General features: G+C 43.5%; 2 protein-coding genes across 4 annotated transcripts; one reads left to right on the forward strand and one right to left on the reverse strand.

Moving 5' to 3' along the window:
* Nucleotides 1–8,549: 8,549 nt before the first annotated feature.
* Nucleotides 8,550–416,639, forward strand: ATXN1 (ataxin 1). 3 transcript variants are annotated; one of them, XM_054721445.1, is made up of 8 exons: nt 8,550–8,704; nt 16,950–17,064; nt 110,171–110,296; nt 169,290–169,417; nt 230,051–230,110; nt 275,696–275,822; nt 401,862–403,923; nt 415,829–416,639. In XM_054721445.1, exons 7-8 carry the CDS (start codon nt 402,022–402,024, stop codon nt 416,357–416,359), a joined length of 2,433 nt encoding a protein of 810 aa, XP_054577420.1. In that variant the 5' UTR covers nt 8,550–8,704; nt 16,950–17,064; nt 110,171–110,296; nt 169,290–169,417; nt 230,051–230,110; nt 275,696–275,822; nt 401,862–402,021; the 3' UTR covers nt 416,360–416,639. The 3 variants fall into 3 exon arrangements, with proteins under 3 accessions (XP_054577420.1, XP_054577421.1, XP_028008185.2); XM_028152384.2 differs by lacking the exon at nt 8,550–8,704 and adding an exon at nt 9,408–9,894; XM_054721446.1 differs by lacking the exon at nt 169,290–169,417.
* Nucleotides 416,640–426,969: 10,330 nt separating this feature from the next.
* On the reverse strand, nt 426,970–474,207 carry GMPR (guanosine monophosphate reductase). Its single transcript, XM_054721447.1, has 9 exons — nt 474,010–474,207; nt 465,676–465,795; nt 463,143–463,226; nt 460,237–460,410; nt 445,978–446,059; nt 441,526–441,632; nt 433,839–433,881; nt 430,924–431,083; nt 426,970–427,449 (listed from the first exon to the last, which is right to left on the reverse strand). Exons 1-9 carry the CDS (start codon nt 474,094–474,096, stop codon nt 427,269–427,271), a joined length of 1,038 nt encoding a protein of 345 aa, XP_054577422.1. The 5' UTR covers nt 474,097–474,207; the 3' UTR covers nt 426,970–427,268.
* Nucleotides 474,208–576,716: the final 102,509 nt, after the last annotated feature.

Consider the following 576,716-nt stretch of genomic DNA (forward strand, 5'->3'; position numbering starts at 1 on the left):
TCTGAGCGCTATTATTCGGCTCTGTCAGAAAGCATCTGTGGCAGTAGCTATCGTTTCATGTCTGTGCCACAGACACAAAGCAAGTCAGTCCTGAGAGCTCCCCCAAGTCTCCCCGCAGTTAAATCTGGAAAGGCCTGATGAAAAGGGGCTCTGCAAATATCACACTCCTGACCACCCTCGCTGAAATCACTCCCTGGGCAGTTTCCTCAGTTATTTATGTCAGAGAGCAAAGTGTGCCAATGCAGTCTTCTCTAATTCTCCACCTTTGGGGCAAACTTGGTAAATTCCTTATAAAATCATTTTCTTAAAACTGGACCCTCACTTGAAACAGCTTCTCCTGGCTGACATTGACTCAAGAAAAATAAAGTAACTGAGAGAGCTCACAGTTACGCATATGTATGTTTTAATATCCTAAAGTTAGAATAACAAAGAACTTCACTTCCCTCCTTCCATAACTTGATGTTTATTTTTTTAGCCTGCTGCTTCTCTTGATCTTATTTTGAAGGTACCTTAAGCTCTACATGTACAACCCATCAATTGCCACTACCTTAAGTTCAAACAATGGTGGCTTTGGGCTTTGATTTTAATGTGGAAAATGTATTTCTTTTGAGGAAACCAAATACCAAGTTATTAATGAAATGTTTTTAATTGGTTTCCAAATGCTCCTAGCCAATACCAAGAAAAATTCAACTCACTCATTGTAAACCTTAAAATGTCCACTTACTTTTCATGTAAGAAAAGCTATGTTCTTTAGACGATTAAGACCATAAAATCTGATAGCTCATAGGTCATTGCATTGCATTCAATCTTGGTCACAGTTACACTGATGAAAATTTATCTACGTTTGCTTGTGAAATAAATAATAATGGCAAAAATCATTTCCTGTTGGCTTGTCCTATTGTACTAAATATATCAGAAAGTGTGTGTTGTTGCTTTTTAAAGATTTCCTTTTGGTGGCCTTGATTTGTTTTCTAGTGAAACAGCAATTATAAAACTTTCTTTATCAATGCCCAAAGCCATCTGTCACAAGAAGGTACCAACCCCACACCTTTCAGCTTCAAGCAGCAAAACCAGCTATAGCTTTAGAATGCTGTGCTTTCTAAAACAGAGCATAGGTTTTCCATCAGCGTTCCAGGGTGGCAAAGGACCCTTGACCCCCGTAAAAAGACTGAGTCATAGAAAAGCCTAACCAATTCGGTTTGCAGACCCATTCCAGTTCTGCCAGTGAGAAGACGCCCACTGACAGTTAGCTCCCTCTCGGGGATTTTTTTAAAAATAATTTTTTATTGTTGAAAGCATTACATATGTCCCTCTTCCCCGCCCCTGCCCCCCGCCACTCTATTGCCCTCTCCTCCCCTCCCCCCAAGTCTTCACCACCCTCTTGTCTGTGTCTATGGTCCGGGATTGCTTTAACAAGCAATAAGGCCCATCCTGCACTGCCAGGGAGGAACCTGAGGAACGCTAGAGAAGTAAGTTATCCACTACACTGCAGCAGAGAGCCAGGCCGGGATCGCCAGTTGTGGGTTCTTAGAACTCATCCCTGCACTCCCCAACCTCATTGTCCACACCAGTGCTGACCATTAGAAATCTCATATGCAACCCTTCCACACATGAAATGTTAAATTTTATAGTAGCCACATTAAGAAGGAAAAAGAAACAGGTAAATTTAATTTTAACAATAGGTTTTATTTAACCTAACACAGGCAGAATATTTTTATTCCAACATTTAATCAATATAAAAATCGAGATACATATACATGTGTATATATGTACGTAGATGTGTGTATGTGTGTGTGTCCATGTATGTACTAAGCATTTTAAAACCTGAAGTATGTTTTACACTTACAACACATTTCAGTTTGGACTGACCACATTTTAAGTGCTTAATAGCCGTAGTGGACAGTGCAGACTTATACGAAGGCACCTGTTTTTGTTTTCGGCAGTAGACAGACTTGTATTTAATATTGCCTAATGTGGACTGTTAAATCATAAACCGTTGGCAGATGTTTAAATACAATGATGTAAACTTCACTCTTGAGTTGGTGATGCCATTTCCATTACCCAGAAGCCTGTCCTGCTACGGTTTGGTGGAAGGTCAAGAAAGATGATTCAGACGCACGTCCTTCGGGAGGCCCTGTGACACGCAGAGCCCAGTTACTTTAGTTCGGGTGTGGCAAGCTGACCTCAGAGTCTATTGTGTGAGTGCTTTTCACTTTTGTTTTTAGTTTATTTTATTTTTCTGGTCTCCCCAGCTTTATTTCAGAGTACAGTCTAAGGAAAGTATACTTGTTTTGCAAGCATGCTATGATTTGCTCAGATTTTTAAATGACATGTATAAGATAACACCCTCCTTATTAGTGTGGTTAAAGGTCTGTCAGTGTTTCCATTAAAAATTCAAACTTTCCAGGATTTATGACACAGCCATAACAAATTGCTCCAGACAGAAACTTGGCAAACTCTACTTTCACATAGGAGAAAATTCTTTTTAACAATCAATTTTTGTAAAAATAGACATAAGGGTTTACCACTTAAATTTAGTCACATGACTTTTTTTTTTCTTTTTTGCTAGGATAGGCATTCAGTAAAATGCATTTTATAGCTTTACATTTTATTTGTTTTATAAATGTGAAACATTGATACTAGCTTATAAATCAAAATATTCTTAGGAGTAAAAAAGATGATTCAGATAATTGTCTTCCATCTCCCCAGTTTTTAATGATTCTAGTACTTGATTCTCCTTTTCAAAAGTGTGATTGAGATAGTGATTCTGAGAGGTGCTGGATCAAGCAACTATGAGTCTTTACCTTTTTATCATGATAAAAAGGAACATTTTTTCAAAATATAAGGTTTGTTTTGCTGTGAAATTTTTGCAGACAAAGATGTCTTATTTATCTTTATATTCTCAAGATCTAGTTATTGTAGATGCACAATAAATGCTGGAAAATAAGTGAAAAACACAAACTTATCTATTATATAGGCTGTTGGTTATATAGGCTGTTGGTTAAATGATCCTATATAATAAAAGGCTAATACGCAAATTGTCCCCTTGACCAGGAGTTCAACGGGGAGTTTGACCAGGGGGTGGGGCGGGCAGGCCGGCCAACCACCTGCGGCCCCTCCCCCTGGCTGGCCCCACCCCCGATTGTCCCCCAACCCTGATTGGGGGCAGGGCTAGCCAGCCAACCTCCTGAGTACCCTTTCCCCCTCACCGCCCGCCCCTCCGGCCCGATTGGGCCCCAATCAGGGTGGGCTGGCACTGGGCCTCTAGTAAATACATAAAGTAAATACATAAAGAGCAAGTTGAGAATTAAGACATAGTCTCTATTCGTAAGTCTCTTGTCTAAATATTCACTTATTAAATATTCACTATCTGGTAATTTTGAAAAGCCCTTAAAACTGTAGAGAACATGCTGCTGGATATTTAACCTCTATGATTTCCCGCTTCTCTGAACACCTCATTGGATCGTTATAACAATGAAATAAGGCAGCACAAGGCAGTTCCAAGACTTTTGGAGGCTTGGCTTTCCCATGTCTTACTCACCTCACAGGAGTGTTTGAAGATGTAATACAGAAGGTTGTGAGAGTGCAAAATGCTACATAGGTATAACTGAAACAGATGTCCTCACCACTGCAAACGTTAAGGATAAAAGCCTAAAATTACTGTGAAATCAAACATGGTGAGAAGTGCATTCTTTCTAAACAGTTTTAAATCCCAATGAAATAAATTTATCACACATACTGTTGGGTTAATTGACCCCCAACATTTCATTTTTTTATTATTACTTGTATATGTTTTTATTGATTTCAGAGAGGAAGGAAGAGGGAGAGCGAGAGAGAAACATCAATGATGAGAGATAATCATTGATCCGCTGCCTCCTGTACTCCCCCTATTCAGGATCGAGCCCCAATCCAGGCACGTGCCCTGACCTGGAATTGAACCATGATCTCCTGGTTCAAGGGTCAATGCTCAACCACTGAGCCACACAACCAGGGGACCCCCAACATTTAAAAATTAATAGAAGTTACTCTTAGAGTTGCCTTATTCTGTCAGTCATCTTTCTTTTTTTTTCTGATTTTATTGAGAAATAATTGACATACATCACCCTATAAGTTTAAGACATACAGCACAATGGCTTGAATTCCAACTATTGTGACATGATGATGTTATTTTATTTTTGACTGGAGAAAAGTTAAGGCATCTTTTCCAAGTATGACTTTTGAGGTCCACTTTCTTTTAAGAACTCAAGCCTAAAACTCCAAATAAATACATCTATAGTGAACTTCCAATCTGTTTGATATTTAGTTGCTATAACCTGGTAAGCTAGTCCAATGAAAACATATACTACAATCTAATATCCCTTACGATTTGGACAGCCTGTACACTTGTTTTATTAAGTACTCTTGTGCTCCCTCTGCTGCCGTGAAGAAAACTTTCACATCCAAGACCCCAGTACATTCCTCAGTGTTCTCTTGGTAATGAAGGTACAGATTTGTGCATAAATCACAGCTCTTCTGAAATGCAGTACAATTTAACCAAAGCATAAAATGTAACACGTTTTCATTAAAAAGTACAAATTAATAAAAGAGGGAGGGGATAAGAAAGGAATAGAGGAGTTAAATTCTGCATCTGTGGCCAAATTCGCGTAGACAGAGCCCTTGCAGTATAGATAGCATTCTTCACACTAATGTACTTAGGAACCACCTGGGACGGGTTAGAAGGCAGGTTCTGGTTCAGTAGGTCTGGGGTGGAATGCTCATTCCGATTGTCTGAAAAGCTCCCACTGAAGACGCTTTCAGAAGCAAGATGTGATGATGTAATATATACTTGAGAGCCCATTTTCAACCTTCAAAAATGAGTACTACCAAAACAGAGAAATAGACATAAGGGATGAAATGTTTATTCAATGCAGAACATGAATTATGAGTAAGGCTCAACAGGCCTTATTTCTCAGTTTCCTTTATTTCAAAGTTGGACTTATGCTGGTAAAATATAGTATCAGGTTTATGAATAAGACCACAGTACTACATATTTGCTTACTGACTTTTAGAAAGCTCTCTTCTTCTTTCACTGAATTTTTATTTGCAAGAGAGACTGGTGTTTTTAAATAATCAGTACTGGTTATGTGTGATTGTACACGTACTATTATACCATCTGAACATAAAACATTTCAGTGCTAAAGGTAATGAAAGTTTATCATGAGTATTATTATATTTACTAGAGGCCCAGTGCACGAAATTCGTGTACTCGGAGAGGGTCCCTCAGCCTGGTCTGCACCCTCTCACAGTCCAGGAGCCCTCTCACAGACCAGGCCTAGGCCATTAGTTGGATATCCTTAGCACTGCCGTGGAGGTGGGAGAGGCTCCCGCTGCACTTGCCAGCTGTGAACCCGGCTTCTGGCTGAGCGGCGCTCCCCCTGTGGGAGCACACTGACTACCAGGGGGCAGCTCCTGCATTGAGTGGGATCGGGCCAAAACCATCTCTCCAACATCCCCTGAAGGGTCCTGGATTGTGAGAGGATGCAGGCTAGGCTGAGGGACCCCACTGGTGCACGATTGGGGCCGGGGAGGGACGCGAGAGGTTGGCCAGCCAGGGAGGGACCATGGGAGGGACCATTAAAGGGCTCCAGGGCATGTCTGGCCCATCTCACTCAGTCCTGATCCGCCAGACCCCAGCAGTAAGCTAACCTACCAGTAGGAGCATCTGCCTCCTGGTGTTCAGTGCACATCATAGCAAGTGGTTGAGCAGCCTTGGCATATCATTAGCACTTTAGGTTTTGAGTGGTTGAACAGATGATTGGATGACCGGACACTTAGCATATTAGGCTTTTATTATATAGGACTAGAGGCCCATTGCAGGAAGATTCCTGCAAGAATAGGGTTTCCTCGGGCCTATTCCAGTAAGAATAGGGCTTCCTGCGGCCATCTCCGCCGCCCAGTCTGCTTCCCTCCCGTCTCCACAGCCCCGCTTGCTTCTCCGCAGCTTCGCTCCCTTCTGCAGCGCTTGGCTTCCTTCTACACTGTCTTCAGTCTTGCTCTGTGCCTGGATATGCAAATTAACCACCAGCTTGGTTGGGTTAATTTGCATACTTGCTCCTGATTGGCTTGTGGGCATAGCAGAGGTACGGTCAATTTGCATGTTTCTCTTTTATTAGATAGGATGTTGGTTGGACCTTGTAGGAAGTAATAGTTACAGATTTTAATGGCAGTTAATGGCTTTAATCTCAATGGCTAAGAAAGTAAATGACACATTTCTTATTAATTATTCTTACTGCTTGAGTAATGTAACTATTTAGCTTCCTTGAGGGAATATTTAAATTAATTGACTAACTCTAGTCTGAATTATGTGTTTTAATTTGTTTAAGGTTTTAAAAATAACTTAACTGCTTGTGCCAATGCAATAATTAAAATATTAGCTTTTACTGAAATTCTCTAAATATAAGATGTCTAAAAATAGAGTGGAGGTGGATTGGACAGTCTGCAGATTAGGAGTTGGAATAAAAACATCTGAGTGAAGCCAAAAACACGGCAACCAATATATTCTGTTATAAAAATATTTTAGATGAGTTCAGTTTTTATGAAAACTGTCTGAATTTGAAATGAATAGCAGAAGCTCTCTGTTTATTCACAGGCCAGTAATAATAATACCTGCAGCACAAAGCTCCTTTCAGAAGCCGGCTCTGCACAGTGGGGGGAAGAAATATTACCCGGTTATGTCTGAGGTATTAACCTTCACCTTGATAATGCTTGTCAAGGAGCACAACACCAGAAGAGCCTTTTCAGGAAACTCATTTTAACTGTCCACTAGAGGCTGTAATGAGACCAACAATGTCATTTTAGACCAACCCTGGGTTTAAACTATAACAATTATTTTTAAATGAAAAAAAAAAAAGTTGTAAAGCGAGTAAGAGTGAACAGTAGTAGTAGTTCTATTTAAATAGCCATGTGTATGTATATGGTATTTCAAAGTGTGAGAAAAAAATAATATTGCCCGGGCTCTACACCTTCCTAGTTAGCATGCTTATTTTTATTTCTGTAGCACGTTGGTTCTACAATACAATTGTTTAAAAGCTGACCCATTTATCTTGGTGAGTCTATATCTTGCTTCGGTTGGTGACTAACCGCTAGTTTATTAGTAAACTCAGCCAAAAGGTTTCTCAAATACAGCTTACAGTCAAAAGTGGTGGCTTTCAGAGAGAAACTTACTTGGATACTTGGTTCTAAGCACCTGAAGGAGGTCATATGCTGCCCGACACCTACTGGTCCTCCAGAATTATCTGCAGCAAGGGGGGTGCCATAGTAAGCTCCTTTTAGCATGAATGTGCCTTCTCTTGCTCCAAGTGCCACACCTGTGGGCAAGATGCAAACAACCCCCCCCCCCCCCCCAAGAAGATTCCTTCCCATGGAGCTAACACCCGATGGAAGCTTCGATCAGGGGTGGGAGGTAGGGGGTTGAGAACCGCACTTAAAAATTGAGCCCAGAGGAAGTTCTTCAGCGTGGATTCACCCAGAACTGCCCTTTGATGCTCGGTTTGCTGTCTCAGTCTCCTACACTGGCTACCTCATTTCCCATTAAATTAATGATTCCGAATTAGCTGCGCGAGGAGTACGGGGGTCCTCTAGGAGGACTAGAGCTAGGGAGTTCCATACCCACAGCAGATTTCCGGACTTGCAGGAAGAGAAAGGAGGTAAGGGAGGTCACCAGCTTTCCCAGGCAGTCAAGGTAAGGCTGCATTGTGCAGTCGGGGCACCCTTGAAACTTTCTAGAGTTGCACGCAAAGGCACTCCCCGCGGCCGGGGGGTCTGGGTTCCGGATCGCCGCCGAAGCTAAACCCTTACGAGGTGAAAGTGCGCGCTGATCGCCGTCAGCCCGGGTGGAAAGCTCCTCGGCACGCCCGGGACGAAGGGCGCGTAGGGATCAGCGTTGGCCGCCTCCCCTCCTCCCGGGGCTGTTCACTGCCTCCGAGCCCGAGATTTCTCCAGGGCGCCTGAGGTGCACCCTGCTGTCGCGCTGTCTCCTCCCGAGGTGCCGGGACTCGGGGAGGCGCGCGAGGACGACCGGTCACCGCTGCGATTACCTCATCGCCTCCGCTCCCCGCCCCTTTCCCAAACCTGAAAGGACGGTCCCCTCCGGCCACGTCTCCCCTCCCGCTCCCGCCCCCCCCTGATTCCTCCTTAGTCTGGGGGGAAACACGCCCGCCTCCCCGAGGGCCTGCGACCCGGGGCCGCGCGCACCCAAGGGTTAAGGGCGCGGGTCCGCCGCTCGCCGTGCGCTCGCCGGGCTCAAGCCGCTGGCCCCGCCGCCCGCCCGAGGTTGCCCTCCCCCCCCCCCCCCCCCCCCCCCCCCCGCCCTCCCGTCGGATCCCTGAGCTGCGGCGGCGGCAGCCAACTGCTCCATATTTGGCTTCTATTACACATTTACATACTGGAGCGAGCTAGCGAGCGCGAGAGAGCGCGAGGGAGGGAGGAGGGAGGGGAGGGGAGGGGAGGGGAGGGGAGTGGGGGGAGGAGGAGGAGGAGAGAGCAGAGTATACCGCAGACATCATTTCTACTACAGTGGCGGAGCCGTACAGGACCTGTTTCACTGCAGGGGGATCCAAAACAAGCCCCTTGGAGCAGCAGCCAGAGCTACAGCAGCCGCAAGACACTGTTTCTCTCCCTCTGCCCCCCCTTCCCCACGCCACCCCAGATCCATTTACACTTTACAGTAAGTGGCGATTTTTTTTCTCCTCTGATTCTGTCTCTCCCCCTCCCCCATCCCCTTCTCCCCCGGTTTAGATTAAGATTCCCCCCACCCCCCCTTACCCCGGCTCTCCAGAGAGGGGCCAAAGCAACAACCAGCAAACAAATCCCAAACCCCCAAAAGGCAGCACGGAAAACAGCTTGAAGAGGAAAGAAGGAAATCGACGCAGCGTGTTGTGTTGTTTGTGTGTGTGTGTGTGTGTGTGTGTGTGTACATACAACCTTCCCCGGCTTCAGCCTCCCAGGCCGACACCCCGCTCTGGGTGCGGGGATGGCCAGCAGGGGGACCGCGGGGGACCAGGTGGGCGCCCGCCGGGCGAGGGGGCGCGCCCGGGCTGGGGGTGCGGGCCGGCAGAGCGGCGGCGGCACCCCTGCTTGGGCGGCTGCTGGTCTGGTTGCGAATGCGGAGAGTCATGTCCTCCTCCCCGGAGGTGGGGTAAAGGGAGGAGGCGGCGGCCGGGGTCGCGCTGCCCGCTCCTCCCGCCGACCCCTCCCCACCCTTCTCCCCAAAGAGAGCGATGGGGGCTAGCGGGTCTGAAGGAGGACTAGACCGCTCCGCTTAGCGGCCGCCCGGCCTCGGTGCCCCGGGGCGCGGGTCTTCTGGGAGCCGGCAGCGCCGGGCGCGCGGCTGTGGACCCGGAGGGGTCGGCGGCGGCGGAGCCGGGACGCTGCGCGCGGCTGGGGCGCAGGCAGTGGGAGCGCTGGGGCCGCGGAGGGGTGGGCGCGGGGGCGCGGGTGCAGGGAGCGCGGCCCGAGTGGCGCTGGCGGCCCTGTTGGTACGGCCGCTTCCTGATCCTGTGCAGCCGCCGCGCCGCCCGGAGCCGGGAGCCCATGAGCGCCCCAGCCCGGGCCCGCGCCCCCGCCCGCGCCGGCGGCAGGAGCAGAGGAGCGGCGGCCGGCGCTGCCCTGCCCGCGCCGGGAGTGAACGGCTGCGCGGCTGCTGGGAGGGTGAATGAAGCCAGGAGGAGGGGAGAGAGGAGGCGGCGGCGGAGGCGCTGCGGGGATCGGGATGCACCCAGGAGCCCCTCTGCTGCTCGGGGCCCGACCGGAGACCCAGCAACTCCCGCGGCCGCGCCGCCTCCTACGTGGTCCCGGGGCGGCGCGCAGGCCGGCCCTGCGGGGGGCAGGGAAGGGGCCGGACGGGCGGAGCGAGAGGTGAGGAGGCGACGGAGCGCGGCGGGAGTGTGAGTGAGCGAGCGCGCGTGTGAGTGCGTGTGTGCGTGTGTGTGCCCGCGCGGGCGGGGGGGAGGGTGGGGGTCCGTAGGTGCAGTCGCGGCGGGGAGGGGGCCCTTTGCAGCCACTTGGCTGACTCTGCTGCGCCCGACCCCTCCTCAGCCTCCCTCCGCCCTCAGGCCGCTGGCCCCAACTCCGCGGCGGGTGCTTTCATTTTATTTCAGACCACGTAGGGGGCTGACTGGAAGGGATGAAGCCATCCAGGTTTTCTAGGGAGACGGAACAAAACCTTGGTTGGGGGTGGAAGTAGGGGGTGGTGGTGGAGATCCTGCCAGAAATCAACAACAAACAACAACAACAAAATCAGTTTCTGAGGACTGTGGAGTTCGGTTCAATCCCGCGGCGGCTCTGTTTTGTTTTGCTTTCTTAGCATATAATCCTACAGATAAGAGGGTAATATAAATACTTCGGAAGACTGGGAAATTGCTGAAGAGTAGTAAGGGCAAGGAAAGAAAAAAAAAAAAAAAAAGCCCAGTCGGAAGCTGGTTATATAATGCGCGATGTGGCTAAGGGGAATGGCAAGCTATTTTTATTTTGTTTACCGTATGCTGTGCAGTAGGGACTCCTCCAAACTGGTTCTGTCCCCGAAGAGATTCTTGGCTTCCCTGTGAGATCCACAGGGTACAGTTAGCAACATTATAAGACCCCCATTGCACCCACAGAATCAAAAGGAATGCCTCAGAGTGGCACACTCCCCGCACATCCTGTCGTGCCTGCACGGGAATGTGTGTATGCAAATAAGTTCTCCTTTGGCAACCTAGTAGTCGCAGCTCAATGACATTTGTGCTTTATAATGCAGGGTGCTCTTAATATTTAAACATCATCCTTACATGTCGCACACAGCAGAGGGTAGTTACTTGATGGTTATTTTTAGGCTCAGCTAGTTACTTTTCAACACTGTTAGCTAAGCCATTTCTGTCTGGGTTTATGAGGAACCTTGCAGTTCCTAGAAGCCCCTGTGAAAGCCCACCTTGTGGTTTATTTGGTGGGCGAAGGAAGTTTGATACTTGAGTTTAGGGTTTTTTTTTTTTTTTTTTTTTTTTTTGTGGAATGAAACGCATGCCTGGGGAAACCACCAGAGAGGAGGATGAGAAAATCCTGCACATGAACTCTTGGAAAGGATTGCACCATAACGGCTAATGCTGTGGCATTTAATCTCCTCTGACTGCCCTCTAACCCGTGCATGCATCAGTCAGTATTTTAACAGCTCCACGGATAAATGGGCTTACGTGCCCCCTTCTGCATAAAGCAGAAGTTGAAGTCTCCCCTGAACCTCCTGCCTGCCTGTCTTTCTCCTCTTGTAGACATGGTCAGTGGTGTAGGTTTTCGGAGCGCTTACTCCGACCCCATCACTCCTGTAATTAGATCAGGCTGCCATGGCAACAGGCAGTGTTCCTCCTCCATTCAGGTGGGTTTGTTTTGTGCCTGGACTATTCCAAGTGTTTTATGCACAGTATTTGTGCTGCCCGAGCCAGACGAGAGAGACTTCACTATTTCAATTGCGCCTTCATTTGGATGGGAGACACTGAATGAGTCTTACCCATACTCTTGTAAAGGAGACCCACAAGCTGTTCTTCCTGGGTGCAGTATGTAAATGCCTCTCCCAGACAGTGAAAGGAGCCCCACAATCCTGCTGGTGTTTATTGTGAACAGATCAACAAGTATTTGGTACTTGTTAGAAACCTTTCAGAGCGGACTGAAGCAACATTTCTTCTGCCTTCTGGTGCCCTTGGCCTTGCAGGCATTAACCCTTTCAAGTGCGGAAGTGCTCGTCCTGTCCTTTAGAACCTAAGTTACCAGTAGTCATGACTGGTTTTTTCTAAAGGGTTTACTCAGTGGAAGTAATTTATTTGGGAAAGTTATCCCCATTGTCACAGTTTAAAACATTACAGCCATCATAATAGCAAAAAAAAAAATAAAAAAAAAAAAATGGCAGCCATTCTGAATGTATTGATTCTTCATTTGGATCTTTTTGGCCATGATCTTTAATATGTGGTAGTAAGTTAAAAGGTTTTTGTCTCAGGAAAGAGATCATATAGGCCTGTAGCTGGTAGACTGGTAATGTGTGGTGCTTTTGCACAATAAACAACTTCTGCTCTATTTTGGGATATAATTTAATGAGCATTTAATAATTTAGAGAGCAGCAGTCCACTCTTTGTATTAGGGCACCACCTCATTAAACCTGTTAAGCAAAGACAATACTGTTACAAAAAGAAAAGAAAATTAGCTTTGGTTGTGGAAACTCTGTGTTGCTCTGGCAATCCAAATAAAGGGAAGTATTTTAGTAACCTTGATATTTGAAAGTAAAAATAATTGAAATCACGCCTTGATTTAGTTGTGACCCTAGTCACAAAGCTAAATTGGTAAATCCTTTTTCCCCCTGGGGCCAGGGGTCGGGTGTGGGGTTACCAGTTTCTACTAGTGAGTTTATGTGTTCCGTAACTAGATTGTGGCCTACTCAGATTAAAGCATTGCAGTGGTTAAAACGAGCTACCTGTTATTCATAGGAGGTAAACAGATGGGAAGCAAAGATATAAAATAAGGTACAGAAGTGTAAGTTTTACACAACAACTTGGAGGTCCTGGATGATATTTTGCAACTTACAGAAAATCGTTTTTACTTGCCCTAAAATGTGAACATGTATTTTTGAGAGCATAAATTCATGCTAAAGTAAGGATGAGAAATGTACCTGATTGGAAACTGTGGAAGTTTAATATTTTTCTCTCTGGATTTTGTTTTAAGAGGGTTTGGTAAACAGAAGTGATACTTTATCAGAAATATTATAAATTGGCTTCAGGGCTTCTGAATTGTCTTTTATTAGAGAAAGGTTCAAGAAAAACTCTTCAGCCATGCGATTATACGTCAAAGGCCTGTAGATGGCCCTGTGTTTCAATATACCTTACTCAGTTGTTTTGGGAGTCCTGGGAAAGGTCAGCCTTAAGAGATTATTAAAATGTTAGTGAACATATTTCTGTGACTCCTGTTTTTGTTGTCATTACAGGGTTTAAGGACTCACATTCCTTTTGTATAATGTGCCTTTATTTTTTTTTCCATTCTGAAATGTCAAGTGGATTTTACTTTGGCGCTTAACTTCAATGACAGTCTGATGACTAACATATTGTGACACCAGCTCCCTTTGTTTCCTCGTAGAAGTTAGTCAATAAACATATCTTACTAAACTAGGTAAATGTAGGAGTGAATGTTAATTCTTTAAACTATAGTTGTTTGAAAGTAATAACATAGTTTAGGTTCTGGAGAGCTTAAATACCTGCATACGTAAAGTGACATAGTGCCACAGGACAGAATATAATTTTTAGGGGTGAGATAGATAATTTTATTTCTGTTGCTTTATATTTTCAGAATAATTCAATAATTTGAATGGTTGGCTTCTGTGAGAGATTTACATATGTTTAATTGCTTCAGAGAACAGATTTAGTACAGGTCGTACTTCCAGTTATCAGAAGCGGCCCTCCTTATTTTGTTAAAAGCATTGAAAATAATAAACCATCTAAAAATCCCAATAGAGAAGTAATTTCTGTTCTAAGGCATTACATACAGGACTGCCCTTTTTCTTTTTTTCTTCTTATGAATGAGGTTGGAGAGCAATTGAAATTATGCTTTTCAAATTTTAGATTCATTAAATTCAGTTTAATAAAATACTCATTCAAAAATTCTTTAAGAGAGGATATAATAATGAGTATACTGAGTGCTAGTTTTAGAGACTATTTTTAAATGTTGGCTGAAAGAGTTGTAATTGGATATATACGTATGTACTATATATATATATATATATATATATATATATATATATATGCTTATATATCCTATACTTTTAATATGTGCTTAAAATTATAGGAGCAATAAAAAGATTTAGGTATTCCTGGTGGGTCTCTCAGTTGGTTAGCATGTTGTCCCCATATATCAAGGTTGCAGGTTTGATGCCCTGTCAGGGAACATACAAGAATCAACCTATGAGTGATAAATAAGTGGAACAACAAGTCGATGGTCCTCCTCTCTCTCTCTCTCTCTCTCTCTCTCTCTCTCTCTCTCTCTCTCTCTTCTCTCTCTCTCCCTTCCTCTTTATCTAAAATCAATCAATAAAAATTAAAAAATGATTTAGCAAATAATTGTTATTTGTGAAAACAGTTCTTTAAAACCCCTTTTTATTTCATAATTTATATATTTTTTGTCTTTTATCACTGTATATATTTTAAAATCCTTATAAATCTGAACTTTTCAAGTTAATGTACAATAAATATTTGTATTATATATTACCATCATTAATATGCTAAAACATGTTTAGAAATGTTATAGACAAAAAAGCAATGAGCATTATATTTTCTTTGACATGTTTGATGTTAGCAGAAATGTTTCATTGATTTTTCTATAACTTTTAATGCATCCAATTTGTGGAGTAATGAAAATGCAATGATAATTGCCATAATGTAAGCAAAAATTGTATCCTACCTGAAAATTACTTTTCAGAAAATTCATTGTAGTGTAATCAGAGTTTGAGACTTAAGGGGACAGAGGCTCTCCTGATTATGGTGTTTTGATTCAGGCTAAGAGGAACTCTTTTTTTTTTTTTCCTACTTTAGTGCTCTTTAACATGACATATTTTGAGGGAGTCATTTAGCAGAAGTTTTTAATGATAATTGACATTGCTGCCGACCCAGAAGCATTTATGCTTCTAGCATTCAAAGAAAGTGTATTTTTTTTTTTTTTTGTCACGGTATATGGTAGTTTTTCTTTTATTGCATCCTGAGCTTTGGCCTACTCTCTCCGAAGTATTTATAGTATCTCCCCTGTTTACATTATTTACCTATTATCTCCTCTTTATTGACCAACGCATAAATATTATTTAGGCCATCTTTCTTACTAATCTTCCACTATTAGTGGTATTTTGTTATGTTGCTCTGCTTTTAAATATTAAATATTCCATGTTTAGTGTATATATTTTATAAAACAGTTAATAGGTTATTTTCTTTTATATTGCTTGTGTTATTTTGTTATGAATCCATTCATTCTTGCTCTTGTGTATTCTTGTGTTTCTTTCCTTTAAAAGAATATAGCAAGTTATGTTAACTTTCTTAATTACTTTAACTGATGTAGCAATACACATACTTTTTAAATAAGTAGGCATACCAGCGAGAAAGTAAACTAATTATTTTGCAGCATTTGCATCATGTTTGACTGTTCTCTGCACTTCAGCAGAATAGGAGGAGACTGTAATTTGGACTCTATAAAACCTTATCTGTCAGGTGATATGTAAACGGGGTTGTGTGCACACACATTGATATACTGGCAAACACCCTCACAATTGTTAGCTCAGAAAGCAAGTTCTGCCTTCAAATCTGCGGTACCTGCACCTTGTTCAAAAATGGTTATTCAGTATTCTGATGCTTTATTTGATGTTACTAGATAAAATCAAGACTCCTCCCCTTAAAACAATTACTGAATAAGAGTAAATAGAATTTTGTGAGCGTCTATTTAATTTGGCCACTATTTAAATTTGTAACCCAACAAGCTTTTTAGTAGAGGATAGTGTCTTCAAAGACGTTTTAGTCTGGAACAGTTTACCTTCTTTTTCTGTACTCACAGATTATACCTGGTTAAAACCAAGGACTGGAAATTGAACTTCTTTTGATTATAAGTCCCAGGCATGCAATAATAGATGCTTAAATAAATACTTGGTGAATGGATTAGTTAGAAGTAAGAATACTTTGGCTACTATTCATTACTTTGAAAAGTGTTGGAAAGCTATTGAAATTATTTTCCTTTCCAGCTGGGTTGTGCTCTTAAAAATAGTGAGTGTGTATGGATGAAAATAATCATGACTACTGAGATGTGTTGCCATGTACCCAAGGATAATTGGCTCACTACCTGTTTACAGATTATTCACATTGGAGATCATATTCATAGCTCCAGAATAGTTTCTTTCTGACTCCCAATATAATCCTGGGCTTTCTCCTTCCTACTGTTACCTGGCATGGGCTTAGGAAGCCCAAACTAAATTTAAAATCAGCCTAAACAAATGTGCAGATCAGTTCCAGTAATCAAAGACTGGAAGTCAGTCCAGTGATGACTAGTTTGGGAATATTTAATAATAACTGTGCTGCTGATTCTGTAATGTGGAGTTACCAGTATTTAAACATATTATTTTAATAGATGGGGCTGAAAACTGTGTTAGCAGATCAAGTCCTCAACTTCTTCCATTTCTATGCATAGGTCTTTACCTCACAAAAACTACAAGCACCAAGCTCCCTGATGGAAAGGTATATGGAAGATTCATTCATCCCCCTTTTCATTCATCCATTCACACATTCACTCATTCATCATACAGAAGAAAATTTTTACTTAACCATGTGCAAGGCATTGTGGCAAAATGAAAATGAAATAGACATACATTTAATAATGAAATGCTTTAAAGTTTAGTGGAAAGTCTAGTGACTATGTGTATTCTTTTAAATTTTTTTTTCTGCCTGTGATACATTTTTCTATCCCATTAGACTGGTATGCTAATAACTGTGCTTTTTTATGATTGTTCCTTAAGTTGCATGTTGATAGTAATATATGCCACATTAAAATTAGGCTTTGGCTCAATTATTATTCAATCCATATTCATTTTCACCTGATATTGTTGTGCTTACCAGCATGTGTTGATCAGATGATTGGCTAGAATCATTAGAGAAAAGAATGACAGTAGTTGGCTCAGATGGGGAGACCAAGCTCTTAATTTGATTGAGGGGATGACCTTTTTGTGTGTTGGCCTCCCTCCGAGGCCCCGTTGAGTAAAACCAGACCTGCCTTTTGAGCTGGCTGGTATCTGGGTGATTCTCTTGAAACAAAATGCAAAATTTGGTGTTCTTAAGAGCGAAGATTTCAGTGGATAGACACTTAAGTGGAATTACTTTTTTAAACCATTTGTTCTGTTTTTCATTTTGATTTCCTCTTCTGCACTTCCTGGACCATTGCAGGAGCATCGTGCAGCAAGTCACCAAGGTGGTCCATTCAAACTGCAGACGTGTTTGTCATCCTTGTACAGCGGTCTCCTCCTCCACAGCCACTACAGAGAAGTGCGCCACGTATCAGGTGAGAGTTTTGTGATGCTTGCTAGTTCCCATCTGAAGATAGAGTCTGGCCTGGAAAAATCGCCTACTAGCTATTCTTTAGCAGTTTGTGGACTGTTTAATATAAATGTCTTTGCAAACATATTGCGTTGGAAATAGAGAGATTGCCAAGAAAGTTTTTATAAAAGTTGGGTTAAAGTATCTCTCTTTTTGGTTTCATTTTTTTGGCTAATGAAGAAGTTAACATTTTATTTTGTGATGACTGACCATTGTGTGTTAGGCTCGAGCGTGATCATTTTAATTGTCACCTTTACTTAATGCAATGAGAATGCACAGTTTTCATGTTTTAGTTTTTTGTTGTAGAGTGCCACATGTGCAAGAGGCCTCTTTGTTCAGTGGCAACCAGCATTTGTTGAACCTTGAATTTCTCTGTGTCTGTCTGGATTTTACAACTTCCTGATTTCCTCACGTACAGTAAATTTTTCTGGCGTGGAAAGTCATGCAGACACCGGGTGTATGCAGGGTTGATGACTCATGCTTCTCTGTTGAAGAGAGGAGAAGAAGATACTGCCTAAGGGGAGTCAGGAGAGAGGGAAGTTAGGCACAAGTTGGGGCAACAAGGATTTGGGAACACTGGTGTACGCAACCAAAGGCAATTGTGAAATAGATTCCCTGTTTCTATTTGCCTTGGGAGCAGTCCTGCTGGAAGCTGTGGAAATAGACTAGTCCAGAGGTTCCTAAGCCTGGCTGGGCAACAGAACCACCTGGGAGCTTAAAAAAATAGAATTTGGAACTCAACCCTAGACCTATTGAATAGAAATGAACCTTCATGGTCTCTTGGTATCAGACTGAGGCTCCACAGGCTTGGGAACTGCTGGGATGGGTGGTCTCCAGGCAGCTCTTCCTGAGTACTATTCTACTTCCTTACTTGGTGAGATGCAAAGTCTACCTTCTGTCAAGCTTCACAAATAAAAATATGGATTTTCAACTAATTTGTTACAAGGTAGACATTTGCTTTACGAAAATGTTCATCTTGAAAATGATTTTCCGGTTTTCTTTAAATAAAGAGCTTCATCTCTTTATCTAAGATCCAGCTTTTAAGTTACTTATACATTCTGTGGCATCTGAGATAAGAGCATGGGGCTCTGAGACCAGCCTGTCTGGCTTTACATCTAGAGCAGCCACTGTGACCTTGGGCCATTCTATAACCTTTTGATGCCTCAGTGTCTTTGTCTTGAAAATGGAGATAATATTAGAACTTGATCCTAGGGCTGCTGTGAGGATGGAATGAAATAATATACATATATGGGGTAGGATAATGCCTGGCATATGGTTTATGATCCGTGAACATCAAGTAACTTATGTCTTGACAGGGTAATTTTGATATTCTTGTATTGTGATGGTTGCTCCCAGACCACATATGACTAGGAATCTTGGTCTTTGGACCAACCCTGTAGACATTTGCAGCTCTGCAAAACAAATGAGACTTATTTGTTTTTCCGAATTTTGTGTTCATCCAACTCTCTTACTGGAATAGGATTCACATGTATTGTTTTTAAATTGTTGTAAGATGAACTGATGAGTTGCATGCACATAATAAGTTATTTGTGATTTGAGTAAAAACAAGCAAAAAACCAGAGTGATTGAAGTACTATGTCCCAGAAAGGGTAGTCAGAGAAGTCTGTTGGGGGGAGGGGAGCAGAGGAGGGAGGAAGCTATCACATTATATCCTTGTAGAGTTTGGAACTGGGTACTTGACATTTTATTGGCTGTGGATTAGGGAGATGGTCTGTGAAAGGAATTAGGATAACCCTGCAGTTACATGCAAAGGTAAGCTGCTTTTGTTGTTGTTGCTGTTGGTAATCCTCACCCAAGGATATTTTTCCATTGATTTTGAGAGAGTGTAGAAGGGAAGGGGGAGAAACAGAGAAACATCCTTCGGTTGCCTCCGCATGCAACCAGACCAGGGTGGGGGATGAGCCCGTAACCGAGGTATGTGCCCTTGACCGGAATTGAACTCTGGACCCTTTAGTCTGCGGGTTAACACTCTATCCGCTGAGCCAAACCGGCTAGGGCCAAAGATAAACTTCTTAATGTCCTTCTTAAGGTCTCTGTCACCTAAATAAAAAATGGTGAGATGCATCACTGTTACTTTATCTCTTAGGGATGTTACCCATTTTTACAATTATATGCTAGGCAGAAAATCCTCACATTTAAGCTTTTTAAGGAAGTAGTTTAATTGAATATGTGGTTAATACATGTGCAATTTTTAAAAAACTTGTGGTATTTAAAAGAATTTTATTGTGAAAATTCAGGCATCAGAAAGTCACATCTCTTGGTCAATATGTGCAAACTTATTGAGATGATACTGAAGTTTTTACATTATATTAAGCAAGTCTACTAGTAAGTGTCTTACAAATATTTGTATTGTATTACTGACAAAGTAGTGCAGAGTCACCTTGAATTCCAAGAACTGACATTTTCTTCAACTGCATTTAAAATAAGCTAATGAAGCATTATTTAAACCTTTTGCATAAATAATGTCCTGGATAGAGTCCTCACAATTGATGGCTAAATGTGGGCAGGGGAATCATGTCATTCATGTTGTACTCTGTTATATTCATTAAAGTTTTTCTAAAACCTAGATTACAATATCCCTGGTTCTAGTTATTTTGCAAATAAGATGTGGTTATAGGAAAGTTATGGCGTAACTTGTTCACAGGCACTTTCTCTATTAAGAAATGATTCATTCATGTATTCACTGTGTATTTTTTTAAACTACTACACGGTGCTGTGGGTATGAAAGTGAGTAACAACCACCCAAAAGAGGTTATACTCTGTGTGTTCTTTGTGGTCAGGTAGGTGAAAGAAGAAATGCTTGGAAAAAACTAAGACAAAGCAGAATGGGGTGGTTGTACTTCCTGGGGTACATTCTAACTCAGAAGGAATTCAGAAGAATGATGCTGAGTAGGATGATGAGGAAAGACTGAAGAGGAGGGATCATTTGAGTTCAACTCTGAAGGCTGGTTAGCATTTCTGTGGGTAGAGATGGTTAGAGCTGGAGGAAGACCATCGAAGTGGCTGGGATATGACAAGGAGTGCATGGTATGTAACTGACAAGGCTCCTTTGGCTGAAGCACAGGTGCTGGTAGACATCTGAGTTGCTGGAGCCCAGCAGACAGTACAGGGTGTGGGAATAAAATTGCTGACAGGTCAGGTCTGGAGATAAATTTGGAGGAGTCATTGGCATAAAAGTGATCTTGGAAATGGGGCTTTGAGTTTTGTGTTTGGCAGAAGGTTTGACAGGCAGAAGGGGACGACTGTACTTCAGGGGTGACATCAGCTGGTGCAGAATACGTAGAGAGAAGGTCAGAGGCAGGGAAGAGAAGCTGGAATGTTGGAGTGGCACGGCCTTTTTATGCTTCCTCTTTAAGACCTGGGGTGGAGGGTGGGTAAGGTGGAGAAGTGGGGATGATGCCTGGGTGGGTAATAGGGGGTCTGCCATGGAATCTCAGGCACTTTGGAGTCTCAGCTCAATGAAATCTTACTGAAACCTTTATTCCTTTAAGACCTTTAAAAAAGAAAAGAGAAACATGAGCTAATTTTAGCTAAACCTAATATGTGTATGTATGAAAATGAATGTTGCTTTTGAAATTCTGTGCATGCATTATCTCTTGTCATTTAAACAAACCATCCTTCTGTTTTCCTCTAAACAGTTATATTGAGAATACTTTCAGTGAAGCCCTGTTCATAGTAACAACAATTCCAGCATTTCCTTTGATCTTTCCCACTGTTGATTTATTCATTTCACGTGATATGCGTAAATCACATTGTGCCACCTACTTGACTCTGGAGCAATTGTTCATTTCTGTGGCAATTCATTTACTGTACTTAGATAAATCACATCAATATGGATGTGTTTTATAACTTTAGAGGCTTTTCCGGAGGCTTTAGGCTTTATACGGGCTCTTTTTAAATGTGACACACACACACACACACACACACACACACACACACAGAGAGAGAGAGAGAGAGAGAGAGAGACACACACACACGGTACAGCTTTCTGAACAGTTTGGCTTCCCATTTATATTTATAGGAAAAAAAAGCAGGATTAGTGAGCCTTGACTTTGGAGTGGGTGAAAACTACTTGGCTCAAAATGACGGGGAAAGCTGGAAATTATCTGGTTACACTGCTGTTAGTGGGCAGTCTGTTTTAATATAGTTAAAGAAAATTTGAAGATTATTTAAGTGTTGGTTTTTTGTTGTTGTTGTTGTTGTTGTTTTTTACATTTGTTTAGATGGGCTGTTTGTATTCCCCTAAATGGCTCAGAATGAGGCAATGACTTACCTACCTTTCACAAAAGATAGGAAAGTTAGGATGGAGGTGAGAGGAATGAAAAACACAATTCCAGGGGCAGGTCACTCTGCAAATATTTAATAAGCATCTAATGTGTGAGAGGCTTTATGCCAGTTAGGCCCTAAAAGAAATTTAGAGATGATCAGTAGCTCTCACTTACTGTGTATTAACTCATTTAATCCTCATTGTGGTCTTCTGAGGTAGGCACTATTATTATCTCCGTTCCATGGATGGGGAAACTGAGGAACGGAGACAATAAGCGACTTGGTCAAGGTTGACCAGCTCTAGTGGTAACGTCTTTACTGCTGCCATGCATTGTCTCTGAAGGCCTAAGCCCGGTCCATAAGAAGCTTACAGTTGAGCCCAGAAGGCAAGGTATGTCCAGGAGTAATATTTAAACAATTATAACAGAGGCACAGCATACTCTCAGAGGCCAGGATCAGGGAAGGGCCCATGGGCAACGAGCCTTCCTTTTTAATGCTTGCCTGTCCGTTCCGAGCTGTGTACAGCCCGTTTTTGTGGTGTTTTCTTTCACTCCTTCTCATATTCCTACACATTTTCAATAATTATTAATTGCAGAAAATGATGACAGTGGCAATATGCTTATCTGTGTTTGGGCTCTAAATGTTGTTTGACATCAAGAGTCCCTGTGAGATGATGAACTTTTGACTCTTCAAAGAACTTCACTGGGTCATTGCTCAGCTTGCAAGATTTGGCAGATAGGAACTATTTATCTCTCCAGTTTGACAGGCAGTGGGGTGGTGCTAAATGCAAGCTTTAAGAACAAAACGTGCGTGAAAAGAGGTCACGCTTTAGTGGGGGTGGCTGTCAGGCAGCTCAGATCTACTATACCCCTTGTGCCCACCCCTCTCAGACTCTCATTTTCTCTCCTTCACTAGACCAGTGGATGAATCTTAACCAACTCATGCCAGGAGGATAAAGAAAGATCACTTTGCTCTTAGCCTGCTTAGAGATGGCCAGTTTGTCTTTCTTATGTTGAATGAAATTTACCAAGGATTAAAAAAAAATGTCTTTAGAGCAACGTCTCTCGCTTTGTAGATACACAGAACAGAAGAGGACTTGGGGTTTTCTCTCCGTGCCCTAGCCTGGCAGCCCCAGCCTCCATCCCAGCTGTAATCGTATGTGATGCATTTTTATTTACAGATTAGGAGGCTCTGACTGTGGCATATGACTAACCGGGAAGCTCCTCCCTACAACAGTTGTATGTCATCTGCTTCAGAGAACTAATTGCTTGGCAATTCCCCTTTGGTAATTCCCTCTTTATTTTCTGATGAGTTACTTAACAGTGATGGGCTTGTTGAACAGAGTGTTGAGTTTAATGTGTGCTCCAGAAACTCCTGTAGGCCTGGGGAGGGGGAGAGAGGATATGGTTTTCAAATTCTGTTTAGCTTTACTGAGGGAACACTGAAACCATTATATGACCTGTTAATATTTCACTCAATACTAGGTTAAACACTGAGCCATTTTGCAAAAGAAATCAAAACCAGGCTTCTTTTTTAAATGTGCCCCTGTGCATTTGAAAATTGTTAAAAAGGAATTTAATATTTATAGAATGTTTAATGCTCATTTAAAAATGTGATTTAGAATGGGGTAGCTTTCCAGTATTCCAGTCTCCTGCAGAGTGAGTGTGGTGTGCTGGGAAGCGGCTGGGCTGGTGGTTTGGACACCGAGTTTCTGTTTCCTGCTCTGCTGCAGAGTGACTTAGGCCACTCACTCTTTGCTGGGCCTCAGTTTCCCCACCGACAAAATTAGAGCTAGCTGGGAGAAATGATCTCCCAGGCTCCTTCTGTCCTAACGCTGTGCAGTTCCATGAATAGGTTTTATTGTAATTCTTCTTGGCTCCCCCAAGACCTATGCTCTGTCAAACATCATTTGCTGTTGTTTGACTTTGTTAGGTCTTGTATTTAATTATAATTTACATTTTAGCTATTATTGTGTCATTATTTATAGAGTAAGTCTTAAGTGGTGCCTAAAATCATTTGTCACCCCATCTATATTAGTTTCATACCTTAATCCTGCCTCTGTTCCTTTTTACTGTTGTTGCTACCATCGCCCCAAACAACATCCATTTCTGGAGAGAGGATACATTATAATTGGAAGGAACCTTTCAGCTAATTGTGGAGTAATTTTTTGCAAGGAGAGTGCAGGAACTCTCCCCTTCTTTATAGCAGTATCAAGGGTGATATCCTGCTTTCCACTGGCAAGTAGAAATCCTTTTGATGTCATTTGGTTTTACCTGCAGGTGCAGCTTTGAGTGTCAAGGTAATTTCTTTTTTCTTCTGCATCAATTTTTGCAATTAGTGTGGGCAGCATTACCTTGTCTTATTGCTTAATTTGTAAGCAGTCTGTACTGATATCTCTTGATTCATTGCAATTTGTATAGTTTTTTAGGCAGCTAGTGTAAATACAAGCAGTGCCATTTAAGAGTGGTTTCGTAGGCAGAGAGAAAGGGGAGAGGCAGGATTCATGGTGGTTAAACTGAGGGCTCTGATAATGGGGAGGTGGAGGTTAGAATTCTGGCCCTGGCTCCTGAGTTGTGTGATTCAAGCTACACTGCTTAAACCTGTGATCCTCAGTTTCCTCATCTGTAAAATGAGGATGATGACATCAATCCTACTGGATTGTATGAAGGATCAAATGAGCATTCAGTATATATATATGTATATGTGTGTATGTGTGTATGTGTGTGTGTGTGTGTGTGTGTGTGTGTGTGTATGTTGCATATAGTTGGATCTCAATACACAATTCTAAAAAATGAAAGACAAAAAGGGGGAGAAGACATAGCACTTAAGAGCTGGGGGGAAAAAACAAGAACAAAGGAAAGAACTGTGCTTTGGGGTTATTCCAGGTATGAGGAGCCCCTCAGAGCCTGTCCCGGGCAGGGTTTGAATCCCAAATGGACCTTTGAAACTTGGGAAAGCCTAGACACCCTGTACTGATCTGGCCGTGACCTCCTCCACAGGTCGATCTGCTCCACAGAAGAGGTTGTTCACTACGACATGATTGCTAGAAATATTCCATGTTAAACATCTGTTGCCTATACATTACAGCAATAAAAGAAAGGCAATAAAAGCAAAAGTTCCCTTTGATTCCACCATCTCGGTCCATAAATCATGTTCACTTTCATGTGTTGTCTTCTGGTTCTTGACAATTTAACATGTATCTTTTTCCTGTTTTGCTTTTTCCACTTAGCATAAGCATTCTCATTTGCAACCTAGACTTTACAGTTATCATTTGCAAGGGTTATATAATATTTTGTAAAGTTGCTTTATGTTAATTTGAGTTTTGTATCATTTGTGGACATTTGAGTTGTTTCTAATTGTTTACTATTATGAAGCGTCTTTGGATATCTTCATACACTTTAGTATTGACCTGAGACACAATTACATAAGAAGGCTGTTACTATGATAGAGGGGGCTTGCCCTGAATTGCTTTCTAGAAGGCTGGTACCAATTTACATGGTTACAAATGACAAATGAATGTGTCTTACTCAACCTGATTAATTGTGGGACTTACTATTTTTGGCTAATTGAATAGGCTTCTTGGTTTTAAAATTTGCATTCCTTTGATTCCTCTCCAAGATAGAACATTCCCATCTATGTTTATTTACTACCTTCCTCTTACACAATTAGCAAATGGGAGTCTTGATATTCTCATCTATGTATATGAGTTCTTGATGAGTTCCAGATATTTCTTAAAGTCATATTTGCTGCAGGTGTTTCCCTAGCCTGATTTTCTTTTATTTTTATAATTTTTTTCCCCCCCCCCCCCCCTGGGATTGTACCCCAGGCCAACCTGGAAGGAAGACGGAAGATTGGGCAGCTCATGCCCTGCACTAGGCCGGCCTACAGCCCGGCTTTGCTGAGAATCGTTCTCATTCTCATCTGCCCACTGCTCCCCTTTGGAACTGGGTCCCCTGGAAACCCTGGTGCTTTCTGTTGCCAAGGGCCCCCTTTCCTCCTCCCCTCCCACCCGCTCTTCACTCCTTCTCCTTAACCTTTACCCACCCCGGGCTAGTTTCCTAGCTGTCCAGGCCTCTGCCTGCCTTTGGGGCTCTCGGCCCTCTGCCACTGACCCATGTTTTTCGCAGGAAGCCAGGCCCCGGGATGTGCTGGGAGCCTGGAAGCCTCCCTCACTTGGGCCCTGGAGAGACCAGTCCGGAGTTTCATGCTGGTGGTGTCGGATGGTTCTCCAGGGTCCTTGGTTGGGGTCTTCACACCTTCCACTCATTTAGTCCCCAGACTACCCTGCTGAGCATGGGCTCCTTGGGTGTGACTGTCACCCGTGTTACACTGGAGGGGGCACCGCTGCCCTGCTTCCTTCCTGCTGCGGCTGCCCCTGAAAGTCTTCGGGTGGGACGTTGGGAGCAGTTTCCTAGGCACTGAGCTTTGAAGAAGTCTGGTCTCAAGGCCTTAACTTGGGCTCGTGGCTTAGCTGGGCTAGGTGGTTGGGATGTACTGTTCCTCCTAAGTGATCTTTCTAGATGTTCTGGTCCAGCTCTTGTTCCGGTCCAACTCATTTTCCTTCAGGAAGCCAAAATGAACATTTCCTAGTATTAAACAGCTGTTTGAATCTCTGTTTTGCTTCAGCCTCCCTCCTCCCGATTTTTCACGGCCCTTAGCTTAAAGCCCAGAATCCTTAACCTTGCTCAATAGGTTTGGGGGACTTTGTTTTCTCATCTGTTACTCCTTATTCAGTCAGATTCCATCTATTAATATAGACCATGACTTATGAAATTGTCTGGAACCGGGATCTGCCCAGTGGACCACAGTGGTGGAAAAAGCTGTGGCATCTATTTGTTGGAGTAGCTTTGTGCATCACAACAATGAACGATACTGGGGATAAATCTGTGTTAGAAGGCTGTGCTAAGGAGGAAAATAGGTCCAATGCTCAGTGATATTTAAATTTTATAATACTGCACTTATAACCACACAGAACTCTATTATTATTAAAATTCAGTGCAGGAAAAAGTTGTTTGGTGTTTGAATGTCTAAGACTGTGTTTCTTCTTATTGAAAAAATTGTTGCCTTGGCCGGTGTGGCTCAGTTCGTTGGTCCAACGCACCAGAAGGGCCCCAGTTTGATTCCTGGTCAGGGCACATGCCCAGGTTGCAGGCTGGATCCCCAGTAGGGGGCGTGCAGGAGGCAGCTGATAGATGTTTCTCTTTCACATTGATGTTTCTCTCTCTCCCTCTCTAAAATCAATAAAAACATATTTTTTTTTAAAAAAGAAAAAAGTCCTATTGAATTTAGGTTTCATGAGGATTCTTAGAAACAAAGCTATCGTTTTGAGTGAATGAGTTTGAGGTTGACCTCCCTCACATCTGTTCTTTGGCCTGGATCAATCTCCCTTAAGTACTCTTGTGATCTGCTCTCCGGTGCAGGTGAAAGTTCCCTCTGAGATCACTATCCCAGAGAGATCATTTTATCTGGAAGAGAGTAGTAGTTCCGGAGTCCTGAGCAAGATCGGGCAGGTTGAGGTAAAGCACCACACGGACAGGGGAACCATTCCGAGGGGACAAGGGAACCCTGCACTCCTCTGTGCATAACCCCACCCATGAGGGATGAGACTGATGGGCCGGAGGGCAGTCTGACCATAGCATCTGCCCCTCTGAGTAAGCTGGCCATTTGGCCATTCACCTCCTCTTCCTTGCATATGAGTTCATCTAGAAGTTGCCTGTTGGTAAGTGAGGATCCCTTTTCCAGGTGGAGGGTATTAATGTGGGGGACTATGTGCTTTCGGATAGAGGTTTTGATGAGTATGAAAAAGGGAGCCTGGCATTAGAAACTGCGGCCTGGGCCCTTGGTCTGCAGCAGCGCCCTGGTGGGGAGTGCCCCAAAGTCCTTTCTGCCCAGCTCTGGTCTGGCAAGTTCCCAGTGTGGGCAGAAAGGACTCCGAATTAATTTTGTTTTGATTATGCTTCCCCTTTCCGGGGTTCCATTTCCAATTCACCCCTGGAGTTGCCTCGGTCACTGATGCTCAGACCACTGCGAAAGATGACCCCCAAGTTGTAGCTTTTGGGGGAGACAGCCTTTATATAAGGAGCTGGGAAAAGAATGTTTACCTCTGGCCGCTGCCTCTGGTACCTGACCTGACACTATTCATAGGACTAGCAGGTGTTTTCTTTTTCTTTTCCATGGAGGAAATCTTTGGGAAGAATATGGTGGTGACAGCTAAGCCCGCATTTTGGTGTTTTATCTTGGCTTTTCTGTTCTGCGGAAGCCTCTGCAACCCTCTGTGCCTTTCTCTACTCTTCAGAAGGAACTGGTCGTCTTTTTCATCCATCTCAGTTCTATCTAATGAACAGCACTATTTTAAACATCTGTCTAAACAGATGCGAAAGGCCGGTAGACTACTTTTATTTTGTCCCCTCCCAGCAAGCCTTAGATCCATTTCAATCCTCCTGGAGGTGAGAATAGGCCAGTGTATGTAGGAAGCAACATTAAAGTGAAGATAAATATTTTTGCATGTGACCTTGAAACATGGGTTTTACAGTAGTATGTGAGCTTCTCCAAGCAAAATTCTGCAAATCACAGTTCATGTCATCCTTAAGTCCTGGAGAGAGGGTTGTATCTATGGAAATGAGCAAACGCTAGCTGTTTGCTATTCTGCTGTGCAGAGAACATTTGATGACTTGACTAATCTCAGAGTTTCTATCTCTAAATGGTATGTACTTTTGACTCTTTGCCCTGAAGTCTCAGGAAATGATTTCTTTAAAGACTTTTTTTTTTTTTAACTTTCCCATTTTAAATGTTCAGGGTCTTCAGAGACTTCACTGGGATGAAAGTCCTGTCTTTTCCTGTTTCTCTGTAGGCCTGCCCTTTTCTTGCAGTCTGAGCCTCTGATTTAGTAAATACAGCCTTCAAACCACCGTCATTAGACCCTGTGCAGTGGCTGGTGTGTTGTGGGACAACCTCCACCGATAACAGCACATCACAGAGGTCAGAGAGCCTTGATAAACCGTTTCACTGGGGAGTCATGACTCCTGAGAAGACTGTACTTTTCATTTTCTGAAACCCAAGAGGTTGACCGATTTGCTGGGTTCTGGTGCCTTGAGCACATGGAGCCTGTGCTGTGACCCCAGCTTTCTGACCTGCAGTTCAGCTCCCCTCTCCATCACCTGGGCAGCCACGACACGGCAAGAATTAGGCAGTTGTGTCTCTGAATCTGTAGACTGAAAAGAAATAACTTTGCTTAATTAAATTGGCCCACTGGAGCAATTTTGAGATGGAGCCTGAAAGGTGAAGAAGTGCAATAGTACCGTAGCCCTTATTACCCCTTGAAACTGTCCTTATACATTTAGGCAGGAGATGTTTTTGTAGTGCCTACGCCTAAACTTGATAGATGGGTAGAGAATGTTTTCCCTTTTGCAGCCACTGCACCTTTAGTGTTGAGCTGCTAGAACTAGATTTCCTTTAATGCACCAGTGTCAGCAAGGTTAAAAAGACCGGGAAATCAAATTGATCTTGTATATGGAACCTTGGAATCTGATACCATCTTCTCTGAGAAGCCCTTTCCCATGTGGGTCATTTTTATATCTGTAGGTCCCTACTGTCTTTCTGTTGGATGTTACAGAAGAGGGTAGTGGGAGCCATCTGGCTGCCTGTTAATCAGATTTATGCCTCCTGAGCTGCAGGAGCCAGTGCAGGACACTAAGTAGCTTCCATGACGAGTATCTACTATCCTACAACATCTAGCAGTTAATCTTTTGATAAAAACAGTGTTCATCTCTTGTTGCCAGAAGCATGTACACTAGTAATAATGGTTATGAAGTCTTTTCTTTCTTTGCAGAAGCTGACGATCCTGCTGTTAGTTTCAGAAATACTTAGAATGATTCACTTTTAGACTGGACTAAATCTAGATTTTCTTCGTGGAAGCCTCTTAGTGACTCTACAAACGAGACAAAGGCCATCTCTCTTTTAGGCATCTCCCCCACCCCTTCCCAATCTCTTTACACCTTTTTCCTAGGAGTCGAGGTGCTACCGCCTGTCAGGGGGGTTTTGTTTAGTGATGGAGTAGCTAAGGATGTTTCTCTCTAACAGGTCACAGAGAGTGCTGGTGGACATCTCTTCTTGCCCCAAGATCTTCATTGGAAGTCCACGGGACTTGGTGTCTTTGCTGTTCAAAGTATATATGAACTCACCAGGAGGCATAATGCATCACCATTTTATTCTGGGCCACCCTAAAGGATGACACCCAGCTTCCGAGACCTCCTCTTGGACATCATCCCTGAGAGCCAGTGTTTTAGCTCTCCCGCTGTCTGGAACCTGTGTCCAGTGGATTTTGAGCAGGCTCAGGCTTCCTCACTAAATGGCCAGGGCAGTGTTGACTGTTCTGCTTGATCAGCTTGCTGTGACACACCTTTTGTCCCTTTCAGAGCAGCAACTCCCTCTTGAGCTTTTGTCGAGTCCTTGCACAGATATGCTAGAAAACAGGCACCAGTCCTTTCTTTCCATCTTGGCGTTTGCCCATAGGCACAGTCCTAGGATGACCTGGAGTAGACCCAGTGGAGAATAAATGCGTCTTGCTCAGACTTGTTCAAGCTAGTTCTAGCCTGTCTCTCACCACAGATCTAGCTTTTAAATACTCAAGTGATTGCTTTTGGGTAGGAATGTGTGGATTGTTGGATTGGAATAATTTTCTCCCTGGATTTCTAGTGTTTACATAAGTAGTTATAAAAAATGTTCTATCACTGATTTAAATAGCAGGGCTTATTTTAAAAAGTTACAGGTGCTTGGCGATGGTACAGAATAAAAATGTAGGTTTTTTTTTTTTTTAATTTACAAGTTGTAACACAACCAAAAGGTGTATATTAATATTTGTCAGGAAAGGGTCAAAACTGAAAATTTGCAACAAAGACAAACCAGAATAGAACAAGTGCAAACAGAAGCTGAAAAATATATGCCCCTTGTTGGGAGTTCAGCCCATGGAATGTTATGTAGGACAAAAGGAATGGAAGAGATATTTCAGTAACATTTTGTTCTGTCAAAAACCTTCTGAAATATAAATCTGCTGTGTATTGGAGAATGGATACAGCAATTGATTCAAGTTGAATAGCTTTCATTTAACTAGAATATCCCACAGAAAGCAGTTCTTGTTCTGACAACCATATTTTTGCTTTCTTTGACTTAAGGAAAAATTGAGTTCATGTTTACATATCTTATGAGATTGTTCTGTGGACAAAGACACAGAGTCAAATCCCATCCCAGCACAGTGGCTATTGTTACAGCGAATAGAAACATTTCTAAATGAAATAAAAACATTTCTAAGCCATGGCCTGTGGCCCATAGTAATAATTCCAGGTTGGTATTATGAAACCAACTATAAATAATTCAGACATAAATGTGCTTTTAAAAAATTATGTTTGTTTTTTAAAACTTAGGTTCTCTTGCAAGCACACATACCCATACATATACCTCACCTGTTTGCATAGTAGAGAAGGGAGAATATGAATATGTACAATAGGACTCAACTTAATTTTGGATTTTCTGGAATTGATCAACTTTTTTTCTTCTCCATGATGACTCCTTGGATTGTTTCCAATCATTGAAATTTCATAATTGCCCACAAATATGGGTATGTCCTTTACAAGCCCTGCCATGTCAGTCAACCCAGTCAAAAGCTAGTAGCCAGTGTTAGTGGTTTAAGAAGCAGACTCTCATTCGAAGGGTGTTCTATTTTTATTTCTCTTTTCTGCACTTCTCAAGGAGAACTTAGGGGCTTGTTTTGTTTTTTCAATTCCCAGATCATTCTGGCATTGATCTGGGAGTCATTGCAAATGTAATTTTTATCAATAACTATGACTCCTGAAACATTTTGGCTCTCTGTAGCCTATGGTTCAGCAGGCCCTAAGGTTTTCCAGGTACACCAAGGACTTAAACCCAGAACATCTTAAAATTTTAGGGATACCGATCCAAAAAAAGCTTCTCTATGAATAAATGTCTGTCAGATTTTAGGTCTATTCTTCCTTGAAGGTTTTAATTGGATGTCTTATATTTGATTTACTTTGTGTGTTTATACCAATTTGCTACTTGGGTTTATTGTTTATTTTTGAAAACAGCTTTTAAAAAAAAATACATGGCTGTTAAAAATTTAAAATTGTTCCAACCTGCTCATTCTTTCCTTGACCATCTCTTCTGTCTGAATGCTAGACCACTGTTCCTCTTTCTTCTCTTCTAGGATTTTAATTTGCTCAGCAGTTCTGGTGTATGATTCTGAATTCTTTGGTTTGAGTTTCCTGATCAACTTCTCCTTGAATATGAGTCCATTTCCTGTGTTAAAGCTTTGGCATTCCAGTCACCAATCCCAGTCAAAACGGAAACTCCGAGTGCTAACAAGATTAGTCCTTAAAACACTGTTAATTTCTTCTTCTCTGTTTCTTAGTCCGTTGCTATTTCTCCAAGACAAAAATGTATTTGCCACTACGCACCTCATTTGGGCGTCATTTCCTGACGATCTCCTGGATTTTTCAGTGACACTGATACACTCTGTTGCATTCAGCTGCAGCAACCATCAACAGGTCTTTGACAAATTAGTTGTCCCTACACACGGTTTACAATATTATACTAGCTCTTTAAAAATAATTAAGCATCTCTCGGTGTTCTTTGCTGTGGGTCAGGATTTTACTTGCTTTGCCATCCAACACAGAAGTTAATCACAAACGGGTCCTCTGAACCAAATAAATAATTAAAAATAGAGCAAAGTTTCTGAACCAAGTGGTTGGCAGAAAAGTCTGTACTTCCATCTGTGCATGGTTAAGAAAATATTTCATGATATTTAAATAGCATCAGCTTTGCTCTCTTTTGTGTGAGAGTGTATGTGTGTGACTGCGTGTAAGTCATTGCTCTGAAGGTTGGTTTGACTGTTAGCTAATCTTATATTTAAAAAAAAAATCACTGGCAAGGGAACAGGAAAGCAAATCCAGGTGTTTTGTGCATACATTCTTTATTTGCCAGCTTCTGTGAAGGAGGAGTGGTTTTGCTTTTGCTTTTCTCTCCAATGAGTCTTTCTCTCTTAGCATGTGCCTCAGAAAATTAAAGAGCATAACATTTTTACTTTGGAATAAACCTTTGTCATTTGATTCTCCACCTTTGCTCATAACTTTTGCTCAAATAACCTTTGTTCATAACTTTCAGGATCTGTTCTTAGGTACATAAAATGCTGGTTTATCTATTTCAGTTCAGAATTAGGAGTTGCTGCTCTCTGGAAGGGGAATTTTGGCTTGGACAACACAGCAGACTCAAAAACACTTTATGATACAGGTACAGACCTGTGAGTAACTGATTTTGAGAGAAAATCCTTCAATGTGGATTTTATTTTCTTTCTTTTTTTTTTTTTTTTTTTTTTTTTACCAGTCATTCATAGCTTATCAAATATTCTGTTTTGGCCAGTTCTGCTATATGACTTCAAAAATATATTTTTTTGTTTATAAGGTTTTAATTGCTGTATAATATAAAGATTATTTATTTCCCTCTGGTATTTTTCTATTGCAACTATCTTTATCCCTGGAAAACTCTTTACTTTTAGGTTGATTTTCTTTATCCCAGGAGAGCTATTGTATTAAATAACATCTAATGCTCAATAAATACACTAAAGGGAGTTGAGGAATTATTAAAGGGAAAAGAAAGGAAATTTTATTCCTTTTGCTCCAAAATATATTTCTCACAGTCTCCAGTTTTTTAATACTTCTAGAAACGTGGAGTGTAGGCATATTCTTAATACTATGATAATGGAATTAAATACAGAAATTAAGATTGGATTGACCTTGTTCACATTAATTGAAATTAAGGAAGGAGTAATACCTTTCATGAATTTTATTATTAATGGAGCAGTGAGTCCTTGAATTTAGCTAAGGAGATCAAATACAGTCAGCGATTGTTTAATTCATGTAGGCACTATGCTAGGCGGGAACAATAAAGTTAAGTTGTTTATGGTTTCAAACAAATCAGTCTTTGATTTTCTTTTCAGTATTATTTGGGGGGTGGAGGAAGCTTTTAAAAAGATGTAAGTGGATTTGACTAAATGTTATTCCTTCTCAGTGTGTGATATTAGTATTTAACATATTTCGTGAACTCCAACTACATATAAAGATGAATGATGGTGTTTTTAAACTTTAAAGTTAATGTTGGTTTGATCTCTTATACGAGGCAGCTAACATTGCTAATATTAATTAGGCTTTTTCTAAAAGGGTACTGGATACTCAGGTTCTCCATGCTTTTCTTGTGGGACTGTTCAGTTTGTTTTTCTCATTCATTTGGACATTTTCTAGACAGTGACATGTATAATTTTAGTGAAAAAACCCTGCATTTGATTGTTGATGTTTTTATTCCATAAATCATTCAGTTAACAAATATGTATTTACCAGATCCATGACTGAAGCACAAGGAACAGTGTACACACTCAAGAAAGCTAATTGTGCAGAGAACCTATTCTTATAATAACAATGGCTGTCTGGCATATTGAGGATTTAGGATGTGTCAGCCATTGTGTTAATCCCTTAATCCTCACAGTAAATCTAGATAGGTACTTATTATCTCCACTTCACAGATAAGGTAACTGGGTTAGTAGCTTGCCCAAGGTCACAGAAGTAAGTGGTAGGACTGGGATTCAGCCCATACCATTTTAACTTCAGACCCACTGCTCTTAACTCATTATACTTTGTTGCATACTACCCATGCCATTGTGGGACTTGCAAAATTGTTTTCATAAATATTGAGTATATACAAAGGCATATTCACAAAACAAAGGTAAATTATAAAGAATAAGGATTCAGTTAGCCCTCAAGTAACTGTCTGCCCAGATTGAAAAATTACTGAGTATTTGATGTCCTCTAAATGGGGGCCTCCCTTATCTCATCATTGATGTTTCTATCTCTCTCTCCCTCTCCCTTCCGCTCTGAAATCAATAAAAATACAAAAAAAAAGGAAAAGAAAAACGATGTTTTAAAATATTTTAAACAGAAAGTGCACAAAAATGCACCCCAGCCAGATGATTATTTTATTTTCCTTCCTTTTTCTTGGCTCTCCTCTCTGCTTCGTCATCTCTCTTACTTCTTCCCCGTTTTTTCTTGCCTTCGTGGAGCATAAGAGGAACTGAGTCAGACCTGCGTAAAAAAGGTCGGGAGAATGTTCCCTGCTCAGATGTTCAGGCCTGAGTGCCATAACGTGTTGGGAATTCTTGATGAGGCCAAAGTTCAGCGCACTCACATCACAGCTCCCCTCCCAGACGAGCCTGCTTGTGGAGGGACTATGGTAACAAGCTGACCCCCCGAAGGGGCGATTCACTGTGACAGCTTGTGGGGTTATAATTTACAAATATTAAGGGCTATGGAAACAAGGTTCTTTAATAGGCTGACTCTTAAAATAGTGATACATTTTTGGTAACCAATGTGAAGGCAGTTCATAGCACAATAAAAAAGCATTGAGTGGAACATGTTAAGATAATGTAACTTGTCCCTTAGTGCTTTAATGCAGTCTTTCAGTCAGTAGTAATACCTGGTACAGTATGTAAAAACCAAAATGGGTTCTGGCCTGGTGGGAATAATAGAATTCTTTCATCAGCTGGAAAATATATTCTAATCACTAACTATATTTTAAATAAAAACAAGCAAGGAGGTTTTTGTTTGTAAATTATGCTCTGTTGCATGAAATTTTTTCCAAGGACCATGCATTTCTGTAGGAGGAGGTGGCAGTTAAAACAGAACCACATCTAGTCAGACGTAAAAGTGCTTATAAAGGCATATGCTTCTACCTGTATGTAGTCATTTGCCCATACACACTTACATGTGTAGGTATTTTGTTAGTATTTTTCTGGTGCTGCATGCATTTGTATGTGTAAATGTGGTATGTGCCCGTTGTAGAACTGGTGTTAGGGGACCCTTTTATGAACAAACTGTATGATTTGGAGCTTTATCAAATGTAGTGATGTTTTCAAAGTAAATGATTTCGACCTGTAATAATAAGTAGTTTGGTAATGAGGTTGAAGTGTATGTGTCTACCTATCTATATCTTCCATCTCTTTTTGCTTAGAGAAAAATCCATGTTGAAAGATACCAATGTGCCTATTAATAAGCTTCAAATATGAAAAAAAGAGCTTCATATGACATTTTGTTACAGTTTTATACATTGTCTCAAAAACATGCTGTAAAAATATGGAACTGGAAAAACCTTGGCAAATGTAGCTGAAGAGTGTAGCTGGTTTAAAAGCTGCATTTGAGTATTCTAAGTACTGTTCTGTGACAGCTATTACTATAGAAATTGGCACCAGCTAAGAAAATTTAGTTTAATACTTTAGAGCAAATAATTGCTCAGGATGCTTTAAATAGTACAGGAAATGTGTAGAGTGTTTACTTGACATTTGTTGTATAGAACACTAATACTGAAACAGATTCTTTGACCACAGAGAATGCCAGTGTAGGTGGGGTGGGGGCAGACAGGAGAAAGACAGACGAAAAACAGCCAGCACGATTAGATAAAAATTAAATGGCAAACGAGCTTTTTCATGATATAGAGATAACAGAAGGAAAATAAAAAAGCCCATTTGTTCGATCATGTAGTCTTCCATTGTGATAGCAAAAGCAAAATAAAACAACTCCCTAGCAAGTGGTTTCTCCTGGTTCTAAGGCACTGAATTAGGTTCAAGTCTGTCTTCACCAGGGGTTCAAACCTCTCAGCGTTGGCTGTTCTCTCTTTCTCTCTCTCAGGTTCTGAAAGCAAGCAGAATAACCTCCCCTTTTATGAAAAAGAAGAAAAAAACCACCCTCTTGTTATCGGTTTAATCTGCACATGCTTGTGAATTTTGTGTTTTTTTTTTTAATGATAGCTCTGGCACCCTCATTTCTCTCTCCTTGTGATGTTTTCCCCCTGAATGCATCTTGTACTCCCTGAGTCTTCTCCACACTCTTCCCAGGACTGTTCATGCGGGTCTTATCTTAGAGAGGGGTCTAGTGCAGCCTAGTGCAGCTCTTAAATGCAGAGCATTGCTTTTTGCACAAACTGCTGACCCTGCGTAGCGATTCAGCTGCATTTAATGAAAAAAAAAAAAAAAAAAAAGGGTATAGTTTAGGCTACTAAACCTCCTCCCATTCATATACTTGTATGTAGTTGAGTCAGTTATACAGTGTCTTTAAGAGACTTTTAAATGCACATGTTAAAAACTAATTGGCATGTGTGATAGGTCTAGGAATGTGAAATGGTGCAGTGTTAATGAAATCGGTTAAAAGCTGCTTCCTTCTATCTTGTCAACATGAGCTGCTTTTAAATACCCAAGGGGATTTTGAAAACAACAATGAAAAGTTAAAACTTCACCCTGCAGTGTGGCCCAGCACCCAGAACACTCAGGGGCCCAGAGGCTGTATTAATGGCTTTTCCACTGACTTGAGATTTGACCTTGAATAAATCATGTTAACTTCTCCATGCTTCAATTAGGTTTTGAAAGATACGTGTGGTTATGTATAGCCAGTGGGAAGGCAATAACTAAAGTTCACAACAAAAGGAGAACTTGAAGGAACATTTTATTAGAAAAGCTCAGTGGGCATGAATGCCAGCAAGCCTCATGTAGTGTACTATTAATAACATGTCTTCCTAGGGAAGGTGGGGGGTTTTCTTGTAATACTCTTACCATATTTTTTAGAATTACCCTTTTACTTCAGAAACTTTGTGTTCATACATCCTTTTATGTAATTTCTGGCTGTCAAGGGATTTTTATTTAGAATGTTAGAATTTAAATTGCAATCATGCAGTAACAAATTGAAATTAATCATTTAATATACACTGACATTTAATTTTATTGTTTTAAAGGAAATTCCAAGTTGCTATTCATTTTAAAAGTTTATTTCTTTCTAATCTATTACTACCCCTGAGATGATCTGAATGTGTTTTTTTTTAAATTCATTTTGGGTAGAAAGGAAGAAAAGTAATCAATGTTTATTATGCACCTACTATGTGCCAAACACACTGTTAAGCTCTTGGTCCTTAAGTACTTCATGTGACTTATGTTCAAAGGACCTGTTTTCGCTTCCTGGTGCATTAGGGTGCAGTTGGGAGAGACAGAATCCACAGGAGAAAATAAAATCTAACCTGTGCAACTGATAATCAAAGGAAGGCACTTTTAGTTGGGGGCACCCAGAGCTCCATCTGGTCACATGAACCTGTGGGATCTCAGTAAACCAGTGATTTTCCAACCCGTGTGCCTTAAGAATCTTTAAACCAGTCAGGGGCACAATCCCTTAGATTATCAAGTAAAAAAATGACAACCACCAACACAACAATAGCTGTCCAGTGTAAATCAATCAAAATTACACCTATTTTTTTTTTTTTGGTCAGATCTGCAAAATAAAAATATGTTTGGTGTGCTGCAGAATTTTAGTTATTAGTTTTATGTTGCCATGAGATGAAAAAGGTTGAAAATCGCAGAAGTGAAGCAATTCTGATGAGTCCCCCAACTTGGAGACCTCCCTCAGGGGTAAATTGCTAGATTGCAAAATTGGGCCAAACCACTTCTCCCTGGTCAAGCCATTGCAGTTATTGCTTCATTGAAGTTACGTTGTTGTAAAAGGGACACAGGCACTACAAGTTGAAATGCTTACAATTTGAATGAGAGATTATGAGCTTTCGTGTTGTTGAGAACCCAACTCACAGTTTCAGCTGGAGTTTTGGGCTGAGTAAAGGCAACAGCTCCAAGTGTAGAAGAGAAAACATTTCAGAGCAAGCTTATAGATTTAACGCAGTATCCATGACTCACTTTCTCTTTGCTCTCTCTGTCCAGCCGTTGAATGCACTCACTGCTAATCCCACAGGAAGGCTCCTTTTGATGTTTCCCTTTGGCTGCTTTGCAAAAAATATAAATATACACCTTGTGGGGGGCGGAGAAGGGTGTGAGAGAGAAAGGGCAAAGATCAGAGTTTTTAACGCTGGTTCTGCTGATAACAAACTCTGTGACCAGATACTTGGTACAGTAAGGGAGGGTGTTTTTTCAAATCCATCTCAGTTGCCAGGTGGCAGCCATCACTCTATAGAAAGGCTGGTCTCAAGGTTTCTCAGATGTCCACTGTGTTTGCATTGCAGTGGTACCCAAAGAACCATCTATTTGGAGAAGTATCCCTATAGGTTTGACAGCAGCTTTCAGAATCCTTAGCAATTAGGACTGAATTGTCAGAAGGAGAACCAGGAGGAATAAAAGTTGGGTGATGAGGAAAGGGGTGCCAGGCTATTCTGAAGTTACTCCAGACTTGTTGGAAGGTTATGCTCATATGGTCAGTTACCATAATTTTGGTATCTCTTTTGATTTGAATATGAGCCTGCCATTTCCTAGCTTGGCTAAGTCACTTACCCTCGTTGTGCCTCAGTTTCTTCATCTGAAAAGGGGATTATAATCAGTGAAAGGATTCAATAAATCAATATATGTAAGATACTTATAAGAGCACTTGGTACCTAGTAAATGTGCTTTGCACTTACCTGCTATTATTGTATTATTGTTCTCCTTTGGAGTTTTATAATTTACTAAAGGCCCAGTGCACGAAATTCATGTGTGTGGGGGGGAGGGGTGTCCCTCAGACCAGCCTGCACCCTCTCCAATCTGCGACCCCTCAAGGGATGTCCGACTGCTTGTTTAGGCCTGATCCTAAACAGGCAGTCGGACATCCCTCTCACAATCCAGGACTGCTGGCTCCCAACTGCTCGCCTGCCTGCCTTCCTGATTGCCCCTAACCACTTCTGCCTGCCAGCCTGATCACCCCCTAACCACTCCCCTGCCAGGCTGATTGATGCCTAACTGCTCCCCTGCCAGCCTGATTACCCCTTACTGCCCTCCCCTGCAAGCCTTGTCACCCCTAACTGCCCTCTCCTGCAGGCCTGGTCCCTCCCAACTGCCCTCCCCTGCTGGCCTGATCCCTCCCAACTGCCATCCCCTGCTGGCCATCTTGTGGCTGCCATCTTGTGTCCACATGGGGGCAGCCATCTTTGACCACATGGAGACAGCCATCTTGTGTGTTGGAGTGATGGTCAATTTGCATATTACTCTTTTATTAGATAGGATTTGTGCAGCGTTTAGAGCCAGGTACCAGGCATATAGGAGATGGTGGTCCAAGGGTTGGTGAGAGGGAGACCAAGGATTATAGAGAGTATGAACAAAGCTTGGTGTCTCCCCTCAGTCTCAGACTTTTCCTGTACATATCATGTTTATTTGGACCACTGGGCTTGTTCCTGGTGTTCCCTAACCCCTCTTCGTTCCCCTCACCACATCTGACCCACCATGAATGACCAACATGAGCCTTCCATCTGCCAGAACAGAAAGGTGTTTCCACCTCTTTTTCAGCCCAAACGAATCTGCCTTGTACTGGCCTTCATTCTTGTGTACTTGTCTGCACAGATCATTTTATCCTGTCACTAGATGCCTGATGTATGAAGATTCATGCAGAATGGGCCTTCCTTACCTTGGCTGCTGGCACAGCCTTTGCTCCGGCCCGGAGCCACCTTTCCGCCTTCCCATGCTGCCCAGAGGCCCGGAGCTGCTGGGGTGGTGCGAAACGCCTGCATCCCACCCCTAGCCACCGGACGCCTGTGTATGCAAATTAACCAGCCATCTTTGTTGGGTTAATTTGATTATTCACTCCTGATTGGCTGGTGGGCATCGGGAAGGTATGGTCAATTTGAATCTTTCTCTTTTATTAGTGTAGAGTGCTGCTTCCTTTTGTTCATCAGATGTCTTACTCCCTCCAGGTGAGTGAGGCCCTTGCTCCCTGTTAGCATCCGGGCAGTGAGGCGGAAAGAGCAAGGAACGGAAGGAGGGGACCTGCTCTCCTCTCTTAATAAACACATTGTGCTCAAGGCATTTGCTCTCTCTAATCCTCAGAGCTTTTCGGGTATAGTGAAGGTCTGGACTACATTTTCCCATGCAGCTCCATCATTTTAGAGTAGTACATGAGTGAACAAATGCCGTCTGAAGTTGCCCAGTTGTGGCTGAAGTCATTTTGTGCTCAGTACATCCCTGCTTGGCAAATGGAGGAAACTGTCTATATGATTAATTTTTCACATTTTGTTAATTTTGACCCTTTCGTAAATAGTCTGGATTCATGTTCATGTCTGAGTTTATATTAATAAATTTGCTTATTAGAAAGATTTTCTATGCTAAAAAGTTATACAAATAATATCACAGACTAGTCAATGTTATGAATACATAAGAAAGGAAAAGTATATAAGAATGCACGTTGGTAGTTCCCATTTTAGGCCAGAGGTATGGAAGCAGGAAACAGAATAACAGACCTCGAGGAGGGGGTGTTAGGGAGGAGGGAGCAGGAAGAGATTAATCAAAGAACATATATGCATATATGTATAACCCAAGGACACAGACAATAGTATGGGGAAGAGTTGTGTTGGGGAGGGGCGTTGCTGTCGGGGGGCAAAAAGGGAGAAAATGGGAGACATCTGTAATAGTGTCAGTAGTAAAATAAAATAAAAAAGTTTCTATTTTATGCATTGTATGTTATTTCTTATATAATTATAAATACATATAATATGAATATCCTACATAATAAAGAGGTAATATGCAAATTGACCCTCATGTCCTCACAAGTTGGCTGCCTATGACCAGGCTGGCAGGGGGGTTAGTGAGGGACAACCAAACGACTGAACAAGCAGGCTGTGTGGGGTGACAAGGCTGGTGGGGGGGACAGTTGGGGGTGACCAGGCCAATAGGGGGGGCATTTGGGGGCAAACAGGTTAGCGGGGGGGGGGCAGTTAGTGGCGACCAGGCTGGCGGGGGGGGCAGTAAGAGGTGACCAGGCTGGCGGGGGGGGGGGGCAGTTAGGGGCGACCAGGCTGGCAAGGGAGGGCAGTTAGGGGGGACTGGGCAGGCAGGCAGGTGAGTGATTTAGGAGCCAGATGTCCAGGATTGTGAGTGGGGATCAGGCCTAAATCAGCAGTCAGACATCCCCCAAAGGGTCCCTACTTGGTGAGGGTGCAGGCTGGGCTGGGGGGACCCCTCCCCCCATGCACGAATTTCATGCACCAGGCCTCTAGAATAAATATATAAACTTATCCTATCTAATAAAAGAGTAAGATGCAAAAATGCAAATTTACCGTACCTCCGCTACACCCATAAGCCACGCCCACCAGCCAATCAGGAGCGAGTATGTAAATTAATCCAACCAAGATGGCTGTGGATACGGAGCGAGCAGGAGGCTTAGGTTTCCCCGGTAATGGAGGAAGCCAAGCTTTCTGCACACCCTGGCCAGCCTAGGCCTCCACTCAAGGCTACAAAGTTTCAATTATAGAAGATAAATAAAACCCAACAAAAATGGCAGCAGCCACGGAGCTGGAGAGAGCAGGAGGCTTGAGTTTCCCCGGTAATGGAGGAAGCCAAGCTTTCTGTACACCCTGGCCAGCCTAGGCCTCCACTCAAGGCTACAAAGTTTCAATTATAGAAGATAAATAAATCTCAGATAACAGGGCCTCTGCTTGGGTTGCGGGGGGACATGGCCGGCCTTCAAACCACCACAGGTCCCTCGCCCAGGCCACCCCACGCCCCAAGGGAACCCCCACCCTGATCTGGGACACCCTTCAGGGCAAACCAGCTGGCCCCCACCCGTGCACCAGGCCTCTAGTCTATCTAATAAAAGAGTAATATGCAAATTGACCATCACTCCAACACACAAGATGGCTGCCCCCTTATGGTCAAAGATGGATGCCCCCATGTGGACACAAGATGGCTGCCACAAGATGGCCAGCAGGGGAGGGCATTTAGGAGGGACCAGGCCTTCAAGGGAGGGCAGTTGGGGGCGATCAAGCTTGCAGGGGAGGGCAGTTAGGGGTGGCCAGGCCAGCAGAGGAGGGAAGTTGGGGGCGGCCAGGCCTGCAGGGAAGGGCAGTTGGGGGGGACCCAGGCCTGCAAGGGATGGCAGTTAGGGGCAAACAGGCTGGCAGGGGAGCAGTTAGGCATCAATCAGCCTGGCAGGGGAGTGGTTAGGGGGTGATCAGGCTGGCAGGCAGAAGCGGTTAGGGGCAATCAGGAAGGCAGGCAGGCGAGCAGTTGGGAGCCAGCAGTCCTGGATTGTGAGAGGGATGTCTGACTGCCCGTTTAGGCCCGATCCCAGTAGGACTGCTGGTAGGATCGGGCCTAAACGGGCAGTCGGACATCTCTTGAGGGGTCCCAGATTGGAGAGGATGCAGGCTGGGCTAAGGGACATCCCCCCCCGATACACGAATTTCGTGCACCGGGACTCCAGTGTAAGTATATCAGAGTATAAGAAAGCACTTTACAAGTTCCTATTTTATACATTTTATTTATTATATGTAATTTTAAATATATAAACAATATATAAGCTTATATAAACATATAAGCTTTCATAGTCCATTCATTAAGTAGTTTATTATTTTGAAGTTTTTCTATAAGTACTTAAGACTTAACCTTTTGCACTTGGATGTCGAGTGTGACTCGATACGGTTAGCATTAGAATAAAGGAATCGAGAAAAAAGCAAGCGAGTGCAAAGGGTTAAGCCTATATTTCTTTTTAAAAGTTTATAATTTGGACTTGTTTTCTTATTCATATTAGGTATCTTGCCTGAACTCAATTTACTGAGCGTGTATATATGTATATACATATTTTGGGATGTTTGGAGAATTGATATATATGGTGGTTGAAATTTTCAGCAAGTTTTACTTTGGAATTCCTTGTATATTTCCTTTATTCCTCTTCCCTAATATCTATTTTCAGTTCCAAAATTGATCGCTCCTTTATCATTTTGAAGGCATCTATTTATTACTATTTATTATTTTACTGATATTTGAAATTTTTAAACAATTAACGAAAGATTTCAAACTGATCTTAATTTATTAGAGAAGGGGAAAGGGAGAAAAAGAGGTAGAGAAAAATAGATATGGAATAGAATCTGGCCACTTCTTTATGTTTGTAACCGTCTTTGTACATATAATAACACCACAGCAGTGACTTCATAATAGAGAAGAAGTTTTGCTAATAAGGTAGTATTTTTTTCAAATTGATATCACATTCTGAAAAAAACAGCTTTTGAAATATTATTTGTTATACTAGTTCAGACCTAAGACGTAATATGTTCACTGTCTAATTAGGCTCCATATGGCTTGAACTCTTGGGAAATCCAACTGAAATAGGACCCTGTTAAGAAATTACTCTCTGTCATACATAATCAGGTTCAAGAGGTCTTAGTAATTTGCATTTAAAATGATACTTGGCATCATCCTTAAAGAATTCTGCAAAATTGGATGTTTTTTGATTCAGTTTGGCAGTCACACTAAGATACACATTAAGCCCTGGCTGGTGTGGCTCAGTTGGTTGGGTATGGTCAGGGCACATGCCCAGGTTGTAGGCTTGATCCCTAGTAGGGGGCATGCAGAAGGCAGCGGATCAATGCTTCGTTCTCATATTGATGTTTCTCTCTCTCCCTCTCTCTAAAAAATAAGTAAAAAAATATTAGGAAAAAAGACATACATTAAAATATCTCTTAATATTAGTGGAAACCCTTCCAACTTTTTATAGTTTACAGAGTGTAAGAAACTCCCTCCTAGTGTTTCATCCTAATCCAGTGTTTAGGGTTTCATGTTATGACCAAAAAGAAAATTAATGTGGGTATTGTGGGGAGGGGGACTGGAGGACAAGAGGTCAAGAGGGTAGAGAAATATCAGCTGCCTTTATTTAGCAAATATTTACCAATCCTTCCTGCCCATGTGGATTAGCTCTTTGTGTACTTGGATCTGACTTGATCGAAAAGATCTATATTTATTGAGTTTTTTTCTCTTAGAAATGCTTAAGCGTTATTTTGATGTTTTTCCCTCTTTTTATAAAATGGTGCAGAGAAACATGGAATATATATAGTCAGTTTGTATAGAGGTGATTCTCTCCCTCCCTTATCAGGGTATAAATACTACTGGAGGAGAGAATGTGGGAGTAGGTACCAGCCAGAACGTGTACCCTGAGTACAAGTGACAATTGACCTCACTGACCAGAGAAGGAAGAAAAATAGCTCAAAAATATTTTCCACAGGATATATCAACCAATTTTCTGATTTTGGTTTCTGACTTGAAAACTGTTTTTTTGTTTGTTTGTGTGTTTTAGCTGAACAAATTTACCATGAGTTGAAAGAAAAGGATATTTCTTAGGCCTCCATATCTTTAGGCAGTGAGTCATTTCCATGTCTTTGAGAGATTTTCCAGCCTTTACTGCTGTGTGTAGTTCATGCTTTGCTCTGGATGTTTTGACTCCGTAAGAAACTCACAATAACAAGTTAACAATCACACGCCTCTGGAATGAAAACATGCAGTAGTGGAGTAATAAACAGCAATTCTGGAACCCTTAATAAACAGAAAATTTTGCTTTCATCCTTAAGAAGGCTCTAGAGAAGGATCCAATGTCTAATAGATACAAGCACCATACATCATTTAAAGCAAGAAGAAATAAATGTTTTTCATTTTAATTATCCAAGGGACGGTGGTGTAAAACACAGCCACTTTCACTCTTTACAATGTTAGTCATTGTTTTCAGTCACCTGACCGACCTGAAACGGACCGTAATTTAGTTGACAGGTTTGACTTACTAAAGTGAGTTGTGTTTGGGAACCCCAAGTTGGTCTGAACTTCTCCAGTTCTTGTCTTCCTCCGATGGGGCTGGGAGTAACGCTGGGGCCTGGATCTTGGTGGGAAAGACCTGAATCAGCACAGTGCTAAGACCAAGTGCTGCCCGACGACTGCACGTCTGTGTACAACCCTGCTTGGTCCCAGAAGTTTTTGGAATTTTTATATCAGAGCGAGGTTGTAAATAGTTAGCTCAGTGACTACTTTTACCCTATTCGTGGGGTGGCTTGCTCTGATTGTGGTGGAGTAAACTGGATAGTCTCCCAGCAATGAACACTTGATATGGTTAGAGGCCTTTGTCACACGAAGGATATTATAGCCCCTTTGTTACCATACATGCTTGGAAGGAAACTTGGGGCTTTGGATTTCCCATAAATCAAAAAGAATCAAAAAGACACCTAAAAGTCCTGGCTGGTGTTGCTCAGTGGTTGGAGCCCAAGCACTGAGGTGTCTTGGGTTTGATTCCTGGTCGGGTGCATAGGCCTGGGTTGCAGGTTCCATCGCTGGCCCGGGGCATGTGCAGGAGGCAACAATCTACTAGTTTCTTTCACATTGAATCAATCTGTCTCTGTCTCTGTCTCTGTCCCTGTCCCTGTCCCTCTCCCTCTCCCTCTCCCTCTCCCTCTCCCTCTCCCTCTCCCTCTCCCTCTCCCTCTCCCTCTCCCTCTCCCTCTCCCTCTCCCTCTCCCTCTCCCTCTCCCTCTCCCTCTCCCTCTCCCTCCCTTCCACTCTCTAAAAATAATTGGAAAAAATATCCTCTGGTGAGTATTAACAACAATAACAAAAACAACAAACAAAAATAGACACTTAAAGAACTTGCTGAGATTCCATGAATTTTCTGTAGATTCCTACTGAGGAATTGGGGCTAGGAATTCCCCGCCCCACCCCCCTCCATACTGTGTCAGTTTCTCGTGAAATCTGCCCATATTTAGCCTGCCAAGTTGAGAGGGACTGACCTTTCACTTTGTGCTTAGGACAAGGAAGTTCTTTCCTCACCTGGCTGGGATAGCTCATTTGGCTAAACTTCTAGTCTGAAGCATGTGAGTCAGACAGAGGCAAAGATTTAAATGTTATTACCATGAGAAAAATCTTTTGAACATGAAGTCATCATGCTTGAGGTTACTTTGAACTTCCCTCCTAGTCTCTTTTATGATTTGTACCAGAATCAACATGCTTTAGTTTTATGCTAAAAGACAGTGGAATAAAAATGGACATGACTATGAAATTGCACAATGGCCAGGCACTTTCATATTATAGAAATGTTATACTGTGATAAATATTTAGTGAAGCTACTTGGCTCATGGGCTATTTTCTAATGACTTTTGGGTTTAGGATTTTTGAAAGTCAGATTCTTTGTAATTTAAATTTTCTTCTATGCAAGGAAGTACACTATGTTATTAATTTTTAAAAAATATATACTTAGAAGTTAAAATTGTATAATTATCTTAATGCTCCAGAGCCTCTTTTCTGAATAAGCATTAGAACTTATTCTGTTGAATGCAGGGAATTTGTCCAGTAAAGCTTAAGGAAACTTAGCCTATGCAGGGAAATTTGCTAGATTTAAAAATAAAAGTCTTAACTAAAGGATGATACATAACACAATTTTATTTTACATATAAAGATTGTATTTGAACTTTTTCTCTTGGTCCTTTTAGGATTGAGTAATAATGGTAGCTTACTTTTTGTAGTTGATTTGTAGTGTTAAATTATGTCTAAACTGACTGTAAGTAATTGAGCTCCTTTTAACTGCATAAAGATAGATTGCACCCAGCTGGTGTGGCTCAGTGGTTGAGTGTTGACCCAGAAACCAAGAGGTCCCAGGTTTGATTCCTAGTCAGGGAACATGCCTGGGCTGTAGATTTGATCCCCAGTAGGGGTGTGTGGGAGGCAGCCAATTGATGTTTCTCTCTCATTGATGTTTCCATCTCTCTCTCCCTCTCCCACCCTCCCTCCCTATCCTTCTCTCTCTCTCTCTCTCTCTCTCTCTCTCTCTCTCTCTCAAACAAAACAAAACACACAAATAAAAACATATTTTTTTAAAAAGATAGATTGGTTTTTAAAGGATCCTAAACATATACATCTTTTATAAAGTTTAAATGTCCCTAGAGATGGCACACCTGAGGTCTTAAAAGTAGGAAAGAAAAATAATATAGTATTCCACTTTTTCTCTTGAAGGAATGCCCTCTTCTATTGAAAAAATAACTTCATTTTTTTTCTTTTTTATTATTTTTTAAATTTTCTTCATTGATTAAGGTATTACATATATGTTCTTAATCCCCCAATAATTTATAAATCATGGCACTGACTTATTTAATTCTTAGTAGAATTCTTCTTTATTTCTAAGAAGCTTGCATAAATGTTTATATGAACATAGCGTAAGTATTTTAAATATAGCATACCAACATTACTTAAAGACAACTTTATGCATAACTATGCACATTCAAAGTTCTTAGGTAAAAACGCTTTGTACCTTCTTTGGAAGAAAAAATCTTATATTTGTGTGTGTGTGTTTTCTTAAACTCTTAAATATAAGAGATCTTTTGGGGCAGAGTAGAAAACTAGTATTGTTACACTGGATACACAGAGCGAGGCAAGAAACAATATATGGTCAACTTTAGCAAGTTAGACTCATTAACGAACTTGACAAATCTTAATTTTTATTGTGGAAAATGTTAATAGTGTTTGGTAAAGCAGAGATAGACTCAGGTTTGATTCCAGTGATGACTCAGAGGGTTTATAATTTGACTATTTTCTCTGTATAATTTTAGATTTTTCTCTTATTTTGGATTTTTTCCTTATTTACTGTGGGTCAGCACCCACATACACATAGCCAAGAACAGCAGTAGTTAATAGTTAGATGGCTCAATGCATGGAATCAGTTTTGTTGAACAAAAAAGCCCCCCCCCCACCTTGTTTGTAGTTAGACTGTCCTTTGGCTTTTATCTATTTAAATACATTTTCTTCCTTATAACTTCACACAAACCAATCATGTAAATGCATTTCAGATTAAAAAAAAACACAACGCCACAGGACATTTTAGTGAAATTAAAAGTTCATTGTTCCATTTTCCTCTTACAATTTCCAGTCCTTCCTATTTGTTAGCTCTGGGCCCAGGCCCTGGCTGAGAACTGCACCTCTGGAGACTGGTTCGCACCGCCCACTGTGCAGTGACAGTGGGAAAACTGCACAAGGTGTGCTTGGAGTCCTTACCTCCGGCTCCCATTTCCTCCACTCAGCTACTGCTGCAGAGTTCCTGAGATGACAGACCGCACAGTGGTGCCTAATTTGTAGGCCAGCCAGAGGAGGGGAGAGAGATGCTACTGAGTGGTCAGGCGAGGAGGCTGTGCTGACATTACAAGGTGGTTGTGGGGAATTTTTCATTTCTGATCACTGAATTTTTTTCATAATATCCTATGGCTCTCCAGTGACCATATCATAGTGTGACATTACAGGCATATGTGTTTTTCTGTGGAGAGAGCTGCAGTTTTTATCAGTTCCTCAATGAATTCTCTGCTCCCAAAAAAGTAAATAAGAACCCACTAATGTAGAATTGAAAGATATGGATGTCTTTGAGGATAAGATGTTAAGGCTGAGTTACAGAAAACAAGCCATGGGCTACCTTTTATATTTGATTAAAAATCACCACGATGCTCGGTGTATGTGGCTCAGTGGTTGAGCATTGGTCTATGAACCAGGAGATTCACAGTTCGATTCCCGGTCAGGATCCATGCCTGGGTTGCAGGTTCAATCCTCAGTAGGGAGCGTGCAGGAAGCAGCTGATCAATCAGTGACTCTCTGTCTCATCATTGATGTTTTTACATCTCTCCCTCACCCTTCCTCTCTGAAATCAATAAAAATATATATTTTTAAAAAACAACCATAATATGGCCACATAGGAACTTGGTAAGTTGGCATTGCAGACAAACCTGGTACATACCAGACACACAGTTTATTTTGATACAGATAAAAAATACTGTCTCTGGGTTTAGAGCGTCCACATTTTGAGATGACTCGGTGCTATCACCTGGTTCATGGTAGCTCCTGTTTTTTTCTGTATTATAGATTGTTCAGCACGAGACAAATAGGGGCGTTTGGACATGTGACTGATTGAGTGAAGAGTCCAATCTCTATCCTCAGAGAACTGTCTTGTGCTTTACATTTGGATTAAGAAGTATGCAGAGCAGGGAAACTTGAATGGTTTGGAAATGGGGAGCTGGTTATGTTTGTGTTTCAAGCACAGATCTCATATATTTTTACACTTGCATAACACTTTACAATTTGTAAAACTGCCCACTTACATGTATGCTTGATAGGGCAGACATTTCTTGCCTGGGTTCTAGCTGTGTCACGGTGCTGGCAGAGTAACTGGCCTGCGCAGTATCTGAAACATATTTTGTAGACTAAATTGCTTCAATTGGCTCTCGTAGCAGTCCTGCCGATGTAGACACAGCAAGTCTCAGCATTCCTTTCTACGGACTCAAAGAGGGCGATTATTTACCCAAGGTCACATGGCTGGTTGATAAATGATCTGGGTCTTGCCTTTACACTATGCTTTTTATCTTGACCCAAATAACAAAAGTGGAAAAGCCACATTTGATCAACTGTATTTTAATAGAAGAGAGTGGGAGGGGCTTATAACCCTCAGATAGTTTCAAGAATGGTGGTAGCATGCTTACCTTATAACAGAGAGAAAGTCTCAAACCAGTATCTCTTGGTGATACCTTCAAGTTAAGCTTTTGTAATTTGGTGGGAGGAAAATAACTTTTCATTCTTGTACAATCAGATGTTTATTGACTGACTCCTCTGCGGGTGCACTGGGGATAGAATGCGGAACAAAGGTGGTGGAAGTCCCACCGTCAGAGAGCTTTCCCTTCTCATGGGGAGACAGACCACAAGTATTTCCAGGCAAAAAATAGGGGAGAGAGATTGATGGTAGCAGCAAGAGGGATTATTTATCCAGGGATGTCATAGGATGTGACGTTTGTGCATAGACCTCTGTAATGTGAAGGAGCCAGCACTGGAAGGTTGGAGTGATGGGGGTGAGATGAGAGGGATGAGAATTCAGGAAGACTGGCGGAGCAAAGGCCCTGAGGTCAGAAACAGCCTCTGGGTCTGAAACTAAAGGCAGGAGGACATCCAATTTATCCTAAATGTGATAGGAAACTATATTAGTTTCCTAAGGCTGCCCTAACAAATGACCACAACTTGGTGTCTTAAGACAGTAGGAATTTGTTCTCTCATGGCTCCAGAGGGCAGAAGTCTGAAGTCAACATGTCAGCAGGGCCACACTGCCTCCAAAGGCTCTGGGGAGAGTCTTCCTCTCTTCCAGCCCCTGGTGACTCCAGACATCCTTTGGCTTGTGGAAGCAACGCCCCAATCTCTGGATAACTTGTGTCCTTTAAAACTTAGAAAAAGTCATACTGTTATGTGTGGAGGCATGAGTTAGCAGTTCTGGCCTTCTCCTCTGTGTCGGTATCTTGTCTTCTTCTGTCTCTTATAAGGACACTGCCATTTAGGGCCAACCTGGTAATTCTGGATGATCTCATCGTGCGACCTTAAACTTAATTAAATCTGCAAAAACCCTTTTTCCATGGATGGTCACATTCACAGGTTCTGGGACATGAATTCCTCTTTTTGGGGGGTCCACCATTCAACCCATTACAGGAACTTTAGAGGTGTTTAAGCAGAGGGAGTGATGGCATCTGTTACGTTTTAAAGAGATGGCTTTGGTGCTGTGGTTGTAGGTGGATGAAGAAGCAATCAGGAAGACTATTAGGGAAACTATTGCAGTAATCCATATGAGATGTGGTGGGATGGAGAGGAAGAGAAATGGGTGAGTTTCAATTCTGCATCACAGGGGAGCAGATGGGGTTTGCTAATGGATTTGAAATAGGCCGAAAGGGAAAGACAAAAATCCATGGTGCCATAGTGCCTACCAGGCAAATCCAGGAAGGTAATATCCTTTCTTGAGAAGGGGAAGACTGGTTTAGGAGCAGGCCAGGGCATTGGTGGTGACATCGAGAGTTCTGTTTTGGGCATGTGAACTGTGAGAAATGGAGATGTTGGGCATTAATTTAGATGTATGAATCTATAGCTCAATGCATATGTAAACTTGAGCTTTGTCAGCCTAGAGATGGGTAATATAAACACACCTCTATCCAGAGAGAAGGTTTTTCATGGAGTGGAGACTGTGGTTCATTAGTATGAAGGTCACCACCAGTTTCAATTTCTCACGGTAGCTCCTGACATTTATGTTAGGGTCCTAAAAGGGAGGGCAAGTGGGGATGTGGGCCATCAGGAGAGCCTGGCTCAGTTATTGTGGCTGTCACAAAGGCAGTTGTGCAGTTAATTTTTATTTCAAGATTATCATTGTTTCCTTTGAAATCTTTCATTCTGATCCCGACAGGCCTGATTGGCAGATTCAGTGTCTGATTTTTCTCGTTTTAGATTATATGCTTTTTCTTAAAACCATCTTCATCTATTAACCTACATTCATTTTTAATTTTAATGCTCCAATCAATAATTATTTCACTTGACAGCTTTTGACAGTCTGCTGCTACATTTAGCTGTTTAGCATGAATTCAAAGGTGATTTCTCAATTTGCACAAATGAAGTCAAGTTACTCTTTCATCCTGTGCTTTGGGGGACATAGGGAGATATCCGTGTTTACGGTGCTTTGGGAATCTTTGATGTAGAGATACTTAATAGTTTTCTATGTAAGAAGATAGAGGACTGTAGAGCACTACAGTTTTCTATGATAGAACATTTTGCTTATGTCATTCATTAACTCAAAAGGTTGATTGCTATTAATTGGAATTGATTTTGTGAGGTCATCCATTCAACAAATGTTTACTAAGTATATGCATTGTGTGCAAGGCACTGTGCTAACTGTGATGGGAAATTAATACACAGTCTCTAGGAAGTATAGTGTCTAGGGAAGCTAAGCCATCTCCACAATCATGATGGGTAGAAATACTTTAACAATGTCAATTTTATCTTGTTGCATAACTGCACTTATGATAATCCTACTTGGACATTCCAAGTGAAAAACTCGGAAAAAAAAAGCACGATCATCTTTGTGTATGCATTGTACACACACACACACACACACACACACACACACACACACACACAGGAACATATTATCAGCAAGAGCAAGCCCAGCTGGAGACTAAACAGCAGGGGGAAGTGTTCTTTCTTACTAAAATCACAGTGTTAAAATTCTTGGCAGTTCAGATGGTCTCCGCCGTAGCTGTGGGTTTACATTTTGATAATTTACCAACGAGCATATAATATTTGATTCCTAGTTGGACTGTGCAACTGAACACAGCATTTCCAGAGAAACACGCAGCAAATGTGAAAGTGTTTTCCTCGCTTACTCCCTGGGTTCTCCTGTGGATATGTGCGTGACCTGTAGGTTAGAAGTTCTGGAACAGAAGGAGGAAAACAGATCCCGTCACAGTTAACAGGAAAGGAGTTGCTAAATTCCCCTGCTCCTTTACAGTTAGCTTTGCTTTTCCTCCTTGGTCTGGGGGCCTTTGGCCTTGCACATCCAGGCGTGAATTAGGGAAGCAGGCACTGACCTTCTGGTGCCCTCTTTCATTTTACCCCAGACATATGAATAGGCAAAATTCATTGTCATGTTATTGTGGCTAAAATTTTTCTGACTTCAGTACTGAGCCTTTGCTTTTCAGCTTGATAAGGCAAAAGGTTAGCATTTTCTGGACATCATTGACTCTTGATCTCGTTTTAGGTTGTGTTTTTTTTTGTTTTTTGTTTTTTTAAACCATGTGTAAACTTCATTGCACCTTATGTGGTGCCGTGCCAGTCACTAATTGGTACTCTGGGGCATTGGCTGTGCTTATAGTATTGGCTCTGGTTTTTAGATTATTTAGACCTGGTGCCAGTTTTATACATGCCTGGGGATGCAGACATAAACGTTGTCCTGAAGCATCGAGCTCATTGGCTTCCTTGTCCTAATAAGAGCTGCGGAAATCACTTGAAGTGAGCAGAGCTGTAGGTGGTATGAAAGCCGTGTTGTAGTGAAGGCAGGGTGGATCTCCACAGACTCCCTGCCCTCAGTCCCTCCGACCAGAAATTGCTTCAGGTCTGTGTCCAGGGATTGACACACAGACTCAGAGAGCTATGTAACATATGAGCCGGAGCTGGTACCGTTATGCCAACATGTTAGTTCACAGTGAAGAACATCACTAAAGTATTCTCAGGCCCACGCGATCAAGCTACATGGAGATGTAAATAATAATTGGAAGCTACTATATTGATTTGCTTTGATAAATTGCTGCTCTCTGTAGTAGTCACAACGCACATGTTTTCTAAGGAAACATCTTAGCTGGAGTCACATGGTTGCCTGGTGAGGCAGGAATCAGAACAAGGAAGTTGGATGCATTACTGTTAAGTGGTATCAAGCTAAAGTAGCCTGCTGCTCTGTTCATCTCAGGAGAAGGGTGGATTTGCTAGCGGGACCAGAAACACGTTCGTCGTTGGCTATAGTCTTTCCCCTAGGGTGGCCTTGTCAGTGAAGCTTTTCCCTCCCCCTCTGCCCACATTAGCTTTAGTGACTCTACTTCCCTGAGCCAGCCCATGCCTCCTTTTGGGGACACAGTCTTTCCTTAAATATATGAATATAATCCACCAGGTGCTGGCTAGAGCAAGGGACAGCTGTGGTGGTGGTGGTATTTGGCTTTCTTCCATTGACTTTGTATGTGCATGTTCTAATCTACTGAATCTTGTTCTTCCATGGACCTCTGACTAGGCAGTCGCTTTCCCCCATTTCCAAGTTCCGGGTAGGGGCCTGGTGGTATGTATCTCCTTATTAGTTCCTTGAAGACTTTGGAATAGATATCCCATGAATTATATCTAGAGATCATATGCTGTGATCTGCATAGCAATGTGGAGGCATTTGTACGGACCAGGAGAAGGCAAATCCAGCCTGCTGCCTTTTTTTTTTTTTTGGTAAATAAAGCTTTATTGGAACACAGCGATGTTCATTCATCTAATGTCTATGGGTGTTTTCACACTACAACCACAGAATTGAGTTGAATATTTACAGAAGGGACTGTAGGCCAACAGTTATTTCCTATTGGGTCCTTTACAGAAAATGTTTGCCAACCCTGGTCTATAGAATTTGCAAATCATGGAATTGCAGCAAGTAAGAACTAAACGTATCCCCACCCCTCTCCAATGCAGTGAGCAAATGGAGGATCAGAGAAAGAATGTGACTTGCTTAAAGGACACAGAGCTGGTTAGTGGGAGGTCCAGAACCTGAACTCAGATCTTCTCACTCCTCCTATGAGAGTACTTGCCTCCTACTTTCAGAGGAAGGACATTGAATTTTATGGTTTACAGATGATCAGTCATTACAATATACTGAACTAAAGCTTCTTTAATGCTAGGAGCTATTTCCAAACTGACTTCCCTATGTAAAAACACCAGCCAAATTGGCACTGATGAATCTTTTGAACAGCACCTATTGTATGCCAGGAATGAAGATAAGGGCTAGGGACACTGATGGATAAATACCACCCTTCCCTTTGGAGGTTGGAATAGGGGAGTAGTAAGACATTTGCACATGTTTTTATTTTGCAGTATGTTAAATGTCATAATAGAGACTGTTCACTGAAGGCTGTGACCATATAAAGGAAGGATGTACCTTGAGGGGGAAGGGGTGTTGTTAGAAATGGCTCCACAGAGTTGGGATATTTGAGTTGTGCTGCATCTCAAAGGAGGGAGAATTCTTCAGGCAGAGAGCTTCCATGGAAATAAATGGCTTGGTGCCCTCTAAGCATGAAGTCCAATAGTTTTGGAATACTTCTCTACCACACTGAAGGTAGAACATAGGGTATGTGATGAGGGAGGAACAGGAAATGCAGTTGGGAGGGTAGGTTGGGGTCAAATTGTGGAGCCCATGGCATTTCATACTAAGGATGTCAGCTTAAATGCTGGGGGTTTTTAACTGATAGATTCCAGAGCACATAGAAGAACATAGTTCTTATAAGGGAGATCCATATGCACATAAGCATTGTCTGTAGACTAATAATTAATATCTCTAATACAGAAATAGGGGCTTTCTCCCCAATATATAGGGTGAGGCAAAAATAGGTTTACAGTTTTGAGTTTGTGAAACATAGAGTTTGTTCTTGTATTATTATTTATTAGTTGTATTATTTTCCATCCAAACAACTGTAAACTACTTTTGCCCCATCCTGTGTGTAGCTGGCTGATACTGTGATTTACCAACCAAAAGTTCATTTAAAGTGTTACTAAATTAATAGTATCTTTTTTATCATTGTATATTTTCTTGACCAATGGATATTAAGAGTAAAATATCTATTGCTCTAAGTATGCAAAAATTTTGATTGAAAAATAATATTGGGAACTATTGCTGTTGATGGCAGGTAGTCATGACATTTTTTGAGTTAACAGTTGGTATAGGTTCCAGAGTCAGGCTGCTTCTGATTTTACAGTTGTGTGACTTTGAGCAAGTTATTGAACCTCTCATAAGCCTGAGTCCTTCTATCTAAGTTATTTAACCTCTTTAAGCCTAAGAGTCCTTATCTCTATCTTTACTCTTATTAGTAATCCTAGAGGCCCAATGCCTGAAATTCGTGCAAGAGTAGGCGGCTGCCTGGACCCTTCCCTTGCAGCCATGGTGGCTGCCTCGATCCCGTGGCTGCAGCCCTGGCTTTGTCCAGAAGGTCATCTGGAAGGTTGTCTGGAAGGATGTCCGGTTTAATTATCATATTATGCTTTTATTATTATAGATTAGAGGCCCGATGCATGAAATTCATACAAGGGGCTTGGCCCCCGCCGCCGCCTCTGCCTCAGCCCCAGCCATTGCAGCTTCGACCGGAAGGTCGTCCAGAAGGTCATCTGGAAGGATGTCCAGTCTAATTAACATATTATGCTTTCATAATTATAGATAATAACATGTGACTTCTAAGATTGTTATAAAGATATAATATTATATGAACAGCATGTATCATGATGTCAAGCACATGAGATGTACTCAATAATATGTATAAGCTATTTTCATCATTTTTGGTTGCATGTGCAGATGTATCTTACATCTAACCCAGTGTGGAGGATGAATTCAAAAGGGCGAGTTGTAAAACCTTTTGTTGTCCAAGTGAGAAATAATGGGCAGAGATGGAGGTCTGGAGAGGAGAAAGTATACATCTGCTACAGGTAATGTTGTGAGAACTGAAAGGACCCTCTGTTCATGCCCAAAGCTGTGGACCAGGCAGGGATCAGAGTTTAGGGAAATCTAGTTCTTTGATTTCTTAGCACTGGATGATGTCAATTATCTGGCATGTTCTATGACTCTTAATTCCTAGAATTTATCTAGATAAGAATTCCCCTAGGGTAATTTTTTAAAATACTTTAATGAATTAATAACATCTCTTTGGAACATATTAAAACTAGAATTGGAACATAAGTATCTTGTTTTATGATGATTTAATATAGCCCTGCACTGTCTATACCCATAGCAGAAATGTATTTAAGACAGTATGTAGCACATTCCAAATTAAAAAAAAAAATAAATATAGTGTTTAGATATTATTAAATATTTACAAAGCTAGGCTTAGAAATAAACAGGATAAATGTTAAGTGTCAACTGAGAGAGTTTTATTTCCTTCTTTATCATTTCTGAATTTTCCAAAATGAACGTATGTATTTTTAAAAAGTGCTAAAAAGGGAAAAATACAAAAAGGAATGGATCAGAAAGACCTAAGGGAATTTGCCATCCCTGTGTCTTTGAGCAGCTCTTTACAAATGCTAGTGGTAGTGAGCGCCCTCCCCACTGTTTCATCTCAGTCAGATGTTTTTCTAAATCTGGTGATATGGGGGCTAGCTCATAAAGGTGGGTGGAAGTGAGAAATTGGAGGAGCAGCAGTACATGCTGATGGGGCCAGGCAAAGTTTGACTATTACATTTGATTGACTTATTTCTAATGTTATGTTAAAGTCTGGGCTAAGACATACGAGTCCTGTTATTTACCATCATTTCTCAGTCTGCAAGTTCTCACACCCGTGGGTGCTTACACATATGCATGGGCCTACACTGTAGAGGTGCCAAGCCCTCACCATGAGCAGCAAGAGCACTGATTTGGAAATCAGGGCATGGGGGTCTGGTCTCAGCTCTGTTACTTAGCTTTTTGTTTGTTTTTTTTTTTAAATATGTTTTTATTGATTTTTAGAGAGAAAGGGAGAGGAGAGTGAGATAGAAACATCAGTGATAAGAGAATCATTGATCAGCTGCCTCCTGCATGCCCCTTGCAGGGAATCAAGCCTGCAACCCGGGCATGTGCCCTGCCTGGGAATTGAACCTGTGACCTCTTGGTGCATGGGTTGATGCTCAACCACTGAGCCACACTACCCGGGCCCTGTTCCGTACTTTTGTAGTAGACTAAATCATTAACCTCTCTGAGCCCAGCTTCTTCATCTGAATGAGGGTAGTTCTGAATACCTGACAAGGTTATTTTGGAAGTCCATTTGGAATGGATTATAAGCTGCCACACATATGAGGGTTGTTTCGGCCACTCTTCAACATTGTGGGTATGGGCAAGTGACATAGTTCTCTGGACCCCAGCACTGTAAAACCAAGGCAATTGAATCTTAAACCTTTGTCCATCCAACACACCTGACAGATTTGGGGTTGTAGTGGGTCCCTTTGCAAGTTATATAAATGTGTAACCACTATGCCATACACATGAAACTAATATAATACTGAATTTCAAGTGTAATTGGAAAAAAAGGAACAGTGGGGCAGAGGGGCATGTCCTTGGGCAGTGGATTCTCAAAATGAGCAGGCCTCAGAATCAGCCGGCGGCTTGTGAAACCCCAGATTCCTGGGCCCCGCCGCCAGGTTTCTGATTTAATAGGATGGGGCCTGAGGATATGCATTTGTAACAACTTTCCCTCATGATACTGATGTTGATGTCCCAGTGACCACACACTATGGGTGAGAGTGGGAAGGAGGCAGGTGGGGAAACAGTGTGCAGTATGAAAAAGCACCCAATTGAATTTGATATTCACACACACCACCCCTGTAAACACACATCAAAATCACCTGAACTAGAGGTTTCTGAAATTCTTTCCTTCTGAGTATTTGGTTCCCTCTTGATATCTTCCCAGGAGAAGCATGAAGTGACTTTGGATGAAGCCGTTCTCACACAAGTAGCCTAAGTGGACAAATCATTGTTTCTTGGCCACGGCTTGAATTCAGATATGCTCATTCACACACGTGTGTGCCAGAGGCCAGTGGTGTCTTTTGCTCTGTTACCCTTTAAAAAAAAATCAGTGAGGAAGCTAATTTTACAGGAATGTCTTAAAAAGCTATTCCTGTAAGCCCAGCATTGGTGAGTTGAAATAGAGGAAGCCGTGCTGCTGAGGGTGAGCACAATCTTACTGAACTTGATCATGTAGCAGTCCCTCTGGATTCAGAGTTCGGATAGGAACCCTCCTACTCGTTCCTTAGTGCTCTATTGTATGGGAAAGTTCAATTTGCTGACCTATTATCTATTTTTTCAGCCAGGGTTAATACTTTTCCCTGATCTTTTCACTGGAGGGGATGAGTAAGAGAGGGAGAGTTGGCATTAATTGCTTCATCAACTGTTCGTGTGAGTCGTCTCCGACTTGTCTTATTAATTCGACTGGAAGGAGGAGAAATGTTATCTCTGGTTCCCGAGGCCGGCTTGGGCTTCAGTTAGCGAGGATACTCCCTGGGAGGGACGCATCATCACAGTTTCATTCACTTACTAAAGGAATGAATAGGTTGTGAAGTTCATTATCCTAGCGTGTGTGCATAAATACATACATGGCAAGCTGCCCTTCATCTTGAGATGTTTATCAGTGACCGGATGCCATAGACGGGACGTTAGCCCTGGAAGGGCATTCGGTTGAAGGTGGTTGCTTAAAAAACAAAGAAAGAAAGAGCTGTGTTCAGGTTCAGACCTCCGCTGAATTCTCCTCTCCTTGCTTTCAATTTGAGTAACAAGGGTGTTGAGAGAAGAGAGGACAATTTCCAAATGAAACTGCCTTCAGTTCTTTTTGGGTTTAATGTGGTAGCTGGATTACTTTGAAACATAATTTTGTGTCTCTTATTTTCTTCTTCTTACGTTCAGCTCACTCTGTCTTCCTGTTTGGCCTGTACCTTCCCCTTCTGACTCAGTCTTCTCTATTTCTCTTCTCACTCTGCCAGACCGCGGCTCTTTCTCTGCCTTTGGCTTTTCTCACTCACTGTCGCCCTTGCATGGCCTTTCTCACTGAAGCGTGTCTCTGTTCGCTGCTTCTTTACAAAGATTATGGTTATCCCCAGGCAGGTGCTCCAGGTGGAAAGTACATCTTTCTTTTAACGAATAAAGTCATTTTTATTCAGGAAGAATAAACATACAGTGAATGCATAATCTTAAACATACGGTTCAATTAGTTTTGATAAATAGGTATATCTGTGTAGCCAGCACCCTAATGAAGATAGGGGCTATTTCCATCACCTCAAAGAAAGTCTTTATTCCTAGTTTTGTCAACTCCCCCCGCCCCCCTTCAACTGGTGCTCTGATTTCTTTCACAATAGATGAGTTTTAGCTGTTCTTGAACTTCATACAAATGGAATAATTTAGTATGTACTTATTTGTATTTGCTTCCTTTTGTTCAACATATCACTTTTGAGATTCACCCACATTGTTGCTAGTATCGATAGTTCATTATTTTTTAAAATGCTGACTGGTATATATTACAGTTTATCCAGTCACTTGTTTGTTTGTGGACATTTGAGTTGCTTCCATGTTTTGACTGGTCTGAAGAAAGAAGCTATAAACCCTGCTGTGCAAGTCTTTCTGTGGGCATATGTTTTCATTTCTCTTTGGAGTGGTATTACTAGGACATAGGGTAGATGTATAACATTATAAGAAACCGTCCATTTTCTAAAGTGATTGTAGGGTTTTATGCTTCCTCTCCTAGTGTATGAAAGTTCCACTCACTCCACAACCTCACTAACACGTGGTCTTCTCATTCTTTTTTAATTTTAACTATTCTAGTGGTTAAATGAAGTAGTATCACATGGTTCTAATTGCATTTCCTGATGACTAATGATGTTGAGCATCTTTTTTATGTGCTTACAGGCCATGTGTATATCTTATTTTCTGTAGTGTCTGTTCAAATCCTTTGACTATTAAAAAAAGTTGGTTTACTCTTTTTTGATGTAAAAGAGTTCTTTATATATTTTGGATATGTAAGTTCTTTGTCAGATATATATATATATATATATATATATATATATATATATATATTACAACATTTCCCCCCAGTGTTTGTCTTACCTTTTTACTTTTGTAACTGTGTTTTTGGATAAGCAGCTTTAAATTTCAATGAAGCCCAATTTGTCATTTTTTTTAAGATAAATATTTTTTGTGTCTTTATAAAACTTGTGCCTACCCTCTGCTTACTAAGATATTCTTCTGTGTTTTCTTCCAGAAGTGTTTTAGTTTAGCCTTACCATTTCAGTCTGTGACCCATCTCAAATTAATTTTAGTGTACGGTGTGAGGTAGAAATCAAAGTTCAACTTTTTTTTGTATATTTTTGGAAATGTATGAAACAATTATTGAAAAGATTTTTTCATCAAATTGCCTTAGTGTCTTGGCCAAAAATCAATTGACTGTATTTGTCTGTTTTAATACTACTCTATTTCATTGATCTGCATGCTATACTTATGACAATACCATACTGACTTGATTAAAATAGCTTTATGGGAAGTCAGGAAGTATGAGTCCTCTAACTTTGTTTTTCTTTTTCAAGATTGTTTTGGGTATTCTAGCTCCTTTAGAGCACTCCATATAAACTTTAGAACTCACTTATAATTTTAAGAAAACCTTTGAGAAATTTGTTGGGATTGATTGAATTATGAGAGAGCAATATAGGGAAACGACGTATTAACAATATTGAGACTTCTTTTCAAAAACGTCATATATCTCTTTGTTCTGTTATTTGTTAATTTCTCTCAGTATTGTTTCCCTGTTTTGGTGCAGCATGTTTTTTATACAATTTAAATGTATTATATGTTTTTTGATACTATAAGAAGTTTAATTTTTTTAAAATCTAATTTTCAAATTGTTTAATGTTTAGCTAAGTAAATACAATTGATTTTTTTTTTTTTTTGTATATTGACTTTTTATCTTGTAGACTGCTAAATTTATTTATTGGTGAGAGAAGATAACCATGCCTTATCTTAAGGAGAAAGAATTTAGTCTTTTACCATTAAGTATGATAACAACTGTAAGCTTTTAATAGTTTCCCTTTATTGGATTGAGGAAGTTTCCTTCTATTTCTAATTTTTTGAGAGATGGTTATCTGTGGGTTTTTATCAGCAATGGAATATTGAATTTTGTGCAATTCTTTTTCTGCCTCTAATGAGATGTCATAAAGTTTATCTCTCCTATCTGGTAAATTAGATGTGTGGTAGAGTGTTTCTGTGTTCACTGTTTTCTTTCTAAAAGAATTTTTGTAAAATTTTCTTTCTTTTTAAATCAGCTGGTGAAATTCAGTAGTGAAACCATTTGGGCCTGGGGTTTTCTTTGTGCAAAGGCTCTAAAAATCATGCAGTTTAAAAGTTATCATACAGTAAGATGTTCCCTTTTGTTGTTGTTGTCCAGTACTGTGAGCTTTAGCACGTGTGGAGTAGTATACGTTCACCGCAGTCAGGAGACAGAGCAGTTGTGAGCACCAGAGTGCCCAGGGTTTTGATAGTGAATTCAGTTTCTTAAGAGATGGTTGACTATTTAGTTTTTGTTGTGGTTTATTCTTGGTTATGTTTTAGTAAGTTATATTTGCTAGAAATGTAGAAAGAAATTGTTTATTTTATCTAAGTTGTCAAATTTATTGGGATAGAATGATAGCTTATAATATTTCCTTATTATCTGTTTAGTGTTGATAGGATCTCCAGTGATCTTTCCTTTTCCATTTCTAATATTGGTTATTTTGTTTTCTCTTCTTGTTTTTGTCATTAGTCTTGCTAGGAGTTTTATTTATCTTTTCAAAGAATGAACTGTTGTTTATTTTCTGTTTCATTGATTTCTACTCTTTATTATTTCCTTCTTTGTCCTTATTTTGGATTTAATTTGCTCTTATTTTTCTAGACCATTGATTTGAAATTTTTCTTTCCTGTTATTAGGTGCATTGACTTTTAGGATTGTCATATCATCCTAATGCATATTGTACCCTTTAATTAGTATACGGTGGTTCTTTAACTCTGGTAATTCTCCTTATCTACTGTCTGCTGATTAGGGATGTGGCCACAGCAGCTGCAGGCTGTTCAATCAGCCAAGGACATGAGGTGAATCCTCATATTTTAGCTGCACCGCACAACTTTTGATATACAATATTTTTATTATTACCTAACTTAGTATATAGTAATTTCCATTTCATTTCCTCTAGGGGTTGTTTAATAATAAGTTTAATTCCTAGAAACATGAGGAATTTTTAAGCTTTCCTTTTTTTCTCATTTGCTAATTACATTTTTGATTTATCTAATTTTCTCCATAGATGTTGATTTAAATATTTTGAGGACATTTTGTGAGATACATATATGTTCATGATCATAAAATCTATTTTATTGATTGTTCCTTTTCTTAGTATATAATGTCCCTTGTGGTATCATTTGTAATGCTTTTTACCTTACATTTCATTTATCTGATATAAAATGTGGGATCCTACATTTTCTAAAATTTTTGTTTGTATTTTTTTAAGCCCTTATTTTCAGCTTTGTTGTATACTTTCATTTTAAATGGGTCAATTTTTTCCTACATATTGTGTGTCGTTTAAATGCAGTATATGTTTCTGTTATTTCATTAGTGACTTTACAACTAATTATACTTATTATAATTATTTTTATTAAGACTTTTTAGCTGTGTTTAATGTTTTCTATTGCCATTGTTTTTCTCCTTTTTTTTTTTTAACCCCTTTTCATCCTTCCTTTGTATCGGTTGAATTTTCTTTTGCTGGTTTTAAAATAATACATTTTATCTTATTCTTACAGTGTTTACCTTAATCTTAACATAAACTTAGTTTTCTCTATCTAAGACTTATCAATAACTTCATTGTTTCCCAAATCCATTCCTAACTCATAACCATTGGACGTCTCCTGTCTCAATCTGCTATTTTCCCGAATTTTTCCCCTCCTGAAACTTAACCTCCTTTTCTCCTGCAAGAACTTCCCTGAATGCTTTTGTTAGTTAATGGGCATAACTCTGAGATGCACCGGCCTCCAACCTGTGCAACCTCCCCATCTTGATTGGAACCAAGAGTCACTCTTACTTTTAGAAAGTTCTTTCTCCTGGCAAAGGGGAGGACAGAATTGACTGGGGTGACATTGGAGACAGAGCGCATCCATGGGTCTGTTGTTCCAGTCTGGGAGAGTCTAAGAGGGTCCGTGTTAGGTTAGTGGCAGCTGGCGGACGGATGGGTGGAACCGTCAGTAGATCTCGGTGTGTTTGTACTTGAGGAGTGCAAGAGAAAAAGTGCTAAGCATGAGAAGCAAATATATTAAATTTCCTTCTTTTTCCCCCCTACTCCCTTCGAAGTTTCATTACATGATTTCTTAACAGAGCTTTGTTGGCAATGTTAAATGAGATAAAACATGTAACATATATGGCAATATCCTGGAATGGAAACGATAATTTAGAAAGATTGAATGCTAACGACTTGCACAACGCTGTCTCAGGTGACCCTGAATGGGTGTAGGGAAGCTATAGGTGACCTAGCAGGTTGTTTCTGTTTGTGGTTGGGCAGGAGAAAGTGTTAATTATTTTATTCTTTTGTTATTTGAAATTCGAATTGCCAGTGGGACATCTAGATAGCAGATACTTGGATATATGAATCTAGAGCTGATAGGAAATAGGGATTTGAGAATAGTAACTAATTATAGGAGGTCTCCTAGTAGGAGATGGTAGAGTTGGAATGAGAAGAGATCCTTGACAAAACATTTATAGGGTGGACTTGGAAGAAGAAAACCCATTAGAGAATTGAAGGCCTGGGTTCTTACTCCTGGTTTATTTAAAGTTTTGAAAAGTACTTAATCCTCTCAGGGCTTCTCTTTTTTGCTTGCTGGCTGGCCCTCCCCCTTCCTCCCCCCGCCCCCTCTTCTTTTCCTTCCTATTTCCCTTTCTCCTGCTCTCTCTTCATTTTTCATCAATTCAACAAATATTTCTTAAATATCTATTGCATGTCAAATTCTGCTCTAGGTACTGAGGTTAACTCGCTTGCTTTTTTCTCGATTCCTTTATTCTACTCGGGATTTAATTTTTTAAATACCCCAGATTTTACAAAGCGCAGCAGTAGAATAAAAAACTGGAGTTTCTTTTCATACAAACTTATTTATTTGGATTTTTTTATATTTCAAATTATTGATACATTCAAAGAGTATAAAAAGAGCTGCTACCGATGCTAACCGTGTCGAGTCACACTCGACATCTGAGTGCAAAAGGTTAAAGCTTCAGCTAAGATATGGTCTTTAGCCCAACTGGCGTGGTTCAGTGGTTGAGTGTCAACCTATGAACCCTGCAGGAGGTCAAGGTTCCATTCCTGATCAGGGCACATGCCCGGGTTGTAGGCTCCATGCCCGGTATGGGGTGTGCAGGAGGCAGCCAATCAATGATTCTCTCTCATCATTGATGTTTCTCTCTCTCGCTCTCTCTCTTTCTCTTCCTTTCTGAAATCAGTAAAAATATATTAAAAAAAAAAAGATATGGTCTTTGACCTCTAGTGCTGAACAGACAACAAATTCAACCAGTACTCTGTTAAGCTTTATGATACCTGTGTGTTATAGAACCCCAGAGAAGGGGCACCTTAATGAGATTGATTGGGGAGAAAATTTGTCAGAGATTTTAAGAGCATGTCTTTCAAAGTAAGCTTTTCAGAATGAGGAATAGTTTAGACAAGGATGTGCACAATCATCTAGACAGCATGTGCAAGGAAAGGCAAAAAGAAGTGTAAAATAGTATGTGGATGGGCTGGAAGAGCAACAGGCCGGTGGGCTGGACCCAAGTGAGGCAGGCCTGACAGCTCTGGAGAGGTTCAGGTCCAGAGGGACCTGTGTGTCAGACCCAGGAATTTGGATTTTATCTCTAACGTAATGCGGACTCATTGCAGGGCTCTATGCAGGAATGTGAGAAATCAGGTGTGTGTTGGAAATCTCATTTTTCTAGCGCTCTGCATTTGTCACGGTAAGGGGCCAGGTGGTGGGCAGGGGAACCAGAGAAGAAAAAGTTACAGGAATTCAGCTGGCAGAGGAATGTTATTGAACAGCCACGGGGCACCCACCCTGTGCCAATCACCGATGTGTTTGCTGGAGATTCTACAGGAACCAGGGCAGACTGGCCCCTTCTTCTCCGGGAGCTTGCCGTGGCTGTGGCAGTGACAGAAGGGGAAGCGTGGACGGGCTGGAGAGATGTTAATGAGGCAGGATCTACAGAAAGTGATGATTAGGCATTGGAGGTGAGGAGAGAGAGGAGCTCTGGTTTGGGTGGCTTAATGACACCACTCACGAAGTTGGGGCACCAGCAGAAAGACTCAGTGGGGCCTCTAGGTAGAGAGGTGTCTGGCATGCACTTGGATAACAGGAGGGGCCTCTGCCTCTCCCTTGTTTACTAATGAAAGAGCTGAACTAAATGTTTACATTACTTGGTTTAATTCTGTCTCATGCTCAGTTTTAGTCTCTGCCTGTTACAGTTGCCTCACTGAAGACCAGGCTTCCTTATGAATCTCCCCATAACCTTGTAAAGGGCCAGGCAAAACTGTAGGGTTCATCGTTGTTTTAGGTAGATCTGGAATCCGGAAACACTGATTTCATTGCTCAGCTGCTGGTCCCTTACCTTTCCTCACTCCCTCCAGCCCCAGTGTGAGCTCACTCCCTGGATTTTGGCTTGCTGTGTAAATTGCCGTGGGCAGTTGTATGATATTCATCTTACCTAGATTCGCATAGTGCCCCAGCTGGTAGAGATTTTAGGATTATTGGGTCCCATGGATGCATTTTACAGGCGAGAGCAGAGGCCTGGGGAGGTTGTGAGGCTTCCAGAGTACAGTAGGGCTAAGATTAGATCTCTCCATTCACTGCTGTCTTCTGCACTGCCCGCCCCCCCCTCCTCCGTCCCCCACACTCAGTTCGCACTGGAGTGCTTAGAGAGCAAGGCAGAAATGTTCTCAGGCGATCATTTGTGCAGAAGTTTGGAACTGACTAAGCCCGTGTGTGAAAGTTTGAGACTCTGTGTAAAGATTGTCAAGGGGAATTGAATTACCTTAGCTCTGACGTAGGGGGACAGTGTCCTCGGGTGTCATGCTTGGAGTCAAGCAGCTCTCTCTGCCTGCACGCCCTTGTTTGGGGCGCCCTCAGAAGGCCCCCCGTAAGGAGTCGTTTTACCCCAGGTGTAGATCAGATTGCACTGCAACTTCAAAGTAGAAGAGGTGCAGAAACTACTGAACTGAGTGTGGGAAGCACTTCTTGTTGGTAAGAGTTTCAAGTGCTAGAGAAGAGATGTGTTGAAAGGACATTTACTTTCATCAGCTTAGAGCATCTGGTTTTTATTCTTTAAAAAGAAGCAACACCTCACATGATGGCAGTCCCCGGGCGAGTAAGCACTTGAGATTTGGATCTGTACGGATTCTTAGAGCGAGTGCCTCCCAGGAGCTTTTAGTAGTGACTTGCAGCACTTGACCGATTCTGCAGAGTGACAGCCAATTTTTGTGGGGAAGGGGAGAGAGAGGCAAAGAGAGTCCTTAAAGAACTGCTCTGTGAAACGGCAAATAAGCCATTTCTCTCCAAACCGGGGTGGAAGCGGAAAGTGTGCTCGACAGATCCTGGAGAGCAAGTGAAAGCAGATAAGGAGTGAAAACTAAATTCCAAATTTTTTATTGTGAACTTGGTGCCCACCTCGAAAACGTTCATACCCTGTAGGCTCCACCACAGTCGGTTGCCCCTCTTTTATACAGATTTCATTTTTTTTTTATGGTGGTGGAATGTACATAGCATAAAACTTGCCATTTTTACCATTTCTTAATGTGATTTGGTGACATTCGGTACATTCGCAATGTTGTAGACAACCACCATCCTGTGGTTGTAGTTTTTATTTTTAGGTGCAGGTTTCCCAAATTAAGCAAATTGCGAAAAGAAGCGTCACCCCTAACCCCAAGGCCCGGCATAACCGTTATTAGAATTCAGGTGTTCGTCTCCATGTGTTTTTCCTTATTCATACGGTTTGGTGCAAACCTAGTTACGATGCTGACAGAGAGTTGGAGAGTTGTAAGGGAATTTAAAGATGGCTCACCCCCCTCTCCCCAGCCTTCTTGGTGAAGAAACAAGTAGCTAAAGGGACAGGGGCCTGCTCAGCTGAGCAGTGGCTGAGCTGGGCCTGGAGTCCAGGTGCTCCATCCCCTGAGCCCCGTACACAGGGCAAGTCTGTCTTTAATTTCAAAATGTATTGTAAAAAATTCATGACTGGTTTATTTTTAGGGTAATCTTTCTTTTTTTTTCTCTCTCTCTCTCTTTTTCTTTGTGTGGTTTCTGTGTCTGGATTTTTTTAAAGTGGCGTCTTCAAACAGGAATTTGTTTCAAGTAAAAAAAAAATCCCAACATTTAGCTATTCCTAGGGCTTATCGCTCATTCACTGACATTCACTCCTGTCTTGCCTCTGTTCAGATATGACTATATCCAGGATGTTGCTGCCTTTTTATTTTTCCCACTTGTTTTGCTGATTGTAGTGAAAGCAAAGTTTAAAGGTGATTAGTCATTTTCCCAAGCTGGGGGTTTGAGCCATTTTCTTTCCCTCCTGAAGACCTGTTTTTCACTGACAAATTAGGTGAAAACTCTGGGAGGCAGAGCCTTGCAGCTAAAAACAGAATGTCTGCAGCACCGCTTTACACCCTCTGGGCTGATCTGCCTGTTAGATCCCCTTTCTCTCCTTTCCAGCTTCTGAATTCCCTTCCGCGAGCAGTTTTCACCTCCTCCCGTCCACGGTGGAGTCTGTGGGAGGCGGTGAGGAAGCTGGAGGGCTGAGGAGCGGGGGCCTAGTGTTTGGGTCGGCCATGGCAACCACAGCGGTGAAAGAAACAGGACTAGTTTTGTGCTGCTCTGTCAATGGCCGGGACTCAGCTGGTATCTCGGGACTTCTGGGCAGGCACCAGTCAATCCGATCTCCTGGTAAGGTTAAACTCGGCCTCCCCTCCCGCCCTCCTTTGATCACACTGTCAGCCAGGAATGGAGGGGGGGGGGGGGGCAGTCCAGAACGCAGCAGGGTGTGCACCCAGCCGAAACGTAAGAACCACGCAGGCAGAACTGGAGTGTTTTCTCATCTGTACCCCAGATACAGAGAAGTACATTCCCAGTCCTTGCCAGCACTCATTCTTTAAAGGGTTGAGCACCTCGCTCCAAAGAGCCTGTCCAGATTACCAGCTTGCCTAACAGGAAGGAGCAGCCACAGGCAAGTCTAGAAAAGACCCCAGAATTTGTATAGTCAGGGAAGCTGAAATGCAAGGACTGCCTGCCGCATGTGCTTCATAAAAATTGCAACTGAAGAAGAAACTGAGAATACAGAGTAAGCCTCCATTGCTTAATAATAACTTATTTTTTTTTTTACTCTAAATAACTTTTCATTCAGCAGCTCATTTTAGGTGTCATTCAGTTTATTTTAAGTCCCGTGTTTTAGCCTGAGCGGATTGAGAATTTTGTTTTTTAAACTCTGTACTGTGTTGCTGCCTAGTGGGAACTTCACTTTTTTTTTTTTTTAATGATGATGAGCAAAAGCTATGTGGTCAAGTACTGAATGCTGAATGTTTTTCTTCTGAGGGGCAAAGTTGATGCTTACTCAAAATCATGCGAGACTGACATTGCATTTGGGGAAGTCTAAGGAAGTTGGTGAGGTCTTACGTTAATAAAAACAAGTGCCTCTTTTTCTCCTTATCACCGTTTGGTATCTGCCCCGTTGGCTCAGGCAGTGTGGTCTGGCTTAGCTCTCCCTGGAAGTCACTTCGCGCTTTAGAGCTGTCTTTACTATGACCCACAAACAGTTTTCTGACTTCACTCTTAAGGAGCCAGGGGTAAAACCATGAATAAACAAACTGTGAAACAACATCTCCACTTTCTTACTTCGGCCCTCCCCCAAGCCCACTTGGAATCGGCCTCTGAACTCTGTTAGACGTGTTTGGTCTCCAACTTTTCCCATCCTCATCTACTCCTAACTTACAGGGGTCCTCTCCCCTTTTCTTTTTGTATTTGTCGTGTGCGTAGTAACTGACAGGGAAATAGTTACTCAATTTGTAAAAACGTTGGTTAGTGAGGTCACAGAGTCTGAGATTAGCCTGTAATTTGTAACAGTCTCAGACGGATGACAGCAGGATTTTGCTTGCTTATTTCTGAGCTGTTTTGTTGGTCTTTTAAGTGCAGTTTAGTAGTGAGTAATAGAGAAGTTTCTGCTGTGGAGCTACCAAACCCTTGAACTAGCAGATCCTCAGATAGAGGTGAATTTCAGCAGGCACCTAACGTTTCTTGTCTAGAGGTGGACTGAACATTACGCAGCCACAAACCAAAATGGGACTTTTTCTGGAAGCAGGGATCAGATATTAATTTCTGGACAGACTTTGTGTTGCACAAAGTTAAATTTTTAAAAATTCTTTTCTGGTTATATTTTCTTGACATATTTGAGCTTTTCTGCCTTTAAAATATGAACATACATGAAAAAAGCAGGCAGTATTAAACAGTGTATCTTATTTATTGATTTGGAAGGACAATCATGGAATCAGAGTGTTAGGGCTGAAAGGGTTCAGTCTAACATAGTGTTCTGATCTTACAGATGAGAAACCAGGTGGAGTGAAGTGACCAGCCCTTCAATGCACAGCTTGTTTGGACAAGGGCTGAGGCTGAGAAAACCCAGCTATCCAGAGACTCCTGGTTTTGCATTGTTTCTTCGTTGGGCACCATTCTTTAGCTTCAGTTAGGGTCCTTTCCTGTTACTGAGATTATTTTAGCAATGTGCTGGTCTTGAAAAATTTAGTATTTCGACCTCATTGTTCTCATACTTCCAGAAGACCAAAAAGCTTCCGAAACTAAACTTCATTACCACATACCTTGGAAAGTGCATGCACGTCTGCTGAACAGTTGTTAAGGATTGCAAGCCTGCCATACACATTTATAATCCCCTTTAGAAAAGGTTCACTTGGTTAACAAAAGCCTAATGTTGTTTTAAGTTTAGACTTAGAACAATGGAGCATCACCTCCGAGGTGCTGGGAGGAAGAGTGGGAGAGGCTGGGCGTGGCCAGTCCTGTGGGCAGCCCCAACTCATTTTGTTCTAACCTCCTCACATGTTAATACAGTGAAGTCCTTCAGTGAGTGTCATTCATGATGGAGTGATGTGTTCAGACTTGAAGGTTCTAGGCGCTGCAGAAATAAATAATGAACATGGCCGTTTGCCATGCAGGAGGTGCAACGTTAATCACTGAGATGGAAAGGGTTGTTACCTCTGTGGCGTCATCACATGCTTTGCCTTGGGAAGGGGTGACTGGAATGGGCAAATCCTCCTTGCAGTGGGAAGGCCTCCTGGGTGAGCTGTCTGCAGAATGGCAGCCCACACTCAAGAAGGGACCTCCTTCGGTTCCTGGGGAGAAGCTTACCAGGGCCTGGGTGCTTTCTGTCTCCTTGTCAGTGGGGTAGAGGGGTGGTATGGCTGTTCACTGGTGAGAATGGTACCCATTGGCTATCAGGACTTGATTAGTTACTTGTACTTAGGTGTTGTGAAGACACTTACTTTGTGTTGTTTGATCCATGTTTATCTTTGTTAGAAGTGCCTTAAAAATTTAGAAGCAAGAGCCCTGGCAGTGTGTTGCAGTGGTTAGAGTGTCAGCCCATGAACCAAAGGGTCGCAAGTTCGATTCCTAGTCAAGGACGCATACTTGGGTTTCAGGTTCAATCCCGCCTCCAGTAGGGATGCATGCGGGAGCCAACCAATCGCTATGTCCCTCTCACATCCATGGTTTGCTTTCTCTCTCTCTCTCTCTTTCACTCTCTCTCTCTTCTTCCCTTACACTCTCTAACAAAAATTAGAAATGGAAAAAATATCCCAGGTGACAAAGAAAAAAATACAATAAAAATTCAGAAGGAAGAGATGTTTTCCCCTTTGGGAAAGCAGGCTGGTCTGTTATCTAGAGAGGACTGTACCACATGAATGGCAAACACATTAGAGGATGAAACCCAGTGGGAGATTTGTCTCTTTTATGAGAGATTTAGGGAATGGGGGGCAACTGTAGGGAATGGAAACATAGAAAAAACAGAATTTTAAAAAGGAAAAAAATTAGGCTCAGCTCTCCAGAGACCGCACCAAAACATGATTGAAGTGCAAAGAAGCTAATAAAAGCTTGGAAAGGTTTTAAGTAAAAAACAACAACAACAAAACAAAAAGAAGTGCTGTTAAAGAGAAGAACAAACAGCTGTATTCTAAACAGCATCTCAATAAGGGATGTGAAGGGAAAAGAAGTCCTGAGGAGGGTCTTAGGGAAGTCCAAGGGCAAAAATGTAAATAGATATTTAAAGAAGTGGAAATTATAACAGTTTGTTAACAATGGACTTATTTGTACTTAGAATTATTTTGCCCTTAATACTTGATAATATGCCAATAATATGCTGAAGAATTTTCCTGATTTATAATCCAAAGCAAATTTACCTCTTGTATGTGCTAATGTTGAAATCTACTTAAAACAAAATGCATGGTGGCCCGACCAGCATGGCTCAGTGGTTGAGCATTGACCTATGAACCAGGAGGTCACAGTTCGATTTCCGGTCAGGGCACATCCCTGGGTTGTGGGCTTGATCCCCGGTGTGGGGCCTGCAGGAGGCAGCTAATCAATGATTCCCTCTCATCATTGATGTTTCTATCTCTCCCTCTCCCTTCCTCACTGAAATTAATAAAAATATATTTAAAAAAAAGATTTAAAGTGGAGGATTATTAATATAAAAAAATGCATGGTTGGTGTATTAGTCTCCCTGTTTCTCGCTCTGCTGGGGTGTTCCCACTGCCGCATGGTGTTGTTAGTGCCACTTGGCGCCAGTGCAGTGTCATAGAGGGGCAAACATGTCTTGCCAGAATTTGAGTGGATAAAAAAGCTGTGGTAGATTTACACCATGGAATACTATGCCTCAGTATAAAAAGGAGGCTCTCTTACCCTTTCAGACAGCATGGAGGGACCTGGAGAATATTATGCTAAGTGAAATAAGCCAGTCATGCAAGTGTCACATGATCTCACTCATATGTGGAATCTAATGAACAAAATAAACTGATGAACAAAATAGATCCAGAGACATAGAAGCATGGAACAGACTGTCAGATCTCAGAGTGAAGGTGGAGGTGGGTGGGTAGAGATCAACAAAGAACTTGCATGCATATATGCATCACCCACAGACACAGCCAATAGGGTGGTGAAGGCCTGGGGCAGGTTGCAGGGGTGGGCTAGAAGAGAATAAGGGGGTGGGGTGGAAAGAGGACATAGAAGGGATTAAGGGGAGGGGGGAAAGAGGACATAGGTAATTCTTTCAACAATAAAGATTTAAAAAATAAATTAAAACTTAATTAAAATAGAAAAAATAAATAAAAATTATCGATGGAAGAGCCCTCTCCACATAGGAAGGATGTGTAAGAGAGAGAAGAGTTGAGAAAGTATTGCATTAAAAACGTATTTGGTCTTTTCCTCTCTTAGCTTTTAGGGTCAAAACTGCCTTTCTCTTGGGGATGAGAAGGGGAAGAAACCCTTTTCCACTATTTCTTTGAGAGAGGTTTCAAATGTCTTTGGGTCCATCCACGCCCAGGGCTCACTGACAGCTGCACCTCTGGCCAGTAGGTCAGAAAGTGAACGTATTTCTCTCCTTCAGAAGTTCCTCCATGACAGAATGCAAAACCATCATTCGAGTTCCTTAATGATTATTCACTTTTGTTCTTACTTCAGAGTTCTCTAGTAAAGATTTAAATATTTAATTTTGTACACTCCTGAAATTAACTGCTTTCAGATAGTATGTTCATTCAGAACATTTAAATACATCAAGTGCTGACATTGTTAGAAGGAAAAAAAAAACCACACACACACACACACACACACACACACACACACACACACACACACCCTCAACATTTTCAGGCAGAAGTTATTGTAAAAAAAACAGTATAAAATGTCCTAAATAGAGTACAGTATAGTAAATATAATTTAATTTTTTATTGGTGACTTATTGTATCTCTGAAGCAATTGCACTGATATGGTAGAGTCATGATGTCCCAGAAGCCCATGATTCTTCTTGATGCCATGGCCTCTGTCTTACCCACTTCTCTTGATTTCTGTCTTAAAGCTCCTCTCATTTGCCTCTATCTGATCTGTCATAAATGTACGGGAAACCAGATAACCAAGCTTATAAAATTACTAGGCTGAACCATTCCAACCTCTGTTCTACCCTCTACCCAGTTTGCCCTGAGGCAGTCCTGGCCACATTCTGGGTAGTGGAGGCTAAGAGATTCAGGGAGGACGCCACAGGTTAGGTAGGACGTTAATATATAAAGTAAGGGCTGTCAGTAAGCATGGCATTTAAAAAAATTATCAGTCTAAATGGCATTGGATAAAACAATAAAAATAAATAGTCTCTTCTCTGCTTAAACCATTCACGATTCAAGTTGAAACAACTGATCCAACATTTTAGAGGACTTCGTTGTTTACTGTAACACCTGTTAGGTGTAGACTAGGAGGGAGCTTCAGGAGCAATCTCAGTCCCAGGCTGAGCCAGGGCTCTGCAGTAGCCCCACAAGGCTGGCTGGCTGGCGCGTGGGGGTTCTTAGGGAGAGACGCCAGGGAGACCTGTGACTCAGAGGAATCTCGGAAAGCAGAGGAAAGATGGTCATCTGAGTCGTCTGGGTTTGCTAGCTCTGCCACTTCTGCTTCTACGCAGCTTCTTTTAGCTGAGGGAGGAGGGGCTGTGGGATTTTTATGCACGCTCCAAAATACTTCCTCGGCTCATAAGGTAGATAAGGAGACAGCGTGACAAATCATATCTTGTGGGGTTTCTTTTTGTGTGTGTGTGAACGTATTTTCCCCACAAGTAGAAGCAGTGATTTATAAATGGATTCTTTCAGAAAGATTCTCGGTCCAGAACTCAGAATATATTTCTCATAGCAACAGTGTATGTTATAGCTGGTTCCCAAGAAAGTCCATGAAGTCCCTTCCATGTTGTCCTTAGGACTATGCCCTGGTGCCCAAGAGCCCCTTTAGCTGGGGAGTAGGTGACTGTGAAGAATGGCCATCGTGATTTATAGGACAACAGTGAGAAATGTGAATAGAAACAGGACACACACACACACACACACACACACACACACACACACACACATTTGTTGTTGCTGTTAATCCTCACCCGAGGATATTTTTCCATTGATTTTTAGAGAGAGTAGAAGGGAGGGGGAGAGACAGAGAAGGAGACACATCGATACACATGGAGTGGTTGCCTCCCACACACGGCCCAGGGATTGAACTTGCAATAGAGGTATGTGCCCTTGACTGGAATCGAACCCAGGACCCTTTAGTCTGCGGGCTGACGCTCTATCCACTGAGCCAAACCAGCTAGGGCCATATTGAACTGATACAGTGGATAAGACCAGCTAAGGGCCTGATGGGATGTGAAATCACTGACTGCAGTGGTTCCAGGGGGCCCAGCTGTGAACTAAAGACAGGAGGGAAGTTAGAGGTAGAGACTTAGGCTCCACTTGAGGAAGAAGGTTCTAACATCAGGACTCTAAAAATAGAACAGGCTGGCTGACGAGGTAATGAAACCTCTGTCATCCGAGATGTTCAAGAAGAGCTGGGAGGACTCCCTTCTCAGGGACTCTCCAGAGGGGAGCCATGGACTGAGTAGAGGGCTATACTAGACCACCACTCCGTTTTTTCCTAACCTTGAAATGTGGTACTTAAGACTCAGTTTGTGTCCCAGTTTTTCATTGGAAAGATACTATAATAGCATTAAAATAATTTTAAGATAGGCAAATAGTCATACTTTTACAACACTAACACAGTATAACTTTTTACTTTATTTATTATATTCCTCACTAGTACATACCTAATTTCTTTAGAACAGGGGACAGAACTAATAAACAAAATGTTATGTCATGGAGGGTAATATTTACTATTACTCATCTTTTTTTATTTTTTCAAAAATATATTTTTATCGATTTCAGAGAGGAAAGAAGAGGGAGAGATTGAAACATCAATGATGAGAGAGAATCATTGATCAGCTGCCTCCTGCACACTCCCTATTGGGGACTGAGCCCACAACCTGGGCATGTGCCCTTGACCAGAATTGAACCTGGGACCCTTCAGTCCGCAGGCCGATGCTCTACCCACTGAGCCAGACCAGCTAGGGCTTTTATACTTCTTAAGTACTGATAATAAGTATTAATATATTTAATAATATATTTATGCTATTCCTTCAAATTTTTAAGTTCTTTATTTGCAAAACCAACATCATATTTGAAACTTGTAGGAATCCTACATAATTTAAATTTTTCATTGTTTTAAGATTGTTGCACATTGGTGGTCCTTGAGGATTATGCAGGACAAAGTCCTTCTGACTTTTAAAATTAGCGTGCTGGGTTCCCTGTGTTCCGACCCCAGGGTGGGCTGTACTTTACAATAGACTCTGGTAAAGGGTGATTGGGGGTGGGACGGTGAGGAGAGGCTTCCAGTTACTAGAGAACCTGCGACTTATTCTCTGTGCTTTTCCTAGGTCACCAGTTTTCAAAGAATTTGACTATAATTAAATACACTTCATAATAAACTAGGCTGAACATAATTTAATCTTTCCCTGAAGGTACTTCAGTCTTGGAGAGCTGTGGGGTCATGATGAACATCAATTACTTTCTCACGGTGGGTGTGCAGAAGGAGGTAGTTAATAGAGTTTCATTTGATCAAGTCCTGAATGCCTGGAGATTTGTTCTATTATTATAGGGAGTCCAGTATCAAGACTTTGGATCCAAAGCTCAAGTTAAACTCTCAGGCAGGAAAGAATATAATAAAGATGACCTCTTTCGTTTTGAGAGGCTCAAAGTTGATGGTAATAATTCACACGGACATGGTGGCTTTCAGCACTTTTTAGTTTCCAAAGTCTTGTCCACACCTTGTCGTCCATTACCGGTTTCCTATGACAGTCTTGGGAAGGAGCCTAGGCAGTTGCTTCCTGTTTTTGCAGATGAGGTAAATGAAAACCAGAAAGTTTACGGGACTTGGATCAGGTCACATCTATACCCTAAGTGACCATTATGACCGAACAACCGGAACGACTGGAATGACTGGTTGAACAGTTGCTAAGATGCGCACTGACCACCAGGGGGCAGGTGCTCAATGCAGGAGCTGCCCGCTGGTCAGTCGGCACGCTCCCACAGGGGGAGTGCTGCTCAGTCAGAAGCTGGGCTTAGGCTGGCAAGCACAGCTGTGGCGGGGGGAGCCTCTCCCACATCCGCGGCAGTGCTACCAAGCTGCGGCAGCAGGCACAGCGGGCTGGGATGAGCACAAGCAGTGCGGCACCTGACCCGGCTCCGGCTCTTCCCTCTTGGCGCACAGCTACATCCCCTGGATCTCAGATTGCGAGAGGGTGCAGGCCAGGCTGAGGGACACCCCCTCCCCACATTGCACGAATCCGAGCACCGGGCCTCTAGTTCTATGTAAGAGGCTGAGTCCACTTGACTTCAAATTTAATGTACTTTTTAGCATTCCAGAGGATACTAAGCATTTGCACATGGTAATATTTTTGAGTGTGTACTGTGATTTCTGTGTTTATTAATTCATTTCATCCTCACAACAGCCCTATAAGTCAGCGGGTGTTAGCTCTTTTGTTAGTACTATGATTCCCATGTTTGGAGATGTGGGCACAGAGGCACGGAATGGTTAGGGTTTGCAGCTATTGAGTTAGTGGCAGAGCTGAAATTTGAACCCAGGAGCATGGGCTCCAAAGCTTAGGCTTTCACTGTATGCCATATGACGGCTGAGTGTACAGGTACACCTATGTCCAGTCAATCAGAAGAGATCGTCCGTACTGATGTTGCTTTCAATAAAGGTCTCTGCCTGTATTCCAGGTCTGGGGTCATTCTGACTGAGGTTTTGAACTCAGACCTGCCAGTCTGAGATCTTGGGCACCTCACTTAGCCTCCTAGCCCCAGTTTCCTCATCTCTAAAGTAAAAATATAGAGCATCTTATGTCCTTATAAGAACGAGATGGGGTGCATGTAAAGCACTGAACATAGTACTTAATCCATAGTCTTTATTTTTAACATGGCTGTTGCTATTATTATTATTATTATTATTATGCATTCACAATAGCCAAAACCATATTAAATTTTTTAAAGAATAAGCTATTTGTGTTTACTTCCTATTGTATGAATATCTGTGTATTAGTTGGATCTAATGGTCTTTCTTGAGTCTTTAAAATAGGCAAATTTTATAATTATATTTGTTAATATTATTCTACCTACCGACACTTGACTTGATTTGTAAGTTTATTTCATTAGAGAGCTAGCAAGTTGTCTGAGAACCTTAAGTCATAGCCCAAATTATTTGTTATATAATTAGTGACTGTAATATAGCTCCTAAGATAGAGGTTCAAATTTAAAAGCAGAGAGAGAAATGTTTATTTCAGTGGTTTTAAACAAGTCAATCAATTATCTAAACTTCATAGAGCTCATCAGAAAATACAGTGACCGCTTTTATTCTGTCTGAACACACAGTGCCCAGAGTTTGCATTTATACTCAATTCCAACTACATTCGCCTGTTTTTATTTATTCAGGGTGTCTTCTCCGTTCTATTTGCCACCCTTTAATATGTTTTATTGACCTTGTGCTTCAGATTGTAAACTCTTGATAATACAGGAAACTTGTTGGCTTAACTAATAGTACCTACTTAATGGATATAACTCATTGTAACTGCTTACTTAATAGGTGCTTTACATTTTTAATGTATTTCACCTCTTTATAAATACCCCAAAACCCTCTCTTTTAACATGTTCTTACATTTTAATTAGGTATTTTTTTATTTTCCCTTAAGAAAATGATAATACTGCATATGCATTTTCAGACTGTGCATATTTTGTCTTCATTCCTCGCAGGAGTTTCAGTATGCATCCTTTCAGTAAATGTTACGGAGCGCTCACTTTGTGCAATGTAGGCCCTAGGTTTAGGGACTATGCTAGAGAACAAAACACACAGGTTCCTACTCCCAGGAGCTTTGCCACCATACCTAATTATGACAGTGGTGAAAGGAGCAAATAATGATTTGGAACCTCATTCCAAAAGTGACACCTGCGGTGAAATTTGGACCAAAAACCATCCTCATCACTATAGAATACATGAAGCTGTGTCACATCATTTTATCATACATTTACATGTAATGAAAGACACAAGTGGTGTTTGCAAAAGCTAAAAATAGATTGTCTTGGACTCTTCTTTTTAGCTCCCTTCTTACCTCTCCTTTTTCCTTTTGTGTCATTCTCATTCTCAGTTTTTGGAGCTTAATCATTATTTCCAAATCCTTTCCTAAAGTGTAATCGGAGGAGCTAAGGGCAGGAGACACGGGCTTGAACTAACTGCACCAGCATGACTTACCAAGGGGACTGGATGGAACAGTGTGTGTGCCACGCTCTTGTGGTTAGGTCCTTAGACAGTGCTGACAGAATTTGTGTTGAGTTGAATATGTCTGGGCAAGTCACCCACTCTCTTTGTATCTCCCTTTTTTACTATCAGTATCAGAAGTTGAAACAGAGGGATTTTTCTAAGGCCCCTGCCAGAGCTGCAGTTCTGTGATTCATATGTTCCTGAAGAGTTGAGTGTACTTTCAATACGTGCAAATGTATTTTCCAATGAGCCTGGAAATCTATTTTCCAATTATCCTCTCCCCTGGTTTATAACTTATCATCAATGTGTTGTGGTTTCTAACACTGTTGCTGCTCTAAGCCCATCAAGAGGTTAATTACCTGTGAAGAATGAGGAACTGCTGGAGAGCTGTAAAACATTCAAGAGAACTCCAGAGTTCTTTGGTAATGTGCATGAGGAAATGGCCTTCATGTAGCTAGTTTTCCAGCAGAGAGGCATAACAGTACTGAGTTATATAGGCTGGCGAAAGTCAAGTTGCTGACAGAGGTGTGTACTGAAGGTCATAATCAAGCTCTTAAGAATTGTGCTCTGTCTCCTAGAGGTTATCCAATCAGAGCACAAATGGTGCTTTAAAAAAATAACTCGATCCCTCCATGTTCCCTTAGGAATCCTAAAATTCCCATTTTGCTTTGTTTCTTCTCAGTCTCCTGTAGTGGATAAAACTCCCAATGAGGGTTTTGTCAAAAACATTTTTTAAATTTAGAATACAAGTTATCTTCTTTTCCATCCGGAATAGGACAGCTCCAGCCCTAAACTTGTTTTCCTGTGCCTTAAGCATTGCAGTCCCATAACACTGTCCGATTCACAAGCCCTGTCCCAATGAGTAATTATTGTCTTTATTTGCACTGAAATATGCCAGACAGGAAATTCCTGCTGCATGTAGGAAAGGTAGCCTGCCTCCCTCCCTCCCTCCCTCCCTCCCTCCCATCACCAAGCATATCTAACTCCATGTTTTCTTTCAGCAAACCTGGAAAAATGAGAGAGTCGTGTAACTCTAACCAACTTTTTTTTGGTGATTGTCAGGGATATAATTCGTGGGAATCTCAAGATATTACATTTCATTTTATGAAGTAGTTCATTGGTGGTTTTAGAACGGCATTCCCTTTTAGATAGCCCCATTTATCATGGAGCAGAAGGAAAGCTGTTTGGTTGTCACTAAGACTGTTTTGTGGAAAGCAGACATATAAAGAATTCCCTTTTTTCCCTATTACCCTTATATATTTTTGGTTTGCTGTATTCTCTTGAGTCAAGCTGGCTATATTCCATCAACTGGATGTTACAACTTGTCAAAAATTATTCAGTGCTAAGCAGGTATTTACTTAACCATTTTAAGGAGGCCAGAGTTAGGAGATGTGCCTGTCATTGAGATAGAGACCCTCAGCCAGGGAAACCTTGAACTGTTAATTCCGTTGGTATCTGGTACCAGCTTGCCTGAGGAGTTGAGTTTAGAACCCTATCTCCACTTATTCTTTCTGTAACTTTGCAGCCATTTCAAGAATTATTTCTTTATTTGCTTGTACCAAGTGTGTTTTCTCAAGTTACAGGGAGGGATGGACTCCCAAGAGACAGACATTGCATTAGTGCTTTTTTATTTTTTAACAAGAAGGTATTTTTTTTTTTTAAGTAAAGCTGTTAATAAGATGTCTCATATTCATGGAAATTCATCAGTATTGTTTTTGCCTACTGTCCCTTACCTTTACTTTAGGTAACCACTGTGATTAAGTAAACATAAATCCCTGGAGCTTGGAAATAAACTTAGGAGCTAATGTCATTAGTAAATTCTGAACCCTTAGTGAGACAGGAACCCAGTGACACATAATCCATAAGAGGTCCCTCCATGAACTAGGTTTTCATGGGGATGTCGTATACCTGTGCTGTGCAAAGCATGATGGTGTCAGAAGTGGCCATATGAAAGTACAGTTTCTTTATGTTTTGTTTGATGAGGATTTTTGGCAGAGGATAATTTTTTAGCCTCCTGGTTGCTATGGCAATACTGACTTTACAGCGCTTTGGTGACCTCTGCAAGTGCCAAATAAGTTAGGTAAGATAAAGACATGAAAAGGTCAAGGAAGCCATGTGTGTCCTAAATATAAATATATAGATTAAATTTGTATATATCTTTCTCTTCATTCCTCATGGTGCTTGTTAGAGTGTGTGTGTGTGTGTGTGTGTGTGTGTGTGTGCGCGCACACGCGCGCGCATGCCTTTGATTCCAGGCTGCTTAGAGAAAAATGCTGATTCATAGTGTCATTGTCTTTTGTTTTCCCTGGGGAAATTCTGAGTTTGTTTCTAAGTTCATTTTTCTACAACCCTGAGTTTAATCTTTCAGGTTTAATCTTTATTTTTTCCCCTCTTACAGACACAGCCACTTTGCTTTGTTTATGCTAATAAATGCCAGGCTAGTCTCCAAGAATCAGAAGAAATGCCAGTAATTTTGTAAGGCTTTTGTGCTTAATCCCCCTCCCGCCCATCCACCCCTGTTTCTTAATACATTGTACTTTTGGGAGTTTACGTTTTTAGGTGTCAGGAGGTGATTTTAGAAGATCCTAAAATTTTATTGGCAGCATCTAGACTTTGTGGTCCTCACAGATATAAGATATATCTGTGTAGTAGACCCTTGTGGATATTTTCTCATCACGAAAGTAGGACATTCAATTTTGGAGAGGAAAAGGTTTTTCAGATATAGTAAATAGATTTTGCTACAGGGAAGTGAGTGGTACTTTCAGTTGAACATTTCTCATGTACCAGCCAGCAGACAGCTTGGCTTCCTGGTTGTAATTACATGCCAATGGCTTGGTAGTTATTATTTTAGAAGTTGAATTCATCATGGATTCCCTGAGCATGTGGAGTAGCACACCCTGATTATTCACTTTAAGATTGTAATTCCATCCAAGGTTTATAGTGTCATCATAGAAACTAGATGAAATTACAGCCCCATGCACATTTTGGAATACTACATTATTTATTGACATACTTTATAGAGTTAAATAATTTTTTAAATATCCTGGGAGTTCATGAAACTTAGAAACGTATAATCCTGACCACATAGAAAGTTTTTAGTAAATATTTGTTGTCTTATTTGATTGACTTCCTTTACATCTTTAAATAACCTATGTTTTTAAAAAGGGTCTGGAGAGGTTGTATTTAAGTATTTGTAAGGCTTAAAAATATATTGCCTTAAAATGCTCATAAGGTTTCTTGCTTCTTATTGGTGGAAAAATTGGCTTCTCAGATGAATACAGGAGTGGGCAAAATAAGTTCACAGTTGTTAGTATGGGAAATAATACAATAATTAATAAATAGTACAAGAATAAACTCACATATTCACGACTGTAAACCTACTCTTGCACACCCCTGTATACTACTTAATCTTTTTTGTTTCTAGCCTACAGTATATTACTGAATGGTTCTAGTGGCCAAGAATCTTTATTTCAGAGAAGTCCACTTACACCAGTGGTCGGCAAACTGCGGCTTGCGAGCCACATGCGGCTCGCGAGCCGCGGTTTGCTGCTCTGTTGACTAAAGAGTTTGCCGACCACTGCGTAAGGCATTACCCTTACCCAGAAGTTTTGACTTAAGGTTAAAGACATTAGTACATTATGAAAATGTTTTTTAAGTGTTTTTCCCTAAGGCAGTGGTCGGCAAACTCATTAGTCAACAGAGCAGCAAACCGCGGCTCGCGAGCCGCAATTTGCCGACCACTAACCTACACTAAATAATTCCTCTTATGGAACATCTCTGTTCAACATAATCCTCATAAACCTGTGTGTCGCATGCCTTTGAGCTGGACTCCCATGAGGTAATTAATTACAAAACTAGAAACTTTGGCTCTCTCTTTGGAATATTGGATGGATGCCTTTCTTACTGGTTTTAATTGGGACAAGAACAATTAAGGTATTTCACTAATTCATGGTATGTTACCAGATTTTAAATGACCTGTTTTTCATACATGTGGACATCCTATTTCAGAAGAGTATAAGGTGGAAAGTTTAGAAGGAGACATTATCTATTTCAGAATCTGTTATGGTCTTTAAAGTTTAGACTCTGCTATAATATTTTAGGATGATGATATATAATCTGTGTAATGAGGTGTTACTGATAATGTTATTGCCTGTGCCACCATGCCCTGGATGATATAGTAGCAAGAAGCTAAAAGTCAATATATTTTGAGTAATTTTTATTGAATTTGAATTTTTGTGAATTTACATGACTGTATGCAAGATTCTTCAAAAACACAGAAATTTCAATTAAGGAAATTCTGTATTGTGACATTCTTTAAATTATCAGAAACAATTAAAAATATTATAAAATTACCTTAGTCATCTATTATTTATAACTTTTGTCCCTGGAAATATTTCACTTTTATAAATTTGTAAACAGAACAGAGATAGCAAGTAAACATACTGGTACAGCTAAAGTCAATGCTTTCTTAAAAGAATTTATTGGAAAAGAAAATATTTTTACTCTGTGAAATTACATTTTTATTTAAGGGCTTGCTAACACATGAAGAATGTTTCGGCTTTTAACAGTTGAAAGATTGAACAATGACTGGTTCCTGTTTCCTGATTGGTTTTGATGTGAATTCATACTTTTTTATCACCTGTAAACACTGTATGTTAGCTATATAAATTAGACTCAGATTTAACGAAGTATAACTCCTGGGTACACCTAACCATGAATTAAAAGCAGTATTCTCTTTCTCAGCTTCTAACAGGGAGTGCTGCCGGATTTTATGTAAGAAGCTGACTTTAAAAGTGGTGGTTTTGCGTGTGGTGTGGGTGTTGCAGAGCAATATTGTGCATTCCTTTCAAAATGTGCAAGGTGCCTCTGCGACTGTGGGTGGGGGAACTACCTGTGGTGCCCTGGCTCGTTACTCATTCAGCTGTTCCTCACCAGAAAAGGGAAAACCCAGGGCTCCGGGCCCCGCTCATTCTGAATAACGGGGGTGGGGGATGGCGGCGTGGAGGTGCCACTCTCATTTGGCAGAGCCTTCGTTTTAGGATAGTTTAGCAAAATGCAGTTTTATTATTTAACTATCAGTCTATATTGCAAGCTGATATATAAACGACAGTAGTGATCAAAATGGAGTACAATGGTGAACAGAAATTACAATGCACTTCCACCTTCAAATGACACAATAGTGAAAGCTTTGAAATTCTTTGCCACATTGTAAGTAATCCCTGGAGTAAGAAGTTGAAGTGTGTGTGTGTGTGTGTGTGTGTGTGTGTATGTATGTTGCTTGTAGACGTTAACAAATATATTAATTTATTGACCACTTGGTTGGTTTTACTAAACAAGAATTCATTCAGCCCAGCCAGGATGGCTAAGTTGTTGAGCATTAACCTATGAACCAGGAGGTCAGGGTTTGATTCCTGGTCAGGGCACATGCCCCAGACCCCAGTGTGGGGGGTGCAGGAGGCAGCGGATCAGTGACTCTCTCTCATCATTAATGTTTCTATCTCTCTTTCCCTCTCCCTTCCTCTCTGAAATCAATAAAAAAAATATTTTTTAAAAAAAGAATTCATTCAGTGTGCTTCTGATTTATATCCCACAAAATCTCTATTTACCTCTAGACTATGAAGGTAAATTCATAAGGAATCCTTAATTCTTTTAGAAAACACTCCTAATTTAAGAAAGGTGACATTTGCATATAAGACTCTAAAAATTATAGGTTATATAATAAATTCAAAGCAATTGAATTATATATTCATTAAGAATACATTATCTTTATTAGCAGAGACTAAATGATTATGGTTTTACTGAATACTAAACACTTAGGAAGGACAGGTAGAGAATGGCCCTGGTCTGAAACACTGGGAACTGTAAAGCTTTAGGCCTGTCATTGACAGTAGTGTAGCCTTTGGCAAGTAACCGGACTTCTCTGGGCCTCAGGAAAGTGAGGGAGTTGCATTACACCAGTGGTTTTCTAATGTGGCTTCACAAGCCCCTGGAGAGCTCTAGGTCTCCACCGGCCTCTACTGAATGAGTCAAGGACCTGCGTGGTGGGCAGGTTGAGGTCCAGGGATTCTAGGTTATAATAGCTATGGTTTCAGTTCATGGCACTGCTAAATCAAATAATCTTTACGATTACTTCCAGCTCTTATATTTAATCCCTATAAAAATAGTCTTTGGTCCGTAGGAAGCAATTCAATAAGGAACACTGTAATATGGGAAGGGGAGTGTTACGGATTTGACTGTCTCTGAGGGCTGCTGCCTACCCGGGTCAGACAAGTCTGAGACCTTTTCCGGGGAAGAAACTAGGAGATAAGAGGAAAAAGATAATTCCTGGATTTGAGGATGACTTCTAGATGTCCTTGTGCCTTCAGCTATCAACCATGAACTGGATTTGTTATCCCGGTGGTCTGTGTTGGAGTAACAGACAAATGATGTCAAAAGTGGCCGTTTTCTGTCATCATGCCAGACCAAGGAGGGGCCAAGAGGTGTGTGGCATGAACCTTGCCCCTGCCAGAGGTGCCCACAGCTCCTTGGCACCCAGATACACAACCCTCCACCCTTGCAGCCCTGGCACCAATGATATCTCAGGGGCAGGGGGACTGGGACCCAGGGAAGAAAGGCAAGTCCAGGTCCCGCATGGTAAGGTCCATAGAGGTGGCAGAACAGTTTGCCCAGAAGAAAACTCTCTGGCAGTGGATGCCAAGCATGTTTGTACTAGAATGGTGTTCAGAAATTCAAACAGAACACTGTCTGTTTTTAAGGACTCTTGTGAAAGGTTTGTTTGTCCCAAGCCCAAATCCAAGAGTCTATTGGTCATAAATACTCTTAGGTAGTCCCGAACCGCTTGAATATAATCTCCAAAGTATAGATGACAAAGGACTCAGGTCTTCAGCTCTCTAATGAGGAGTGAGACATTTTTCTTCTGAGCAACTCTACCTTATGAATATTAAGGAGGGATCCATGTCAAAAGTTCCTGCAGGAGAGCTAACAGAGGTGGAAAGTTGAAATAACCTTAAAGGCACTGAAGCTGAGAAACTGCCCTCTTTATCCTAACAGCCACAATTAGTGTTGGAAGGCTGTCAGTGGAGAGAAGCCGGGCTGGTAATTCAGAAAGCAGCTGTGTTGGATGCCTCCAGTGTGCTGGCCCATTGGGCACCGTGTCTCTCCCACAACATGTCCCAATCCAAGGTGAGGAAAGCTGCATCTGGCTTGGAGCTAAACTGCCACAGGGACATCTGGATTTGCACTCTGAACACACTGAAAGTAGCTGGTTGCATTATAAATGGAGTTCTCTTTGGTAAATAATCTTTTTGTGTTTTTTTTTGAAAAGCCATATGGAAGAAAGTAAAGGATGCCCTTTCTCTAGTGTTTTGGAAACCTGGATCTCATCAACTTTCTGGTTGCTTTTGGCTGTCAAGGCTCCTTCTGACAGAGTCACTATGAGCCAGGTTTCTGAGGTTCCTCCTGATCCATGTTGGCAGCCTCTTAAAAATAACTGTCATTCCAAGTTCAGCTAAAATATATAACTCAACAAATAAATACATATAAAGTATATGATTAGAAGCAGGAAAGTGAGGATTAACAGGTCAGAGAGTAACAGTCTTGCCATAAAAAATACTATAAAACACTCGTAGGAAGGTTCTTGCTTATGTTATTACTTGTACAGTGAATGTAGACGCTTTGACCCAATTCTCATGATCCATCATTTCCCATTTCTCTGCTGGGATGTAGCTGATCCCTTGCAAATTTTCTTGAAAAAAAAAAACAAAAAAACACCCCCAAAAAACAAAACACAAAAAAAAAAAAAAAAAAAAAAACACACCAAACAAAACTTCATTCATATTTGTCATTGGTTTATCCCAGGCAATGAGTAGAAAGCGGTTCAGTGTCCTGATAAATGAAATTAAGTGTTCCTTTCACATGTGCCTTTCTTTTCTTCTATAAATATGCTCTATTAGTTGGAATGGGAAATCCTCAAATATATAATCGCATACGTTTGTGCTGATCTTGAAAATGAATTATGAGAACAAATAACCGAAAGTACAAGGGCAGTTCTTCACTATCGGACCCAGTATTCACTATGTTGAGATACAGATGTTGACAGGTGTGTGGGGCGCTCCGAAGGAGAACACGTTGCTCACTGAGAATGAGCTCAAGATTCTGTTCTTGTGCTTTACATTGGATAGCTGCATCATATCGAGTCTGTTGTGGGCATTACCGTGTGGGGGAAAGATGACATTGAAAACTGTTTCATGGGGAGTTCTGTGTTGCACAGCGTAGCTTTAATTTTCAGGGCTTTACTATACACCGAAGAGTAGACATTGCTAATTTCATTGTGTATCTTTTTTTCACCCCAACTACTGTTAACTGCCATGTATATATCTTGTTTGGCATGTAAGTGCATGGTTCCTAAGATTGCTGGCAAATAATCTCCATTACACATTTTGCTGGCACTGTGGTCTCACTGTAAATGCTCTCTGTATGTTCCTGGGAAGTTGCATAATTGCAGTTGCTCTAGTTTACTGTGCAATATGCTCAGTGACTAATGGCCTAATCAGGACTTGAAATATGTATAAACAGTTCAACAGAAGCAATTGATTCACTGAGCGCTTTTCATCCAGACAAGGGTGACCTAATGGGAATTAAAAAGACGGAGGTGTGCAGCAGTGTCTTTGATGCATTGATGTTAGAGTTCCCACGATTCCCGTGCATTATTGCTCACTGATGGCGGATCCGTTTCCATATGCATGAGCCTGGAGTGCCAAATGGTCATCCTGATTGGCTCTGACGTGGTACTCTTTAATGTGGATGTTACACGTGTTACAACGTTTTGCTCTCCTCTAACTGCATCTGACTGACAGCTTTGGGGAAGCAGCCTGTCTCACGTGTCCCCTGTGGCGTCACCCTCGCCCCGGCTGCTCAGGATAGAATTACAGTGGAGACTGTGCAAGCAGGACTGCAGGGCTTACCTCTGTGCATTGTTGATTGGCACACATTCTTGCTTCCGTGTCCTCAGGGGACACCTCTTCTTCTAAAACGTCCAGCTGAGATGCACAGAGGTAGAGATTTTGAACAGGGACTAAGTATCCCCCCAAAAACCCAGGTGTCTACTTGGAGCAGGGTCCAGACCAGGAGGACTAATAACAATCATCATTGTCATGTCTGCTTTCCACCGGAACTTATTAGGTAGCCCCTAAATTCCACATCTCTTCCCCCATTCAACTTCATAAAAGTATGTTTTTATTGAATTTTAGAGAGAGAAGAGAGAGAGGAAGAGGGAGGAGGAGAGAGAGAGAAAGGGAGAGAGAGGGAGGGAGGGGAGAGAGAGGGAAGGAGGGAGGGAGAGAGGGGAGAGAGAGAGGGAGAGAGAGAGAGGGAAGGGAGGGGAGGGGGAGAGATAGAGAGGGAAGGAGGGAGGGAGAGAGGGAAACATCTATACGTTGCCTCCCACATTCACCCTTATCCCGGACTGTACCTGCAGTGTGGGCATGTGTCCTGATCGGGAACCGAACCGGAGACCTTCTGATGCATGGGACGACGTTCAACAAACAGAGCCACACACTGGCCAGGGCTCAGCTTTTTCTCATACAACCTTTTGTCTGCTAACTTGACCACTAAGTTAATTTAAACATTTTTCCTGACATCATTCAATCTCTAGAAGCTAGCGTCTCATTGATGTAATACTTCAAACCATTCCTGAAGAAATAACTAATGATGGAATACTGAGTCTTGTAAAATAATGAAATGGATTGTTTCCTTAGGCACTGCTGGTTTGTTCACAAAGGGGAAGACGAAAAGGGTCCTTGCTTGCCCTGTTTTCTAACTTTTTAAGGATTTTATGGCTGACAGGTTCCTCATGTATAACAGTGAATAACACCCATCAATGCTACTTGTTTCACTTTAGATTTTAAGCTGGGGCATAATACAGTAACCAGTTTTCCATGCCTTCTGGGACCTCTTCGTCCCTTTTTCTCTCTTGGTGACACTCCATTCCTATCCCGGTGTTGGAACTGCCTTGGCCCCTCTTTTCTTGAAGAATCTGATGATGTTTGTATCTTAATTTGTTAGTCCTTCCAGAGGAGTGTATGTTTTAGAAAAAGAAGCTGGAAATTACAATGGAACTCAGAACATTATGGATTAGGGTTCACACAAAGAGGAAGTGGTGTAGAAGGGGATGTGAGGGGCTGAGGCGCCTTTCTGAGGCTCCTGACAGCAGTAGGTGTTCAGGTCATCACCTTGTTCCAAGGCTGCCTGCAGCTCTGCGCCTTGGCCCTCCAACAGGTCAGTTCTCCAGGTGCTCTCACCAGAAAGCCAGGTACAGAGAGGGAAGCAGAGCAGCATCCTCCCATAATTATTTAAAATTTATGCATTTTGTGGGAGATAATGCAAAATATTCCAAAACAGTGGAACCCAAGAAAAAAAAAAAGAGACATATTGATATTGATTTGGTTATGTGCTTTAATTTTTAAAGTATTAGCCAGATTAAATGTTTTTAAAGCATTGATTTATGTATTTATTTATTTATTTATTTATTTATTTGAGAGAGAGAGAGAGAGAGAGAGAGAGAGAGAGAGAAAACATCAATTAGTTTTTCCATTTATTTATGCATTCATTGGTTGATTCTTATATGTGCCATGACTGGGGATTGAACCTGCAACCTTGGCATGTGGGAACAACACTCTAACCCACCGAGCTACCAGGCCAGGGCATAAGGCAGTTATGTTTGAAGTGACTCTTAATTCCACTACATTAGGAACTCAAGATGTGAGCCACAATTCCTTTAACTACAACAATATTAATATGCATTTTAGTTAAAGCAGCTTAATATTAAAACAGAATGTAGTAAAACCTGCTGGAAGGCACTATTGCTTCAACTAATTCCTCCGTTTATTTTTTAAAAAGATATATTTTTTATTTCAGAGATGAAGGGTGAGGGAGAGAGATAGAAACATTAGTAAGAGAGAAACATTGATCAGCTGCCTCCTACATGCCCCCATTGGGGATCAAGCCTGCAACTGGGGTGTGTGCCCTGACCAGGAATACCAGGAATCGAACCATGACCTCCTGGTTCATAGGTTGACATTCAACCACTGAGCCATGCTGGCCGGGCTAATTCCTCCATTTAATTCCAGGGATATAATACTTGTAAGAGGGGAATGATTTGAATGTTCAGACATTTGTGTGCATACCTGCAGTGAGTTCTTCCTGTAGTCTAACTCAGTAGCTTCCAGACTTCAGTGTACATCAAGCATGTCAAACTCAAAGGCTTAACATGGGCCAAATAAACAAGGTTTAAGTTTATGTGGGCTGCAAAAAAAACAAAAGCTTCAATTTTCATAGAAACGTAGGTTTATTTCGATAGAGACATGCCAAATACAAAGGGCTGAAATAAATGAGTAATAGTTAACCTAAAATAATAGAACATTTTAATAAAAATTAAAATATTTTTTCTGAACATTAACTTACCAGACACTGAATAACTGCACAAATTAGTAAGTGTAATGCAAATAAGCTTATTTTTCTTGTTCTCTGAAAGCGAAATATTGCCTGTTGCACACACCAAAAAAGTCAGTCCAAGACTAATGACCTGGCAATCGGTTGCTGAAATATTTGCTGCTAGTATTAGTGGAGAGAAAGGGAAATGAATGCAACATGATCATAGTAATCAGTCATTAGTGAACGTTGTAGTTTGTTATTAATAATTATGTATAACAGGATATTGTAAAAATTAAGTTGTGAAATTTTTATTAAAACATTTCTTACATACTGTTATATTGGCTGAGCCGCAAAAATATTCTTTGTGGGCTGCATGCGGCCCGCTGGCCACGAGTTTGACATGCTTGGTGTACATGAAATGCTGCAAAGAGTTGTATACACAAAATCATGTTTTCAGTGTCTTATGGAAAGTTAAGGGATTTTCAAAGTTAATTTGCATTGCATATCACTTTGTCTGAACATTTGAATTTAACCTCCCACATAAAAACTATTATTCGTTCCTCCCGTCCTCCTTTTATGGACCTCCATACCTCCCTCCTTACTTCCATACATTCCTACCTCTTTTCCTTTCCTTTCCTTCTTCCCTCCTTTCCTTTTGATAGATTAACTTTCACTGATTTTTGTGAGAAATTAAAATAGTTGTCTTTACTTATATTCAAATCAGAAAATCACTAGCATGGTAAATATTCAGATTTTCTTAGAAAAAAAATAAAGAAGAAAACTGTTTCATAAAAGTTTATCTGAACTCCCCAGCCTGTGCTCCTATTCAACTTTCTTTCTTCGGACCCAGTTTTAGCTGGAAGAGTGTACCATCCAAAGGACAGCCAGGTTCTCTGTGCAGCAAAGCACTTGAAACCATTCTCCTATCTAATAAAGAGGTAATATGCAAATTGACCATCACTCCAACACACAAGATGGCTGCCCCCATGTGGTCAAAAATGGCCGCTCCCATGTGGACACAAGATGGCCACCACAAGATGGCCGGTAGGGGAGGGCAGTTGCGGGCGATCAGCCAGCAGGGGAGGGCAGTTGGGAGGGACCAGGCCTGCAAGGGAGGGCAATTGGGGGCAATCAGGCCTGCAGGGGAGGGCAGTTAGGGGCAACCAGGCCTGCAGGGGAGAGCAGTTAGGGGCAACCAGGCTGGCAAGGGAGGGCAGTTAGGGGTGACCAGGCCAGCAGGGGAGGGCAGTTAGGCATTGATCAGGCTGGCAGGGGAGTGGTTAGGGGGTGATTAGGCTGGCAGGCAGAAGCAGTTTGGGCAATCAGGCAGGCAGGCAGGTGAGCGGTTGGGAGCCAGTAGTCCTGGATTGTGAGAGGGATGTCCGACTGCCTGTTTAGGCCCGATCAGGATCAGGCCTAAATGGGCAGTCGAACATCCCTCAAGGGGTCCCAGATTGGGGAGGGTACAGGCTGGGCTGAGGGACACCCCCCCCACCATGCACGAATTTTGTGCACCGCGCCTCTAGTCCTATATAATATAGAGGTAATATGCAAATTGACCATCACTCCAACACACAAGATGGCCGCCCCCATGTGGTCAAAGATGGCTGCCCCCATGTGGACACAAGATGGCTGGCAGGGGAGGGCAGTTGTGGGCGATCAGGCCTGCAGGGGAGGGCAGTTGAGGGGGACCAGGCCTGCAGGGGAGGGCAGTTGGGGGTGAACAGGCCAGCAGGGGAAGGCAGTTAGGGGTGACCAGGCCGGCAGTGGAGGGCTGTTAGGGACAATTGGGCCGGCATGGGAGCAGTTTGGCATTGATCAGGCTGGCAGGGGAGTGGTTAGGGGGAGAGCAGGCTGGCAGGCAGAAGCAGTTAGGGGCAATCAGGCAGGCAGGCAGGCGAGTGGTTGGGAACCAGCAGTCCTGGATTGTGAGAGGGATGTCCGACTGCCTGGTGGGATCGGGCCTAAACGGGCAGTCGGACATCCCACGAGGGGTCCCAGATTGCAGAGGGTGCAGGCTGGGCTGAGGGCCACTCCACCTCCCTGTGCATGAATTTTGTGCACTGGGCCTCTAGTCTATGGATAAGAAAGTAACATTTTGGCTTAAGAGCCCACTTTCGATATAAGAATGAAAATGATTATGTTTGATAGAGTACATAGCATTTTTAGTAAGCCTTTGAAAATAAGATTTACTCAAATAACTGAAGATACTCAGTAGTTGGTTAAAACTTATAAACATGTACATTTTGTCAAATCAAAAGAAATTAAACTAGATACCCAAGAAGTCAGCTTATAAAGAAGAAAGAATGTCAGTGAAAATCGTAAAAGTAATTTAAGCGTTGGCATTGTATATATTTCTTCTATAGAAGAATAATTTAACCTGCATTTTTGCCAGGTGATATCAACCCCTCACCTTTCTTCCTACCATTTCTAACTGGCACAATTAAAGTAATTCAGTCTAATAAAGAAGACTTTTAAAATGTTTGCCATTGTTAAAATTAAGTGCCAAATTAAAGATCTATCCAAAGTTATTGCCAGAATTTAGAAACAAAGAGCATTTGACTCAAGCAGCAGGTCTTCTTAGGCCAATAGCCATGGATAAAAGTTGCAAGAGAAAAAATCAGTTAAGTTCATCATGCAACGCTTTCAGAAGATCATTTAATTTTTTAAAATTTCACAATTTTAAAGTATACTGTAAGTATAGAAAATAGGGTGTGCTGATTGATGAAAATAAGGAATTAAGACTAGTAAAATAAAATTTAAACAGTTATATCTGAATTTCATCAGTTGCCTTTTGCTTACATTCAGTATTAGTCATGTGGTGAAAAAAAATAGGTGAACATATAACTGCATAAAAACGAATTAGCTGCTTGAAAGGACAAATGTTCATGTCCAATTTACCTGAAGAGTAACCCTCAACGAAATACTACATGAACATGTCAACTTTTACTGGTGTGAATGAAACCGGATACAAATAAAATGGGTAAAATAAACAGAATTTGGAGAAAAATCCTAGTACACAGGTTTTTCTAGCTCGCTGTGGAAAAGCTACTAGAAACTACTTCAGAAGTAATGATGAGACTATGGAGAGGAAATAAGTCAAGGGCTGAAAAATAATTTCATCTAAGGATTACGGATCAAACATGGTAGCATATTTGACTTTTAAAAATAACATGGCCAAGCTTTCTGTGCCTGCCTGTTCTCTTATCTAAGAGGGATTTTCAAAGAGCACTCATTCTGGGGAGGGGAGATTAAAAATAGAAGGTTCCCTTCCCCCGGTGCACATATAATTAATACCTGTGTTCCAACTTGGAGCCCTCTGCCTGCCGAGTTCTTGCTTGCCTCCCAGCACTCACCTGCGTTCCCCTAGGTTCACATGAACCCTATTGTTTGTTTACATGTTTGTCTCCCAGACTAGGGTTGGAAAGCTTCTTTAAGGACAAGGACAATCTCTTGTTCCTTTTTCCATTTTCTATGGTGCTTCGCTTACTGTGGCCAGACATTATTCATCGATCTTTTCAAATTGTTAGCTGGTAAGTCCAAATAAACTAAGCCAGCAAAATGAGATAAAAAGCTCAGATCTGATATGTTACAAAATATTGTAGAGGGTAAGTGAACACAGGAGAAAATGAACATGCGATTCCAGATCTCGTAATAGAATAGAAGAAAAGCAGTTCTTGGTTCTGGTGTGTAACTTTTCTTTGTCAGCTGAATGCTCCAGAGTAGAGGCCAATTTTGTAGTGAAATCTGTTGTGGAGATGTTTCCAGCCCAAAAGAATCACACTGAAATCCTCTGGTCACCACGAGCGAGCCACAACAAAAAATACAATTTGTGAGTTGGGCATCGTGGTAGGAACCCAACTTTATGTATTTTTTAATAGGAAAAGAAATCCATTCTGCCATTGTACTGCCCTCCTCTTTTATAGACCAGGCACACTCTTTGCCTTTGTCTGTTTATTATCCCACCACTAGATGGAGAGTGCAAGGAAAGGGCCACACTTTATTCATATATATCCTTAGGACCTGGCACAAAGAAGTCATTCAGCAAATGTTGAATGAAGAAATAAGATTTCAGTTTCCCTAATAGCTAAAAGGATGTATAATACCGGTGCTAAGACCAAGAGTTGGTTTCATATGCTCGTAATGGTAGGTTTGAAAATAAGGAGCTACTTTATACAATATTTTTATATAAGCGTGTTGAATACCTGAGTAACTTTCAAAGTAAAATGTTACAGTTATGGGATATTCAATATGGCAGGGACTTAAAATCTGTAGTAACTCAATCCGCTTAAGAGCATTCCCCTTCTCTTCTCAGCTAGCCATATACTAAAAGGGGTGTGGGTTGGGAAATAATCCTTAATAAATCTTAGTTTGTATGTATTTTCATCAAGTTGCAGACTCGCCCACCCTTGCTGTTTTACTGCTCTGGAGGCGTGGGTACTAGCCTGAGGAGGGTAGCCTGGTTGGAGACACAGGCTCCATGCTATTCCTGTCTTGATGTTTTCCTTCATAATGCAACACTTCCAAATCTAGTATTTTCGCGTATTGGGGTCCATGCATAATGATGTCCAAGTTTCTTTTCTCCCCGCCCTGTCATCTTCTTCCCTGGCAGCGCCCTGTCCCCCAATTTAAAATAGCATTATAAGGTTTCCCTCCGCCTCCCCCTGAAAACTCTTTTCCTGCCCCTTCCTTCCTCATGTGTGCTACTTGTCGTGAATGCTTGAATTTCAAATCTTCAGAACAAGTCGAAAATGTGTAACATCTTCCCAAAAGGTAAAAGAGAAAATGTGTGTCTGTGGTTGTCAGCGCTGAATACCATGAGGCCAGCATCGTTACAACTCCCTCCCCCTGGAGGTAATTGTAAAATATCTGAAAGGCAGACAGGGAGTAGAATCCATAGTGAGTGTGGTGCACCTTGGCCCTGAGGTATCCAGTTATGGATGTGATGTTCTTTTCAGACTTTACAAGGATGTTGTGCACTTGGAGAAAGGCCACTGAGAGAAAATGTAAACTTCAGAAGTCTTAGTATTAATTAATATGGTAGTAGTTGATGGAGGGTTAATCTATAAAGGTTGCAGTTCGGCTAATCTGTTAAAAAGCCATGACTTCTAGTTACCAGGGATGTGAATGCTAACATTCCTGGGAGAATGTTCTGTAAAGCCACTGCTCCCTGTAACTCAGCTGCCTTCATCTAGACTTCACAGGGCTCGGTTTGGCTGTAGCTTTCCATTACACGAGTTGTGATCCTATGAATGTCACATCTAGTCTTGGAAGCTGTAGTTTTAAGATTTCAGTAAAGCCCTAGCTGGTTTTGCTCAGTGGTTAGAGCATTGGACCTCCAACTGTGAGAGGGATGTCCGACTGCCCGGTGGGATCTGAAGGGCTGTGGGTTTTTGTTTTTTTTAAATATATTTTATTGATTTTTTACAGAGAGGAAGAGAGAGGGATAGAGAGTTAGAAACATCGATGATAGAGAAACATCGATCAGCTGCCTCTTGCACAACCCCTACTGGGGATGTGCCCGCAACCAAGGTACATGCCCTTGACCGGAATCGAACCTGGGACCTTTCAGTCCGCAGGCCAACGCTCTATCCACTGAGCCAAACCGGTTTCGGCAGGGCTGTGGGTTTGATTCCGGTCAAGGGCAGGTACCTTGGTTGCAGGCTGGATCCCCGGTGTTGGTCGGGGCAAGTGCGGGAGGCAACCAATAGATGTGTCTCCCTCACATCAATGTTTATCTTTCTCTCTCTCTCCCCTTCCCTTCCACTCTCTCTAAAAATCAATGGAAAAGATACCTTTGGGTGAGGATTAACAACAACAACAACAAAAAAAGATTTCAGTAAAAATGGGAGCTAATGATGTTTTGTTATTTTAAGATCAAAATGGAAAGTTTGAGCAGAATTAAGAACTACATAAAACAGGATCCTTTAGAGTCATTGTTTAAGTCATTTTTTTTTTTTAAAGATAGCTTGTTGAGGAAATGATTTCTTCTTCCAGAACACTGGCTTTGTCCCCATACCTATGCCACAACATCTGTTCTGTTATCAGAGTCAGGCTCTCAGTCAGCCATCTGCAAATTTCGTCTTCACTGTGTTGCACCTGATTGAAAGGATTTTTATTAATGATGTCCAGGTAATAAGGGTGCAGAGAGCTTTAGAAAGTTCCTGCTAACAGTCAAATGGTGAGCGTTGGCCTAGTTAGCGCCTTCACAGCAGCAGACTGGATTGTGAGCTCATTGGCAGGGGTGGGTTGTGGGTCATTGTGGAGAGGCCATGTTTCCGTTGCCTGTGGCTGGGAATAAGTGTAGCAGGGCCATTAAAAAAACCCTGTGGTTGAGTTTTGACTTAGAGCTGTTTTAAAATGCCAAACAGACTGAATTCATAGGCAACTAGTTTGAATGAGACCAGATGCAATGCAAGAGCATATGCATACACGTGTGGGAGACTTCCTCTCTGGGAGGAACTTGTGGGGGGAGCAGCAGATTGCTAGGTAAACTGACATATGCCTTAGGCCGTGGATCTCAAAGTGGCCTGGGCCACTTTGCCCCCCCACAGAGGATATTTGGCAGTGCCTGGAGACATCGTTGGTTGTCACAACTGGGAGAGGGGCTGAGTGCTACTGGCATGTAATGGGTAGAACCAGGGATGCATCAAGTGTCCTACAATGCACAGAACAGTCCCCACAACAAAAGAATTGTGTGGTCCAAAATGTCAGTAGTGTTGGAGTTGAGAAACCTTGACTCAGACCCTCTGTTTTTGTGGTTTTCACTGATAAACTAGTCTGTCTTGGTGGAAGGTTCGAAGGTAAGCTGCAGGTCTGAGTGGGAAGAGCAGAATAAGGACAGCGATAGATAAAAGAAGTGTCTGCATTGTTTGAAAATTAACTGTTTGGGCCATGTCCCATTTGTGTCCAAACGAATATTTGGGATTCTGTCTTTATGTGTTTAGGAAGACTTAAAAAGTATGTGGGCCATGGCCTTCTTGTTAAAGGTGATCTGAGTCTTTCTTTCATAGAACCTCTATTAGCTTCTTATTGCTGCTGTAACAAATTACTACAAACCTGGTGGCTTAAAACAACTCACATTTATTATCTTATAGTTCTGTAGGCCAGAAATTTAACATAGGTCTCACCATGCTGAAATCAGGGTATCAACAGGGCTGTATTCCTTATAGGGACTCCAGGGGAAAATCTGTATCATTGTCTTGTCCAGTTCCTAGAGGCCACCTGTACTCCTTGGCTTGTGGCCCCTTCCTCCATCTACATAGCCAGCAATGTTGCATCTCCCTGTACCTTTCTCCCATGATCTCATCTCCCTTTGACTCTGTTCTGGTGTCTCCTTTCACTGTTAAGGACCCTCTGGTTACATTGGCTCATCTGTACTCTCTCCCTATCTCAAGATTAATTTAATCACACCTGTGAAATCCTTTTTTCCATGGAAAGTAACAGTCACAGGTTATGGGCATTAGGATGTAGGCATCTTTGGGGTGGAGGCTTATTTTGCTTACTGTGGAACCCAAAGCATTTGCCAGTAGCACACTTCACTGACTTGAGCTAGGTAGTATAGAAAAAGAAGGGTTGTAAAAATGGTTTGAAATAATCCTGTTTTCAGTGCTGCAATTTCAGTGTTTTAGAAGCAAATTTTATTTTAGGTAATGTAGTGTGACACCGAAAACATTTGGAGGATGTTGAAGGTAATTGTTAAAACTGGCAAAGACATATTCCAATAAGAGAAAACAAGGGGGAGGAAACTGTAGACAAGGGGCTTAAAAACTTGAATGTTTAACTAGTATTCTCTTGGGGGGATGGGGAAGCTTGTTGAAAATTCAGATTCCTGAGCCCTAAGAGCCTAAGCAGGGTGGGGCCCTGGGGTTTCATTTTTGTTGAGCACTCTCCTGTGATGTATTTAACATAAAAGGTTCTTGGATCACACTTTGAGAAATAAAACAACTTTTACTATATATATCCTATATAATAAAAGCCTAATATGTAAATTGTCCCCTTGACCAGGAGTTCGACTGGGAGTTTGACCGGTGGGTGGGGCCGGCCGGCCAACTGCCAGAGGCCCCTCCCCCCCGGCCGACCCTGCCCCAGCCAGCGGTGGCAGAAGGCAGGTGGGGGGAAAGGAGGCCCCAGTTGGCAGCTGGCAGCCGGCAATTGCTAGGGACCCTACCTGTGCACGAATTTCATGCACTGGGCCTCTAGTGTGTGTGTGTGTGTGTGTGTGTGTGTGTGTGTGTGTGTGTGTATATATATATATATATATGTATATGTATATGTATATGTATATATATCCATCCATGTAAAATGAAACCATTGCATAACACTGATGTTAGAGGACAAAATAAATAAGTATATTACATTTTTGACAGTCTTGTTATTTCAATTAAATTTGGTGGGAAAGGGGTTTGTTTTTGCCATATCCTAATCCTTGTTATATTAAGCCATACTCTTTCAAAATTTGTAATGACTTTGACCATTGGTTGTTCTTGTTAAGACTGTCATTTTCTCTGTGTGATTAATTGTTGTGTTGATATAGATGCGGTTTTGGCTGACTCATGTTCAGCAAATGGAAATGTCAGTGACTCTCTGAGTCTTTTTAAAATCAGCTATAGCCAGGCTATCATTAAAGGTTTGTTTGGAAGCTTAGAGATAACATTGATGAATTCCTTATCACATAGCAGTTACTCAATAAATGCTAACTCTGGAGACAGATGGATTAGTTTGAGCTTTTCCTGGCACTTTCATTTTAGGACTAGAGTTCAGAATTCCCACCATCGAGTCCTTAAGACCTACCTTCTCTGCGCACTCCTCCCCGAGACCCTCTCCTGGATGAAACCGCTTCCCCTCCTGACATTCCATAGCTCTTCTCTTATTTTCTTAACTTATGGCAAAGAAGTTGTGTCATTTGCTTACATGCTGTCTTCCCAGATGGAGAATTACCCTCCTGAGGCATGATCCATATCAGATTATTTTTATTCCAGACAAAAGCCAGGAGAATTTATTTCCAAAATACATATTCAATAAGTGTGGTGGTGATTTCACTAACAGTTAGACAATTAGGTTATCAGGTTACTGTTTTTCAGATATTGTTACTCACTTGTTTAGGAATTTAGAACTTTGCAATGACTTTTGTAAAATCAAATTTAAGAAAAGTTATTTACTGCCCTAGCCCATTTGGCTCAGTGGATAGAGCGTCTGCCTGTGGACTGAAGGGTCCCAGGTTCGATTCCAGTCAAGGGCATGTACCTTAGTTGCAGGCTCCCTAACCCTGGTGGAGTACATGCAGAAGGCAACCAAATGATGTGTCTCTCTCATATCAATGTTGCTCTCTGTCTCTCCTTCTCCCTTCCACTCTCTCTCTCTCTCTCTCTCAAAAAAGAAAAAAAAAAAAAAAAAAAAAGGGAAAAATATCCTTGGGTGAGGATTAACAACAACAACAAAAAAGAATATTTACTAAGTTTTTTTCTGAAAACTAGCTTGAGTCAATCTACTTGAATGAGATGGTATGTTATATGTTATCTAGATGACATGTTCCACAAATAACGTCCAAATGAAATATAACACTGAGTTGCTGTTGTGTGGTTGTGGTGAGCAGAAGCAGTTATTATACATTACTTGGTAAAATTCATATTCATATCTTGTCAGTTTACATTGAGCCAGAGATTAAAAATAACAGTTGTTTCTGTTTTAGTAACTGCTTTAAAAAAACATCCCGAATCATTTTATTTCTTTAGCTTGACTTCGAGTAGTGTTTTTAATATGTGGCCTTTCAAGCAGTAATGAAATGCATCAATGCAACTTGGCAATGCATAACAGGACATGCTTCTAGGATTATTTTTAATGATTAAAACTCAGATTGAGTTTTTTAAAAAAACTGACACGAAATACAGATGAGCCAAGTAAACTCAGAGAGAAATCTGTGAATGAAATGTTGGTCCTTGGCCCTTTGCATATCCTTCACATCTGTTTTCTCCAGCTCTCTTCTTTCCCGCCCCATCACCACAAAAGGGGGAGGCTAGTGGATCTCAACGTGTAATTTACTGATGTGTGTCCCACTCCCCCTTCCTCTTCAGTGATCGCTGGAAGAGTGTACGGGAGTTGTGAATGGTTTTCAGTATAGTCATCAGGTCTGTGGGTCTGGTGAGCTGATTAGACGGCCAGGAGAGCAGTCGGAAATCTAGGTGGGAAGGCAAGAGGGGTGGGTGAGAGTAGAGGCAGTAATGCTGGAGGGTGCACAGGTTAGGATTCAAGTAGAATAACCAGGAGGTAGAATTGATAGGGTTTGTAACCAGCTGTCTTGTGGAGTAAAGGGGAATGCAGAGGTATTGATTTTGGTGTTTCCAGTTTGGGCAACTCCGTGATGTCAGGGTACCAAGAACAGGCTTAGGGGACACATAAGAGCAATTGGATCCCAGAGTCTCTCATCACCCAACATTGCCCCACTGCTTTTCTTGATCCATAATGTTACCCATCCTCAGTTGGGGGGAGGTCTTAACTTGTGGCACCTTCAGCTTCGGTTGGGTGGTCTGGGGGGTCAGGTGCTCAGAACTGAGAACAGGTGGGTGTGAGCAACACAGATGTGAAAGCGGATGGAGGCATACGGGAAGTGTTAGTCTAGCATTGTCCTTCTGTATCATATGAAAGGCTGTTTTGAAAACGTTGCCAGCCTAGGATTGCTCACTTCAGACTTTAAGAGCAATGGGATGCTGGCGTCCACCAAACAAGAGCACCCGCCTTTCCCTAGGTCATGCCAGTGACTCGGAGAGCTTTCTTTTGTGGTGCAGCGCGCTGAGGGGTCTACCAAGACAGAAAAAGGGAACAGTGCTTCATACACTATAATTACTCCAACGTTGCCATAAGTAAATATTTTAAATATACTAAAATGGCAACATCAGGAAATATGACTAAGAAGTCGATGTGCGACACACCCTTTTCCCCACCTTTGTGGTGTTGAAAATTTCCACCAAGAATGATCTATGCAAAGAAGGCTAAGATCAGGCTGTTGCATTTCAGAGGAAGGCCCGATTTGCATGGTTCTGCAAATCCAATGATGGGGCTTACATGTGGGAATCCAGCACTTAAGATCGAGCCTGTCACAGTGATTAGATGTGAGCCATTACAGCGGCTTTCCTTTCGTAACCTCTGCGCAGACGTTTGACATGGTAAAAAAACAGGTTCGCTCCTAACCATATCTCTTGCAGATACACAGCCTCCAATTTATTTGGTTTGTCTGAGGGAAATGGGAGTTTTCTAGGCGACTGAAATGCCTCATGAGTTTGACGAAGGATAGAAGGGCTGTTGTTATTATCACTTGATATTAGATTGTATCATTTTATACGAAGTACATAGCATAATTTTTCAAAGAGTAATTACGATGCTAATGGAATGAGCGGGATTCTCCTGTAGTCTGTGGTCCACGGACTTTTTAATATTCTTTCAGAAGCTCTGAGCCAGCTGTGGCACTCATGTTGAAAACGGAGATGTACAGACCCCGTCAATGGGACTTGGGCCTGCAGGTAATGGATGTCATTAAACACAGCTGAGTGTGATGAGTGGATTTCTGGGTGTACCCAGATGCATCTTTTTATTTTTACTTCTTTTGTCAGCAGTTCTAAAATTAGTTCACATTAGGATGGACCTCATTCTTTCTACTCTGAGAAGGCCACATAAATGGCATGCAGCTTCCTTCCCAGTGAACACTATTGATTGCAGTATAGACTACTCTTCTCTTAAAAAATATCTACTATTTCTGGTTGAATTACACTGCTAATTTTGTTTCATGTAGGACTGAAGGAAAAAATGTGTAAAAATCAGTCAACATAAACATACATGCCTGTGTCCTTTAGTCTCTGCCTAATTGGAGAAAAATAGGAGCAAGCATGCTGTTTTGTAGCCAGCACCGTGGGAAGTGCTGTGAGAGATTCTCCAGGTCTTGAGACCACTCGCCATCTACTAACGGTTGTGAAAGATGAGACACAGAAATGAAGCAATATTACCCACAGTTGCGGAGTGCAATGTAAGCCCATACTGACGGAGTCCCTCCCAGAGGTCCTTTGGGGACAGGGAGAGCTGGAATGGTTCTGGAACAACAAATGTCTTGAGCCGGGTGTTGGAAAATGATTATGACAAATCTAGAAAGGTATTCAACATATGTTGAATGATTCCGGGTTAGCAGAAGGAAGGCAGCCAGATGGGAGAAATAAGGGTCCAGGGGACAGGTGCAGCATGAACAACCTGACCTGAGGGAGCTCAGGGTTTAGAAAGCACCTGGAAAGGCTAATTAATACGACCTCCTTGCCTTCGGTGCCTCACAGAGGACAGGCCTTCCCATTGCCCTTGTTGCATTGCTGTGTTTGCAGAGGAAAGAAAGAGTTCATGCAGGCTGGGTTTTGTTTACAGAACGTGATTACCAGTGCTCCTGCCTCATGACCTTTGAAGAATCAAAAGGTTGGACTTCACAGCACCCAGCATATGTTGCTTTTGAGAGAGACTTCTTCTTCCTGGCTGCTTTGGGGAAGGAATCACTAAGCAGCTCGTTACTTTGAAATGCAGTCATTCCCCCTTACCCACAGTTTTGATTTCTGTGGTTTCAGTTATTTGGGGTCAACCGTGGTCAGAAAAGATCAAATTGAAAATTTCAGAAATAATCCATTTATAAATTTTAAATTGCGTGCCATTCTGAGGAGGATGGTGAAATCTCTCCTTGTCTTTTCCCATCCTGCCCTGGATGTGAATCACCCCTTTGTCAAGTGTCGCTATGACCTATAACCCCCACCCCCCACCCCCGCCTCCAAATTAGTCACTCAGCTGATTAGGTTATCAGATCCACTGTCCAGGTAACCCAGGGCTGTGTTCAAGGAAGGCTTATTTTATTTCATAATGGCCCCAAAGTGCAAGATTAGTGAAGCTTACTTTATGCGAACAGGTGAAAGTTCTCAACTTATTAAGGAAAGAAAAAAATGCAAAGATGTCTAAGATCTCTATCCGTGAAATTGTGAAGAAGGTACAAGATATTCCTGCTAGTTTTGCTGTTGCACCTCAAACTGCAATACTTACGGCCACCGTGTATGATTAGTGTTTAGTTAAGATGGGAGAGGCATTAAATTTGTGGGTGGAAGACTTCAGCAAGGGATTCCCAAAGTGAGTGACACCAAGCCATGTACTGCAAGTAAGGGATGATTACACAGATTTAGGAGTAGGTTTGGCATTTAATCATCTCTCATCATCACAAGAAGGGTGAGTACAGTACAATAAGGTATTTTGAGAGACAGAGACCATAGTCTTATAACTTTTCCCCCATTGATTCTAGAGAGAGTGAAAGGGAGAGGGAGAGAGAGAAAAACATCTATGTGAGAGGGAAACATCGATTAGTTGCCTCCCAATACTCTCCCTGTCCCCAGCCAGGGATAGAACCTGCAACTTGGGTATGTATGTGCCCTGATCAGTGATCAAACCCACAACCTTTCAGTGTTCAGGATGATGCTCCAATCAACTCAGTCACACCGGCCAGGGTCCTAAAACCTTTATTGCAGTATAGTGTTATAATTGTTATATTTTATTATTGGCTATTTTTAATCTCTTACTGTGCCTGATATAAAGTAAATTATCATAGATATGTATGTATAGGAAAAAACACGGTGTGTGTAGGGTTTGATACTATCTTCGGTTTTCGGCATCCACAAAGGATCTTGGAATGTGGATAAGGGGGGACTGCTGTAAACGTCAGAGGAAGAATTAGATCAGTGAAGTTCAAAACAGTTAGTTGAAAATAAGGCAACATAGTGAGCTGTTAAGAGAGAATCTTCGGTGTCAGAAAATTGAAGTTGGAGTTCTGCATCTGTCAGTTATTTAGCCGCTTGAGTATGTTATTTAGTTACATACACCTCCATTTCTTCATTTATTAAAAATAGTATAATGAAAGTATCCACCACCTGGGATGATTGTAAGGCTAAAGGAGATAATGTAATTTGAAGGATTAGCACTCAAATATTAGTTATTATTGTTGTTGTTGTTGTTATTATTACTAGAGGCCCGGTGCATGAAAATTCATGCACTAGAGGGGGGGGGGGTCCCTCAACCTGGCCTGCCCCCTCTCACAGTCTGGGAGCCCTCGGGGGCGGGAGGCGACCCGGCGATCAGGGGAAGGTGATGCCCCATCACACCTCTGCTGCTGCAACTGCTGACAGCACAAACCTCGGCCAGCCCTGGTTACCTGAGCCTTGGGCAGCCCTGGGTGGCTGGGCAGCTGCCATCTGAGGCTTGCCTGTGCCTTGGGCCTGCCCTGGGTGGCAGGGGAGCTGAGAGGACTGGGGGAGTCCGGAGGCAGGCGCACAGCAAGGCCAGGCCTGCCTGGGGGCGGACCCAACCTTGCCACGCACCTGCCACCCTGCCCGAGGCTGAGGGGACTGGGCACTGCCATCTTGTGGCTGTGGGTGCCTCCATCTTTGAGGGCGTGGCAGTCAGTTAGCATATTCCCTCCTTACTGGCTGTGGGTGCCTCCATCTTTGAGGGCAGGGCAGTCAGTTAGCATATTCCCTCCTTATTGGCTGTGGGCACTGCCATCTTTGAGGGTGGGGCAGCAATTAGCATATTCTCTCCTTATTGGCTGTGGGTGCCACCATCTTTGTGATGATGTGAGGGTCAATTAGCATATTCCCTTTTTATTAGATAGGATTGCATTGCATGTGTACATTAATACCCAAAGTTAACTAGTGTTGTTTAGTGGTTCCTTTTATTTCTTAACTAATTAGTGGTTTATAACTGCATAGTTTCTTCATTAACTGATTTCATGAAACAGGTCTTTTTGAATGTCTGTTAGGATGCTTACAAAGTTCATTGTCTTCATTTAAAACAAATCCTTACTAGATTATTAACACCTAGGTTGGAAGAAAGTATTTACTAAAGAAGTCTAAAACCTACACCTTTCACAGATTCTTATCTGGTAGAATCCAAGTAAACAGATGTTTTCTTCAGAGATAACCCTGTCCTACTGTCTCCTCATGGTTCATGTCAGGGCCATGGCCAGCCTGGGTAAACAGCCCTTGTTGGGTTGGACCCGAAGGTCCGCTAGAGAGCTAGGCCTGGCTAGACTTGCATAAGCCACGGGCAGGAAGGCAGTTCAGTTCTGTGGGAGGGGTCTGTAGAGCTTAGAAGGTCTGCTGAGTCAGCAGTTCTCACTCTGAGAACCCGGAAGACGTGTGGGACCTGTGAGAGGCGCTCTGCAAGGTGGAAACTATTGTTATAACAGTACTCAAACATTATTTACCTACTTCATTCGCATTCTCTCACAAGTGTATAGTGGAGTTTTTCAGAGGCAAAATGATGTGTGATGATGTGAATGAAACGTGTCCATTTGGAAGACCTGCATACCTCAGTGAACTGGTCTTATTTTCCAGGTGATCCGTGCCTGGTGTGACAAAATCCTACATGGTAAAAAGTCTGTCCTAAGTGCAAGACAAACCAATGAATTTTAATATAAAAGATTACAAGGAGTCCATTGAAATGTTTCAGATCCCAAATTGCCCTATCCTTTAAGAAACTACCACTTGTCAAGTATTGGTGTAATATGAAATAATTTCCACAATTAGCCCAAAATGAAGGCCCATTTTCCCCCTGTACTTCAAATAACATATCATAGCAAATTGAATTTAGAGACACATTTGAGAATTTTATTGTTTTCTGTTAAGCCAGACATGAAAGACATTTGCATTAAATTAGTATCATTCTTCTCACTAACTTTTCTGTTTTGAAGAATGTTGTCATTTTTCCATAAAGATATGCCATTTTGTGTAACATGCAGTGGACATAATAATTATTTATACTAAATGAATTATTATAAATATAAATAGGCCAAAATGCATACTCTCTTCCCTCTTAGAGATTTGCAGTACATACCAATACATCAACAGCCCTCAAAAGTGTTTCCCAAATTTATTTCAACCTTTTTAATCCTCTTTTTATCTTTGGCATAATGTAATGTTCCACAGTGGACCATAGCATCCCATGGAACACACTGGCTAATATATGATATATGCTACTCTCTCCCTATTTTTCAAAAATAAAAAGCAAGATTTAGCAGGTACTTTTCTTCAAATCCATGCTTTATTAAGAGGATGGCCCATAAAAGTTTACCAGCTAACCTAATTCTCTTTTTAAAAAGAAAACCACTCATATTTCATCCTATTATACTATTTTGCTTATAGCCTTCAAAGCTGTTTCTACTTATGTTTCCAAACTCATATGTTTTAAAAACCCTGTTTTGGATATTTCTGTGTGTTAATTAGTAGCATCTGCTCCTGTGTCATAAAACAAAGTGATCCCGTCCCACACTGATTGCCCAAATTGCAGGTTAAGTCCTGGCAGCCTAGCGGTGGAGCTATTACTACTGTTTGGTATTTTTAAATGGCAAAAAATACCATTCATGATGCATCACATGCCTTTATAAAACACTGTCCCTTTTTGTAACAGAAGGATTTACAAATGGCAGTGGATTTTGTTGTATTTTTATGATATTTTCTTTCCAGTCCTTTGGTTTCCATTGGTTGTGGGCACAATGCTAACAGTTAAAGCAAAAGTATTCCACAGAATGAAGAACATGCTCCTGACCGCTACGTGCTGGGCATTCCCCTTCTACAAAACAGGGAGATAAAACAACCAGCAAGTTCCTTTCTGACAACAATGCCATTCTAAATCTGTCTCGAGGTAGAAGTGTGGAGATCATTTCTTTCGCTTTCTGTGCTACATGTGTCTGTCAGGCCAAGAATGGGAAAGTCTTGATTTGTGATAATAATTAAAGGGACAATAGCCATTGTACTGTGTATAGTTCAAGAGCTTTTTTATGTTTTGGCCTTGCCAGTTCCTACTTAAAAACTTAATATTGTTTAAATCCTTAGTGACTTTCTATTGCAACTTTGCTGCTGCTTCTGCTTATAACTGTTCAGAAAATTATCACAGAAATGCTTATAAAATTTTCCCTTATCACTTAAAAAATTCAAGCAGAAATTTCTGTGGCTGTCTTCTTCAATATCTTGTTTTTTAAAAACTACTGAGTAATTTTAGGGAGAACTCTTTACGTGTGCCAAAGGACACTCAGTCTGTAGGAATACCTATTGGAGCATTTGCAAACTGCACTGGAGATTCTCTCAGAGTTAAATTAGCCAGATTAACCAGCCTGAAATAAAAGGACCATGCTTTTACTCTTCACATAGCAAGAGACCACCTTCCCATCTTTTTTTAAAATATATTTTTTATTGATTTCAGAGAGGAAGGGAGAGGGGGAGAGAGACAGAAACACAATGATGAGAGAGAATCATTGATTGGCTGCCTCCTGCACGCCCCACACTGGGGATCGAGCCCACAACCCAGGCATGTCCCCTGACCCGAAATCGAACTGTGACCTCCTGGTTCATAGGTCGACACTCAACCACTGAGCCATGCCGGCCAGGCTCCTTTCCAACTTTTTTGACAGTTGAGTACAGATTGTGGTATATTTGGGAAATCAAAAACAGAAGAATTGTAGAGCTCTGTGGCGGGTTAAGAAGTTGGGGGAAGATGCACATGGGCCATTGTCCGCATGAACGAGAGAAGGGAGCACTTTCTTCAGTGAAAGCTTGTTTATACAGCGACTCTCGGTGTTCAGGCATATGTGTGAATGCTCCAGGCCCCGTTGTTCTTTCCTCCTTTCCAGACTTTCGGTCTTATCTCCATTTATAACGTCACCTGGCAAACAAGAATGGGCGGGCAAAGGAGAGGAAAGGCAAGCGGTTTGTTTTGTTGGTGATTAGCAGACTGCTGAAAAGTTTGCTGAAGAAGGGAAGTGTATTGAAACCTCTGCTTAAAATGAGGTGTGCAGAATTTTCAGTGGTTTTCTTTGGATAAAAATTGTCTCATTCTTGTGGGACTATGTGTAATTGAGGGTCAGCTATAAATCACAAAATAAATCACTTCCAACTCCTTCACCTTGACAGGGATAAGAATGGAAAATCTTGTCATTGAGATGGTCCTTTTTTTTTTCTTTCTCCTCTACAAATAGTATAAGCCTCTGGGCATCAGACTTTGGCAGCCAGTGGAGGGCCCTGAGCTAATAATGGAGCTGTTCTGCTTCTCCAAGTTAGATTTTGCTCTACTTGGTGACAAGAATATAATCCCAAAATGAATTTCTTTCTTTAGGGCAAAAACAAAACAGAAAAAGAGAGAGTGTGTATTTTCAATACCATGAAAAAGTGTTGTGCTTATGATAAACTTTTCAAACCAACACCACATTCCATTCTGTTCAACAACATTATGTCCGGTAAGAATCAATGGGCATGAGCAATTAAACCCAGAGTCTAGTCAAGGCACAAATTAACTTGCTGTGTGACTTTAAGAGGGCCGGCAGCTTTATTTGCAGAAGAATTTTGAACTAGATGGCAAAGACCCTTCCTATTCTAGAATACCAAGATACAGACCTGGTAACATATAAGAGAAAGGCAACAATTTATTTTTAGTAAAACAAGATTGATATCAGACAGTAACTGGCAGTGGGCTTGCTTTAAATCCTCCTCTTCTCTCCAAATTCTGTTTTTACCAAAACTGTAAACTAGAGACTATTTGTCATGCTTTGAACTTCCTGGCTTATGTTGATTCCTATCAATATATTACTATTACACTTTTGAGTGGGAGCTGATTACATTTCATGAAAAGTGCTCAGAAAACGAATACAATCGTTACAACCCCACATTCGGTGAGAATTGATAGAATCAAGACAAAAAAGAAAGACTGTCCTTGTCAGGCAGTCGCTCCTCCAGCTACACTGAAAATATAATGGTCTTATTCTCCACTCACTTGTTTAAACATTAACCAAGAGCAGCTTTCTCCTCCTCCTCCAAAGTTTTAAGTGCCTCCATGAACTTAACCACCGTTATGTACAACCCCCCAAAGTCCTTTTCAAACATGTCGAGTATTCTATAAAGCAGTAGCTTCAGAAGTCTTTCAAGGAACTCATTTTGCATACAGCAGCCTAGAGAGGCATAAAAGTACACCAGCTTTAAAGCTAGGTTGTTTGATGGTGAGGTCTTGGTGATTGCCCAGGGACCTTTGGAGATGCGTGGAGTGTAGACTTACAGTAGGAAGCAATCAGGTAGTTAGAGAACCGAGGGACAGCCAATGGACTTTCAGAATAGCTGAGAAAGAGCTCATAAAAGGCTGGAAAAGGATGCAAACATCTTTTGAAGACAGCTTCCAAGTGCTCAAATGGGCATTGTCAGAAAACAAACAGTGGGGTGGATTTGACTAAGCATCTGGAGCTAGAACAACGCCCTGTGACAAGTGAGCGTTTTTAAAACTCTCAGGCAGAAGAGAACTTTTCAGAGCGACCTTGTCACACACACAGTTCGAAGGCGTAGGCTCTGCCAGCTGCTCTGAGTGGGGTAAAGAGGCATGCATATTTTAACCGCTCACTTCATATCCAGTGTGTTAAGTAAATGCTGCTTTCCAACTTGGGTGGAGAAGGTCTTGATCAAGATTTATCAAGAGTCAGAACGAAAACATTAATTTCTTGTTTGCAATGGAAAATTTCTTCTCTCTTAGACTTTGTTTGTTTTGTTCAATCCCATAAGCCCTTTATTTAAAAATATTCTGAGTTTAATGGGCAGAATCAGGTGGATTTTAATTTGAAACAAAACTCTCTCCATTTTCTACTCTTGAGAAACTGCATTTGAGTATCTTTAATTATTTAAACATAAGGAATCTTTCTTTATTTACTTATTTCAATTAGTAAACTTGAAATTTTGCAGGCACATTCCCACTGGTGTATATTATAAAGTTCAGTACCTACCCAGAGGGTGCTTTGTTTTTTCTTTTCTGCCCTCCCCGATCCAGTATTTTAGGATACCATATGTAGATCAGTTGCCCGATAGCTTCATTCTGGTAATTAATATGCTTGTTTGAGGTTATAAAATATACAGCTGACAAAAGCCAGGGATTTCCCCCTGAATATCTACTGACTGCTTCAAGTGGCATTCTCATTCTGAGTTGGTGTTTTGTTTTGTCTTATTGCAGCATATTGGAGCAAAATGAGAGAGTTTATTTTGAGACCTCCAAATTAGTGCTGCTCCGGACCATGAGCAAGAGAGAAAGTGTGGACTTCAGCGTGCACGAATGGTCTTGAAACACAAGTGGTTTTGGGTAAGTCGTCTGAAAGACTTGGCCTTAAATTTCATCAGTCACCATTTATTTGGTGTCCCAGGACATCTTATTCAAGTGCATGGCTATTTCTCTACAGCCCAAGCCACAGGATGTTTGCGGAAAGCTTTGTTCTATTGAAGGAGAGCAATGAAATTTACTTAGTTGTGTTTGTTTCTCCCATGTGCAGAATAATAGGATCTGAGTAGAATGCATTTGTCATTAGAAAAAGACCAAAAAGAGAGAGAGAGAGAAAAAAAAATCCAAACAACTAAACACACACAGACACACACACACCCCAAACAAACAAACTCACTACATTTCCAGATACTTCATTTTATCTGAGAGCATAAGGCAGTGGCTCCCAATGTGGGGCACATGCCCCACGGGGTGTCGGGGGGGGAGCGCAATTTGACTTTTAAGGGGGGCAATTCGAGAATGAGTTATTAACTGAATTTTTTGCATTTCTTATGGTTCTAGGGGCCTCATATACAGTATATAAATATATATTGTGACATATTTATGCATTTCAGTTCTCTATTATGTGTTTTGAAACTTTATTTGCTATTTTTATATCACTTCATATTATTATTTTTAAACAGTTTCTTAGTGATTTCTTCTTCAATACTTCAGCTGTCCTTTCGTTCTTTTATTTTTCTCTTTCATGGATGCCATGTGCTTTGCAAGCATGTTAAGGCCAAGTTAGTGGCCTTTTAGGCTTCCTCCACATGAATAGGAGTTCACTTTTTGAATAATAAGAATTATATGTCACAAAGGGGGCATCAGGATTTTAGAATGCTTAGGTGGGGCATGGCCGAAAAAAGGTTGGGAAGCACTGGCATAAGGTATTCATCATACAAGAGACCTCAGATTCAATTTGATGGTAAGTTTGTGACCCTGTAGTGAAGTATTGGGATGGGCAAAGATGAGAAGCACTGGGAGTTTCCAGGTCCTGCTCAACAGATGTTTATTGAGCACCTTTTAACTAAACACGGTACCCTGACCTGAATGACAGTCTTGGTTTGGAGTGAAATTTAAACACTCTGAACTATAAACAAACAATTTCAAACCACATACCAAAATAATGTGGACTTCCAAGAAAGCTTTGTCAGCCTAGCTCATTGTATTTTTTGGAAACGGAGTCCCTAGGTGGAAGCCCAGTTCTGCCCACCTATTTTGGTGACCTCGGACAACCTACTCATCTTCTTGGAGTGAGTCACCTTAAAAACAGGAGGACATGCCTCCGGGATCACCACAGTCTTATGCAAATTTAAAATTCAACAAGTTAATTAAAGTGAAGTTAATTGAATAATTATATTGTTTGATTGATTTTTGCTCCACAGAATTTACAGTAACGAGGGACAAAATTAAAGAAATTATAAAGCACATGATTTTAGCAAAATACCAGATGCTGGCTGGAATTGGTGTTTGGATTTTTGCTCAACAGAATTTACAGATGACCCTCGTGGGTCATCTCTGCAGAGGGGCTCTAAGATCAACCCATGTGGAGGAAAGGGTCAGGCGCGGGGACCCCCCTGCCTCTGGCACCGATCTTGTGAGCCAGCCCTTTGGTCAAGCAGGCCTTGCACTGTCTGTGGTTTATAATTCGTTCCTTGCAGCACAGTGTTAATGAATATCATATTTGAAAACATGTGATAGGCTTGTGTTGAATGATTGTCCTTTTTGGTTGGGGATCTGTTTCCTTCTGTGTTTGCTCTCGCCGTGTTATGGGTTATCTGCCAGTCCTTGAACCTCGTAGAGCCCCAAACCTTGAGCCATAGAGCCCCAATCCTTGTTTTATATTGATGGCTCAGATGTCACTTGTTAGCAGGTGGCTGCCTCAGAGTGGTACACTATTTGGGTTTCATAACGGCATATTTTTTTCTTTTACAAATGTTAAATTATGAAGTGCAGGACACCACATGAAGGCCACAGAATAAAAATGCAAACTGTGTTATCTGGAAATGCCAGTTTTATGATTCTCCTGGTGACACTGTCCTCCTTGCAATCAACATTGGAAGCTTCTCTACCTGTTCAGCAGTGTCTTCTCTCCCAGGCGAGCTTCATTTAGGCCGCAGGTGTAGCCACCGTGGCTGGCTGAAGCAGGAGGCTTGGTTAGGATGATTGCATGGGGCTGTCCCTTCCTCCCCAAGTTCTGCCTGACCCCTAAGCCCGACTCTCGTTCACAAAGTCTTTCCTGAATGCTCCTGGCTTCACTGCCCATCCTTCCTTGTGAACTCCTATAACATGTGGAGCTCACATCATAAATGAATGTGTGGCTCTGCCTTGCTTTTGGGTGGTTGCCCTCACGCCACCTGGTTGCAGACTGCTTGAGGGCAGGAGTCAGATCATAGCCGGTGTTTCTCCAAAGCAGTCCAGCTCCAGGGCCTCCTGATAGAATCACCTGGCTGCATGGATTAAAGTTGCAGATTCAGCAGCACCAGGCTGGATGAGTCAGAATTGCTGGAGATGCTGAGCCCAAGAAACTCACCGCAGATCTCTCCCTTGCACACTGAGGTTTGCTAACGACTGAGTCTGCTTCTTCACCCTCCTCTTTGCCTTCTCACCCGCAGCATAGGGCCCAGGTCTCAGCTCATCGTAGCTGCCCAGGAAATATTTGCTTGTTGATCTGAGCATCATCAAACCATGATGGTTGCATTCACTCTTTAAAGGCCTCGCCTTCCAGGATGTGGAGTCAGCACATTCTCTGAACCCTGAAAAACCCCAGTTTATCTAAATGTGTAGTGTTCCCCCCAGGTCCAAGGCTCTTTTATGTCCCTTTCTCTTCAATCACTGACCCTGGCTGTCCTTAGTGATAGTCTTACCCTCTGCCTACGGCGATATGGCAGGAAAAGCAGATCCAGGGAGCTCATCTGGAGTGACGGGGTAGCAGAGATCTGAGGATGGCGGTGCTGTGATACCCAGAAGCATTATCCTTGGCTCCCAAAGCCACACCTGCTGCCCTTGGCAGGTTATTTTGAATGAGATTTATTTCAGCTGTTAGGGCTTGCAGGTGGTAAGTTTTGGTGGCCAGAGAGCAATCCCATTGCTGAAAGGGATAAAGTTAAGCTGCAGTGGACACACATCAAAGCGCCCACGGTGGCAGCGGCCGATTCAGGATTCGAATCGATGTTAGCAGACTGCGGGGGTGTCTCCTGGCCCCCCTCCTCCCCTCCCTCCTGGCTCCAGCAAGGGCAAGCCTGGCCTTGGATGATGCTAAATGGATTTGCAGGGTGTCCTTGCTCCTGAATGCCCTTGCTGGTGGCTGCAGCCCTGGTAGTAGATATGACAGTTAGTTCAAGTGGAAAACCAAACAGAAGAACTCAGAAGCCCAGCCAGCTTATAAAGGAACAAGTGGGGTAATCTGGAAATTTATTAGCTGTTAAGGTAACCACAACCCAGTGCATTCAACCTTTTTTCTGCAACTTTTCTTTGGCGCTTGCCTCTTCACAGTTTTCCTCAGAGAGGTTGTGCGGATCCTGAACTGAGTGTGTGTTAAAAGGCGCACTCATGCACAGTGACTGGGAGTTTTGACGACGGGAGGCAGCGGAAAGGTGTAACCGTGTGGATCTGGAACCGGCTTTTTCTCACGTTCTCAGTGAAGGGAAGGAAAAACAGCAGGTTCCCAAAGCAGTGTTAAGGGCAAAAGAGGCTTTTTAACATGTGCTTTAGGGAGACCTGGCTAGATTTTCCTCTGCACAGCTTCCTGAAGCCGGGCGGTGGGGAGAGGGCCGCTTTTGTGACGCCGGAGGCGGGTGCACAGTCTGTCGGCTATGGGAGGGAGATGTGCAGCTGTTGATGGAAGTGTCTTTGAGCCTTTGTTGAAGACTTTCAGGTAGAGGAGTAACGAGGGACAAAATTAAAGAAATTATAAAGCACATGATTTTAGCAAAATACCAGATGCTGGCTGGAATTGCTGTTTGGCAGCCTTTAGCCGGGCATGGAATATTTCCTTAGCAGTAGCCATCCGCGCTTGGCAAAGAGAAAAATTGGTTCTAAAAGAGTGTTTGTCTGGTTAGAAACCATGTCACTTGTCCTGCTGACCATGAGGCCCCCTGGAGCATTGCAAGATTTCCAAATGGTCACTTAAACCCTCGGCGCTGCCTTCTCAAGGCAGATACAAGTAATTAAAGAGCCAGGCCTGTGTCTTCCCTGAAGGTCATCATTAGAAAGCTCTTTAATGCTTTCCAGCTCAGGGGAGTCAGATACCCATCACGTACCTGAGCCGGCGTTCCGTAAAGCATACCTAGCATACTCCTTCTGTGAAGGGTGTTATAGCTCGCTCCTCTCGCTGATGCTATCACGAGCTAATTGCATCAGTCCTTCAGAGGAGCCCTGTGGTTTGGTATAACTGTGAGTAAAACCACACCGGTTCAGGAAATGCAGTGCATTGTCTTATAATAGGCATCATCAAAACAGATGTTGATTTACTTGGAAGATACCTTTCCTTGGTGACAGTTTGAGAGCTTTGAAGGGAGGCGTTTGATGTGCATCAAAATAAGTTAGAATTAAACTGCCACGTTGGCACACTGTTGGAGTGAAAACTGAAAGAAACTCGCCAGTATTTGTTCCCGAACACGCTCTCCCCTAAGGCATCATCATGCCATGACATCATTGTCAACTCTGCTCTGCGGACGATCCTGGCTCTCTCTTTCTCTTCTGAGTTAAGACCATTGGCTCCCAATTTCCAATGGTCTTAACTCAGAAGAGAAAGAGAGAGCCAGGATCGTCTGTAGAGCAGAGTTGACAATGATGTCATGGCTTCAATTGGATGTCATAAAGGTGCCTCCACCTTGAGGTTAAACCTACACTGTCCCTTTCCTGGTTCCTTGTTTAGAGAGAGAAGATCAGCCAGTCATTGGTGCTGGACACCATCTTCTCTTCCTATGTAGTTCATCAACTTTGACCACATGCTGTAGTTTTACCTGTTAAATATTTCTTCTACTCACTCTTCTTCCACCCGCTTGCCGTTGTTCTGTTTCAGGCCATTAGCATCACGTGCCTGGACTATTGCAGCCACTTCCAAAATAAGCCACTTGCTTTAAGTCCTTCCTGTGTTCTATTCATCCCACTATGTTGAGAATTATTTTCCTAAAGAAATGGGTGGTTGAATTTTTCCCATTCCTGAAAAACCTTGATAGCATGTGGAAGTATGGAAAAGTGTTTCTAGTACAGTGTGAAGTATAAAACTCATACTTCAAAATTGTATATGCAGGGGGTCCCCCCAAAATGTATATATACTTTGAGTATAATTATAAAGGCAGTGTTTATTAAAATACATTTCATTTAGCAGCTATCAGCTGTTAAAGTATATATGCGTGGTTTTTTTTGGTGACACCCTGTATATATGGAGTACAAAGGAACAATGAAAATGTATGTCTGTCAACAAAGACTAGAAGTAAAGCAAAAATGAAGATGTTCGTAGTATTAGAGTGGTTAGTACTTTTTTTTTTTTTTTACAGATACTCCTTTGGTAATTTTCCATAAATAATGAATGATTATGATGAAGTGAAAGGAAAAATTGAAAGGATTTTGTTAATTTCCCTTTCCTAGAAGGTAAAATGTGATCTTCATTGCATGACATTAAAGACCCTGAGGAATTCATTATCAATTTACCATTTAAATCTCATTGCCCATCCTTCCCATTTCTCCACACAACGCGTTTTTCCTTTCTAAATATACTATATACTAGAGGCCCAATGCATGAAGATTCATGCAAGAATGGGCCTTCCTTCCCCTGGCTGCCAGCACCGCCTTTGCTCCGGCTGAAGCTGCCTTTCTGCCTTCCCACACTGCCCAGAGGCCCAGAGCGGCTGGGGCGGTGCGGAATGCCTGCATTGCAAACGTCCTGCCCTGCCCCCAGCCACTCGGCACCTGCGTATGCAAATTAACCCACCATCTTTGTTGGGTTAATTTGCATACTCACTCCTGATTGGCTGGTGGGTGTTGCCAAGGTACAGTCAATTTGCATCTTACTCTTTTATTGGTGTAGATTTTAATAACCATGCCTTTCTTTGTTTTTAATATATTTTATTGATTTTTTACAGAGAGGAAGAGAGAGGGATAGAGAGTTAGAAACATCGATGAGAGAGAAACATCGATCAGCTGCCTCTTGCACACCCCCTACTGGGGATGTGCCCGCAACCAAGGTACATGCCCTTGACCAGAATCGAACCTGGGACCCTTGAGTCCGCAGGCCGATGCTCTATCCACTGAGCCAAACCGGTTTCGGCAACCATGCCTTTCTTCATGTTGAGTCTTCTACCTGAAATTCTCTCTCTCTACAAGGTGACTTCCTCATTCATTAAGGTCTAATGGAAATGTCCCTTCTCCCTGTGTTAGCACACTGCATTGATATTTTTTGTTTATGTAGATATTTTTGTGGCTGGTTCATGCAGGTAGTGATTGTTTTATTTTAAACCTTGTATTGCTGGTATTAAGCCAATTTCTGCACATAATAAAGCTTATTATTTATGGATGATAAGAAAAAAAGAAAGAACTAATTCAGAAATATACAAGTAATTCTTCAGGTAAGATTTAAATTTTTTTTTCAGATGAACTCAGTGCTAATTACCATGTAAAAATTACAAAAAGTAGATGTTTTTGATTAAGCAATTTTTACAAAAGTAGTTGGATTCAGCATCAGGCCATTTCAACTAAACTTCAAAAGTGATTCTTTAGTATTTGGAAATTCTGTCTTCAGCTTCTTAGGCACATTTGTGAAGTTACTAGAAATTACTTTTTAAACTGTTTTGTGTCATGAAAAACCCGATCAGCCAAATCAGAAATCCAAAGAGCTGACACATCCAGAGCTGGCAACATGACATGAATGTGTGATATTTTTTTTCTTAAGCAAATTTAAAAAGCCAAGACTGGGTAACATTAAAGGATTGATGTAACTTTTTCAATTATGAAAGGCTATTCTACTCTAGGAATATACCAGTACTTGTTACTTTTTTTTTTTTCATTTCTAAGAATTCTATTTAGTTAAAATAGCAAAGGAGAAAAAAATCTTGGCTTAAATAAAATGAAAAGTCATCTCCAAAATTAAGTTGGCATCATCAGAACATTTTTTTGAAAGGGAGGAGTAAGATGCTTTATAATATCACATGATAAGAAGCCACTAAAGAAAATTGTCATTTGCTAGGAATTCAGAATGGGATTTTATGGTGATTAATATGTGAGGCATGCTATACATCTTTTTAGATAATCTTTTGACATTAAGTAAATATAATTTAATACTATATATTTTCTTATTCATATATATATTTTCCCATTAATATTTTAGTTAGAATCAGTAAGTTGGAAGAGAATTTCAACTTGAGATTTGCCAACTTTTTTGCATGATATTTTTACCCAATTTTCAGTTTTCTTGCCTATAAAATCATGACGAAAGTTGAACCATTGTTAGGTTAACAAGTTAACAACATGTATTGATTAATACTGCCTTGGAAACATTACAGACCACATCACTTTTTAGCATTTCATACAGTTGATCTTTGTTTTGCACAGTGAAGAACCTTTGCTGAATTTCTTATTTTTTTCTGTCCTGAGCATTGCATGCATTTGAAAGCCTGACCCTTTGACTAGTTAGAACAGGGTCCTCAAACTTTTTAAACAGGGGGCCAGTTCACTGTCCCTCAGACTGTTGGAGGGCCGGACTATAGTTTAAAAAAAACTATGAACAAATTCCTATGCACACAGCACATATCTTATTTTGAAGTAAAAAAACAAAACGGCAAAAACACCTGCATGTGGCCCGCGGGCCGTAGTTAGAGGACGCCTGAGTTAGAAGATCCGACAAGAAATCTACCATGGCTCAGGTGAATGAGTGCAGACTCACAGTTCATCTTTAGTTATTCTCTGCTGTACCATCTATGGGGCTGCAAACTTTTCTGCTTACTGCTGTTCATTTACCAAGAGGTACTGGCTGTCAAATTGCTCTTTTGTGAGAGCCAGTACGTGAAAGCAACCTAAATATCTAGTGACAAAACCCCAAGAAGGCGATAGACTATTGCAGTTTTCGTTACAGCTTCAGGTGCTTCTCGATGTAGTAGGTGCTTACCTTCAGCTGCCCTCTGCAGACCAGGTGTATGGGTCCGTGGAGTGAGATTGTGGCTGTAGCCTAGCTAAGGTTGTCTAGCGTGGGTTAGCACAAGCAGAAGTAAGCATAGGAACCTCAATTAGGAAGGCTGCAAAGGAGAAGACAACTCTTCGTGACACTTTAAGGATATACATCCAGAATAGAATACCTTGATGACTTCAAGGTTTCAAAATCCAGCCCTTAGGAAATTGTTTACAGTCATGGTTGATTTTTCTAGTAGTACATAATAAATCGCTATGTAATGCTTTGGGGAAACAATATAATGCCGTGCTTAAGAACAGGTTCTTGAGGCAAACTTCCTGGGTTTGAGTACAAATCTGCCACTTAATTGTATCTGACATTTAGTAGTTGTGCAATGTTGAGCAAGTTACCCAACCACTCTGGGTCTCAGTTTATCCATCCATGAAATGGGAAAAGTAAAATAGCCTCTATCAGAGTTGTCAAAACTAAAAGAGTTAATGCATGTAAAGCTTTAAAAAAAAATGTTAGCTGTTATTATCATGTCACTTTCACAGTATTCACTTAGACAGTTACTTAGTTCATCATACAATTTTCCAGCCTTGACTTTATTCTTAGTGGCTTCCTTCAAATTGAATTTATGATTTTTTTACTCAGGGAAGGTAAAACGTGACTGAGTTCAACTAGGGAAGGTGGGAACACACAGGAGTGAGCTGTTTGGTCTAGTTAGGGAGTGGCGAGCACGTGGAGGAGGCATTTTGAGCTACACTTTAGCTGTGGTTAGTATCGCAAAGGCCAGAGATGGGAGCAAGGTGTCCCAGGCTAGAGGGTGAGTGAACAAAGGTGAGGAGAAGGGAGAGGGCAGTATGTGATTGAGGAATGCTGGGGACCGGTTTGGGACAAGTGGAAGTTTTGTGAGGTGGAGTAATGGGAGACTGGGAGAAAAGGCAGGTCAATTTGCTAATTTTATGATAATAATTAATATGGCCCTGGCCAGGTAGCTCAGCTGGTTAGAGCAAGCATGTTAAACTCAAAGGCTAACACGGGCCAAATAAACAACGTTTAAGTTTATGTGGGCCGCAAAAAAACAAAAGCTTCAATTTTCATAGAAACGTAGGTTTATTTTGATAGAGACATGCTGAATACAAAGGGCTGAAATGAGTAATCGTTAACATAAAATAATGGAACATTTTAATAAAAATTAATATTTTTTCTTGAACATTAACTTACCAGACACTGAATAACTACACAAATTAATAAGCATAACACAAATAAACCCATTTTTCTTGTTCTCCAAAAGCAAAATATTTCCTGTTGCGCACACCAGACAAGTCAGTCCAAGACTAATGACGTGGCGATCGGCTGCTAAAATATTCACTGCTAGCATTAGTGGAGAGAAATGGTGCGCCTGCACATAAGGCGTGTAAGGGAAATGAATGCAACACGATTATAGTAATCAGTCATTAGCGAACGTTGTAGTTTGTTATTAATAATTATGTACAACAGGATATTGTAAAAATTAAGTTACGAAATGTTTATAAAAACATTTCTTACATACCATTATATTGGCTGGGCCGCAAAAATATTCGTTGTGGGCCGCATGCGGCCCGTGGGCCACGAATTTGACATGCTTGGGTTAGAGCATAGTCCCTATAAGGCAAAGTTGTTGGGAGTTTGATCTCCAGTCAGGGCACATACAAGAATCAACCAGTGAATGCATAAATAAGTGGATTTGTTGTTCCCCCTCTCTCTCCCTCCGTCTCTTCCTCCATTCCCTTCTCTCTCTAAAATCAATTTAAAAATTATTACTATGAACTGTTAATTGAGTAACTACCTTACACCAGATTCTGTGATTGGTGCTTTACATCAATGAGCTCAGATCACAACTCCCCATAACAGTTATAGCCCCATTTTTACAGATGAAAACAATTGAATTAACCCCATGCTAACGCCTGGAAGTTTCTCTTAGGTAGTGGCTGGCCATTGAAGGTTTTAGAATGGGAGAGGTCACGATCAGGGTCAGCAGTGATTTACTTACCGTACCTGCTTTGTTAGACTCCGAGTTCTCTGAAATGTAAGATGTTTTACACCCGCTATGTTCCCCAGAAGGAACAGCCCTGCACCTTCGGCATGGCCGATACTCCGTAAATACAGGGAGAGTCTGCTTTAAAAGCTCCCTTCAACACAACTTGGAAGATACTTTGTGTACATTTTTCTTCTTATAGAAGAAACTAATTAATGCATGGAATAATAGTCAAACTAATTCCTTTGTGCCTGACATGTTTCATCTCACCTGATCCTCACAAAAAATCTTAAGGAGTATGACTTTTGCATTCATATTACATGTTATCATAATGCATGCGGTGATTGGTGCTGAAGATTACACAGTGTGTGGGAGTAAAACTAGGATTCAAACCCTGGACTGCCAACCCCTCCCTGTACTCGGCCATCACCCCCCGTACATGCTATCAAACTATCAGACCGCTCCTGATTTCCAGCCTCCAAGAGGGTGGTGCTTTTTCACAGGTTTAAGACCACGTTGCTAGCTGTCTGTTGCTTTCAGAGAAACTAAAGCTCCACAAGGAACTCATCTACTTTGCAGAGGTTGATGGAAAGAAATTATTTTCAGCTGTCCTCATGACCAGCCTCCTTCTAAGTGACCTGCTGGCAGGTGGCCCCTCTAGGAGCCCATCAAGTTAGCCACTTGTAGGAGCCCGGCGGCCCGTGGTAGGTGGGTGCGCAGAGAACTTGCTCTTGGCAGTGAAATGGAGTTTGGGAGTGAGTACATTTCGAGAACCCTAGATGTGTAAGGTAGGTATTTTGATTGAAACCAATTTATTATACTGAAAATACTCAGCAACAGGCAGAGCAACTTCTGCTTACAAGTGCTGAGTGGAATTGGGAATGACATTTAGTGAAAGGGGAAGTTTAATTCCGACTCTCAAAGTTTGTCCCCAGTGAACCTAAAAGCACATGTTATGTAAATTCAACCGAAATCTGTATTTATTAACTTGACAAATTTTGCAGTGGTTATCTGCTCTATGACATTGATCCGCAGTAAGATTCTCCAAAATATCAGAGGTTTGAATTAGGACTCTTAAACACTTGGCACCTATGCTGGTTCCAGTTTCCAGAGGCTTAGCTCCCCTACCGTGGTACCCACTTTGCAGGAATGGCCATGGTGTTCTCTGTTTTCCTGGGGAGCATCCACATTGGTCTCACCCCTTCCTTTACCGGCACTGCCCTCATCCACATGGGAGAGTCAGTGAGCCAACAGCAGTCTGTCTTGGGGACCCAGCCACCAATCCAGCACCGCACTTTGAAGTGTCCTTAACATGTTTTTCCAGTGTATACAAATATCTGTCTGTCTGTCTATAATTGTGGCAAACATATAATGTAAAAATTACTAATTTAACCATTTTTAAGTGGATAACGCATTGCCTACATTCACAGTATTGTGTAACCATTTCCACTATCCATTTCCAGAGCTTTATCATATTCCCAAACAGAAACTCTGTACCCATTAAACACCAATACCTCGTTCCTCCCTCTCCCCAGCTCTACTTTCTACCTCAATGAGTTTGCCTTGTTTGGGTAGCACACATACCTAGAATCATACAATATTAGTCCTTTTGTGTTTGGCCCGTATTTTTAACACAGTGTTTCAAGTATACTTGTTTTTTTTTTTTTGTGTGTGTGTGTGTGTAAAATATTTATTTTCAGTACTTTATTGTACCAATATTATCAATAAGATGTAATATGCATTCGAATTAAGAAACTAGGTTCTATAAAAATATGGGTAAACAGAAGATACAGAAAATTTTCCTCATAGTAAGTGAAGAAAATAACCCCTGTGAGACAAAACCAGACTCCTGCCGGGTGGTTTGCCCGTCCTCCTTGGAGCCAGTCGGCCCTCCCTTTGGTTCTAGCCCCTATTTGGCCTGAGTCCTCGGCAGCATTTCTGTGAGCAGGCTTGCCTTTCTGTAACGCCTCCTGGAAGAGTTCAGAAATTTTTAGGGACCATCTCTTGACTCACTTCTGTTTGATTCCTCTTCCCACTGATTTTTTTAAGTTACTCATTTGGTCTCCCTGCCTGTGTCCAGCCACAGCCCTGGACTTGCGAATCACAAGTGAATCACAGCCCTCCACTTGCGGCGATGCCACGCAGAGCAGCAGTATGTTCTTTTCAGATTTCTGTTCTAGCAGTTGCCAGGCTGGTCCAGGCTGCACTTCTCGAGCACCCCAGAGATCGAGAGCCTAAGAAAGCAGGCCCGGGAGGGTCTCATCTCCTCCTGAAAGTTAATGGGACAGCAATGACTTTCTGCTGTGCTAAGGCCGAGATTTGGCTCAAATCCCAGAAGCTTGTGATTCTCAGATCTTCTCTCACAGTACATCCTTTTCTTCTGGCAAAGGCTCCGTGGATTGATTTAAAGTTGAGGTGCTTAGAGGGCTTATTCTCTTCTCGTTTTCTCTCGCCGTAATGAAGATGTACTGGGGTGCTCTCTCCGCGTTGGATTTCCAGCGGGGCTGAGCAGAACATTGTCGTAAGTGGCCCTTTCTCCAGCTTTGACTGAACCCAAACAGCTCAGTGATTTCAGGGGCACGGTGCTAGGCCACTCAGCCCATTCCTACCTCATCACATTTCATTATAACCACTGAGTGTAATAGCACCCAGTGATGGGCAATCTTTTGAGCTTGGTGTGTCAAACTTCGCCAAAAAAAACTGAGCATAACTCGGGTAGTGTGTCACTTTGAGGAAAAAACATTATTTCGCAAATGTTTCATCCTCGGCATGCGGCCGCGGCCGCGTGTCATCAGAAATGGCTACACGTGTCAGTGCTGACACGCGTGTCATAGGTTTGCCATCACTGACCGTGACACTGATCTGAGGTACTCTCTTAGGAAACTGAGATGGTTTCCACAGGCTAGGCATCGCTGTCTAATAAATTACTGTGGACGACAGGTTTTCCTGACGAGGTAGTCAGGACACATACTGGAATAGCCCCTCTAAACAGAACGTGGAAACCATTTGAACTCAGCAAAACAGTGTACCACCGTATTTATGATATACTAGAGGCCCGATGCATGAAATTCATGCAAGAGTAGGCCTTCCTTCCCCCGGCTGCCGGTACTGGCTTCCCTCTGGCACCCGGGACCTGGGCTTCCCTGGCAGAGGAATGCCCCCACCTGCTGCAGCCCGAGGGTCGGTGGCCTGGGCCTCCCTCTGCAGGGCGTTCATGGGGCGATGTCCAAGCCCCCGACGAATCACATCGCACCCACCTTGGCTGTTCATGGGGCGATGTCCAAGCCCCCGACGAATCACATCGCACCCACCTTGGCTGGCCTGGTGCTAGTGGGTGTCATAGTGTGGTTGTCCGGATGGTCGTTCCGCTGTTCAGCCGTTCGGTCGATTTGCATATTATGGTTTTATTGTTTAGGATATGCTTGGCATTAAGGAGGGCTGTAAGGAAATATGCAGATCGCCCTTTACGGGTGTCTCCACCCTCGAGGTGCATGCCTACATGTGAATGTTATGGACCAGGCACCCTGGTCTCCAAGCTGGTGACATGTCAGCTTCCAAGCCTCTGACTCGCACAGGCCGCTTCTAAGGCCTGGTATCCATGTTGATAATTTTGTGAACTTTTACAGAGCTGCCCCCATACTCACTAGTCTGGATTCACCCCTTGTTAGGAAAACCTATGTATATGTTAATGGAATATAGTTATTTCTCCTTCATACTAATATGTGAAATTCCCCCAAATCTGCCAGCCCACAAAACAGAAAAACTAAGGGGCTGTGCAGAGCCTTTCGTATCTTCCCCAGTTGTTTCTAAGGAAGTTTATATCTTGGACATTTACCAACTAGTAATATGTTTAACTGGTGGTTACTACGTCCTAAATTTCCCGAAACGATGACTAACAATTATGATTCACATATTCCCGGGAACCCCCTTCCCCCAACTGCCATTTGTCGGGAGCGGTGGACTGCATGTCAGTTTCTTAGGAGTTGAGGAAAATGGAACTATATAGCTTCTTATCTTGTCCTCATGCCGCCTAAAGAAAACGTTAATTTAATGGCTATTGTGTGAAACATTTCTTCCTAGCTTGACTTGGTTATTTTCTCTGCCAAGAAGTCACGTGTTATAGGTAACTTTGATTTGAGAAGTAGCTGTTTTTCGTACACTAAATTAGTTTCTTTCTTCCTTTTCCAGGAGTTTTTTATGATGCCCAGCCTGTTGTTAGGTGTAAAAGCTAACTTAGCTTAGATTTTTTTATTTTTAAATGCACCTGGTATGGTATTCAAGCTGTGACATTTCCTGTTGAAATAGCACTGCTCTGCCCTAAAGGAAAAGACCCCAAGAAAATATAACCCATTTTTTAAAAAAGGAATAAACTATTTGTCTACTTTGAAGATTTTAAAATAACTCACAATGTTTATTAGCCATTTGACTTATTAGTCAAAAATCTTAGGGAGGTGTGATGTCCGAGACTGTTCAGGTGAGTGACAGCTGGTGTGGGCCGAACCTGTGTGGTGCAGTGCAAGGTGGCCGCAGAGGAGAAAACGGCCCCCTATGTTTTGTCCTGCCTGAAAGGAGGAAGCCTGTCCAGGGGCCTGCTTGGCAACAAAACTTACGTTGATGACCTAGCAGCCACAGTGAAGGGCTGCGGCGGGCAGAATCCAGCTGGCAGGATGATGTGGTGTTGGAGGAGGAGAGTGGTCCCACAATCTGGGTTTCAGTTCCTGGTCTGTCCCTAATTCTGTGACCTTTGGAAAGTTACTAATCTTTCTGGAACAATTTTCTCCTGTATAAGCGGAGGGCAGTAGCCTGGGTAACCCTGAGAGGTTCCCTTCGCCTGGGACATTCTGTATCTGAGGATTGACAGACAACAGACTTACATGGGAAATGAAAAACGGTAAGAATAGAAGCCGAACAGGTGGAAGGGAAGCAGCTATGTGGACAGTGGTCTGGATTCTAGACCTTTTGGGCCTCACGGACCCACCAGTTGGCGACCGCTGGTCTAGAAAGCAAGTTGGACATATCCCCAGGATGAAGTCAGTTGTGTGTCTCTCTCCATAGGCAGGTGACTTTGATTTGAGAACCGAGCGCTGCCTGAGGTTAGGGGAGAGCTCTGGGGTAACTTACTGGCACCTGGAAAACACCTTTCAAGGACCTGTGATTCCCTTGCCCGGCCTGTGCTCCTGACCTTCCTCAGCACAGAGGCTTAGCTTTGTATTTGCGCCCAGTGCTGTGCTGGCTTCGATGCCTCCTCCCCCTTCACCTTCCCACCGATGCCTGGGGAGATGCTCCTGGGCCCCAGTAGGTGTTCTTTCTCATTCTGAGCCCTGTTGAGGTGCACCTCTCTGCAGAATCAGATGCATTTATTTATCTTGGCACTGTCCTAATTGAAGAATCAGATACCTTTGTATTTGTTTTTGCCAGAACTCACACATATTAATGAGCTTTCATAATCAGCAGGGTAGGTTGACACTGAAATACCAGAGTCCTTGCCAGTTTGCTACTTAGTTGCTCAGTTAACACTGAATTCTGTCACTGCTCTAGTTTCTGTGTAAGAATAGCTCCTTCTCTTTAGAATTTACTTACCAAGTGGGGGAGACCAGTGCAAATGGAAGCACCAGGAACTCAGCAATAGCAATATTAGTGATGCTCATGAAAGCAATAGACATTTTCTTTTTTAAAAAAATATATTTTATTGATTTTTTACAGAGAGGAAGAGAGAGGGATAGAGAGTTAGAAACATCGATGAGCCAAAACCGGTTTGGCTCAGTGGATAGAGCGTCGGCCTGCGGACTCAAAGGTCCCGGGTTCGATTCCGGTCAAGGGCATGTACCTTGGTTGCGGGCACATCCCCAGTAGGGGGTGTGCAGGAGGCAGCTGATGGATGTTTCTCTCTCATCGATGTTTCTAACTCTCTATCCCTCTCTCTTCCTCTCTGTAAAAAAATCAATAAAATATATATATATAAAAAAAAGGAACATCGATGAGAGAGAAACATTGATCAGCTGCCTCTTGCACACCCCCTACTGGGGATGTGCCTGCAACCAAGGTACATGCCCTTGACCGGAATCGAACCTGGGACCCTTGAGTCCGCAGGCCGACGCTCTATCCACTGAGCCAAACCGGTTTCAGCAATAGACATTTTCTGAGTGCTTACCGTGTACCAGGAATGTGCTAATAAGCACTTTACATGCACTAATTGTGTGTCACATACATACAAACCCATTAAAAATAAATGTTCAGTTTTCACAACAGCTCTGTGAGATAGGGATGATTATTGTCCACCTTCTTCAGATGAAGAAACTGAGGCCCAGAAAGGAGAGGTACACTTTAGGCATGAGTAGGATTAACTAACATCGAGAAATAGATGTTAGTGCTAGGTAAGCGCTAGGTCTGCTGTTGTGTGGATACCAGAACTAGACGGGGTTAGTTTAGGTGGGATAAAGGTGTTTAAACCCTGTTTTGCAGTAAGAAAGAGCCATTATTGTGTGATGTGGGGAACAAAAGGGCATTTCGAGCAGGAGATGATTACTCGTTAGGATAGCAGGTAAACAAGTTGGACCACAAATAGGTTTGCTCAGTTGGAGTTGCAGACTGTCCCTCTGAGTGATGGCAGCTGGGTAATCAGATTCAAATGAGTGAGGAGCTATTTTTTTAGCGGTAGTGGAGTCATCACCACCACCAGTAGTAGGTCAGCACCTTAGAAAATGACTCCAGAGTATAGACATGTTTCCAACAGAAATGTGTTAGTTTGCAAAGCAAACAAGGCGCAGGCATTAATTTCCTGCCTTCGGAGATTTCTCCTGAGTTCTCTTTGCCACATGACATGAGCTTCACACCCTGGCCTCTAGCTGTCACCATCTTTACTTCAGTTTCCATTAATTAGCCCTTAGGCGTAGGTCTGTAGTCACTCGAAGCAGCTAAGAACTTATTTGCTCCAACCCCCCTGGGCAGCGTGGGATATTCGTCTATTCCGACGCGTCTGCCTTGCCCTGGCAGCCACATTATATACTCTTTAGAGGCAGGTGCGTCTCAGGGAGGGGAGTGTAGTAGCATCTGTTGGCGAATATGCAGCAGCCGCCCTTTAAGGACTCCAGATGGTAGACATCGGGTAAGAGATTAAAACTTGGGCAAGGACTGAAAGCAAACTGGGGAGACCTGGATTTGTGGGTGCTTGGGAAAAAGACATGAAATGTATAATAGTCATATTTGTTTCAAGGGGTTTTTCCTCCAAAACTCGAAGAGGGGGGAAAAAAAACAACAACATTGGGAGGGATTTCCCCAGGCTTATCAATGGCTGGTTTGTGTGTCTAATTAAATACATAATTACTTTGTTTATAATCCTTGTTTGGAAAAGATTTATGGCAGTGCCCTAAATCCCTCAATCTATCAAACAAGAAAATCTTATGAAGTAACCAAGTTAGCAAGCTGTATGTGCCTCGTCTTAAATGTTTCTTTTTAGCGAGATGAGTATATAATCAACAAGAGAGTAATGTAGTTACATTTCTCATCTGTTTTTCCCTTTAAAAAATGTTCTTTTCCTTTAAACTTCAAATTGCTTAGCAATTTCATATGTTCTTGTTTCTGAAGAGGTTGGTGTTTGTAAAACTCTAGGGCTGATAATGGTAACTCTTGTTTTTTTTCTTTTCTTTCTTTTTTTCCCTTAAAGCCACTTCTGTTTAAGAAAAGCTTTGGAGTGCTATGAACACAACACACGGGGACAGGAGGGGCACCTCTGACCGTGGGACCCTTACCGCCTACCCAGGCCCGCGTTACCTGGTCATGCTCTGCCTTGTTGCATGGCTTCCCGGAGCTGAAGTGGTTCTGGACATTAACAAAACTCCTGCCTGTAGGAATTTGGATCTGAGCTTTGGAGAGGAAAGACTTAGTATCTTCCTCCTGCCCGCAGCCCCAGTGAAAGTCACGCATAGTGTTACTAGCATTTACCTCCTAGCTCAGTCCATCCAGCTCTCGTGTTGCCATGTGAAGTCCTCAGAACTCCATGTGGCAGTATTGACGGATGAGCAGACTTTGTAGGGTCACCCTCAGGGGCTGACAAGACTGACTCGGTGCCCCGTCCCACTGCTCCAGCCTGTGGAATACGGGCCAGCAGCTGGGGATCAGGTGGGGAGATAGTGAGGGAAAGAACAGCAAACAGGGGAGAGAGGCAGTGCACACAGTCCACTCCCCGTTGGCAAACAGTGGAAAAGAAGGGAACTTGACCCTGTGCCAGCCACCTCGGTGGGAGCATCACTGAACCCTCCCATGAAACCTTTTAATAACCCCAGGAGATGAGCATTGTTGCATTTTGTTTTACGAATGATGCAGGACAAAGGTTAAATAAGATTAACAGCTCACGTGTCGTAGAACATAGAAGGATTCTAAACCAGCTCTGTCTGACAGGAAAGGTATGCTATTTTCAAGCACCAGTGGGTTATTTTTGAGCTTCTCTTCCTCTTTCCTTCTGATGCTTGATTTTTAGTTATTTCATGGCAAATTGAATAAATCCCTGAAAGGATGTATAGGGGAAGTGGAGGTATCCGACACAAAGCTGTTATCACTTAGCCATCCTAATGAAGGTTTGTGGCTATGAGAATTTCACAGTCACCTGGGAATGTCAGAACACTGGATTTAATAACTGAGAACTAAAGCAGGGAGAGTCCTATGGAAATGTGGGTCACGAAACCAAAAATCTGAATGAGGAGTGGTGAGGAGGAATCCAGTCGACGTAGAGATTGACGGAATGTCCAGTGAGACCTGTGGGGTAGATGCGGGGCAGATGGCGCGACTGTGATGGTTTAGCTTTGCAGTGATATGGGGTTTTGATTTGGGGCACCTGTCTGATTTTAATGCTTTGCGCCATAACAGCTGGCCAGAGTGTGGCACCCATATCTAAGGGGCTTGGTGGCAAATATGGGTGCCATTGAGTGGGAGCAGATAGTGAGCTTTTCTCACGGGGTGACCAGTCTTGCCCATCTAGAAAGATTTCTGCTTAGAAGGTCACTGTACAGCAAACATGTCAGACTCAAATGCTAACATGGGCCACATGCCTCGTTTATTTGGCCCATGTTAGCCTTTGAGTTTGACATTCTTGCTTTACACCCTCTGGGGCAGCGATCGCCACCCTTTCGGACCTCACGGCGACCACTGCTCTGGAGCACTGTGATCATGATGAGGCCAGAGTTTGGACCATCTGGTATTCACAACAGAGGGAAGAAGCACGGCATGGGGTCAGAGAGACAAGAATTCAAATCTGGGCCCCATCATTTGTTAACTGTGGACCCTGGGCAAGGTGCATCCTCTGAATGATAAATGGGGATAATCGTGCCTCCTAGGACCGCCGCATATGGAACAGTCAGCACAGTGCCCGGCACACAAAAGTACCCAATCGTTGTCATTATTACCTAAGAGACTGTTATTATCTAAGAGCAGCTAAGAGCGTAGGAGGTCTTTTTTATCATGCTTGTGAAAGCTCTGGTATACCAATGAAAGGGCCCCTTAATTTAGTGAGAGAAATCCTTGAAATTTCTGCTACAGCAAAAATGCAAATTGCTACTGGATACATTTCTGGCAGACATAGAAACCATTTACATAATGAAACCTCTCTGATATTATTTCTATTAATAGCCACACTTCTAAGTATCAATCTGACCATTTTGTATTTAGACTCATTCTCTCTATGAACAGGTTCCATTTACTGCAATGCCTCCTTCATTTCTTCTGAGGAGTGTCATTATCTCTTTACGTCATATTGTGGTGTTGATGATTTAATGAACTCTTCAATTGTTAGTTTACTCCCCAAGGAGCTCATGTTTAATAATGCTCTGGTAAGCATGGTACTTAGGGAACTAGGTTCTCTGTGCCTTTGTGCACCTACATCATCGTTTGCAGCGAAGCAGTTGCTTCTGTTAGCATTTTCCTAACCGATCCCCTGTGATCAGCTCACTAAATACTTCAGCATGTTTGTTCACCCATTTGGTCTACACTGTCATCCCCTCAGGCCCTTGGATTTCTTGATCCGTGTGTGAGATGCATTGTTATGGGATCAGACTGAATCTGTAAATTGGTCTCCCCGCTTTAGCTTCACAGCTGGGTCTTGAAGAGCGCCATGGCTTGCTCCTGCTCGCCCCTGGCCCCATAGCAAGAGAGGCACCAAATGCAGAGCCGCTCAGTGCTCGTTGAATGAGGTCACGAGCAAGGACGTGAGGAAATGCCCATGGCTGGTAGGAGGGTTTCTAAGACCATCATGTCCCTGAGATTCTATCAGTGTGGACATGACTTAGGTGACAGGAAAACTTGGCAGGCACTCTCAGGAAGCATTTTGTTCTTAACTTTTATAATAGCTCATAAGTGGTCAGGATTTTCTAAAAATCGCCCTTTCCTCAAGGGGGTTATATATAAAGGCTCTAAGCAGGCAACGTTGATAAACTTTAAAAAAACTACGTTTTTATTTTAAAGACACTACTGCTTTTCTGTTTGTTTATGAAATATGATTTTACTAATTCGTACTCTCTTAATTGCCCATAAGGGAAACTCATCAGAGGCAGCTTCAAGTGGGAATTTTGATAAGAACATGAGGGTGTCTGTTGGATTTTGGGGAAGGGTGGCCGCTGGGCCTTAGGTACTAAAATCAAAACAAACAAACCCCAACCCACCAATCCACAGTGTGTCTAGGTTTGGGTCATGTAGTGTGAACAGGACTGCTCCCACCTTTGTGGATAAGGCAATTTCCAGTAAAACAGATGCCAAACAGACAGTCCAGTCTGTGTCCCTACAGAGATTGTACCCAGGGTACATGATGCTTTATCTTTACTTGTGCTGCCGTTGAAGATTGTGTAATCATTAGTGCTAATATTGCTGGGGAAAATGTTCATTAAGGTGTCTATTCTGTGGGGGTAATTTCTATTTGCAGGGCTCACTAACATTTTTTTATCAGAATGGACAGCTCTTTTCTGGTTGGAGGACACTAAACTCACACGATCGGGGAGTCGTTCATCAGTGTGTTCTGGTTCCTCCTTCATCTCGCTTTGGCTCGCTGCCCTCAGGCTGGTCCGCTCGGTGCTGGGTGGTGCAGGGATGCTGAGTTCCCGTGGGCATCGCTCTGCCATAGGAGCCTTGCTGAGGGAGGATCTTGTACTGGGGGTGATGCTGGGTGATGTTGAGGAAATGGCTCAAAAGCAGATGGGACCTGTTTGAGAAGCCTCAACATCACTGGATGTGGTGAAAGAAAAGCAGCCACACCTCACTGTCGTTCCTGTCATTTCTCAGAAGGCAGCATTGAGTTCACGCACGGGGTCACACAGTTCCAGGTCACCTGAAACTCAGAGTGTCTGTAATCCAAACTTCTGCCTTCAAAGGAGGAGACAGACCTTCCTAAAGCAGTGAGAATGGCTTGGCCAAGAAGAGGTCAGACTGGACCCAGAGATGGGCATATGGACTCCTGCGTCCATTCTAGCACTCTTTCCGTGGCTTTGCATTCTCTCTCCAAAATGATCACTTACTGGGCCATAGCTCTGTCCTTACACAGGCTTAGTATCTATAATCATCTGCTAGACAAAGTAGCACAGACCTGGTGGCTTAAACAACAGAAATTTATTTCCTCACAGTTACGGAAGCTAAAAATCCAAGTTCAAAGTGTCGGCCGGGTTGGTTTCTTCTGAGGTCTCTCTCCTTGGCTTGTAGATGGCCGTCTTCTCCCTGTGACCTCACATGATCTTCCCTCTGAGCATGTGTGTGTTCCAATCCCCCCTTCTTATAAGACACCATTTATATTAGATTAGGGCCCCACCCCAATAACTTATTTGACCTTAATCACTTCTTTAATGGCCCTATCTCAAATATGGTCACATTCCAAGGTAGTGGGAGTTAGGACTTCAGAATATAAACTGGGGGAGGGGGAGGTCACAATTCAGCTTATAACAGTATCTATAAATTGATTAATTAATTCCATAATTGATTGGTTATGGATGATATTCATTACCCCCAGTCTTTTTATTTTTTTTTTGGTAATCACAGAAGGATAATTTTTCTTTTCCATTGCTGCTGCTGCAGCCTTTTTCTTTCTTTCTTTTTTTTTTTTTTTAGAGAGAGAGTAGAAAGGGGGGAAAGAAGGAAATATTGATGTGAGAGAGACACATCTATTGGTTGCCTCCCACATGTGTCCCTACTAGGATAGGGGTCAAACCTGCAACTCAGATATGTGCTCTCGACCGGGAATCAAATCCAAGACACTTGGTGAGCAAGTTGACACTCTAACCACTGAGCAACAGCAGCCAGGGCCATTACCCAGTCTTTATTTATTTATTTTATTTTTATTTTTTTTATAGTACTGCATATGTCTTTTTCCCCATTGACCCCCACCGGCCACGCCCACACCCCAGGACAAGCCCCCACCGCCCCAGTGTCCCTGTCCATTGGTTATGCTAATATGCATGCATACAAATCCTTTGGTTGATCTCTTACCACCCTCCCTACCCCTGCCTTCTCTCTGAGGTTGGACAGTCTGTTCAGTGTTTCTTTGTCTCTGGATCTACTTTTGTTCATCAGTTTATGTTGTTCATTATATCACATATATGAGTGAGATCATGTGATATTTATCTTTCTCCAACTGGCTTATTTCACTTAGCATAATGCTCTCCAGGTCCATCCATGCTATTGCAAATGCATTACCCAGTCTTTAAATGACCATTTCAACAGGCTTTTCAGATATCCATTTTATTATAATATGCAGTCAGCTAATTTAAAATGCTAATACCATAAATGTTTCTAATTGCTTACTAGGTACCAGGCACTGTGCTAGGCACTGGGGAAAACTGCATGCCAGAATGACTCACTCCCTGCCTTTTTTGAGGTGAGAGTGTCAGGAAAGGCAGGCGTTTCCAAAAAGGAATTTATGAAACTGTCATGAAAGGGGACATACAGGTGCCATCTCTAGATCTTACAGTAAAATCACTTTTTATTCAAATCTCCCGTGGAGGCAGGCTCACAGTAGGGTCAGCGGGGGTTGTTGGAGCATGCATGTGTCTGGAATGGTGTGGTTCTGAAGATAAAGCTTCGGAAGACATCACTGTGTTCTTTCCAAATATGTAGGTTTTTTCGTGGCCAGAATGCTCACTGAGTAACTGGATTATTTATGTGTGTTCAGTGCAGCTTTTTTTTTTTTCCCCAGGGAAAGTTGTTATTTTTACCATCTAGGAGTGTTCTGAAGACTCCACTACAAATGGTTCTATGCTGAACCCCGTCCGTTTCTCTTCTGGGACCACGTCTTAGTCATATTGTGTCCCTAATGTCTGGCATAGTGCCTGGCATTTAGTAGGTCTGCAGTGAATACTTGTGAATAAAGGTGTGCTGATTGAAAAGTTGCCTGCTATGACTAGCTTTCTGCACAAGATAAGTGCCTTTCATCTCCAGAAAGATTGTGGGCTTCTGAGCAGGAACATCATGAGTCACACATTGTCTACCTGACTCAGCACCTTGTACTAGTAAATGATAGGTAATGCCATTCCTAAGTACTCTAGCCTGCAGAGGGGCCAGTCATCCCTGCATCAGGGACCATGGATGAGCCTTAAAGATGAAAAAACAGAAACAGTTTATTGCACAGACATGCATTAAAAATGTAATTTGTGCAATTTACCATTTTTGGACCTATGGACATAAATTAAAACTCATTTCTTGTCTCCGGGGTACATAGTACTCTCTTCTCTACTCCATTCTGCTGTAATCACAGCTGCCTTCATTATAGAATCATAGATGAGTGAATTAAGGTGAACTTTGAAAGAAGAAAGAGATGTAGCTCCTTTGAGCCATGTGGGAGTGGGAAAATTGTTCTAGGCATCAAGATGTCATCAAAAGAGACTGTTTTTCCATTTTCAGCAATCATTGGCAGTTTATTGTTTAACATTTTTAAAAATATCCTCTGAACCTCAGGATGTTCAAAAAGAAGTATTTCATGGTAGAGATGATGTCGCATGATAAGAGATCCCTTATTTGATTAGTGGCAGAAACAAAGGTTGAAGCTGCTGTGTGATGAGAATTTAAACATAGAGAAGTAAAAGAACTCAGGAGTTAAAGTGTGACTCAGTCCCCTTGGGCATATGGTGGTAGCATTTTCTGAATCGTGGCATATTCTGTTAGATTTAAGCCCTTGTTTTTGCAAAGTTGTTGTGTCAAGGTTGCATTGTGAGCAGCAACTTGAGACTTTCGTGATTTTTTTATCTTCTTTTCACCCACAGTATGCTGTTGTAGCGTTTGTGTGCTAAAGTTTTGGTATTGCTTATAAAAACAACAAAAAGGTGGTGCAGTGCTCGGTCAATGGTGCACAGTCTGTGACTTGATGAAAAAGAACTCTTCTCTTTGCTTGAACATGACCTGATACTGAGACAAAATATAGCCAGCCACATCTATTTTTGTGATATATATGTCTTATTGTGGTAAAATACACAAAACATAAAATTCACCATCTTAACCATTTTTTTTTCAGTGTTAGGTACATTCATATTGTTGCACAACCATCACTGCCATCCATCTCCAGAACTTTTTGCTTTGCAAAACTGAAACCCTGTACCCATTAAACAATAACTCCCTGCTCCCTCCTTTCCCCAGCCCCTGGCAATGATCATTCTACCTGCTGTCTCTGAGTGTGACTACACTAGGTACTTCATATAAGTAGAATCATCTAGTATTTGTCCGCTTGTGACCAGCTTATTTCACTTCGCTGATACACTTTTAATAACAGCTTTCCTTACATATAATTCACAAACCATAAAATTCACCCCTTTAAAATGTACAGTTCTGTGATTTTTAGTATATTCATAACTGATACATATTTGAAGAGAGTGAATTGAATACTTTTTTCTCTGTTCCCAAAAATGCACACATGCTTTTTATCTGGCAAGTCAGATATAGAAATGTCATGAAATGAAGGGAACAAAAGGTTAGGGGCAAATACCGAGATTATGTTTAATTTGGTTCATGAATTCAGATACCCAAAATATTTTTGTAAGCATGTTCACTGTAATTGAAACATCTTTATTTTGCATCCTGGCCTCGGCAGTATGTGACTATTGATTGTTGTTCTCGGGAGGGTATTGTTGCTTGCAAAGTTGATAGTGATGAGTTAGCCAGAAATGCAGCAGAACTGAAATTTCTTGAAGTCTGTATTTATTTAAAGACCAGTTTTGAAATGAGGGAGGCTAGATGATACTAGCCTTGGAGTCATTTGAGATCTAGAATTCCAGTGCCAAAAAGGATATTTTGATCTAAGTTAGAAAAATGGCATTTCATGCTTATATACTGCTGATGGGAGTGTTACTTGCTACAAACATTTAGGAAAACAGGCATTACCCAGGAAAGATGAATGTGTATATCCTTATGACTTGGCAATTTTCCTTCTAAGTTTGTCCCTTAGAAAAACCTCTGTAGATATGTACCAGAAAGCATGTATGCTGTCCATCACAACTTTACTTCTATTAATAATCATTTAAAAAATAAACTGAAACCACCCAAATGTTTATCAAAGTAGAATGGATAAACAAATGTGATATAATCATAAAATAGAATACTGTGCAACAATGAAACAATGATCTAAAATTACGCAGAGCAATATAGATAAATCTTAACAACCTGATATTAAGTCAAAAAAAGTAGGTTGCAGAAAAATTCATATAAGATGAATGATTCTGTTTATCAAATTTGAAAAAATATGCATAGTTAAAAAATAGAATTTCATCCTGAGACAGTTAAGAAAAGGCTGAAAGCCTAGAAAAGCATCTTTTAAAACTCTTTTCCCTCTGTTCTAAGGATATATGTGGAAATGAAAGCTACTGGCTATTTCTGCCATTTAAATGTGCTTATGGATTGTCTAAGAACCCTGCATAGTAACTTTTTAAAATAACACATGCACACTATTAGCAGGCTAAACACAGAAATATAGCTGGCAAAAACAACAACAAAAAACACACACCACAAATCTTCATACAGAATATTTTTATTTAAAAAACTTGCATTCTTGAAATGAATTTCTAGAGAAAAGCTTTTCTTGAATGATGTTGGATTGAAGGCTAGAACTAAAAATAGATCTATAATCCTATCTAATAAAGAGGGAATATGCTAATTGACCCTCACACCATCGCAAAGATGGTGGCACCCACAGCCAATAAGGAGGGAATATGCTAATTGACTGCCACACCCTCAAAGATGGCGGTGCCCACAGCCACAAGATGGCTGTGCCCAGTCCCCTTAGCCCCCCAGCTGCCCAGGGCCGGCCTGAGGCACAGGCAAGCCTCGATGGCGGCCGCCCAGCCGCCCAGGGCCACCCGAGGCTCAGGTAACCAGGGCTGGCCGAGGCTTTTTCTGCCGGCAGTGGCAGCAGCAGAGGTGTGATGGGGGCGTCACCTTGCCCTGATCACCAGGTTGCCTCCCGCCCTTGAGGGTTCCCAGACTGTGCGAGGGGACAGGCCGGGCTGAGGGACCCCCCCCCCCCCTCCAGTGCATGAATTTTCATGCACTGGGCCTCTAGTTTTTTTAAAATATATTTTATTGATTTTTTACAGAGAGGAAGGGAGAAGGATAGAGAGTTAGAAACATCAATGAGAGAGAAACATTGATCAGCTGCCTCCTGCACACTCCCCACTGGGGATGTGCCCGCAACCAAGGTACATGCCCTTGACTGGAATCGAACCTGGGACCTTTCAGTCCGCAGGCCAACGCTCTATCCACTGAGCCAAACCGGTTTCGGCAAGGGCCTCTAGTTTTTAATAAATGAAAATTAGGGTTCTATAAGTACTTCCTGTGTTTGGTGCTAATTTTGTCACTTTAGTTAACATGTGCTGTGCCTATTCTCATATCCCTTGTGCTCTACTTGTTCGCTCATCATTATGAGATGACTGCCACCTCATCACCATCATCATCATCACCACCATCACATCATCATCATCATCATCATCATCATCATCATCATCATCTGGGCACATGCTTTTGCAAGTGCCTGAAGTAATAACCAGTTCCTTAGGAAAACCTATTGAATGCAGTCCTATTCCTGCCTCAGGGCCTTTGCCTTACTGGTCTCTCTACTTGATTTCTTGCCCCTGCAGAGACTCATGACTCATTTCCTCTCTTGATTCAGGCTTCTGCTTAAGTTTCACCTTAACTGAGAGTTAACGCTATAACAACATTCCCATCACTTTCCACCCCTGTAACTGTTTACCTTTTCAATACTGCACTTACATATATTTGTTTGTCTCTCTTCTTCCACTAAAGTCTAAGAGACTTGACACCCATAGAAGTGGAGGTCCTGTCTTCTCTTGCTCTTGTATCTCAGCATTTGGCACTGGGCCAGGCACATCTAGAAGTTCTATAATTACACATTGAGTAAATGAATGACTGAATCATCCTAGTAACTCTTTGAACTAGATATTATTATTACCATTCTACAGATTGAAAAAAAAAAATGAAGACTGAGATAGCTTAAACTACATGCCCATATTCACAGAGCTGGGGAATTCAAAGCACGAGTGCCTGGCCCCAAAGCCCCTTCTAACTGCTCCGCTTTTCTGCTTTTTATCTGTCACTGATTCTGATGTGATTTTTTTTTTTTTTTATTGCGGAGAACATCTTTTCTTCTTTTTAATGATGCAATCAATTGTTCAATTCCATGAATGCACCTTTATAACAAATAATTTAGTCCGCTTTCAGGACTATTTTATTTTGCATATGCAAAGATTTCCCCCACATTTCAGATTCAGTGATTCCTCCCCCCCCCTTTTTTTTTGCCATATTGTCTTCTGTAGTTAACATCCTGCACTGTGTTTAGTGAGGTTGTCTAGGCTTGAAGACACAGCGCGTGTGTGAGAGCAGTGGAGTAGACTTCCACTGGGAAGGATTTATAGATAACCCACTGAGCTGAGTTATCACCTAAAGGCATGTGTCATTAGACCGTTTTGGATGGCATTTTATGACCTTGTCCTGGACATGTACTGCCTTGAAATCTGTACTCATTTGTCACTTTCTGCACTGCTGGGTTTACTGAAATAACATGGATCTGGGAAGTGAAATAAATATTATGGATCCCTGGAATGCTTTAGTTATTATTTTATTTTTCTCTGTCTTGTTTTGGAATACAGGAGCTAGCTTTTTTTTTTTTTTTGTAATTCTTTATTGTTGAAAGTATTATAAATGTCCTTCCTCCCCCCTACCCCCACCTCACATTGACCCTCTCCAGCCTGCTCCCACCCCTCCCAGGCCTTCACTACCCTATTGTCTGTGTCTATGGATTATGCATATATGCATACAAGGTCTTTAGTTGATTATCTCCCACCCACCCAGCCTCCCCCACCTTCCCTCTGAGATTCCTCGCTCTCTCCCATGCTTCTGTATCTCTGGATCCACTCCCTTCATCAGTGTATTTTGTTACTTAAATTCCACGTATGAGTGAGAGCATGTGATACTTGTCTTTCTCTGACTGACTTCTTTCACTTAGCATGGAGGGACCTGGAGAGTATCATGCTGTCTCAAAGGGTAAGAGATTCTTCTTTTTTTTACTGTTGCATAGTATTCCATGGTAAAAATGTACCACAGCTTTTTTATCCATTCATCTACTGATGGGCACTTGGTCTATTTCCAGACCTTAACTATTGTAAATTGTGCTGCTATGAACATAGGGGTGCATACATTCTTTCTGGTTGGTGCTTTGGGTTTCTTAGGATATATTCGTAGGAGTGGGATCACTGGGTCCAATGGCAGTTCCATATTTAATTTTTTGATGAAACTCCATACTGTTTTCCATAATGGCTGCACTAGTCTGCATTCCCACAGCAGTGCATGAGGGTTCCTTTTTCTCCACATCCTCTCCAGCACTTGTCGTTTGTTGATTTGTTGATTTGTTGATGATTGCCAGTCTGACAGGTGTGAGGTGATAATTCATTGTCATTTTAATTTGCATCTCTCTGATGATCAGTGACTTTGAGCATTTTTTCATATGTCCCTTGGTCATCTGTATGTCCTCTTAGAGAAGTGTCTATTTATATCTTTTGACCATTTTTTAATTTGTCTTCCTTTTGTTAAGTTGTATGAGTTCCTTATATAGTTTGGATATTAACCCTTTATCAGATGTATCATTGCTAAATATGTTCTCCCATACAGGGCTCCCTTTTTGTTTTGTTGATGGTTTCTTTTGCTGTGCAGGAGCTTTTTATTTTGATGTAGTCCCATTGTTTATTTTCTCCTTAATTTCCTTCGCCCTAGGAGATGTATCTGTAAACATATTGCTATGAGAGATGTCTGAGATTTTGCTGCCTATGGTTTCTTCTAGGATTTTTATGGTTTCCCAACTTACATTTTAGTCTTTTATCCATTTTGAGTTTATTCTTGTGTAGGGTGTAAGTTGGTGGTCTAGTTTCACTTTTTTGCATGTATCTGTCCAATTTCCCCAACACCATTTATTGAAGAGACTGTCTTGACTCGATTGTATGCTCTTGCCTCCTTTGTCAAATATTAATTGAGCTTAACGGTTTGGGTCAATTTCTGGATTCTCCTTTCTGTTCCATTGATCTATATGCCTGTTATTATGCCTGTACCAGGCTGTTTTTATTACAGTGGCTTTGTAGTATAACTTGACATCTGGCATTGTGATTCCTCCAACTTTGTTTTTCTTTCTCAAGATTGCTGCAGCTATTTGGGGTCTTTTTGGGTTCCATGTAAGTTTTTGGAGAACTTGTTCTAGATCTGTGAAGTATGCTGTTGTTATTTTAATAGGGATTGCATGGAATTTGTAGATTGCCTTGGGTAGAATGGACATTTTAATGATGTTTTTATTAATTTTATTAATTTATTAATGACATTATTATTTATTGGGTAGATCTGCTATGCCTCTTGATCTCTAGTGCAGGACAGTGCCAAATGCTGTTTTTTTCTGATTAGATCAGACAAAGACTCAAAGCCTCCAGAGACAGCCTCTGATTATAGAATGACAGGATTCCTCTTGAATTGACCTCAGGCAATCATCCTCAGGTGTGGGGAGAGGTTTTTTTTTTTTTTTCAATAGGGTGGTATAATTGCTTCTGCCTGGAGGCTAATTGTTACTCAGTTTTTTAATGGGTCCAGAAACCCCACATCATGGAGCAAGGTGTTTTCCAGTAGGGTGGGTCAACTGTCTTCCCCCCCCCCCCTCCCCGAGGCAAGGCTGCCTTTATAGCAATTGTCTGCGTGAAAAAGATGACCTCTGCAGCCTGAGGGAATGACTAACCACAGAAAGTGGGATGTCACCTTCTGAGCTCTAACCCTAGAGCCCTCAATCCTGGCTTCTGCTCACAGAGCTCCAGTCCACTGGGCATAAGGTGTGCGGCTCCCGAGGGAATTTTATGCATTGGCCCTTTAAGAAGGTGCCTGAATTTCCAGCAGTCTCTCCCTGGCCAATAGCAACCCCACTGCTTTTCACAGCCAGATACTGTATGGGTACCCTTCTCAGTTCTAGTGCTCTCTGCTGGGGGACTCTGCTTGGGGATTAGACCCCAGAGTTCTCAGTGGCAACCCCCCACAGCTGAGATACCTCTCTGGAACTTCAGTTGCTGTCTGTGGGAGCCTGGCCAGTCCTTTTGTGCCTCCAGCCCTCCTACCATACTCTATGCAGTCTCCCCTTTCTGTCCTCAGTTATCAGGGTTTAATCCAGTGAGTCTTCCATTGATTATTCAGGGAGTTTTTCGGTATTCTAGTTGTAATTCCAGTTTGGTCCTGGGAGCATGTTCGTGCAGTATCCACTTACTCTGCCACCATTTTTAATCTCTGGAGCTAGCTTTGAAGTTAAGTATAAAACAACTAATGCTAGAAGCTGAGGCTGTCACCATTTTTAACACCTTAAGCGCCCAGCCTTAACGGATGTCTTCTGGATGGAAAGTATAGTGTCAGTCACCGGTGATACACTTGGCGCTTAACATGTTAATAGAACCTGAGATAGTGTTGGGGCCCCAAAGAGTTCTCATTTGGTGAGGAGAGGGTGATCTTGCAGGAATTCATGCACGGCTGGTGAGTGAAGTGTTTGGGGTCTAGAACCTGGGACCTCCTTTCTGGGCTCCTTCCTCTCCACTGCCTTTTCCTCCGCACTTTGCTCGCCCAGCTGTAAAGCCATACATGCCATGGAAGTTATAAGCCTTTTCTTGGACCACGTGGTGGCCAACTCATTATCAGCAGCCTCTGTTCTACTAGATCATCTGGCTTCTTTATTAAAGCCTCCTCTGTTTACCATGGTGGCCTGTTGGCAGATCTCAAATGATCTTTATTATGACTGTATATTAACTACTAGAGGCCCGGTGCATGAAAATTCGTGCACTTGGGGTAGGGGGTCCCTCAGCCTGGCCTGCACCCTCTCTCAGTCCTGGAGCCCTCAGGGGATGTCCCACTGATGGCTTAGTCTGGGCTCCCTCTGTGGGAGGCAACTGGCGGGCCAATCTGGAGAGGTGCCAGCAGTAAGCAGCTGGCCCCGCCCCCCCTGATCACCCCTCCACTGCTGCTGATCGCCACTGCCCCCGATTGCTGTCCCCTCCCACTGCCCACTGACATGTGCCTTGGCTGGCCTGGTGCCACCTGCTCAATGGCCCCACCTTCCGCCGACTGGTCGTTCCGCCGTTTGGATGATTTGCACATTACGCTTTTATTATATAGGATTGTCCAAACTTCTCAGGAGCTTAGGACCTCTTGGGGTGTGCGTGTGTGTGTGTATCTGTATGTGTGGGAGGATGCTGGTGGGAGAGAATGAAAGAATAAGAGAGAGAGAACAAAGGGGATGAATACGAATATTTTAACATTTTAGATCTACAATCTTTGAAAACTTCTACTTTCCCTCTGGCATAGGAATAAGCCCAAAGTTTCTTCTATTGTGAAAAGTTGTTTCGAGAGGATATTGTTTTAAAGTCAAAATGATACTAATATTTATTGAGCTCTTACTATTGAGCTCAGATATTGTACTAAATGCTTTAAATACATTCTAAAAGTCAATTGTCACATCAATCCAATGAGGTATTTATTGTTATTAGTCCCATTTCATGGATGGGGATGTTGAGGCTCAGAGAGGATAAGCAGTTTGTCCAGGCTTGCAGAGCTTAAAGTGACAGATTTATAACTTGGATCTAAGCAGTCGAATTCCAGAGCCTGCTTCATCTATTGTCTAATTTTTATCTGATAAGGGAAATGGTGTATGTACATTTAGAGAACTGGAAATACAGAATAGAATGAAGGGCAAATGCAGGAACATTGTTAGTATTTCTAGTTGTATACTTTTTTAACTGTGATTATACTGATTGTCCTGTTTGTGAGCTGCCTTTATCGCTGATCCATATATTGTGACATGTTGCTATGTCATTTCCAGTCCCACATAGCATGATTTTATTGCCTATATGCTTTTCCATCTCTTATCTATACTGATAAAAGGGTAATATGCTAATTAGACCAGGACGGTGGTCAGCAAACTGAGGCTCGCGAGCCACATGTGGCTCTTTGGCCCCTTGAGTGTGGCTCTTCCACAAAATACCACCGCCTGGGCAAGTCTATTTTGAAGAAGTGGTGTTAGAAGAAGTTTAACCCTTTGCACTCGCTTGCTTTTTTCTCGATTACTTTATTCTAATGCTAACCGTGTCGAGTCACACTCGACATCCGAGTGCAAAAGGTTAAATTTAAAAAATGTGGCTCTCAAAAGAAATTTCAATCGTTGTACTGTTGATATTTGGCTCTGTCGACTAATGAGTTTGCTGACCACTGGACCAGGAGACCTTCCAGACGTCCTTCCAGAAAAAGCCATGGTGGCGGGGCCGAGGCAGAGGCGGTTAGGGGTGATCAGGCCAGCAGGGGAGGGCAGTTGGGGGCGATCTGGCCAGTGGGGGGGCAGTTGTGGGCGATCAGCCAGCAGTTGGGGGCAGTTGAGGGTGAGCAGGCCGGCGGGGAGAGCAGGCCAGCAGGGGGCGCAGTTGTGGGAGAACAAACCAGCAGGGAGGGACAGTTGTGGGAGATCAGGCCAGCAGGTGGGGGCAGTTGGGGGCAAGCAGGCTGGCAGGGGGGCAGTAGGGAGTGAGGCTGGTGGGTGGGGCCAGTAGGTGGCAAGCAGGCTGGCAGGGGGGCAGCTGGGGGTGAGCAAGCCAGCAGGGGGTGCATTTGGGGGTGAGAAGGCCAGCAGGGGGGGCAGTTGGGGGCAATCAGGCCGGTAGGGGGGCAGTTGGGGGCAATCAGGCTAGCAGGCAGAGTGGTTAGCGGCGATCAGGCAGGCAGGCAGGCAGGCAGGTGAGCAATTAGGAGCCAGCAGTCCTGGATTGTGAGAGGGATGTCCAACTGCTGGTTTAGGCCCGATCCCTGCAGTCGGACATCCCCTGAGGGGTCCCAGATTGGAGAGCATGCAGGCCAGGCTGAGGGATAACCCCCCTCTGTGCATGAATTTCGTGCACTGGGCCACCAGTCTATATAATAAAAGCCTAAGCGACTGTTACGGCAGAAAGATGGGAACGACCAGTCGCTGTGATGCACATTGACCACCAGGGGGAAGACACTCAATGCAGGGGATGTCCCCTGGTGGACAGTGCACTCCCTCAAGGGGAGTGCCGCTAATCCAAAAGCTGGGCTCACGACTGGTGAGCACAGCTACCACAGAGGGAACCTCTCCCGACTCCGCAGCAGCACTACCAAGCAGCGGCAGCAGGTGCAACTAGCTAGCTGGGGTGAGTGTGAGCAGTGCAGTGCCCAGCCCTGATTTGGGGTTTCCCCTGGCCACCTGTTGCTTGGTGCATGCTACATCCCCCAAGGGGTCCTGGACTGCAAGAGGGATGGCACTTCTGGCTTAGGCCCAATCCTGGTGCGGTTCTCTGTAGAAGGCAGTCAGCCTGAACAATTCAGTGACTCAGGGAATCAGGGAAGCGCAGTGAACTCAGGGTGAGCCTGCCTCTGCACTTAACTCACCCACTTAATGGGGTTCGCAGGACAAACCATGGTGGCCCAGCCGGAACACGTGCAGCAGTTGCTGAATCTCAAGCAGCAGGCCGTGCAGCAGCAGAAGGCCATCCAGCCACAAATTGGCAGGCGGACATCCCTCGAGGGGTCCCAACTGTGAGAGGGTGCAGGCCAGGCTGAGGGACCCTACCAGTGCATGAATTTCATGCACCGGGCTTCTAGTCCTATATAATAAAAGCCTAATATGCAAATCGACCGAATGGTGGAACGACCGGTGGAAATGACTGGTTGCTATGACGCATACTGACCACCAGGGGGCAGACGCTCAACACAGGAACTGCCCCCAGCCCACAGGCCCCAGGCCAGCCAAGGTGGGTGCCAGCAGGGGGCCCCGATCTCCCTGTCCACCATGGGTCGGGCCTAAACCTGCAGCCAGACATTCCCTGAGGGTGCAGGCCGGGCTGAGGGACCCCTCTGCCCACCCCGTGCAAGAATTTCATACACCGGGCCTCTAGTAGATACTATCCTATATAATAAAGAGGTAATATGCAAATTGACCCTCACACCTTCGTGTCACAAGAGGACCGCCCCACGTTGTCACAAGATGGCCGCCTCCATGTCATCACAAGATGGCTGCCCACATGTCGTCACAAGATAGATGGCAAGGGAGGGGAGTCGGGGGGGACCAGGCCTGCAGGGGAGGGCAGTTGGGGGTGATTGGGCCGACAGGGGAGCAGTTAGGTGTCAATCAGGCCAGCAGGGGAATGGTTAGGGGGCTATCAGGCTGGCAGGCAGAGTGGTTAGGGGCAATCAGGCAGTCAGTCAGGCAAGTGGTTAGGAGCCAGCAGCCCCGAATTGTGAGAAGGATGTCCAACTGCCAGTTCAGGCCTAAACTGGCAGTTGACATCCCCCGAGGGGTCCCAGATTGGAGAGGGTGTAGGCTGGGCTGAGGGACATCTCCCCCCCTCCCCCAAAGCATGATTTTCGTGCACTGGGGCTCTAGTAATTCACATAAGTAATATGTGTCAAACATTTAATTCTCTTGATTTTTTCTATTATTAGTAATGCTGTGCTGGATTTCCTTGCATATGAATCTTTTTTGAATATATCCAATTGTTTCCTTATGATAAATTTCTAGAACCAGAAATGTTGGCTCAAATAATAAGAGATATTTGATAGGTATTATTAAAGTACTGTATTTTAGTACTCACCAACCATGAGAAAGAATGTCCATGCTTCTGCACTCTTGCATAATACTAAGTACTGGAATTAAAAGACAGAAATACACAAATGCTTTGACAGTTTGATGAGTTAAAAATTATATCTTATTTTAAATTTTTGGGTGGGGAATGTGGTTTTAAGAGGGGTTGGACATTTTTTTTCTGTTTTTCTTTAATTTTTTAAAAATATTTATTTTAAAATTAGCTATATGTGCTGATTTTTGTTTTGGAACATATGTCTTTCACTCATAATTTTTATATGTTCATTTTGAATTAAAGATATTGACTATCATTTTATTAATGAGCCCTAGCCAGTGTGGCTCAGTTGGTTGGCATTGTCCCATGTAACAAGAGGCCACTGGTTAGATTCCTGGTCAGAGCACATGCCCAGGTTGCTTGTTCAATCCCCAGTAAGGGGTGTGCAGGAGGCAGCCAGTTCATGTTTCTCTTTCACATCTAGGTCTCTCTCTCTAAAATCAATATAAGATAAAACATATTAAAAACATTAATGACATATAAATATATATATTTACTTTTATACCTAGAAAAGTCTTCCCATTCACTAGGATGAGACAAATCTAGGCTCATTTTTCACTTCTTTTATTATCTCATAGTTTATATTTAGAATTTATTTTGTTATATGATCTTAGGCATGAGACTCAAATAAACTTGCCAAATGGTACATTAGTTGTTCTCATATCATTTATTTAATACTTTTTTCTCTCATCAACCTTTATCATGTACTAAATACTTTTATGAATATGGGTATACTTCTGAACTTTATATTTTGTTCTCTTGATCTTTGTGGTTTTGCATTTTAGTTTAGGTTCTACAGTTTTAATAGTTCTTAACATAAATAATCTTGGATACTTCCATATAATTTTCTTTTTTCAAAATTTCTTAGCACTGTTTAGCCTATTCATTTATTCTTTCATGTGAATGTAGACTAATTTTGTCAGATTTTAAAACATATCTTTAAAATAAATTTTAATTGTCATAGATCACATACCATTATGTAGAGAATTAATTCATTACACTCTTGTTACTTTTGATTAATGTACGTAGTCTTATTCAAGACCTCCATTGTCCTTTAGTAAATAAAGCATTGCTGATTTTCATAGTATTTTTGTAGTTCTTGCTAAGTTTTCCTTAGAGATTTTGCAACATTGGTTATAATTGTGATTTGATCTTTTTCTTTATATTTTCAGCTTATTGCTGGTTTATGGAAAAACCATATACATATGTGTTCCTAAATAAGCAATAATAGCATTTCTAATAATGAAAATAATGTGTCCTATATTTTAATGTTTTTAACTTTCATGTCTTCCAGAACATCCCAATGCTATGTTAAATAATAATGGTGCAGCAGGTATACTTGACCTCATTCCTGAATTTAATTATTAACTCTTGTTTTTAACTTTTAATATGATGTTGGCTACTGGTTTGTGGCACATATCCTTTACTGTGGCAAATAACTAGTATTCTAATTTTCAGGACCCCTTCCTACAGAATTTTTTATAAAATGTCTTTTTAGCATCTTTAATAATTATTATTTTTTCTATTGAATAAATAGTGCTATGGATTGATAATGTAATGTATGTATTATGTCCATTTCTGAAAGATTTGAAATTTCCTGTCCCCCAATTTTTTGACTCAAGTTTATTTTTGTTGTTTTGTTATTAAAGTCCTCCCCCATACACAAAATATTTTTCTCCAGTAATTTTTACTTCTTAAATTAATATTACAGATTTTTATATTTCTAGAAAATTTGTTATTTCTGTATTTTTAAATTTTATTAACATAGTCAAATATTATATATTCATAAAATTAAAAATCTCCTTAATATTTTTCATTTTATCGTCTCATTTTTACTTTGTTTAATTGTTCTTTCTTTGGAACATCAGATTAGCCATCAGTAAATCTATTTTATTTTTGGATATTTTTAAGGGCCATCTTTTGAATTCTTTTGTATTTAAAATTTTTAATTTGTTTCTGTCATTGTTTTTGTGTCCTCTACCTTCATTTTGCTTTCCCTGGGTTTATTTCCCTTTTCTAATTTCTTGAGTTTAATTCTTTAAAAATTTTTTTCTTAATATATTTTTAATAAACAAACCTGAGCTTCATTTTATTTTTTAAATACATTTTTATTGATTTCAGAGAGGAAGGGAGAGGAAGAGAGAGAGAGAAACTTCAGTGATGAGAGAGAATCATTGATTGGCTGCCTTCTGTGAGCCCCCTACTGGGAATTGAGCCCACAACCCTGGCATGTGCCCTTGACCTGAACCGAGATGCTCTTGAGCCAAGTGGACTAGGGCTAAAGTTTTCTAAACGATGAAAATATTTAAGGTGTTTGCCTCTGAGTGTTGGATCCCTACATTTGATACATAATGTTCTTCTTATCTTTGTTTCAATCTGCAATTGTATAACTTAGTATCTCTTAGACTTCATACCTATTTAAAAGAATGTTTTAAAGTGTATACGCTTATTTTAATTGTTCATGCTTTAGTTTATTAATGTGGAGTTTTATTGCACTCTGGTCACAGAAGACGGAGAGGGAGTCAGGTTTCTTTGATGTCCCAATACATGATTAGTCTTTGTTAATGTCCCATGAGCCTCAGTATGGAAATGTGTGCTGTAATTATCAGCTTTATCTAGTCCTCAGATCAGCATTATTTATTATTTTACCCTACTTCTCAATATCCTTATTAAGTTTTTATCTGCTTATTTTTTTCAAGGACTAAAAGCAGTAAGAGACTTCAACACTATTGCATGTCTCTCCTATCAGCTTATTTTCCTATATTCATTTCTCTGCTGTATTATCTTGACAATACAATTTTAACTGTTCTTTGAAATGTACTCTTTGTCAGTAAAAATGGCATTTCTGTTTAATACTTTAAAATTTTCATTTTGATTTTATATGAACATTATAACTCTCGCTTTTTTTTATTGTCTAAAGTTTTACATGTCTCCTTTCCCCCAGTTGACCCCCCCCTCGCATCCCAGCCATTCCCACCCCGGGCAAGCCTCCACTGCCCCAGTGTCTGTGCCCATTTGTTATGCTAATATGCATGCATACAAGTCCTTTGGTTGCTCTCTAACCCCCACCTCCCCTACCATTTGTCTCTGGATCTATTCTTATTCATCAAATTATGTTGATCATTATATCCCACATATGAGTGAGATCATGTGATATTTATCTTTCTCTGACTGGCTTGTTTTGTTTAGCATAATGCTCTCCAGTGCCATCCATGCTGTTGCAAATGGTAAAAGTTCCTTCTTTTTTATAGCAGCATAGTATTCCATTGTGTAGATATACCACAGTTTTCTAATCCATTCATCTGCTGATGGGCACTTAGGCTGTTTCCCAAATCTTAGCTATTGTAAATTGTCCTGCTATGAACATAGGGGTGCATATATCCTTTCTGATTGGTGTTTCTGGTTTCTTGGGATATAGTCGTAGAAGTGGGATTACTGGGTCAAATGGGAGTTCCATTTTTAACATTTTGAGGAAACTCCATACTGTCTTCCACAGTGGCTGCACCAGTCTGCATTCCCACCAGCAGTGCATGAGGGTTCCTTTTTCTCCGCATCATCGCCAGCACTTGTCGTTTGTTGATGATAGCCATTCTGAAAGGTGTGAGATGGTACCTCATTGTTGTTTTGATTTGCATCTCTCAGATGATTAGTGACTTTGAGCATGTTTTCATATGTCTCTTGGCTTTCTGAATGTCCTCTTTTGAAAAGTGTCTATTTAGCTCCTTTGCCCATTTTTTGATTGGGTTGTTCATCTTCCTTTTGTTAAGTTGTATGAGTTCTCTGTAAATTTTGGAGATTAAACCCTTATCAGAAATATCATCGGCAAATATGTTCTCCCATGCAGTGGGCTTTCTTGTTGTTTGTTGATGGTTTCTTTTGCTGTGCAGAAGCTTTTTATTTTGATGGAGTCCCATTTGTTTATTGTCTCCTTAGTCTCCATTGCCCTAGGAGCTGTGTCTGTAAAGATATTGCTAAGACATATGTCTGCTATTTTGCTGCCTATGGAGTCTTGTAGGATTTGTATGGTTTCCCGTCTTACAATTCAAGTCCTTTCATTGCTAATTTTGATAACTCTCGCTTTTTAATGGGCAGTTTTCTGGTATTCCTTGCCCCAATCCTTTTTCTTTTTACTTTTATGGGTTTCTCGCAGATAGCATGGAGGTCATTCTTAATTTATGACTCTACCTGAGACTTTTTTGCTTCTGAAAAGAGAATTAACCTTTTGCACTCAGATGTCGAGTGTGACTCGACACGGTTAGCATCGGTAGCAGCTCGTATGTCGAGCCACACTCGACACGTAGTTTCACCGCAGGGGGAAGGGGGGTTTTTGTCTATTTTTCCAGTATCTTTTCTTGTTTTCATTAGCATGAAAGGACAAGTAAAATGTAAATGCTGTCTCAACTGATGCCAAAAAAGAAAAAATGAAAAACCGATAACGCATGTGAAATTTATTAGGAAACTAGTACATGATCTTGTTGGAGAATTCAGAGATGGTACACTAACTTCCAGGGGTAGATTATTATCCACTAACTTAGAGCAATGTTTAGATGGAAAGCTCCATATAATCACACCTCACCCTAACAAAAAACACAAAGATTGTGTTGTTTGTTCTAACAGAAAAATCAAAGGAGGAAGAGGAGAGACGATTTATATTTGCAAAACATGTGAATGTAAACCAGGTCTTCTTGTGGGTGAATGTTTCAAAAAATATCACACCATGAAAAATTATAGAGATTAAAATTACTCTTTGAATGTATCAATAATTTGAAATATAAAAAAATCCAAATAAATAAGTTTGTATGAAAAGAAACTCCAGTTTTTTATTCTACTGTCACGCTTTGTAAAATCTGGGGTATTTAAAAAATTATATCCTGAGTAGAATAAAGGAATTGAGAAAAAAGCAAGCGAGTGCAAAGGGTTAATACCTAACTGCAGTGTTCAAATACTTGTTCTAATTTCTGTCATCTTTTTATTCTTTTTCCTTTTATTATTCCTTGATGCTTCCACCATTTTCCATTTTGTGTGATATGATTTATTCTTTAACAATTTTCAAGTTTTACAATTTTGAGTTTAATATTCTAGTTTTCTTAAATTTGAAATAAAATATGCATATATTTCTGTACAAACAGTGTCAAGAAGCTTACTGACCCTACCTCCTCCTTGTGTAGGGTGAAATCAATAAATTTTTATACTCCTTTGGGATTCTTTTTCTCTTTTAAATGATGGGCATACAGCTATTTTGGTCCAGTTATTACATCCTATCTAATAATAGACAAATATGCAAATTGACCATACCTCTGACACACCCACAAGCCACACCCACAAGCCACGCCCACCATTCGATCAGAGCGAGTATGCAAATTAACCCAAACCAAGATGGCTACAGCCACAGAGAGCAAGGTTTCCCAGGCAACAGAGGGAAACAAGCTTTCTGCCAGCCGTTGCAGGCCTAAGCCTCCACTCAAGCTACAATGTTTCAATTATAGAAGGTAAACAAATTCAAATAAATGGTGGCAGAATGGAGCTTGAGAGAGCAGGCCAGGGTTGCCGCCGGCAACAGGGGAAGCAAAGCTTTCCGCACACCCTGGCTGGGCCCACCCGCTTAAGGCAACAAAGTTTCAATTATAACCCCAACACAAATGGCTGCGGGCCTCGGAGGGAGCCCCAGGCTTGGCTCTGCTCCAGGCTACAAAGTTTCAATTGTAGAAGGAAAATAAATTCCAGATACCAGGGCCTCCATTTGCATTGCCAGGGGGCGTGGCCCGCCTGCAAACCACCACAGGCCCTTCGCTCAGGCCGCCCCACGCCCCAAGGGAACCCCACCCTGATCAGGGACACCCTTCAGGGCAAACCAGCTGGCCCCCTCCCCTGTACCAGGCCTCTATCCTATCTAATAAAAGAGTACTATGCAGATTGATCATCACTGCAACACACAATATAGCTGTCCCCATGTGGTCAAAGATCCTGCCCCCATGTGGACACAAGATGGCCACCACAAGATGGCCAGCAGGAGATGGCAGTTGGGAGGCACCCGGCCTGCAAGGGAGGGCAGTTGAGAAGGACCAGGCCTGCAAGGGAGGGCAGTTGGAGGTGATCAACCCTGTAGGAGAGGGCAGTTAGGGGTGACCAGGCCGGCAGAGGAGGGAAGTTGGGGGCAAACAGGCTGGCAGCGGAGTGGTTAGGGGGTGATCAGGCTGGCAGACAGAAGCGGAAGGCAGGCAGGCAAGCAGTTGGGAGCCAGCGGTCCTGGATTGTGAGAGGGATGTCCGACTGCCCGTTTAGGCCCGATCCCATGTGGGTCCCAGATTGGAGAGGGTACAGGCTGGGCTGAGGGACAACCCCCCTCCGTGCATGAATTTCGTGCACCGGGCCTCTAGTTTTTAATATTATGCAAATTTTCCTATATTCTGTTTTCTAACTAGTTGTTTATGTTCTGATTACATATTATAAACTACTTCAAAGCACATCAACCCTTTACTCTTTATTTGTTGTTGTTTCTTCACCTGAATATATTTTTCCATTGATTTTTAGAGAGAGTGGAAGGGAGAGGGAGAGACAGAGAGAGAGAAACATCTATGTGAGAGAGACACATCGCTTGGTTGCCTTCTGCTTGCACCGCAACCAGGGCTGGAGATTGAGCCTGCAACCTTGATACCTGCCCTTGATTGGAATAGAATCTGAAACGTTTTTAGTCTGCCAGCTATTGCTCTATCCACCAAGCCAAACAGGCTAAGGCACACCTTATTACTTAAAATAATTTTTTTGGTTGACAACAGAACTTCAAAAATGTTTTTATGAAGTAGATTTTCTTATTGATTTTTTGTGTGCAAGAATGCCTTTTTCATTTTTAGCTCGTATACCACAGTAGAAAACTTGATTAGTTTAGAATTATTGTATCAAACTCTTCGCCATCAGAGCTGTAGTTTTATTGCTTTATTTCTTCTGCTGTCAAATGCCAGCCTGATTTTTCTCTCATCTTATTGCTCTGGGCACCTGTCTTTTTTCCTTCCTCATTTGATGCTGAGGATTTTCTTACTTTGACCTCAATATTCAGCTTTCACCAGGAGGTAAATAGATGACAGTTTTCATTAATTTAAGAGTGTGTGTGTGTGTGTGTGTGTGTGTGTGTGTGTGTGTATGTATGCCAATTTTCATTAATTCTTTTCTTGTACAGAGTGAGCTTTATTTTCTTTTCTGGCCTGGGAATTGGGTATTTCTTCAGTTCAGAAAAGTTTTCTTACATGATATCTTTAATAATTGCTTCTCTGGTATGTGTCCTGATTACTTCAGGAATCACAAATAGCTTGGCTTCCTATAATAGACACATCTATTATAATGTGTCTTCTTGCTTTCCGTGTTGATATATTTTTTTAAGTTCTTCACATCACTGATTTGATTTTACAGAGTATTGTCTTTCCTTTTCTTTGGTCCTTATGTAGCTTCCAATTGTATTTTTAAAAAATTATAATTGAAAAATTCCTAGTGTTTTGTTTTGCAACTCAGTCAGTTTCTGGTTTCATTCACTTGTCATACCTTATCTTTCATGTCTTGTTTCAGAGTCAGGATCTATTCTTTTTTCTTCTTGCAGGCAAAGCCATATCTTACCTAAAACTTATTTCTATTTCCAGTAGTAAATATTTTTCAAAATTGTATTCTTCTTTCATTTCTTGGATGTTTTTTGTTGTTATGCCACCAAGTCACCAATGTTGCCTATTTTTAGTTCACTCGTCATTTAATGGTGAAAGTTGTAGCCTGGCCTGGAATTTGTTTTCAAATGGTTCCTGTACTGTCTGGAAAAGATTCGATTCCTTCTCTTAGTCTGAAGCTAAAAGCTTGGTTCTTAAAAATCTAGCAAGCCAGGTATGTGTCCCACCAGCCAGCTGTATAGCCTGGGAGGGAGCTGGTGCATGGGCAGTGTCTGTTGGGCTTCTCTGTGTAGTTTCTGCTTTGTGTTGGGTGAAGCCACTGTCCATGTGACCATCTTCTGATCCTGGATTTCTCCCTCACCTAGCTTCACTCCACACCCCCAAGCCTGTAATGGTGACTGAATTCTTCTGGTGTCAGAACCCTGTGATGTAGGGAGACCTCACAGCGACAAAACCTCAGACATGGAGGGCACATGCTTGGTTCTCCTGTCCTTAATGCCTTCTGTCTCTTGACCAGCCCTCACCTGCAGCTTTCACTCCCCCAGTTTAGGACGATTACTTACTAATTTTACCTCAGCATCTCTTCTCGAGATGCTGCACCATTTTGTGGGAGAATCACGAGGGATAACTCTGGGTCAGCCTTTTATGTTCTGCTTCCTACGGTCTACCTGGCAAAAATGTGTTCATGGTGATGGCACATGTCTGTTGCCCTCTGTTTCCCAGCACTGGTCCACATTTCCCCCTATAACATTCTTCTGGCCCTGACTGGTTTGGCTCTATAGATAGAGCATCAGCCTACTGACTGAAGGGTCCCGGGTTTGATTATGGTCAAGGGCACATACCTCGGTTGCAGGTTCCTCCCCGGCCCTGGTTGGGGCCTGTGCTGGAGGCAATCAGTGTGTCTCTCTCATATTGATGTTTCTCTCTGTCTCTCCCTCTTTCTCCCACTCTCTCTAGAAATCAATAGTAAAGTATCCTTGGGCGAGGATAAAAAAATAAAACATTCTTCTGTTACTGGTGTTGAGATTGAAGATATGCTCTCAAGGCAGAGAGAGTAGAGGTGGGGGAGAGATGTCTTGAAGAAAATCTGATATTCCAAAACACAAACAGAAACAACTGTGAATTTTACAAAACATTTATGGAGCTCTCTGAAGTAATGTACTCCCCCAGGACACTCAGCACATAAAGTACTTTAGAAAAGTTGGGCTCTCACAAAAATTGTCAGACCCGCAGCCTTTGCATATAGTAAGCTACCACCTGTGTCTCTGTAATGGTCCCCGGGAGTGTCGTGCTGCATGGTCCAATTAGGTACCGAAGGACCCCCACGGAGCAGCAGCCACTTGCCTGTAATAATGTTTATGGTCCAGAATGATGCCTGTTTCCCCTTTGCACTTCTCCCCCTGGTGCTGGCAGTCAGGATCTGGTTTCTCAGCCTAGCAGCAGATCGCTTCACTCCAGAAACTTCAGTAATTCTTGCAGGCCCTCTCTTACTAGGGAGAGCAAGAATGCCCACTTATTTTAAGGAAGCAAAGAACAATAGTGTCACATGTGTGAGTAACGGTGAAAAAAATGGTCCTCACCACATCTGAACACAGAGTAGTCAGGAGCAACAAAATAGAAGCGAAGCGCACACAGGTAGAGGCTGGGCCAGGGGCGCAGTGGGTCCAGAGGAGCTTTATTGATTGACTAGCACAGTGGTCGGCAAACTGCAGCTCGCAAGCCACATGCGGCTCTTTGGCCCCTTGAGTGTGGCTCTTCCACAAAATACCACGTGTTAGCACGCATGTACAGTGCGATTGAAACTTCGTGGCCCGTACGCAGAAGTCGGTTTTCGGCTCTCAAAAGAAATTTCAATCGTTGTACTATTGATATTTGGCTCTGTTGACTAATGAGTTTGCCGACCACTGCACTAGCATTTTCTCCCCGCTCATTAGTCCAGCTTCAATTATTGTCAACAAAGGTGACTCAGAAAAAGCGAGACCTTGTAGTGTGTGTGTGTGTGTGTGTGTGTGTGTGTGTGTGTGTATGTGTGTGTGTGCTCTGCCTGCTGAGGCATCAGGCCACAGAGTGTTCTAGAACAGAGAGGCGGTATTGCCGGGTTGCCGAGGCTGTGTGGAACAGGCCTGGGCGAATGCTCAGGCTACAGCGGAGTCAGCGGCTCCTACTGAAATGTGCACCGAGCAGTTTCAGCTGGAGATCCGTTTATAGCATAAGACACACACTGACTTCTTTCCCTTCCAGACTCTGGTCTCACATTTGCTGATGGAGTTATATGGGGAGGGTTCGTGATGAGAAGACATATGCACAGTCCTGTTGACTCACCACAGGTGGAGGGGCATGTGTCTGCAGCCTGGACAGCTTCCTCCTCTGCAGCCTGGGGTGTTGCACACCGGCTCGTGGTCGCCTGAAAGGATGTGTTGTGAACTGCATTCCTGTGGTCGGCCACATTAGGATCTGTGATCGTTTTCTTAGATATGTTTTTGGATGTGAAAAATAAGCAAGAAGCTATCATCAAGGATCAGAGAGGAATGCTTTGGGCATACCCTTGACCTATGGTATCTTTGTTTTCTATGAACACATTTTGATGTAAATCCAGAGGTGTTTCCTAACAACTGACCGTGGTTGCCTGAGGCAGACAGATACATTTTCGTGTGTTTGAAATGTCAGACAGAAACAGACTTGTCTGTTACAATTGTTCCTTAGATTTCCCACTCTAGACACTGACATTCTATTTTCAAATTATACCCAAATATAATACTGACACTTTGGAACATGCTTCCCAAGGTTATCTATGAAATAACAAAACCCTGGCCTTGGAAATACCTTTTACCATCCAAGTACCCACCACATATGTTTAAAGGTGAGGATTTCTTAGTGGCACTACACAAGAATTCTGTAGTAAAGAAATATTGATTGAATATTGATTAAGTATATGTGCTGTGCTAGGTGTTATTGTATAATTTCGCCGAATCCCACAGCTTTTTGAATTAGTATCATCATCATACCCATTTCATGGTTAAGGGAATATAGACTTGGGAAGTTTCTCTAAACTGTCTTAGGGCCACATAACTAGTACGTTTTGAGGGTCATTCGTGGGTCTCTGACTGAATAACCTACAATTTTTTTTTTACTGTATTGCATGGACTCTCCTATTGACTTCCTTACAGGGAGTCTGTAAGTTTTTCTAAAGATCATATCACCCTAAAGTTGCTTAATCTAGAGCCCCAGCATCTCTATCCCCGAGCTTACCCTTTCTCCGAGTACCATACCTGTTTCTCTGGTCCTCGAATATTTCTGAATGGTGAGCAAATGGTTTTGCAACTTGTGGGAGAAGGGTTTGCATCCCTGTGGCCTCGTCTTAGCACACAGTATGTTAAGGACATCCTAGGAGCAGTACGGGGATCACAAGCAGCCTGTTAATATCCTCAGCTCTCCCCTAAACTAGTTCTCTTATGGCCTCAGGAAAGCCATGCCCTCTCTAAGTCTCTTACTACATCTGTGAAATGAAAGAGAGTAAGGGATCTGCCTAATGTCCATTCTGGTTCCCAAACTCTACAGTTAACATATATCACAAAATAGGAAGCCTGAACATATAAAACAGAATTTACTGTTATCATAAAAAGGTAACTTCCATAACTGATGTTGCGCTGCATGGTAATTGGGCATTAGTGGAGGAGAGGCCTGGGTAGGACTTAGATGCTCTCAGGCAGGAAAAGGAGAAAGGTAACTGGGAAAAGGACTAACCTCAGTTCTGCCTTTAGGGGGCGCCTGGTGCTATGGCCTGAGGCCATGAGCTGCTAGAAACTGATAAGAACCAGGCTCTTCCAGTTCCCAGTGATTCTAGGCAACTTGAGCCTATCTGGCTGGGTCAACCTGAGCTGCACTTAACCTGCTCTAGAACCATTGTGTTCTGTCTGAGGTAATGTAGGCTTTATATTTGCCAGCAGCTTCATATTTATTATCTCATAATTATTGTTATATTATGTTACATGATATTATAGGAATTCCTACTTTACAAATGCATAACTAAGGCTCAGAGTTTGGTCACAGAGGAATATGAACCCAGCTTGTGGTTTCAGCATATTTACATCTTTATGGCAGGCCTTAAGATGAAGCAAAATAAACTTTTAAGATTTAGGGGAGTTACCTTGACCTGTCTCTCAATTCAGAATGTTGGCTGGCTGATATTGGAATTTAAAGGCAAGTAAAGCTTTTGATTTCCTCAGTTAAAAATGAAAAGGTTTAAAGCACAGCCCTAGCTGGTTTGGCTCAGTGGATAAAGCGTCAGCCTGCAGACTGAAGGGTCCCAGGTTCGATTCCGGTCAAGGGTACATGCTCGGGTTGGAGGCTCGATCCCCAGTAGGGGATGTGCAGGAGGCAGCTGATCAATGATTCTTTCTCATCATTGATGTTTCTATTTCTCTATCCCTCTCCCTTCTTCTCTAAAATCAATAAAAATATGTGTTAAAAAAAAAGCTTTAAAGCACAAATATTGTTTAGGGGGCAAAACAAAGACTGAAGTATATTCATACTGAAACGATGTAATGTTTCACTGTTGTTAATGTTGACAGGGCAGAGGTGGAAAAGAATTACAGAGCAGAAACCCCTGGAGCCTTAAGGGAAGGCACCTCTAGGGGACGAAAGAGAAAGGATTTTGTAGACAGACTTTACCTACTTACAGTGTGGGTCAGGACAGCTCTGCTTCAATCTTCCTCTGGGATCAGAAAAATAGATGTTGGGGCAGGTGCTTTTGTTTAGGCTTAGCTCACAAAAGGGCAGCTTAGTGTGGGGTGATATTAATTCCCTTGGCATGGATTTTGAAAACTTAAAATTTATGTTTTAAGAACCTGCACTCGGAAGTGCATGAGAATTTTCTGCTTGCAAAATAGATTCCACTTGCAAAAATTCTAGTTGTATTTCCCCTCTGTCATTGAAACATTTTTCAGTGTCTGTCCGGTCCTGGGATTGCATCCTGTTAGAAGATCAGAATGGAAAAGGTGGGTGTTAGCAGTGTTGCTGGAAGAATCAACTCAAAGCCCCCTGGGGAGCCTTGGGCTCCACCTCTCATCCAGTCTCCTGCAGGCACTTTTTTCTTCTTACTCTTGGTACAGTGTCAATTCTAACACTGAGTAATTTGCTCTATGTGCCTCATTAGAGTGAAGACATTAATATTAATATTAATAATCTCATTTTCAGTGTTTACATTTTGATGTGTTTTTTTTTCTTTTCTTTCTTTTTTTTTGGACTACCTGTATAATTTCAGGAACAAACCTGGCTTTGTTATGCTTCCTTAATCTTACCTCACCTGGCCTAGATAACGTGCATTCCAAATTGTGAGTTTGCAGCAAGGCAGCTAAGCAACAGGCCTCACAGCTGGGTCATTTTCTAAGAATTAAAGGACATGACTTCAGTTTCCAGGACTGGCTTTGGTTGGCCTGGTGAGAGCTGACATTTAGCTCATCTCAGCCTGTGCACTTGGGGATGATTAAAGTTGCTGCCTGATTCATAACGCATAGGTAATTAAACTTGTAAAGTATTTCGAGGCCTTCTCTTTCATTCATTTATTCAAACAAACATTTGTTGCTGAGTGAATGATGACTTTGATTTAGAAACACTATACACACATAAAATACTGGCAGCTTGTAGGTAGCAATTTTTTTATTTGCTCTCCTAAAGGAATTTCATTACCAAGTCCTCGTGAATTTTGAACCTCAAGAAGAATAATCCTTTCCTTTGTTGAAGTTTTAAATTTAGAATAATCAGACAATAGTGAAGCATTCTGTTCAGAGCATTCCTTTTAGGTGACCCATTTATTATACACTGCTCTTAAGAAGACATGAATTTGATTAGCATTGAACATTCAGTCGGTTTTTGCATAGCTAATAACCAAGGAGAAATTTTCAAAAGTTGTGCCTGCTGTTTAATATTACTATGTGGGCAACTTTTAATTATCTGTACTGATGGAATATAATAACTGATGTGTACACTCTGAAATCAATCCCTTTGGCTTTGGGGAGCATTGTATGATGCTTTTACTTACCTTTCATTGTGGTTTTGCTCAGACTAATATTAAAATGTGCTGCATTCTTTGTGCACACAGCTCATGATAGGAAGGAAGGAGGAAATGACTCAAAAGTATACCAGAAAAAGGTCAACTGGAATTTTAAAATGTATTTCAGATAATGTTTCTAAGTAATGTCACTGCTTATTGTTACTGCTTATTATTAAAAATACCTCTCTCCTTCCTATCCATTCAGGTTAAGCATGTTTTTTATGGCCAACAGTTATAGAAGGAAATATTTGGAGGGTTTATCTCCTGTGTAGTGGCCTTTGGATTCTGAAAGTCTCGGCCTAAAAATACATTTCCGAACCAGCCTGGTCTAGAGCCCTTCCCCTCCTACCATTTTTAGCCCTTCCTGATTGGTCCATTCACCTGAGCAGTTGGTGAGATGTGTGGTGCGAGGCTTTGGAATAGGGGTGGGGAATGTCTGACCTGCAGGCCATATAATGCCTGCGAAATCATTTGGTCTGGCCCTGCCAAGTCTTTAGGGGTGAGTTAATTACCTGTTTGACCAAATAGAGCAAGCTAGTTTTTAAGGTGATAGTTGTGTATGGCCTGCAAATGATGTTAGAAATATTCAAATGGCCCTTGGCAGAAAAAAAGGTTCCCCACCCCTGCTTTGGAAGATGGTGATGACTGGCTCTCCAGGATGAGATGGGGGATGATCCCTGAGTATGGAGGTGCTGATGCAAGGCAAGGAAAACCATCTTTAGCTACAACTTTGGTGTGGCACAGTCCTTGGTAAGTCAGTGGGACGGTGTTCACATCCACTCACCTGGACTATGGGTCCGTGAGCTCTGAAGGCATCACTGGGCTTCAGCAAGGTAGAAGCTGCACTTGGCGTCTTCTGCTGGCTTGCCTGCCTGCCACCGGGTCACAGCTTCACCTGCTCCCACTCCCTTGCTGTGACTCTGTAGTACCACTGTTCAGATGTACCCCAACTTTTCATCTCCCCTGTCTATTTGGTGCAGGCCGGTTTCTAAGATCTCAGTCTTGCTAGCCAGTCAACATTACAAATAAATGTCAGCCTGCAGCAACCGTGTGCCCTGGAGCAGAGATGAGCTCACCACATTGGTGAGACAGATTCTGTCACCAGGCTCCAGGTGCCCTTTTCTCCTACCCGCCCCCATCCCCACCTTTGCTGACCTTACTGTTTCCACACCAGGAAGCCAGCCATTCTTACTGTTGTCCTCGCCTGCTCCCTTAGCATGACCTGCTCTAAAAAAAGGGAGAGGAAAGCCAGCGTTGGGACATCTACCATGTGTGTCGTCTGGGTGCCACATAGTTTTATATACATAATTGAACTTAGCTTTGCACCCACCTTCTGAGACAGGTATGTGTCTCATTCCCCAGCTGATGAGTTGAGGAGTCAAGCCAGTGAATAACATCCCCAAAGTTATGGAGATGGCTGGTGCTGGGATTAATATTCAGCTTAGATTCAAAACCTGTTCTCTTTCCGTGTGTGTGTGTGTGTGTGTGTGTGTGTGTGTGTGTGTCTTTTTTTTTTTTCTTTCTTCCTTTTTTTGGATATCTGGATATTCCACTTCCAAGGTAGCATACTTATTCTGATATTTAAAGAGAGAGTCTTTAAACCAAAGGTAAAACTAATTATGGAGTTTCAGGTATCAGTGAGTTGTTGGAGGGTTGTTATCTTAAAAGCATACCATATTGGCAACCAGCTCCTGCAAGGTGGGAGGAACTACCGAACACGCATCAAACTATCATTCTTCTTTGTGGGCTTTGCCGCTTTTACTTAATTCTAGATTGCTGGAAAATGGCTTCAATTTTCCACACCAATTAGAACCCAGCTGCTTTTCTTGGCTGTCGCTGGCCAGAGGTGTGTGCTTTCCTGATTTCCTAATAAAACTTTAGCTCATGTTAGAAGCCCAGATATTTCACTTCCAGTGGATTTGCCAGCACTACATTCATGAATATGCTGTCCCTTCCATTGAAAATAGCTTTATGCTACTTATCAGGGGCCAGCAATGTCCTCGAACATGAGAGGCATTCTTTTCAGAAAAACATTTTCCTGCATGGCTGCCATAATGGTGACCAGCTTTCAAAGGTGCTTTCCACATACGCCCAGCAGGGCTGAGGGGCCTGGGTGAGTGAGCACACCTGCCCTATACCTTGGAGACAGTTGCTGCTGATGAAGTTCCTTTACAAAGCCCAAAGGAATTCTCCTTCTTCCACCAGAGGTGTTTATAACCTCTAATTTGCTCACCATGCCTCTTGTAGAAAGGAGTAGGAGCGCAGCTTCTGGCAGGCGGCCATGGAGCTGAGCCACTGCGGGCTCCTGTCCCAGATCGGTGGCGCTCCCCAGTGGGTGCTGGGAAGCCCCTGTGGTAGGAGGAGGGGGGTTAGAGCAGCAGCCAGTGGTCCCTCCTCCTCTGCGCCCTGGAGGTGTGGCCAGAGCCTGCCGGACAGCCAGTCTTGGGGCGGGAAGGCGGGCCTTGTGGCAGCTAAGGCAAGAGAGGAGGAGCTGATAATGTACCCTGGGTGGGTGGTCCAGCCTGTTGAAACAGCTCCTTTGCAAGATCTTATAATGAATGTTTAGCATTTCCGTACTCTGTGCCCTGACCCTGGAGAGCATAGCCCTGGCTGAAGATTTGTCCTCATCCCTGTTTTGCCTTGGGAAAGGGCTGGCCTTTGTGCCGCTGTAGTATTTCATGCAGCATCCACCTGGTAGGAGGACCTGACCTCACTTCCCATAGGAGTTTAAAGGAATAGGGGGAGGACTTACTAGTCCCTCTTGAAACACAATGAAGTACAGAATTCTGAAAAGATAATCTAGTTGTTGAATAAAAAGCCACACACATTTAATATGACATCAGAATACAAAGGCATTTTAAATACAAGCTTTTTTGTAGTTATGGCAAATGACTACGTTTTAATACAATTAGTGTTGCAAAGGGATTCTTTAAAATATGATTTTAATACTTTTGCTGACTTTGAAAGCTAATTTGTAATTTGGAGCATCATCTGAGGTTACAGACACATTCACAACCTCCCCCCCCCCCCCCCGCCCCATCATATATATATGGTCACCCAGTGCCAGGTACTATATATACACTGAGTGGCCAAATTATTATGATCTCTAAACGCATAATAATCTGGCCACTCAGTGTGTGTGTGTGTGTGTGTGTGTGTGTGTGTGTGTGTGTGTATTAGAGAACTGGTGCATGAATCCGTGCATGGGTGGGGTCCAGCCAGCCTGGCCAGGGGGAGGGGACATGGGCGGTTGGCTGGCCTGCCTGCTGGTCGAACTCCTGGTCGAGGGGACAATTTGCATATTAGCTTTTTAGTTGATTTCATAGAGAGAGGGGAAAGAGAGGGAGAGAGGGAGGAAGGAAGAGAGAGATTTGTTGCACCATGTATGCATTGTATGTGCCCTGAGTGAGATCGAACCCACAACCTTCCCATATCCAGATGACACTCTAACCAACTGAGCTCCCTGGCCAGAGCTAGGTTCTCACACTCGTTTAATTTGCAAATTAGAGAGGGGCAAAGAATACCATGAGCTAGTACAGGAGAACCCATAGCAGACACTGCAGTGTATTAGGAGAGGAATTAGTCTTATTTTTCTTTAACTGACATGCACTGAGACTAGGGCAAAAGTCCTTAATACAATCAGTTTTGGCTAATATTGTTAACAGTTTTGACTTTCTTCTGCATAGGCATTTATCAGTAGTAGTAACCACTAGCTGAATTTTAAATTATCCTGATCACGTTTTCACACTTTCTCCATTCTGGTCTCTTTCTTACTGGTGAACCCCAACAAGTAGGGCCTGTGTCTGAAAGGCAAGCAGTGAGGGAAGGAAGAATTGGAGGCCTATTTAATATATTAAATAGGATGGCCAGTTTATGGGTGTTCATTTTATTGTTATGCTTCGTAGATCATATATATTATATATGTTGTATGCATCCTTTTGTATGTTTCAAATTTTGCATAATACAAATATATATTTTTGGATTTAGATTTTTTTCCAGTTTTATTGCGATATAAGTGTCATACAGCACTGTGTAAGTTTAGGATATACAGCATAATGATTTGACTTACATATGTCATGAAATGATTACCATAGTAAGTTTAGTTAACATCCATCATCTCCTGGAGATGCAAAAAAGAAAAAAAGAAAGAAAAACATATTTTTTTCTTGTAATGAGAACTCTTAGGATTTACACTCTTAGCAACTTCTATATATATACCAGAGAGCAGTGTTTACCATAGTATAGTCATCATGTTGTACACTACCTTCTAAAGTCACAAATATTTTAAGGTGATAATATAAGCCAGAATTTTCCCTTGTTGCTCCCACATTCTACCTATTTCATGACATAGTCCCGTTTCATAGTCCCCCATATCTTGACATCACACAGGAGTGGTCAGAAGGTGTGGTCTGACAGGAACTCCCTGGAGTCCTTTGGGTGGCTGAGGATACAGGGTGAGGCTGACAGTTGCTAAATGGAATGAGAGAGAAGACACAGGAGCCCTCTGTATCCCTCTTCCTCCTGAATGCCTAGAAAACCACGGGGCCTGGAGGAAAGAGAACCCTGAAAAAAAGGCTTGGTGACCGCTTGGAAAATCCATGTTTATTGTCCCAACAGTGACTAATAGTTTCGGACGTGGAAGATCAGCCTGGATAGGTTACGATGAGAAACTTGTTTTGCTGCCCACTGTTCTTTTCTGGCCTTTCGAGTGAGGTAGGATTTGGCATGTGGATGGTGATGTAATATGTTACTCAGCCAGGCAAGTTGTCACAGGCTAAAGGTTTGGTTTTGAAAAATGAAAAGCGGAGACGTGAGAAAGTGGTCCATGTGGGAATAAGAGTTACAATAAAAGGGGGAAGTGCTGTCTGGCGCTGGTGTGTGTTTCTCCGAGGGCTGAGGTCCTCTGCCGCGGAGGTTCATCACTGAAGTGCTGGCCAGTACTGGGGAGGCGGGCGCACCTCTCCTGGGACTCATCAGCTTCGTCTTAAGCAGCTGAATAAAATCGTGATGTGCTGGTGTTGTGGAGGCAGAGGCTTGGTCTCGATTTCCATTAAATAAGTGTGTGGAATCAATACCTAACCGAATGTTTGTCATGGGAACACCCTGAGGCCCCTGTGTAGCTGGTATTTTTCAGACTAATTCTCAGACAGGAAAATGTGCAGCATGTCTCTTCTCTGAAACAGTTTCAACATCTTTTATGTAATGCTGATGCATCTGGAAGTGAAAATGCTAAGAGTTTCATTTCACTAAAAATGGATTTTTTTTTTTACTTTAACCTTTAACTTTAGATCATAATTAGTAGCGTTTTTAGTCTTAAGAGCATCGAAGTGTACATATTCATTGACACGTTGAACCAGTATTTAGTGAGAATGTTTATGTGAAAAGAACTGTATAGGTTGTTATAAAAAATATGCAGAGACCTGGTCAGTACTCTCAGGAGCTCAGAATCTAGAGAGGGAAACATCATTGCACAGCAGGACAAAGGCTATGTATGTGGGAGCCTGTTACAGAGGAAATGACATCTGAGCTGCATCTTAAAGGAAGGATTTCAGATATAGGCGTCAGCATAAATAAAGAGGAATTTTGCCTTATATTCGTAAGGTTTCACCAGATTTTTTTCCTACAAGCATACGATAATGAGATCAATAGTAAATTCAGATCAAAATTATCTAAGTAAATTAAGACTTTTGGGGCTAAATTTGTCCTACCTTTGCATCTTAATTACATTGCAGAGAACAATATATTTGCAATAAACTGGTCAATGGTTGTGGCCAATGAATAGAATTGTAATTCAGTTTAAAAGTAGTATAACATTCTAGTGGTAAAACAATTAGAAGTTAAGAATTTAGCATTTTTATAATATTTTCCCTCTGTAGCTCTAATACTTCTCAGAAAATGGTTAAGCTCCAATTAGAAATCTGACTTGCTTTGGGTTTTATCACTTATCAGAGAGATAAAGATGAATTATTAATAGAAATCTCAAATGAAGTAATGATAGTACCTTATATTTCAGTAGCACACAGTATATGAAATACCTTTGTAGTCATTATTTAAATTTGGCCAGTATGTCAAAAAAAGGGCATCATAGGACTAATAAGTTTCTTTGTAGAATAAATTACTACCAGTTCATTCTGCTCAACTGTGCACTGGTAGCATTTGTAAACAATTCATTCTGACATTATTTTAAAATATATTGTTGCAGAATTGTCTTGCCTCTTTTCCCCTCTTTGCATAAGTCTATTACATTAAATTTCAACAAATTTAAATCAGAATAGCACTTAATAGATAATGTGTTTGCTCTTAATTCATACACTTTCTGGCATATTAATTAAGCTAAAACATAATATTTATTTATACTAGTAGAAGTTATATTTCTCTGTCCAGTAATTAAAAGAAATGTATATCTATCTTGTTTTATTAGCAAAAGAAATAATTTGCAATAAACATTCCTAATTCTTTTTTTAAAATATATTTTATTGATTTTTTACAGAGAGGAAGGGAGAGAGAGAAAGAGTTAGAAACATCGATGAGAGAGAAACATTGATCAGCTGCCTCCTGCACACCTCCTACTGGGGATGTGCCTGCAACCAAGGTACATGCCCTTGACCGGAATCAAACCCGGGACCTTTCAGTCCACAGGCTGATGCTCTATCCACTGAGCCAAACCGGTTTCGGCCATTCCTAATTCTTTAAGCTAAATATTTATGGCATTTGAATGATAATATTTGGTGTTTCTATCATTTGGATTTTATAGATAATTTCTGAACTGCAATATATCTTCTGTGTTGATGCTTTGTGCCTTTATACATATACTAGAGGCCAGATGCACGAAATTCTTGCAAGAGTAGGCCTTCGCAGCCACGGGCGGCTGCCTGGATCCCTCCCTCGCAGCCATGGTGGCTTGCAGCCCTGGCTTAGTCCAGAAGGATGTTTAGGAGGATGTTTGCTCTAATTAGCATATTACAGTTTTATTATTATAGATTATAGTGAGTAAGACTCACTTTTATCCTTGGTTTGCTGAGTGCCTCTTCAGCCATTTTTATGGCTTTACAGAGATGCTAATGCTAATTAATGTTTTACTGGTAGTAGGAAGAGGCATTGTCAAATAAAACTGTTAAATTTGAAGCATGAATTATAAATTCAACATGGTTGTCCTAATGGTAATATTGACAGTGATGGTTATACAGTTACTATTTCTAGGTTCTTCTAGTGTGCTGGTCTCTGTGCTAAACATTTTACTGGTATAATATTTAATTTTCCCAACTATTCTGTGAGGTAGGTGTTATCCCCATTTTACAGATTAATTTATAACTGTTATGCGTTGTACCATTTAATAATAATTAAACGTACTATATTAATATATTTTAAATAGTCAACTGTGGAGTTTTGCACATTTGAAATGTATACTTTCATTCAACAAATATTTATTTGTTGACCATTTATGTTCTAGGCCGCTGTTTGCCGCTCTGTTGACTAATGAGTTTGCCGACCACTGGATAGGGGCTTAATCACAAGGAACAACAACAGCCTGTAATTATTGGAATCGAGAGTCTAGGTCAGTGGTTGGCAAACTCATTAGTCAACAGAGCGGTAAACCGCGGCTCGCGAGCCAAGCCGCAGTTTGCCGACCACTGTTCTAGGCTGATGTGCTAACTCTGAGGATAGTGTGATGAGGCAATACCCCTCCTTTACCTTTAAGAGACTTACGATGCATTGGGAAAGATGGACTTGCTTAAAGCACAAGTACAAGAAAATATGATAATTGGTTTTCTAGCAGAGGGTGTTGTAGAAAAGTGGGAAAAGAGGGCCTCAGCTTCCCAGAAGGTAGTTGAGAGGTCTTCACAGAAGAGCAGCCCTCACTGAGACTTGAAGAATGAGTCTGAGTTTGAAGAGGTGCTTTGCAGCGGGAGCAGAATAGACCAAAGTGTGGAGATGAGTGGGAGCCAGGCAGGGTTGGTCAGGGAGCTACAGGGATTCCAAGGTGCTGAGGGTCAAGTGAAGGTGGAGGAGCGGCATAGCTGTCTGGGGTCAGGTCCAGGAGCCTTGCATGCTGTTCAAAGGAATGCAGACCTTATCCTCTGTGTTGAAAAGCCATCAGCAGATTAATTCAACAAACACTAATTATGATACGGGTTGTTCTTCCATCCCTCTCTCCCTCATTTATTCACTCAGCAGATTTTTATTGAGTGCCGATAATGTGCCAAGCATTGTGTTGACTATTGAGGATAAAAGGGTAGACAAGAGCACACATGTTCTGCCTTCGTAGAGTTTACTAATTAGTGGCAGAAACAAGGATCAATCAATGAATCTATAAAAAAATGTAAAACCTCGAAAGTGGCCAGTATAATATAGGAAAATGATTCTATAGAAGTATCAGGAAGATAGTGACCTGGCTAAGGAGGTCGGGAAAGGCTCCCTGAGAACAGGACTGAGCTGAGAGCAGAGGAGAAAATGATACAAGGTCATTTGATGAAGAAGGTGGATTATTTGGGAAGAGGTCTCAGCAGTGAGGACTAGGGAGAACAAGGTGCTTTTAAAGGCTTAAAAGTAAGGTAGAGAAGCTGGAGTGCAGGCTGGAAAAGAGCATGAAGGCTGGACTGCACTGGGCCTGGGGGCTAGGGTAGGAATCTGAGCTCAGTGGGAAACTATGCTAATCAAAGGGTGTGGCATGCTCAAAAGCACAGAGGCATAATCAGAACAGTGTACACACATACCTACATATATGCAGGTATACAAAAGGAAAATCAATATGTGACCCATTAATAACTTCGATGTGCTCATATCTATTTTGTGTTGCAGTGATTCTAAGACCTGTACATAGTATGAAGAATTGTAAATAGGTAAACAAGTATTTTTTTTACACCACAGATATATTATAATGTATAGAAATTCCTCTCTTTATTTAAGTATCTTAAATAAGGGATTTCCATATGGCTCTTGATTTTAACTGCCTTCTTCCTAATAAAATTTAGCCAGTTAGGCAGGACTTGGATTTTAGGTTTTTCCTTAGTGTGTTGGTACCCAGATTTGGGATTAGTTGGTACTTTTAATTTACTAAAATAACTATAAAGCTACCCTTAATTGTAATATGAACATGTTGATTTCAATATGGCTTGGGAATTAAAATCAAAGGATGGTCACATCCCAAAAGAGCAATGCTAAGACTTAGGGGGCATATAAACTCTGGGGAAAATAAGATGATGTTGATTTGATGTTTAACTTTTTTTTTGTAATAATAAGTACAAGAGTGTTGATAGCAAGATCAGTTTTGGAGAGGTGGTATAGTACTGGAATCTGGAATTATGAGCATGGCCTCCATGAATAATATTGGCTCAGCAATGGGGCCTAGGAGACCAAAGTGCTGAGTGTCAAGTGCAGCAATGACTCTGCTTTTTGGTCAATAATAGTGTGATGGGGTGGGGGTGATGGGTGTGAAGAATTAACAAAGTGCCAAGAACAAAGTTAGTGTTCAATAAATGTTAGGGATGACCTTGGATGTCAGTGATACCATGCTTGACCTGAGTCACCAGCAGAGGCACCTACAGTTTTGAAAGTGAAAGTCAAGCTATTATAGTAAATACATGTATTGAGTTTGTTTAACTTTGGGATTAATAGGAATCATAGCATCATATTCAGTGATGTTCCTGAAATTTTCTGGAGGAGAACTATTTTTTATTCCTCTGAAGTTTGGGAATCATTAGGCAGGGAAGGAGGGGAAGAAACAGGCTTAATTTGTTGGTGATGCCCTAAGGTCAAAAGGTAGGATGGGAAGCCTGTCATCCCAGGAGAGGTGAGTGAGTGAGTGTGTGTGTGTGTGTATGTGTGTGTGGGTGTGTGTGTGAGAGAGAGAGAGTGTGTGTGTGAGTGTGTGTGTGTGTGTGAGAGAGAGAGAGAGAGAGAGAGAGAGAGAGAGAGAGAGAGAGAGAAAGAGAGAGAGAGAGAGAGATTATGCACATGTGTTTCTTTTTTCTCTGACCAGTTAATGTGAATGAAGGTCACAGCAAGCTGCCTCACTCAGTGGGAATATTGTTTTTGTACTTACAGGTCTAGGCATTTTACACTGAGTTTTCTACTGCCACCCTTTCTACTCAAGCAAAATTCATGTGAAAAGATCTGCTGGGAAGGAGCCGACTACTTACGTTTCTTCATTGTGATGAAAGCACATGGTACAGGTAAATATCTCCAAAATCTTGAATTAAAAATAATGATCATTTAATTGTCAAGTCCCCAAAATAGTGGGATATATATATATGTATATGTATATGTATATGTATATGTGTATATATATATATATATATATATATATATATATTCTCCTACATATACATAGACACACACACAAACACACCAACACACAACATAAACATAATCTCTAGATTCACATATTCTCCATCTCTTTATTCTTTGTCTCTTTTATAAAAAGGGAATCCTTGCTATGGGAAAGAAAATAAGTTCTGTGTAAATTGAAATCACTGATTAAGGTGGATGGCAAGACATTGATAAGAAAGGGATGATTTGGATGATGGTGTTTATAAATTTAGCTAGAGAAACTACCATCAGATGGTAGTAGGGACCAGTATAAAATATTCTAACACCTTTCATCTAACATTTTTATTCCTCTTAAGGTAATAATGAACATATTTTCATAACAACATATTTATCTGCAACAATATTTTTAATGATTATATAGCATACCATTGAATGCATATCCTACAATACATTTAATTGATCCTCTCTAGTTGGACATTTAATTTGCTTCTATTTTTTTTTTTTTTGCTCTTATGTTACCAAGAATGCTCTGATAGCTTTACTAGAGGCCTGGTGCATGGGTGGTGTCCCTCTGGGTGGCATTCAGGGATCGGGCTGAAACCTGCAGTCCAATGGCACCTGCAGCTCCTACCTGCTGCTCCCGCTCATCCTGGCCCCACTGTGCCTGCCTCGGGCTCGTGCCCAATCAGTCCCGATTGGCAGAGGCTTGCACTGCAGCGCTCACCAGCCATGAGCCCTGCATCTGTCGCCCTCCCAAGGGGAGTGGCCTATGGGATCGGGCTGAAACCAGCTCTCCAACATCCCCCCAGGCCAGGCTGAGGGACCCACCAGTGCACGATCGGGCCGGGGAGAGACCGTGGGAGGGCTCCAGGGTGTGTCTGGCCCATCAGCAGCAAGCTAACCTACCAGTCGGAGCCTCTGCCCCCTGGTGATCAGTGCACGTCAAAGCGACTGGTTAACCAGTTGACTGTCTGCCTCCTGGTAGTCAGTGCACATCATAGTGAGTGGTTGAGCAGCCTTAGCATATCATTAGCATATTACACTTTGATTGGTTGTTCAGTTGTTCTGCCATTTGGTCTATTTGCATATTACCCGTTTATTATATAGGGTATTAATTGCCAGTATTCATGGCTTCCTTAAGATAATTCCTTAGCAGTAACTTGCTGAATTTGAGTTTTTCAGTTTTAATACTTTTGCTACTTGCTGCTAAATTCCTTTCCAATAAAGTCATATCAGTTTCTATTTCCAGAGGCAGTGTATGAGAGTACCTATGCCATACAATTTTATCAGTACTAAGAATTTTGAAAACAAAAAAAAGTCATTGCCAATTGAATATGAGACATGGGATCCCCATGGTTTTCGGGGGAGGGCATTTATTAATAAATCATACTGTTTTTAAGAACCTTCCTGCTGTAGGTAGTGGCATGTGTACATTACCAGTTTTTGACATTTGAGAAATAATACTAAGTCAAGAAGGTATGGAAGGGTCCTAGGAAATTTTAAGTTTTTCTCCTTTTATAGCCAAGTATTTTTGGATGACCACGAGATCACTGGAGAGCGATACTTTTTCACTGGAAAACATAGTTTTTCTTTCTATAACAAAAATAAAAAGGTATTTCATAAACAGCCTGTATTAAACATAGATCTGAAGTTGTATGCTCATTAGTTAAAATATATGTATGTGGGTGTGTATATACATACACATATGTGTATATATCTCTATATGTACATATGTGTGTACACACACATCACACACACACTACAGACACGTATCTGTCCCTCGCTGGGAGCATGATTAGATATAACTGTGGCAGCACCGTATTGAGCAGAGGCTGTGGACCACAGTGGGAAGATGCCAGGCTCCAGACTTCCTGCGCTCAAATTCCAGCCCTGCTCTTTTTTGAGATGTGATGCCCAGCATGTTAACTTTCCCTCTCGATGTCTAAGTTTATCAAATTTAGATAACAATAGTACCCATTTCATAGGGTGTGGCAAATATATGTGAAATACTGACAATCATTATAAATCCTATTTTGAAAGAATATCTAATGATATGAGAAAAGGGTCATGGCAGAAGCAACCAAACAAAAACAAACAAAAACGAAGTATGACCCTGACTGTAGTATAATCTCAGTTAAAAAGTATTTTTTAGAATCTTTCCTAATGCCTTCAATTTTGATAAATGAAGTAATCCCAGTCCTGGATAAACGGCCGGACCAAAGGCGGCAAGTCAGAGACCCAGTGGTCACAGAGGTGTCCTGCCATCCGGCCAGTGGGCCCCTGGTTACAGCCCTCGCGTGCGAGCAGAACCTGAGCACAACCCCGGCTGCCTTGCTGCTGAGGTGCGGCCAGCACCTGGGCTCAGGCAAGCTTTGGGCCTCTTTGAGCTACGCCTGCCGAGTCTAACTGTCTGGCTCCATATGTGAGCTGCCCTACCAGGCTCATCGTTTTTTTCTTTTTAATTTTTTTTTTACATTTAAATTTTTTATTGTTTAAAGTATTACATAAGTCTCCTTTCCCCTCCCCACCATTGACCTTTCCCTGGCTATTCCCACCCCCCAGCACATGCCCTCACCCCCTCCTGTCCTTGTCCATGGGTTATGTTGATATGCATGCATACATGTCCTTTGGATGATCTCTTACCCCACCCCCATTCCCTCTGAGGTTGGATGGTCTGTTCGATGCTTCTGTGACTGGCTCTATTTTTGTTCATCAGTTTATGTTGCTCATTATATTCCACAAATGAGTGAGATCATGTGATATTTATCTTTTTCCAACTGTCTTATTTCGCTTGGCGTAATGCTCTCCAGGTCCTTCCATGCTGTTGCAAATGATAAGAGTTTCTTCTTTTTTACAGCAGTGTAGTATTCCATTGTGTAGATGTAAAAAGGAACCCTCGTGTGCTGCTGGTGGGAATGCAGACTGGTGCAGCCACTGTGGAAAACAGTATGGAGTTTCCTCAGAAAGTTAAAAATGGAACTCCTATTTGACCCAGTGATCCTACTTCTAGGAATATATCCCAAGAAATCAGAAATACCAATTAGAAAGGATATATACACTCCTGTGTTCATAGGAGCACAATTTATAAGATTTGGAAACAGCCTAAGTGCCCATCAGCAGATGAGTGGATTAAAAACTGTGGTAGGCTCACCCCCGGCCCCATAACTGCATGAGCTTCCTTTCACTAAATACGTGAAAGAGAAAATAGAATGGGAGACCCCCGCTCTTAGGAAACATGCTTTATCTTACAGAAAGGGGAAAACTGTGGAGTTGTAAGTCCCTTGACCTTTAGCTGCATCATAAGCTTGAACAGTGGAAGGAATAAGGGTCAAAGAATTACTTGGTGTTAAGAAGACAAACAGTAGATGACTTGTCTGGCTTCAGCTAATGTTCACTAGACACTCTGGGACTTGTGTGTGTGCCGATGCTGCATTGTTTTGGCCCACATGTTCATTTGAGCAGCTTTGTATTTTTCAGTAAAAGAGGAACATCTGAATTCCTTATTAGGACAGTTTAGCTTAAGAATTCCTCTTTAACGGGTCATAAATATTCTCCTCCAAATGATTACGAGGATGAATAAGCAAATAAAACTTGTATTTGTCCAATATATATGTTGTTTCAACAAAATTAATAATTTTGTAAAGGGAGGGACAGCAACAAATGTATCAGCAAATATAGGTCAGAAAAGGAGTTCATGATGTTCTGCCAAACTCCAGCGAGGTGCCTCGTGAGTGTAGGTAGACAGGCGCAATGTTGCGGGAGTGAGAATGGCAATTGCACTACCATATGGAACATTTGGTATTTGGAAAGCACTTAGATTCCTCCTCAACTACAGAATCAATAGGGATCCAAACAGAGAGGAAGAAATGGTTCTCTCGCTGTGAATCGCTGCTGGTGTGCAGAAATGCGGACGTGTTGACTAGCAAGGGCTTATCAGGACGAAGTTCTCCAGGGAGGCCGAAGAGGGGGGGTATTTCAGCATATTTCACTGAGCTGTGGCCTTGGGCCTGTGGTCCAGCAGTGTTCGGTGGTCTCCGTCACCAAACCACTTGTTGCAATGGTGTAGGAAATCTCTCTGCAAGATCAGGCCACATCAGTTTTGAAAACTCAATACATGAGTCCTATAGGGTCTTCAGGATGCCTAACACTTTGCCAGTATAGTGGGGAAGCAAGCTTTTGAATTGTAAGAAACTGAGACAGTGTCTTTAAATGCTAATCTGATTCAGTCAGTCATCATTTATTTATTAGGCAAATACCCCTATTGAGAGCTACTATGTACTGGTACAGTTCTCAACATCCGAGACATTCAATGGGACAAGACGGACGTGAGGCCTGTCCTGGTGGAGCTTCCATTTCTAAGGGAGGTAGATTTGACAGCATCATAGCCTGGTGTGGGGATCAGGGGAGCTGAACAGGACCATCCTAAAAGGAGGGGAAAGTGCATCTGAAATGAGAAGCTGGAGACACCAATGCGGAAAGACCTGTGAATCTGGAAGGCAGAAGGCAGAAAAGCCAGAGACTAGCCAGGGCGAGGTTGTGACTATTGATAGCGGAACGACGTAGGGAAATAAAGGTGAGGCAAGAAGGCCACTATAAAACTTTGCTTGAATGCACAATTGTCAGAGCCAGTAAAAATTATACAGCTATTGATCTCTCAGTTTAAGTCATCTAAGCTAAGGATGCTATTGACAGTCCATATTTTAAGAAATTGTGACATGAATACGTTGTACTCTATGACTACATAAACATGTTAGAGTGCGTGGCTCATGATATATGGTGCTACTTTCTTTTTCAACCCCCACCCACAGGAAGGATTGGAGTGGTGGCTCCACCAGAGTGCACTGATCTTATTCCAACTTTGACTCACTACGTTCCATTTCTTTTTATATATATATATATATTTTATTTTTTACAGAGAGAAAGGGAGAGGGATAGAGAGTTAGAAACATCCATGAGAGAGAAACATCTATCAGCTGCCTCCTGCACACTCCCTACGGGGGATGTGCCCGCAACCAAGGCACATGCCCTTGACCAGAATCGAACCTGGGACCCTTGAGTCCGCAGGCCAACGCTGTATCCAGTGAGTCAGCGCTCTATCCAGTTAGGGCTATGACCCATTTCTTACCTGGTCCGCCATCGTTCCCGTTAAAGAGGTTAATTATGTAATTAATTCTGCCTCCTGTGTACAGACATAAGTAACATTATTTAGTTAACTTTAAACAGTTTTAAATTCCAGATCAAAATAGTCTGCCTAGTTGTCACATCTTGGCCTTTTTAGGATTTGGTGCCTTTCACCCAGCTTGTTAGTAGGATTGCTCTTTTTTCCATCCTGTACCCATTTGGGTGCTTTTAGGGGTTTTTTAAATAATAAACTCATTCAGACGTTTCTTTTATTTTCTTCAGCCTTCAACATGGGTTTGGTGAAGGCTACATTTTTGGCTTTGGATTTATAATCATTTCCTTGTTCTTTATTTTGTCCCTCCCTGCTCACCTGCTCTCTCTTGGGGTTTAACCCTCTGCTATATGCTTTTCCCCAACCCATCCAACCACACACACACTTTGCATTCTGGGATCTGCAGTGTACATTTCCATGGTGAAGAAAACCCTATTGATACTCATTAAGTATTTAAAATAGAGATCTCCTCAAATACTACCTTTCAGCCCAAACATGTTCTTTCCTTTTCCACTCCAGTACCTTCAATCTGAAGGTAGCTTCTATAGTTTTAGCCAGTTTGGAGGAAAGTGTCATTACGAGGCACTACATGATGTTTTCCATGGCAGAATGAAAAAGGCAGAGACAAAGATTCAAGAGTACATAGCATTTTAGATGTAGGCATAGCTTTTCAAACCTATTCTGGTGTATATTCGTTTCTAAAGTAATTTACCAGAATTCTGTATAAAGCATTTTGTTCTTTGAAAGTCTGATAAATCATATGATTTATCGTGTCAGTGCGCAAACTTTCACATACTTACTTTACCTTTCCTGAAATAAGGGAGAACCTTATGTCCTCTGCATGAGTAAAATACACAAGGAGATGTATACCGAAGCCTCCCATGTGTCTTTCCTTGAGACCCTCCAGCAGGATGCCACAGCCTCCCTCCCCTCTAATGCAGGAAGGCTGCTCCGGGGGTTGGCGCACTGCGCCATTCAAAGCGTGAGCACCCACTAGGAGTGGAAATATCATAGTGTCGGTATTTTGCGGTACTTTTCAAATGACTGTTTTTTTCTTAGAGTTTATCAAGTGAGATGGAGCACTTAAATATGCTTCCTGAATTCTAGAATGTTAGGTGTTAAAGCTTTTGATGTTGTACTAATTAGAGGTGGAAGGACACATGAAGAGCATTTAGTTTCTTGGCCATCCCCACCCCGACGCAAGACCCCCCTAATGTATCATTAGCGCCTTTCATCTCACCGGTGTTCAAATAGTAAATCACTGGTTGTTCATTTGTTACTGAAAGAATCATCATCATTCTAAGATCTAAATAATATACAAAACTTTTGGGGAGTAATATAGTCTTTTATTTGAGTTAGAGAGAAACAACAGGCTCATGCCCCTATATGCCAAGAAGGAGCATCTCTTTAGACAAAATGAGAAACATAACCCTGGTGTTTAAGTTTTCACTAAATGTTTCAGTAAAATTTGGGAAGATAGTTTCTATGACCTGGCTGTTATATTCTGTTTCTCCTGTTTTCTCTTCAGAAATATTATTTCTTCTCCATCCCTCTTTTTCTTTTTTCTTTTTTTGCCTTTACAGTGAGGATAACAGGTCCCTGTGGAGATGATATACATATATCCCTTTAGAACATTGTCTGTCCTGGCACATCGTTAATGCTTGATAAGTATTTGCTGCTGCCACTACATCTCTGTTTTTGTTTTTTTTTAATTTTATTGGGGTGACATTAGTTAACATGAACATATAGGTTACATGTGTGGATTACTAATTTACAAAATCTGTATATAGGACCATGTGCCCACATACCCAAAGTCAAACCTTCTCCTGTCACCTCCTATTAGGACCCCTTTCTTCCTCCACCCCCCTCCCTCTGGCAACCACCACACTACTGTTTGTGTACATAAGTTTGAGTTTTATATTCCACATATGAGTTAAATCATATTGTTCTTAGCTTTCTCTGTTTGACTTATTTCACTTCGCATAATGTTCTCAAGGTCCATCCATGTTGTTGTAAATGACTCTACATTCTTTCTTATGGCTGTGTAGTACTCCGCTGTGTATATATACACCACATCTTCTTTATCCAGTCCTCTATCGTAGGGCAATTTGGCTGTTTCCAACTCTTGGCCACTGTGAATAATGCTACAGTGAACACAGGGGTGCATATATCTTTGCCTATAAATTATTTCGAGTTTTTCCGGGTATATAACCAGGAGTGGAATATTTGGGTGGTATGGTAGCTCTATTTTTAACTTTTTGAGGAATCGCCAGACTACTTTCCATAGTGGTTGTACCAGTCTGCATTCTCACCAAGCAGTGCACGAGGATTTCTTTTTCTCCACATCCTTGCCAGCACTTGTCATTTGTTGACTTGTTGATGATAGCCATTCTGATAGGTGTGAGATGGTACCTCATTTGATTTGCATCTCTCGGATAATTAGTGACGTTGAGCATGTTTTCATATGTCTCTTGGCCTTCCTTATGTCCTCTTTCGAAAAGTATCTATTTAGGTCCATTGTCCCTTTTTAAAATTAGTTTGTTTATCTTCTTTTTGTTAAGTTTTATGAGTTCCCTGTAAATGTTGGAGATTAAACCCTTATCGGTGATAACATTAGCAAATATGTTCTCCCATGCAGTGGGCTTTCTTGTTGTTTTGTTGATGGTTTCCTTTGTTGTACAGAAGCTTTTTATTTTGATGTAGTCCCATTTGTTTATTTTCTCTTTAGTTTCCATTGCTCTAGGAGCTCTATCGGTGAAGATATTGCTTTGACATATGTCTGAGATTTTGCTGCCTGTGGATTTTTCTAATATTTTTATGGTTTCCTGTCTTACGTTTATGTTCTTTATCCATTTTGAGTTTATTTTTGTGTATGGTATAAATTGGTGGTCTAGTTTCATTTTTTGCATGTATCTGTCCAATTTTCCCAACACCATTTATTGAAGAGACTGTCTTGACTCCATTGTATGTTCTTGCCTCCTTTGTCAAATATTAATTGAGCATAGTGGTTTGGGTTGATTTCTGGGTTCCCTATTCTATTCCATTGGTCTATATGTCTGTTCTTGTGCCAGTACCAGGTAGTTTTGAGAACAGTGGCTTTGAAATATAGCTTGATATCTGGTATTGAGATCCCTCCTACTTTGTTCTTCTTTTTCAGGATTGTTGCAGCTATTAGGGGTCTTTTTTTATTCCAGATGAATTTTTGGAATATGAAATATGCCATTGGTATTTTAATGGGAATTGCATTGAATCTATAGATTGTTTTGGGTAGTATGGACATTTTAATGATGTTGATTCTACCAATCCATGAACATGGTATGTTCTTCCATCTGTTTACGTCTTCCTATATCTCTTTTTTCAGTGTTCTTTAGTTTTGCGAGTACAGGTCTTTTACCTCCTTAGTTAAATTTATTCCTAGATATCTTAATTTTTTTTTTGGTGCAATGGCAAATGGGATTTTTTTAAATCTCTCTTTCTATAAGTTCACTATTGGTCTATAAAAATGCCATAGATTTCTTGGCATTAATTTTGTATCCTGCTACATTGCCGAATTCATTTATTAAGTCTAATAATTTTTGATGGAGTCTTTAGGGTTTTCTATGTACAGTATCATGTCATCTGCGAATAATGACAGTTTTGTGTCTTCTTTTCCCATTTGGCTACCTTTTATTTCTTCTTCTTGTCTAATTGCAATGGCTAGCACTTCCAGTACTTTGTGGAACAGGAGTGGTGAAAGTGGGCATCCCTGTCTCCTTCATGTTCTTAAGTGAAATGGTTTTAGTTTTTGCCCATTGAGTATGATGTTGGCTGTAGGTTTGTCATCTACGGCTTTTATTATGTTGAGGTATTATCCCTCTATTCCCATTTTGCTGAGGGTTTTTACCAAGAAAGGGTGTTGGATTTTGTCAAATGCTTTTTCTGCATAGGTTGATATGACTATGTGATTTTTTATCTCTCAATTTGTGTATGTGATGTATCACGTTTATTGATTTGCAGATACTGTACCATCCTTGCATCCCCGGGATAAATCCTACTTGATCATGGTGTATGATCTTTCTAATGTAATGCTGGATCCGATTTGCTAGAATTTTGTTGAGGATTTTGGCATCTATGTTCATGAGGAATATTGGCCTGTAATTCTCTTTCATTGTGTTGTCTTTATCTGGTTTTGGTATTAGGGTAATGCTGGCTTCATAGAATGAGCTTGGAACTCTTCCTTCCTCTTGAATTTTTTGGAATAGTCTGAGGCAGATAGGTTTTAGTTCTTCTTGGAATGTTTGGTAAAACTCCCCTGTGAAGCCATCTGGCTCCAGGCTTTTGTTTGCTGGAAGCTTTTTGCTGACTGCTTCAAAATCCTCCATAGGTATTGGCCTGTTGAGATTTTTAGATTCTTCCTGATTGAGTTTTGGAAGGTTGTATTTTTCTAGGAGTATGTCCTTTTCCTCTAGGTTGTCTAGTTTGTTGGAATAGAGTTTTTCACAGTATTTTTTAACAGTCCTTTGTATTTCTGTGGGGTCTGTTCATATTTCGGCTCTTTCATTTCTCATTTTGTTTATTTGGGTCCTCTCTCTCTGCTTCTTGGTGAGCCTGGCTAGAGGTTCATCAATCTTGTTTATCCTTTCAAAGAATCATCTCTTGGTTTCATTGATCTTTTGTATTATTATTTTGGTCTCTATGTCATTTATTTCTGCTCTGATCTTTATTATCTCCTTCCTTCTGCTCACGCTGGGCTTTTCTTGTTGTTCTCTTTCTAATCCTTTAAGTTGTAGAGTTAGATCATTTATTACCATTTTTTTCTTATTTTTTGAGGTAGGCCTGTAGAGCTATAAATTTCCCTGTCAGGACTGCTTTCACTGTGTCCCATAGATTTTGGATTGTTGTGTTTTTATTGTCATTTGTTTCCAGGATGTTTTTAATTTCTTCTTTGTTCTCTTTAGTAACCCAATCATTGTTTAATAGCATGCTATTCAGCTTCCAAGTGCTTGAATTATTTTTATTGCAGTTTATTTCTAATATTATGTCATTGTGGTCTGAGAAGATGCTTAATGATGCTTAATATGATTTCAATCTCCTTGAATTTGGAAAGACTTTGCCTGTGACCCAATATGTGGTCTATCTTTGAAAATATCCCATGTGCAGTTGGAGAAGAACGTATATTCCATGGCTTTGGGTGAAATGTTCTGAAGATGTCAATTAAGTTCATCTGATCTAGTGAGTCATTTAGGATTGGTGTTTCTTTGCTGATTTTTTTGTCTAGAGGGTTTATCCAGTGATATCAGTGGGGTATTAAAGTCCCCTACTATGATTGTATTGTTGTCGATCTCTCCCTTTATATCTTCCAGGAGTTTTTTTTATGTGTTTGGGTGCTCCTGCATTGGGTACATATATGTTTACCAGGGTTATATCCTCTTGTTGTATCGATTCCTTTAGTATTATGAAGTGGCTTTCCTTATCTCTTGTTATGGCCTTCACTTTGAGGTCTATTTTGTCAGATGTAAGTATTGCTACCCCAGCTTTTTTTTTTTTTTTTTCATTTCCATTTGCCTGAAAGATATTTTTTTCCATCTCTTTACTTTCAGTCTCCGTGAGTCCCTTTTTCTGAGGTGGGTCTCTTGTAGACAGCATAATATAGGTCTTTTTTTATTTTTATTTTATCCATTCATCCACTGGATGTCTTCTGATTGGAGCATTTAGTCTGTTTATGTATAAAGTTATTATTGATAGGTACTTGTTTGTAGCCATTTTTATTTTTTGTGCCTTCTTCCCTTTTCATTTCTTCTTTTTATACCAGCCTCTTTAGCATTTCTTGCATTACTACTTGTAGTGATAAACTCCCTTAGCCTTTTTTTGTCTGTGAAGCTCCTTATTTCCCCTTCAATTTTGAATGATAGCCTTGCTGGATAGAGTATTCTTAGATTCAGTCCCTTGCTTTGCATCACTTTGTAAATTTCTGTCCATTCCTTTCTGTCCTGATGTGTTTCTGTTGAGAAATCATTTGATAATCTAATGTGAGATCTCTTGTACGTAACTTTCTGTCTCTCTCTTGCAGCCTTTTAGATTCTCTCTTTGTCCTGAATGTTTGCCATTATAATTAGAATGGTGTGGGTCTTTTCAGGTTCATCTTGTTTGGGACGCTCTGTTTTTTGTGTTTTTTTTTCTGGTAGAGATTTTCTTGAATATCTAAAACAAAATAATATAACCAAATAAAATAAGAAACCCAGAAGCTGGGGCTGTAATTGATCCCCCTTACAGAGATGTGATCCCCTGAGTTGTCTGTGGCTGAACCCAAGTTCAAGTGGAATGGTTTGGGGATCAGGAGGGCTTTGAACAAGTACTCACTTACTCTGTGCCTCCAAGTTTTGAATCTGTAATATGAGTGGGTTACTCTCTGGGGCTTCTTTTGCTTCTAAACATGATCATCATCTGACATCCTTGATGTTTTAAGCCTTTGAAATCCCTGTAGAAAAGAACATATGAAAGTCCAGTCACTGTTCATACTCTCTCTGTGCATTTGAGTGGATGCATAAAGTGTTTTTGGTTTGCGTCCTCCCTCATGCTCAGGTGGACTTGCTCCTCCAGTGGTGATGATAAAACAAAATAAAACTCTCCTTTCCTGCACAAAGATAACCCCATTGCAGATGCTTAACCCCTTAAGCTGGTGTTCAGATGTCACAGAGGGAGCATCCTTTGCTTGTCGCTGAAATACTGCTGTCTCTGGAGTGAAATTTGGCAGCTGTGTGATAGTCAAGCTGCAGTACTTCTGTGACAGTTTGGGGAATGGAGTAAGACAGAAATAGCAGACTCCAAAATAATTTAATTAAAACAGCAGGGAACTCGGGATCGGGCAACAAGAAGGGAGGATTATCTCTGATTACCTCTGCTGCTTAGACGGTGTGGACTTCACCTCCAAAAGCCGCATTGGTGACCCATTGATATCCCATTGCATGATTTTGTGATTTCTTTTCTCTGTCTTTTCCCGGTGGTCTAATTATCAGGCTGTGTAGGCACTGAAATAGATCTGCCGTTTTAGGACCACCTCCTCCTTTTGCCCCCTGCATAGGATAACCTCGGGTTCAGTATTTATGAAATCAGAATGTGCTATGCTGAGAAATTATGTTAAGGCACCTTTTGTATGGCTTGGGAAGGGTGAGTTGGCAGACCAGAAAACTCTACTGTTTAATTCCAGGATCTTGGTAAATAAAAGTGAACAGGAAGGAAATTTTAAGAAATGGACCTAGTAGACAAATGCAGATGAATAAAAATGTATAATCCTTTAGATTTTTCTGGTGTAGAAGTAACCATTGTGATAAATATTAGAATAAGACCATGGGAGGACTAGTGGACAAAATTTTAAAATACTGGGCAATGTGTGCAACAGTTTTCATAAAAAAAAAAGGATTTGCCAACAGAGAAATAATCAGCTAATAGGACATCAGTAGTCTCAAAAGGGAGATTCCAGGGAATAGAGGAAGCAGATGCTGAAAGAACTCGGGCATTCTCTTAATGGGCATACTAACATGGGATGAATGCAAGTGTCTTTATGTGTGTGTTCATGACTGTGTGTACATTTGTGCCAATATCCACAGACACGATACATATGTGCGTCTGTTGTATATACCCCACATGGAAAAAAAACATTGGCATTAATTAAAAAGGGTGATACGAAACAGTGAAAATAAAATTCCTTTGGGCAGCATTTACTAATGTAATTAAAGTGCATGATCCAACTTTGTGTGTGCATGAGAGAGTTTGCTTATTCATGGTTTAGAACAATAGTAGGAGTTAAATATTAACAGATTTAAGTGTCAATAAGTGTCTAAAAATACAAATTCTCTATTGTTAGCTGTTCTTACAATACGGCAGTGTAGTTTAGATATGTCTGCGCTTGTTTGGAATTCAAATGATTTGGGTAAAGAATGCTGCGGAGTGTAATTTGTGGGAGAAAATGTGCCCCGATTGTTTGTTTATTATTCCTGAGGACATTTGCAGGGCTGAACTATCGCTCTGAGAAAAGGACAGCTTTGTTCAGAGCATTAGGGGCAGTCCAAGAAAACTGAGTTAAGTAAAGAAACTTAGAGAGTCTCTCTTTGATTGATGGTGCTTTTTGTTTGCTCTTCATTATTCCCTTTGAAGGAATAAAAACTATGAAATTGGATGTGAAAACTGAAGTAAGACAAGTGGCTGCTCAGATATTTTTACTTCAGTCGTTTGTAGTTTTTCTAGTAAAGCAGTCACATACAGGATGGGGCAAAAGTAGGTTTATAGTTGATTGTATGGAAAATAATACCATATTTAATAAATAAGAATATAAGAAATTGTTTCGTGTACTCAAAACTATAAACCTACTTGGCCCCACTCTGCATAAAAAGTCTATGTTTACTACATTAAGTCTTCCTGAAAAGTGTGCCCATGAGGTTTGATTTTAGGAATTATATAAGAAGATGCAGAGGCAGTTTGTACGTGCTAACTGTGTGATGAGTTTTGTCTCTAGGTATTTTATATGCCTACTTATTTTTATAGAGTGAGCAGTGTAGTAAAAGGGGGCATAGCATACGGTCATTCTTCAGAAGGTCTTTCCTGCCTGCTTGTCACCTTACCTATCCCCTTTTCTCCAGGTAGAGTTTACTATACGCACGTTTAAGCCATCACTATACTCTAAATGCTTTTATCAGGGACTTGTAGACAAACATGAGTCTCTATTAACTAGGCTGTAAACCACTTGAAAAAAATTATTTTAAAAAAATCACTAAATGTTTTAGCAACGATATTTAGTAAAAATGTAACTGTAGCACCTAAGACAACCCCCTTAACATATAATTTGTTGAATGAATCAATGAATAAATCAATAAGATACCTATTGTGTGTCTATGATTGTCTTCAATGCGAGAGACAGTGTTTAAGAAGTTTAATGCATGGTCATATCTGCTCTGAAGTAGTATAAAATCTAGCTAAGGGTTAGACCAACTTGAATAATGAAATAAATATTGGATTGTAACAAAGAAAAGGGAATAATATCATTGAGTCCATAGTATATAAATAAATAACTGAATAAATAAATGAGGCAAAAGAGACAACTTTCTTACAGAGAAATTTTAATTAACAAATAAACCTGAGAGAAATAGAAAAGTATCATTAGCACCCATAGTAATAATTGCCACAGGAAAGTTCCACTGATGGATGCTAAAATTAGTGGGCAAAATCTTAAGCAGGAACAGGGTATTTGTAGAGTTTCAAAATATCTCCCTCCAAATTTTTTTTGTAGTTACGAAGAGAAAAATATAACTCTAACTGGAGAATCCTGACAGACACCACCTTAACCAAGTGATCAAGGTTAGCATCACCAATAATACATACTGATATGTGCCCCTTCATATGAAGCACTGAGAAGGGCACACTACCTGTGTGGTATTCTTCCCAATGATGTATAATCTCACTCTCATCACAAGAAAATATCAGATACCTCCAAATTAAGGACATTCTAGAAAACAGCTGACCAGTACTCTTCAAAGTGTCAAGGTCTTTAAAGGTAAGGAAGAACTAAGGAACTGCCACAGGTTGGAGGAGACTAAAGAGACAGGACATCCACATGCAACATGAAATCCTGTATTGGATCCTGAAGCAGAAAAAGGACATTAGTGGAAAACCTGGTGAAATCCTAATGAATTCTATAGTTGCGTTGGTAGTATTGAACAAGGTTAATTTTCTAGTTCTGATCATTGTTCTTTGGTTATGTAAGATGTTATCATAAGGGGAAGCTGGGTGAAGGGCACAAAGGAACTCGGTGCTATTTTTTAAACTCTCTGTGAATCTAAAAGTATCATTATGAAAATCTAGTTGAAGGTGCAATACCAATCCACAAGAAGCAATTATAGAGCAATACATGACAGTATACAACTAAGAATTTGCAATGGTGGTGGGGGCAACTCTGGGCTGAGTGGACATTGAGGAGGATGAGAGAGAGAGAGCTGGTGATTGGAGTGGTCAGGAAAAGTTTCATAGGAGAAAGAAAACCTGACTTGTATCTTGAATGGTGGTGGAGAGATGATGGGTGAGGCAAACTGAGGGGTTGTTCTAGGTGCAGGAACAAAGGCGCAAGGAAGGGATGCAGACAGCCCATGTGGGATGTCTTAGAGAGGCTGACCGAGTGATGTGTGCATTTTTGCTGGAGAGATGTGTGAAAGAAAGTTGGACAACTGTGGGGAAGACAGAGGAGTAGAGGATCATTAAGACCAGGCAGAGGAGTTTGAAGGTAATGTGATAGTGTTACAAGTTCTTGTTCAAGGAAGTGACTCAGTGGCATGATATAGATGTGAAATTGGTGACAGGTATCCGGGGTGGCTGGAGTTGGGAGAGATGAAGGTAGGTGAAGTTAGGAGTTAGAAGTAATGAGAGCCTATTTATTTGGGGCCTGGGGTGGAAGGGGGTGGAAAGTCAGTAAAGGAAGAAGCAGCAACATACCCCAAATGATTTGAAGAGGTAGAATCATAGAACTTGGTGATTGATGGATGTGGGGCATGAAGACGGAGGAGTCATATGATTCTTGGGTCAAGCTTACAAGAGAGGTGATGCTGGTGTTCATAACTAAAACAATTCTTTCAGAAGACATCACTGCCCACATTGAAGAATTATATATTTTAGATAAAGAAGGAAATTAAAAGGAGTATAAACATAATGTCTGCCTACAGTGAAGCATGGAGCAGGAAAGCTCATGGCTTGAGCTGGACTGCATGAATTTATAGATGACCAGTCAGATCCACCTAAGGGGTCTCTGTCCTTCCAATAAAAAGAAGGGCCTGGCCGATGTGGTTCAGTGCTTGAGCATCAACTTATGAACCAGGAGGTGAGGGTCAGGGCACATGCCCAGGTTGCAGGCTTGATCCCCAGTAGGGCGCATACAAGAGACAGCTGATCCATGATTCTCTCTCATCATTGATGTTTCTGTCTCTTTCTCCCTCTCCCTTCCTCTCTGAAATCAATAAAAATATATTCCAAAAAATAAATAAAAAGTAGGGACAGGTTACTCTCTTCCTAATAGCAGCATGAACAGTGTCAGAGTATTTTTCAAGTTGGCATTGTCTCTGCTTGATAAAGATGTCAAGTTTACTCTTTGGATTCTGCTCACCAAAACCCCTCTCTATTGAATCGCCATTCTACTTAGGAAAAGTCCACACGTAGCCCTTTAACTTTGTCAAGCTAGAGGTCCCTGGGTTCCACAGGTCTCAAACATGAAAATTTAAATACTATAAAAGCACAATGAACTTTATAGAAAAAATAAATTGAAAAATAAGTATGGGTGCTTAAGTTCCAAACTCCCAGTCTTTAGGTCTTTTTGACTTGTTTTATATAATGCTGCCCACTGAGCAGGCCCTAATTAATGCTCTTCTGTACAGGTGTGGCTGTGTTATGCTCTGCTCTTGGGCTTGTCCTTCTCTCTGTGCTATTTAGAGCTTCTGTAGCCTTTATTCCCTTGTTTTCATCAGTTATTTCAGATTTCCATATGTAGGTCAAAGATGACATTTTCTCTGGGCAGCACACTAGTAGCTCCTCATCAGTAATTGTGACCATAGCGTTGGAGTTCACCTTGGGGCTTGAGTAACATCAGGGTAGGGGCAAAAGAGTGGCTATGTTCACCTTGTGCTCTCTTGGGCATACATGTTTAATTATTGCCGGCAGTAATTGGATTTACATATTAAAGACCTTTGAAGATCTCCATTTCTCTGTCATCATTTAAAATTATTCCTGACAAGTGAGTCCTTATCCCTTGTTTTCAAGTGAGGTAAAATTGGTATATGGCATATCAGTTTCAGGTATGCAATATTGTAATTGGGCAATTGTACGCTACATAGTGATCACCACCAAAAGTCTAGTTGCCCTCCTTCACCATACAGTTGATGCCCTTGACCCATTTTGCAACCCCCAACCCCATTTCCCTCTGGTAACCACTAATCTCTTCTCTGTATCTATGGTTTGTTTTTGTTTTATTCTGTTTGTATGTTTTGTTTTGGGTTCCATATGTGACTGAAGTCATGTGGTGTTTGTCTTTCTCCATCTGACTTATTTCACTTAGCATAATACCTTCAAGGTCCATCCATGCTGTCCCAAAATACAAGTTTTCATTCTTTTTTATGGCTGAGTAGTATTCCATTGTATAAATATACCAGGTCTTCTTCATCTATTCATCCATAATTGGACACCTATGTTGATTTCATATCTTAGCTATTGTAAATAATGCTGCAGTGAACATAGGGATGCAAATATCTTTTCAAATTACTCTTTTCAGATTCTTCAAATAAATAACTAGAATTGGAATAGCTGGATTATATGATGCATCTTAATTTTTTTTTAGGAATCTCCATAGTGCCTGGACCAATTTACACTCCCACCAACAGTGTGCAAGGGTTCTCTTTTCTCCACATTCTCTCCAACACTTGTTTCCATATATAATGGCCAGTCAAACAGGTGTGAGGTGATTTCTCATTGTGGTTTTGATTTGCATTTACCTAATAATTAGTGATAAACATTTTTTTTTCATGTGCCTCTTGGCTATCTGTATGTCTTCTTTGAAAAAATGGCTATTCAGTTCCTCTGCCCATTTTTAAATTGGGCTGTTTGATTTACTTGGTTTTGATGTCAATCAGTGATTAGGCCAAATAAATATTTTATTGACAATAGCCAACTGAAGAGAAAATTAACTCCTTTTATGGTTAAGTGTAAATGGAAGTCACTTGATATTTTTGAAAACGTTAAATTGTGGTGGTTCTGATTCTAGTCCAGAATTGAGCATTGAATGTAGCTTTTGCAGCATGTAAATTTAATATTCAAATATATTTTTGTTGTTGTTAATCCTCACCCAAGGATATTTTTCCATTGATTTTTAGAGAGAGTGGAAGGAAGGGAGAAAGACAGAGAAAGAGAAACATTGATGTGAGAGAGACACATTGATTGGTTGCCTCCTGCATGTGCCCGGACCAGGGCTGGGGATTGAGTCTGCAACTGGGGTACGTGCCCTTGACTGGAATTGAACCCTAGACCATTTAGTCTGTGGGCCAATGCTCTATCCACTGAGCAAAACCGGCCAGGGCTCAAATGTCTTTTTAGTGATGAGAAGATTCCATGAAATGTGATTTTCATATGGTATATTTAAAATATGGCTTAAATGGCAGTGTGTTTCATAATATGAATAGATGTTTTGTGCAGAATGTAAAAAGAAATTACATCTTTTGTAGAGTGGACACTGGCAATGTGACCCTGAGGCCCCTTTATGGGCCTGCTGTGGAAGCGCATGTATTCAAACTGGCAGGATAAAGAATCCTTTTATGTCCTTTATAAGCTTATATGGACTTCAGTGTTTTTTCATAGAGAACGTATTTCAAAATTGTAATTGTAGTCAATGGTTCATTCCATATAAAAATACTTACTTTATCCAGTGTTCTTTCCACAGCCCATATGTGCCAGTCAGTTTTTCTCCCTTCTCAGGGTGCCTGATGCTTTTGACTCTAGTGCATTTACTAAATGGGTGCCTTGTTTTCTTGTGGTGGCGTAAGTGAGAATCACAGCCTGAACTGAGGGAACCATTTCAACTTATTCTCAAAAATGTTGCAAGGTGAAGGCAGGCAGAATCCCTGCCCTGTGACCCTCAGCAGAGCTCTGTCAGGATTGGGAAGCCTATCAGGCCATGATTTGTCAAAGAGACAGTACATATGTATCAAACAGGTTAATTCTTTTATTTTTTTACGAGGACATGCATAATCCTTTAACCTAGTGGACCTTTTGGAGAGGCAACAAAGAGATGAAGGTGGAAAGTGCCAGAAAATCACTGTGGAAGGAACAAGGGTAGAAAGCCAAGTTTTAGGGTTGGATTAGACAAAGTCTGTTTAAAGTTATATGTTAATTTATAGAGTATTTATTGTGCCTTATAATAACAGTGTAATGAAGGAAGGGAGATATTTAGAGAGCAAGAGGTGGGGAGTGGTTACAAATTCCCTTCTTCACTCTCATCTTTCCTTGTTCAGTTTCTCTTCTCCCCTTTCCCCTGAGAACTAAATTGAATGAATAAGAAAACGAAATGAGCACGCTGCTTTTAACAAAATTCAAGTGATGTCACTTCTGTGAATGTTGTCACAAAAGTGTTTATGATCCTAGTTTCCTTATCCAGAACGCATACTTCTGTGACCCTAACCTGCTTAACAAAATCTGGAAATAATAGGAAAAAGCCTCTTAGGAAAGAGAAAAATGAGCAACAAAAGATCTTGCACTCAATTTGTAGGTGATGTCCGAGATACACAGAGCCCTGTTGGCTTAGAATGACACTCGGAGTAAGGTGAAGATTTCACAAGTTTATTTATCCAGCTCCCCAATACATTCAAAGGATTAAGAGGGCTTTCTAGTGTTAAATCTACTGCCCACAGTGCAGGAAGGGGAAATAAACTGGAAAAACTAGAGCACCTCACCATCTCAGTGGTACGGGGCCATTGGGTTTGAGGACAAACCAAGCTTGGGGATGAATCAGAGTAGGGAACACCAAGGGCCTTTCCTGAAATGCGACAAAGAGGTGACTGTGCAGAGGGCAGGGATGCTGTAGTAAGAAACAGCCCCGACTCTCAGTTCTGTTACCGTTAACTTGGGGCGTTCCACAGGAGGGTGGAGGTATCCCCATGGTGGTGATTCCCCGATGAGGGTCCTTCGTCTCATGGCTCAGCCGTTCTCTACGTTTGGGAGACCTTGGAGCTTCTAAAGCAATTGGGCCAGCAGTTGGGGGGAAGAAAGAGAGGGAATGATCTCAGTGGAAGTGGAGTAGGTCACTCTCTTTCATGTTCCCTTTGCCTGAGTTTAGTCACATGGACGTACCTAATGCAGGTAAAGCTGGGAAATGCCAACCTGTTTGTCGGTGAAGACAGGGAAGCTGGTTTGTTGAACACTCACCAGCCTCTGCCACAACAGGATGCCTTCATGAGCTCGATGCCATCCTTTTCCTCCGTCCCAGCCGCCACCTGGGTGTGCACCCGGGTGGCGACCCAGCTGTTTGCAGGACACACACCTCTGTCCTAGAAAAACCAGGGTCCCACTGATCAGGACTCTTGATCCTTCAACCATCTCAGTGTGAACTTACATCCCTTGCTGTTATCTTCAGTGGGAAGAAGAGAAAGCCGGCATGTGCAGCTCCACGTCAAAAGCAAGGTACCTTCTAAACACTACCCCTAGGAGATGGCAACATCCCCCGCCCCCTGCCCCCCGGGGCTTTATATATGCCTGTCAGTCAGGAACCTGCTTCTGCTTTAGTTCTTCCCACTGTACTTTCCAGGAGCTGGGTCCTGTTTCTGTTAACATTATTAAATTCCAAGGGAATTCCTAAAATTACCCCAGTCTTCCAGGATATCTCATCCGTGTGCTATGCTCAGAACTTGGTTGTATCTCCATACCACTGTCCCAAGATTATATCTTCCCTGGGACAAGGCTTATTGAGCAGAACTTTGATTGTCAGATGACTGGGCACAAGGAGTGGGCATTTGAAGCTGGGGAGAGGAATCAACTATTAACTGTGTAAAATTATTTTGATGCTCTGTTGCATGGATTGAGGTGAAGCATTTAGACAGAGGTAGGGTGGGGGAACATAAAGAGGCCCGAAAGAACTTTGGAAGTTCCAGTTAAGGAAGAAGAAACATTCTTCTCCCCCTGCCTCCCGACTCCTGCATCTGTTGTTCCCTGAGCAACCCAGGGATAACTTGCTTAAGAGCTACCGGCACTAGAATTTGTCTACATTATATCTACTATTAGCTCCTTTGGGTTGCTGCAAAACCAAGCACTATTTGTAGCATTGTTTCTCTGAGGAAATAAGCTGGGAGTTCCAAGCAACTGACTTAGAATGGACTGTCTGTACATGGCTCATTTGTAAATTGAGTACTAGCTGTCCTGGGCATGTCACCCAGAGATAACATTTATCTGTGCTTTATCAGTATGGGCTTGTCAAGTTAACATATGTTTACTTTTCTCTGCCTTCATCTTGATGATAGCCTCGCTCTTAAAATTTAATGCCCTCTTTATGTTTGCAGAAACATTTCCTTTGGAGGTGCCTCAAATATTCTTGTGAAAGGAATAGTGATTTGATTTTATCTCCCAATTTATCTGTAGTAGGATTCATGGCTATGAAAATCCTTTCAGCAGGCAGTTTGTACATTGTAGAAAAATTGAGAACTATTTAAAGGAAGTGAGGGGAAAAGAATTCTCTTCTCATATTACCCTCGGTTGTCAGATACCTTGCAATGTAATTACTGTGTTGGTTTGCAAAGGTTAAAGAACTCTGAAGTTTATAATTCTCTTGTGTGTGTGTGTGTGATCCACACATGTACTAGTAAAGGAAAAATCCAACACATTCAAGCAAGATGCCTTGTTAATGTAAAAGTTCTGAGCATCTTATAGCTTATTGACACATATAATTCACGGATTTTACATTTGCTTTTGATATACCAGTTGTTTGTTCCATGGAGCCAATTTGCAGATTGCATACTCGTCTATTTTAAATCCGTGCATATGTAATATGTGCATAGAAATGTCCTTGCTGGCATCATGTTGCAAAACAAAAAGGTGAAACCCTGGTCTCAGAGACGCTCCCTCTTAGGGAACTGACTATCCAAATACAAGTAAAAATGTCTATGTCTGCTGTTAGCAGAGCAGCTGACAGAATATGATCACAGGTGCCCCGTTAGGAGGTAGAAATAGAATGCCTAGGACTCTGCAGGCTTGTCATAGTTAAATTGTCAGGGTGATGTGCTTCCATGTTAAAAAGAATACTTTGTTCCCCTCTTGCACATGTACCCTGCAGTGGTAGGAACCCATTTCAGTTCAGCTGCTATCCTGATTTGCACTTGCAGGCGCCCATTTGGATGCTGGTGTAGTTAAAATTAAGTGAATGGTAGTCATATTTAATGATCTTTCCCATCTGTTTAAAACATTACTGCAGCCCATGCAAGAAATATTTTCTTTTAGTTTTAATTTTATGTATTTTGTTCTATCTCTCGACGTTTTCTTTTGCACTCAAGACTATGAAGATGTCCTGATCTTTCTGCCATTCCCAGTCTGCAATCCCCGCCCCCAAATTGTCCTCATAGGTTCTAATCACCTTTATGTTAAATGTTCATTAATTGACTAATAACTTTGAAAGAGGGTTGTAGAAATTGAACTGCGAAACTGGTTTAATACATAGAAGCCTATGTGAGTGTGAAAGAAGGCACTTTATGAATTGTAGAGTACTCTGTAAAAGTGAGGCCTTAGAACTGAATACTCCCATATTCTTACTGGGCTTTCACTGTCAAAGCATATATAAGACAACACATATTTTCTAGTAAGTACACTGCTTCTAATGTTACAAGGGTAGCTGGAAGTTACTCCAATCCAGTACTGAAAAAGAGTATTTAGGCGGAATTCGGGGTTCTAAAATGCCAAGCCATTCTTCAAGGGGGAGCTCGTGCAGCTACCTCTTTCGGACCCCACAAGAGACATGGTACGATCGGAATTTTTCAACCTCATCCACGCAAAAGCAGAACAGGGCATGGTACTTCTGTCTGGATGCAAAAACATGAAGTGCTGAGTGTAGACTATAAATCATTGTTTAATGGATTTGTGTCCTATGACCTACTCAGGTTTATAGATTTCTCTATATCTAGAGCTACACCAAACCTTTTATTCTTGCTGTTCAGTTTAAATCTTATATAATCTACTCCTAATTCCCGATGTCATGAGAAATCCTTCTCCTCTCTTTCTAGAGACCTCCCCACACCCCTGCCAGCTAGAGTCATGCAGTTATGAGCTCTGCTGGTGCTTAGATTCATTTGTAGATTATACACACCACATGGGGCTGGCTCCTCTTCCGGAAATCGGGCCCCGTGGGCTGCTTGACGGTCTGGAATGCTCTTGCCTCAGTAGAAGTTTATGTTTTATAGCTGACACGCCATTGACCATCGTGACCTGTTATAAAACACGGTGCTTTATCATTTGTGTCTTCTGTGCTGAACATTTGAGCCGAAACATAGGAAGAGACTTCATTAACCCTGTGTATTGAAATAGTTTACATGGAAAACCTTTGAGACATTCTTGCGTGTTTGAATCCTGGGGTGTTCAAATAGTAAAGGCAGCTTTACCCGGAGACCTCCAGAGTCATGTGGAAATAATAATAATAATTTTTCTTGTGGGTTATTATTATTTTTGCAAATGAATACATTGGTATTCTGATTTTCTAACTGTAGTATTCCCTTAGAAACTCTTTTTGATTTTTATACAGAAGGTTGATTTTCTGGAACCACTGGTAGTATGAGATTACCTTTTGGGCAGTTATTGGCATGTTTATCAGATAAGTCAAACATCAACTAGGCCACGGGGAATGTCCCCCCCCGCCCCCAATAGTTTCTCCTTGCAATTTGCTCCGTAAAGAAAAGGATGTTCCTATGAAGTGGAAGAGTTTGGAGGAAGCACTGCTTTTAGAGGCTCTGTCCTCATGGTGTGGAGAAGCCCCAGACCCATGCTCCCGGGCCCCCTGCAGTGCTTTCCACAGGCTTTACACTGGGCAGGAGCGGCCCGGCCGCTTTAAAGCTTTTGCCTGTGAAGACCAAGCAGATTGCTTTTTTATTTTTTCCAATTTTTTTTATTAAGGTATTATATGTGTACATATCTTACCATTGCCCCCCCCACTCCCATATATGCCCTCACCCCCCAGAGTTTTGCGTCCGTTGGTTATGCTTGTATGCATGCATACAAGTCCTTTGGTTGATCTCTTATCTCCCTCACCTCTCCCTAACCTTCCTGCTGTAATTTGACAGACTGTTTGATGCTTTACTGCCTCTGTATCTGTCTTTTTGTTCAAGTTTATAATGTTCTTTATTATCCATAAATGAGTGAGATCATGTGGTATTTTTCTTTCATTGACTGGCTTATTTCACTCAGCATAATGTTCTCCAATTCCATCCAGGTTGCTGCAAATGGTAAGAATTCCTTCTTTTTATGGCAGCATAATATTCCATTGTGTAGATGTACCATATTTTTCTGATCCAGTCATGTGGAGAACAGTATGGAGTTTCCTCGAAAAACTGAAAATGGAACTCCCATTTGACCCAGTGATCCCACTCCTAGGAATATATCCTAAGAAACTGGGAACACCAATCAGAAAGGATATATGCACCCCTATGTTCATAGCAGCACAATTTACAATAGCTAAGATTTGGAAACAGCCTAGGTGTCCATAAGCAGATTGCTTTTTAACCACAGTGCTCAGGGGGAGACAGAATGCAGTGGCTAAGAGAGAAGCAGATAGAAAGTAGAAGAGAAACAACCCCCGGGCACCGACCTGGGAAAGTCTCCAGAGGAAGAGGATCCATGCCTTCTGATATTCACCAGTGAAGGAACTGCTGGAATTTTGCATTTCATATGCTCTGCCCATCAAGACCTCTCACCCAGGGAAGAGGAATATTCTTTGTTCAGGAGGTGGGAAGCAGGAAGTGTTAAGAACCATACAGCTAAGTTTTTTTCTTTTCTCTTTTTTAAATATAAATCAGTGCTTTTTATATTCACAGAGTTATATAAAACTGCAAATAGCACCACAATAAATTTTAGGGCATTTTACACCCCCAAAACAAACAAACAAACAAACAAACAAACAAACACATCTCTACACCTGTTAGCGGTCACTTTTCACTTTCCCCCAACCCTTCACCCCAAGGCGCCTGGCAACCATTAATCTATTTTCTCTGTATATAGATTTGACTCTTCTAGACATTTCATATGAATGCAGTCATGCAGTATGTGGACTTTTGTGCCCGGCTTCTTTTACTTAGCATACATTTTTCTAGGTTCATTCACATTGTAGCATGGATCAGTACTCATTCCATGTTACAACTGACTGATATTCCATTGTATGGATATACCACATTCTATTTATCCATTCATGAGTTGATGGACATTTGAGTTGTTTCTACTATTTTTTAGGTAGTGTGAATAATGCTGCTTTGAACATTCCTGTATAAGCTTTTGTGTGGACATGGTTTTATGTCTCTGTGTAGCTTACTTTTGCGCAGTTATAAAGATAGTAAATTATTTTTCTCTTTCATGCATTTGTTTGCTTCACTACTCTCTTCTTACCTGTTTTATTCCCCTAAAAGTGATTTCCCTTGAGCATGTAGTTGCAGAACAAGCATGTCAAACATGCGGCCGACGAGTTTGACATGCTTGTTGTAGAAAGTAGGAACATGGGTTAACTTCTACTAAGGGATGAGGGACAGCATTTCTCACGTAACCCTCACTTGACAGATGGATGGCTGAGGTTCAGAGAGGCTCCACGGAGCCTGGGAAGTTGGAGGAGCAGGGATGTGGACCCACATCTGCTGTATTCTTAGTCACAGTGCTTTCTGTTTCCTCCCACATCCTAATATCAACCCAGGTCATGCACCTACCTGTCATCTCTCAGAGAATTCTTTTTATTCCTCAGCCTCCTTCTGATTTGATTGTGAAAAGTAAGGAACGTGGCTTAAAGACTCTATCATATGCCCTTGGACCTGGAGCAAGCACTTGTGTTCCCTTTGACAAGCTGATTATGAGATATTTCCCTCTCTGGTTGAGTGAGGTGGCATCATAGAAGCCTGGCGCTGGCTGGTGCTCAGTTCAACCTGATTCTTCTAACTCTTTGTCCTCCAGACGCTCAGTCTCCCCACCTTAAGATTACATCGCTCCTTCACATCAGCCACCCACAAATACTGCCACACCTGCCTGTTTTACAGCTTGACCCCCTTTCTGGTCACATGCCCCCTGCTTTTTTTCTTGTCTGCTGAGCCCATCATCACTTCACTGGGTCCGCCCAGACTCCTTGGCCACTACTTTAGCCTCCTGGAAGCTCCTGTCTCTCCAGCCAGCTCAGGTCCCATAGTTTTTAAGTTTCACTGTGCTTTCCCATTAGTAGAGTGTCACACAGTCCTTTCCAGATACCTAGTATCAGATGTATCACAGACCTGATATCCGAGGCATCAGCAATTCAGAGGAATTTTTTTGAAGGCTGGTTGGGTAGAACAACTAAGTTTTGTAAAATGTTTCTTAAAATCCTTTTGATTTCCTTTTCCAGCACTTTCTCTAAGTTTTTTACAAGCCACACTGATTTCTCACTCCTGTCCTCTCCTCTGCGAACATCGGCGACAGGAGCACATGGGTGTTATTTTCTCATCCACAAGAGAGGAGGTGGAAATATTTGACTAAAATGAAGTTGATGATCACCTGTTAATTCCAGCCGCCTGTCAGGCGGAAAATGGAAAGTGGGCTGAAATGGCTAGGAAGGTCATAAAGGAGGAAAGATAGCCTTGCTGGCTTTTCTGTGATGATAGATATGTGTCTTCTAGGAAATCTAAAAAGTTCCACTTGACAGAGGAGGTGACACATGCATGGATGTGAGAAGGTTGAAATGAAAATGTCTGGGTCCTTCACTTTTGATGACCCACTACCACTGACCAATCAGAAAACCCAGGACTCCTTTCAAAGCAAGGGTGGGGGTGGGGGTGGGGGTTGGGGGGAGGGGTTAGAGAGGAACAGATAGTGCAAATAGGTCTCTTTTTTATTTTTGTGCCTTCTCACCCCCCTCCCAACTTAGAACAGAATCTCTTAAGGGAATGTCTGATGAATCCACTACAGTAATCAAAATATTTTTATAGCTATTTTTAAAAAAACTTTATTGTTGAAGTATTACATATGTCCCTATTTTTCCCCCATTGACTCCTTCTAGCCCACCCCAACCCCAACCCAGGCCTTCACCACCCTATTGTCTGTGTCCATGGGTTATACATATATGAATACAAGTTCTTTGGTTGATCTCTTCCCTCCCTCTCACTGATCCACCTCCACTTTCCCTCTGAGATTCAGTTGTCTGTTTTATAGCTATTTTGTTTCAAATGTAACTGATGACCAATGGAACACACAACAGTGCAGATAAGTAAAAATTGGCAAAATTGGCCTTTTTCTTTGTGTGTTGAGGATAAGTCTAAACAAACCTATCTAGGTGGCACATCTCCAGCTGTAGCAGAGGCCAAATTGGAATGAATTATGAAGACTGAGTTATTCGCTTTATCTTGGAGGTAGCCCTGCCCACTCCAGAGGGGTGTGTCTGGCCCAGAAGGTGTAACTTGACTGAATGAATCTGTTTTACAAAATTTGAATCAGTCCCATTTGTGATCATCTTTGAGGTGTTTTAAAGACTTATTAATTTTTTCTTAAATATACCATTATTAAAAATAACCCAAAAAAGCTATCCAAAATTAGATTACACATTTTTTTTTCTTCATATTTCGGTGTCCCTGACATATTTGTTTTTGTTTTATTTCCTTTAACTAAAAGAATTAACTAATTTGTTTTAAATCACTAAAAGTACAAAAGGTACAATAGATGTACAAGGAAAAATAAGTCTTATTTTTGTTCCCAAGTCACTGCAATGACCTTGTAGAGGCAAGTCCCATTACCATTTTCTTGTGGGTCTGTTTTAAAATATTTTATCTATATACTAGAGGCCCGGCACATGAAATTTTTGTGCGGGTACGGTCCCTAGGCCTGGCCTGCGATCAGGGCCATCTTTCCCAGCTGCCTGCAGCTGGCCCCGCCCCTCACCACCACCCACCCCTGGTTCCCCATTCACCATCGGGTGATCGGTGCCTGACGGTCAGGGGAAGGGACCAAGAGGTGGTCAGTGCACCTCATAGTGACTGGTCCAGTGGTTGTTCTGGTTGTTCTGCTGTTAGGGTCAATTTGCATATTGCCCTTTTATTATATAGGATATAAAAGCCTAAGCGACTGTTATAACTGGTTGACCAAATGACTGGTCGACTGGTCGCTATGACGACACACTGACCACCAGGGGGCAGATGCTCAAAGCTGGAGCTGCCCCCTGATGGTCAGTGTGCTCGCTCCCACAGCCAACCTCCTTAGGCCAGCCAACCTCCTGTGGTCCCTCCCCATGACTGGCCGGCCCCGATTGGCTCAGATCGCCAGTCAGGCTGAGGGACCCCACCCGTGCACGAATTTGTGCACCGGGCCTCTAGTCCTATCTAATAAAATAGTAATATGCAAATTGACCATCACTCTAACACACAAGATGGCTGCCCCCATGTGGTCAAAGATGGCTGCCCCAGTGTGGACACAAGATGGCCACCACAAGATGGCCAGCAGGGGAGGGCAGTTGGGAGGGACCAGGCCTGCAAGGGAGGGCAGTTGGAGGCTATCAAGCCTGCAGTGGAGGGCAGTCGGGGGAGCCAGGCCTGCAGGGGAGGGCAGTTGGGGGGGAACAGGCCTGCAGGGGAGGGCAGTTAAGGGTGACCAGGCCTGCAGGGGAGGGCAGTTAGGGGCAATCAGGCTGGCAGGGGAGCAGTTAGGCATTAATCAGGCTGGCAGGGGAGTGGTTAGGGCGTGATCAGGCTGGCAGGCAGAAGTGGTTAGAGCAGTGATGGGCAACCTTTTGAGCTTGGTGTAACAAACTTCACCAAAAAACTGAGCATAACTCGGGTAGTGTGTCACTTTGAGGAAAAAACATTATTTCGCAAATGTTTCATCCTCAGGAGCAGCAAATGTTTCATCCTCGGCATGTGGCCGCCTTAGCGGCCGCATGTCATCAGAAATTGCTACGTGTATCAGTGCTGACACGCGTGTCATAGGTTCGCCAGCACTGCGTTAGAGGCAATCAGGAAGGCAGGCAGGCGAGCAGTTGGGAACCAGCAGTCCTGGATTGTGAGAGGGATGTTAGGCGCGATTCTACCGGGATCAGGCCTAAACGGGCAGTCGGACATCCCTCGAGAGGTCCCAGATTGGAGAGGGTGCAGGCTGGGCTGAGGGACACACCGCCGTGCACGAATTTCATGCACCGGGCCTCTAGTAATTATATAAGCAAAAATATGGGGTTTTCTAAAGACATAATGTTTATACCATACACACTGCTCTGCCCTTTACCACTTTTCATCTAACCATATATCCTGGAAAACCTTTCTTGTCAGATCATGGAAAGCAGCCTTATTCTTCTTAGTATCTAAATAGCATTACATTGAGTGGTTTTGCCATATTTGATGATGGGCTCTTGGTTGTTTCCAGTCATTTGCTTCTATGAACAATACTTCAGGGAATTACTTTCTATAAATAGCATTTAATATGTCAGCGAGGATCTCTGGAGGAGAAATGACTAAAGTGGAGTTGTTGGATCAAAAGGAATGTGCAGTTTTAATTGGGGAAATCTTGCCAAATTGCCCTCCAATTTGGCATTTGTACTAATGTATGCTACCACTAGTTCTGTGAGCGCCTTTTCTCCTCTGACAGTTTTTAAACTTCATGATCTTGTCCAACCTAAGAGGTGAAAACTACTGTCTGTTAGTAGCTTTACTAATATGAGTTTTGCTTATTACAGTGATGATTGAATATCTTCTCACATATTATCTTCTCACATTTCTATTTTCTTTTCTAAGAAACTTACACTCACATCCACTGACCCCGCCTCTTTTTTTCTTTTGTTGAGTTTTTGGTCTTTCCAGTGAATTGACTTTCAGGAGCAGTTAGTAGATAATAGGTCCAGAAAATTAGTCTTTTTGCCTTGTAATTTTCTTATTTTTTTCATTTTTTTACATGTCATGTTGCCTTTGTGCAGGATTTGTTTTTAAAATCATGTAGTCTTATTCGTCAGACTTTTTTTAGCTTTTAACTTTTTGACATGCTTACCCCTTCTTCACTCACACTCAAATATTTAAAAAAACGTGTCTCATATTTTTTGCTTAGTGCTTTTTAAATCATAGCATTATTGAGATGTACATACCACAGATTCACATACCACAGAATTTACCCTTTTAATGTGTACAATTTAGTGGTTTTAGTATTTTATTTTACAGAGGTGTGCAACCATTGCCACAATCTAATTTTGGAATATTTTCATCACCCCCAAAAGAAACCTGATACCCATTAGCAGTCACTCCCATCCCCCTCCCTCCAGCCCTGGTAACCACTGATATGCTTGCCTTCTCTATGGATTTGCCTGTTCTGGACATTTCTTATAAATGGAATCATACAATGTGTGGTCTGATGTGACTGTTTTCTTCCACTTAGCATCATGCTTCCAAGGCTCTTCTTAGTGTTTTTATGTTTTCATCTTTTACATTTAAATATTTAGTCATTCTGGAATTTATGTTAGTGTAGAATGTGAACTAAGTACCTAACTTAATTTTTTCCAGGTTGCCATCCTGTTATTGAAAGTCCTCCTTTCTCCCACTAAAATGCAGCGCCAGCTTTATCACACACTGAATTCAGTGTGTCTTTGGATTTGTTTCTTTTCTGTTGATCTTACTTTCTGTTCATATGTCAGTGCCCTATTCACTTAATTTCTAAAGCTTTGTAATACTTTGAATACCTTATATGCCAGTGTTTCCTTACTTTTTTTGGCATAATTTTTATGGCCATTTTTTCCCATTTTATTTTCCATATGAACTCAAACTTAACTTCCTGATGGTGTTTTTCTATATTGGATCAAATTTATAGGTTAATTTGGGAAGTGCTTTTCTTTTTCCCTCAGCGGCTTCCTATTCATGGACAAGGTAGAGCTTTTCAGTTGTTCACATCTGCTTCTCCATCTTTTAATAGTATTTAAAGTTTTTCTTTTTATAGACCTCGCATATTTCTCATTAAATTTATCTCTAGGTACTTCATATTTTTGTTGCTGTTAAAAAATGGGATGTCTTTTTACTGGTTGTCATTTAGAAAGACAATTGATTTTTTGCAAATTGCTTTTGCTAATTACCTTGTGGAATTCTCTGATTGTCTCCAATAATTGTTCAACTGACTCTCTCCGATTTGTAGTCAGATCATATGCAAATAATGATAACTTTACTGCTTCTTTGACGATTTTTATAACCCTTATTTCTTTCTCTTATATAATTAACTTGGCTACTTCAACCAGAACAGTGTTAAATAACGATGATGGTGGACAGCCTTGTGTAGTTTTTAACTGTAATGGAATATTCTCCATTGACAGTGTGATTGCCTTTGGGGTCAGGCAGGTTTAATGTCCATTGGCTCTCACAGTGCTTTAAAATGAGTAAGAAAGCATTTGGAAACGCCGGATGTGACAGTACGTTTGCAGACAGGTAAAGCACACTCCACCAGTCTCCTGCAGTGATAAAATAGTGGACTGCTTTTCCTCACCAGCACCAGCAGGAGTCTGTGAGTGCAAGTCCACGTAAAAAGGAAGACGGCAGCAATTAGATTTTAATCTCATGCTATTTTTCTTTTGCCAATCAAGTGAAAACACTAAGAAGCAATTGGAGCCAAAACCAGTTTGGCTCAGTGGATAGAGCGTCGGTCTGCGGACTGAAAGGTCCCAGGTTCGATTCCGGTCAAGGGCATGTACATTGGTTGCGGGCACATCCCCAGTAGGGGGTGTGCAGGAGGCAGCTGGTCGATGTTTCTCTCTCATCGATGTTTCTAGCTCTCTATCCCTCTCCCTTCCTCTCTGTAAAAAATCAATAAAATATATATATATAAAAAAAGAAGCAATTGGAGTATGCAGCACCATGAGCATTAAATAAAGGCTTTTTCTAAAGGAAGGAAAGAAAGAAAAGAGTGAGAAAGAGATGGAAAGAAAGAGGTAAAACAGCACTAATCGGTTTAGCTCAGTGGATAGAGCATCAGCCTGCGGGCCGAAGGGTCCCAGGTTCGATTCCGGTCAAGGGCATGTACCTTGGTTTGTGGGTGCATACCCAGTAGGGAGTGTGCAGGAGGCAGCTGATTAATGTTTCTAACTCTCTGTCCCTCTCCCTTACTCTCTGTAAAAAAACAATAAAACATATTTTAAAAGAAAGAAAGAGGTAAACTAAATCTTGTTTTTCTCACGTCTCCCAAAATCAAGCCATGTGATAATTATTTCTAGGGATTTCCCCCCAGAATATTATTATTAAAAGAATGGCATAAAACACTACTTGTCAGCAGATATGATAAGGAGTCTCAAGGCTTAGAAGAAATAGTGAAATATTTTACTATTTGTAAGCAAAACAGATTAATAAAGAGTTCCAAATATTGAGAAATCACTGAAGTGAAAAGGAATGCCTATTGAAACATGTTTACTGTTGCCTCTTTTTGATGTTGCCATTAAAAAAGTGTTTGATCTCTTGCAAAGCAACTGGAGAGGTATTTTATGTACTAACCCTGAACCTGACATGACTCTACTAATAAATACTAGGACAGGCTGTCCCTTGCAGTAGCAGAACTGGAAAGCAAAACAAAAGACAGTAACAATTGAGCTTTGATTCTTGTTGGAAATATCTAACATACAGAGCTGGTGCATTGTGGTTAAAAACAAAAGGAATTTAGGCTGACTCCAAAAATGGGAGAAACGGATAGGTGGTGTTTGGGACTCACTACATCGTCTGTGTGACACACAGGAAAGAGAAAGCCCTGGAAAGCGAACAGTCTGCATGGGTGTGCCCTCCCAGGTGATTCTGAACATGCACACCTCTGGCTTACACCATCTGGTCTCATGTCAAAACCCAAAATGTGCAGGGACTACTGGGCTCGGAGCAGAAGCGTCTTGCTCTGCCACTTGCTGGCTGTGTGAACAAGGCCCAGTTTTGGCCAAGTTCTGAACCTTTCTGAGTTTAGTTTCTCATCTGTAAGTCATGCCTGCAGGTTTAGTAGAGATGTGATACACACAGCATCAAGCACAGCCTTATTGAGCAGTTGCTCAGTGTGTTCATAGATGGACCAGAGAAAGGGAAGAGGATGGAAAGGAAGAATCCCATGTGTTGAGTGCCATGAGCCCAGTATACAGAGGGTGCTGAGGAAACTTATAAAGAGTATTACATCAGAACTGGGGATGAAGGAATGTTTATAGGAAAGCCTTCTTAGATGAGTTATGAAGAATAAGCCAATAAAATGTTCTTGGGCAGTGTTTCTGTGCAGAGAGGACAGCGTTTTCAAAGGCATGGGTTTGGCCTTAGCTGGTTGCTCAATGGTTAGAGCATTAGCCCATGAACTGAAGGGTTCGATTCAGGTCAAGGACATGTACCTCGGTTGCAGACTCGAGCCCCGCCCCTGATCTGGGAGTGTGTGGGAGGCAACCACTCTATGTGTCTCTCTCACATCGATGTTTCCCTCTGTGTCTTTCCCCACCCCTTCCACTCTCTAAAAATCAACGGAAAAATATTCTCAGGTCAGGATTAACAAAAAATGAAAAAGCAAAAGGCTTGGGTTTGAAGGAATCATGGAGTCTTAAGCCCAGAGTATGCTAAGTCCCAATTTATGAGATGGGGGATTGTGAGCAGTGAGACAAGCAAGGATGTCAGACCTGGCATGGAGCAGGGTCTTGTTTGTCTTGCTTGGGCTTCGGTTACAGTGGTGGTGGCTGTAGACACGAGGGGCACAATTGTGCTCACATTTTGGAGACATGGCAGAGTGCCTATGGGGTAGGGCTGGGAGACTGGGGAGGAATGAGCTCTGACCTTTGGCGATGATGTCTTCCATATTCCCCACAAGTCCTCCTGCAACACCGAGCATAGTAGGTTTTCAGGAAAAACTTCTTGATGTATTTTGCCAGGATCATCTTTTCCATGATTCACTTGTTTTATCATGAATAGATTATTCTCATGTGAATTTGACCATTTCCCCCCAAATTATTTTTGACCTTCAATTAAATTACCCTAAATTATTGTGTGTCATGGCATAAATATACCCTAATCTATTTATAATTTATTGTGCAAGCATCAGTGTCATAAAAATATCTTCTCATTTAAAGAGCACTAGCCTAGAACTTTCTGGAAGTCTGGACCTACGGTGCTGCTCACTCCCGAAGAAAATGGTTTATGTGCAGAGGGATCATTGTCTGCAGCCCCTAAATGCTTTAGGCGTTGCCCACACTCTCTTTTAAAACTTTCTCTGTTTTAAGGTTCTTTCAAACTTCCTGAATCTCAAAGGAAGAAGCTGTAAAAGCTTTTTAGCTCCTCATGACTTAACACAGAGAATGCTCACTGTCTCTTTGTGGGGTGAGAATACCCTCCTAATTACGACAGACCCAGCAGTAACTGTGGCCGTAGGTCATTGAAAGCCACGGTCAGTACCGGATGGAGTAAGAGACAGTCGTACCTCTCATGGTCTGGATGAGTGAATGGCAGTTATTCAGAACCATGGGTTTTATTTTCAGTCAGTCAACTTGCATTGTTTGAGGTCCCACTGTGCCGTGTGCCAGGTGCCAGGTAGGGTGCTGAGTACTGAAGATTCTAATGTGGACAAAAGGGAGATGTTTGCTACCCCATGGCCTGCTTTATAGTTATTACAGTAGTTATTACATTGTAGGTGAAAAAGTAACTAGTCAATTTCAACACAAGCAGTCTGAGAGAAGTAGGATTAGAAGGAAATGCAGAATGTTATAAAAGCTTAGAGCGAGCACCTGACCCTCACTTGGGAGGCGAGGAAAGACTGCCATGAAGAAACATACAGAGAGTTAGCTGAACAGGAAGAGGACTAAAACATACCTTAGAGAGTTTGGGGGTTGCAGTCTTTATAAGAAAAAAATGGAGCATAGTGGGTTTTATTATGGATTTATTATGCTTTTTAATAAGTCCATCAAAATAGTCTTTGAGTCACACCGTATTTGGAATGTGCTTGGCTACTGTAATGTAAACCAGTAAGGTATTTTATCAGACCCAAACCATAGTTATCTTCACCGTATATAAAGCACAAATCCTAGAGGTCAATATCTGAAAGAAAGTGGAATCTGAATAACATGCTGAAAAGATCTACAAGTCGTGGAACCAGTTGTCCACAGGCTTATTCCTGAAGTCAGAACCATGTTGCCCTCTGTCACGTTAACGATTTAACATTAGATCCCCGGGAGTCCGCAGGGCAGCCACACCTTTAGACGGAAGAGCCCAGGCCAAGCTGCTCTCAATGAGAAATCAGTTTATGATCAGGGCTCTGTGCTGGGCACGAGTGGAAGTTAAACACGTGCGGAAGCCTAGAGTGCAGTTGAACAGCCCCAGTGTAGACCAGCGGGCACAGAGACAAGAAGGTGGCACTACCCCCGTGAGATAACGTTTTGACAGATCCTCTAGTCAGGGCTCGATGTGGGTAGCGATGATTTCTGTCACAGCTAAGATGAGTGTTGGATGTGGGCCAGTGGGTTAGGCTTGTGAAATGTGTGTCTTGTATAAACACAGTGAGTGGAGTGGCAACCCACATGCGTTCTTAATGTTTGCTTTCAGAAGCTATGTCCAGACAAAAGAGAAGAGACATTTCTCTACTTTACATGCAACGCCATTTAAGACACACTAGTTTAAGTAATGTTCCCCTTCTCTCTGCTAAAGTAATGGTTTTAACAATATGGTTTCTTTTGAAGGAGCTGAACGAAACATGTTTACTTTTGTTAACGGGTATCTTGGAGGTTCTTCCCAGGTCTTTAGGGGAAATTCCTGCTATACAGCCTCAGGGGTTACTTGCTTGTTAAAAATAGAGAGGTGATCAGGAGTTGTTAAGAATACAGGGGCATGGGGTACTTGAAATGTTTAGCAATTCAGAAGTCTTACTCTCTGCTTTATTGTTCCTAGAGCCAACCTCTCCAGGTGCCAGGAAGCAACTCTGAGTGGCAGGAAAGCCATTCTGCCTCATCACTGAGAGCATGTGTCCTTGACAGTGCTTTAGCAATACCTCCTCAGCACTCCCACTGCGTATGCACATGTGCATGTTCTTATGCACGCTCAGATACATTATATTGTTAAAGATAAATGACTAAGAGATATATTTTTTTCAACTTAAAGACATTGCTCTTTTTGCTCTGCCTCTTGAATATGGCTTCTCTGTTCCTTTTTTATTTTCAGTCTCCCCAAGGGAAATGTCAATTTTTCAGCCCTGCAACTTTTGCTAGAATCACAGACTGTTAGATCTATAAGGGACCGGAGAGATCTAAGAGGCCCAGTTGGAAGTGCCAGCAGGACAGCCATGTAGAGATTCCCAGCAGGCATTCTGAAAACAGAGCTGAATCTTGAAAGAGAAGTCGCGGCTGGACTTGTTGATTTGAGAGTCACTCACTTAGTGGCAATAGACAAAGTGCATCTGAGGAGCTCATTCCCCTGCTCAGGACCATTTGAAGCCCCTTCAGATTCTACAAAATCATCTCAATTACTCAGCAAGGTCTTTGAGACCCACCATCATGGCCTCCACTTTTCTTTCTGCCTGGTCGTCTCCCACTGTCACCTCCCCACACATGCATCTCTAACCACAGGGGTGTGTGGACCACAGGGGAACACACGTGTTGTTACCCTTCTTTTCTAAAGCTGTTTATTCTTCTAAAGTCGGCTCAGATTCTACTTCTGGAATCCCTCTCTTCTGAATTTGGGTTGTAAAAGACCAAAGGGAATCTTGGGCCTATTATAAGCTAGAAAGTACATTCTCCATCTTCACCAGTCGCAAGTCTGTGTGAGTTGCTTAGAATAACCGCCTGTTATGCATTCTAAGGGACATCTGAGGCCATCTAGACTGGCCTCTCCCACAGTGCAGGGATCCATTCTGCGACATCCATGACACATACGTGTGCTGCTGCTTCTTGCAGTAAAATATGTGGAAATTTATCCAATTTTCTTCTTTTTATCCTTCATTGACATTGTTTTTTACATGTCTCCATGTATGCTGTATTGAATTATCCTCTTTGTAATGTCACACATTTTGAGTTAGAATGAGGATTCTTATTCTAGCTCCACTGTCAACTCATTGGTTTTTTCAGGCAAATTACATAACTTCTATCTGAATTTATCATCTGTAAAATGGGCCTAAGAATAACTCACCCAGTTTTAAGAGGATAAAACCTAGAATATAAACTTAAGTTTTTATTATTACTACCATACGGTTTAGAGTCAAGAAAAAAACTCGGTCCTTGATAATTTAATATAGATAATGTTACATTATGTGCTGTATAAAAATGTAGAACTTGACACCAGAAGAGGTGGGTCCATATTTGCCCTGTGATTTACTAGCTGTGTATCCCTGACTGAATCACTTAACCTTTTTGAGCTTCATTTTCCTCCTCTATAAATTGGGAATAATGATGCTGTTGCTATCCATTAGAGTTGTTGAATAATTATGTTCTGCAACTGTCATGCTTGAAAGATACCTTTAAACTGCAAAAGAGTATCCTATCTAATAATAGACAAATATGCAAATTGACCACACCTCCAACACACCCACAAGCCACGCCCACCATCCAATCAGAGCGAGTATGCAAATTAACCCAAACCAAGATGGCTACAGCCACAGAGAGCAAGATTTCCTAGGTAACAGAGGAAGCCAAGCTTTCTGCCAGCCGTTGCAGGCCTAAGCCTCCACTCAAGCTACAAAGTTTCCATTATAGAAGGTAAACAAATTCAAACAAATGGCGGCAGAATGGAGCTTGAGAGAGCAGGCCAGGGTTGCCACCGGCAACAGGGGAAGTAAAGCTTTCCACACACCCTGGCTGGGCCCACCCACTTAAGGCAACAAAGTTTCAATTATAACCCCAACACAAATGGCTTCGGGCCTTGGAGGGAGCCCCAGGCTTGGCTTTGCTCCAGGCTACAAAGTTTCAATTGTAGAAGGAAAATAAATTCCAGATACCAGGGCCTCCATTTGCATTGCCAGGGGGCGTGGCCTGCCTGCAAACCACCACAGGCCCCTCACTCAGGCCGCCCCACACCCCAAGGGTACCCCACCCTGATCAGGGACACCCTTCAGGGCAAACCAGCTGGCCCCCACCCCTGTACCAGGCCTCTATCCTATCTAATAAAAGAGTACTATGCAGATTGATCATCACTGCAACACACAATATAGCTGCCCCCATGTGGTCAAAGATCCTGCCCCCATGTGGACACAAGATGGCCAGCAGGAGACGGCAGTTGGGAGGCACCTGGCCTGCAAGGGAGGGCAGTTGAGAGGGTCCAAGCCTGCAAGGGAGGGCAGTTGGAGGTGATCAGCCCTGCAGGAGAGGGCAGTTAGGGGTGACCAGGCTGGCAGAGGAGGGAAGTTGGGGGCAAACAGGCTGGCAGCGGAGTGGTTAGGGGGTGATTAGACTGGCAGGCAGAAGCGGTTAGCGGCCATCAGGAAGGCAGGCAGGCAAGCAATTGGGAGCCAGCAGTCCTGGATTGTGAGAGGGATGTCCAACTGGGATCGGGCCTAAACGGGCATCGGACATCCCTTGAGGGGTCCCAGATTGGAGAGGGTACAGGCTGGGCTGAGGGACAACCCCCCTCCGTGCACGAATTTCGTGCACCGGGCCTCTAGTCCTATATAATAAAAGGCTAATAAGCAAATTGTCCCCTTGGGAGTTCGACCAACCGGGAGTTTGATCACTAGCTATGACATTCGCTGATTACCAGTGGGTGGCACAGAATGAAGGAAGGCCCTGGCCGGCAGCTGGAAGGCCCCGATAAGCCCTGATCGCCGGCCAGGCATAGGCACCCTACACGTGCATGAATTTCATGCACTGGGCCTCTAGTATTCAATAATAGCTATCATGGTTTCTCTCATGATGTAATAATGATGTCAGCTATAGAAATAGGTAAAAAAATATTTTTATTCCATTGTGATACCTCTGGGCTTGTCCCAAAGGTAGGAGGAACACCAGGAGGAGGAACAAAGGTGGGCTGCATATGTAGAAGAGGGTGCAAAATTGGCAGGAGGCTGTGAGTGACTTCTCTTCTATCCTGAGGTTAAAGGGGGCCAAGTTGACATGTAGACTGCATGTTGGGCCTGTGGCCAAAGATGAGAATGGGTGCAGGAAGAAAGGCCATGTCAATAGGCCCTGATGTCACAATAAAGCCAAGTGGTGGTTTCCTAGGGTACATCCCCAGGCATGGTGTGCCCGCTCTTGGGTGTTCCCTGTAGGTACTGGTGGACAACCCAGGGCACTGGTGGCATACTCTTAGGGCCAAAATGAATCTCCATGGGAGCTGGCTCAGCTTCCCTCACTTACCTCTCCTAAGTTAGGTGGGTATGAGGTCGTGTTATGTGTTGAATTGTATCCCCACAAAAAAAATGTTGAAGTCCTAGCCCCTAGTCTTTTTTGGAAATAGGGTCTTTGAAGATGATCAAGTTAAGATGAGGTGATTAAAGTGGGCGTGGATGGAACTGGAGAGCATTATGATAAGTGAAATAAGCCAGTCAGAGAAAGACAGATATCACATGATCTCATTCATTTATGGAATATAATGAACAACATAAATTGATGAACAAAAATAGATCCAGAGGCAGAGAAACATCGATCAGACCGTCAAACCTCAGAGGGAAGATAGGGGAGGGTGGTGGTAAGGGGGAGAGATCAACCAAAGGACTTGTATGCTTGCAAATAAGCCTAACCAATGGACACAGACAACAGGGGGGTGAGGGCATGAGGAGGGGATTGGGGGGGTGACAATAGGGGGATAAGGACACATATGTAATACCTTAATAAGAAATAAAAATAAAGTGGGCCCCAATCCAATATGACTGGTGCCCTTATAAAAAGGAGAAATTTGAATACCACAACAGAGATACTGGGCAAATGTTCCATTAAGATTGGAGTTAGGCTGCCACAAGCAAAGGAAGGCCAAAGATTGCCGGCAAACCACCAGAAGCTAGGAGGCATGGGACACATCCTTCATTTTGAGCCCTTCATTTTGAAAGAACCAACCCTGCTGCTACCTTCATCTCTGACTTCCAGCCTCCAGGACTGGGAGACAATAAATGCCTGTTGTTTGAGCCCCCCAGTCTGTGGTAATTTGTATGGCAGCCCCAGGAAACGAATACAGGTGGGTAGGCCATTTCCTCACATTCAGCTGCTTTTCTGTGACACTTGGCCCATTCTGTTCTATGGTGAAGTTACACATGTATGCATTTGTTGCCAAAAATGGCAAGATTCCCTGTGGTTTGGCTTTTGACAATAAGTGCACTTATGCCTAATTTCAAGGTTTGGGGTTGAATTAGAATAGGGTTTCTTAAATGTCACAATTATCTCAGTCCCATAATCTCCCTTAATACTGTACTGTTATGTGTGTTTGAGGAGGAAAAGGGTGTATTTGAGCAGTATATGTCAGTTACTTACACAAAACCTGCATTCGGTTATTACTCTTCCAGGCTCGGACACTTTTGTGAAAATATTTGCTCTTCTATTGTAAGTCCACTTTGGTTACGGGTTTGAGGGGTTACCTGCTCCTTGTCTGACAGATGCTAAACTTTTCTAGGAAGAGGATCTGCCTCTCTCCTCTTTGGGAAATGTTGATTTATATTATATGAAACATTTTTTTTTTTCATAGAAACTTCCATTTCAGCTTGTTGAAATAGCTGATTTTATTTTATATGTGAAAAGTAAATAAAGTTGTCTGGAAATGCTGTCCGTACATTTACATAATAATTATGTATACCCTCCCATTTATTAACATACAGTAGTTTCCTAAGCTTTGCAGTGTCTAACAACTTTTTCCAAACTTCATGAAAATACATTAAAAACAACTATTATAGGTTGAAAGTCAACTATTTTTGTAAGTATGTCATAATTAATTGTATCTCAAGGTGGCAATTTCATATCTCTATTTAATAGCTGGGACAATTAAGGCTTAGAAAAATGGCAAAGCTGAGATGAAAATTCAGGATTTCCTGATCTCCAACCAGAGTAACATTTATTTTTTAAGATAATACTATCCTGGGGCAGGGGCTTGGGGGAGAGAACTCTTGCTAGACATCAAGTGAGAGAATCAGGGTCCCAGCTTCACTCTCTCACAGTGTGGCCTGGGGGCACGTGACTTCTCAGGACCTTGGGAAAATGAGGGAGCTTAAAAATTCTCTGCTTCCTACTGAAATATTTAGAGATTAAGTGACATTTCTGGGATTTGCTTGAAGACATAAGCTCGGCCACGAGTTGATCATTATTGATGCTGAATAATGAATAGCTGGTGTTCTTGCAAGTCTTTCATACATGTTTGAAATTTTTCATAAAAAAAGTTACAAAAAAATGTTATGCTTCTAAAACATGTACTAGTGATTCTTCCCATCCCCTCTCCTACTAGATACTGGCATTTAACTCACTCATTTCTCCCCAACAACAACAAACTCAGTCCTCTGAAAGCAAGCCAGCCTTTCCTTTTGTCTGATCCTAATATATATATACCATTAGAGACTTCTGACACCTTTTCCATTTTTTTATTTTTTAACAGATAATACGATGGCTGTGCTTTCAAAATAAATTCAAAAGCTGCTCTCTATTCCTCAGCAGTTTGAATTGTAGAAAAGAGCACAAAAGATTAGAGTACTTTAAAATAAATCTCAGCTAATTATACATACAACTGCATTCACTAAATGTGAATATTTTCAGGGCTTTCTTTGCTACCAAATGCCACCTGCTCACAATTTAAATGGGCACAAATTTAGTTCCATTAAACAAAACACAGCAAGTCTTTTCCTATAGCACAAACTCCTTGAGGTCCTATTTTGGAATTGAGAAACTAATTCTCATGTTCCTTCGTTAGCTCTGGGTCTGCGTCAATCATGTGGCAGGTTGATTACTTGAATATTTTGCATTCTTGCTTTAAGAATTCTAGCAGGCAAATAGGTTGTGATGAAGTGCTTTGTGCTTTATAAGCATTCTTATGAACTAGATGGCATTTGAACGTGTGGTTCCAGCAGTTACCAGGCCCCTGAATTGAGGAATACATCCATTGGCTTTTGCAGCTCATTAAGGAGACTTTTTACTATCTGTGGCCAAGAAAAGAAGAAGAAAAAGAAAATAAATTCCCCCTAAAAAATGTTACATTCTTGGCCCAACAGTGGTCTCCCCAGAAGCTGTTGGACTCCACCTTGCTATTTTAAAATTGTAAGGTCATCTAAGAGGAATTCACTTATCTCTTATTAATCTGGAATGTTCATGATCTGTATAGACCCAAATAGGGTTTTGCAAGTTTTGGGGGCTAAGCAAGTTAAAGCAGCATCCAAATCCAACATGAATTATCAAAGTCTCTTCCAAGAAAGCTTATATGAGTGGCCTTGTCTGCTGAGTTTGGAAGGTAAAAACCCCCACCATATGAAATGCATATTTGCTATGCTCACAGAAAAGTGATTTCCTTCCAACAACTTCTTTGTCTTTGTCTATCTGGACCCAGAGTCCTTGATGTTGTTTGGGCTGTGGCCATCTATCCAGACAGGAGGAAGAAGCTGCTTATCTGGCCTCATTTTTCCTAATCTTTTCTCCTCCCTCCACCACACACATCCTTGCTTTAAATTCCTTTTCCCTTTTGCCCTTTCAAAACTCCTCCCTCCCTTAGAAAAGCTAAAAATAATAGTCATGCTTTCCAGTGATCCTCCCTTATTAGTATCTCAGATGCAGGCTGCAGGCAATAAGGAAACCCTTCATGGTTGACCCTGCTCAGGCCTTCATGTTTACAAATCTTGACTCATCCCAAGATTTTCAGATGAAAATCTCATCTTAGATTTTTCCACTCTCACTTGACTCCCATTATCTTTTCCTTACTGTCAGAACATACTCGTGTGCTTGGGAAGTGCCTGCTGTCTCTAGGTGACACAGACCCATTGCTCCCCAGAGGTAGGTCCATAGGTCCATAGACGTGAAGACATACCTGGGTCCTCTAGCTGTGATTAGGGGGAGTCTCAAATGATTGTGGCTACTCTCCAGATTTTTAAGTCCTCAAATATTATTTATTAAAGCATTTAGACCCATTCTTGTGTTCCCAGGAGTGTGCTGACCTGCAGACGAGGGCCCTAGGAAGCGGGGAAGCCTGGAGGTGGAGTCCAGTCTTTAAGCAGAGTCTGCAATTGTGTGGAATCTGCACCATAACTTGGCCAGTCTGCCCGGACAGCTGGCTCCGGTTACTGTGGGAACAGTGCAAGGAAGGCCGTTGTCACATTCCTTTGGGGTCAAAAGCACAATCTTCCAACACACTCAGCCCCTGCTAGCAAAGAGAATGATGGGGAGCCTGGAAACAGAGGCTCGGAGAATGCGAACAGCTTTAGAAACCCATTAACTCCGTTGTGTGATTGATTGAGAAACAGAGACTCAGAGAAGTCCTGGCACTTGCTCAGGCCCATCAGCAAGTCGACGGCAGACCCAGGACTGGGATTTTCTAACTCATGCTCCAATACCCTAATGTTTCTCTAAAAATCATGACTATTTCAGACTCCTAGTGAAAAGGAATTGTTGGTAAAGACATTCTAATTTGTTACGTTTTCACATGCTGTAATTGAATCGGGTTCAGGAGTGAAAAACCTCAGTGCTTTTGGCCCAACACCTTTAATCACCTCCAGGAAAAGTCTGCCCAGCAAACAGCATCTCCAGTGACCCTATGGGAAGTCCTTGGCTTCTGTCCCCAAACCCAGAAGTTAGAGTTAATTTTTAAGTGCACATCTTTCATTTGAGCATGGAGCTCTAAAAGCACTCAAGTGGCGATGCTTGAAAACATCGGAATTCCTCTGAGCTCTGACCACACTTGAACTCTCCCTTTAGAAAATTGCTGAAATCATGGTGGTTAGGACACAGGAAAACAGAATTAGTGGGTGGAATTTGTCACATAGGCCCTGGTTCCAGGGACATTTAGGAGTTCAATTGATAGATAATGGATGATTCTCTTTCTTTCAGCATGTTTTCCTGAAAAGACCCTATGTGACCTTCCCTTAGCATATAGGAAAGCCCTTAGATTTTCATTTAAGATTTTTACTATTTTAAAAATATATACAGAGGAGAAGAAAACTGTCGTATCTCAGAGTGAAAAGACTTTGCACATAAACTTCTAGATGATGATATCAATTTTCCTTTCACAGGAAAGGGCTCCATAAATTACGCTCAGAAGGAAGTGGTTCTCGGAAAACCTGCTGCTTCCCCCACAGAACGCATTGTGGCCTTGGTGGGAAGGAAGGAGCAGACTGGCTGTGGCTGGTGGGCGTGGCCTTCCTAATTTCCGAGCTCCCTGTCTGGTCATTCCCTGTCATTTGTGGACTGGCCGTGTTTTAGAGCTTCACCTTCTGCTTCACCAACTTGTTCTTTTTTATTACCCAGCAAACTTTTCCAGGTTCAGACACATGGTTGTAGCCTCTTTTAAAAGATTGTAGTCTTTTTTCTACTTGTGAGTTCTATTTGGCTGCTGTGAAGGCACTTGGGCTCACCTAGAACAGGGCTTACCAGGGGCTCCCGCAACGTTTGGGAGTGTTGAGGGCTACCATATTTCCCTCCACCAAGAGCCCTGATGGGGAAAACCATGTTTTCTGAGTCCTGGGCAGGATCCAGGGAAGGGCTTATTGCAGGGAGGGAGAGAAGATGAAAATGCCGTACATCTCTTACCGTGATCGCCTCTCTTTCCCCTCACAGAAGCACAGTGCTCTCTGCTATTTGAAGAGAGCAATTTAGGTTTATAATAAGGAATGAATAAATAGGATGCAGTGATGAAATCTCATCTGGAACGAATGCAAATTGGGAATGCTAATGACTGTGAGGCTGTGTCTCACGTTGGAGCAGAAGCAGGAGCCCGCTGGAAGCTGGCGCTTCTGTCCCTCCACCGTTGGCCTGCTAGATGTTCTAGAGCACCTTGGGAAGTGGGGGCAAGGCTACTCTTTCTTAAATGTCTCTCAGTAGTACACCTGGCCCTCTAGGGCCTTAAAGCACTTGACAAGCCTTCAGGTCATTCCAGGTAGTGGATTCTGTTCCCCCGGGAGATCTTAAGAGGTGATTTTACACAGATGAGCATGTGAGTTCAGTCAGAACTTGAGCATTGTACTGTCTTGCATCATTTGACCTGGCGAGAAAGTCCTTTGGGTTCATTCTGCAGTTCACATCCTGCTTCTTCTTAGAGGACTGCCCATGTGTGGCTCTGATCAAGACACCTTGTGGGGGTGAAACTCCCCCGTTCTGTGAATGGGGAGACTAGACTGGAGGCTCTTGCAGGTGTCCCCAGCTCTGACGTTCTGTTCTGAACTATCCAGGGCTGGCGGTCTGCTGAGATCTGCATGGTAGGATGCGGGTCCAACCACAGTACCGTTCTGGCAAATTGCTCCCTCTTTCTAACTGTCTTTTCCACCACTGTGGCATGAAGCCTGCCACTCTGAAGGGTCCCGGATTTGGCCGAATGTGTTCAGTCCTAGGGAGCAGCTTGCAATGCCCCTGGAGCGCACTCTGTCCTCTCCTGCTCTGCGTGGTGATGAAAAGGACGTCACTGGAGGTTGCCCCCTTTCTAGTTGTCAGGAGCGGAAACCCCCAGGGATGAAAAAGGAACAGATACAGAACAGCTCCGAAGAAAGAAATGGAGATGCCTGAGATCTGCATGGTAGGATGCGGGTCCAACTGAAGTACCGTTCTGGCAAATTGCTCCCTCTTTCTAACTGTCAAGGAGAAGGAAGGCCATCCTGTACCCCTCCCAGGGGTCATAGATCCGTGGGACTCTGGCAGTTTCGGGGCCTTTTGGGGCAGAGTCCCGTCTGTGCTCGTACTCTGCTCTGAGTCTGTCCCAGAGGTGCTGTGTGGTGCTGCAGTGGTTCCCCACCTGCGTTCTCTGAGCCCTCCGGCTGCGGGGAAACCCGGGTCCTGGGCTGGCCCCAGCCTCTCTCCGCCAGAGCAGCTCCTCCTCTACTGCTGTTAAATTCGGAGGTTATATAACAGATTTTATGTTGTTTTTTTTAAAGTGGTCCATGGTTTAAAAAATAATTTTAAAACCATTGGTAAGCCATGGAAGAGCTTCTATTCAAAGTAACAGAAGTCATTTGATTTCCCTGACCCTCACCTTCCTTACCCGGAAACTGGGTTAATCGTATGTTCTTAGTCTGTCTCACAGAGTGAATGAAGGATTAGTTAGAGGCAATTATTTGTGCCTTCATTCCACAGACACGTATTGAACACCTCCCTTGGGAAGGCTCTGTGGAAGAGAAGTTCATAAATAAATATGTGGGAAGGTTATTGCAAGAAGAGGGATAACACATGTGTAAGCTCACAAGGGTAAATTGTTGCTGCTGTTGTTAACTAGACCGTTTGATGTCGTGACTCCAGAGCCTAGCTGTTGGGTTTAAATCCCCCACTCCAGTCACTTACCAGGGTGACTGCAAGCACCTTTACTTAACCTCCTTGTGCCTCCGTGTTCCCATATGTACAATTGGGATAATAATAGAACGTCGTTCATTGGGTTGTTGGGAGGGCTAAATGAGTTAGGATTTCTAAATCAATTAGAAAGATGACTAGTACATAGCAACCACGCTCCAATGTTTATTACTGTTACCGGTCTTGAGTGTTTCTCCAGTGCATTGTGAAGTTGGTGCTTAGGGCATGTCAGGTGCACCGTTTTTGGTCCTCAGCATTGCAGTCCCTTGAAAGTGTACTTCCATGTTTGTCTTCCCCCTGCCTGTGTGTCCAGGAGATGCGTCCTGCGTTTGAGAGGGAGGCCAGGGAAACTCCATGTCACAGAGAGAGTGCCAAACAGCACGCTCTTTCTGTTGCGTGGATGCTCTTCTCTCCCTTTTCTTTTTCCAAACAAAGACTTTGCTTTGCAGAAAGGATCTTTCTGTGTCCCATGTGTCATCTGCCTTTAAGGGTGCAATTTGTTTCTGATATATGCAGGACGCTCCCTGGAGAAGGCTTTGTGGCTGATGTGCTGAGGCCTCCTGTATTGATCGGCGATGTAGCGGTTCTATAGTGGTTGAATGAGGTAATTCTCATCATGTTACTCAAGTCTGTGACCTTGAGGCTGATCAGATGACTAAGCCGCATAGGTGAATTCCTGGTTACAGAATGTCCTTGTGTAAAGGTAAATTGGTGTGAGGGTGACTAATAGTTTTATAGAAATGTCCGAAAGCAAATTGCCTGTCCCTGGATGAGAGGCAGTCTATATTAATAAGCTCTAATACCCTCACCCCAGGCCTTGGGTAGACTGTTGGGGCTGATTTTCAAGAGTTCCTTTATCTGTGCTCTTCTATTCTCTCATTAGATTCCAATTCTCTGTTAAACTGCCATGACAGTGTATAATATGGTCAGTGTGACATTCACACAAAATACTTAGGCCTCTGAACTAGTTGGCTAGATTGCTTTTCTTTCCTTTTTAAAAATTCAGCAGTGGGGTGGGACAGAGCTGAAGAGGAGAAGAATTTTAATGCAAGGAAAGAGAGGGAATAAGCATGATGATAAAATCTGCATGGGGGAAATCCTTGTTGAAAAAGAAATGAACTGTATCATTAGCTGTACATTTAATTTGGATATACACTTTAGCTTTGGAAGTAAGAGTTTTGGTCTCCCAGCATGCCTGCTGTTGCTGACCAGGACATATCACATTAGAATAGGTACAGGTCTGTAATAAACAGACTTTGAGTGGGTGGGCAGTTGAGGGGGACCTGGAGAAGATTGGTTGAATAGGTATTTGGGAATTATTGGGTAGCAATTGGCTGTTTTGATACTTGGCCATAATGCTTACATAGTACTTACTATGTGCCAATACTGTTTTCAATGCTTTTTAAAATAGTACACTTTAATCCTTATAACCATTGCTATGCAAATTTTGTGTCTGAGCACAATGAGGTTAAGACATTTGTTCAAGGTCATTTGAACCCAAGCATTGGTTCCAGAGTTGATGCCCTGATCACTTAGAGTCTCTCACTGTCAGAGGGAGTCAGGGTCTCGGGGGTGCAGAGAAAAAGGGAATTCCTGTCCCCAGGGAGCATAGTTCTCATACAGGTAGAAGGAATTTAGTTATTTCAAAGGGTACTCATCTGACAAGTTGCCAGTAAGCTCACCATGATCAGGCTGGGAGAGTGTACCTGTTACCCTGAGAAGTGTGACTTTTCCTCCCAGTCTGAAGCCTCATTTTGCCTGTGCCAGGGTTGTGTCTGACTGGAATGTCATTTCCAATAATATACAGCTATTCATGCACAAGAGCCCTTCTCGGAGGGTAAGCAGGGAGCTGCTCTCGCCCTGGGTGGCATCACTTGGCAGAATAGAATCACTTTTCCTGTGGCAGTTGGCGAGGCCATTGATTTGCAGGGTGGGATAGCAGGGAAATGCTCTAGACAGCTTTAACATTTGCTGGTGCTAACGAATTTGTCAACATCTAAACTCAGGATGACAGATGCCTGAAAGGATCTGGAATAGATTTTAACTTTTATAAAAGATAATAGCATTCTGATATTGGAATCAGAAGAGGCACATTTTTCCTAAATATTTTAATGAACTTCTATCTCAAGAAAAACCTCATGTTAAACAAATAAACAAAAAAGGTCCTAATAGAAGTAGGTATCTTATAAATGCACTATTTAATGAAGATATTTATTGACTAGAACAATAATGATGTATTTTTCATCTACGATAAGTACACTTGTTGAAATCCATCCAAGCCACAAAATGATCGGAGGGTCAATGTGGAATCTAAAGGTCTGTGAAGTCCAGAGCTCATATCCTATATGGCTTCTTGCTAATGAATAAACATTGGTCTCATGTCTGTTGCCTCACAGCCTAATTGGAGCACATTGGGCAAAGGTGCTCTCTTTCACTCCTAAGGGGAGAAGTTTTCTGTAAAAGAGTCTAAAAGGAGAAATCAGGAAACTATTTTTTAAAAATGAGTAGCCAAAAAATGATTAGATAGGCGTATACTTAGGTCAAATGAGCAATTCCTAAGAAACCTTTTTATGATGACCATGCAGAGTTGTTCACAAGAGACTTTCCCCAACATTTTGTTATGAATAATTTCAAACACACACAGAAGTTGAAACAGTGGTACAGTTAACACCCATATACCCACTTATTTAACCTCCTTGTGCCTCAATGTTCCTATCAGTCCAATGGGAATAATAATAAAACCTCTTTCATTGGGATGTTGGGAAGTCTAAATGAGTTAATATTTGTAAACTAATTCATACTCTATAATGTTTATCAATGTATTACTGTTATCAATTATTTTACCAGCTGTGCAACCCTGTAATTAACCAGCTGGACATCCCTAGTAACTTCCCTAGCCCTCCCTGTGCTTCAGTTTCCTCACCTGGAAGGGAAATAATAATAGTGCTACTTGCTTTATTGAGTTGTCAGGATTAATGAGTTAAAACTTCTAAAGCACTTAGAATAGTTCAACATAGTTTCAACTTGAATTTAACCAACTACTAACTCTGTCATCTTGGAAAAAAGAGTTCTGTCTTTATTGTCCTCCTCTGTAAAATGGGAATGAAACTATTTTTCAGGATTGGGGGATTAAGCAAAATAATATATGCAAGTCACTTAATAGAGTACCTGGCAGAATCTTATTATTATTATTAACTAGAGTTCCTACTTTACTCAGATTTCCTTAGTTTTTGCCTAATGTCCTTTTTCTGTCCCAGGATCCCATCCAGGATGCCACGTCACCTTTAGTCATCAAGTCTCCTTAGGCTCCTCTGGAATGTGACGATTGTTTTGATGACCTTGACAAACCCCAACTGAGGGACGTGTCACAAAATGACTGATCAGTACCCTCAACATTGGTAAATTGCCATTTTCACCACATCATATATATCAAAGAGACACACTATCAGTGTGACTTATGACTGTTAGTGTAGACCTGATCACCTGGCTGAGGTAGTGTTTGTTGGGGTTCCTCGCTGTAAAGTTACTCCTGTCACACACGCCTTCCCCTCATTCCCATACCGCACTCTTTGGAGGAAAGCCACATCTAAGGAGTGGGAGCTGTGTCCTGCATCCTTGAGGGTCGTGTGAGTGCATGAGTTATTCAGAGTTCTGCACAGAAGATTCATCTGTTTCTATACCTATTTATTTATTCAGTCATTTCTTCATGTCAGTGAGAACTCATGCATATGAGTTCCTTTAGACTTTGGGTTATACGGTATTATGTTTACCTGTTTTGTTTCTCCGATGGTTCCAGTTTGGGCCATTGGCTGCTCTTTCAGAAATATTAGGAACATCGTCTCCTGTTTTCCTTTGATAGGCCCTCATCATTGTGTGTTTTTGTTTTGTTTCGTTTTTTAAGTATATTTTTATTCATTTCAGAGAGGACAGGAGAGGGAGAGAGAGAGAGAAACATCAATGATGAGAGAGAATCATTGATTGGCTGCCTCCTGCACATCCCCAGGGGAGATCCAGCCTGCAACCCGAGCATGTGCCCTTGACTGGAATCGAACCTGGGATCCTTCATTCCACAGACCGATGCTCTTTCCACTAAGTCAGACCGGCTAGGGCTGTGTTTTTGTTCTGTTTTGTTTTTGAGCATTTCTTTCATGCTCATCTTGAATATTCCCTGCTTCAATCTTAGCATCAGCTGCTTCTCCAAAGAACCTTGCTTTGTATTAAGGAATGGTATTATAAACCAGGACCTGGGCACTTGGGCTTACAGAAATCTTATGCTCAACAAATAGTTCTCTCTCTTCTTTTTGTGGAAGTGTGAGCTCCCTTGTGCATGCTCCATACTGCACATTGTCGGTCGCTGCCCTGGTCCTGGCTGATGAGCCGGGCTCACTGGAGCTGACTGGACAGAAGTCATCCCAGCCAGTCATGTCAGCGGATTCAATCAGCTCAGCTCAGGTAAAACTCCGTGCTGTGCTCAGTGCCCTGAGAACTTCCCCCATGGAATCCTCCCTCTAGAATCCAGGGGACGTAAATATACAGGGTGTCCCCCAAAATGTATATACAATTTAGCAGCTGATAGCTCAATTTTGAAAATGAAATGTATTTCAACAAACATTGCCTTTTTTAAAGTGTGAGTGTATTTTGGGGGAACATCCTATATAAGTGCTGTAGAAATTCAGAGTAAAGAGAGGACAGTGCAATCTGAGTGTGTGAAGAAAGCTGCTCATGTAAGACGGGACTTGAGCAAGGTTTATTTCAGATGAGGAGGCTAGAAGGACAGGTGTAGAAATATGATCAGATACCTTTTTAGTTGCTAAAAAGAGACCTGAACTTAATAAAGGACTTTAGGTTTGGGGGTTTATTTTAAATGTGAAACTGGGTTTACTGATCTCGGTGGGATGAAGGAAGTGGACTTCTGCCAGGTCACTCCTGCTCTCATGAGCCAGTTGTTAACTTTTCAGGAATTTTGAGAACAGTTGGCATTGGTTGCTAGCTTGACATCAGCCATGGTGGGAGTGTTTACACTGCAGAAATCGGCAAATGCTACAAGTCAGACTCCTCTCTGCCTCCTGCTGGGTATTGAACATTGCCTTGCACACCACTGGCTTTAGCTACTTAAAAATCTGGTATTTACCCTGACTCTTAGTGTATTTTTTCCACTAGAAGATTTTTGTATGTACATTCCTTTAATGCTTTGCATTTTCTGACAAAAACTGTTAAAAAAAAAAAAAAAAGGTTACAATGAGATGCGTGCCCTTGAACGAAAATTGCACTTTACTACATATTGGTTAAAACTCTGGCAGCCAGAAAATGTTAGAGTTAAGTAGGATATTTGGGACCCTCTAATAGCCATTCAGTATAACTCAGCTGGAGATGTACGACCTAGTCACCTACCTTGTTTTGACTGTGTAAGAAGATTTGTCATTCACCCAAGGGAGGTCATTAGTGTCATAAGCAACATGGCCATAGGCCTTTCTTCCTCCATTATGGTTGGGTTGGCTTGGGCTATCTTTCTCTTTCTTATCAAGAATATGGGAAAAAGCCTTGGCCAGGTGGTTCAGCGGTTGGAGCGCCAGTCCATACTCCAAAAGGCTGCAGTTCGATTCCTGGTTCAGGTGTATACGGGAGGCAAATGATCGATGTTTCTCTCTTACATCTATGTTTCTCCCCCCCCCCCCCCCCATTTCCTGTCTCTCTCTCTCTCTCTCTCTCAAATTGATAAAAACATATCCTCTGGTGAGGATTTGAAAAAAAAAAAAAGATTATGGGGAAAAAATGGTATCATCTTCCTTCAGCTGAGAAGCCATGACTCAGCATCATCCTGCCTGCAGTAGGTAATGAGGCCCTGTATTAGCTGGATTTTTGTAAGGGTGGTACCTGAGTAATCCATGGACTAGTGCTATGCAAATGGGCACAGTGTTCATGAGGTCACCTCTCGTGCATGATATTTGGTATTAAGTGTTATGCAGAATTAGACTCAGAGGAGTTACATTTCAGGAGAGTCAACTAAAAGTGGCCACACGTGTGAGCAAGGAAAGCAGGGTTAGAGAGAGAAAGGCTGTGAGTTTTCACTGTCATTCAGCGCTGTTTCCTATGTCCCCCATCACGATTGGTAAACTGTCCTAACTACTCTTCCTACCTGTCATTGGCTTCACTCTTGATCCATTGACTCCCCAAGGTTGTAGCACTCGGAAGAGAACATGACAGGCATTCTGGCCATATCACAGATCTTAGGTGCAGAGTTCACTCTGAATCACAGGAGCCTCGTATTCTCTTTATCTGAGAGATCGATGTGGAGGCTCTCAAACTTTAGCAGATTTCCTGGTACCCTCAGGCAGGTTGCAATTCCTCAGCTGCCCCCTGTAGACTATCCCTCCCAGGCATGACTGACATGGACCTCTTTGGGACATCCTGGTCCAACAGATCACCTGAGCAGCTCCTTAGAGAGCCCAGTGATCAAAAGTCTATTTTTCTTTAAATTGTAGCCATATATAATAAAATTTACTATTTTTAAGTGGATACAGTTCACTGACACTAAGCCCATTCACTTTATTGTGTAATTATCAGCACCACCCATCTCCAGAATGCTTTTCATCTTTCAAACTGAAACTTGATATACATTAAACAATAACTTTCCATTCCCCCCTTCCCTCAGCCCCTGGCAACCACCATTCTACTTTCTGTCTCTTGCATTCAGCTACTCTAGGCATCTCTATATACTATATAATCGGAATCCTATAGTATTTGTCCTTTTGTGACTGGCATATTTCACTTAGCATAATGTCTTCAAGGTTCATCCACGTTGTAGCATATGTCAGAATGTCCTTCCTTTTTATGGCTAAGCAATATTGCATTGTATGTATATATTATATCTTGTGTATTTACACTTGGGTTGCTTCCACCTTTTAGTTGTTGTTAATAATGCTACTATGAACATGGTGCCCAGCCGGTGTGGCTCCGTGGTTGAGCGTTCAATTCCTGGTCAGGGCATATGCTCTTGGGTTGCAGGCTTGATCCCCAGGAAGGGGCGTGCAGGAAGCAGCCGATCAATGATTCTCTTTCATCATTGATGTTTCTCTCTCTCCCTCTCCCTTCCTCTCTGTGAAATCAATAAAAATATATATTTTTAAAAAGAATAATGCTGCTATGAAAAATAGGTTTACAAATATCTGTTCAAGTCCCTACTTTCAATTCTTTTTGGTACATACCCAGAAGTAGAATTTCTGGATTATATAGTATTTCTATTTTTATTTTTTTGAGGGTCTGCCATACTGTTTTCCATTGTAGTTGCACCATTTTATAGTCCCAACAACAGTACATAAGGATTGCATTTTCTCTATGTTCTGCCCAACACGTGTTATTTGCTGTGTTTTTTTTTATTTGTTATTTGTTGTTGTTGCTTATAATAAACATCCTAAGGGTATGATTTTGTTTTGCATTTCCCTAGTGATTGGTGACATTAAGCATTTTTTCATGTGCATTTTGTTCATTTGTAAATCTTCTTTAGAGAAAGATAGTCCTTTGTCCATATTTACTAGTAATCAGATGGTTTGTTTTTGTTGCACAGGGGTCTTCCTGCTTGCCTAGATAATGCACTACTTCAAGAGGCTGTGAGCGTTTATCCAGGGTTCTGTGGGACAGCCTTTGCACATATATAATGCAGAGATGAATGCACAGTGACCCACCACTCTGGATAGCTTCACCTGGCATGGGAAGATTTGCCCTTGCTGCTATTGTAAAGGGATTTCAGTGGTGGATGGATGCTGCAGAAATAAGCCATTCACTGCTCCTGGATACTGTGTGATATTGGCATCTGACTTTTTACTAAGTAAAAATATAGTCTCTTTGGGGGAAAGTAGGAAGCAGAGAATGTGTCTCAAAATTTCCCAGTACATTTGTCCCTTGAACGAATCAGGGGTCAAGGGTGCTGACCCCCTGCCCAGTTGAAAATCTGTGTATAACTTTTGACTTCCCAGCATCTTAACTACTAACAGCCTGTGTTGACCAGAAGCCTTCCTGGTAACATAAACAGTCAATTAACACATATTTTGTATGTTATATGTATCATATACTGTGTCCTTACAATAAAGTAAGCTAGAGAAAAGGAGATGTAATTAAGAAAGTCATATGGAACATAAATTTATACATATTTATTGACAAAATCTGCGTATGAGTGGATGCATGCACTTCAAACTCATGTTGTTCATTGGTCAATGTATGACATTCTAGATGAAAGATTGACGAATACTGACCCATGACCCATATCCCACCCCATCTGTTTTTGCAAATGAAGTTTTGTTTGCACATGGCCACGTCCATTTGTGTAGTATTCTCATGGCTGCTTTTGTGCTACAATGGCAGAGCTGAGTAAAAATGCCTAAAATATATGCTCTCTGGCCCTTTCCTGTAAGAGTTTGCCAGCCCCTGGCTATTCTAGACATTTAAGAGATACAATTTTTAAAACTATATATAACATAGTGATGTTGGCTGCTGACTGTTCATGCTATACTTGAGCACTTTGAAAACTATAAAGCTCACACGGATATAAGATAGTATAGCTTTTAAGTATTTACTGAACTCCAACTTTTGTCCAGAACTATGTTTTTTAAGCCTTTGTTGTTTGATTGGGACAATAGCTTTTGCATCGAGATCACTGGGGCCGCTGCCAGATGTGACTGCAATGTTCCTACACAGGTAGCACTTTTGAAAGTCACAGTATTCATCTCTCCCTGCCCCTATGATATTTCCTATTTGTACTGAACTTTGGTGAAGTAGCTCTGATCTTTAGCTGCAGAGAGAAGAGTCATACTGCAGGGACGTGGCCCTAAAGTGCAGGGCGCAGAAAGCTTTCTGCCTTCACTCTAAAAATAGCATCCTGCTCCTCCCCCCTCCCTCCAAGTCGGAGGTGCAACTTTGCTAAGGCGGTGATTGCCAGTTTTGGAATTTTGAAATACTGTTGATGTGCTGGTTTTGCTCTGCTTTCTGTTCATCCTTTTGATCATGCTTACAATAAACATGCTAACTGCTAGAAGAATCGTTAAGGTATATAGATACTGTCTTTAAGGAATTTACATGGTGTGTTTGGCAATTCAAGAATATTAATAATTGATTTTAAAATATTACATATAATGCTCTTTGATATCATTGGATAGCATGTGCATTCCATTGGATAGCATGTTCATTCATTTCTACATATTTTGCATGTCTACTATATAGGCCAAGCACTGGGCTAGGTGTTGGAAATAGAGAGATAAATGATAAAATTTTCATGCTGTTGGAGATGGGCCACAATTTAGTGGGGGAGATGCAAGCCACAAAAATGTGTAATGAAACATGAAAATTGTTCCTTGTAGAGAATTGCACAACATGCAGTATTAAGTCTGGGGAACTGTAAACTTACTTAATCTTTCCATTGAGTTAGACTACGGATGAATTTATCAGATGAGAAACACATGAATATTATTTATTTACGCTGAGGTAATAAATGGAAAAGTTGATGAAATACAGTGCATCGCTTATAACCAGTGTCCCCCAGCAAGGCCATTCTTTGCGCTGCTCTTGTTCCTGCACGTTCTTTGTGTTTGGGTCATTAATATGGCGTTTAGGTCAGATGAGAATGTGTTCCATCTGCCAAGCGTTGATAACTAAAGTAAAATGCTGATGGAGATCATTTAAGATCGTCTCTATGCTGTTGATTGCATGCTTGTGGCTCATAATCAGAATGATGCAAAGTAATTGTTAGACCGACTTGCCAAGGCTACATTTTGTGTTGCTGCAACTGTCAGCACTTTGGTCCTGCTGTTCTGCCTGAAGAATGCCTGTCTAGCACCTGTTGGACAGCCAAGCACAGCTTACTACCAAATTTCATGGATAACTTTGTTTCTAGCATCCTTGCTTGCTATACAAAAAAATAACCTGCAAAAGTAATATCTGATTATTGAGAAAAAGCAAGTGTTTATTTTTTGTGTTTCACAGAAGCCTGCAGATTGTGGCCTTCATATAAAAATCTCATGTGACCATGATGCTTCTCTATTTTCTTTTTGGCCATGAAACCCAGATAAACCTGGCTTTGAATTCTTGCTTTTATCTTGTTGGGTATATGACCTTGGTTAGATTACTTGTCTTGAGCCTTGTTTTCGTCACCTGTACAATGGGGCTAATGCAACCTATTTTATAGAGATTTTGTGAGGATTAGAGATAATAGATAAAAACTTGGCACAAAATGACCACTCAGTAAATGGTCGTCATTAATATTAAGGAATCCTGTGCTTACTCAGGATGACACAATACAATGGCAAGATAAAATTTTCCAAAGTCTGTAGTTCAAAACTATATCGTAAGTGTGGAATATATGGCGTCAGCACAGTTTTCCTGGCTAGGTCATATTTACCAGAGATGCACAATTGGTGAGGATGTTAGGATCAAAACCCCAGTTTCGATAGCTAGGTCTGCTATGCAGAATGTGTTCCGGGCCATCCCATGTAGACCATCAAAGGGTATGAAAGTTCCTCTGAAAGCAAATTGAAGAATGAGCATCATTTTGCTTTGACTGTGTAACAGAGATGTTATATAGCACATAACACTGCGGAGAAAGCAGTCAACCCAAGAGAGAGTTAGGCAAAGCAAAAACTCTGTCCCTATTAGAAATGCATTGTGAGATCAAGGGACATCTTACTGACTCCTGAATTGTACCATCAAAAAAGATTTATTAAGAGTAGCTCAGTCCATATGCCATGTGAAGTGAAGGCCCTAGTATGAATTGTCTAAGAAATGCTTTCTGTGATTTCATCCAATGCTAAAATTTAAGGTCTGTGTTCTTATCTACCAATGTTGATTCTATTTCATACGGTCAAGTAGAACAAAAGTCTAAGAGCATGAACCTCACCAAAAATGATCACTCCCCTAAAAATTGCATAAACTGGACAGGGGATTAACTTTTAGGGAACTTTAGTTGGGAGGTAGCGTGCAAATAGGTATCTCACCTCTTCATTCATTGTAGATTCTGGTTTCAGAAATCAAACTCTATATGTCTCTGCTTTGTTTCTCTATTTTTTTAAAGAATACTTTATTGAGCCCTGGCTGGTTTGGCTCAGTGGATAGAGTATCGGCCTGCAGAATGAAGGGTCCCTGGTTTGATTCCAGTCAAGGGCACATGGTTGAATTGTGGGCTCGATCCCCCGCAGGGGATGTGCAGGAGGCAGCCGATCAATGATTCCCTCTCATCACTGATGCTTCTCTCTCTCCCCTCTCCCTTCCTCTCTGAAATCAATAAAAAATGTTTAAAAAGAAAGAATACTTTATTGATTTTTAGAGCCAGAGGGAGGGAGAGGGAGAGAGAGAATCATTGACATGACAGTATAACATGGAGTGCACTGGATGGATGATGCCCAACCAACTGAGCCACACTGGCCAGGACTGCTTCTCCACTTTTGACCGCTCCAGGATTTTCCTGCTGGTGTCTGATTTGGCATTTCTCTACTGCCACAGTCTGTCCTGTCTTTCTCTCCTGCATCCTGCCCACCCCCCACCTCCTGCCTGCCTGCTTGAAGGAGCAGTGTTGGCAGTACTTACAAAGGGTTAGTTACAGTCATAACTGGAGGAGGAATTAGCTCGCACTCTTTGCTGATTGTGAGGATACATTCACTCCCCCAGCCTCCCGGTCACATTTGTAGATAGAGCACAGTTTTCTCAATCGAGGACAAGATGTGTCATGCAGTTTAAGCAAACTGTATCACATATGTTCACCACATCAACCATTCTCTGGGAAGGAAATTGGATGAGAAATATTGAAATTACAGAAACATTCCAAATCCTAGTATCTTCTAAATATGGTAAATCCTTGTGTGGGTTTTTTTTTTAGGTTTTTGAAGTTCATGTAATGTGATTATGATTTTTAGGGTCACTCAAGAATTTGTAGTTTTCAGTTTAACTTTCTCTGTGTCAGGATCAGACTGAAAACAGGGACACTTGTTTCACTTCATTCTTGGGATTTCATACTTGAAATAGACATTTCTATTCATTGTTAGCCCTCGTCTTTAAGATTTTATCCCCTTTCAACATTGTTAGCCCTCATCTTTAAGATTTTATTCCCTTTCAACATTGTTAGCCCTCGTCTTTAAGATTTTATCCCCTTTCAACTTTGGAAAGTCACTGAATATTGTTATTTGTAATATTATTCACTGTGCTAGTTAGTATTCTTCTAAGCTACTCCCATTTAAACCAAAACAATCTTTGTTGTTAACTCTTACATTTATACAATCTGCCTTTCAAGATCTTGATGAAAATATGGGGGGAAAAGAACCACACACTACCTCATGTATAGTAATTTCTCATAAATGTGGGACACTGATAGATACTGTAAATTCAACAAATACACATTTAATGGTTACTTCTTTAAGTGTAATCCTCTTGTAAGTCCTTAAAAAGTTATGATGGAGATGGATGTATTAAAATTAAGAGATTTATACGACACCAAATAAAATGTTTTCACATTGTAAAACAATATGAGTACTATCATAGTATATTATGAACGAATTGTACATATGTATAAAATTTTACTTAAGTATATGTCTAATATACTGTGTGTGCTTGAGCATAGGAGAGAGCCTGGAACCATATAAACCAAAATGGTCATAGTAATCATTAGTGAGACTTTTGCTGATTTCTATTATTTGGGTGTTTCCCCCTTATCTATATGATCTAATTGTTCACAGTAAACAGTTTTACTTTGTTCTCATTTGTCTTAACTAATGTGGGGTGAGTGGGGGAAAAAGAGAATACAAGGACTGACATTTTGATACATTATGAGTTATAAAAATCTCTCCTGTGTCTTCCTTCTCTAGTATTTCAGATATGTAGACACGCTGTGCCACCTGGCATTAAAATCTTTTTCTTTTTAAGTCTCTTCTACATGCCAAGCACTGCACTAGAAGCTTGAAACATTATATGAAGTGGGTATTAGTATTACCATTATGCAAATGAGGGAAGGGGGCCGAGAGTTTACGGAACTAGAATCACACAGCTGTTATGTGACTGAGCTGCGATTCAGAGTCAGGTCTGACTCTGAAATTAGTCTTGTAGTCTTTATGATTCTTACTGTAGACATCTCGTCTGCCGTTAGAATGAAAAGGTTACTGTATGTGAGTGGATTATAAACTGTGGCTTTAAAAAGAAGGTGCTCAGAGATTTTACCGGCATGTACCATCTTTCACTGCTCATCTTGCTTCCATATTGTGTTTTCAAGCAGAGTATAAATTTCTCACAAGTCTGAATCTCATCATCTCAGTAGCCCCACCTCTCCTAGCGCAGTCTGACATTATGGCCCGTGACTTCTCTCTGGGACGGGGAGGCATGCCTTCCAGATTCTGAGGAACTGAGTCAGGATCTGCTGCCAGTGAGCATGCTGAGGAGGAGGAGGAGACTCTCTGTCCTGCCCTAGTGACGAGGCCTCTCTCTTCCTTTTAGGGAAAGGGGGGGAAAAGCAGTGGCCTTCATCTACTAGTAGCTCTCAATCCCAAATGCTCTGGGATCCTGTGAAAACCTGCCAGTCTCAGGAACCAGACTAGCTTTGCCTCACGTCCCCTCCTAAACCTGCAATGGCATCTTTAAAACCGTCTCTGGAAATGTTTTAAAACTTGGATCTTGAGTTTAGTTCCTTATGTGATGTAGATTACACAGTCTGCTGCTCTCACTCCCTTATCTCCCTTTGTCTTTCAGGCTTCCTCTTCCAACATGCACTTCATCTCAGCTCTTTCCCACACTTTATCTCAGACACCATGGCTTCCACGGGATTATGCAGTTGGCTTGATATGTAGCCACCAGTGCCCTCTGCCAAGTCCACATTCCCATCTGAGCCCAATTATGGGTCCCATTGACTTCAGAGGGGGATGTGTGGAGTTGCGGGTCTGCCCTTTGGGAAAAGGCGAAGTGCAGGCATGGGGCACTCTGGTTACTTATCGAGAGGTCGTCTAACAGCTGCATGGTGGGGGTGCAGACATGGCATTTAAAAATATCTACCCCAAACCTCATTTCTCAGGCACCACAGTATATGATCCTTCATCCTGAGGTTCATATCTCTCATGATCACAGAAGCACACACATGATTGCTTTCTGCACATTAATTGTTCAAAGCTCTTTTTAAAATTCAAGTAGTCAGCCACACCATTTATGCACCCACTGTTCTTCAGATTTACTGTGCACCTACTAAGTGCCCACATGCCAGGGCTAGGATTTCTCACACTCTCTGCACCTGCATACCTGTGCTGAGTTACAGAATGGACTTAATGTTGTTTAAATCCTTTTCTCTTTCAGTTTTCCAAAGAAATTAGTTCGTTTTCTGGGGCAGAGGAACCGGTCTGCTGTTTTCTTACGGTGAGTGGTCCTGTGACTCTTTTATATACTTACACCCACATCTGATGGTTACCCAGCGCTCTAAGAAAAAGTGCCTGCACACATTCTCTAGAAGTTTCCCCCACTTGGAACCAAAATGTTCTTTCTACTCATCCCGTGTCCTCCTCCCTCCAGAGGGAGGTTTCCCTCTTGTATTTTTCTGCCGTTCCTTTTCGCCGTCCACATGGGTTGCCTGTTAGGAGTGGCTACCATTGTTGCTCTAGCCTCGTTCAGCTGCCGAGCGGACAGCAGAGGGAGTTTCCTTGTTTCAGGGACTGATCACAGAAACGGGCCGTGGGCAAGGAGAAACTATCTGTTTTGTTCACGTGACGCCCTGTTTCATGAACGCCCTGAAAGAGAGGGCACTGGATGGGACCTTAGAGCTCATCTGGGTACAGATGGCTACTGAGGCATTTGACTCCCCTCCGTGGGGTCTCCCTATCCCTCCAGTACCCGCCCCCTCCCCCCCACACATACACACAGAACTGTCTTTAGAATCCCAATTCCTTCTGTGGACACAGATTATAGCTTGTTGGACCTGCAGTAATACCCATAAACTAGTGATAACATCCTTCTAAGGCAAGTGTCGGGAGTGATGCTGTTTAGCTGTTTAACTTTCTAGAAGTCACTCTTGGCTGCTACCAAGAGAAGTGGGCAGACAGGGCAGACCCGAGGCACTTCTGTGATGGACCTCAGCTGACAGGGCGTGTTTTCCTTTGTGCCTTTCCCAAACCACTGCATTTGCAATGCCACTCCCCGTGCGGAGACTCAGGCTAAATCTGTGCTGTAGCCAGGAGCCGCGGTGCAGGTGTGTGCCGGCCAGCTGCAGACCTGCGCGCCCCCGCCCGGGGCGTCTGCACCTGCAGAGTAATGTGTAGCAGGTTTCGTATGGCACAATGTAAACTTGGCCTGCGGTCCGAGAGACCTTCAGAGTCACCTTTCTTCATTAAAAATAATGGATAAAAGCTATATGGTTTCTAACATGAGAATTCAGTTGTGGGGCATGCAGGAGAGAAGGGTGAGAAAACAGTTCGCCGCTGGAGGCCCCTAAGGGGGACTTGTCTGTGGTTCTTTCGTGGATGCCTATGCCACATCTGGCTCTGGACTGGGGTCACTTAAGTTGGGGAGCTAGTGCACGTATTTCCCAAACATTTTATCCCACCTAGGGGTTGGTTTAAGTGTAGTACAGAGAGCCTGTGTCCATTATTTTATCCCACTTGTCAACTTAATCATTTTACCTTAATAAATGTGGGCTTCTCCTCTGCCCTAACCACAGTCATTTTTAAGGAACTTGAAGTGTCTCCTTAGAGAGGACAGAGATAGTCTGCTTCCTGTCAACGTCCTGGTGGGAGTGAGAACGGGGATTGCAGATTCCCTGAGGGAGCATCTGCCTCTGCTCCTAGTATTGACCTTTCCTGTCCCAGATGCTTGACACGCATGAATGTGCACTCACTAGAAGTGTGAACGTAAGGGTTCCCATTTCCTCATCTTATCCAAGAAAAGCCCAAAAGGTTTATCCCTAGAGCACAGCACAGTGGGACGTGGGACGTGGGACGTGGAGATCTGCTGCTCTCGGGGAAGCCAAGGGTCTCTATGGCGTCAAGAGGTTGCTAAGACTAAAATAGAGGACAAGTAAGGACCTTAGGAAAGTGGGCAAGTGTGGAGTCCATGCCTCCTGGTCCTAGGCTTTCTGTGAGGAATAAACTGGGAGAGGAGAGTCTCAGGTAAGCAGTGGTAAAAGGGATGAAATAAGGCCGCCTGAACTGATGCAGACCACTTGTGGCTGCTTTGCTTTCCTGCTGGGAACGTAAGTTTTTTGAAGTTAACAGTCAGGAGGCATCAAATTGTTACCCAAAATATGACTAGTTCTTTGCTTCTACCAGTTGTGTGTGTATATGGGGTGGGGGTGGGGGGACTAAATATAAACCGAGGCCATGAGTTTCTTAGTTTAAAGGCAGCTCCGAGGCTGGCCCCCACACCCTGGGTTTGGACCATATGCATCCACATGCCACATGCACGTACCCCTGGTAAAACAGGAGTTGCTGGGCTCCCTTTCATGGTATGCAGCAGGGCAGGACCTGGAACAATACCACTGTTGTTCCCAAGCGTGGACTGCACTCACCGTCAATGGTATCCCTTTAAGGGAAATCTAGGGAAGTGCTCTTGCCAGCGCTGAGGTTTTGTTTGCTGGAGGCCAAGTAGCAGTGGCCTGTATTGGTTCCATAGCAACATCTCTGTGCAACCAGAAGCAATACAGTGACTGGGGCAGCCAATGTACCCTGGGCAGGATGGGCACAGCCCGACGCCCCCTTTGATTTCCCGGGATCCTGGCCTGCCTTTGCCTCCTGCAGAGCATGTAGACTTGGTAACTGCTGCTCTCTGTCCCTGCTATTAACACTTGCCCCTTTCCCCAGCCGAGTCATGCGGGAGACGGCAATGTCTGTAGTAAAATTCTGCAGAACCTCCCTGCCTTAGCGAACGAAAGTAGGTGGAGAGTCTGCTTTGCATCGTCCCCGTGGCAGAGCAGCTCTGTGTGCAGGGCACAGGGGGTTCAGCATTTCCTGTCCAGTGCGGTCGCTGCTCCTGGCTGAATGTGGGCCGTGACCTGGAGCAGAGTGAAATCCAGGGAAACAGAGTGCCCATTAAACGTGCTACCCAGATGCAGGGCCACTGACCTGGGCACAGGGCAGTGCCCCGCACCGCAGGGCTGCACAGAGAAATACAGCACACACTGCATACCTTCTGGGATCTTCGGCCCGAGGTGCACTTTCCAATTGCAGTTGCTGCAGTGTGTGTAGTTGGGGTTTGAACATTTTTCTCACATGAAACTATTGTAATCACTCTTGATTTCAATAGATGCTTCCCCCCGCCCCGCCGCCCTGAACTCCTGAAGCATTTTTAAAATCTTTGTCATCTATTTGACACTTGTCTTAGATTTCCTTTTTTGATACACAATGCTTTGGGAGCCTGAGCAATCTTTCTAGGTAGAGGGTAAGGCCTTCAAGGTCAGGAACTGTCTATCTTATTCTTCATCTTCAAATAAATTCTCTACTGCTCAGAATTGAGCCCCTGTAGATCAGGGGTGGGGAACTTTTTTCTGCCAAGGGCCATTTGGATATTTATAACATAATTCGCCAGCCATATAAAATTGTCAACTTAAAAAGCAGCCCAGCCTGCTATTTTTGCTCAAACCTTTAAGTAACTCACCTCCAATGCCTTGGCAGGGCTGGGCAAAATGATTTCTCTGGCCATAGGTGGCCCGCGGGCCGGCTGTTCCCCACCCCTGCTGTGGATAGTTAACCATGCCATCCATATGTCTTCATGACAATGATATAGTCCCCTCTCGTCTCACAAGGAGGTTGTGAAGCAAGTATGTAAATACATTGAAAATGCTTTTACATTCTTCAGAGAAAAGATAAGAACATTCTTTTTTTTTAATGTGGTTTTAAAAAACATGTAGATATGAAATCACAAAGTAAGAATATCTAAAGACTTCACATTTCCTCATCTTCCTCTTTGTGGCTACCAGCCATGAACTGTGTAGCCTAGTTTTACACTGGCACTGAAATCATTCTTTTTCCCACCCCCACCTCCCATATTCACTACTCTATTGAATGTGCCTTATTGTACTATTTGGGCCAGACTTTTCAGTCACACATCTTGAAGTGTCTTTGGAGCTATGAAGTAGGGGATTTGAAGGATATTTTATTATGGTGACAGGTTTGATAGATTAGGATAGTGCTTCCTAATTTAGTTTTGATGTGTCTGTTGGGAAAGGGAATGCTTTTATTGTATAAAAACTTTTATCTTAAGAGGTCTCCTCCCTTCCCAAGTTCTAAGCCAACTGAGAAGTCAGACAAGTGTAATAAGGAAGATGGAGGCCAAAATGCAGCTTTTTGACTGGTAACAGTTAACTTAATTAGAAATTACATCTTGGGTTGAGAACCAAAAATGGGCTTCCACCACTCTATTCCCCAGTCTGGGCCTGGGAACAGCCCACCTGCAGGAAAGTTCAAGTCCTCATGTGACTCACTCTCTGTGTGAAGAAGAAGGAGAAGGACACCAAAATCTACCCCCTCCACCACCCCTGTACTCAACATTCTTACTGTACCTAGTGGCAGGTTAACTGTGCCCAGCGGAGGTAACATTAACAAAGGGCAGGCATGGACCACACACTGGCTTTAACCCCCAGCCAGGTAGCTCACTCCACGTCCTTGGGAAAACAGAGGATGGAATAAGAGTCTAGGGGAGTTTAGGGAAAGTCCTCTGCATGGAAAACGGGGGGTAGCTCTGCTCACATCTTTCACTCTCTACACTCTAGTCGGGCGTACTACCCCCCAGTCTCACTCTAGCCATCTTACCCACTGTGTTTTCTTCATAGCCCTTTGCTTTATACATTTGTTTACTGGCTTATTGTTAGGCTCCTCTATTAAAATCTTAGTGAAAGCAAAAACCTTGTCAATAATATTTACTGCTGTATCCTGGTACTTAAAACTATGCCGAGCACATAGGAGGCATTTGATAAACATGTGTTGAATGAATAAATGAATAGTATTGTTTTGTGCCTCTTTTCACCCTCCTTGATTGCCTGGTCATCCTGGTACCATCTTGCCTGGCAAGTGCCTATTCATATCATAAGACTCAGGTCAGCCATCAGGTTCTCTATGGAGCCTTTCTTGGCTTCCCTTCTTCCAAAGGGAAAGATCACCTTCTTGGTTGTAACTCACTGGTTGCCAATTGTTGCGCACATGTGTGTGTGAGTGTGTGAGCACGCATGTGCGCATCTCTGTGTGTGTGCATGCATCTGTGTGTGCGTGCTTGTGTGCATCTGTGTGTGCATGCATCAGTGTGTTCGTGCATGTTTGCATCTGCCATGTGTGTTACTTTGTGTATTCTCTCTGTCTCGGGCAGTGGCTCTGTAACACTTCATTTCTTTGTTCACATATAATCCTTACAGGATTTTAAACTCCTTGGGAACTGGGCAGCCTGTTATTCATCCCTTTTTCTCTAATATCTGCCATGCAGTAGACTTGGTTAGTATTGGCATTCTGAGTACTTACAACATGCCAGGTACTGCTGTATCTTAGAACAATTGACCTCTGAACAATGCACGGATAGGGGTGCCAACTCCCCCATGCAGTTGAAAATTTGCACATAATTTAAAAAAAAATATGTTTTTATTTATTTGAGAGAGAGAAAAAACAATCTGCCTCCTGCATGTGACCCCACTGCCCCCCTCACCCCGGCCTCAGGGATCAAGGCTGCAACCCAGGCATGTGACCTTACTGGGAATTGAACCAGCAAACTTTTGGTACATGGGACGCCACTCAACCAACCGAACTACATTGACCATAGCTGCATCTAACTTTTGACTCCTCAAAAATTTAACTACTGATAGTCTATTGTTGATTGGAAGCCTTACCAATAACATTAACAGTTCACTAACACATAGTTTGTGTTTTATATGTATTATATACGATATTCTTACAATAAAGTAATCTAGAGAAAAGAAAATGTTAAGAAAATCATAAGGAAGAGAAAATACAGTTATAGTATTTATTGAAAAATTTCATGTGTAAGTAGACCTGTGCAGTTTAAACCTGTTTTGTTCAAGGGCAACTGTACTTAAGATAACTTTATAAGTATCGTACACATATTAACTTGCATAATTCTCACAGCAGCCTTACAAGATAACTTTTTACTCTCCCTTTACAGGTAAGGAAACAGCTCGTTTGAATTCATAACTGTTATTCTCGGCTAACTCTCAGAGAATGAGTGTAATCTGAACAAAGGAATGAATGTGAACCCTTGAAGTTCAGACCTCTATCACTAAATAGGGCCACAGGCATTAGGATCCACTTAAATGAGTACGAAATGATCACTAAGCCAACCTATGACTGCCCATGATTGACATAGAATCCTGAGGCCATGACTGCAGTGTCATCCACAGATGAACCCCGAAAGTCTTACTGTAGCTATTGCACTTAATTCCTAAGTGTCTATGCCAGCAGAGGGGTGTTGGTTAAGGAAATAAGTAATAGTGACTATATTTGGGAAATTATTTCCTAATGAGAAAATATCAAATCATCAGTTATGAGTTAAACAGTTGCCATGTGCAAAGTTCACTGCTGATTTGCGGGGAGGGGAGAGGAGTGGCAGGTGGCGGGGGCCGGAGGGGGGGGGGGGCGGTGAGTGAGGTTGAAGAGGCAAACCCCAAGGGTATGAGCCAAGGCTTGCTGTATTCAAGAGGCGCTAGCCTAGGTGAAGGGGCAAGGCATGGTTACAGGGAAAGTTAAGATAAATAAAGGGCAGTAAATACGAGCACTATCACAAGGCATTCCTGCACATGAATAATTGCCAGACAGTGATATTTGAGAAAATGAAAGTGGTTGCATTAGTCAGGATCAGGATAGGACTGGCTTATGCTGTAGTGTCAACCCTAAAAACTCATTGGGCTTCACAAAGCACAAGTTCATTTCTCAGTCACTCAGTGTCCGCCGTGGATCTGGTATCTCTCCAGAAGAGCTGACCTCCACGCATCGCTCCGGATGCAGGCTGCTTTGGTTTTTCTATCCCACCACCTAGAGGCCTCCTTCGCGATCACAGGGGAAAAGAGAAAAACCGAAGAATTGCACTAGCAATTAAATGCTTCAAAGCTTTGCCCTGGGAGGGCCCCTGTCAGCTGCCCTGTCCTAGACATTGCTGCAGCTTTTTATACAGCTCTTGTCATTCCAGTCCTCCCGTTCATTTTTTTTGTTTTTCTCCCGCCCAGTACACAGCAGTGCTCAAGGAGTATTTGTAAGGTGAAAACATGAGTGAACATGGGAATGAAGTTATGTCTGCTAGTGTTTATAGCACACGGCAGCCTCAAAGCCTAGACATGGGAAAATTAGGTCCAACTCAAACATGTTATAGTTGGTGGTTGGCCTCATGCTAACCTGTCCTGGCCACATCACTGGATTCCCCAGGTCATGTGTTACCAGATGCGAGCCTGCCCTTCTAGCCCTGCTCCTCCTGAACAAGGTAGAGATCACTGTACTCTTTTAAAGGTGAAGAACCTTAATTAAGGAGAAGTAAACCTGTCCAGGATACTGCCTTGATTCCAACCCAGGTGCACCTGCTGTCTGGCCCCCCGGGGGCCCTGGTGACCAGGCAGCATCCGCCTCCATGCAGAGGGAGTTCCAGACAGGAGCAAAACATACACTGAGCAACGGGGGTTGGTAATCAGTGGAGATTTCTCAGCACGTTGCTGATGTGACCAGCCGTGTTTCAGTGAGATTAGCTTTACAACTGTGTTCGTGGCCCGTGGGTTGGCAGAGAGAAAAACCAGAGATGGGGCCCCTGGTTCAGGAGTTACTGCAGGCATCAGGCGATAAGACCGAAAACTGCTGTGGGAGCCTCAGAAAGGGACAGATGTGGGAGACACTACGAAGAAAGAGTTGATCAAAACAGCGTGACTGTTTGGACATAAGAAAAGAGGGGAGGGGTTAGAGATAAGTGAATTTTTGAGCCCAGTTGGCAGTTGATGGTGTCCTATGGACTCCAGTTTTTTAAGTAACTTTAGTAACTGCATCATTCTGAGCTGAGGCTTCTCAGGTAGGAGGGGGGTAGCCTTAGACCAAGGTGAGCTGCCTGTGAGTAGCAGTATTGTCTTGAGTGCAGCCTTTTCACCTCTCCCTTCCTTCCCCGCCCGCCCTCCCCAAGGGTTAAGATCAGATCTTAAGCCAGCAGCAGAATCATCTAACTGAAATGTCATCTCCGTGCTGGCCCTCTAGTGGAGATAAAACGGTTTAAATGTGGGTAACAGTAACATTAAATGTGTGGTCACCCTGTCCAGCCCTGCTGCTCTCCTGCTGGCTTTCCTGGCTGTCACAACTGCCCCGCGGCTTTGGGAAATGAGCGGTAATGTTCTGCTGGCTGGTCACATTTTTGCAAGGTGACAGTCTTTCTGAATTTCTCAAGGCCAGGAGCAAGAATGCCCTTTGGCGGAGACAGGAAGCATGCATTGCATTCCCGTCTTTACTTTCTGTGGCGGGGCATGTCTCTTGTCAGAGGGTCGGTGTCTGGTGGCAGAGGACAGTCGAATGAGAGCAGCGGAAGCAGCTCCACGGCATCGCGGTGAGTGCCTGAGCTGCTGGGCCTCAGGAGTCCCTCCGCCCCAGATTGCTTTTTCCTGAATACAGCCTGGAGCTGGGGAGATGCCACCAGGGGAGAAAAGAACTCCGAATATCCTGCTTTCCTTCTCTGCTTTCCATGCAGGGCTGGGAAGCAGGCAGCTCTGGCCAGAGGTGCAGAAAGTCTGGAAGAGTAGGAGGGCTGTGACGTCACTGTCCCCTCCCTCAACTGGTCTTGGCGCTCCTGACTCTGCCCTGTTGGATAGCGGTTCCTGCCTTCCCTCCTGGCACAGGAGCCGCAAAAGCTGCTCACTCAGTGCTGCTCCCTCTCGGTGAACTCTCCACTCTCCATGTTGATTCTCACATAGAGCTTCCAACTTATTTTTCACTTCAGCTGCTTTGCTTTGCTCAGCATATGTTTTACCTTTTTCTCCTTGCATACCCCTTCTTCAAAGCAATCAAAGCAGGGAGCCCCACGGAGTGTGGAAGACGCTTGGCATTCCTGATCATTTCGTACTCATAAAACCACCAGGCTTTCTTAGATTGATTGGTGAGTCAGAGTCCTTTGAAATAGCAAGAGGATTAGAAGCCTCTACCCTTTCTGCGTGGGGAAGCAATATATATTTGAACAGAAAGCCTGAACTGTTTTTTAACATATATCTTTATTGATTTCAGAGAGGAAGGGAGAGAGAGAGATAGAAACATCAGAATCATTGATCGGCTGCCTCCTGCACACCCCCTACTGGGGATCGAGCCCCAAACACAGGCATGTGCCTCCAAGGGGAATGGAATGCTGACCACTCAACCACTGAGCACACTGGCCAGCCAAACTATTTATAGATTGTTAATGTGTTGTGTTGCAGGGAGAAGGTCAGCTTTAATGTTTTGTTCCCCCGTCTTCTGTAGTTTCTCACTAGTACTAGAGACTTTAAACAGTTCGAGTCTCCAGTAATATCTGTATTCTTTTGATGTACTTTGCATAGAAACTAAAGCAGGAGCAAGCTTCCAGTAAGCTAACCAAAGCATTTTGGGCTTTTGATCACTTTCCCTTAGAGTGAGCGCTAATCTCTGTCCTGTCGGATTTTGTTTGAAAGGATATTTGCTCTTAATGAAGATAAACACGATGCTGGATATTTAATGTCTTCTCAACTCAGGAACTGAAAAATTCATACGTGAGATTACTCAGCCGGTACAGAGGGGATTCTGAATGTCCCTAACGTTTCCCAAGCCATTGGCTGAGCTTTTGAAATGTGCTGGCGCTCAGTGAGCAGATACCAAACAGACGCTTTACTCACAAAGCCTCTGTGTCAGTGGTGAGTCCCAAGGGCCTCTCAACCACATCTCGCTGTGTAATATTTGGTCAAAAGAAACCTGAGTGCAAGGAGGACACGTGGCCACAGCCACTAGCAAATTCCTCGAAAGCGATTCTGTTTCTCATTTCCGGTTAGGTGGGGTGGCCGTGGGCAGAGGGTCTGAGCGCCTCTCTGTCGGGTTTTAATGTATATCCACTGTTGCTCTGCCCTGGCCGTGGTTCTATCTGAAGAGCAGGAGGGAGGGCCTGCCTGCTGCTGGTGGATCTGGAAACCTGTGGGCAGAACTCAGGTCGCAGGGCCAGCCTCACGCTTCCCTCAGCCCGTTCTGTTCCTCTTCGCTTTGTGAAATGTTGGCAGACACACACACACACACACACACACACACACACACACACAAGTCAGCATTCCTGTTGTTTCTGTCTTAACAAAGAGTGCTTTTAAGTGTTCAAAACTTGGAAATACTGAGTTGTTTTTTAATTTAGTATTTGAAAGACATGTGTGCTGACTTTGTCCTTGGAGTACAGCTTCCTAATTGAGAGAGAACACTAGCAAAGCAATTACTTTGCTTTTATTTAAAATGCGCCTCTTTCTGTAGAGTTGAGAGGTTATTCGAGATGTTCCTGTTTTCACAGTCAGCTATTTCATGGTCCTGTGATCTTCATAAATTCTATAGCTCCCAAACCTTACAGCACGTGGGGTCTTCTGCAGGAGTCATTTACACATGGTCAAACAACTGGTGCTTTCCGAGGAGGGAGACTGTGCATGACACCCTGGGGTAAAACCTCTATCAGCCCTGGTGGCAGAACTTCTGAAGAGCTGGCTTGGAGGGTAATACCACCCCCCTGGCTGAGAGGCTGAGTGCAGTGGTGGGGGGAGGGAGGGCTCCTGTGTTCTGCTGCCAGCGGGCACCTGGCTGCCTCAGGGCGGCCTGGTAATTAAACCCCTGAGTCTGCGAAAGATTACAGGGACCTGGTGAGGAGAAATGTGGGGGCAGTGAGGCCAGAGCCTCGCCCTTCTAAGCTTAGGTGCAGAAGGAAGCCCGGCCACTGAGGGGGCTCACTGGGTGTGTGGCAATCACCAAGGCAGGGAGGTGGCCCGAGACTGATCGTTCTCATCCCCCCTGATTCTCCTCAGAGTGAAGGCTGTTTTTCTCCAATCCTCCTAGATCTCACATCCCTTTCTTACACTCTTTTGCACTTCTGAGAATATTTCTAAGCTGTCTGGACAAGAAGGTGGAAGTTTCAGGCTTTCTTCCTTGCTGGGATGGTCCTGAGGGAGAAGACAAAAGTGTAAGGTGCAGACATCTGAATAATGCCGATGGAGCAACCTGAAGGCACTGTGATCTGTCACCCCGCGTTCTGCAACACACCAGGACCGGAGCTTATTCCCTGAAATGACTGTTGTGTTACAAGGCAAAGGTGGTGAAATTATTGGCTCCTTGTCCACTTATTAAGAGGGGTGGAGGATTGAAGCGGGTTTCCCTGTTAATTCACATGCAAGGTACCTTTTGTTTGAACTTTGGAAGTCAGACTAATTATTCACCTGGTGATGCCCTCTAGCGGCCAGGCCAGCAAGGTGTCCTTTAAGAAGGCCTTGGGATTCCCACTACTTATCATCCCTGACAAGTGGAACTCCTACGTCACCATCTAGTACCTGTCATTTCAAGTCTATTTCCTTACTATGACTTGTCTGTCACATAGGAAAAATCAAAAGCTTTGCTATGGAACACAGAAAGCAGCACTACTGCTATATATCCAATTAGGTAACTCTTACATCTGTAACACATCTGTATTGTGAGTCTACTGGATGCAAAAGAAGAGTGTTTGAAACTTCGATGTAAGTACTTTCACAGCCAATTAACTCAATAAAGGATGAGAATTATACCATTGGCAATGTCCTCTGTGGGCTTCCTACTCATAAATAGACAGGTTTCATAAAACTGCCAAACCTTCTCAAGCCACTGTTAGGTGGCCAAGGCAAAATTCATTTTCTTTTTGTTTGTTTGTTTTTTTTAATATATTTTATTGATTTTTTACAGAGAGGAAGAGAGAGGGTTAGAGAGTTAGAAACATCGATGATAGAGGAACATCGATCAGCTGCCTCTTGCACAACCCCTACTGGGGATGTGCCCTGCAACCAAGGTACATGCCCTTGACCGGAATTGAACCTGGGACCTTTCAGTCCGCAGGCCGATGCTCTATCCATTGAGCCAAACCGGTTTCGGCGCAAAATTCATTTTCTTCACTCAGAAGAAGTATTCAGATGTCTGCACCTTTCCTCACTCAGAAGGGGCATAGAGCACAGAAGGTTGATATATAGTTAATCTGCTGCTGCCTGTATAGTTTTAAAATAGCTTTACAGAGTAAGCATTATTCACTCACAATTATCTTTGAAGGATGTATGTAAATGATGTTTTGTTTTTGATACTTTGTTTTCCTAGTCAGTTCAGGCAGTCAAATATTAAATGAGCTTGATCAGTACATAGACATCACCTGGGGATCTTGTTAAAATGAAGCCTGACTCTGTCGGTCTGAGGTGAGACCCAACCTTCTGCATTTCTGAGAAGCTCTGCGGAGGTCAGCACTGCTGGTCCCAGGACCACACTTTGATGAACAAAATAATAGTTGAGTAATAAGGCGATAAGTGCTGCAGACAGCCTGTGTCCTGAAGAATCTTGTGATCTGAAAAGGGACTGGAAAAACAATACAAGTCATTATGGCAGAAGAGAGAATGTGATAAAATGTATCATCAAAGTAAAAACATGCTTCTGGGTGTTAAATAAACATGATTGCTTCTGATTGGAGAGATCTGGAAAATTTTTATGGAGAAAGTTATTTTGAAATTGGACTTAAGGTTTGGGTTAGTTACAACAGGGATGGGTAGCTGTGGCAAAGGCAAATGAGCCAAAAAGCACAGATTCTGGAAAACCAAGAGTGTGTGCCGTGTGCCGGGAACAAGAAGTGGCCTATTTGCCTGTGATGGGGACAGTCTGAGATACAGTTGGAAAGAGAAGTTGAAGTCATATTGTGGACTGTCGGAAAGCCTAAGGTGAAAACTCTGGACTTAATTCAGGAAGCAAAGAGGAACCAGCAACAAGGGATTTTGAAACAATGAGGTAAATTGATCTACCACGCATGTAAAGGGTAGACGAGTGGGGAGTAATGTCATTCTCCAGACAAGAAGTGATCGGAGATAACGTGACTGAGATTAGCACAGGGAGAACAGAGACCAGATAGACAGGCTGTGCGGGGAGAAGGACCGGGGGCTTCCAGGAGGACAGCAGGGCTCCAGACCTGGGTGGTGCGAAGCGTGACCGTACAATAACCATAAGTAGGAAAGTCATGAGTATTGACATGCTTGAACTGGAAAACGACCCAGATAAATCACTCCCAAGAGGTCTTTCATGTCGGTCCTACCTAAATAGCACCCAGTCTTCTTATTCTGCTTTAGAATTTTCATGACACTTTTTACTATCTGTCTGACATTAAGATTTTTAACTTATTTGTGCCCTGTATAGGGATCCTTGACTCCAGGGAGCTTACAGTCTACTGGAAGAAACCTACAATAAACACATAAACAAATAAATATAATTAGGAATGGAGGAAAGAAAGCAGTGACACATGAGAAAGAATAACAGGTGGGAGGCATGGGTTTATTTTAGATTGGGTGGGTGAGGAAAAACTCTTAGGAGATGACATTAAAATGAGCATGAGAAGGGGCACAGAGCACAGGCAAAGAGAAGGGCATATGCAAAGGTCTTGAGCTGAGAAATGCAGGGCACATTAGAAGAACTTGAACTTGAACCAAGTTAAAAGAGATGAAGTTAGAGTTGGCAGGCCACAGGTAGTGAAGAGCCTTGCATTTGGCAAGGAGATTCAGTTTTATTCTAGTGCCTATGAAGTCATGTCAGGGCCTAAACATGCAGGCTGGATGGGAGGATGACAAGAAAAACAGAGAATTGGGAGAGAAAACCTGTAGTTGACCAAGTAGGAAGTGATGGGGTTTGGACTTGAAAGGTGACAGTAACGTCAGAGAGCAGTAGATGGGTTCAAGATACAGTACATTCTCATTGTCAGCTATGCAGAACTTATAGATTTTTTATGTATATGAAGAATAGGGAGGTGATTACCAGGATAATTCTCGGGTTTCTGGCTTGAGCAACTGAGGAAATGAACGTGTCATCCACAGAGATGGGGAGGACAGGCCCCGAACAGAGTTTTGAAAAAGTGGAGTTTAAGGTGTACATGAGACATTCATTTTTTTGAATTGTGGTAAAATACTCACGATATAAAATTTATCATCTTAAGATATTTACTTCTGTATTGCTAGGCACATTTGTGCTGTGCATGAATCTCCAGAGCTCTTTTCATCTTGCAAAACTGAAACTCCACACTCATTAAACAACTCGACATTCTCTTTCCCCCAGCTTCTGGCAACCACCATTCTACTTTCTGTCTCTATGAATTTGACTAATCTAGGTACCTATTATAAGTGGAATTTAGATACCTCGTATAAGCACTTGTACTTTTGTACTGACTTATTTCACTTAGCATAATATTCTCAAGGTTCATTCATAATGTAGCATGTGTCAGAATTTTCTTTCTTTTTAAGGCTGGATAATATTCCATTGTATGTATAGACCACAGCATTTTATCCATTTATCTGTTAAGGGACACTTGGCTTGCTTCTACTTTTGGCTATTGTGAATAATGCTGTGAACACAGGTATATAAATATGTCTTCAAGATCTTGCTTTCAGTTCTTTTGGGTATATCCCAGAAGTGGAATTGCTGGAGTATATAGTAATCCTATATTTAGTTTTTTGAGGAACCACCCTACTGTTTTCTATTGTGGCTGTACCATTTTACATTCCCAACAATAAGGGTTCAAATTTATCCACATCCTTGCCAACATTTATTAGTTTCTGTGTTTTTTATAGTATCCATCCTAAGGAGTGGGAGGGGGTGAAACCTGTTTTTTAGTGGATATTTCAGGTTGACTGTTGAGTCTTCAGGTCCACAGATCAAGAAGAGGTGTGGGCATAAAATATACCATATAAGTTCAACAAATTTAAGCCAACTTCCATGCTTTCAATTTTTTGTTGTTGTTGTTAGCCAGCTTGACTACAAACATTTAAGGGCTTGGAGATGTAGATAAAACAATGAAATTTGTGCTGAAGCTATTTATTTTGTCTCAAAAACATTTGAAATTCTACATAGATTAATGTAGAAATATCCATAATTTTTTCTATTTTCATATTATGTGAAATAATTTATTTACAACCTTCATCTATAATACCAGTGTCTTCATCATCTTTTGAATCACTTTGTCAGTCATCTAATAGTTTTCCAAAGTACATCATCTTGACTTACCTCTAATTTATTTGAGATGCAGTATTTTTGAACCCTTGTGTAACAAGGCCACAAGTACCCATTCATATATCTGTTGATTAAATTTTAATACCTTGGTAGTCAAAACAAATCACATAGCCAAGGCCACAATTAAGGTGAGAATGACATATTTGGGACCATTACTGTAACAATATGGATACTAAACAATACTGAGGGATTTTTTTCTTCATTCTTCTAGTGAGTATGTGTTTATGAACTGTACAACTTAACCACTTACTACGTTGCTTTTGAAAGCAATCTTTAAATTTTGTTTTTAATTTATAATGACATCTAGTGTTTGCAACTATAAAGTCATACTTTCAAGAAAAATTACTGAAATTTGTTTTCTTCCTTAAAAGGAAAAAACAATTCTGCTAGGTGACTTTTTAAAGCATGTTAAACTACCATTGTTTGAGGTATTTTAAAGAGAACATGTTTTCCCAAAGGACTTAGTTGTATAAAATATTTAAGAATGCAACACATAATATGATAAGCTTTATAAGGGCTCAAAAATTAAGGGAACCCAGTCTTTTCTGCGGAGTGCATTTGGGAAAAACCTTACCTTGATCAGGCATAATGATAAATTATAAACTTGGGTTTTGAGACTTAAGTGTAAGGAAGAGTTTCCATATAGTAAAAGTCCTTAAACACTAAAATACTGATTGACCCCATTTCTCAGAAATGTTTAAGAAAAATACTAGTCTTGCATGTGAAGTTCAGTCTTTCCTAGAGATTTCAGAAACCTTTTGGGGTTCCTTATGACCTTGCAAAGCTGATTGGGTGATGCCTCTGACCCATCTGTCTATCCGTTCCATTCCATTCCATCCAGTCCACTAATGAAATGTATTAATTTCAAGCACCTTCTATAGTTGAGGATGTCTGTGTAAATATAATACAAAGATCGTTACCAGTTTGGCAACAAAAGGAAGAATAGCAAATGATATTAAACCAAAAAGATTTCCATTATCTTAAAAATTGGACAAATCCGTATTGAAAGTTCCTAAACAGAATCCTCAGAGATTTGATTGAGTAATGAAGTCCATTCTATTCTGAGACTCAGAGCATGATGTCTGTTGCTGCAGAGGTCATTTGGATAAGGAAGGCAGGCTTCTAAGAAGCAGCCTTAGCCCTAGCCGGTTTGGCTCAGAGGACAGGGCATCGGCCTATGGACTGAAGTGTCCCAGGTTTGATTCTGGTCAGGGGCATGTACCTTGGTTGTAGGCTCGATCCCCAGCCCCCGTTGGGGCCCTTACAGGAGATAATTAATCTATGTGTCTCTTTCACATCAAAGTTTCTTTTTCTGTGTCTCTCCCTCCCTCTCTCTTCCACTCTCTCTAAAAAAAAAAAAAAAAAAAAAAGTGAATGGAAAAATATCCTTGGGTGAGGATTAACAACAATAACAACAAAGGCAGCCTTAATACATAACAATGGAAGAATATATGTATTTGGTGGGAGCTGACCATTTGGCCATCCATTCAGTCATAGGTTCATGCATTCTTTGGTTTGTTTTCACCTGGATCAACTAAGTAAATGTTGTTAAATGATGTTATCAGTGATTATGGATATAACCTTTACTCAGAAGAGAATTAGGTAAAAGTACTGCAAAATTCTTTTCTTCTTTCCTCATAGTTATAAGTTTTTCTATCCTAATTAGGCCCCACTGGACCACAGTTCATCACTCAGACTCCAATGAAACCAATAATGATAATGTTTATTTCCCGTTTTTGACCTGGGAATTGCAGTGATTTACCAACATTAACTCATCAATCCTCCTAACACTTCTGAATAAGACATTCATGTGGGTTTTGTTTTTTTTTAAACAAACACATTCATGTTTTTGAACCCAGCATATAAATGAAATCTGTGTTTCCCAGATAATGTAAATGTCTTGGCTACCATTAAGTATGGAATGAAATGATTAAAGCTAAAATTGTTCTTTTCTGAACACTGCTTAGTGGCCTGAGTTACACAAAAATGTCTTATTTTCTGGAAATGAAAACACCGGGAGGGGATTGCCGCGGCAGGGAGGGGGGGGGCATAGGCTTTGCTCTTGCAGAGTTAACTAGCAGGTGCTTCATCTCTTTGCCCATGAAGACTCTTGGTCAAGTTCAGAGAGCTATTGAATGTTGGTGTAGCAAGAAGGTCAGGAGTAGTTTAGCCCACATTTAATACTAGAGGAAAATCATTAGAACTCCAAATGACCATTTTTTTAAAAATACGTATTTTCTTCATCTGATTCAGTGCTTCATAAACTGATGAATTTGAAATGATCCTGCCTTCTCTGTGTTGGCCAAATGGTGAATCACAGCATGTGAAGAAATGAAAACAAATCACCAGCTAAAAGGCCAAACTTCCGTGTTACCCTGGAAATATTTCTCATTTTCCCGGAGCTTCTGTTCTTCCATTCCTGTGTAACTCAGTTATACCAGACCCTGATGCCAAGGGTTTCAGCGAGTTCCCTGCCAAAGCCAGGATGCATCCCCCGGGGAGTGGGCACTGTCCTGCAGATGAAGAGAAAAGGGAAATCCGTTAAAGAGAATCATTTCTTATGGGAGGAAGCGGGAAGGTGTCTGTCATGGTAACATCAGTCCCCATTCCTGGGTGCGGGAGGCATTTATGGGAAAGTGGAAGTTTTTATCACTGATGTAGTCTGGCCAGTGAAGCAATACTGAAGTGACTTGAATGTTTTAAAAGATAGAAGCGTACTAGTGCATGTTCTCCATCCGCCGAAGTTGTCCCTGGGACCCTGCTTTGCCTTCTGTGCCCTGTTAGGTCTTCCTGGGCATTGTTTTGCAATGGGGCCTTGTGACAATGTCTGTGACAAGGTCAGTTGTATTGCAATATTTCAGGAGATTTAAGAACTCTGTAAAAGAGTCAACTGTAGTTTCGATAAGGAACAAAGACTGTGTTTTTTCCAGCAAATCTGGCTCAGGTTCATAAGAAACCCTTTTTTTGGAAGGGAAATTTCAAGATCTCATTGCTGTATTTAACGTTCTATTTTGGTAGCTGCCAGTACACCTATTCTCTCATATGATGCCTGCAGGCGTTCTTTCCCATATTAACTTTGTAAGGTTTGGGATGTCCAGCCTGACCTAATGATAGAAGACTTAAAAGTAGTGCTCACCCTGGCCGGTGAGTCTCAGTGGGTAGAGCTTTGGCCCACACACCAAAGGATTGAGGGTTCTATGTCTGGTCCAGAGCAGGTACCTGGGTTGCAGGTTCGATCCCCAGCCCTGGAGACAAACAATCCATGTGTCTGTGTGTCTCTCTCAATCCATGATCTCCTCTCTCCCCCTCCCTTCTTTACACTCTCTCTTAAAAAAGCAATGGAAAATATATCATCAGGTGCGGATTCGCGCAAAAAAAAAAAAAAAAAAAAAAGCATGATACCAGCACCCCAGGCACACCTCATAGGGGTTTTTTCATGCTGTTTGCTTATTTCTTTGTCAAACAAAGACTGTGGTATGGTGCCGTCAGGTTAAATTTGACATGATAGGCATCCCGAATCACCAGGAAGGTTGGCATCTGGGCTGTTGGTGTAGTGCTTTCCTTCAGGCAAGGACCAAGTAGCTGCCTCATGTGTCTGCAGGTATCCAGCTGACCACAGCCTAGAGAACTTCAGATTGTGTCTGGCTGGGCTTTGGCCCCTTGCTTAGTGGTCTGGGCCCCCCAGAGGGAGTGTGTAATTAGTTGCTGTGAAGTAAGAGGCAGTAACAATGATCCGAGTTAGAAACTAGACTAGAGTTACAACAGTGGAAGTGAGGGGCACTTCCTAGTCTCCAGCGCCTGACTATGCAGAATGCTTCAGCTCTTTCCCCATGAAGACTGTTGGGCAAGGTCAGAGAGCTACTGAATGTTGGTGTAGCAAGAAGGTCAGGAGTAGCTTAACCCTGTTTCATCTTTAACTTTCCCTGTGCAGTTTACATATGAGGGATCGGAGGCCCGAGCAGTGGAGCGACCTTCACAGGGTAGCAGTTGACCCTGGATCCTAGCCAGGCATCCCCGTGCCTACTGCTTACTGCACCCTCCTTCCAAGTAGAAGGTCAAAATGTGACCATGACATGAAAAATTTTTGAAATCTTTCTGTACAAATGTGAACTATGTACCGGCTTTCTCTAAAGTCTTTGATCCACTGATTGATTATAAATGCACCATAGATTTAATGATTAGTTTCTTCGAGGCAGGGGAAAAAAATTCTACCCTGTTTTTAAATGTACTCATTATATATAAAACAAGCCCTAAGTTCAGAAATGTTAAAATATGAAGATGAAAGTCAGGTGGCCGTCACAGATGAGCTGTGTGCAGGCTCTTTACAGGCTCTTTTACACCCATGCGTCTGCTCCTTAAATGCATGCTTTCAGGGAAGCCTCAAACAGTCTTGGGGTGAAAGCTGACTTCTAACAATCCACGTTAATAGAGATCAGTGAGGGTTAAGGAGAACAATCCAGAAAATTCATTCTGAGCAGCCTAAACTGCTAAGCTAAGTAGCCGGGAGTTGCATTGACTACATGTCTCAACCACTTGACCACATGTCTTACGAGGGAACGTCCTGAGTGTGGATGTAAAGACATGAGATACACAGCAGGTAGAGCAAAAGGGAAGTGAAGAAGCTGGATATTCCACACCATGGGTCATTAAACTGCATCACTAATAATTTTTTTTAAATATATTTTTATTGATTTCAGAGAGGAAGGGAGAGGGAGAGAGAGAAGGAAACATCAAAGACGAGAGAGAATCGTTGATTGGCTGCCTCCCGCAGGCCCCACACTGGGGTCAAGCCTGCAACCTGGGCATGTGCCCTGACCGGGAATCAAACCGTGACCTCCTGGTTCATAGGTTGACACTCAACCACTGAGCCATGCCGGCCGGGCAATAATTTTTAATGTCTATATCTACAAGAATTTAAGTTTTGCAAAATGAAAGCGTTCTGGAGATGGATGATGGTGATGGTTACAACTGAACTATTTACTTTAAAAAGAGGTTCAGATGGTAAATTTTATGTTATGTTTACTTTATCATAATTGTTAAAAAGTATGTATGTGCATATATATGTATATGTGTATTTATATAGATGTTTTCCACTGATTTGAGTATTCTGTCCACCCATCCATCCATCCATCTTTATTCATTAACTCAACATTTATTAAGTCCCTGTTATGTGCCAAAACCTGTGCTAAAAGCTGGGCTACAGCTATAAATACAACAATAAGTAGACTTTCTATCCTTGAGTTTCCACAAGTTAGTTTAGGTGAAGGCACATGAACAATCATTACCACCCAGCACGGAGGGGCAAAATGAATATATACGTATGGAGTTAAGATGGTAGCCGCCTGTGCAGAGCGGTGTGGTACCGGGCACTTGTTGAAGAGGAGAGAGACATGAAGCGACCCCCTGCTGAGGGACAGCATGGACAAAGCATGGGGACAACCAGCATGTGCATGGTGCATGCCGTGGAAGTCACTTCTCCATTATTGATGGATTAATGATGAGTCAGGAGGCCGGTGGGGTGGTGAGTTCCTAAGGCTCTGTGATGAAGGAGTGAAGTGTAGAGTCCCATACACCATGTTAAGGAGTGTGGACTCCTCAGACCAGTGGAGCTCAGAACACATTCCACAGTGGCCTAAGGATTCCTCACAGCCCTCCCCCTCCCATGAACCGCCATGGACTGCTTTCAGAAGTCCTTGGTGGTGATGGGTGAAGAGGCAGAGGAGGCAGTAGGTCAACATGAATAGCCTCAATTTTATTTGTTTTATGTATTCGGTGTCTATGTACGGTTTCGTTTGAAGGCAGGGCTCTGGCTTAAAAAAATACCACACTTGAAAGTTACTGCTGGTGAGAAGGACTCATCAAAAATTATAAAAGTTGATGACAATTAGTTTTATGTTTTAAAAATCAGTATTCTGCACTTAAGGGGATCACAGTGTTCTCTATTCATTTCTGAAACCTGTACTTTAGCTAACAGCACTTTGCACATGATAAACATTCGATGTAGTCACTGTTCAGTAGGAATTACTTTTAGAGGTAGGATTTGTATGCTGTTGCCATACGGGTCCATTTAAATAGCATATTGCCCAGTAACCCAAAAGGAACTTATAGAAATATAAACTAACTTTAACCTTTATTCTCTCTTTTTTTTTAAAAATTTTATTTTTCAATTACAGTTTCCATTCAATATTATGTTGTTCTAGTTTCAGCTGTATAGCATAGTAGTTAGACAGCCATGTACTTTATACAAAGTGACCCTCTGGTATTTCAAGTACCCACCTGGCACAATACATAATTATTACAGTATTATTGGCTATTTTCCCTACGCTGGACTTTACATCCCTGTGACTATGTTGTAGCTACCAATTTGTACTTCTTAATCCCTTCACCTGTTTCACACGCCCCCCCGCATACCCATCCTTCTGGCAACCATCAGTCTGTTATCTATATCTATGATTCTGTTTCTATTTTGTTTGTTCATTTATTTTGTTCTTAGTTTCCACATATAACTGAAATCATATGGTATTTGTAATATGTACCACATCTTTTATATTGATGGGCACTTGGGCTGCTTCCATATCTTGGCTATTGGAAATAACTCTGCAATGAACATAGGGGTGCATATTTCAAATTAGTGTTTTGAGAGTCTTAGAATATACTAGTATACCCAGAAGTGGAATCACTGAGTCATAAGGCAGTATCATTTAAAATTATTTGTGAAATCTCCATACAGTTTTCCATAGTGGCTGCATCAACTGGCATTCCCACCAACAGCACACAAAGCTTCCCTTTTTTCCACATCCTCACCAACACTTGTTGTTAGTTGATTTATGATGATAATCATCCTGATAGGTGTAGAGTGATACTTCATTGTGGTTCTAATTTGCATTTTTCTGATGACTAACGATTTTGAGCATTTTTTCATATGTCTGTTGGCCATCTGCATGTCCTCTTTAGGGAAGTGTCTGTTTAGGTCTTTTGCCCAGTATTTAATTGGCATGTTTGTTTTCTTGGTGTTCAGATGTCTGAGTTTTTTATAAATTTTGGATATTAACCCCTTATAGGATATATCACTAGTGAATGTCTTTTCCCATTCAGTAGGTTGTCTTTTTGTTTTGTTGATGATTACCTTTATTGGACAAAAACTTTTTAGTTTGATGTATTCCCATTTTTTAAATTTTCTTTCCCTTTCCTGAGGAGATATGTTAGGGAAAATATTGCTAAGAGAAATGTCTGAGAGCTTACTGTTTTCTTCTAGGAGTTTTATGATTTTGAGTCTTATATTTACGTCTTTAGTCAGTTTTCAGCTTATTCTTGTACTAGAGGCCTGGTGCATGAAATTTGTGCACAGTGGGGGGGGGGGACGGGGTCCCGCAGCCCAGCCTGGACCCTCTCCAATCTGGGACCCCTCGAGGGATGTCCGACTTCCCGTTTAGGCCTGATCCTGGTGGGATTGGGCCTAAACGGGCAGTAGGACATCTCTCTCACAATCCAGGACTGCTGGCTCCCAACTGCTCGCCTGCCTGCCTGCCTGATTACCCCCAACCACTTCTGCCTGCCAGCCTGATCACCCCCTAACCACTCCCTTGCCAGCCGGATCGATGCCTAACTGCTCCACTGCTGGCCCGATTGCCCCTAACTGCCCTTGTCTGCCGGCCTGGTTACCCCTAACTGTCCTCCCCTGCTGAACTGATTGCCCCTAACTGCCCTCCCTTGCAAGCCTGGTCCCCTAACTTCCCTCCCCTGCTGGCCTGGTTGCCCCTAACTGTCCTCCCCTGCAGGCCTGGTTGACCTTAATGGCCCTCCCTTGCTGGCCCGGTCACCTCTAACTTCCCTGCCTTGCCAACCTGGTCTCCCCTAACTGCCCTCTCCTGCCGACCTGGTCACCCCTAACTGTCCTCCCTTGCCGGCCTGGTCACCCCTAACTGTCATCCCCTGCAGGCCTGGTTGACCTTAATGGCCCTCCCTTGCTGGCCAGGTCACCTCTAACTTTCCTGCCTTGCCAACCTGGTCTCCCCTAACTGCCCGCTCCTGCCGGCCTGGTTACCCCTAACTGTCCTCCCTTGCAGGCCTGGTTGCCCCCCACTGACCGCCCCTGCGGCCCTGGTTCTTCCCAACTGCCCTCCCCTGCAGACCTTGTCCCTTCTAACTGCCCTCCCCTACAGGCCTGGTCCCCCCCAGCTGCCTCCCATGCAGGGTTGGTTGCCCCTAACTGATCCTCACCTGCAGGCCTAGTTACTCCTAACTGCTCCCCCCCACTGGCCTGGTCACCCCTAACTGCCCTCCCCTGCCATCCTGGTTGCCCATAACTACCCTCTATGCAGGCCTGATCTCCTCCAACTGCCCTCCCCTGCCGGCCTGGTTGCCCCCAACTGCCCTCCCCTGCAGCCCTGGTCCCTCCCAACAGCCCTCCCCTGCTGAACTGATTGTCCCTTCCAACTGCCCTCCCTTACAGGCCTGGTCCCCCTCAACTGCCCTTCCCTGTAGGCTTGGTTGCCCCTAACTGCCCTCCCCTGCAGGCCTGGTCACCCCTAACTTCCCTCCCTTGCCAGCCTGATTGCCCCTAACTGCCCTCCCCTGCTGGCCTGGTACCCCCCTAACTGCCCTCCCTGCTAGCCTGGTTGCCCCCAACTGCCCTCCCTTGCAGGTCTGGTCACCCCCAACTGCCCTCCCCTACTGGCCTGGTACCCCCCAACTGCCCTCCCTGCTAGCCTGGTCCCCTCTAACTGCCCTCCCCTGCAGGCCTGGTCACCCCCAACTGCCCTCCCCTGCTAGCCTGGTTGCCCCCCAACTGCCCTCCCCTGCAGGCCTGATACCCCCCAACTGCCCTCCCCTGTAGTCCTGGTTGCCCCCAACTGCCCTCCCCTGCAGGCCTGATCACCCCTAATTGCCCTCCCTTGCAGGCCTGGTCCCTCCCAGCTGCCCTCCCCTGCTGGCCTGATCGCCCACAACTGCCCTCCCCTGCCGGCCATTTTGTGGTGGCCATCTTGTGTGTTGGCGTGATGGTCAATTTACATATTACTCTTTTATTAGATAGGATATCATGTGTGAAATTGGTCTGGTTTCTTTTTTTTTTTTCATGTATCCAGTTTTCTCAACTCTGCCTTTGTCCCATTGTATATTCTTTCTTCCTTTTTAATATAGGTGTGGGTTTTTTCTGGGCTGTCTATTCTGTTCCCTAAATCTATGTGTCTGTTTTTATGCCAGTACCTTGCTGGTTTGACTACTATGCCTGGGTAGTATAGTTTGATTTCCAGTAGCATGATACATTTAACTTTCTTCTTTATCAAGATTGATGTGGCTATTTTTTTGTGTTTTTTATATAAATTTTTGGATTATTTGTGTTATTTCTGTGAAAAATGCCATTGGTATTTTGATAGGGATTGTGTTGAGTCTATAGATTATTTTGAGTATTATGGACATTTTAACTATTAATTCTTTCTATCCATGAGCACGGTATATGCATCCTTTTCTTTGCAGTTTTTTTCTTTAAGGTTTTGTAATTTTCCAGATACAGATCTTTTAAATTCTTGGATAAATTTATTCCTAGGTTATTTTTTTTCTAATGCACTTGTAAATTGGATTGTTTTTGTAGTTTGTCTTTTTAATAGGTCATTATTGGCATATAAAAATGCAACTGATTTCTGAATATTTATTTTGTATCCTGCTACTATACTGACTATCAGTTCCAATAGTTTTTTGGTGGAATCTTTAAGGGTATCTATATACAGTATCATGTCATCTGCAAGTAATGACAGTTTTACTTCTTCCTTTCCAGTTTAGGTTCCTTTTATTTTTTTCTTCTAGTCTGATTGCTGTGGCTAGGACTTCCAATACTATCCTATATAATGAGAGGAATATGCTAATTATCCGTTACGCCCTGAGGTGTAACGACCAACCACATAATGACCAGATCACGGATCTGCAGGAGGGTGGGGCAGCGAACTACAAGTGGGCAGCCTAGAGCTACAGGAAGGGGCAGGGCAGCAAGCTATGAGGGGGGAAAAGAGGGGGAGGGAGGCGGGGAGAGCTACAGGAGGGCGGGGCAGTGGGCGGAGAGCTACAAGAGGGTGGCAGTGACCTACTGGTGCATGGATTCGTGCACAGGGCTACTAGTGTTAAATAAGAATAGTAAAAGTAGCCCGACTGGTGTGACTGAGTGGTTGAGCATTGACCTATGAAGGAGGTCATGTTCAATTCCCAGTCAGGGCACATGCCTCGATTGTGGGCTCAATCTCCTGTGTGGGGCGTGCAGGAGGCAGCCAATCGATGATTCTCTCTCATCATTGGTGTTTCTATCTCTCTCTCCCGCTCCCTTCCTCTCTGAAATCAATAAAAATTAAAATAAATTTAAAAAAAAAGAATGGTGAAAGTAGACATCCCTGTTTTGTTCTTGATCTTAAAGGGAAACAGTTTTTGTTCATTGAGTATAATGACGGCTGTGTGTTTGTCATATGTGGTCTTTATTATGTTGAGGTATAGTCTCTCTATTCCCAGTTTGCTGAGAGTTTTTATCATAAATGGGTCCTGGATTTGTCTAATGCTTTTTCTGTATCTATTGATATGATCACGTGATTTTTGTGCTTCATTTTATGTGGTGTCTCACATTGATTTGCAGATATTGAGCTAAACTTGCATCCCAGGAAAAAATCCTACTTGATCATGGTGTATAATCTTTTTAATATGTTACTGAGTTCAGTTTGCTAATATTTTATTCTGGATTTTTGTATCTATGTTCATCTGGAATATTGGCCTATAATTTTTTCACTTTGTAGTGTCTTTATCTGGTTTGGGGCTCATGATAATAATGCTGGCCTCATAAAATAAGTTCTCCTCTTGATTTTTTTGGAATAGTTTGAGAAGAATACATGTTAGTTCTTCTTTGACCGATAAAATTCACCTGTGAAGCCATCTGGTCCACAGGTGAATTGTTTGTTGGGAGTTTTTTTCTTATTACGTCTCTGATTTTGTTGGTTGTAATAGGTCTATTCAGATTTCCAGTTTCTTCTTGATTCAATCTTGGAAGATTGTATGCTCCTAGGAATTTATTCATTTCTTTCAGATTTTCCAATTTGTTGACATATAATTGTTCATAGTATTTTTTACAATCCTTTCTAAAAGAATAATGTTGTATCAGTTCTAACTTCTCTTTCATTTCTGATTTTATTTATTTGGGTTCTCTCTCTCTCTCTCTCTCTCTCTCTCTCTCTCTCTCTCTCTCTCTTCTCTCTCTCTCTCTCTCTCATCTGATTAAAGGTTTGTCCATCTTGTTTATCTTTTCAAAAGAGCCAGCTCTTTGTTTCATTGATCTTTTGTATTATTTTTTAGACTCTATTTCATTTATATCTATTCTGATATTATTTCTTTTCTTCTATTCACTTTGGTCTTTGTATGTTGTTCTTTTTTAGTTTGTTTAAGTATAGGTTAGATTGTTTATTTGAGATTTTTCTTGTTTCTTGAGGAAGACCTGTTTTGTCACTTTTCATAATGCTATTGCCGTAACTAATAGATTTTGGTTGTGATGTCCTCATGTTCATTTGTTTCAAGGTGTCTTTTGATTTCATTCTTAATTTCATTGTTAACTCATTCATTGTTTAGTAACATGTTATTTAGCCTCCATGTGTTTGTTCATTTTTAGTTTTTTTCTTGTGGTTTCTAGTTTTATACCATTGTGGTCAGAGAAGGTGCTTGATATTTCATTCTTAAATTTATTGAGACTTGTCTTTTGTCCTAACATGTGGTCAATCCTAGCAAATGTTTCATTTGCACTAGAAAATAATGTATATTCTACTGCTTTGGGGTACAATGCTCTGAAACTATTAATTAAATCCATCTGGTCTAATGTGTCATGTAAGGCCTCTGTTTCCTTGCTGATTTTCTGTCTGGAAGATCTATTCATTGCTGTCAATGGGGTGTTAAAATCCTCTACTACTATATTATTGTCGATCTTTCACTTTATGTTCATCAATAATTGCTTTTGATAGTTAGGAGCTCCTATATTGGGTGCATAATGATTACAAGCATTATATCCTCTTATTGGATTGATCCCTTTATCATTATGTAGTGTTCTTATTTGTCTCCTATTATAGCCTTTGTTTTAAAGTTTATTGTATCTGTTATAATTATTGCTACCCCAGCTTTCTTTACATTTCCATTTTAATGAAATATCTTTTCCATCCCTTCACTTTAACTGTGTGTGTCTGTCTTTTTATCTGAAGTGGGACTCTTGTTTTTTTTCTGCATTCAGCTAAACTTTAGTATATTTAATCCATTTACATTTAAAGTAATTATTTATAGGTATGTATTTATTGCCATTTTATTATGCATATTTATGTTACTCTTTTTTTTTTTTTTCTTTCTTCTTCTTAAAGAAATCCCTTTAACATTTCTTGTAATACTGGTCTGGTAGTGATGAACTCCTTTAGGCTTTTCTTATCTGGGAAGCTCTTTATTTCTCCTTCAAATTTATTTATTTATTTATTTATTTATTTAATTTATCTTTATTGTTCAAAGTGTTACAGATGCCCCCCTTTGTGGTTTCCCCCCCACCCATGGACCCCCTCCACTCCACACCCACTCTTCCCAGGCCTTCACCACTCTATTGTCTGTGTCCATGGGCTATGCATATCTGCATGTAAGTTCCCCAGTTAATCACTTCCCACCTACCCACCCAGCCCCGCCTTCCCTCTGAAATCTGTCAGTCTATTCCATGCTTCTGTGTCTCTGGATCTGTTTTGTTCCTTAGATTCCACATATTAATGAGATCATGTGATACTTATATCTCTCTGACTGGCTTATTTCATTTAGCATAATATTCTCCAGGTCTATCCATGCTATTGCAAATGGTAAGAGTTTTTGCTTTTTTACAACTGTGTAGTATTCCATTGTGTAAATGTACCATGATAGCCTTGCTGGGTAGAGTAATCTTGGTTGTAGTCCTTGTTTTTCATCACTTTGAATATTTCATGCCAATCCCTTCTGGCCTGAAAATTTTCTGTTGAGAAGTTTTCTGACAGTATAATAGAAGCTCCCTCATATATAACTATCTTTCTCTTGCTGCTTTTAAGATTCTCTCTTTGTCTCTAATCTTTACCATTTTAATTGTGATGTATCTTGGTGTGGGCTTCTTGTGGTTCATCCTTTTTGGGACTCTCTGCATTTCCTGTACTTGTGTGTCTTTTTCCTTTACTATGTTAAAGAAGTTTTCAGTAATTATTTCTTGATTTTGGTCCTCACTCCCTGTTCTCTCTTTTCTCTTTCTGGTACCCCTATGATGTGATTATTGTAATGCTTTATGTTTTCCCAGAGGTCTCTTGAACTATTCTCATTAATTTTCTTTTCTTTTTACTGTTTTGAGTGTTTATTTTCTGCTACCTTGTCTTCCAAATTACTGATTTGATTCTCTGCTTCACCTAATCTTCTGTTGATTTCTTCTAATGTATTCATTTCAGATATTGTATTCCTCATTTCCGACTGGTTGTTTTTATGATTTCTGTGTCCCTCTTATGCTTACTATCTCTTTGTTGAGTTCTCACTGAGTTTAGACATTCTTCCCCTAAGTTCTTTGAGCATCTTTATAGCCATTCTTTTAACTCTGTGTGTGGTAGATTGCTTGCGTCCATTTCGTTTTCTTCTGGTTCTGGAGATTTCTGGTGTTCTGTTATTTAGGGCATGTTTTTTGTCTTCCTGTTTTTGCTGTTTTTCTGTATTTGTTTCTGTATATCAGGTGGTTCTTCTATGTCTCTTAGTCCTGGTATGGAAACCTTATGTAGTAGACGTCATGTGGGGCCCAGTGGCACAGTCTCCTTGATCACCTGAGCCAGATGCTCCAGGAGTTTCCCTTGTGTGGGTTACGTCAGCCCACCTGTTGTCGTTCAGTCTTGATTGCTGTTGGCTTGTCTGTGTGTGGGGTTGGCCATCAGGCTGGATGACTGTGATGATTGACAGTGACCACAGTGTATGAGCTGCTGTGTGGGGACTGACCCAATGAAACAGAATTTTCCACAGCAACGTCTGGTGCCTGCTGAGACCTTCCATTGGGTGTGTCACTTGTTGAGCTAATTGAGTCGTGCTCTGATATGGTCTGAAGCCAGCTACCAGGAATGTTGATTCTGGAGTCTCTTGGCAGGGACTTGGGTGATGATCAATGTCAGACGATGTCTGTGACTGGCCCTTGGCTCCCTGTTAGGAGCTACAAAGTGTTCCACTGTTGGTAACTTGGCCTGGGTGCGCATGGGGGTGGGGGTGGCTAGCCTTATACTGTGGTCAGCTGCCACCAGTACTGGGCCTGGGGCAGGTCAGCAAAAGACCCATGGCACTCCAAAATCTGCTGTGACTGCCAGCTGAAAGAGCCTCAGATGATATGTCAGTTGCATGAGGCGGGTTCTCAGTAAGTCACCAGGTAGGGATGAGCAGTGTTCACCAGGTTAATACAGATAACTCAGTACCAGTGCTAGGTCTGAGGCCACTCAGCAAAAGTCTCAAGGTACTCCATGGTCAGGCACCACTGGCATGTGGCCTGTAGACCTTTTGCAATTTGGTGGGGGCTCAGGACGTCATTAGAGCTAATAAAGTTCATCTGGCAAGAACAGATTAAGATGTGGCTGTGTGAAGGGAGGGCCCTGCACAAGAATGGTAGCACCTGTCAGACATGCAGGACGATGTCCCTCTCTCTAAAGCCACTCAACTCAGCCTCTCCCTATGTATCTCTAGCACTGCCCCCTCGCCCCCCGCCCCTCCCCCAATTTTGCCCAGAATTGCTCAAGAGATTTTCAAGGAAGACTGCGACATAGACTGAGGCTGGCCGCTACCAGCAGATCCCACAGCTGTGTGCAAGCTTGGCAGGGCATGGCTGTAGGGTGTCAGCAGGGAGGGACTAGTGCAGCTCCTCGGGCTGAGTCCATTGGGGGTGGGGTGCCCAACACAGGAACGGTTGGACTGGTCAGCATGTGGGGAAAACAGCCCTTGCCATAAAACCACACAACTCAGTCTCACCCTGTGTGCCTCTGGCATCTCCAAGGTTGCCTGGAATTCCTTGAGAGTTTTTCAAGAAAAGCTGCAAGGCCGGGCCAGGCTGATCATCACTGACAGAGCCCACAGGGGATGCAAGCTTAGCAAGGTGGGCCTTGTGTAGTCAGGAGGGTGTGGCAAGCGTAGCTCCCCAGGCTGATGTCCTAGAGAGGGAGGTGCTTGATCTGGAAAAGATGGCCTCTGTAGATGGTGTGGGAGAGACACTTAACAAAGGGACTTTGTGGCTGTCCCTGTGGTCCGCTCCCATAGCCACACAACTCAGTCTCTCTCTGTATGTCCATTCCAAGCCACCGTCCCTCCACTGGAGCCCAGGGTGAATGCTTGAGAGCGATATTTTGTGTGTTGGCTCTTTCAGAAGACACCTGGGTTTCCCACCATCTCCCGTCTCACGTAGGTGGGTGAAATCAATGCTGATTTTCACAGCCATATGTTCTGTGAGCTTCCTTCTCTGCACTGGTGCTCAGCATGAGGTTGAGACCCCTCACTCCTCAGTGGGGACCTCTGCAACTGAGCTATCCTTCCAGATTCTCAACCACTGCATGTGGGTGCAGGGCAGCCCTTTTCACATCCCCACTGCTCCTACCAGTCTCAGTGTGGCTTCTTCTGTAAATCCTTGGTTATAAGACTTCTGCTCAGCTAGTCTTCAGATAGTTATTCAGGTTGATTGTTTTGTAATTTAGTTGTAGTTTTGATGTGGTCCTGGGAGAAGCTATGTGTGCGCCTAACTGTGCCATCTTGGATCCCCTCCTAAGGTTTCATATATCTCAAGCATTCTCCTTTTCTTAATGTGAAATTGGACTGCCATAATTATTTTTTCTGAGTGTCCTGTCTCTTTTTGAGACATTTATAACTTGATGCCTTGGACCTGGTTGACAACTCTGATATTGTAGATAGGATTGAACTTTGTGGGAAATAACATGTATTTTTTAATGCTCAAAATGATATTCTGGGCAAGTTTTGTTTTTTTATAGAGTACAGCCAGAATCCTACTGTTTTTCAATTTGTTTAAATGCAGTAGCTTAGACAACATATGTACATGTTCCGTTGAAGATAAAGGGTATCATTATTTTTAGTCTATTACAAAGAAGACCACATTTTCTCTTAAATATCTTGATATAAAGTAATTTGAACACAGTTTCTACATAAATCATTTTCAAGAGATTGGCTGTCAAGTTTTTTTTTTTAAGTGCATACGAACCAATGAGACTTTGCAAATTTTGTTATATTCTAAGCCTGAAATGTGCTTGAAGATGTCAGTTTTTAAACAACACTTTGAGAAGTAGTTAGCTTAAAAGTATAGCAATTCAGAGCACACTGAGAATGATTTTGAAGAGTAAAATCTTCATATACTTGAAAGTTGACAGATCCACTACAATTAGGAGACAATCAGGTAAAACCCCCACTTGTGAACATTTTTTCCCCTAACCAAAGAATAATACTGGCCTATGAAAACCTCCAGAAAATCCTTACTCCTTTCAGCTCCCAAATCTACTGCACAGAAATTCTCCCAATTTTCTTAGGCAGTAATACACAGACACAGAAAAATAGCACTGCAATCTATTGGCCCTCGTCTTAAGGATGAATAAAGCAGGCCATGAAAAATGCCAGGACTGAAATATATTTTCTCTTCAAGCCTGGAGTGCATGTGTGTGCACCAAACATACATGCATGCACAGACTTACCCATTTGTTTGAGTGCACCAGTTAGAAAGGAGAGGGGAAAATGAATTAAAGCTCTCTTCCCAGATCCTACCACCATTTCCAATATGTTGAATCAATTCTAACTACATTACACTGTTGTGAAAAGGCTTGTCAATGTGCCTCACACTTTGACAGGCAGGATGCTGTTATGTGGAAGTTGTGCCCTCTCTACAAAAACCTGGATATTGAAGTGTTGGAGATTTTTGTCCGATGTCCTTTGGTCTTGCTGTTTTCAATGGATTGAGCTTTGTAATCATATACTAGTATATGCATCAGATTAAATTCACAAACGAATGAGTTTAACTTCCTCACTGCTTATTATTTTTGTACCACAATAAAGGTATTTCATGGCTTATTGTCAGTTTTCACATATACTGGAAAGAATTACTGCTCCCCCACCATCTCTGTAAACTCTATCCAGCAACGTTTTTGGAGTAATGTCATTTCCTCCTGGATTCAGACATACCCTTGAGGCCCACATCCCTTATATTTACATTAGAGGCCTGGTGCACGAATTCATGCACCAGTGGGGTCCCTTGGCCTGGCATGCGGGATTGGGCCAAAACTGGCTCTCCAACATCCCCCAAGGGGTCCCAGATTGTGAGAGGGTCCAGGCCAGGCCAAGGGACCCCACTGGTGCATGATCAGGGCCAGAGAGGGTCTGGGAGGGCTCCAGGGCGTGTCCAGCCTGTCTCGCTCAGTCCCGATCAGCGGAACCCCAGCAGCAAGCTAACCTACCAGTTGGAGCATCTGCCCCCTGGTGGTCAGTGCACGTCATAGCAAGCAGTTGAGCAGCCTTAGCATATCATTAGCATATTACACTTAGATTGGTTGAACGGCTGACTGGTGGACCGGACACTTATCATATTAGACTTTTATTATATAGGATTGCAGGAGCAGTGCCCACCATTCTCTTTAGAGAGTGTATATTCTCCAGCCCATCCAGGGGCTGGATGGAAGATGTGAAGTTGCTATTCCCTTTATTGGTCTTGGTACCAAATTATACAACCACACGTATAATGATTGGCACTTTCAAAATGAAGAGAGACAGCATAAATGATACACACTTTGGGTTGGAAGGATTGCGTTCAAACCCATTCTCTGCCACTTCCACGTTTGTGATCCTGGGCTGCTGCTTAATCGCTCAGAGTTTGTTTCCTTGTTGGTCACATGTGAAAAATAAACCTCCTTTCACAGGGTAGTTGGGGAGATTGCGAACTAACACAGGAGATTCCGATTTCATTAGTTTTAATTTGAAATTATAATACTCTTTAATTACATCCATAACTGCCTGTAAGTGGTGCAAAGTGGCAAGAAGAGCTGCTTCACGGGTCGGCAGAGTAAACCGCAACCTCTGATGACTGACGTTAGGGCACGGCTCTCCACTGTGGTTGAATAGCATCCCATTGCCTAGACTGCACCCCAGACCAATTCAGCGAGTGTCTCTGTAGGTGGATCCCAGGCATAAGGATGTTGGAAAGCTCCCCAGGTGATCACAATGTGCAGCCAAGTCTGAGATCTGCTGCTTTAGGGGGGTTTGAAAGTCTCCATTTCTTCCAACTGATGATACCTGGCATTCAACAACCTGTACTTTATTCTTTTTGCTTAAACAAAAAAGGGACTAAAGCATCATGCTAAAAGTATGTCTGCCTTAGGAGGAATTAGGTTATTAAGTTCTCTCCAAAGAGCCTGTGTTAGCAGGTGGGCACAGGGGTGGGAAAGAGAACCGAGGTCTCTAGATGTCTAAGGACAGGAGCAGTTCACACAGGGAAACAAATGGAACGAAGGTAATAGAGAGCCCAGCAATTTCAGGCTACCTGTTGCTTTTGGAAATTAGTCCTGGCAAAAACACCACCAGGGCTGGGTGACTTCCCTGAAGGCTCAGAACTATGACCCTGATTGGTCATGATTCTTAAAAACTTGGTACATCTTCAAAATGTGGAATGGGGGCGGGGGGCTCATTCACTGGTACTCACTAACCAAAATTCAGTTAATTAAATTACTTTGCAAAATTATGTATATAGATATTTTTAAAGAAGCAGTATTTTAAAGATAATAAAACATTCCATATTAAAAACTCTCTGACCCCCTTTCAACAAATGGTCCTCGGAAAGCTAGAAAAAGACACAGGGGACACATGCAAAAGAAGGAAGTTGGACCGTTCACACCACATACAAAAAATAAAATGGATTAGCAACCTAAATGTAAGAGCTCAACTATAAAACTCATAGAAGAATTCTAAAACATGACCTTGGATTTGGCAATGGGTTCTTAGATATGACACTACAAACACAAACAACAGAAGAAAAAATAGGTAACTTAGACTTCATCAAAATAAACATGTTTTGTGAATCAAAGACACTATCAAGAAAGTGAAAAGACAGCCCACAGAATGGAAGAAAATATTTGTAAGTCATGTAACTGATAAGAGTCTAGTTTCCAGAATATATAAAGAGAACTTTTAGAATTGAACAACAAAAGGACAAACAGCCTAGTTTTAAAAGGGACAAAAGATTTGAATAGACATTTCTCCAAAGAAGGTATACAAATGTCCCATAAGCACATTGGAATGATATTCAACATCATGAGTGTAGGGAAGTGCAAATGCAAACCACGAGATAGCACTTCTTACCTATTGTGATGGTCACATTAATTAACAAATAGGAAAATTACAAGTGTTATAAAAAATGTGGGGAAATTGGAATCCTCATAAACTGCGGTAAAGTGGCACAGCCACTATGGAAAGTGATTTGGCAGTTCCTCAAAAGTTACATAGAATTACTGTATGACCCATAAATTCCACTCCTAGGTATATAACCAAGAGAATTGACAACAAGCATTCAAACAAACATTTTCAGAGCAGCATTCTGCATACAAGCCAACAAGTGGGAACAACACAAATGTCCGTCAATTGATGAATAGATAAACACAATGTGGTGTATGTATACAATGGAGTATTACTCATCCAAAATAGGAATGAAGAACTAATACATGTTACAACATGAATGAATCTTGAAAAAATTGTGCTAAGTCAGTGATTTTCAACTTTTTTCATCTCAGGGCACACAGAAACTAATTACTAAAATTCTTTGGCATACCAAAAAATATCTTTCTTTTTTTTTGCCGATCTGACCAAAAAAAAGGTATAATTTTGATTGATTTACCAAAAAAATAATAGTAATTACCAACCCTTTTTGCTCCCAAGTGACTTAAAATAATCAGGTGCCTATACTTGTATATAAGGATTTCTGATACCAAGAATTAACCAATCAGACACAACTTTATTATGCAACTCTATGATATGACCTGTATACAGGGTGGGGGAAAAATCAGCTTACAGTTGTGAGTATTCCAGTTAATAAAGCTATTGTAGTAATTATAACCTGCATATCTTTTTTGCATATGAACAACTATAAACCTACATTTGCCCACCCCTGTATTTACCATTCAAGAGAAGACATTTACACCAGATGGCTATTGTTGTGTTGCTGCTGCTGTTGTTTTATTTATTTGACAATCGAAAGGAAAAGAGGTCAGTGCCCCTGACCAAATCGTCAAGTATTGCATGTTTTAAAAATTCTTGCAGCTAGGCACACCAGTTGAAAATCGCTGTGCTAAGTGAAAGAAGCCAGTCACCAAAGACCACATATTATATGATTCATTTCCTTTACATGTAACATCCAGAACAGGCAAATCCATAGAGACAGAACACAGACGAGTGGTTGCCAGAGGCTGAGAGGAGGAGGGAATGGAGAGTGGCTATGTGGTATCTTTGGGATGCTGAAAATCTTCTAGAATGGTGGTGGTTGTACAACATTGTGAATGTACTAAGAACCACTGATTATACACTTTAAAAATGATTAAAATGGTGAATTTTATGTCATGTGAGTTTTACCTCAATTAAAAAAATATTTCTCTGACCCTATCGCTCATTCTTACACCAATCACTTAGCCATTGCTGGAGAGTCTTGTTCCATCAGTTATCCTTTGTAGTAATTCCACTCTCATCGTATACTTTTTCCCCCTCCAATGTCATGCTTCTGCAGTCATCTACACCTGCCTTCCATTCATCACTCCTCAGGCTTTGGTCCCCAACAGAGCCCAAGGCAACGTGGCAGACATGAAAAGCCTCCATCTGCAGATTTCTCACCGGACTAGGGAAGCTCTGCATTTGCCCCAACAGAAGCTCAGGTGCCTCTTGCTTACCCAGGGGGCCTTTCTGAAATTAGAAATGGGTTTCCAGTGTGGTCCCGCCACGCAGCTGGACTCATCCACCACAGCATCGCCAGGGAATGTTAACGTTGGGAACAGGTGGGAGAACTCTCCTAGCATTTCCCGGCAGGCACAGGGGATTCCTGCACACTCAGTAGAGTGGAAGTCACACGTACAAAAATGTAAATTTGTGTGAGATGTAAGGCTGCTACTCGCAGAGCTTAAGTGCTTTTAATTCTGGGTAATAGATAGTGCTGATGGCTTTGGAGATTGATCTCTGAGCCGACCGAGGGCTCCAAAAGTAGAAGGAAGCTGCTACATTCATCATTGTCTTAATTTTCTTTTTTTTTCTTCTTTTTTTCTGCAGGGGTCAGCAGAAATCAGATTTTTTTTTCCTTTTTAGATCAGTGTTAGTGTGATTATGATGATCCTGAAAGACCTGTATGGGGAGAATGCTGCAGTCTGAATTAAAAATAGCACTTTATGTCCTCCCACACGCAGCACTTGAGGGTTCTGAATGCCTTTTATAAATGCAGACTTTCTGCCTGGCTACATAAAAGAACCTGTCACTTCATTTCCATAACGAAGTCATTCCCAGGAGAATTCCATTGTTTTAGCAATAGAATTTTTGTAAAAGGCCTCTTATTTTGCCTGAAAAAAGGTAACAAAAATGAACTTTTGAGAGCTTATTCGACAAAACAATTAAGGAGCTAGAAATTTTCTTCTTTCTTGATATATTGGGAGTTGTAAGTGTGAGAATCTTCTGCGCCTTGATATTAGGATAAACCCCCTAAACCTGGCAGGTGCAGGGGGAGGGGAGAACACCTGTTATTCTTTCTTCTGATAGAAATGGGGGTAGGCCTTTCCCTGAGAACGTGCAACTAGAGCCTGGTGATAAACGAGTGGTGCTCATTCTAAAGAGTTCTAAATATTTATTTTGAAAGAGATGTAGGAAACTTTTGGAATGCTCAGTCTGTAAATAAATTCCATAGGATTTTTAATGAAACATGATCAAACCATCAAGTATTTTAAATATTGGGACTGTATCTTGCTGCGGTCCTTTACTCAGAAAATTCTAGTTGATACTCCCCTTTACTTGAGTTTACAAGATTGTAGCAAGTGGAGTGGTGTTTCCTTACACGCGGTTACTTGTGACTGGCTCAAGTAGGCATACGTGCATGTGCTTGTTTTCAGCACCCACTCCGTCTCTCCACCCTCCCCACCCCACCCCACCCCCATCCACACAATGATCTTTGTTCCAAATAGGATACCAACCCTTCCACTCCACATTCATAGAACAAGAATCATTGCATTTCTTGGTACTTCCCCAGCACCAAGTAACCCACATCAAAGTATACCTGTCTTTGGTGTTTCAACAGGTAATCCTTGGACTTAATGCCAAGTGGCATTTCTGTTACATGCTGTTCACAGCCGAGACCATTGGAATCTCAGTTTTAAGCTAGAATAGTTTCATTAAGCCTCCTCCCGAAGGAGAGAAGTTTTCAATAGTGCCTTTGTCTTGCAATATTCTTTTTTTCTGACTCCCTCAGAAAGCTGTAATATTTAAACAAGGAGGCAGCTGCCTGGATTAGTATCAAAAAAGAGGTTAAAATATAGAGTTGTTACATATTTTTGGCTTTTAATTTAATAAAAAGAAGACACACGAGCTTGAGTAATGATACTATAACTTACAAAGTATGATTAGAGAGAGGTCCTGTTGTAGCTACACTTTTACATAGTTATATTTATTTTCTTTTTTTAGACATTCTCTTTTTAATATATATTTTTATTGATTTCAGAGAAGGAAGAGGGAGATAGAAACATCAAGGAGGACAGGGGATCGTTGATCAGCTGCCTCCTGCACATCCCCTACTGGGGATCGAGCCAGCAACCTGGGCATGTGCCCTGAGTGGGAAACGAACCATGACTTCCTGGTTCATAGATCGATGCTCAATCACTGAGCCACACCTGTTGGGCCATAGTTATATTTCATTAAGTGAAAAAAGTACTGAGGCTTTGGTAGGTTGCTTCCAGAGTTCTGGATACCATTGGTGATTTCTCTTACTTGTGTTTATCCAAAAGGATGGTCTGGGGGTGGGGGAATACTATCTGGTCTTTTTTTACTTTGACTCATCTTTTGGTAATTTGTGAAGTGAGGCCAAAAAAAATACTTGAGAATACTATCATATGACTCCTAATATGATGGCAACACAGAGAATGAGAGGAAAATATTTAAGTTTCTTAGGATTTCTACTAATTTTACTTTTTAAAGGAGAGCAAATAGAGCAGAAACGGAAGGAAATTTAAAGTCAGGAGACTCCTCACAGTGGCTCCTCTGGGACCGTAACAGCTCATGATGAACAAATGCTTTATAACAATGAACCCACGAAGCACAGGCGGTCCTTCCCCTTCCTTCCAGGGACTTGAACACCCGAAGGAGCCACTGCGCTTCTGGAGCAGCGTGCACAAACCCCCCCCCCCCCCCGCCACCCCCTCAGGGAGGAGGTGTGTGAAGACTCAGCTGCCTGATGGCCGTAAACCTGGGCACGTGTGGTGTCCAGGGTCTTGATCCACATTCCTGTTAGGCTTCAGCAACCCATGTGGGATCAGGGTATTAAACAAATAAGGCCAGGAAAGAATTGTCAATAAGAAACACCTGTAAAAATCTTAATTTCCTGAAGATGTCGTTCTCCGGCTGTTGAGTACAGATAAGGTATTTCTTAATGTGGATTTTCATCTTATTCCTGAGATGCAGACATGCTTTTCCCTGGATGCATAATTACATTGCTTGGCAAACTTCGCTTTCTACCAGTAAGGAGATGGAAGCTGCATACAAGTATAGACACCTGCCGAGTCTAAATATGTGTGGATAAAGCCTTGCCTTTATGTGATAAGCTGTGCTAATCATAGGAATAGTGGCATGGATCAACAGGAATTACAGTTTTTAAAAAGTTTGATCATAGTATTTTTGAGCATATTTTTCTCTTTGATTATGTGTTCTTTAGGCAGATACTAATTTTAAGTTTTCTTTGTTTTGTTTTATTTTTTTATCATTACTTATCTCTTTTATCTAAACACAATCCAGCTAATAGCAGTAGAAAATGTTCCCAATGCATGCTTGGTACCCAAGGATTGCCAGTTTGGAAGAATATTTTACAATGGCTAAAGCACACAAATCATTGAGTGTTGATTGACCAGAGATTGCATGATAGGGATGTGTAAATTGTATTTTTCAGAATACCTTAGGTTTGGGCTTCATCTCACCCTTCACCTCCCTCCGGTTCTCCTGGAAATCCGACTAAGTGCTCCTACTCTCAGGAAAGTTCTGCGTTGCCCTCGCCTTCCCTGTGGCAGGAAGGGGCACTTCGGTTTCCATGACTGACGTACAGGCTCCTTTGTGAGCCGGGCTGGGTCGGGCTCTGCACCCTGCAGAGCTGAGCTGCTCGTCCAGAGGAAGCATTTGTGAACTGCCAATCCCAGGAGCCCTGGCTGCTTCTCCTCAGGAAGAAAATACAGAGTCAGTATTTAGTCTTGGGTTGGAAAAACAGGCTCTTGCAGAGTATTTCATTGATTGACTGAGCAGTTTCCATCTTGGCTTATGTAATGGTTTTTCTTAATGTAATCATGTATCTTAAGGAAAAGGAATAAAAACTGTAGGAACTCACATACTCACAAAAGTATTTCTGATTAAGTTGTATGTAGCATAGGAGGATGGAAGAAAGAAGATGGGAAAAGTAGGACTTGAACAGGTGTTGGTAGGTATGGCCTGAATTTTAACATGTGTAAGAGAAATGTGTGCTTTCAGAGATGAAGAGAGAAGTGGGGTTTGGCTGGTACAACATGCATGAGGGGAGAAGTAGGAGATGAGGTTGGAAAAGCATGTTGGGGCCAGATTGTGAAGGTCTTAAACATCAGATTTTAGATTTGCAGCGAGCTGTAGGAACCAGCACCACGGTATGGCATGGGGAATTTGAATTATATAATCTGCTTTAGGAAGTCTGGTCCAGGAAAGATGACTCAGATGGTTTGGAGGGAGAATAGTGAAGGCGAGGAGACCAATGAGCAGGCTGCTGTGCGAGGAGTAGATCTGACCCAGCATGGCAGTGTGGGAATAGAGTGCAGGCTTGTGAGGACTTGACAACTGATGGATGTGGGGGGAAGAGAAGAAGACAATGACGCCTTTAGCACGGATTAGAAATAAAAGAGGAGGACTGGTTTTAGGGGAAACATATGAGAAATTTTGAAATAGACATATTTATTTTTATACTGCATATCTCCAGCAGCTTGTGAGGGGATATGACGGGCCCAGGATACAGATTAAGAACTATATGCAGTAAAAGGAAATTGTCATAGAAAGAAAAGAGGGAGCACTGAGCATGGAACCTTGGGGAATACATACCCTTGGGTTAGAGGAAGAACAGGAGGGGACGAAAGTCGAGGAACTAGCAGCAAAGTGATGTAAGGAACCCCACAATAGTACCATCTCCGAGAAACCAGGAGTACTAGGATATTTTGGTGCAAGAGACAAAACTCAAAGTGATTTAAGCAAACAAAAAACCCCCCAAAAAACCCGAATTCATTGTATCCTATATGTATTAGTTTTCTATTGTTGCAGAACCTATTACCATAAACTTAGTCACTTAAAACAATATCTATGTTATTCTCACAGTTTCTGCGGGTCAGAAGTCTAGCCACAGCTTAGCTGGATTCTCCACTCAGGGTTTCATAACACTGAAATCAAAGTGCTGGCCGGACTGCATTCTCCTCGGGGGCTCACGGTTGTCTTTTGAGCTCACATGTTCATTGGCAGAATTTATTTCCTTGTGATTGTAGGACTGAGGCTCCTGTTCTGTTGCTGACTGTGGGCTAGGCACCACTCTCAGCTCCTGCTCTCTCCGGGTCCTCGCCACATCGTGTTGCTCCCTCCCCCTACAGCCCTCTCCTGCTTTGAGTCTGAGTCCTGGAAAAACCTGCCTCCCTGAAGGCTCACCTGATTAGTCGCTAAACCCACCCTGGGTAATCTTTCTATTTTAAGGTCGATCGATTTAGGAGCTTAATTTCATCTGCAAAATCCCTTCATAGCAGCAAACAACCAGATTCGTGTTGGATTGAATAACTAGGAGGTGTGTGTGCCCTAGACGGCAGGGCAGTTCGGGGGCCACGTTAGCGTTTGCCAGGGATAAATCTAACTTTTGGCATGGCTGGGTCCACGGGACCTCACTGTTGTCAGGACCCAGTCCTTCTGTCTTTCAGCTTTGCTCCCTGCTGAGGAGCTTCCTTGTCATGTGGGCTTTCCTCACCAGGTGGTAAGAGCAGCTCTTTGTAGACTTTGCTTCCCTGGCCTCGCTAGGACAGGTGCCTTATTTCCTCAGATCAGCCAGTCTGAGGGGCTTTGATTGGCATGGCACTGGTCACCTGCCTACCCCTAAGACAGTCATCATTGGCCAGAGGGATGTGTAGTAGGTCTGATTCTCTAGACCTACTGTGTTAGATATTGTAAAAGAAGCCAGGTAGAAAAGAGCCACTGCATTTAGAAGGCAGGAAGCCATCTGAAACAAAGAGAAGGTTTATTTAAAGAACAAGAGGGGTGGAAGTCAAACTCCAGGAGTTTAAGATGTGCCTGGGACAATACCAACACTGAGTTTATACTACACGTTAACATGTTTGTTGGTGAACAGGAGAAAGGTGACAGCCATCTGGAAATGTACCAGGATATAGGGAAGGTCTTTCAGGAATAGCAATGGCTGATACCTTTGCAAGGAGTTTCCAGTAAAGGAAAAAGATGGACGGAGAGACAGAGGGCTGAATTGACCCTGACAGGACCTGAAGCCAGTAGGAAGAGAACAGACTACGACTCAAGGCTGAACGCCACCAAAAGTTTTCCCAGATTATAAAGTGTGTGAGCCTTTTTTGTTTTTGGCCATCTGTCACCTCTTTGGAAGAGACAGATAAGAGTCCTTCTAATGTAGCCCTCCGGAGAGAGTCATTACATATCCTCAGAAGATCCTTAGCCGCTGTCTAATCCACAAAGGCTTGCCCTTAGAGCAGGGTTCTCTGGACCAGCAGCATCAGCATCACCTGGGAACTGGTTAGAAACCCCACACCTACTGAATCAGACATCCTGGGCATGGGACCCAGCAACCTGGTTGAACAAGACCTCCAGGATTTTCTGATGGTGGTTCGGGTTTGAGAAGCTCTTCATACATCTCCCCTCCACAGACAAGGGTTTCCTTCATAATGGCCTTTGAAAAACTGTGAGGATCAAAGATATAGGTTCCTAGTGACCTGGGGTGCGGTGTGGGTTGTAAATCTTGAAAGGAGATGGCAACTGTTCAAAAGCCACCTGCAACTAAAAATACAATGGGCCAGAAGAACAGAGGAGCGAGAGCTGAGTTATAACTTAATTGTTCTCCAGTGTATGGAGGGCTTTCATTTGGATGGTAAGCATCGTAGGAGCTCCAGGTCCCTGGAGGACAGAGAAAACTGAGAAGCGCTTCAATTATAGCTAGAGAGCAGTGGTTCCTTTGGAGTACAGCTTAAGCCGTAGAACAGGTTTTGGAAATGGATCATTTAATTTAAATTCAGGCTCTTCTCATAGACACTCTGAGGAGGCTGCAAAAGAAGGGCATGGCAAGGTTTCTTTCACCAAGGAGCTTAAAAGCTTTTCAAGCCTTCAAGACTTAAATAAATCCAGTGGAACATAAACAGACAATACAACTGAACGCGGAGTTGAAAAGGACTTGGGTTAAAATGTGTGATGGAGACTGTAAGTGCTGTGGGCAGTCAGGGGAAGGAGAAATTGGCACGGTGTCATTTTCTCCTCTCGACGGGAAGAAGCTGTCAGCCAGGCAGGATTTCCAGGGCTGGTGGGGGCTGCTGGACACCTCAGGTTCAAGAAGTCCTTTTCCTTGCCCTCCCCTGTCTTCCCAAGTTTCCTAGTTTGTCAAAGCTACTGAGTCAAAGCGAGGGTTTGTATTTCAAGACCGAACGTGGAGTGTTTTATTATTTTTGGTTTTATGACAAACTTGTCGGAGAAATTACATTTTATCCTGGGTGTCTTAAATGAAAAGAGATGCAGGTAAAAAGTCTGGCTTATTCATTTCAAATAGATTTTCAAACTGACTCCATTCACGGGGAGAGCATGAATAAGCCTGCCTGAGGAAGCCTTTGCTTCGTAGGATGAGGAAAGCAAATAACTGATTTTCCTTAGTGGAAGAATTAAATTGTACCAGATCTGGGACATAGGGAACAATTTTATTTCTTTGCAAAGTATTACTCACGTGGGTAAGTAAACAGGTAACCAAGCCGCAAACCAAGACAGGAGGTTTCTAAGACACTCCTTTTAAAAAAATGAATTTTGATTTTTTTTCAATTACAGTTGACATATTATATTAGGTAGGTGGATATACATGTCATTTAAGGTCATGAGAGAAATAAAAAAAAAATGTTAATCTAGAGGAAGCCAGCAAATTTGAAACCTAATGCAAAGTACTAAGAAGATTTTTTTTTTCAGACATTTACATGTGATGTGATCTGTTTTTAGCTCTTTTTGGAGAGGGTTTTGTTAACTCCAGCTGTGGCATGCAGGTGTTAGCAGAGAGCTTCTTTTCCTTGTGATGATGGGGTGAGTGAGATGCATTAGGAGGCCAGAGTGGACCTCTGCTGTCACATCAGATTTAATACCTGCACTTATGGGGTTCCTCTCCAGGAAACCACTAAGTGTGCACTGCTCTGATGGACCTGGCAGTCAAAGAAGAATCAGCTTTAAAAAAAAAAAAAATTGAAATACAATTGACATGTAACATGATGTTAGTTTCCGGTGTACAACAATGATTCGATATATCTATATATTGCAAAGCAGTCACCACAATAACTCTAGCTAATAACATAAAGTCTATTGCTCAATTCTTGATTTAAATCAAGGAGACCCAGTTGAAATGGCCAGAAACACACACACAAGAGGATGTAGAACTCAGTTGTTCATCTCTGGATGACATCCCCTAAGGACAGGCTGTTTCCTCTCTCGGGAAACCCCATGCCTGGCTAACTTCGCCTCATCTTTCACTACTCTGCTTAAATGTTACTTTTGTGAGAAAAGCCTTCTGAGCCCCTCCTTCCAAATGAGGTACCTACTCCATTATGAATGCAAACGACAGTGCTTATTTTTCGTTCGCAATACCTGTTCAGTGTTCACATCTTATACATAAACTAAAAAGAGTGTGCCAGGATTCTTTCATGCCGTCCCTGTGAGGCAAGGAGCTCCTCGACGGCATGGTTCTTGTCTGATTTGCTCACCACTGAAAATATAGAACCTGGTGGGGATGCTAAGCACCAAGTAAAAATTTGGCATGAATGAGTTAATTAATAAGCAAGCACTTTGTGAGCTGTGTTCACTAGGAAAGCATGGTTAATTATATCGGCAGCAGACACCTCCTTTCTCTCTTCTGTCCTAATTTCTCTCCAATTTTTAGTTCTTTATTTTGAGGTAGAATTTGTCAGTGTTTTACCAATTCCACATCTGAGATTTGACATCACTCATTGTTGTCTTATTTTTTGAGATAAGGGACCACTTTTCTCTCTCAAAAATGTTACACCCACCGTGCTAATGCTGCAACTGCCGCCTTTACTCAGCCTGTGCTCATGGCTTTGAAAGGCCCTGGGGGGGGGGGGGTGATTTATTTGGGAAGCAAACAGGATCCCAGCGCAGCACTTAGAATCTGTTTCCTGCCGTCCCCAACACCACTCGTGTGTGTTCCTTTACCTCAAGTATGTTCCTCAAGGATTCCCAAGTCAAAATAACTTGATCATATTGGCCCAGGAAAGGCTGTTTCTGGCTCTGTCTTCAAGAAGGGAAAAATTTTAAAAATCCAGGTGTGGAAAATATTAAAGATCAAAATATGAATAGGTCTTTTCTTTAAAAGCAACAAACACAAATGACCCAGTCCTTCCCCCGCAGGTCCTCTGTGCACCACAACTGTGTCTAAGTGTTATCCTTGGTGGGCGGAAATGGCAGACGGCCAAGTGGAAAATTTCACGGCCCCGCAAACCTCCAGCGCACTAAACACTGCACACCAGCCACCCAAGGGAGTCCTGTGGCTGGGCCAGGTCATGATGCGCCTGCACAGCCTCTCACCACCTTCCTTCCACTCCCCCTTCCTCTTCCCTTCCTGCCCCGGGCCCTCAGTTTCTTTCTCCCTGAGATTCCAGACCTCTGTTTCCCTCACCCCCTCCCTGGAAGGAGGAATCAGCCTGGTGGCCCTTGCCGAGGTTTGGAAGTTTGAAGGCCCCAGGGACTGCCAGCTGTTGGTGGCTGGCCAAGGCTGGCTTTTATATTCTGGCTCAGAGCTCCGCAACAGGCTTATGACCACTGACAATGCTTTGTGTTGACATAGTGCCTTTCTTCTCAGGAACTGTGAGTGCTTTGCAAGAGTGATCTTATTGATTTTCCCAACCACCCAGTGAGGTATGAAAATGGCAAGAGGTCCCAGCTCCCCGCTTTCTGCAGAGAGTAAAACCAAGGGTTTATTTTGAGGCTGTGTTGCAAGTTTGCATCTCAGCTGGCATTGCCTCTGAAGTCTCCCAGAGCTGGCTTCAACTTCATGGGGGGGCGGGGAGGAGCAGGGCGAAAGGTTGGCCATGGTATGCTGCTGTGTCTCCTGGGGCAAGAGCAAAACTATTGAATTTCTTTTTCACAAAAAGGTAGTGGAGAATGGTCTTTGGCGAATGATCAATTCGTCTAATAGATTGTGAACTTCACTTGTTGAGATAAAGAATGACTTGATGGTGCATTGACCTTTTCTTTCTCTTTTCTATTCCCATGCTAGGTTTTCCTCACGTCTCTGTGAAAGAGGAAAGAACACGCCTGAGCCCAGGAGCACTCCAGCTTCTCGTGGGAAGTCTCCATGGTGAAGGAAGGCTGGGGCTCCCGGTGAACCGCGCACAGTGAATGTTGTAAGTTAACAGGAGCAGCATCTGCAGCGGCTTGCCTTGCAAGGAGTCGTGAATCATTGGATGTGGCTGAGTCAGGCTGATGAAGGAAGGGGTGTTCAAGTTAGTGCTAGGTGATCATCCAATTATTTTTTTTTTTTTTTTTTAGGGGAGAGGTTCTGTTCTCATTTGCTGCAATCTTGCCTTTCTCTCAGCTTCTATGGAGCACTTCTCACTTTCTCCTTCTGGAAGAAAGAGTGGGATACAGTGATTCTTTCATTGTAGGAATGCCCTTGCTCCTGGTGCAGTTCAGTGGTATCAAGTTTAAACAGCCTCACAGTTCTTTTAGGTTGGATGGGTAGGGTTCACGTTCTCTGGGCTAAGAATTAGCCACCGGGATTGCCAGCAGCAGTGATTTTTATTGGTGTGGTGTTGGATTGGAATGAATCTTTTTTTGGGTTTTCAAAAATCTGAGGTATGCAAGTATAGTCAGTTGTTTTAGGTGCTTCTCTTACTGAAACTTGGCTGGTTGACTGGTTTTTATGGGGCTGCTTGGTTGGGACTTTGAGATTAGTCAGGTAGGTCCTGCAGGTCAGCTGCTGGTCGCCTTACGTGAGGCATTGGAGGACCAAGTAATTGAAGAAACAGTACCCGGTGGCTTCAAAGGGCTTACCCGCCAAGACACGTAGGGGTTGGGCCAGCTCTGCTTTCTGGAGATTTCACCTCAGCGCTAGACCGTGTCCCCAAAAGAAGTTAAGAAGAGGGTTTTTTTTTTTAATATATATTTTTATAGATTTCAGAGAGGAAAGGAGAGGGAGAGAGAGATAGAAACATCAATGATGAGAGAGAATCATTGATCAGCTGCCTCATGCACACCCCACACTGGAGATTGAGCCCACAACCTGGGCAAGTGCTCTGACCAGGAATCGAACCATGACCTCCTGGTTCATAGGTCGACGCTCAAGCACTGAGCCATGCCAGCTGGTCAGTTTAGAAGAGTTTTGACCAGGAAAGAATACGGCGACAGGAAGCCCAGGATGGCCTAAGACAGTGGTCGGCAAACTCATAGTCAACAGAGCGGCAAACTGTGGCTCGCGAGCCGCAGTTTGCCGACCACTGGCCTAGGAACATACCACCTTTAAAATTTAGAAAGTGAGAAGCCAGCTTTGACTAAGGTCTTATACAAATGTCTATAAATATATACATACTTAATGCAATATATACTTAATGTATGTATACACACACTTAATATATACTACATGTTTGTATATGTATTATGTATACGTAAATACATATACTTGTTTTTATGTGTGTACACAACATATGTGTAAATGGGTATATACATACATAAATAACTTTATATAGTTAAGTTTTCAGCTTAATAACACAGTCAGGAAACTTTTCTAGGTGCCTATTACCTATATTTTTTTCCAGTTTCATAAAATATTTTGAAAAGCAAGGTTTAGTAATGTGAGGGCATATATCAAGGAGAAAAAGCTTTAACGTTGAAGAGAAAAATTTCTACTGAATTTTTTTATTTCATGGTTTTCTAAATATTTTTATTAAAGTATGCATATTTAACCATATAAATGGCTTAAATAGTGAATTAAAGTAAGTTTATTACATTGGAAATCTCCTAGTGCGTCATAGTGAACAGGCTAAGAGCGATGCTGGTGTTTTAATGTGCTTCCATTTCGTATGTATGAGCACCTTGGTTCTAGGAGAAAGTACACAACTCCTGGAATCGATTGATCTGAATTCTGTTCCCCATCCTATTGTCAAGGACAGCTAAGTTCGCAGCCTTGGGCCCCATGGAGTGGTATTCTGTGAGTTTGTAACTTGCTCCAGGCTACTGCTTATGGATCAGTTGGCATCTTGGTTGGGGCCCACGTAAGGGGCAGAGCGTTGTATGAGGCACTTTAATACTTAATCAAAAGTATCTCTTACTGTGAAAGTGTCCTTTACTATATGGACTAATTTGGGGCCTTGTGAGATCTGGGAGCTGCAATATTAGTGTTTTTTACTGGAAATTGTTTTCTCAATCAGGTAGCTATTAGAATGTACTTCCGGAAATGGTTTTAAAGCATTTTCATCGTAGGAAATAAGTGTCTTCTGAAAAAGTGGTTTAGGTTTCCGATTACCTTGTAATGAGCACTGCAGTTACTATAATCAATCTAACCTTTTTTTTTTTTTTTAATCTTGTGGGTTTTTGTTTAAATCATTGCTTTGAACTGCTCATGTGATACCATGTCAAGCCTCAAAGAGTAAGTGAGGTTTTCAAAGACGTCCTGAACATAAACTTTCAGGTAGTCAATGATTTGACACAATTTTAATGCACTGCTGTTCTTAAAATGTTGAGCACAGCCTTATGGTGAAGGAAAAGAATTATTATTTCTGTCTTCACCATGATACCCTTTCCACCACGCCCTCCCAGGTCCACCGGGCAGTCCAAAGGTGTTCACTAGACTGCTTTCTAAGAATATAGTTGTAGTCAATTACATTTATGAAACACACCCATTGGTCTGTTTGAAAATTAAATATGAGCCACTTTTGAAATTAACTTTTTAAAAACTGTCCACCTTCATACTCAAACATTTACTTACTTTGTAAGCAAGGAGGTGGTGATCGATATTTCTTTCCTGAGCATCCCTGCTTCCTTAAATAGGACTTCTCAAGTTACCTTTTCAAAGTAGCCCACCCTGACCTGTATAAAACAGCACCCACCCCATCTCTATTCTCTAGCCTATCTTATTTTTTAAACACCTTACATATTATATATTTACTAGAGGCCCGGTGCATGAAATTCATGCACGGTTAGGGTCCCTAGGACTGGCCGGTGATCAGGGCTGATCTGTGGGGTGACTGGCCAGGAGATCGGCTCGCCAGCCCACCCCGCCCCCGCTGCTGCCACTGGTCACCTCCCTCTGCAAGGCAATCGGCGGGGCAATTGGGGGGCCCCTGCTGGCACCCGCCATGGCTGGCCTGGGGCCTGCAGGCTGGGGGCAGCTCCTGTGTTGAGTGTCTGCCCCCTGGTGGTCAGTGTGCATCATAGCGACCGGTCATTCTACTCGTCATTCCGCCGTTCAGTCGATTTGCATATTAGGCTTTTATTATATAGGATTTTTAATCGTCCATTTCTGTAACTAGACTGTAATCTCCATGAAAGCAAAAATCATTGTTTTATTACTATTAATAATTTGCTGGTGAATCTCTAAGACCTAGAGGGCTGCATGGCCCACAGTGGGCACTCGGTTGATATCTGAGTGACTGTCCAAGGACAGAGTAAATATGAGCCCGGGCTTCTATGTGGGCCTGAGCCATCATGAAGGAACATAAACAAAATTCTGATGAGTATTGGGTAGTGGGGAGAGACTAGGCTATTTTCTAAAATCCTTAGAAGTAGATGGTAAATGTCTATGATGTATTTAAGTAAATGTGTGAAAGGAAACAACATGCTTTAAAAAAAGGCTTTATAGAACTATCAATAGAGTTTGGGGATTTTCTGATACTTTTTACAAAAATTCTGCACTGTGTGTGTTTCCTCTGCTTTTTCATGCGAGTGGTTGGCTTTATCGCTCATTTGTGAGCAGCCCGCTCTGGCGTTCTGTGGAAGGAGGTGGTTTGCCTCTTATAATCACATCATTTTATGACCCTTCCCAAAGCGGGAACCAGGTTTGAAGTGCTCCGTCTGCCTAGAAACTCACCGCTTACCGAATAGCATCGTTTTCATGTTGTGTACTTTTGGGTGACACATAATTGGAAATGAAGAACGGTATGCCCACACAGACTAAGTTCATCTCACCTCAGTGTGGTGCGCAAGGGAAGTTCACACAGGTTAAGGAGGCATCATTCTACGTGGCTTTTGCAGATCACAATAATAAAGGTTTCTTGAATTTGGTGTGTTGATCGACCCCCTTTCCAGAGTAACTGCTCTGAGCGCAGAAGTTACACATTCCTAGGGAGAAATGGAAAGACTAAAATAAACACCTGTGTGCCTATTTGCACAGTATTATGCTGTCTTCAGAAGCTTTGGAAAATGGAAGCTGATTTGTAGTCTCCAGAGTAAGGGAATTACACGGACCCCCTCTAATCAGAGTGATTGGGGAATTTCCCTGTGTCTGTTGATCTGTACCTTTTAGATTTCCCATCTTTGATGCCAGATCCTCTGGCACTATCATAAAAAAAAAATCTGAGGTAGAGACGGTTCGGGAGAGAAGGGGAGATTCTACTGTTTGATAAATGAAGAAAAAATGAATGGTGTCCTTCTCTTTCAGCCCTTGCTCATAATGGGCTTGCAAATTGGCCTGCGTATTGTTGCGTCTCTGACTGAGCACATCCCACACAAGTTTTTGTGTAGCTTCAAGTCCTCTAGGATTTTCTGTTTCACCCATTTCTTTCTGTTTCCCACACTCCTTCCAATTGCTTCTCATTGATAGCCTTGCTCATCCCTGGCCATTGCCCCTTTGGCGGGGCCTTTGCACGAGCTGCTACATCTGAGAGTTGATGTCAGAGCGACTTCTGAGTCGGCCTGCAAAGTCTAGCACATCCCAGGCACACCCTTTCCCCTCGGTGCCATCATCCCTAACCTCTCAGCCCCTCCTCTCGGCGTCTCGGAGAGGAGAAGGGACACACACACACACAGGACCGGCAGTCGGGAAGGAACAGTGTTCATGTATCTTCTACAATATTCGTGTTTTGGGGGGTGAAGGGGGTGTGGGAAGAAAGCATCCACAGCCTGGTCAGACTGTTTTCTATCTGAACAGTGCTCAGGTGAACAGGTTTTGTGTTATGCTTAACTTTGCAGTTCACCAAAAAAATAATGTATCGAAAGGCTGTCTGTGTCAGGTTTGCTAACATCTGATAGGGATCCAGGGATGAGTCATCTGCATGTACCGTCCTCTGAGACCTTCACAGACCACCCGGGGAGGCCACGCATCAGGGGCTCCAGCAGGACGATGGGGACGGTCCTGCAGGGGTGGGTTTTCAGGGAAGGCTGCAAGGATTGCTGAGCAGCTCAGGCCTTGAAGCAGAGGTAGGATTTCAACTCGGTATGCGTGTGCTTTGAGACAGCAGAGGGAGAGAAGACAAAACTAGTCTTTTATTTAACTGCTTCTGCAACTGAGAAGAGAGCTCAGAGTCAAAAACGTCTTTCCATCAGAAATGACCACGGACTAAGACAAAAATTGGGGATTTGTAGCTCCTGGAACCACTCTCGCTTATGGTTCCTTTATATATTTATCTTCAAAAGCTGAAGCAAGAACTTTGGCCACTTAAAGAAATGATGCCTCTCCACCCTCATAAGCATAGTGTTTTCAACTTGAACTATGGACAGAAACCACACCCAAAACTAAAACTGTGTTTCTCAAGTGGTGTATTTCTGAAGGGCTCGCCGTTCCAGAGCCAGTGCATGTAAGAAGGGAGGTCAAGGATGACTGGATGGCGGTGCAGCCTCCGAATGAAGGGATTAGGCCTCTAAAATCCTTCCAGAGAGAGAGAGAAAGTTCCCACACCTTCAACACCTCAGAGGCTGGTTGGCTCCATCACCTTTGTTAAAAGGTTACTGATGTATGTCATTTTTTGCAAAGTATGTCATACCATAGGATTTGACTTACTTTCGTTATTTTTTAAAAGATTGTTTTCTCTCTCTCTTGCTTTCTTACAGAGTAGTGAGGCACAAATAGGAACTAAATAACATTGTTTTGTCATAAAGCCAAAATAAAATCTGTTGATTCTTACCTGCAAATAAATTGTTCCTTGGGACTAATGTAAAAAGACAAATAGAAAATTTGCAGGCCAGAAGGGAGTGGCAAGAAATATTCAAAGTGATGAATAGCAAGGACCTACAACCAAGATTACTTGACCCAGCAAAGCGCTCATTTAGATTCAGGGTTAGATAAAGAGCTTCACAGGCAAGAAAAAGCTAAAAAAGCTCATCACTAGCAAACTAGTATTACATGAAATGTTGAAGGGTATTCTTTAAGAAGAGAGAGAAGAAGAAGAAGAAAAAGATAAAAAATCTATAATAACAAAAGTGTAATATGCTAATTAGACCGTACGACCATCCCGACCAAGCTGGGGCTGCAAGGGAAGCCTGGGTCCTGGGTGCCAGAGGGAAGCTGGTGCCAGCAGTTGGGGGAAGGAAGGCCTACTCTTGCATGAATTTTGTTCATCGGGCCTCTAGTATGAACAATAAAATGGCAATAAATACATACCTATCAACAATTGAATCTAAAAATCAAAATAAATGAATAAGAAATCTAATGAACAAAATAAACTGGTGATTAAAATAGAATCAGAAGCATGGAACAGACTGACGAATCTCAGAGGGAAGGGGGGTTGGGCAGGAAGAGATTAACCAGAGACCTTACCTATGGACACGGACAGTATGGGGGTGAAGGCCTGGGGTGGGTTGGGAGCCAGGCGGAGGGGGACAACTGGGGGAGAGGGGGATATCTGTAATACTCTCAACAATAAAGATTTAAAATATTTTTCAAAAGACAGATAATTTTAATTTTTTTTAGTTTTATGAAATAATCAGAAAATCATTTAACCACTTCCCTAAAATATATTTATATAAATTTCAAATGGTAGCTATATAATAAATCATGCTAGGTGGAATCTTAAATTGAAAGAATTAATGCATCTTGTATTTGTCCTGAGGATTATGTTACTGATGTATGCCATTTTTTGCAAAGTATGTCATGCCATAGGATTTGACTTACTTTCATTATTCTTTAAAAGATTGTTTTCTCTTTTGCAGACACCTGAATAAGTTTGTTATATGATTTAAAAAAAGTAATTTTCAAGAAGCATACTAGTAAAGTGCTTTTTAGGACAGATAGTAAAATTAGCTGTTTGTAACCAATGTTGAAGGAAGTTAGTTTTTCAGTCATGTTTTTCTATTTCTGCTTTTGTTCTGAAACAATATCCCTCAGTAGAATACCCCCAAATGGAAATACTAATGGGATACTAATGGCAATCTCCTTTAGAATCTTTTATTTCCACAACTCTGGCAAGTTCTTGTCATCACACTCCTTGGACTCTTATCCTCTTCTTCCACCCGTAACTCCCACTTCCTTCCCCAAGCTTGATCACACAATGTCTGTGACACCTCCGTTCCAGCTTCCAGTGACTGGCACTGAGGTAGGACCTGCCCACTGTGCCGGCAGAATTCGCTGGTTAGGACCCCTGCATGGTACGGGGCTGGCTTATGTCTTTCATCCTCCTGGACATTGCAGTACTGTGCTTTGCACATCTAGAAATGAAAACACGCTTGCTCAAATCGTTGTCTAAAATTTCTATTAGGTTACTCTTTATTTCTTGTTTTCTTCTCATATCTTTGTAGCTTTCATAGAATTGAAAAACTGTAATTTCTCCAGGGCTAAAATCCAAGGCTTCTAGGAGTTGCTACCCCATCATAAGCGTTGTAAAACTCACCCTGCAGAACAAAGAGAACTGGGCAGGGGTTACCCCCTTTCTCTACCATGGCAAGCCCTAGTTTCTGAGGCTCCTTTGCCTTTTCTTCTTTGTTCTCCAAGAAAAGACTATCTTGATGAGATTAGGGTGCTATTTGTTCAGAAAGCGGACAGTCATTGCCTATACAAGAAGATTTCCCCCCTTCCCTTTAGCAACCTCAATTGCTTTACCTGTTTCTGGTTCTTCTACTTCTGCCATGAACAGTCTTCCTCTCCCCACTTTCAGGAGATTATTAAATTAAATATACAAATGTCAGTTGGTTCCTGCACATCTACCAGCTCCATAATTCAGAACAGAGCCAGCCGAAACCGGTTTGGCTCAGTGGATAGAGCATCGGCCTGCAGACTCAAGGGTCCCAGGTTCGATTCCGGTCAAGGGCATGTACCTTGGTTGCGGGTGTGTCCCCAGTAGGGGGTGTGCAAGAGGCAGCTGATCGATGTTTCTCTCTCATCGATGTTTCTAACTCTCTATCCCTCTCTCTTCCTCTCTGTAAAAAATCAATAAAATATATTACAAAAAAAAAAAAAAGAACAGAGCCAGTCAGCCCTTATCTTAAGCAAGTTTATTGCCCCTCTTTTGCCACCAGCACATCAAGCCCAAGTGTAGATTAAAGGATAGTATGGCAAGGCGAGAGCTGTCCGCTAGGTAATGTTAGTCAGTCACTCCCCTTTAGCAGAGCAGATTAGCTGCCAATCGGTATCTTGTTGCTGTCATCGGAGTTTGCAATCCAGGTTCCCAGCTCTGCTGGCGATCTATTTCTGCACCCTAGCAATGATGCCAGTTGTCCTAGCAACCGGCTGGCCCACACTTCCCTAAAGGCAAGCGAGGAAGTGGCAGTGGGCCTCCAGAGGTTAGAAGAGAGTTGGCAGTCACCTTGCTCAAAGAGGATTTTCCATTTCCTTCATCTGGGCAGGCCTCCAGAAAAAGGATGTCAGTATCATGGGAGTGTCACTTACTAAGGATCGTGGGCCACATGGTCTTCCTGGTACAGATAGCATCCTCTGGAGAAAAACAAACTGATTAATGGATAGTCCAGGCAGAAAGTGGGGTCTGCTGGGCCAGGATGTTAGGCGATCTCAGAACATTAGATGGTATCAGTTTTTCTTGTGAATTGAGTTAATGTTCCGGTGGTTTATCAGAATTGGCATTCACAGTTGGGGATCTGGGTAGCTATTTGGGAGGCATCAGAGGTCAAGAAGGGGGAGATGAAGGGAAACACCACTACAGTCGATCTTGGCTCCTTTTCCTGATGACAGGGCGGCTGGAAATCAGTCCAGTGTAACTAGAGCTTTCTTACTAGGCTTCAGTAATTTATCTATGTGCCCAGCATTGAAAAGGAACACCATTCACCTTGTCCTCTTCTGTTTAATTATTCTCCTTCTCCTTTTATGTCAAATTGAATTGGCACGAAATGACTTTTCCCCTTGTTTCTTATTTGGATCCAAAAGAACATAGTAGTCCTGAGGACCATATCTTAAAGGCCCTAACCTAGTTGGCCTTGCCTAGATTAAGTCTAATTTGGGGCAGTCACTTGACATTGGCTGTCTTGGGGACTTTATTCCATAGCCACTTTATTGTGGAAGCCACTAGCTAGTGACTTTGGCATTTTCTTCTAGTATTTCTGTCTGTGTTGGCATGGTGCTGCCAGGATATTTTTCAAGAAGAAGGAACTAGAGGAGGATCTAACCTGCAGACTTTGTTGGGAGATGGGGAGCAAGATGGTCTGATGACTGGAATGTCCCAGGACATTTGAAACCCACAAATGGCGTAAAATATTATCAGTACCTTAAGTTTCATTACTAAGAGGATTTTTGTGGCCTCAGAGATTTATTATTATTTGTTCCACTGAATGACCACACTTAGCGGAGATAATTGCATGTAACTGTGTCTTCATGGTGGGGCATCCAGTGAGGGTATGCCTTGGCATTTCCCGCAGACCTTATATGCTCAGCAAGTCAGTTCCTTCTTCCATGCCTGGAATAAGGATAGGTATTGAAGCTCTGGGACTAGAATGAAGAGAAATGGCATTTGAACAAGGTACTTTTTTGTACTTTCAGAGCAATCTATGTTCTTAAGATGTTTCTTAACAAATAAACTTTTTAAAATCAGTTTTGTTTGACAGGTGCGTGGTTTGACTACTGGTCATTATTTTCAGTTGTTGAAATGGTTTAAATTGTAGAAGGCACTGTGTTTCTAGAACAATAAATATATATTAGGTGCACTTTGATATCGTAGAAAAGTAGAGTTGTGTTATGAAACTCTTAACTCAATATGTAATGGTAAATATTCATCATTCCTCATGAATGATGTTCTCTCACATTTATACGAACAATAAATACAAAATGTGGATTACATTAAAGTTGGAAAATTAAAATTCTTCTGCAGATTTGGTGGTTTCTTTATTAGAAGAAATTTTGTAAAGCAGATGGTAGCCCAAGTAGGTCTCAGGAAATTCATTCTTCATACTTTTCTTACAGGGTTGGAAACACAGCTAGAATAGGAAGAACCTGTTCTCTCTCCCTCCTGAACTTGTTATTGTCAGTCACAGAGGTAGGAGTGGATCTAAATATTAATGACTTAGGTGATGACAGAGACACCTTGTCTTGGTCCAGGAGCAGGAGCTTCAGACTAAGAATGGAAATCTGGGTTCTCATCCCATTCCTGTCCCTCCAAAGCCAATGGCTGCTACTTTCTTTCTCTGTGACTTTACTTCTGAGTCTTCCAATGGAAGAGTGTTATCACTTCCACATAATAGCACCAGATGTAAATATGCAGCCTGGGGCAAAAGTGGGTCTACAGTCACTCAAATGGAAAATAATACAATCCTACCTAATAAAAGAGTAATATGCAAATTGACCCTAACTCCGCCACACCCACAAGCCACACCCACCAGCCAATCAAGAGCAGATATGCAAATAAACCCAACCAAGATGGCTACACCCACAGAGAGCAAGGTTTCCCAGGCAGTGGAGGAAGCCAAGCTTTCTGCCTGCCCTTGCAGGCCTAAGCCTCCACTCAAGCTACAAAGTTTCAATTATAGAAGGTAAATAAATCCAAACAGAAATGGCGGCAGCCACAGAGCTGGAGAGAGCAGGCCAGGGTTGCCCCCGGCAATGGAGGAAGCAAAGCTTTCCACATACCCTGGCCGGCCCAGGCCTCCGCTTAAGGCTACAAAGTTTCAATTATGGAAGGTGAATTAACCACAACAGAAATGGCTGCCAGCCATGGAACGAGCAGGAGGCTTGGCTCCGCTCCAGGCTACAAAGTTTCAATTGTAGAAGGTAAATAAATTCCAGATACCAGGGCCTCCGCTTGGGTCACCAGGGGGCGTGGCTGGCCTGCAAACCACCACAGGCCCCTTGCTCAGGCCACCCCATGCCCCAAGGGAACCCCCATCCTGATCTGGGACACCCTTCAGGGCAAACCAGCTGGCCCCCACCCCTGCACCAGGCCTCTATCCTATCTAATAAAAGAGTAATATGCAGATTGACCATCACTCCAACACACAAGATTGCTGCCCCCATGTGGTCAAAGATTCTGCCCCCATTTGGACAGATGATGGCCACCACAAGATGGCCAGCAGGGGAGGGCAGTTGGGAGGCACCCTGCCTGAAAGGGAGGGCAGTTGGAGGCGATCAAGCCTGCAGGGGAGGGCAGTTAGGGGTGACCAGGCCAGCAGAGGAGGGAAGTTGGAGGCAAACAGGCTGGCAGGGGAGCAGTTAGGCATCAATCAGGCTGGCAGCGGAGTGGTTAGGGGGTGATCAGGCTGGCAGGTAGAAGCGGTTAGGGGCAATCAGGAAGGCAGGCAGGTGAGCAGTTGGGAGCCAGCAGTCCTGGATTGTGAGAGGGATGTCCGACTCGGGCCTAAACGGGCAGTAGGACATCCCTCGAGGGGTCCCAGATTGGAGAGGGTACAGGCTGGGCTGAGGAACAACACCCCCCCCCCCCTGTGCATGAATTTCGTGCACCGGTCCTCTAGTCTATAATAATAAAAGCATAATATGCTAATTAGACTGGATGTCCTTCTGGACGAAGCCGGGACTGCAAGGGAAACCAGGGTTCCAGATGCCAGAGGGAAGCCGGTGCTGGCAGCCAGGGGAAGGAAGGCCTACTCCTGCACAAATTTTGTGCATCGGGCCTCTAGTAATTAATAAATAATAATACAAGAAGAAACTCTGTGCTTCACCTACTCACAACTGTAAACCTACTTTTGCCCCACCCTGTATTAGTCCATATAGGAGGCTTTTGGAATCATATCTGGGTTAGAATCCCAAACCACTCATTCACTGTGCGTGCCCTTGGGGAACTTGACCAACTTCTCTGAGTCTTATTTATCTCATTTTTGAAATAGGGCTGATTATAACTACCCTGCAAGATTGTTGAGAGAATTAGGTGAGATGTATGTGAAGTGTTAGCGTGGTGATTTCTCTCTAGTGACTGACAGCTCTAATGCTGTTAGGATGAGACATTCCACAAAACAAAATATATCGTGCTCTGTTACTGAAATCAACAGGTGAACAATTGCAACTTGCTAGTCTCTTTATAAAGACATTTGTTCTGTGATTGAATTGTCATCAACTGTCAATTGCAACTTGCTAGTCTCTTTGTAGAGGCATTTCCTCTGTGATATGAACTGTCATTAACTGTCAATGTCACCGCATTGACAGTGAAGCCAGTTCTGTATTGTTAAAGCCTTCTGCTTCTCTGACATATAGAGTAGAGTAATTATGGCAACGTTTGTCAGAATTATCCATGTGCATATGCTGAGAGCCCTGGAATTTTAGGTGATTTTTTAAATATATATTAGTCAAAGTGAAAGGCACCAATAGTTTGATAGTCTCATCTATAAAAAGAACAGGGAGAGTCCCAAAGGCTATTGATATGAGTGGAACTGTAAAAAAGAAAAGCATTAAAATATATTTTGATGTAGTTAACATGTCTAGGTAGTGAAAGGTAAAAATGATCTAGTTTAATTCTTTGGCATAAAGAATAGAAAAAGCCGGAAGATAAATGTATACGTTCATGCCTCTTCCTTTCAGCAAATGTTTACTGAGTATGTGCTGTAAGCAAGGCACCCACAGCAGCTAAAGGACCTTTCAGTCACTGGAGAGAAAGATGGAAAAAAATAGGCAGCTGCTTTCCACTGTGACCCTTGCTCTTTTAGTGGAGCCTGTGGGAGGCCCTGGATACAAAACCAGGTGGCCGTTTCTGGGGTCCAGGAAGCCTTCATCCTGAGACTGGAAGCTTTTAACCAGGAAATAAAGTGAGTGCATCAGTTAGCATATGCGGTGTAACGAGCCACCCATTTAGTGGCTTCAAACAACAAATGTAATATTTCTTATGATCCTGTGGGTTGGCAGGGCTGTTCTAGTCTGGCTAGTTTGGCTGGGACTGATGGGTCTGAGGCGGCCTCGCTCTAGCTGTCATGAGGCTGGTTGGCCTGAGAGAGAGGCGAGCTTCAGCTGGGAGCTCCATGCGGTGTAGCATCCTCCGGCAGGCTAGTCGGAGCTCCTTTGTATTGCGATCTCAGGGTTTCCAAGAGCAGCAAGAGAGGACAAGCCAGCACACAAGTGCTTTGCAACCTCTGCTCCCAAGGTGCTTGCTCATTTCCCTTTGGCCAAAGCAGTTCCGTTAATAAGCAAGTCACAGGTTCAAGGTGAGGGAAACCAGCGTTAGCTACTTGGTGGACAGCATGTGCCGAGTTCAGAGGTAAGAGAGAGCATGGGATGTAGGAAAACCGCAAGTAGTCAGAGTGGCCAGAGGAGAACAGGTAAGAAGTGTCGGCTTGGTGGTTAGCGCTGCTGAGGATTTTGGAGTTTATCTGGAAGACAGGAGAAGAGTCATGGACAGATCTGAAGCAGGGTGTTGACATGATCAATAAAACACATAGAAACACGGTTAGATGGCCAAAGCCTAAGAACATGTTAGCCTGGACAATTCAGGAGTGTTTCCAAAGAGACATCCCAGGAAGATATCACAGCTGAGGTGGTTCCAAGTCCACCTGTGCTTTCTAAACAGTGAGCCCAGACTTGGGACAGGTTGAGGGAGCTGATCTTGCCAGCAGCAGGCATCGCATCACCTCGGGGATTCTGCCAGACTCCTGTATCCTGGGGGTTTAAATAAACACCTGCTGATGAGCTGAAAGCATCTTCTCCTGGTAGGTAATATTATAGTATCACCCTAAAAGACTCTTTTTTTCCCAGGACCCCAAAATAGACAGTGTTTTCCGTGGCCCTCGGGCTCCCTAAGAAATCATTCTCTATCATCAGGTGAGACCAGTGCCCGCCCATCGATTTCAAGAACTGACCTTTTAACTGGGCTATGAAGTATAACTCTTTAAAAATACTAAAATAGCAATGACTTTCATTTCACTAAATTCAAGTCACCGAGAGTGAGAACTTGTGGTTTTCACCGGTGCGTTTGGGAGCCAGTTTGTTGTCGCGGAAACTGCACGCTGCGGAGGGGGAGTAGCAGGTACTTTTCAGGTCTCCGGCTACAGGCCAGATGCTGAAAGTGCTGTCTTTATAGATTAAAAAAATGAGGGAGAGGACACATAAATGTGCATTAAGCACATACTATCTTGCCATGTTTTCTTTCTAATTTTTCAGTAAAAAATATATATATATATGGAAGAATGTAGACAGGGTGGAATGGACTGCTGGGGGTGGCCTCTGTTTTCTACTCTCTTTGCCTCGAGGGACACCTTCCCCTACCATATAACTGCGAATAAGTAGAAATCAAGGGGATAGAGGAAGACAAGGAGGAAAACGAACACCCAACATACTCCACTGTTGTAACTCAGAGTCCTCCCTTTCCTCCTCCACTTAAAGACCTTCAACTGCCCTTTTTAAATGGGCTTCTCGTGTTGCATGTCCAGGGCTGGGGGCTTAGCTCCTGTGCATGCAGGTGTTACTACTGGGCACCATCACCTGAATGAGATGCATTTTGAAAGACAGGGGAGTGTTTGAGAAACCCCAGCGGTGGGTCAGAGGCCAAAGACAATTTTTTTGCTGCTGAGAGCCAGCATTTTGAACATTTTTATCAGTGTCTTAGTTAACAATTTTACCTGGAAGACTGATAAAGAAATGTGTGGTAGGGGACCTCATTATTTAAAGGGCCAAATTTGGCGAGCTTCATTGTCATGCAAAATGGAAATGAAAACATGGCATGTTTGGGAATTCCTGATTCTGCATATTTGCTTTAATAGCCGATTGTGGCCCAAACACCGACTCACTGCATTTGATACCGAAAGGAAGACGTGGTTTTCTGTGCTCAGTTCAGTCTGGCCTCCAGCTCGGAGTCTAGAACAAGAGCCAGGGCCAGGAGAGAGGCAGCAGTACAGGTGCTGAAGCAGTGTCTCACTGCCATGGTTTCCATGTACAGACTCATGACCTTACATGCGGTTTCGCATGCAATATTAAAACGGTATGTTTCTTTATAAATACCTATTCAATCTATACTGGAATGTATAGAGACTAGAGGACGAAAACAGAATTTTATTTTTAGAAGTGGGGTGAAGACGCAGGTGTGTGTGTCCTGCCACCTGTGCATTATTCCGCTAGGTTTTGTCAGCTGATTTTCTTACCCACCTGTGCTTTCTGTGGTGCCTCAAGCGGTGGAACCATGCTGATCCACAAGGGACATGGCTACACAGTCAAAGCCAACACTACGATCAAAACCACCTGCTGTTATTTGCTTTTTCAGAAATGTTAATGATACAGTGAAGTCTGAACGAATGGAACTGTGTTGTAGCTTCCAGTTGCCCCCTTGATTAGCATGTAGAGGTAGTCATTGTAATCTAAGATGCTCTGGGGAAGTAATGAGGTAATGCCGGTGAGGTTTACTGAGTATCTTATAAAAAATAGGCTATCCCAAGGCAGAATATTGTTGCTCCCCATCTTTCTTTTATGTAATCTCTCTCTCTCTCTCTCTCTCTCTCTCTCTCTCTCTCTCTCACACACACACACACACACACACACACACACACACACACACACAGACCCTGGCCCCCTGGCACGCTCACTGTAAGCAGCCCAGCTACAGAGCATGGCGGCCTTGCAGGCAGCAGCTCTCCAGCCTTACTCTATGGTAAGGACATGACATCACAGCTAGGGCTGTGTAATGTCACTTATCTTGACATTGAAGCCCCTCTGATTCAATATGTCTTATCTATGACATCATTCACAGATCTGGAGTCTTCAAACCTAGCCTACTCATGGTAGCAACCAGAAATGCAGAGCACCAAGGCATATATATTGACGTATTCCATCTCAATCTCAAATTTATGAACCACATTTCAGATTGTTAAACTGAAAACTCAGATTTGTTTCCGTGATTACATATGTAGCCACGGTTGAACATTGCTTAGCAGAAGCCATGTTTCTCTTCTGATGAAACTCTTTTCAGGTTTTGCAGTGTGAAATGTGTTCCTATGGCCAGGACTCTTTCACATAGAAGGGAGAGTGTCAGAATGAGAAGCGGAGCAAAGCTTGTATGAAAACCTGTGGGAAAGGGCTATCTGTGGCGTGGGGAAATTTCCAAGTAGGCACAGTTTGATTTCAGCAGCCTGCGTATCCCCTCGGTGTCTCATCTCTCTCTCCTACCTTTTGGATCTAATCTTTCCCTCTCCCAATGCCTCTCAAATCACTTCAGGTACCTTGGTTGACCTGTAAAGAATCATCCTATATCCTATATAATAAAGAGCTAATATGCAAATGGTCCTCACGCCCTCACACTGTCCCCATAAGTCATAATGGCTCAGACACTCAACACTGGGGAGAGAGGCATGGGGACCAGCCAGGCTGCAGCCCAGGAGAGGGACAAGCCACCCGCCCTGTGGTCCCGGGTGCCAGTGGCTGCGCCTGTGCCTGCAGCCCAGGAGAGGGACAAGCCACACGCCCTGTGGTCCCGGGCACCTGCGGCTGGCAAGAGGGAGGAAAGTCCACCTTTGCCAGCCTGGGTCCTAGGTGCCTGCGGCTGGCCAGAGGGAGGAAAGTCCAGGTTCTGGGTGCCTGCGACTGGTCAGAGGAGGGAATCCTGGGTCCCAGGTGTGGGGAGAGGCAGAGGTGGGTAACGGCGATCAGGGGAACAGGGGAGCAGTTACGTGATCAGGCAGGCAAGCAGAGGTGGTTAGGGGCGATCAGGCAGGCAGGCAGAGGTGGTTAGGAGTGATCAAGCAGGCAGGTGAGTGGTTAGGAGCCAGCAGTCCCCTGAGGGATTGGAAAGGATGCAGACTGGGCTGAGGGACTCCCCCGCCTCCCCCCCCCCATGCACGAATTTTGTGCACCGGGCCTCTTAGTAGTTTAATAAAGGCACATTAAGCTGATAAAGGCCTTGGCCAGGATAATTTCATTTTACCAGGGCCTGGAGACTCAAGGATTGAATTTTTTATGGTGTAATTTTAACTGATCCTTGGGGAGATCTTTGGGGTGTCATTTTTTTCAAACATGTTAGGAACCAAGCAGCTGCCCACCTAATCAATGAATGTTACCCATCCTGCCTTCTACCCAATAATGTTCTATGTAAAATAAATACTAACTTAATTGTAATAATCTAACTTTGCATATAAACTTCAACAGTATGGATACTTGACCAATTTTCTTTTTTACCCAATTTTTAAAATTGTGATAAAATATATAAAAATAATATTTATCTTAGTCATCTTTAAGTTCAGTGTATAATACTATACTCAAGTACCGTTCAGTGGTATTAAGTATATTCACACTGTTGTGAAACCATTACCACCATCCATCTCCAGAATGCTTTTCATCTTTCAGATAGAAACTCTGGACTCATCAAACACTAACTCCCCATCCCTGCCCCTCCCAGCCCCTGGCAAGCACTATTCTACCTTCTGTCTCTATGAATTGGCCTACTTTAGGAACCTCATATAAGTGGAACCCTACAGTATTTGTCATTTTGAAACTGGTTTATTTCATTTAGCCCTTAAGGTTCATCCATGGTATATGTTACAAATTCCTTCCTTTTTAAGGCTGACTAATATTCCATAGTATGGACATACCACATTTTGCTTATCCGCTCATCCATCAATACACATTTGAGTTGCTTCCACTTCTTTGCTATTGTGAGTAATGCTGCAATGAACATGTGTGTGCAAATACCTGTTCAAGACCCTTCACGAACTTTCTTTTATGTCCTTGCTAGATACAACTGCTCAGGAACACATGCACCCACCTCTCTGAGCCTTTCCATTATGGAACTAGGTAGACTTTGTGCCCACTAGTGTTATCTGAAGTATCTTCTATGCCATTCTCTCACCTGATTCCTGAAATGAGCCAATAGCAGTTGAGTCCTCAAATACTGAGCAAAAACGTCCCCTTGTTTTCTATTAAAATGATCCTGGGACAAAAACCACAGATAAAATATTAGCACCTTGTTGAGAATTAGTTAATCAAATCCTATCTTAGAAGTTTTTATGCCCCCTCACAATTCATCAGAGTTTGCTCCCTATTATGTCTGTTCCTTATTCATTATTCCTGTACCATACCATCTTAAAATTGCTTATTTGTATTTGCTTCTGATGGAACAGAAGCTTCTTAAGGACAAGATGTTTGTATAATTTCTATTGATTTTTCAGGCCCTAATAAAAACAGACAACTCTAAATAAACCATTGATTGACTCATTCATTCATTCATTCATTCATCAGACATTTAATGAGAGTCCACTCTGTCTGCAAGTGAATGTTATAGTTCTGCCTTTCTAGAAGTTTTGGGTGACCAAAGAACAACACTGTCAACTACACAGTTTGGGAAGATTTCAGAAACCTTCAAAACCTTCCTATATTTTTAGGTGCACAGACTTGGTTCAGATGGGTAGATGAATTTCTCAAGTTTCCTATCACAAATCCACTCTTTTTTTTTTCTTTCTGCTACTGTTCAGTAGAAGCATCAAACTAAGTAAGCTTGCATTCGTCTGGTCAAAAGCAAGGCAAGGAGCCCTGGCTAGCGTGGCTCAATTGGTTGGGCATCGTCCCATGCACCAAACAGTTGCCTGTTCAATTCCCAGTTGGGGCACATGCCCAGGTAACAGTCTCGATCCCCAGTAGGGGACATGCAGGAAGCAGACAATCGATGTTCTGCTCTCACATAAATGTTTCTCTCTCTCTCCTTCTCCCTCTCTCTAAAAATCAATTTTTAGAACATCTTATAAAAAGTAAGACAACAAGATGGCCATCTATGTCTTTGCCTTCTAGAAGTGATTTCTAAAGTACTGTTTTTTCCCTTTGCTGCTGAGGAACGAGTCAGTGAACATTCCAGACAGCACTGAGACCTTCTGGTTGCTTTAAATCTCAGAATTTCCAGTATCAGGCGTGTGTGTTTTGTAAATGCAGGCATTCACTTAGCACAGTGGTCAGCAAACCGCAGCTCGCGAGCCACATGCGGCTCTTTGGCCCCTTGAGTGTGGCTCTTCCACAAAATACCACAGCCTACGGCAAGTCTATTTTGAAGAAGTGGTGTTAGAAGAAGTTTAAGTTTAAAAAATTTGGCTCTCAAAAGAAATTTCAATCGTTGTACTGTTGATATTTGGCTCTGCTGACTAATGAGTTTGCCGACCACTGACTTAGCACATTGTTAACAGCACTCTCCTTAGAGTTGGGACTAAGGCTCAACTCCTTTGGTTAATATGCTCTGCCTTGATTTGTAACTGTGTAGCTCCATGTGTACTAACAACTCATAGCCCAGAGGTAACATACACTCACTCACTGGTTCCAGTAGCTCCCTGGGGAACAGAAGTTACTCTGAAAACAAGTTGATGGTAATTCCCTCTATTTAAGGTAGTGGTTATTACCTTATAAATGAATTTATTAGTCTTAAACTGAATTATTACTTTAGGCTCTAGTTCTGAGTTTATTAGTTTTCAGTGATGTTATTTACTATCAAGATTAACAGGAGACAAATTATTTTGATTTATACTGTTAACGCCGCTGGTCTTCTATGAATGTTGCTGCAATTCCCTATTTTGTAGGTAAACATTTAAAATATTGAGTGGTCTCTAGATTGAAACAGAAATGGAATGTCTTTACCAGGAACATATCCTTGTTTTATAAGGAACAAGAAACACATGAATAAAGGGAATCTTCAGGCAATCTTTTAGTCTTCTTTTAAGCAACAGTTCAGCTTCTTCGCTGACTAAACTTTTGGACAGAGTTGTTAGCAGGTAATACAATTTCAAAGCAGTGATTTTAACATAACTTTGCTTTCTGACTTTCTCATGCTCCTACTTTAATTCAATAGAAGTGAAAGTTACAGGAAAGATAACAGCAATATGCCTAAATGAACTACAGTAAATAGCTGTCGTGAATTTATGCCCATAGAAAGGGAGCACTCCAAACAGATGGCTGTGATTAAAGGTACTTTCCAGTACAGATTGCAAGATGACATTGTTGGTTTAAGAAAGATGATAGATATAATCTGTCTTTAAAAACACTGCTGCTGGATTGCCTGTTGTTGTTTTTTTAGTCTGCCCCTCCCACCCCAAGGACCATCACCACCACTCCCCCCTCTCTGTGGAAAGCAATAGTTTTGATGGATAAGAACAAACAGTAAAATCTGACATTGGTAATTGGACCATGCATCCCTTTGGTAGTCTAGTAACTGAACTGTGATCCATGCTAATGTCAGGTCACTGCTACATTATCTTTATAAATAATTTGTCTCATGGGGTGTTTCTGTACATCTTATACATTTTAATGTTATTTTTAGCTAGGATTTTTTAACAGTTTTTAAAATAGACTAATCAAGAAACCTCCTCCAGAGTCAGAGAAATAAGTGCTATGAATGTGGGGGCGTCTGTCCCGTCCCTTCCCAAGGCATTTTTCTTTGCTGCTGTTCTTGCAGCTTCCATTATTATTATTATTATTACTTATTATTATTATTATTTTGTAATTTTAGTTTTTTGGAATTTCCATTTCTTTTTCCTTTCTGCATCAGGAGGTGGCTATTGGAGTAATTTGTGTAATGAGAAGCTGCTCCACACGGATGTAGAGCAAGCATTGACTTTTGTGCAAGGAACTAGCTATTCTACCCTTAACAAGGGGAACATTATTAGAAACTTTAATTATGAGGTGGAAAGAGTGTTAACTCTTTCATTTAAAGAAAGTAGTCTTTTCCAAGTAATCTCCGCATTGGCTTGAAGAAGAGTTAGGAAATGCGTAGTAGGACTATGAAAAGCCTGCCATGTGGTGGTTGCCCAGGGGTGTTCACCACTGTTAGCATTTGAGTGTGTTTTGCTCCAGAATATTTTCTCTGCATACATATATAAATAAATACACGGAGCTTTACAAAAATCGCATCATAATTGATATACTTTTCTGAACCCTCTTTTCTCACTTTGCAATGTATTGTGAACATCTTTCCTTGTTAATAAAGACAGATCCTTAAAATGCGTTTTGGCTGCTGAGTTTCCCAGCGCATGTACGTATATAACGGTGAAAATTCTCTGCCTCCAATTGTGTGTGTCTGCTCTCTTCCCTCTCTTTTCCTCTTCTCTGCTGGTATCCAGTGCAGACCTCTTGCTCTGCTCCTAACCATGGTCAGATGAGAGACTTGAATGAGAAGAAATGTAGGAACCCTACTTCATGATTAGTTACACTCTTGGGTTTCCTCCTCACAGTCAGGAGAAATTATTCTTGCATCTTGGATTCCTTAATACGGCCCTTGGTGTCTTTTCCTGGAAATTTTACTCTCCCTTAACTTCCCAGTGTCTTCTGTTTACCTCCTCTCAGAGCTGATGACGCATAACCTCACCAATAGTGGGTTTCCTCCTGGTCTCTCATGTCTAGTGTGGCTTAACCAAGACTTTTCCTTGGACATCATTTTGATTCCATCATATCCCTTCCCATTTGTCTGGAGTGACCCCACTCACCTTTCAGATTACATTCTAAGCTCCTAATAACAGTTCAGCACCGCCAGTCTTCACTATCTGGTGACCTTTGTCTTGCATTCAAGCCCAGTACTCAGCTGACCACTCTTCCCAGTGCACTCTACCCCTAAACCTTGCCCGCGCCATTACCTCCCTATGAAACACTGTGTCCTTGCAGGGCTCCACCCATAAACCAGTCACCTCTAATCTCTTAAACTCTGGCTGGGAGTAATTTTGATAAACCCGTCTGCCTCCCAGAGGATTCTCCATGCAATGCACGCCCAGTAAACGCAGTCTTCCCGACCCAGTGCCTGCAGGTGCTGTCCTTATCTCAGGTCTGTTTTTCAGCACATCAGGGCCATTTCCTATATCACCCCACCCCCTTTGGCCATACATATTCTTTCCATACATAACAGTGATGTTCACTGCTGAGTCTGTCTGAATGTGAGCCTATCCACCTCTTTATGTACCTGATGCATATTGGCTATAATATCTAAGGCAAAAAAGCAAGAGTCAAGAATGTAGAAGACAGTAGTTTACTTAACATAGACCCCAGTGTTTCAGTCCATTTCTGAGCCTGAGTTTGGTGTTAAGCTTATGAAATTCCTTCATTCCTTTGCATTAATTCTTAAGTTTTACTTTCTGCTATATTGATTTAATAACATGGTTTTTGTCTGTTGGTTTGTTTTTAAATATATTGATTTTTAGAGAGAGAAGAAGAGAGAGAGAGAGAGAGAGAGAGAGAGAGAGAAGAGAGAGAGAGAGAGAGAAACATCTATGTGAGAGTAAAACATTGATTGGCTGCCTCCTACCGGTGATCGAGCCCTCAACCTAGGCATGTGCCACACTGGCCAGAGCAATTTAATAACATGTTTTTTAAATGTTGTTTCTGATGACTATTTAATTTTACCTGCTTACTACATATGTTGTTTTAACTTTTTCTTGCTGACCTACTAAAAGCACCAGGTCTATAGCAATAAGAGCTAGAAAGTAAAAGCAGATCTGTGTATAGTACTAGGAATTGCATGCTCTATATATGCAATGTTAATTAACATGAGAGGAGGTCAATAAAATTAGTGAACTTTCTGAATTATTGACTACACTATAGATAATGTAGAGCTTCCTAACCCAGTGTGTTACTAATGGGCTATAGGGATGTCAGGGTATTGATCACCTCAGCCCTTGGGCAGCCTTGGACCTTGAGGCTACAGAGTCCTGGCATTGGAGCTTGAACATTTATGCTAGGATGCTGCTGCCCAGTTAATATTTTCTAAGTACGTTGTGTACTTAGTAATGTTTTCTAAGTATCTAATCACTAGATAGAGAGGGGACAGAGGAGCCCCCCAGCACACACTGGCATGTGGAGTAGAGAAACTGTGATTTAGAATTCAGAAGACTCCAGTTCATTGTCAGCTCTCTGACAGCAGAGATTTTTGTCACTTATCTATATTCACACCAGTGCTTGGTACATAGTTGGTGATCAATAAATATTAATAGAATAATTGATTTAACAAAACGTTCCTGAATAATATATTCATCAGGTGTGTTACTTAATTCTTTGTCCCTCTGCTTCCCAAGTTGGCAATATATTGTATTTCTATATGACAGATATACATTTATATGTAGATCAGAGGGCTCTTGTGACCTCAAGTTGCAAAACCCATGCACAGTCCATAGCATGGAGTCGGGTACAGAGTAGGGGATGCATTTGGTTCTTCTTATCCTTTCTCATTTGAGTTATTTTAAGTGCAGATGGAGGTGATAATGATGACAATGATGGTGATAAAAATAATATAATAGTTACACTGATGTCAACCTCAGAGCTGTTCTTAGACAATTTTTTTTGTTTTTATTCTTTTAATTTTCTTTATTGATCAAGGTATTATATATGTGTCCTTATCACCCCAGACAAATATTTTAACCTCATTTTAATAGTTGATGAAACTGATGCTCGTATAAATTAAATGGTTGTATAAGATTGCATAAATAGCACATGACATACGCAGAACTTGAATCCAGATAGCTTAATTTGTTCACTTCAAATCTTAAGGATTTTCATCGATACCAAACATAAGTTTAATCTAGATTCACTTTAAAGACTGAATTGCTTTCAATGGAGGTATTATGTAATGGAAATACTGATGATAGATTTAAGAATGCTGAAATGAGATAGACATTTTTATACCTTCTTTAAAAATATAGCCAACTAAAAATAAGCTTAAGCTAAATGCTAGTAAGAATTTTTAAATTATAAATCTTGAGGTTTTGAATTAGTAGTGGAGTTTTAACGTGAATTATTTGTCTGTAACATTGAAAAAACAACAACTATAAACTTGCATGCCATTATAAAACTCAGTGAGAGGAGATGAGATGATATATTATGAGAACAAGGAAGATGTGAAGAGGCAGGTTTATGTAGATACTTTAAACGCATACAATGACATCCTTTTGACAAGAAGGAATGTCTTTAAAATCTCACAGCAGTGAGAAAGAGTGGGTGGAGAAATCAATAATATCTCTACTTTTTTTTTTTACTCTTTCATTTGAACACTCGGTCACTTGATCTCCTCTGGTTTTGATTCAAAAAAGATTTTTCTGAAATTCCTTTTTTGTTTTGTTTTGTTTTGTTTTTAATGAAATTTTTAATTTCCTCTGAAGACTGACACAGTCATTGGGACATGAAACGGATAACCTTAACCCTTCTCATTTTTGCCATCTGAATTCAATTGTCTACTAGCTACAAAATCTGGAAGGTTGGATTTCTCAAAGGCTACAATTCACCAGCAGTTATGGACATCACATTTTCATCCCTGCATTTGTTAATTCCCCCAATATTCACTGGCTGCCAGCAGCAGCCCCTGCACTGGGAGAAGAAAGCGGCATCCTGTCCTCGGGAAGCCCACGTCCTAACTCTGGTGCTTGCTTCACCAAACATCTTGCTTCAGCTTCACCAAATTCAGAGCCTGCTCTCTATGGAGACAACTGAATGCTGGATGCAGAATTCTCCTTGCAGTAAGCATCCATCTGGCTCAGCGGCTGCCTGGTAAACTCATGAGCTGTAGAAAAAAGGAAAGGGAATTCTAGTGACTTGAGGCTTGGTCCCCAAGGCAGACGACGGCTCCCTGTACACACTCACAGTGTTTTCTCTCCATGAGGCAAACATATCTTCAGCACTTTAGAAAGACAAAGAAAAGCAGACTAAAGATAGAACACAGGGGATGACAACCTTAGCCTTTTAAACAACCATGTTTCATTTTCAGTTCAGTTTGTTCCTGTTTGCGTGGAGAAGTGGGGGGAAGGAGAAAGAGCTCTAATTACAAACCCCACGTTTCTTTCAGCTATACTATTTTCAATCCTATATAATTTGTACAGCTGAAGTGGCAAATGCTTGCTTTGAAATGTGAAGGGAAGGTGCCGCATGTAATGCTTAGGAAAGACTGACTTGGATTTTAGCAGGAGCAGAATTCTCCGGGGCTTAGAGGCTCACGGTTGTGAGCTCCGAGGAGGAGCCGTTTTGTTCTCCACGCCTTGGTGCTTGGAGGAGGCTGGCTTCCCTTCAGCCTTTGCTCCCACCTCCTGTGTCCTTTCTCCTCTGGGTTAGGAGAATTCACAGAAGACCACTAAAGTGGGGCTCAGAGGGTTCGGATGAGGACTCATGGCTGGACTTCTGGAAGGGCCTCTCCATGGTGCTGGCTGCACCCTTCGCCTGGCAGATCCACTCCCGAGATAGAACTCTGATCCCTGCGCTGATGCAGGCTGGTCAGCATTTCTACAAGGCCCCAGGAAGACGGAAGAAGCAATGTATGGACACTCAGTAAGGGGCTAGTTGACTTTTATATGTTATATTTTATGAAATATAAGGCATCTTCAAACTCTTAGGTGGGTATTGCCATCTTCATGGACAGATAAGAGATGTTTGATGAAACTGAGTGAGCTCAGTTTCCCTGCTAATAATAAGCAAGTGGGTGTTGACTCTAAATCTCTCTGAGTAATAGACCCATGCCCTGTCCCCCACAGCTCAGTCCTCCCGTGAGTCAGAGAGCACTGATGGGAAAGGCAGTATCACAGGCAGATGCAACTCTTCCTGCCCATCCTTCTGTTCCGAGGCCCTGCTCACCTGTGCAGACACAGTGGCGTCGATGATGCTCCAGCCCTTTGCCTACTTGACTCCAAACACGTGGGGGGGAAAAGAGGAGGAAGATCAAGTGGATCATCATTTCATTACTTATATCCAGGTGTTTGCTCTCATGTGTGGGGAAAAGTACATAAGAACTCGTTTTTTTCCTTTGTCCTTTCTCGCCTGTCTTTAGGCATCACATAGCTACAGCAGTAATCACCCACAGGTAAAAATGCCACTCGTTGCCTTTACTTAATTTATAAATATTTTTAGTACCAGCTCCTTTTTCAAACACAATATTATGTGAAACCTCAATATATAAAACTGAGAAAGGAAAACTTTGTTAGTATAATTTTTGTTAGATTTCTAAGTATAATGCTGACTTACAAAGCCAAGGAAAAAACCAGAAATTTGAAATCCGTGTTACGATGACAGCTGCAGACACTGTAACTTGAGTTTCCAATTGATTCTCTTTTGTTGTTGACTTTTTCCTATTGTTGCACAGCATTGAGAAAATCCTGGTGCTGTAAAATAAGGAGTGGCAAATGCTAACAGGGTATTTTATCTTTTTAAATAGCTACTTTGCAATCTTAAGATATTTTTTCACTTAAACTTACCCGCTTAAATTGTATTCACTTAAAACAAAAGGAAGAGTAGAAATGACTTCTTTCAAAGTTGGAATCATTAACGGTATGAAACAATTTGCATTTTTTAATTTGTACGGCTGCAGTTTGGGGAACCAATGATAACATCCTCAGCTAGTCTAAGTCTTTCATTAGAGGCAGAGAACACTTCAAATTATAACATTAATGATGTGCTCACTGATGACTTTAGAAAACAAATAAGAAGAAATATATAAGCCTGAGGGCCTATCTCTGTCCATTCAGTTTCAGAACTCACAATTTACCTTGTTCTGCATGGTGACTCCAATCTGTGACTTTGAATTTCATACCGACATTTTGCTACCATAAGCACAGTTACTCATGACTACTTCAGTCAATGCCAGTAAAATCAACGTGGTTACATCAGTGGTCGGCAAACCGAGGCTCGCGAGCTACATGCGGCTCTTTGGCCCCTTGAGTGTGGCTCTTCCACAAAATACCACTGGCCTGGGCGAGTCTATTTTGAAGAAGTGGCGTTAGAAGAAGTTTAAGTTTAAAAAATGTGGCTCTCAAAAGAAATTTCAATCGTTGTACTGTTGATATTTGGCTCTGTTGACTAATGAGTTTGCCGACCACTGGGTTACACCATTTTGGAGAGAGAGTTGAGCAGAGACCCCCATGAAGGGAACATGTTTTGTGATTTGCCGGAAGAGAAACATTCTAGGATTGAGTCTGGCACGTGGAAAGGGACATGAAGGCAGGCGGGAAAGAAAGGGGGTTTCACACAGTTGGGATCAGAACACGTAGGGCCTCTCAGCCTCGATGAGGACCTGGACTGTAGATTCACCATAAATGCTGGGAAGCCACTGAGAGGTTTGAGGAGGAAGAGTATTAGGATCTGATTTACACTTTAAAATCTGAAGGTCAATTTCAGCTCCACACACTTTGTGTCGGGTGGGAACTTTATAGTCTAACCCCCATGTTAAGTACTGTTCCACTATAGGAGGCATGGCATGATTTTATAAAATTACATGTATTAAGTAGTGCGAAATTTAACTTAAAAATAAAATGCAGATGCTCTGAAGCCCCTTGGTAGAATACTGGGGTGTGTTTTATTTGTTTTTAAATGAAATGTACCAGGGTCAGTAACATTATGTAAGTTTCAGGTGTACAGTTTTATAATACACTAGAGGCCCAGTGCATGAATTCGTGCACGAATGGGGTCCGGCCAGCTCGCCCCGGCCTGATCAGGGCCGGGCCGGCTGGGGGAAGGGGCCGTGGGTGATTGGCCGGTAGTCCCCATCCCCAATTGGGGTTGGGGGGCCGATTGGGGGTGGGGCCGGCCATGGGGAAGGGCTGTGGGCGGTGGGCTGACTGGCCCCACCCCCTGATACGCCTGTTCGCTGGCCAAAATGAGCATCATAAGCGACCGGTCATTATGACCATTACTGTCGCTGGCTTTTTATATATATAGATTATATGTATAATGCTTTGTGTGCTCACCAATCAGAGTCTTGGATCCTTCTGTCACCATATATTTGACCCTTTTTACCCTCTTCTCCTCCCCCTACCTCCCTCCTCTCTGGTGAACACATGGTATTGTCTATGTCTATGAGTTTATTTGTCTTGTTTGTCCACTTAGCATGATACTCTCAAATCCATCCACATTGTCACAAATGGCAACATTTCGTCTTTTTAGTGGCTGAGTAGTATTCTGTTTTATATATATGCTACATCTTCTTTGTCAGTCACCAGTTAAAGGGCACTTAGGTTGTTTCCATGTCTTGGCTGTTGTAAATAATGCTGCAGTGAACATATGTCTTTATGAATAAGTGTTTTCAAATTTTGGGGGTGGAATTTTAAAAAAATATATATTTTTATTGATTTTTTACAGAGAGGAAGGGAGAGGGATAGAGAGTTAGAAACATCAATGAAAGAGAAACATTGATCAGCTGCCTCTGCACACCCCCTATTGGGGATGTGCCTGCAACCAAGGTACATGCCCTTGACTGGAATCGAACCTGGGACCCTTCAGTCCACAGGCCGATGCTCTATCCACTGAGCCAAACTGGTTAGGGCTGGGGGTGGAATTTTTTAAACAAGTATAAAAGCCACATGTTTCAATAAAGATTAAATTAGAAATCCTATACAAAAACTTCTGAGACTATATAGCTAGTACCTTAGTAGCGTTACTAATTGCTGACACTGAACTTTCTGCTTCCCTATGATTTATCAAAGTTGTGCCATTGATGTCTGGTTTTGATTGTTCATCCTCCTGGTAGACTGTTGGCTTACCAAAGAAACAGGGTAATTCAACAAACTGCTGGCATTTACTGATAAGCACCATTGTCAGAAAGGAGTATGTTCTTTGTGTCAGGATAATGGGTCATCTTTTTGGAAAACAACTCTATGACTCTTGAAGTAGTTGAACTGATATTGAAACTGGATGTGGGATACATATTTTTCTTTCTTTTAAAAATAGTTTGCTTATCTTTTCTGTCACCAAGCGTGGCTTTCATAAAAGACACACATTTCTATGACTTCATCCACGTTTCATTAGGTTCTTTCCTCCAATTTCTTAACCCCACGTGCTCAGCAAACTTTAGAAAGTATTATCAGATGCCCCCTTCCCATAATACATTTTTTAAGTCACTTGCTTATTGATATATGACATGGTGAAGAAATAGTTTATTGAAATTGTCAAATTTGCAATAAATATTTTAATAAATTATTTTAATTAAAAAAATTAAACAGTGTGTGAAGGATAGTTTAGATTACTGTATGTCTCTTTTAGTAGAAAAATAATTTTTAGATTGAACTGTTTAAAGCTCTTTAAACAGTTCAATCTAAAAACTGAAATAATTTATTTCTTGCAAATAGTTCAAACAAAATGGAGTATGCAGAAGACCCACTTGCCTAGTGTATTTTAGTGTGTGTGTGTGTGTGTGTGAGAGAGAGAGACAGACAGAGAGAGAGATCTAAACATCTATCAGCTGCCTCCTGCACTCACCCCAACCTTGGATTGAACCCTCAACCCTTTGGTGTACTGGATGATGCTCCAACCAACTGAGCCACTCAGCCAGGGCTATACTTATACAGTTATCTGGGCTTCACTCCCAGGAATTCTAATTTAGAAATCTAGGGTTGGGCAGACTTTTAACTTTATTAAGTACCTTAAGTAGATTGTGAATTTTAATAAGTACCCAAATGACAGCTGTGGAAACCACATTTAAGAAATACTGCTGACTCCCTGAAGGAACATTAACTTTTAGAAAATATCAAACATGTCTAAAAGTAGAGAGATGGTATAATGAATTCCCATACCCCCATCACCCCACCTCAATAGCCATCAATATAGTTTCTGTGCCACCCCTTAACCCAGATTATTTTGAGGCAAATTCCAAACATCCTACCATCTATAAATATTTTAGCATTTATATAAACAATGGGGATTCCTCTTATACAAAACCACAGTAGCATCAACACACCTAAAAATACTCTATATATATAAAAGCCTAAGCTACCATTTGACTGTTTGACCGGTAGCTATGATGCTCACTGACCACCAGGGGGCAGATGCTCAATACACAGGCATGGAAACATGGAACAGACTGATGAACATCAGAGGGAAGGGGCCGGAGGGGAGGGCAGGGAAAGATTAACCAAAGATCTTACATGCTTACTAGAGGCCCAGTGCACGAATTCATGCACTGGTGGGGTCCCTCGGCCTGGCCTGCGCCCTCTCACAACCTGGGACCCCTCAGGGGATGTCAGACTGCTTGTTTCAGCCCAATCCTTGCAGGCCAGGCTGAGGGACCCCACTAGTGCACAAATCCATGCACCGGGCCTCTAGTTAACAATAATTCCTTAATACCACCAAATATCCAGTCAGCATTTATATTTCTCTAATTGTTTCTTAAATAACTTTGTGTTACGTTGTAGGGTTTTTTTTATGGTTTACTTGGGCCAGTATGCAAATAACATCTACTTACGTCTCTTAAGTCTCTTTTAAGCTATTAGTTCCATCTTCATCTTTTTGTGTTAAACGTATTTTTTTGTTGAAGAAACAAGGCCATCTGCCCAGTAGCCCTTCTCACCATTGTGGATTGGGGTGACTGCATCCCTATGGTGTTGTAAAGCGTTTCTCTGTCTTCCATATTCCCTAGGAATCGCAAGGGAGTCCTACAGGCATCACTTACTTCACTTTGCCTGACAACTGCATAGTAGGTATTGTGTTGTGCATACCCATCAGGAGGTAATGGTTAGTAGTATCTCCTTTGCAATGAGGTTTTTGTCTAAATTCATAAATTCATTAGAGACTGCTAAATGGGGTAATCTAATTCTCTTCTTTGTTCACTTATTAGCAGGAATCATTCATGAAGAGGAACTTCCCCTCATCTACTACTTGTTTACTTGGTGCTTCAGGTTTTACACAAAAGACAGGATACTTTCTTCTTTCCCTTTATTCACCAGTTTTCAAAATAAGTTTTTTTTCATAATGTCCTCACAAGTCATCATCATTTCTTAAAAGCGTTGCTGTGAACTCCTGGGTTTGAATATATCTGGTGTGTTTCACAGTATAGTCATCGCCCTCGCTGGTGCTCGAACGGCCTGGTCTTGGACCATTGATTGGGAACCTGCTCCACTGGCCGCTGAGTCCTTTTCATATAGTACTGGGTGTCTTTGATAGTTTCCTTGCTTTCCAATATGACAGTATGTTCCAAGCTCATCTTGTACATTTCCTGCCTCAGACCTGGGATGAACTTTTTCCCCCCAAGAAAACCTGGTTCATTTTAGTGAGAAATAGTGCTTGGAGAACACAGGGGTATTTAGGCTCCAGGGGTACTCGTTACAGCTGGGTTTGTCATTATTTCCCAGCCTTTTCAGTAGGTGCAACCAGAACTAGGAAATCTCTCTTTCATATACACTGAATGGCCAGATTATTATGATCTCTGAACGCATAATAATATGGCCACTCGGTGTATATCGGATATAATAAAAGGCTAATATGCAAGTTGTCCCCTCGACCAGGAGTTCGACCAGCAGGCAGACCAGCCAACCGCTCATGTTTCTTCCCCATCGCCAGGCTGGCTGGACCCCACCCATGCACAAATTCATACACCGGGCCTCTAATACACACACACACACACACACACACACACACACACACACACTGAGTGGCCAGATTATTATGCATTCAGAGATCATAATAATCTGGCCACTCAGTGTATATGTATGTGTGTATGTGCGGATATATAGGGTGTCCCAAAAAATCCGTACACACACTTTGAGTAATTATAAAGGCAGTGTTTATTAAAATAATTTCATTTTCAGAATTTAGCTATCAGTTGTTAAAGTGTGTATACATTTTTGGGGGACACTATATTTTTAAGGTAAAGCACGTCATGAGTTTATACTGATACACCATCACAAGGCTCTTCTTAACCTCAGCATTTCTTTTCTCTCGAGCTAAAAATAGCAGTTCTCAATCACACCAACACAATTTACTCATTTACTTTATCCCATACTGCACTCACTGTAACGTCTGAATAAAAATGCCAGTGACACCCCAGCAACATACTCACTGAAAACTGTTAGCTGGTGTTTTGTTTTGGTTTTTAATCCATTGGGCTTGGGATAGACACTTACATTATGATGGGATGGGGTCTTTTCTGTGTGTTTATGCTGATAACTGGATATACATTTGGTTATTTTATTTGAGGTTTTTAAAGGAGGATTTCAGAAAATTGTTGTTCAATAATTATGTAAACATATTTAGATGTTCCTAAACTCAAACCTATAAAATAAGATTAAGTCATTGAATTTTTCTTTCATCCCTGTACTCCTGGCTCTGTTTTCTCCTTTTTCTATGCATAACCATTTTTATATGTATCCTTCATTTTTCAAGATAAGCAATTATATTAGTTAGGTAGATTTTTATATATTTATACTAGAGGCCCGGTGCATGAAAATTCATGCACTGGACGGGGAGGTCCCTCAGCCCCACCTGCCTGCTCTCACAGTCCAGGAGCCCTCAGGGGCGGGAGGCAACCCGGCGATCAGGGGAAGGCGATGCCCCCGTCACACCTCTGCTGCTGCCACTGCCAGCAACACAAGCCTCGGCCGGCCCTGGTTACCTGAGCCTCGGGCGGCCCTGGGCAGCTGGGCAGCCACCATCCGAGGCTTGCCTGTGCCTTGAGCATTGGCTGGGCAGCCACCATCCGAGGCTTGCCTGTGCCTTGAGCATTGGCTGGGCAGCCGCCATCCAAGGCTTGCCTGCGCCTCGGGTCAGCCCTAGGTGGCTGGGCAGCCGCCATTTGAGTCTTGCCTGAACCTCGGGCCAGCCCTGGGCAGCTGGCAGGCTGAGGGGACTGGGGGACTCCAGAGGCAGGCTTGCGGAGTGACCGGACCTGCTGGCGGCAGGCCCAGCCATGCCGTACACCTGCCACCCCGGCAGGGCTGAGGGGACTGGGCACCGCCATCTTTGAGGGCATGGCATTCTATTAGCATATTCCCTCTTTATTGGCTGTGGGCGCCACCATCTTTGTGAGGATGTGATGGTCAATTAGCATATTCCCTCTTTATTAGATAGGATTGATTTCAGAGAGAAAGGGGGAGAGAGAGAGGGATAGAAACATCAATCATGAGAGAGAATCATTGATCAGCTTCCTCTTGCATGCTCCCTACTGGGGATCGAGCCTATAACCCAGGCATGTGCCCTTGACTGAAATTAAGCCGGGGACCCTTCAGTCCGCAGGCCGATGCGCTATCCACTGAACCAAGCCAACTAGGGCCCCCCTCTCTATTTAACTATTGTCTGTTGGCTCCCTGCTATGAGCAATATTGACATTCCAGTAACCCTTTCTTTCTTCTTCCCTCCTCTCCCCATCATTTTTTAAAGTTTATTTTTACTGTTGAAAGTATTATAGATGACCCTTGTTTCCCCTCATTGACTTCCTCATCCCCACTCTTGCCCGCCCCCTTCTCTCTGTTGCATGCTTCCATGTCTCTGGATCTATTTTGTTTGTGAGTTTATTTTGTTCACTAGATTCCACATGTAAGTGAGACCATGTGATATTTGTCTTTCTCTGACTGGCTTATTTCACTTAGCATAATACTCTCCAGGTCCCTCCATGCTGTCTCAAAGGTTAAGATTCCTTTCCCCATCATTTGATTTAAAGAACTAAGCGAAAGTAACCCCTTTTACTCTCATCTAGATCTATATCAGTGAGTTTATTCTCTTTGTTTCATATTCTCCCTTTTTTTTATCATCATACTGTCTCAAAATTGTCAGAGTAAATAACCGTCATATATAATACTGTTCCCTTACTATCAACTTTGAGTAATAGATCTACATCTGGTTATGTGTTTAATGCTCAACCCAGTCCTTAGGTCTTTCTGCCTCTCAGGTCTTTCTGGTTGCCTGAACTTTCTCCCTTGTAGATTATTAAGGAAGGGCTTGTAGGAAGAATAAGTATTCCCTGGGTCTTTGCATATTCATAACAGGTTGTTGTTGACTTGAAGATCATTTTGACTCAATATAAAATCCATGCCTTTGTTGCTTTCCCAAGGGTCACTCTTTTGATTTCTAGCAAAAAGCCTGGCTCGTGAAAAGTCTGATGACTCTAATTTTCTGTCTTTTATAGGTGACTTGGTCATTTAGCCTATTCAGACAAAATAGCCAAAGGATTTTATTATTTTTTGTATTTTTTTCTAGGTTAGTTTCTCCAGGTACACGGTGTCCTTTAAACATATAGTTTCAAATTGTATCCTACTTCTGGAAAGTGTGCTTGAGAAACGTATTTGAAGTATTTGTTCTGTTTCATTGCTTTGGTTTTCTTTTTGAAGACTCATTGGAATGTCATGTTTGATTTTCTCTGCCTAGCCTCTCTTCCAGAGGCTTTCTCTTGAATTCTTTCTCTTTCTTCATTTCCTTTTTATGTTTAAAATGTTCTTCCTTTCCATTTTCTAATACTCTTCATGCATTCTCTATCTTGTGGATTACCTCTTGTGTTCCTTGTTTAATCTTTGTTTCTAAACTTTTTTCCCTTTTACATCAAATTCTTTCTTAGTTCTATTTCCCTCTTTATTTAAATACTTCTTTTCTCCCATCACTTTATTTCTGAGTGTTCCAATTAGATTTGTTTCTTTGTATCTTATTTTATTTTTTTAACTCTGTTGAAGTATTAATCTACAGTTTTTACCTGTTTTGTGGTAAGAATGTTATTCTGATCTTTATTCAGTTTTTTCTTATAATAACTACACATTGGGTTTGATGACAACCTAATTGTATTATGCATTTTTAAGTGAAATGAATTTTCCTGTATATTTAGGGGCAAAGGAGAGCTTTTTCTAGCTTCTCAGCTCTAGAACTCCCTCTTCTGTTGTTTCCATGAAATGATAAAGTGAGGAACCTTAGCTCTCTCTCCTCTGCTTCTACTGTTACCTGCCCCTCCCCTTCTCACTGATTTTATTACTGCTCTCATGTTCAAGGTGGGTTCTACTCGCAAACGTTTCTCCTTAGGATAGTTTAGTGTGGGAGGAAGCGTTGTTTTATGGGGTTGAGAGTTTATGGGCTCCCTCGTGCGCCCTGCGGTCCTTTGCCCTCACCCTCAAAACATCTTGCGGGACACCTGGCCAGTTACGCTGCTGTGTCCCAATGGCTCCAGCAACCTGCCCACCTTCCGGTGAGGACATTTTGGAGATTTGCGGGCTCCTTGTAATAAAACCTCCAGGTGCCTACTGCCTTTCCTCCAATTTCCTCTGCACAGATACTGCTTCCGCCTGTGCAGCCATGGGCCTTGGCACCCTCATCTTCCCGAATCCCCACTCTCACTTTTTCATAATGTTATCAGTTCTGGAGAAGACGTTTTTGCTAAATGACACCCTTTCTGGGTTCAAGCTAAAAGTACTTCCAAATATGAAAAGTTTGGTTTTGATTGTATACTTAATTGTTGATTAAGGAAACTATGAAGTGCCTTGAAAAACAAAACACACTAATTATTACTTCTTTTTTTAAACATTTTTTTTTATTGATTTCAGAAAGGAAGGGAGAGAAAGAGATAGAAACATCAATGATGAGAGAGAATCATCGATTGGCTGCATCCTGGGGATCGAGCCTGAAACCCAGGCATGTGCCCTGACTGGAAATGGAACTATGGCCTCCCAGCTCATAGGTGGACAATCAACCACTGAGCCATACTGCCTGGGCTAATTATTATTTCTTAAAGAGAAAACTAGCTTAATTTCTTAACTTTTTGAAGGATGCATATAGGAAATGAGATTGTTAAATATAAATTAACACCCTATGAAGTCAGTAGCTCCTACTCCTACAAAAGGTACAATGTATACCAAATTTAGGATATTTTAGAACAGTGATTTTCAACTGGTGTGGAAGAATTCTTAAAACATGCAATACCTGACTATTTAGTCAAGGGCACTGACCTCCTTTCCCTATGATTTTCAAATTTTAAAATGAAAACAACCAACACAACAATAGCCATCCATAACATTATTCCATTTTTTTGTCAGATTGGCAAAAAATGTATGTTTTTTGGTGTGCCACAGAGTTTTAATAATTGGTTTGTGTGTGCCATGAGATGAAGGGGGTTAAAAGTCGCTGGGTTAGAGCTGTGGGCTCCCGTGGTAGCTCCGCAGTTGAAAAAAGCGCCGGGGTCTTTCTGATAGGCATTCTGATGACCCAGACAGGTCAGCCTTTCCCCTCCACTCGCCCCTCACCCCAGGAAGCCTCAGTTCTGAGAACTGACTTGCTGTAACTTTTAAAATGTAGTTGCCAAATTCCCATTGACGGAAAAGAAAAAAAAATATTTTTCTTCTTGGCTTTTAATAACTAGATAATAATGCACAAAAGGAACTGTATGCTTATTCTACTGTGTCCTTTTCAAATTCCTCAAGGCCCTTGGTGGCTTGGGAGACAGGGTCAGCAAACATGCTTGCAGTGTACGTTACATTGGGCACCTTTCCGCAAAGGGTCCTGTTTCCTTCAGAGTCTAAATTTAGATCCGCTGGGAATCGGAGAAGCACAGTAATAAAGGGGGAACTGGAGTTGCCTCTTTGGGAAGCTTTCCTTACTACATTCCATTAATGTCTCTGTTGGACTTCATTCCCATCTTTCACGAGGGACTCCAGAATAGCAAGTTGCATTGCTTCTTCCTTCCTCTCAGAGTCATTTCTTCACTCAGCATGATCTAGTGCCTCCCATGTACCAGGCTAACGGACCTTTATGCATACCTACCAGCCTCTTTTCTTCATTTTATTATTTTAAGACTTCCTTGGTAGACCACTTACCTAAGTGCTGTTATTAAATTTCAATCAATTTCAAAAATATTTTTCTGGCATCCTCCCTGTTGGGCTTCTTCGTGTAAATCACTCTCGGATAAAACAGTCAATATAAACAGTGACCATGTACACTCTGAGTATGAGAATCTGCAGGGGGAGAACATCTTGCTGCTCTTCAGTTGGCATGTGAAATGAGTCGGCTTCTCTTTTCTAACTAAAACTGCCTGTCCACAAGGGAGAGAGATCGGGCATTGCCTTTACCTTCCTCTTTGCTACTGTGGAGCCTGGCCCAGCAGCTGGCACCCGGTGTGTTACGTTCAGTATCTGGGCCCCACCGCGTGTCACGCCGCAGTATTTTAGATGGGGAAAAATAAACAGGGCATTTTTCCTTCTGCTAAGGGCCTCTCAACATCATCCATGGTTTTTGTCTTTGCTCTGCAGATGGGCTTCAGGTCCTGGAAGCGTGGCCTCGAAGGAGGCCTTGGCAGAGCTGCCACCTCTCCCGTGGGCGTGCCGCTGCCCGGGAGGGAGCACAGTTAGTTGTGGGGCCGAGTGAGTGTGCACCCCTCCCCACACAAGGCTCCACGAGGGATGCATTTTCAAATGCAGGAAGCTCCTCTTCCCCCCTCTGCCACCCAGCTTCCGAATTTGACTCCATTCTGAGCCAACTGACCTACTTAAGAAGAAATGAACAGAAATCATATCTTCATATGGGCCGGAACAAAAGGGGGTACTGATACTTTGTAAGTTAATTAAATTATCATCAGAACAGTAAGAAGCCCAAGCAGTTTTGATTATCTGTTTACTTTTAAAAAGTAGTACAACAAAGTGATTCAGGAGCCTTCTTCGTTCTGTGGGGATTGGGCAGAGCAGTGGTAGATGATCAGTTGTCCCTTCAGTTTTTGAGCCTCCGGCCTCTCTGCTTCCTGTGGCTCAGCTGACTTGCCGTCTGCTGGGCCACTGAGTGCACAAACATATCAAGAGCATTAGTGTCACGTAGAGAAGACTGAAATCTGCCGTGCACGTTTGCCACGCAGCCCGTCACGTGTACCCAGATGTAACATCGGGATCTGCTATTTGATGTGATTTGGCCTCAGCCAACTGGGCTTTCCTGGTGGTGGCACCAGTGGGCACTCCCACCAGCAGCCAGTACCCCTACTAGCAGGCGGAGCAGGAAGAGTGGAATATAAAAACAGCACATGATTTCTAAACCTGAGACAGCACCAGAGCTCAGCCCTCGGAGCTCTTTTGAGAAAACTGTCTCAAAGCTGACAGCTTCTCCTGCCCAGCCTCTCCTTCGAATGTCAGACTGGCAGATCCCACTGCCTCCTACCTGTCTCCACTTGGATGAACTCTTGACCTTCCCCCAGCCTGCTCCTCCCACTCTTCTCTATCTCGGGGAGTAGCAGCTTCTTCTCCTTTTCTTTGAGAGCTTTGTTCACATCTAAACTTATGTGTGTGTGTGTGTGTGTGTGATTATCATTAATGTCTTTTCTCTCCAACTACAATGTAAGCTCAGTGAGAGTAGAGACCATGCCTGTTTGCATTTTCTTACCAAAGGCCTGGCATACAGCACGCACTCCAGAAGTATTTTATCTGTTGAATGAAAACGTAAGTGTGATGTATCGGATGATGGCCTGAGACGGAGGGAGAGTTAAGAATATTCAAAGGCAGATAGGAAGCGGTGCTATTTAGGACAGCCCCATAATGAATGAATGGTTATTGCTAACACTTAGTCATCAAAGAAAGGTTAAAATTTGTTTATCGTTCTCTGTTTTTAAAGGCAGGTGCAGAGATGTGGAACTATGAGAGAAACAGATCTTAGAAAAGTTTCCATTCAGTAAGTGAAGTTTTAGAAGGTGAAGGGAGATTAAGTTAATTTGTGTGAATACTTCATTTCCCAACAACGCAGATAAATATTTACATCCCACCGTGAGTACAAATAGCACATGCTCACTTATCCATGCCAATGGAGGCCGAGGGAGCACTGATCATTGAGATTGCAGTGAATAAAGGAAGTGATTTATTGGTGTGCATGCCGCCAACTTTCCTTGATCATGGAGGAATTGCCAGAGAGGCTAAACAATGGGCAACTGGAAAAGGGAGAAACAGTAAGAGCCTTGGGTAATCCTTCACCAGATAATTAAGACTTAAGTGGGTCTCTTTGGATGTGTGCACATGTTTCTGTACGTGAAAAAGGATGAACCCACAAATATTATAAATGCCAATTTTTGAAGGCTTTGGAAAATGCAGCCCATAGCACATGGTATTGAATTAATTTGGGTTTCACTTGTCTCCATCTGATTTGGACACATGAGTTATGAGATAATAGTTTGGCGTCCGTGTCCAGTGCTCTCTGTAAACTTCTTGATGTCACGACATTTCTCTGAGGTTAGAGGGTGTGTGGTGACCCTTGCTTAGTACATGAGGAAGTTGAGGCACGGAGTCGACCAGTGGCTTGGACATAACTTGTCTAAGAGCTGACAAGAGACTGTGGCTCTAGCATCATCATTGCTGCCTTGTTTTGCAATGCTAGTCCCACTTTAATTCTTTTTCGTGCCGCTTAATGTGACCTGTTTCATCCTGTTGCCCATCACGGTTAGACAGAAGGAGACGTTTAAGACAGGATAGATTATGTTTGGAGTAAGGAGCTGCACAGATGAATTCCATCAAAACAGAAGTGGCCTGTAGCCTCAGCGGTGTTAAAACTTCCCAGTGACGTTCCATCTTCCTGGCTTCACCTGGGCTCCATGTGGCAAGAAGATGCTTAACCTGGAAGGACATCTCTCTTTGTTTGACGTGGCAGGTTGCACTTATGTGCTCTCCTACAGTCATTTGGTCTTTCTTTTCTGTTAAAGCCAACTATAAAATTTAATTTAGTACTGATCAGCTATTTCTCCTGCAGTCTGTGTGAAATTTGGAGTATCAGCTAATTGCATTACAGTTGCCAGCAAAGAAGTATTCCAAAGGTGTGGTCCACCAGTTACCTCTGGCAGAGCTGTTGCCCGCATGACTAATGGCAGTTCTCAGCTGCCACATGAAATTCAAAAAATTCCATAAAGGTGTCTATAAGAGGGTGCCCAAAGTGGCTCCTGTTAAGGTAATTACTTTTTTAAAAAAATCCTCACTCAAGAATATGTTTTTATTGATTTAGAGAGAGAGAGAGAGAGAGAGAGAGAGAGAGAGACGTTGATGTGAGAGAGAACATTGATCAGTTGTCTTCTATATGTGCCCCTAGTGGGGATTGAACCTACAACCGAGGTATGTGCCCAGACTGGGAGTCGAACCTGCAACCTTTTGGTGTACGAGATGACGCTCCAACCAACTGAGCCATCTGGCCAGGGCAATCACTTTAAATATTTATAGACATTTCCCAGGTTTTCTCTAAACTTGCCTTTTTTAAACCCAGTTCCTAAATCTGATGCACAAAGGAAAATAATTTGATTCAAAACCCATCATGGATTTGTTGTGTTGATGCTATAGGTAAATTAATTGCTGCACAATGAAAGGTCTTCTTTGCACTTCTTCAGAGTAGAATATTATTACTGTATATTACTTGGACCTGAGAGGTGAGGACTGAGCTCTGTAGTGCCTCAGAAAATAGCAAAAGAGTTTTAAAACATTAATTTTGAGAGATTGGAATACATAGAAACTCAGAATGTTTGAATGTCGGCCCAGACATTGGCAGACTTCCATTCAGATTTCATCTTGAGTAAAATGTGTACTCAGCAACTAGGTTCAAGCCCTGGGTAGTATATAAGCAAATCTCTCTGCTTTTTCTAGATCATTGCAAAAAAAAAAAAAAAATAGGTTAAGCAAATTTTGTGGTGGTGCTTGTGCGTTCACAGACATGCATGAAGCCACTGCTTTTTCCAAACTTGCTAAGAGTATTTTAAGAGCACAAGTATTTCTGCATGTTTGATCTACATCAGAACCTCTTTTTTCTCTTCCTCACATGCTTTTTCATTATATAGTTTAAATGTTTTACCTATTAAATCTTTGTGGTCTTCAAGCTGTAAACATCACACACAGCTAATAAGCTTTAGGAAAGAAAAGGAAATTGACATTTAGTATAGAGGTCCTACGAAACCAATGAAAAACTATGCAAATGAGCTTGAGAACAGACAGATTTGCATATCCTTGTTGGTTTTATGATGATATTCTCAGCATGAGCCTGGCAGACTTGCCTTTTTACCTTGTAGGATGATGCATGTACTAGTGGTAGAGCCCTGCAGGGTCAATTTAACAAGTGTAACATTGTGATTTTTCCATGCGGTTTCTCAGAACCACTAAGCAAAATGCAGCAATAAATAGTGACAGAGAAAATCGATTTTTGAAGTAAATACTTTTGGAGGTCCAGGGAAGGCAGGGACATTCTCTCAGTCTTTAATGTTGCCAGGGTAGGCTGAACAATTTGTGATATGGGTGTCATTGGCATTTGAAAATAATTTGATTCCACTAATTCTGCCACTGTCTTGATACCCAGACCCGCATGCCTACCACCAAAACTCCTGCCCAGGCACTGGGCAAGTGTTACAATTCTCCTTTGGCTGCATTCAGGTCTCTCTTTCATCAAAAAGAAGGCTAAGGAGGCTGCTTTTGCCACCATCCTATTAGGATAATAAATAGTCTAATGGCCATGTTGTATATTTATTTAATTAATAGTATATATTGTCAGACATTGATGCATGGAAATATAATTGCGTAGTGTCTATGAAGGATTTTGATAGTGTCAAGACCTGGATTTGAACTCAGTTCTGGTAACCCTCCCTACCTTGGTTTCTCATCCATAAATGAGCACAGTAAGTGGCTGTGAGGTTTAAATTAGAGAATGCGAATTGTTTTAAAACTGCCTGGCTTATAGTATATACCCAATTGAGCCGCACTCAGCATGGCCAGGGGGAGGCGGTGAAAAATTAAAGAAGACAGACAAGAGAATAAAGCTGGGGCTAGGTGGGACACTGCTTTTGAATGGAGAGACAGTGCCACAGCCTGCAAGCTGAGTCTTTATTTTATAGCCAGAGCCCACGAGGCAAAGCAGGACATGGTCATTATGTTTACAATGTTCTGGCGGGTTTCGAATCTACTCAATTACATGCACCTGAACTCTGTCAAGCTTTGTTTTGGCAGCACTTGCTGCACCTCCCACAGCCTACCCCACTTAGCCACCTGGGACCATAGGTTCGGACCATAAGGTCAAGCTTACAACCATAGCTTTGGCTATAATTGTTCTGGGAGGGCTTTGCCCTCCAAGCTGGGACTTGCACGTGGCTTTGCCACGAGAGGACCATGCCCTCTCATTAGAACGAGGCTTGAACCTGTCCAAACACTGAAGCCGCTCTCCACACCCAATAGGTGCTATCATTATTTTGAAATGCTTTTAAAACTATAATCAAGTTATACTGTGTAAAACGCAATTTTTAAAAAGTCAGGTGGCTTTCATAAGAAGAAAAAGGAAATGAAACTCACCCCTGAAATGTACTTGGAGAATTTTAGAGGGTCTTTTCCGAACTGTTATAAAACACCTCTGAAGTAGATTTGCCCATTTCTGCCCACACCAATCCTATAACATTCCAGGAATAAAATCTGCACTTGGGTTTAAAAATAAAATGGGTAGAACAAACTGAATTAGAAGTCCTTGGCAGACATTCCCCCCACCCCCAGCAGAATGTTCTCTCAATTGGTGGTATCGTAATAAAAGAGAAGATGTATTTTTTTTTAATCTGCTCTTGCTCCTTAATTCTTCAGCCAGTTGTATTTCTCTATGGTAATAACCCAGTATGCTTGGATTCCATCTCACCCCTCATCTGATATCTGCACTCCCACCTCCCCCCAAAATAAACCACATCCGCACAGACCCTCCTTCCCGAGAAAGCTGAGCGGAGCTGTTCTCTGATACTGTATATGATATGTGCCTGCTGGACTGTGCGGGGGAAGGTCACAGAAACACGAGAAGACTGCTGTGTGCAGTTGTAAAGACTGCCAAGAAAGAAGAGGAAAAAAACCTCAAATGTATTCACATCTCTCCCGACTTTTTTCTTCTGTAAATATTCAAACCCTTTTTAGAGAGTCTTTGATAGTGTGTTATTCTAGCAAATGCCATGAACCTTGGATGTACAGAGTACTCCCAAATCCCATAAGAATGACTCAGTAGAAGAGTTAGGTAAAATGGGGTTGCCAGGATCGGATAAAGAATCTTGTTACTACACACACACACACACACACACACACACACAAACACACAAACACAAAACCAGCCACCTCCACCTCCACCTCCACCTCCACCTCCACCGTCACCATAGAAATTATGTGAAAAGTAGACATTCTCCTCTCCCTCACACAGGCAGTTGCATCTTTCCTCAAAATGGAAGGAGAAAAAGCTTTCTTTGGCTGAGCCATATGCAAAAAATTATGGAACATCTGTGGAAGTAACAACATACAACAAGACAAGTTATTGGTGGTAAAAGGCAAAGCCCTTGTTTCAAAAACATGTCTGGAGATGGTGTGTATACAGAACCTTGCTTTGTGCTAATTATGCATAATAACTGTCAGCTTTGTGGGCCACAGGCTGGGTCTTCGTAATTCCTGGTTGTGGTAGGGTGTTCCTTTTCTTTCCTGTTTCTTTTTTGTTCTAAGCTTCCTCCCCTTTTTGTTTTTGTTTTTTGTTGTTGTTGTTCAACAGTATAGCTTTATTTCAATAGTTGCTGCCATCTGGGAAACTAAATGAGAAATATGAGAGATTTGGTGACTCATGTCTTAAAATGTAATAGTGGGCAGATGTCCCCCTTCATCCTCTATTTTTCTCCAAAGCTAGTCCTAGAATTGAGGGGACAGGGGATCCAAGCAACGCATCAGTGAGCTTCAGGAATTTTTTTTTTTCCTTTCAACATTTAATTCTGTTCTCAGCCTCAACACCCACCACAAAAAATAATGTCATTCCAGGCAAATTTAGTTGCTTTACTTAGTTGCTTTACTTATTCTGAAACTCACTGTGAATGGCAAGCCTTTCAGGAGGGTGCACTCTAAAATGTGCTGTGATGGAATTAGCCTCCCTCAGGAGTCCCAAGACCTGGTCTGGACCCCAGGCCCCACCTTCACCCTGTGACCTGGGCGGGGGGCGGGGGGGGGAGAGAAATCACTTAGTTGTCCAGCCTTCATGTCTCCATGTGTTAGGGGAGGCAGTCATACCTGCTCAGAGATCAAATGAGATTAACACTGCAGAAACACAGGTCCTATTATTACAAGAGAAACTCTGATGCTGGTGTTTTTTATGCTAAAAGGGCTCTAAACATCCCATTATCACTGCTGTCAGATGTCTTTGCATTTTTTGCAGTGCCAGTGAGAAACTCCCCCGTCAGTAAAGAAAGGGGAGTTGAATAAACGGAGGGATATTGCTCTGTGGGGAAGAAGCAGTAGGAGGGCAGCTTTTAATCTCTGGTTCTTTGGAAGAGAGGCATGCCATAGCCACGTGTCCCTCCTCTCCTCCAAACCTCTCAGCACAGAGAGGAGGGACAAGTGCAATGACTGGCAGCCAAGGTGACCTCTGTCAGCCTCCCCAGTCTTTCCTCCCTTCAGTTCCCATCCGTAGCCTTCTTTCCGTAGCCAATCCCAACTCCCACTGCAGTTCCAATATTCTCTGCACATCCCCACCTGTGTTCTGACACGCTGACCCAGCCCATCAAAATCCTGCTCGTATCTCAAGACCCAGCTCACACCCATCTCCTCCACCAACCCTTCTAACTGTAAACCCATCCACCCTCTCCTTCCTTTGGGCTCCCAATCCCTTTATTATTTGTACTTCTTTGCTATCTATAACATCCACCACAGTCTGCCTGATGGTGTAGTTAGCTTTGTAACTGTTTTACCAGAGAAGGGTAGCCCAGCGTGATGGTTAGATGGGCAGGCACTGGAGTGAGCCTGCCTGGGTTCAAATACCCTCTCTGCTCTCTCTGTCTAGTTTCCTTGTATGCAGACCTGGCTTAATAATAAGAGCTACCTCCCAAAGTTGTGAAGATTAAATGAATGTAAAGCTCATACAACAGTGTGTAAGCACCTAAGACAGTGGTCAGCAAACTGCGGCTCGCGAGCCACATGTGGCTCACGAGCCACGGTTTGCCGCTCTGTTGACTAATGAGTTTGCTGACCACTGACCTAGACTCTCGATTCCAATAATTACAGGCTGTTGTTGTTCCTTGTGATTAAGCCCCTACCATGGTCGGCAAACTCATTAGTCAACAGAGTGGCAAACTGCGGCTTGCGAGCCGCATGTGGCTCGTGAGCCGCAGTTTGCCGACCACTGACCTAAGCAATATTAACTATTAAATCGTGACTACACACCCAGAGAAGAGAGGCCATGTCTTATTCCTGCTTTTATGTCCCCATACTTGGCACATAGAAAAGACCCAGTCCATAAAACATTCAAGCCCATGTCAGGAACATTTAGCAACATAAAGATCTAGCCATGTGAGCCAGCCCAATAAATCCAAGTGCAGTAAGCCTCTCCTCCCACGCCCCATTCCTCCTCCAGTCACTGAAAATGTGTGAGGAATGAGAGTATTTCAAAACAACCGCCGAGCCCTTTGGATACATTTTCAATCGTTTTTATGTGTCTGCTCTCTCTTCTGGGTGCAAACCGTTAGCAGAGCCCGATTGTGAGGCATGCATATGTTTGCGGCATTATTTGCAGCCGCTGAATAAAAGAATAGGGATTGTATCCTGCTTCCATCCCAGCTTCTCGGGCTCAGAGGCCTCAACATAGGAGGCAGCTGAGATCATTTAAAAGTGGAAACCTTGATGTTCTACTAAGGTTAGAAACATTTACAACGAACCAGGTGAATGAAAGAATGAAAAATCGGAAATGAGGACAACCTGTTTTGAGAGTCTTTGTAATACTAGTGTGTGAGGGAGTGTGTTTATGATTGTGTGTGTGTGTGTAAACTTCATGCAAGAAGCAGGAGGGTAGTTTTCCACTTGGAACCAGCTACCCCTATATAAAGTTCATCTCAGTGGTTCTGTTTACACACACACACACACACACACACACACACACACCAGGGAACATTTTACAATGTCTGGGGACAGCTGGGAGGCGCCACCAGCATGTCATGGGTAGAGATGAGCAATGCTATTAAGCATCCATAAATGCACAGGATGGCCCCCCAGCACAGAGAGCTGTCCGGTACGCAGGCAGTGGTGCTGAAGCTGAGAAACCTGACTTACCTTAACCTGAAAAGAGCGATGAGGATTGTTGGTGAGGAATGCCTACCACATGTCCTGGAAGCCATGGCCCATCGAAGGCCGTGTGCAGTTCACCTCTCGGCCTAGGAAGACCACGTGCTTTCACATACATTCCTCCGGCCCTGCCTCCCCAGTGCACTCCGTCCATGAGCATAGACTTGACGGGAGAGCGAGCAGAGCTTTAGGTGGGAACATAGAGGGGCTTGGCTGACTTTGTCCTTTGCTGACAGATTATTTCTTTAACTTAATCTCGACTTTTTTGTGATTTTTTTACTTCTAGTTTCTTAATTTTATAGTCCCATGGGACAAGATTCAGATAGGAGGTGGAGAAGGGTTAAAGCAGCAAGAGGATGCTGGGTGGAGAGAGGGAATCAAAGAAGGACAGCAAGAGAGAGAAATGGAGACCCTCTTGGTTTAAGGGTCCTGGCATCCTCAGTTGGAGGTTTTGCTGCCAATGTGTCTCCACCTTCACACACACACACACACACACACACACGCACACACACGCACATGCACACGCACACCAGCCTCCCACCATGGGCAGGCCAGGTGGTTCCTGCTTACATACATGGCTTGGCGCTTTTACTCTCTGGCTGATTCCATTTCACACATGAACAACACAGCCTCCTCCCGGAGACTCGTCATCCATCTGCTTGCAGAAAGGCGGTCTGTTTCCCGCTGAAAACGGGTCCCATCCTCATTTCACTTTGGCCAGGACAGCCTACCAGCAGCTCCTCCATACGGTCTATAACTGCACTTGCGCCTTCTCATTCGCCTGGCTGGCTTCGCCCTCTGTCCTCTCTGTGTGCCTCTGCCCTTCCCCACCTGCACCCCGTCTCAGCCCTCTCCTTTTCTGTTAAAGAGGCCCTGTCAGGATGAATGACAGAATCAACTTCCTTCCCCCCAAATGGCGCATTACTCATAACTTTGAGGCAATGTTGCCTTCTGTCCTCACAAGGTTTGCAGACTCTCCTCCCCACCCCCAGATGACCCAGAGTGAAAGAGTGGGTGAATGCCTTGCTGGCACGCCCTCTGAGTGACGCCACCGTAGCAGTATTGTGGGCAGATGTGCCACCAAGTCTCTACTTGTGATCTGCCCCAGCCAGCCTTTTGCTGTATGCTTGAGGCAGACAGTGGTTAATATCAGTCGCGGCATCTTGAGGCCAACTTCGAAACCTAACTCGAATGTCATCATGCTGACATGGCGCACACTTTCTCTTCGTTCTGGAACACGTGGTCATGTCTGAGTGGCAAACGAGTTACGGGGTGTGGACCAATAACTGAGATTGCAGCCATGCTTGTCAGTGAATGAGGGAGCAGAGGATGGACATGGAGGGGCCGGGATGACGCTCTGTTTCAGGGTTCTCAGACCCACCACCTTTCTCCTAAATGACTTTTTGCTCCTAAATTTTGAAGCAGAACACAAGTAGAAGGGATATCGTGAGAACTAAGAAGTAAATCTAATAATAAACTTTGGTATTTACCAGACAAATGTCCATGTTGACACTTTAGGGACCCAGATGACAATGGGAATGTTTTATAAAAACATCTGAAATCTGTTTTGAAGGAAAAAAGAGAAATCTGAAGGATGATTAAGAAGGTATGGAGAGTCTGCAGGGTCTCAGGGGTGTGCATTATGCTTTTCTGTGGTTCAGTACTGGGTAACCCAGACCCATAAGTAGACTTTTGTTCCAGTGTGATATATTTGGGGCAAACAGGAAGTTAAGAAGTAACCACTGTTAAAATGCTGCTGCACAAAAAGGCATTTTAAGCTAATACACTGGAGGGAGGACTGAGGGGTGTGGCCGGCCACTTGATAAACGTGGCACAATGAGATCAGTTATGTTCTTCTTTTTCTGAATGTGCAGCTTGTGGTACAGAGGGGTCCGGAATAGAAAGCACTTGCAGATATTGTTATTGCTTCGGTCCCTGGAACCCAGAGTCAAGCATTTGGGCACTTTAAAATGTGGAAGAATTAATAGGAGATGTAGTACTCAGTGGCATTTTAGAGGGAAGAAAGGTAATAATAGCTGGGATATTGTGCTCTTTGGGCTGACGGACTTTATATGTAATGGGCACGTTATGGAGTAGTCTGCAAGGCCACCAGAAGCCACCATTCACCGGAGGCCCTGGGTGCAGACCGCTCTAGCCCAGGCCCAGCACCTTGATGGTCACAGAGGTCCTCAGAGGAGATGCGGCAGCAACCCCATGGCCACTGGGTCTTCCTGAAGGTTCTGAGCAGCCCACCTGGGAGCTCCTTCATATAGTCCTCTCCTCCCCCAATCTCTTCACCTCTTCCCCTGGACCTAGTCCATCAGAGGTCCCAGCTGACCGTCTCTCTGAAAGCCACGTCCAGAAAGAGTTCCTCAGACATTCCTCCAGCCCCACTTCTCAATGGGAGGATAGATCAGGACAGCGTGGAGAATTCCAGTTTATTCCCCATGAAATGGCCACGTTGTTGTAGGCCATAAGCTGGTGTGTGCCTGTGCCCGGACCGCTGGGCAAGTCCTGGAAGTAAGTGGGCTGAGTACTAATATTCAGCAGCCAAGTTCGCCAGCCCGGATAGAGAGGAGCAGTCAGTGAAGTCAGGCTCTGATCGGTGAAAGTCTCCCACAGGAAAACCTCTCCTTACTGAGGGTTTCCAGGTGAGCCACGTGGATAGTTTCAAATCACTGAGCGACTGTGTGTGCAGGCCTCTCCTACACACTTGCACATGTGCTTATATGCTTCTTTCCTGCCTTCATTTGAACCCATTGCTCTGGCATGTAGGAGCAATTGTATTATGGCAACAATTAATTACAAAAGCTATCAAACATCAGAAATCCGGAGTTCCAGGCTGAGCGGGGCTGCCCACTTTCCGTCTACATTAGACAAACTGCTTAACCTCCCTGGTCTTGATATTATGTGGATTATGACACCTGCTCAGCCAATACTGTAGGATCGCCTGGGGCGTCATAGGATGCCAAGGACGTAGACGTGCGTTGAGAAGTTAAAAGGACTTTCTTTACGTAATGGGCTCTTACAAAGCTCTATCGGTCCCCAGAGTAAGCACTCTCGTAAGGCTAGTCCAAACAAGCTCCCATTTGTCTTGAGCAGCTCAGATGCACATTCTGTTATGAAAAACGACTCTTAAAATCACCATCATTTGTTATAATAACCCGGTGGTACTGACGGGGCTCACAGGTGGATGTGTTACACCAACAGCCTCCAGCACGCTACTTGAGCACCGCTCTACTTCTCTGGAAACCTCTTTATTTAACTTCTGTGCACTCATGAGCTCCCCCTTGTCCCTCTTCCTGCCCCGTCCCCCTCAGGTTAACCCTTGCAAGCCTGTGGACAGAGTTAGGCCCTGTGCACCCTATACTGCCCTCCCTCCCCTCTAGGCCTCCGCCTCACTGATCAGCACTGTAGCCAACAGCAAGTAACTGCAAATTCTCTTGTCCCCTAAACGAGCACCTCTAACCCGATCCCAGGCGAGCAGAGGAAACCGTGCTGTTGTAGCATCACATGTTAGACGTCTTCCAGCCCATGATATCGGGATGTTGGGAGCCGGCATTCCTCGTGGTGAAATCACGAGGACATCATGGCCTTGAGGGAGGCCCCGGTTCACGGCAACTGGCTCTTGGATTCATAACAGCATCTGGACTTCTTTGGGACAGTTTTGTACAGAAGTGAGTGAAGAGAAAGAGGATATACCTTCATTTATAACATTGGCACCTTCAGAATAAAGAGAGCTTATACCCGATAAGTAATGAGAGCTGCTCTCTCTTGTCAGGACCGTGAGGATGGGCCGAACTACAGTCGTTACAAATAGCCTGATGGAAGATGACTAGGAGAATTTCAGGAAGGATGCACTCACACAGGAACAGTAGCGCATCAGAGGCCGCACTCCAATTCTTAGGCATGCTGATTAACAAGCGAAATGTTATTCAAAGATTGGTGCGTGATTATAAGGATCCTCTCCCTTTTCCAAGCCTTATCACTAATTATCCCCTCATTAAAAATAAAGTTTAGCGTTCCCACTTCAAAATTCATTACCTGAATCAAATCAGATGTCACATAACAGGGCTATTCATTTTATTGAGGTGTAGTTGATATACAAGGTTGTGTAAGTTTAAGGTGTTAAGATAGTGATTTGATACACTTATGTATTGCAGTATGCTTACCATCTCGGCCAAGATCTGCAGAGAGCTGGCGGGGGGGCGGGGATTGGAGAGACGTTATGGGCACAGATTTGTGACTGGCAGATAAACAAGCCCTGGAGATGTAACGCACAGCACAGTGAGTATAGTCAGTGATACTGTCGTATAAACTTCCAAGTTGCTAAGACCGTGCTTTTCAAAAGCTCCTTACGGAAAAGGAGGTATTTTTCAGTGGTAAACCTTTCATATGCTGGCTTCTCTCTGACTTGGAAATATGGAAGAACTAAAATTAGGCCATATTGGCCCAGGTCAGAAAAATAGAGAGGACAGAAACAATACAGATTTTTTTTAAAAAAGAGCACATCTCCCCATGAGTGATGAATGGAGCCCTCTGGCTGTGGTGTGTCTGTTTTGTGTAGCGTTTCCCCACCTGAGGAGGCTTTCCTGAAAGGTCAGGATGTGCACTGCGTCTTCATAATGAGAGAGATGGGGGGGGGGGGGGGGGCAGGTGCATTCCAGGTTTGTGGTTGATTTATTTGGCGGCTGGCAGGACCTCTTACTGTTTCTGCCCTTCAGCTTGTTAGGGGGTTTCACTGTAAAGGTGGGAATAGGGCTCCCTGACACGGAACCCCTCTCTGCTAAGTCCCTTTCTTTGCGAAGAGGGAACTGAGGCACTAAACGCAGTCTCGCTGTCTCAGATCTCCCATTCATTTAAAGCAAAAGGTTGGGAAGGTATGGGATGAGGAGAGAAAACAGGAGCTTTTGTGACGCCAGGTCGGTGGAGAAGAGAAAGTGTGACCCGTGCTTTGGTGTAAACAGTGTCGCATGCCCACACCTCCGGGCCACAGCTCCCGGTCACCCAGACTGCACGAAGCCTCCAGGTTGGCTCACTTGCCAAAGGGCTGAGGTGTGTGATATTGATTGATGCAGAGTCTTCCCCCGTCTCTGAAACCTCCAGCGCGTGGCCCTCTCTAAGGGTAGCTGCTGGCAGCGAGCCAGGCAGTTCTGCTCCAACTTGGAAGGCTCAGGAATATGACTTAGTCATTCTCTTTCACCCCGAGAGGCAAAAACAAACCCGTATGTACTTCAGAAGGTGGATATCCTATTTAAGCACTTTGTAACAGGTGTGAGATTAGAATATTAGAAGAAATACATGTGCAGTTGCCATGAATTGGGCTTAAAGGTCAGGCTTGGCAAAACTGCATGTTTTCCCTCTATTTCCAGAGAAAATCATCCATTTGAGACTTTACTGTGGTTGGTTTTACTTTGCCACAGTCGTGGTGGTCCTGATTGCTACCTGCTTCATTCACAGGAATGTATGCATGTACAGTCACTCCTGCACGTATGTGCACACTCACCCGCCCCATGTGTGACACTGCATGTGTGTGCGCTTACCCTCACCCGGGGCCTGTGCACAGCCTCAGAAAGTACAAGGCAGCCCAATGTTTAACTCTACAGCTTTTTATGTTCAAACTATTTTTGAGAAAAAGCCCATTCAGAGGAAAAGGAGAGACTCAGACCCCCAAAATCTGAGCATATATATTGCTTTCCATCTCCTAATCTCAGAACCATGCAAATCAAAAAAATGTACATACTTCTATGCATAGCCCACGGACAAGGGCAATCGGGTAGTGAAGACCTAGGAGGATGGGTAGGGGATGGGAGGAGGAGGGAAAAGGGGGGAATGGGAGATATCTGTAATGCTATCAACAATTTTTTAAAAGAAAAAAATAATAATACATATTTTAGTCCTTATTTACTCAAGGACATGTGTGGGCAAATATAACTGTTAGTGCAGCAACAGTTACTCTTTTTTTGCTCTTTTTTTCTTCTGTGTCCCTGCCACTGTTAAAATGACACCACTAATTGATATGTGGGTGATATGTGATGTAGTTGTTTTCATTTGAATAATCTCTTCCTTAGATGCGTGTGAATATGGTCTTCTCACATCATCTATCTATCTATCTATCTATCTATCTATCTATCTATCTATCTATCTACCTACCTATCTATCTATCTATCTATCTATCTATCTATCTATCTGCATGCCTTGGCAACCAGCCGACCAGCCAATCCACTGACCGGCCTACTGGCCAGTAGCTATGACATGCACTGACCACCATGGGGCAGACGCTCAATGCAGGAGCTGCCGAGCTGTGGTCACTTGGCAGCGGCAGTTCTCCCGTGATGCGCCCAGAACCAGAGAGGAGAGAGACCGATTCTGGGGTGTGTCACCCAAGAACTGCCCTCTCGCAATCTGGGACCCCTCGGGGAATGTTGGAGAGCTGGTTTCGGCCCGATCCCTGCAGGTCAGGCCGAGGGACCCCACCGGTGCACTAATCTGTGCACCAGGCCTCTAGTATTAGATAAAAACCTAAAACAGGAAGTCCAGAAACAATTGTTAAAATGCTCATGCTACCCTGGCAAGTTGAGTTGAATGAACCTAATAAACAAATACAAAGCTGTTCCCATCCTCATGTGCTTCTCCTGAAATCCACCTGGGAACCTATGGTTTCATGGGTGACTCAAAAAGAGGCGCATTCTCTATGCCATAAGCCAGTACATGTAAATCGGGGTCAGACAGGGTAACAATCAGCTGTGCAACTAATGAGAAATTATGCAAAATTAGATGGATTATGTACATGTTTTCACTTTTTGTCTCTTGGCAGTTTAAATCTTTAATTAAAATACACACGAGAGAGACCGAGTCTGTGACTTAGATTTTATATGCGCTGGTTGTAAGGCAGTAGCCTTCTAAGTTATTTTTATGGGTCATTCTATCTAGCAGCAACTTAGACGCTAAAGCCATCTTCCAGCTTCCCAGAAGGAATGTCTGTTTTCTGACTTTCTGGGAATGACTTCAGGTCTGAGAGTAAGGACTGTCACTGCGAATACAAATGAGTCAGCTTCGGGGTTACTACTAACTGTGATTGTTTGGATCTGAGTCTCATCCGTTTGGGGCAGAGTAACCAGCTCACTCATGGACGGGTGCCCCTGTGCATTCTCTGTAGACATCCTCAGAACAGCAGCATCCCTTCTAAGACAGTCTTCCTAATGTGCTATATCGTGGAATAGCGGAGCTGTTGCTGCATAAAAACATGCAGATGTTTGGAATCCTGTCTCCCCACCCTCATCCTCATCCTCTCAAGGGACACAGATAGAAGCATTTTAATATTTATTTAGAACGTTGGCATCCTGGGACTGTTTCACCACATAGCTCATCGGTTTGGAGGTCCCCAGAGACAGTGAAAGTCACACCTCCGTGAGAGCACAGAGGTAAAGCGCAGCGTAGAGCATCCCAGCTCACGTTCCTGGAGAGCACTGGTGCTGTCGAAATTTCAGTTTGATTCAAGTTATTAGTGAGGATTTACATGATTTACACTCACGTGGGACTTTCTGTCATTGTAAGAGCACATTTATATTGCAGCTGAGTACTGTTTGTGGGCTCTGTCCTCCAGGGCAGCAGTGTGTCCTGTGTATGTGGGCTGTATAAAAGGTTATTGCCCTGCCTTAGCCGGTTTGACTCAATGGTTGGAGCGTCGACCTACAGACTGAAGTGTCTCAGGTTCGATTCCCATCAAGGGCATGTAGCTCAGTTGCAGGCTCGATCCCCAGCCCTAGTCCGGGCATGTGTAGGAGGCAACTAATCAGTGTGTCTCTCTCACATTGATGTTTTCCTCTCTCTGTCTCTCCCTCTCCTTTCCACTCTGTCAAAAATCAATGGGGAAAAAAATCCTTGGATAAGGATTAATAAAGGTTATCCTCCTCCCAAGCTGTCCTTGATCCTGTATCTCTCTGCACCACAACTAAATACCTTCTGATCAGGCCAACGGAGTTGAAGACTGAGGGCGTGCCCTTGAAACTCTCTGAAGATTATAAGATGAGCAGTTACGTGTCAGTCACCAGCCCACACACTCCCCCTGCACTCTGCTGGGAGTGGGGGTGATTGGAGTTGAGGGGACTTTGCTAAACACTGGAAGAAAGCCCCACAATACCGAATGTGTCCCTGGCTGTTGTTCTGTCCAGCCGAACCTCACTTGCTCCGGGACCTCAGTGGCAGCCTTGCACAGCTGCTCACCACACATCCAGCTGTTTTCCTCTTTTGCCTTTCCCTTCAGAGTTCCCCTTGCATCCTTGGTTTCATATTTGCTGACTTTTCCAAAGGGAAATATAGAATGTGGCCAGGCTGGGCCTCATACCTTTTAAGAATGTCACCACTGAGGCCTAGGTCCCCTTCCATGCATACCATAACACCCAACAGGGGAGGAGACTGTCTGGACATTTTAAATCATTCATTCTAAATATTTAAAAATATAAAACATATACTTAGAAAAATTAGATAATTACTGGGCAAATGAGTAGACAGTAATAGAACTATCATAAGAATAACTGGGTTATTAACTACAACAATAATGATTATACTAGATAACATTTATTAAGCATTTATTATGTGCCAGCCACTACACTAAAACATCTACATGCATAAAAAGCTGTGGCAATTGCAAGATATATGTGCTCTTATTATCCTCATTCAACAAAAAGGAGATGGGGGCTTAAGGGTAGTAGTTACTTAACTTGAACACAGTCATAGCTGTAACTGGAGGGAGGTTCAGTGAAGGCTAACAGTCAAACCTCTGTGGGCATATGAAGGGTAATGTCCCAGGCTAGGGACAGTCATGAGATTCCCACGAGATGACATGTGGTCAGTTCCATCCCTCGAAATGTCCTGAGGTTGGAACACTTGTAGGTTAAATGTTTAATTTATAACCTTTGTACTGGCCTTTTCTCCCCCTCAGTGTGCATAATTCTCACTCATTTGACAGGAAAAACTTCAGACCTGACTGATGTCCACATCAAGCTAATACTCTACATCTAAGGAACAAAGAGAATTGTGTTACTACATTTACACTAAATTGTTACCATCAACACCTACAGTTATTAGTGTTCTGAGTATTGCAGGGTCAGACCTTCCAAATCTCATGAGTGAGCCATGCTTCTCAGTTTCTTCTCTGGTTTGACATACGCAGTCTGTTATGGCACTTTCTACTTTATTCCAAAGTCCAAGCATTTCTGAAAGCCACAGCGTTCTGTTCTGCCTGCTGTGGGGAGGGGGAGTTGAGAAGTACCACTTACTATAGAGAAAGTGTTCACTTCTTAGGTAGGGATGTGCACCATGATGACTATAGCTAACACTGCTGTATGTTAAGAGAGTAAATCCTAAGAGTCGTTATCACAAGGAGAAATTTTTTTCTTTATTCTTATTTCTTCTCTTGTTATTGTATCTATATGAGAACATCAGTGTTAGCTGAACCTAATGTGGTAATCATTTCACAATATATGTAAATCAAACCATCGAGCTGTACATGTTAAACTTACAAGTGATGTATGTCAATTTTGCAATAAAACTGGAAAAATTTTTATTTCTATGCAACCACAAGAACTTTTTACAAGAAACCAGAGATTTGTGATGTAGAGAAAGAAAGTAATAGCACAAGGGAACAATATCTACTTTCATAAAAATGAATAGTTTGAGAAATTACATGTTCTAAACATAAATGATTTAACAGGAAGGATTATTAATCAACTCTCTCATTTAATGAACAATTTAAGCACCTATTGAGTGCCAGATAGCTAGGACAGTGTTCACTTCTTGCTCTTTTGCTGGACCAGAGCGATTTGACCCACACTCCCATTAATCACCCTAGGTCACTACTCCTTCCATTCATTTATTCATTCATTCGCTCACGTTGTTTTTAACCTCAAGAGCCCTAATGTTAAAGATATAATTAATACAAAGGGCCTTTGAGAAGTTGACTTTTGAACCAAGTCTTACAGGAAGACTTAAGGTACTGGCAGGTGAAAAACTAGAGAATCATATTCTCAACAAAGAAGTCCCATTTACTCAGGTTTGTGTCTTCCTAATAATAAGCTCAGACTTTGAACCCCCAACCAGTTGCTGCCAATCCTTATCCCATGCTAGACTTATGTAGTCCTCACCTTCCTTCTATAATAGAGTCTGTAAATTGTCTAAAAGGACACATTAATAGAAATTACTGTTACGGAAATAATTTAACTTGAACTGATCATCATTGCTAATTTACTATTCAGTAACATTGTATAGATGTGACCATACTGTTCTACTGAACATATTCATATTATTTGGCTTGGATCTCAGTGCACGGATCATGCTGCATGGAATGGCAATACCCTTTAATAGAGGTGTTGATCATTTATGATTGCCCTTCTTAGGGACAGAGCCCTGGATTTGTTCTTTGAACCAAAATGGCATCATGTGTTTGGGAAGCTAGGTGTAGTATTTATTAACTGAAAAGCAGGCCAGGCCATAAAAAAGTTGTAATTGCCTCTGTTTGTTAAAGTAGACATGTAACCAAATGCTTCTTTATTCTGATTTTCCTGAAGAACAATGGTCTAGAGATTATTATTGGTGTTTTCCTTGCCTTCATGACTATAAACCTCCCAAAGGTCCCCAAAATGTTAGCCATGAACCAAACTGAGGACGGGACCAGGTCAATCCAAGTGGGATGGGTCTTTTCCTTTTCACAGTCAAACTTTTTTATTTTTTTTATTTGTATTCTAAAGAATTAACAATTTGGGACTTTTGGAAGAAGCAGTCAATATTCATTTTAAGATAACTTGACAAAAGATTAAAATATTGGTAGGGGGGTGCTGGTTGGGCCCCAGGATTTATCTCCACATATATTTATTTATTCACTCACATTTTTATTTATTCATTTAGTAAATACTTATCAAAAGCCTATCCTATTCTATTAAGTACCACTGTAAACAAAATAGGGTTTCTGCTTCCCAGAAATTACAGGTGTACCTGATGAATTCAGACAGGTACATGCACAACATCACACAAGGAGAGGGAGGTAGAAACTGGGAGAGAAAGATGCTTTCAGAGGTGTCCAAGGTATTGTATGTAGTGAAATTACTTTAAAGTTAGGGTGTACAAGGTAAGTTGGAAATGTCTTTAGAAAACATCTTTCTACTAAAATAAGTTTTTATGCTGAGAGGAATAACATAGTTGGCATTTAGGGAATACTTAATTGGTACTAGGCCTTATACTAAGTACTTCTCATGGGCCGTCTCATTAAGTCCCCACTACGACCCTAGAAAGGTAGGCGTCATTTTTTCTTATATTTTACAGATTGCTCAATTATATGCTCCATGGTTATAGCCAAAACTTTGGTTTTAAAAGGCCATGTGGATAGAGGGTACAAAGGAAAGTAGGTGTGTAAACACAGTATTCATTAGTGGGCCAGTGAAATTTGGGGGGAGGAAATCATTTTACATTGATTGAGTCTAAATTATGGGTTCCGTCTAAGAAAATAAGTTGTGTGACTTCAGGTACTCCCAGTCATATAAATTACTGACTGGAAAATGTTTTTCAATTCATAATCACTGCTTTACAAAACTAGATAATGACGACTTGTTATTGGCACTAAATGTAAAGTGGGTGACCAAGAAAGCCTGATTTTTTTCCTCATGAATAAATTAAACATTTAACCTACATCCTGTTTACATTATTAACCTTTGTACTGGCCTTTTCTCCCCCTCGGTGTGCATAATTCTCACTCATTTGACAGGAAGAAAAAAAATGATTGAAAAGTTTCCCTTCATTTTTTTCCTTTCTCGAGGTAATTCTTGCATTCAGAAGAGAGAGGAGGAGGGCTCTCGGAACCCCAGCTTGTTCCATGCTTAGAGCAGGAAGGCTCTAGATAACAGTAAAACAAATGAGGTTTGAGCATTTGTGTTGTCTATAAAAGGTTTTTTCCGTAAATAAAATGTAACTTAGCCCTGGCCGCTGTTGTTCAGTGCTTAGAGCATCAGTCCACGCACTGAAGGGTCCCTGGGTCTATTCCTGGTCAAGGGCACATGACTGGGTTGCAGGCTCCTTCCCTGGCCCTGGTCCTGGCGTGTTCAGGAGGCAATCAATCGATGTGTGTCTCTCTCATCGATATTTCTCTCTCTCACTCCTTCCCTCCCTTCCACTTTCTCTAAAAAAATCAAAGGGCGGCGGGGGAGCGGGGAAGCTAATTTACCTTGTCTTCACCAGACAGGTAAGGGCTGAATTAAAGCTGTCACATGTGCCCCAGCTCTTTCCTAAGGCTGTGGAGTGGGAGTCAACTGGGCGGATCCGTTTCTCAGCTACTTCTGTTCCTGCTTCTGACCGAGCTCTGTTACCCATCTGCCTACCAAAAACTAGGACTTAGATGTTGAAGTAATGCCTCTGGTCCCTCCAATTGTACAGTTAAGGGTAAGAGCTATAATACGCTTGGAGTGTCCCTTTTCTTAATAAATTTTATGTATGTGCGTAATGAAAGGTAAACGTTAAAGAAATCTTTATGTGAATTGATATGTTCCATTGGGGTACAAATCATTGAGGCCTTCCATATCGATACCTAAATTCTTTGAAAGTGATCTCCAAAGTTTGAATTCAATTTTTACTTTCAGTGGAAAGTATGTTGTAAGAGGTACCTTGACAAAGACATAAAAGAAAAATGAATTATTTACATTAGAATTATATCTGCATATGCCTAGTATTAATTCATTGGCCAGTGTTTATTTTGTTTAGTCCTTGACATTTTAAATATTGTTACTTCCATTGGAGAAACCGAGGCATAGGTAATTTGCCAGAGGACACACTGGTACCGTAGCTGGGAAAACGGGTACCTTGCAGAGGAGGTGTTATAAATGAAATGCGGTCCAGGTGTAATGCCTGAGAGGTGACGTGCTTGGCAATTTTAGCTGATACTCTAAAGTCCAGAGAGCCCTACTTTCAGTCCATGGTGCTGAACACAGATCCACACACAGATTCTTAAGTGGTCCAATCTTACAGTTTAATTTTACGAATCCACCCAGGAAAAAGGACTTATTAGGAATATTCCAGTCTAACAATACATTTCATAAAAGGAAGGACAAAAGTCAACACCTCTTTCAGAGGCTTCAAACTGCATATTATTTTCAATCAGCTGGTGTTTAGATAGATAAGCAAACACAAATTAACTCAAATAGAGGCCTAGGTGAAGAGGTTCTACTGGGTTTCCTTCTTTGTTCTTCAGTTGTGCATGTTTGAAGCCAGTTTCTGGTTCATAAGCTGATGAAGCAGTGAGTACAAGTTTGAACTGCGAGAAGCAGGTTTGAATAAGTCTAGACATTCGGTTATCTTCTGTCTAGCAGTCATTTGTGTGGTGGGCGTCCCACTCCGGGGATTAGTGCTTCATTATGCAGAAGCTGTTTTATCTTTGGCTTCCTTAGAATAGCTGAAGTGAATTCTGAGTGGAGAGAGAGTGCAGGCCCAGGGCTTAGTTACTACAGCGATCATACCAAAACCAGTCAGTTGAGTTTTAACAGGGACCGATAAGCATCCTGACCTCACTCTGATAGGTTAGCTGGTTAGATGTGTCTCATCGCCTCATTTAGTGTTCGGCATAGCGTGGAATTGACCAGGATTCCCTGAGCAGCGAGAGATGGAGAAGGGGGAAAGCCATTTCTGTGTGTGGACTGCACCTGGGGTCTGTGGTAGCCCGAGGGAGGCTGTTGGTGCTGTGGAAATCTGAAGGCCTACAGGACACTTAGCTCCTTTAGGCAACGAAAGGCAGTTCAGTTTTTATTGCCCAAATCAAGCCTCTCTTCTGTAAACAACACTTCATTTTCAAAACCCAAAGTGGAACAATGTTTGATTTTCCTGACTTTCTGACTTTGAGAATGTTTCCCTTTTAGAAGGCACATAGGAATGTAAAGTAACTCTTGTTTGCCCAAAATAACCACCTCTTCAAGGTCTGTTTCTCGAAGCTGGATGCTTCCGAAGGAGACCTTGCTGAGTTCAGTGGCTCATAGGAACCAGCCTGTCGGCAGGTGCTCTGCTGTGTCGGTGAAAAATCCCAGGCCACCTTCACACACGCAGGCTTCTCCCCCAGACACCAGATGTCACGTCGCACAGACTTTAAAAACAAAAGTGATTAACATGCACTGCTTTGATAAAATCAAGATTGCCAATTCAATCCCGATACAGACGTCTCAGTTTCATTCATCGATCCTCTCAACCGCTGATTCACCTTCATTCATCCACTCGTTAACCATATGACATGACCACTAGGTAGACTTCCATTACCTGGTTCCCACGTTATGGACGTGAGCCTGTGAGCCCATGGCAGAGAAGGATGAGTCGGGAGTGTCTACAAAAAGGACAGGCTGTATTTTGTACCTTAAAAAAACAGTTCTTCCTTTTGAAAGGCAACATGGTGTGTGGTGAGAACACAGATCTAAGAACCGGACAGGTCCTGGTTTGAATCCTGCATCCATCATGGACTAGCTCTGTCATTTTGAGGCAGGTCTTGCGTTTCAGTTTGTCTTTAAGTGGAGTAATCATTTCTACTGAGTACGGTTGTAAGGATGGACTCTAACACCTGCACAGAACGATGGGCATGTTTAGACAAAGTGCTTCCTCCCTTGCCCCTCATGCCCACGCTGCTTTGGGTGGGGTTGAGATGACCCTTTTCTGCTTGTGAATAGACAGAAACCTCATTGCCCCAAGACTAGAAAACGGGGGGGGGGGGCTTTCCTTCACAGGCAGTCCCCATGGGGCATCACTTAGATACTGGGAGGTCAGGCTCAGTGCCTCCCCACCCGGAGGCAGGTACCCGGGGGTCCGCCACCACCTCGGAGCCTGAGTTTCCCTCCGTGACCGGTGCTCATGCACTTCCATGACGCCTGAAGCTCCCAAGAGAGACAACAGCCCCACGGCCCAGGCTGGAGAGGAGCGGACTGGCTCACCACGGCCCTCGCTCGGGATGCATTGTTCCACTGCCAACTCGTGACCTTTGGGGAATTTGGAAATTTACGACTCTGTGGGGGGAAAGAGACAAAGAAAGTCAAGATGAAGCTTTATGTAAGTAAAGGGCTCTTGTTATATTGGCGTTGAAGTGCGTTTGGATTGTGCACACCCCTCAGATTTCTTAGGGTGTGGGTGAGGGAGTCCTAGGAGATTTAATTAGCCCCTCGGGAGGTGGTGAAGTTTGTGACACTGAGGCCCGTTTTCTTCCATTGTCCGCTGAGGTGGGGGACCCTGGCAATTACATTTCTGTGAGACTGAGACTGTTCCCATGGTTAGAAATTTGAATCTAGTGTAGGTACTTGGTGGAGTTTTATTTTGTTGTTTTGTTGGGGGAAAGGGAAAATAGAAGTGGTATAACTGGGCTGAGAGACGTGTAGGCCGTCTAGCTATAATGCTTCCGTGGGCTCCTGAGATGAGCAAGGATTGGATGCAGTATTAGTTAACCCTTAGGAGATGAGGGTGCACAGGAGGCTGCTCCAGGTCCTGCATTAATCTTAACAGTCTCTAATGGTTAGGACCTGATTTATTTTAAACCAGATTTCTTAGCTTTGATTATTTTGGATGGAAACTCTAGACTGGGTGCCTAGGAGCATGCCCAGCAAAAGGGAAGATTTTAAGACAGTTTTCTGCTATTGGCAGAGGTCATATTCTGAAGTTCACAATTAAAGAATCGACTTTCACATTGATTTAGTCAAAAGGAGCACTGCTATACTAAGAGAACACAACTCAGTCCCCTCCGTTCCACAGATGTGACGTATGACCTGAATACATGTGATTCTGAGGTAGTTGTAGTTCATTGGAGGTTCCCAATTTAAAGGAAACTCATGATGACTTCCCAGCCGGCGTGGGTCAGTGGTTGAGCATCAACTTATGAACCAGGAGGTTCAATTCCGGTCAGGGCATATGCCCATATAGCGGGCTTGCTCCCCAGTGTGGGATGTGCAGGGGGGCAGCTGATAAATGATTTTCTATCATCATTGATGTTTCTATTTCCCTCTCCCTCTATGAAACCAATAATAATGTATTTTTTTAAAAGTAAACTTTTGATGAAGACTTTAGAAAATAAAGAATTACTTAGTAAAGCAAAGGATGGCGCTGTTTTATATAATTGAATTTGTGTATATTAACTTTGCTTAAAGCAGGGAACACTGTATTAGAAGGCATCCCCTTACATAGGTTTACACAAACCACTGGTTGGATCATAATCTCCAAACTATTGCTAAATCAGAAAAATCCCAGCAGAGCCCAGGAGTCTTAGTCAGAAATCCCAATGCAAGCGTCAGAGAGCATGTCCCGCTGCACCTCACCTTTGTAAATCAGATTTATTCTTCCAAGGTCGTGTCAGGTTCTCCTCCACGAAAGGCCTTTCGGCACTTGTGTGGTCCGCTAATTGGGTTATGATAGTAGGTCTTCCATCACCAATTAGATTATAAATTCCTTCAGGGAAGGGACCTCAATTATGGACACAGTAGAGTAGTAATATTTCAAAGTTGAAAGTAATAATAAGGGGAAAGAAAGGTTGCTAGAGGCTGTGACTTGCCCAGGGTCACAGAAAGTAAGAGGGTGGAGCTGTGCTAGAACCCAGGTCTCCCCAGACACCCCACATCATCCTCTAACTCACGGCTGCTGTCAGCGACAGCTCTTCATACATTTCCGGTCACTTGCTGCCCATCCTGTGCAGCCAGTGAGCAGGAACCCACACTCAGTTTTCAAAGGGTTAACCTTCAACCATCAAATGCATTTAGAGCCTGCCGAAGCCTGTTCCTTGCTTTAACTTACCCTTCTCATTGAGCATCAGTGTCCGCCCAGAAGTAGCTTCCACAAAGGGCCGGCAGGGGGAGAACCTTGTGTGGAACTTGTATAAAACTGGCAGTTTGAAAATCACAGACCACGATATGTGATGTGAAGGGGCTGAGAAGGGCCAGCTTCTGCATGTCTAAGAGCTTTTAACACGGTCTTAACACAACCTTAGGCTTCTCTAAACCAGCTTTTTACATTATAGAAGCTGCAAGTCAATTCTTAATTAGGCTTAAAATGTAGGTACACCCATAACCACTACAATTACCGTGTTGTTTTTCATTTGCCTTTATTTTTGTTGTGTTTTGCACAGAGAAGACAAAAGCAAAGGCAGTTCTGTAAACAGAGCAGCTTCTCAGGGTGACCATGTCGCTGATTTGTAAATGTCGGGGCAAAGCTGAGTTCATTTCGGAAAACAAATGTCAAAGCAAGTCTGAGTCGTTTATTCCTTAGCAGCAAATATTGATCCAGTGACATTGTTCAATTACAATGACTGTTTCTGGTGTGTGAGTATATTTAACCAATTTGGGTGAAGAATGAAGCTCATTGTGTCATTTGATTGGCTAACTGTTAGAACCTGTGTATGTTTTAGCCAGTTCATTTGTTCAGTCACCAGTATTTATTAAGCACCTACTGTATGCCAAACACTCTGCTGGGTGCCAGGGTAAGAATTGGGTTTGGGAATTAAACACACGTGGTCTAAGTTTTACTTCAGCCATGTACTAGCTGTGAGAATTTGGATGAATTATTTAACCACATTATCCTCATTATCCTTACTTTAAAGCCATAAAGGTTATTATGAAAATTAAGTGGCAAAATACATGTCATGAACTTAGTGCCTATCATATGATAAGGCCTCAGTTATCATTGACTTTTATTAACATCATCGTCATATTCCGCATTCTCATCTCTTCAGGGTACCCATTTGGTGAAGGAAAATGTTTAAGACAACAGCTTTCAAATGAACGTCTTTAATAGTGAACAAGATATAGTAATGGGAGAGATCAAAATGTGAGAGCAGGCTTTGGTGAAGCCATTATTTAAAAGTAGAGGCCCAATGCATGAAATTTGTACAAGAGTAGGCCTTCCTTCCCCGGCTTCGGGCACCGGCTTCCCTCGGGCAACCAGGACCCGGACTTCCCTGGCAGAGGGAGGCCCCACCCACCTGCCGCAGCCCGCCAGCTGGTGGCCTGGGCCTCCCTCTGTGGGGCAATCATGGGGCGATGGCTGGGCCCCCGACCAATTGCATCGCACCCGCCTTGGCTGGCCTGGCACCAGTGGGTGTCATAGCGTGGTCCCAGATGGTTGTCCAGATGGTCGTCTGGATGGTTGTCCAGATGGTTGTTCTGCTGTTTGGCCATTCGGTTGATTTACATATTATGCTTTTATTATATAGGATAACTATAGTATGTTTAAATGAGACATTAACTCAAATTTCAGTAGGCTATGCCATACTAAAGAAACATTTGAGCAATACCGATTAAGATATTTGTAATTTAATACTTTCTTCATCAAACTCACACACACACACACACACACACACACACACACACACACACCATATTTGTCCCCCAGCCTATTCCTTCGATATCACCAAGCTTTTCCTAAGCTCCGTCCAGTCTCTCTCCTCCCTGGCGCATGGTGCCCTCTCTCCTCCCTCCATCACTCTCTGGCCCAGACACCCTTCTGGAATGTTACATCAGCTCCTGTCTCTGCCTTTTGATGTCAGAAGTGTTGGTCATTCTTTTGTTGCCAAGAAGAGGTAAGGAAATGCATCCCCTCCCCTCCACGAAACATGATAGGCTCATATTCTTTATGACTCCAGATCCCTCTCCAGCCCTGCCCCGAGAGGTAGCTGCTCCCAGTCATATCCCTGCAGCACCCCTCAGTTTCACCTGGACCCCTCTACTCAGGATCAGTTCTTTCCTCATACTGCACACTTCTGGGAAGGTTCAAGAACTGCTGGACTTCAGTCTTAGCCCTGGAAGGTTTCCTGTCCGCACTGTTTGTTTTTCTCCCATGTGGCTCTCCATCAGGCCGCCCAGATCTGGCCAGGCTCACAGTGGGTGTGCAACTAAGACCCTCCAACTGGGCTTCTGACTGCACATGGCCCAGTGAGGAACATGCTGACCCCGGGTTTCAGAGCATAGGTTTCTAGCCTGAGAACACAACTAGTGCTGTGTCCTTGAGCATTTTGGTCGTCTCCTTGCTTTTCAGCTTCGACTGCAGCATGGTTTTTACTGAGCACCTTAATTGAAGTAACATGTAGACAAAGAAGATACTATAAATGAAACCACCATCACCTTCCAAAGGGTGATACACATACTTTAGAAGAACATGTACGACATCTTCCTCAGGACAGACTGGCCGTGAGAAGGTCATCTCTTAGTGATCTTAGCGTGCTGTAGAGAGAGGCGTTACTGCCACTCAAGTGTCCACATAGGCACTGGTTTGCACAACAGAATTTTTTTTTCCATTTGTGTATTGATTTTAGAGAGAGAGGTAGGGAGAGGGAGAGAGAAACATCATTTGTTGTTTCACTTATTTATGCATTGGTTGCTTCTTTCCTGTTGTTGTTAATCCTCACCTGAGGATATGTTTTCCATTGATTTTTAGAGGGAGTGGGAGGGGGAGACAGAGAGAAGTGATCTGAGAGAGACACATCAATTGGTTGCCTCCCACACATACCTGGGGATTGAGCCTGCAACCTAGGTATGTGCCCTTGACCAGAATCGAACTTCAGTCTGCAGGGTCTAACCACTGAGCAAACCAGCTAGGGCCGGTTGCTTCTTGTATGTGCCCTGATGGAGGATTAAACCCAAAACCTTGGTGAATCAGGACAATGCTCTATCCAATGAGATACCCGACCAGGGCCTGCACAGCAGAATTCTACTTTATTCATTCCATCCATATTATTTTGAATAATGTAGGCATAGCCTTAGGGAAAAACACTTAAAAAACATTTTAATAATGTACTAATTTCATTAACCTGAAGTCAAAACTTCTGGGTAAGGGTAATGCCTTACAGCATGATCTTTTAAACTTACGGCAAGTTAGCAGTCATTATTACCATAATCGCGTCCCCCTTATCCATGGGGGATACATTCCAAGACCTCTAGTGGATCCCTGATATAGCAGATAGTACTGAACTCTACATGTACTATGTTTTTTCTATACATGCATGCCTGTAATAAAGTTAATTTATAAGTTAGGCATAGTAAAAGATTAGCAACAATAAATAGTAAAATAGAACAATTATAACAATGAACTATAATAGTTATGTGAGTGTGATCTCGCTCTCTCTTTCTCAAAATACCTGAAATCTTCCATTTAGTAGTTTTGGATAACAGTTTAGTATGGTTAACTGAAACCAAGGAAAGGAAACTGCAGATAAGGGGGAACTACTGTCCTTCCTCTGTGACCTTGGCCTCATCACATCATCTCTCTGAACCATGACTTCCTTACCGATGACCTCTGACCTCCTTTAGCTGTGAACTTTATCATCTCATTCTATATTACCAGATACTATGGACGTAGAATATCTAGTAATGCCTTCAGATATGAATGTGGAATATTTGATCTTTACATTACCTTAACATAGAAATGACACATTATCAGTTGACTGGGAATAAATCAAAATAGAGCTTGCCAAACATTTCCTTTAGATTTTTGAAAACGTATTTAACTTGGGTTCTTCTTGGTATGATTAATTTAGAGAGAAAAGAAATCCAGAGATTCTGTTTACCTCATCATTCCTCCAGGTACTCCACCTCCTTAGTCTCTCATTTTAATGTAATGAAGGAAAACTGTAAAGGGAGAAAAGAAAGGGAAGAAGGCAAGGCTGTGAGGACCGCACGTTGAACAATCAGCTTCGTCTGTATTTAAAGCACAAGAAAACAGCCCAAGCACGTTTATAGTCTTTCCCTTCCAAAAATGCACAGCACCTGGGAAAGTCTCTTTCCTGTGCTAATTAGCACACTGTCCGTTCATGGAGACATGAAGCTGGGTTAAAGCCCTGGCCCACAGCTTCCCTTCCCAGCCAGCTGCCCCCTTCCCCCTGCCCCCGGTTCCAGCCCCTCCCCTCACTCAGCCTCTTCATTCACCTCCAGTAAATTTAATGTCTTCAGCTGAGCACAGATTTCACGAGTGTTCTGTAAAGAACATTAGCAGGACTTTGCACATGGTTTGCCTAAATATTGGCCGAGACCAAGGACACGATGTGCTCAAGTTGTCGATGGTAAGATAGAAGGCAGGAGTTGTGCTTGGCGACCGCTCCAATTGGCCATGGCAACCAGGAGCCTCAGGTGCCTCGGTGCCTCAGAGCCAAAAAGAGAGCTCAGAGTAGTTCATCGTCCAGGACTCTTCTCTGCCAGCCTAACGTGTTATGAAGCCTAGGCTTCACAAGCAGATGTCCGCTGCTTCCTGCATTTCCGGTCTGTTTGATTTCCTTGTCCAGCTCCCTGAGAGCATTTGGAAGTACAGATAATTTCCATCAATGATGTGTATGACAGACATCATGGTGGGCAGTGGGGAAACGGTGTCAAACCAGTATGAACTGGAATTGAAAGGAGGTCCGGTAAGAAATTAAAATAAAGGTATTCTGGGATAAAATCAAAATATCATCTAGTTTCTCTCTATAGACATGTAGGCATACAGCTACAACTTTTGGCTTCTTATTGGTATGCTACAAATAGATGGCTCCACAGAGTAGAGACTGTGTCTTCATTCAAAAGTTGGCTATTATGTTGTGTGTGCCTGCGACATGCTTACTGACTCCGGGCAGATTTATGTCTGTTCTGTGTGCCTCGGAGCGTGGACGCACATGCACCTCACACTCGCATCAGAGTCTCACTCCAGGGCGAGGCAGGGCTTGGACCGCGGATTCTTACCCACTGGCCGCACTGGTGTCCTGAGACCCACGTGAGAGGCTTGCTTCGGAGGATGAGACATCCAGGACACCTTCCAAGGCCGTGCAATGGCATTAATGATCTAGGTGCTCAGCAAATTCCCTTAAAGGAAGGACATTTCCTAGAATGAAACTGGGTGACTGGGAAAGGGATCATTATTAATACAAAACATAGTGTGTGTTTCCAGCCTGAGCCATCAGCCCCTTGCTGTAGTCAGACCCCTGTGGCTAAAGGGCGCGCTTCTAGAGCGGAAACACTGCCATTTCACAGAAAATGGATGAGAAAACTGGGTGCTCGGAGGTGTGGGCATGTGTGTATGGGGTGGGGGGTGGGGACACAGCTTGACGACAGCCCGAGGCTTGGAACCTAGGGAAAGGACTGAGCTAAGCGAGCTTGTACCTTAAATCAATTGGGAGGTTAGTGGAAATGTCCCCTAACCCAGCATTGCACATGGCCTGTCGGGTCAGAGCTCTTGTGTTTAGTTAGGTTCTGGACCAGCAGGCTCACACCTGCCTGTCACAGGGCTCGGGGACACAGGCGGGCGGGACTAGAGCTCACATTCCTCCAGGGCACCTTCTGCTGGGAAATGGGAAGGCAGAATGCGCCCAGTTTCAACAGGTGCACTTTCGCTGTCCCTTCTTTTTGTCATTTCCCATTTCTTAAATACGCTGCTTAAAAGAACTCTCCAAGAAAGGGTTCAGAGGTCATGTGGAAGCCAAGCCCAATGGGCCTCCTCGTTTGGCTAAGGAGTCATATATTAAGGATAATTTTATTGGCTCCCCCTCCCCCTGACCTGAACACATTTATATTGATGCCATTAACCGTCTGCTGCTCTGGATCCTATCACGGATGGACACACTGACCAGCAAAAGCCAATTCAGCACACATCCCCTAAACATTAGCTTCTCTCTTTAATTTCAGTGCATAATTCCAGCATTTTTTAATCAGTAGGTGTTTAGAGCTCCCTTCAGTGTCGCTATGTTGTCATAGTAAAGCTTTTTGTGAAGATCACTATTTGTTTAATAGTGATCTATATTATCTATAATAATAAAAGCATAATATGCTAATTAGACCGGAAAAAGCCCTGAAATGCCATGTGTGTCCTAGGACCTATAGACCGGCCATTCCTGGTGTCTGTACGTCCTAGGTCCAGGAGAGTTTTGGGGAGAGAGGAGGAGGAAGACATGGGCAGAGAGGACACTGAGAAGGACAGTGTAATAAATGAGCAGTGTCATAAAAGTGTAGCTTAAAGAGCTTGTCCACTCTTCCTCCTTAGAAAAGGGAAGAAGCCTGAAGTTTCAGCCGGGAAGCCATGGCCCGGGACTCCATCCTCTCCCCTGCCTTCGTGGGAGGCGGCACTGATGCCCGTGTGTTTGTGATTCTGGTGGGAGGCAGTGGTGCGTGTCTGAAGTCAAAGGCGTTCTGCTGGGTTTGTGATCTGGCCAAGTTCTAGTTCACGCTAACGTCCTAGTCTTTCTGAGTGTATGTATGTGTTTATGTTTATATGCATAAAAATGTATACACTCCTGCACGTGTATTTAGGTATAATCAACGAGATGACCAAAATGCAAAACATTTTTAATAGATTTATTAGAAATAATTAATTTCGAAAGTTGAATTCGAACTGGATTCCAAACACCTCACTCATTTGGTTGGCAAGGTTTGGGATTTTTGTAAAGTTTTTTATAGAGGTAAGATATCGTTTGATGTGGGGGAGCAGAAATACGTATCATGCATAAATCCATAAGCAGCTTAGAAACTCCGAGGCCACGACCTGGACCACACAGCACTGCCCTCTTGCTCCTCCTGCAAGATTGAGACCCCGAGCAGGGCAGGGCGGGCTGAGGCAGAGGCCCTCTGCTCCTGCTCACGGTCAGTGAAGTGCAAGCTGAATGAGTGAGAACAGGCGAGGCCTGGGCCCGGGTAAATGGTTGTCACTTGAAAGGAGGAACAGCTTTCCTAGTTTGTCCCGGCTTAGCCTTGCATGCCTGCAGACTGACCCCGGGCAGCGGGAAGGCTCATAAGGAATGCTTTACATTCTGTCTGCCTTTCCTTTTCTGTTGTTCTTGGCTTGTGTGTGTGATGTTAACCAGAAATTTGCTATAAGCTAGTTGTCTCTAGTTTTTAAAAACAAGTTAGGACAAACCATAACATGTTGCTGGCCGATGCACACTGTCCCTGTTTTATGAAACTAGAGTAAAGGGTGAATAAAAAGCAAGTCAGTAGCATGCATAGTGAATACTCTTAAGTTCTAGGGAAGTAAGTGACCAGCAAATATTAGACTTAGAAGCAAGTAGCTGGCAACACAGGGAGGTCTTATTTCTTTAATGTTGGGGGTCAACCAGTGAATTTGAAAATGTAGCAGCCTGCCCTAACCGGTTTGGCTCAGTGGATAGAGCGTCGGCCCATGGACTGAAGGGTCCCGGGTTCGATTCTGGTCAAAGGCATGTACCTTGGTTGCAGGCTCAATCCCCAGTAGGGTTAGTGCAGAAGGCAGCTGATTGATGTTTCTCTCTCATCGATGTTTCTAACTCTCTCTCCCTCTCCCTTCCTCTCTGTAAAAATCAATAAAATATATTAAGAAAAAAAGAAAAGAAAGAAAACGTAGCAGCCTGAGAGTCTAGAATCAAGTGATCCCTGAGGCAGAGCTGTTGGCCCTAAAGGGAGAAAACTACTGCTACACTCCTGAGATTTAAACACGGTACTTCTTTTTGCTACTTCTGAGAGCTGAACAGTTAGTTAAAAGTCAACATTGATTGTTTTCCTCTTTAACTAGAGAGTCCAAGTGTTTCCACCAGTGGGCACTCCTCCTACCGGAGGCAGAACCTGCAGGGGTGGTTCTTGTTGATGATCTAATCTTTATGCCGTCTCATCTGCCCAGCTACAAGTCTCAGCCGCAAGGGTCGCAGCCTGAAGCAGTGTCATTGCTGGATGAGCAGGTATGCTGGCACGTACGGGGTTAAACTCTCATCGGGGTAGTGTCCGCATCCTCCCCAGCTGCTGGGCTTGGGGAGAGAGTCACTGTCCAAACAGTGACCACGTGTTTCACAGGCCTAGTAAAAGAGAAATGTGACCCCTGCTCACGAAATACACTGCTAATGAAGCGCGCTTCCTGTTTAGCTAACCAAGCATATTGTCCTGCTATTTTCTGGTTCTCTTCACCCCATTTTTTATGCTTTTATGAGACTCTGGCAAAGGTAGTAGAGGGAGAGAGCTCGAAAGTCCACGTTGACCATAGAGCTTCATCCAAGGATTTTCTTTCCTTCCAGACTTTTCTAATCGGTATCTTGCTTCTAATGAAACTCAGGGATGAGATGCTTTTTTTGGAATATCTTCCAGAATTAGATTATAGTTAGAACATCAAATTTCTATAAAGTGAATGTTCATCCAGAAATAAAACTGCATTTATGTATCCAACAATATCGATAGATATAGATAGATGATAGATATTGAGTACCTTGACTTTTCAATTATTTTTTCAAAAAATTATTATTTTGCTTCCTGATTTCTTTTTAAGTTTAATTACTTTTATTTCTGTTATTTTTCTACAAATGGCATGCTACTTGACTAGCAAAAACATAATAAAAATATAAGAAGTAGCCCTGGCTGGTGTGGCTTAGTTGGTTGAGCGTTGTCCCATGCACTGAGAGGTTGCAGGTTCAATTCCCCATCAGGGCACATGCCCAGGTTGCCAGCTCAATCCCCAGCAACGGGTGTGCGGGAGGCAGCGGATCGATGTTTCTCTCTCACATCCATGTTTCTTTCTCTCTTCCTCTCCTTCCTCTCTCTCTAAAATAATTGGGAAAAAAAACATTTAATAAGTCCACATATATAAGAAGTGAAGGAGATGCAGTGTGCTTGGAGAAGAAGATGCTCAATTCTGTTTTGGGCACTTCTGGGCTTTCTTCGATAGACAGTCAGGCAAGATAGAAGAAGCTGAGAATGAATCTGGAGGTGAGCGACGTGGTAGCCCCCAGGACAGAGATGAGGAGTTGAGTTCTGAGTGGATGAGGTCACCCAGAGAAAGTAGAGCCAGGAGATACACACCAAGGACAGAATTCATGGTAGTAGAGGAGGAAACAAGCAAGAGAGATGAAGGAAGAGCAGGCAGTGAATTAGAAAATTTAGTAGTATCTTTCATCAAAATGTAAGGAGACCTGGTAACAGAAGGTGAGCTACAGGGACGCCTTTGGTCCCTCACTAAAGTCCAGCCCCTCTGCAGCCCTTGCCACAGGCTCCCCCTCCTCAGCACAGAACCATGTCAGGGGGGAGGTGCAAAGGTAACCCCAAGCAAAACAGTGCCCACGGGGAAGCTTTCCCTCTGACGCCAAGAGTAGAAGTTGCCCGAGCTGGCCATTCCTGAGCCTTCTTGGGACCGAGGCATCCTTCCCCACAGAGGCAGCCCCAAGCATCCGTGCAGGTGCCAAAGGGAAGGAACATTCCAAAGACGGGAAGCACCCCTTGCAAAAATAAAAAGTAAAGCCACTTGCTTTCAAGGGCTTTTAACCTCGTAACTCAGCACATTAAAACTCTGCCCTGTCCCCAAAATCCTGCACCCCACCTCCAGGAAGGAGAGTGGGAACAATTCTCCACCCCCTGTGTGCATGCACAGTTTTCTCAGACATTTTATTTCACTGGTGGTAGTAACCAGGGGTGGCTTAGGGGCATCTAAGCCCTCTCATAATTCCCATCAGACCCCCATTTTCATCAAGAACAATTGGCGATTTCTTCATCTTGTGTAAAGGGCAATGCAAATGTGACTTAAAAGGAAGTCTAATGAACTCCCCCTCCACCTGGATTGTAGCCCCACCCAGGCATGACCTCTTACGCAGACCTTGAGAGCCAGTGCTATGTTTCAAGGATGAGTTTTTAAAAATTAATGGAAAACTAACAAATGCATGTGAAGTCTTTGTTTTAATATGAAGACTCTTTAAAATAACTTTTCCAGTCTTTTTAAAAAGGAAAGGATATTTTATTTTATTTGTTAATCCATACCCAAGGATATTTTTTTCCATTGATTTTTAGAGAGAGTGGAAGGGAGGAGAGAGGGGGAGAGGGAGACAGAGAGAGCCAGAGAGAAAGAGAAACATCCATGTGAGAGAGACATATTGACTGGGTGCCTCACACATGCACCCTTACCAGGGCCAGGGTTCGATCAAACCTGCAACCCAGGTACGTGCCCTTGACCAGGAATCAAACCCATAACCCTTCGGTGTGAAGGCTGGCACTCTAACCACTTAGCAACTGGTCAGGGCAGAAAGGACATTTTAATATCCCCAAAGTGAGAATAATATAATCTCAATATAAATCATAGAAACTTAGTGTTATGATAAATTCACTATACAGCTTTATTTTTCTTGGTTTCCCTGGCTTGGCCCTGGTTCTCAGATCAGCACATGGGAACTACTGGGTTAGAGTGTTAGCCAACAAAAATGGTCAAAATATCCCACTCTAGCAAGAATAGACCATGACCTTCTTTGAGCCTTCCTCTGACTTGTAATTCTTAAAGCTTTCTAGTGACAAAATAAAGACTTCTTTCCCCTCCCTCTTAGACTGTAAGCTCTCTGAGACCAGTACACTAGGTCAGTGGTCGGCAAACTCATTAGTCAACAGAGCCAAATATCAACAGTACAACGATTGAAATTTCTTTTGAGAGCCAAATTTTTTAACTTAAACTTAAACTTCTTCTAATGCCACTTCTTCAAAATAGACTCGCCCAGGCGGTGGTATTTTTGTGGAAGAGCCACACTCAAGGGGCCAAAGAGCCGCATGTGGCTCGCAAGCCGCAGTTTGCCGACCACAGCACTAGGTTATTCTTTATATCTTCAGGGTCATATACGAAGCAGGTGCACCAGAAATGTTTGATGAATGAGTAAATGTTTGGCAGTGGGGTGGGAGGAGCGGGGGTGGTAGCTGCTGCTGTAGAAAAGATTAAGGAACCAGGAGTTCTTGTGTAAGCTGCCCATCTATGTGGTCACTCGAGAATTTCACCATTAGAGTAGGCTGAACAGGGATGCCATCAGCCAGCTACCCAGTGCACCTGTATAGTCTGAAAGTAACTTAAAAACTGGTTCCTTGAAGCAATAGATATGAGCAAATCGCTGTTCTGAATATGTAGTCAGAAGAGAAGGGACTTGTGAATGAGGATAGAGGAGACCCTGTACAGGGCTGTGGGGATGAGCTCCCTTTCCCTGCAAGGGCAATAGGATGAGCGGTGGTCCTAGCAGTGAGCCGAGGCTGAAGCCTGGGCTGGAGAGAACACTTTAAGGCAGGGGTGGGGAACCTTTTTTCTCACAAGGGCCATTTGGATAGTTATAACATAACTGGAGGCCCGGTGCACAGATTTCATGTACTCGGGAGGGTCCTTCACCCAGCCTGCGCCCTCTCAGTCTGGGAGCCCTTGGGAGATGTCTGACTGATGGCTTAGGCCTGGGCCTAAGCCGTCAGTTGGACATCCTTAGCGCTGCCGCAGAGGCAGGAGAGGCTCCCGCCACTGCTGCTGTGCTCGCCAGCCATGAGCCTGGCTCAGGGCTTCTGCCTGAGTGGCACTCCCCCTGTGGGAGTGCACTGCGTTGAGCATTTGTCCCCTGGTGGTCAGTGCATGTCATAGCGACCAGTCTTTCTGCCATTCGGTCGATTTGCATATTAGCCTTTTATTATATAGGATTTGTGGGCCATACAAAATTAGCCCAGCCCTAGCCAGTTTGGCTCATTGGATAGAGCGTCTACCCCATGGGCTGAGGGTCCTAGGTTCAATTCTGGTCAAGGGCATATACCTCGATTGCAGGCTTGATCCTGGGCCCTGGTCGGGGAGCATGTGAGAAGCTACCAATTGATATGTCTTTCTCACATTGATGTTTCTCTCTCTGTCCATTCCACTCTCTCTAAAAAAATAACATCTGGTGAGGACTAACAACAACAAAAAATTAGCCTGCTATATTTGGTCAAACATTTAATTAACTCACCCCTTGGCAGGGCCAGACCAAATGATTCCAAACTTTCCCCACCCCTGGCTTAATAGGAGGTCAGACTGGAAAGAATTAATGCTGAGTGAGCAGAAGGACAAACAGACCTTCGAGAAGGACTGGAGGGTAGGCAAAAGGGAAGCGTACCCAGTGCTGCTCAGACTTTACAGTGTGTGTGAGTCACTTGACCTTGTGGAAATTTGCATTCTGTTTCCATTGCCTGGGTGGGACCTGAGGCTCCGCATCTCTAACAATCTCTCTAGTGACAAGCATTAGGTCATGGAAGGGATGGTATTGGAAGGGCCTGGAAAGCCTGAGAACCTATTAGAATGGCAATGGAAAATCCTGTGGCAGCTGCCCTTTTCTGCCCCCTGCCTCCTCCCTACCCCCCCCCCCCACCCCCGCCCACAGCAGCACTGTTGACATTTGGGGCCAGTTATATCTTGTTGGGGTGGCAGGTGGGAGGAGGGGGTGCTGTCCCTGCATCATAGGATGTTAAGCAGCATCTCTAGCCTCCCCCCCTAGTTGCTGGTACCCCCACATACACACACTATTTGTGCCAAGCACAGATGTCTCCAGACATTGCCAGATGTCCCTTGGAGTTCAAAACTGCTCCTGGTGGAGACCTGTAGGTTAGAGGGAGAATTGAGTCACCCCCTCATTCACATTTACCTCCTGTCTTCTGGAACCACGAGGCAGAAATGGCTTCCCTCTGATTTATATGCTTAGAATGCAACACACTCTTCACTAGCTCAGCCTCTAGAAATGCGGAGAAAGTGTTTGCTTTTCATTTGACAGCTGATCACTTAAGAGTGTCCTCAGCAGAGACCAGCACCTCATGCCCCCCCCCCCCTGCAGTTCCGGGGGAACGGTAGGGAATTGCCTTTCCAAGAAAATGTTGGCTAAGTAACCTAACATCATTTTAAGTCATCTCGACCCACCCACCCACAGTGCACGATAAAATGGAAACACCATGATCTGTTCTCAGGATACCGTGTTAGCATTTCACTGACAACCTAACAATTTCTTCGTGTCCATCCACCACCACGTCTCACTTTTCTAACAGCCTCTACATGTTTCCCAGCTCCAAGGTCAGTCAAGTGACAATCTCAAAAATCCTGACAGGGGTGGGTGGGTTTGCTTTTTGCCATTGTTATAGTTATTTCTTCTTAAAGTGTTGAGAAAACATCTCAAGGTTTTAACCCCAGCTGGAGTCTCCGGCCGAAGCAGTTCAGCAGCCCGCACTTCACTTGTCTTCCGGGTGCCTGTGCGTGCAGGCCCAAGGCCCATGGTCCAATCAGTTAAACTTCTCTGAAAGCCAAAGAAAACTCAGGTCCAAACAGGGGGGTTAGTCTCAGGCTGAAACAAAAATGTACATCGTGTCGAAAAGGCTTCTCCAAGTGCTACAGTTAATAAGCACTGTTGTGTTTTTACTGGAAAAGCGGGTATCTAGCCAAGCATTCTTCACATTTTTCCCAGGATTTAGTCACAAAATCAGTTTAGACATATTGCAAGGATGAAATGTGTACATATCTGATAAAGGGCAATGGTATTTTTTCTTTTCTGCTGTATAGCTCCCTGAAGTGGGGGAAAACAAACTACACACACACACACACACACACACACACACACACACGTGTGTGTGCATATATACACTGAGTGGCCAGATTATTATGATCTCTGAATGCATAATAATCTGGCCACTCAGTGTATATCCTATATAATAAAAGGCTAATATGCAAATTGTCCCCTCGACCAGGAGTTCGACCAGCAGGCAGGCCGGCCAACTGCCCATGTCCCCTCCCCATGGCCAGGCGGGTCGGACCCCACCCATGCACAAATTCATGCACCAGGCCTCTAATATATATATATTGAGTGGCCAGATTATTATGCATTCAGAGATCAAAATAATCTGTCCACTCAGTGGATGTGTGTAGTTTGTTTTCCCCACCGTGAAGTGTGTACCTGTGTGTGTAAAACAAAACACAGACATATAACACAGATGTGAATGTATATTCACTTTCACCACTGAGTACAAGAACTAATTTATTCACTATTATACTTCTACTTAGATTTAAATGGGATGCCGCAGACTTTTCTCCTGGATTTGAATAACTTGTAGAACACTTCCTAATCTTTCCCACATGTCTACACTGTCAGAACTTCAGTCGAAGTGGCCTTGGATCTGATTTATTTGGGACAGCAGTGTAGACATGGATTCTGTGCGTGGTCAGGAGGGGACCAGGGCTGTGGGGTCATGTCCATAAATGCAGGCATGAGGGCATCATCCTTGGCTGCATCGCTCACCAAAGGAAGGAGAAAAATGTACCCAATGTCGACTGTTGCAAAAGTTCCCATTTTCAGAGCAGATTGGCCTGGAGGTAGTAATCTGTGGTGGAGTCTAATGGGCTCTGGACTTGGATTCTGGGTTTGAGTTCTGGCTGTGCAACTTACTGGGTGTGTGACCTTGGACAGGCCACCTGATCACATTCCTCCTCTGTGAAAGAGGATAATGAAACTCAATACCGTGGTGGTCATGAGGACTTAATGAGAGAATTCCTCCAAATATGTGAACATTGGGAAGGATTGTACAAATGCAAAGTGGTATTTTTTCCGGCAGATTCTATTCTCGTACAAGTTCTTGCTAACACACCCCATTACATTTCTGAGTCAAACTAACTTTGGTAACCGATCCTGGAAACAGTAGTAAATCAGGGGGAGATTAATGAGACGCTCTGGGCCGGCCGTGACTTGAGGCTGTGTGCCTGCGCACGCAGTGATGGAAAGTGCACTCAACCTGCGAGTCTTCCTTTCAGAATTCTAGTTCCGGTCTCCCTGAGAAGAAGCTAGACCGAATGCATAGCGTGCTGACGAAAGCTTGGCTGCTGGCGTGGGCATCGCAGAGGTTCTGGTGCATAGCCTGCTGGGGTCTGTGATGTAGATACTCCCATAGTGATGGCCAGTTTCCCACTGCCAACATCACCAAATGTGAGGGTGGGAGGGGATGTGCCGTAGCTCACTGTTACACCGTATTTCCACTATACAAGTGGATGTAATTAACTTCAACCGGCCAGGTAATCATAAAGGAGAGAAAAACAACTAGGGAGTGATGTGTCTTTAATATGATTTGCGTAACTGTAAGTTTGCATCATTTAGTTTTTATTAATGGTTGTGTTTAACACTTGGCTCGCAACTTTAACAACCAGCTCTTGCTGGCCGGCTCAAGCTGGCTCCCGCATGCCACTGTTTCTCTGTGGCTACGTGCAAGCGCAGAACTGCGCCATGAATCAGCAGGTTCAGGACCGTCCCGGAAAACCAGCGTGGACAGTGCAGCCATCAATGGTTTTTTATTTCTGTGGACTTTGGATGAGCCGTCTGTGCTTGGTCCCACATTTTCTCCTGTGTTCCCTTTGGCTAACAAAATGAGTATCGGCTCATGAGAATGGCTTATGGACCTAGCCATTAGGGTTAGTATTTGAAATGGTTTCAACTTTTTAATTATCTTAAAGATTGTGAAGACTTAAAAAGAGCAGAATTTTATAGGATCTTATTGTGGTCGTTAAGAAAAAAATCTAGAAAATATTCCCAAAGAGAAGAATAATGTTTTTCTCTTAGCTATCCTAAATGCTCCAGGAGGCTGTTGGGGCACAAAGGATTAAAATTTTAGCCCATCTCCTCCAGGTGACCTGCGCCTCCTTCCTTAATCAGGTGATATGATGGATCCCTTATGTCTGATCAGCCACACTGCAGTGGTGGAGAATTTGAGAAGCCTGACTGGGAACACAAAGGAAAAAAATTGTAAAGGCAGCCTCTATACTCAAAATCATTTAAAAGACCAAAAAGCAAATGAAACCAGTATTTCAGATACTGAATTATTAACTTACTCCTAGATGTGTTTCAGGAATTGGGCTTATTTCGAAGAAGTTTCTAAGAAGGCTACAAAAACTTATAAACCCATGATATTTGGGCCAAGCATAGGTTGGGGGGAGTGGGGGAGTTGGAGGAGTTATAGGAAAAGGAATGATTTCACATCAGAATCCCACACTGAAAATGTATTATACTTTCTTGTAGGTTAATTGCCAAAACGCGTATTTTAAAATCCAGTCCCATATGCAACCCAAATACTGCATTTTGTTTTTCTGAGAAGGACTTAGGACATGAATGCCATGGGCCAGATTTTCAGACATGCTGGTCGTCTATCGTCAATCTGGTAGACGTATTTTCAGGCAAACAATGTGTCAGTGTCAAGCCTTTTAAAATAAAACAACTTACATTAATTCTCCTATCTGATTATTGGTAAGTCACGTGCTGTTTTTGTCTTGGGGAAATATGTGATCTTTTGGTAGTTCTAAAAAAGAAAGTCTTCTTCAAGCAAAAAAATAAATAAATAAAATGTCATATGGCATTGTTTTGTTTATGAATTCACTCAGACAAAACTTTGTAGACTCTTGAAAGAAAATGGTTCTTATTTCTATTTTAGTGTGTTTCCATTCAGGGGAGCCGTGAGGCTGCTTGTGGCAGTGACTCTCATGTTTCCAGGGGCCAGCACCTGGAGGTTCCCCGACGCCACCCTGAGTTTCTGATCTAGCAAGTCTGAGGCCTGAGCGTTTGCATTTCTAACAAGTGTCCAGGTGATCATGATGCTCCTGGCCCTGAGGACCACACTTTGAGAACCACTGATTTTTCTTTATTCTTTATTGATTAAGGTATTACATATGTGTCCTTACCCCCCCATTTCCCCACACACACACCTCCCAGTTCGTACCCTCTCCCCCCTGGTGTCTGTGTCCATTGGTTAGGCTTATGTGCATGCATACAAGTCCTTTGGTTGATCTCTCCCCCTTACCCCCACCCTCCCCTACCCTCCCTCTGAGGTTTGATGGTCTGATCGATGCTTCTCTGTCTCTGTATCTGTTTCTGTTCATCAGTTTATGTTGTTCATTATATTCCACAAATGAGTGAGATCATGTGATATTTATCTTTCTCTGACTAACTTAGTTCGCTTAGCATAATGCTCTCCAGGTCCATCCATGCTGTTGCGAATGGTAGGAGTTCCTTCCTTTTTACAGCAGCATAGTATTCCATTGTGGAGATGTACCACAGTTTTTTAATCCACTCATCTGCTGATGGGCACTTAGGCTGTTTCCAAATCTTAGCTATGGTAAATTGTGCTGCTGAGTTCCCTGTAAATGTTGGAGAACAGCATGGAGTTTCCTCAAAAAACTAAAAATGGAACTCCTATTTGACCCAGTGATCCCACTTCTAGGACTGTATCCCGAGAACCACTGATTTTTGAGATAAAGAATGGGTCAGGAAAATGACCAGCCAATCAGTAAGCATAGAATGGCCATTAACAGCACGTCAGGCATTCTGAATTCTAAGAGGGGAGGATGTTAGGCCATCTTGGGAACAATGCATGCCTGGCAGTTTCCGTCTGCAGGCTGCTCCTAAGCTCAGTCCTAGCGTACGTTTCAGACCAAGTTGCTTCTGTGTCCATGAGTGTCAGCTGGGGAGACCAAGTTCTGTCTTTGCGCTTGGCAACCTCCCCCCATGCTCTGTCTCTGCTGTTAACATTGGCATTTGCCCCAGACTGCGTAGCCTGAGAACAGCCATCTGAAAAGCAGGCAGCGAGGTTACTGGTGATTGCGCGACAGTGGCATTTCCACTGCCAGCCAGGCGGGCGCTTCCGCGTGTTCTGATCACCCCTGGAAGGGATCCCGTGCTTCCTTTGGGGGAGCAGTTTTCTGCCTGAGCGCTGCTTCTCCGCCTCCGTGCCCCTCCCGCTGAAGTCATCCCGCAGAGCCTGATAACTGATGCTGCTTTCACTCCAGAAATCATTCCTGGGCTTTTGGGGGACAGATGCTGGGCCGGCAGAGGCTCCGATGAGGATGCTAGCATCTCCTCTCTGGGCTGCTGGGCCTGAGGGCACAGAAGCAAGAATCTAAAGGGAAGAGAGGCCTGGAGGCCGCAGTAAAGCTGTAGTCAGTGGGCCACTGCACACCCCCCTGCCGTGCCGAGGGGGTAAGGTCTGCTTCAGAGGACGCATTGCTTTTCCAGAGCCTTCCAGTGCCTTCCAGAGCCAGCATGCTCCCTGAAAACTCCTTCGATGCTCAAATTGTTTAGACTCCAGCATGACAGTTAGGAAACCTACACTTCAACTGATACCCTCTGCAGGAAGGAACAGAGAGCAAATTCACGAATCATAGTTAAACTCCAGTTTCTCCCGTCACAGACAAACACGTTATTTTCACAAAGCGGATCCCAAACCTAGCGGATCAAAATCCTGTGGGGAACTTTGGTAACGCCATTTCCTCTGCACCAGCCCAGGCACTTTGAGCTCCCCGGTTGATCGGGGAAGGCTGCGAACCTGTGTTCACTGTAAGATGTGCTGGTGATTCTGACGGGCAGCCGTGCTGGGGGACTGGTGGATCCCTGCCTGGTTTTCATGGTGATGGTTACGCGGCTGCCGTATTATAGGGAATTCAAAGAAAAGCTTCTTTTTAAAAGAAACACAGTAAACCATAACTATAATAATGTTAATAATGTTGATGTGAATAGGTTCTCCCCCCCACTCCTCTCCTCTCTCTCTCTCTCTCTCTCTCTCTCTGGTTGATCCTCACCAGAGTATATTTTTCCCATTGCTTTTCAAAGAGAGTGGAAGGGAGAGAGGGAGGGACAGAGAGAGAGAAACATTGACATGAAAGCGACACACTGACCACATGCACCCTGACCAGGGGGTGGGGAGCCAACCCGAAACCAAGGCACATGCCTTGACCAGGAATCGAATGTGTGAGTCTTCGTTACTCGGGCCGACGCGCTAACCACTGACCCACACCGGCCAGCGCTGAATAGTGCGCTCTTGTTTTCAAAAGACCTTTAGGGACATTGTTTGTGTTCCTCACAAAGTTCCTGACGTGTAGTATTGGCACCATCTTACAGCTGAGATGCTGCCACAGAGTGGAGCCAGAACGAGGTCCCATCCTTCCTGGTACCTGTCGGGTGTGCTTGCCACTCTGCCATCTCCCTTGCTTGGGATTGCATGTATGTGTTTGTTTTGGGTACCTTGAGTCTGGTCATCTTGCATTTCATGAATAGATTACTGCACTGCTATGGGTCAGCGGGGCATAAGTGGAGGCAGAGAAGCCAAACAGAAAACAGGTGGAAGCTAAGGTACACCCAAGGGGCCTCACAGCCCAGGTTCTAAACTGGGGAGCAAGTCCAGAGCTCATCTCATGCAGGGCTGGGCGCTTATGCATACAGCATAAAATCGAGCATCTAAAGAGAGCTCAGTGCAGGAGGGGAAGTTGTTTGCATGTATACCATACAAAAATGTACAAAGAAATGTATGCACGATTACAAAGGTCGCCGTGGAGTCCAAGATCCAGGCCAGGGAGGGTAATAGCAATCAGTCAGGAAGGTGATAGGCGATAGATATCGAAGACACAGTAAACAGAATACCAGAGCTCAAAGGTAAGAATTTCCATTGCCAGCAGTTCTTGGGGAGTGAAACAAGAGTGGGTTTACAGGTCAAAAATCTCATCATCATTGAGAACTGGCATGAGGGTGAATGTGAGCCTGCAGGTTGTGGCCAACTGCTAAATCCAGAAAGCTCAGGTTAGCCAGACATTACATATGATCTAACTTTACTTTGTGACATCCCCTTCAGCAAGCCTCACTTTCCTTATCTGTGAAAGAGGGAGTTGCCAAATTAATAGTCTGTGTACAGTCCTAGCAGCAAGGAAAGCTAGTGGCAAATGAATAGCAAGTGCAGTGAGCCTGCGAGAGGACTGACAAGAGGTGCGTGTATTCAGGACTCTAACACTGATCCTGGGTCACTGGCACTATTGCAAGTGGCACCTCCTTTTGTGGGGAAAGGATTGAGCCATTAGTCGCAGCACAGTGGACACACCACCAGCCCATGAGCCCCGTCATCTGGAACAGAGCGAATGCGGTGCCCATGTTAGTCAGGGGGCTCCCGAGCGTTTAGTTGATGCCTCCCATGTACCCTCTTATCTTGGCTGCTGTTGTGTTCTTATTCTCCAGGAGGAAAATGAGCAGAAGGTGGATCCCAGTGCTAGCTTGTTATCTGCTGTGTGCTTCTTGTAGTGAAAGGATTGCCAGTAAGCTTAGAAACCAAGACTACTGCCTCCCCTTCATCCATTCAGTATCTTTACAACTAGAGGAGACAAGAAAAATAAGGGCTCTCAGGCAGAAGGAAGTGAAATAAAATTGGGAAGCAGGTCCACAGGAAGTGCGGTATGCAGCGCCTGCCACTCGGCGCTCCTCCTGCCGTTGCTCCTGGAAATGCGTGCCTGTGTGGAAATTTTCCACGTATTCACTACCGAGGGATGCTAATGTCTCCCTAATTCAGGCACATCAAGCTCAGGAAAAGAGAAGGATGATGATTAGTAATTAAGTAAATGAAGGAAGCATTGGTCAGGTGGGCAGTATTAAGAAAGTAGAATAGAAATTCTCTTGTCCTGTTATTGAAAACAAAGATGGTAGAAGAGTACCTTTCTTACAACCATGTGTCCAGAGCTTACTTGCATATACACTATTATTTCGTTTTGTCTTCACAGCAAACCTGTGAAATAGCTCTAGATGCCTAGATTACCGATAATCTTGAATTAGAAAAGCTTAGTAACCCATGAGCAGAGGCATGAGAATGCTACCCCAAACCACTCGAGGTCAGGAGCATTCCACCAGCTGAGCTTTGTGGCCTCCTGATGTCTCATGTTTTCCTAATTCCATTCAATCGTGTCAGCTCTCTGCTATGGTCTATAAAATGCCAGCAAAAATCACTTGCGAAATTCCCAGTGGTAACAACATCAGACTTCCTTTAAAAGATACATACTAGATCCGTTCTAATATATTTAATTTGAAGTAGCAGAATTTCCCAGAACCCAAGTTCAAAAGTACACCTCCCTGTGGTCTTGGGTCTTGGGAGAGTCCACACATCTTATGTAAACTCATGTAAAAGGTTTAAAGTTGAGGGCTCCTTCTGATCTGAAAAGGATGTTTTAGTTCTCAGCATAACTATTCTAACGCCCCTGTCCCAAAGCAAAAATGTTAAAATACCTAGTGCTACTCAAAGGAGAAAAGAAAAAAAAAAACCACTGGAGCCTCCATTATTTCCAGGAATTTATGGTTTTGTGTGAAAAATTACTCTCAGGAAACTTTTCTATTTTGGTGGCAGAAGCCTCGGCAAGAAGTCAGTTAAATGCACCTGCTGAGCTGTGCACCGTTGCTCCTGACGGGATGCTCCCAGGACAGCAGCTGAAGGCACTGCACGGGGCCTGCAGTCTCTGTCACCGTGGCTAAAGGTCCTTTGGTTTGGAGATTCCATCAGTGGTCCAGGCTCTGCCCGGCTCTCCGGCATCGTCATGCTCCCCTGTGCTTGTCAGGATCATTGCCCTACATCAGTGGTCGGCAAACTCATTAGTCAACAGAGCCAAATATCAACAGTACAATGATTGATATTTCTTTTGAGAGCCGAAAACCGACTTCTGCGCATGGGCCACGAAGTTTCAATCGCACTGTACGTGCGCACCCACACGTGGTATTTTGTGGAAGAGCCACACTCAAGGGGCCAAAGAGCTGCATGTGGCTCGCGAGCCGCAGTTTGCCGACCACTGCCCTATGTGAAAGCTAAGCTCGTTGTTCAGTGGTCAAGTCTGCACTTGGGGTGAGAGGAACCTGGGCTCACACCTTGTCTCTCCACTTACTGGCATGTTGCTTTTTTTCTCTCTGCGTGAGTTTATTCATCTGGGAACTTAAAAAAGTACCTACCAAATGTGTTGTTGTGAAGACTCAGTTATGTATTAGATGGTACCTTCTGGCATGCAGTGGGTACTCAATAAACGTTCGCTCCCCCTATTACTATTGCAGACATCCCCAGGTATAAGACCCTGACAGAGGATATCTGATGACCTGATTAGATACTTAGTCGAGAGAAGAATTAAACACAAAGGGACCCTGCCATCTGTTTAGAGGATGTTTGGACCGCACTGTGTCATAATGAAACAGGCAGGACAGTCCTCGGCTACCAACACTCTCTTGCTCATTAAATACAATTAGCATCCCTGGTCTGTCCCTGTCCCTACTTCTAGCCATGTCCCCGGGTTATTGCAGCAATCCAGAATACCCCGTTCCCTCTCAGATGGCCCTGGGTTGAGAATCACTGGCAAGCATAGTCTGAGCTTGACTCTGACCCCAAGTAGCATGGCACCACCTCTGCCTGTGGCCAATAGAGAGATCTTACTATACATCATACTGGAACAACTGAGACATGGCACTTGTCTACAAAGAAATGCATGGAACACAGATCTCTGTAAAGGGACCTAAGGGGTGGTATTCTGTTCCCATTTGGAGGCGTTCAGTCTCCGAGCCTAGGGACTGAGGCTAATTGCTCTGTCTGTACACCGTGTAGACCGGAAGTGTGTTTCTTTATTCCTTTCCTTTTGGCTTCCATTGCACTCCTTAGAGCGTTTCTCCCTCACCAGGTGGCGGGTGCAGCAGGAGTGGCTCTGGAGCTCCCACAGCCTCTCTCCTGCCCCAGAGGAGCACAGCATCGCGCACATGTGCTGAATAGCCCCAGATTTCTCTCTTGTTTCTTTCATGTAAAAGTTTTAAGATGAGAGCTCTGTCTGATCTGAACAGGGACGTTTAAGTTCTCAGCATAACTATTTGAGCTGTCTTGTGCCTTTGCAGATATGTTACAATGTTCTGAGCCACCTCCAGCCCTGGCTTCCCATTTCTCACGGTGAGGGCTGTTGCCACTCCCCAGCAGTCTGCACGGCAGAAGCGGGAGCACGGGAGGGACTAGGTTGCGGCCTCCTCACAGCGGAAAGTTGTCCGCTCGGGAAGGGCGGGGTGGCAGGGGGAGTGATTGATGGGAACTTGGTGAAACAACCTTCACTTAAATATTTTTGCATAGATTCCTGTGGCTTCTTTGCCAGAAAATATAATAACAACAATGCAATCGTGCAGACTGCTGTGGAGGCTGGAATGTGCCATGGCGTGTGAGGATTACCGCTGGTTCCCTTACCCCAGGCATCTGTCTGTACCTAGAAATTCTTTATCTTGGGGAAGATGAATAGCCTTCAGGGTGAAGGAGAGGACAGAGACCCTCCCCAGGAGCCTGACAGGGATGGCGGTGGGTGATAATCAGATGAATGGCCTGGGCCCTGTATCAGGAGGGAACATGTGTTTGGGATTAGCATGTTATCAGGGAACTGTTTGCCCTTATCTTCTTCTTTGAATAAGTTCAAGCTATTTTTCTTCTTTCATGAAGGCAAAGTAGTAATTCAGAAAATGTTGATACCTTGTCAGATGGAAAAAGTTATTTTTGTGTGTCTATTCAAGTTGCCAAATCAACTGATGTGTACCGAGTGTTGACTGTATGTAGGGGATTGGAGAGAGCCTTCAATGCCAACTTTAAGATTTTGAACGTTACCCTGGAGCGAAAATGGAAAGTAGAACCCTGGGTTAGAGGGAAGCTGTGACATTGCTTCTCCTGTACCCTCTGTGTGAATGGCATGTGCTCTCTCACACTGCCAGGGGCCCCCTCCCTCCAAGTGCCCATGTCTCCCACGGCATGCACTCTGCCTGTGTGGTTTCCCTCCCACCTGGCTCCTCTGCACCATCCTCACTGCCCCTGCACCAGGGCGGACCTCATGATACCACGATGGCACTGGAGCAAGATCCTTCTAATGGCTCGCCCTGCCTGGAGAACTTGGTCCCTTCCCGTCATCCTCCACCCTGTCACCAGAGTGACCTTTTTAGTATGAAAATGACCCTGCTTAAGCCTTCAGAGGTTGTCCATGGCCTTCAGGAGACGCCTTGGGTAGGGTCACTGCCTCCCTCCTCCCTCCTCTCCTGACACCTCATACTGTACACCCCGAATGTGGCATGCTCCTTTCTCGGTCTAGAACGATTTTCTCCTTGGTTTCATATGTAGTTATTCCTGTGTATTCTTCAAAACTCAACACTACTGTCACCTCCAAGGATCCCACCCTGCCTTCTCCCTCCTGGTAGGGTTTTTACTGTTCTCTTGAATGTGTCTGCACACTGGGTACTGAGCTCCTTGAAAGCAGGAACTGCGTTTTAGATCTCCTAGTTCAAGTGTCTGGTACAGATTGGCAGCCAGTGAGCACTTACTCCGTGAATGGATACAGTCTGGAGGTTTAACAGAGGTGGGAACGGATATGAAGAGAGATCACACACGCCGTCTGTCACCATCGGTGCCATTGGTCCTATCTCACATCTCCTGGTCACACCATTCCACGAAGGCCGCACACCGTTTCCCAGAGAACCTCTGGGGACTCGCCCCATGACCACTTTTTTATCATGGTTCTCTTTTCATGGGGTCCATGCCCCAAACGATCAGTGGGGGAGGATTTTTGAGAGCTTGGATTGCCGTGGATACATGGAGAGAGTCAGAAAGGGCGGATGTGTCTGAAGAAGCATAGATACAGCTTTCTGGTAGTGAAAGATGCAATCATCTTGTCATTCAAACTGTGGTATCAAAACATCGTTATGTAAATTGCAGAAGGGTAGATGAATCCCTGAATTACCTGGGATGTACAAAGTAGAATTTAAGACATAGCCTAGAGAGAATACGGCCCACATACCTCATGTGACCTGGGTGTGACCATTTGAAAATCGCTGGTACGGATTGGCATTTGCTGATTTTTTTGTTCACAGATTAAAGTTGCCACAGGTTCTCTCTTTAAATGGAGAATTCCTGTGTTGACTGTGGTTCCTAATAGTGAAGTAAAGTATCCTGTAGCTGACACTGTGTTCGCAGCCTTTGGTAAATGGGCGAATATTTTCTTTGTGTGCTAGCACACTGGCCGTTACTCCACTGGCCAAAAAGTACCCCAGGTCCAACCAATTCCCTTGGGTCTCAATCCGGTCATCCACTCGGGTCAGGAAGGCAGTGTCTTACCCATGTCTGTGCCAGCTGAGTGCCTGGAATTTAGATGTTAAATGAATAAATTGTTGAGGCAAAGCTATTAGCAGAATGATCTAATGACCTTCAACAGGGGAGTGTGTGTGTAGGCAACTTATATTTTAAGAATTATGTTTTAATAAGTAGTGAGTTGAGTATAAATCCAATAGTAATTAGCATTAATAATGGATGAAATATTTTGAGCATTTACTATGGGCACCAAGCTCTACTGCCTCTCGCATTAAGTGAAAGACTAAATTTTATAGTTTTTTTTTTAAAAAAAAGGAAATATAATGAAAAGTGCACTTAGTGGCATACAGAGCTCAGGGGGAGTGAGTTTGGGATGACCGAGTGTTCATCCGTACAAGTCCTCCCAGTTCTGTTTGCACTAATGTGAGATGGGCCATGAATAAAAGAAAAACCTACAAAGTCTAAGCATTAGCAGTCCTCTCCCTCCCACACCACCCCCGGAGGACTAGTCTGCGCTTGCTCAGCCTGCTATTTCCGGTGAGGTCAGAAAGGTGAATGATTAAGAATGATTAAGCGTTGGTTAGGCCACATTGCTTCCCAAGAGGAAAGGCAGTGGACGGGCCTGAGAGCGGCCAGGGCGGCACCTGTGCGAGAGAGGAGGGGAGAGGAGAAGTGAGAGGAGGAGCAGTTGCCCTGTGAGGTGGCACCTGGGAAAGAGAGTGTAGAGAGGCTGTTAGGAAGACTTTCTGTGTATGCTGCCATTAGTGGTTCCACATCCTCCCCCTATCCCTGCTCCCGGCTACCCCTGCTCTCCACGTCTCTCCAGAAAACTTCCCCCAGGACCTAAGTTGATGTTTCCATTAGGAGAGACACATGATAGAAGACCTTTGTCCACCTGTACGTGGGCTACAGTGACAAACATGGGAAGTCAGCGCCTTCCCTGGCACAGAGGAATGGAAACTGGAAAGCTACTGTACAAGAGTTTTGTATTTTTAAAATTTAGGGTTTAGCCCAGCTGGAGTGGCTCATTGGTTGAGTGTCGACCTGTGAACCAGGAGGTCATGGTTCGATTCCCAGTCAGGGCACATGCCTGGGTTGTGGGTTCGATCCTCAGTAGGAGGCATGCAGGAGGCAGCTGTTCAATGATTCTCTCTCATCATTGATGTTTCTGTCTTTTTCTTCCTCTCCCTTCTCTTCATCTCTGAAATCAATATAAATATATTTTTAAAAAGTAAAATATGTGTTTTAATAATAGTTTAAAAATTCCTGTCCTCTCATCCTAGCTTCTTGGCATTTTTAATTTTCTTAGTTAACCCTGTTTCTAGAAAAAGCGAAAACTACCAAGGGAATTCTTAATTCCTCGCTGGGTAAAATTACTAGTAAGAGCCCATTACCAGTTAGTGGAGCCTGAATTCCATTCTGTATAACTCTATAAATCATTTTGAATAAACTTCCATTCTTTACAGCTCAACATTTTAAAGCTGTAAGTGTAGACTTATCAATATAGAAATGTCAGTGGCTCTCAGATCAAATGCTTTAATAGTAATACTCCATACCTGTGTGCCCATTGGGAACTTCTCGACCTAGTGGGACGTTTGCAACATACCTGAGAAATAGGGGAGTTGTTGTAATGCCTGGTGCGGATAACCTGACTGATAGAGTTGTTCATGCTGGGAGAGGCAGCCCAGGGCGCTGCACAATGCACCTGTCTTTAGCTTTCCGTACGAATTCTGTAGTTTGGGTGACTTGGCACCATGTGTGCTGAGAGGGATTGAGTGGTGTTGCTATCGTTACATGGTAACCGAATTCCAGCTGCTGGATGATGAAGCCATTCCTTCACCCGGGGACAGCGCTGCATGCTCGCATTCGTTGTTCAGGGCTGCTGTAACCACGCCCATAAACCTCGCGGCTGGAATAGCCAGAATGTATTCTCTCACAGCTCTGGTGGCTGAAAGTTCAAAATCAAGGTGTCAGCGGGGACATGTTCTCTGCAGACACCAGGGAAAGGGCTGTTCCAGGCCGCTCTCCTGGCTTCTGGTAGTGCCTTGACTTGTGGCAGCACAGCTCCAACCTTCCCTGTGTGTGTCCGTCTCCAAATTTCCCCTTTTTATAAGGACACCAGCCGAAATCGATTACCCCCACACACACACACACTCTGATATGACCTCATTTTAGCTAATTACATCTGCAACAACCCTGGTTCCAAATACAGTCGCATTCTGAGGTGCTGGGGTTAGGACCTCAACCCCATGAACTTGGGGGATAGAGACAGTTCAACACATAACAGTGCCTCCTAAGTGATGGTTTGGGGGATCGGGCCGAGTCTAGCAGCCCTGCATTCAACAGAATCCCTGTTTGGGGAGATGAATGTCAACATTCATTGATTTCAGGGAACAGGGCCCTCTGGAGTCTGTGATGTAACCTCACCCTCTCCTAAGAGCTATTTGTGGCCTACAAGCCTGTGAACATTTGAGTGCTCGTGTACAGAGAAGATAATCAGCCAGACAGATTTCTACACCCACTTCAGAGCCCTCACGCGGATCAGTCACCCACCCAGAGCAGCACATTAGATTTGGCATCTGAAATGTGTCTGGCATTTTCAGGTAGCAAAGCCTTAAAAACATATCATGTGGATGCCAATTACTTACTCTCTCCCTGAAAGAGCCCAAACACAGAGTCCCAGACGTAGGTACCATATACTCTCTGGCCCTCAGTTGACTGACCTGAAAAATGGGCCTAATGCCAATCTTTCCGCATTCCTGTGGATATTAAAGGGAATGATGCATGTGAGCTTTGTGAGTGATAACGTGATATGTAAGTATAAGGTATGTTGTTGCTATGACACAAGCACTATATGAGTTAGGACAGGCCAACAAAGAGGCAGGCTTGGAGTAATGTTCTGAGTTTCTTCCTAGGCAGGAGTAGTGGGCAAGTCATGCCTATGCAGGAGGTAGAATTTGACCTAAGCTTTGAAGACCAAGGTCATCAAGATAGTCAGAGGGAAGGAGACTGGCCATGGGCAAGGAGCCTGTGTGTGAGGGGCACAGTGGGCAAGCCCTGTATCCAGAACAGAGAGTTAATTTTGCTGAGTTGCTCTACCAAATTGGTACTTAGAGCTCAAACTTCTCAATTGAGCCGAATCGCTGGTCTTTTACATATACGTGCTGTGACTTACGATGATGCTTCGTTACAACAAAAGCTGCACCTCATCCAGACATAGGAAGTCACTTGCCATTTCCCAAGCACCCTGCATCCTCTGTGCTCTCAGTTCCACACACAGGCCTCTCCAGTTACGGAGATGCTGTCCTCTCTTCAGTGACTGCTCACCTTCCAAGAGTCATCTAGATCTTGCCCGCTCTGTGCCACACTCCCACTGCCGCTCCTACACCGGCAAGGTCTTCCTCCTCCCCCTCTCAGAGCCCTCCTCGCCTGCCTCCCCTGGAGCAGCATTCATGGCAGGAGCTGATGGTTTGTTTGGTTCTGGTTCTGTCTTCCCCATGTGACTGTAGGCTCCCGGAGAGCAAGCAGTGTCACCTGTACATCTGTGACCTCCCAGGGCCTCCCGTAGCCAGTTAGTCTGACCCCAGTGAAGGTCCAGTGATTGGAGGGACGGGGGGAGAGAGAAGCTCTTTCAGACTCTACCTCATTGCACAGAAAGGCACGTTCTTTGCCTATAATTTTTGCCGATAGGAAGAGCGGTGTCCTGGATTACCATCGGGAAAGGAACTTGAGGGATGATGAGACTTGAACGTGATCGCATTACCAAGTCAGCTGACTTGTCTACGAAAAAAAAACCTTTTGAGAGTGTGCCTTGTTCGGTCCAGGGGAATGGTCTCACACTTACTTCCTGAGGGGTCAGCATAACTTTGTCTTTGGCAGAAACAGTGACACATTCCTCTTTATTTGTAATTTAAAATATGGTTTGTTTTGATTTTATTTAAATATGGGAAAATTTTGTAGGGTGGTTCTTGGGGATACTGGAAATAAATTGAAGGGAGCACTTGTGTGAATGAATGAATGAATGAATGAATTAAACAATTTTGAAACCTAGGTCCCTGCAGGTATTTCTTTGTACGCCCTCACCTTTTGAGAATGTCTGCAGTTCTCTGTGTGCGGTAACTTCCTTGAGCAAATATAACTGCAGTATGACAACACTTTTCAATTGAACAGCTCTAAAGACAGATTATTTTGAGACTGAAAAGTAGAATTTGGTGTCAACATGTTTTTAAAAGTGATTTCAGAGTTTGCCAACGATTATTTAAGTGTCAAGGAAAAAAATAATTTAAATGGCATTCTTGAGAAATTTATTTTTATATTCTTGGTTTTTATGAAATGAAGGGAAACTGGGTCTTGAAAAGCTAAGGTTTTTAAATGAAGAGGAAAGGAATAAGCTGGTGTGACTTCCTTTCTCTTTGAAAACACTCAGTGTCGCCCTAACCGGTTTGGCTCAGTGGACAGAGTGTCAGCCTGCGGACTGAAAGGTTCCAGGTTCAATTCCTGTCAAGGGCATGTACCTTGGTTGCGGGCACATCCCCAGTAGGAGGTGTGGAGGAGGCAGCTGATTGATGTTTCTCTCTCATCGATGTTTCTAACTCTCTGTCCCTCTTCCTTTATTTCTGTAAAAAAAAAAAAAATCAATAAACTATATTTAAAAAAAAAAAGAAAACACTCAGTGTCCACACTGTCCCTCAGTGCTCTCCTCCCTCCAGCACTTTCTGTGTTCCCTTCATGTCATCACAGTGTGTGGGGCTAGTGGTTGGTTTAACCTGCAGCCCATTCTCATTCATAAAAAACTACCCCAACTGATAATGACTTTTGCTGGATTAAATGAAATTCTGTGGGTAGACAGACTAGTCAAGATATAATCCCTACAGACCCCAAGCAAACATTCATTTCTGAGATGCTGTGGGCATGAAGGAAGGATTTAGTCCAAAGTACCTTGGGGTTTTGTTCAGTCCAGAGTGTAATTTCTTCCTCTTTTGCCTGTAGCCATTTCCTTAACATTACTGAAAGGATATTTTTCCTAATGAAGCATGAAAATTGATTGTATCTTGCCAGGAGGGTTCTTCCTAAGTCTGAAGATATTAAAGATTTCATGAGAACCGCGTGAAGAATGTCTTCCTGAATCATTTACATTTCCCCTTCTGTAGGCTTATGTAACCATGCAGAAAATCTAATAATAAGTGTGCTATTAGTGTTCCGTGTGCCATACTGTAGGCTGCAGTGCTGGGGGGGGAGAGTGTAGGGGGGAAGAAATACCGGTGCCCAGGGTGTGTGATCGCATTCCCTTGCACAAGTGTCTGAAGTAAAGCCCTGCTGGGAAATCTATAGCTAATTGGACAGAGAGTCCATTTTTATCAGGCTTCTTTTTTGAAGCCTGTTTAGTCTTTTTTTCTTTCCCTGAGTCAGAAGGAAACAGGAGCCATGGAATAGATTCCCAGCAGAGTACAGCAGCTAGAACTGTTTTGATTCTCAAAGCAATGTTTGTCTAACACAGGTGACAACACCAACCCAAATCAGAACAGGGCACAGACAGCTAACCTGGGGTTAGAGAGAAGCCTTAAGTTATTATCATAGGAGGGCAACAAATACGTCAAAACAAAGATGCAGGCATTGTTATCAGTGGAATTTCCCCAGCATCCATTTAGAAGTCACAAGGTCATACTGCCTCTCCTTTCTCAAGTCCCAAAATTCAGTAAAGGGTTCCATCCAAGTCCCCAGAAACTGCCGTGATCATCAGGGTGAGGGAGCAAGAAATGAAGAATTTTTTTTAATTCTCCTGTTTTTGTAACCAGGCTTAGAGGGACATTGGTGGGCTAGAGAGACACACTCGCATCTGTAGTTGAAAAAAGAATTGCAGTCCTTGGCAGCTGTCTCCCGAGACACTTTTCTTGTAGATATTTCCTTTGGACCCTAAGCCAAGGGGCTGTGATTCTTGAAGTTTAACTATTTGTGCTTGGGAAAGCGTTTTCTCTTTAGATAGCTCAGTCGTGGGAATCAGCGGAGCGGAGCCGGGGCAGTAATGTACGCCTTCCAAATCCTGTGCCTTCCTGGTAATCCCAGGGCTTTCCCAGGCCTCTCTCCTTGGTGTGCTTTTCATGAGGTGATGAGGTCTGAGCACGTCCTGGCTCTCCGCTGGGGGCAGGGGAACTGTCTTGGCTTGAGCAGCAGTTGCCTATCTCAGGTCCTCCCTCTGCAGACTTCTGCAGGGTCTCCAGGTGTGCGGGGGAGGGAGTGCCTTTGCTCCGCCAGCCCAAGGAGGGCTCCTCTGTAGCAGAGCTTGCTGCTGCCACCAAGCCGGTCGGGCTTTTTGGATTCCTGCGAAAGTCAACATTTTCAGGGGTTCAGGCTAATGCGATGCTCTGCTCTTTTCCTTGGAAAAATTTAAGGAAACATGCAGTTTTCACCAAAGGTATTCTTTATTGAATAGATGCATTTCTCTTCTTTCAGACTTTCTTCTTTAAAGGAATTCCCATAATACTGTGTACAGGGGTTTGCTCCTTTAGTCCCAGCCCCCGGCTTATCTCAGTGTCAGACGGAAGTGGGAGCAGCTGATCTTTGGGGAACACTTACCCTGCTAACCTCACAGGTGTCCTTTCAGTACTGCTCACCTGGAGCAGCAGGCCATTGGGGATGCAGCCCCATTTACACCTTCCGAGACATTTTCCCGTTAACGGATGCTCACTTGCACCTGTGGTATTTGATGAAGGTCCAGAGGAGCTCATTAAAGAGAGCGCTGGACAGCGTGCGGGGCGCGCCTCATCGCCGAGTCCAAGGAGGGCTCTGTGGAACTCGTTACAGAGGCGTTTATAGATCCTTAATGAAAGGATTAGTGTTGTGCTAAACCTTTTTCGGGTTCATCAGTTATGGGAAACCAGATCTGCTGTTTAAGCGGGCGTGCACTAGGGTTTTATAGTAAGTAAAGCTGTTAAGCTACTGTTACTTCTAATAAACCCTCTAGCTTGCTAATTGACCTTACTCTGCAAAGTTGCACTTAACTAAATGTGATCTTGTTCTCCAGTTCTGTTATGTGTGAACATTATTCTTTCCAACTGGATTGTAAGCTCCTTTTATTAACAGGGACATTGTCTTTTTTACCCTTGCCCCCTCCTAAGAGCGTCTGGTGCAGGGCTAGGTAGATAACAGATGCTAAGACCTTTGTTTATTGAGTGATAGCTGCATTTTTAGAATGCCATTCAGTGTGTTATCACATGGCTTATGTCCTGGTGATTCATGTAAAATGTTGTACCTAATTATAGAAAACTCTGCTGTTACATGTTGATCTGGAACCAGGCTGTCATCAGCAGTAGGAGAGGCACTACAAAGTTCATATGGACGGGGAGAGCATAAACAGGTCTAATCTGGGACTGATGTCATCAACCGGACAAAGAAATGGCTTCCAGGCAGGAATGGCCAGCATTCCTTACCAAGAACCGTGGGTGGGACAGATCGAAAGGTCTATTTTCCTTTTATTTAACAATTGCTAATAATTGCCTTTTGCCCGTGCATATTAACATGTCCATAGAGTAGATAGAAAATAAAGTAAGTAAAAATGGTATAAATGGGAAAACTAGGGCACAAACAAGAAATTTTAGATCACTTGACAGTGGCGGCCAGATCATTTCTAGGTGGAAACCATACTATCCAGGTGTAATCGATATAAAAAATGCAGCTGATGGCTGCAGACCTCTAGGAGCAGAATGAGCCTTACACAGAGGTGTGCACAGGCAGCATGGCCAGGACATCTCCTGGGCCTCCTTGAGGAAGAGGTTGCTAGAGCCCCCACAAAGCCCTGCACCCCCTCCACTTGGGCCTCAAGTTCAGCCTCTTACCACGTGCATCCTTCTTGCCATAGAACACGCTTGTCCCTGCATTCTCCACTCCACCACAGCCGCATTAAAAGTCTCTACACTATTAATACTTCCATAAAGGAATCAATTGATTGTGGACATGGGCCGTCAGCATTTCAGAAATGACAGTCACTGCCAGCCATCACGAAATGGAATCCACGTTATCCGAGTTGACAGGTGTGGGGCTAGTCCATGTATGATGGACTAAATGGAGTCATATTGCATTTCTGTGTTGGAGGGCTTCCATTAGCTCACCATCATTCCACCTGTGAGCTCCTCCCCTGTTCTCGCTCAACTTCTTTTTCATTCCCTTGTTTCTCTCCATACCTACTGCATCTTTTAATTGCCTTTCCTCTCGTTTCTCATTGGTCTTGCCTGGGTCTGGAGAGGCTGGGGAGGTGGGAAGGCAAAGGCTCTGTGCCTGCTTGTGATCTTTGTAGATATTCATATTTCTAAATGAATATTCATTTTTAATTAACAAAATATTTGTGTGAAGTTGAGTATCTTTTAAGCGATTCGAATGGCTCCTTCTTATAAGTGAATTACATGCTGTTCTTAGAGTATGGTTTACACCATTCGTTTGCTTTGTTAAACCATTCTTTCTGGTTAAAAAGCAGGTTGAGCTCAGCGCCGCTCAAATTTATTACATTTCCCCTATTTCTGAGGTTCTAGAATATAAGCTTCCAATGTCAGGGGCTCTGTCTTGCCACCGCCACATCCCTGAGCCTGGTTCCTGGAATGATTCCAGCAGCTTGGGACTCCGTCAATATTTGCTAATGGATTAAGATTTTGCTCCATTAATTTATATGCCAGTATTACTTACCATTTTCCAAATGTTTTTGAATTTGACAGTTAGTTACAAACTGCACTACAGGTGTTTTCCAGTTTTATTTTATCCTTCCTTTCACTAGTTTAAAAAATAGTTGATTTCATCATTTAATTCTAATTACAATACAGTGTTAGTGAAAGAAAGTAAATTTAAAACTACATTCAGAATTATCCCAATTTTATCAATGCATTTAGATTTGAGTTTAAATATATACATATTATACATTATATATAATTATTGTGTATAACTTATATGTTTTACAGACACATGCCAAAACATAATCAAAATGTAAATATCAGATCGATCAGGCTGGTTTGATTATGAGCAGTTTTTATATTTTTAAAATTTCTTGTATTTCCAGATATGAACATATTCTGTGTTTATATCTGAAAAAAAGTTAAGTTATACATTAGAAATATTCATTTTGGTGATAACCTTGACATCTGAAAAAAACACACACATTTTTTCTGTAGTCGTCCCGACTTTTCTGAAGTCCCTGTGTGTTTACTAGTTCCTTTCATTCCATTACTTAGTTTTTTCATGTTTGCTCTTGAAACTGTATTAAACCAATGGAAAGCAGTTTTAGTACCTTTAGCCCTCTAATAGATCTATAACTTTCAGAACTGTGATTGTTATTAGTGAAAAGAAGAATGGATACAAAAGAAAAGCAGTTACATTTTTAAAATATGTCCAGGGGGTTAATGTGGCAGGAAGAGCTCCTCGTGAACTTGACCTGACGCTGCAGCCATGCTGTTCTCTGTCTGGGTGGCCGGAGCAGATCACTGAACCTCCTGAGTCCATTCCCCCTCCCAGGCCCTGTAACATCCGTAACACCCACCTCACACACCATTCCCGGTTGGAACACATCAGATAATAATGTGTGTGAAAGTGCTTTGAATGACAAACAGGACATCATTATCACCCGTAGCATTATTTCCCTGCCTGTAAAAGGCGGAGAGGTAAGATGCAGATGGTCTCTTGGCCCGGGAGCGGGGAAATCCGTGTTTTTTCTGCTGTGCCCTCCAGCAGGAAGAGTCAGAGGTAAATACTATCGTTATTGCTCTTCATAGCTTGCAGCCTCGCGGTTCGTGACAGGCGATTTCTCGGGTTTCTTTAGCATTTCAGAGACCATTATACACAGCAGTCATCCTTTGCGAAGGTAGAGTAAACTCATTTTTCAAGGCAAATAGTCTCAAGTCAAGGAAGCAGCCCTGATGGAATGAAATGAAGAAGGGCAGTTTATCTTACAGTGAGCTAGCATTTAGGCTGATGTTGGAGATTGTCAGTAATGCTTGTGGAGGAACGGGAGTTTAGCAGACACATGTCCTATTACACATCGTGATCTGTTTCTTTGTCTCCACATCTTTAAATGCCTGTAATTGCTCAGAAGCCGAGAGTGAAACTGTAGATGCGAGCGACCATTAGAGATTAACCCCATCCGTGGGCATTCACCAACCAAGTAAAACTGATCCCATAGTGTGAGATTATGACTACTTTTCCATGGCTCACTCCTTTTGTTTGAACGGATGTACAATGTCCTTCCAAACTCCCAGGCCATAGCTCAGGGACAAAACATCCCATGTTGGGTATTTGGTTTATTGGTCCACCTGAGTGAGCACAGATATTACTGGAGGTGGAGCAGGAGAGCGGAAACCACATATTGCCCATTCCTCTGTTGCCATTTTCATTCTGAATATTAAAAGATAACAACAGGGATTTTAAACTCGGTAGACAATTGGAAGTTACTATAACATGGGAGAGGAAAGCTTCCTTCTATTTTAATGGCCATAGAGTGATTTGTAGGGTGAGGATTATAGGGCGGGGGCATGGGATGGGGGCACAGAGAAGAGACAGTCTGTTTATTTTTCTTCATCCATTGAATTTAGTGAGTTTTTATCCATTTAGTAATGCCGGTAAGTTTCAGAGGGTTATCCTATAAAAAAGCGTTTAGGGATGTGTTTGGTGACTACGCTATGTTGGCTGTCTTGTGTACATATTGAAGTAAAGATACCTTTTAGCATTTCAAATACTGACTCATCCCTCAAATTTGAAAATCTCCATTTAGCACTTTCTAAAACATCATCAAGTTATCATAGTTTCATAGATTTATGGAAACAGATGCAGAGTAAGACATGTGCCTGCTAATGAACATAGCAGGAAAGAAAATGTTCTCAAGTCTATTCATTACTCTACCTCTTCCCGTTTTTTATTGTTTAATATCTTATTCCTTGAATATGTGTGATTTGGGATTAGATGGGCCCATTGGAAAACCTCAGAGGTTCAGAAATCCACAGACTTGTGAAATATAAAACCATATTCATTTAAACAGATACCAACGGGCATATAAAATGGAACCTTCATCATCTATCTTTAGAAGAAGGAGATTAAACAGGAGTGTAATTAATTTGCCATCTCTGCTTCCCTGATTGAGACATTTATCAAAGTTGATCTTTAATCATTAGTTTCCTTATCTGTAAAATGAAGTCTATTGTGATGTCTAAGGTCTATTTGTTACAGGATGAGGGACAGTTTCGTAAAAAAAAAAAAAGTAAAGGCTAAAAATTTAGAAATTTATTTTTCCCTCACATAATGGAGGTTGGGAGGCAGGATCCAGACATGGCAGCTCCGCAGGCTCAGGGACCTGATCCTGACTTGCTCTTCGGCCATCCTTACTGTATTTCTCAGGTAGAGAATGGCTGCCGAAGCTCCAGCCTTTGCATTAGCATTCCACAAAGCAGGATGAAGGAAGGGAGAAGGGCCTGGCCCCAGTTTTGATTCCTTCACTTCAGTCAGAATTTAGTTTCAGGACACCTAGCTACAAGGGAGGCTAAAGAGCAAGGCTTTGAGCTGCACAGCAATGTGTCTAGTTCAAAATGAAGGTTTCTGCTTCTAAGGAGAATGGGAGAATGAATATTGCGGCAAGCAACAATTACCACAATTTCTAGGTCAAAAAACCATATTCCGGTGGGAAATTTTGACCTATGCAGTCAAACCTGAACGTATATCGAGTATGTACAAATCAGGCAACTTGAACAATATGCCTTTATTAGCTTTACCCCTTATTTAGACCCGTGATTGTATTTTTAGGCCTAGATTAGAATCCTCAGGCTGGTGTGTGTGTGTGTGTGTGTGTGTGTGTGTGTGTGTGTGTGTGTACAAAATCTTCTCTGTAAGGTGTGATGGATATAAGCAATCACTCAGCAATTTAGAGCTGCCCCTGTCTCTCCCACCTCCCAAGTGTCAGCATACACAACGTCACTCCACACTATCAACACTTTGGATGATTACTAGTGACTGGGAAAGGGGCGTGTTTTCCATAAGAATTGTATGCACCTGCTAAGGTTACTTGAGGTCACAAAGCTAATAATTGCAGTATTGTTGGGTGAGCTACTGTTAAGACAGGTGTAGAGGCTGAGGAGGGGAGGAATGTCCCCATAATAACTGAGGGAGAAAATCACTAAACGTTACAATTCTCTGGTTTGGGCTCTATAAAATCACTCTAAAAGTCAAAGGGGGGGGGGGGAATCTCACATTTGTATTGTTTTAAGTCCCCCATCTTAGTAACTCATTGAAATGAGGACTCTTCTATTCTGGGCCAGAATCTCCATGGCACATTTGTGACATGTTGCATGTGGGTTGCTTGGTGGTTTGGGTCTGTTTTATTTAATGCATTTTTAAGTGTCTCTGAGATTTTTTATCAACCAACAAAACCCAAGAGTCCCTTTGGTTATATTTTAAGTCCGTTTCTGCTCTTGGTTGTAGCAACAAGGTCAGTTGATAGGGTGCCAGAGCCAGAATTCAGCCGGGTGGCGAGTTCTGAATTAATGTGGCATTGCTGTGTGATATAATGTCGTTTCCTAGGAAACTGCCAGCATCTGGCTAACCTCCAGGAGGACAAGTGGTCAGGAAGGTGGAGGTGGTGTAAGAACTGTTATTATTGTGTTTTTTAACAGGCAGACATGTCATGAAAACTCATCATCATAGAGGTCCCCTTTCCATAAACACAAGGCCTCACAGGTAATAAAAGGTAGACAGCTGAGATGGTTTCTTTAAATGTTGCTATTTGTCTGATTTAGATTTAGCCACAAAAACACACATAATCCCTGATGCTGAGAAGAGGTCAGAATGGGGGGGGGGGGGGGGGACAAATAAGCAGAAAATAAATGTTTTTCACATCGGTATAGATGGGTTGTACATATGGGGACTGACTGGTCCCACCATCAGCAGGTATGTAAGTGGGTGTGACTAATATCTAGATGCAGACAGAACTGATTCTACATGAACACGGAGAAGCAGTGGGAGGTTCCTGTAGTGGGAGGAAGGGAAGGGAAGGAAAATGTAACTGTTAAACATAAGGTCCTGCCGGGTCGTCTGGGCCCAGGAGGGTTCCCCTGCCTCACCTACACCCTGCTTGTAAACAGTTTGCAAGTTTGAACACACTTGACTGTAGTCTGTGCTAGGAATGGATTAGACTTGAAAACTAGATGAAAAGTAACATAATTTTTCAAGGGCGTTTCTACTTGGTTGTGTTATCATTTCCTTCAACTAGCTGATCTGGCTAAGGCCTGGGGACATTAAGCCCCCAGATGCCATTTAGAGTTTCTGTTGGAAAAAGCAGAAGGAAGAAGAAATACTTTGAAAACCAGTCGCACAGTTTTAGTCCTCCTTCCTCACCTGTGGTTTTTTGTTTGTTTGTTTGTTTTCATCAGTGCTGATTAAGATGACACACCTCTGTGTTTTCATCCCACTCTGCGCACATGCCTAGCGTAGCACCATCACGCTGGAAAGACAGGGACCCACATCCGGGCTGTAATCGGGGTCTCCCTCTGCCCCCGTCTGATTGGACGCTCTGTGAAGGAGAAAGGCACCCGGTCATTTCTACATCGTGTCTCTCACCCTAACGCTCTACCTGGTCCATCCAATGTTTGTTGAATAATCTGAATGGATGGGATGTAAATAGATTACATTAATGACCATGTGGGTTCATGCTTTTGCCACATCGTTCTATTGGGCTAAAAGCCTGGGCCTCTGGAATACTGGAGTTCTCCTTGAGCAGTAGGGAAACCATGCTTTATTCTTACAGCCCAACATTATCTAGAATTTTGGCATGAACCTGTTTCACAAATAGTGCCCCACACTTAGTCACATGCAGGCAGTTCAATTGGAATTATTTATTGTAAATGAGGTGGATAGTCTGCCTGCAGTTTCATCAGCTGCCGAAGTGCCAGCATTCAGTGTGATTTAAGTACCAAGGAGGTCTTTGGTCATCGTACAGAGTCCACCTTTAAGAGACTGTAGTCGGCAAGCTTAGTAAACTTGACACTTAAGTTTTGAGCTTGGAAATTAAAGCCAGCACATTCTGCCAGAATGCGCTACCTTATAATCTAAATAACTTCTAGGGCCTGCTTACTACGGATGTCCTGAGAAATTCCCACCAACGTGGCCGTCTCTGGTCCGGACTGTGTTTCAGAATCACTTAACAAGAAGATTTCAGCAGATGCCATGGCCCCAGTAACCCTGCTGCTAGGAGTTACTTCAGTAGGCTGCCAGTGAAGGCATGACCCCCTTTCTGGGCTGCAGCGAAATGCTCACCAACTCACTCCTAGCTGCACTCCCCACCCACAGTCAAGAGACAAGCCAGAATGAAGAGAGCGCTGGCTGAGAGGAAAAAATGAGTGAAATTTGAGAATAAATCAGCTAGCTTTACACGATGGGGGTGGACACATGCCCCCTCAGTATTGATCCACTTTATAAATGTCAGAAGAAACTCCCTCTCTCTGTGGGGTTTCTTCTGTGGTTAGACCAACCACAGTGACTAGATTGATTCATGTCTAAGAGCACCAGCTTTTGCTTCTTTGTCCCATGGGTTAAGCCCCACCTCACATGTGATTGACTTTTAGTGGAACCTTGAATTGACCTCAGATTTCATTGTGTCCTTCTGTGGAGCATCAGGCACCAGGAAAACCCCATCCAAGAATATTATTCAGCACTCAGGATTATTACAAGATATGATGCTTAGCATGCCATGGAATTAATTACTGTAACAAGTGTGTAGTGTGTGCCTATCAGATATGTATCAGGCACTATGCCAGGGTCCATAGGCTGGGAAGAAGAAAAGACACATGCTTGCCCTCGGGCCTCTGAGCGTCCACACGTGAATAGATTCTGCTTTCCCTGTCTCTCCTTGTATATCTGAAACCGTGAACAGCCAGCTGACATCTACTAAGCATCTGTTTTCCCAAAAATAAAAACTCTGTTAGGGGTGAAATAACTTGGTAAGGGAGATGAGGAAAGCAGAAAGGGGTTGAGATAGAAATAAGATATATAGGTACAAAGAAATTCCATATATATTATGTAGCTCTGCATTTGTACCTGTGAGTAATATTATTTAATCAGATATTGGAATAGTGACTAAAAGAGTGCTTATTAAAATGAGCTGTTCCTTATAAAGCTCCAGCATTTAGTAAGTGCTCTATAGATATTAGCCATTACTATTTCTACTTCTTGTTGTAAATACATAGCAGACACTCAATAAAGGGTTGCTAAGTGAGTAAACAGGAGATTAAATTGAGAGAGAGAGAGAGAGAGAGAGAGAGAGAGAGAGAACCAAAGCGAGAGCAATGTTCTCACATTACATTCTGACAAAAATGGTCTGAAAAGTTCTCAGCTTACCTGCATAGGCTTCAAAAGGGTTTCTGTGCACAGCACCCTCCGTTAAAGAGGAATGACATTCACATCTCCGCATCTCCAGGGTGCGCATGCCCTTTTGTGTCACTCGGGAGGGGAGAGGTGATGGTGCTAATGGAGGCCAGGGTGGTGCAAGGAGGCTGGGGACCAGACCAGAGTGTGAAGTCAGTGCTAATAAGCGGACACGCAGTGACTTTCCTGAATGTCCCCCGATGCCAGCCCTGCCCTTTTCCTGAAGTGCCAAGACTAGAACCAGCCTCTTGCTTTAGGGGCGTAAAGCTCCGGACGGTTACAAATGGCTCTCAGGCCTGGGCCGCCAGTGCCCTCCACGCAGCGCTGCTGCCCATGTGTCTCCCCGTAGGGAGGGCGGGGGTGGAAGGGGCCTCTGTGGTCTCAGGTCTGGATGTCCGCGTTGGTCTGAAGCAGCCTCAGCAGCTCCGCAGGGCGCGGGTGCTGAAGGTCTGCCCGTGTGACCCAACCAATTTGCCAAAGGAGGCTAAGGCCCCACGTCCAAACAGGCAATTCAGGTGCGAGAGTCCATGGAATCTTCTAGAGTCACCCAAATTCATCAGGGGTTGATGCAACTTGATACTACTTTCTTGTGCCCAGAGGTGAAACACTTCAAGTGAACGATTCCTGAGAGTACAGAAACATGGGTCATTTAGAATCAGAAGGTCCTCACTCCAGGACGGCCTCACAGAAAAATCAAAGAGAACCCTTCATGCAGTGAGTGCAAACCAGACAGCTGAACTGGGGGTCTGACATTAAGACAGCTGGAGGGAGGGAGGAGGCGGGGAAGCTTGGGAAGAGAGAGGACAGTGTAATCTTCTGGGGATAAAATTTATTACCGCACTAAAAAGAAAAATCTGCAAGTTAAAGTCGAGAGTCCTTTTGTTTATTCCCTAAGTGCTGCAATGTCCTTTTCGTTAATTTGTTTATACAAGTTTTAGGGGCAGGCTACATTTTTAGCATACAATCTACGTTTACTCCCAGAATGCTGCCCCTAAGACATTCCATCGGGCTCTGGGAAAGGGGATAAAAGGCATATTTTTAAAGGTGGGTGTGTATGTGCAAAATATGTTTGTTTTAAAGAGATCTTTAACGCTATAAAATAATTAGCCATGTGCATGAACCAAAATAATGAATACCAAATGGTACAAAAACTTGTTTGAATCCTGTTTTTGAACAGAACTTGAATGAAACATTAAGTTCTGTCTCCGCTCTCTTTCCCCTTGTTACTCCAGATTTTATAACAATCACTTACCCCCTTGGCTATGAATTTGATGCCCCTCCACAGAACCACCATCCTCTTAACATTCTTCCTGCCTCTCAGTTGCTTCAAGTCTTTAGGTATTACACTACTTGCTTTCCACAGGGGCCCAGAAATATTAACTATTGAGCATTTTAATGACCTAAAATGAATCAAACGCACGTTGTAAATGTTTAACAACATTGAAGCTGCTATTGTCTACACGGTACCTTGTCACTGGGGCTATTTATCTGGAATAGGTAAAGACAGATATCCTCCCTTGCTGGATCCAAACTTCTTACCTTGTTGTGTTGTTCCATCATAAATTGACAGAGCTATTCTAGCATCCAGTTTTTGAATTTAGGGAAGGACTCAGATGATGTGTTGGGATGTTTGAGAAGACAAATCTAAGTGTGTGGGGGTGGGGGTGTGGTCTGTGATTTTGGTCTCCACTGCTTCCCTTCAGAGGAACTAGTAAACTCACTACAGCGTGTTACTAGTAACAATCTGCATTACCTTCTATTAGCTCTCACCAAGCTTGTCACCAGCAGATTGAGATTGGTTTGAGACTGACTAAAGGACTCCCATGAATGAGCTCTAGGCTCAAACACCAGTTGAAGAGGAAGCAAACCACAGGAACAGCGCTTTCCAAGAGGATTACTTCCCTTAAATTGAAACATAATCATGTTCCCTTTCAGGGCACTCGTACAAAGCCCATCTGTTTACTCGAGCATTTGCTTGATGATGTGGGCGGCTCAGCCAGTGTAATCTCAGGCATGAGAATTTCAAATGCTGAATATGTTATTCAAGCACATTATTTCTCATTGACCTACGTAAGTGTAAAGTATGGTAATCAATAATGCAAATGTATCCATCGACTCTAGCGGCTGCAAACCATATATATGAGATGCCGCCTAGCTGATCCATTCCCCGACTCGAAAGTAGGACTATAAAACTTCCCTTCAAAGTCATCTGTGGCCAAGCAGTTTAATCCAGTGGTCATTAACCCCCTAACCCGGGGTCATGTCTTTTAGAAACTCTCCAGTGCTTCTAATGTTCAGCGTGGATTGAGAACGACTGGTCTAATCCAATGTCCCTTCTTAGTCCGTGACTTTCTCAGTTTCTCTGCTGCGTTATATAATAGTTGGGGTCTTAGTTTTCTTCCGCCTTCTCAACTACTTTTCCTGTCTTTAACCAAAGTTAGGTGTTTTCTCCTCTCCCCTTATATTACCCTCCCAGTCTCAGTTTCTCTCCTGGGATAAAGGTATTGCTTTCGAAGTCCTGGTCCCCTCACTTGCTCCCCATCCTCCCAGATATATGCCATGTGAAAATGAATGAGTCTTAAACTTGATTATCCTCTCCTCCTACAGAATAGCATCCTCTCCATTTTATTCGTCTTCTAACACTTGTACCCTTTTTATTCCCACTTGAACACCCTGATTCCTTTCACTTAGCTTGGCTTGCTTCAGTCATTAGCCAAGCTTTGCTCATTCTTATTACCTCTCTTCCGTAGTCACCATCACTGCTTGAATGTAGACCCTGGGGATCTGAGCTAATCTGACTGCAGCCTTCTGCATAGGGAGACGGGCATAAAGTGGAAGGTAGAATGGAGAGATCGAATTCTAGCCCTGATTCTGCATTTAGTTAAACACAATACCAAAGCTATCTGACTTCAATAACACCCATCATTTCTTTGGGCCTCAGTTTCTCCACCTATAAATTAAGAAGTTGTATTTTATAAATGTAATAACTATAAATATAAACCTATGTGTAATTTGGACATGATGTGTGAATTACAGATAGATTTGAGTCTCTTGGCCTGTGGCTGAAACCATCATTTGAAAATGCTGATAAAATAGAGATAATATTTCACTCCAGATGACTGTCACGCACACCATCTGGATTGACCCCTGCTCTGTCATCCAGGCCTCCGAATAGCAACACCAAATACATGAGGGGGACTGTGTCTTCAGTGTTTGCTCAATACAATCAAAATTGTGTTTGCTCATGATTTATCTTCCTAAAAATGATTTGGAAATTAGCTTACTGTCTTTGAGCTACTGTCAGAATAACAGAAACCTTGTCTGAAAGAAGTTTGTATTCAATTTGTGACCTGGGATTTTTTAAAAAATCAGATAATCCAGGGTCGTGTGCCTGAGTTACATGTTTTCCCCCAAGGAAAGGCAAGCAGCTTTCTTGGTATCATCTCATCTGTCCTCACAATTCTTGAGATTTAGGACACTGTTCACACTGTTCTTGGCATTTACAAAATGAGAAGCTGAGGTATTGTAATTTAATCCATCTGTCTGCCAAGGAAAATTGAGAAACACCATGGACAAAATAGTTAAAATTATTTGGGCCTTGACTGTAGGTTCTGAAAAATTTATTCATTGAAGGGCAAAATACATTGCTATTCCCAGGGCATTGCCAACAGCAAAGAGATTATGTTCAGAATTAAATACAGCCGTTTCCTTTCACCTTTGCTTTGAAACTTAACGAGAAAGAACAGCAGACACTGTTTGCCACTGAGGCCAAATGAGGTCAGAGAAATGTTTCCTTCGACCTCCTAAGTCACAGGATGAGCAGGGAAGGGGTAGAAAATCCATGGCCCGTGCAGTTGTTTAGTCCCTGATTCTTCTGTCCAAAGCAGGCTGGAGGCAGGAAACATAGGAGGAAGAGGGAGTCATCCTGGGATGTTTCTCGTGTATCCAGAGATGGGAAATGCAGGGCATGTGCTGTATGTGTTAGAGCTAAGTCGCACAGATGTTGTGAGCAAGAGGAACATTGGAGGCAACATGCCTGAACATAACGACTTCAGAGCTGAGGAGAAGTGGAGAAAGGTCACGAGGAAGGAACGGGCCCAGTCAATGCCATACCCAGAGTCAGCCCATCACCTGCTCTTTGTAAGGAGCGGAGGTTGGAGCCAGAGATGTTAGCGGGTCACAGGGAAAGGCCAGAGGGGGTGGTGGAGGGGGAGGAGCAGCTCAATCTGCCAGTCTGAGGGGTGGGCGAGGATTCCTGGAACAGGAAGGGGAAAGGCGTGCCTTTCTTGTGGACGAGGCTCCTCTTCCCACTGTGCCCGTCCATCAGGGTGGAAGCAGCTCCCTTTTGTTTCCTCACTGGGAGGAGCCTGCCAGGAAAGCGGCAGGTGAGACACCTGTCACTAAGGGGAGGTGTTCATGCGACAGGGGGTAGGGGAGGCTGGGGGAAGGTCAACGGGGGGTGGGGGTGGGGGTGGGGAAGGAGATATATGTACTACTATATCTAATACTTCAAACAATTAAAAAAAAGACAGAAAGAAAAAAATAAATAATAAATAAATAAATAAGAGGAGGTGTTCTGAGCCCCGAGGAAAATGGGAGGGGGCAGTGAATCGAATCGCCGCTGCAGTTTTCCATGCGATTGAATTGCCGTCACTTGGCGCCCCTGATGCACAAGGTCGGGCACAAGTGCAAGGGCACCGTGGGCAGCAGGGTTGACTAGATTCTGCAGACTAACGCAAGCCCAGTCCGTCCCGAAGAAGAGGCCGCGGACCTTCCTTTGTTTATGAGGTGAGTGAGAGGCAACTAAACACTATAATAACAGGTCATCTTAATTACAGTAAATACCCCTTCACCAAGAGGCAGAGAAGGGATGTGGAGACCTGGGGGTGCTAAAATCAAAAGGGTGACAGGACACAAGAGCATGTGGCCGGCAAGGCCTGGGGGCAGAGGCCCCGGTGATGGTTCAGCTTAGCTTTCTGTGCTCCTGACCTAAGGTGTAAGCTGAGCAATGTGGCCGCTGCTGCCAGGCTTCCTGCCTCTCGGGGAGCTGGGCGCCTCACGGTTACCCGGGAAGTTCAGCTATCCTCTAAACGTGTCAAAAAAATAGGAAATAGATTTTGTTTTCTGGGGAAAGCACAGATCAATAAAAGCACATTCCTTGGGGGGCAGCAAGTGCAGCTGGAGCTCAGTACATTCGCAGATGGGCGTGGACTTGAATTCCCTTCGTTGTTCTGTAGCTGGACCCTCTGCAGCTTTAAGTGAAGGTGCTGTCTGCTTTATTGTGGAGAGCAGACTGTAGGTCAGGCACCCTGCTAGGTCCCAGGGTGTGGGACGCATACTGGGCATGTTCCTCTCTCAGGGAATTTAGGGTTTAGTGTGGTGATTCTCACAGCAGCTGGAATTCTGGAGGCCTGCTCCCACCCTCGGCTTTATGGCATGGTTGGTTTGGGGTGTGGCCCGACCAGCAGGATTTATTTAAGAAAAAGCCTAATTAGCTTGTTTTAAGAAATTATCTTGTACAGAAATAAAGGCTTTTTGTTCCATTTTCCAATCAAAATTATAGTCTGTAAAAGACCAGGAATGTAGTGGCCCTCAGCCCACATCTGAGACTCTGCGCATCGTAAAATCAGGGGACGCTGACGGGTGCAAGCTGAGCACTCGCATAAGGCCGTTCCCCTGCACTCTGTGGGAACCGCATGGTAAGGAATACCTATTGATCCTATAAGAAGGAAGCGGAACTCAAAAAAATCAATCCAGAATTCTTAGAGTATTCTGACCATCTCCTCCACCTTCTCATAATTATGAAGGAAAAGAAAGTGGACATGAACACGGTTCCCACTGAATAGGAGAAGCAAGTTTTAGTTGATCAGTACTGCGTGCGCAGTCTGTGCTTAGGCACTGCACTACGTGCCGAATATGCATGATCTCATTTAATGGTCACCCAGACCCGTCAGGGTAGATGTGATCCCCTGGTTAAGTTAACTTGGTTAAGTTAACTTGCTGTGATACAAAGCCCTCACCCTAAATAAAGGCACTCCATACTTCCAGGTATAACACAGGTCGCCTAACCCTTTCTTTGAGCAAGGCCAAACTCCTTATTCTATGGGGGGGAAAGGGTCAGATGTGAAGCTTTTTCCCCCAGTGGTCAGAACATTTTGAAGAAAAATTGACAACTAGGCGAGTAACTGGATATAGGAGTTAAGTAATAAGGAAACATCAAAAATGATGTTCTACTCTTATGTCCGGGGAAATAGTGAAAAGCCGTTGACACCAGTGTGGGACCAGAGCAGATGCTGGTTTGAGATGGTGTTGGGGGAAGTTGGGGCATCTGTGTAGAAATTCTCAACAGGCAGTTGGAGATAAGAGACTGAAGTTCAGGCACGAAAACATACTCGGATCTTTTTTTGTTATAGACATTGCACTTTCTCACATATGTCATCTTATTGCATCTGACAACAGTCTTTTGAAATGTTATTACTGCCCTGCCCAGTGTGGCTCCCTTGGTTGAGCGTCATCTGTGCACCAAATGGTCTGCGGTTTGGTTCCAAGTCAGGCACACACCTGGGTTGTGGGCTCAATCCCCTCGTGGGGCGTGCAGGAGGCACACAATCAATGTTTCTCTCTTGCATCGCTGTTTCCCTCTCTCTTGCTCTTTCTCTCTCTTCCTCTCTCTTTAAAATCAATACAAACAGGTTTTAAAAAGTGAAATATTATTATCATGTTATATCACTATTATTATTATTACAGATGAGGAAACTGAGACTCAGGAGGTTAACTGTCTTCCGAGACCACATTCCTAGTAAAGAGAATGAGCTTGCTGTCAACAAGGCACTGGCATGCTGTTTTGTCTCCTTTGACCATTAAACATTTCCTTGCCTATTTAGATGATAGTCATTCGACACCCCCAACTGCATTATTTGATGTCTTTCATGTGCTTTTAGGGCCTTAAGTAAAATAGCTGGCATTTTTTGTGCATTTATACTATTGTAGAGATTCTCATGAGATCCTGGGTATTCTAAACAAATTCAATAGGAAAGATTGATTTCATTTGTAATGAGTAATTGTGTCTAAAGAGTGTACTGTGCTCTGTGTTCAAATAAGTCAGAAAGTTTACATGTATACTGCAGGAATAAACAACAAATAATACAAACAAACCCAGATTAAAACAGGAATGCACTTGAATTTTATTTTTGAATGTAGATGTCATTGACTATTTGTTCTTCAGACAACACTTTAGTGCAGTTTGAGAGAAGAAAATACCAGTGCACTAGTGTGAATTTTCCTAGCAGAAGACAGTTTTAGACTTAGTAGGCTTTCTGAACTGTTGAGACTTGAAATCCCTCATTAACGGAGGCGAAGCAAGAAACTTTTTAATTAGAGATTATTCCATCTAAGGTCTTCTCTGAAGTTGACTGGGGCATGTGGTGCATGAAGTAACCTGGGAGAGAACTCCAGGAAGGAAAGTGGTTTTTTTTTTAATACAGTTGAAAAGATGACCTAAGTCAAGGAGGTAGTGGGGAGGGCCTTCTCCAGAGATCGTCATAACAGCAGCCAGTGTGCATAGGTCTTGCAGTGCCCAGACCCTGGACTAGCTCTTTGAATGTGTGAACTCACAACAAGCCTCTGGAGTACGTTTTTCTATTCCCACTTGAGAGATAAGGACATGGAGACACCGCTGCTGGGGGAAGGCACCAGAATGCCACCTCCGCAGTCAGGACCCCAAGCCTGTGCCCTTCATTCCAGCGGGGAAGGTCGTTTCATGCTCGAAAGCAGTTCATGGCTACAGGTGACTTTTCCTGAGGTCCCCCCCGCCTGCGTGCTAGGCTCTGACTGCCTTGTTGCAGCAATGCCACCACAACCCCACGACATGTGGCTTATTATTATCTCCATTTTCTTAAAGAGGAAATCAAAGCTTCGAAAGTTAAATAACTTCCCCTAAAGTCACCGGTTACCAAATGCCAAAAGCTAGAAGTTGAGCCCAGGTTTCCGGGACACCAAGGTCAACCAGGTGCTGATCGGCCCGCAGTAAGAACACTGGTAGAAAGCGTGGTGGGTTTCTAACTGCAAAGGACTGGTGAAGCATTTTTCCTCTCTGACCAGCTCCTCACTACAACCTCTCTTGACTGCATGACCCAGAAGTACTGCACAGAGGGGGGTCCCCTTCTTGCCAGACCCTGAATTAAGTAAAAGAGTGTAAACTGCCCTGACGGCTCCCGCTGAATGCGGTTGATTTGACAGTGCGCCTGGTTCCGAGGGATCTGGCATTCTTCCAGGGAGAACGTGAAATTTTTTTTTTTATTGAGTGAATACCTGATTACGTTAATGATGCTGAGCCAGGGGGAGGAGGAGCAGTTTGGCAGCCGGATCCTGTAGGGTTTCTGGCAGCTCATTCAGCGTCCTCCACGCCCCACTGACTTCGCGCTGGGCCTCCTGGGAGCCCAGGAGGGGCTGCGGTAATTACTCAGCTTTCTGATGGAAAACAGCCTTAGGTAGCGAGTCATCCCATTGTCCATTTTGCTGGTGATTGGAAACCGCACAGGGCGCCTTGGGCTCCGCGAAGCAGCCTCTCTGAAATAAATGGAGGCGGAAAGTAGGTTTCCCACTTGTTCTGCTTTTCAAAAGGAACCATTCATCTTTTGAGGGTCAGAACTCCGCCATCCAATTCACTGAGTATGAGTCATACCCCTAATTTTAAAACAAACATTTTTTTTTTTTTTCATAGAGAATTCTTATCTTGGCTGATTTTTACAGCTGGTCTTCCTGTCCTTTCCACGCTTGATTTAGGCTGGTTTCAATAAAATTGTTATCTTTGGAAATACACATTCCTTCCAGTAAATCCAAAGTCTACCAGAAGCGCTTCCTTGGGATTGATGTAAGGACAATCGGGACATAGTTTTGGATAAGGGGATGTGGATTCTTAGCGCCCTCCCCGTACAACACACATCTTAACGACATCTCACATGGCGAACTTAGACTTCCTGCTGCGGGGAGCATCTGGGACTAATAATCTCACATGAGAATTTGTGTTAGAAATGGAATCTCTAAATGCAGATGCTTTCCAAATACACAGTGTTTTATGACCCTCGACTTCCTTTTTTTTTTTTATCCAACACTGTATCATTACATCAAAAAAAAAAAGGCAAAAGAAGATCCAGAAACCCGTTGCCTTTTGGTCGCCAACTTCCAAGAAAGACGGAACTGTGATAGACTGACACGGGATGAGAGGGATGAGGCAGTGACCGACAAATAAAGGACAACAGCCCTAGAATCTGAAAGGACTATAAAATATCAGTCTATAGTCATCTCGGGGAGTTTACAATATAATGAAGACGACACCACGTGAAAAGAAGTAAAAAGTACAGCAAGTGCAGTGAAGTAATAGATTGTGGTTGTTGTGTAAGCTTCAGAAGACGAAGGGATGAGCAAGATTGCAGTGGTCTTAAGTGGCTGAGCCAAGCTTCAGGGTCCCCACTATGGGCAGAGGCATGGAGGCAGTGGCAGTGGCAGCCTGGGTGGGGACCAGAAGGACAGTGGAGCTGTAGGACAGTGTGTGGATGATAGGATAGAACAAGAGGCGCAGGGGTGAGGGGTGGGGTGGGGAGAACCTCAAGTAAGTGACATGTAAAGAGAGACTTGAGAGATAGCTTAGAACACTGGTGCTCAAGCATGGTCCCCAGACCAGCAGTGTGTGCATCATCCGGGAACTCTAGGTATGAGAACCACTGGATCAGAAAACAGGCAACAAGGTGGCTGGAGGGGAAAGTGACATGTTTGAGGCCTGGAACAGTACACAGCCACCCACTGGTCTACGCGTTACCTATGATGCTTTCACACGGCACTGGCAGGGTTGAGGCGTCCTGGCAGAAACTGCCCGGCCTGTGAGGCTGGACACATTTACTGGGTGGCCCTTCTCCCAAGTCTGCTGGCCCCTGATTTAGAGGGCGGGACTGACATCACCTGGGGGTCTAGTACACATGACCTGGAGGTCCAGTACAGGGAGAAGGTGTGGACAACCAGCCTTCTGTCTTGAGCAAGTAATAGAAGGATAGAGGAGAGCTTTGGGCACCACCTTAAAATGATGCTTCTTAGCTTTTTATTGCTCACAGTCCCCATTGTAATGTGAGGAAGTGCATTCCGCTGTAAAGGCTTAAAGGTGCCTGGAGTCCAGCCATGGGGAGCAGGCTGACTCTAGCAGGTATTTGGAGGATCCATGTAGCTCCAAGTAAAACTGCGCGTGGAGAGGCTGTGGAAGTTTAAAGACAAAATTGCAATTGGATTGCAATTGGTTTGCAAACTTTTAAAATCATGACGTATAATTTTTTAAAATATATTTTATTGATTTTTTACAGAGAGGAAGGGAGAAGGAGAGAGAGTTAGAAACATCGATGAGAGAGAAACATCAATCAGCTGCCTCCTGCACACCCCCTACTGGTGATGTGCCCGCAACCAAGGTACATGCCCTTGACCGGAATCGAACCTGGGACCTTTGAGTCCGCAGGCCGACGCTCTATCCACTGAGCCAAACCAGTTAGGGCATGACGTATAATTTTTATTTATTTATTTATTTATTTTAAATTCTTTATTGATTAAGGTATCACATATTTGTCCTCATCCCCCCATTCCCATACCACACCCCTCCCCACAGATGCCCCCACCCCCCTGTTGCCAAATTTTTAAAAATTCTTTTTTATTGTGATAAAATATCCATAACAAAAAATTGACTACTTTAGCCATTTTTAAGTGTACATCACAGTGGTATTAGGTATATTCACATTCTTGTGCAATCATCACCCCACTTATCTCCAGAATATTTTCATCATTCCAAACTGTAATTCTGTGTTCACACTAAACAGTAACTCCCCTTGGCCCCCTCCCCCAGCCCCTGGAAACCTCTGTTCTGCTTGCTTTCTCTGTGAATTTGCCTATTCTAAGTACCTCCTATAAGTGGAATCATACAATATGTGTCCTTCTGCTTCTGGCTTCTTCCACTGAGCATAATCTTTCAATCTTTCAGTAATACTCATCTGATAGAAAGTATCCAAATTGCATTCCTCTTTCAGGCTGGGTAATAGTCCACTGTGCGGATATACCACATGTGGTCTATCCAGTCCTCTGTTGATGAACATTCGGGCTGTTTCCACCTTTTGGCTATTGTGAATAATACTGCTGTGAACACTGGAATACAGTATCTGTTGGAGTCCTTGCTTTCAATTCCTCTGGTCATATGCCTAGAAGTGGAATTGCTGGATCCTACGTTAATTCTACATTTAACTTTTTGAGGAACTTCCAATCAGTTTTCCACAGCAGTTGGACCATTTTACATTCCCACCAGCAATGCACAAGTGTTCTAACTTCTCCACATCCTCACCAAGACTTGTTATTTCCCCCTTTTTTTTTTTTTTTAAGTAATGGCCATCCTATGGGTGTGCAGTGGGGAACATGTAATTTTTTTTTAAAGCGCAGTTAAGGAAGGTGAGAATACCATGTTCATGTTGTCAGGGCTGGAGCAAAAGATCGGAAGCTGTATGTAAACATCACTGAGACATTCTGCCAGGGTGCGATGGTGTTAACAGGGAACCTAAAGATCATTGTACCAGGGGTGCTCACCTGTGGCTGAACATTAGAATCCCCTGTGCATCTTTTTAAACGCCAGTGCTGGCCCCACCTTCTGGAATTCTCATTCGGTTGGTCTGGATGAGTCTGGACATGGGTGTTGTGTTTAAAAGCTCCCTGGATTCTTCCAGTGTACAATGAGGATTGACTTCTTAGTCTGCAGCTGAGGAGAATGTGACCCTGGGACCCCTGCTTCCAGCTTCCTTGTTTCTCAGCTCAGGGCTGCTGCAACGGGGAGACGCCCATGTTCAGCATAACCAAGGGCACAGTGAACCCAGCCCTGCCCCAGGCACAGGTGCAGCTTCCTCTGCTCTGAGGGAAGTACTTCCTCCAAAATCCTAAGAGCCAGGTGCTGGAGCCGGGGATGGGGATGCTGGGCTGGTCAGGGTCAGTGGCCATGGAGATTTCTGGTGAGTCAGTTCCATTCAGTGGGCGGAGGATATTGAGACACCTGCACATCCCGTGATGCTTCTCCCATTGATCCAGCACTGTGAACATCGTACCCAGAAAATGGAACCGCTAATACTACTGAGGTGTGTGTGTTTAACCACTGGGTGATTCTTGTGGGCAGGCTTTCTCCACAAGGCCTGGCCCAGATGGAATTACACCAGGTAGCATGTTCTCCTCCCCCATCTGTTGCAGTCACCTGTCTGTCACTGGCCACTGATTAGGGGTGCATAGATTTGGATTGATCTAATCCTTGCTTCATGATACATTCTTATCCCTGGACCCTAATGGATGTTATTTATGTTTACTACTTTGTCTATTAAGTATTTAATCAGCACGGGTTATAAGGAGTTTATGAGCCAACTATCCTATATAATAAAAACCTAATATGCTAAGTGCCCGGTTGTCCGGTCATCCGTTCAACCAATCAAAGCATAATATGCTAATGATATGCTAAGGCCGCTCAACTGCTCGCTATGACGTGCACTGCCCACCAGGGGGCAGATGCTCCGACTGGTAGGTTACCTTGCTGCTGGGGTCCGGCCAATCAGAACTGAGCAAGATGAGCCGAACATGCTCTGGAGCCCTCCTGCAGTCCCTCCCTGGCTGGCCAACCTCCCACGTCCCTCCCTGGTCCCAATTGTGCACCAGTGGGGTCCCTTGGCCTGGCCTGTGCCCTCTCACAATCCGGGACCCCTTGGGGATGTCTGAGAGCCAGTTTTGGCCTGATCCCACAGGCCAGGCCAAGGGACCCCACTGGTGCACGAATTCATGCACTGAGCCTCTAGTAAAGTTAGGAAAAACAGTTTCCACAAGACTGCCCTCAATTTCTGATACTAACTACAAGTTTGGAGGGTTCCCAAACTACCCTCAGGTTGGATAACTCACTGAAAGCTGTTATGCTTATGGTTACAGTTTACTACAGAGAAAAGATATGGGTTAAAATTAGCCAGGGAAAGAGGCATAGAGGGCAAAGGCCCAGAGGGGTCCAAACTGGGGGCTTCCAGGCATTCCCTCCCTTGGAGTCATGGCCAAAGTGTATGACAGTACGCAGGGAGTACTGCCAACCAGGGGAACTCACCTGAGCCTTGGGGTCCAGTGTTTTTATTGGAGCTCAATCACAGACTGCCATGTGGCTGATCTTTTGTCCCCAGCCCTTCCCGGAGGTCTGGCAAATATCTCTAGTCATTAGCACCTCAGAGATTGGAACTGACACCTCGTGGCCAGAGCCCCATCATAAGTCGCTTTGTTAGACTGTCTGGTGGCCAAAGCCCCCAGGCAAACAGACACACTGATATGGGGCAGGCCACTCCAGAGGCCTGGACATCACCCGCAATAGCCCAGGGCAAAGGCTAGACCTCTGTTTGGCTAAGGTTAATCCTTTTTTCAAAAAATATGTTTTTATTGATTTTTAGAGAGAGAGGAGGTGACAGAGAGAAACATCGATCAGCAGCCTCCCATATGCACCCCAACCAGGGATGGAGCCCGCAACTGGGCATGTGCCCTTACTGGGAATCAAATCAGTGACCTTTCCGTGTACAGGACAATGCTCAACCAACTGAACCACACTGGCCACCATAATTAATTCTTCACGACACACCAGCAGGTTCACTGCCTAATCTAAGAACTGGAACCCAGGTTGTTTATACAGACAAACCAAGATTTTCATTTTATTTTGGCCACTTGCACCCTGTGCCTCAGTATCCTTGTCTTTATGATAGGACGATCATCCACAGATTGCCACTGGCATGTAAAACACCTCCGTGGCCTGCACAGAGAAAGGCTCAGCGACTTCTATCAAACCACTTCCCTTTGGGGAGGTGGGTCTCAGGAGGTCTTGGGGCCTTGGTGGTCCAGGGGATTAAAAAGGTGTACAGTGTCCCAGAGATGTAAGACTGCCTACCACAGAAGGCAAGCCGACGTGACAGCCCTGCAGGAATGATGGGTAGTTTATAGATGACCCACGGGCCTCGGCTTTCCTTTCTAGCCACACGGGGCAATGAGTGCTCTAAGACCCTCTCAGATGCCTCAGTTCCAGAAGGCATTTCTCTAACTGGGTGGAGATGTTTTATATTCATAAACTTGGGCCGTCAAATCTCTCAGAGACCCAGGCCCCTGGTGGCCTTAAAACAGACTCAGCCTCCTCCCAGTGCTGGGTGGTTGTAGCAAAGCACAGGAGAGCATGTGTGAGCAGGCAGCTGGCAGCCTTCCTGTGGGATGTGGAAAGAAGTCTACATTTCCCCACCATGCCTTTTGGGAATTACTCATCCAAGAAGCATTGCGGAAAAGCAGGCAGAGTGGAACAAGGAGCCATCACACTTAACTCTCACCTAGAAATGCCAGGCTTACGTTTACCTCTGGCCTTTCTCTTCATTCTGTTTGTATATGTTGAGTTGCTTGCATGCTTCTTGGTGCATTGGAAACTATTATAAATATAATGCCATCGTTTGGCTGAAGAAAGAAAATAAATTCTCAAACATCCATAACTTTCCTTTTTGTGTAAATCACAGGTATGGGGGGGAACCCAGTTGCTTGAAAGGACTGGTAGTTGGAAGTACTGTATTGATTGACTGTGGAACCAGGAGAGGTCAGCAACAGTAAGGTGGGTGAGAACAGGAAGCACTTGCTGAGTTGTGGTTGTGATCACTGCCATCTACCGAGTGGGTGCACTGCATCGGCTCCATGCCGATTGATTCCTCCCCACTTTATAGGCAGAGATTACACACTGTTGAAACACTTGCCTCCCTATATGGGGTGCATGTTCAATTTTGAGTCAAATAAAAATTACATTAAAAATGACATATGCAGTTAGGGGTAAAACCAGGTTTTCAACCTGGACTCCACCTACTCCACAGCCTATTCTTTCTGCTACTTTCTGTGGCCTCCTTCTTATCCTATGTAATAAAAGCCTAATATGCTAGTTGCCCGGTCGGCCGTTCAACCAATCAAAGCATAATATGGCAATGATATGCTAAGGCCGCTCAACCACTTGCTATGGCATGCACTGACCACCAGGGGGAAGACAGTCAACCAGTTGACCAGTCGCTATGATGTGCACTGACCACCAGGGGGCAGATGCTCCGGCTGGTAGGTTAGCTTGCTGCTGGGGTCCGGCCGATCAGGACTGAGATAGACAGGCCGGACATGCCCTGGAGCTCTCCTGCAGCCTCTCCCTGGCTGGCCAACCTCCGGCATCCCTCCTTGGCCCCAATCGTGCATTGGTGGGGTCCCTCAGCCTGGCCTGCACCTTTTCGCAATCCTGGACCCCTGAGGAGATGTCGGAGAGCCGGTTTCGGCCTGATCCCGCAGGCCAGGCTGAGGGACCCCACGGGTGCACGAATTCATGCACTGCACCTCCAGTTAGTAATAATAGTAATAATAATATGTTACCTTCCTGTCAGGATTGATGATAATATTAATGTTTTATCTTCGTATTTCAAATATGCCAATGGATGTGAATGCTTGCTGAATTCTGTAGTGAGTGCTAAAAATCACTTGAGTACTAAGGACATTACTTTGAAAGTTAAGAAGGACAGATCCCTGTCCTCCCCACCTCAATCCTAACTGTGAGTATGGCCAGTTCTCTGCCCCTGGTTGTGCCAGCCAGAGTGGGGAGACCAGTGGGGCCAACTGCCTCTGCCTGAGACCAGTCACTGTGCTGAGGGGTGGGGACACTGCACACGGTGCATAAGTGCTTGGAACTGGGCCTGGCCGGGGGCGTGGAGGATAAACAGGTGGGCGTCCCGGGTACTGGTCCAGCTCGCCTGCCACTTTCAAGCAGAAAGGTCTTTGCTCTTGTATCGAACTAGGGAAGGTCTTGACAGAAAGGCATTTCCCGCTTTTCTGAAAACCTCAAACTCAGCCTCTGTTGGACAGTTCATTTGGGACCGGTTTCAGTCACATGGTTATCCCTCCGAGTGATGATTTTTCCGTCTTGAGCCTTTCCAGGAATTCCAGCTCAGGCAGGCTGCCAGGGGACACTGGCTACTCAGACGTGGCTGCGACATTCCCCACAGGCGGCCAGATTCCCGGGATAGCCCGGCCCTGCTGCAGGCCTCGACCCTCCTCCCTCCTCCTTATCGCCCCACCTGCACGCCTGTCCCATGCACACAGACATGTGCCATGTCCCCATGCAGTGGACCCCGCCTGCATGACAGATATCCTTGTGCTTCCACGGGTGGCAAAACCCGCTCACAACACGCCCAGTGTCCCCGTCATCGTGTTGACTGGGAAAGGTAATGGCAGAGGCCGAGAATCCAAGAGCAGCTCCACCCAAGACTTCAAGAGAGCTGCCCCCTTGGGCTGACAGCAGCCAATAACGGAGCCCATTGAGTGTGAGGGAGACAGCAGTGAGGTTCTATGCCAGGTGGAGGAGTTCAGTAGACAGACAGACAACGCCAGCACAGCTGTGCGCCTGCAGGATCCCCCCAGCGCCTCCCTGAGGGCCTTCGACCTGCAGTGAGGCCAAGTCCGTTTGGCGCACTGGACTCAGAGCCACGTGGAGTCGGGAGCACCCAAATGGGACTGTGTTCATTCAGATGGATTTACATTTTTTAACCATTGCATTAAGTTTAGTTGTTGTATTCATTGCCTGAAATGAATACTGAAAAAAGTATTATTTATGGTGCTAACAACATAGAGTGCGGTCTGTTTTCTCCTGCCCTTCCCACTGAAATCCCGCCTCCCCAGCAAGGCCCTGCCTCAAAAGAAAGCCCCCGTCTGGCAGGCATGGCTCAGTGGTTGAGTATTGACCTATGAACCAAGAGGTCACTTCCCGGTCAGGACACATGCCCAGGTTGCAGGGCTTGATCCAGTGGGGGGCGTGCAGGAGGCAGCCGATCGATGTTTTCCTCTCATCATTTCCATCTCTCTCCTCCCTTCCTCTCTGAAATCAATAAAAATATATTTTTTTATTAAAAAAAAGAAAGAAAGCCCTGGGTGGTATTCATTGCTGCTGCCCCTGCGTGCACCCTTGAACTTGTTTTTTGTGATGCCAGAGGGAGAGCGTTTGTGTAGACAGCATGTTAATGTCCACAGTTCTCCATGTCTGACCATGCAGGTTGTCCTCTGTGGTCTCTGCTCTACCGTGACCTGGATCACAGTTGGGCGGGTGGCATTGAGCTTGGGGCTGGGGCTGCTGGGGATCCCGGCTCACTTGCCAGTGAAGTCAAAAGATTCTGATCTTTCTCCCTCAGCCAGCCCAGCCTGTAACACGGGATGCACACCAGCTTCAGTCCAGGGTTAGTGCTGGTGTGGTGCAGGTTCCCTGGACATCGTCAGCCCCTCTGACCCTTAGCATCCTGCCCCATTTATACCTGTGCTCTGACGCTGCCATCACCACAGTGCGTCCCAGTGCCTCAGTCTGCTCTGTGCCCTGGTTGGGTAGGACAAGACACCCAACTCTGTCCTCCCTCCGACTTCCAGGCCTTGGCCAAGCCTCAGGGTCCCCATCTGCAAACTGGAGGTAAGAATATAAACCTCATGAGTTTGTTGTGAGGAGTAAATGAGATGTTTATAAATAGAGTTATTGGCACCCTGGCCAGGTGGCTCAGTTGGTTGAAGCATCGTCCTGTACACCATAAAGATGGCAGGTTTGATTCCCTGTCGGGGAACATAACTAGGTTATGGGTTTGATCTCCGGTCGGGGCACGTATGGGAGGCACCCAATCGATGTTTCCCTTTCACATCCATGTCTGTCTGTCTCTGTCTGTCTCCCTCCCTCTCTTCTGTCCTCCCTCTCTCTTTCTCTCCCTTTCTCCCTCTCTAAAAGTCAATGGGAATATATCCTTGGATGAGGAAAAATAAATAAATAGACTTATTGGCATATAGTAGATGATCAATATATGGAAGCAATTTGTGTTTCCTAGGACTGCCATAACCAATTACCTCAAATTTGGTAGCTTAAAACAATGGAAAATTGGGCATTATGCCAAGTGAGATAAATCAGAGAAGGACAAGTAATGTATGATATCACTTAGACATGGAATCTAAAACAACTGAACTTGTAAAAACAGGGTAGAATGGTGGTTACCAGGGGCAGGGGGGGGGGGCGGGGGGAGTGGGAGAAGGAAGAGATGTGGCTGAAGGGCACAGACTTGCAACCAGCAGATAAATAAGTTTTGGGCCAGTGTCCCCTTGCCTCGGTACTCTAACTGTGACTTTGCCGATGCCATGTACTGTTACAGTATTTATTCCCTTATTCTGAACACGGCTTTTGGGTTTCTTTTTTAATGAAGCTTATAATTACTCCAAGTTATTAGGCACCACACCAAATTGTTGGTTCGTATTGAACGCATGGTCCAACAGGAAATCCCTGGGCTCTTCCATTTGAACCGTTCTCAAGCCAGCCGTTCTCTCCAGCTCTGCTCCTAAACTAATTGAGCCGTTGAAACCACGGGCAGGTATTTACATTTACTCTCATTAATCTTAAATTTCTTGGTTTTGCGCCATCACTTCCAGGTTCTGAGTTAATATTTGAATATTAATTGCAATAATACATTAAGCTTCCCTTCCAGCCTTCTGTTACCTCTGAATATGATAGCCAAAGCACTAATAAAATGTTGAACAGAATAGACCTAAAAATAGAGTCCTGGCATACCATTGGCTCCATGCTGACATTGAAAAATTAAGGTCCACTGTACACATCAGAGGCAAAGCAAATGATGAATGAATGTGTGATCCACTTCCTTTGGGACATGCTGTTCAGCAACCGTGAAGGTATCTAATTATGCTATCATCCACCCCACCTTTCTCCATCTGAGAAACCCCAAAGATGTCAGGGTTGGGCCTGTTTTTAATATTTAATATTTTAATGAAGTGCCTTCTTCCAGCTCAGCAATAAAGTGAAACAGAAAGGAGATGGGCATGCCCGGAATTAGAGAATTCTCGCCACGTCCTAGTGACCTCTCCTACCAGGCCCCGGTGTTCTGTCTCCTAAATGGTCAGATGGTTTTTCCAGAACAGACACAAGCTCGGCAGTCTGCGTTCCTTCCTCTTTAAAACTGTAATCATGTCTCTGTTCTACATAGACACATATGCCAGAAAGGCATGGGGTTCACACTCTCAGGGCTGGGTGTGCTAGGCGAGCAGCGCCGTTCATTGCCATGACCTCGGAATGCATTTTTAGGACTGTGTGTGTCCGGTTCTAGGAGCATCTTCCATTCAGAGCGTGTGGTTGTTTATAGGACTGGGGGTCAGTGGGGATACGTTCCCACATCTCTCGGAACAGAAGCATCTTGTTTTTTTTTTTATCATTTCTGAAACAGTCTCAATCCATGGTCATGGGGGAAACCGTTTTGTATTATAGCAAAGATATGTGTGGCTTTCTTTGTTAAAGTTTGTTTTTCTTCCTGGAGAGGATCGAGTCCTGTACAAAATGTATGATAATAGCCCTTTTAAAGTGTGTTTTTCTTTACTTCTTGAAGACAGAAGAAAAGGGATGTCTGTTATTTAGAACCGTCTTGGTCTAGGAGACACCAAAGGAAACAGCTGCGTCTTACCTCCATGTTAGCCGCTTGTCTGCTAACGCCATCAGTTCTGTTTATGTGCAGCCCTGGTCGGGGTTCCCGGCGCCTGCTCCAGGGGAAAGAGGCTAGAGAGGTTTACTATGCTTGGGAGCTTCTGAGCAGAACACTTATTCTTATACTGAGTTTCTGAAACCTTGCTGTGCCTGTGAATCATCGGGGAATCATGTTAAATTACAGATTCTGAATCAGGAGGCCTGGGTGGGGCCTGAGGTTCTGCATTTCTAAAGCTGCTGGGGTGCTGGTGTTGCTGGTCTGAGGGCCACCCTTGGAATGACAAGGCCTTAGGCCACTGAGCTAAGTTTTAAAATACTGATCGAGAGATAGATATAAATGTAGCTATAGAGATGCTGGAGATGAGTGTATTCAGAATAGTGATTACCAGGTAAAGTGTATGTAGTAAATCCTAAATAAATCTGTCTCAATTCATCTATGAACCCCCTCTTCCATTTTAGCCTTCCTGGTGTTTGAACAGTATGATCTGCATTCGTGGTTCTTTTGTAACTTCGTGTTTATGGACTCGTGTGTGGCTCCATGTTTCAAAGAAAGATTTCTGTTGTGGCGGGAACGTCCGGAGGCGAACTCCTCGGGGCCCAGCTGAATCATTGGGTTTCAGCCCTGCGGAGGCAATTGGGGACACCGAGGCCATTTGTCTGTGTGGAGCTGGAAACAGACCCTAAAAACAGAAATCCCACTCTCCTTTTTTCTTCTCTTCTTTATTATCCCTTACTCTCTCCCTTCCTTTTCCCTACTGTACTTTCCTACCTTCATCATTGACCTCTTCCTTCTTTTCTATCCATTGAATAGTCAGTCACCCAATGTACCAGAGACATGGACATGGTGGCATACTCTGGCGCCCTCTGGTGGTTTACTGCAAAGAGCAAGACATAGCCCTAGCAGGTTTGGCTCTGTGGACAGAGTGTCCACCTGTGGACTGAAGGGTCTAGGATTCAATTCTGGTCAGGGCACATGTCCAGGCTGCAGGCCCAATCCCCAGTAGGGGGCATGCAGGAGGCAGCCAATCAATGATTCTCCCTCATCATTGATGTTTCTCTCTCTCTCTCCTTCTCCCTTCCTCTCTGAAATCAGTAAAAAATATATATGAAAGAGCAAGACACAATCCCTGCGCTCACAGTGCTTCTCCCTGATAGGAGATACTGACGCTACAGAGAGATGATGGAGCACAGGGAAGGGGCACAGCCCCAGAATTAGATCCTCCTCTCCTCCAAGCTGCTCTGGTAATAGCAGGCATGGTCCTTCCAAATGTGGGAGGAGGATGGGTTGAATTTTTATCAGTCTGGCCCTTTTTGCTCCAGTTCAGTCTTTATCTTTATATTCTTGGTTTTATTATTATTATTATTATTATTATTATTATTATTATCATTATCAGGAAAAGATGTTTATCAGTGGATAACTTTTTAAAAGAAAATATATGAGTTTGTCAAGGCCAAGTCTTAGTGGTCCATTAGCAGAAGACCAGCTCTAAATAAGCAATGTGAATAAGCCAGGGCACTCCTGAGAACCAAGTCAGCATTCTTCTTCAAACTGGGTTCTTTAAAAAGTACCTTCAAAGGGGTTTTCTAGTTTTGTATATTGTGCATTCAGTTGTATGGGCAATTTTACATTTGCATTGCTAATGGACATATTTCTGAATGTGTTTGACATTTTGCTTGGCTTTGAAAGGATTTTTCTGCTGCTGCTTTTTCTTCCCTGAAGCTGTCTTGGGCTAATTAACCTTACTGGCTGGACCTACTATATGCAAATGTTCTCATTTCAGATTCTGACATACTACTTGCATGAACATCCTTAGTGAAATCTTGTGGGGCCTTGTTGGATCAGTGCTACTTTAGAGCCAGCAGGGGGCGTATGGAATGGTGGGCTTTGAGTAGATCTATCTTATATAACTTTGCTAGTTGGTATGGGAATATGAGAGCTCATACAGTTCCCGTGCTCATGGGTGACTCTTGAAATCTGTAGATGAAAGATCATTATCAGTGCTTTTTAAGCAGCCAAAAGGAACAACTGTTTTTGATGCATTGTAGTTTAATTTTATTCTGTCATTGTTTTGAAAATAGCACTGTCATTTCATCGATTTACGAGTACCGGGTGTAAATTATGTAGCTCACTCTAAGAGAAGGCTACGCAGAACACAGTTACCTGGGACTTTAAAAGGCTGCAGGTCGGGAGAGTAAATAATTGACATTACTCTTTCGACACAGATATTTCTTCAGCATTAATATTTTAGGTCTTTTTATTTTTGTTTCTGTCCTAGTCTTTAAAGTGCCTCTCGTCATATGAGAACCTCTCTTATAATTGAAATGCTCTTTGATGTTGAGACACCAAATTCCTAAACCTCTGCCTTCAACATAAACTGATCATAGGCATTGCGGTTGGGGGACGTGGTCTCGTGCCATTTGTACTTTTATCATGTTTGTTAGTGTGATATTCAAGCAAAACCAAAAAGGACCACTAAATCATTGGCAAAATAAAGTAAAATTGCAGACCAGGGTGGGGAGTGTAAACTGTACAGGAAGTGTGGAATAAGCTGGTGTTGGGAGTGGAACAGAGGGGTGTCGGAGAAAAGTGTGTAATAATAGGGATATGAAAAGATTTTTAAAAAAGGGATATGGCGATTGCTTCAGATAGAAAAGGATCCGAGGCTGACAGCTGCAGCCGTATTGTGTGTGTGTGTGTGTGTGTGTGTTTTTTTTTTTAATTCAGAGCGTAGAAAAGAGTGTCTGGGTAGGAGGACCACTGTAACCCCAGGGCACATGATTCCCACAGCGGGACCTCACAGCTTCCCAAGGTCATAGCATGGTGACATTGTGCGTGTCTGCAGCTGCTGCCTGTAGGGGGCGCACACATCTGGCACTTGTCAGCCTGGTTCCAGTAGCTTCCATTGATGTTTTGCCTCCTGCCAGGTGGCCATCTCTTTGCCCACAGTCGTGGTGACGCGGAATTCAGTGTTCACTGGGAGACTGAGATATGTGTCTAAGAAATGGCTCCAGGTTCACTGTTTGTGTGTTCGAGTGTAAACACACAGGTTCTGATTGGTCTGAAAGAAGTTTCACCTCCAGGGTTAATGGTAGGCTGGCTGTCTCCAAGGAGAATAGGGGAGGGGAGTGTAAACGGAAATTCAAAGGCCACTTGGAAAGAGGGATGAAGCAAGTGTGTAACCATCACTAAAGAAGCCTTCAGGACACCTGCATGATTATCGTATTGTTTAAAAACCTGTAACCATATTCATTTTTAACTGTCTCGCAGATTTCTTTTGGTTTTCTGTTATCATATGAGTGGCTGTACTGGGAATTCTTGTAAAGAGAATTGTTGTAAAGTTAGGATGGACCCAGAGTCAGGTGGCATCTTCGAGTAGTGGCTCCAATAGATGGGGATTCAGAGATCACATGCAAAGTCCGTTGAGGCGCTCACTCCTAACCTGCCCCTCCCTAAGGCCTGGCTCGGAGGGCGGGGCCCAGGGGACCTTCACTGATGTCATCCTCCCTGTGAGTTTCACTTGATTTTCCAACAAAGTAAAGAAGAGGTGAGGCATGGGACCAGCATTTCTGAAAAGAAAACTTGAGAAACACATAGTCTACCTTCTAATAAGAAAAAGGGAGAAGGTGTTGAGAAACGTGCCTTAGGGGAGTTAACTTCATAAAAAGGTCTCTGCTTTAAGGTTGTGACTTGCTCCATGTCTTAATCGTCTTCCTGATAGGCTGTCCACCGAGGCCACTGTTTTAACTGTTTCAATGCCGGGGCTGGAATCTTGTTTCCAGAATTGGCACTGAAGCCAAAGCCTCGTCTTAGTCTTGGGAGGACGTCCTTTTCCGGTGCTGATGTCTTGATTTCTTTTCCCTCCTTCCCTTTCTCTGCCTTTCCCTCTTCCTTTTCCCAGATTCCCGAGCTGCTGCTGGCGGACTGCACCCGCGGGGAGATGATTCCTCATGAAGGGCCTGGATCCCCTACAGAAATCAAATGTGACTTTCCGTTTATCAGACTAAAACCAGAGCCCGCCAGACAGTGAAGCAGTCACCGTGGAGGGGGGACGGCGAAAAATGAAATCCAACCAAGAGCGGAGCAACGAATGCCTGCCTCCCAAGAAGCGCGAGATCCCCGCCACCAGCCGGCCCTCGGAGGAGAAGGCCGCCGTCCTGCCCAGCGACAACCACCGGGCGGAGGGCGTGGCATGGCTCCCGGGCTCCCTCGGTGGCCGAGGTCACGGGGGCGGGAGGCACGGCCCGGCGGGGACTTCGGTGGAGCTTGGTTTACAACAGGGAATAGGTTTACACAAAGCGCTGCCCACGGGGCTGGACTACTCCCCACCCAGCGCGCCCAGGTCTGTCCCGGCGACCACCACGCTGCCCACGGTGTACCCTCCCCCGCAGTCAGGGACCCCGGTGTCGCCCGTGCAGTACGCGCACCTGCCGCACACTTTCCAGTTTATTGGGTCCTCCCAGTACAGCGGGCCCTACGCAGGGTTCATCCCCTCCCAGCTGGTCTCCCCCACGGCCAGCCCCGCCACCAGTGCGGTGGCCTCCGCCGGGGGCGTCTCCACTCCGTCCCAGCGCTCCCAGCTGGAGGCCTATTCCACTCTGCTGGCCAGCATGGGCGGGCTGAGCCACGCCTCAGGACACAAGGCTGAGCAGCAGCAGCAGCCGCACTTGGGCAGGACTCCGGGGCTCATGGCACCAGGGTCCCCACCACCCACCCAGCAGAACCAGTACGTCCACATCGCCGGCTCCCCGCAGAACGCCGGGCGCCCGGCCTCTCCGCCCGCCATCCCCGTCCACCTCCACCCCCACCAGACGATGATCCCTCACACCATCACCCTGGGGCCCTCCCCCCAGGTCGTAGTGCAATACACCGACTCCGGCAGCCACTTCCTTCCTCGGGAGGCCACCAAGAAAGCCGAGAGCAGCAGGCTGCAGCAGGCCATGCAGGCCAAGGAGATCCTCAACGGGGAGATGGAGAAGGGCCGGCGGTACGGGGCCCCCGCCTCGGCCGACCTGGGCCTGGTGAAGGCCGGCAACAAGTCAGCGCCTCACCCCTACGAGTCCAGGCACGTGGTTGTGCACCCCAGCCCCTCCGACTACGGTAACCGGGACTCCTCGGGGGTCCGGGCCTCTGTGATGGTCCTGCCCAACAGCAACACCCCCGTCTCCGACCTGGAAGTGCAGCAGGTCACGCACCGCGAGGCCTCCCCCTCCACCCTCAACGACAAAAGTGGCCTGCATTTAGGGAAGCCGGGACACCGCCCCTACGCGCTCTCACCCCAACAGGCTCTGGGCCCCGAAGGCGTGAAGGCCGCCGCCGTCGCCACGCTGTCACCCCACACGGTCATCCAGACCACCCACAGCGCTTCGGAGCCACTCCCAGTCGGACTGCCAGCCGCGGCCTTCTACGCAGGGACTCAGCCGCCTGTCATCGGCTACCTGAGCAGCCAGCAGCAGGCGATCACCTACGCCGGCGGCCTGCCCCAGCACCTGGTCATCCCCGGCACCCAGCCCCTGCTCATCCCGGTGGGCAGTGCTGACGTGGAGGGGTCGGGACCTGCCTCTGCAATAGCCACGTCGTCGCCCCAGTTTGCAGCAGTGCCTCACACGTTCGTCTCCACCGCCCTTCCCAAGAGCGAGAACTTCAGCCCAGAGGCCCTGGTCACCCAGGCCGCCTACCCGGCCATGGTGCAGGCCCAGATCCACCTGCCCGTGGTGCAGTCCCTGGCGTCCCCGGCCGCAGTGCCCCCGACGCTGCCCCCCTACTTCATGAAAGGCTCCATCATCCAGCTGGCCAACGGGGAGCTGAAGAAGGTGGAGGACTTAAAAACGGAGGACTTCATCCAGAGCGCAGAGATCAGCAACGACCTGAAGATCGACTCCAGCACCGTGGAGAGGATTGAGGACAGCCACAGCCCGGGCATCGCTGTGATCCAGTTCGCCGTCGGGGAGCACCGGGCACAGGTAATGTTCACCCCGGTCCCAGGCGGGGGCACCCACCGCACACCTTCCTCACTTCCTGGCGAGAGGAACATCTTCCGGGACGCAGACTCGGCCGTGCTCTGGGGAGAAGGAAAGGCTTCATTTATAGGCAGACTTCAGACTCGGAGTCTTCTCTAAGAAGATTCTCTAAGAGAATTAGCCCCGGTGTTCCCAAGACATCTGCTGTTCGCAGTGATCTAACTTCTCTGTCCCTGGAGTGAGGCTAGTCAGGTCCCAACCTCAGGACAGTTTAAGGAAAGCATCACTCAAGTTATGCTTTTGTTCTGGGGTTCAGATGGGAACCTGACTGAGAAAGGCTGGGTAAGGCCCTTCTAGAGGCCCATCTGCCCCTTTTTCCCCATCAGGAAGGGACACTGATGGTCAGGTAAAGGTATTAGATGCCCAGAGTCACCCACCATATCTCACACCAACATCCGTGTTGTAAAATGCAGGTTTTATTGTTGGTCAGGCGTGGCAAGGCCAAGAGATGAGATAATGGCCATTGAAAACATAGTTTCTTATATCCCAGATCCCAAGAGGGGACGTGCCACGCGGGGCAGCACGGGAAGCACCAGGCTCCGTCAGGAGGCAGAGGGAGTGAGGAGAGAGGGGGCAGCAACCCTTATTGTGGTTTCTGTGGGGAGGAGTGGCTGAGAGGATGAGTAGGTGTAGGACTGGCTGGTTTGAATAATTTTATAGTCGGCTCTTCCCCTAGTTGTCTGGTTCCTGCTGTGGGGTGACTAGGGCAGGTGGGCAGTGGCCAGGAGTCTGAGCCTTGTAGAGGAAGTGGCTGGGTGGTTTGCATATGAAGGGTATGCTCCCAGCAGAGTTGATTGCTATCTCTAGGAATTAGCTAACCCCAGAGGGGCAATCCCTCCAGAGTCAGCAAGGCCCCCAGATGTCAGAGCACCAGAACACAGAAAATAAAAGGCAGGGTTCATACAATCCGAGAAGTCAGGGCTGTCCCAGGTGCTCTGCTGGGCTTGGGGTGAATAGGAACCCCGAGAGTCATGTGCAGCCAAGTTGACTCATGTTAAAAACCAGAACTTGGATCAACTCTCTTATAATTTCCCTGGGCTCCTTCAGTCTACCCTTTTCCAGGCTCTTAAATCTCTTGGATGCGTTTATTCTACAGCCCCTTATAGCAAACAGCACCATCACTGCCCAGGCGGATTGAGTCAAACAGAGTAGGCCCCCATGGGGACTCCCCTGGCTGTAGAACCCACTCTCTGGGGATGTTTCCATCAGGGACTTTGAAACTCTCGGATGTGACAGCGCCTCCTTCAGGTGTGAGTTGGAAAAGGGTCAAGGCTTAGCTGATAGTTGGGACCTTTACAGAAAATAAAACAAACAAAAAAGGACAAGCTAGTTAATGGTTTGAATTGTTTTAAGTGTATTTTTAAAAGATCGAGTGAAGTGGAGGGAGGCCAATTTTCCAAAGTGTTTTCCGGAACTCCTTTTGAATGACCGGATGTGGGATCTTGCACAACAGCCGGGACCTGCCTTGCCAAGAGCTTTTAGCCCCAAATACTTTTCTTTTTTATGGTGAGATGTCACTGTAGGCTTAGACTCTTTGGTAAGACCCACAGAAGATTTCTCAAAGTTCTGATTCAAAGAAAGAGCAAAAATCCAGATTTTTTTTAAATGGCATCATTATGTAGGACTCACTACCCATCTGTAGTTGCTGCTCACTCCGACCTTCCTACATGGATTGCGGTGGGTCCTCGTAGGAAAAAGGAATTCTCTTTCGCAAAGCTGTCTTTTTGACAGCCCCCAGGTGAAGCATGGAAAATGAACAAGAATGAAAAGTAAATATGTTTTTCATGGTACTTTTTTTTTTAAATCCTTAAAGCGTTAGTGTGCACAGAAGTAGGAACGGAAAGAGGTGTGATTTTTGAAACAGTCCTGGTTCCTTACCAGCATCCCTTTCAACTTGAGAAGAAAGAGCAGCTCTAGCCGTGGGCCGCATCTCCCAGGCCCTGGCAGCCTCTCACACCAGCGTTCACGGCCTCTTTAGGTTTCAAATGGACCTGGCAGGTCTTAGAGAGGAAGCAAGCATCTCTCTGTGTATTCCCTGCTTGATACTTTGCAGAATGAACGCCTAAATGATAGAGAAATTGGCTTCCAGGCCAAGTCTCATTACCTTCCCGTAGCCAGACCACTAGTCTCTCTGCTGACAGCCAAGGTGCAAATTAGAAGGTGGAGTATTTGTCACAGCCTGTTCGCAGGTCTGTCAGGAGGGCCCCTGTGTGGTCGGGCTGCATGCTGGGAAGGGCTTCTGCAAAGACCTGCGAGAGAGCTGTTGTGGAAACAAGTGCAGGGCCCCAACGCAGCCAGTGATTTGTCACTCTACTGGGAGCCTATCAGAAACAGGCTGACATCATCACCGTGAAAATACTCCCCCAGCAGTGTCTGCCTCCGTGACAGAGCAGAGTCCTGGAGAGTCAGAGGGAACTCAAGTCCAGATTTAATTTACGTGCCCAGGACGGGGTGCTTCCCTCGGTGACCGGTGTCACTGGGAGCTCTCTCCCCAGCCTGAACATCAGTCCATGTCTTCCCTGCTGGCTGGAATCACTAATCCTTGCACCTGCAGGGAGATTAGAAATGTGCCAATTGTTTACTTAATTAGCAAAATCACAGATTTGATGGGGGAAGTTGAAGAAGCAAGGCTGGTTTTTCTATAGTAGGTGGATTTATGGCCCCGGGTATAAATCCTACCTGGTTGGAGGGCCTCAGGGAGGCGTGACCTTATAAAACCTAAGCAGGATCCCCAGAAGGCCATGTGGCGCAGAGAAAGCCGGGAGTCCGGGTGCCGGTCAGCTGCCAGACCAGCTGTTTTACCTCTCAGAGCTGCCATTTTTCCCATCTCAAAACAGGTAGAGGACCCCTTACACCTGGTGATCCCTGGGCCTCCTTGTTCTGTAATCCTTGGCTTTCCTTCCTGCCTCGCAGAACTGCCCTTATGAAATTGGCCGGCATCAACACCAGAGCCAGGGGCCATAAAGGGCACCTCCGCTGGCCTCATGCTCAGGACCCATCGTAGACCATAGATGGAGGGGAACTAAAGCCAGCCTGTGTGAAACAGAGGGGCTTTATTTTGGTAATTATTTTTAAGGAGCTGATCTTCTTCTTATTGTTATTCAAAGATGGCTCCAATGTTGTTTCCAGCTGAAGCACCAGACGAGGCAGTGTAGGAGAAAAATACTTTCCCGTTTTCGTCCCATCCCTGGGGCTGGTCCTATGCAACAGGGCATTTCTGTGCACTCCGGTGCCCCACCCCAGGTGTTAGCCCTTACTACTATAGGCTCCACAGGAAGCTTCTTTTGGCTACTCTTAGTCCTCTTCCGGTGAAGGGCAGGTGAAGGGCAGGTAGCACACTCCCTCCACCCCTGCTGGGAGGGTCGCTGCTTCCATCCAGCTGCCCCCTCAGCCCTGGTGATTCTGGTCCAGAGCCCCAAGGGACAGTAAAATCACTTCCCTCAGAGCTTCCCTCCCAAATAATAATCCACCTAATATTCTCCAAGTTTGAGTCCGTAAGTCTGTGGCAAGTCCCAGAAAGGATCCCAGGCAATAGAGTGTGGAGCATCACCTGCCTGGGTGAGAAGCAGGTTGGCTGGAAGGAGGATGTGGGATCTGAAGCCAAAAAGACCTCAGTCTGATCTGTCCCCCACCACTCCGTAGCGCCGGGGCTTTGTGCAAATATTTACATAAAAATGCACAAGTAATTTATTGTGCAAATTCTACCCAAGCCTTCCATTCTTGGTTACTTAGTGGGAATAATGTAAGAATTAAAAAAAAATACATTCAAAGGAACCAGCACACTGTGTAGCACGTAGTAGGCCCTCAGCAATGTTAGTGTCCCTTCTTTGCTTCACGTAAGTGACTATGGCCCTGAAAAGGGAAATGGTTAGCTTCTGAAAAGGAAAAGGCTCTGTGCTCTAAACAGAGTTTATGGAAGGAGAGACAGTTTAGAAAAGCCCAGAAAGAAGGCTGAACTTTCCCAATGAGCTGTTTACCCTGCCTGTGCACCTGTGGCATGTTCCCATGACGGGCCCGGGAGCACGCATACAGCTACTTCTGCGTGTGAGTGTGTACATGCCGTGCTTTCCTGAGTGTGCACTGGACTGGAGGGATGGATGCATGGTCCAGCCCCCCCCACATCAGTAGGAGGACCCAGGCGGAGACAGGGGCTCATGGGCCTCTCCTGCAGCATGCCCGCTAGGAGAGTCCCACCCAGGGTGGCCCCACCTGGGGGGGGGGGGGGGTGTCCTTCAGTTTCCATCTGGCAAACAGTGTTCTGTATGTGAGCAGCCTCCCACCCCTCTGCCTCATGCTCCCCAGGCCTCAACTTTTCTGGAAAGTACACATACTTTGTCAGAAGACTTGGAGTAGATCTCACTTGTAAAGTGCTCTGGGGTGAGACTTTTCTTGGACTGCTTCTCTCCTAACTGCCGAGCCCCTTACGTTAGTGGGACTGTCTGTCGCTTCCCGGATCCTCCTGGGGTGACTGCTTCCCTTTACCGCCTCGGCGACTGCTTAATATTCAGTGCCACTTCCTTCTCCCAACTGTCCTGGTGTGTGTGTGTGTGTGTGCTGGTTCCCTCAGACAGCACGTTATAGTGATGTGCTTACTGCACGTTTACCGATGGCTTTTCGTTCATCCCACTATTGTTTCATTTGACTGCTGTGTTCTGTGAGTCATCCGTGGTAGCGTTATGCAGTTAATGGATTAGCTGCTGCCTAAAAATAGCCGAAGCCCTCACGCAAGCAGCACATAAGCGGGTACGGTCCCTCGGCAGCCAGGGAAGCCAGCGGGCCAGCGTTTCCCATGCGGAGCCTGCTGGGAGTGAGTCTTAATGAACCAGAGAGCGATAGTGGCTGCCCTGTGTTCGCAGCCCAGAGCCAGGCGTGGCCCAGGTCCTGGTGGCGATCCTCCTCTGGGTTCTGATGCGGGAACGGCTCCAGCAGGGAAACAGCGGCACGCCACGGGGCTGCTGTGTGTGTGCCCCTCCCAAGGCAGATGGATGTAAGCCCCCTAACGAGGTGATCTCACGTTTGTTTGTAGCTTTTAAAAAAATAAGCTTTAATTGTTAAGAGTAGTTAGGTCTAGGTTTACCAAAAAAAAAAAATTGAGCAGAAAGTACACAGAGTTCCCAGACGGTTCCCCCTATTAATGAAATCTTGCATTTGTGTAGCATATTTGTTAGAGTTGATGAGCCAGTATTGATATGTTGTCATTAACTAAAGTCCATAGTTCACATTAGGTTTCATTCTTTGTGCTGTACATTCTGTGGGCTTTGACAAATGTCTAATGTATTTTGTATGATACTGTAGCCATGCGTTAGGGGATCATACAAAATGGTTTCGCCACCCTAAAAGCCCTTTATGCACTGCCTACTTATACTACCACCCCCACCCCCACCCCAAGGCGCTGGCTCCCCTGATTTTTACCTCTCTCTAGTTCTGCCTTTCCCAGAGTGTCATGTAGCTGGACGCAGACAGAATGTAGCCTTTTCAGACTGTCCTCTTTCACTTGGCAATATTCATTTATGGTTCCGCCATGTCTTTCTGTGGCTTTGGTAGCTCATTTTTTTTTTTTTAGCACTGAATAAAGTTGTTGTTCTTTATGCCACACTTTTTTTTTTTTTAATCTTCACCAGAGGATATGTTCCCATTGATTTTTAGAGAGAGAGAGAGAGGGAGAGAGGGAGAGAGAGAGAGAGAGAGAGACATCAGTTGGTTGCCTCCTTCCTGTATGCACCACAACTGGGGATCAAACCTGCAACCCTTTGGTATACGGGATGATTCTCCAACCGACTGAACCATCCGGCCAGGATCAAGACAAGCTTTTTTAAGCCCCAAGAAAGGAGAGCCAGTGGGATGGAATCTGTGTGTCGAGAGCTGCCCTGGTGGCTTGCTGAGCAGGTCCCGCGGGCCTCCCGGCAGTGGGGGCCCTGGGAGCCGTGTGACGATGTGTGGGAAGCACCCAGCTGTGGCTTGGGATTCGTGTTTGGAGGCCCCTCAGCACCAGCATGGGGTTCACTGAGCACGCCTGAAACACCCGCCGCGGACTGAGTCAGGCCTGCACTACCCTGATTAAATATCAAACAACACTCACAGACGTCCTCCACTCAGCTGAAGACGTATGTCTGTTTTCATTAATAATTTTTCAACATCGATGTAAGTGGGTCTCTTGCTGAGCCCTTTAGTCCTTGTTCGAGGGTTTTCTGAGGTTCTTGATGTTGAGAATGTAGTCATGCAAACTGGCCTTCGAGGAAAGCAGGCTGGCTTTTCTCTTCAGGTAAAGCAGGATCAAGAATGTCACTTGCAGCCCAGCCGGCATGGCTCAGTGGTTGAGCATTGACCTATGAGCTAGAAGGTCACGGTTCGATTCCCGGTCAGGGCACATGCCCAGGGTTGCGGGCTCAATCCCTAGTGTGGGGTGTGCAGGAGGCAGCCGATCAATGATTCTCATTATTGATGTTTCTATCTCTCTCTCCCTCCCTCTCCTTTTCTCTCTGAAATCAATAAAAAATATATATTAAAAAAAAAAAGAATGTCACTTGCAGACAAAGTTAGGAACTCCCAATTTAATAACTGCACCGGACGCGGACACCCACTGAAACCCGCTCCTGAGCGGCCGTGGCTCCAGGACCAGGCAGAGTCGGTACATTTGGGAGAGTACCAAGCAAAATGTTTTGTCAGATGCCCTTCACATTTGTGAAAACAGGGACTCCTGTTAAGGAAATAGGAGGCAAATTTAAGCAGCAGACGTTTTGTGTTCTTTATATCTTGTTTTTGGTGCTATGCACATATGTGTGTATATAGACAGCACCCATCTAAGATCGAAATAGTCCAACAGCATAAATATGTGTTTATGCATACAGTGTTTAAATACAATAGTTATTGACGGAGCAGTTAAAGGAATTGTGTTGAACTTACACACAGAAGAGCAAAGAATGATCATAAAATCTAGTCATTAGTCAAACCAGGACTGTGATATTGAATAAATTATTATTGGCCCAGCTGTGTTGCTTGCTTGTCCTGGTTCCTCCATTTGAATAGAAGGTGGAGGTGATGGGTTTAGAGGGTTGGTTTAGGGGGCTGGAGAGAGGGAGGGAAGGCAGACTTCTCATAGGAGCAGGAGTGAGCACATGGGGTGCCTGCGGCAGCAGGAGGAGGCGGGGAGAAGAGAGGAGGGTGAAAGGTGATCTGCCCCTAAAAGAGAAGTCCTAGCTTCCAGACATCCAGAGATGAGAGGCAGTGGGGCCTCCAGCTGACATAAGGACAGAGGCTATTCATGCTCACATCTTATCCTACGACTGCCTAACGTATTCGGAAAAAGATACATTTATGGATGAAAAAGATGGACTGTGTGGAGCTGCCAGGAGTTATGTAATGTGCTTTGGTTTTTATATGGTGCTGCCCTCAGGAATGTGTGTTCATTGGGGTTTAAGCAGAGACCGTTTGAACCCCCACAAGGTCATAAAATGAATGGTTATTAGCACAGCTGAAATAACAAAGAGGATCCTCAAGAGCGGAGAGAAAAGAGCCAAAGTTTGATTCTGTGAGGTCATGATGAACTCAGCGTCTGACAGGGAAGCGCTGAGGGAGGCCGCTAAGGCTCAGCCCAGAAAGCTGCCTGTTAGTGGCCAGCCAGCCCCCAGGAAGGCGCTGCCCTCTCCCTGGAGAGGACTGGGCGCCCAATTTAGTCCTCACTGCAAAGAAGCAAGGACAGCCAGCGCCTCTCAGCGTCTAAACATTGACCTCTGTTGGCCAGTTGTGCCGTTGCAGTGTTTTTGCAAATAGAAGGCAAACACGGAACTAGTCATTCATTGACAGTTAATGAAGTCACACGGAGGGATTTTTTCCGTCGAAGTATATATGATCATGTCTGTCTTCTTGAAATTCCCTTAGGGGGAGCCTCATCTACCTCCAAGCACGCAGTCAGTGCTGATGGGTGCTGCATTGGGCATGCTCAGTACAAAGCTGATTACCTAGTTTCATGTTTGCCTCCCATCTGTGAAAACACTGCAAGGCATGCACCTATTACAGGCCAGAAAGCATCCTAGACTCTGGGCATAGAAAGATGAGCAAAACGGACAATATCTCCACCTTTGTGGAGCATATTAGTCTTGTGGGAGTTTGGGGCAAGAGATGAAACAAATAGCACGAGTAAAAAAATAATGCATCAAATGATAGTGCTATGGGGGGAAAATAAAGCAGGGTAGAGAGGGCAGGAAAGCTAGGGATGGGGTATTGTTATTTCAAGCAGGGTGGTCAGCGAAGCCCTGAGAAGGGCAACGGAAGGCGACAGTGCACAGGGCAGACGGGATTCCAGCTGCAGGGATTAATGTGGACACAGACGCAGAGGTGCAGGTGCAGGTAAAGGACCAGCAGGAGACAGGTCACGGTGGTGCAGTGCGGAGGGGGCATGCAGACCACGGCCTGTGCAATGGTGCTTGTTCTCCCAGTGAGAGGGAGCTGGCTTGGCCAGGACAGCGGCAGTAGAGGCAGTGAGACGTGGTCTCATTCTAGGTAAATTTGGAAGAGAGGACAGACAGGATTTGCTTTGTGATTTGATGAGTGTAGTATGAAAGAGCTGAGTCAAAAGTGACTCCAGGCCTTGAATGACTGGAATAATGGAAGTGCCATTCATGGAGATGAGAAGAGCATAAGAGGTGCCAGTGGGCAGGGGGTCTGTTTTGGACACATTGCATTTGCGTTACCAGTAGGTACCCACGTGGACATCATGCGATAACATATGGTGGCCAGTATCCAGGTGTGCCTTGTGAAGTTATTTGTTTTGCATGCATGTTCTGTCTCCCCGCTGAAGCAAGAGCTAGGTCTTAAACAATAGGTTCTCTTCTGCAGTCCCTCACATTTAGCAGGTACGCAGTGTAATTACTGAACTTTATTACAACTGCAAAACCTGGAGTGGGAACACTTGATCAACAACATTGGAAGCTCTCAGCACCATAGGGGAGACCTGCTTGGGTCTCAAATTCAAGGAACTTACAGCTCATTGTTCCAGTTTAAAGTAACATCATGTCAGCGAAGTCTCACCAAGTCTGTTTCATGTCCAACACAGTAGCCATCAGCACTGAGGGTTTTGAGGTAGATAAGTCCTCTCCAAGGGAATTTCAAACAGACAGACCTAACTACATATACCCTTACTGAAAAATCCCTCCGTATGATTTCTTCATTAACTGTTAATGATCCGTTAACCTTGAGGAATGTTTATGTCCTTCTGATAAACCTAATTATGAAATACACAGATTGGTTATGAATACTTTACTAGTAGTATGCTTATCTGAGATATGTACAATGAGAGTTTAACTTTCACCAAAGGGAAAAAACTTATTTTAGTTGACATATATGCAGACCCCAAAAAAGTACATTTTCTAGATAATTCAGGAGGAAAATGTCTGAGGATGAATAATCAGTGAGGAGAAAAAAAATAGCATTTAGCATGAGCTACCCAGTCCACAGTTTGCAACAATCACATTATCTGAATAATCTTTCACTCCGAGTTTGTGTAGACTCGCCTGAGGATGTGTGTGTGGCATCTTTTCCAGGATGTCAGAGCTCCTTTGGGAGGAGGCAACGCCAGAACTTAGGAGGAAGGGACCAATAGGAAGGGACCAAAGACAAGCCTTTGAAGTGGTGGGATATATTTTCCCAAACCTACCCAAGTTAAAATGAATTCCATTATCATCAGCTCTGTTTAGTGCATATCTTAAATATTCTCTTCCTCATTACTTTTCTTTCATGAATTGTTAGGTAGGCTGTTCAAACTACAGGCGACCTCATGGTATTTAATTCTAAGACCTGCCTTGGGAGTGTTGAGATGAGGGAGTAATGAAGGGCTTTCAAATGCCCCAAAACATTATGGAGTATATAATTGGAAGCATATGCATCTACATCATAGCCTTTGGAATAATCAGTAGTGTTACTTGTTATAAAGGCCTTGAAAACATTTCTTCTTAGTGAGTCTGTAGATACTGGGTAACATGTGAAAGTCTCAGGTAGACTTATCTATGAATATGCAGTAGACATTGTTTTCAGAACATGGAATATTGGCTGCTCTGAGGAGTGTGTACAGTATGGCTCATACACCAAGAAAACTGTCAACTGGTAGGTATTAGGCTTTCTGTCGGCAAGGAGACAGACTGCCCGAATCAGGGGATCATCCAGGAACATGCAAAACCAAAAAGGCCAATATGTGTGCAAATAGGGCTTCCAGTATTATGAATGTCACATGACCTCTGACAGCTGTGAGGCAGGGATAAGCAAACAGTGAGTCTGGTAGATTCTTCAGAGATATTTATACTTGATAACTTTGTTTTTATGACTTGGAAATACTGTTAAAAAATCCCCACTTGAAGGAGGATTGGTTCCTCAGCTCAGTTTGTGATGTTAATGGCTCTAAGAGGTTTGGGGCAGGATTTATGGAGCCAGCTCCAGGGTGGCGCTCCCACTTGGAACTCAGTGGTCATCCCCATCTGATACTATAACTGGTATGATGGTTCATATGTATATGCAAATATATGTGTGTGAGATGTAAATGTAGTTCTGTAATTGAATAGCAGCCTCATCACACATTTACATGGGGAGACTAGAATTGTATGAGTAGGTGTAAGGCCAACACTATTTCACAATTTTCTGTACCATGAAACAAACCATGAGCTCCTGCCATTGGGATCCTGTTTATTTCAAGTGACATTCACCACTGTTGGGGATAGTAGGAATGTCAAGTTCATCTCTCTTAGTGTATTGTATCTCTGTTCATAGAGGCAGAGATCGGGAGCACAGAAAAAAGAAAATGGGTTGGGAAGCCATAGAGATTGGATTAAATCCCAATTCCATCCATTTCACAGCTGTGACATTAGGCAACTGATTTAATCTTTCTGAGACTATAATTATAGTTCCCTATTTTTTAAATTAGAACAACAATGCTTTTTTTCACTAGTATATTGTTAGCATTAAACAAAAGGCTTTTTGTAAAGTTTGTACTCTGATGTTCAACAGATAGTAGGTACTCAAAAAAATGTTAGCTTTCTTTACATTTTTAGAATATCCCAGAACTATGCAGTTTCCCCCAGATGATATTCACATTTATATGGGCTCATGCTCACACACTACAGCAATAGGCATGCGGCCCGCCGGCCGAGAGTTTGGCATGCTTGTTGTAGATGAACCAAGTACTTGAGATGTTTATATCACATTGACCCTCTCCCAGCAATGTTCTCCCCTCAAACCTCCCCCGACTCTGCCTGCCGTGCAGGTCCTGGTTGAAAGCCCTCCCCGCTGACTCTAACCCTTGCTGATTCAGCTTCCCCTAGATTCCTGGGGTACACATTCATTTATCCAATAAACAGGAAGCCTCAACTATGTGCCAGGTACCCTTTTAGGAGCCAGAGATACGGTGATTAACACATAGTGCTGACCTCATGGAGCGCACACAGTCTCACTCTGACCCACATCAGCCCCGTCACACATGAGAAGAGCCTTGTCCAGTGAGCTGATCAAGCACAAGGCCGGCGCCTTAGCTCAGTGCTGAACACTCAGATGTTCTTTCATCCTTGGGGGTCGATGGACTTGCTTTCACAGAGACCAGGCCTAGAGCTGATACTCAGTAAAATGGCATGTTGAGTGCTGAAGGGACTTTTACACTGGCTTCTGCCCAACATCTGCATATGGTAAGTACAAATATAGCAGAAAATGAAGAGCCTCATTCGTGTGTGTCAGTGGAGGAGATTTGTGGAGCCGCCTTATTTTGTCCCATTCAGCTTCTGCACTGTGCGTGTGTGAAATAAAACCCGAACGAGACGTCTTTCACTGACTTCCTTTCTGTCTCCCCTCTCTGCCTCTCACCGTTCCACAGGTCAGCGTGGAGGTTTTGGTAGAGTACCCTTTTTTTGTGTTTGGACAGGGCTGGTCGTCCTGCTGCCCGGAGCGAACCAGCCAGCTCTTTGATTTGCCGTGTTCCAAACTCTCCGTCGGGGACGTGTGCATCTCGCTGACCCTCAAGAACCTGAAGAACGGCTCCGTCAAAAAGGGCCAGCCCGGGGACCCCGCCAGCGCCCTGCTGAAGCACGCCAAGGCCGACGCCCTCGCGGGCGCCAGGCACCGGTACGCGGAGCAGGAGAACGGCATCCATCAGGGAAGCGCCCCGATGCTCTCCGAGAATGGCGAACTGAAGTTTCCGGAAAAAACGGGATTGCCTGCGGCGCCCTTGCTCACCAAAACGGAACCCAGCAAGCCCGCAACCACGAGGAAGAGGAGGTGGTCGGCGCCGGAGACCCGCAAACTGGAGAGGTCGGAAGACGAGCCGCCCTTGACTCTTCCCAGGCCTTCGCTAATTCCTCAGGAGGTGAAGATTTGCATCGAGGGCCGGTCTAACGTGGGCAAGTAGGAGCAGCGCGGGGGCAAGGAATTCGGCCCTCCCTTATCATTTGTATCCAGATTACTGTACTGTAGGCTCAATAACACAGTATTTACATGGTATCCTCTTCCTTTAGGTTTCTGTTATGACCTTGTCATTAGAGTTACAGCTGGTGTTGCGCAGGAGACGGTGCATATGCTTTTTCCACGCGTGTCTGTCCGTGGGCGGCGAGCGGGGGCCACGAGGGCCGGCGAGGCCAGGCGCCTGGTGGGAATGAATGAATGAATGTGGCTGGAGCGGGGCTGCCTTTCCCAGCGGCGCCAGAGCCTCCGCTGGGCGCCGGCTGCTGCTGGTTTCAGGAGGAAGTTCGCGGGAAGGGGGTTGCAGGGGTGTGTGTGCGTGAGCGTTGGGGGGGGGGGGGGGGAAGGGGGGCAGCAGGGGTGCCACAGCCTAAGCGAGGGTCTTCTTCTCTCTGCCTCCCCCTGTCTCACGCTCTCAGCACGGGGTTGGAGCTCCAGAGACGCGTCCTCAGGAGGTCTCATGTACAAAAGAAATATCAGGAACCCAGCCTCAGGGCATCCTAGAGAGGATGGAAAGCTAACCCTGTAAAAGAACATTTTTTTCCCCCCTCCAACATATTTTACAATAAAAGCAACTTTTAATCATATAGATATGTATTTCCCCCTATGGGGCCTGACTGCACTGATTTTTTTTTTTTTTTAAGAGCAACTGCCACACGTGGGATTTCGTTTCTGCTTCGCTAGTCCAGTGCCGTCTTGGGGTGTCTGGTGGGCAGGGCCGCCCTGGCTGCGGGGCTCCCCGAGGGTGCGGGGCGGCGGGGTGGAGCGTGAACGCCCCGCCCACTCTGGTTCTGTGCAGTGTTAGGAAAACCAATCAGGGGGTCGCATTGACTTCCTCCCAAGAGGCAGATGGGGCTGCCCTCCAGAGAGCTGCGGAAGCTCTTCACCTTGGGTTTGCAAATCTTTTGTCTTTTAACTCTAGTACTGTTTATAGTTCATGACTATGGACAACTCGGGTGCCACTTTTTTTCAGATTCCAGTGTGACGTGAGGAATTGGATTTTGAAGATGAGCATATATATTGCTATCTCTTAAGCACTTAAAATGCTGTTCACACTTTATTACCAAGCATCTTGGTCTAGCATTCAACAAGTACTGTATCTCACTTTAAAGTCTGTGGGAAGAGAAAAAACAGAAAAAAAATAAAACTAAGTTGCTATCTTTTTTCGACACTGTACCTGCATTTCAGCTCTGCAGAGTTTCTCACGTCAAGATATTGACAGTTTCAATGTGGTTTAAAAGGATGAATGGGAATCATGGACCAGTTATGTGACAATGAATGACCCCCCAGAGCAGCCTGGCGGGAAGGCACTTTCACTTTGGTATTTGAGAAGGGATTAAAGGCATATGCAGAGCTGGCGGAGAAACCGAGAGAAAAGGGATGGAAAAAAGAATACTCATTTTTGTCCAGTGTTTTTCTTTTTACGACGAACTTTTAAAGAACCTTGCGATTTGCACATCTTGAGTTCATAATTTGTGTGATATTCCTGCAGTTTTTATCCAATAACATTGTGGGAAAGGTTTGGGGGACTGAACGAGCATAAATAAATGTAGCAGAATTTCTTTCTAACCTGCCTAAACTCTAGGCCGTTTTATAAAGTTATGTTCCTTTCAAAATCTATTTTGGTCTTTCTACCACATCTGTCACAAAAACCAGGTCTTTGGCAGGACAACTCTGAGAATTTTCTTCAGATTCATTGAGAGAGTTATCCATAGAGGCATTTATATATGTGAGCAAGTTTTTTTTTAAAAAATTCATTATTGTTGTTGTTAATGTCTTTTCAGAATGACTTTTTTTTTTTTTTCATCTGAAATCAAATCAAGATTTGGTGTTTGGTACAAACCCAGAAAGGTATTTCAGAATTTAAACCTTTCATTCCCAGAGAGGTGAAATATTGTTTGTGGGTTTTGAGTTTGCATCTCAAAGTGCTTTAAAAAGGTTTTATAAGTAGGAAGAAATTTTTAATATTCGTACTTAGAATGGCTGCAGCTAATCTGAACAAAAACTTCTGATTTTCCTTTCCTCATTGAGAAATAATACTTTTCCCATTTCACAAATTTAAGAAGTCCTAATTCAACCCACATTTTGGCTATCCAGTGTTCCTTCACATTTTGTTCTCACCAGGACTAATGAGTTTATAAACCATTTTCTGGAATGTACCAAAAACATTTGAATAGATATAGAATAGCTAGAGCCGGTCCTTGCTTGACTCTCTTCGAATTTCATCACCCTCCCTGCATGCTCGCAGAGAGCTGAGTGGGCCCATTCTCGCAGTCATAATGCTCCTTTAGTGCTGTATTTTTTAAAGCGTTTCTGTTCAGAGAACTTGCTTAATCTTCCATATATTCTGCTCAGGGCACTTGCAATTATTAGGTTTTGTTTTTCTTTTTCTTTTATAACCTTTGGTGGCAAGAGGAATACGGGGCTGCCACATCGACTTTGTCCTCCTTGGCACCACTATTTACAGTAGCCACTCACGTGGACTCAGAAAGACACACACCACCTTTTGGCTTACTTCGAGCATTGAACTAACTGGATCCACACCACCAACACTAAAATGGGAAAATAGACATGGCTGGAGCAATAGGAACATCATCATCATTTTTGTGCTTCTCTTTCAGGTATAGGAATTATAAGAGGACTGGTTCTTTCTCAGCATTGTCCCATTTCGCTCTCCTGCTTTTTCAGCATGTGCAATACTTTCCATGCCAATAGAGCCTGGTCAGTGTGCTCTAGTTAAAGCTCACACCCTTTTGGCTTTTTCCTTGTTTGGAGGGGAGGAGCTGGAAGGGGAGAGCCTCCCGCTGCGAGCTCCCCCTGCTGCTGTGGATGCTGAGTGCTGGGCGGGAGCCTTCAGGAGCCCAGGTGTCTGTCGCCATGTTGCAGAAAGATCAAGCAAAGGAGATCTAGGGGACCAGCTGCAGTACCGCTGTCACCACGATGAATAGTGAATGTGGAGTGTGTAGAGGAAGGAGGCAGAGTCATTTCTAAGGCGCACTCTGGAGCAATAGAGCCAGCATCAACCCATTTTCCACGCCCTTTCCCGCAAGTGGGCAGGCCCCTCCTCAGGTCTGTGTCCTTGAGACTTTGAGCTGTGCCTCTGAGCCCGCAGGAAGTGATGTGTGCGTGAACTGCGAGCATGCAGGCCAGCGGCTGTGGAGGGGCCGCCTGCCAGCACTGCTCACTCTCCTCTGTGGCAGCTTTCTCTTCAAATAGGAAGAACATCCAGGGGACAGGGAGCCTCCTCCTGTTTGCAGACCTTGCTGAACTGAGGCTCCCAGAGCAGCCTGTGTCACCACTCCTGTGTAGCAGACCTGGCAGCGACAGGCGTAGAAATTCTCCGGTGCCCTGCCGCTAACGAGAATCAGCCTTGTGCCTCCGTACCCTGTCCACTTTGCAATATTTGCTGACACTGTCTTTAGTTCTTTCTTTCCTGTTTTCCACTTTTAAACTATTAACAGCAGGCCTTTTGCATTTACAGTGGAACACAATCACCAAGAAATTAGGGTGAAAAGAAAAAAATATAAAATAAGAAACCAACAAACAAGAACCTCTCTTTATAGGGATTTCTAAATACAGAAAATGACTGTTCCTTCGAATGTTTAACTTAAGAATTATTTCAGTTTGTCTGGGCCACACTGGGTTGCAGATAAAGAGATGGGTGCCACTTACCTCAAACCTTTTGAAGTGGAAATCCAAATTGCATTTTCATTGGGACTTTCAGGATAATTTTCTATGTCAGTCGATTTTTTTTTTTGTTTTGTTTTCCCCAACTCGCCCCGTTTGGTTTGGGATGGTTTGATTTTCTTCACTGCTGTTGTCGACCCCTTTCTGACTCTGCATTGGGACCCTCCGTTATTTGTTGGGTGAGCGTGTTGGGTTGCCCCCACAGGAAGTGGCAGCAGCTTCCCCCCCCCCCCCCCCCACAGGAAGGCTGCGGAACCTTTCACACCTCTTACTCAGGGACGGGCTGGCGTGTGTGTGTGGTACACTGATGTGCCCGGAGCAGCACTTTGACTGCTCTGGAGTAGGGCTGTACAACTTCGAGGAATGTTTGGATTTCCTGCACCTTGTGGATTACTCCTTAGATCCTGCATAGATTGCAATATAATGCTGCGTGTTCACGAGGAACAGTAGCTCCTAGTAATCATCAATCCACTCTTTGCACATAGTTTGATCTTTACTGAAATACGTTGCCAAAATTTCTTTTTTGTCGTCGTAGCTTTGGAATTTTTTTGTTTGTTTGTTTTTTAAGGAAACAATTGACAATACCCTTTAACATCTGTGACTACTAAGGAAACCTATTTCTTTCATAGAAAAATCTCAGTGCTTTTAAAGACACTAATGCCACGCGATTTCCGATTTGGGTGAAGAAGCAGAGCTCTTGGGACAGAAGGCCAGGCTTTTTGAGCTGTGTGGGTTGTCATGGCGACTGTTTCATGTACCATCAGCAGCTCCACAAGCTGTGGCCTGTTCTCTCCTAACCCTTTGCACTTCCTGTTTTCTGGTCACCGTGACGATTCCAGGTGACAACAGGGCCGCCCGTCTCCCTGGCCCGACCCGGCTTCTTTGGTGGATATGAAAGAAAAGGGAATCATGCTTTTTTATTCTTTAGAGTGGAGTGGAGGCCTTTGCTCCCACTTTTGTGTTTTCAACCCAGAATTTCTGAAATGGAGAATTTAAGACATCGAGTAATAAATATACAGAGAATATACTTTTTATAAAGCACATGCATATGCTATTGTGTTGGGTTGGTTTCCTCTTTTCCACGGACAGTGTTGTGTTTCTGTTGATAGGGAAACTCCAAACGATTTGCACACCTCTACTCTGGAGCCGAGACTTCTACAGAGATGACCTCGCTTCAAATGTTACTTACTGATGGGATCTTTTCTTGTAGCACTAGACCTTGTGGGAATTTCCTTTTTTTTTTTTTTTCTTCTTTATAATGTACACCTAACCTGAGAAGCTGAAGAAAAGAAATTTTTGAGGCACTCACTTTGAGGAGTACAGGTAATGTTTTAAAAAATTGCACAAAAGAAAAATGAATGTCGAAATGATTCATTCAGTGTTTGAAAGATATGGATCTGTTGAAACAATGAGTTTCATACCTTGTTTGTAAAAAAAAAAAAAAGAAGAGGAAGCATAAAGGTTGAAAGTTACATGTTTTTCTTTGTATATAGAAATTCGTTGTGTCTAAATGATCAGATTTGTATGGTTACGGCCTGGAAGAATTACTGCGTCAAAGGCTCTTCAACTATACCTATGCTTCATTTCTGTTTTCGTTACATAGAGCCCTCCTTCTGAGAGAGGGCAACTCTGTATTCTGCAGTTTGAGAATACTGTTCATTCCTATGCTGAAAGTACTTCTCTGAGCTCCCTTCTTAGTTTAAACTCTTAAGCCATTGCAACTCCTTTTTCTTCAGAAATGATATTTTGACATTTTCAGCACTTCCTGTTCCAATAAACCCAAAGATTATAATCCTGAACAAGAAGTGTTTGTAACAAGGGATCCTAGCTACTAATAAAACAGGACTCATTGTGAGGACAAAAAAATGTTCGGCCTTCTTCCCCCCCCACACCTCATTTAAATGGGGGGGTAAAACACGAAATTCAATTCAAATGCCTCATTTCACTTCAGTTAACTTTTTCTTTATATTGAGGCCAAAATAAATGTGGGACAACTTCTCAGAAAAGTCATATTCTGTCCAAAAATCAAGCCAGCCAGCGGATACTGGACAGCTGTGGGGATACTGAGCAAACCCACCTACAGTTCTTACCTGCAGAAGCTCAGCTGCCCCCTTGCTGTTAAAGGCAACATTTCTGGTAGCTGACATTCACCTGTACAATGGGAGGGATCAGTGGCCTCGGTGTTTCAGTTTCTCGTGTCCTCTTGACTTGCATACAAACGGTTCAGCTGTATTAAAATTAAGTGCATTTGGCCAATAGGTAGTATCTATACAATAACAGTCTCTTAAGAATTTCCGTAACTTTTCTTACCTGAAAGGACTCAAGTCTTCCACTGCAGATAATTGGAGACTTTGCCCAAGTTTTCTTTCCCTTTAGTTTGTTCGTTTACTGTCTGGATGGCCAATGAGCCTGTCTCCTTTTCCATGGCCAGTCTGAAGGCCTGTGTGGGAAGCATTGTTTACAGTCATCTTTGCTGAGACTGTTCTCTGGAATATCAGGGCTGAGGCGACGCTACTTTAGAGCTGTTGTCTTTAAAAAGCAGGTACCAAGCAGCCAGGTGCGTAGGTTTCCTCTGGTTCTCACATGAACCACCTACTCTTAACCCTTTGCACTCGCTTGCTTTTTTCACGATTCCTTTATTCTAATGCTAACCGTGTCGAGTCACACTTGACATCTGAGTGCAAAAGGTTAAGGTATTATCTGGCCCAGGAGTGGGGTAGATGCTTTAGTCCGTGACCATTAAACGTGACACCTGTGCGTTGGGTTCTGTGAATACTGCCCTTTTGGCCTTTGGGGGAGGTTTCTTCAGCCCCGGCCATCACTGCTCACCTGTAAATCCAAATCAGTGTCAGCTGAAGGGAGGTTTCAGGACAGCCCTAGTCTCCGTGGCGGCCTTCAGTGAACACAGCGCCCTAACTTCTAGCCAGTGGGGTCCCGGCCCAGAACCATCTCTGAGATCCGACCCTCTGGATGTGTTAATATCTGATCATTCAAACTTCCAACCGTATGCCTCCCACCGGCCAAGGGAAAGGAGACGCCAGAACTGTGGGCACTATCAGACTGACATGGCCAGTACAGAGGAAAACTAGGGAAGGAGTGATGATTTGCACCTTATCGAAAAGAAAATATTACGTGCATACATAGTTAAGAGCTTTTATTGTGACAGGAGAACTTTTTTCCATATGCGTGCATACTCTCTGTAATTCCAGTGTAAAATATTGTACTTGCACTAGCTTTTTTAAAACAAATATTAAAAAAAATGGAAGAATTCATATTCTATTTTCTAATCGTGGTGTGTCTATTTGTAGGATACACTCGAGTCTGTTTATTGAATTTTATGGTCCCTTTCTTTGATGGTGCTTGCAGGTTTTCTAGGTAGAAATTATTTCATTATTATAATAAAACAATGTTTGATTCAAAATTTGAACAAAATTGTTTTAAATAAATTGTCTGTATACCAGTACAAGTTTATTGTTTCAGTATACTCGTACTAATAAAAATAACAGTGCCAATTGCAGACGTGTCCTTGCCTTGTGTCAGGTCCTCGAGGAACGTGGAGGCTGAGGCAACTGGGAATTCCTCCTTCCTTACCCACGGCCGTCACCCGTGGGTTTGGGGGGTGGTGACATGGGCATTGCCTGTACTAAGGGTGTGGGGAGCAGAGGTCGTGATGAGTTTCTGAGACAAAAGGTACACGTCCGCCTCTGATGCTGTGCCTCGTTCCGTTCCTGGTTATTGCTCCTGTCTGAATTCCACTGTTTACAAGAGATAATTGTTTCTAAACAGCATTTGGCAGCTTGGCGCGCTCACGTAGCATCATGGATACATTCTGTACAGTTTCGCTGTAAACTGGTTCATGGTCTGAAGGCAAAGTTCACTGTAGTTAAAACGTTTCCTGTAGTTATGCTTGTTAGAAACGCAACAAGCAGTGGGGGGAGAGAGGGGTTTGTTTGTCTCAAGCAGTTGCCCCAGAAAGTGGGTCCTCAAGGACCGGTGACTTTCAGTGACCTTTGCCAGCTGCTTGTGTGATGACGACCTCCCAGCTGGGAGGCCCTGCAGAGGTGGAGGAGAACCCGGTGTCCAGTTAGCCCAGGGAGGGAGGGTAACTCTGTCCTATCTTCCTGGTTAGGTGTTTGGGGACATCTCACCAGGATGTCCTCTCAGGACTCACGGGAGGCCCTGACGCGTTGTGCATGTCGGTGTGTGGCGGAATGTGCACTAAGCCGGCAGTGAGGAGGTGAGCCTCGCAGCCCGACAGGAAGCGCTGCCGTGTCCCTCCTCCTCCAGAGCAGTGTGGGTGGCCGTGCTGTGTGCTGGGGCACGTGTGGGGCAGCGGTCTGAACCGCCGCCTGCCCTGTTTTAATGTTAGATGCTAATGGCTCTGACAAGTTTGGGGTCCAATGGCTATGAGTCTTACCTGGACTGATCACACCCATGAGGAAAAGCCTTTGCTTTCCCCGCTGCAGTGGGGAGGCCTTGACGCTGTTAAGCACACAGCGGGACCCCGAGGCGGACAGGACAGCACCCAGTTCCCCGGCTCCCTCCCTCCTCACCCGCCCACTGCTGCACGGAGGCCTGCACTCAGGCAACAGGGCTGCTTCCATCTGTGTCCCTGCACGCGCCTGGTCTGTGGGCGGCTCCCCTGCGGGCTCCCCTCCCCCCACTCCTGTTGGAGGCAGAGATGAACTGGCTACCAAGTGGATGCCTTAGAATCACTGCTAATTGGGCGGCTTCTGCTTCCAGATGACCCAGCAGAGTGTACAGCTTTTCACGTCCCTAAAAACCTGAGCGAGGGGCCTGCCTTCAGTTGATTGGTGCAATGAAAGAGCCAGTCTGCAGTCTGTGCAAGACAGATAGCACGAGCAGACATCCCGGCAGAGGGCTGCCCACAGGGGCCATCGGGTGACGGGTGCCCCCACCCTGGGCACTCGGGGGGGAGCCCAGGAGGAGCCCAGTCCTGGAGGGGACACTGGTAACAGTCCCTTCCTACTCACTACTGCTGGGACATCTTAAGTGGATCCCCTCAGGTCCTCCTTTGCTTCACCTCTCTCCCTCATCTATATATATAAAACCCTAATATGCAAATAGACCAAATGGCTGAACAACTGGTCGCTATGATGTGTGCTGACCATCAGGGGGCGCATGCGGAACATGGAGGGCATCGGCTGTGGCGGGATGGTGGAGAAGGTGAATGGGGGCTCCAGACCAAAGGCGGGGTGCCAGTTGCTGTCATTGGGGCGAGCCTCTGGTGGTTACTGAAAATTCTTTGCTCCCGCACGCCATGGTCCCACTGGGTGCTCGCACCTGCTGCTGGCGCTGGCCCCACTTGCACCCGCTGCTGGGCCCGACTGCCCCTCAGGGCTTCTCCACCTCCCCCTGTTCCTGAGGGGCGATTGGGGCAACAGCCACCGCTCGAACCCGCTGCTGACACTGGCCCCAATCGCTCCGCGCAGTCAGCGGGTGTGCCTGGGGCCGTCAGTGCGTGGGAGCAGCGGCAGCGGGAGCAGGGCTACTGGCAGACAGGGGACCGGGAGCCGTGGCGGGAGGGGCCGGGCAGGGGTGCAGAGGATGGGCCGAGACGTGTGCCCACTGCAACCTTGTGGCCCACAATTCCTTTCAAGGTGCACGAATTCATGCACTGGGCCCCTAGTTTTGCATAAAGAAACAATAAAGAGGAGTGTCAAACACATCTCCCATCTTCCACAGGACAGCCTGGGGCTCACCCCTCCTGCCCAGCAGACAGGAAAGGCGGGGTGCCTCCAGCACAGCCCCACATCAAGGTCTGACTACACGACCTTGACCCCCACATCTCCAAGGTGTAGCCATTCACATTTCCACCAGTACAAGCATCATTCCCCAGGGGTGTGGGGGAAAGGTATTCCAGTGGAGCTAAAGTTGCTGGTCTTTGACGGTATTCTTGTAAGACTGAAAACGGAACTCTGAGTGTGCGATTTGGTGGTTGCCCTCCTACAGCGGCCCCTCGGCCCCTCCTTACTCCAGGGCCATTGCTGCCTTTTCAGGGAAAAGTTTACTCCTGCGTCTGCTTCTCTAGAAGTAACACCCAGGTCTGCACACACCCTCCAGTCCTATCCCTCAAGTAATGCTTCAGAAAGCGGCCAGCCGTCACCAATGCCCACGTTCACCGTTGACACAGAGCCACAGCGGACACAGCGGCCGGCTGCAGGGCTCCTGCCAGGCCCGGGTCCTCTCTCCAGGAAAGCACCCACGTTTCCGGTGAGCTGACCATTATCCAGGAACACGGGCAGTCCTTCCTTCAAAGCATAATCACCACGAGGGGACGGTTCTAACTCATATTTTAAACCAATGCTTTTAGGAAGCCGCTGGTCAAGGTGTTTGCTGTTTTCTTCAATGGGACTCTACCTGCTAATTTTTTGGTGGGTAACCTTTCAATAAAATATGGTGTGGAATTTCAAAGTAAAGTATAATCTCTTGAAGGGAGAGGCCAGCCAGGCAAGTTGGACTCAGAAAGGAAGGGGAAGAGATGGGGGAAACAAAGCTAAGTGACAAACCAGGACAGGGACAGGGACAGCGCCCCAGAAGGAGCACCAACTGGCAGGGGCAGATGAGCTGCTCCCCAAAGACTCGGCTAACCAAGGTGGTGACACACCTCACCGCCCACTGAGAGGAGCTGCGGAAACCGGCGCCTCCTCACCCGTCCTTCTGTGCTTTGGTTCTTCTCCAGAAAACGGAAGGAAGCCAGAGGGGGAGACCTGGTTACCCGGACTTCCCCCACCACCACCACCAGGTATCTGGACTTAGAGCCACTAGCGAGCGTGTCTGGGAAGGAGGCGGAAAACCCCAGGTCCCCCTACAACATGGTTCCTGAAAAGGCAAACTCCGGGACTCAGTAAGTCTGAAGGTAATAGCATTATATTCAAGTGAAACCATTTTCTTTTTAAAAAACAAAGAAAAAGGTACGAGTGTTAGTTTTCACGATGAGGTTATGAGTTCCGGGCAGCTGGGCAATGACCACTGACCCTACCAGTGCCCTGCCTCCAGCCCCGCCACAGGCACTAGGGGACCCCGGCGCCTCCAGGCGGCAGGAGGGGCAGCAGCGTCCCGCCATTCAGGAGCAGCCCGAAGCTCAGACGGACGGGGATGTGAACGCAGCGTGTGGAAGCTTCCGTGAGCAGCCGGCGCCTGCCCCCGGGTTAGCTGAACACCGTGTTGTGCTGCTGGGTCACCCGGATGAACGTCGTCCTCTTGCTGAGCTCTTTGAGCTTGGCGGCCCCCACGTAGGTGCAGGTAGACCTCAGTCCCCCCAGGATATCCAGGATCGTGTTTTCCACGTCTCCTCTGTAAGGCACTTCCACCGTCTTGCCCTCCGACGCTCTGGGAGAAAAAGGAAGTGCTCCTTTAACCCCCCTCTTCTTCCTTAGGAACCAGGTACTCCCAGCTCTAGCCCCTGAAGCAGCCCCAGGGCCCTCCGGTAGCCAAATGCCCCTGACCCCACGCCCACACGGCCTCAAACACCAGGCTGGCCCCGCCCGCATCTCGGAAGGACAGGTCCTCCCACCCGAAACGCCTGACCTCCCGCCAGCTGCTCAGAGCACCAGGGAGAGCGTCTGTGAGCAGCCCGGACCTGCTCAACGCATTCCTCTCAGCAGCGGGCCTCCCCTCTGCCCTACAGAAACTCACCTCACCTTTCTCCCACCTGTCTGCACACCTGTCTCCCGCTGGCCCAGGGCCCAGGGGCAGGAGAGCAGACATGGGGGATTACCTCCAGGCCAACCCCGCCACTGCCCCTTCTGCTCCCCTCCCTGATCAACAACAGAAGACGCCTGGAGCTTCACCCTCCTGCATCCCAGGTCAGACTCCGAGCATCTCCAAAGGAGTCAATGAGGAGGAGGAGGAGGAGGAGGAGGAGGAGGAGGAGGAGGAGGAGGAGGCTGCCAATGAAATGAACACCCTCACCCACCAGGTTATGTAGGCACCTCCACCAGCAAGATGCAGCGACTCCCCTCCAACGGCCTGCCTTTCCTGGGGGCAGGGCGCTTTGTCGGGCACATTGCCCCAGCTCACTCCCGCGCTCACGCAAGTCATACACCTGCCGTGCTGGGTGTGGGGTAAGGTCCCAGCAAGGTGGAACCAGAGTAGAACTCGGGACTTTTTTAGCACCGAGCCGTGAGGGCTTAGGTTAGCTGAACACTGTTTTCAGAGGAGCATTCAGAAACTCGGGTCCAGTACACAGTGCAAACCCTGAGCAGCATCTGTCCTTGCTGAGTCGGCCCCTCCTCACTAAGCTTCCAAGCGACACTGACTCCACTCGTCAGGTCCCCTTCCTGCCAAATGGGGACACGGTCCAGACCCGCTTTTGGAGAGACCGCGCAAAAAGGAGACCCCAAGTCTATGCAGAACTCTAGCCCCACCTAAGGGCCAATCTGGAAATTTTAACAATTAACCAAATTGTTACTGGAACTTTCTCTAGCTGGTCTCTCTTCAACTGTTAAAATACTACCTCTTGATTAGAAACTTACTACCTGGAATTTCAAAAGGGAGTAACTCTTGTATACTGAAACCTACACATGCAAGACTGTCCTTGGGTGAAGTCTATGAGGCCCTCCACTAGACCTGTGGTCGGCAAACCGCGACTCCTCGCGAGCCGCGGTTTGCCGACCACTGCACTAGACCAAAGGCTGGCCTAGTGGCTGGCTTAGGGCACTGATATGATGAAGCGGAAGACTCAGGTCACTGCTCTCTGTGACCAGAGACCAGCATCCTTGCACGCATGCCTGCCATGCCTGCCCTTTCATTTTCTGAGGCCCGGGCCTTCCGGGGGCTTCCTGGAAATCACCCAGATTCTCATCCTGGTTCTCTGCTGACTGGTGACAGCACCTTTTGCAAGTTATTTACTGCTGACGCTCAAGTCTTCTCATCTGTAAAACAATGGTACTTTGATCTCCCAAGGATGGACTGGGAAGGAACTAGCACAGCATACATAACGGGGTCTTAATTAAATATAATGTCAACGAGGAGAACCATTCTCGTGAGGAGACGATGGTGATGAGGCTGCAAATGCCCAGGAAAGGAGAGGGAAGGAAGGAGGGAGGAAAAGGAAGGAAGACGGAGAACAGATACAGCCCGCAGGGCTCAGGCTGCCTTTGGGTCAAAGTCCTGATTCCTCCAGGGCGTCTCTTCCTTGTCTAAGGTTCGAATCCGCTTTCAGATAGGAGTCTTGCTGCTCCTGAATATTTTATCTCCTGTTGTGTCTGGACCCTGCTGAAATGACAAGAGATGACTTTTCTTTTGGCCCCTTGGCTTCCGTCCATGATGGAGCCTCGTCGGGCCTTCCCTGTCTGTTTTTCTTAGGACCCGAAACAGATGCGACAGCTACAGGGCAAACAGTGTACTCCAGGCCAAGCAGCCAGCTGCCGCCCCCACGGCTCCCCTTATATATACCCCAGTGCCCAGGAGGCCCCGCCCCACCTGGGATGTGACAATGGCTGCTGGGAAAGTGGGGAGCTTGGCCAGAGGTCTGGGTGAGCAGGAGCAGCAGTCCCCCCGTCTCCATCAGTCACCACACGGGACAGCCGTCCTCAGGCTGCAGGGGAAGGAGTGCGCCCTTGTTCTGACCATCGGAGGTGGCCAGTCAGTCCCCTACTCCTCTTTCCCACCCCGCCTTCCCCATACTGTAATGTTCTATTTATTGAGGTCCCCCCCAAAAGAGAAAAACTGGCGAGAGAGGATTGAAGTCCCCGGTTCCCTACTGAAGAAAGAGCTTGAGAGATGGTGCCCCACACTGCCCGCCCGCTGCAAATCTCTGGGAGTTCTGATGTTTCACCTCTGGATTGGTTTGAACCTTATATAATGCATCTGCATCCCATGTCTTTACAGTAAGCGGTTAGGTGTGGAAGGAATGGTAGGACATGGAGGTGTCGGCCACAGAGGGCTTGGGTTCCATCCCAGCGCTGAGGCTTCCTGGGGGAAGGCAGTCGGCCTCCCACAGAGGACTTCCTCCTGAGGATACAGGACCTCCGTCCTGCCCCCTCCGTGTGCCCTGTCATCAGCGCCAACCCCAATAAGGCCAACAGCAGCCTCTCTGGAGCAGGGCAAGGTCATGGGTATATTGTCATATAAACACACATGGAAGTGATTTTAACCACTGTCGCCCCAATAAATCTAATTTAAAGGTAAAACAATAACATAGATGGAAGTGAAATAAAGGCCAGGTTATCTTTTGGGATCATGGGTTTTAAAAAAGAAGGAAAGCAGACGTGAGCATCCCGCCTACAGTGAGGGGCAATGACATGGCTAAAAATGATGCCTGTTTCAACTGTCAGAGCCGAGAGGTGCTGTGTGAGCCCCTGTAGGCGAAACACGGCATTCTTCAAGAAAGCCGCCCGCCACGTGATGGTCCAGAACCACACCTGTTTCATACGCAATGAAGACCCTTCTTCAACCCAATTCTCGCCGCCTGAACGCATACCGGGTCAGAGGTCAGAGGTCACTGGGAGAGGTCAGCAGAGGCTCTACCAGAAGGATGAGGCGGTAACCTCCCGGCCCCCACTGCAAGTCTGGAGTGTCACCTCGGGGACTGGCTGAGCAGGAGCCCGCCCTACTCACACACACCCCAGTCCATGTCCAACCCACCCCCAAACAGCTCTGCTATCACTGCCTTTTGAGGGCCCCAACACTGCATACTAGCTGGGTAAAAAAATACGGCTACTTACAAAGAGCAAGACAGGTTTTCTAGCCCCTGCCCGTGGTGCTTTACTATAAAGAGAAGCAACGTTCCTTGAGACCTACTTCCACCCGTTTCTGAGAGGAGCAGGAGAAATGCGAGTCCTCACCGGTGAGAAGCCTTACCTGTACTCGGCCACCCCTCCTGCGTGTTTCTTCATCGCTGTTTCGGAGCTCATCCCGTAGAAGAGCTTGAGCTTCTGCCCGTCCCTCTCGATCACCTCTCCGGCACACTCGGTGTGGCCCGAGAACATGCCTCCCAGCATGACAAAGTCTGCTCCGGCTCCTACACGCCCGGCGTGGGACGGGAGGAAGCAGCAATGGAAAGAGCTCAGAGAAGACAGGCTCTGGGAAGATCCAAGTGCTACCCCACTCACCCTCCCACCACCCAGCTACCGTCCAGAGAGAAGCCCACCTCTCCCCTCCTGACAAAGTTTAACAAGGGCCAGTCCTCCGTCGTTAGCAATGAGCACCTTCCCGAGGTTGAACTTAGACTCAGAGCAGCATTTCAGGCTGCCCGCTGTCCATCTTATCCTTGGTGCAGTAACTGCTCTACAAGGTCCCCACCAGGCATCTGGTCTACCTTCAGCTCTCGGCACGCTCGCACCGTGTAGATCGTGAGACCTCGGAGCAGACTGAACCTCCTCTACTGGACTGGCATGAAGGACAGAAACCTGCACATGTGTATGTATGTATGGTTATGTATCGTGTAAAGCTCTACCTCCCACCTCTGTTGTGATATTTGCCTTCTAGAATAAATAATATCCCATATTAATCACCAAATGGCATGAAACTTCCAGGCTAGGTGCAGAGGACACAGGGGTGTTGAAGCTGCCGTTGAAGGCTACACTGGAACAGGGCCAGGAGCAGCTGGAACAGCAGGACTGGCCACTGTGTGTCCCAGGGTCTGTCACAGTGCATGGCACATGGGAGACGCCCATGCCTAGTTGTCAAGGAAGTAAAGGGTGTATGTGAAGAAACGGGAACAGTCCCACCCCCACCCTCTCCATGGGCAACTGTGCAGACAGGGTCTCCACCGACTGCTACAAACCGCTGCAGCCGCTCCCCGGGAGGTCCTAGCGAGGGTTCACATTCGGAACACGAGGACACCAGGGTACAGATACACTAAGTCAGTGGTCGGCAAACTGCGGCTCGTGAGCCACATGCGTCTCTTTGGCCCCTTGAGTTTTTAGCCAAGGCCAGCTTAGGAGTACCCTAATTAAGTTAACAGCAATGTACCTACCTATATAGTTTAAGTTTAAAAAATTTGGCTCTCAAAAGAAATTTCAATTGTTGTACTGTTGATATTGGGCTCTGTTGACTAATGAGTTTGCCGACCACTGCCCTAAGTCATTAGAATGAAGGACAAGGAAGGGTAACCCCTGAAAAGTGGCCGTGACCTCTTCCATCTGGTTGTTTAAATAGTTATGAGGACTCTGGGGGTGGGGGTGGGGGTGGCCTTACAGTCCCTTCTGCCAGCATCACGGACAGGCAGGCTGCCCAGCGGGCCCTTTGGCCTGGCGCCACAGGGCTTCCCGCCTGAAACCAGCTTTGAGGCCATTCCTTGCGGGGTCCCTAACACAGATGCTGGCTCCGTGGCCCCTGAGCCATGATTATAAGGCGACTGAGAAAGCTGGTGTCTGCCAGGCCCCCTGATGACCACAGCCCGGGAGCAGATGGAAACAGCGGGAGCACAGACACAGGTCCTCAATGGTGCTGTGAAGTGGCTTCTAATTAACCTCGTTTCTGACCCCTTTCAGGCCTTTCCCACCAGCACGTTCCCTGATCCGGCCCCTCTCCTCACGCTCCCCCAGGTCCCCCTGCACTTGCTGGAAGGGGAGTGGACGAGGAAAGACGCCAGGAACCTCGCCCAGACCTGCTGTCTACGAGGCTCCTTCTTCGGGACCAGGCACTTTAAAGTGCACTCAGCTCCCACGCTGAGCAGGGACACGCGTGCACCATCAGCAGGAGCCCAAGATGGAGCACCCGCCAGCATTGAGAAGATGCTGCTCAAAAATCAATAGTGAAAATGTCCTTGGCCGGTGGTCCTTCCATCAAGGTAACTGAGCTTGCCAGGACAGCAGGAGGCCTGTGTTCTCTGCCCCGAGGGTGGGACCCTGACGTTGTCATTTGCCTCTTGGAGCCTTGTCCCCGGGACATTCTCCAGGGTTGCTACAAACCCAGCTGCTGAGAACACTGCCCCACGTTTCATTTTGTCATCACCAGTGTTTAAAAACAAAATGAGAGCCAGTGCCCAAGCCGAGGCCATTCTATGGGGTGAACTCTGAACCAGTGACAGGGAGGCACGTGGGTGAGGGGAAGAGTCGCGGGCATCCCGTACGTCAGAAAGTCTCCCTTCACCGAGCAAGAACAAATATATCAACCATCAACCACAAATGTGACTGTGAGGTCGGGAAAGGAGGGTGGAGCCACGGGAGTTTGGTTTCTGCCTCCTGCCAGTCCATACACAGGGCTCCCACTTCACACTCTGGAGGACCCAGCCGTGCAGGCAGTTCTGACCTCTGAACAAGGAAGTTTGCACGGGTTAAGCGGTGGGCACAGCCTGCAGAGATGCTTTCCTGAGAAAAACCCACTGGCTCACAGCTGGACACTGCTGCCCCCTAGTGGGGAACGGGCTCCTCAGCCTCCTGTAAGAAACCGCTTCTGAGAAGCCAGCCCCCCGCTGGGGTTTCCCCACAGACCCTCCCTGAGGTTACTGCGTATTTGGACCCGGTACTGTCCTTTCTACAAGGCCCGAGCCTTCCCAGCTGTGATTTCTGAGCCATGACTTCACCACCCCTGGCCTGCAGGATGCCATCCCTAAATCTATCCCTGGGTGCTCGGCCGGCTCTGCCACCAGCCAGAATGGAACTGATGCCAGGATTTGGGCCTGAAATCCAGGGAGAGGACACTCTGGACTGGCCCGGAAAAACCCCTGCAGGTTCCACCTCCTCATTCCAGATCCCACCCCGTTCCAGGTTCCCACCGCTCAGCCAGCTCACAGCTGCAGAGAGCTCCCGCCCGCCCTCCATTCTCCTCACCAAAGGCTTTGGCGACATCTCCTGGACACGTGCAGCCTCCATCCTTCAAAGAGGAGAGAGCAAAAAGGATGTCAGCGGGAGCTCACCAGGCCCTCCCTCTCCCCTGGGGTGACTGGGAGTTGATACCCATACCCACCCCCAGCCAAGTACACAACCCTCAGAGCCAAAGCCCAGCACTCCCCTCAACAGGCACCTTCCACCCCCAGCCCTGCCCTCTGCCTGGGAAGCTGCTGAGCACCAGAGGGGCTCCGACCTCCTCCTCCTCCAGCCTCTTACACAGCACGCCCAGCCATCCGCCCTCCAAGTCCGTTCTCATTCACTAGTCACCTCTCCCCACCTGCCTGGTGTGAGGCGAGATTTATTTAGTACAAGGGCTGGATTATTTTAAGAGCCAGAAAGGACACCGAGTTCGGTCCTTTATATTCCCAGGCACTCCGTGTTTCTAATTCCCCTTCATGTAATGTGCCCAGTTACCTTAGTCAGACATGCATTCCTGACACCCGCCCTCCCCGCCCAGGACAGTCTGTTACCCTGGGCTGCCCGGTGGGGTTATGTTTAAACACCAGCAACCCAGCACCCGGTTTCCCGGATGCAAAGCCACTGTGCTTCCTCACGTACACAAAGGGCACAACGCGACCAGGCTCCCCGCTGTTCTATGCGCAGCGTGGCTGTGCGGGGTCCAAGAAGGCGAAGGGCGCAGGGTGGTCTGGAGCAGCAGCCAGACCCACCGGGAGAGGCCCGGAGGCAAGTGCACGGGGCAGGCGGGGCTGGCGCTCAGGGCGCGAGATGTGACGGAGCCCAAACTCAGTGCAGGTCTGGGAGAAACAGCAGGTCTCAGAGGGCAGCCTCTGGTGCCCGAAGCTGGGACCCGCCCGCAGCGCGGCCAAGAGCGTTGGGAAGAGCCCAGAACACAGGCCGCCAGACCGCCTCGCTTTGCGGTCGGCAGGAAGGTGGGTGCGCCGCTGGAGTTCCTCTTTCACAGGTACAACCCATATCCCCTTCACGTGTCCTGCCAATCATTTTTAAAGTGCTTTACCTCTTTATCTAAATCAGTACAACACAACAGGGCTTCAAACCTACAACCTCAACAGATGACGTAAGCTCATGCTTCTGTTAAAATAGGTCCCTAACAGCCCTGGCTGGTGTTGCTCGGTGGTTAGAGCACGGGCCTGCATATGGGAGGGTCGCAGGTTCCATTCTGGGTCAAGGGCATGTACTGGGTTTCGTGCTTGGGGAGCATGCCGGAGGCGACCAGTCAATGTGTCTCTTTCACATTTGATGTTTCTTTTTCTCTCCATCCACTCTCTCTGAAAAAGTAGTGGAAAAAATATCCTCTGGTGGGGATTAACAACAACAACACATAGGTCCCTAACAATATTGGACTTTAAACACACACACACACACACACACACACACACACACACACACACCTTATGCCTTTTGCTCACTTGCTTGTGAGAAGTAGCCTGTGACTGCTGGGGTGTCTCGTGTGGGGCCCTGAAATTCCACATCACTGTGGTCAGTGATGCGGCCTCAGAAGACCTGAGCTACCGGGACCCTGAGCAAGTGAGCTCTGCTCCCAGGATGGACCGGATGTGCAGCGAACAGGACGTGTGACGTGCTGTGGAGAGAAGTCTCCCTCACAGCAGCCTCTGCTCGCTCTGTCTGGGCGCCCACCGTGAAATAAACACCGCAGAGCGACACGCTGATGACACGTCACCCAGTGCACCCCAACGTCACATCGTGCCTCAGGGCACGCGGTCGCTCCCTGCCACCATTTACAGGTGGTTCCCAAACTTGTTCAAAGCATGAGTTCATGTTCTCAGGAGGCAGAGCAGTCGGGACAACCCCCTGCGATCTAAGGAAGACGTTGGTTTTCATACAGAAACATTCATCGCTGCTGGAAGCTGGTTTTAGAGGGAGCATGCAGGGCGTGCTCCAGCAGCACATACACTAAAAGGGTGTGCAGATACTCAGAGGGTTGCCTGTTTTGTGTTTCGAGAGTGTTAACATTATACTTTAGTAGGAAAGGCATCACAACACACGAGTAGTGTTTAATCTGTGAACTGTCATCTTACCTCTTCTTAAAAAAAAAAAAAAAAAAAGCCTTGCTCGTCCCTAAAATAAGGGGTAGTAAAAGCAAGCATGGGGTAGGCGGAAATTTGAATCAAACACCGACTATAAGCCAGGAACTGTTCCAAACTTGCCTTGTCTATTCAATCACCACAAGAACCTGAAGTTGATATTTTGTAGGGGGAGGAGGGGAGGATAAGGGAGGCTCAGAAAGGTTGAGTGACTTGCCCAAGGTCACACAGCTATAATAATAGAAGAACAAGATAGAACCGTGGTTAGGAGAAAACGCTAAAAAATGTCTAGAAGCATACCTATCAAAACATCAGCGGCGTTTATCCTAAGATGATGGCAGTCCTAGTCATATTTATTTCCTTTACTTTTATTTGCATTTTCTAACTATTTCTAAGCTAAACCTACTTTTGTGGGAGAATTTTTCAAACCTAAAAAAATTATTTGAAAGAATTTGTGTAGCTATTTCTAAATAAAGGTCTAGCTGTTCCTAAAGTACTATATTAAAATCAATAAAATTACAGGAAATTTGCTGATCAACCTTTACTTCTTGGCCAAGGGTCAATGAGGGGATGAGGGCACTGCCTGGGAGTAGGGAAGGAGAAGGCTGGGGCTGCTTTGAATGAACCGACGCTCTGTCATTAACGGACCCTCACAACCTCCGTGATACGCATGTTGACTCGAGTAAAGAAGAGACAATACTAATCCCATCAGCCTCGTCACAGGACTGCTTTAGGTCCTGAGAAGCGCTACAAAGTCCGAGCCATTTGGGTTGTTGGTGCAAATCCCTCCCCTTCCAATGGTCTGGTGGGTGCTGATTCTTGACTCTGTGCTTGAGGACTCTGAGGGGAAAGGACTTGGTATCTATAACAATAAAAGCATAATATGCTAATTAGACCAGACAGTCGAACGACCTTCCAGACGTCCTTCCAGACGTCCTTCTGGACGACCTTCCAGATGAAGCCAGGGCTGCGAGGGCCGAGGCAAGCTGCCACGGCTGCGAGGGCCGAGCCCCTTGCATGAATTTTGTGCATCGGGCCTCTAGCAGAACAGATGAAGCTGAAGTTTCCCGAAGCAATGTGGTGGGAACATGAGCAGGCCTGGGATCCTGCGGAACCTGCATTCTGTGTGACTTCAGCAAGCCCTTCACCCTCGTGGAGTCCCCTCATTTTTAATGAGGGAGGTCAGGGGAGAAAGTGGAACACCGGAGACGAACAGACTTTGGTCTGAGTGCTGACTCTGCCGCCTACCAGCAGTGTGATGCTGAACAAGTTACTTAAGGACTCAAAGCCTCAGTCTCCTCACTGGGGAAGATTATTAATTGTATGTGTCACCTTGACTGCTTAAACACTAACCTGCGCGTGTCTGTGGGGTGTTTGTGGATAAGAGTCACATTTGAATAAGCAGACTGAGTAAAGCAGATTGCCCTCTCTAATGTGGGTGGGCCCCATCTAATCAGTTGAAGGCTTAAATGGAACAAAAAAGTTGACCCTTTCCAATGAAGCATCGTAACCTCCACCTTGAATAAAAAAACTGCTGTTTGAAATTCTCTATTATTGTTAGATAATCCCTTGTCCTGTAAACTCTGTCACTTTAAGACAGTCTCTTATTCTATAAAATGACTTTGTTTTTAGTTCAAATAATAGAAAAAGATAAACTTAACTGTCTGACCTTGCAAGCTAGTCATCCAGTGTAATAGACTAATATAGACTAATACTGATAATAATTCCCATATCCTTATGCCAAGTACTAACTCATTATGTATTCAAGGTTACAACTGTCTGTAACAATAATTCACACAAAGCCCTTTGTAATATCTGCAAACAAAGAGGTTTGAAAAGTATAAATACAGGAAACTTCCTGTATGTGTGGCTCAGAGATTTGGAAAAGACACCTCCCTCTGGGCCTCGCGCAATAAACAACTCCTAATTAATTGGCTCATTAAGGCGTCTTGTATCTCATTCGCTGATTTACGATACAACGCCAAGAGAACTTTTCCTAATTGCCTGTCTATGAATTGGGAAATGAGCTTTTTCCTCCTTCTGGTTCCAACTGAAATGTTGGCTCTTCCTGGTTCTCAGGCTGCAGACCCAGACTGAACGCCACCATCAGCTTTCTCCGGCTCGCTGAGTCATCCTGCAGATCTCGGCACTTCTCAACCTCCATAAGCACATGAACCAGTTCCTCCCAATAAATCGCTCTCTCTTTCTCGACACACACACACGCACACACACTCATACACACACACACACACCCCCATACACACACACACACACACACACACACACACACACACACACACACACTACTGGATGTTTCTCTAGAAAACCCTGACTAATACACCTATCAAAAGATAACAGCTACCCGCAGGTTGTTCCAAGGATTAAAGATTATATGTATGCTATGCCTGGCATATAGTAGCTGCTCAGTAAATGATAGCCATTACTTCCTCCAAAGTTGTTTCCACCTTTAAAATCCTCTCCTTTGTGTGATGTCTTTAGCAGATGACAAGACCAAATTAACTGGTCACACCTTTATCCTCACCTACATAGGCGGGGGGAAGGGGGGGGCGTGTTCCTGAATTTTTTAGCTCTCTGCCTCTCAGAGTCCATGTGGGCCACAATAAATAGAAACCTGATTCAAGTCCAGCCGCTTGGGTGTAAGCACCTGCTGAACAGACTATGCTGTGGCTTCCTTCTGAATGTCGCTGGCGTGGATGTGCTAACGCAGCAACTAAGGGGGGAAATGAGACAGCTGGAAGGCACCTGGACAAAGTGGCAGGATCCAAAACGTCTGATGGGTTTCCAGCGGGGTTAGGACGGCCGGCAAGTGGGAGAAAACCACTTGGGAAACTCCATTGGTCAAAGGGACGGTGGGTAAAACGGTGGCTCTAAACCAGGGGTCCTCAAACTTTTTAAACAGGGGGCCAGTTCACTGTCCCTCAGACCGTTGGAGGGTCGGACTATAGTTTAAAAAAAAACTATGAACAAATTCCTATGCACACTGCATATATCTTATTTTGAAGTAAAAAAAAACAAAGCGGCAAAAACACCCGCATGTGGCCCGCGGGCCGTAGTTTGAGGACGCCTGCTCTAAACCCTAAGACACTCAGCTGGTCAGAAGGAATGAGCTGAAGTCAAGAGTACAGACCCCACATAAGTCCGTGAACTTCATTTGCTCAAACCGAACTTCTAACCCCGTCTAGGAAATCCCTCACGTTAATGGAAAGTGAAGAACCTCGGAGCACCAGGCCACACTGCCCTAGCTGACAAGTCCGCTTGTTCCCTGGCGCTAGCAGATGAGACCTGGCGCTAGCAGATGAGACCTGCCTCGGAACAATGGGCCGACCGGCCGAAGCCAAGCCGGCGTTTCTCGGTCCTGACAGCACATCAGGACCACCTGGAGGCCTCACCGTCTGCGCTCCTGATTGGGGTCCGGATGGGATCCGAGTTTTCCTAACAAGTTCTCAGTTCACACTGATGCTGCTGTCCTGGGCACCGCACTCGGAGGACTGCTGAAATCAGCTAGAAACTAGGTGTGCTGTGCACGGGGCCCAAACTGACTTCCCGCCAGTCACGGTGGGGCGAGCAGAGCCTCCACCCCTCCCACAAACGGTCCCGTGAACTAAGCAAGTGTGACATTTCTGGAGAGGCTCACGCAGGGGACCGTGACATGTGTTCTCAGTGAGCCTATTAATTTGACCTCCACCCATTTGGAAATGGCAGCCATTCAAGGTATATAATAGAGGATCTGAATTCTGAATAAGATTCTTGATGGTAATAGAGACTTACGGCTGGTGAGATCTGGTGCACTGGGGGCCAACCTCTGAAAGGTCGAATTCACTAGGATGGGCTCTAGGAATGCCAACTGTACAAAGCTTCCCTGGTGGTTCTCATGCAGTCAGCCCAAGACAAGGCTACCGTGAGCATCTGAGAACCACGGGCACGCTGGCGAGGGGGGGGGGGTGCAGTCTGATGACTTCTCGGCCAATCGCCTCACTCAGCAAATGCAGGATGACAGCTTCGTGTCAGCCTCGTACACACTAGTTGTTTAACAGATGGGTGGTAATTTGTTCACTGTGGCAAAAGCTAAAGGGAAGGGCACTGAGAGGAGGCCTTAGGACTCCGTCTGCAACCAAACAACCTTCAGTCATTTACCAGCTTCCAGCACACAGCAGACGCTCAATAAAGACTTGCCGACTGGATGGAGGAGTGGATGAAAGGCCTGAAGAATTAGGGGCACAGGAAAGCAGCTCTAGAGCTGGCGGTAAGGACCTGCCTCCTGGCTTCCGTTGTTACCTGAAGCTCACAGGCGGGGAAGCAACAGCTGCCGCTCAGGCTGTGATAAGGCTCAAGGGAGACAATGTGCACACGTGACTTAATGAGTATTAGCACGCCCTCCACGCAGGTCCAGAAATCAAACCTCAACAGGCTGAAATGCTGAGCAAAATCAACAAGGTATCATTCCCCAGGGATATGTAATTCAAAGCATTTGGACTTAAAAAAAAAAAGGAACCTAGCATTTCATGTGGGAGCACAGCTTAGTTAACTGTACAACTGAAAAGATCTGAAGATTTAATTTCCTATACGAATATGAGTCCATTGCTATAGAACCACTAAAAAGATGTCACTACTTCAGAATTTGTAAAAAAAACAAACAAAAAATTCACATAGGCCTCATCCACATAAGTGGAAGCCATGGTTCTATCTAGGTTGGTCCAATGGATGTGGACATGTGATGTGCTGTCTGAGCATCTCATGTAGAAGGGGAGAGACAGTGCTCTCCAGCTCTGCACTGTGCTCACGTCGATAAGGTAGAGTAGAATTACGGATAAACCGAGGGTTTCATCTCGACATCCATTCAATCCCCTGAGCACTCTGGGAGTGTTCTTCCAGGAGCTTCATGGAAGTGTCAGGTCATCGTCTCTGCCTCTCCTCACCTCCTCCCCGTACACATCTCCACCCGAAAAAAATCTAACTGCTGCCCCCAACACGCCACTGCACCTGCTCTCACCCCGGCACCTGCTGACCCGCTGGCACACCCGCACCGCCGAGATGGGACCAGCTAAGGTGAGGTCGCCCTGAAGGAGGACAGGACGGGCCTCTAATCCGAGGACTGATGTTCTTATAAGAAGGAGAAATTTGGACACAAAGACAGACATACACCCAGGGAGGGCACCATGTGAAAACTGCAATTATGGTGCCACAAGCCAAGGAACTATTAGACGCTCGAGAGGCCTGGAACAGAGCCTTCCTAGAGTTGGAGTGTCCATGGCCCTGCCAGCACCTTCATCGCGGACTTGGCCTCCAGGCTGTGAGACAACACACGTCTCTTGTTTCAGACCCCATCTGGGGTGGCCCTCTCACTTCCTCCAAGCGCCCCACCTACCCGCCATCATGCTACCTACCACCCTGAGTTGTTACCGGCTAGAATTCTTACTAAGGTGCCCGCCGTGCTCACTGTGGGAGCTGTGACCACAGGCTGCTCACTCCCAGGTCCACAGGGTGCTGCTGGGTGAATGGCAGCTGGAAGGAAGCAGGGCTGCCTCAGGGCCTGCAATCCCGAGGTGCTCCCCCCTGACCCCCAGCCCCGCTTGGAGACTTACAGAGATGATGTGCCCCTTCAGGCCATGGGCAGAGTCTGCGCATTCGATCACGGCACTCAGCTGGGGGTAGCCCACCCCCGTCTTGGTGCGGGTGGTGCACACGGAACCTGGGTGGAGGAGAGAGATGGTCCATGCATGAGCAGAATGGGACACAAGATGAGCCTCCATCACTGTCACATGGCAGAGGAGAGGCGCGAGGGAGGGATTGCCCAGCAACTCGACAGAGGTGGTTAAAAGCACACTATGTGGCCATGCAGCCCTTCGGGTCCTCATAGCTGTCACCTGCTCACATCTAAAACATAACCCACCCCATAGCCTGCCACCGTCACTCTCCCCTATGACATCAGCTTCCCTCACTGGCCAAGCACTGACTCTCCACACTTAAACTCCCATCCCTTCCCACTGTCCTTCCCTTTCCCACACAGCCACACTACATTTCAAGGGACCTCCTAGATTCCTCCCACAGCCTCCAGCCTCTTTACCTCCAATGTTTGTCAAATTACGAACTTCTCCAGGCCTCAGTGCCTCGCCTGTGACATGGAAATTAAAACACTGGCCTCACAGGGTAGAAATTAAATGGCATAGGGAATGACATCTTTGGCCCACGACCTGGCACTCTCTACTCCTGCCCCCTCACTCTCACCCTCACTCTCACCCAAGTCTGTCCTCAACATGCCCAGCCTGCTGTTCTCCATGGTATCACTCTCCACCTCCAACTCCAAATCCGCATCCAGCCTGGGCTCTGAGGTCAGCCTCCGCTCAGGACCCACACAAGCCACCTAAATGCCTTCATCCTCTTGACCTCTGTCTTTCCCACGGCCAAGGCCAGTCCTGGTCCACCATCCCTGTTATCCCAGTTAGGTCCAAGCCAAGTCACGCCAGAGGCTCCCGCAAATGCCTGCTCGCTCCACGCCCACCCTCCCTCCCAGCAAGTGTGCACCCTGCTCCGAGACCACACAATCAAACCCCGGACGTCTCCCCTCCCGCTGCCCACACTCCAGCCTCTCTGACCTTCCAGTTCCTCCTGTACAGCCAGTTTCTTCCCCCCTAGGGATTCTCTGTACATGATGTTCTCTGTCCAAACACTCCCCTCTGCACGCCCCCTCTGCCCCCTCCTTGCCTTGCCAACCCTTTCTCATCTTCCAGGCTTCATCTTAAATGTCACTGCCTCAGGGAAGTTGTTCTCACTGCATTCATTAAAAAAAGAGGCACTTAAATCATTATTTGTGTCAGAACCAAGGACCAGCTTTCTCTGCTGGGCGGTGTACCGGCTGCATGGATGCTCACTCCTGTAGAGCACGGAGAATGGAGCCCCGACCTATGGCGCTATAAATAGGCACGGAAGAATCTGAGAGCTCAAGAATGGATCAGTCACCACATCCCCGTCGCCATGGCTTCACGTCACGCTCAGCCAGTTCCTGCTGGAGGCCCCGTGGTGTCGACAAAAAAGTGCCCTGAACCCCTCCACTGCCCGCCAGCGCTGGGGGTGAGGTGCTCAGAGCCCCGCCTCCTCTCCCGCTCCCCATCCCACCAGCAGCTTCACAGCTCCCCACAGATGTCTCCCAGGCGTCCTTAGGAACAGGGTCACACAGAGAACCATGCCCATACTCCCAGGACTGGCTTCCCCAAGAAAACAGGATGGGGGACCCCCTTCTCCTGCATCTCTCCCGCTGCAGGCCGAGACCCATCTCTTTACGCCCATCCCTTACGAGTGCACTCACAGTCCTGGAGCCGACCAGTGTCTCTCCCCGCCCTCCGCCCGTGCGTGCACTGTGTGAGGCAGAGGTACGGCTTCTAATCTCTGGCTCTGGGCCGGAACTGGCTTTCACCCTCTCCCCCCTCAACTGCTATCTCCTCAAGGGAAGCAGGGGCCTCGGCGCAGAGGCCTGGAGCTCCGCACAGGGGAGTGGTCTTTTACTAACTATTAAAATCTTTAATGTGAAATTATTTAAATTTAGTTAAGGTTAGAGTTGTACTTTTTGATGGTAGACATTTCCAAGTAGCTCCTAGGAGGCCTCAAACAGCCTTCTACCCAGAGCAGTAAAAACCTCCTAAATGTTAACATGTTTTTGAAATATCTGCTTTGCTCTCTTCATTTCTAGTTTCCCAGTCTACTCTGAGGATGGCACCTGCCCAGATTCTGTGAGTCCAGCCCCGCGGTCCGCTCTGGATCCATGGCCCAGAAAACTCCTCTCCGGAGGCAGGCAGGCTCCTCTCAGGACTAGGGTGGGCGTGAACCTGATGAGCCCCCAGGTTAAAGCGAGGAACTGGGCCCATATTTCTCCCAGTCCTAGCAGCAGGGGTGCCCAGTTTTAATGCTTTCTCCCAGCTCCTGGGAGTTACTCATTAATGGACCTTGTTTAATGCTGTCATTTACATATACATTACTCAGTGTTTTTACTCGGAAGAATCTGTGAAATGTCAATATAATCTCCAATTAAATTAAAGAAGCAGCTCCAATACATCAGGCTCCAAGGGAGCCTCGGATCCTGCTCAGTCACGTCTGTTCCAGACAGACAGCCTGGGGTCACACGGTGCCAGTGGGAGGACAGTAAGTCTTCAGGGAAACACACAGAGGACGCGCATGAGGACACCGCGCACAGCTGAGTGCTCGAGATCACATCAAGAACAGCTCCTCGCCAGCCAAGAATGCTATGCACCCCCACGTGCCTACGGCACCCACCCGCACAGCGGCAGCCACAAGGCACTCAACACGTGTTTCTGATTAAACAGGTCACTGGTGCGCTCCCCCGCCTTTGGAACAGGAGTCCTCCAGGTCTGCGTCCAGCCTGCTCTGTTCTATTACAAGCCTGGTCCACTGCAGCCCGTCCTAAGCGGGAGCTCCTTGTAAGCAAGAGCTGGGCCTTATCCTTCCTTTGACTTTCAACAATGACAGACACTCAGTAAGAACAGAGTTGTCTTTCCTGTTGCTCAGAGCAGCAGTCGCCAACGGTGGCCCGCAGACCACTGGTGGGCCGTGAGGTCCGGAAGGTTGGCGAGCGCTGGCTCGGAGTGTGTTACAAATTGGCTTAGGGCAGTGGTCGGCAAACTCTTTAGTCAACAGAGCCAAATGTCAACAGTACGATTGAAATTTCTTTTGAGAGCCAAATTTTTTAAACTTAAACTTCTTCTAACGCCACTTCTTCAAAATAGACTCGCCCAGGCCGTGGTATGTTGTGGAAGAGCCACACTCAAGGGGCCAAAGAGCCGCATGTGGCTTGCAAGCCAGTTTGCCGACCACGGGCTTAGGTGCTTGGCAATATCAAAAGCCCAATCTTGACAATCTCCCGTGCTAACGGCTCAGGGGCCTGGGTGGGCCTATCGGGCTCTTCCCTCAAGGCTCTCCTTTTCCCTCAAGGCCAAGTGTGCACATCACAGCCCAAAGATGCCTTCTCCCAGCAGCACCTGCCCACACCCTTCTCCTGTTAGCTTATGATCGGCTTCCTTTTCTGGTAACGTTTTGTGGGGTAGGCAATATTTTTTAAAACTGTTTTTATTTATTTTTAGAGAGAGAGGAGGAGAGTGGGATAGAGAGATGGAAACATCGATGAGAGAGAAACATTGATTGGCTGCCTCCTGCATGCCCCCTGCTGGGTGGGGATCGAGCCCACAATCAGGAATCGAACCCATGAAGTCTTGGTTCATGGGTCGATGCTCAACCACTGAGCAACACTGGCCAGGCTGGGTAGGGCGATATTTTTTTTAAGTCTTTGCTGTTTTTATTCCCAACTGAAAATGTGTATCTTCTTTCCTTGGTTCCCATTTTAGTGTCCGGTTAATAATGAATGTGAAGGAAGAATTTAAAAACATGGAAGTTCAGTTCAGGTATGGCCAAAGGGGAGAGCGAACGCCACCTGGCCCCGAGAGAAAATGCAGCCACCAGTATAAGAACAGAAAGGCTCCGCCTGGTCCCCCCAACCAAGACACCAACGCGCAGTCCTAGGAGAGAAGGCCAAGAAGAACTGGACAAATCTGATATGGATATGTACCAAGTGAGAAGCCAAAGTGATAACTGCCTGGGTGACACACGGGTCAAGTTCAATATGGCCTCACAGCTGCATGCTGTTTGCAGTGTTTGGAGTCCCTCAAACACTCACAGAAACCTGAGTTATTCATGTCCGTGAACTGTCCCAGGGATTCTTCACCCCTCATCTTCCTCTTCACAGTAGAGATGGTCATGGATGAAATCTGCATTTTTCTCTTCCACAGTGACACTCTAAAACCTGGACCTCACATCCTAACCATACCCCCGCTCCTTGACATCAGATGGTAACTCAATGACATTTCTAATGAGGAGCTTCTGTGGAAGCTCAATGAGATCCAAAAGAAATGTACTTTAAACTTGTGGGTGGGTGACTCGTGGGCTCCCTTCTGGCCATCTCCAGCCCCTGTAAGCCCCAGACCCCATTCCTCCCCCACACACCCCTCTGCTGTTCTCCCGGCAAGTCTTACCTGGTCCAACTCCCACTTTGATTATATCTGCTCCGGAAAGAATCAGCTCTTCCACCATCTCCCCTGTCACCACGTTCCCTGCCTGAGACAGAAAGAACACAGCTCACGACCATGAACTACTCCTGGTGGTACAAAGATGAATGAGTGAGGACTCACACCTGGACACAATCACGAGCATGTCCCAAGCCACCAGGCAGCCAGGGAGAAAAGAAGAAAGAAAGAGAGAGAGAGAGAGAGAGAGAGAGAGAGAGAGAGAGAGAGAAGAAGAAGAAGAAGAAGAAGAAGAAGAAGAAGAAGAAGAAGAAGAAGAAGAAGAAGAAGGAGGAGGAGGAGGAGGAGGAGGAGGAGGAGGAGGAGGAGGAGGAGGAGGAGGAGGAGGAGGAGAGGGAGGGAGGGAGGGAGGGAGGGAGGGAGGGAGGGAGGGAGGGAGGGAGGGAGGAAGGAAGGAAGGAAGGAAGGAAGGAAGGAAGGAAGGAAGGAAGGAAGGAAGGAAGGAAGGAGAAGAAAGAAAGAAAGAAAGGAAGGAAGGAAGGAAGGAAGGAAGGAAGGAAGGAAGGAAGGAAGGAAGGAAGGAAGGAAGGAAGGAAAGAAAGAAAGAAAGAAAGAAAGAAAGAAAGAAAGAAAGAAAGAAAGAAAGAAAGAGAGAGAGAGAGAGAGAGAGAGAGAGAAAGGAAGGGAGGGAGGAAAGAAAGGGGCTGCGGGGGTGAGGAGAGAAAACATTGGATCCTATAGGAGCACAGAATTTGACACCCGGACACTACATAAAGTATAAAACTCTATGATTTTACAACTCTAAGCCCTTAGACTATCTAGGTCAGGACTTGGTAAACATTTCAGCAATGGGCAAAATAAAATCCTACAAAGAACAAATACATAAAATAAGCTCTGCAACACTCAGCTGATTCAAATCTTGATTGTTGGGCATAAAATGCATCACAGATTGTAAAACCCCTGAAGAACCTTTGTGGAGCCCCAGGGGCCAGGATCAGGAAACCCCTGGTCATCGCACAGCTGGGAAGACACCTGTGTGCCCGCCCTCGGGTCAGAGGTTCCCACCCAGATAGGAAAGGGCAGAGGAGCCCTCGTGGACCAACAGCGCTGGAACCTGCTCCGTTTTCCGAACACGAAGCTGTGACCCTAATAAAAGACATGTAAGCCAGGAATGGCAGCATCTGAAAACCAGAGGATGCCTCTGGATTGGAAATAGCACCAGTTCTCTCACTGCAGGAGCCTGGGAGCCCTTTCTGACAACTTCCTGTCCTGTGGATTCTTCAGCTGGTGCACAGACGTGGTGCGATGCCTGACTGAATTTTCACAACGGTGCGAAGTCTTATTTTGGGAAATGCATCCTTACTCATTACACTCATTTTTTTTTTTAATTGAAGTCCGACTGACTTGCATTGAATTGATTCCCAGGGGGAATTTTTCTTTTTTGACCAACACGAAGTGACTCTTAACTTTGAATGAAATTGTCTTGGAAAAGGGCGATAAGAAGGGCTCAAAGCTGCTTTAATCCAAGCAGCGTCTGACAATCAAAAATGATAGATGGTCCAGAAAGAGGGCTCCAACATATGAGAATTATGTTACAGGTCAGCGAGGAAATGAATCCTATTTCAAGAGACTGAGCTGGGAAAGGCATCTTTTGGGAACAAATATAGATTATCACTCATACTTTTCACCAAAACAAGCTTCAGGTGGATTACAGAGTCTAACTAAAAGTTTTATCTCCCCACTCTCCAAACTTAGAAGAAAACCATGAATACTTGTAATAGGCATAAAAGTGAAAAAAACAACAACACAAACACAGATCTACCCTGGCTAGTGTTGCTAAGTAGTTAGAGTGTCAGCCTGCACACCAAAGGGATGAGGGTTCGATTCCCAGTCAAGGGCATGTACCTGGGTTACAGATTCAATTCCCGCCCCTGGTTGGGGCATGTACGGGAGGCAACCAATTGATGTGTCTCTCATATAAATGTTTCTCTCTCTCTCTCTCTCTCTCCCTCTCTCTCTCTCTCTCTCTCTCTCTCTCTCCCCCGCTCCTTCCCTCTCTCCCTCCCTCCCTCTTTCCCTCCTTACCTCCCTTCCTTCCATTCTCTAAAAGTCAATGGAAAAATATCCTCAGGTCAGGATTAACAAAAACAAAACAAAATAACACACATAAACATAGATCTGTCTATCTGAAAATAAAAAGCTTGTGCACATATAAACACACAAACTCACACATACAATCAACAAAACTAAGAGGCATACAAGCTGGTGGAGAAAAGGCCTGTAATTGTGACCAAGGGTTCCTGCCACAGGAGCTCTTCCAAACGTACAAGAAAAACGCTAACGCCTCTTTGACTAGCTGCCAAAGGATGTGACCAAAGGAACGAAAGAAATAAAATGGGCCAACAGACACAGTGCAAGAATGGACCCTCACTAATAACTGATTTTACATTATGAGACCAGTGAGGTACCACTTTTCACTTCACAAACTACCGATGATTCTAAACACAAAATGCTCAAGAGAAAACAGACACTCTTTCTCTGCTGGAGGAATGTCTATTTTAGTACAAGTTGTCTTAGAAAACAATTTCTGACGCACACGGAAGAAATGCAAAAAATTCGTACATCCTTTCATCCAATAATACTACTTCTAGGGTTCCCTCCCAAGGAAATAATCACAGATGAGGTCACAGGATTTGACTACAAGGATGTTATTTACAACAGTGCAACACTGTGTGTGTACTCCGCCGAAGGTTCAGCAATCCAGGGCCTATCCAAGGGATGCTTTTAAGCTTCATTTAATGGCATGGGAAAACGCCCAAATGCTTTCAGTACAATATGGGGAAGACAAAAGGAAACAGTAAGATCTCCACTTTGTTTTTAAAAAAAGACAACACAAGTATATGTGTATATGAAAACACACACCCACATGCTAACAAATTATGTCTACATGGAGGGATTATCTGACTTTTAATCTTTTTCCTTAAAATGTTCTAGATTTAGCCGAAACCGGTTTGGCTCAGTGGATAGAGCATCGGTCTGCGGGCTGAAAGGTCCCAGGTTCGATTCCGGTCAAGGGCATGTACATTGGTTGAGGGCACATCCCCGGTGGGGGGTGTGCAGGAGGCAGCTGGTCGATGTATCTCTCTCATCAATGTTTCTAGCTCTCTATCCCTCTCCCTTCCTCTCTGTGAAAAATCAATAAAATATATTTTTAAAAAAATAAAATGTTCTAGATTTACAGTATAAATTGTATTAATTTTATTAAACGTGACTTTTTTTCTTTTGGTTTGTTTGTTTGTTTAAGCACAAGGACCTGCATGAATTCTGTGCCCAAGAAAGAACTTAATAGAAATCTGAGAACAAGACTCTCATTCTTCCTCGCTGGTTGACCTGCTGAAAAATAAAGCTTTAAAAATAAGATAAAAATAATTTTTTAAAAATAAATTAAGAAATCAAAAACTGGGGAACCAAGATGGCGGCATAGTTAAACAACTAATCTGCTGCCTCACACAACAATTTCAAAAATACAACTAAAAGACAAAAACGTCTACCACCCATAACCACGGGAAAGCTGGCTGAGTGGAAGATTTACAACTAAGAAGAGAAAGGAGCACAAACGCTGAAAAGCTGAGGTACGGAGGCACGCGAATCGGGCTGGCGGGCGGCTGGGTGCGCGGCTTTTCTTCAACCCGCAGGGAGACAAGCTCCCGATCGCTCTGAAATCCAGTTTCGGGGGACACTCGGGGGACCCAGACACCTACGGGGAGAAGCTGGACTCTCGGCCATCGGGTCGGAAAGTGAGAGTGACTTTTTTGCAGAGGTGCGCCCAGCAATCATTGTTTACTGCGCTGGAGCGCGGGGCGCAGGGACTTGGAAACGGGAAAGGCAGAGACAGCTGACGGCAGCCATAGCCGTTGGCCACGCCCCAGCCTAGTGACGCCCTGAGACCCCGCCCCACGCATTCTACAAACCCGCCCAGGCTCCACACAGCGGCTTTTGCATATAAATGGCCTGTTCTGTGGCAGCTTAACCAACTGCAGCTCCAGTCAGACTGCTCCAAAACCGCCCAAGCAAAGGAGGAGAAAACTAGCCCTTGCTGTAGCTCCTGCTGGGGGACACACAGTACACAAGGGTACACCAAGAGTGTCCACCTCAAGTAACTGGGAGGCTGACCCGTTGAACCAATAGGACACCTAGTACACAAAACTACCCTACCAACTTAGGGAAGCAGAGAATATGAGAAGGCAAGGAAACAGATCACAAACCAAAGAAATGGAGGAGAACAAGCGACTGGACATAGAGTTCAAAGCCACGGTTATAAGGTTTTTCAAGAATTTCATGGAAAAGGCCGATAAATTCAATGAGGACCAACTAGAAATTAAACATACACTGACTGAGATAAAAAATATTATACAGAGATCCAAAAGCAGACTAGAGGATTGCAAGAATCAACTCAAAGATTTGGAATACAAAGAGGCCAAGGACACTCCTCCAGAGAAGCATGAAGAGAAGAGAATTCAGAAAGTTGAAGATAGTGTAAGAAGCCTCTGGGACAACTTCAAGCGAACCAACATCAGAATTATGGGGGTACCAGAAGAAGAGAGAGAGCAAGATGCTGAAAACCTATTTGAAGAAATAATGAACGAAAACTTCCCCCACCTGATGAAAGAAATAGACTTACAAGTCCAGGAAGCGCACAGAACCCCAAACAAAAGGAATCCAAAGAGGACCACACCAAGACACATCATAATTAAAATGCCAAGAGCAAAAGACAAAGAGAGAATCTTACAAGCAGCAAGAGAAAAACAGTTAGTTACCTACAGGGGAGCTCCCATACGATTATCAGCTAATTTCTCAACAGAAACCATGCAGGCCAGACGGGAGTGGCAAGAAATATTCAAAGTGATGAACAGCAGGAACCTACAACCAAGACTACTCTACCCAGCAAAGTTATCATTCAGAATTGAAGGGCAGATAAAGAGCTTCACAGATAAGAAAAAGCTAAAGGAGTTCATCACCACCAAACCAGCATTATATGAAATGCTGAAAGGTATTCTTTAAAAAGAGGAAAAAGAAGAAGAAAGATAAAAATTATGAACAACAAATACATATCTATCAACAAGTGAATCTAAAAGTCAAGTGAATTAAAAATCTGAGGAACAGAATAAACTGGTGAACTTAATAGAATCAGAGGCATAGAATGGGAGTGGATTGATAATTCTCAGGGGGAAAGGGGTGTCTGTGTGGGGAGTATGGGAAGAGACTGGACAAAAATCATACACCTATGGATAAGGACAGCGGGAGGGGAGGTAAGGGTAGAGGGGGGGTGGGAACTGGGTGGTGGGGAGATATGTGGGGAAAAAGGAGAAACAATTGTAATCTGAACAATAAAGATTCATTAAAAAATAAATTAAGAAATCAAAAACTTAAAAACACTACTTTAAGCTCCCCACATAATTTCATTTTCAATGTTGATTTCCACATCCTCCCCGCCCCCCACCCCACCCAGTCCCATGCTGCCTATAGATCATTTTATTTCAGAGGGCCTACTTCACACAAAATAAAAGAAATCAAGTCAGCTCATGATGGACGAACCAGGTACAACCAGGCACGGTCAAAGTCTAAAGCTTGAGGACGATGATGCTGTCTGGGTAGCCCAGAGGCTGGCACAGGTAGCTGAGCGGATGCGGGGATACCTGTGTGGCTCCTTATGGAGGCCAGACTGCGGTCTCCACAGAGGGCTGCTGGGTGGAAAAACCCGAATGCCAGGACATGCCTTGAGCCTGAGGAAACATGACAGGAAGGCTGACGACGAATGGGAGAGGACGGGGGAGTTTCCACTTGCAGGAACAAAAAGTTTTCTATTCAAGTTTGAAATCAAGAAGGGCAAAGATAAGGGGGAAAGGAAAAGACAAAATCAGAGTGAGAAGGATGGCAGGAGTATGGCGGGCTCCAGTGCAAGTGCAGGCAGGCGAGGCAGCTCGGGGCCTGGGCTTGCTGGGCTGGGGAGTGGATGGGGGAGTCTGGAGAGGAGCTTGCTTATCTTGGCCGGAAGCACCACGGGTGGGCAGTGGGTATGGGCTGTCCGGATGGGACCGCACCCAGCGGCACATCCGGCTGTCACTCAGCAGCTCAGGAACCACCATGCCGGGGGCAGCCACAACAAAACGGAATCTCCAGACCCTTTCTGGGCACCAAAGCCGGCACGTGGAGATTTCCACTGGGTCCCCCTCCCCTGGGGGCCACGTGCTGCCGGCAATGACTGCTCCTCCATTCAGGAAGGGTGAGGACCCCAGGAAGAGACATAAAAGCAACAAAATGAACCTTTCCAGTACTTTTGTACCATTTTAAAAAGCCCTCTGAGCAAAACCCAAAACTCAAACTGTTTTGCTCCAGTTTTTCCAGCTTTCCTTTAGACCTGGACACCTATGGCAAAGTAAGTTCCGAAAGACCTGGAGCCGAACGATGGACCTCCACTTCCCATGTAATCTTAAGAAAACCACTTCAACTCTGGTCTCCATCCATCTTGCTATGAAATCACTCATCATGCCCGCTCGCTGTTGTCACTGTAAGGTTTACAAAGTTCTATGAATTCCTAGCACATGCCCAGCTCTCAGCTGGGGCTCAGCAAAAGGTTAGTCCCTCCACTTCAGAGTGACTGCTGTAGATCGCTCTTCTTCTTTCTCTTTCTTCCTCCCTTTCTCCCTCCCTTCCTCCCTTCCTCCCTTCCTTCCTTCCTTCCTTCCTTCCTTCCTTCCTTCCTTCCTTCCTTCCTTCCTTTCCTCCCTCCCTCCCTTCTTTCCTTCCTTCCTTCCTTCCTTCCTTCCTTCCTTCCTTCCTTCCTTCCTTCCTTCCTTCCTTCCTTCCTCCTCCCTCCCTCCCTTCCTTCCCCCCTCCCTTCCTTCCTCCCTCCCCCCCTCCCTCCCTCCCTCCCTCCCTCCCTTCCCCCCCCCCTCCCCCCCTCCCTCCCTCCCTCCTTCCTTCCTTCTTTCCTTCCTTCCTTTTTGAGTTTTAATTGTGGTCAAATATATATAACATAAAATTTACTGTTTTAGCTATTTTTTAATAATTAAGTACATTCACATTATTGTGCAACCAGGTCCACCATCCCTCTCCAGAACTCTTTCGTCATCCCAAACTAAAATTCTGTTCCCATTAAATGATAACTTCCCTACCAACTTTTTATTGGCTCTTCTGAGGCCCTTTTCCAAGAAAAGTCCTTTCTAAGGAAACACGCAAGGCAGGGGTCAGGCAGGGGTCAGCGCACAGCTGCAGGCTGGATTTGCCTATGAGACCGGCCAACAGCGGCTGACCTGGCATTCCCCAGGGTGCTGAGCTGGGTGCCTGGTCTAATCTGAACAGCTTAGGTGTCACAGACCTACCTCTCCATAGGACCAGGTCAGAAAGAGCCACCAGCACCAAAGCATCTCTCAGACCCAATTCGGGGACCTCTGTCCCACCAAGCCTGAGTGGGCAGGCAGGCTGGCTGCAGCGTGGTATAAGGGAAAGATCACAGGGCCTGGGACAGGCTGCCTGGCTCCAAACCCCAGGCTCTGTGATTCTTGGAAAGTTCCTTGACCTTAGACTAAGTTTCACATTATTAAATACTAGAGGCCCAGTACATGAAATTCGTGCACGGGTAGGGTCCCTAGCGGCTGCCGGCTGCCGGCCGGGGCCTCCCTTACCCTGGCCGCCTGCCGCTACCGGTCAGGGCAGGGCAGGCTGGGAGGAGGGGCTGCGGGCGGTTGGCCGGCCAGCCCTCTCCCCTGGTCAAACTCCTGGTCGAACTCCCGGTTGAGGGGACAATTTGCATATTAGGCTTTTATTATATAGGACTAGAGGACTGGTGTATGAAATTCATGCACGGGGGGAGGGGGTCCCCTCAGTTCAGCCTGCACCCTCTCCAATCTGGGACCCCTTGGGGGATGTCCGACTGCCAATTTCAGCCCAATCCCAAGGACTGGGCCAAAACTGGCAATCGGACATCCCTCTCACAATTCAGGATCGCTGGCTCCTAACTGCTCACCCACCTGCCTGCCTGATCACCCCTTACTGCCCCCCCCCCCATCGGCCTGGTTGCCTCCAACTGCCCCCCTGTTGGCCTGGTCACCCCTCACTGCCCCCCTTGCCGGCCTGGTCGCCCCACGCAGCCTGCTGATCAGTTGTTACTGTGAGGGCGTTGTGACCAATTTGCATATTACCCTTTTATTAGTATAAATAGGTGCTATTATTCTTACTCAAAGACTTGTTATTATTAAGAAAGAAGTGTCTCCCCCATGCCAGTGCCTTTTCCCACAGCACCTAGAATCTATCCACTCGTTACACTCTTCTAACAGCCAGCACCCCGAGGGGCCCCTTTTCTGCTAAAGATGTTCTATGAAACTCCCTGCCTCCTCCTCCTCACACGTGGCAAGGCTCACCCACCCGAGGTGAAAGGCAAGAGAAAATGCTGTACATGAAAATCCAGGGCGCACTGGGCAAAGGGAGCAACAAGCCCTCACTCTCGACGCAGACGCCCAGAATGCCAGCCTCTGCCAAGGACATTTCTGAGCACCCTTTCTGCTCCCTGCACGGTAACAACCGTAACACTCAGCACCCCTATTACATTCCTTTCAGCCCAGAGCGCGGGACAGACGGTGCTGCACCCTCACAATGCCGCCAAGCCGTAAGAGAAACTACGTTTCCAAGAACTGAGGACGCCAAGAGCACTGGAGGCTTCCAAATGAATCACAGATCTCAGGGGTCAGTGCAGGCAAACAAGGGCTGAGGAATAAACACCCACCTTGCCAAATTCTCCTGGTCACTGCTGGGGAAACCAGCAGGAACACCAGAGCACAACCTGGGCCAGCCAGCAGGCGCTGCAGGGGCACTTGCTGTTGGTGGCTGCCCAGAGGGCCGTGGGAACTCAGCACCCATCTCCCGCTCCCAGACTCATCCCCCAGAGCAACCTCCAGCTTTGCACTGGCAACAACCCCCTTTTCCTTGTCCTACCAGCCGGGCCCCTTCCTGCACTGCCCTCTGCCCCCGGTGCTTGTCCGATGGGTGGGACACAGGCAGCTTGCTCAGCTCTCGGTGGGGCCAGCTGGGAGCTACAATCATGGCCAACTGTCCAGAGCATGCAAATGGAAAGCTCTGGGCGGGGAAGGGAGGTGGGGCTCCAATGGGTTTCTTTTCTCTCTCTTTTTTTTAATTTTATTTTTTTTAATAAGCAGTAAGGTGGGGTCAAAAATGTCCAGCTTTCTGAATTCTACAAGACAGTAGTGAAATGATTAAAGGCAGACCCTGAAATGGAGATTTCTGCCTTATAACCTAGTGAGGGAAGCAGAGTCAGGCCTGCTAGCACAAAGCCACCCCCCACCCCGCCCCACACACACACACACACACACACACACACTCACTCACTCACACCCACCTCCACCCAAAATAAATTAACTGGAGAACTTTTGCATTAAGACTGATTCTAACTCATTCACAATTTAAATAACTACATTTTTACAAAACTGCATGACATTCATCTCGGTGCTAAAATAAGCAGTTAAATAAGTTGTTTATTTTCATTTAAAAGAATGCAGTATGAAATACATGAATCAACTGATTTATTTTTCTTAAGGAAAAACAGTTGCATTTAGAAAAGTGGCTAGAATACCTATAGGTAAGGAATTATTAGACCTTTGTTATTGGCTACTGGTCCTTAACATTTATGCAATTAATGCTTTATGAACAAACAGATCTACATACTGATCCTAAACTCTAGTCGTAGTGCTTTTTACAAACGGCCCTGAAACACATCAGTGTGGTCAGTCAGACAACTGGTGTTGGTTTCCATTCTCGAGCATCTTAGTCCATGCTTGTACTGTCCACACATTTTTGATAGGTACTTTTATTTTTTAAAAATCTTTTTATTGATTTTAGAGAGGAAGGGTGAGGGAGAGATAGAAACATCAATGATGAAAGAGAATCATTGATCGGCTGCCTCCTGCACAGCCCCCACTGGGGATCGAGCCCGCAACCCGGGAATGTGCCCTTGACCGGAATCAAACTCAGGACCCTTCAGTCCGCAGGCCAATGCTCTACCCACTGAGCCATTCCAGCCAGGGCAGTACTTTTTAAATAACACTGTATTTGGCATTGCTGACAGAAGTGACTATTTTGCATTAGCAAATGTATTGACTGTCCTAAAAGTGCAGACATTGAATTGTAGATCATTGCTATGAGAAGTAACATGCACAGATATGTACATTCAAGGAATTTTCTGGTAATGAATTTGTACTCTCTGTAGGACATCAGCTGGGCTCTCTAAGTACACCAATTGTTATTTTTTATCTACATGTACTGATAGCCATATTCCCTTTCTTTCATACCTCATTACTTTTTAAATTATAAAGTTTACAAAAGGGAAAGGAAGAAAAAAGGTGATTTTTCTTTCAATGCTATTGACCTTTTGCACTTGAAGTATATTTTTTCCCTCTTGGATTGTTGGGGTGGCTATTTATAACATTGAATAAACAAACACCATATAATGAATTTTAATTATACATTTTAATTCTACAACTACCACCTCACCTGCCAGTTTGCAGATAGCTGCTACTGAACATTAGCCTGCTTGATTCATATTAAAATGGTGTACTTAGTTTTCTGAAGCCCAGAGACCTGGAGAGCATGACGCCTCCACTTTGGTTCTTCTGTCTCAAGGTCTGACTACCTGTGGTCTTTTGTAGGTCCACATGAATTTTAGGGTTATGGATGAACCTAGAGGGTATTATGCTAAGGGAAACAAAAGGACTGCTACTTTATAACTATGAAACCTCCATGTGTTATGCACTTTTCCGTATGTAGGTCATAGCTCACTATTTAATACAAGAATCCTATATAATAAAACGCTAGTATTAATATGCAAATCAACCGAAGGGCGGAACGACCGGTCGCTATGACATACACTGACCACCAGGGGGCAGATGCTCAATGCAGGAGCTGCCCCCTGGTAGTCAGTATGCTCCCACAGGGGGAGCACCGCTCAGCCAGAAGCTGGGCTCACGGCTGGCCTCTCTCGCCTTTGCAGCAGGTGGACATCCCCTGAGGGATCCCGGACTGCAAGAGAGTGCAGGCCGGGCTGAGCCCCCCGCCCCCTGCCATCCCCAGTGCATGAATGTCGTGCACTGGGTCTCTAGTTACTAAATAAAAATAACTGGAGCCACTAGGTTGACTCATTAAATCCATGAAATTTCTGATTCCTAAACATTCGTAGCTAACACTTATACCCAAACCCAGTAGATATAAAGCACAACTTCCCAAGTTTCTTAGTCCCTTGTATCTGCAGGGCCATTAAAACCCTACAGGAGCCCTGGCCTGGTTGACCCATACACCCAAAAGTTGTGGGTTCGATTTCTGGTCAGGGCACATACCTAGGTTATAGGTTTGATCCCTAGTTGGGGCAATTCAGGAGGCAACCAATTGATGTTTCTCTCTTACATCAGTGTTTCTCTCTCTCTCTCCCTTCCTCTCTTTAAATAAATAAATATATATACACACACACACACACACACACACACACACACACACCTCCTCAGGTGAGGATGAAAAAGCAACAAAACACTAGAGGTAAAATGGAAATCTCTGGAAAGATCAGATCCACCACCTCAGATAAGAATGTCAGCAGCCACCTGGGCCTGCCTTATTTGTCATTCTCCAGAAGGAAAAACAAAAGACTCCTCTTCTAGTCAACAGATATGTGCCATGCTCTTTCTACCATCCAGCTGTTATTTCACAGAATTTTTGTTTAATACCAAATGCTGATGAGGGCTCCCCAGTCCTAGCTGGGGGCAGGGTGTCTGCCCTCCCTGGAGTCCAGCTTTCCATTCCCTCTTCCTAAGAAACAGTTACCCCAGATGGTTGGGGGTACAAGAGCCAGTTGAGGCCCCATGACCTCCTATCCTTGGGTCATGATAGAGGGTCACCCTCCAGTGCAAACATATACAAGGTCAACCTCCTCAGAACAGGGAGCAGAAAATTGGTCCCATGCACATGGCCTAGTGGAAGAAAGGAACCTCATCACTAAAGTTAACAAGGATGGGCACATTAACAAGCCTCCAGGGTAGACCATGGGTGTTGCATTCAGAAAAACCTGGCTTCAAATCCCAGCTTTGGTGCTTAATGTTGCTGTGACCTTGAGAAAACCCCAAAGTATAAGAATGAAATAAGCCCCAGCTGGTTTGGCTCAGTGGATAGAGCGCCAGCCTTCGGACTGAAGGGTCCCAGGTTCAATTCCAGTTAAGGGCACATGCTTGGGTTGTGGGCTTGATCCCCAGTAGTGGGGCATGCAGGAGGCAGCCAGTCAATGATTCTCTCTCATCATTGAAGTTTCTCTCTCTCTCTCTCTCTCTCTCTCTCTCTCTCTCTCCTTCTTTCTTCCTCTCTGAAATCAATAAAAAATATATATTTTTAAAAAAGAATGAAATAAGAGCTTACGATTCCTCATCTGGCCCTGGCCAGGTGGCTCAGTTGGTTGGAGCATCATCTCCTACATCAAAAGGCTGTGGGTTCGATTCCTGGTCAGGGTACATACCTAGGTTTTGGGTTCAATCCCTAGGAAGGTCATGTGGGGGAGGCAACCAACTGATGTTTCTCTCTCACACTGATATTTCTCTCTCTCTTTTTCTCTCTCTCTTCCCCCTTCCTCTCTCTAAAATTCAATAAACATATCCTTGGGTGAGAATTCCTCATCTGTGGTAAGTTTGGGACAACAGTTTTTACTCTTTACAAAAATATGAAGGGGCGGGGGGGCGGGGGGGAGATGTACTTCTGGAACACAGTAGGCACTCAATAAATGCTATTACTCTTATCAAAAAAAAGCAACGACATTGTTAGCACTTTTATGGAAGGTACAATGAGTCTTGTTGTTTCCCACGCAGCTTGTGACTCCATACAGCTGGTTGACCTTGGGACAATTCTTGATCCTTTCTTCTCATGTGATTGGAAAACATAAAAATGCTTATCTTAAAAATCCTTGGAAATTCTTAACAGAAGAGTTAACTCCACCAATAGAAATAACTCCTGTCTCCCAACTTCAATACAATGATCAAATGTGAGGAACACAGAATTTAAAAAGGAGATTCAGGTAGCTTATCTAGTGGCCAAGCTATAATTGCCATGTTAATTAAGACCAGTAAAGACACACATAACTACAATATAGATTTCCCAAAAGCCCAAACTCAACTTTAGAGTTTCTAGTTCCTTTTCCTGAAAATCCACACTTCCCAGCAATAACAAATACATATTCTAAGTAGTGAAGGTACTGATGGTTAGGAAAATACAAAAAAAAAAAAAAAGCAGGAAAGTTCAAGAATAAAGATCCTAGCCCCAGCCGGTTTGGATCACTGGATAGAGTGTCGGCCTGCGGACTGAAAGGTCCCAGGTTCGATTCCGGTCAAGGGCATGTACCTTTGGTTGTGGGCACATCCCCAGTAGGGGGTGTGCAGGAGGCAGCTGATCGATGCTTCTCTCTCATCAATGTTTCTATCTCTCTATCCCTCTCCCTTCCTCTCTGTAAAAAAATCAATAAAATAATTTTAAAAAAAAGAATAAAGATCCTAGATAAAACAACACACCAAATGATTTACAAGTAACAGATGACAACTGTGAAATGTTCCTACTGTGAACTCAACTCTTACCGGAGAGCCTGCTGCTGTAAGGAGGGGTGGGCACAGCTGGCAGAAGCAGGTTATCCTGAAGCCCAGAGACAGTGGGTTTTTCATTTTTAAGAATGTGCTCTTTGGCTCTCCCTCTCTGGAACACCTTCGTACCTTTCCCTTCCCTTCCACCTTTCCCCCAGGCACGTGACCTCTGCCTTTCTCTCTCTCAGCTCTTGGCGCCCTTCTTCTGCCTCTGTAACTTGTTTCCTGAGCCTACACAGCCCAGCTGGCTCACTTCTACCACCTCTGTAACTTTCTACATAAACTTTCCCTTATAATTTGAAAAAATAAATTGTTCTTTGTTAAGGTGACACAGACCTTTGTTTAAAGGTGTCATAGGGTAAGAAACATGTGAGGATATTAAGCAGAGCTAAGGAGCCACACCCTACGCTGCCGATCTGGACTGCACTTTTCACAGAGGACAGCCAGGTTTCAGATCTTCCACAGCTGCCACTGTGTCCGGGGATTTCCACTAGTCTCCCAATGAGGAGGCACCCAAAACTCTGCAGAGCGCCTAGCTCCCCTGCCACACCGGGCACCCTCCTGCTTCCCCAGCTACAGAAGGTTCCACCGTACCTACCATAATGGTGTGCTCTGGAAATCTGGCGCGGACCAGTTTCACGAATTCCACAAAGTGCTCCGAATAGCCATTGGCCACATCCAGGCAAATAAACTTCACCTGTGGCACCGCTTCCAGGATGCTGCTCATCTTCTCCAGATCATTCTTCCCACTGCCGGAGCTCACGGCTACGTGCTGTACCCAACAGAAACCAAGAGGGGCGAGACATGGACAGTGAGAAGTCTTCAGAAGCCAGACCCTGCCTCCATCCACTCGCCTGTTCTGGGGACAGTACAGTGACCCTCGGAGGCCAGTTACCCTGCACAGAGCGGCCCTGCTGGAGAACCAGGCGGCAGCAGAGGGGAAGGAAGTCCTTCGTTACGTCATCCAAACTCTGCCCCTGCTCTTTCCCACCATTAAACTGCAGGTATCCTTGACCCTGGCCCTCAGCCACGAATGGTTCTAGCAAACAGTTTGTTAAGTAGCCGGGAAACCTTGTCCGTGGCGTTCGTTCACGTGTCCTTGGCTCTCTATGTGGGACTCGGAATCATGGAACCATGGGTGAGAAATCTCCTCCTCCTGGAGGAGAGGAGGCAGGAAGAATGATGGGGAGGCCAGTGAACTCGGGCCTCCTGACGCCCACGCTGTGGCCATCACCCCCAGCATCTCGCTTTGGGGCTCAGGAGGAGGGAGGGAAAGGTGTCTAAAACTCCCCTGATAAAACCCTTTTCTATTTTCACTTTTACTCCCAATACTAATACTAATACCAATACAACATGCAAATCGTAACCCAAAGAGCTGCAAATCTCAGTGTTCCTATTAAAAGGGCCAAGAACAAAGGAGCCTGAACGCATCATTCCCCAGCTGCCCTTGGGGGTGTTTACATCTGAAGCCACCGCACCCCCTCCGTGACCCCCGCCCCAACCTCCACAGCACCAGCACCCTCCAACCCACCCATCGGCTCCTCGGAAAGACGCTCTTTGGGAAAAGACCTGTGTTGAGTAACTTAGGCCTCAGTGAAACTAAGCCATGGGACTGTGCCCAGAGTCGGCATCTCACCTTTATAAGATTATAAGAATATTTTAACTTGTTTTCTCTCATCCATAAACCACAGAGGAGGGACATATATTAATATATTAATATCCTTGCTATTCTCCCCCAAAAAATCACAACCATGTAGCTGCAGCCCAGTGATTGTAAGAGAACTGTAACAGGATGCATGCTGACTCATTTCCTGGGTTTACTCCTCTTTCACTCATGTTGGCAGTGTGACCAAGTGGGGCCCTACCCACACATCTTTGCCCTCCCACGAGAGCTTTGCTCTTTTTTATTTCCCCCTCCATTTCTGTTTCTCTCAGTGCTGCTGTTTTTAACATTTTCCCTTTTCCGAAAAATCAGCCTTTAGCTTGGTGGGGGCTGGTTAACAAGTAAAATCACCTCTCGTTCATGAAAGCCAATTAGCCACACGTGGCCCCAAACTCATTGCCTTCCCGACTTCTACCAGAGAAGAGGGAGAGAGAAGGTGAAACAAGTACAGTTCGTGTGAACACAACATGTCAAAAAGGAAGGATTTGCTATGGAGCCAGAATTATTTTATCTCCAAAACCACCTTCTCACTAATCAAAATCCACACATAATTAAAACATAGCCAAAAAAAAAAAAAAAAAAAAAAAGCCAGCGCAACCTCAAACGCCGCCCACTGTGAAGACATTTTGCAATCACGGGTAATCTGATCGGAGGAGAGGGTCTCCAAGGCGGACGCTCTGCTGGCCCTGGCTCCGAACCAACCGTGTGCCAGGAGGGAACCTGGGCACATCAGAGTGGGGCTTTTCAAATTGCCCTTAAAAAAATAGTAACAGCTTTATTGAGATAAAATCACATACCATCCAATTCACCCATTTAAGTACACAGTCCAATGATTTTTAGTGCATTCAGAGTGGAGCAAACACCATCATAATCAATGGTAGAACATCTTCGCCACCCCAAAAGGAAACTCTCACACCTTTTAGGCCTCGCCCTCCAACCCTCCCATCCCTCAAGCAGCCACTAATGTACTTTCTGTCTCTAGAGGTTTGCCTATTCTTGATGGTTCATGTAAACAATCACATATGTGGCCTTTTGTATCTGGCTTTTTCACTTAGCCAGGTGTTTTCAACGCTCATCCAGCTGTAGATGTGTCGGTACTTTTTATAGTTGAATAACATTCCATTGTGTGGCTATACCAGTTTTCATTCATCCATTAGTTGATGGATACCTGGCTTGCTTCTACCTTTTGGCTATTATGAACAATGCTGCTATGAACGCCTCTGTATACATTTTAGTGTGGATATATATATTTTTTTATTTCTCTCAGGCCTATAACTAAGACTGGAATTGCTGAGTCATATGATAACTCTTATAATTTAACCTTTTTGAGGAACTGCCCAACTTTTTTCCAAAGCAGCTGCACCATTTCACATTCCCACCAGCAATACAGGAGGGTTCCAATCTCTCCACATCCATGCCAACACTAGTTACTCTCTGTCTTTCAATTATAGCCCTCCTAGCGGGCATACTGTTTATTCAACTCCAAAACAACTTGCGACAATTAGATGTTTTTCCTACATCCAGAAGGAATGTTTGCATTGGATGTACCCCTGGCAGGAAACAGAGGTCTTCCCCAAGCTCTCATAACATAACACTTCACCTTTCAAGGGAAAAACACAGAGACTCCTTGCAAGTAAATCCCAATATTTTCAAAACAGGATACGGAACAGATTTCCTCAGCAAATCCCTGGCAACGACGAAGGGCTGGGGGACCACTACTGCGGTTACCAGGTCTCTCTCAGGTGTGTGTGTGTGTGTGTGTGTGTGTGTGTGTGTGTGTCTGCTGCTGATTCAGATCCTTTGGACAACCCCAAAGATCTTCAACCCTTTGCAACCAATACCTGCAGGCATTCTGGGTGATCAGTGGCGAAGAGCTTCCAGTCGTCCAGGGTGTAATGCTTGTGGACTGCTGTAAACATGGAGTGCTAGAAAACGAAACGGCACCGTTAGGATGAGACGTCCGGTGAGCCTCCTTCCTCCGTAAGGCGGGGTGAGCCAACAAGACAAAAGCATCGGAGGTCTCTGCCAGTCACGCTTAATTAGCTCTCAATATGCTCCTAGGAGCCAAAACCAGACAAAGGTGAAACCAGTGAAATCACAAAGGGGTTTTCCATTCTAATCTGATGAGAAAACACCACAGTCAGTATTTAGGAGGCTCTGCCAGGAGGCAGGGGAGGGAAGGGGGAGAGTTCTGAGCCGTGTCCCGCTGACCACCTGCATTAGGCCAAGAGCAGGTCCCCTGCCCATACGAAGGGCCTCCTGAAGGCCAATTCTGCTTAGCCAACCCGAGAGAACCTCAACTTATACCTGAAAGCTTTTCCTTGTGGTCACAACCCAAGTATTTCTTGCTAAAAGCTAAGCCCATCAGGCAGTGGGTATCCCTAAGGAAGGAAATCATATAAATTATAATAGGAAGTCTATGACTATCAGCCTGGCATTTATTGAGTACCTACCTTGTGCAAGCAGTTTGCATACATTATTTCATTTACTTCTCAGAACAACTTTGTACACTAATATTAGCTTTGTGGGCAGAAGAGAGCTTAAGAAGTTTAAGTGTAAGAAATTTCACAATTGCTTGACCAGCAAGGGGCAAAGGCAGAATCAAACTCAAATCTGACTGCAGAGCTCAGGCTCCTTCCCCTACACCAGGGCCTCTCTCATCACTTCTCTGGTCCTTTTCTCCATCCGCCGTTTCCCATTCTAAAATTCCATGACTTCATTCACTTGCACTAACTCAATGGATCCCAGAAATAGAAACTGCACAGTACCCACGCATGGGGAGCTATTTCAGTGTATTCTGCCTCGTTAAGGGGGAGTCTTTCCCGTGAAAATGGGAAGAGCATAACAAGGTGTATGCTTTTCATGGACTAATAATCTGATATGTGAATTAATCAGGGCTATTTATTGCTCCCTGATTCCACCCACTTTTACACCAATACATAATTCATTAGTAGCGATGGCTGATCACAGAGCAGAGCAAGGAACAGATGGGGAGGAAAAAAAATACAAATTCCTTCAGCAATTAATTTATTAGCCTCTGGCCCAAAGCTCAGTGGGGACTGAGGGCTGACAGATAATACAACTGACAGATCGTGGAGTGAGACAGACCACCTCCTACGCCATGTTCTGAGCTCATAATTTGTTTGAAGATCTTCCTGCTAATCACTGGCTAATAATGACTCCCAGCCCCTCCTGAGGTTAGACTTGCTGCCCACAGCCAGAAGCTCTTTCAACTAATTGGATTTATTTTTTTTTTTTTCACTTGGCAGGATTATCAGGGGAAATAGATGCGCACACCCTGGGCACATTACGAGTGGATGTCTGCATCTCGGATGAATAGAGTGCCTGGCACCTGGGACACAGCTGCGTGAGACACAGGTCCTGCCCACAGAAAGCTTCTCCTTTCCTTTCCCCAAGGCCGGGATCCTAGCCACTCCATTGACAGGAAATTAGACTGGCAGTTGGTGAAGGGGGACCTTGCGCTTGCACTGTGACCTGTCAGTGTAAATTGAGAGGCAAATCCCTTATTCTGGAGTCAGTTTGGGTTTGAATCTTGAATTTGTCTCTACTTGGCTGAACGCCCTGGGCCAAGTTATCTTTCCTCTCCCTCTCTGCCTCAGTTTCCTCATCTGTAAAAGGAACCTACCTGGTGAGGCTGCAACAACATTACATCATCACATCCAGTGTTTGGCATGTAAAGTGCTCAGTGAGTGTTTTCTACATGATGTAACAATGCCATAGCACAGACTGCACACGAAGCAGTTGTGTCTTCATTTAAAGGCACTCTCCCTCTTCTATAGTATGGCACTCAACTAACTTTACAATATGACACAATGTCCACCTTCTTTCTGTAGCTCTAAGTTCCAAACTATCACGGGCATCTTCAAGGAAGCAATGCATGTGGCTCTAGGCCAGTGGTCGGCAAACTGAGGCTCGCGAGCCACATGCGGCTCGTGAGCCGGGGTTTGCCGCTCTGTTGACTAATGAGTTTGCCGACCACTGGGACAGGGGCTTAATCACAAGGAACAACAACAGCCTGTAATTATTGGAATTGAGAGGCTAGGTCAGTGGTCGGCAAACTCATTAGTCAAACAGAGCGGCAAACCTCGGCTCTCGAGCCACAGTTTGCCGACCACGGCTCTAGGCCATCTCACAGACTGCAAAGTCCGGACTCCACCCATTTTTTCTAATTGAAAAGCAGGGAAGAAAAGAAGTGCCTCCCACAACAATCAGACTTGGAACTAAATAGTTCAGTCCCAGCCAAGGATCCAAGTGTCTCCCTTTTCTTCTCTTCCCTGTGTCTGCACAAGAACAGGGTGGGCTCCTGACAAGCGTCCCGTGTGAGCAGCGGAGGGAGAAAGCCCGCCGCCCTACCTGTGACATCACTGCTGCCATCTCAAACGTCCCCACGGTGTCCATGTTGGCCACAATGATGGGAATCCCTGAGTAGGTCTGCTTGGAGTTTCGAAATGTGAAGGTCCGCTCCAGATCCACCTATTGGCAAAAGGGAAAAAGAACTGCGTTGCTCTTTGCATGATTTGCGGGATTTTTCCAGAATCGGAAGCAAGTGGAAAGAACACAAAGGAAGTGTATGTCCCTTAGTCCCTGGATTCGCTTAGTGCTGGGCCAGATGTCCCAGAGACTGGAGAGTCCCTGAGGAGACCGAGCAGTGGCTATTACCCAGGTGCAAAAGCTGAACCCGGCTCCTCGGCGTCCTCGAGTGCCAGCACAGGCACTGCATCTCCTGCCATCCAGCCAGCCTCCGGATCCGAAGTTCTCTCCTTCAGGAGCCTCTCCCATAGCACTCCCTCCTCTGTCCCCAGCCTGGTTCATCCGAGCCCCACACCCCACATACACGTTCTCTCTCCCCACGTCCCAACACTGGAGAACCAGTCCCCCCTCAGAGAAAATCCATTCCACTCTGCCCTGCCAAGCATGGCCCTCCCTGTCCTTCTCCCCTTCCCCTCCAAATTCACCCTGCAGCGAGCTGCAAACCATTAATCCCTTCACCTCCCAGCCTTCTCGGCTGCTCTGTAATTAGGAGCATCTTTCAAAGAGCTGGGGAGAGTGCCCTGCAACCACCTGTGCACATAAACACTTGTTCCTCTGACTTGCAAACAGCTGGAGGGAGGGCCCTCCAACTCCAATGCAACTCCAGCGTCAGGGCATTGAGGACCAAGTCCACTATCAGGAGAGCTGGGCCAGGACGGCAGGTTCAGCAAAAGCAGCGTGCTAGGAGCTCATCCAGAGCTAGCCGAGTAAAATTACTTCTGGGCAGACTGCAGGCCTGTGCGCTCACAGCTCCATTCCTCACCCTTCTCCTGCCATGGACCATCACAGGGAGGCCCCCTGCAGGCTCCATTCCCCAGGCTGGTTTCCGGCTGGGTTCAGCCAATGGGGGTCCCTGGGGAGGACACTGGGGGAGAGTGAGCCTGGGTGTAGTCAGGGTCGCTCTCTCAGGACCCCTCTGCCCAGGCCTGCAGGATCCTGGTTCCAGCTTTCAGAGCCATCTCAGTCCCGGGGCCTAGTGAGATCACCTTCCCCGCTTTGGAAGTGGTTTCTCTCTGCTGCCAATGTCTGGGGTGCCTCGATATCGCATTCAGCATCTCAGCAATGTCAGGCAGTCTTGCATTAAATTCCCTGCTTTAAATATGAAGCAGTTTGTTTCCTTGGCTGGATCTGATGGATACAGAACCTACTGGAAGGAGGCACTTCCCCGAGGAGAACCAGCCAGAGAAACACAGGGGTGTATCTTAAGCTTCTGAAATAAGCGGGACCTGCCTCCCTGAATCCTGGCCTTCGTGAGTACACCCGCAACAACCATTTCTGCCAGCGTTTATCTAGTTCCTTCTTTCATTCTTTTCAGTTGAGACAAGTTTCACTTTGCTATCAAAATGTAAAAAACACACACAACAACAACAACAACAAAACACCATGGGACATCTCAGGCCGCCTTGCTTTTTCATGTCTCTTGCTTCTCCACACACGACTCCCGGCCCACCCGGCTTCCTGGGTGAACCATGCCATAAGTAAGTCCACACGGACCTTAAACAGCAACAATGAGATGCTGTCACTGCCTGGGCATAGGGGGCAGGTCATCCCTTCTCCAGTTCTTCATTATGATTCTTGGTTCTACTTCAGTGAAGCAAGCCACAGTTAGGTTCTGAAAGATAACTGAAGAGGTCGTATTTGTTGCCACCTTCTGTGTTGGTTAATGGCCCTCGCATTTCGACCTCCATGGCTTAAAAAAATCGGAATTCCTGGGTGTCAAATTACTCTTACACTCTTCCCAAGATGCATGGGGAGAGATGCTATCCTGCACCCAGCTGAGCGCACAATGGGTTTTGGGGGCACTCCAAAACCGATGGGCGGTACACAAAAACACAGCTCTTCATGGGAAAGGTCAGTCTTGGCAACGAACTCTCCGCCCCTGCCCCCTCCCTTTCTAGTCTTCTCCATACAGTAGGTTCTATGCAATCCTTAATTCTAAAAGTAATAAATGAGAAGATCTCCCCATCCTTATCAACACACACACACACACACACACACACACAACAGACCAGTTGTTCACTGAGAGAGATATCTAATTCCAGTCTCCCAGGAACAAAACTTGGAATTTAATCTGCCACGGCTGGTCAATGCACCAAATATAGCACCTTCAAACTGTCACTCTGCTAAACTGATTTGAAAGGGAACATAAAGTAATAAACCGCCCCTCCCCCACCTGCAGCCCTTTAAACATACCTTTATTCAAGTCAGCCTGCATGAGAGGGCCCGAAAGTACAAACTGTGGCCCTCCTACAACAGTTCTAAACACCTCACTGCAAGTCAAACTAGCAAGCTGTTTCATGAATCTTGCTCTATCCTTCCACCTTCACAAACACAGTTTCGTTTCTGACCAGGAAAGCACCAGGACCTGATATCATGGGCAGCCAGCTGGGCCTGCAAGCCACATCCCCTTGCCTTCCTCCCAAATCCTGCGTGCATACACATGGATACCCCAGTCCACACATTACGTTCCACGCACACACACCTCCATTCCCACAAACACCTGCCACTTGACCACTCTCTGAGGTTAGAGGCAAGCATACCAGCAGCACGGATGGCCCTTGAGAAAACACGCTTGGCGAAGAGACCCTTGCAGGCCTTGGGATCAGCTCCAAGTCACGGGGGCAGGGAAACCCATGATCCTCAGTATCGGGAGAGGGCCCAGAAGGAACAGCACGGCCCACAGGCCCTGTCCAGTGAGGAGGGGTCAGGAGACCCTTCTGCCTAGACCTGTGGATGGTACTAATTAAAGCAATTCTCTTATTAACTGCCGTGTTCATTATCTGTCTCACATGCAGATCACAAGTCTAAGCACAGGGACAAAGCCTTTCACCTCTGAAGTCCTACTGGCTCAAGTGAAATAAATTAGCCCTGGCCCGGGGGCTCAGTTGGTTGAGCATTGTCCCTGCACCAAAAGTTTGTGGGGTCAATTCCCAATCAGGGCACATACCCAGGTTTCAGGTTTGATCCCCACTCAGGGCATGTGGGGGAGGCAACCAATTGATGTTTCTCTCTCACATCGGTGTTTCTCTCTTTCTCTCTCTCTCTCTCTCTCTCTCTCTCTCTCTCTCTCTCTCTCTCAACCCCTTCCTCTAAAATCAGTAAAAACATATCCTTGAGTGAGGATTAAAAACAGGGTGGTGGTTCGGGAGGAGGGGAGCAGAATAAATTAACATCTGGGCAAGGGGCAAGAATAACATCATTTTGGCCCCCAGCCATTTTCAAGTAATGCTTGGTGGGCCCCAGGCCAGCCCTCCGAATGGGCTCTGATCCCTGGAAGTGTCACCATCCATTCTCAGGAGAAGCACACGCAGCTGCACATTACCAGACAGCCACAGCTCCACTAATGGAATGGGTTCCCGTGGCCAGTCCAGAGCATCCACGCACACATGAGAGTCATCTTAGGACAATGTCCAAAATACACATGCTTGGGCTGCCTCAAACTTAATAAATCAGAACCTTTGTTTTGGGGGACAAGGTATGTATTTTCAGAGTGTCTCCCTACCTAGATGATTCTGAGGCATCTGTGAATAACAAGTCTAGTCAAACCCTCTAATTTTACAGAGAAAACCTGTTATGGTTTGTGTCTCCCCCGAAACATGTTGAAGTCTTATGCACTGACCTTATTTGGAAATAGGGTCTCTGCGGATGATCAAGGTAAAATGAGCCCATTAGGAAGGCCCATGCCAATATGACTGGTGTTCTTTTAAAAGGGGGAAATCTGGACACAGACACACAGAAAGGGAGAATGTTATGTGAAGATGAAGGCAGAGATCAAGGTGAGGCGTCTACAAGCCAAGGAACACGTGAGATTGCCTATAAACCACCAGAGAGAGGGAACAGGAACAGATTCTCCCTCACAGCCTCAGAAGAAACCAACCCTGCCAACACCTTGACCTGGGACTTCCAGCCTCCAGAACTGTCAGACAATAAACATCTACTGCATAAACCACCCAGCCTGGTGCTTTGTCACTGCAGCCCCTGGGGAACTGACCCAAAGGCAAAGGCAATAAAATAATTTGTGACAGAGCTTGGACTGCAACCCAGACTTCCTTTTTCCCAGCCCGGTAGTCTCTCCACCTGCCCTGCTCTCACCTCCTGGCTGAGGATCGCTCAGGCTGGACCAGCACTCTGCTCACTGGACCCCTGTAGAAACAACACTAGAGACTGAACACTCATTGTTTTCCCTGTCCTAGGACAAGTGGACAATTTTCTGATGCAAATTCTCTTCAATACCTGACTTCCAAAGTTCGAGCTGCATTAATAAGTTTTTGTTTTGTTTTTTTTTTAAATATCTTACTAGCGTAAGGAATAAGTTGGGACATCTGAGCCAGGAATGATCCTGAGGAAGAATGTGCTCAGGGAATCAAGGGCATTGGAGTTTCCTAATCCTAATATATAAAAAGCCAGGGGCTGTCACGACCTAAACGACCAGATGGATGACTGAACAGCAGGCTGCCAGTGGTGGGACCTCCCTCCCTGCCCCGGCCTGGGCACGGTGGCGGTGAGAGGGAGCTCTGGACCCCGGCCAGGGCGTGGTGGAACTCTGGGTCTCACGCGATCAGGGGCGTGGCCAGCCTTCAAACCAGACCCTGACACGTGGGAGGAGGGAGCCCCATTCCTCACAGTAAAAACATAATCAGCCATTGAACAGCTTGCTATCAGTGGCCTGCCAGCCAGGAATCCCATTCACCTGCACCCAGGACCCTGAAAGGAGGAGGAGGGAGCCCCATTCCTTGCAGAAGGAGAGGTTGTTCTGATTCCAAGAATTGATTTGTCCCCGTCTGACACTGGCCTCCCAATTAAATTAATTTGAAGGTAGTTTCCCATGATGCCAGCATTTGCGAAGACTATTAATAAATCACAAGGACAAACTCTGCACAGAGTAGGAATATTCCTACCTGAACCTATTTTTGTACATGGTCAGTTGTATGTTGCTTTCTCTCGAGTTTGAAGAGCGTGTGATGTTAAAGTTAAAGTTGTAAATACTTCATCACAAGGGAAATTAGTCAAGCACTCTGAAAGTGTTTTCACTCTTAATGTGTTATACAGGGAGATATTAGAATAAGTTAAATCAATTTATCAGTCATTGTATCAGTGTTGTTTTTATAAGATGTTTTTGTTGTTTTTATATCATGTCTTTGTTGATGTTATATCATGTTGTGATTGTTTATTTATTAATAAGTTTATATATTATTTTCAAATACATTTTACTAATTTTCTTTCATCTCTGACACTTCTATTATAGAGAAAAGGCAAATAGCAATATTAAAGTATTTCCTCTAATTAATTCCCCTTCAATGTGCATGAATTTCATGCACCGGGCCACTAGTCTATCAATAATGACAAAGTCTTGCCCTGGCCAGTGTGACTCAGTAATTAGAGCATCAGCCCTGCATACCTAAGGGTTGTTGGTTTCATTCCCTGTCAAGGGCACATACCTGGGTTGCAAGTTCCATCCCTGCCTGGGCCACAGTCGGGGTGCATGCAGGAGGCAACCAATGGATGTGTCTCTCGCACATCAGTGTTCCTCTCCCCCCACCTCTCTCTCTCTCCTTCTAAAAAATAATAAATAAATCAATGGAAAAAATATCCTTTGGTGAGGATTAACAACAACAACAACAACAACAAAAAGACAAGGACTTGCCTCAGTCAACAAACATGTCAATTCCTCTGGAAAGATGACTCAAATGCCCCCACACAGACCTGTGGCACTTTATTCTTGTGTGCCAGGGGCTTGATTGAAACTATGGATGTCCCAGCCCACAATGTCTTGTGGGTAAAGGCAATGAATGGATGACCAGTTGAGAGATGACTGCCCAGCTGGTGCAACCACTGAGAGGCCTCCTGGGTCATCCCCACCTGTACCCTTTGCCTCTGGAAAGTGACTTCAAATTCATTTTATATGACACTTTTGGAAATGCTCCATCATGAGTGCTCAAACTCCCGGGCTGGGAGAGCACTCTGTCCTTCTCTCCACTTCCTGCTCACAATGATCAGCACCAGGCCTGGCTCTTAGCAACACTGTTGCAGGGACCAATCTTGTCAACCGTCAAAACTCTCCCTTCTGGGCAAGACTGCTCTCAGGGGTATGTTTTCTGGCTCCACTCAAATCTGCTTTCTGATTCAGCTCAAAGTCCTGTCATTCACCAGTCATTTACCTTCAAATTTGCATTCCGGTATGACTCCTGCCAGGGAGCAGACATTTGGCTTCTATCTGATTGTGCAATGAAAATATTTTAATCTGCCTCTAAAACATTTCAGGCATCCACAAGCAAACTGAGAAAACACTCAGAGGGGATGAGAAGCCTAGCTTGACCTAGGCCTAACTACATCCCTCAACACCACTGAAGCAGGCAGTCTGATTATGAGGGGTAGCCAGCCAGGCAGCTGCCTCGGGCAACAGGGAGCTAAACTATTACAGGAACCAATTGGAAAGGCAATGCCAGTTAACTCAGGTTTCCTGGCACAGAGCTGGCCAACTCCCACAAAACTGGAAATATGAAAACCTTTCCCTAGGACACAGAGTTCTCATTGCAATGCTTACATGTAGCTTGTAGGGTGCCATCAGAGGCTGGGTCATTAATAGTTTCAATCAGCCCAAATTATCAAGCCAAATGATATATGATGTCATACTCTTCCCTGGGAAAGAGCAATTCATCCTATTACATAAATTCTAAATGTTTTACCTTCTCAAGATGTTCCCTGGTTCAGAAAATACATATAATATATCCTTGTTTTAAAAAATATAATGTTTCTTAAAAGTTCCTCTCTACTAAGTGAGTTCTGAACAAATACTTAAAGAATATTGAGACCACCAAATTATTAGCCTGCCTAGAATCCCTACATCTCGTCTTAGTCTGGTCTTAGGTACTGACCACAGCTTATACTTGGGGAAGCCCAGGCTGGCCATGCAAACTATTTATTCTTCTTTAAAGTCTGCCCCTCTTTAGCACTTGAATGAACATGAAGAACGTGCACAGCCACCCAACTAGCTAGCATGACAAGGGTTAACCGTTCCTCTCCTGCCTGTTCCATCCTGTGCTGTCCCATCCTCTCTGGCCGCAGCCCACCAACCCTCCTGCTTGAGACTGAGAAGGTGACTTGGTTCTGGTCATTGGCTTAAGCAGGAGGCCTCCCTAATCTAAACAAGCCCTTGGCTGGCAGCACCAGGCACTGCAGTTGAGCTTGGGCACTGCTGGGCAGCCCGCCGATTTATTTATGGTGTTTGGACTGGGGTGTAAGGAACAGCGCGCTGGCTCAGCCTCCTCCTGTTTACCCCTGTGGCCGCAGCCTCCAGACCCCGTCCAGCTCCCTCACCTCCCTCTCTGGCCCTCAGCAGACCAGGCAAAGCCACGGTCACCAGCACACACCACTCCAGGGGACCCTGCCTTTCTGTGCAGCTAGTTTAACCTTCAGAGTTTGACCTTCCTCCTCACCAGTAGGGGCATCCCAACCCCCACACCGAGGCTATTTCCAGTCCAGTCTCCACCTGTTCTTCAAGCTTTGATCCAGTTTGCCCCCCAACTCCACGCCTGCACCCCAGTGCTTTCAGCTTCGCTAGGACCGGGCAGCTGTCCAGTAAGGAGGGTGCCCCTAGGCACGGGTCCCACCCTCACTCCCAGCAAGGCCACTGAAACGCCGAGAGTAAACCCTGAAGTTTCCCTATTCTTCAAACATTTTAAAGAAATTCTACTGCTGGATCTGACACTTAAACCAATAGCGGTTTTCTGCACTAGGAAGCAGCGTCAAAAGCACAAGTATCTTCCGTTGTTCTTCCTCTCCTTTTAGGACCTGGCTCCCCTGTGTCCTTTTCCCCCTAAATGCACCCGTCCTGCCCCCCCATTCTCTCTCCTCATTGGCCCCCTCGGCCTCTGCTCCTCTGCGGTCTAGCTCTCACGCGGACGTCCCCTGGCACCCCCAACCTAAGAGAAGCTTTAGAATGTCAGGCCCCAGCGGGGCCCCTTGAAGACACCTCTTCCTGGCAGGGAACCAGCTGGCTTTCCCCTTCCCCAGGTCGCACCCCAGCCATCCTCAGACACAGAAAAGCAGGCAAGGTGTTATTACCCCATTGCGCCTCTTCCACCACCTGCCCCGCGCCACCCAGAAAAACGCGCCCCCCCCCCCCCAACCCCCAAGGCGGCTTTGGGAGCGCCCCACCTCAGCTCGGCTCTTGAGGCTGCTGCGCTTGGGTCGCAGGAGGACATCCTTGAAGTCCAGCTTGAGGTCCGCATCGATGCGGGGCATGGTGCGGGTCGGCGAGCCTGGAGCCGGCAGCTCCTTCCTGCGGCGCCGGCGCGCGGGGCGGGCACGGCCGGGCGCGAGGCGGGGCGGGGCGGCGAGCAGGGGGTGGGGAGGGGGGCGGGGGGCGGGCGCGGCGGCTCGCGGACCCGGCGCGCGGCGGGGAGGAGGTGCGGAAGCCGGTGCTCGCGGGCGACCCTGCGCGCGCTGTGCTCTTAAGGACCGGGAGGCCGCGCCCCTCTCCTGGGGCCCGGGGGGGAAGGGGAAGGGGTGGAAAGGGGAAGAGGTAACAAGGGGAGGGCCGGCGGGTTAGGGACCCACCAGTGGCCAGAAAGTCCGTCTGACATTTTTAGCAACCCCCTCCCTCCCTCCCTCCTTCCCTCCCTCCGTTTATAGCTGCAGCAGGTTACGGTGCCTGAATTGTCGGCGGGGAAAGCGGGGAGGGGGGAGAAGGCGGGCTGGACACCAAGCCCACTGTTACTGAGGTTCCTCGGAGGGAGGAGACTTGGCGTGTGACAGCCTTTCCCAGGGGAAAAGGCCACTCTTTGAAAGGTTTTGCGTCTCCTTTCTCTAATTTTAAGCCCACTGTGTCCACCAAGCGCTGAGTCAGACCTTCACATGCCAAAATTAAATAAATAAATAAATAAATAAATAAATAAGAAACCCTTGGGAAGCCCCACAGAATTAAGGAAAAGAGTGTGGCCAGGTAAATCTATTTAGCAGCAATGGGATTGACACAATTTTCTGATCTTTGGATTTCAGGGTGGGTTGGTTTTTATGTGTGTGTGTAGGGTAGGGGGGGGTGGTTGGGGGGTTAATCCTCACGCAAGGATATACTTTCCAGAGGGGGAAAGAATTGACCACATCCAGGCACACGCCTTGGGGGGAGAGGGGGAATCAAACTTGCAATCCAGGAGGTACCCATGACCCTTGGTGTGGGCCCACGCTCTAACCACTGAACCACACCGGCCAGAGCTTGGTTGGTTTTAATAAAGGTAGTGAAGTCCATAATCATCATAGATCCTGGGATTTAACGGACCTGAGCCCCCTCTCTAGAGTTACCAGTGATGTCAGTTTATTTTTAATTCACTTGTTGACCTTGGGAGTCTTAGGGAGCTTAGGAAGGTGCTTAACAGTGCTTGGCCTGCACTTGCTCATTCACTCTCCCAATGACCCAATGAAGAAGGAGCCACTTAGCAGATAAAGAAGATGAGGGTCATATACATGAAATATCTTCCCTGTGGTTGCAGTAAAAAATATAGATATCTCAGTCCTTAACATACAATACAAACTGAACTAATGATGCTTTTGCCTTGAGACCCCTCTCTGCCTGGCTTCAAAATCTGACCCCACCTATTTCTAGATGGATGACCTTGGGGGAGTCACTTAATTTCTCTAAACCTCAGTTTCCTCATAGGTTAAAAAGAGAGGGGAAGAAAAAGTGCTGTCCTCTCCCAGGCTTATGTGATAAATAAATAAATAAATAAATAAATAGATAAATAAATAAATAAATTTGTGTGTGTGTGTGCGCGTGCACACATGCATGTTAATAACCACTATAAAATAGTCCGTATCCTAATGGACACACACAATGCATATTCCATAGTTGCTCAATAAATAGTAGCTAGCTATTGGAGGTCACGTGTTACATTATATGAATAATCCTATCTAATAATCCTATCTAATAAAAGAGTAATATGCAAATTGACCGTCACACACAAGATGGCTGCCCCCATGTGGACACAAGATGGCCGCCACAAGATGGCCTGCATGGGAGGACAGTTGTGGGCAATCAGGCCAGCAGGGGAGGGCAGTTGGGGGGGGGACCAGGCCTGCAAGGGAGGGCAGTTGGGGGCAATCAGACCTGCAGGGGAAGGCAGTTAGGGGTGACCAGGCCAGCAGAGGAGGACAGTTGGTGGGGACCAGGCCAGCAGGGGAGAGCAGTTAGGGGGGGACCAGGCCAGCAGGGGAGGGCAGTTAGGGGTGACCAGGCCTGCAGGGGAGGGCAGTTGGGGGCGACCAGGCCTCAGGGGAGGACAGTTAGGGGCAACCAGGCCAGCAGGGGAGGGCAGTTGAGGGTGACCAGGCCAGTAGGGGAGGGCAGTTGAGGGCAACCAGGCCTGCTTGGGAGTGCAGTTGGGGGCGACCAGGCCAGCAGGGGAGGGCAGTTGGGGATGACCAGGCCTGCAGAGGAGGGCAGTTGGGGCAAACCAGGCCTGCAGGGGAGGGCATTTGGGGGGGACCAGGCCTGCAAGGGAGGGCAGATAGGGGCGACCAGAACAGCAGGGGAGGGCTGTTAGGGGCAACCAGGCTGGCAAGGGAGGGCAGTTAAGGGTGACCGGGCTGGCAGGGGAAGGCAGTTGGGAAGGACCAGGTCTGCAGGGGAGGGAAGTTAGGGGCGACCAGCCTGGCAGGGGAGGGCAGTTAGGGGTGACCAGGCCAGCAGGGGAGGGCAGTTAGGGGCAATCGGGCCAGCAGGGGAGCAGTTAGATGTCGATCAGGCTGGCAAGGGAGTGGTTAGTGGGTGATCAGGCTGGCAGGCAGGCGAGCGGTTAGAAGCCAGTAGTCCTGGATTATGAGAGGGATGTCCCAGATTGGAGAGGGTGCAGGCTGGGCTGAGGGATACACCACCACCCCTGTGCACGCATTTCGTGCACCGGGCCTCCAGTACTATATATCCTCAAATTATTTTGCTAAATACTCAAAGGCAGTTGTCTGCAGCCTGGACCTGTTCTCAATGAATTCATATTTTGTATGGCTGACCATAAAGACACATCACAATATTCATTTAACACAAATGTCTTTAGAGATAAAGGTTATGGGGGAAGAAAATAATCTTCCTTTCACCTCTCTAAATTCTTCTGGCTGGCCTAATAATCAAATTAACATAGACAGATTGACAGGAGAAAATAATCAAATTGATTAAGTAGGTACATACAGAGGCTCCATGAGACTATGTGATTCAAGGACAAACTGGACACTTACGCCTTATAAGTTGGGGTTGTGGTTTGAAACTTCAAAGGACAGGAAGGCATTTCACATGGAGAAGGAAAAGCAAATAATGGTTAATAAATGTTTGCTGGGCCATCTGTAACGATGGGACACAGAGAGGACTTTGATTAAAGGGGCCCTGCTAGCTTCCTCCTATCTATCACACACTAGTTCATGTTAAACTTATTACCTATGATATTACCTCCCTTCCTAGAGCAGGACCTCTACCAAAATTCTTTTAGGCAATTAGGAGGAAGTTTAGAGGTTTTCCCTGAGTCTTTTGTTTCCTAAAAAATAACCACTACAAAATAGTCCATATCGTAAAGAGGCAGATTTTGGGGTGGCAAAGTTTGCTTCCCCTCAAGGTCTTAGCCCATCCCACTTGCTCTCGTCATCTTTGCCCTACAGGAAGTGCTTGGTGTTTCATGGGAGGAAAACGAAAGTTATCAGGGAGAGAATGGAAGTAACCACAATTAGTCCAGCCAACAAAATAGGACTCTTATCAAATTGTTGGGAGCCAGCCAGATGTGCTGCTCATTTCCAAAGTAGTGAGGGAGCCTAATTCTGATCTTGAGTTCCTAATTAAAAACAAAATAAAAGAAAAATATAATTACTATATGGTGTGGTTATTTAAAAATAATTCTCCCTAAGGGAAAAGGAAACTGACCTTGTTAAGCATCCGCCTGAGGTAAAGTGTAGGGGTGAGTGAGGGCTTTATATTTATTGTTAGTACACTGTCTTAAAGGAAAAGCATCTTTAGGTTGAACTTGCTTATGTACCTCTCTCTCTTGGTTCCTTTCAATTAGAATAAAGACAGAGCTCACATTACACATTACATTCCCTCTCCTTCTGGAATATTTCATCATACCTGCTCTCTTGTCAGGCACAAAACCATACTCTATAGAGTCAACATGAGTCCCTGATTCCCCCACACCAACCTAGACTCCTTTAGAAGTCCATTGTACCTTCTACATAATCCTGCTATGCTTCTTCTTACACTAATAACAATAAAAGTCACCCCTCAGTACAAGGACTTCACATTAAAGTTCTGACTGACTAGACAAAGCCATAAAAGATATCTAGAATCCAATCTGTTAACATTGCATTGTCTAACTAGAGGCCCAGCGCACAAAATTTGTACACAGGTACGGTCCCTAGGCCTGGCCTGAGATCAGGGCCATCTTCCCTGGCTGCCCACAGCCATCTCCGTTTCCCACTGCCACCCACCCCCAGTTCCCCGTTCACCATCAGGTGATTGGAGCCTGCCGGCCAGGGAGAGGAACTGGGAGGTGGTCAGTGTGCCTCATAGTGACTGGTTGAGCGGTCATTCTGGTCATTCTGCTGTTAGGGTCAATTTGCACATTACTCTTTTATTATATAGGTGGTAGAGTAGTACTGAAAATCACATGAGACTATAACCTACAAAATTATGTGAGATAAAAACCACTTGGTTATAGTGGTAATAATTCTATATACTCATGAATTGTTTGCTAATACTTTTTTTTTTTTAAGGATTTCTGCATCTAAGCTCATGAGGGACAATAGTCTGTAGTTTCCTTTTATCAGGGAAATAGCACCCTCATAGAATGAGTTGGGAAATGTTCCTTCACTCTATTTTATTTTCTGACAGAGATTACATAGGATTGAAATTAGTTCTTTAAATATTTAATAAAATTAACTAGTGAACTAAAATTATATGGGATGATATAATTGTTTATTTTTTGTAGCTAAGCCTCCCTCAAAACCCAGAATAATTAAAATTAAGTATTAAAAAGTTGGCACTATTTCAAAATTATAATATTAAATATGAGGATAAGAAAGAGTTAATGCATATTTGATATTTTGTATATTTATATTTGAGAAAATTTGTACATTTGGATTAACAGAATAGCCTTCTAATGCCAATTCAAAATGTATACTTGAGTAATTGATTTAAACTTATGAGTAGAAAATAAAGTGTATTAAATTTATGTAGATGGTTGGAACATTTAAGAGAAAATAAGTTTCATATACAATACTTACAAAAGTTGATAAATGTGGAAAGTTCAGCTAGTTGGGGAGTTCACTGCTTTACCATGCATAATAGTCGCTGGGGATCTTGTGAAATTCGGATAATGCCTCAGTGGGTCTAGGGTGGGGTTTTGCTTTGGTTAGCATGTATAATAATCACTGGGGACCTTGAGAAAATGCAGATTTTGTTGCAGTAGGTCTTCGGTGGGGCTAGAGGTTTTACATTTCTAGGAAGTGCCTAGATGAAGAAATTAGAGTTCCACTGTGAATAGTGTGGGGTCCAGAGTGAGTCACCCCAAAATATGCCTCTGTGGTATGCAAATTGTTTTGAGTTAAAGGCAACTTTAGCAAAAGGCTCAAGAGAAACTTCCAGCTGAGGGACATCTGTGTCTCTTGTTCGTTTATTTATTTTAATAATGGTTTCATTGAGATATAGTTCACATATCATGCAATTCACCGATCTAAAGTGTCCAATTCAATGATATTTAGTCTATTCACAGAGTTGTGCAACCATCATCACAATCCATTTTAGAAAATTTCATCACCCTGAAAAGAAGCCCAGTACCCATTAGCACCCACCATGCACTTTATCCCCACTCTCCACAGTCTTAGACAACCACTAATTTACTATCTCTATGGATTTTCCTATTCTGGACATTTTATATAAATCATACAATATGTAATCTTTTGTGACTGGTTTCTTTCACTTAGCATGATGTTTTCAAGGTTCATCTGTGTTGTAGCATGCATCGGTACTTTATTTCTTTCAATGATCAAATAATAGTCTAGTCTCCTTAAATTTTGCACCTTAAATGCCTTGCTTGCTTCACCCTAGTCCCAGTCCTGTAACTCAAGTTATCAAGTACTGATAAAAGTCTTTTCTGATTTCCCAGGGGAAGAGAATTCTAGTTAGAAGAGGATGACATATCTCCATGACAATATCTAGAGTTTCTTGAGCTAGCATTCTGGGATGGTGTGTTTCTTATGAAGAGCTTTGGAGATTGGTATAAAAACTGAGAGGTCACTGATCCACATTCCACAGAGACCAGGCAAGAGGTCACACCCAAACTTGCATTCTAAATAACATTTATGTGGTGGGCTTCTCAGGGGTCTTTGATGTATGACCAAGCAGAAATAGAGCAGGGATAAACATAAATTCTGAAGGGCTTAGGGTGTAAGAGCAAAACCACTTGTCTGTCTTCTCCTCTGTATTTCTTCAGCCTTAAACACACTATACCCTCCCAGGCACACACATGTGCATGAACACATGCTCTTGAAACACATTGCATCTAAATTTTTAAATTGTCAATAGCATTAATGTAAAATAATCCATAGTGGAGGCCACAAGCTGACAGCCCATGAGAGATATGCTTGCGTTGATCAACAGAGTGCTTTTTAATATTTTTTAACTAGTTGCCAACATTTAAAAATTGAGAATTTGCACATCGAAAATCTGAATGGCTAGGTCAATTTTAAAAATTGGGAGGCCTGTCCTAATTGGGCCTTCATCCTCTCAGAGGAATGCCATCTACTAGAGATAATCAGCATTGTGTCCTTGGATGGGGCAGATGGTATCTAATGCACAAACCATTGAGCCAACCCTCCTCGCACATGCATACTCACTTAAGTTCTCAGCGCCTGATCAATAACAAGCTAAGAAAAATGCTTCACTTTTCTAGCTCGGTTTGTGCAGAAAAAGTAGGTATATATTTTGTTCGCTTGTCTTTGGGGACAGGGAAATTTATGTGTGTGTTTATTTAGCTTATTTAATTAGACAACTCAATATCATCATGATAGAATTTAGACTACGAAATACAACACCAAAAGTAGGGAATTTGCCTTCAGGATATGTTTCTATCTTTTAAAGAACACTAGAGATTAAACTTATGATGGTATTATTAAGGTTACTATTATGAGTCAAAATTAGTCTGGTATAATCATTTCATTACCATCTTGATAATTTCCTTTTTTTTATTTAAATATTCAGAGTTGGCAGAAAAAGAAGAAGTAAAACTCTTATTACTTGCAGATGACATGATACTATATTCGGAAAACCCTAAAGACTTCACCAAAAAACTATTAGAACTAATGAATTCAGTTAAGCTTCAGGATACAAAATCAATATACAAAAAATCTGTTGCATTTTTATACACCAATAAGTAGTCACAAGGAAAAATTAAGAAAACAATCCCATTTATAATTGCATCAAAAAAACTAAAAATATCTAGGAATAAATTTAACCAAAGAGGTGAAAGATCTGTACTTTGACAACTATAAGACATTGAAGAAAAAAATTGAAGAGAATAAAATTAAGTGGAAGGATATACCATGCTGATTGATTGAAAGTATTAATATTATTAAAATGTCTTTACGACCTAAAGCAAGATAGAGACTTAAAGCAACCACTATTAAAAAACCAATGACATTCTTCTCAGAACTTGAACAACTAATCCTAAAATATATATGAAATCACAAAAGACCCCAGATCAAATTTGAGAAAGAACCAAGTAGGAGGTATTACTTTTCCTGATATCAAACTATACTACAAAGCTACAATAATCAAAACCATATGGTACTGGCATAAAAACAGATACATAGACCAATGAAATAGAATAGAGTCCAGAGATAAATTTTCGCTTATATGTTCAATCACTCTATGATGAGGGAAGCAAGCATATACAATGAGGAAAAACAAAACAAAACAGTCTCTCCAATAATTGGGGCTGAGAAAACTGAACAGATGCATGCAAAAATAAATGAAATCAGACCACTTTCTTACTTCAGTATGCAAAAATAAATTCAAAATGGAATAAAGACTTAAGTGTAAGACCTGAAACCATATAACCCCATCACTGTCCTAGAAGAAAATAGAGGCAATAAACTCTTTGACATAGGTCTTAACAATATATTTTTATATATGTCTTCTCAGGCAAAGGCATCAAAAGCAAAAATAAACAGGGACTGTATCAAACTAAAAAGCTTTTGCACAGCAAAGGAAACTATCAACAAAATGAAAAGACAACCTATTGAATGGGAGAAGATATTTGCAAATGATACATCCTATAAGGGATTAATATCCAAAATATGTAAAGAACTCATACAACTTAAAACACACACACACACACACACACACACACACACACACACACACACCTGCCAAACGTCCAATCAAAAAATGGGCAGAGGACCTGGATAGACATTTCTCTTAAGAGCTCATACAGATGGCCAATAGACATATATATAAAAAAATGCTCAACATCACTAATCATTAGGGAAATGAAAAAAAAAAAAAAAAAAAAAAATCCCACAATGAGAAACCACCTCATACTTGTCTGAATGGCTATCATAAAAATAAATAAATAAATAAATAAATAAATAAATAAATAAATAAGAAGAAGTGTTGGCAAGGATGTGAAAAAAACGTACTCCTCATACACTGTTGGTGGGATCATAAATTGGTACAGCCACTATAGAAAAAAGTATGGCGATAACTGGAAAAATTAAAAATATATATGCCATACAAACCAACAATTCCACTTCTGGATATTTATCCAAAGAAAACAAAAATACTAATTTGAAAGATATATGCACCCCTATGTTCACTGCAGCAGTATTTACAATAGCCAAGATATGGAAGAAACCTGGGTATCTATCAATAGGTAAGTGGAGAAAGAAGATGCGGTACATAAATACAATGGAATATTCCTAAGCCTTAAAAAAAGGATGAAATCTTGCCATTTGCAGCAACATGGATGATACTAGAGGGTAGTATGCTAAGTGAAATAAGTCAGATGGAGAAAGGCAAATATTATATGATTCCACTTATATGTTGAATTTAAAACAAAACAAAAACACACCATAGATATAAAGAACAAGCTGATGGCTGCCCAAAGAGGGGGGATTTGGGGATGGGTGAAATAGAAATGAATAAGTAAATAAGTGATAAATGAAGTAGATTGGCCTAACATAGATTATCTATAGGTATAATCTGAATGAGAGTATATAAGACAGTTTAACAGGAACTATTGCTATGAGGGACATAATGAATGATAACATACACACACAAAAGGAAAAATAAAACACCATCTTTAGTGTCAGAAATAATGCAGAAGGGAAGAAAATAATCTCCAAGTTAACATTTCCTGTAGGGTTTTCCTTTAAGTGCTAACTTGGTGTTGGAAATGTTTTCTTGCACATTTTTCACTGAGATGGAGCCTCCACTTCTTAACTAAATTTTGTTTCCAGCCTAGACAATGAATTGTACCTGGCAGAGTACTTTAACTTGCTTTTTTATGATTTTGACATTCCTACTTACTAGTATGAAGACCATTTTTAAGAAAAGTCACACACCTCAAAATATTTGATAACACTTAGGTCAAAATAATGTTTTCAAGTAACAATAGCCTCAGGCCAGAGGTAATAATGTGTGTCTCTCCTTTCCCTCACCATTTAGGAAGCCTCTCTGTCCCTCCTTTTGTTGTGTGGTCCTTATAAATCTCAGGCCACAAACTCCATGTGCAGGAAATCTGTCCCTCTTTATTTATTTATTTCGAATAACTTGGGTTTGGTTTCTAGCGCCTCATCTTGGTGAAATGAGGGTAGGATTCATTTTCAGTCATGACCGGGCCTTCCCCTACACTTCCCAGGAGTGTAGGTCTTGTAGGGACAAAGCGCGAGGAGCTGTCTCTGTCTGCCATCTGCCACACCAGCAGCCCATTGTCCCAGCTCACAAAGTCCCGCAGGGGCCTGTGACTCTGATGCTTCCTTGCCACTTGTGGGCGAAGGGATTTTGCTGAGACTGGGAACTCTATGCCCAGAGTTCCCTCCTTGGTCTCCCTCATCTTCCAGGTGCTGATATAGGAAGGGATAGATAGGCTTACAGAAAGTACTCTCTCTTTTCCCAAGTCCAGAAGAGAATTTCCCTTCTTCACCTCACCCCCGTTCTCTCTCCAGTGCTGCCCCTCTCTCCCATTCCCTCTGGGACACCCAACAACATCGCTTCATTATGTTTAAGCTTTCACAAAAGGCAGGAAGAGCTGTGGGCTTTTGCTTTCAGCTCTGCAAAAATTCCCTAGGCAAGAAAATATTAGAGGATTTGCTATGTGCTTAAAATAAAATAAGTAAAATATATAGAGAACAGCCTGGACGGTGTTGCTCAGTGGTTGAGCATTGACCACCAAGAGGTCATTGGTTCGATTCCTGGTCAGGGCATATGCACAGGCTGCTGGCTTGATCCCCAGCAGGGGGTGTGCAGGAAGCAGCCAATGGATATTGATTCTCTCTCATCGATGTTTCTATCTCTCCCTCTCCCCTCCTCGCTCTCTCAAATCAATAAAAACAAAAACAGTTTTTAAAGTTATATATATATATATATATATATATATATATATATATATATATATAGAGAGAGAGAGAGAGAGAGAGAGAGAGAGAGAGAGAGAGAGAGAGAGAAAGAGAGAACAAGTTACAGATTAGTAGCTTAGAAGTCACATTTAAGTACATATTGCTTGAAAGAAAAAGTAAAACAAAGGGAAAAAGGAAATCACTTATTGTGGTTTTTTTTTCAGGAATTTTATTGACCAACAACATTGAACCTGCTGGCTGTTTTATTTAGATTATTTGACCAAATCAAAGCAAATAAACCCAGTTATTTTTAGCAGAATTACTAGTATTGTCTATAAAGTTCTTTAAATGTAAACAGCTGCTGTGCACAGACCAGATACAATATTCTTAAATGAGAATGTCAGTGATGGTTTTAAAAACTTGTGATAATATTAGGTACCACTTATTGAACAATTACTATATTCTGGGCATTCTGTTAAGTGTTTGGAGTGTATTATCAAATTTAATCCTCAAACAACCTTATGCATTAAATACTATTATTATGATCAACTTACAAATATGGAAATTGAGGCTTATAAATCAAACATGTAATTTGCTTAAAGTTGGACAACAAAGATCTCTTAGCTCCCAGGACTTAACTCTTAACCAGTGTGCCATTCTGCCTCTGGACTGTAGAGGTATTTTATTAAACTGAGATGAAGGTAAAAGAAAAAAAATGGATAGACAATAGCACTTACCAGTATTTACCAAGCACCCACTATGGACCAGTACCTGTGCTCTTACTCAGAATTGCTAAACTAGAAATTTTTAAGAAATAGATGAACCCAGTATTGTGTAAATATTTCTTTATATTATTATTGCAATATTTCTTTTTATTTTCTCTGGAAACTATGAATTAATAAAAAAGTCAACTGGGATGCTATCTACATCCAGGCATATTCTGGGTTTATTTATTTATTTATTGTTGTTGAGAGTATTGCAGATGACCCCATTTATTTTCCCCTCTTTGCCCCCCTCTACCAGGCTTCTGCCTCCACTCAGGACTATCACCGCACTATTGTCTGTGTCCATGGGCTATACTTATAAGTTATTTGGTTAATCTCTTCCTGCCCCTCTTCTTCCCTCTGAAACCTGTCAGTCTGTTTCTTGTCTCTGGACCTATTTTTATTCATCAGTTTATTTTGTTCATTAGATTCCACATATAATTGAGACCATGTGATGTTTGTCTTTCTCTGACTGGCTTATTTCACTTAGCATAATACTCTCCAGGTCCCTCCATGCTGTCTCAAATAAATAAGCACAGGTTTTCGCATAGGTCAATGAGGAAAAGGGTAAGAGACCCGCCATCTCTATTCTTGAACTAAGAGTTGGCTCAGAATAGTATGTTATCAATGAAGCCCCGTGACTGACTGCACAGTTCTTCTCTTCTACCACACCAAATTAAGGTCCTGCATATGAGAAACCCAAACGCTATCCTGCCCTGTGTGGGGTCTATTAGGAGTCCTGCTTGAGAACTTCACCATCACTTCCAAATTAGGATGTCTTAGCACTTGAAACTCAGGGGTTGATTATTGCTTGGCACTGAAAGCAGTTCTTTCTGATTACAGGCGATTCTCCTTAGTCACGGTAGTTCTGTTCTATAAAGTCACTTCAGACATTGGATTGCCAAATATTGAACTATGGTATACCCAGGAAATACTGGGTTAGGTTCCCTTGAAGCTGTCCTCAACATTTTCATCAACTGATTAATACAAAATCTTGTTTTATTTGTGTTTCTGTTTAAAGATGCCTTATTTAATACTAGAAGCCCGATGCATGAAGATTCGTGCTAGAATGCGCTTTCCTTTCCCTGGTTGCCGGCACCGCCTTTCCACTCCAGCCCAGCCCCTTTCCACTCAGGCCCCAGAGCCACTTCTTTCTGCTCCAGCCCAGAGGCCCTGAGAGACCGGGGTGGGGCAGAACGCCTGCATCCCGCCCATCCATCACTAAGCGCCTGTGTATGCAAATTATCCTGCCATCTTTGTTGGGTTAATTTGCATATCACTCCTGATTGGCTGGTGGCATAGCAGAGGTATGGTCAATTTACATGTTTGTCTATTATTAGGTAAGATATATGGTTGATTTATTATCTGAACTCACAGCCAACTGCACTGTAACTCATGCCTGAAAGAAGCTTATTTTATGCATTTTTCCCTGTAAGGCACATCATAGCTTCTTGCACTTAGGGACACTAGACAGCACTTCAGCACAACTCTTGGGGCCATTGCAAACAGCAGAATTAGCAACCAAAAATACAAAAATGAGCAAATGTGGCATTAAATAGACAGAGAGAGACACACTTATTTAAAGTATAAGAGATGAAACCAACCTCAGCCGGGAACCTGTGAATTGGGCAACTCAATTTTTTCACCTTCTTGCACCTCTCTCCAAATGACTGAGAAAGTGTAGAGAGAATTAATCTGGGGGTTACAAATAAATTTTAGTGGATAAGGGAGTTTGCAAATATAAAATATGGAATAGTGCGGACCCACTGTATTGCTATTCTGGGCAGTACCATGAGTATCGCCTGATTACACAGGCCCCCATCCATTTGCTTGGAACTTGTGCCACGCCAGCACAGCCAAGGGTTTGGTGAGCCTGAGGGAGGGCTGGTGAAGGATGAAGAAAAGACAGACAAAGAGAATACGCTGGGTCTAGGTGGATCTTCTGTGCGTGACTGAGACCACAGAAGAGATCCAGACTGCAAGCTGATGCTTTATTTTATAGTCAGAGGTAAACAAGGTAATTTACAATGTTCTTGTAAGTTTCACTTGTTTTGGCAGCACTTGCTGCACCTCCCACAGCCCATTAGCTACCCAGGAAAGATCTAGGGAGCAGTCACAAGGTCAAGCTTAATTATGCTAAGAGGGCTGTGCCCTCTAAGCTGGGACTTGTTTGCAGCTTTGCCAGCAGGTCAGTCCGAGGCTTAACCCTATAACCCTCCCTACAGGAACTCACTGGTTCTTCAAGTCAGAAACCTAGCTGGTATTGTTTTGGCTGCTTTATGTCTGTCTCTTCCCCAAATCAACATTCCTTTATTTGCTAATAATCCTATCTGCAAGAGATAGACAATATCGACTCTGTTCCACTTAGGAATTCAGACTCTCTTCCATCTTTCTGCTCAGGAGGTTTGAAAGCAGGAAACACCCTCAGCTTCCCACCCGCCATGACACCAGCACTCTGTGGGGATAACATATCTTTTCTGAGAAAGGGCCAGGACGCTATCATCATTCTTAAGTTTTACTAATTACTTGTTTGCTTAAATTCATTTGATATCTTACCATTAGTTTTCTTTCTTTTTTAAAATTATATTTCAGCATTGAAGAAAAATATTTAGAATATTAATAAGCTGAATGAAATTGTTGCTGTTCAACCATTTTTGACCCATGGAAGTGGCATTGACCTATGAGGAATTTGTACTTATTTATTTCCTTTACTTTGACAGATCTTAGCAATTTGCCATCTCTGTTTGGGAAAGTGTGTTGTTGTTTTTTAAGTTAAAAAAAAAAAAAAAAGGAATGATTGTTCATATCTCTTCCTGTTCCTCTTCTTCCTTCTCAGAGGAAACCACTGTTCTGACATGTGTTTGAGTTTGTACTACATATATGTCCATAGACAGCAGAGCTTCAAACAAAAGGTATCACACAGTATTTGCAGTACCTCCTTGCTTTTTTCCTTTTCTGTCAACAGCACTGAGGTAGAGCTACCCATATCAACAGAACACATGTGGCCAAGCTTGCCACCCATGGGGCCAGAAAGAATAATTCTCCCTCAGCCAAGGGCAAAGAATGAATATTTTTTAATAATAGTGTCTGTGACAAGCTTAGTTCTTTTCAAAATGTTTCTTCTCTTATTTATTTTATTTTTATTTTGAAAAAGTTTAAACCAACAGAAAAGTTGAAGAATAGTGCAGGGAACACTTGTATAAGCCTCACTTAGATTCACCGTTTGTGAACATTGGGTATTTTATTTTATTTATCTCTAGTATATATTGTTAGGACCTGAAATTCATATGTTGAAGCCATAATCACCGGTACCTCAGAATATGATTATATTTGGAGACAAGAGGCCCGGTGCACGAAATTCATGCATGGGGGGAGAGGTGGTTCCTCAGCCCAGCCTGCACCCTCTCCAATCTGAAATACCTCTCACAATCCAGGACTACTGGCTCCCAACCGCTCACCTGCCTGCCAGCCTGAGCACCCCCTAACCACACCCCTGCCAGCCTGATCGACGCCTAACTGCTCCCCTGCTAACCTGATTGCCCCTAACTGCCCTCCCCTGCCGACCTGGTTGTCCCTAACTGTCCTTCCCTGCAGGCCTGGTTGCCCCCAACTGCCCTCCCCTGCTGGCCCGGTCACCCCTAACTGCCCTCCCTTGCCAGCTCACCCCTAACTGCCCTCCCCTGTAGGCCTGATTGCCCACAACTTCCCTCCCTTGCAGGCCTGATCCCTCCCAACTGCCCTCCCCTTCCAGCCATCTTGTGGTGGCCATCTTGTGTCCACATGGGGGCAGCCATCTTTGATCACATGGGGGCGGCCATCTTGTGTGTTGGAGTGATGGTCAATTTCCATATTACCTCTTTATTAAGTAGGATAGGATCTTTAGAGAGGTAATCAAATTAAAATGAATTTTCTAGCTTGAGCTTTAACCCAATATGACTGGAGTCCTTATGAAAAGGGGAAATTTGGACACAGACATTTACGAGGGAGGAATATGTGAAGACACAAGAGAAGACAGCCCTCAGTAAGCCAAAAAGAGAGGCCTCAGAAGAAACTAACCCTGCCAGCACCTTGATCTTGGACTTCCAGCCTCCAGTCTATGAGAAAATAAATTACTGTTGTTTAAGACATGCAGGCTGTGGTATTTTGTTATGACATTTCTAGAAAACACACACACACATATATATAGATGTATACAAATATATAAATAACCATTTAAAATTAGATTGCAGACATCATGACAGCTTATTCCTCAGCATGCAAGTTCCAAGGATAAGGACTATTCTCTTACATAACTAAAATACCTTTATCTCTCTTAAGAAACATAACATTAACTTAATAATCAAATCTAACATACTGTCTATATTAAACTTCTCCAATTGTCTCAAAATCTCTTGTAGAGCTACTTCTTTTCTTTTTTGCTTCAGGGTTACGCATTGTGCTTGTTAATAGTGTGTCTTTAGTCTCTCAATGTAGAAGAGTTGCTGTGTCTTTGTTGTAGTCTTATGTGGAATTACATTTTTTGAAGTCTAAGCCAGTTCTTGTAGAATATCTCACGTTCGGGAATTGTCTTTTCCTCATCGTAAGACTCAGGTTAAATATTATTTACAAGAACACTACATAGGATAAGTCTTATTCATCTTATCACATCATATCAAGAGGCATATACAGGTTTTCTCAGTATTGGTCATGTTAAGCATCTTCATTTATTGTGTGTGCGTGTGTGTAAAGTTTTTATTTTATAACAACTATAGATTCACAGAAAGTTGCAAAAATAGTACAGAGAGACCCTTGACCAGTTCTCCCAATGGTGACATGTCACTATAGAATAATATCAAAACCTGGACATCAGCATTGTGTGTATGGTCTATGGCTCTTTATCACATGTACAGGTTTGTGTAACTTCCACTACAATCAAGATGCAGAACTGTTCCATCACCATAAAGATCTCATATGAGCTACCCCTTTAGAGTCACACTCACCCATTTCCAGGATGTCATATAAACAGAATCATATGTGTGAATGTATTTTTAATATTGCTGTTGAATTACAAATCTCCATGAGGCAAGAAATGAGGGAACCATCCGTCCACCAGAAGTTGGCTATTTCACTTCAGTTATTTTCATTATCAATAAGTGAGTTCTCTCTTATCCTTGAAAAATACACAATATCCCCTCTACTCCTCACATGTATAAATATATACCTTTCCAGATATTGTTTGGGGATCCAGAAAGGAGAAAGGAACTTGTACCTACAAGTAAACAGACTTAGAGTGTCCATTTGAAAAGCAATTAAGGAATACATTTGAAAACCAAGGTAAAAGACACATCTGAAAAGAGATTCAGATATATCTTTGAAAAGAAAAGGAGTCACAGCATTAATTGGGTTTTTAAGTTTTCCAAAAGATGAGGTTACTTTTATTAAGGTGGGTTGGGGCTAATTTTCCTCATCATTCGATTTATGGTGGATATACAAATACACACATTTTAACCATTATTTTGTCAAATGACAAAACTAAAACAATTTTGTAACAAATTTGACATCTTTTTTTTAAGGGGGAAAAATCCATTAGTGGGGAGTACCATGCCTCACAAGTAGTGGAACACTCTTCCTGAGGGATTTTTTTTTTTTAAGAATCTAATTTTTTGTTTGTTTGTTTAAGGTATTACAAATAGTAGTACATATGTCTCTCTCTTCTTTTCCCCTCCATTGACCTCCCACAGCCTCCTTTTCCCCCCCACCCCCGGCACTTGCCCTCGTCCCCCTGCCCCCAGTGTCTTAAGTCTGTTGGTTGTGCTTATATGCATGCATACAAGTCCTTCAGTTGATCTCTTACACGCCCCCGCCCCACCCATACCCTCCCCTACCTTCCCGCTGAGGGATTTTGGGCAAGATCGAGTTTTATAGAGCATCAGAAGAGGAGACAGGGCCTGGTTGGCAAGAAGGTCAGAGATTTCCTTGTAAGGCCAGAAGGTCCTGTTTTCAGTAATTTTAATTTCTCATAGAATTCTGTTAGTTAATATTTTATATATTTTGTTATATTGTATAAATTCATAAATATTTGTGTGTGTTTGAATTATTTCTGTTACTATTATGTAGTATCTTGTCCCATTTCTATTATGATTTATTGCTTTAAATTCTACTTTATCTAACAGTCATATTCTTAGATCCATTTTTCTTTTAATTTGCATTGGACCGGTATATCTTTTATCATCCCTTTACTTTTAACCTTTTTGTATAATGTTGTTTTAGAACTGTTTCTAATAAGTATGGTACAGGTATATTTGTGTTTCTTTTTGTTTTTATTCAACCTGATTCTCTTTATCTTTTACTAAATTGTTTAATCTGCTTAGGTAAGTTATGGTTATATACTGTTAGATTTATTTGTATCACTGTCTTACTGTACGTTTTTTTTTAATACAGTCCTTATTTTTCAACTTTTCCTTCCAGTTTTTCTCATATTTTTTATTTTTATGTTAAATTTTTTTCTCAACTCATCACTTGCCACTTTTTTTTTGTTTGTGTGGAAGCTACAGATTGTATCTCTAAACTTTGGTTGTCTTTGAAATGTTTAACATGTAAAGTAAACAAAAAGCAAAGTGCAAAACAATCTGCATAGTATACTATCTTGGAGAAATAGAGGCAAAATAAAAGTACATATTAATATCTACACTAATAAGAGAGAAACATGCAAATTGACCATCACTCCGCTACACCCACCAGCCAATCAGAGCGAGTATGCAAATTAACCCAACTAAGATGGCGGTCGTCACAAAGCTGGAGTGAGCAGGAGGCTTGGGTTGCCCCCGGCGATGAAGGAAGCCAAGCTTCCTGCCTGCCCTGGCCGGCCCTGGCCTCCACTCAAGGCTACAAAGTTTCAATTATAGGAGATAAATAAATCCCAGATACCTGCTTCCAGCTGGCCCTGGCCTATGCTTGGGTCGCCAGGGAGCGTGGCTGGCCTGCAAACCACCAAGAGGCCCCTCACCCAGGCTGCCCCATGCCCCAAGGGAACCCCCAACCTGATCTGGGACACCCTTCAGGGCAAACCAGCCAGCTCCCACCTGTGCACCAGGCCTCTATCATATCTAATAAAAAAGTAATATGTAAATTGAATGTCACTCCAACACACAAGATGGCTTCCCCATGTGGTCAAAGATGGTTGCCCCCATGTGGACACAAGATGGCTGCCACAAGATGGCCAGCAGGGGAGGGCAGTTGGGAGGGACCAGGCTTGCAAGGGAGGGCAGTTGGGGGTGATCAAGCCTGCAGGGGAGGACAGTTAGGGGTTACCAGGCTGGCAGGGAGGGAAGTTGGGGACGACCAGGCCTGCAGGGAAGGGAAGTTGGGGGGGGGGATCCAGACCTGCAGGGGAGAGCAGTTGGGGGGAATCAGGCCTGCAGGAGAGGGAAGTTTGGGGTGACCAGGTCTGCAGGGGAGGGAAGTTGGGGGTGACCCAGGCCTGCAGGGGAGAGTAGTTGGGGGGGACCAGGCCGGCAGGGGAGGGCAGTTAGGGGCAATTGGGCTGGCAGGGGAGCAGTTAGGCATCAATCAGGCTGACAGGGGAGTGGTTAGGGGGTGATCAGGCTGGCAGGCAGAAGCAGTTAGGGGCAATCAGGAAGGCAGGCAGGCGAGCAGTTGGGGGCCAGCAGTCCTGGATTGTGAGAGCGATGTCCCGTTTGGCAGTCAGACATCCCTTGAAGGGTCCCAGATTGGAGAGGGTGCAGGCTGGGCTGAGGGACACACACCCTGGTGCATGAATTTTGTGCACTGGGCCTCTAGTGTTTATATATTTACAAAAAGAAAAAGCAGAGTAAACAGAAAAGACAAAATAAGACAGTATTTATTTACTTTTTAACAATATTTTTTAAAAAATTTCAGAGAGGAGGGGAAAGGGAGAGAGAGATAGAAACATCTATGATGAGAAGAATCATTGATCAGCTGCCTCCTGCATGCCCCTTACTGGGGATGGAACCTGAAACCCAGGCTGTGCCCTGACTGGGAATTGAACTATGACCTCCTGGTTCATAGGTTGACACTCAACCACTGAGCAATACTGGCCAGGCAATTAGACAGTATTTTTAAAAATCCAATAGAGGTCAGTAATGACAATAAATCTAAGTAGATTAAATATCTCACTAAAATACAAAGAAAATCAGGTAACATTAAAACAAAAGTAAACTAAAAAAGAAATGAATAAAAATGGTCACCTCTAAGACAGTTTGTGTGGGGATTAACAGAAACTGGAGGAAAGAAGGGAGTGAGACTTTTTAGATAATTTTCAGTTTGGACCATATAAAAATATTAGTTATTCAAAATACATGATTAAGTTAAAGTTAAGATATTCTACCATTTAAAAAACTTTTTCTGCGGACATAAATATTTGTTTCTGGCAGTCTGAAATTACTATTGTTATCCTTCTCCCAAATAAAATGCATCTCTATCCAACTTTATTCATTAAACAACCTTTCCCATATCATTATTATTTAGACTGTTAGTTGTATCGTGTGTTTTTAACATGAGGATCTTACTTGTTTTCACCTCTTATTTCATCCTTATATTCACTTCCCTAATGTTTAGATTATATTGTCTTTGAGTTAATTGCCTGTGGGAACGGAGGAAATGGGCCAGCAAGTGGACCCGGTGCACGATGTAGCTGATCCCCAAAGACGCCTACTCTAACAGGGAGCTCTGATGGAGCCTTGCATCTGTGTCAGCTCGGCCCCGTGTCCAAAAGGCCACGAGAGAGCTGGGTGTTCCACTTTTTCCAGTGCATTGCTGCCCAAGTAAATGCTGTAGGTCCTTTTGGATGAGGCCTGGGGCCTCACTACTGTGTACACTGACCTTGGTGTTGTAAGGTCCTTCCTCATCAGGACATAGCCTCTCTTCAGTGGGCTCTGGGTATGAGAAGTGGCCCAGTTCTGAACACTGCGTAACGGATTGTGCCTTTCAAATTGGGTGGCACATTCATTCTTGATATCTGTCTCTTTGCTTCTTTCCCCTGCCTTCTCTCTTGACATCTTTATTTATTTCTTTTTTTATTATTTAAAGTATTATAAATAGTAGCACATACGTCTCCTTTCCGCGCCCCCCCCCCCATTGACCTTCCCCTCGCCTCCCCTACCCCCTGGCACATGACATCTTTTGATATTAGACATTTCCCATCTATTTTGACCCTAGAAACACTCTGTTCTACTAGCCATTTCCATGGAGTCCTCACAATCAGAAACCTGGGCATCTAGTCTTCCCTTGGTGTTATGAGCCCTACCCAGCAACTAGACATGGGGTGAAGTGGGTTCCTTCAGGAACAAGGATCCACGCACATCCTGCCTGTTACCTCTGGTTCTAATGACATCTTAGCAAGCTGAAAGGCAAGTGCTGAGCTATATGGCAAAGCAGCCCAGGTAATTGCATGGGATATCAATAGTTTCATTATCAGACAAACATCCTTCCACCCAGGAAGGAATTAGAATTAAATTCAGAGAAATGTAAAAGTATCAAACCCATATTTTAAGGTATTTGTACACATTTGGTATTTTAAATGTGTACAAACAAATGTGTGATTGTTTTGTTAAAGAGAATTTGCCCTTTTACAGCAATGTGTCAACCTGGTGACTCCAATATAAAATGTGAAATTGAGTTAGATTTTGAAGGGAAGCAGAACTTGCCTCCCCAAAATGTGATTGTGGGAGTTCAGGACAAGCCACTCCAAATGTGCTGCTTTGGTGTAATGATGATTTTGAGCTGCAGGCACTTGAAAAACAACAACTGCAGGGAGAGGCTTTCTCTGAACTCCCCTTATCTGTCTAAAGACAGAACCTCCACATGGAATTAATTGACTTAAGTCCCCATTCCTCCCTCCCACGAGTTCCATCAACCCGGAAAATCGACCCTTATCAGAGGAGAGGAGGCTAGATGTCAACACCACACCCAGACAAACTGTCACAACTGATCAGACCTCGTACGTATTCTTCTAAGGGCACATCCATCTTTCCTATAAATGGTATTCAAGCCTGAATTCAAAGCCACTCATAGAAATACTCATTTTCCCCTTGGTATCTCCCATGTTTACATGAGTTATCCATGTTAATAAACTTCTGTCTGTTTTTCTCTTGTTAATCTATCTTCTATTACAGGGGTCTCAGCTAAGAACTCAGAGGGTAGAGGAAAATTATTATTTTTTTCCTCTACAATTTGTTATTAAGTTAGAGTCCAAGTTTTTTATGAAGAGTTGGAATATTCACAAGAACATAAGGTTCAGCATATTTATCATTTTAATTTATTAGATCTATGAGTTATTTAAATACATGGGGTTTATTTGCTAAGTCAAACAAAGTACTAAAAGAAAATTGAGTAATTAAATTGAATATATTAAATTTAAATATGTGGTATAATATATTTATAGAAATTTAATTAAATTTATGAATAGGACTAAATATTTACAAGTCTTCTTTATGGTAAAATTTACTAAATTTATAAATAGGATAATGTCATTAAGAGCCTAAATTTGATAGCTTAAAGATTTAAGATCATTTTTTAACTTTAATAAATTATGTATTAATTGTAAAATCAGTATGATCATTTAAATATTTTTTCCTATACACAAAAACTGCCCTCAAGGGCACAAAAAGTCCTCACATTTAATGTCAATTATCTTTTGAGAAAGAAGTCATTGTATATTACAGATAAAAAAATTGAGGCTCATTAAAGGAAAGGAATGAATATTGTGGCAGGATTTGAACTCAGGTTTTTGGCACTAATGGTTAAATTCTCCTTCTATCACACTATGTTGGATGGATCCATGAAATTCAGTTTAACCTAAAATGATCATAAGTGGGTAAGATGCAGAAAAGTGGTCTGAAATTATCTCCTCTTCTGCTTTCTTTTACGTTCTAACGAAAAATCTACAATTGTAAAGAATGTGCTTTTTATCATCTGTTGTCATCACTGGACAACTACACTCCCAAATTAGAGTTAAATGGATACAAGAAGTTTCTAGGATTAAGTAAATCAAAGATAAGTCAAGTCAATGGTCATTTGTTGTGGCATTTATTCCAAAAAGTGCTCAAAACTTAAGTTTGCAGTTTGAAACAGTATAAAGTAAACACCTATATAAACAACACGCAGGCCAAGAAATAGAATATTTACAGCAACCCAGGACCTCCCACTCCCAAGGATCCACCACATGTCCTTACATTGTTCCTAGATGTAAATATTACCCTGAATATTTTGTGGCAAATTACTTCCTTTCTTTTCTTTATAGTTTCATCAGTAATGTGTGTATTCATAAACAATTCAGTTTAGTTTTGCTTGTTTTCAAGTTTATTTTCTAACTGTTGATGATTATAGGAATAAAATTAACTTTTGTGTCCAGCAAAGTTACTAAGTTTAGTTATTAAGCCTAATAGTTATTTTGTAGATGGTTTTGAATTTACAGTCATGTGATCTTCATGTCTTGACAGTTTTATTTTTTCTATTCCATCCTTACATCTTTCTTTCTATTTTTCTTCCTTCCCACCTCCCTTCCTTCTTTCACTATGACTCAGTTTTACCTGGGGTCCTGAGAACCCACTCTGAGCTGGAGATCAGCATGCAAGAGGATTATTAGGGAGAGCTCTGAAGTTCACAAGGGGAGAAAAGGAAGCAAGATTGAGAAGTTGAGCTGTGATCAGTCTCAGCAGAGGCTCCATCCAACCTTATGGCAAGTTCTAAAGCAGGGTTAGCCCTTCAGATATGTCCAAACTTGGGGCAAGGAGGTCAAATCTTTACAATCCACTTTGGTCAGTCATTGGATGTAGACCTCTCTGGAAGGAAGTGTGACATTCAGGGAGGTGTCTCTCTTTAGCCCAGGAAATCTCCAAAGGGGGCTGACAGCTAAAGATTGTCTGCTAACAGCACTCCCAGGAGCAGAGGAATAAGTCTTTATTCCTGAACTAGAGGCCCGATGCATGAAATTTGTGCATGGGTAAGGTCCCTAGGCCTGACCGGTGATCAGGGCCAATCTGTGGGGTGACCAGCGGGGCAATTTGGGGGACCCCTGCTGGCACCTGCCTTGGCTGTGGCCTGGAGCCTGTGGGCTGGGGGCAGCTCGAGTTGAGCATCTGGCCCCTGGCGGTCAGTGCACGTCATAGTGACTGGTCATTCCACTGGTCGTTCTGCCGTTCAGTCAATGTGCATATTAGGCTTTTATTAAATAGGATGGGATCTGTGCCAAGAACTCCAGGGCAATGTTGGGGAAAAATGGTGAAAGTGGGTATTCTTGTCTTGTTTCTGATCTCAGTGGGAAGTTTCAATAAATCATCATTAGACATAATACTTAATATACAGTATATCTGAACATATACTTGATCAGATTAAGATTTTATTCCTGTATGCTATGAGTTTTCATCTTGGATAGATATAGAGTTTTATCAACTGCCTTTTATTCTTTTATTAAGATGATTATATGATTTCTCTCTTTTTTTACTTAAGGTGGTGAATTATATTAATTTGACTTTTAAATATTAGGCCAAACTTGAGTTCTTGAATGAAACTGAATTTTTAGTAATATATATATATATAAACCCAGCGACCATTACAGCGGAATGACCATGACAACCAGAATGACCACTGGCTATGACACGCACGGTGGCAGCCAACCAGCCTGATCTGGGCTGGATTTCCCCCAACACCCTGATCAGGGTGGGGCCAGCTGGCCAACCACCTTGGCTGGCAGAAATTTGGGGTCCGGGGACCTTGGAGGTGCTCAGTCTCGGGCAGCTGCACGGGCAAAGCTCTCCTTTGGTGGAAGTGGACCCGGGATCAGGGCGCCGGAGTTGGGGATGGGGTGGGGAGGCTTTCCTGGTGGCCACAGCAGTCCCCTTGGGCCAGGCACAGCACCCGGGCATCTGGCCCCGGTCGGAGCAGTGGCAGGAATAGGGGCCGTGGGGCACAGGGGGTGGCAGCACACAGGAGCCAGGAGGCACAAGTCCCGACCTGGGCTCTTACCCCGCCCACTGGGCCCAGCAGCACCAGCAGGTGGGCCATGGTGTGCAGTGAGGCACTGAGCCACAGACAGGAGGGGAAGCAAGTAAGAAGGGCAAGGCCCCGAGCCAGCCAGAGCCTTGAGAGGCATGGGTGGGGCTGGAGCTGGAAACCCTGGCAGAGTGGGCCGGCCTGCAGCCCCGCATCTTTTCGGCCTTGGCCTTGGAATTCTGAGGGCAACCAGTGTACTGGCTACCAGCGCATCAGAGGTCAGACCTGCTTCAAGAGAGAGGACGTGGCGGAAAGTGGCAAGGCCACAGGAGGGATGGGAAATGCTGTGGCCATCTTTGGGAAACACAGCTGCCACGGTCTTCAGTAACTATGAACAGATAATCTTTGGTCTCCGTTCTACAGAAGAGGAAGCTGAGACTCAAAGAAGGGAGCCTTCTGTAACACCTCACCCACTTCTCAGACCTGACCCTGTACAGCATTGTTTTCGTTGAAAGTAGAGGATCCAAAATTTTTTTAGATCTTTGCTATTTTAGGCAGGAAAGAATTTAGCACAGGGAATTGGTGCTTGGGAAATCATCGGAAAGCTGGAGGAGTGGGTATTAGGCTGGCCCCCAGGAAAGACTCCCTGCCCAGCAGGAGGAGCTGCCCCCTCAGCCACATTTGAATTCTAGGACACTCTGGCACAGCTGTGACCAGGGGATTAGGAAATTGATGCCCCTGCAAGTGCCCTCCAGCTCCCACAGAACAGGTCACGGGGCACTGCCTCTGCCACAACTGCCTGTGCACAGCATGAATTCTGCTGCAGAAAACCTCCACATCTCTGCAAACATGATCACCAGCAGCAAACAGCCCAAACTGCGGGAAGATGCCTCTGCCCCACTTCTGCCTTCAATATATTGTGCAAGCGCATCCAATCGGCAGAAATGAATTCATATCCAGAAACCTAGCTGCAAAGGAGTTTGGGCAATTTCAGACTTTCATCTAGGAGTGAGATCTTGCCAATGTACCTCATGTGCCTGGTATTGATAAAAATGGGGCCCAGCTGGTGGGGCTCAGTGGTTGAGCATCCATCTATGAACCATGAAGTTACGATATGATTCCCAGTCAGGTTTCGGGCTTGATCCTCAGTAGGGGTGTGCAGGAGGCAGCTGATCAATGATTCTCATCATTGATGTTTCTATCTATCTCTCCCTCTCCCTTCCTCTGAAATCAATAAATATTTTTTTAAATGGAGTCATGCTGTATATTTGTGTTATAATGAGTTTTTAACTTCATAGATCACTAATGTCTTTCCTATTAAAACCATACTTATAGAACATTATTTATTTATCATTCATTTTAATTGATCTCAGAGAAAAGAAGAAAGGAGAGAGAGAGAGAAACATTGTTCCGTTGTTTCCTGCACTCACTGGACTGGATATTGAATCTGCAACCTGGGCATGTGCCCTAACTGGCAATCAATTCACCACTTTCTGGTGTATGGGATGATGCTATATTGATACCCTGACCCCAATTCCAGCCTCCAGAACTGGGAGAAAAATACATTTCTGTTGTTTAAGCCACACAAATTTATGATATTTTGTTATGGCTGTCTGAGCTGACTAATCCCAATCCATATAATAAAAGCCCAGCGACTGAATGGCAGAACAACTGGACCCCACCACAGCACAAATTTATGCACTGGGCCTCTAGTATTCTGCAGAATAAAAGGCTAATATGCAAATTGTCCCCACAGGCAGGAGTTCAACCGACCAGGAGTTAGATGTGTGCTGACCACCAGGGGGTGGTGCGGAACATGGCGGGTGTCAGTGGCACAACGCTGGCAGTGGGTGGCAGTGGAGGTGCTGCCGGCCCTGATGGGCCCTGATGAGAGCAGGACCGTGGTGGGATGGTGGAGCAGGTGAGTGGGTGGCACCAGGGCAAGGTGGGTGTGAGCGGGGGCTCTGATCGCCCCACTGGTCACCCCACAGATCAGCCCTGATCGCCAGCCAGGCCTAGGGACTCTACCCATGCATGAATTTCGTGTACCAGGCCTCTAGTATATTTATAATTGCTGGGTTAATTTATTTACACATTGCTGGATAATGCCATGCTATTTTCAAAGTGGGTAAGCCAGTTGACACTCCTACCCACAATGTATGAAAGTTTCCATTGATCCATGTCTTAATCAACACTTGCTATCATGAGAATTAAATTCTTAAAAAAATTGAAATACATGTGAAATCTCATTGTATTTTTAATATGCATTTCCCAGATAGCCTTCTTCTGCTATAAGCCAGGGTACTGCAAGTAATTGCCTTTACTAATAGCTCAGAGGAATCAGGAAGCATCTGTGTCTTTTATAAATTAGTATTTTAAGAGGCATCAGGTTATAAAAGTTATGATGAAAGACAAGGTCCAAATTACCTTTAATCCTTCCTTAAATTTCTTTGTGGTTTTTTTTTTTCCTTTCTCTGACTTCTTGTGGTTAATGCTTAGCTCATTAATTTAAATTTTTTCTTTTTTTCTAATATATGCTTTTAAAGTTTAAAATTTCCCACCAAATAATGCTTTATCTGCATCCCACAAACTTTGAGTTATAATATTTGTGTTAATATCTAGTTCAAATTTTCTTTTAACTTAAACAATTTTTTTATTTTTCAATTACAGTTCACATACAATATTACAGTTGTTTCAGGTGTATGCCCCAGTGATTAGACATTATATAACATGTTCAGTGATCATCCCAATAAAGCTTGTACCCATCTGACACTATACATGATTATTACAATATTATTGACTATATTCCCTGTGCTGTACTGTACATCCCTTTAACTATTCTATAACAACCAATTCATGCTTCTTAATCCCTTCACCTTTTTCACTCATCCTCTCAACCCCCACTCCCATCTGGCAACTATCAAAATGTTTTCTGTACTATGAGTCTGTTTCTGTTCTGATTCTTTACTTTTTTTTTCGGACTCATTTGTTGATAGATATGAATTATTGCCAATTTATTGTTCATGTTTTTAATCTTTTTTTTCTACTTCAAAAAGATCCTTTATCATTTCATGTATTACTGGTTTGGTGGTGATGAACTCCTTTAGCTTTTCCTTGTCTGGGAAGTTCTTTATATGTCCTTCAATTCTAAAGGATAGCTTTGCTGGGTAGAGTAATCTTGGTTGTAGTTCCTTGCTTTTAAAGTTTCTGTTGAGAAATCAGCTGACAATCTTATGGGAGCTCCCTTGTTGGTAACTAACTGCATTTCTCTTGCTGCTTTTAAGATTCTCTCTTTGTCTTTAACCTTTTGCATTTTAATTATGATGTGTCTTAATGTGAGCTTCTTCTGATTCATCTTGTTTGGGACTGCCTGGACTTGTATGAATATTTCCTTCACCAGGTTAGGGAAGTTTTCTGTCATTATAGGTTGTCAATTTCTTGTCCCCTCTCTTCTCATTCCAGCACTCCCATGATGTGAATGTTGGTATGCTTGAAGTTATCCCAGAGGCTCCTTATACTATCATCTTCTTCTCCTTTTTATTTTTAAGAGACAGAGAGGAAGGAGAGAGAGATAGATGGATACAGATCAATGAGTGAGAAACATTAATCAGCTGCCTCCTACATGCTCCCTACTGGAGATAAAGCCTGCAACCCAGGCATGTGCCCTGACCAAGAATTGAACTGTCGATCCCTTGGTGCATGGGATGAAGTACAACCAACTAAGCCATACTGGCCAGGGAAGATTATTTTTGCTTTTTGCTGTTCTGATTGGGTGTTTTTTATTTCCTTATATTCTAAATCACTGATTTAATCCTCTGCTTCATCTACTCTACTGTAAATTATTCTTCATTGCAGTTAGTATATCCTTCATTTCTGACAGGTTCTTTCTTTATGGTTTTCATGTCTTTTTTTTTTTAATGCTATTGAAATTCTCTCTAAGTTCAACTACTCTTTTCCTAAGTTCATTGAGTATCCTTACAACCAGTGTTTTGAACTCTGCATCTAGTAGATTGCTTGTCTCTGTTTTGTTTAGTTCTTTTTCTGGAGTTTTGTTCTGTTCTTTCATTAGGAAAATCTTTCTTTGTCTCTTCATTTTGGCATCCTCCCTGTGTTTGTTTCTATGTATTAGGTAAAGCTACTATGTCTTCTGGGATTGGTAGAGTGGCATAATGTAGTAGGTGTCCTATAGGGTCCAGTGGCATATTCTTCTTGATCATCCAAGCTGGGCACTCCAGTTGCACACTCTACTCCTCATGTGGACTATGTATACCCTCCTGTTGTAGTTGAGCCTTGATTATCATTGGCATGTCAATGGGAGCGATTTACCCCAGGCTGATCCACTGCAAGGACTGGCTGTGACCACTAACCACCGTGGAGGATCAATTATACAGGGGTCCCCCTCACAGAGATGGGCTTATTTCAGCCCATGGCTCCCAGTGAGTCTGCCCCTTGAGTGTGTTGCTGTGTGGAAGTGTTTGGGTGATGTTTCAACCCTGTACACCAGGTGCACTGGCTCTGGGGCTTCCTGGGAGGTGCATTCCAAGGTCAGCTACTACCACCTGTGTTCTGCCCAAGGCCACCTGGCTTGAGCTACAGAGAAATCTGCATCTGTCTGCTACATACCAGGGCAGGCCAAGCTGTGAACCACAGTCAGCTGCTGCTAGTGCTAGCCTGGGACCATTTAGCAAGAAGTACAGGGCATACTGAGGCCAGATACTGCTTGTTTGAGAGATTTTAGGAAAGTCTGAAGCATGAGGCAAGACATGCCATTTATATGGAAAAGCCACTGGAAACAGCTTGGGTGGGCCTGCAAGTTGGGTGGGGTGGGGTCTCAGGGAATCACCAGGGTGGGGCAAACAGAGTGGGCCAGGTTGATGGAGATATGGCAGCCACCTGGAACTAGAACTTGACAATGATTACTTAATCACTAAGGTTTTATAGATTAACAGTGACTAGGCCAGTTGAGACATTTGTCAGACACAAGTTTGAAGGAAAGTTGCTTTCAGTTAAGCATGGTACAGCTATTAGTCTTTCCATTTCTTGAATGATTACTCTCTACCTGCCCCTGCACTAAACCTTTGAGATTCATTGCCTCTTTTAATTATCAAAACAAAGCTATAAAAAAATAGATGCAGCCTATGCTTATTTCCACCTAACGGATAAAGAAACAAAGAAAGAAAAAGCTGTTCAAACCGGGGTTTGCCTGACTTCCGACTTCCTTTTAGGCAAACGCACTTACCTATAGTGCCTCCCAAAGAAAAAGAAAAGTTTATATTGAATTGAGTAGAGAGACTCCTTTCATTAAAAGCATATCTTGGAGAAACCACTTTATACCTATTAGAATGGCTATTATTAAAAAATTAAAATATTGCTAAGGATGTTGAGAAATTGGAATGCTGTGTATTGCTTATGGGAATGTAAAATAGTCCAGTTGCACCCTAACCGGTTTGGCTCAGTGGATAGAGCATCGGCCTGCGGACTGAAAGGTCCCAGGTTCAATTCCAGTCAAGGGATGTACCTTGGTTGCGGGCACATCCCCAGTGGGAGGTATGCAGGAGGCAGCTGATTGATGTTTCTCTCTCATCGATGTTTTTAACTCTCTATCCTTCTCCCTTCCTCTCGGTAGAAAATAAATAAAATAATTTTTAAAAAATACATAAAATAGTCCAGTTGCTGTGGAAAATAGTTTGGTGGTTCCTCAAAAAGCTAAACATAGAATTACCATGTGATCCAGCAATTTTACCTCTGGGTAGACACCCAAAAGAATAGACAGTAGGGACTCACACAGATACCTGTACACCAATGTTCATAGTAGTATTATTTGCAATAGCCAAAAGGTGCAACAACCCAAATGTCCATTGACAGATGGATAAACAAAATGTGGTATGTGCATACAACAAAATATTATTCTGTCTTAAAAATGAATTTATTCCATTAAAAAAAGGAATGAAATTCTGTTACATGCTACACTGAAGAAGAGAGATTTGGATGAAACTTGAACACATTATGCTAAGTGAAATAATCCATACACAAAAAGATAAGTACTATAAGATTCTACTTATATGAAGTGCCTAGAGTAGTCAAATTTATAAAGACATAAAGTAGAATAGTGGTTAGTAGGGGTTGGGAGAAGTGGGAACAATGAGGAGTTATTGTTTAATGAGCACAGAATTTCTCTTTGGGTGATGAAAATTTTTGGAGCTGGTTAGTGGTAATGGTTGCATGACAGTGTGAATGTTCATAATGTCGCTAAATGTTACACTTAAAAATGGTTAAATGGTAAGTTTTATGTTATATGTATTTTACTACAATAAAAATGTCACCAAAATACAGTAAATAATTTGTTTTAAAATTTATCTTGTCAATATAGAAAATTTTATTCCCCCTTTCCAGTTCTTCTAAAGCAATGTCAGTGTGGGGTGTGGAAGAACATGGCCACAATGCTAAGAGCATTTACTGAGAAATGGTCTACATAGATTTTGGAAGTTTTCATCCAACTCAATTAATCTATACTCTATTCTCAATGGATGTGAAATAACACTCCAATTTTTTTTAAAACTCTGTTCCAAAGGATAAATATATCAGGGAATTAATGAGAAAGAAAAGTCACATTAGGATAATAATAAAAGCCAGGGGTAAAGTTATCACACAAAAATTTATCACATGTTCCTAATCAGAGGTTAAAAAAAGGCCTAAAAATTTGGCACTCAGATTTCTAGGGAACAAAAATAGCGAGAGAAGAATGAACAGCCACAGTGTTTCTCTGTTCCTGGAGTGAGACTTGAAAGGCGTTTCTCTCATGGGTCCACGTCAAGAGAACATTGTGTGAAAGGAGGAATGTCACCATCCCTACGACAGAAACCTGGGGACCACAGTGCAGTGCTGGGGAAGCAATTCCGTAAGGTAAAAGACTCAATTATGTAACTCAATACATACTGTATTCTTGTCTTTACTCACTGAGCTGTTTTCATAAATGGGACAAATTCTTAACCTGTCCTCGAAGATTTTATTCAGGGACCAATTTTCAGGTAGAAGCCTCTAGTGACTAAGAAAGCCAGTGTTTACACACCTGGCTTGTAAACGTGCTTTCTGGCTAACCCTGACCTGTCTTGCTTCACCAGTGTAGCGTTTGTTTTTTGGTTGGGCAGGTCCCACAAGTTCCTATACATTACACATTTATTTTATTTCCCTGGCCGCTGCAGACAGTTATTTGCAACTTCTGAGTAAAGTTGTATGGTAAGCATACACCCTTTTATGATTATTGCCCAGCTGGTCCAGGTTACTGTGCACCATCACCTTGTGTCACACGGAGGTTGTGTGATACAACAGCCAGCTAGGGAATCAAATGGCCTTCCTACATGACACTCGGTTTGAGATTTTTATTTAAGTGTTTTAAGACCTTGGGATCTTCTCCTATGAGATATGCTTTCCTTTTTCTCCATACATGAATGATCACTACTGACACAAGGTTGACATAGGTCAACTAACATGTCCTCTTTCCCCCCCCCCCTATAGGCCTCTGTCCTCACTAACTCTGCATTTATGATGATGATGACAATCTCATTTCACATTTATCGATTCACTTGATTCATGTAGCATCATTCTCCAATGCCCCTAAGAAACTTTAAACAAAAAAGCAATCCGGTTTGAATTCTATTTCTAGAACGAGTCTCTGTGATTTGTCACAGAACCCAGGAGCACCAAACAGCTATTTTAGGCAGAAGCATGTCTCGGAGAGAGAGCAAACAGAATGACGAAGGTTCTGAGTAGGTGGCACATGTTTGGTAAACTATGTGAAAGTATTTTAGAATCCTTTCAAATCCAAGGTGCTGCCAGGCCTCCAGGTGATAAGTGCAGGAAGACTGTTTATTCTGTCGCTTAGTGTTTTTCAAAGCTGGGTCCCGTGAGTTATCAGACTCTCCCCATGCGAAAGCGTGGCTTAGCGTTATTGAGAGTGTGATGAAAGGAATCTCGCCCGCTCTGGTTTCCAATGTCTGCTCCCAGCTGGACGCCAGGGCTGCTGCCTTCCTGCCTTCCTGCCCGAGGCCGCCTGGGACACCAGCAGGAAGAGCTAAGCTTTTCACACAGCTATGGTGACACTGATCATTAACTTGCTTTTTATTCCTTTGAGGTTATGGAAACTTGGGTCCTAGCCGGCTTGGCTCAGTGGGTAGAGCATCAGTCTGCAGACTGAAGGGCCCCAGGTTCTATTCCAGCCAAGGGCACATGCCTGGGTTGTGGGCTCAATCCCCAGGGGGGTGTGCAGAAAGCAGCCAATCAATGATTCTCTCTCATCATTAATGTTTCTATCTCTCTCTCTCCTTCTCCCTTCCTCTCTGAAATAAGTAAAGAAATATACTAAAAAAAATAAAATATAAAAAAATAAACTTGGAGGGGAAAAAGGAGAAAGCAAGAAGGGAGCATTTCAACACTCTGTTCTCCTCTCCTCTGCCCTGCTTTTGACGTCTTATAATTTTTGAGGAAAGGGGTCCTTTCCTGAAAGCCCAGTGTTGTAGTGTAACCCCCATCTTACAAAGGACGCCTCAAAAAGTCGAATTATGGAGTCATTTATTAAAGGCCGGCGGCATATGAGGGGCTAAAGCTCCAAATCTCGCAGCCCCGAACAGCTTGCCACATCTGGCTTATACTGGCAGAATATCACAAAGGTATCGATTACATCTTTTTGGGTCTGGAATGAGGAACCTGTTTCGTGCAAAGCTTTTACAGAAGCCAAATTGAGCAAATTAGTTGCCTAAAGTTTCTAAGAATCACTGAACCAACAGAAACACATTATCTGGGACCACCGGGACAATTTAGAATAATTGTGCTGTCCAGATTCTGGGATCACTGAGTCAACCGGAATGCATTATCTGTAGCTACTGAGGCAATTTAGGGTCTGTTCTGATTCCGGGACCACTGAGTCAACCAAAATTCGTTATCTGTAGCTACTGAGACAATTTAGGATAATTGAGCTGTCTTGGTTCCCAGAAAAATGTGCTTCAGTCACCAGTGAGATCACGATCAATGGGATATTCAAACCATCATCAATGGAGTATTTGGGATAGCATACCTAAGTTCAGAAAATCAAAATAACTTTCTATTGTTTTAGCAAACAAATAAGTACAGAACCCAAACAGAGTTTCTACCTGAGATGATTGCTGCCAGACTTCACCAGCACAGGAAGAAAGTGAACGCTGAACCACGCTGAGCTCCCAGGCAGCATTTTTTCCCTTCAGTACAAGCACGGGGCAAACTCAAATCAAATCTGGGCTCCTGGCTCCCCACCTCGCCCGAAGGGAATCTACACAACTAGCTTCTCTGGACTTCCCAGACCAAGAGCATACTTTCCTCCCTGTGTTCTTGACTTTTCAGGGCTGGGGTTACTAAATAGGCTGCAAGAAAAATAGCCCCAAACTCAGCCACAAAAGCAGCTAAATATCTAAATAGCACCTGGTTCCTGCAGACGTTTAAGGAGACTATGATGTTCCCCTCCTGTGTTAGTGCATGAAGACCTCACCACTCAGCTCAGATCAATTCACCTGCAGCTCCTGGGATGTGCGAAATCTGGTAGCTGCTGCTCTTCCACTTGGCTCACTGACCCTCAGCCCGTTTCCTTAATAAGCCGCTTTTATCTTTGCTTCTTCTGCTTCATAGAATATTTCCCCCTACCTACTACTCCTCAAGAATAAAAAATATCCCATTGTTAACAACCAGTAAGAAATAATCTTCAAGAAACCCAAATCTCTCTTCTTCTGAAATGTTGGGTTATCGTGCATGTATGTGTTCATGTAGCTAACACACATGCGTATCAGGGGCAGGCAGAAGAAAAAATGAGGTAACTTGTCCTGGTATAATTTGCCATTTCTTGGCTATTTCTCTTAAGCTTGGAGGAGAACAAAAATAGGGGTGAGGGGATTCTAGAGTCATTGTCAAAGTGTTCTGGACAACTCATGACTTTGAATAGAGTGGAAGCAGGAAGACAACAAAAGTGTTTCTGACATAGACTTTCTCACAGGTGAGTGGCTCTCACCTTCGCTTCCCCTGGGGACACTTGGCAATGCCTGAGGCATTTGTGGTGTTCCTGGAAAGGCAGAAATAGAGGCATCTAGCAGGTAGAGGCCAGGGACGCTGCGCAGGGGCTGGAATTATTCAGCCCCAAATGTCAGTAGTGCCAAGGTTTAGAAACCCTACACAAAATAGACAAATTGTCACTTTTGAATTTTTTCAAGAATCCCTTGAAAATTTTATAAAACTATGTATTCTCCTGCATATTTTAAACTGATACCTAAAATTTTAAAGCATAGGTGTAGTTGCAAAAGATGTAATTCCTAGCTTATTTCAAGAAAAACGGTTATATCATTTTTAAAACATCAAATGAAAACCAACGCCATGACTACTTGTAACCCATCATCATTTACATGAAAAATACATTTAAAAACTCTACTTTTAGAGTCTAAATTTTATATTGTGACTTTTTGTCCTTAAACTGCTATTTTCATTCCATCTCCCCATAGGAGTTTGTCCTAATGTAATCCGTTTCCAGCTGATGAAGTGAATTGCATTGGGATTGTCAACGTAAGAAACCTTCAAACCTGCAGAGAATTTTTATGAGTTTATTTGAGCCAAATTGACACAATTGCTGGGAAACAAAATCTCAACGGATTAAGAAAATACCCCCAAGAAGGGTGATTTGGCAGCTTATTTTATACATTAAAATCAAAGGAGGAGACATAAGGAGGGTTACATGAAATCCATTGGTGATAGATTAAGGAGACAGGAGAAATCAAAGCACAGAAATCTCTGGGATTGGATAAAAAGGTAAAATGGAGAGACACCTGCTTCTTTCACATGGGTGGGCACAGGATCGTTAGTAACATTTAGGGCACACAGGGGAGGGAGCACTGTGGCTATCAATATAACAATGAGGGTTCTGTGCTCTGGTGCCAGCGGTTGTGCCTAGGGTTCTGAAAAGGGGGATTACACTGATATTTCAAAAGTATGTTATCTTAGATGCAAAAAGACAATAGAGTCCATCAGTAGATGAGTGGATAAAAAAAGCTGTGGTACATTTACACAATGGAATACTACTCCGACACAAAAAAGAATGAAATCTTACCCTTTGAGACAGCATGGATGGACCTGGAGAGCATTATGCTAAGTGAAATAAACCAGTCAGAGAAAGACAAGTAGCATACGATTTCACTCATATGTGGAATCTAGTGAACAAAATAAACTAACAAGCAAAAGAGAGACAGACTCATAGATAGAGAGCAGGCTGACCATTGTCCAGGTGGGGGCTGGGTGGGGGCAGGGTGGAGGGATTGAGCAAAAAAGAGAAAGAAAGAGAGAGAGAGAGAGAGAGAGAGAGAGAGAGAGAGAGAGAGAGAGAGAGAGAGAAGCTCATGGACATGGACAACAGTGTGGTGATTGGAGGTTGGGGAGGCTGGGGGAAGGTGGGGAAGGGTATGGGGGCGGTAAATGGTGATGGATTAAGACTTGACTTGAAGTGGTGAACACACAATACAGATGTACAGATGATATGTTGTGGAATTGTACACCTGAAACCTCTATAATTTGTTAACCAGTGTCACCCTAATAAATTCAATGAAAAGGAAAAAAATGACAATAAACAGGTTCAGTTAAGGTAGTGGTATTAACTCGCGAGCCTTGGTTTGCCACTCTGTTGACTAATGAGTTTGCCGACCACTGCTGTAAGGCATTACCCTTACCCAGAAGTTTTGACTTCAGGTTAAAGACATTATTAAAATGTTTTTTAAGTGTTTTTCCCTAAGGCAGTGGTCAGCAAACTCATTAGTCAACCGACCACTGATAAGGTATCAGTTGGTCTTTGTCAAGAAAGCTACAAGCCTAGGACATGACTACCCATCATGACTTGCTCTTAGTTAGGAATTTTTATGTTCAGACCACCCTGTGTGGTTTCTTTCAGTCTCTGAGTTTGTGAGGCTCACCGTGCTGGCCTCCCCTCAGCTTGTCGGGTTTAGTATGTGGTTCCTTTTTCATCCACAGGATAAGAGGCTTTTCCTGATCTCCCCATCACACTTCTCTGCCACTAAATCATATAAATTGAAACTAATGTTTTGTTTTGTTTTCCTATTTTCATAGTGATTTCAGCATTAACATTTTCTTTTGGGTTACATTTTAAGTTCAACTTTCATTAGACACAATCAATCAAAACAGCTTAAATAAATTGCACATATAAATAATTATTAAGCATCAAAAGTTGCCTGTTTTGTTGAGACGATGGGTCTGGATGGCTAGATCCATTCAGATGCAGCACAAGTGTATTTCTCGCTCGTCCTGCTGTTCCCTCCAGAAAGAGGCCTCGCCTCGCTCACGGTGATCGCTCTGCAGCTCGGGCTTTGCTTCGGGAGGCTTCAGCTCAACAGGTGTTTCCATGGCCACTGAGGCAGGAGAAAGGAAATGTGGCAAATAGTGCCACAGCTATAAAGTCTCTGCCTGGAAGGGATCTGTGCCCCTTCCATTCTCACTTTATTAGCCAGTGCAAGCCACATACTAGCCACATCTAACTCCACAGGGAGGGGGGAGGGGGAAACTTCCACATGGCTGATAGAATTTATTCGAAGGCCTACGTAGTAAATGGAACCCTTCCCCACCCCACACACACACACACACACACACACACACACACTCCTATTAATTTGTGGTCTGCGTACAAGTACTACTTACTGCTGGCATGAGACAGAGTTCAGCATCAATTGCATTCCTATTATTGTGTTTGTCTTTAAAGACAGAAGTTATGAGAGACTTGGTTACATAAGTAGATGGGAATGAAAGAGAATTGTCATAGCAATGACGCTCATTTTTTTTTTATCTCCTCTGAATTATATGCTAAAAGTCTAGCAGTGATCTAGCACTAACATTACCTTATAATAATAGCCACAAGCTGAAACCTTGATTACAACCTTTTAAATTTTTCTTGAAAGTAAAAACTAAGAAACCAAAGTTGTCAAAGGATTTGTACCCCATGGTAAGAATCATCCCGTTGCCCAACACCCACATGAACATTTCACAGGGCACCCAGGGCGATACAGCACAGTGAAGACCAGGCAAGTGAGGGGGGATGACTTCTTTGGGGAAGTAGGGAACCTCAGTTGTGCACTTGTGAAAGGGTGAGAGTGGGAAGAGAACCAGACCTCCATCACGGGTGTTCTCAGGCAGATCAGTTTTAGAGAAGAGAGTGGAAGGACGTTGAACATAATGATGGAAATGGATTCCCTAGGAATACCTTAGCATAACCCAGGAGCACAAGGACCCCAATGTGAAGCAGGCTGCATTAAAATTCCCTGCTTGAGCCCACGAGAGAATACATCTCCTTCCACTGTTTCATGCACTATCTTACTGTGCATTTGAAGTTCTTATTTATTCTTTCATTTATTCAATATGTATTGATTCAAAAGACTAGAAATTTAGTAGTGATATGTGGCTTAGGAGACCTAGATTCTTTTTTTAATATATTTTATATTTTTTTAATTAAATTTTATTGGGGTGACGTTAGTCACCATGAACATAAAGGTTTCATGTGTGGATTACTAAGTCACAAAATCTGTATATAGCTCCATGTGCCCACCACCCAAAGTCAAACCTTCTCCCGTCACCTCATATTAGAACCCCTTTCTCACCCCAACCCCCTCCCTCTGGCAACCACCAGACTGTTGTTTGTGTTCATAAGTTTCCATTTTATATTCCACATATGAGTTAAATCATATAGTTATTAGCTTTCTCTGTCTGACTTATTTCACTTCGCATTATGTTCTCAAGGTCCATCCATGTTGTTGTAAATGATGCTATTTCATCCTTTGTTATGGCCGTGTAGTACTCCATTGTGTATTTTTACCATATATTTTTCATCCAGTCCTCTATCGCAGGGCACTTGGGCTATTTCCATGTCTTGGCCACCGTGAATAATGCTGCAATGAACATAGAGGTGCATATATCTTTTCATATAAATGATTTCGAGTTTTTTGGGTATATACCCAGAAGAGGGATTGCTGGGTCATATGGTAGCTCTATTTTTAATTTTTTGAGGAATTGCAAGACTGCTTTCCATAGTGGTTGTACCAGTCTACATTCCCACCAGCAGTGAATGAGGGTTCCCTTTTTCCCACAAGCTCTCCAACACTTGTTATTGCTTGTCTTGTTGATAATGGCCACTCTAACTGGTGTAAGGTGGTATCTCATTGTAGTTTTAATTTGCATTTCCCTGATTGTCAGTGAGGTTGAACATTTTTTCATATATCGATTGGCTGTTCATATGTCTTCTTGGGAGAGGTGTATTTTCAGGTCCTTTGCCCACTTTTTGGTTGGATTGTTTTTTTATTTGGTGTTAAGCTTTACAAGTTTTTTATATATTTTGGAAATTAAAGAACCAACATAGTTAAAATGGCCATTTTACCCAAAACAATATACAGATTTAATTCAATCCCCATCAAAATTCCATGTCAATTTTTTAAAGAAATAGAATGAGAAATTATCAGATTTGTATGGAACCACAAAAGACCCAGAAGAGCCAAAGCAATCCTGAAAAAAATAAAACACAAGGTATCATGATACCTGACTTCAAAATATACTACAGAGCTATGATAATCAAAACAGCATGGCATTGGCAGAGAAACAGATACACAGATCAATGGAACAGAATAGGGAGCCCAGCTATAAAACCACACGTATACGGACAGATAATTTTCAATCAAGGAGCCAGAAATGCCCATTGGAGTAAAGATAATCTCTTTAGTAAAGAATGCTGGGAAAACTGGAAAGCCACATGCAAATGAATGAAACTGGATTGCAATTTGTCCCCATGTACAAAAATTAATTCAAAATGGATCAAGGACCTAAACATAAGACCCGACACTATAAGTTACATAGAAAAAAATATAGGTACCAAACTTATGGGCCTGGGTGGTAGAGAACATTTTATGGACTTGACCCCAAAGGTAAGGGCGGTAAAGGCAAAAATAAATGAGTGGGACTATATCAAACTGAAGAGCTTCTGCACAGCAAAAGAAACGGACAACAAAACAAACAGGCAGCCAACCAGATGAGAGATGATATTTGCAAACAGTAGCTTTGACAGAGAGACTCAGATTCTTATGTGGCTTTCCTTCTATCATGCTTTCTAATAAACCATGTGACCATGAGAAAAACACTTTATTTTGGGGGAACTCAAATTTTATCATCTCTAAATTAAGGGCTAAAATAAATATTTTCTAAGGTCCCTTTTTGCTTTAACATTGAATCCTTTATTCTTTTACCACCTGTCTTAGTTTGCTCAAACTGTCATAACAAAATACCACAGACTGCACTCTCAAACAACAGACTATTATTTCTTACAGGTCTGGAGTTCTGGAGACTGGAAGTCCAAAATCTGTTCCAAAATCATCGCATTTTCACCTGGTCTCTTTCTTTCCTTCTTTCCCATCACCAGGCTCCCACCTTCATGAACTTGTCTAAACCTAATCACCTCCCAAAGGCCTCGTCTCCATAGACTATCACAGTGGGAGTTAGGGCTTCAGCATATGAATTTGGGGAGAGGGAGACACAAACATTCAGTCTATAACACCCCTTAACAATTTGTCATGGTAACAGAATATAGGAAATGCACCAAAAATACATCTATTTCAAACTCAATGGTTCCACTCGATTTGATTACTGAGCACCTGGTGAGACATGCCTTAGGAGGATGGCAAAACTGCTTACAACAAGCAGAGTCTGACAGCCTAAGGGCAGGAGAAGGTCTCCTTTAATTCACACACCCAATAATTAGCCTCTAAGAAATCAAAAGTTAAAAGTAACTATTTAAAAAATTTTAGTATCAAAGCAGGGAGCTTTGCAACATACACAATTTCTTTTGGAGTATTGCTGTCACTTCTTAGCATGGGAATGTTCTGATTTTATTTTTATGGATTCTGTGTTGCCAGGCTGTTGATGCTAGCCAGCAGCTCACTTTTTAAAAAAATTTTCTTTATTGATTAAAGTATTACATATATGTGTGTGTCCTTATCCCCCGATCATGCCCTCACCCACCTGTTGTCTGTGTCCATTGGTTAGGCTTATATACATGCATACAAGTCCTTTGGTTGATCTCTCCCCTTTACCCCCACCCTCCCCTACCTTCCCTCTGAGGTTTGATGGTCTGATCGATCTGTCTCTGGATCTGTTTGTGTTCATCAGTTTATGTTGTTCATTATAATCCACAAATGAGTGAGATCATGTGATATTTATCTTTCTCTGACTGACTTATTTCGCTTAGCATAATGCTCTCCAGGTCCATCCATGCTGTTGCAAATGGTAGGAGTTCTTCCTTTTTACAGCAGCATAGTATTCCATTGCATAGATGTACCACAGTTTTTTGATCCATTCATCTACTGATGGGCACTTAGGCTGTTTCCAAATCTTAGCTATGGTGAATTGTGCTGCTATAAACATAGGGGTGCATATATTCTTTCTGATTGGTTTCTGGTTTCTTGGGATATATTCCTAGAAGTGGGATTACTGGGTCAAATGGGAGTTCCATTTTTAGTTTTATGAGGAAACTCCATACTGTTCTCCACAGTGGCTGCACCAGTCTGCATTCCCACCAGCAGTGCCTGAGGGTTCCTTTTTCTCCACATCTTCACCAGCACTTGTCATTTGTTGATTTGTTGATGATAGCCATTCTGACAGGTGTGAGATGGTGCCTCATTGTCATTTTGATTTGCATCTCTCAGATGATTAGTGACTTTGAGCATGTTTTAATATGTCTCTTGGCCTTCTGTGTGTCCTCTTTTGAAAAGTATCTATTTAGGCCCGTTGCCCATTTTTGATTGTTTATCTTCCTTTTGTTAAGTTGTATGAGTTCCCTGTAGATGTTGGAGATTAAACCTTTATCAATGATAACATTGGCAAATATATTCTCCTATGCAGTGAACTTTCTTGTTGTTTTGTTGATGGTTTCTTTTGCTGTGCAGAAGCTTTTTATTTTGATGTAGTCCCATTTGTTTATTTTCTCTTTAGTTCCCATTGCCCTAGGAGCTGTGTCAGTGAAGATATTGCTTCGGCATATGTCTGAGATTTTGCTGCCTATGGATTCCTCTAAGATTTTTATGGTTTCCCATCTTACGTTTAAGTCCTTTACCATTTTGAGTTTATTTTTGTGTATGGTGTAAGTTGGTGGTCTAGTTTCTTTCTTTTTTTTTTTTTGCATGTATCTGTCCAATTTTCCCAACACCATTTATTGAAGAGACTGTCTTGACTCCATTGTATGCTCTTGACTCATTTGTTAAATATTAATTGAGCATAGTGGTTTGGGTTGATTTCTGGGTTCTCTATTCTATTCCATTGGTCTATATGTCTGTTCTTGTGCCATTACCAGGCAGTTTTGAGGACAATGCCTTTGTAATATAGCTTGATATCTGGTATTGAGATCCCTCCTACTTTGTTCTTCTTTCTCAGGATTGTTGCAGCTATTCGGAGTCTTTTTTTATTCCATATGAATTTTTGGAGAGTTCTTTCTAAGTTTGTGAAATATGTCATTGGTATTTTAATGGGGAGTGCGTTGAATCTATAGATTGCTTTGGGTAGTATGGGCATTTTAATGATGTTGATTCTACCAATCCATGAACATGGTATGTTCTTCCATCTGTTTATGTTTTCCTCTATCTCTTTTTTAAATGTCCCGTAGTTTTCCGAGTACAGGTCCTTTACCTCCTTGGTTAAGTTTATTCCTAGCTATCTTAATTTTTTTTTTTTGGTGCAATTGTAAGTGGGATTGTCTTCTTAATCTCTCTTTCTGTAAGTTCACTATTGATGTATAAAAATGACATAGATTTCTGGGCATCAATTTTGTATCCTGCTACATTGCTGAACTCATTTATTAAGTCTAATAATTTTTTGATGGAGTCTTTAGGGTTTTTTTATGTACAGTATCATGTCATCTGTGAATAATGGCTGTTTTACTTCTTCTTTTCCAATTTGGATACCTTTTATTTCTTCTTCTTGTCTAATTGCTATGGCTAGCACTTCCAGTACTATGTGGAACAGGAATGGTGTAAGTGGGCATCCCAGTCTTGTTCCTGTTCTTAGGGGAAATGGTTTTAGTTTTTGTCCATTGAGTATGATGTAGGCTGTAGGTTTGTCATATAAGGCTTTTATTATGTTGAGGTATGATCCCTCTATTTCCACTTTGCTGAAGGTTATTATCAAGGAGGGTGTTGGATTTTGTCAAATGCTTTTTCTGCATCGATTGATATGACTATGTGATTTTTATCTCTCAATTTGTTTATGTGATATATCACATTTATTGATTTGCGAATATTGTACCATCCTTGCATCCCCGGGATAAATCCTACTTGGTCATGGTGTATGATCTTTCTGATGTACTGCTGGAGCCGATTTGCTAGAATTTTGTTGAGGATTTTGGCATTTATGTTCATGAGGGATATTGGCCTGTAAATCTCTTTCTTTGTGTTGTCTTTATCTGGTTTTGGGATTAGGGTAATGCTGGCTTCATAGAATTGAGCTCGGAAGTGTTCCTTCTTCTTGAATTTTTTGGAGTAATCTGAGGAGGATAGGTTTTAGTTCTTTGAATGTTTGGTAAAACTCTCCTGTGAAGCCATCTGGCTCTGGGCTTTTGTTTGCTGGAAGGTTTTTTTTTTTTTTATGACTGCTTTAATTTCCTTCTTAGTTATCAGCCTGTGAGATTTTTTAATTCTTCTTGATTGAGTTTTTGAAGGTTGTATTTTTCTAGGAATATTCCATTTCCTCTAGGTTGTTGAGTTTGTTGGAATAGAGTTGTTCATAGTATTTTTTTTTAACAATCTTTTGCATTTCTGTGGGGTCTATTGTTATTTTGCCTCTTTCATTTCTGATTTTGTTTACTTGGGTCCTCTCTCTTTGCTTCTTGGTGAGCCTGGCTAGAGGTTCATCAATCTTGTTTATCTTTCCAAAGAACCAGCTCTTGGTTTCATTGATCTTTTGTGTTATTTTTTGACGCTCTATGCCATTTATTTCTGCTCTGATCTTTATTATCTCCTTCCTTCTGCTCACTCTGGGCTTTTCTTGTTGCTCTCTTTCTAATTCTTTAATGTAGAATTAGATAATTTGTTACCATTTTTTCTTGTTTTTTGAGGTAGGCCAGTAGAGCTATAAACTTCCCTCTCAGGACTACTTTCACTGTGTCCCACAGATTTTGGATTGTTGTGTTTTCATTCTCATTCGTTTCCAGGATGTTTTTAATTTCTTCTTTGATCTCTTTGGTAACACAATCATTGTTTAATAGCATGCTATTCAGCTTCCAAGTGTTTGAATTTTTTTATTGTTTTTATTGTAGTTTATTTCTAATATTATGCCACTGTGGTCTGAGAAGATGCTTGATATAATTTCAATCTTCTTGAATTTGGAGAGACTTTGCCTGTGTCCCAATATGTGGTCTATCTTAGAAAATGTCCCATGTGCACTTGAGAAGAACGTATATTCCATGGCTTTGGGGCAAAATGTTCTGAGAATGTCAATTAAGCCCATCTGATCTGGTGACTCACTTGGGATTGCTGTTTCTTTGCTGATTTTTTGTCTAGAGGATTTATCCAGTGATGTCAGTGGGGTGTTAAAGTCCCCTACAATGATTGTATTGTTGTCAATCTCTCTCTTGATATCTTCCAGGAGGTTTTTTTATGTATTTGGGTGCTCCTGCATTGGGTGCATATATGTTTACCAGGATTATATCCTATTATATTGATTCCTTTAGTATTATGAAGTTGCCTTCCTTATCTGTTATTATGGCCTTCACTTTGAGGTCTATTTTGTCAGATATAGGTATTGCTACCCCAGCTTTTTATTTTATTTTTTTTATTTCCATTTGCCTGAAAGATATTTTTCCATCCCTTTACTTTCAGTCTGTGTGAGTCCCTTGTTCTGAGGTGGGTCTCTTGTAGACAGCATATATATGGGTCATGTTTTCTTATCCATTCAGCCACTCGAAGTCTGTTGATTGGAGCATTTAGGCCATTGACATTTAAAATTATTATTGATAGGTACTTGCTTGTAGCCATTTTTATTTTTTGTGCCTTCTTCCCTTTTTATTTCTTCTTTTTACACCAGTCCCTTTAGCATTTCTTTTTTTAAAAAAAAAATATATTTTATTGATTTTTTACAGAGAGGAAGAGAGAGGGACAGAGAGCTAGAAACATCGATGATAGAGAGACACTGATCAGCCGCCTCCTGCACAACCCCCACCGGGGATGTGCCCGCAACCAAGGCACATGCCCTTGACCGGAATTGAACCTGGGACCCTTCAGTCCGCAGGCCGACACTCTATCCACTGAGCCAAACCGGTTTCGGCCCTTTAGCATTTCTTGCATTGCTGGTTTGGTAGTGATAAACTCCCTTAGCCTTTTTTTTTTTTTTTTTGTCTGTGAAGCTCCTTGTTTCCCCTTCAATTTTAAATTCAGTTTACTAATTTTATGTTCTTATAAATATATCAAAATGAAAAATTTACAGAGATCTATCAAGATAAAAATACCTCAAACTCAGATTTTTAAAATGTTGCCGTTTCTAAAAATTGCATTATAAGAGGGAGAAGAGTGCTTACCAGCCAGGAGCTGAGAACCCCTATGCCCCAGTTTCTTAATCATCCAAATTACAGGCTTTCTCCTACATCTGGGCACACCTGGCAGCTCTTTCAAGCTCGGCCTGTGCTCAGCAGGCAACGGGGCTCAGGGAAGAGGAGGCATGGTGTCGCTCAGCAGATGGGGACAGAGTGGAACTTTTAGATAGAAGGTAGCAAATTTTGAAAAAATTGTTTGAAAAGAGTGCTAGGAACACACATTTGAAAGAGGTCACTGTATTTGTCTAGCAAGACATTTTCGTTCTATAGAAGGTTCTGATATTTTCCTGGGAGAGGAAAGCATTAGGATCTCTCTGTTAGCTGAACGTTTACATCTTAGACTGTGTAATGTGGAGACTGTTGATTAAGAGGAAGGGGACTGACCCGCTCATCACATTTCCCCCTTCTGTGGATGTGCAAGTGGAAACATTCATGCCGATGTCTTATGAGGCTGTGCTAGGCTCTTACTCAATTGTCCTCAAATAACTCCCTCCAGTTTCTAACCAGGCCCTTGAGTTTCCCCTCCCCTTTGAAGCTGGGCTGGCCCTGGATATTGCTTTCACCTATAGATACTTCAGAAAGGATTCTCCAGCTCTAAGCCTTCAGGAGGCCTGGCAGCTTCTATGTTGTCCTCTCAAGAGCCTGAGCCTGTTGAAAAAGAACAATGTGGAGAAGTCATGTGAAGAAGGAGAGGCCCTGAGCTTTAACAGAGAAAAAAGCCTAGCAGAGTCCTGCTCCCATCTGACCCCCCAGCTGAATGTGGTCATGGGAATGACTGCCCCGCTGAGCCCAGGCCAGATTGCAGAATCATGAGCAAATAAAATGATTGCTATTTTAAGCCACTAATTTTTGAGTTGGTTTGTTGTGTAGCAATAGATCATTGAAAATAACTATAAATATGCCGTTCCAAGGAGTAGAACTGTTCACCACTGCTGGAAGAGACTGTTTGGGTTGAATTGTGTCTCCCCCCTCCCACCCCCACCCTCCGCCGCCTCCCTTGAAGATATGTTGTAGTCCCAACCCCAGAACTGGTGAATGTGACTTTTTTTGGAAATAGGGTCTTTGCAGATGCAATCAGGCTAAGATGAGGTCATTAGGGAGGGCCCTATTCTAATATGGCTGGTGAACTGGAAAGAAGAAGAGATAGAGACCCAGAGGAGATGCTAGGGGAAGACAGAGGCAGAGATTGGAGTGATACAGCTAGGGCCAATGAATGCCAAGCATTGTGAGCTGTTGTGAGAAGCTAGAAGGAAAGCATGGGGCAGAGTCTCCCGGGCCCTTAAGCCAAAGAACTGTGGCTCTCTGTTCATCCTGATCACTAGAAGGGCCTCAGGACTCAAGCAAATTTACTTTATCTTTGCTTTGAAGTTTTAGTTTTTTCCTTTCTACCTTGTTCTCTCGTAGTGGTACAAGTTACATGGTTGATGTTTGCATACATGTTGGAGAATACATCCTTTAAAATGAGAACCTTGGGCTGAATCTATGTTAAGAGAAATTTCCTAGCAAGGACATTCTCTATTGAGGAATGACTCCATTAATCCCTGAAAACTTCCTTGCTTACTGACACAAGATGTACATTTGTACATTTTTGCCACAGACAAAGGATCAACCATTTTTCCACTCTTTAGTGGAACAGAAATTTTACAGTTGAGTGACTTTTTTGTAGAGTGACTTTTTTCATGGACTATTTTGGTAGAGAACTAGAAAAAATTATATAAATAATATGTTATAGTAATATATATTATGTGAAATTATATATTATATACAATTATATATTATTAATGATAAGGTTATATGCAAACATGGACACACCCACTTAAATTCTCAATTGTAGAATTTTTCATTATTATCTTTTATACTAAAAATCTTTATTCTTAAAATTATAAAGATAATTTTTTATTTTCTAAACAAAACAAGAAAATAGTTTCAAATAATAATACAACACAAAGAGTAAAATTACTGACTGAAATGTTCAAGAATTTTTCTGCAATTCTTTTGTTTTTAGACTGTATCCCACAAAAGATGTTCAAGCAAATTATTTTGTTCCTGAGTCCTCCATAATCACCCACTTTACATGGCTCTGTAATTACTTATCTGGTAGGCATTTAGTTCAATTGTTTCTGTTCCTTTTCAATGTGAGGGATTGGCATTCCAACAGCTGGCAGTTCCATTTCACAGGAGAGAGAGGCTTGCGGATACCAGGCTGCTAGTTTTTCTTGCTGGAGATAGTCAGCTACTGGCTGAGAGACAGGAGTCCACTCCACCGGTCCATTTGGAGATATATACAAGGGTTACCTTTCACCACCATTTGTTCTTTCTTCAATTACTTAATATAATTATAAATACAAGACTTGCATTATACAGGCATGATTTCTGTTTCAACAAGCCAAAGCTGACAACTATTTTAAACTTTTCTAATAATTTTAGAAGCCAGTATTTTTATTTATTCATTATTATTTTGTAAATTCTACTAAAGTCAGTTCCATTCATAAATATTTTAAATCACCCTTTCTCTACTAAGTTAATATATCATGTTATGCTAAGGTTTGCAGTAGATATATCTAAGCGATTCTCCCAATTAATTTTATCCTGACCCAGTGCTAGTCAATTTTTAAATTTTCCTGTAGGGGTACAAAGGAGGTATTTTGTTGCACTGAATTCCACATAATTAGCAAATAACAATATATAAAAATTCAGCTCTTTAAGTTTTGCCTCAAATCCTCCTTTGATTCATGGGTCAGATTTTACCTTTTATGTTATCTGTGCCCTTATTTTAATTATACACAAACCTAGTGCAGAACTCCAATTTCTCCAGAGGCATTTGGATGAATATAAATATTCATTACTTTAGTGGCATATAATATAAAATTCCTAAAGCCAATTAATAATGCTATAAAATATGGTTAGAGAATTTAAAAATTAAATACAAAATTAATTCAATAACTAGAAAGTGTCAGATGTTACACTACTGAACTATCCCCAGAAATCTCCCATGAAATCTTTTCTATAGCTTAATTTCTGGATTATCTGAGTTCTGCTAGAATCTTTTCAGATCTAAATCTCCCTCAGAGAAAACGTCAACGAAATGGTGGAGTAATTGTTTTTCTTTAATGAGTAAGCATAGTGATTTACTCCCTTATGGTATATAGCAAACTTTATAAATATAGTGAACCTTAAGTTTTTTTAAATGTCCCAACATCCTATCTAATAAAGAGGAAATATGCTAATTGACTGTCACACCCTCAGAAAGATGGCATCGCCCACAACCAATAAGGAGGGAATATGCTAATTGACTGTCACACCCTCAAAGATGGCAGCACCCACAGCCACAAGATGGTGGTGCCCAGTCCCCACAGCCCTGCCAGGGCGGCTGGCACATGGCATGGCCGGGCCCGCCCCCAGGCGGGTCTGGCCACTCTGTGCACCTGCCTCCAGAGTCCCCCAGTCCCCTCAGCCCCCCAGCCAACCAGGGCCAGCCTGAGAGATGGCCAAATAACTGAACAATCAGGCTGCATGGGGCAACCAAGCCAGTGGGGTGGGCCATGAGGGGTGACCAGGCCAGCAGGGGGGGTTGTTGGGGGTGACCAGGCCAGCGGGGGGGGGGGCAGTTGGGGGTGACCAGGCTGGCAGGGGGGACGTTAGGGGTGACCAGGCGGGGGGGGGGGGCAGTTAGGAGCAATCAGGCTGGCAGGGAAGGTGCAGTTAGGGTCAATCAGACTGGCACGCAGAGGCAGTGAGGTGCAATCAGGCCGGCGGGGGGACAGTTAGGGGAGACCAGGCAGGCAGGCAAGTGAGCGATTAGGAGCCAGCGGGGGCAGTTAGGGGAGACCAGGCAGGCAGGCAAGTGAGCGATTAGTAGCCAGCGGTCCAGGATTGTGAGAGGGATGTCCGACTGCCAGTCTAGACTGGCAGTCGGACATCCCCCGAGGGGTTCCGGATTGGAGAGGGTGCAGGCTGGGCTGAGGGGACCCCTCCATGCACGAATTTCATGCACCGGGCCTCTAGTCTATCTATATAAAAACCTAATATGCAAATCAGTCCCTATGATGTGTACTGACCACCAGGGGGCAGATGCTCAATGCAGGAGATGCCCCCAGCCCACAGACCCTGACCGGCAGTGGTGGTGGGGCGGGGCCACCAAATGGGCAGCCAAGGCAGGTGCCAGCAGGCCTCCTCCCCCCATCGGCCAGTTGCCCCACAGATCAGCCCTGATCACTGGCCAGGCCTAGGGACCCTACCTGTGCACGAATTTCATGCACCGGGCCTCTAGTTGTTTATAAACATGGTAAGTGTTCAGCTTAAAGTTACAAATCTAAGTGTGATGAAGACTGTTACTTGTCCCCTAATATATATTTTCCCTTTCTTCTATAGCAGTGGTTGGCAAACTGCGGCTCGCGAGCCACATGCGGCTCTTTGGCCCCTTGAGTGTTCTAATGCCACTTCTTCAAAATAGACGCGCCCAAGCCAAAAACCGACTTCTGCGCATGGGCCACGAAGTTTCAATCGCATTGTACGTGCACGCCCACACGTGGTATTTTGTGGAAGAGCCACACTCAAGGGGCCAAAGAGCCTCATGTGGCTCGCGAGCCGTGGTTTGCCAACCACTGTTCTATAGTAATGGAGTCCTTGATTTTTGTTGGGTGCATCATCTCCTACAAAACAGACCCCATTTTCCAACCTCTCATTTACCTACGTGTGGCCATGTGACCAAGATCTTATTATAGGCATTGTTGTGGACTAAATTGTGTGCCCACCCCCAAATTCATATGTTAAAGTCTTAACTCCCAATACCTTAAAATGCTGTTCCCATCCAGATTGATTCCTTGATTTGATTATTTTTCTCTTAAGACCTTTAAATATATTTTCTGGTAAACTCTAAAGAACTTTGCACTTGATGGAATCCTGACATGCTTTCACCGACTGCCTGCCTCTTAAGACCATGCTGCTCTCACAGATATTGAAATGGTAGCAAATGGAATTGGGGATTTCTCTCAGGGCATTATCTGACTGATAAGGCCCAACTTTCAAGGTCATGCTGCTGACAGGACACACCTGGGTTTGAAACCACCTTCATCCTTTGTTAGCTGTGGAATTCTTACTAGACAAGTTCCACATCCATTCTGAGCCTCTTTTCTCATATGAGAGTGCAAAGAACACTCTTACATATTTCAAGGAATTTACTGAGAAAATAAAATAAAATAATGTATTATATACGTAGGCTTTATCATTGTACCTAGAATATAGCACTTAATAAATGGTAGCTGTAATTATGTTATTATTAATATTATATCATATGAAAATAAACTCAGCTGAGTTAGCAAGGAGTGTAAAAATGTGTGTACATGTTAAAGATTACATTAGACTTTCTCGTACATTTCACTCTTCCTGCCTTGGGCCCCGACACCCAAACTCCTGAGAAGTGTTTGTCATCCCTGGAGAAACTCTAGCACGAGACTTTTTCTCATGTGAAAACGCCAAAGCCTCTGTGAGAAGTAAAGGTTTTTAGTGTCTCTGGTCTTCTTCTGAGCTGAGAATGCAAGCATGAAAGGCCTCTGAACGGGAGGGGATTGGGGGCTGGGACTTTGGGGAGGGCAGCTGGAGCGTTATATGGAGAAGCAGCAAAGACTTGAGTATGTTTCCTTCTCTTAGTTCGGCCAAGGGTCTGGTCTCTAATCACTATTTTCTCTCACCTCTTTTGTTGCATTTGTCAAATGCTGTCTCCTTCAAATCCATAGCATTTCTTCCTTCCTCGTTGCCCTGGAAACAGCTCCCCTTATCCAGCCAGGAGGGTTTTATTGATTTCTCTACCTTCTTTCAACCTCTCTTTAAAAACAGAAACATCAAGTTAAAATCCTGCCTTCTGAGAAGTCCTCCTTGAAAAACTTGAACAGTTATAAATATGCATATTTGTTCACTTTCTTTTTAGTAATGAAACAAACTCCCATTTATTTTGGTTTGTGCATTGTTTTCTCTCCCTTTAATCAAATTTAAGATGACCTTATTTTTTGTGTGGCATCTAGTATATTTGATTGAATGTGTTCTTTTAGTATAGTTATATTAACATTAAGATTAATTTGTGACATCTTCCCTCTCTCTGACCGATGGCTTCATATAGAAACTTAATGCATGAACGCTGACTACACACCACCCTTCCTATCAGAGAAGGAATCCCACATCTAAAGGAGCTATGCATCTAAAGTAATATTTCATGTAGTAAAATTCTGATGCAAGTAATCCTAATGTAAGGCCCCACATATAACCTGAACTTAGAAGAGTCTTTGAATAATTATATTTCACATCTGGAAGCATTCTCAGAGGTCACTGAAGCCTTAGATTCTTAGGGGTAATTACTTTAATCAAGAACAGAAATTAATTATATAGCCAAAGCTACTTCCAATTAGAAAGGAAATAGAAAATTCCCCTAAAACATGATTAATTGATTAAAAACGAATGCGCACACATCCCATCTCCATTATTAATATTACTAGGTACACCTGTGCACAAGGGTTCACGGGCAGCATATTGCTGTTCCTCGCCCAGGAGCATGCCCAGCTGATTCCCCTTAGCTCTTCTGCAGCCAGGGGAGGGGTGGGAGAAGTGCTCCTTTCAAGCCCCCAGTCCCCACGCTGCATCTATGCCCCACTTCTACTCAGGAGAGACTGCGGGGCCAGGCCTGGCTGGCTGGCTGTGCGCGGTGAGTCAGTGTGGGTCCACACCTCGGGAGCTTGTCCTTTTGAGTCCCTTCCCCTCTGGGTCCTGATACCCAAGTTGGAAAGTTCTTCTTTCTTTCTTTTTTTAAAATATATTTTTATTGATTTCAGAGAGGAAGGGAGAGAGAGAGAGAAACATCAATGATGAGAGAATCATTGATTGGCTGCCTCCTGCAGGCCCCCTACTGGAGACCAAGCCCACAACCCAGGCATGTGCCCTTGACCGGAATTGAACCCGGGACCCTTAAGTCCACAGGCCAGTGCTCTGTCCACTGAGCCAAACCAGCCAGGGAAGAAAGTTCTTTCTTTGATGTTTCCTAACTTCATCCACCCTGGGCTTCCTTTCTTCTTTCTTTCTTTTTTTATTTGAGCACCTTACCACTTTATCTCCTCTTTGCCCAGCCCCTGTATTTTCCAGATTCAGGGAGAGGGAAACAGGCTCTCTAGGCTAGCATGCTGAATTTGGGTCTCACTCTTAATTCTGCTGGTTCTTTTAATTGTGGTTTCCGCTTAGGATTGGGCTAAGAGAGGCGGGGTTGATGAAGAAAATACACGCACAAAAACAAATGTGACTTTGAATATATCTCTGTCAAATGATTTTTATAAATTAGATCATTTTAAAACTGAAGAAAGATAAGTTTTTGGTCCAGTTTGTTCATCTCATACTTTCAGGCCAGTATTGTTTCCAGAGCAGTGTGCTGCCTCTTATGTAAGAGCTCCATTATGATGGTAAAAGTTCCTAATCAGCCATAAGTAAATTATACTGGTTTTTAGGATATTAATGAAAATGGTACTATCTTGGGTATTTGCCTTCTTCTTGTACCAGAATTGTTTCCCAGAGAATTCAGAAAGAAATATTTCTTGGTCATTCCAGGTAGTTGGTTATTTGTCACCAAACTGAAGAAGTGGCTTAGCAGAGATGCCCCCTCCGGGTCAGTGCGTAATAAAGCAATCAATCATTCAACAACCAAGTTATGTCACTCCTGCTGAAAACTGTTACGGGAGCTCAGTTTTCCTGAGCACACTGGCAAGAAATGCCAAGATGCTTATCCTTAGCATACAATGAAAGTGATTTCATTTTACACAGCTTCTTGGCACTCATTATCTCCTTCTGGTCGAGGAGGCCAGAAACCCTTTTTTTAAACCTTAAATCTCCACGTCACATCCTGTATGAACCTCAGGGGTTCTGGAAGAAACTGAAAATAGAATTCAAATAACCAGGCTTCCAACAGGCCTGTGTCTTTGCAACTGTTGTCCCCTTGGCTCTGGGAAGATTCTGTGGGGTAGTGTGCTGCATGCACCACTAGAGGGCGCTTTGACACTTGCTTTTGAAGCTACAGTTTTTTAGCATCCTCAAGTTGCGATCATCTGCATTTGTTGCTGTGCCCCCACATTTAGTAATATTTTGTGGTAGCACCAATGAGATTCTCTCCCTGTATAACAGTGGCTCTCTGCAGTCCTTAACAAATATTGGTTGAGATGGGCATAGTTACAGTGGAGTCTAGCTAATTAACAAGAAATGGATGAATTCTAAATGCCAGAAAAGGACTCAAAAGAGCTGGTACACTATGGTTTGGTTGTCTTCCTTAGTAGGAAAGCACCCAGAATAATAGTGTGACTTACTAGACAAATAGGGCAGACATATAGGGTAAGCCCCCCCTTCATAAGTATGTGTCTGGAACAGGTAAATTTAGATTCTACTGAGGAAGAAGGGCAGACAAACACTGGAAGATATATGTATTGACCAGGAGTAGAAGGATCAAAAGAACTTGGGTGAAGTAGGTCTATTGGATACTGTAAGGAAAACAGAAAGGCAAAGCATTTTAAAAGGTTTAAGGTCAGCAACTTCTTCTTCCCTCCTCACCCAATAGTTTAGAGGTCACTGCATTGAAACACCTGAGGCGAGGACTAAGCAAGTATCAGAAGTAGAGGTGGGTTCTAAAGTCAATTTCTTTAGACAGAATTGGCTAATATTTAAAAGGACAGTGGGTGGAAAGTTGTCACCATGCACATACTGATAAACTTGAACAAATTCCCAACACAATAAAAAAAAAACCCACAGAAATGGGAGTTGAAAATTTTGGAGAATGGCCATCAAGCACCATTGAACTCTGCAAAAAAGGTATACATGTATTTTATATATATATTGATTTCAGAGAGGAAAGGAGAGGGAGAGAGAGAGAGATAGAAACATCAATGATAGAATCATTGATCGGCTGCCTCCTGCACACCCCCTACTGGGGATCAAGCCTGCAACCCGGCCATGTTCCCTTGACTGGAATTGAACCCAGGACCCGTCAGTCCGCAGGCCGACACTCTATCCACTGAGCCAAACCAGCTAGGGCAAGATATAGGCGTTTTCATGGTGGCCCAATGACCTTGAATGACCCAGCCTCACCATTTTGACTGCTTGTCTCACTCCATTCTCTCCTTCCCTTCCCACTTCCAGAACACAAACCTCTTTTGCTGCAGGAATAATCTACCCACTAAGAGTTTCACCTTACATTCTCCTTGACAAAAATTCCACGTGTCACCTGTGACTGGGCATTATGGCTATTTTTCAGGTTATCTCCATTCATCATGATCTCTACCCCCATTCCCATGGCTGCTTCAGTGGGGGTGGTCTTCCATCTCCAAATGTGTCTGTACTGGCCTTTCGGTGAGACTTTTGGAAGTCAAGGCCACTTGTTTTTTTGTTGTTTTTTTTGTTTTTTATATCCCCTCATAAGCCTAGAAGAGGGTTCTCTACATAAAATCATAATATTTTAGAAGTGGAACTTAACTGTCATCTAGTTTATCCTTCTATCAGAGAGTTAGCGTTGAATGCCCAAAGACTGTTAGGATCCCAACAACCTTTTAAATTTCCTTTGTGAGAAGTTTAAAATGAAGCTACTGAAAACATTAGTGTAGAGGTTTTTACATGAACAGGGTTTTCATTTCTTTGTGATAAATGTCCCGGATTGAAATTGCTGGGTTATATGATAGCTGCATGTTTAGTTTTTTAAGGCGCTGCCAAACTTTTCCAGAGTAATTGAACCATTTTATGTCCCCACTGCCACTGAGTGATCCAGTTTCTCCACAGCCTCGGCAGCATTTCCTGTTGTTGCTATATTTTATTCCAGTTATTCTGGTGGGGTATAGTGACCTCCCTGTGGGTTAAGTTTGCTTTTTTTTTTTTTTTTTTTTTAATAAAAAAGAGTCTCTATGCGGTCTCCATTTCAGTCCTCGGGTATCAAGGTTCTCTCCTGCGAGTTTTCTGTTGGTTATTCAGGAAGTTTTTCTGTATTTTTTTTTTGTGTGTGTGTGAGTGTGTGTGTGAGAGTGTGACCTTGACATTTCTGAAGATTACAGGCCAGTTATTTTAGCATGTCTCTCAGCTTGAGTTTATCTGATGTTTCTTCCTTAAGTTTGCATTTTTCTAATGGCTAATGATGTTGAACATATTTTCATGTGTTTATTTTCCATCTGTGTATCTTCTTCAGTGAAATGTCTCTCCATGTCTTTTTTCTTTTTCCTAATTGGGTATGTTTCTTTAACCATTGAATTTGTAAAATTCTTTATATATTTTAAATATAAATCCTTTGTCAAATATGTGGTTTGCAAATATTTTCTCTCAAACTCTAGCTACTCTTTTCATAAGCAAACGTTTTTAATTTTGACAAAGTCCAATTTACCAATTTTTCCTTTTTGAATCATGGTTTTGTTGTCAGGTCTAAAATTACTCCGTCTAGCCCGAGACCCTGGAGACTTTTCCTGATGAGGGCTTATAAAGTTTTCTTAAATCTTTTAAGCTAAAAAAATTATGTTATTTCAGCATGAATTAACTCTTTGTTTGCCTTTGTGTGTGTGTTTACTAGGGAATTATAATCACTACACCATAGATGTGTTTGTAGTCCCAGCTTTGTAAGCATGTTCCCACTCACCCCCACATGCTTTCTGGTTGGTTGGAGAGAACCAAAGGAGAATTCTTAAGATGACATTGAAAGGAGTTTTTTGGGTAAAATAGGAATTTTGGGGGGTGAAAAAGGCAGGTTTAGGAAATTTTAAAAATTAAGAGGCCCAGGAAAAAAAACACAGGGCTACAGAGTTGCAAAAGGGTACATTTCCATAAGACAAGGGAGCTGGGAGTAGCAAAAAGTACATATTTACAGAATAAAGGGAAGGAGGAAGAAAGCCCAGAGGGGATAGAGAAACAATAAGGAAGGAGGGAAGGAGAGCCTGTGAGGTTGGACCTTTGAGCTCAGGAGTTGCTATAGTGACCAAATCAGAAGGGGATAGTGACCAATCAGAGGGGATATCAAGGCACACAGATCTGCAGCCTTTATAAACCATAGGGAAAAGGGATTCAGTGGGACTCTTTCCCCCTCCCCAGGTGGGAGTCTGTGCTGAGGGATTCTTTCCCCTTCCCCACATGGGAGTCTGTACTTGTTCTTCACTAAATTTCCATCTGCTATACCACCTTTCGTCCGTGGTTTCATTCTTCGACTCCACCGGACAACAGCCAGGGAAGCCATCCTGCCCAGGGGAACACCGCGTTCCTGTCCAAAAATCCTATATCAATATCTCTTCCCTTCAGTAAAATGGCCAAGCTATTGTACCTTTTGTGAGGTGGTGGTGACTGCTTTGGGAAGAACCCCACTTTAGACAGTGAAAGGTCTAGGAACTCCCAAATGAGGTGGAGAGAATAAGAGTTTGAGAACCCCTGACCAGGGATAGAATATCCTTTATCCAGAAGCACAGGCTTTATCCATCCGAAAGACATTTGTCACGAGATTAAAATGCTAATTCAAACACTGCCTATAAAAACCAACATCAGCATATGTTTTCAGAATTTCTTCATCATTCCATTTTCAAGCTCCTATCCCAAACAAGATGGTTTAGTCTTTAAAACTGGCTACATTAGCATGCACAGCAGTGTAAAAATTTGTTCAAATGTTAATGCAAGCAATTGCTGTTAATTTCCTGTTTACCCTAATCCAAAATGTGAAACTCTGTTCTTTCAGCCAGCATTTATTCTCTAGCCAAATAGATCTCCCTCCGGGCTCCCTCCCCACCACCTCCCGTGGTTCCAGCCTCTTCCTTTCACTCAGACTCTTATTCCTTTCATTTCTTCGGTACTCCCACTATTGTGATTCAATTATTTACCAATGGCTTCTTCTTTACATTAAAACAAATATAATAAAACTTCTTTACATCAAATGGTCTAAACATTAAAATTTAATCTACATGGAACAATAATTATCCAGTACTCTATTCTATTTCCTAGCTGTGTTTTTCGTAGGGATGATTTTCTTCAATATCATCTAATTTTTCAAGATATAATTCATATAACATAAAATTCACCACTTAAAGTTTACAATTCGGTGTTTTTTAGAGTATTTGCAGGCTGTGCGATGTCCATGAAGGGACTGAGGGGATGGATGAATGAAGGGCTTGCAGGGTGGAGTGTGAGGAAGTGGGCAGCCATTGATGATGTTGAATATTTCTAAATATAGTAATAAATATTTCTAAATATAGAAATGCAGAGGTGATAAAATCATGGGAGGGTGTGATCACCTCAATAACCAAGATGGAAATGAGAGGAGCAGAGGTTCCGGGCAGGTGGATAAAGACAGTCAGTCAGGGGGTCCCTGTCCAAAGCTACTGAGGACCCTGCAACCTAACTGTGCTGGTGAGACTCGGGGTCAGAGACGAGTCCATCACTCCTCCGCTGGACAGTTTGCCCCAGGCCCACGGGTCTCCTCACTGTGGTTGGCACAATCATGGCCTCTCCGCCACTGAATTGTTGCTCACCCTGTCTCTCTCTCCTGAACGCACCCTAGAGCTCATCCGTCTTTCATTGCCCCGCTCATGTTCTCTGTGACATTTTCTCCAGCAATCCTGCCTACCAGCGCATTTAACCGAAAACTTATGATGCAGAAGTCATTGTATGCTTGCCAGCAGTCTCACCACTGGGCTGTTGCTGATCTTGATCTTGAAGCCTAATGAATAACCCTGCCTCACCTGTGTCCATCAGCAGCTTCCAAGCGATCATGTAAAGGACCCTTACCAGGTATTATTAGTTTGCTAGGGCTACTGTAACAAACACCATAGACTGAGTGGCTTAAACAATAGACATTTATTTTCTCAGTTCTGGAGGCTGGAAGTCCCTGATCAAGGTGCTGGCTGGGTTGGTTCCCGGTGAGAACTCTCTTCCTGTCTTGCAGATGGCTATCTTCTCGCTGTGTCCTCACATAGCCTTTCCTCTGGGTGCACTGGCAAGATAGGGGAGAGGTATTTATGGTATCTCTTTCTCTTCATATAAGGACATCTGTCCTCACATCTGGCCCCACCCCTATGACATCATTTAACCTTAATTACCTCCCTAAAGGCTCTGTCTCCAAACACTCTCAAATTGGGGCTTAGGGCTTCAAGAAATTAGTTTTAGAGGAACTGATGGGGAAATGGGACATTTGGGGGCTGGGGGGGCTGGCGATCTGAATCTGTGCCAGTAACTTAATGTACATTCTTGGTAGCCTAATTAAGTCACTGCCCCTTTCTCCACAATCTGGTCTGGTGGGACCTGTTTTCCTGATTGCTCCCGATTTGCAAGGGGGCCATAAACAAAGAATGTAAGAGCTTAGCTACAGGGGAGGTCACTGGCACCACCCAGACCCAGCATTTAGATAAAATCTAACTTCCCCATTCTGACTGACTCAGAGGGGCTGTGGAAGCCCACCCCAAAAGCATGGTAGTTAGGAAACAGAAAACAAAGAAACCGAAGGGTATAAAGAGAAAGCTTCCTCCATATTCAGGGGCTCAGGATTTGGAGAACTGACCCCCTGAGTCACTGCACTAGTACATGTGAAACATCTGAAAACAAATGGGTTTATCTTGGACCTCCAAGTACTCCTGTGTATTTTTCGGTTGCCTGGTAAATTCTGTAACAACCAATTCAGTCCACAACACTAGGAAAAGACTGGGGATCCCTCCCACAGGAGGAAAAAAAAAGATCTAGAAAAATAAGACTTACCTTTCTCCATATTTCCATGGACTTAAAAAGTTGGCTCAGTGGAATAATTACACACACACATTATAAATCAGTCATCTTCAATATATCATAGTGAAAGATGAAACGCGCCATTATGAAAGATGAAACAGAGGGCCGGAGACCAGGGACCAGGACACAGTCTTTATTGGAGAGAAGACCCTGCCGGCTCCCTTCCAGAGGGAAAAAGAGAGGGCATGCCGGGGTGAAAGCGCCTTTTGAGGGGAGGAAAGGAGGGGACGGACGGGGCTTAGGGTACTCAGCACACACTGATTGGTGGTTTCATGTAAGGCACATGATTAGGGACCTAGGGACTTAGGAATCGGGGACTTAGGGTATTTGGCAGGTGCTGATTGGTGGTTCAATGTACAGTCCATATAAAGTGTTCAGGAATGTCCAGCTGGAGATGGAGTTTACATCATACTCTGCCCATCAGTTGGGGGAAGGGAGGATCTATCACGTAGTAATTTTGACATACTATTCAACTCATTGCACATTTTTTAGACTGACATCTAAAAGTTTTTATCACAAGTTTTAAGTTGTTGCAAAAGATGAAATATTCAGTCTGGTGTGTTATAAATATTGCAATTTTAAAATAAAATTATAACATCACTCATTTAATCATCACCTTTTTTAAAAATTACAAATCCTTATTTTAATGACCATACATTTCAAATTACTTCTTTTTCTCCTTGAAATTGTATTTCAATTCTACTTCCCCATAGAATTATGTCCTATTATAATAATACATTTTATACTTCAGAGTTTTTTTTATTAATTACCCTATTACATTTTTCAACAAAAAAGTGAACTTAATTTTTTGAAGTGTCTGTGATTAAAGGTTAAGATGTTAAAATAAATCAGGATTGAGCTATTAAGAATTTATTATTGTTATATAATACATTAAAATCCTATCTAATAAAGAGGGAATATGCTAATTGACCCTCACGCTGTCACAAAGATGGCGGCACCCACGGCCAATAAGGAGGAAATATGCTAATTGACTGCTCGCCCTCAAAGATGGTGGCGCCCACAGCCAATAAGGAGGGAATATGCTAGTTGACTACCCCACCCTCAAAGATGGTGGCACCCACAGCCAGTAAGGAGGGAATGTGCTAATTGACTGCCCTGCCCTCAAATATGGCGGCGCCCACAGCCACAAGATGGCGGCGCCCAGTCCTCTCAGCCCCGCCAGGGTGGCAGGCATGTGGCAAGGCCAGGCCTGCCCCCAGGCGGGCCCAGCCACTCTGTGTGCCTGCCTCCAGAGTCCCCTAGTCCCCTCAGCCCTCCAGCCACCCAGGGCCGGCCCAAGGTGCAGGAAAGCCTCGGATGATGGCTGCCCAGCTGCCCAGGGCCTGCCTGAGGCTCAGGTAACCAGGGCCGGCCGAGGCTTGCGCTGCCGGCAGTGGCAGCAGCAGATGTGTGATGGGATTCGCTTTCCTCCGATCGCTGGGTCACCTTCCACCCCTGAGGGCTCCCGGACTATGAGAGGGGGCAGGCTGGGCTGAGGGACACCCCCTCCAGTGCATGAATTTTCATGCATCGGGCCTCTAATAAAAATATAAATAATTATACTTTGAAAATGCTAACTACATATAAAAAGTAAAATTTTTATTAAAAGTTCATTTGTTAATGAGTATTTCCCCCAATTGGTCACATATCTATAAATGAATATTAATTATTTATGGAGCTCTGAGACATAATTAACATTAATTCTATTTCTATTATTTTATAAGTAAATGTGCTCACTGAAAAAAAACTAGCTCATATGGTTGGATGAGAATTCATATATTCTTGAATAGTAAGTTACTCAGTGTTTTTAACTCTGAATTATATGCCAAGAATCATGTGGTGATGAACTCTCACCCAAAATTCCTTTTAGTAACTTATTTATCAGCTAACAAGTCCATTTGGTACCCCTTCACTTTTGCTGAAAGCAAATTGGTAATTCAATTGCCAAAGGTTTATTACCAAGTTATTTAATTATTCATATTGGCTCTTTTTGTTGTTGTTTTGGTCGTCCTGAGAAGTTCTTACCCCCCAACACAGTGTGCCTCCATAGGACTTGGCGTGTGGGAGAGGTAAAGAGAGAAGCCTGCCAGGGTACACAGGGAGGCCTGAGCTCAGGCATGTTCTCAGAGAACTTGTGGACACTGAGAGGTGGAATGAATTCCCCTAAATAATCAGCACCTGTGTATTTCTTCTTGGGAAAGCTGTACCCCAATTGAGAGATGGAGGCTATAGACAGCATAATATAGAGTTGGGGTTGAAGAGTCAAACAGAAGTTTGAATTCTGACTGCCATATACTGCCAGCGTGACTTAGATTTCCTCTTCCATTCTATAGAGATAATAAATGTACCTATTACTTAGTGTTTTTGTAAAAATATGCAAAATGCCTAGAACATAAAAAGCATAACTGCTCAACAAAAGTCCTCTCTCTCTCTCTCTCTCTCTTCTATATGCCAGGTTCTCTTCAAAGCATTTTACATAGATTATCATAGATTATCTTATACTAGTGGCCCAGTGCATGAAATTTGTACACGGGGGAGGGGGGGGGGCAGGGGGTGTCCCTCAGCCCTGCCTGCACCCTCTCCAATCTGGGACCCCTCAGGGGATGTCCAACTGCTGGGGGATGTCCCTGTGGGATCAGGCCTAAATCAGGAACAGAGGCAGTTGGACATCCCTCTCATAATCCAGGACTGCTGGCTCCTAACTGCTCACCTGCCTTCCTGCCCAATTGCCCCTAACACTCTGCCTGCCCACCTGCTCGCCCCCAACTGCCCCCCCCCCACTGGCCTGATTGCCCCCAAATGCCCTCCCCTGCCAGCCTCATGGCTCCCAACTGCCCTCCTCAGCCAGCCTCATGGCCCCCAACCGCCCTCCCCAGCTGGCCTCATGGCCCCCAAATGCCCTCCCCGGTCAGCCTCATGGCCCCCAACTGCCCTCCCCGGCCAGCCTCATGGCCCCCAACTGCCCTCCCCGCCCAGAGGCCCTCCGCAGCTGGGCGCAGAATGCTTGCCTCGTCGCCAGGGCGACGACACAAGTGTTCTGCACTCAGCCTGGCCAGGAGGCCCTCCCTTTGTGGCCAGGCATGGAACGCTTGCCTCGTCATCGTGGCAAAGAAGCAAGCATTCTACCAGGCCGCTCATGCTGCCCACTCTCAGCAGCTGCCCCCTGGGACCGGGGGACTCTGACGGGGCTGAGAGGACTGGGTGCTGCCATCTTATGGCTATGGGTGTCGCCATCTTTGTGATGGACTGATGGTTAATTTGATATTACCCTTTCATTAGATAGGATAGTCTCCCAGCAACTCTATGAAATATGGACTTTTATTATTCCCACTTTACAATTGAAGAAATTGAGGCATTGATGAGATTAGATCTCAATGTTACACATCTAGTAGATGGTGGACCATGAATTCAAAGCCAGACAGCCTGACTTCGGAGCCTGCTGTCTCAGCCATGACCCCTCACAATAGGTGGCACAAGAAGTCCGATTCTGTCCCAATGCTTAGAGCACATATGTGTTGGCCAGTTCTCTAAGAAGAGTGAAAACTCTTAAAATAGCAAAGTTCCATGAACTGTAGTTCAAAAGTTTGCTCAACCATAACAAAGTCAGCTTTTGGTGGAATAGTTTGCTGTCTCCTGAAGGTTTGCTATCCAGCAGCTCCTAAACAAAAGTCCTGCTTGCCTGATGCATGATCTCTAGAAAGCTAGCTAGGGAAATGGCCATGAACTAAGGTCCTTTTGCAGTATTTTTAGGGATTGTCAGATTTCTCCCCTTTCCATTTTAGCAAAGTACAGACTGGCTCCTGGACAGCCTCCTATGTCCAGGGCTTCAAATTCCCCAAGAATTGGTTTAACTCAGCCTCATCACCTCCTGCTGAGGTTGCTAGGGTCCAATTTCTATGCCAGGAACTACTGAAATGTTGGTTGGTTAAACCAACCCTGTATTAAGATCTTGAGGGACTTGGCGGGGCTCAGTTGCATGGTGTTATGTTTATTTTCATCAGATCAGCAGTTGCAGCATGGGCAGTGTTGATGGACTAGGCTGACTTTGCCTGCCGTTCAAGAAACTTGGAATTGGAGCCTTTTGCAGAGCTCCTATGGGCATTAGGGAGGGGGTCAAGGGTGGTAGGGGTCATGTTTGCAAGTAAGAGGAGCCAATGGGGAAGCTTGATTCTTGACTGTGCCCAACTGGCCAATGAGACAGCCCAGTGTGGTAGCTGGCTGTCCAGGCCAGGAGTCTGGCTAGCAACCATCTTCTACATCTGGCAGCACTGTGGCCTGTCTCTGTGGCAGTTTATTTTGGGCTTCACGGCTATTACCCGGAGTCAGGAATAATGTCTTTCATTCTGAGACGCCTAAACCCCCAACCGCAGGCCTGTTTTCCTCTAGGGCAGAGGGCAAATGCAATTACATCTGTGACCAATTTGCGCAGCTGGGAGCTCAGCCTCCTGACAGAAATATTTATTTGAGATTCAAGTCTCCAAGGAGCTGGGGAACCATATAGAAAGTGAGGTCCAGCCAGCATTTGTTGTCTATGCTCACTAGTCTGAACTTTGAGAACAAAACACAACAACAGAAAGTGTTAACTTTGTCTTTTATAAGCTAAAAATGTGACCAAGAGGTTTTTTGAGGCTTAGAGGAGAATAAGAATATTCAAATAAGATATGGTTGCCATTGACCTTGTACAAACAGCATGCATGTCACACATAGAACTAGTGAAAGAACTAGTGAAGGTAAAAAAAAAATCCTGATTTCCAGTTGTGGCTCTACTACCGCTAACCATGGCCTCCTGGGCTAGTCACCTCACTCAGGTACTTTCTCTATTATGTGGGAGAAGTGTAGTATCCATGCCCATGAGCTTCTTAAGGATCTAAAAATTTGCTTGGGACTGGAAAGAATCACCCCCAAATTCAAAAGAGAAAATTGCTAAACTGAAAAAACACTGTCTATTAAACAATGTGTTATTATGTCCAGCTCACTAATTTTTAAGTATACCTTTTTAAAAATGCATTAATTTAAAAAGAGTTTATTGGGTTAGGTTTTCTCACTTTATAAATCCCCAAGTAAGCTGAGAATCACTGTTAATTATAAATGATGTGTCAAATGTTATTTAAAGCAAGATGATGAAAAGCTTGTCATTTTTTTAAATTAAACATTACATTTAAAGTAAGTGCTTTTTAAGGTTTAATATTTTATGTGGGATGGGGCACAAAGGTCTTCCAATATCCTGGAACTTCACCTGTCTAGCCTTTAGTTGCCTGCTCTTGAGTGGATGACCTGTGAGGTTCCCTTCAGCTTTAACATGCATGGAACATTGGCAGAGAAATTGTAATCAGATAGATTCTCAACAAGGTTGAGTTAATCTTTTGGAGGCTAAGCTATGCCAGAAAGATCTGTTAGTGTTGTAACTGCTGCAGATATTCTGGCTGAGAACAGGAGTAAGCATGCAGGTGTGTTTACCTGTGGCCAGCTTTCTGCCTTGGCAAAGAGCTACCAGAATCTTGCGCAAACCACAATTTAACTAGCAATATCAAGTGACAGGCCCCTGTGCAGGGAAGCTCAGGTGCAGCAACATCCCATCACCACCTCTGTCCTCATCAACACGGCACTTTATTTTTTATATATATATTTTTATTGATTTCAGAGAGGAAGGAAGAGGGAGAGAGAGATAGAAACATCCATGATGAGAGAGAATCATGGATCGGCTGCCTCCTGCCTCTTTTTGAAAGTAAATTGACAATAAATATGAGGATTTATTTCTGAACTCTTGATTCTATTTCATCCACCTATCTGTCTGCCTTTACGTCAATACCACAATGTCTTGGTTACTGTAGCTTTGTAATAAGTGTTGAAGTTGGGAAGTATGACTCCTCCAACTTTGTCTTTTTTTTTTTCTTTCAAAATTAGTTTGACTATTCTGGGTTCTTTGAATTCCATACATTTTAAGATTAGATTTTCAATTTCTGCAAATAAGTAAGCTTGGATTTTGATTGGGATTACATTGACTCCTTTTTTAAAAAATAAGTCTTTATTGTTCAGATTATTACAGTTGTTCCTCTTTTTTCTCCCCATAGCTCCCCTCCACCCGGTTCCCACCCTCCCACCCCCGCCATGCCCTTACCCTGCCCCCCATTTTCCTCGTCCATAGTTGTTCGATTTTTGTCCAGTTTCTTCCCACACACCCCATAACCCCTTCCACCTGAGAATTGTCAGTCCACTCCCTTCCTATGCCCCTGATTCTATTATATTCACCAATTTATTCTGTTCATCAGATTTTTTATTCACTCGATTTTTAGTTTAACTTGTTGATAGATATGTATTTGTTGTCACTTTGTTGTTCATAATTTTTATCTTTACCTTTTTCTTCTTCTTCCTCTTCTTAAAGAATACCCTTCAGCATTTCATATAATACTGGTTTGGCAGTGATGAACTCCTTTAGCTTGTTCTTATCTGTGAAGCTCTTTATCTGACCTTCAATTCTGAATGATAACTTTGCTGGGTAGAGTAATCTTGGTTGTAGGTTCTTGCTGTTCATCACTTTGAATATTTCTTGCCACTCCCGTTTGGCCAGCATAGTTTCTGTTGAGAAATCAGCTAACAGTCGTATGGGTGCTCCCTTGTAGGTAACTAACTGTTTTTCTCTTGCTGCTTTTAATATTCTCTCTTTGTCTTTTGCTCTTGGCATTTTAATTATGATGTGTCTTGGTTTGGTCCTCATTGAATTCCTCTTGTTTGGGGTTCTCTGTGCATCCTGGACTTGTAAGTCTATTTCTTTCACCAGGTAGGGGAAGTTTTCTGTCATTATTTCTTCAAATAGGTTTTCAATATCTTGCTCTCTCTCTTCTTCTGGCACCTCCATAATTTGGATGTTGGTACGCTTGAAGTTGTCCCAGAGGCTCCTTACACTATCTTCCTATTTTTGGATTCTTTTTTCTTTTTGCTTTTCTGGTTGGGTGTTTTTTGCTTCTTTGTATTTCAAATCTTTGACTTGGTTCTTGGGATCCTCTAGTCTGCTGTTGGATCTCTGTATATTATTCTTTATTTCAGTCAGTGTATGCTTAATTTCTAGTTGGTCCTTTTTCATATCCTTGAGGGTCTCACTAAATTTCTTGGAGATTTCTAGAATATTCTTGAGTAGCTTTATAACCGTGGTTTTGAACTCTATATCCAGTAGTTTGCTTTCCTCCATTTCTTTCATTTGTGACATGTTTCTTTGTCTCCACATTTTGGCTGCTTCCCTGTGTTGATAGAGTGGCTTTGTGTGCTAGGTGTCCTATAGGGCCCAGTGGCTCAGCCTCCCCAGTCACCTGAGGTGGACACTCTTGGTGCGCCCCTTTGTGGGCTGTGTGCACAGTATTGTTGTAGTTAAGCCTTGATTGCTGTTGGTATCACTGGGAAGAATTGACCTCTAGACCAATTGGCTGTGAGGATCAGCTGTGTCTACACTGGGAGAACTACTGTGCTGGAAACACCTTTATGGGGCAGGACTTGCTTCAGTGGGGCTTTAGTGCTCACTGAGTCTGCCCCCTGAGTGTGTCTTTTATGGATCTGAAGAGTTGTAATCTGGTATGGTCTCACTTTGACCACTGGGTACACTGGCTCTTGGTTCTCCAAGGAGGTACAAAGTCAGCCACTGCCTGATGCCACCCAGCAGGAGCTACAGAGAGATCTGCAGATTCCTCCTCTTTTTTGGGGGTTTGGAGGTGCCCAGATGAGGCGCAGCTGTGAAGCAATGCAGGCTGCTGATGAGCCTTAGGCCTTCTTTTGGAATCTCTGGGGTTCTTTGACCCAGCTGCAGTTTGTTAGGTTAGGTTGCAAAAGGCTAGGCCATTCATATGCAAACACCTCTGCGCACAGCTTGGGTGGGGTTGTAAATTGGGTGGGGCGTGGTCTCAGGGAATCACGGGGTGGTGCAAACAGCAATGGTTGCCATTGGCCCTGCCCTGGATAGGTCCCTGGGTCTCTGTGTCCCACGGCCCCTGTGCAAGAACAATGAATGCTGCGACAACCTCTGAGAGAAAGTCGCCCTTTTGTTTCAGCCAGATGCCAGACAATCCAGTTTCTCCCCATATGAGTGTGGGTCCCCACAGTCTCGCCCGGTACTGGAATTCAGAGTAGTCGGGAGTTTGTATCTCCCTCCCGATTGAAAAAGACCACAGCATACCCAGTTGCCAGCGCGCCTCTGTACCTTCACTCTTCCACACCTCTGCACCTTCTACCAGTCTTTTCTCTTTCCTTCTTGTTGTAGAACTTCCACTCAGCCAGCCTTCCCGTGGTTCTGGATGATATCTGTTTTTTCTTTTAGTTGTAGTTTTGATGTGGTTGTGTGTGACAGCAAGTTCAGGTGTTTACCTATGCCGCCATCTTGGTTCCTCTCTGCATTGACTCTTTAGATCAATTTGGGAGTATAGTCATCTTAACAATATTAAGTCTTTTGATCCATGAATATGAGTGTCTTTCCACTTTTTATATCTAATTTAACTTTTTTCAACAATGTTTTGTAGTTTTCAGAGTGTTGGTTTTATTACTTTTTTGGTTAAATTTATTCATAAGTATATTATTTCTTTTAATGCTATTATAAATAAAATTCTTTTCTTAATTTCAATTTTGATTTGTTCATTGCTACTGCATAGAAATATAATTGGTTTCTGTATTTTCATTTTTTATCCTGTAACCTTGCTGAACTCATTTATTAACTTAACAGGTGTTTTTAGTGGATTCCTTAGGATTTTCTATATATAAGATTATGTCACCTAAAAATAGAGATAGTTTAACTTTTTCCTTTCTAATCTGGATATCCTTATTTCGTTCTTGCCTAATTGCCCTGACTAAGGACTTAGTTTTGTATCTCAGTTATCTGAGAAACTGAATTTCTGTTACTAGCCTTCACAGAAGAATGAATTAGGTGTCCCAGCTCCTTTAACCAGGCAGTTACTTCTTCTTGTTTTAAAATCCTTATTGGAGGATCTATTTTTATTGATTTTAGAGAGAGAAAAGGGGGAAGAGAGAAACATTGATGTGAGAGAGAAACATTGATTGGTTGCCTTCCATACATGCCCCAACCAGGGATCCAACCTGCAACCTAGGTATGTGTCCTAACTGAGAATCAAATATGCAACCTTTTGGTGCATGGGGGGACACTCCAATCAACTGAGCCACTCAGCCAGGGCCAGGTAGTTAATTCTTAATATATAGTCTACAACCCAAATCAAAATATATATATTTCCCATGGCATATTTTCAATAGAGCTATACAAGTGTCCAGCACTAATTAGGGGTGTGCTTGTCCAGGTTCTTCCACTCTTTCCAGGTTGGGGGTTGGGACATTAGGAAAAAAAGAGAAGGGGTTTTAGACATGAAACCCTTTCTGTCAGGGCTAATAGTGATATGGAGGAGCTCGGAGAGGAAGAGATTGGGACTCACACATAGACAGAACTGCAGCAATGATCAGAACAAACCTCCCAGCTTCTTTCTACCATCCATATTTGCCACTGCACATTGAAACAGAAAAGAAAGAAAGAAAGGAAGAAGGAAAGAAAAAGAAAGAAAGAAAGAAAGGAAGGAAGGAAGGAAGGAAGAAAATCACTGATTTTCAGTCTACCAACCTAGTGAGCCATTTCTTTTCAGACTTGGGGTCAACAATTTCCGTAAGCCATCCTGATTGATGAGGGAAGCTCCAAGTCAGGCATGTTTTTCTGGTACGTTCCAGCACTTTATGCCTCCAGCACATCTCTGGTTGGCTGGAGTAGAGAAGATATCCGAACAGATCTCTGAATTTGTGCAATTTTGTGGTGGCTGTTTGCTGGGAGGTGGAAATAGACCCTGCTCCCTCATTGGGAGCAACATCATGGCATCCATGACTTCAGGAACAAGTTGAAATAAACATCTTGGTTCATGGGCAAACTGTGCAGAGCAGGCTTTGTGTGGGAGCCTGCAAAGGTAGAAAAGCTATTCAAAGGTTGCCAGAGCCCAGGAATAGACTGGCTTTGATGAGGCTTATGGACATGATCCAATTCTTAGCAAAATCCATGCCCAAGTTCCCTAAAGTGCACCATTGAGAAAACGGCTTGAAAATAGGTTGAATGACATGGGGAGCAACATTGGTAGAATGGCTTTAATGAGCCAAAAAATGTGATTTCAAATGCCCCTGTCTCCGAGTGCCACTGCCTGGCTTGAAATCTGTTCATTGGAGCAAACTCAGAGACACGACGCGGTGCGTGTGCAGACTGTAAGCCAGTGAGTCACCGTCACATCCAAGTCCAGAAAACTACCCAATGTGAGGAAAGATATGTCTGAGCTGAAGCGGAGTTGTTCAGAGAGAGATCTTCTCTCGGGTCTCCCGCAGGGACAGTTTTTGGCTGGGCCTTGCTGTTTGCTCCCAGGGAAGGGAAGATGCCGGGGAGGGAGGAGTTGTTTACACTCTGATCCTGACTATTCAGGGCTGATTATCCATTTCATGGATTCACTGGCCTTGTGCCTCTCCTCCTTCTTAAGAGATTTCTGCCTTTTGGTGATGTTGTTGTTCAGCTGACACCAAATTCTAGAAAGAATGAAAAGAGAATAAAAATAATGTTACCATATGTCAGCAATTCCTATTAAATTATCTGATCAGGGAAAGGGAGCAAGCCGTGCGACTGAAATAGAATCTGGGAATTTCGAGGGAGCTTTCCTTTTCTGCTCTCTGTACACAGTGTCTGGGGCCCTTACTACTGTCAGGTCTTCCTCGCAGATTTCCTGAGAGAGCTCTCTAGGGCAGGCTCCCAGAGAGAGCGCAGCCAGCGGGGCTCACAGTAAGGAATGTTGATTACAGAGAGCGTCAAGAAAGGCAATGGGCCCTGCAGAAACATCTGGCCTCTGACTCGGCTTGGAGGAGAGCTGCTTATGTATCATCAGTAGGCTGCAAGCCCCACCTAGTTCCTAGACCACCAAAGCTGATCAAACACTTTGTAGTGATGACTTGAGGGGGCCAGTAATAGATGCCTGGAGGGAAGAAGCAAAATACAGAGCTGTGAGGACATTTGGTAAGGCCACGCCTCAAGAAACTCATGGAAATGGAAAATGAACATATTATTCCATAGAAGTTGGTTTAACCATTTGGGAGGGAAGTGGGGTGACCTTTCATAAAGTTGGTGGCAGAAGAGTCCTATGACTTAAAAAAGTTTTTTTTATAAAAGTTTCTTAGAAGGAACTCAATTTTTTTATATTAACTTACTAAAGGCTTAGGACAGATGGATTAATATCATTACTTTGAATTGTAATCTCTTCATTAGCTTCTCTCACTTGCTTTTCTTGGTGACCTTTTGTATTTTAAATTTGTGAATGCAGGTAATAAATGATTGTAATTATGTTTTAAGTTTGTAATTAAAGTCTTTAAGTTATTAAAAAAAAAAGAGCTTTTCAGACGTAGTTCTTTACTGCATTTGTCCTGTCTTCTAATCTCACCTCTTAATTCAAAATTAAAGAGTTTTTATTGCAATTGAAACAGAAAAGGAATTATATTTCCATCTTAACTCCTTAACCTTGCTCTTGAATTTTTTTCCTTTGTTATCAAATTCATGGAAGTTCAAGGCTTTTAGTTCAAATATCTCTCATTGTTACAGTTGAGGTTGACAGAAGCACCCGCCGAAGACAAGATTTATTGCCAACTAGAATATCTGGTCCTAAAAGCCCCCACGTTTCCAGGATGTTGCAGGAGAAAACAAATTTGACAATAATAATAGTCCTTAAACTTTGGTCCCAGTTGACATTGAGATTCTAATAAAATTAATGGTCCTTCTTCCCAGAAAATTCCACATAACCCAAAAGCACAGAATCCTTAGAGCATTTCTATCCTAGTTAGAGTCTCCTGAAGCAACAACTGTGGTCTACAGCAACATCCTTGGGAAATGAGCTTTAAAGAGGATTTGAAAATCTTTTCTTTATCATTGACATAAAAAAATGAAGGACTGTCAAAAAATAAATTAGGAAAGGAAGGCAGTGGGAAACGTAAACAAAAAGGAAGTGCAAAAAGTAACAATAAATAAAAATCATTGGGAAAAATGCAAAGAGAAGATTGTGGGAAACCTCTTGTGGGAGTTTATCCTGTTTTAACCTCAGCAGCACCTATGGAAGGAAGGACCTCGAGTAAAATGGCTGCAAAAAATTGCTCTTGGGAAGCAATGCAATGATGCCAATAACAGTTGGAAGCAAACAAGCGAGTTGACAGCTGAGAGGAGAGCGTCTGGATTCAAAGGCCCCAGCGGGAGTTGCTCTGTGACAGAATCAGACTTGACAGGCAGAGGCGTCTACTTCTGCTGTCATCTCCAAACAGAGATCTTGAATGACATGTTTAGTGTGCTCCTGAGATGCCACCGTGTGTCAAAGGAAGAACAAGCATATGTTCAAGCCACAAGGGAAAAACTACCCTGCATGGTCAAGATGACGCAGACTTCTTTCCATCCCCGATGAAACGGGGGCAGCTTTTCCCTGCTATGGAACGGTCTGGTGAAATGCAAATTGATTACATATGCATGGGGAGTGCCTACTGTATTTAGAGACACTGGATCTTGGGCGCTTGCCACAGAACTGGCCACTGGCCTGGCAATAGCATATATTAAAGGGGTTGGCAAAATACATGTCTTTAGTCAAGCAGTTTGAAACGGGTAGATTCGTGTGGAGGAGTCTGTTACTTGATGCTTCCTAAAATAGCAGCAAATGAATCAGGAGCTACTAACAGTTATGCCTTGCTCCAAGTGCAGGGCGTTGCTGCAATGATGGAGATAAAATTCACAGACACACATTACTATGAGTTTTCAATGACAGCACCATCTCACATTTCTGTCTGATTAATACTTGCCTTGATCAGAATTAGAAAATGTTATGTGGAGATTGTTTAAAAGTGTGATCAGAAACGTGGCGAACATGCCCTTATAAATTTATTCCCTGAGATATTCCTTCTTCTCCAAACACATAGCAATGATATAGAAAAGAAAGAAGGAACATTAAAAATATATAAGTCTAAAAACAAAATCAGAAAGGCATTTCGCATTGTTAAGGGAGATGCCAGCTGCTGTCACAGACAAACTGAAATCTCGGTGGTATAATACAGTAAGAATGTATTTCTCACGCCAAGTAATTTCACCCAGGTGTCCAGGGGACTGCCTTCCACACAGTGATTCAGGGACCCAAGCTCCTTCCATTTTGTGGTTCCTTCATATCTTAAGATCTCAGAGGTCTTCATATCCAGCCAATGACCAGGAGGAAAAAAAGAGCGTGGAACGTGACATGGAAGGTTTTTTGAGACAGGCTAGAAATGCCATGTAGCACTTCTGCCCACATTCCTTAGCCGTAACTCAGCCATATGGCCAAACCTAATGCAAAGGAGGTTAACAATGTAGTCTAGTTTTGTGCCCTGGAAATAGAAGAAACAGATTTTAGTAAACACAAAAATGTCTGCCTATATAGTCAGACTTGTTTAAGGTCCAAATATCTCCATGGAGATACACATCTCCATAAACTAACAGCAGAACATAAACACGGAACAAAAAGCAGGAAGTAAAGCCACTGGCCACTGCACTGCAGGAATGTGCATATCAAGGTTGCCAAAAAGATTCAGCTCCTGAAAGGTACACAGGACTAAAAATATGTCACATAAATTGAGAGGATGGGGACAGGCTTGCTGCTTGAAATCTGACTGGGGTTCTCTGACTCAAGAAAAAATAGACAGGAAAATGCTGCCTGGTGAAACAGCATGTAAAATACTTTATATCTGGGGAGGTGAATGGACATGGACACAGCCTCTTAATCAGAAACTGAGGCAAGTTCCCACCTACGTCTGTGCCTTATCACTCTTATCAAGGGCAGGACTGGCACATTCAGACTTGTAATGACGGAGGATGGAGGCCGTTGCAAACCCCTTAGACAGGGAGGGGTCTTAGAAAGAATGATATGGGGAAAAGTTCACATGTAAACTTAACCTACAAATCAAAAATCAAAACAAATTGAGAAATTCAACAATGAAAAAACAAACAAAAAACAGCTTCCAAAATTAACAATCAGAAAATAGATTCTGGATAAACTTGTAAAGTACATTCTGAAAAAGACCTTAAAATAGTTACGCCCAGAACACTTAGATAAAGAAATTATATCCAGCCCTAACTGGTTTGGCTCAGTGGATAGAGCGTCGGCCCGCGGACTCAAGGGTCCCAGGTTCGATTCCAGTCAAGGGCATGTACCTTGGTTGTGGACACATACCCAGTAGGGAGTGTGCAGGAGGCAAGCTGATCGATGTTTCTAGCTCTCTATCCCTCTCCCTTCCTCTCTGTAAAAAATCAATAAAATATGTTTAAAAAAAATAGAAAGAAATTATATCCATGACATAGAATAATAAATTATACTTCTAGAAATCAGACAAATCTAAATAAAATGGGAAGATACGAAAAAAATCAACTAAAAATCTTAGAAATGTAAAACATTAATTTAAACAAAAATTATCACTGAAAATTTTAAAATATTTGAAGTTTGAAAAAAGTGAATTACTGCATATTAAGAACGAAGGATACACTTTAAGTGGTGGACATAGATCTATTAAAAACTAAGAAAGACCTAAAATAAATAGGTTAAGGTTTAACTCTGGAGGCTATAAAAGCAGTAATAGAGTAAACCAAAGCCAGCCGAAGAAAGGAAATCTTCAAGCTGTGAGGGGAAGTGAGGATTGCCACCACCACGTCATGCTGGCTGGAATGTGGGAAGGGTGAGAGCTGGATAAACCACCTGAGAACATGGAAGAAAAGCAGTCAATTTCAGGATGACATAAACTCTGGTTCTTGACACCACGAAGCCACCAAATCTGCCTGGACTGCTTGAATTTTTAGGGGAGGGAGAAATACACTTCTGTCACTGTTAAACCACTGTTCTTTTAGCCTTTGTACATCTAACATGTACAGAGCTACATCCAAACTAAAACAATTATAAAGAGTCAACTCAGAAATATAAAAATATGAGGGAGGATGGGTGCACTATTGTTTATTTTATTGTAATATTATAGCATTGATATGAACTTTTAGTGCCCTCAAGGATGGCTTTCATATACAGAACTGGTTGAGTGTTATCCCATGCACCGAGAGGTCACTGATTTGATTCCTGGTCAGGGCACATGCCAGGGTTTCAGGCTTGATACCCAGTAGGGGGCCTGCAGGAGGCAGCTGATCTATGTTTTTCTCTCTCTCCCCACCTCTCTCTTCTGCTCTTTCTAAAAAATCAATGAAAATATTAAAAAATATATATGCAGAACTGATCATTCAGATTTATTTATTCTTTAATGATTCATATTTAATTATTAGCATTATAATTTCAAAATCCCAGTTTACCTTAGAAATTGTTTTATTCAAGTCTAATTCATTTTCCTACAAATTTAAGACACCCTACCAATAGAGTATATCACTCTAATAGGCCAACATTTATAAATATGTTGTATTTTGTTTTCTTTCTAGTATTTTTGTGCTTAGACTTAACAAACAAAATGGTCTCAAGTACTTAAATAACTCTTTAAAAATATTAAATTGAACTTGGAAATATTGAAAAATGTAAGTTTGAAAAATGTCTTCAATACATAAAATGCCAGGTATATGTATATAATTTATCTTTCTTTTTCTTTTTCTTTTTCTTTTTTTCTTTTTTAGGGTAATAATGCAAGCATACACAAGAAAAAAGGAGTAGAATACTCATCACTAAGATTAAACAATAATTAAGGGTTTTTTTGCCCTTTTGGTTCACCTAAGCTCTTTCTGTTTCTTTGAATCTGCCTATTTTGGATATTTCATAAGAATGGAATCATACAATGTGTCATTGTTTGTAAGTGGCTTCTTTCACTTAGTATAATGTATTCAAAGATCACCCATTTTGTGACCTATAGCAGTAGTTCATTCCTTTTTTAAAAATATTTTTATTTATTTCAGAGAGGAAAGGAGAGGGAGAGAGAGATAGAAACATCATTGATCAGCTACCTCCTACACACCCCTCACTGGGGATTGAGCCTGCGACCTGGGCATGTGTCCTGACTAGGAAATAAACTGTGACCTCCTGCTTCATAGGTTAATGCTCACTCAAATCACTGAGCCACTCCGGCCAGGCCAGTAGTTCATTCCTTTTTATTGTTGAATAATACTTCTTTGTATGGATTATCATACTGTTTATTCATTCATTTCTCAATTGATGAATATTTGGACTGTTTGCCACAAATAAGTATTCTTTTTTTTTTCAAATATATTTTATTGATTTTTTACAGAGAGGAGGGAGAGGGAGAGAGAGTTAGAAACATCAATGAGAAAGAAAAATCAATCATTGCCTCCTGCACACCCTCCCCCCCCCACTGGGGATGTGCCCTCAACCAAGGTACATGCCCTTGACCAGAATCGAACCTGGGACCCTTGAGTCCGCAGGCCTACGCTCTACCCACTGAGCCAAACCAATTAGGGCAAGTATTCATTTTTATGTGTATGAACCACCTTAAAAACATGCTTGTAACATAGATTATTTCAAACATATGCAGAAAAAAAGAGAATAATATAATAAATTCCATGTACTTAGCACCCAGCTCAACAATTGTCATTAGTTATTTCTTTTCTTTATATTATCACCCATTTCCCCAATTGCATACAATTATTTTGAAACAAATCCTTGACATCATATGATTTCATTTAAAAATATTTCAATACTAGTATTTATCTCTAATGACAAAAACTCTCCTTTTACAATACAATTATAATATCACTAGAGGCCTGGTGCAAAAATTTGTGCACAGGTTGGGGGGTGTCCCTGAGCTCGGCCTGCACCCTCTCCAATCCGGGACCCCTCGGGGAATATACAACTGCCTCTCGCAATCTGGGACCACTGACTCCTAACCGCTTGCCTGCCTGCCTGCCTACCTGATCACCCCTAACCACCTCTGCCTGCCTGATCACCCTTAGCGATCAGTATTCCTACTTTTTTGATTAAAGATATTACTAGAGGCCCAGTGCATGAAATTCGTGCATGGAGGGGGGGTGTCCCTCAGCCCAGCCTGTACCCTCTCCAATCTGGGACCCCTAGAGGGATGTCCAACTGCCCGTTTAGGCCCAATACCTAAACGCTGGCTCCCAACTGCTCACCTGCCTGCCTTCCTGATTGCCCCTAACCACTTCTGCCTGCCAGCCTGATCACCAGCTAACCACTCCGCTGCCAGCCTTATTGATGCCTAACTGCTCCCCTGCCAGCCTGTTTGCCCCCAACTTCCCTCCTCTGCCGGCCTGATCACCCCTAACTGCCCTCCCCTGCCAGCTTGATCACCTCCAACTGCCCTCCCTTGCAGGCCGGGTGCCTCCCAACTGCCCTCCCCTGCTGGCCATCTTGTGGTGGCCATCTTGTGTCCACATGGGGGCAGGATCTTTGACCACATGGGGGCAGCCATATTGTGTGTTGGAGTGATGGTCAATCTGCATATTACTCTTTTATTAGATAGGATAGAGGCATGGTGCAGGAGTGGGGGCCAGCTGGTTTGCCCTGAAGGGTGTCCCAGATCAGGGTGGGGGTTCCCTTGGTGTGTGGGGCGGCCTGAGCAAGGTGCCTGTGGTGGTTTGCAGGCCGGCCATGCCCCCTGGCGACCCAAGCAGCAGCCCTGGTATCTGGAATTTATTTACCTTCTACAATTGAAACTTTGTAGCCTAGAGAGGAGCCAAGCCTCCTGCATGCTCCACAGCTGGCAGCCATTTCTGTTTGGGTTAATTCACCTTCTATAATTGAAACTTTCTAGCCTTAAGCGGAGGCCTGGGCCCGGCCAGGGTGTGCAGAAAGCTTTGCTTTCTCCGTTGCCGCGGGCAACCCTGGCCTGCTCTCTCCAGCTCCATGGCTGCCGCCATTCTGTTTGAATTTGTTTACCTTCTATAATTGAAACTTTGTAGCTTGAGTGGAGGCTTAGGCCTGGCAAGGGCATGCGGAAAGCTTGGCTTCCTCTGTTGCTTGGGAAACCTTGCTCTCTGTGGCTGTAGCCATCTTGGTTGGGTTTATTTGCATACTAGCCCTGATTGGCTGGTGGGCGTGGCTTGGGATAGCAAAGGTGCGGTCAATTTGCATATTACCCTTTTATTAGGTAGGATGATATAGATTTTATAGATATTACTAGAGGCCCAGTGCATGATTAAATCATGGATGTGTAGGGTCCCCTACACTCTTTCGCTTTCGATGGCGGGGGAGCTGGGTGCCTGTCTGCTGGTGCCTGAGCGGACTGGCACCCAGCTCCCACACTTTCGCTTTCGATCGTGGGGCAGCTGTGTGCCTGTCCGCTGGTGCACCAGGCCTTTCAGAAGCCTCCGCCGCGGCGGAGGCTTCTGAAAGGCCTGGTGCCGGAGCAGACAGGCACCCAGCTCCCCCGCTTTTGATGGTCCGTGGTGGGACGTGAGCTTGCTGCCCCAGAGGCCCCTTCTGTGCTGCAGCACAGCCATGGTGCAGACGTTAAGCTCGCGTCGCCAGCGGCGACACGAGCTCAGTGTCCCACCCGCCCAATCGGCCATCCTGGCCACCCCGAGTCCCGCCCCCCTGCGCCTCCTGGCCAATCGTGGGCATAGCGAAGGTATGGTCAATTTGCATATTTGTCTATTATTAGGTAGGATGATTTTAGTTTGTTTTCTTGTGTTTTATGGTCTGTTTGAAATAGAATATAAAAAGGTCTATATATTATCATTGATTAATAATAATTTCTTAAGTGTCTTTAATGTGCAGGTTTTCCCTTCTTACACTAAAACTGGTCCTTTTGTCTGATTTTCCTCTAGTCTGGATTGCATCTCATGGTGTCACTTAGCATGTGCCTCGGTCCTCTGTATTTCCTGTGAGAAAAAGAAGATTAAAGATGCTAGTTGGTTTCTTCAGCACCCATTATATACAGGTAGCTGGTGTGGAATATTTCTACCAAGAACCGTATAATGTTTCATTTTTTATGTCATCAGCCGTGTTGATCATTGCCTAGAAACACTAATTCATTAAGAGTTTCAAACTGTGATATTTATATTATTCCTTCTTCATTCATTAGTTAGATTACTTCTGTAAAAAAGAAACTTCCCATTGTTGAATATTTGATTACATGAGGTACAGTTTTTATAGAAAAAAAGGGAAAAAGCTTGATTCTTTTTCTCTACTGACCCAATGCATTACATAATGCATTGGTTTCCTAGAATCTTTAAAGAATTATCAGTATGTTGCTGTTTGATATTATTATGTAATGATGGATTTAGAAATATTTTATGTGTTTAAATAAATATATTCTATGTGTTTAAATCCATTTTAATTGTCATCCTTATTGATTCTCAAATTTGTCCCTCTTTGCCCAATAAGAACTCCTGAGTCCCTTGGACCCAATCCCAATAGTTTTTGATATATTTCTTGCTATTTGGTAAGACAAAATGTCCTAGGCTCATCTTGTACATTTCCAGCACCAGACCTGGAATGCTCTTCATTTCTTCATCTCTTGTTTTCCTTTGTTTTGTTTTAAGTGGGAAAGTGGTATTTGGAAAACATGATCTAAATATTACCTTTTTGAACTTAATCCTATCTAATAAAGAGGGAATATGCTAATTGACCATCATGCCCTCACAACGATGGCAGCACCCACAGCCAATAAGGAGGGAATATGCTAATTAACTCCCACACCCTCAAAGATGGTGGCGCCCACAGACACAAGATGTCAGCACCCAGTCCCCTCAGCCCCGCTGGGGCAGCAGGCATGTGGCACGGCCAGGCCCGCCCCCAGGAGAGTCTGGATGCTCTGCACGCCTGCCTCCAGAGTCCCCCAGTCCCCTCAGCCCCCAGCCCCCCAGGGCTGGCCCAAGGCTTGCCTGTGCTTCAGATGGTGGCTGCCCAGCTGTCCAGGGCTGGCCCAAGGTGCAGGTAAGCCTTGGATGGTGGATGCCCAGCCGCCCAGGGCCAGCTCGAGGTGCAGGAAAGCCTTGGATGGGGCTGCCCAGCCAACACCCGAGACACAGGCAAGTCTTGGATGGGATGGTGGCTGCCCTGCAGCCCAGGGCCACCCGAGGCTCAGGTAACCAGGGCCAGCCGAGGCTTGAGCTGCCAGCAGTGGCAGCAGCAGAGGTGTGATGGGGGCATCGCCTTCCCCTGATTGCCGGGTCACCTCCCACCCCTGAGGGCTCCCAGACTGTGAGAGGGTACAGGCCAGGCTGTGGGACCCCCCCACCCCTCCAGTGCATGAATTTTCATGCACCGGGCCTCTAGTATAAGTATAATATCCTGGGGCATCAATGAAATATTTCATGTGACTAAAACATTTATATTGAATTTTGCCAACTTACTCTCTGAATCTCAATCCTATCTAATAAAAGAGTAATATGCAAATTGACCATCACTCCAACACACAAGATGGCTGCCCCCATGAGGACACAAGATGGCTGTCACAAGATGGCCAGCAGGAGAGGGTAGTTGGGAGGGACCAGACCTGCAAGGGAGGGCAGTTGGGGGCGATCAAGCCTGCAGGGGAGGGCAGTTAGGGGTGACCAGGCCGGCAGAGGAGGGAAGTTGGGGGCAACCGGGCCTGCAGGGAAGGGCAGTTGGGGGGGGACACAGGCCTGCAGGGGAGGGCAGTTAGGGGCGACCAGACCTGCAGGGGAGGACAGTTAGGGGTGACCAGACTTGCAGGGGAGGACAGTTAGGGGCAAACAGGCTGGCAGGGGAGCAGTTAGGCATCAATCAGGCTGGCAGTGGAGTGGTTAGGGGGTGATCAGGCTGGCAGGCAGGCAAGCAGTTGGAAGCCAGCAGTCCTGGATTGTCAGAGGGATGTCCAACTGCACGTTTAGGCCTGATCGGGATCGGGCCTAAACAAGCAGTTGGACATCCCTCAAGGGGTCCCAGATTGGAGAGGGTGCAGGCTTGGCTGAGGGACACATACCCCCTGTGCACGAATTTCATGAACCGGGCCTCTAGTTTTCTTATAAAATGCAGACTGTAATAATCGTTACTCATAGGTTTCTGGTGCATATTAAACAAGACAATACATGCAAGGTATCTAGAATAGTGCCTGAGAGTGAACATTTAGTAAATAAATGTTAATTATAATTTAACACCCAGCCTTAGCTTTATATGCATATTTCCATATATGGCGATTTATTTTAAGATCACAATATTATTCTTTGACAGCTTATTGCTCCTCTTGATTACCTCTCCTGACACTCCAAATTTCCCTGACCTGATTCGAGCACTCAAACTCTCATACAGCAGGGCTCAATTATGGAAGCCAGGAGAGAGAGCAACCAACTCCAGCGTTATTTTTTGTTTTTTGGAAGGCCATCTGCTACCATGACCCATTTCACAACATGCAAATTCATCAGCCGAGTGCAATTTCCCTTCAATCAGTGGCCCAGTAAATATAATTACAGTGCTAATTTTAAATTCCAAATGGTCAGCTCAGGTTAAAGAATGCCCATTCATCAGTCAAGATCCTACAATTAATTGAGAAAACAAAGGGTCCACATGCCAGGGTTTTGACAGAAAAGTCGAAACAAGTTTGTTTCCCCTCACCTCTTAGGCCACGGCACACAACAAACAGATGGTTCAAATCTTTCCCTTTATTTATTTATTTATTTATTTTTGCATTGAAAAGAGCAATTTGATGCTGCAGCGAATGGGTAAGGAAATTTACCTTCACAAATCTGGTCCTTTCAGGACTGGGCTGATCTCTTTAATGGGAATGGGTTGGCCTATCTATGAAAAAACTTTATGTAAAACCCACATTAAAAATAAAATTACTTTGTGATAAATAAATATTTTCAAAATAATGTATTGGTTCCCTACAACCTCTAAAGAATATCAATGTGCTGTTGGATTGGATAATGTACCAAAAATTGCTTTGCGAGGTATTATTAGGACAATTGATGGAATTGGTGTATGATTGATTGTACATTAAAGTATTTTGTCAATATTAAATTTCCTGAATTTGATAACTGTTTTGTTCTTAGAAAATATTTATTTAGTAAAAGGAGTAAAAAGATATGATGTCTTCAAAATACTGTCAAATTTAGAAAAAAAATTAATGTGTGTGTGCGTGTGTGTGTGTGTGTGTGTGTGTGTGTGTGTGTGGAGAGAGAGAGAGATTTCCAAAAGCCAACCTCAGAAATGAGTCAAAGGGATCTCTTGCCTCTTCCCAGGAAGACATGAGCTCCTTGTGCCTCAGGAGCCCTTACAATTAGGAAGCAACCATGGTTAGGAGATTGCTGCTAACTTTCACCATGCCTGCTACAATTGGTACCAGTGAGATGAATGCCCCATGCCCTGCCTGATAGCACCATGTAGCAACGACAGATGCCAGTGAAAAGCACACAGCTCCATTATCCTATCGCCAGTGAAAACATCAGCAGTAAGGCCTCTACCTCATTTCTGCCTTCCAAATCTCATCTAACTTGGGAATCACAAATCCCAGCCAGAACTCCAGATATAAGGCAGTCTGTAAAATGTAGTTTTTAGGTTTCTAGCCTCTATAGTAGAGAAAAGCACACCAGAAGGAGGTTGGAATAAATGTTAAGTGCTAATATGAGTACTGACTGTCTTTTAGAGGTAGGAGGATTAAGTGAGATGATATATCAAATACATAACAGTTTCTGCACACAGTAGTCGTCAATAAATAGTATAAATATTAAGTCTGCAGAACTTAAATAGTCATCTTTTTGCTACAAAGCTGTACTGCTGCAGTTTTAAAAATTAAATAGAACAATGTTTTTTTCCTATCATTCATGGACTTTCATGAGAATGGAATATGAGAGTGAAGGGTATTCCTTATTCAAAAGGTCATTAACATTCACAGGTGGCCTGCAATATTCCAGGTGGTATGTTCCTAATTTATCTTCTTTTACTCACGTGTTCCTCATCACTCCACTAAGATCTTGTTATAGAATTTCATGTGGAAGCTGAATAACTTTCTCAAATCCCGTGACTGGTAAGAGGCTGGGACTTGATACAGACCCGGATCTGCTGACTTCAGAGCATGTGACTTCCATTAAGTCATAGAAAAGTGCATGGGTGCTCCTAAGGGGCCAGTAGGACTGGCTAGAGAAGATGAGGCACAGAACTTGGTACTGATCTACAGGATGTAGACTATCAGCAGTGTTTCTTCATGCGTGGTTGGGTTGTTTAATGGAAAGGTAAGTAAAGGGCTTAGACCTGTGCCACAGGTAAGTGGTCCGTAAATACTAGCTAGTATGAGTCTTGTGAAAGGATGTTTAAACATTGACTGGATGGTAAGATTAGCTGGCTTGCATCATACAGAGCATCCATTTCTAAAAAAAAAATTGTTAATGACTCAATAATAATAAAAGGAGTTCTCTATGTGGCTTGATATTGCAATGACAGAAATCTCTAGCTTCTAGGAATTTCACCATTTACCAGCATTGTGACTTTGGGCGAATCACTTAATCTAGCTTGCTTCCGTTTCTTCATTTGTAAGTGGGAATAATAATCCTATGAACATCATAGGGTTGTTACGAGGATTAAGTGTTTAACATATACAATGTGTGCTTTGTTCTTACTTTGGTTACTGTTTGCTTTACCAAAATGGGATACTACATATAATTTTCTTCATCTTCCTTTCCTTATCCATTAATATCTCATGAAAATAATTTTAAATCATTTGGCATAATACCAATTCACTCGTCTAAGTGGCTTCATCCTACCTAATAATAGACAAATATGCAAATTGACTGTACCTTCGCTATGCCCGCGATTGGCCTGGAGGTGCGGGGGGGGCGGGACTCGGGGTGGCCGGGGTAGCCTATTTGGCCAGCGGGACACTGAGCTCGCGTCGCCAGCGGCACTCAGCATCTGCGCCATGGCTGTGCTGCGGCACAGAAGGGGCCTCTGGGGCAGCGAGCTCACGTCCCACCGCGGACCATCAAAAGCAGGGGAGCTGGGTGCCTGTCCACTCAGGCACCAGGCCTTTCAGAAGCCTCCGGCGGGGTGGAGGCTTCTGAAAGGCCTGGTGCACCAGCGGACAGGCGCCCAGCTCCCCTGCAATCGAAAGCAAAAGTGTGGAAGCTGGGTGCCTGTCCCCTCAGGCACCAGCCTTTCAGAAGCCTTCACCGTGCCAGAGGCTTCTGAAAGGCCTGGTGCACCAGCGGACAGGCACCCAGCTCCCCCGTGATCGAAAGCGAAAGCGTGTAGGGGACCTTACACGTGCATGATTCAATCATGCACTGGGCCTCTAGTAATATTTATAATATGGATACATAGTAATTCATTTAGAACCTCAGCTTTATTTATAGTTTTTCTCTAAGAACAATGCATTAAAAATCTTATGCATGTGATTGTTGTGTGAAAACAACAGTTTGGTGCACAAATTGGAGGTCTACATGGATTTTTAAAGACAAAACATACTCATATAATCAGCACCCGGGCCAACAAACTGAAATCACCAGCCCCCAGAGGCAATGGGCCTCCTCTGGTCACTGACAGCCAACCTCCCGACTCCCCTGAATTGTGTGTGTTTTGAACAGTATATAAATGTAATCATGCCCTTGTACTCTCTTGTGCCTGGCTTTTTTATGTGAGGTTCATCCATATTGATGCGTGGAGCTATAATGTGCTCATTCTTATTCCTGTACAGTTTACTATCACATGAATATGACAATTAACTTGTCCATTCTACTCCTCATAAGTGGTTGGATGCCTTCCAGGTTTAGGTTTATATAAATGTTACTTCAGTCAACATTCGTCTACATTTCTCCTGGTAAACATATATGTCTACATCTCTGCAGGGCACATACGAAGAGTGGTATTGCTACATCACAACGTATACATATGTTCAGATTTAAGACACTGACAAACAGGTTTTCAAGGTGATGGTATCAATTTACACTTCTACCAGGAGTGTGTGATAGTTTTGGTTCCACACTCTTGCCAAAACTTGTCATTTTTCTTGTACATAAGTTTTTAATATCTATGGAATACATGATCAAAAGTGGGATTGCTGAATCAAAGTTTATATGTAGTTTCAACTTTAACAGATGTGGCAGATTTTTTCCAGAAAGTTTGTGACTGTACATTTTCCCCAGGAGTATAAAAGAATATTCTTCTCTTTATGTCTCCACCAACAATAAATATTATTGCTGTTTTTAATTTTTGTCATTCTGATGGATGTAAAATAATATAACACTGTTATTTTAATTTGCACTCTACTATTAGTTCATTTTTATATTTGTTGGTCACGTGGGTTTGATCTATGAACTATATTTTTTTTAAATTATTTTTATAAATTTGTTTTTAATTCAATTTATTGGGGTGACATTGATTTTCAAAACCATTCAGGTTTCAAGTGTACAACTCAATAAAACATCATCTTCACACTGCATTGTGCTCCCATTGCCTCAAGCAAAGTCTCTTTTTGACCCTATTTCCTCCTCCCCCTTTGCCCACCTCCACCTACCCCTCACCCCCTCTGGCCATCACCACACAGTTGTCTGTATCTATGTGTTACTATATATGTCTTTTGGGTAATCCCTTCACCTGCTTTCTTTATGATAGAGGGAATGTCATTGAGTTTGTGACCTATAACAAAGGATTGAAGGACTGACTTGCTCAGAGAAGAAAAGGCCTAAGGGAAATTCTTTTAGCTGTCTGAATATTTAAAGGCTCATGTTCTGAAGGATTCCTTGTATTCTACCTATCTTTTGAAGGACAGAATTGAGACCAATGAATGGAAGTTATGACATATTTTAAGTTAAATTAAGAAAAACCTTCAAAACAATAGGGTCATCACATTAAAAAAATAAAAACAAACTTTCTCTGAGGCTGTAAATGATCTGTTCTTACACGTGTTTATAGTGACGCTATCTACACGTGTGTATGTGTGTGTGTGGAAGGGTGTTGGAGAGGACTTTGCTGAAGTAGAGATGGACTTGGATGAATGGTTCCAAAGCCGGTTTATGCCTGACAATCAAATGAGAAACTTGAAAATGCAGATTCTCAGTGTGCTGCCTTGAAGATTTTATTAAAGAAAGCCTAGGGAGAGGCTTAGAAATCTGTAATTTTAAAACACTAACCATGTGATTCTGATGTAGTCTGTATACAGATCAACATTTGAGAAACACAAGACTAGATAACCTCTAGAATCTAGAATCTCTAGAATCTCTTTGGATTTTAAAATGATCTATTTTATCAGCTCCTGTGTTAGTGATGTTATTTACACAAAACGTGATAAGAGGCTGGTAACAAAGGAATGTAAACAACCCCATCCATAGCTCTTTGCCCTTTCGGACTAGCAGCTACCCAAGGAAATATGAGAAATATATTTCCCCCTACAAATGAGTATGTCTTAACTATAATCCTCATACAAACAAAACTTCCTGTGAAATTATGAGTTGCAGGTTAATAATTTGTAGGCAAAGCATCTTAGGAATTTTGCAGTTGTGTGTGTGTGTGTGTTGCGGGGGGGAGGGGGTTGTTCATGATCTCAGATGTTACTTCTGTAAGGACACTACTCAAGCCCCTATTTAAACTGAGCGACATTAAAAAGAATGAGCGCTATGGTCATGGGTCTGATGTGGTCCTCACCTCCGTCTCCTTATCTCTAAAGTTCCGACAACAATAGAATATTTACTCTGCGGAGATTGCCTCTCAGAATTAAATGAGATGTCAGATAACGTGTCTAGTGCAGCACTTGGCACATACACAAAAGTACTTAATATCTATTACTTCCTTTCTGTTCTTTACAGTTCCAGCAAAAGTCACTTTATTTTTAATACAGCTTTTTCTCTTCTTTCTACAATTCAGGAAGTCAGAAAGTACGTTTGGTTTTTTGGCACAGTGGTTTAAAAATATTACAAGCATTTAAAAATATTTGGCTTCTTTTTTTGATAATGAACGAAGGTACATAGTGTTTTAGCCCTAGATGTTGATAAAACATTTCAAGGATATTTAAAGGAAAGTATTTATATTCAAGGAAGAGAAATATTTGGTCTTAGTAGGAACACTTCAAAGGTCATAAAAGGAGCTATTTTCAGAGTATCCTCATCTATCCCAAAAGTACTGAATAAGTTAGACCATTCTTTAACTTTCAACTAATTATTTTGGGTTTCAGCTATTTCCTTAGGTCTAATATCCAGTTTAATATGTTTAATTTTATTACTAATTTATCCTACTAAAGTAAGACACTTAAGCCATGGCTTTCCCAAGTGTCTACTAAAAGCATAGAAATTTGGACCTTGGTCACTGAACCTTGGGTTGTAGTAGGGGCAGCTACCTCTTAGTGTAAAAGGAAACATCCAGAACTATTTCCTTTAGACCAGGTGAACAAATAGGTAAGTCAGGCTCAGTTTCAACCAGGTTCCCAATGATAAGGGATCTGTCTGGTTAGTTTTGTAAAATAAGTGCATGGCACACAGTAGGTATCTCAGATAAATAAATGAATGAATAAATACAAAAGAATTAGGAGCTACAATTGAAAACAAACAAGACTGAATTGAAAGAGTTAAAAGTTTCTGATTAGTTTGGGTCTAGGAATATGGAAAACCAGAAGACCCCAAACAGGCTTCTTATGTCTTGGTTCAATACAATGGCAGATTGTCAGGCAATGAATGAAGAAAACATTCTTTAGAATTCTTCTTGCAAAAGCACTATATACATCTGCAAGAAATACTTTAATAAGCCCTTTGAGGTAATAAGTGAGAACCCCAAGGGACCTGGTGTGGATATAGTTGCCAGTATAAGGCAAGGGAGAAGGGATTTATTTATGCTTCCGGAATGATGAGGGGAAGCAAAAATGGAATGGTAGAGGAGCCCAAACTTGCCAGAACACTCCTGTGCTGTGATATGAATAAAGTCTATTAAACCATCACAGATGCTTGCTGCTCTAGTTGAACTTCTTGCTGAAATGAGAGAAGAGATGGTTTGACAAGCTGTTTAAGGTGACAATAAACAGAGGCAGTGGGCCTGGAGGCAAGAGAATTGAGGCTGAGAGATGCAGGAGGAAACTTGGTACAAGAATTTGCAGAATTTGTGAGGAGGGTTTTGGATTATCTCAAGCAATAGAATTAGGATTTAGACAAGTTTATCAGATCTCTGGGTGGCAAGGTGCAGTGAGACTCTGCTGACATCTTGATTATATGAGTAGTCTTCAAGAAATTACATTCTTAGAGGAAAGTTGAATGACCACTTCTATAGGTAGGTCTTTCCCTGTCCCAGGCAGTGGTGCTTAGTTTATTGAATTAATATCCAAGCATTTAACATCCATTGTGGTCCAGAGACTATGGCAGGCAAGGGAGATTCAAATAGTCATAATAATAACAATACTAATAATAAACATTACTATTAACATGCATTAATAAGATATATGTACACACATTTTTTTCTTAAGAGTTTACAATCTAGTAGGATGAATAAAACAAGCTTACTAATAATATCAGTGCAAGAAATACCCAAGTACCCTGAGGCACAAAGGCCCAAAAGAAGGAGAAGTAACTTCAGGCTGGGAAGAACTCATGAAGGAGGTGGCGTTTGAGTGGATAGTGAAGCATGAGTAGGGAGTCAACAGGCAGAGGTCTTAAGTGAGGGCATTTCAAGTATCTCAGGTAGCAAAAGTAAAGAAACAGAGATGAGAAGAGGAACAATATTTTGGAAGAAAGTAGTACAGATCCATTAGGCTGAGCAGAAGGAACACAATTTTCTTCTTGTGGTTCTTGACCCCAGGAATCTATCCATCAAACTATCCCTATTTCTCAGAAGAGCCCAGTCACATTCTTTGCCAAATTATGACCAACATTTGACAGTGGCTGAGAATATTCACTTGGTGACTGATCTAGACCCAGTACTTTTACTTTTGGCTCATTTTACTTGTGTCCTGGGATAAGACAAATTCAGCTTAGATTTGTTACCTAAGTGATTATCATACCCTAAAACTAAATGCCCTGGGCCTTTGGGCTTACTGTGTCTCTCTGTACTGGAATTTTCAGATATTCGAAGTTTACTGATGCAGGGACATCCTTCCCCTTCTCCATAATATCCCAGACACACAGAAATGGACATTGCTCCCAACAAACAAAAACAAAAAACATGGTCTTAACTTTTGTGGAAATTCTATTGGAGAAAATCAGCAGAGTATCAAAGCAGGTCTCCCATCTGATCTTTCTTTCTGACATCTGCACCAAATAAGCAGTTGTTCCTTTGGACTTTTGGATGGTGCCAGGATTTAGTAAATGTTGCTAAAAGCTCCAAATCAAGCTGGTTGGTTGAGGCCAGATGGGTAGCTCATTCCTCTGCAGGGCGATGTTACAGCACACTTACTTTTACTTCTGGCTAGAGTACCCCAGTTTCCTACCCCAGACCTCTGAACACCCATGGCTTGTCCCTGGAAAACTTGAAGTTGGGCTTAAAGCCTTGTTTGTTTCCTTTCAAGTGTATGTTCTGGACTGAGTAGTGAAATCTTCTCAAAGTCCATGCTGCTGGAACTCAAGCTTGTATTTTATGAACTCGAATGGTCTGTGTTCCTGGAAATGATTCCACCCAAAACCAAAATGAACAGCCTACTCTGGAGCATGCTTTGCTTTCAAAAGCCTCAGTATTTTTAAGCATTTCTCCAAGAAGGTAGCCCTTTTCTGAAATCCTTTGCACAGAAATGCAAGCCTCTGAAAATAAAATAAAAACATTTTCAAGGTGCTAAATTTTAGATGTAGTTTTTCATTGGTTCCAATATGGTTCCCTCTCTATTGCTATGATAAGGTTAACCCTGTCATTCTTATTTGGCAAGTTTGGGCTCTATATTTTTTGGATTTCCAAATGTTTCTTTCATCCCCACTGTACATTAGGATACATTTTATAAAAGACTTTTGTTTGACCACGCACTTACGATGACAAAATATTCTTGCATGAATAAATTTGAATAAGTAAATGTTTGTTCCCCAAGCACGAAACAGCCATCATTGTAAACATTTCAATTAAATTCATTTCAAGTCACCTCAATTAAATCTTAATTATTATAAACCAATAAAAAATAAGAAGCTGGATAGAGAGACCACACTTTTCTTTTGCTCCACAGGGGTCCTTCTGGTGGGAATGTTGGACCAGAAGAACAGGTTGGGTCACTATGAATAGCCAAGCATATACACTTAGGGCTACAGGAAAGACAGGACAGCCTTCAAGCTGAAAACGCTTAATTCTAAATCAAGGACTTGTTCTTTCTTATCAATTTTCAACTTAAAGAACTTATACCTCTTCACGGTTTCAGTGGTGGAGAGATGAAAGGGGAGACTGATCTTTTATTTTTTTATTTTATTTTTTTTATTTTTATTTTTAAAATTTCTTTATTGATTAAGGTGTCACATATTTGTCCTCATCCCCCCATTCCCATCCCCCCCCTCCCCACGCATGCCCCAACCCCCTGTTGAACTTAACCGTTGGATAGGCTCATATGCATGCACACAAGTCCTTTGGTTGAACTCTCCCCCTCCCCCCACCCTCCCCTATCCTCCCTCTGAGGCCCGATAGTCCAGATCGATGCCTCCTTGCTTCTGGTTCTGTTCTTGTTCCTCAGTCTATGTTGTTCATCATTTCCCCTAGATGAGCGAGATCATATGTCACTAGATATATACTTATGAGAACTGAATGTGAGACGAGCAATAATAGTTATGCTGACAGGCAGATGGATCAGTCTGTAGTGAGTTTCCTTCTGGACCAACAGTTTTTTTGAGACCCAATTTCAATGTCCACCAGTTCCTTATGTGTACATGTCAGCACTGACCCCTCAGCTCTGGATGGTGGACAAATGGTGGTAACGGAGGTCCGACTCCCTCTGGTTTGGTCTCGGCCGGACCAAGGGGCACGGCTTCACCCGGACTAAGGGGCACGTGGCCTCACCCGGATCTAGGGACACATGGTCTCACCCGTACCCAGGGACGCTTGGGCTCTCCCAGACCCAGGGGCACGTGGCCTCCCCTGGGCCTAGGTGCACGAGGCCCCACCCGGATTCAGGGACACATGGTCACACCCGGACCCCGGGACACTTGGGCTCTCCCAGACCCAGGGGCACGTGGCCTCATCCGGGCCTAGGTGCACGAGGCCTCACCCGGATCCAGGGACACATGGTCTCACCCGGACCCAGGGACACTTGGCCTCTCCCAGCCCCAGGGGCACGTGGCCTCACCCGGGCCTAGGTGCACGAGGCCTCACCCTGATCCAGGGACACATGGTCTCGCCCGGACCCAGGGGTGCGTGGCCTCTCTCAGACCCAGGGGCACGTGGCCTCACCTGGACCTAGGTGCATGAGGCCTCACCCGGATCCAGGGACACATGGTCTCACCCGGACCCAGGGACGCTTGGCCTCTCCCAGCCCCAGGGACACGTGGCCTCACCCGGGCCTAGGTGCACAAGGCCTCACCCGGATCCAGGGACACACGGTCTCACCCGGACCCAGGGACGCTTGGCCTCTCCCAGCCCCAGGGGCACGTGGCCTCACCCGGGCCTAGGTGCACGAGGCCTCACCCGGATCCAGGGACACATGGTCTCGCCCGGACCCAGGGGTGCGTGGCCTCTCTCAGACCCAGGGGCACATGGCCTCACCCGGGCCTAGGTGCACGAGGCCTCACCCGGATTCAGGGACACATGGTCTCGCCCGGACCCAGGGGTGCGTGGCCTCTCTCAGACCCAGGGGCACGTGGCCTCACCTGGACCTAGGTGCACGAGGCCTCCCCCGGATCCAGGGACACATGGTCTCACCCGGACCCAGGGACGCTTGGGCTCTCCCAGCCCCAGGGACACGTGGCCTCACCCGGGCCTAGGTGCACAAGGCCTCACCTGGATCCAGGGACACATGGTCTCACCCGGACCCAGGGACGCTTGGCCTCTCCCAGCCCCAGGGGCACGTGGCCTCACCCGGGCCTAGGTGCACGAGGCCTCACCCGGATCCAGGGACACATGGTCTCGCCCGGACCCAGGGGTGCGTGGCCTCTCTCAGACCCAGGGGCACATGGCCTCACCCGGGCCTAGGTGCACGAGGCCTCACCCGGATTCAGGGACACATGGTCTCGCCCGGACCCAGGGGTGCGTGGCCTCTCTCAGACCCAGGGGCACGTGGCCTCACCTGGACCTAGGTGCACGAGGCCTCCCCCGGATCCAGGGACACATGGTCTCACCCGGACCCAGGCGCGCTTGGCCTCCCCCAGACCCAGGGGCACGTGGCCTCACCTGGGCCTAGGTGCATGAGGCCTCACCCGGATCCAGGGACACATGGTCTCACCCGGACCCAGGGACGCTTGGCCTCTCCCAGACCCAGGGGTGCGTGGCCTCTCTCAGACCCAGGGGCACGTGGCCTCACCTGGACCTGGGTGCACGAGGCCTCACCCGGATCCAGGGACACATGGTCTCACCCGGACCCAGGGACGCTTGGCCTCCCCCAGACCCAGGGGCACGTGGCCCCACCCGGGCCTAGGTGCACGAGGCCTCCCTCGGATCCAGGGACACATGGTCTCACCCGGACCCAGGGGCGCTTGGCCTCTCCCAGACCCAGGGGCGCTTGGCCTCACCCGGGCACGGGACCCAGCGTCATCCGGGTCCAGGGGCACTTGGCCTCACCCGGACCCGGAATCTGGCCTCACCCGGACCCAGGGGCACAGGGCCCCACCCAGACCCAGGGACGCGAGGCCCCACCCATACCCGGAAGCGCGCAACCACTCCCGAGCCCAGAGGCGCGCAACCCCGCCCGCACCCGGGTCCCAGCGGGGCCCCGTCCTCCCGATCCCAATTCCCACCAGTCAACCCCCCCCCCCCAGCAACCCCCCCGGCCATCCTGCCAGAGCTCCAGGACGGCCGCCGCAGAACTCGTCGGGCGGCTGCTCAGCGAAGCTCCGGTGCGCCCGGTGTGTGGCGGTGGGCCGGTCCGGCGTCTGGGTCCGCAGCGGCAGCCGGTCGCCGAGCATGCGCACCCGTCCGCCCCCAGGGCACCGAGATTCCTGAAGGACTCGGAGGCCAGCAAGCGCGGAGTCCCCCACCCCACGTCTCACAGGGGCCCGTCTGTCCGTGCTCGGCAGCCAGTGGAGCCTCCCCCTCAGTCGGAGACCGCCGGGGGGACCGTGCCGAGCACGCTCCAGGTCGCCACTGCGTCACCCGAGCCGCAGTTCCCAAAGTGTGGTCCTTGGGTCATCTGCATCAGCATCATCCCGCATACCCCTCTTTTATTCTAGCTGCAGAGCATCCACTCAGCCAGCCCTACGGTGGTCTTGGGTGGTGTCTGCTCCGTTCTCCCGTCACAGCCTCAAAGTTGTTGTGGCAGGCAACATCCAGGCCTCCGCCCTATGCTTCCATCCCGGTCCTCCCTTGTATAGTTAAGTCTTGATTGTTGCTGGTGTCACCGGGAGGGCTCTCTTTGTCTATAAAGGAAGAGTTGCTGTGCAGGAGACACTCCTATGGGCCGGGTCTTGGTGCAGCAAGGCTTTGGTGCTCACTGAATCTGCCTGTTGGATGTGTCCCTTATGCGCGTGGTTGAAGTCTGGTGTCATTTCCAACAGACCACCAGATGCCCTCGTTTCTGGGTCCCCAATGGGGCGTAGATCAGCCACTGCCTTAGGCACTCAGCAGGGATTACAGCAAAAACTGTAGTTTCCTCCTCCTGTCTGAGTGGCCCTGGAGCAGTCCGACTAGAATAGCAGTTCATCTGGTCCGCTGCCAGAGGGCAGGCCACCCACATGCATAAGCCGTTGCTTGGAGCGTAGATGCGCCTGCAAGACTTGCGGGGCGGGTCTTCAAAACGTGCGGGGCGGGTCCCTGGGCGGGGCGGGTCTCAGGGCGGGTCGGGTCCCAGGGTGGGGCGGGGTCTCAGGGCGCCAACAGGCCATGGTGAGGTGAGCCGCAATGGCTGCGAGTCTGCTCCTTCTGCCTTCCAAGTTTCTAAGTCCCCTCGTTCCACGCTCTAGCGCAGCAAACACTGATTGCTGGGCGCACCTCCGCAAGAGTCCCGCCAGGGGAGACTGATCTTTTAGAAAGGGCAGTTAAATAATAAAATGAAAAACCATCAAGGAATCCAGTCTTTTCAGTGATATGGGAAGTGTGGTCATAGTCGGCAGTCTCTCCAGGCAAGCCCTCCCTCTCCAGTGACATTTTTATCTCCTATAAGTTCAAGACCAGGCCATTTCACTAATGTGAGGTTAGCATAAACTCAATCAAGTGTAATTAAAACTCCACAGGAAAGCTAGGCCTCATTAACAGATAACCACTAGAAGGGGCAGGGCTGGCAGAGAGCTGTATTCAGTGGTGTCTTGCAACAGGACAGAGTCATAAGATGATGTACCCAGTCACTCTGGATGCCATTGGCTCTCTCACTTGAAAATGTATGTCTTTGTTTCTACACACATGACAGTATTTCTGATTGCATGTTATATAGGGTGTCTAGGGACTTGATGCAGTTTGAAGTACTATGACATCATAAGAAACAACTTAATTCCTTAGAACCAATGCTTTATGTTGTGCCTAACCATTTCAATAAATGGTTATAATCCTATATAATAAAGAGGTGATATGCAAATTGACCATCACTTCACACACAAGATGGCCGTCCCCATGTGGACACAAGATGGCCACCCCAAGATGGCCAGCAGGGGAGGGCAGTTGGGGGGAACCAGGCCTGGCAGGGGAGGGCAGTTGCGGGGGACCAGGCCTGCAGGGGAGGGCAGTTGGGGGTGACCAGGCCGGCAGGGGAGGGCAGTTGGGGGCGAACCAGGCTGGCAGGGGAGGGCAGTTAGGGGCAATTGGGCTGGCAGGGGAGCAGTTAAGATATCAATCAGGCTGGCAGGGGAGTGGTTAGGGGGTGATCAGGCTGGCAGGCAGAAGTGGTTAGGGGCAATCAGGCAGGCAGGCAGGCGAGCGGTTGGGAGCCAGTAGTCCTGGATTGTGAGAGGGATGTCCGACTGCCTGTTTAAGCCCGATCCCAGGCAGTTGAACCTCCCTCGAGGGGTCCCAGATTGGAGATGGTACAGGCTGGGCTGAGGGACACACCCTCCCCCTGTGCACGAATTTCATGCACCAGGCCTCTAGTTAGTCATAATTCTGATCACCAATCACCATCATCCTTAGAGAAATATAGGTTTTCATATAATAAAGTTAACGGTACTTTTAATGAGTATTTATTTCTGCTTTTACCTACCCTCAAATCTACAAGAAAAAAAAATCAAATTTCTCAGGCATTTCTGTTTGTAATCACAAAACCTAAGCCTCTGTAAGTTTTAGTATGGGGGCCCCAGGTTTCACAGTGTAATTTAAGTAGATTCTGAGTTGTAGTTTTCTTAATGAAAAAACACACAGTCTGGATAGCCCTTTAAGGATGAAAGGAGTTATGTTAGTTAGGGTGTGCATCTTGAAATTGGCACCAGGGCAGTGGACTCTTTTAATGCCAGTGGTCTTTTTGGCATCTGCAAGGGGGAGTTCAGAAATCTGGAGAAGGGGCTGTGTGTAAATTAAATAAGAGTCCAGAGACAAAACATAATTTTGAAAGACATTATAGGGAGTCAGATGAGACTTAGCTAAAGGAACTAAATTCTCCTTGTCTCAGGACCCCTTGCTTTTTATTAACACAAATTGTCCTAAGGCAAGGTGGAGATATACACATCAAAGGGTAGGGTTAGGTACAGAATCCACTGTCAGATTGTCAGGTTTGGGAGAAACTGCCTTTGGCTGTTCAGGTGTTTGGCCAACAGGAGGCAATAACATGTAGATTGAGATGCCCTCAGCTGTCTGGCAGCAAGCAATCAATTTATGTATCCTTTTCAGGTTTGGGAAAATGCCTTTTAGCCATTCCCAGATGATTCAGCCCTGCTGACATGCTGGAATTGGCTTCCGGCACTCTTTGGGCTCTAATGCTCTCCTACCCACTCGCTTCTTGCTTCCCTTATATGTTACAACATTTCCTTTAGGTCAAACAACCTACACTTCAGTTTTGGTGCTCATCTTGGAGTATCTATGGTAGAGGAGAAATCTTAAGGCTCTCTTTACATAGCACTTATATTTCTGTAACTGTTCTAGTCTAGGCTTAGAACTGCAAGTGTGTCTCAAGAGACCCTCACCTTTGCATGATTCCAACTCAATCAATCTAATTCTCATCCATTTGGATTAATTTGACACTTTCTGACATCCACATGGCAGTGTCTTTTCCCCATATTATCTTGGATATTACTGAAAGCTTGTTTGCCGCAAATATATAGCATGTCCAAACTTCTCCCATTGCATTTTCCTTGGCATTCTCATTTTGATTAATTTGAAAGAGATGTCTCAAACTTACTTTTGGCTCTTGTTTTTAAAGGTACTAATTTTTTCCATGGGCAACTCTGGTTGCTTTCATCAAAAGAAGTCTGAATGGTTTCTTTGTAAATGAAAGAAGGATGCCAAGCTTTCATCTTAGTACTCTGGGCCCCAAGGCAGTTAATTACAAGCAGAGTGTCTCAGTGAACTGTATTGTCCTCATGTTTCAAAGAAGCTCATTGGGTGGAAGACACTTTTCTTGAGTAGAAGGATGAAATGCTCTGAGATTCCTGAGGCCAACTTTTCTCTGGCATCACTATAGAGAGACAGAGCTTCTAATCACAGAAGACCATTTGATACCCCACCACACTTTCAGACACAAAAATGGGCAAACCTGAAAAAAGCACATACTTTCCAGTTACATGTAATGAAAACCATCTGGACACAGTTCATTTTTAAATCATCCAATTGGGAAGGGAATTGGTTCTGTTAATTTTTCTCACTAACCTCAACTCACATTGGCCGTCAAGCAGTCATTCATTATACCAAACACAGCACATGGAAGACATGAGGAAGTCTGCTTGCCCTCCCCTTCCTCACTCTCTACATAGCCTACGGGGATAGCTCCATTCAGCTCCACTCACAGTAGGCTGTTCTGGGCAAGAGTTTGGACCACTAGGTGGCACTGTAATGATGTGGCCCTATGATGGTGATTTATTTCATCTTGCCCTTTTTCTATAATAGAAGTGTCAACCAAATTCATGATAGACAATGACAGATCGAAACACACATGTGCGATTGGCACCAGCAAGAGCTTTATATGTATTGCGCATGCAGGAGTCAACTTAGCCTTTTATAGATATAGAATAAACTTGCTTAATTAGACCTGCTTTCTGATGTAACTAAACTTTTTCCAGCCCAGTGAAGCACCCCAACTTCTCTTTCAGGTAATTGTCAGTAACACAGCAGTAAATATCAACATAAAGCAGATTATTATTGTAGATCACGCAGGGAGAACAAAGAGTGAAATATTTAACTGCAGCAGTGTTTGACTATATTCTACACAGTGAGAAAACCTGAAGTCATTTTCAAGGTCCACCATATCTTATTTATTTTCAGTTGGGTCAAGTTTCTAAACTTACTAAATCTCTGTTTTCCAGCTAATGAAAAGAAAATAGGATTCCACTGAGTCTCCTAGCTACCTACTCCGGACTTCTGTGAGGATCAAATGAGATGAGACACATGAAAACACTTCACAGACATTTGGTTAAAGTGTGAAATGTTCGCACCTGGCTATAAAGAAAATTGTAGTCCTGGGATGAAGAAACTGCAAGGAGGCTAGTCGTCGCTAGGGATAGGAAGCCGGGCATTGCTGCATGACGTCATTACCTGGCGCCCACAGCCTCCATTTCCAGGCTGGGCTGGACTGTGGCTGCATTTTGTGCCATGGGGTCTTGGCAGCATCAGCTGCGATTTGGTGGTCTGTCGCTCCGGGGTGGTGGTGGGGCCTGTGTTCTACTTGGGGGAAGCTGACTGTTGCTTTGTGGGCACCAGATCCGCGATGCCATTTCTCTGTGTGCATCACAGCAGCTCCTGCATTGAGTGTCTGCCCCTGGTGGTCAGTGTGTGTCATAGTGACTGGTCAGATGGTCGGACACTTAGCATATTAGCCTTTTATATATATATGTAGATCTTATATTGATAACAGTCTATTTTAAGCTTATAACAACTTAACTTAAAATATATACAAAACTCTAGATATGTACATTCTCCCCCTCCAATTTATGGTTTTGATGTCACAATTCATATCTTTTTATATTGTGTGACAAGTTATTATATTTACATGTTTTTTAACATGTTTTTTCTTTTAACCTTTATGCTAGAGTAACCTCCCAACATTACTACCTTAGAGTATTCTGAATTTAACTATATATTTACCTTTATCAGTGAGTTTTATACATTGGTATATTTTCTTGTTACTAATTAGTGTCTTTTTGTTTCTGCTTGAAGAACTCCCTTTTACTTTTTTTTTTAAAGATACTTTTTTTTTTTAAAGGTCAGTCAGCTTTTGCTTGTCTGGAAAACTCTTTCTCCGACAATTCTGAAGGACAGCTTTGCTGGATAGAATAGTCTTGGTTGGCAGTTTTTTCTTTCAGCACTCTGAACATGTCCTGCCACTCCCTTTTGGCCTGCAAAGTTTCTCCTGAAAAAAAATCTGCTGATAGTCTTATTGCAGTTATCTTGTATGTAACAAGTTCCCTTTTCCTTGATGCTTTTAAGATACTCTTGTTATCTTTAACTTTTGACAATTTAATTATAATGTGTCTTAGTGTGGATCTTCTAGGATTCATCTTGTTTGGAATTCCTTAGATTTCTGGATCTGGATGTCTATTTCTTTCCCCAGGTTAGGAAAGATATCAGACATTATTTCTTTCAATAAGCTTTCTGCCCCCTTTTCTCTCTTTTCTCCTTCTGGGACCTCTACAGTGCATAATAGTCTCAACTTATTTGTGTTTTTGCTTTCTGTGGTTTCAGTTACCACAGTCAACTACAGTCTAAAAATATTAAATGAAATATTCCAGTAATAAACAATTCATAAGTTTTAAATTGTGTGCCATTCTGAATAATATGATGAAATCTTGTATCATCCCACTCCATCCTGCCTGGATATAAATTATCCTTTTGTCCAGTATATCTATCTGTATATACTATCCACCTATAATCACTTAGGAGCCATTTTGGTTATCAGATTGACTTTCCTGATTCCTGTGCTTGTGTTTGAGTAACCCTTACTTAAAAATGGCTCCAATGTGTAGTGATGCTGGCAATTTGCATAGGCCAAAGAGAAGCTGTAAAGTATTTAAGTGGAAAGGTGAAAGTTCTCAATTTAACAAGGAAAGAAAAAGTAATCATATACTGAGGTTGGTAAAATCTATAAGAACAAATCTCATCTGACTGGCATGGCTCAGTGATTGAGCATTGACTTATTACCAGGAGGTCATGGTTCGATTCCTGGTCAGGACACATGCCCGAGTTTTGGGCCTGATTCCCAGTGGGGGGTGTGTAGGAGGCAGCCAATCAATGATTCTCTTTCATCATTGATGTTTCCAACTGTCTCTTCCTCTCCCTCCTCTCTGAAATCAATAAAAATATATTTTTTTCTCTTCTCTCTGTCAAACTGTGAAGATGGAAAAATAAATTTGTGGTAGTTTTGTTGTTGCACTTCAAACTGTAAAAGTTATGACCACAGTATGTAATAAGTGCTTATTAATATGGAAAAGGCATTAAATTTGTGAGTGGAAAACATAAACAGAAAACATTTTCCATGTTTGGTACTATCTGTAGTTTCAGATATCCACTGGGGTCTTGGAATGTATCTTCTGTGAATAAGTGGGGGCTATGTATATTGGTGTGCCATAAATTTCTTAAACTTGCTTCACTCTTTTTTATTCTTCTTCCTTTTTGCCCCTCTGACTGAATAGATTTCACTGCCCTGTCTTTGAGTTTGTTGATCCTTTCTTCTGTGTGGTCTAGTCTGCTGTTCAACCCCTCTATTGAATTTTCAAGTTCAGTTATTATATTCTTCAGATCTGTGATTTCTGTTTGGTATATTTTAGTATTTTCTATTATTTTGTTTAAGTTCTCACTTTCCTCATGCATTATTCTTCTGACTTCAGTGAGTCAATCAATCTGACTCTTAGTTTTCTCTCAAACCTGGAAAACACCTTGTTCTTGGTGCCATGCAAGAGTTGAGGGTGTATGAAACCTATCAGTGTCCCAAAGGGGAGGATTTCAGTCAGCACCCAGATGCAGATTGATTAGAACCAGACCTTCAAACAGCAGCTGGAAAAGTGTGTAGTTAGGCCACTTCCAGGGAAAAACTGAAAGATGGGCATTTTTGCTTGCTTTCTCTGGGCCTGGTCCAGGTATTATGCCATGAGGGTACCCCTGAACCCATTAAGAACAGCTTCTTTGTTTGCTACTGTCCTGTAGGATTCACGAATGCAAGCCCCGTTGGCTCTCAGAGCCAGCAATTTAAGGCCCATCCCTTGGGTAACAACCACTAAAGGTGTGGCTTCAGCCATGTGTACAAGCTCTTTCTAGGGAGATACTTGTGACTTGGAGAGGATTAGAGGGAGAGGGCAGGGGAGGTGTCCACAAGCTCCCCTGGTCTCCAGGGAGGATCTTGATTAAGTAGTTATGGATTAGTGAGGTTTTCTACAGACTAGATAATAGCCTGCTCCATTGGCCACAGGTCCTAAACCCCATTGCAGAAAGGAGTCAATTCTAGAACCTCCACCAGAATGTCTAATTGGTTGTGGGAAGGGCCTTGGAATCTGGTGGCTCAGAACTAACCTTTTTGCCAGTGTCCCACAGAGAAGAAGTCCATTCAAACCCTGAGTAGACCTACAGTGGTTTCAGAGTCACCAGCAACTTTAGTTAAAACTGATGGCTGTGTACATTCCAATGGACTGAGATCCTTACTGAGAGGCAAAGTCTAAATCATAGAAGTCTAAATCATAATTCTTTTAAAGTAGTGCACAGAAGAAAAAGAGATCCTTCTTATTTTTTATTTCCTTTTCTTCCTCTCAAATGTCTGATGGGAAAATTTTTTAACAGTGACTGATAATTTTTATTTTTTCAATTACCATTGACATACAATATTATATTTGTTTAGGGTGTACAACATAGTGATTAGATATTTGTATAACTTAAGTGCTTACCCCAATAAATCTAGTACCTATCTGATACCATACATAGCTATTATAATATTATTGACTATATTCCCTATGCTATACTTTATATCCCCATGACTATTTCATAACTACCAGTTTGTACTTCTTAATCCCTTCCCCTTTTTATCCATCCCTCTAACGCTCCTCCCATCTGATAATCATCAGTTTGTTCTCTGTCTCTATGAGTTTGTTTGTTTTATTTGTTCATCTATTTTATTTTTTAGATTTTACATCTAAGTAAAATCATGTGGCATTTGTCTTTCTCAGTCTGACTTATTTTACACAGCACAAATACCCTCTAGGTTCATTTGTGTTGTTGCAGATGGCAAAATGTCCTCTTTTTTATGGCTAAGTCATATTCTCAGGTGGGAAGTTTTTTATCTGTTCCCTAAACAATAAAAGAAAATGCTCCTTATTTTCAGGAAATAAAATCCTGGAAGACGTATTAAACTTGCATCTTTTGACTCACTTTTGGTCTTGCCTAATTACATCAGTAATGACCAGGACTAGAATATAAAGAATTCTACAACTATAAAAAGGTTGAATCCAACATATTCATTTCTTTTTGCTTCTAGTGCCATTCTCCACCAGGAAGCACAATGATGATGTTGATGGCTGACCCCCCGGAGCAGGAGTTGAACATGTATCTTCAAATTGTAGTTGCTGCTATAAGAAGTGGCAACTTTAACTTAAGTCAGAAATATTCTTGGAATAACTTCTTTCCCAGTTGATCTTCCTCATTCCTTGACCTGCTTTATGTGTGGGAGGCTGGCAACAACCTCTTTTCTGAAGATCATTTGTTTCCCCAAGGGACTGAATATATATGTCAGTTCAGTCTGACATGGAAAAACCATAATATGTCTGGGACTTCCAAGTCACCTTAATAACATTTTTTTTCCAGTTCAGTTCAATGACCTCTAGGTGGTGGTAAAGATTCCAACCAATTTTTCTGACCAAAATAAACAGATAGTCCTTAAATTGCTTTAAAGGATCTTAAAGAGTTAATTGACAGGACTCAGAGGAAGTTGACTTTTTTTGTGTGGTTTCAGTATCACCAATGTCCCCCAGGATCCTCACTAAAAGGTGTATTGCACATGTCAAGGAGCTCTGAAAGCCAAGCATGAGATTGAGAGCAAGGCATAGAAAATGCTTGTTTTTATTTAGATCTCACTTGAAGATTTAGGGCATCATATTTTAAATCCAAGTTTTAATCAAGTGAAAAACACACACATAATTTCCTGTTTTTAATGGAAAGATATTTGGTCATCAACTCCAACTAACGGGCATCAGTTTGATGAGTAAAGAAAACAAGCTTATGTTAAATTTCTTTCAGAATATGCTTTAAAAATGTTAAGAGGGGACCAAAAAAAACCGTTTAAGAAACGTCTCTTAAGCTAAAAAATGTTTTGCACAGAACAGGTGACAGTAGTTCATAAAAACTGGTGTCCTAATTTGTTCTTCAACTTTAATTTTAGGAATTTAGGAAAGGAGTACACATAAACCTTGCCTTTCTGGAGCTCAGCTTGTCAATTTCCAGACACAAGCCCTCGATACCTTGGGAACTTCTACAGATTATTTTTCACTTTCCCCTCTTACTTTGGTGGTGTGAGTAACTAGACTCTGAATAACATTTCTCAGTGCGTCTTAAGCTAACTGCTCAGAAGGGCCTGGCCCAGGGCCTTTGATAAAGATTCCAGTTCACCTCAGGAATTAGGACAAGGGACACTCTACACTAACTATCAAGCTTTACCTGCTATTCTTATTTGTTGACTTAACTAGACTACAGCAATATGTATTCCTTCCAGCCACTTTCATTATAAAAAAGCAAATGCTGTAGTCAAACGCATGCATGACAAGCTGTAACTGCTAAGAGAACGGCCAAGTTGAATAAGTCATTCCGCAGATGTTTTTGAGCACCTATCATGTGCAAAGTTCTCTGCTGGGATTGCTGGCCAGGCTGCTGCTTCCTGCTGATAGATATAACGACCCTTCCAGATTTTATCTCTTCCTCCCAAACAATCTTCTGCCTCCATAATTTCAGTTCTCTAACTACATCTACTTGCTATTGGGGGGGTGTCTGTAACACTCATTTTCCACTTTCATATAGACCTATTAGATGTAGTTTATTTTTCCATTTAGCCCTTAATCTTGAATCCTGTGTGTTCAATTTAGTATGTGTGTGTGTGTGTGTGTGTGTGTGTGTATGTGTGTGTGTGAAACTCTCAGAAAATGCCTTGCCCCTCTCTAACTCTGTATCCTTGCAGGTAGATGCTTAGAACCTCTGACCCTTAAATTTTGGTGGAGACCAGGCACTGACTAATATGATGAACTAACTGCATTACAAGTTTTGAAGAGAGAGGATTTAAGAAAACTAACATTCACTAAATGCCTACTAAGCACTTTCTCACATGTTGTTCGTTTATTGTCACAGCAAAGTGGAGTATTGCAATAAAAAGAGCATGGACTTTGGGACAGGCAGACTGGAGTGGGCCTCCTGGTTAAGCTACCTCCTTACTTACTGACCTGTTGGGCAAGTTACTTATGGACAGAAGATTCCTCAACTTGAGAAACGGAATCCCTACAACAACTCAATTTAAATTGTTGTATGAAGAACTGAGTACTTCAGAGGCACTCAATTTGTTCTTATTTCCTTTTTCTGATGCAGAAAAGTAGAGAATGTGTTATAGATTCAATATGTATTTTTTATAAAACCTACCCACAGCTTTAATGAGACTACAAAAACTAAATTGTATATTTCAACTGCTTCAGTAAAACTGGATTCCAATATATTTCTACTTTCATGGAAATAAATTTAGGTTAATTCCCTTCTCCCATTTTTGCCTGATGGGTGCAACTTTATATATCCTCAGGATGAAATGACATTTTCAAGGATGTTTATCTGGGTCCCTTGGAAGAGAGAATTCATTTTTCCTAGAGAAAATCAGGTACAGATATTACATTTCAACCTATAAGATTTTGATGTTGCCATTTTTTATATAAAAGATTCATTTGGCTAAGAAAATTAGTTGAAACTTTTCAAACCTCTATCTTACATTGTCTTGAAAATGGCAATAATATATCAACCAGAGTTATTTTATCTTTCTCACTCATGTGTAATTTTAAAGGTCTCCAAAAAGGTAGACATGAGGTATGAAATCAGAACTGGCATGGGGCAAATGGCCAGCACAAAAGGACATTTACTTTTGGTGGGTTCACCTGACATAACTTCTATGCCTTTCTCTCTGCTCTT

Source organism: Eptesicus fuscus, chromosome 9 (genome assembly GCF_027574615.1).
Source record: "Eptesicus fuscus isolate TK198812 chromosome 9, DD_ASM_mEF_20220401, whole genome shotgun sequence".
NCBI lineage: Eukaryota > Metazoa > Chordata > Mammalia > Chiroptera > Vespertilionidae > Eptesicus > Eptesicus fuscus.

Excerpts from the sequence above, each read along its gene's own strand:
- GMPR (XM_054721447.1), bottom strand. The coding sequence starts at position 474,096 with ATGCCCCGCATCGATGCGGACCTCAAGCTGGACTTCAAGGATGTCCTC. Across the intron at positions 465,796-474,009 it reads GCCTCAAGAGCCGAGCTGAG|GTGGATCTGGAGCGGACCTT; the intron begins GTGGGGCGCTCC and ends TTTTGCCAATAG. Across the intron at positions 463,227-465,675 it reads TGGCAGCAGTGATGTCACAG|CACTCCATGTTTACAGCAGT; the intron begins GTAGGGCGGCGG and ends TTCGTTTTCTAG.
- ATXN1 (XM_054721445.1), top strand. The coding sequence starts at position 402,022 with ATGAAATCCAACCAAGAGCGGAGCAACGAATGCCTGCCTCCCAAGAAG. Across the intron at positions 403,924-415,828 it reads TCGGGGAGCACCGGGCACAG|GTCAGCGTGGAGGTTTTGGT; the intron begins GTAATGTTCACC and ends ACCGTTCCACAG.